This window comes from Tursiops truncatus, chromosome 17 (assembly GCF_011762595.2).
Source record: "Tursiops truncatus isolate mTurTru1 chromosome 17, mTurTru1.mat.Y, whole genome shotgun sequence".
In the NCBI taxonomy this organism is placed as follows: domain Eukaryota; kingdom Metazoa; phylum Chordata; class Mammalia; order Artiodactyla; family Delphinidae; genus Tursiops; species Tursiops truncatus.
In genome coordinates this window covers 17243210-17819925 of record NC_047050.1, presented here as the reverse complement: position 1 = coordinate 17819925, position 576716 = coordinate 17243210, and the positions used below count along the sequence as shown (strand labels likewise).

The 576716-nt window shown below is 40.0% G+C and overlaps 6 protein-coding genes, 1 long non-coding RNA gene and 1 pseudogene across 17 annotated transcripts in view; 5 read left to right on the top strand and 3 right to left on the bottom strand.

The window, feature by feature from the left end:
- ELOC (elongin C) overlaps nucleotides 1-5717 on the top strand; it is a 17147-nt gene extending 11430 nt beyond the window's left edge. The window contains exons 3-4 of the mRNA XM_033842664.2: nucleotides 1-116; nucleotides 4972-5717. The exon at nucleotides 1-116 is cut by the window's left edge and continues 28 nt beyond it. Of these exons, the coding sequence (XP_033698555.1) occupies nucleotides 1-116; nucleotides 4972-5162 (307 nt within the window). The 3' untranslated portion in view covers nucleotides 5163-5717. The remainder of the gene's footprint in view (nucleotides 117-4971) is intronic.
- A 27454-nt stretch (nucleotides 5718-33171) lies between these two features.
- On the top strand, nucleotides 33172-98710 carry UBE2W (ubiquitin conjugating enzyme E2 W). The gene is made up of 6 exons (XM_073794526.1): nucleotides 33172-33246; nucleotides 74386-74477; nucleotides 81956-82058; nucleotides 91264-91419; nucleotides 94629-94704; nucleotides 95590-98710. Exons 1-6 carry the CDS (start codon nucleotides 33232-33234, stop codon nucleotides 95802-95804), a joined length of 657 nt encoding a protein of 218 aa, XP_073650627.1. The 5' UTR covers nucleotides 33172-33231; the 3' UTR covers nucleotides 95805-98710.
- A 24613-nt stretch (nucleotides 98711-123323) lies between these two features.
- LOC117308755 (U2 spliceosomal RNA) lies at nucleotides 123324-123469 on the bottom strand (annotated as a pseudogene).
- A 23792-nt stretch (nucleotides 123470-147261) lies between these two features.
- Nucleotides 147262-451673, top strand: STAU2 (staufen double-stranded RNA binding protein 2). 10 transcript variants are annotated; one of them, XM_033843218.2, is made up of 16 exons: nucleotides 147945-147962; nucleotides 155827-155892; nucleotides 171852-171981; nucleotides 176603-176733; nucleotides 187073-187232; nucleotides 195636-195771; nucleotides 254058-254217; nucleotides 255477-255584; nucleotides 257640-257852; nucleotides 265477-265614; nucleotides 274044-274175; nucleotides 288519-288579; nucleotides 319212-319519; nucleotides 343206-343319; nucleotides 449341-449429; nucleotides 450562-451673. In XM_033843218.2, the coding sequence occupies exons 3-16, from the start codon at nucleotides 171942-171944 to the stop codon at nucleotides 450653-450655; spliced, it is 1884 nt and encodes a 627-aa protein (XP_033699109.1). In that variant the 5' UTR covers nucleotides 147945-147962; nucleotides 155827-155892; nucleotides 171852-171941; the 3' UTR covers nucleotides 450656-451673. The 10 variants fall into 10 exon arrangements, with proteins under 10 accessions (XP_019780741.1, XP_033699112.1, XP_033699114.1 ...); XM_033843219.2 differs by lacking the exon at nucleotides 171852-171981 and having other exon boundaries at nucleotides 147890-147962; XM_019925181.3 differs by lacking the exons at nucleotides 147945-147962; nucleotides 171852-171981 and adding an exon at nucleotides 158378-158433 and having other exon boundaries at nucleotides 155836-155892.
- LOC141276897 (uncharacterized) lies at nucleotides 393614-405011 on the bottom strand. The gene is made up of 3 exons (XR_012327217.1): nucleotides 404941-405011; nucleotides 401857-401929; nucleotides 393614-393954 (listed from the first exon to the last, which is right to left on the bottom strand). It is a non-coding gene; the product is annotated as an uncharacterized lncRNA (long non-coding RNA).
- An 82895-nt stretch (nucleotides 451674-534568) lies between the features above and the next one.
- Nucleotides 534569-561502, bottom strand: RDH10 (retinol dehydrogenase 10). Its single transcript, XM_004314016.3, has 6 exons — nucleotides 561214-561502; nucleotides 559341-559576; nucleotides 539138-539236; nucleotides 537786-537931; nucleotides 536058-536189; nucleotides 534569-535951 (listed from the first exon to the last, which is right to left on the bottom strand). Exons 1-6 carry the CDS (start codon nucleotides 561500-561502, stop codon nucleotides 535828-535830), a joined length of 1026 nt encoding a protein of 341 aa, XP_004314064.1. The 3' UTR covers nucleotides 534569-535827.
- Nucleotides 561503-561857: 355 nt separating this feature from the next.
- On the top strand, nucleotides 561858-563176 carry LOC141276896 (uncharacterized). Its single transcript, XM_073794520.1, has 2 exons — nucleotides 561858-562743; nucleotides 563037-563176. The coding sequence occupies exon 1, from the start codon at nucleotides 561858-561860 to the stop codon at nucleotides 562731-562733; it is 876 nt and encodes a 291-aa protein (XP_073650621.1). The 3' UTR covers nucleotides 562734-562743; nucleotides 563037-563176.
- Nucleotides 563177-563211: 35 nt separating this feature from the next.
- On the top strand, nucleotides 563212-566357 carry RPL7 (ribosomal protein L7). Of its 2 annotated transcripts, none has more exons than XM_004314017.4 (7): nucleotides 563212-563240; nucleotides 564033-564141; nucleotides 564417-564583; nucleotides 565110-565247; nucleotides 565340-565449; nucleotides 565785-565994; nucleotides 566295-566357. In XM_004314017.4, exons 1-6 carry the CDS (start codon nucleotides 563227-563229, stop codon nucleotides 565991-565993), a joined length of 747 nt encoding a protein of 248 aa, XP_004314065.1. In that variant the 5' UTR covers nucleotides 563212-563226; the 3' UTR covers nucleotide 565994; nucleotides 566295-566357. The 2 variants fall into 2 exon arrangements, with proteins under 2 accessions (XP_004314065.1, XP_033698558.1); XM_033842667.1 differs by lacking the exon at nucleotides 563212-563240 and adding an exon at nucleotides 563446-563477.
- The last annotated feature ends 10359 nt before the right edge of the window (nucleotides 566358-576716 follow it).

Below are 576716 nucleotides of genomic sequence, written 5' to 3'. Positions count from 1 at the left end.
TGAGGGCCCTGACGCCATGTATGTCAAATTGATATCTTCGGATGGTCATGAATTTATTGTGAAAAGAGAACATGCGCTAACATCAGGAACAATAAAAGCCATGTTGAGTGGCCCAGGTAGGTACATTTCTTTATTTCCTCTTAATATATACTCACTTTTTTAATGTTTGATGAATGTGTTTTCAAGTTGAATTAAATGACTCATAACATTAAAAGAAAGACAGTAACTGTTCTAACATTAATTACTGCATGGTTATGTTGCATTGGGAAAAAAGTGGCTTCTGCTATTTCCTGTTTTCAGTTATTTACCATAGTTTCAATAAAACCTAATTGATTCTTTTGTAGTAGGAAGGATCATTTTCCTATGTTTCCATGGTCAGTTCACCACAGAAGGACTCTGGTGATTTTTGCTCCTGGTTACATGTAAAGTTTACCTATAGAAGTTATTGCTTCCCACATATCTACTGTTCCCATTTTACCTCAAGAAAATTTTTCTTGAGGGTTGGAATTTTTGGAGCATAGGGTAGTTCTGTGTTTAACTCTTGGAGGAAACGCTGAACTGTCTGCACAGTGGCTGAACCATTTTACATTCCTGCCAGCCGTGTACGAGGCTTCCAGTTTCTCCACATCCTCCCTGACATTTGTTATTTTCCATTTTTCTGATTGTAACCATCTTAGTGGGTGTGAAGTGGTATCTCATTGTAATTTTGCTTAGCAATTCCCTAATGACTGATGAAGTTAAATATATCTGCTTGTGCTTGCTGGTCATTTGTATATTTTCTTTTGACGAATATCTATTCAATTTTGTTGCCCATTTTTTAATTGACTTGTCTTTTTGTTGTTGAGTTTAAAAGTTCTTTATAAATTCTGGACACTTTATAAGTTCTTTATAAATTCTGAACTTTATTAAGAGTTCTTTATAAATTCTTTATACCTTATGAGATAAATGATTTGCAAATATTTTCTTCATTCTGTAGGCTGTTTTTTCTTGATAGTATCTTTTGATGCACAGAAGTTTTTTATTTTGATGAAGTCCAATTTATTTTCCCTTTTGTTGTTTCTGATTTTTGGAGTCCTGTCTAAAAATGCATTGCCAAATTCAATGTCATGAAGATTTACCTTATGTTTTCTTACAAGAGTTGTGTTTTAAGCACTTACATTTAGGTTCTTGATTTTAAGTTAATTTTTGCATATAGTGTGAATCAGCTTCATTCTTTTGCATGTGGACATCCCATTACTGTTTGTCAGAGAGACCATACTGAATGGTCTTGGCATCCCTGTTGATAATCAGTTGACCATAGATATGTAGGTTTATTTTTGGGCTCTCGATTTTCCATTGATCTATGTATCTGTGGTTATACCAGTATCACGCTGTTTTGATTTCTGTAGCTTTGTAGTAAGTTTTGAAATTGGAAACTGTGAGGCCCCCAACTTTGTTTTTCTTTTTCAAAATTGTTTTGGCTGTTTCTGATCCTTTGCAATCCCTTTTCTATATTTTTTACTATGGAGATTTTAGAACATACACAGACTTGGAGAGAATAACATAACACACCTTCCTGTACCCATCAACTAGCTTCAATAGTTGTCAACATTTTGCCAGTTTTGTTTTGTCTATTATCCTAACTTCTTTTAAAAGAGTATTTCAAGCAAATTCCTGACATTAGGTTATTTCACTTGCAAAATCTATGATAGTCCCCCTGCAACCTCCCCCCTGCTTTTTTTTTCAGACTATCAATTTTACTAGAAACAAAGTTATTTGTATAATGTCCACATCCAGGTTATACTTAATCATGTTTCATTTTGTAAATTCATAATTAGAACTCTAGAGCCTTGAACAGAATCCAGTTTATCTTTCTAGCAAGAATACTTTATAGGTGGAACTCTTGTAGTCCTATTGTATCACATCTTTTAGCAATGTCAAGACTGATTAGTGGGTTCCAGAGTTATCAAGCTGATTTGTCCATGAGCAATTCCCCAGTCAGACTTTCATATAATATTTAGTTTTAGCATTCACTGTGATTATTGCTGAGCTTTACTTCATTTGGAATTATAAAACAGAGATTTTCCAATTCTGTAATTTCTTCTGCATTTATTAGTTAGAACTCTCCTATAAAGAAGAACTATTTGGTTATGCTGAAATATAGTCTGTACGGGAAAGAAAAGATAAATGCTTGATTTTTTTTTTTTTCCCCTTTACATGCAATTTTTCAGAGTAAAGAATTGGTTCTCCAGCATCCTCCAACAGTAAAGAGTGTTTGTTTTGTTTGTTTTTTTTGCATATATACTTTTTATTGGATATTTTTCAGTTAGGTGCAGTCATTCTTACTGATGCTCAAACGGCTCCGTTTTTATGCCAGAAGGAGCACATAAGGTTGGCTCCTGTGTCCTTTTGACACAGTTTTATTAGCCTTGAATAGCTATACTACTTTCTGTAATAAAAAAATTTCTCAGGTTCATTTTGTACATTATTCCTCAATCCTAAAAACAGCCATTCCTTAAAGAGCCCTGTGGTTTGGGGGGGTGGGTTTTTTCGGTTTGATTTTTTAATGGAAAATGGTACTTAGATACCCCACTGTGGGTGCTAGCAATACTCATTGCTCCTGGGTTGAAGTGCTTTTAGACTTTTCTACTGGACAGAACTAGGATGTACTTTAGGGGAAAAATCCCGATGCCAACAAAATTTTAACTAAAAATTGAGATTAAAGGACTTTTACAAAGTCTGATCTCCTTTAATTTAAAAACAAGAGTTTTATCTTTGAAGCTTCAAACTTTCGGCACCAAACTAATGTTTGCATGAAAAGGAATGAAGTACTGATGCATGCTACAAGGTGGATGCACCTTAAAACATTATGCTGAGTGAAAGAAGCCAGACACACATTGTTGTATACTTCCATTTGTATGAAATATCCAGAATAGATAAATCCATAGAGACAGAAAGTAGAGGGGAGTTCCCCGGTGGTCTAGTGATTAAGGATTCGGTGCTTTCACCACTGTGGCCTGGGTTCAGTTCCTGGTCAGGGAACTGAGATCATGCAAGCCGCGCAATGTGGCAAAAAAAAACCCCAAAAACATAGAGAAAGAAAGTAGGTTGGTGTTTTCCAGGGGCTGCGGTGTGGGTTTTATTTGGGGTGGCGAAGATGTTTTGGAACCAGATGGAGAGGATGGTTGCTCGGCATTGTGAATGTACACTGAATTGCACATCTTAAGTTGGTGACTTTTATATGAATTTCTTTTTTCTATTATTATTAATTTTTATTGGAGCACAGTTGCTTTACAATGTTGTGTTAGTTTCTTGCTGTACAGCAAAGTGAGTCAGTCATACGTATACATATATCCACTCTTTTTTAGTTTCCTTCCCATTTAGGTCACCACAGAGCATTGAGTAGAGTTCCCTGTGCTCTACAGTAGGTTCTCATTAGTTACCTGTTTTATACATAGCAGTGTATATATGTCAGTCCCAATCTCCCAATTCATTCCACCCCCTCTTTCCCACCCAGTAACCATAAGTTTGTTTTCTACATCCGTGACTCTACTTGTTTTGTAAATAAGTTCACTTGTACCCTTTTTTTTTAGATTCCACTTGTAAGCGGTATCATCTGATATTTGTCTTTATGTGTCTGATGTCACTCAGTATGACAGTGTCTCAGTCCATCCATGTTGCTGCAAATGGCATTATTTTCTTTTCTTTTGGCTGAGTAGTAGTCCAATATATATATATGTACCACATCTTCTTTATCCATTCATCTGTCAGTGGACGTTTAGGTTGCTTCCATGTCTTGGCTATTGTAAGTAGTGCTGCTGTGAACATAAGGGTGCATGTATGTTTTCGTATTAGAGTTTTCGTCTTTTCTGGATATACGCCCAGGAGTGGGACTGCTAGATCATATGCTAACTCTATTTTTAGTTTTTTAAGGAACCTCCATACTGTTCTCCATAGTGGCTATACCAATTTATATTCCCACCTGTTATACGAATTTCACCTAAAGAAAACACTAATGTTTGTCTAGTGTCAAAGGCTTAATAAGTGCCTATTGGTAATATTTCATACATACATTTAAGAAAGAGAGTTTTCGTTATTGGCAAACAAAAATTTACCTCATTGCTATGAATTATCTGCTGAATCCTTCTTTCCTTTCTCCGCATCCCATCCTACCCCCAACCAATAGACAATTACTAGAAAACTTTTAAAATACTACATTCTCAGAAAGTACATTTTTCTGCCTTTTATATTCAGTGCACAGTGCTAGTGCTAGACTGCCAAGAAAATATTTTATCCCAATAGTAAAGAAATCATAGAGCTAAAGAAATTGAGAGATCACTAAAAACAGTGTATGAACTGTTATTAAACAAAGGGAGGAAGTAGCTTATGAGAGCTCATTAACATGACCGTATTTTTAAAAACTAAAGGGGAAAACAATGCATTTACTCTCTTGAAAAGATTCTTTAAGGATAGTGTTTTCACTTATCATTTATATTTACATGACAACATAGCACAGAGCTCTTGCTGGTCTATAAGTACTTAATTCCCTAGACTGAGTCTACTCAGAAATCTACATATTTCATTTGATGCTAGTTGGGTTTATCCTTTTTGCATTATATTAGTTTTGCTAGGGCTGCCATAACAAAGTACCATTGACTGGATGGTTTAAACAGAAATTTATTTTCTCACAGTTTTGGAGGGTGGAAATTAGAGATCAAGGTGTTGACAGAGTTGGTTTCTTCTGAGGTCTCTCTCCTTGCCTTGTAGATGACTGTCTTCTTCCTGTGTCTTCCCACTGTTGTCTTACCTCTGTGTGTCTGCAGCCTCATCTCCTATTCTGATAAGGATGCCAGTCATATTGGATTAGGGCCTTAATTACCTATCTCCAAACATAGTCACATTGAAGTATTGGGGGTTAGGACTTAAACATATGAATTTTGGAGGAACACAGGTCAGCCCATGTATCACGAACAAATTCCTTTTCTTTTCCAGGTCAATTTGCTGAGAACGAAACTAATGAAGTCAATTTTAGAGAGATCCCTTCACATGTGCTATCAAAAGTATGCATGTATTTTACCTACAAGGTTCGCTACACTAACAGCTCCACGGAGATTCCTGAATTTCCAATTGCACCTGAAATTGCACTGGAACTGCTGATGGCTGCAAACTTCCTAGATTGTTAAATAAAATAAATTATAATAAACTGTTAACTTTTTTCAGTATTTAATACCTGTAGTTCAGTTAGTAATTTTTTCTTATATAGCATGTTGCCTGTGTGCAATTGAACTTTAAAGTTCATTGCAAAGCAGATTATCTTGTTCTTTTGCATAGCAATCAGAGTTGAAATTTGTTTGCTACATCAACAAATTAAGGACATTTTCACAAATTGAGAAATAAACAAATATGCCAATTCGTAGGTGGTTTTGCCTTATCCTTTGGATGTGATTTTTAAAATTAGAGCAGTGGTGATATAGTAAATGCTGAAATTTAGGCATAAATTCAACACGTTCTACAGGTAAATAATGGGGCTACATATTTTTATGTTTTTAGTGTTTTTTTAAAAACCTATTCTGATCTTATAGCTGTCATTAGCATTACTAGGGTTATGCAATTGCATATAATTGCATTATAAACATGTTTATAACTTAGCCAAAATATTGATTTTTATAACTGTCAAAGACATGAGAGTTGAAATTTCTTATGTGTCTTTTGATAAACTGCAGTATTGTTTAAGTGTATCTTGTCTTTTTGTTTATTGCTACAATTTAAGAACTTTATTTAAAATCAATTTTGGAAGATTACTAGGTACAGCTTTTGGAGCAGAGACTTTTTGAACTTTAGCCACATGGTCCACAAGTAAACTACATGACTTCAGTTTCATGTGCATTGTGCATTTTGGCCAATCCATTGTATAAAGTTTCCTTTGCAGTATTCATTCTTACATAGTCCCTTGTTGTGGTTACACTTCTCATTATTTAAATATGTTTTAAAAGACTCACTATGAACTTTTTCATCTAGATCCTAAGAGCAAGACTTCTCTGACAATTCCAGTCTTCCTCCATTCAACTGAAATATTATAAAATAAGAAAAACGTGGAGAGATGCAGTGCAAATCTAATAATGCACTTTTATATAGTATATTAATTATCTTCTATTAATTAAAGTATGTCCCACTAGTTATCCATAATCTGGGTCTTCTACTGAACTCAAACTTACAGAAGAGGTCATTCAACTTTTACACTAAGACAAAAAAAGTTTGAAGAACTATAATAGAGCGTCTCTGCTTAGTCGTGGAAAAAGAAGCACTAGAGTTGGGTTTATTATTGTCTCTATCTTAGTAGTAAAACAAAGCTGTTATTATAGGGTCTATAAATTTAAGTCTTCAGCTTACTTCTTTAAGACTGGTTCATTATGGACCAGTTTTTCTGGAACCTGCAAAGACCATAAACAAGATCAATAAAAGTAATTTTTCCTCTTAGAAGACCTAACATTGTTATTGAAAGCAATTAAATATAAATGTTAGTTGCATATATTTTAGTAACATCTTAAGACATACTGTTACATATTTTAGTGTAGAATTACCAAGTACTAGAATTATATTCTGCTACTTGGTGACAAATAATGCCGATTATAAACCTAAGTGGTGATCTTAAAGGTCAAGGTGATAGCTAGAATACAGTTTAACTTTGACCCATTTTAGTAGGTTACTTTACATGTTAGGTCCAGAAGTTACCTTAAGTTCAAAATATTGAAATAGAACTGAAAGATTAGGAAAAACTGTATAGCTTGCGGCAAATGATACTTGCATGTTAATAAAGACTATTGACTGAAAGGTTTGATGAACACTTGGTGTTTGATCTTTTTAGCCTTAATTTTCTCTTTTTCTGAGGATGTATGAAACTATTGGCTTCAGGACATCTTGCCATATGATTGAATAGCAGGAATTTTTATTCGGTTCAATTTAAGAGATGATTTTATATAGTATTGAGACCTTAAATAGTTTTCTGACACTTGGTGATTAGTTTACTTTTTGAATTATGTGCAAACCTACCCAATACTTTTTCTGCACAGGAAATAGTACCACAAAATCCTCTGTTTTATTCAGTTACTATTTCATTTTTGTATTGTCTAGATTATTTTATGCTTTTTAGACTGCTTATCTTTCATGCAATTATTATTGGCAGATAAGTCTCCTTTTGAAGAGCTGTCAATATTGAGGAATACAATCTACTATAAGTAAATTCAGCTCATGTTAAAAGAGAAATACATTTAGAGACATCTTGCTATATATGGAGCTGTCATCTTAGCTGTGGGTCGTTTTGCTAAACTTATCAATTATTCTTTCAAAGTGGTACAGGTATTCTGAGAAATTATATAAAGTTGCTGTTAAAGATCGAAGAGTGTTTAAAGCTAGTAATTCCTATCTGTGTAGAGGAAAATTCATACAAATTAACAAAGCTTGGTTATATTTAGACTTAGCAGTGCTAAGTTGAGCTTCTGCTTAGTTATATCTAAGTTTGGTAAAACACATAAGATCTGGAAATCAATAGATGCAGTTGATTTTATATATGGTGTTTTATTTGCAATATATAAATCTCATTTAATTCCAGGCTAGTCATATTTGTGCTAAGTCTTTATATTCCTATTAGGCTATAATAAGAAACTCTTAAATATTATATATCACACCTAATGGTTTGTTGGTTTAAACAAATATTTATTAGCCTAGAAGTATTTTGGTATATCACAGCACCAAACTAAGAGTTAAAAAGTATAAAATCTTGTGCTAGTAAGCCAAGTTATCTTGAACAGGGGACTGGTTCTTCATTTCACTTCTAGGAAATTAAGGAGACTACACATCAATAGGGTGATGTTTACCACATTTTTTAATGAACGAACAAGATTGTGGATATTGCTTAAATCTAAGATTGTAACATTACAGATGATCAGATTAGAAGAATTATAAATGAGAAAAAATGCCTTTCTTGCTGCATCTTTTAAGTAACAGTCTATAAATTTCAGCTTTTGCTACTTTTGATTAAGCATTAAATATTACAAGCAGTACTAAATACATTAGATTAATTTAGATACTTGTTTTCTATTGCCTGCTATATAAAGAAAATTCAATTTTAGTGATGGTCATCATTAACTTTATGATACAAAGGGAAATTTATGTGCAGTTTTCATACCAGTATATGCAATGCCAGGTCAACCCCAAACTCAGTTTTCATTTATGCTCTAATATAGTATTTATGCTGAATTAGGTACATAATGTATTTTCTTTATTTACTCCATATTTCTTTATCTGAAAACAGAAGACTTTTGTTTTAATGCCCTATAGAATATTCAGTTTCCTTTCTCCACATTCGCTTAGTTGCCCACCGGCCCCCCTCCCTATACACACACACTGTATGTTTCTTAAACTGGGAAAATTATTTTTTTTTACATCTTTATTGGAGTATAATTGCTTTACAATGGTGTGTTAGTTTCTGCTTTATAACAAAGTGAATCAGTTATACGTATGTTCCCATATCTCTTCCCTCTTGCGTCTCCCTCCCTCCCACCCTCCCTATCCCATCCCTCTAGGTGGTCACAAAGCACCAAGCTGATCTCCCTGTGCTATGCGGCTTCTTCCCACTGGCTATCTATTTTACGTTTGGTAGTGTATATATGTCCGTGCCTCTCTCGCGCTTTGTCACAGCTCACCCTTCCCCCTCCCCATATCCTCAAGTCCATTCTCTAGTAGGTCTGTGTCTTTATTCCTGTCTTACCCCTAGGTTCTTCGTGACATTTTTTTTTTCTTAAATTCCATATATATGTGTTAGCATACGGTATTTGTCTTTCTCTTTCTGACTTACTTCACACTGTATGACAGACTCTAGGTCCATCCACCTCATTACAAATAGCTCAATTTCGTTTCTTTTTATGGCTGAGTAATATTCCATTGTATATATGTGCCACATCTTCTTTATCCATTCATCCGATGATGGACACTTAGGTTGTTTCCATCTCCAGGCTATTGTAAATAGAGCTGCAATGAACATTTTGGTACATGACTCTTTGAATTATGGGTTTCTCAGGGTATATGCCCAGTAGTGGGATTGCTGGGTCATATGGTAGTTCTATTTGTAGTTTTCTAAGGAACCTCCATACTTTTCTCCATAGTGGCTGTACCAATTCACATTCCCACCAGCAGTGCAAGAGTGTTCCCTTTTCTCCACACCCTCTCCAGCATTTATTGTTTCTAGATTTTTTGATGATGGCCATTCCGACCGGTGTGAGATGATATCTCATTGTAGTTTTGATTTGCATTTCTCTAATGATTAATGAAGTTGAGCATTCTTTCATGTGTTTGTTGGCAGTCTGTATATCTTCTTTGGAGAAATGTCTAAGGTCTTCTGCCCATTTTTGGATTGGGTTGTTTGTTTTTTTGTTATTGAGCTGCATGAGCTGCTTATAAATTTTGGAGATTAATCCTTTGTCAGTTGCTTCATTTGCAAATATTTTCTCCCATTCTGAGGGTTGTCTTTTGGTTTTGTTTATGGTTTCCTTTGCTGTGCAAAAGCTTTGAAACTGGGAAAATTTTAATGTTGCTTTGAGATAGAACTCATGGTCTTAATCACCATATTGTTCTATAAGTTTTGTGTTTATGTTATTGTTCTAATATAGGACACAGTTGCATCAGTATTAGGCTTGTTTCTCCCTCTTTATAGAACTAGATGCTTAGCATCATTTTTAATACAAAAATGTTATATTTATTTAGGTATATATTTATATGCTAACACTCTTATTTGTGATAGCATCTATTGCTTCATTATTTAGAGAAGCATGTATAAGATGACAGCTTATAAGAAAAATTCAAATTTCATGTTTTTTTATTCAACCAGAATTGTCTAAAATATTTTAATTTGAACCGCCTTTTACATCATGAAGTAAAGCTTGTGATTAATTCTGCCTATGCATACCAACTGGCCCAGATCAACTGTTAGGATTTTTTAAATACATCAGTAGAATTTTAACTATAGGCGTATTAAATGTTGATGCAAACTTATCAAATATATTTTCCTTTTGAATCAGTATAGTGTCATTTCTGCTCTAGAAAACTTCAAGGATCTGCATCCATCTCAAGTACAATTTTGAATTGTAAAGTACATTTTCTTCAGACCATCAAAGAAAATTTTTGTTTTTTCCATAATTTCACTCAGCTGTTTTTGAAAATGCATGTTTCCTTAGTTTCTTACAGCCACCATTTGAATCAGCCAATATGTTCCTTTTTGATATTTGTTTTTTGTTTTAATGAGGATCCAAGACAAAAAGTTACGGTAATCCAAGGTCACAAGCTAATTTATGGTGAGATTCTAGATCCAGATCATAGTTCGAATTAGAACAAACATGGTGCTTAGATTCTAGAAACACCCTATGAATGGTACATCTAGAAAAGATGTTTGTTAAGAGTACTGAAATAAATAATATACAGAATATTGAAATGGTGGAATTGGGATAGGGAGTTAATGCATGAGATGGGCTTATAAAGTAATAAATGCCTTTTAAAGTACATAACATTTCTATCCAAATGAACATCATCCTTAGTAGGGCGATTGTTGCTCAAAAATGTTTCTGGAACTGACTTCAGAGCTTATAATAAATGTTCTTTTGAATAGCCTCAGTGGTGGGAGATGCTTTTCTTTGAATGTTTTGCAACAGTCAATGAATGTTTTTGATCCAAACCTACTGAATAAAGATGAGTGGCCAGGCCAGGTCAGGAAGAAGATATATAATTAAAGGAATTAGAGTAGCTTTCTCATGTAGCCAGTAGTCATGCCAGGAGCATGACATGTCACAAAACCAAATTTAAGAAAGTTGCATCAGAGTTGTGATTCAAATGGGTTTTATAAAATTGCTGCCTTACGGTGTAAAACGTCATCTGTGTTACTTTGCTCAGAGTAGACAAGGTTTAAACCTTGTGCCTCCAGCAGTTTGGTTTCTCTGCAACATCATATTAACAGACAGTTTGGGGAATTCCCTGGCAGTCCAGTGGTTAGGGCTCTGCACTTTCACTGCGGGGCCCAAGTTCAATCCGTGGACGTGGAACTGGGATCTCGCAAGCCGGGCTGCATGTTCCCCGCCCCCGCACCCCCCCCAAAAAAAGACAGTTTTTCTGTTACCGGGAAGAGTATGATCTACCTGATAAAGTACCATTCCGCCCTCAAATACTGAAGGAACTCTCCAATGAAAACTTACATTCCTGAAGAGCTGAGTCTATGAAGTTACTTTGACTGGTGGAATGGCAATAGTAAGGTCATAAAAAGCCAAGAGCTAATGAAACCACAATTTAAGTTATGTGATTGTTCTCAAATGGAACTGTTTTTCTTCTTTTCCTAATGGCAATTTTTACCTTATCTTCTAAAAATTAGATTGTAAGAAAACAGGAATAAAGAAGGGAATTATTTCATATTGTGAGGGGGTGTTGATCTCATTGTCTCTCCCAGTCCCTATCAGGGTGCTTTAAACATGGTAGGTGTTCAATAAATGTTGACTTGAAACAAGCTCATTGGTGTGGAAAGGCAGTACCTCAATCATATTCCACTGGATCCTTAAGTTTTATGTCTTAACTAACGTTGAAATAAAATCTTTGAGCCTAACTGCAGATGTCTGCACATCATCTAGTCTGCCATTTGCAGGGGAGAATACTGAATGCGAAGGCAGGAAAGCTGGGTTCAAAATTGTTGTTGCTGCACTAGATTCTTGGTGTTCTCCCAGGAAAAATAATAGCAGTCTCTGAACAAACATTTCTCCAAAGAAGATGTACAAATGACGAACAATACCTGAAAATTTGCCCAAGTCGTGAGGCATTAGGGAAATGATAATCAAAACCACAATATGATATTTCACACCCCGTAGATAGCTATAATAAAAAAGATGGACATTAACATATTGACCAGGATGTGTAAAAATTACAACTCAACCTTGCAGGTGGAGATGTGAAATGGTGCAGCTACTGTAGAAAATAGTTTGGTGGCTCTTCAAAACGTCAAACCATGTGACCCATCATGGTATAGGCCTAGGTATATACTCAAAAGTACCCGTTGGAAGTTTTTAAACATCAAAATAAATAGCCACAGGGCTTCCCTGGTGGCACAGTGGTTGAGAGTCCGCCTGCCGATGCAGGGGACACAGGTTCGTGTCCCGGTCCGGGAAGATCCCACATGCCGCGGAGCGGCTGGGCCCATGAGCCATGGCCGCTGAGCCTGCGTGTCCAGAGCCTGTGCTCCGCAACGGGAGAGGCCACAACAGTGAGCGGCCCACGTACTGCAAAAAAATAAAAAAATAAACAGCCACAGAGAAGAAAGTTATGATTGAAGACTACTCTTTAAAGAAAGGATAGAGTAACATTTTATGAGGTGCAGCTATCCATCCTAAGCAGATTCATAGCCTTTATTATATATGAGAGAATGAGAAAACAAACTAAGCATTAAATTCAAAATGTTTGAAACTAATGCCAACAAAATCAGGATGAAAGAATTAACAAAAATAGCAAAAACAATTAGAAAATAGGAATTAGTAAATTAGGACATTTATAAATAGAAGAGCTGGTTCAGAGCAGTAGAAAAACATGGGACATATCAAGAGAAAAATGAGGAAGCAAAAATATATGGATGAGATAGAAAATAATACTCAACATTTGTTATGAGAAAGTTAATACCCCAAAACAGAGAAAAGCTCTTAAATTATAAGAGATTATTATTTATACCAAATTTTTAAATTGTGATTGAGTGATTTTCTAGGAAAATAGAAATTATGAAAATTAAACCAAGACAAAATCTGAATACATCAATAACCATGAAAGGAAAGTGAAGTAGTTGTCAAGATATTTCTCCCAAAGAAACGTAAGACTATTTTTTTTAATCTTCACGGAGCATGATTCACAAAGATAGCAAATTTCTAAATTCCTGTTACAAAGTTAGTATAATACTGATATCAAATTCTGAGATAACAGACTTAAAAAAAGAAAATCCTATAGGCCTATACCACAGGTATATAGAGACAACAATCCTAAATAAAATACTAGCAAATCAAATCCAGACTGTAGTCAATGTATACTACACCATAACTAAATGAGGTTTATTCTAAGTAAACAAGGATTGTTTAAGGTAAGAAATTTTATTGATATAAATTTACTGAAAAAAATGTAGGATCGTTTCAATAGAGGTTTAAAAATAATTTGGCAAAATATCATTTCCACTCCTAATTTTAAACTAATACACTACGAGTAGAATGTTTCATTTATTATTTTAAAGCAACATTAAGCTAAAGTTATCATACTTAACAAAAAACATTTATCAAAGGGGCTCTCATTGAAAATGAGGACCACTTAACAAGTGTGGGTGAGGATGTGGAGAAAAGAGAACCCTCATGCACTGTTGGGAATGTAAAATGATGCAGCCACTATGGAAAACAGTATGGAGGTTCTTCAAAAATTAAAAATACCACTACTGTATGATCCACCAATTCCACTTCTGGGTATTTATCCAAAAACAAAACCAAAAACACTAACTCAAAAAGATATATGCACCACCCCCCTGTTCATTGCAGCATTATTTACAATAGCCAAGATATGAAAACAACCTATGTCCACCAAAGAATGAATGGATAAAGAAATTGTGGTATATAAATACAATGGAATATTATTCAGCCTTTAAAAAGAAGAAAATCTTGCCATTTGCAACAATATGGATTGACCTTGAGAGCATTACGCTAACTTACATAAGTCAGAGAAAGACAAATACCATACAATCTCACCTGTATGTGAAAACAAAAACCCAAGCTCACAGATACAGAAAGCAGATTGGTGGTTGCTAGAGGTGGGGGGTGATGGGTGAGCAAAATGGGTGAAGAAGGTCAAAAGATACGAACTTACGGGGTTTCCCTGGTGCCGCAGTGGTTGGGAGTCCGCCTGCCAATGCAGGGGACACGGGTTCGTGCCCCGGTACGGGAAGATCCCACAAGCCGCGGAGCGGCTGGGCCTATGAGCCATGGCCGCTGAGCCTGCGCAACGGGAGAGGCCACAACAGTGAGAGGCCTGCGTACCTCAAAAGAATAGACAAAGATACAAACTTCCAATTATAAAATAAGTCATGGGGATGTATGTACAGCATGGTGACTGTAGTTAGTAATATTATATTACACATTTGAAAGTTGCTAAGAGAGTTAATCTTAAAACGTCTCATCGGAAGAAAAAAGATTTTTCTGTGTATAGTGACAGATGTTAACTAGACTTATTGTGGTGATCATGTTGCAATATACACAAATATCAAATCATTCTGTTTTACACCTGAGAATAATATAATGTTACATGTCAACTATACCTCAAAATAAAAAAAAAAAACATGAGAATACTTGCTATCAATACACTATTTAGCATTTCTTGGAAATATCCAGACATTGCTGTAAATTTTTTTTATGTAGGTATAAATACTGGAAAAGAGGAGACAAAAATATCTGCAGGCAATATAGAATCTCACAGGAAAATCCCAAAAGTCTCAACTGAAAGATTCTTAAATCTAAAAGAGAGAAGTAGAAAATGTAGTGGACATTTGTAGAATCTTTTCTTTTCTTTTCTTTTGGCTGCACAGCATAGAAATCCCCATCCTGGGTTTGGGAAATACCATTATCTAAATTCAGGTGAAGGGGGCATCCCCACACCCTGCTACAGAAATCAAGAGACTTCTTGGGGACTTCCCTGGAGGCGCAGTGGCTAAGACTCTGTGCTCGCAATGCAGGGAGCCCAGGTTCGATCCCTGGTCAGGGAACTAGATACCACATGCATGCCACAACTAAGAGTTTGCATGCCACAACTAAGGAGCCCATGTGCCACAACTAAGAAGCCCACCTGTCGCAACTAAGACCCAGCACAACCAAATAAATAATAAATTTTAAAAAAAGACAGAGACTTCTTCCCTGCCTCCTGACTGCCAGGGCACAGGAACATGACCAAGGAACCCTCCACATCCTTCCAATAATTGCCTTCTCTTTTCTACCTAGGCTTTCTGTTGAGAATTATAACTCCTACAGAAATTGATATTAAGGGTAGGTTGCAGGCAGCAAACCCTCCAGAAAATGGAGGAATCTAACTGTGATTGCTTTGCCCAGGTAGGGCCCAAAGTGGTGGCAATTCCACAATATTCATAAATGGGGATCTGAAATCAAACAGCTCAGGAAAGTTAAATAGCTATTCAAGTTATTTCTTGCCTGTTGAGGACAGGGCTTTGGATGATTTCAATGCACCTATGAAAGAATAAGATGGAAGACATCAAGAATGAATGGTGTGAAACACAAAAGACCCCAGAATAGCCAAAGCAATATTGAGAAAGAAAAATGGAGCTGGAGGAATCAGACTCCCTGACTTCAGACTATACTACAGAGCTACAGTAATCAAAACAGTATGGTACTGGCACAAAAACTGAAATATAGATCAATAGAATAGGATAGGAAGCCTAGAGATAAACCCACACACATATGGTCACCTAATCTATGACAAAAGGATAAAAAACTAAAAATAGATCTACCATGTGACTCAGCAATCCCATTACTGGGCACATATCCAGAGAAAACCAGAATTCAAAAAGGTACATGTACCCCAATGTTCATTGCAGCACTATTCACAATAGCCAGTATATGGAAGCCACCTAAATATCCATCAGCAGAGGAATAGATAAAGAAGATGTGGTACATATATACAATGGAATATTACTCAGCCATAAAAAGAAACAAAATTGGGTCATTTGTAGAGATGCAGATGGACCTAGAGACTGTCATACAGAGTGAAGTAAGTCAGAAAGAGAAAAACAAATATCGTATATTAATGCATATATGTGGAATCTGAAAAAATTGGTATAGACGATCTTATTTACAAAGGAGAAATAGAGACACAGACATAGAGAACAAACGTATGGATACCAAGGGGAAAAGTGGGGGTGGGATGAATTGGGAGCTTGGGATTGAGATATATACACTATTGATAGTATGTATAAAATAGATAACTAATGAGGACCTACCATATAGCACAGGGAGCTCTACTCAGTGCTCTGTGGTGACCTAAATGGGAAGGAAATCCAAAAAAGAGGGGATATATATATACATGTATAGCTGATTCACTTTGCTGTACAGTAGAAACTAACACAACATTGTAAAGCAACTGTACTCCAAAAAAATTTAAAAAAAAAAAGATGCATGCACCCAATGTTCATTGCAGCACTATTAACAATAGCAAGGACATGGAAGCAACCTAAAAGTCCATCAGCAGAGGAATGGATAAAGAAGATGTGGTATATAAATACAATGGAATATTACTCAGCCACAAAAAGAACAAAATAAAGCCATTTGCAGCAACATGGATAGACCTAGGGATTGTCATACTGAGTGAAGTAAGTCAGACACAGAAAGACAAATATCATGTGATATCGCTTATATGTGGAATCTTAAAAAAGGGGTAAAAATGAACTTATTTGCAAAACAGAAGTAGAGTCACGGATGTAGAAAACAAATTTACGGTTACCGGGGATAAGGGGGAGAGGGATAAATTGAGAGATTGGGACTGACATATACACACTACTATATATAAAATAGATAACTAATAAGAAGCTGTTGTATAGCACAGGGAACTCTACTCAATACTCTATAAGGCCCTATATGGGAAAAGAATCTAAAAGAAGAAGAGTGGATATATGTATATAACTGATTCACTTTGCTGTACACCTGAAACTAACACAACATTGTAAATCAACTACACTCCAATAAAAATTTAATAAATAATTTTTAAAAATCTAATGGAAATAATTTCAGGAAAAATTAAAAACTCATCAGTTGATATTTTGTTCTGAACAAAAGCAAAATGTACTAAACTCAGTTTCTGATTTTATCTTACCACTAGCCTGTACTCCAATTATCAGTTAAAATGACTAAACCCTGTTTTCAATTACAGAAAACAAAAAAGAATTAACGGTGTGAATTTATAGCCTGAGAAGTGGAATGGTTGCTTTTCTTTTTTATTTTTTTGGCCATGCGTGTGGCTTGCAGGATCTTAGTTCTCTGACCAGGGATCAAACCCGTGCCCCCTGCAGTGGTAGCATGGAATCCTAAACACTGGACCACCAGGGAATTCCCTGGAGTGGTTGCTTTTAATGGTACTGGATGGCTTAAAGAAAGAGGACAACCTCAAATCCCACAGATTTCAAGGCACGGTAGAATTCTAGGAAATTTCTAGCATTCTGTTATTTAACCACAGATAGCTTTCTGATCATTGTAAAACCAAACTTGAAGATTGATCCAATAAGCCGAATTAAAATGTCAGTTCAGTTAGTGTCTGGTGGTTATATGTCTACCATGTAAAATTGAAGATACTGATTGAGAAAAGGGTGGTAACCTAAAAAACTGAACAGGGATCATATTGAACCCCTCATGACCCTCCTCAACAGTTAAATCAATCTGCCACCATCTTTTGGTAAGAAGCAGGGACTCCCTTATACCTGGAGATACCTTCTGGGGAGAGGTAGTTCTCACCTCACCTGCCGTTGTTTCAGAGTAAGAATACAAATGGATCCCTGGGGACTCCCAGGATTCAGCATCAAAGTTAATGGAAGATTACTGCCAACTCCATAAAGACAAGATCACCACGAGTTTAGATCCCTCAGGAATAAAAGTTTAAGTCACGCTACTGGGTAAAAAACTCCAGCCAGGAAGTTTACTGGCTGAAGGCAAAGGAAACAGTAATGGAAGAGGAAAATCATAAAAACCTTCTTTGACCTTACTACCCGTTGTAGAAATGACAATTACAACCTTTCCTTTATATTCTTCCCTGCTATGCCCTGCGTATATTTATATGTGTTAACTACTTTCCTTTTCTGTTTTTCCCACCATCTCCTTTTTCCACCACTATTTTATTTAGGTCCTTTGGAGGTTTAACTTTATAATTAGCGCTTGAGGGGATCACAAGAGAACTAGACAAGAAACTGATATTATTTAGAGAACTCAGATTTTTTTTTTTTTTTTTCGGAACGCGGGCCTCTCGCTGTTGTGGCCTCTCCCGTTGCCGAGCACAGGCTCCGGACGCGCAGGCTCAGCGGCCATGGCTCACGGGCCCGGCCGCTCCGCGGCATGTGGGATCTTCCCGGACCAGGGCACGAACCCGTGTCCCCTGCATCGGCAGGCGGACTCTCAACCACTGCGCCACCAGGGAAGCCCAGATTTTTTTTTAATTCAGTAATTGGCAAGACAGTTGCTCCTCTTCAAGAAAAGAGGGGCTAGTGCTTATTTTTCCCAGTTTTACTGAGATATAATTGACATGCAACACAGTATAGGCTTATTTATCCATTCCACTGTTGATGGACATTTCGGTTGTCTCCAGTTTTGAGCTGTTACAAAAAATACTGCTATGAACTTTTTTGTACATGGTTTTTAGGGCTCATATATACACATTTTGTGTAAAAGCCAGAAGTCAATTTGCAGATTCATAGGGAATGCATATGCTTGGTGTTATACGTTTTCAGCTAACGGTTTCCTAAGGTGGTCGTACCAATTTATGCTTTCACCAGCAGTGTATGAGAATTCCGGTTACTCCACATTCTTACCAACCAACACTCAGTATTGATATTTTTATTTTAGCCATTCTAGTGGAGGTGTGTTGTATTGCATTTATTTAGATATTCTCACCCACGCACCTGATGCTCAATTAATCTACGACAAAGGAGGCAAGACTATATAATGGAGAAAAGACAGCCTCTTCAATAAATGGTGCTGGGAGGGGACTCCCCTGGTGGTCCACTGGTTAAGACTCCGCACTTCCACTGCAGGGGGTGAGGGTTCGACTCCTGGTTGGGGTACTAAGATCCTGCATGCTGAGCGGAGCGTATATATATATATATATATATATATATATATATAGTTCTGGGAAAACTGGACAGCTACACATAAAAAAATGAAATTAGAACATTCTTTAACACTATACACAAAAATAAACTCAAAATGGATTAGAGACCTAAATGTAAGACCGGGTACTGTAAAACTCTTAGAGGAAAACATAGGCAGCACACACTCTTTGACATAAATCACAGCAATATCTTTTTCAATGCATCTCCTAGAGTAATGGCAATAAAAACAAAAATAAATGAATGAGACCTAATTAAACTGAAAAGCAATAAAAACAAATAAATGAATGAGACCTAATTAACTGAAAAGCTTTTGCACAGCAAAGGAAACCAATAAACAAGACGGAAAGACAACCCACAGAATGGGAGAAAATATTTGCAAATGATGCAACCAACAAGGGATTAATCTACAAAATTTACAAATAGCTCATGTGGCTCAATATCAAAAAAACAACCCAATCAAAAAATAGGTAGAAGCAACTATACTCTAATAAATATTAATTTTAAAAAATGCACGGAAGACCTAAGTAGGCATTTCTCCAAAGAGGACATACAGATGGCAAAGAGGTACGTGAAAAGATGCTCAACATCGCTAATTGTTAGATAAATGCAAATCAAACTACCATGAGATATCACCTCACACCAGTCAGAATGGCCATCATCAAAAAGTCTACAGACAATAAATGCTGGAGAGGGTATGGAAAAAGGGAACCCTCCTACACTCTTTGTGGGAATGTAAATTGGTACAACCACTATGGAGAACAATATGGAGGTTCCTTAAGAAAGTAAAAATAGCGCTACCATATGATCCAGTAATCCCACTCCTGGGCAAATATCCAGAGAAAAACATTGAAAGGATACATGCACCCCAATGTTCATTGCAGCGCTGTTTATGATAGCCCAAACATGGAAGCAACCTAAATATTCATCAATAGATGAATGGGTAAAGAAGATGTAGTACATATATACAATGGAATATTATTCAGCCATTAAAGAGAATAAAATTAATGCCATTTGTAGCAACATGGATGGACCTGGAGATTATCATACTAAGTGAAGTAAGTCAGACAAAGACAAATATCATATGATATTGCTTATGTGCGGAATCTAAAAAAAAAAAAAAGATACAAATGAACTTATTTACAAACCGGAAACGGGAATTCCCAGCAGTCAGGGGTTAGGACTCCGCACTTTCACTGCTGAGGGCCCGGGTTCAACCCCTGGTCAGGGAACAAAGATCCCACAAACTGCGAGGCAGGGCAAATTAAAAAAAAATAAAAAACGGACTCACAGACTTAGAGAATGAACTTATAGTTACCAGGGGGAAAGGGTCGGGGAGCGGGAGGGATAGATTGGGAGATTGGGATTGACATGTACACACTGCTATATTTAAAACAGATAACCAGGGCTTCTCTGATGGCGCAGTGGTTGAGAATCTGCCTGCCAATGCAGGGGACACGGGTCCAATCCCTGGTCTGGGAAGATCCCACATGCCGTGGAGCAGCTAAGCCCGTGAGCCACAACTACTGAGCTCCCACTTCCATGAGCTTTTGCTTAAATGATTCTAAAATTTAGGACCACATTTTCCCTTACCCAAGGTTTTTTTTTTTTTTTTTTTGCGGTACGCAGGCCTCTCACTGTCGTGGCCTCTCCCGTTGCGGAGCACAGGCTCCGGACGCGCAGGCTCAGCGGCCATGGCTCACGGTCCCAGCCGCTCCGCGGCATGTGGGATCCCCCCGGACCGGGGCACGAACCCGTGTCCCCTGCATCGGCAGGCTGACTCTCAACCACTGCGCCACCAGGGAAGCCCCCCAAGGATTTTTAAGACACTAATTCACTGTTTGCTAATACCAAAGTGGAGGATTCTGATGATAAACTGATTTGTTCTTCTTGATTTTTTTAAGGCAATATTTACAGTTTTTCTTTTTTCTTTTTTTTGAAGTATAATTGACTTACAATATTATCTTAGTTTCAGGCATGAAACACTGTGATTCAAAATTTTTATAGATTATACTGCATTTATAGTTATTATAAAATATTGACTGTATTCCCTGTGCTGTACGATCACCACTCTTTATGTTTAAATTCCAGTATTTTTATTAGGCTATGTCTCTGTGCTGATTGAGCTGTATTACCTTTTCAAAATTTTCATTAAAACACACTTTTAATGTTTCCATCAATTTTTATGATAAAAACTTTCAAATGTTGAGAAAAGTTAATAGTACAATAAACATCCATATGCCCTTTACCTAGATTTAGCAGTTGTTAACATTTGCCACATTTGCTTTATCTATATCTATATCTATTATTTTATCAGTCAGGATTCTCCAGAGAAACAAAGCCAATAGGATATATCCATATCTATCTTTCTATCAATCTGTAGCTCTATATAGATATAAAGTTCTTTTTCTCTCCTTCCTTCCCTCTCTCTATAGATAGGTAGATAGATAGAAATATATAAAACAAGATTTAGTTTAAGAAATTGTCTCATGTGGGACTTCCCTGGTGGTCCAGTGGGTAAGACTCCACGCTGCTCCCAATGCAGGGGTCCTGGGTTCGATCCCTGGTCGGGGAACTAGATCCTGAATGCTGCAACTAAAAGATCCTGCATTCTGAAATGAAGATCCCGAGCGCCGCAACTAAGACCCGGTGCAACCTACATAAATAAATAAACAAATATTTTTAAAAAATAAGGTCAACTGAATTCTAGATGTACTCATCTACAAAGTACAGTTGTCCCTCCTTTTCCCAGGAAATTGGCTCCAGATGACCCAGAAGCCCCTGCGGATACAAAAATCCTCCAATGCTCAAATTGCTTATATAAAATAGCATAGTACAGGGACTTCCCTGGTGGCACAGTGGTTAAGAATCCACCTGTCCCTGCACGGGACACGGGTTCGATCCCTGGTCTGGGAAGTTCCCGCATGCTGCAGAGCAACTAAGCCCGTGCACCACAACTACAGAGCCTGTGCTCTAGAGCCCGAGAGCTACAACTACTGAGCTCACATGCCGCAATTACTGAAGCCTGTGCGCCTAGAGCCCGTGCTCCACAACAAGAGAAGCCACCGCAATGAGAAGCCCACGCACCGCAACAAAGAGTAGCTCCCGATCACCGCAACTAGAGAAAGCCCACTCACAGCAGCAAAGACCCAACGCAGCCAAAAATAATAAAATAATAAAATAAAATAAAATAGCACAATATGGATACTGTCGGCCCTCTCTACCTGCAGGTTTCACATCTGCGGATATGGAGAGCCAACTGTACTGTCACAGCAATACCTTGATTAGTGTTTGATTAAATAACTCGGTACTATAGCCTAGCTGAATTGACACATCAAGTTAACTATCAAAATTATCTACATGGGACTTCCCTGGCAGTCCAGTGGTTAAGACTCCACGCTTCCACTGTAGGGGGCACGGTTTTGATCCCTAGTGGTGGAACTAAGATCCTGCATGTCATGAGGCGCAGCCCAAAAAAAAAAATTATCTATATATTTCTCTATATGTCTATAGCTCTCTCATTATATAGAATACATATACGTGTGTGTGTGAAATTTGCAATTTTCTGAAAGTTGCAGAAATCCTGACACTTCACCCATAAATACTTGAACATATTTCTCCCAAGGACTAGGTTATTCCCCAACATAACACAATACAGTGAGGACAAGTTAATTCAACTGATTCGATAACAGTAAAATTTCCCAAACTGTTCTAATAAATTTTAAATCTAGCATTTATTGAAGATTATTTATTGCCTTTAATTGTTTTGTCTTTTTATTTTTCTTTAATTCCAGAGCCATCCTCCACTTTTTTATTTTTTTGGTCACACTGACATTTTTGAAGAGCCCAGGCCAATTGTGTTCTAGAATGTCTCACAGTCTGGATTTGACTGATTGTTCCTTCATGATTAGATTCAGGTTAAAATTTTAGTCAAAGAATACTAAATGCATAATGCTATATTACCACCGAATCCCACCAGGAGGCACATAATTTTAGTTTGTCTCATCATTGGTTTCATCACTTGGTTCAGACACTGTCTGCCAGATTCCTCTATTAATAAAGATAAGCTTTCCCCTTTAAAATTGACAAGGAATCTGAGGGTTGATACTTTGTGATTATACTTTGTGAAAATTGACAAGGAATCTGAGGGTTGATACTTTGATACTTTGCAACAATGTTTCACCTAATAGAATTTGTGTCCGTTGATGCTCTTTGCCTGAATCAGTTACTACATTGGTGGTTGTAAAACAGTGATCTTCTAATTCTATCATTGATTCTCTCTCTGTGTTTTTGGCTGCATTGGGTCTTCATTGTGCGTATTATGATTTAAGAAGCTAATAGGAATCTTTCTCCACAACAAACCAAAGGTATGTGACCCACACAGCCTTCCCTCTTTAAATGCCTAACATTTTCAAATATCCTCCTCTACTGACTCCTTTTAGCTTATGATAATGCTCAAATCACTTTCTGAAAACAAACAAGAAACAAAACTTCTCCCTACTCTTGACCTTGCATTTGTCACTAGTGCAGTCTTATCTCCCTTTTTCTCATCTCCTCCAAGCCTTTGATGTCTCTTTTTTAAAAAAATATAAATTTATTTATTTATTGTCTGCGTTGGGTCTTCGTTGCTGCACACTGGCTTTCCCTAGCTGCGGTGAGCAGGGGCTACTCTTTGTTGCGGTGCACGGGCCTCTCATTGCAGTGGCTTCTCTTTGTTGCGGAGTGCGGGCTCTAGGCGCGTGGGCTTCAGTAGTTGTGGCACGAGCGCTCAGTAGTTGCAACTCGCAGGCTTAGTTGCTCCACGGCATGTGGGATCTTCCTGGACCAGGGATCGAACCCGTGTCCCCTGCGTTGGCAGGCAGATTCTTAACTACTGCACCACCAGGGAAGTCCAAGCCTTTGATGCCTCTTTATCTTCACTTACCAGTTCGCTCCACAGTTCACTACAACAAAAAGTAATCTGATGAAGAGCATTGACGTACTCCACATTGCCAATTCAGTTTTTGTTTGTGTGTGTTTGTTTTACAAATCTTGAATGAATTTACATTATTGATTACTTACTCCCTCCTCAAGACCCTTTTGACTTCTAGCCCACATTTCTCTTAAATGTTGGTGTTCCTTTAGCCACTGACCTCAGCATTATGGGTTTTTTTCTCCCCTAAACTCTCTCTTGGAGTGATCTCTTTATTTTCATGGTTTCAAATGTAATCATTTTACTGAATGAGCTGGACTCCATGTGGTGCTGTCGCCCATTTTCCTTTAAAACCCGCTCCGTGGGTTTTCCTTGCCTTGGATGAAATCTCAGGAAGGTTCCAGAATATCTGCAGTCCCTCTGTCAGAAGAACAGTTTCTTTAAAAAAAAGAACAGTTTCTTATCAGTCATTAAAAATTTCAGGCCACGGGCTCCCCTGGTGGCGCAGTGGTTGAGAGTCCGCCTGCCGATGCAGGGGACGCGGGTTCGTGCCCCGGTCCGGGAAGATCCCACGTGCCGCGGAGCAGCTGGGCCCGTGAGCCATGGCCGCTGAGCCTGCGCGTCCGGAGCCTGTGCTCCGCAACGGGAGAGGCCACGACAGTGAGAGGCCCGCGTACCGAAAAAAAAAAAAATTTCAGGCCATCTAGTATTACATCATAATCCAAAACTTCACTTAAATGAAAGCTCCCCCCTATCCTCTCCCAGCTTAAGCCTGTGGTGTAGAATGTCTGCTGAATATATTCCAGTTGAGATGTAGTAGTGGACATCTGTACTTTTTGTCTCTCTTGCATCTCTTATCTCCCCTCACTCTAGTGTAAGAAGCTTCTTTCTTATGGGAGGTCTCATTTCATGTGATTTGAGTGGGGCTGGCTCCACTCCCACCCATGCTACAGCCCAGGCCTGATCAGTCAGATCACTGTTTGGTTGAGAGATGAAGCTGATTAGAGCTAAGCCAATTGGACCCCCCTCCCAGATCTTTGCTGTTAGAATAATCCACTGGGGTTACTGAGCTGGTAGGTTGGCTATGAGTCTGGAGACTAGAGGCCATCTTGAACACCACAGAGACTGACAGAAAAAGGGCCCTCCACATAAGCTGAGCCTCTGTTCCCAGGATTTCCTAGTGAATTCATTTGAGATAGATTTTACAAGTTTCATTTTTAAAAGGCATGACAGATGACCTATGGGAAACTTTAAATCCTCAAATATGTCCAAAATGGAATCATTTTTTCTTTCCCTTCTATTTTCATTTCTTCTGTCTGTACCAACTCCTTTACTTTCAAATCAGAAACCTTGCATTCAACTCCTTCCTTGTCCCCTATATGCAACAAATCTCAGTCCTGTCTGTTCCCCTTCCTAAATATCCCAAGAGTCCTTTTTCTACGTTCCCTAGTCCAAGCCCTCATCCTCCATCTGTCAGGCCCTTGCAATAGCCTCCTTTTCTGATTTTTCTTTTCTGATCTGACCTGATCAAATCTGTTCAGAACAGTCATTTCAAAATATAAATCTGGCCTCACCACCTCCCCTCTGAAAATAACTCTAATTTGCCAAATGATTTCTTTCCTCTTCTTTTTTTTTTAAATATTTACTTATTTGGTTGCGTGGGGTCTTAGTTGTGGCAGGCAGGCTCCTTAGTTGAGGCATGTGGGCTCCTTAGTTGTGGCATGCGAACTCTTAGTTGCTGCATGCATATGGGATCTAGTTCCCTGACCAGGGATTGAACGCGGGCCCCCTGCATCGGGAGCGTGGAGTCCTATCCACTGCGCCACCAGGGAAGTCCCACCAAATGGTTTCTAAGATAAAGTCCAACCTTGCCAGCCAACAAAGCCTTCCATGGCCAGATCTTGGCTGCCTCTTGTCTCTCACCTCCTTCCATCAATGATTTAAGGTATTTCTTAAAAATTTGATTTAAGAACAGGTTTCCATTTTTTTAAATGTACACCTGTAACTTATATAATACTGTACATCAACTATATCTCAATAAAAAAAATTGTGATGACAGTAAAAAATTCCCTATGTTCCTCATTTAATTTCTCATATTAACATCTTATATTAGTATGGTTCATTTGTTACAATCAATGAACAAATATTGATACACTATTAATAATTAAAACCTATACTTAAGTCTGATTTTCTGCATTTTAACCTAATCTCCTTTTTCTATTCCTAAATCCCATTATATTTAGCATCCTGTCTTCTTAGGTTCCTACTTAGGCTGTGACAGTTTCTCTCAAACTGTCCTTAATTTCAATGACATCGACAAATTTTAGGAGTACTGGGACATTGACAGATTTGAGGAGTACTGATCAGGTCTTTTGTAGAATATCCTTATTTAAGATTTGCCTGATGTTTTTTCTCATGATTAGACAGGGGTTATGTGATTTCGGGGGTGGGGGGGAGACCACAGAGGTAAAGTGTCATTTGCATCACATCTTATCAAGGGTACATACACTCAACATGACTTATCGTTGCCGAGGTTGACCTTGATCACATGACTGAAGTAGTGTTCGTCAGGTTTCTCCACTGCAAAGTTACTTTTTTTTTTTTTGCGGTACGCGGGCCTCTCACTGTTGTGGCCTCTCCCGTTGAGGAGCACAGGCTCCGGACGCGCAGGCTCAGCGGCCATGGCTCACGGACCCAGCTGCTCCGCGGCATGTGGGATCTTCCCGGACCGGGGCACGAACCCGCGTCCCCTGCATCGGCAGGCGGACTCTCAACCAGTGCACCACCAGGGAAGCCCAAGGGTTACTTTTATTTTAAAACCTCACTTACACGGGTCATTAAGAGAATGGATTTGGAAGGACAATATGGCATACTAGTTAATGAACTCGATCTGTAGACTAATGGAGTTAGAGTTTCCAAGGTAAGATTCTGACTCTTCTATTCAGAAGCTGGGTGACTCTGGCAAACTACTTAGTCTCTCTAAGCCTGTTTCCTAGCCTATAAAATGGGAATTGTTTTAAAGATTAAATAATACAGGAAATACAAGTGCCTCTCACAGTGCCTGTGTGGCACATATAAATATTCAATCCAAGGTAGCTGTTCTCTTATCGTCATTAATAAGGGCAGATCTGGGAGGATGCCATGTGGAGAAGGGCAGTGGTGGGCCCGGGAGATACAAGATTTCAACCTTGAATATTTGTGTATGGCAATTTTCAGTTCAGAGCAGAGTGTCCAGTCTCTTCTATATTCACAAACTGGTGTGAAATTTGGGGATCTTGACATGGGTATTTCTCAATCACTGCCATACACTCCACTCCTTAGCCAGCATCTCATCCGTCCACTGCAGAGAGAACAGAGTATTTCAGAAGAATAACTAGGCATCACCTCTCATCCATGTGGTGATGTGCCGTTCACCAAGCTCCTTCACATCTATGATTGCATCTGGACTCCACCACCAACCACATGTTGGCATTTTCATCCCCATTTTACAGATGATGAAACTAAGGTTCAGAGAAATTTATTTTGTTTTTAATTTATTTTATTTTTGGCTGTGCTGGGTCCTCGCTGCTGCGCACGGGCTTTCTCCAGTTGCAGAGAGCGGGGGCCGCTCCTCCCTGTGGTGAGTGGGCCTCTCATTGCAGTGGCTTCTCCCGTTGTGGAGCACGGGCTCTAGGCTCATGGGCTCAGCAGTTGTGGCGCACGGGCTCAGCGGCTCCGCGGCATGTGGGATCTTCCCAGACCAGGGCTCGAACCCGCGTCCCCTGCATTGGCAGGCGGATTCCCAACCACTGCACCACCACAGAAGCCCGGTTCAGAGAAATTTAAATGACCAACTCCAGGTCACAGAACTAAGAAGTAGCAGAGTTGGGATTCAAAGTCTAGCCCTCTGATTCCAAGTCTAGTGCCTTTTCCAATACGTGTTAAGTGGAGATAGGCGAAAAAGAGGCACACACACGCGTGCGCACACACACACACACACACACACACACACAAAGGATGGGAAAGGTAGGCAGGAGGTAAAGTCATAGGATAAGAAAGAACTGTCTGGCAGGGACAAAATCACTAGGGCTGCTATCCCTCCTTAAACAGTAGAGGAAGGGTAAATATGTGTTTGGGCAATGATGGCTTTATAAGTAGATAAAGAAGGACAGTATAAATTATGATAACACAATTATGGGATTTTTTGACAAGAAAAGAATTTATCTGGAAAGCTTTGAAGAAACCATTGACTCTCCATTTTACAGATTAAAAATCTAGACCCAGGTAGACACCTGACCAGCCTCTGATCTTATATCATTAATGGGAAAGCCAGTCTGAAGGCCAGCTGGGACTTACTGTTATGGCTGTTTTGTTAAAATATTGAAATGCTCTTCTCTGTTTTTAAACAGCTTTATTAGGGTATAATTCACATACCATAAACGTCACCCATAATAATTACTCAATAATTTTCGGTAAATTTATACAGTTGGTCAATCATCACCATAATTTTTAGAACATTTCTATCACTCCCAAAAGAAAACACTGAAATACTTTTATAGTGGTGAGTAAATAGCCACTGCCCGCAGACCCCCAAAAGAATCTCCTTCTGTGGCCTCGGAATCCCCCCCACAGCTACCCATGATCTAACTACAGGTACCTGGCCCTTGGGGCAGGGAGCAACCAGGCCCTTGCTCCAGCACTGAGCAACTTCTGTTCTGCACAGTTGGTACCTGTGCCACATCTGTTGTTAAGTAAGTTTAGTGTCACCCCTGGGAAGAATCAAGGTAAATTATCAACTCTTCTGGTTCCCAATCCAGAGCTTTTCACATAGCACACTGCTTTTCAGAAGGACCGGAAAATAAACAAGTGAAAAAAAGAAAACAAGTGCTATGAAATTGTGTCTCCATAAAAGATAGACAGGTTTTGAAAAGGGCAAAGGGTATCCATCATCACCTCTTCAGTAGAGGTGTTCTTACCTTGAGGTTTACAAACTTCCGCCAATGGATGGACTTCTGAGGGTCAGGTAACCCCCTAAAATACAAAATTTTATGAGTATGAGCATTTTTCTGTGGAGTGGGTCCATGGTTTTCATTCGGTTTTTAAAGGGTTCCTCTTTCCCCGCAAAAGGATAACTTTCTAAGAGGTCTAGGGGAGAAGCAAGCTAGGAATGTGCTCAAGGTCTGCAGACCTGGGTGAAAGAATTCTGATAGGGAGGAAAAGGAAAGCTGAGAAAGTGAAGACAAGGTTCTCCGGAGTCACAATCTTATCTACAAACCAGATATGTATATAAATCAATCGTTTTTGACGTGTAAAGTAAGTCATGCAGAATAGGTCACATATACAAACCATCTGTTATTTTGTTAATTTTCATTGTCTCTTCTTAGGAGATCCACATGAAATGACTAGTTTAGATTCAAAATTATAAAAATAATACTTTTGTTTTGTAGATATGCTTTTTTTTAAAGTATCACTCTAAATCATGAATTTGGAGTTTTCGATACTTTTTTTTTTTGTCTGCGCCCCTGCGGCGTGTGGGATCTTAGTTCCTTGACCAGGGATTGAACCTGGGCCCAAAGCAGTGAAAGCACGGAGTCCTAACCACTGAAACGCCAGGGAATTCCCCTGATACTTTTTGAAATCCCATTTACAGCTCAGTTGGATTACATTAGCATTTTTAAATTGTTAACTAAAGCACCCCAGTATCTCTACAAAAATTACAATGAAACCAAGTTCCTTATTATACTTATAAAAGTGATTTTTTAAAACTCAAAATAGTACATCATGTCCATTGCATTTTATCTTAGACTTTTAAACATAGTATTTTTTTTTTTTTTTTTGCGGTCCACGGGCCTCTCACTGTTGTGGCCTCTCCGGACGCGCAGGCTCAGCGACCATGGCTCATGGGCCCAGCCGCTCTGCGGCATGTGGGATCTTCCCAGACCGGGGCATGAACCCGTGTCCCCTGCATCGGCAGGCAGACTCTCAACCACTGCGCCACCAGGGAAGCCCTAAACATAGTATTTTAAACACATCATTTCAAATTTTGATTCCCTCTGATAGGTGCGTGGAATTTGACATCTGGAAAGAAAACTTGGAGATTTTACAGTCTGATTTACTCATTTTATTGATAAGGAAATAAACCCAGAGATATTAAGAGCCTTGACCAAGCTTGCTAATGACAGAGCTGCGATAAGAATACAAGCCTTGGATTCCTGGCCTGTTGCCTCTTCCAATCCAATAACCAAGCTGCTGGTTGCTAAACTGCCTCTGTTTCTCTGATGAGATCAGCCAGTGGGAGACTAAGAATAAACCACTCTGGGGAGACACAGACTCAAGTAAGGACTCGTCAGCTCTGCCTCTTCATCCTCCAACAAGCATATTCTCATAGGACTGCGCCTAACTCACCGGTCTACTGAATCACTAGAACTCAAGCATTCATAAATCACATGACATTATCAATATTGCAGGATTTGCCCATTGATCCCTTTGTGGGTCCTTTAAGAAATTAGACTATTTGGTTTCCCATATTTCTTCTTTTCTGCCAGAAAGTCCAGCTGCTTTTAGTCCCCTGTGTCACAGGCTCTGCCTTTCCCTTGGCAGGGAAGACCTCAGGCACATACACAGCTTGTGTACGTCCTGGTTTTTCTCTTCCAGGGAGATGGAGGTGGGGGTAGTTTGTGAGGTGAAGGAGAATCACTTCCTTGAACCTGATGGTCATTTCTAATTGCTATGGAAATTAAAAAATGAACATCATTATCAAATCTAACAAAGACAGCTATTATTCCTTAATATTATCTGATACCTATTTTCTGCTTAAATTTCTCCAGTTGTCTCCAAGATATCTTTATTTTTTAAGAGACAACTTTTATTGTTTTTATTTTTTGGCTATGTTGGGTCTTTGTTGCTGCTCACGGGCTTTCTCTAGTTGCGGCGAACGGGGGCTACTCTTTGTTGCATTGCGTGGGGTTCTCATTGCGGTGGCTTCTCTTGTTGCAGAGCATAGGCTCTAGGCTTGCGGGCTTCAGTAGTTGTGGCATGCGGGCTCAGTAGTTGTGGCTCGCAGGCTCTAGGGTGCAGGCTCCGTAGTTGTGGCGCACAGGCTTAGTTGCTCCACCGCATGTGGGATCTTCCTGGACCAGGGCTCGAACCTGTGTCCCCTGCACTGGCAGGCGGATTCTTAACCACTGCGCCACCAGGGAAGTCCTCGTATAGAGTTTATGAGAGCTCCACTTCCTCTCCTACTTTTGGAATTGTCAGGCATTTTGTCTTTTGCCTATCTGATAGGAAGCTCCACTCTGTAAAGAAATGAGATGTGTAAAAAACAAACAAAACAAAACAAAAACTGAAGAAATGAGATGTGAGCCTAGTCCTCAAACACTGTATAATCAATTGTTTTAGATATAAACATTTCATGCTTCCTGGAGATAATTATATGCTCCCACCCCACCTGAAAGTGACTGTTTTAGCTCCTGAGTACATGAGGATCTTTTATATATCAATGAAAGAATGAAGAAGGTAGTGAGGTAATTATGTACTATTTACTATTTCCTGGAAAGATATGACTGGTACTGACTTTTCCCTCCTATGAAGATCCTCTTTAACACATATAAAATCCAAGGGACCAGATGTTGATTTTACTGTGAGGAGTATTAGGATTCCTGTAACCCTTTCTTCCTTATTAGTATTTGTCATGGCAGGTTGTTGATTCTGATGATGTCATAATGCTTTGTTTGTGGGGTCATCTAAAGACACATACCTTAGGAAGAATTGGCTTTTAAACAAAGTAAACCTTAGATGGTAAAACGATCAATTTTCTGAGATCATAGGGATAAAGATCTCCAGAAGAAAATACATCTGGAAAAGCTTTCCTCTTTCATGATATGAGTTTTACTCAGTTGAAATGTAGGCAACGCAACTGGGCTGACACCTGATATGTTTCTGGATCATCCTTGGTTGCCGGAAGCCTGCAAACATTCCTCAAGGACACAGTCATTTTGCACAACAAAGGGAAAACCAGCCCATTTCTGGCAATCGGGTGGAAGTCTAAGAGGAAGAAAAGTATACCAATATAAATTCTTCTCTAGCGATGAAGAATAGGGTGTTTAGTATTATACCATAGAATAAGTAGGGTATTTTAAGGATCTTTTTTCCTTTTTTGAACACATTTTACCTTAGAGAATTTCACAGAGAACATAATGATCTAAAGAGTGGGAAGGATGATATCTTACATTGCTCTTATATTTAAATCTTACATAAATTTCTTAAAAGAACTCCAAGTTAATAAAATGACAGATTTTTAAGCTTTCATTCTGGTAAACTAAAAGTCTTCTACTCATGTATCAGCCACCTACATTTAAAAAAAAAAACAAAAAACAGAACAGGAAGTGCAAGCATTTGGCTTCCATTTTCCTTTTATAAACCAATAACATCTTCAGTTCTATGTGGCTTCTGATAAATGTTGGCAGAACTGGTGCACTCCCAGAATAAATTCTGTGTACTCAGCTCTCCCTACTCATATACATCCCTAGGTGGAACGACCACAAAACTGCCCACTACAAAACAGGCTGAAGAGAAATCTGGATGTGACAGAAGGTATGTGTATATTATAGCGTGACACTGATACATTAAAAACAATTTCATGTCTAGGGTCAAATCTCTAACCAAGTGTCAGTGCCGTAACACTATAACTATTATTGATACACGTGAAGTTTCAAACTGAGGGGCTAGGGTAACGGGGCAGAAATTGCACACAAACAAAAGAAAAACTTCCAAATGTTCTCTTCCCCTTCAGGCAAGTTTCAGTTCCACAAATCTACCCTTGCCTTTAAAATATCAAAGTGCTGTTCTGCCCTCAATTCTCATCCCGTTGTGCAAGGAAATCTGTGTCTCTCTTCCCCAAATTAGGAATATGAGAAGACTTCCAGGTCCGTAAAGACTAGAAAGCAGCCCTGCGGCAAGTTTTATCTTGCCCCAAAGCTGTGAAAGTGGGCATGGTAATGTGGAAAAAGCATCCGAATGGAAAAAATCTGTAAACCATACACCTGTGGTTGGAAAAACAAAACAAAACAGAAAAAAAACCCCAAAACCCACGGATCTGGACATCAGGATCTCGAGGTATAGACAGAAAAAAGAGAACAATCGTGGCTCGGGTCAAAACCCGAGTAGCGTTTCCTAAGCGATCGGGGTAGCGAGTGGGGATCTTAGTGGAGGCTGGGGAGCTGGATGTGACCGAACGTACCGACACCGCCATTCACCGCGGCCGGGTCCGCGCCTCCCCCTCCGGACGCCTACTGCGCCAGCCAATCCCCTCGCGCACTCCCCTTCCCATTGGAGGCCCCGCCCCCCGCGCCCAGGATGCTGGGCCCCCGCGGCGTGACGCAAGCACGGCAGCTCCGCCCCCTGCGTCTCTGGCCTCGCCGGTCTTGGGGGGGATGGTTCTATCATGGCGTCAATGCAGGTAAGAGGAGTTTGCAGCATCTGGGCGGGCTCCGGAGCCACAGGGAGGATCCGAGCGTTTCGTCCGGGGGGGTGTCTGGGACTCTGGGTACCTGGGCCGGCTCCGGAGCGGCCCCAGTAGCCGGTCCTTCCCCAGCGTCCGGGCGTTGGGAGGGGTGAGAGGCGGCGAGAAGAAGGGGGTTTCTCGGTCGGTCGAAGCGGACACCAGCCGGCCGGGAAGTTGGGGGATAAAGAAGGCTAAGGGGAGGAAAGGGCGAAGTTTGATGTTCGCTCAGGGGCAGTGGTCTCGGAATCATCTCCAGCAAACCCGGACGGCTCCCGCTGGGCTGACCCCCGCCCCAGGGATGTCTTTTCCTCCGCGGTCCCCGGCTGGGCGGAAACAGCTGCTGTCGCCGTTGTCGCCGGGGCAGGGGCGGCCCTGAGAGGGGCTGAGTGTGGGGAGCTGAAAAGGCGTTCCCGGAGAAGGCGGCTGGCTGCAGAGGCGTTTCGCGGCCTCTGTTCAGGCCTCCCACGCCCGGCCTCCCTGGCCTGCTCGGCCCCTCGACTCCCCTTTTGACTCTTAGTCCTTTGCCCCAGGGGTACCTTCCTCTTTCAGCCTCCGCACTCTCAACGAACATACGTCCAGCAGCCCATTTTCTTACTCTCCCCGAAGCTGCAGTTAGCCCATCAAAGTCATTTGCCGCCTAATATGCAGTCTCCCCGAGAGACAAGTCACCAGCTCCCCATAGCTCCCGGGATAGATAGCTCGCCCTCAAATCTTTTTATTTCCTACGGTGCCCCACCCTTGCGGTCGCGGTTAGGCTACAGCCTTTTACCCCTCTTCGCCAGATCTTTAGTGGAACCTTAGTTTGGTAGGAGGTGTTTTATTAACCCGTGTTGTATTTACCTGACTTGGCAATGCGTGGTTTTCTGGTTTTCCAACTTAATAGGCTCCTTTTTACGAAATCCAAGGAGTTTGATTTTTTTTCAGGCAAAGATGGCATCCACAGTTGCAGTTTTGTAGAGATTAACTCTGCATTATCTATAGCTTGCATTTAATTTACAGATGAAGACTAGCTCTGTCAAAACATAGGAAGAGAAGGCAGAACTCCCGTTTGGAGTGTCATCTGAGCGCTTTTTAGAGTTTTAACAACATCTTAAAGAAAGAGACCACGTTTTTCTTGGAAGGATTTTATGCTTTTGTTTCTAGAAGAATAAGCACGTTTCCCTGTCCCTTTTTTCCTCTTTTTAGGAGAGAAAAGTGCTTTTCTTTCATCTCTTCTCTTTTCTGAATCTTCTTCCTCTTCTGTGCACGTATTTGCTTCACATTTACTTCTGTGCTTTTGTGTTGTCTGTCCCCTTTCAGCCTCTCCATTCAAGACTCTTTTTACTTTTGCTTCTCCCTCTGGACTTCCCTGCAGAATAGAAAAAGAAAACTGTATATAACGTTCCTAGTTGAAGAGATGTCATGAAGTAATCCAGAGAAAAAACAAGAACAATTTCAGGAAACATTATACTTTACCCTAATCTCCCCAGAGACGTTAGAGAAGTTTCATCATTTGGGCCAAAAAAGGAACTGTAGAACACTAGTTGAACAGTAGATCGGCTATATGACCAATTTAAGATTATTTGTATTGAAAGATTAAAATCCACTATACTTGTGATTATATTTGGCAGGAGGATTATAGGGATAACTAATTTGCTGATTAGATTTAGACTTTTAGTGTCTGGAGAAGACAGATTTCAGTTTTTAAGAGAAAAAAACTTGAGTCGGTACAAAACAGTGTTGACAGTCTTGAATTTTACATGGCGACTTAAGCAATGGAAACAATACTAGGCAGTGCAATACTGCGTTTTTCTGCATCCCAAGTACTACCTCTGACTGTCTTTTCATCCTTTATTCCTTTATGTCTTCTGATTAGAGGAATGGAAAACTGATGTTTCCTATTTTAATTAAAACTAAATTCTTCCTTTTATTTGTATTTTAAAAATACCTGATACAGATTTTCTGGTAGTATCTTTTTTATTAAAAATTTTTTTAATCGAAGCATAGTTGATATACAATAGTTTATGTTTCAGACATACAATATAATGATTCACAATTTTTAAAGATTATACTCCATTTATAGTTATTAGGAAATATTGGCTATACTCCCTGTGCTGTACAATATATCCTTGTAGCTTATTTTATACGTAGTAGTTTGTACGTGTTAACCCTGTCTCCCTATCTTGCTCCTCTCCCTTTCCCTCTCCAGTGTTAACCACTAGTTCTTTATATCTGTGAGTCTGTTTCTTTTTTGTTATATTCACTAGATTTACTTTTTAGATTCCACATGTAAGTGATACTGTACAGTATTTCTTTCTCTGACTGATTTTATTTCACTGAGCATAATACTCTCCAAGTCCATCTATGTTGTTGCAAATGGCAAAGTTTCATTCTTTTTTACAGCTGAGTAATATTTCATTGTTTGTGTGTGTGTGCATGTGCGCACGCCAACATCTTATTTATATGTTCATCTGTTGATGGATACTTAGATTGCTTTCATATCTTAACAATTGTAAATAGTGCTGCTTTGAACATTGGAGTGCATGTATCTTTTACATTAGTGTTTTCGTTTTCTTCTGATATATACCCAGGAGTGGAATTGCTGGATCAAATAGTAGTTCTAATTTCTGTTTTCTGAGGACCCTCAATGCTATTTTTCATAGTGGCTGCACCAGTGTACATTCCCACCAACATTGTACAAGGGTTCCCTTTTCTTCACATCCTTTTCTGGTAGTATCTTGAAAAATATTTTAATATAGATAAACTGAGCTTTTTGAAACACAACACTTTCTGTGTGGTTATTCTGTGTCTTAGAACAAAATTTTTTCCTGACCATCTTAATGGCAAAATTTAACTCCTCAAAACAAATAAATTATACATAAAACTACAGCTAAATTATGAAATTTGTTCATTCACTCATCAGTTATTTTTTTGAGGGCCCACTATGTGTCTGGTATTCATCTAGGTGCTGGGGATACAGCAGTGAACAAAAGCAGGCAAGATTTCTGCCCTTGTGAATGTAATAGTCTGGTTAGGGGTAATGGATAAGAACAAAATATTTAAGTTAATCGCTATTATATTAGAAGGTGATAGTGCTATGGAGAAAAATTGTGGAAGGAGGTTAGGAAATATTTTTTGGATTTTAGTTTGAGTGCTTAGGAAAAAATAAGCTATACATGAATGCTGCTCTAACCATGTCCTTACCTAAAAAAGTTTTCAGTAGATTTCTTTATCTTAACGCGCACCAGGATATTATTGCTGATGAGGAGGTTACTTAAGCTGTAAGAGGAACTGTATTTTAAAAACATGCATATTATACAAATGTAACATAAGACTTGATTACTTACATTGATAAAAATAAATAAATGAATAAAACAAATTAGCCTTTAGGATCATCAGGATATCAAGTAAAGGTAGACTTTGAATTTCTTCTTTGGAGAGTATGTTGTTGTTTTATCTTTTTTAAAAAAATTTTATTGAAGTATAGTTTATTTACAGTGTGTTAATTTCAGGTGTACAGCACAATGATTCAGTTATACATTTATATATATCCTTTTTTAGGTTCTTTTCGGAGAGTATGTATTTTAAAGTTGATGTTGTAACTACTGCAGTATACTCTATCAGTGCCTCTCAGCCTTTTTTTAGGCTGTGGCACACACAGAAAATACGTTTTGAATTGCACACCAGGGTGGGTGAGATTGTTGGAGGCTAGAAGCACCTGGCCAAGCAGTTCAGAGTGAAACACTGGGGATGAGGATCAGTATTCTGGTACACCTGTAATGCTGGGGAAGCTCTGCTCTGTAGTTTTGCTAGAGTTGTTCTTCAATATATAGTTCAAGATTGTGGTTTTCAGATTTATATGAGCCCTTTGAGATGTTCTTTCCCATTTTTTTCTTTTTCTTTTTTCTTCCTAGAACAAAGTCACAAATCACCAAGTAAGATATGATTAGATTATGTTTTAAGAAACCATTCTTTGAGAATGGTGGGTTCATGGTGATACTTAAAATTGGCAGGAGTTAGAGTAAAGAAATAGATTTACGTTTAATTTTGATGATTCTAGAATTCTTAAAATATTATGTGGAAAGTTGTCGATAACAAATTTTTAGATTTAGCATTTTCGGGACTTAGATAATTTGGTACAAACTTTCTATCCCCAAACTACAAAAGCATTATTAAAGTGAATTTTTATGTGATTCAAAACATTTCTTAAAAGTGTAGCAATATTAGGGTATTCTGTTTTCAGCTAAACCATAAAACAGTGTTTTTTGTGTTATGTTTCTTTTTTCATTTTGTACATAATCTTTTTTTTCCCTATTGGCTCATTTCATAAAATAATTAATATTGCCTCCTGGATATTTCTGATTTTAGAATTTAGCTGTTTGATTCAGCCTTTATGTTAGAAGTTTTTAAGTATACCTGGTATACTTTTCTAATTTAACCATCTAGATTTACTGATGTAATGAACTACTTTTACCTTATGTCTTAAGATCTTAGAAAGTCAGTGTATAGTAGTTGATATTTGTCAATTCCAGAAATAGTGATATAATTGAAAGAAATGGTCAGTTGAATTACTCTTGCAGATTTTCTGCATTATCTTCCTCTCTCTCACTTAATTGGGTCTCAGACTATTGACTGTTGACTTGACTAGATGGAAGGAGATTGAGATTTAGTAACAGGAGATGGATTATGAATGTGTGTTTTTTCTTAGATGAGTTAGAAATAATAAATTATTTTGGATTATTCACAACTCTGCATTGCTGTTTACTCAAATAATTGGTGTAGTGATTGAGAGAGGTAGAGTGTGGCCTCTTGCTGACATTATTGTTGTCATGTTACCTTGACAATTAGATTTCATATGACTGTTGACATCATTATGAAGGGTTACAGCATAATTAAAAGTTAGAAAACTGACTGTCATCATGGATCCTGAGGCTTACTGAGCACTGGAGACTTGGGGTGTATAGCTAGAATTACAGTATCTGAGAAGGTTGGCTAGGTACTCTGGCTAGGAATGGGGCTGACAGAGAGCTGTTGGAGCAAGTGCTGAAGGAAAAGGGGAACAGCATAGAGTAGAATTGACGGTGTTCTGTGTGAATGAGAAACATAAGTAGATAGTAGACTACATTGTGAACAAAAGCATAAAGTTGGGGTCATCATCTTAATTCTCAAAGCAGTCATTGTGGTATTTTTCTTTTTGCTATTAATCAATTACTACTTTACAAGATGCCTTCTATTTTTGTCCTAAAGTGTTGGTTTGGGTCTTTCATTTAACTTTTTAGGTCTCTTCCACTCCTCTGGGCCATAGATTCTATTAGAATAGGAAAAAAAAATCCTTTCTCACTGTTCCTTAAATGTGCACATAGTGACTACAGTAAATGCTTGTCAGTTACTTGACATAGCAAATTCTGCATTAATTTAGTTCTATTTTAGAGAAATCCAAAAAATTTCACAATTTGTTTGGAAACACAAACGATCCCGAATAGCCAAAGCAATCTTGAGAAAGAAAACGGAGCTGGAGGAATCAGGCTCCCTGACTTCAGACTATACTACAAAGCTACAGTAATCTAGACAGTATGGTACTGGCACAGAAATAGAAATATAGATCAGTGGAACAGGATAGAAAGCCCAGAGATAACCCATGCACATACGGTCACCTTATCTTTGATAAAGGAGGCAAGAATATACAATGGAGAAAAGACAGCCTCTTCAGTAAGTGGTGCTGGGAAAACTGGACAGCTACATGTAAAAGAATGAAATTAGAACACTCCCTAACACTGTATACAAAAATAAACTCAAAATGGATTAAAGACCTAAATGTAAGGCCAGACACTATAAAACTCTTAGAGGAAAACATAGGCAGAACACTCTAAGACATAAATCACAGCAGGATCCTTTCTGACCCACCTCTTAGAGAAATCTAGTAAGCAATTTTCTTATAGTAAGGTTGAATACCTATAAAGGAATAACAAAATTCATATTTATAATTACATGTGTATTCCCCCCAAAGTTTGATTATTTTCTTGATACATGTGTTTGCCATAACTTTGTTTTTGAAAGTATTTTCATTTTCTTCCTCTCTGGATTCTTATTCCAACCTTGTAAAATGGGAAGTCAGATAATCCCATTTCATTCTATTAGAGAGAAAGAGTGACTTTTGATAAGTAATCACTTACTTGGGAAGTGACTTACCCAAAATTTCATAGCAACTGAGTAGTGAAGCTGAATTGGAAACCAAGCTCTAAAATCTACTGATGCTGTTAAGTTGGAGGTAATGAACATTAACAAGTTTGGTATTGTTGAGAAATCATTTGGATAATTATTTAAATCTTCAGTCAAGAATTTAGCATTTACTAAAAAATATTTTATAGCTTCTATAGTTAAGAAAATGAGAGGAAAATATTCCTTATACTTTAAAATATAAAGTCACTTTATCAAAATTTTTACAAAGATTCTTTATGCATATACTTGTGCACTGAGTAAAATTATAATGGCAAATCTTTACTGTTCAAAGATAATCTTTATTAAGGAGAATTTTTAAAGGGGTGATCTGGCATTTTTCTGAAAATATACTTCTGCATAGTATTTATCTAAATTGAGCATTTGTTAGATGAATTTTATTGCATCTTGATATTATTGTCTGCTTCATTATTTTACCTACATAATACATTATCATGTTTGTCAGGTGTTTTAAGAATGTTTTTGTTTGATAGCCTTTATTTGGGAATGCAGTTTTTGGAGTACCGACAAATGGTGCATACCTTTGAGTTACTTTATTCTGAGGAAAACTGTAGTTTCATTCAGTTGCTTTTGTAAAACTTCATTAGAAAAACGTGCTCAGGATCTGGAATCAAAAGACCTGGATTCAGGTTCTGTTTCACTACATAACAGTTGTGTTACACAAAAATCAGTGTAGTGAAGTGGTTAAGACAAAAGTAGATTAACAGAGAGGTAAACATTTGTAAAACTCCTTTCTTGGTTTCCCTTCCCAAACTTGTTCTTTCTATAGTATTCCCCATGTGGTACATGGCAACTTCGTTCTTCCAGTTGTTCAGTCAGAAACCTTGGTTTCATCCCACTCCGTAGTCAAACCATCAGCAAATTCTATCCAGCTCTACCTTCAGAATAAATCCAGAATCCAACTCTCCGCTCTTCTGCATCATTACCTGATGTACATCATCATCATCATCTGTCATCTGTATTATATCAACAGCTTCCTAACTGGTTTCTCTGCTTCTGCCCTTGTTCCCTTACAGTCTTTTCTCAACTCATCAGATTCTTTCAAAACAAAAGTCAAATGTCACTTCACTCACATCCTTACTGTGGCTTCCCTATTGTACTCAGAATATAATCCAAAATCCCTGGTAATGACCATTGCCCCACCCTCCTCACTTCTCTACAGCCTTATGGGCCTCCTTGCTATCTTTGCCCCTGTTATTTCCTCTGCTTGGAGTGCTCTTCTCCACATATCTGATGGCTCACTTCCTTTTTTTTAATCTCAGATCTTTGTTCAAATGTAGTTTTCTCAGGGAAGCCTTCCTTGATCACCCAGTACAAAACAGTCCTTCCACTGTGGCACTTGCAGTGCCCCTTTCCCTGCTAAATTTCATCTTCATATCCCTAACATATTGTTAATTAATATACTATTTCTCCTGGACATACCCCAGTGCCTGGCATGTAGTAGGGCCTCAGTAAATGTCAATGGAATAAGCACAGCTTTTGGATTCAGATAAACTTGGTTTGAATTCTAGCTTTGCCGTTTAATATCTGTGTAACCTTTTTTTTAACCCATCCTATGGGGTAAAATTACAAATTACTTCATGTTATAGACCTTTGGAATTGTGAGTTATATCTTGTAATTCTATAGGCCTCTTATTTTAAACTACCTCTATCAAGTACTCACTTTAAAAAAATTTTGATTCCTGGTCCTGTGTTGGCTACCAATGGAAAAAAACAAATTTCCTTTATATGAAGCCTCTCCTTGTATTTACACACCACAGGAAGGAGAGAGGAAGTATGATTTCTAATTAGCATGTATTCTTTGCCAATCTTCTTCAGAATTTGAGAGTTAGCCAAGTAAAATTTTGAGCCTCTTACATCAGTTTTACATGGCATGTTCAGTTTTTTTATTTTTTTTTGGCCGCGCCACATGGCATGCTGGATCTTAGTTCCCTGACCAGGGGTGGAACCCATGCCCCCTGCAGTGGAAGAGCAGAGTCCCAACCACTGGACCGCCAGGGAAGTCCCAATTTTTTTCTTTTTTTAGTTGAAATATAACTCACATATCATAAAACAACCTTTTTTTAAAAGTATAAAATTCAGTGGTTTTCAAAATACATTCACAGCCATTGTCACTAAAAGAATATACTCACAAAGTCACCCCCAAAAGAAACCCCATACCCATTAGCAGTCAGTCTGTTCCCAGTGTATCATGTTATCCTGTCCCCCACGTCCCCACCTCCACCCTTGGAAATCCCTAATTTGTTTTCTATCTTTATAGATGTGTCTATTTGGGGCATTTCATATAAATGGAATCATACAATATGTGGTCTTTGGGACTGGCTTCTTTCACTCAGCATAATGTTTTTGAGGTTCGTCTATATTGTAGCTTGTATCAGTACTTCATTCATTTTTAGGCTGAGTAATAGTCCATTTTATGGTTATACATACCACAGTTTGTTTATCCGTCAGTTAATTGACATTTGGTTTGTTTCCTGTTCCCATCTGTTAATTGACTGTTTGTATTATTTCTGCTTTTCTTTTTTTTGAATAATGCTGCTATGGGTATTTATGAACATGTTTTTGTATGGACATGTTTTACTTGTCTTAGGTATATACCTAGGAGTGGAATTGCTGAGTCATTTGGTAACTCTTATGTTTAATTTTTTAAGAAACTGCCAGATGTTTCCGTGGCAGCTACACTATTTTACATTCCCACGAGCAGTATGCAGAGGTCCCAGTTTCTACATATTCTGGCTAATATTTGTTGTCCATTTTAAAAATTATAGCCATCTTAGTGGGCGTGAAGTGGTATCTCATTGTGGTTTTGATTTGCATTTCCCTAATGACTAATGTTGGACATCTTTTCTTGTGCTTATTGGTACATTTCTTGGAGAAATGTCTATTTAAATCCTTTGCCATTTAAAAAGATAAGTTATCCTTTTATTGTTGAGTTGTAAGAGTTCTTTATATATTCTGAATTTATCAGACATGAGATTTGCAGATATTCTCCTATGTGAGCTGTGTTTGCACATTCTTCATGGTATCCTTTAAAGCACAAGTATTTTTAATTATGATGGAGTCCAGTTTATTCTTTGGTCATTTGTACTTTTGTTTTCATATCTAAGAAATCATTACTTAATTCAAAGTCATGAAGACATACTTTATTATACCTCTCTTCTTCTGAGAGTGTTATAGTTTTAGCTCTTACATTTATGTCTGATTCATTTTGAGTTAACTTTTGTATATGGTCTGAGGCATATTTAGCTTTTATAGCATTAATATGGCAGGTTGTTTTCTTTTTGAAGTTGTATAGGTGAGAGTCCATCAGGTTTGATAATATCCTGCTGGATTCAACTTATTTCTCTTGGTGAGTGGAGCTTTTAGCTCTTTTTCAGATAAGAATTTATATTGCAGCCCTACTACTAAAAAATGTGATTATAATCCTGATAAACTATTACTGAGAATATTTATGTATTCATATATCGGCTTTTATTATAATTGAAATAGACACACGAACTTTGGTTTATAGACTTGCAAAAAGCATTGAGCCATTGGGCATTTTAGAGGTCATCCAGTCCAACCATCGTACCTTTAAATCATTGCTGCGTTTTGTGATTAGAGCTAGTTGATAAAATGATTACTTTTGTACTGCATGAAAGGAAGCTATATTGAGCAAATATAGTTTTTTTAGTATATAGATTTGATATGAGAAAAATTGTTATATTTCCTTAAATAGGAAAACCAATTTAAGGATTTTAGTGGAGAAAATTATGTAGCTGGGCATATTGGTGCCATCTTTGCTCTTTATGTTGCTGGAAACCTCAAATTCCTATCTTTATAACAGTTAGTTTGAGCTACTTGATTTGATATTTCTACAGTCTGTCCACATTATTCATGAATTCTGTATTTGTGAATCCACCTACTTGTAAAATTTATTTGTAACCCTAAAATCGATTTCATGGTGGTTTTGTGGTGATTTGTACACATGTGCAGAGTGGGAAGATTTGAGTTGCTGACGTGCATGTTGCAGCTCAGGTAAAACAGGGCAACTTTGCAGCTGTCATACAATAAACAAGTGTCCTTTCTTGGATCTGTTTAGTGCCACTTCCTTTCACATGTTGCTTTTAGTGATTTCACTGTTTAAAGTGGCCCCCAAGCATAGTACTGGAGTACTATTCGGTGTTCCTAGTTGCAAGAAGACTGATGTGTCTTGTGTAGAAAATATGTGTGTTAGATAACCTTCATTCAGGCATGTACTGTTGCCCTTGGGTTCAGTGTTACTGAATGAACAATATATATTAAGAACTCCAAACAGGAACGCACACAAATTAAGGTTGAATGTATGAATGTGAGTGGAGGATCACAGAAACCTAACCCTGTATTTCCCCTAGGAACAGTGTTTCACTGTTTGCTAATTAAGTATTTGCTGTGACTTTACAGAATGTAACTACTGTGAATAATGAGAATTGACTGTATTTTGATTTAAATTTCAGTCCACCTTTGATTTGAAATGTACTGAAGCCAGGTTAAAACTGGCAAAATGTAATGTTACTACATTCAGGTTCCTTGTTTGCCTTTTTCCATTTTCTACTGTAGATAAGTACCCTCCCCCAGTTTTTTTCTTGAGTTACCCACACAATCCAAGTTAGTGGTTTTCAATGTTGGCATTATATTGAAGACACCTGGTGAGCTTTAAAAACAACAGCTATCCCCCGAGATTGATTAATTGGTCTGGCAGCATCTTGGGTATTGGAATTTTTCTCAGCTCCTTGCTAAGTCTCATCTGCAACCAAAGTTGAGAACTCAGCTACAATGGGAGAATTTAGCTGTGCAAATTATGTAAATTGGATAAGATATAATAAATCTCCAGATTTAGGTTTCAGGAGATGGTAGACATTTCAAAGTTGATACTTCTGGAGAGATCTTTTTAAAAACCAAATTTGAGACTATTAAAATGTTTATGTTTCTGGCTGTTTACATGATCACAGTTCTATCAAAGAACATCCATTTTCTGTACATATCAGAGCAAATGTTGACTGCCTTTTCAATTTTTGTGAAATCTCTTGTTTGGTGGCCATTTTATACAAAGAACGTATCTGCCCTGAGAGTTCTTTGTGGAGGAGGATTAGTAAACAAAGTACATTAATATGCTGCTGCTGGGTGGTCTTCTAGGCTTAGTTATGAGCTTAGTGATTCTTCTGTGCCAGTTGTCTACCTAGACAAACTTACAAATTTTATATCAGAAATCTTTGGAGTTGAATATGAATAATTTCAGTCTTAAGAGTTTTTTTGTTTTAGTTTGGTTTGGTTGTTTTTGATTGTTTTAAATAATCTTAGGAGGCCTGTATTAAAATGTGAATAGCCCTTGGAATGTTAGTCTTGCTTTTAGTCTTTTGGCCGTTATTGTTGTTACCCCATGCAGCTCCCATTTTAGGCCTATGCTGAGAGCTTTTTGTCAGTCTGTTAAAATCACTGAGAATCAGGCTGTTTATGATTCTGGGTCCTGGGTCTATCTTTCCTGTCTTTAGGCTGAACTGGACATTGCTGCAAATTTGTAGATTCTGTCAGTAGCCTTTTCCTGTTATGAATACTTAATCTTTTTACTCACTTTTTAATAGTGAGCTTCCACTTTGAATTCTGGGTATTTTCACAGTTCTCAGTCTTGTCTTTTCATTGTTTCTGAGATTTTTTTTTAAACTTATCTAGCTAACTTACCTAGTTAGTCCTTCTACTCTTCGTCTGTCTTCTTGTTTATTTATTTTTTAAAACTTTTGGCTGTGTTGGGTCTTCGTTGCTGCGCGCAGGCTTTCTCTAGTTGCTGCAAGCGGGGTCTACTCTTCGTTGGGGTGTGCGGGCTTCTCATGGTGGTGGCTTCTCTTGTTGCGGAGCATGGGCTCCAGGTGCTCGGGCTTTAGTGGTTGTGGCATGAAGTCTCAGTAGGTGTGGCACGCAGGCTCTAGAGCGCAGGCCCAGTAGTTGTGGTGCACGGGCTTAGTTGCTCCACGGCATGTGGGATCTTCCCGGTCCAGGGGTCGAACCCGTGTCCCCTGCATTGGCAGGCGGACTCCCAACCACTGTGCCACCAGGGAAGTCCCTGTACTTTTTGAATTCAGATTTTACTCGAAATCCCCATTAGTTCTTTAAGTCTTTATATCTGGCATCATGAATCCACCAAACTTAGCCTCAGTCTCACAGCTGTATACACTTTTTCTTACCTTGTGTGCCCTCACAGCACCTTTTACCTCTTTCATAGGATTTTTCACTTCTGCCTGTACTTACTATAAAGGTACTTTATTAGATTTTTAAGTCACTAAGGGCAGTGTGCTACTAGTAGTAAGCACTCAGGTGTTTTCTGAGTAAATAAATAGAACAGCAACTCAAGTAAATACTTTTTTCAAAATAGGTCAGAAGTGATATCAAAACATTGCTTTTTTTGCCCTATCTCTGATTCCTTTGATGTCTGTCTTTTGCTTCAGCTTCTGCCCTGGCCCAATTAAAGAAACTAAAGAATTGAATCGAATAGGAAAAAGTATATAGTATTTTAAAATTAATGTTCATTTCCTGTTAATTATATACATCTCTTTCAACTAGATTAATATTTGGTTTGTAATTCTTTCACTTTGGACATAATGCTTCAATGGAAGTCTTTTTTTTTTTTCCTTATGGTAGGTTTTTTCCTTAAGCTTCGAGTCTACAACGCTTATTTTGACAGCAAATAATTTTAGGTCTTGCTTCATTGAGACTAAAATTATGTGATTGCTCTCTCCCTAAGTCCAAATATGTTGTGTCTCAGGATACTTCTCATTCCTGAAATTGTATTCCTTTTCTAAATGTTTTATTCCTAGGGTGTGTCTGGGTGTGGATCTGTTTGTGCATGTGGGAGGAGGAGGTATGAGGTTTTATTGGGTGGAGGGGTTTTGGTATAGGGAGTTTGTGATTGATTCTTTCAGATGTAGCAGAGGACAGAACATCTGTTGATGGTCTGTGAAGTGTAGACTGGGCTTACTGATAAGCGTTATTACCCATAAACATAGTATTGACTTAAAGAAAGCCATAAAACATAAGAGTTATGAGTTTAAATTTTATTCAGGGTCTCACTGAGGACTATAGCCCAGGACATAGCCACTCAGTTAGCTCTGAGGAAACTGCTCGAAAGAGGCAGGGGAGAAGCCAATTTATATATGATTTTTGGCTAGGAAATACATGCAGTCAAGCATACATCTTGGTAAAAGATTACTGTTAATCACCGAGAACAGATATCTCAAGTGAATGATTTTAGTGCTTTTCTGTGTATGGGGAAGATACAAGCATCTGGGATCATTGAAATTCTTCCTGAGATATGCATCTATATTTAAGGGCCTGTTTATCCAAAGCTCAGAGTTCCTTATCCTGTTTTTCACTCTGAGTTCCTCTCAGGTTGTACTGTTGGTGGGCAACTGCAGTGGGTTACTACTTAACTCTCGTAGAACTGGGTGGTGAGCAACAAGCACTCTTTGTTCTTTATCTGTGGTAGTGACAGTTTTTTCAAAGTGACAGAGCTTTACTTCAGATTTTTTCAATTTAAATTATAATGGAAGAAATTGGTCAATTTGGAATACTTCTACCAAAAAGCATAAAAAACAACCCTTACAAGGATATAGATGTCTGGCTTAATCCTTGCAAGCCTCTAGTTTTCATAAATTTGATGACAGTGATTGAAGTACCAGAGGAAACTAAGACAAGTTAATGGTGATGGCTTGGAAAGGATTATCTGTGATCCTGAATAGCAAAAGTGGTGTGAATAGGTGTTACTTCTTTCTTTTTTTCTCAGCATCTATTCTAAAATTGACTGTTGTATCTGATTGTGACTGAAACCAGATTTTTCTATTTAAGATACATTGAATTTTTTTTTTTTTCTGGCTTGTGGGATTGAACCCGGACCACCACAGTGAAAGCCCGGAATCCTAACCACTAGGCCACCAGGGAGCTCCCCCATTAATGTTTTTTATTGTCTTATTTTAGATCCTCATAAACTGGCAAAAATTAAGACTAAATTTTTAAAAATTCAGCAGCCCTTGTTTTTGTAATTGAAAAAAACAATTGAAAGGTAAATTGATAATTTCTTAAACTGACAATGTAGGATGCCAAAATTGATTTTTTTTTTTTTTTTTTTTTGCGGTACGCAGGCCTCTCACTGTTGTGGCCTCTTCCATTGCGGAGCACAGGCTCCGGACACGCAGGCTCAGCGGCCATGGCTCATGGGCCCAGCCGCTCCATGGCGTGTGGGATCCTCCCAGACCTGGGCACGAACCCGTGTCCCCTGCATTGGCAGGCGGACTCCCAACCACTGCGCCACCAGGGAAGCTCGTGATTTTATAAGTCAATCATTTATACTTTCATATTTCTTCATTCTTTATTAGAATGAAACTTGGTATAAATACATTTTATGTTCTCTTTATTGTTTTAATAAACTGAGTTTTACGTTGCTGTCTGAAAAAAACGAGTTGTTGGTTTTTAAAAAAAAAATTAAATCCTAATGGCCTTGTATTTCTAGAGATTTTACATATTAATGTTAAAGAAGTTGTTGACTTCTGAGTTTGCATAGAGTGAAAGAAACATACTAAAGGTATTCTTTCTGAGAATCTCAGAATCATACTGTTGCTATTTTTGACAATGTGTAATTTGTAAGCAAAAATTGTTTTAAAGAAGACTTAGAGATTTGAATTGATCTTTATTTAAAATAGTGGTGTTTATACTGTGTAGCTTTTTTTTAAAAATAAACTTATTTATTTTAAATAAATTTATTTATTTATTTTTGGCTGCATTGGGTCTTCGTTGCTGTGTGCGAGCTTTCTCTAGTTGCGGTGAGTGGGGGCTACTCTTCGTTGCGGTGCGTGGGCTTCTCACTGCGGTGGCTACTCTTGTTGCGGAGCACAGGCTCTAAGCGTGTGGGCTTCAGTAGTTGTGGCTCGAGGGCTCTAGAGCGCAGGCTCAGTAGTTGTGGCGCACGGGCTTAGTTGCTCTGCGGCATGTGGGATCTTCCTGGACCAGGGCTCGAACCCATGTCCCCTGCATTGGCAGGCAGATTCTTAACCATTGCGCCACCAGGGAAGCCCCTGTGTAGCTTTTTAATAACACATTGTTATTGTCTTTTATAAAACACAAATTGAAACTTCTGAAGAAAATCAGTTTTATTTTGGTCACTTACATACACATGAGATATTCTGCTGTCTACCTTAAACACCAGTTCTTAAGCGTATTGCTGTATTCCTTATGTTAAAAAAATCTTCCCGTCAGCATTAAATGTGATTCTTTTTTCTTACTTTCTAAAGTTAATGAGTCTAACTAGTATTATAAAAGTTTCCATCTACATTATCAAGAGAAAATGTTGGTGGAGGAAATCCCTAAAATCACAGCATAGCATAACCGAGCATACACATACTGAGGAAAAACAAATGGCTATATACGTTGAATGTAACAAAAAAAGTTGCCGAAGCTGTCTTTTCATTAGATGGATATTTGGGTTTTGTGAGGTAACTAACCTGGAATGTTAAGGTTAGTAGTTCATTTTATAAATTATTTTATTTATTTATTTTTGGCTACGTTGGGTCTTCGTTACTGCACACGGGCTTTCTCTAGTTGTGGTGAGTGGGGGCTACTCTTCGTTGTGATGCGTAGGCTTCTCATTGCGGTGGTTTCTCTTATTGTGGAGCACGGGCTCTAGGCGCATGGGCTTCTGTAATTGTGGCATGTGGGCTCAGTAGTTGTGGCTCCTGGGCTCTAGAGTGCAGGCTCAGTAGTTGTAGCGCACGCACGGGCTTAGCTGCTCCACGGCATGTGGGATCTTCCCGGACCGGGGCACGAACCTGTGTCCCCTGCATCGGCAGGCGGACTCTCAACCACTGCGCCACCAGGGAAGCCCTGGAAAATATTTTATACTGACTAGCTTTTCCCCAATACTATTTTTAATTAAAACTGGAAATTTATTTGCCTTAGATAAGATACAAGGTAATGATAACATGAGTTATGAACATATTTGGTTTTATAGTGGTAATTTGTTCATTTGGTTAACAAAAAGTTTGTGCTAAAAACAGCTTTATAGTTTTTTGGAACATTTTTAAACCATTATAGTTATGTAGGGATATGAATATATATAAAAAACACTACTCACATTAGATGAGGTTATTATAATATCATACAAGATTTATGAGATAATGAGAAGTGCTTAGAACCATAATGAGAATATGTATATCACTTGTAAAATTACAGAAAAGTAATTATAGGTATATATGACTGAATTAGGCTGACAGTATGTGGAGGAAGCTTTAACTTGTGAAAATTAAGTAGAACCTGGGTTGTGGAATTTTTGAACTAAAAGAACTCTAGAGAGGGACTTCCCTGGTGGTGCAGTGGTTAAGAATCCGCCTGCCAATGCAGGGGACACGGGTTCAAGCCCTGGTCCGGGAAGGTCCCGCATGCCATGGAGAAACTAAGCCTGCGAGCCACAACTACTGAGCCTGCGTGCCACAACTACTGAGGCCTGCGTGCCTAGAGCCTGTGCTCTGCAACAAGAGAAGTCACTGCAATGAGAAGCCCGTGCACTGCAAGGAAGACAGTAGCCCCCGCTCGCCGCATCTAGAGAAAAGCCCGTGCTCAGCGACAAAGACCCAACGCAGCCAAAAATAAATAAATAAATTTATTTTAAAAAAAGAACTTTAGATAATTTAAGTTAATCTTTTTTTTTTTTTAATGAAAAAATGGGCCCAGAAGTTAGGTAACTTGCGTAGGTTTATGATACTTAAGGTGTACCTGCAATTCAAGAAGTGGCCTCCCTAATTTAAAGTATTTGTAATTTGTACTATTCAGATAAATCTGCCTGACAGAATAAAAATGTTCTCGAATTATTTATAGTATCAATTTTATTTATCCAAGATGAGTGCCATTGCAAAACCAGGTTTTATGTTCACTGAAAAATGTTGAACGTGGAATAGTAAAATTTGCAGTACAAATGCAGTACATCTTTAAGAATACATATTTGTTAGAAGAGTATTCTAACAGTAACCAGATGTGTGTTCCTTTGAGACTAAATCTAGAGGAAGGATAAATCTATGTAACTAAGATCCATCTATTTTTACAGCTTAAGAAGAACCTTATAAAATCTTTTTAAGTCACAAAACTTTAAATATAAAAGTTGTGGAAGCTGCCGTTTGGTATAGAGTGTTGAGCATCAGTACTTGTTCTAACAGTATGTCATGATCTAATTAGCAGTATTCCTGTTTCCACTTTTTTACCATTGTAAGCTGCATGTGTGCTGCTCCCTCCCCCCCCACACCCAGTTTTGTGTTATTCTTTAGGGTAAGTTTTCAAGAATGCTGTTACTAAGTCATAGAATTGGTATTTTCTGGCTCTCGAAATACTTGATAGTGAATTGAAAGTTGTGAAGGAGCACACCAAAAATGCCAGAAAACTTTGCTCTGGGGGTGCCTACAAAAAGAGGGCCTTGGGAGTAAAATGTGATTAGTATCGCAGAAATAGGAAGAGAGCCAAGTTTGGTACAATAGAATCAAAGGGGGAAAGGTCTTCACATGGAAGATTGTTAAGTGATAAGTCTGTGAAATTAGACCTCCAGTAGGTTTAATGAGCAAGTGGCTTGAACTCTGAGAAGCTTGCAGGGATTGAAGTTTAAGTGAATGTATTAGAGGGGAAGTAGAGGCAATGGGTGTTGACCGAATTCATGGAGTTGGACAGTGAAAGGAAAGGAAGGAATGGACAGAGAAGATAAATGATGACTGTTTTAAAGCTAGGAGAGACCCAAATGATGACTGAGGGGAAGGGGTTATGGACTGGGAAAGAATTGAATATATCCTTTATAGTGTGGGACGCCGCCAGGAAGGAGCTGGATTCTTGGTCCAGAGGAAGGCGAAGTTACATTGTTGCATCTTGCTTGCACTACCCGGGAGTGCCGCGTAAGGCGCCACGCGTGCATCCCGTGGATTGTAGGCGTAGCAATATTTTGTCACATGTACTGACACACACCAATCCAGGGCTGTTGTGTGGACCTTCTGGCCAGTATAAAGCCTGCCATATTTTGCTGCGTAGGGTCTTCCTTCCATCTTTCTTCAACTAAGCTGTGCTCCAATAAAGTGTGATACGAGAAGAATCTTGCGTGTGGTGACTCGTCATTCTGCTGGTCAGAAGCGGCTCGCCGCATTATAGCACTTCTATTCTTTCTTTTTTGGGGCGCTGCACCACGTGGCTTGCAGGGTCTTAGTTCCCCCACCAGGGATTGAACCTGGGCCCCTGACAGTGGAAGCGTGGAGTCCTAACCGTTGGATTGCTTGGGAATTCCCATGCGCTTATATTCCTAAGGCTTGAATTTTACTTACATTTTTAACAAATAAGTGACAGATCCTATTATCCTAAATCCTAATTCTTGTCTTTTGTGATAGATCTGCAGTTTGATTTGTAGGTCAAACCAAACTTTGCACTCAGCATATTTATTTAAGGCTTGATGTGTGCCAAACCCTGGCTGTAGTCTACATTTTCCACTACATAGCATGTTTTATGCTTTATGACATTGTTGTTTCAGCAACTTTATTAATACTTATTAAAGCCTCTCAATGTAGCCCAGCGTAACCAAATCTGGAAGGTATAATAAAAAATTTGTAATTGTACCTTTACAAGGAAAAAACCCACCGCATTTAAATATTCTTCCAGTGTCAGAAAAGGTTAGCTAAAATGAGACCTCAACTCTTATCAGGCTTAGTGCTAATTACTGCTTTTTACCTATAGCATGAAATGTAGTGATCACAAGGGCAGAACAGTAGACTCAGAACTGTATTTTATTTCATTCAGAGTCAAGGTTTCTGGGTAACTTAAATAATTTATTTGGAGCATTAATTTCCAAAACACCGGACAGATAACTTCTGAACTAGCTTGAGAAATTCGGGTTTGATATTTTATTTGGAGCATTAATTTCCAAAACACTGGGCAGATAACTTCTGAACTAGCTTGAGAAGTTCGGGTTTGATATTGTATTTGGAATGTTAATTTCCAAAACACTGGACAGATAACTTCTGAACTAGCTTGAGAAATTCAGGTTGTGAACTCATTGCCTCCTGGAGCTGAGGTAGTTTAAAAACTACACATGATGGATCCATTAGGTTCATGGTAGAGAGCATACCCAGCCTAGAGTTTTAAAAGGCCAGGGGACTTCCCTGGTGGCGCAGCAGATAAGACTCCGTGCTCCCAGTACAGGGGCCCCCGGGTTCGATCCTGGTCAGGGAACTAGATCTACATGCACACTGCAACTAAGGAGCCTGCCTGCTGCAGCTAAGACCTGGCGCAACCAAATAAATAAATAAACAAATAAAAACAAAATAGAAGGCCAGGCTTCACCTCTGGTTGATTCAGTTATTTTTGTCTATCTGAATATTCACGAGAAGCTTGAATCCACAGGTCCAAATCTCAGCTGCCTCCAACGCCACATAGACAGAGACTGGCTGACTCTACCTAGTCCTCCTCCTGTATTTGTTTCAGATTAATAGTACCACCATTACTCAAGCTAACATCCTGGAGTCATTCTCATTTTTTTCTTTCTTACTCCCCCCATCATTTACTATTGAATCCAGTCTTTTGTATCTTGATTGTTCACTAGTAATGTCTCACCTCTTTATTTTTCTAAGTAGTTTTCAGTATGGCTTCCTGGCCTTCATTCTGTCTTAACTCCTCCAGTACATCTGCCACACTGTTGTCAGTTATCATTCATTTTATTAAATTTTTATGTATGTTCATTGTTGAAATGTTGGAAAACTACAGATTAGTAAAAAGAAAAATCACTACCCTGAGAAGATCAATGGATGATGAGATTAAGGGGTTAATTTTTAAATAGTTTGGTTTCTATCTTTTCCTTATAAACATGGCATTTAACATTGAAAAAACAATTCCCTTGTAAAGTCAGTCCCTAATCCTAAACATCTCCTCACAGATATTTCACATATCAGTTATCACTCCCCTTTCCTCTTTTTTTTTGATTCGTCTCATAAATATTTACTTATGCTAAAGTTTCTTCTCCGTCCTTTCACAACCAAACTTTTTTTTTTTTTTTTTTTTTTTTTGTGGTATGTGGGCCTCTCACTGTTGTGGCCTCTCCCGTTGCGGAGCACAGGCTCCGGATGCGCAGGCCCAGTGGCCATGGCTCACAGGCCCAGCCGCTCCGCAGCACATGGGATCCTCCTGGACCGGGGCACGAACCCGTGTCCCCTGCATTGGCAGGCAGACTCTCAACCACTGCGCCACCAGGGAAGCCCCCACAACCAAACTTTTTGAAGTGGCCTTAAAAAAAAAAGGGTATGATGCATAAAAAAGAATTTAAAAATCATAAGTGACTATTTTAAGGAATATTAATAAAATAATAAAGAATATTAATATTCATCTAGCTTAAGAGATAAAAGTTACCATTCCTTTTGAAGCCACCTCTATGTACCTCTTTTAATTGTACCTCATTCCTTCTCAGAGTAAATTGCTCTCCTGGATTTTGTTTATCATCCCCTATTTTTCTTTACTTTTTTCTGACTTGTTTAACCTTTTAAGATTAATCCATCTTGATGGATGTAACAGTACATTTTTTAGACTAAGTACTATTCCATGTTACAAAGTCTTTTTTTTTTTTTTTTGCGGTACGCAGGCCTCTCACTGTTGTGGCCTCTCCTGTTGCGGAGCACAGGCTCCGGACGCACAGGCTCAGCGGCCATGGCTCACGGGCCCAGCCGCTCCGCATCATGTGGGATCTTCCCGGACCGGGGCACGAACCCGTGTCCCCTGCGTTGGCAGGCAGACTCTCTGCCTGCGCCACCAGGGAAGCCCTACAAAGTCTTTTATAATGGTTTATTTTACTCCTAATTTATTGTGAACATAGCTGCTTTAAATATTGTAACACATCTTTCCTGATGCACATGTGCATGATTTTCTCTGGGGTATGTATATGTATCTAGGAATGGACTTGCGGGGTTGTACTATGTCTTTGTTCAGTTTTACCAGCTAATGTCAAAAGCGGTTAAATAAGTTTATGTTCATGCTGGTAGTACCGGAGTTCCAGGGATACCACATACTCCCCATTACTTAGTATTGTCTGACTTAATTTTTGTGAAAGACATCTCATTGCATTTCTATTTCACATTTCCTTGATTGATAAAGAGGTCAGATATCGTTTTTATTTGTTTATGGGCCATTTGTGTTTCTTCTATGGAATGCCTATTGACTGTTTTTCAGTTTGGTTATCCTTTATTGATTTTTATAGGAGTTCTTTTTTTGTGTTTTTTTGTCTTGTTTTGTTTTGGTTTTGGCAGTACGCGGGCCTCTCACTGTCATGGCCTCTCCCGTTGCGGAGCACAGGCTCCGGACGCACAGGCTCAGCGGCCATGGCTCACGGGCCTGGCCGCTCCGCGACATGTGGGATCTTCCCGGACCGGGGCACGAACTCGTGCCCCCTGCGTTGGCAGGCGGACTCTCAACCACTGGGCCACCGGGGAAGCCCAGGAGTTCTTTTGTATAACTAAATTCTTTTCTCAGTTTAAGAGTTGATTTTTCACTTTCAGTGTCTTGATGAACTGCAAAGAGAATTTATCAGTCTTTTTCCTTTTTGGTTTGTACTTTCTCTGTTTTAAGAAATCCTTTTCTACTGTGAGCTCATGAAATTTTTCTAAAATTTTGTCCTAAACTGTTGTCTTCTAAAAGTCTTGCAGTTTAGTCTTTCACATTTAAATCTTTAATCCCTTATGGGTTGAGTTAGGCATCCAATTTCTTCTTTTTTTTTCTTTTAATGAATACACAATTTGTCTTAGCCCCATTTACTAAGAAGCTTTCCTATTTGGTCAACAGTCAAGTTTCCAAGTATGTGTGGGTCTGCATCATCTGGGTTATCTCGTCTGTCCCATTTGGCCTGTATGTGTCCATATTTGAGTTTATGATGAAATCTTTTTTTTTTTTAACATCTTTATTGGGGTATAATTGCTTTACAATGGTGTGTGTATGATGAAATCTTGATGCCTACCAGGGCTAATCCTTCTGCCTTTCAAATCTAGATGTCATTTTTGAAAAAATCCAGATGTTAAAAGAAATTAGCAAAAATGTAAGATAAAGCTACTTTAAAAAAAATGAATAATTGAAAGGAGTTTTATATTTCACTTAACTTTGCCTTTCCTGATCAGAGTATGTTTACATATGTTTGTATATCATATGTTTACCTTTATTTTTAAGAGCTTATGCTTCTCATTTTATTTTTTATTGAAGTATAATTGACCTACAATACTATGTTAGCACAACATTTAATATTTCTATACACTACAGAATGATAATGGTGAGTCTTATTACCATTTGTCACCATACAGTTATTACAGTATTATTGACTATATTCCCAATGTTGTACATTTCATTGCTCTGACTCATTTATTTTGTAACTGGAAGTTTGTACCTCTTAATCTCCTTCACCTATTTCTCGTTCCCCCACCCACCTCCTGTCTGGCAGCCACCTATTTGTTCTCTATATCTATGAATCTGTTTCTGTTTCTTTTTGCCTGTTCATTTGTTTTGCTTTTTAAATTCCACATATAAGTGAAGTCATATAGTATTTGTCTTCCTCTGTCTGACTTGTTTCACTTTACATAATACCCTCGAAGTCCATCCATGTTGTCACAGATGGCAAGATTTCATTTTTTTATGGCTGAGTAGTATTCTGTTGTGTATATATACCACATCTTTATCTTTTCACTTTTCGATGGACACATAGGTTGCTTCCATGTCTTGGCTATTGTAAATAATGCTGCAGTGAACATAAGGATACATATATCTTTTCAAATTACTCTTTTTGTTTTCTTCGGGAAAATACCCATAAGTGGAGTTGCTGGATCATATGATAGTTCTATTTTTAGTTTTTTGAGGAGTCACCATGCCGTTTTCCATAGTGGCTGCACCAATTTACATTCCTACCAACACTGCATGAGGGTTCCCTTTTCTTCAAACCCTCCCCAACATTTGTTATTTCTTGTCTTTTTGATAATAGCCATTCTGACAGGTGTGAGGTGATATCTCATTGTGATTTTGATTTGCATTTCCCTGATGATTAGTGATGTTGATCATCTTTTAATGTGTCTGTTGGACATCTGTATGTCTTTTTTGGAAAAATGTCTGTTTAGGTCCTCTACCCATTTTTTAAAAATTAATTAATTTAGTTTTTGGTTGTGTTGGGCCTTTGTTGCTGCGTGCAGGCTTTCTCTAGTTGTGGCGAGCGGGAGCTACTCTTGTTGTGGTGTGCGGGCTTCTCATTGCGGTGGCTTCTCTTGTTGTGGAGCACGGGCTGTAGAGCACAGGCTTGTTAGTTGTGGAGCATGGGCTTAGTTGCTCCACGGCATGTGGGATCTTCCTAGACCAGGGCTCGAACCTGTGTCCCCTGCATTGGCAGGTGGATTCTTAACCACTGTGCCACCAGGGAAGTCCCCCTCTGCCCATTTTTAAATCAGGCTGTTTGTTTTTTTGATGTTGAGTTGTATGGGTTCTTTGTATATATTGGATATTAATCCCTTATCAGATAACATTGTTTGCAAATATCTTCTCCCATTCAGTAGGCAGCCTTTTTGCTTTGTTGTCAGTTTCCTTTGCTGTGCAAAAGCTTCATATTTAGTTTGATGTAGACCCATTTCTTATTTTTTTTTTTTTTGCTTTTGTTTCCCTTGACTGCAGCAACATCCCCCAAAATATTACTAAGACTGATGTCAAAGAGTGTACTCGTTAAGTTTTATTCTACAAGTCTTTTGGTTTCAGGTCTTACATTTAAGTCTTTAATCCATTTATAGTTTATTTTTGTGCCTGGCATGAGATAGTAGTCCATTTTGATTCTTTTGCATGTAGCTGTCCAATTTTCCCAACACCGTTTATTGAAGAGGTTGTCTTTTCCCCATTGTGTATTCTTACATCCTTCGTTGCAGATTAATTGACCATGTAACTGTGAGTTTCTTTCTGGGCTCTCTTTTCTGTTCTATTGACTTATGTGTCTTTTTTTGTGTCAGTACCATATTGTTTTGATTCCTGTATCCTAGTAGTATAAGTTGAAATCAGCAAGTGTGTTGCCTCCAGCTTTATTTTTCTTTCTCAAGTTTGTTTTGGCTATTTGGAGTTTAGTGTTTCCATACAGATATTAGATTTGTTCTAGTTCTGTGAAAAATACATTGGTATTTTGATAGGGGTTGCATTGAATCTGTAGATTTCTTTAGGGAGTATGGTCATTTTAGAAATATTAATGCTTCCAATCCATGAGAATGGTGTATTTTTACATTTGTTTGTGTCGTCTTCACTTTCTTTAATCAGTATAGTTTTCCAAGTAAAGGTCTTTAACCTCCTCAGTTAGATTTCTTTCTAGGTATTTAATTTTTGATACAATTGTAAATGGGAATGTTTTCTTAATTTTACTTTCTGATAGTTTCTTGTTCATGTATAGAAACAGCAGATTTCTGTATATTACTTTTGTATCCTTCAACTTTACTAAATTAACTTACTAATTTGAATAGTTTTTTTGGTGGCCTCTCTATAGGGTTTTCTATGTTTAGTATCATGTCATCTCTAAACAGTAATGGTTTTACTTCTTCCTTTCCAATTTGGATTTCTTTTGTTTCTTTTTCTTATCTGATTGCTGTGATAATGCCAGTCTTCATATATAATACATTTTGTATTGGAAACAGTTATTTTCATAAAACAGTGTCTGTTAATAAATGATGAATTTATTTTTAAATAAATTAACAACATTTAAATTTTCACAGTTGTAATTTCTATCGCAGTAAATAGCAGTATATCTATATTTTCCCCCTATAAGCAAAAGCTTTTTGGGTTACTCAAAAATTTGTAAGTGTAAAAGGCTCCTGAGACCAAAAAGTTTAAGAGCTATTGCTCTAAAGTAAACATTTAAAATTCTTAATATATACTTTGTTAAGTACACTTTTAGCTATATTCCACACCTTTTGATAGGTAATATTTTTGTGATAATTCCTTTTTTTTTTTTTTTTTTGTTTTGGCTGTGCTGTGGGGCTGTGGGATCTTAGTTCCTCCACCAGGGATTGAACCTGGGCCCTTGCCAGTGAGAGCACGGAGTTCAAACCACTGGACCGCCAGAGAATTCCCATGATAATTCATTTCTGAATATGTTCTAGTTTCCTTCTTCTTTGATCATTGAGTTGTTCGAAGGTGTGTTTTAAAATTTCCAAATGTATGTGGGTTTTTTCCAGTTCTTTTTGCTGTTGATTTCTAATTTACTGCATTGTGGTCAGAGGATGCGATTTGTATCACAGTTCTTTGAAATTTGTTGAGGTAGACTCTATGGCTTCACACCAGTTTTTATAAATGCTTTGTAAGTGCTTGAAAAGATTTTTTTCTCTAGTTAGTGGCAGTATTTTTAAAATGCTCTATTCATCAGTGAGCAGGTAGGAAAATAGTAAATACTCTAGATACTTTTAGGTAGAGAGAGATTTCATACAGGTAATAGGTTACAAGGGTATGGTTAGGACTAGAGCAGCAAAAAGGGTAGAGAGGGTTTGAGAGGAAGAGGGAGGTTGTCTAGGTTGTCTAAGGATCTGGGAGTTGTTACTACCTATGGCTGGAACCAAAGAGCCTGCACTTGCTACTAAGCTGCTGGAGCACTGGTACAAGTTACTGCTACTTGGTAGAACCATACACACTCCTGCAACTCAGCAAGAACCCAGGAGCTCAACTTTTGCTGATTTTTCTGGAATCTACAGCTGCCAGCTCTTGACTTCAGTAGGAGACACCTTCTGTTGGAGGTGTTTCAGAACCAGGAATAAAATGGGAGGGGGAATGGCATTTTTCTTCTACTTTTTTTCCCCGCAGTACCTTCTGTTGGCAGAATGGGAGACAGGGGAGTCTGACAGAAATAGTTTACGGGCTTTTTTGTCTGCTTGATCTATCCATTACTTTGAGAAATCTTAATAAAATTTCCTACTATGAAGGTAGATTTGTTAATTTTCCTTTGCTTGTCTATTTTCAAAGGTAAGTTGGGTATATACAAGTTTTTTTTTATCGTTTAAATTTATTTTTTTACATAGCAGGTTCTTATTAGCTATCTATTTTATACATATTAGCGGGGTGTATACAAGTTCTATGCTTTTGATGAACTGAACCTTTTATCATTATATAGTTTGTTTTTTTAAAATCTCTGTATTTTTGGTCTTAAAGTCGGTTTTACTTGATATTAGTGTAACTTTGTCAACTTTATTTGGCCTGGTATCTTTTCTGTCCTTTGATTTTGAACCTTTCGGTGCCCTTATCTTTTAAAAATCACATAAACTGTATATTGTCACCATCCATTTATCTTTTAATTAAAGAACTTTCATTTTTTTGCTGACTAACTGATATAATGGAATTTTTTTCATTTTGTATGATTTTCATTTATCCTTTTTTTGTATCTGTGTCTTAGTATGGATTGATTTCTTCTTCCTTTTTCTCATTTTGCTTTTTCCACCTCTCCACATCTGGAACTTATACACTCCTATTCTTTTACAGGTTACCGTAGTTATTTTTGCATTTATTTTGCTGTTATCATTCTAGTTTTTATTTCATACTTTTAGTTACGAAAATTTTAATCATGAGGAAAAGTAGAAAAAAGTACATCTCTAGTCTTTATTAAGATTCAACAATTAACATTTTCTGTATTTAGTTTTTCTTTCATTTATTTTTTGTTTAATAAACATTTTTTGTTTTTGTTAAGTCTTATTAAGAAATAATGCACATACCATGATCATTCAAAGTATACAGGCTAATGGCTTTTATTATTCAGAGTTGGGCAACTGTCACCACAGTCAAGTTTAGGACAGTTTAATAAACGTTTTTACTAAAGTATGTGTAATATACAGAAAAGTACGCAAATCTAAATATAGAGTTCACATATTCACAAAGTGAATGCATCCTTGTAACCACCACATGAAATAGAATAATACTCAATACCCCAGGAGCCTGTCTTATGACCACTCCTGATGACTGCTTCCTTTTCCCAAAGGTAACCACTGTCTTGACTGCTAATGCCATAGGTTGCTTTTGCCTGTTTGTGAGCTTTATGTAAATGAAATTATATGATACAGGTTTTTTTAAATGTTTTGTTTTTTGTTTGATTTCTTTTGCTCAACATTAGTTTATGGGATCCATGTTCTGTGTAGAACAAATTCATCTTTATTGCAGTGTATGAATATATCACAGATTATCTACCCAATTTACTGTTGACAGGCATTTGAGTTATTTCTGGTTTGGGCCTGTCATGAATAATGCTCCTATAAATATTCTTCTACGTGTGTTTTGTCGAACATATGTATGTTGGGTATATACCTTAGAATGAAATTGGTGGGTCAGAGCATATGTTTATTATATTCAGGTTTACAAAGTAGCACCAAATCGTTTGCCAATTTACACTTCAGCCGTGTATGAGATTTCCATTTCTTGAACATATATACTTGTCAACTTGGTCTTGTCAGTTTTTAATGTTAGCCATTTTGGTAGATATATGTCATTATTGTAATATGGCTTTAATTTGCATTTTTCTGTTCCCCACTGAGGTTGACCCTTTTTTCCTATATTTATTGGTCATTAAGATGCTTTCTGTCAATCATGTGTTCTAGTTTCTCACCAATTTTTCTGTTCAGTTTGTCTTTTTTTAAAAATTAATTTGCAGGAATTGTGATAGCTAATTTAAATACATAGTTATCAAAATCTAAAGTTTTATCAGTATGTTTGCACTCTTTTCAAAATATAAAATGACCTTGGAAGGGTTTAACTCCCATCACGTGCCTACCAGTTTATATGTTGATTGCCCTAATCTTACACATTAGGCATTTCTGGCTAATATACTTCATTGCAAATCCAAAATCTAAAAAAAGGCTTAGACTCACAGATATAGAGAACAAATCAGTGGTTACCAGTGGGGAGAGGAAAGGGGGCAGGGGTGAGATAAGAGGCACAAACTATTACGTATAAAAAAAGCTACAAAGTTATATTGTACAACATAGGGAATATAGCCAATATTTTATAATAACTATAAATGGAGTATAACCTTTAAAAATTGTGAATCACTATATTGTGCACCTGTAACTTATATAATATTTTACATCAACTATACTTCAATTTAAAAAAAGAAAGAGGACTTCCCTGGTGGTTCTGTGGTTAAGACTCCGTGATCCCAGTGCAGGGGGCCCAGATTCAAACCCTGGTCGGAGAACTAGATCCTGCATACCACAACTAAGAGCCCGCATACTGCAACTAAAGATCCTGCACGTGGCAACTAAGACCTGGCGCAGCCAAATAAATAAGTACATAAATATTTTTTTTAAAAAAAGCATAGGAAGAACACTGACATAAATCACAGCAAGATCTTTTTTGACCCACCTCCTAGAGTAATGAAAATAAAAACAAAAATAAACAAATGGGACCTAATAAAATTTAAAAAGCTTTTGCAGGGCTTCCCTGGTGGCGCAGTGGTTGAGAATCTGCCTGCTAATGCAGGGGGCACGGGTTCGAGCCCTGGTCTGGGAAGATCCCACATGCCGCAGAACAACTAGGCCCGTGAGCCACAACTACTGAGCCTGCGCGTCTGGAGCCTGTGCTCCGCAACAAGAGAGGCCGCAATGGTGAGAGGCCTGCACACTGCGATGAAGAGTGGCCCCGCTTGCCACAACTAGAGAAAGCCCTCGCACAGAAATGAAGACCCAACACAGCCAAATAAATAAATAATAAAGCTTTTGCACAGCAAAGGAGACTATAAGATGAAAAGACAACCTTCAAAATGGAAGAAAATATTCACAAATGAATCAACGGACAAAGGATTAATCTCCAAAATATATACACAGCTCATGCAGCTCAATATCAAAAAACCAAACAACCCAATTAAAAAATGGGCGGAAGACCTAAATAGACGTTTCTCCAAAGAAGACATACAGATGGCCAAGAAGCACATGAAAAGATGCTCAACATCACTAATTATTAGAGAAATGCAAATCAAAACTACAGTGAGGTATCACTTCACACCAGTTAGAATGAACATCATCAGAAAATCTACAAACAATAAATGCTGGAGAGGGTGTGGAGAAAAGGGAACCCTCTTGCACTGTTGGTGGGAATGTAAATTGATACAGCCACTATGGAGAACAGTATGGAGGTTCCTTAAAAAAAACTAAAAATAGGGGGCTTCCCTGGTGGCGCAGTGGTTGGGAGTCTGCCTGCCAATGCAGGGGACACGGGTTCATGACCCGGTCTGGGAAGATCCCACATGCCGCAGAACGGCTAGGCCCATGAACCATGGCCGCTGAGCCTGCGCATCTGGAGCCTGAGCTTCACAACGGGAGAGGCCACGATAGTGAGAGGCCTGCGTACTGCAAAAAACAAAAAACTAAAAATAGACTTAGCATATGACCCAGCAATCCCACTACTGGGCATATACCCAGAGAAAACCTTAATTCAAAAAGACACATGCAGGGCTTCCCTGGTGGCGCAGTGGTTGAGAGTCTGCCTGCCGACGCAGGGGACACGGGTTCGTGCCCCGCTCCGGGAAGATCCCACATGCCGCGGAGCGGCTGGGCCCGTGAGCCATGGCCACTGAGCCTGCGCATTCGGAGCCTGTGCTCCGCAACAGGAGAGGCCACAGCAGTGAGAGGCCCGTGTACCGCAAAAAAAAAAAAAAAAAAAAAAAGGCACATGCACCCCAGTGTTCATTGCAGCACTATTTACAATAGCCAGGACATGGAAGCAAGCAAATGCCAATCGACAGATGAATGGATAAAGAAGATGTGGTACATATATACAATGGGATATTACTCAGCCATAAAAAGGAATGAAATCAGGTCATTTGTAGAGACGTGGATGGACCTAGAAACTGTCATACAGAGTGAAGTAAGTCAGAAAGAGAAAAACAAATATATATTAACACATATATGTGGAATCTAGAAAAATGGTACAGATGAACCAGTTTGCAAGACAGAAGTAGAGACAGAGGTAGAGAACAAACATACGGACACCAAGGGGGGAAGAGGGAGGTGGGATGAAATTGGAGATTGGGATTGACATATATACACTAATATGTATAAAATAGATAACTAATGAGAACCTGCTATAGCACAGGGAATTCCACTGTACAGTAGAAACTAACACAACTTTGTAAAACAACTATACCCGAATTAAAAAAACAAAAAGTACTTTTAAAAAAATAAAGTGGAAAAAATAAATAAATTTAAAATGGCTTAGAAATCAAAACTTTTTGGAAGTTGATTACAAATTTTTCTTGTGAAACCTGAAATGAGTGGGTATGAGATTGTGTAGTGTTTTTTAAAATTTCATATGCTATAAACATTCACATATTTCAGTGCTAAATACTAATTAGTTTGGTGGGGTGCGTTGTTATTATTTTTATAAAATCCAGAAAATTCTTAATTTTGAAACATCTGGCCCCAGGAATTTTTACATAAGGAATTGTGAGCCTGTGTTGTTTTATACAGTCATTGTTTAGATTTACTTACATATTTACGTATTTTTGCTTCCTATGTCTTCTTGCATCTTTCACCTGTCATTTAGGATTATTTTCCAGAAGGAAATTAAGATTTATTGTTTAGCTGCTCACTGTTGGTGGTAAACTCTGTTCTATCTGAAAATACCTTCTTTTCACCTGTGTTCTTGAAACTGTATCTAGTTTTGCTAGGTGTAGGAGTTAAAATTGTCAATTATTTTCACTTAGATGAAAGATAAAATTCCACTTGTTTTCTAAATCATAGTATTATCTGACTTCAATTATTGCTCTTAAAATGATAACCATCATTCTAATTTTATGTATCTTTGTAGGTAATCTTCTATCTCTAGTTTTAAGATTAGCTCTTTTTCAGTTGGTGTTCTGTACTTTCACAGTGATATGTGTGAGTTTGGGATTCTTTTTATTTATGCTGTTTGGAATTCATCCTGGACTTGGACTTGAGGATTGATGTCTTGAACAATTCTGGGGAATTCTCATGCATTATCTCTTCAAATGTTGCCTCCTATTCTCTTGTATTCTCTTTGTCTCATGTTTTCACCTCTGTTTCTCTGTTACATCCTGGAAAAAATTCTTCAGACATCTTCCTAGGTGTTAATTCTCTCTTCACCTGTGTTTAACCTATCCACTGAGTTTAAAAAGGTTTTTTTTTTTTTATTTAGATACATTTCACATGCCATAGAATTCATCCACTTAAAGTGTACAATCAGTGATTTTTTTTTTAGTATATTTACCCAGTTGTACAACTGTCCCCATTATCTAATAGAAAATTTTCATCATCCCCAGAAGAAAACCTTGTACCCATAAACATTCACTCTCCATTTTCTTCCCATCTGCTGGCAGACACCAGTCTGATTTTTATGTCTATAGATTTGCCTCTTCTGGGCATTTCATGTAAATGGTATCAACCTATATGTGGTCTTCTGTGACTCACCACTTTTACTTACCATAATGTTTCTGAGGTTACTCCATGTTGCAGCATGTATCAGTACTTCATTCTTTTTTTTTTATGGCCAAATAACATTCCATTGTATGAATACAACAGATTTTGTTTACCTGTTCATCAGTTAATAGACATTTGGGTAGCCTCTATTTTTTTCTGTTATGATTAATGCTGTTTTGAACATTTGTGTTCATGTTTTTGTGTGGATATGTTTTCTTCATCCATTGAGCCTTTAAATCTAATTATATAAGGAATATACTTCTACATTCTTGTTGTAAAAGAGTCATAATATGACAGTATATAGTGTAAACAGGGGTGTCCTCTTTCTCCTCCATTTATGCTGCTAGGAGGGAACTACTATAAAATAGCTGGATGTGCTTCCGTCTCTCCCATGTGCGTTTATATGACGTTTCTATAAATCTCTTGCTTTTGTTTTAATATAAAGGAATTATATGTATTTTTGAGGCTTTTTTTTTTTTTCCATTTCAGTATGTTTTGGGATTCTTCTGTTGTTGTTAGTACACAGAGATCCACATCATTCTTAATGGCTGTGTAGCCTCATTTCCATATGCCATAATTTGTATAATTATTGTTAGACACATATATTGTTTCTGGATTTTGCATACAGTGAAGCAGTCAACATCCTTATTAATTTTTTTTTTTTTTTTTTTTTTGTGATACACGGGCCTCTCACTGTTGTGGCCTCTCCCGTTGCGGAGCACAGGCTCCGGACGCGCAGGCTCAGCGGCCATGGCTCACGGGCCCAGCCGCTCCGCGGCATGTGGGATCTTCCCGGACCAGGGCACGAACCCATGTCCCCTGCATCGGCAGGCGGACGGACTCTCAACCACTGCGCCACCAGGGAAGACCCTTATTAATTTTTTAAAAAAGCATTTACCGAGGAAAAACATTTGTCAGGCACAGTTTTGAATGCTAGGATTACAAAATAAGTAGACCATAATCTCTGCCTTAGGTTGCTCACAGTTATATAAATGCTACAAGAACATTAAGTAAATTAATTGGGGATCTGGTGCTTTTCCAGCTAGGAAGATAGATTTTTATTGCATCAGGTATTTTATGCTATTGTCTTCTGAATAATTTCTCATTTGGTTCTTACTACTTTTTAAAGTATTTTTCTAAATTCTGAAAAGACAAATTGTTGCCTCAGTGGATAGAAATTATATTCCCCAGGATTTTTTTTTTTTTTTTTTTTTTTTGCTTATGTGAGTTGCCTGGGGCATTTCTTCCTTAACCACTTGATTAAATTCTTGCCTAAGGTTCTCAGCAGGAATTCAGACTCAGACCCATGTGGGTGTCTGCTTGAGATTTTGACATTTCATGGGAGACGTTTTTTCCTTCCTATACCCATTGCTAAGTTCTAAGCAGGTAAATTTCATTGTTATCTCTTTCTGTGCCGTTTATCTTATTCACTATTACACTGAGGGGTCATAGTTTTATGCAGGTCTTCCGAGAGATTCCTCACTTTTTGGTCTTGTCCCCCTTGGGTTTGGTACCCCCCTTGGGTTTCGCAGAAAACCCCAAAGTGAAATCCAACCCTGATCCTTTGAATATTTCAAAGTTCGTGTGTTCGCTTTGTTTTTGTTTTCTGTGGAATTATTCAGAGTATCTACATTGTGCTGGAAATAAAATTTTGCTTAGTCTTTAAAGGCATTCTTCCTTTAGCTTTCATTATACCACGGTCCTGGTTTTTCTCCCCTTTGATCACTCTCTTTTTGAACACTGCTGTACCCTGAAAGCATGTAGAGATTATTTACATATTTGTCTCTCTTTTTAGACTGGGGGCTCTTCACAGACAGGACTCATTTAGTCTTGTCATTTTTTTGCATCTCAGTCTGATTTTTGAAAATGTTAGTTTAATTTTAAATTTTTTATTCTTTTGGCCATGCTGAGCAGGTTGTAGGATCTTAGTTCCCTAACCACTGATCCAGGTCACTGCCAGGCCCCCGGCAGTGAAAGTGCCGAGTCCTAACCACTGGGACACCGGGGAATTCCCCAAAATGTTAGCTTAAAATAAGAATGAACGCCTTGATTTGTTGAAGGCTTTCCATTTCCTAAAAGGGGGAAAAGTTTCAATAAATAAATGTTAGAATTAAGGGCTATAGAAGTATACTTAGGAAAAAAGTATTTTTTTCTTAATTTGCATGAATCAAATTCTATCTTATTTTAAAATAAGGTAAAATCATTTCAGTGCCGTGTCATCTCACCCTGAAAGAAGAAAAATGTTGTAATTGTTTAATGTTGTTGGGGGGAAAGTAGTAATTTATTAGTGAAATGATGTTAATGTATATGGTATTCTTATTATTTTTTCTATCACGTCCTCCTATTGTTAACCTTCCACCTTTAGTTGATTGTTAGATGAAATTAGAGAAAACATGTTGGACATTTTATGTACAGTTGCATTAGCAATCATTGTTGTATAGCTCTACATTTTTAATGTTTTCCCCACTCTTGTTTATATTTCTTCCTACCCTAAATAAGGATTTCTACCCTTTAGAATAGTTTCTCAAAGTGTCAGTTTTAAATAAAATTTTGCAAGATGTGAGGCCTAACTCTCCAACTCCTTAACTTGCTCCATTTTTCATCACATTTTAATATACCATACACTTATTTGTTTTTGTTATTATTTATTAACTCCCTTCCCTCACTAGAGTTTAAGCTTTACAGGGCCAGGAATCTTGTCAGTTTGTCCATTGATGTACTGCCATTATTAGTATCTAAGAGGGATATATTCTCTCCTGGTTTTGATTCATAACCATAAGAGTATCATTTAAATATTTTGTGGCTTCGTTTCAACATATATTAGTGTGGGATGATACTTACACAGATACATTATTTAGAAGCTGAACTGTTTTATATATGAATGAGCTTTCTAGGATGCTATTTAAAATACTTAGTCTAGAGGCTTCCCTGGTGGCACAGTGGTTAAGAATCCGCCTGCCAATGCAGGGGACATGGGTTTGAGCCCTGGTCCGGGAAGATCCCACGTGCCCCGGAGCAACTAAGCCCATGTGCCACAACTACTGAGCCTGCGCTCTAGAGCCTGTGAGCCACAACTACTGAAGCCCGTGCGCCTAGAGCCTGTGCTCTGCAACAAGAGAAGCCACCACAATGAGAAGCCTGCACCCCGCAACAAAGAAGCCTGTGCCCCACTCACTGCAACTAGAGAAAGCCCACGTGCAGCAGCGAAGACCCAATGCAGCCAAAAATTAAAATAAATTAAAAAAATTTTTTAAAAAATACTTAGTCTATTTTTCTTTTTTTTATTAAGAACATTTCATTGAGCGTGGTATTCTTCATTAAACACTAATGTTCTCTGTCATACAACTGTAGTAGTATTTTTTTATACAGTCATACCCATCATCCTCAGCTGTCTGAAAAAGCAAAACTTGAACTAATATATAAGCATGAGCATTGATGAAAATGATCGGAAGCCGAAGAGGTAAAGATGGCATCACTGGGATGACACACCATGTTTTAGCACTGTGCTGCACATAGTGTGGTCTGTGGACCTGTTACGGGGCTGTGCTTTTCATTTTATGAGGACTTGGAAAAATTGTACCTAATTTCTCCAGTTAATTTCAGTGGGGGAGTATAGTATGGTTTAAGAGCAAATGAAGCAATAAGTGTTAGCCAGTGTTAAATGCCAGCACTGAAGATTGGTTAGGATTTGTTACACGAAAATAATGTGATATATTCACCAGAATAAGTAAACCCTTTTGCTTGGTAATGTATGGTGGGGCTAAGGAGGGGGAAACAGCAAATAAAAGAGAAAGAAAAGAGGAGAAAGAAAGAGAATGTCAGTGACTAGAGGTTAGATACTATGACAAGTTATTGATAGTCAAAGAGCAGATGACAGTTAAAAAAGTGAAAACTGGGGCTATCAAGCTATCAGAACTATATACTGAAGGATCATGTGGGCTTGTAGACCTCACTGTTGTCTGAGGATGTCACAATAGAGTAATCATTATTTTTAAAAAAAACCTTTTTTTTACATCTTTATTGGAGTATAATTGCGAGTAATCATTATTAACAGACTAAATTATGTACAATACACATAATGTCAGGGATCTGTATTAGAGTTCAGAGTTTTACCATGTTGATTTAAAATTTTTTGGATATTTAAAAGTGTTAGTCTTCATTTTATCTCATTTCCTGATCATGCCAACACATTCAAACTTGGTTTAACATTATGGGTCTATGTTGGGACAGGCATTGATATTATCAGTTGGGGGAAATGGAACAGGACTGATTAGAACATAGTGATTACGTGTTTTTGTTTTTGTTTTTTTTCTTTTTTGGCTGTCCCACACGGCATGCGGGATCTTGGTCCCCTGACCAGGGATCAGACCTGTGCCCCCTGCAGTGGAAGTGTGGAGTGCAACCACTGGACCGCCAGGGAATTCCCATAGTGGTTACAGTTTTTAAAGTGATCTTTAAATTGCTTTTACTCTTTTGTATAAAAACTGTATCTTGGGCTTCCCTGGTGGCACAGTGGTTAAGAGTCCGCCTGCTGATGCAGGGGACACGGGTTCGTGTCCTGGTCCGGGAAGATCCCACATGCCGCGGAGCGGCTGGGCCCGTGAGCCGTGGCCACTGAGCCTGCGCATCCGGAGCCTGTGCACTGCAACGGGAGAGGCCACAACAGTGAGAGGCCCGCGTACCACAAAAAAAACCAAACTGTATCTTGAGCTTTCCGAGGACTTTAAATCTCAGAAGGCTAAGAGTAATAATATATGTGTCTGTTTTATTCTGTTGGCCTTTTTGTGTCCCCACACTCGACCTTTGCTGTGAAGCAGCTACTCTAGTGATTCTTGGAGAAGTGGTAGTGGAGAAGAGGAAACGTTAAGCTCCTGGGCAGCCTTTTCATGTTACATAAATACTCTCCTCGACCCCTATAGTAAGCACCAGTCATAGGGAAGAGGAAATCTCAAGAATAATCCCTCATGTGTACTGAAGTGGGAAAAAGTTTTAGGCACTGAACTTGTGTCACTCTTAAGTGCAGGGTCACACATCCTAGGATGTTGTTGTAGTCTAGAGATTCTCAGCCATCGTATGATGACGTACAGGAATGCCATTCAACATCTTGTTGATAATAGTTAACTGCAAAATTTGTCAGTGGTTTTCTTACCCCCAAAAGTAGTAAATTTCAGTGGATTCATATCACTTAGATTCATTTGCATTCATGAGGAAGGAGAAAGGGAGGTCTGGCTGGACTATAGAGCCACTGAAAAGCCAAGCCAGTTCTGAAAGTGTTAAATCTTTTTTTTTCATGGTATTTAGGTATATCAGGATCTTTTTTACTGAGTATATAAACCCACTTGGATCTCTTAGAAGAGCTCAAATTCCTGTGCGTTTTCCAGACTTGAGCCAATGCAAGATGAGGGCTAGATAGAATTTTTAGGTTTACTCTAGATTTGGGATGCTTTAAAACATTTAGATTCTGGGCCTGGCCTTTTTGTCTTGGAAGACAGATGTACTGCTGTACACAGTCTGGGAATAAAGTGCATATTTATTGATTGAGATCATGTATCGCCGGGTACGTGTTAAATATTGAGAGAACAATCATTTTAGGCATATTAAATTTACTCAGAAAATTAATTTTTATTTTTCAGGTGGTTCTAGTACTTAAAGAGTTAGGAAAATCAAGCTTTTTTTTTTTAAGTGGGTTATCTACTCTAGCCACTTTTTAAAAAAAATATTTATTTTATTCGTTTATTTGGTTGCATCAGGTCTTAGTTGCAACAGGCAGGCTCCTTAGTTGCAGCTCGCCAGCTCCTTAGTTGTGGCATGCGAACTCTTAGTTGTGGCATGCATGTGGGATCTAGTTCCCTGACCAGGGATCGAACCTGGGCCCCCTGCATTGGGAGCGCGGAGTCTTAACCACTGTGCCACCAGGGAAGTCCCCAGGAAAATCACACTTTTATTAATAACATATATCATACATTTTTTAAATGCACAATTTTTCCCCTACTTTAACATATCTGAAATCAAGATATGTCTAATCAGTGGTGTGTAATTGTTTAATTGGTAGCAGTTTTCCTTTCCTAGTATTACATAAAATAATAGTGCATCTTATGATTGATTGTCTAAGATTCAGAGAACCATGGTACGTTTGTAATATATGTAATTAATTTTCCCATACCTCTCCGATTTAGGGACAGACAGGGTAGTATTTGGCTATGAACCTTTGGAACTGTTAATTTTTCAGCCCCCTTAGCTCCCAGTAGTTTGTAAGTAGTTCTGCTTCTTTACTTAGTTACCTTCTGCACGTTATTTTCCAGTTATCTCAATTCTAGGCTCTCATTTTCACCACTGTCTAGGAAAGCAGCCAGTGTTGCCCTGATGGTCTAATAATCCGGTGGTATCACTGCTTTTGCTAGTGTTCTAATGCACGTGTTTCTCATCTACTTTTGCTAACGCTTTGTCTTCAAAGTTAGGAGGTGAATGCTTCCTCATGTGATGATAGCTTTCTGTTGATAGATGCTACAAGGTATGATCTCTAAACACATGGTGTTATCTCTAAACAGTTACGCTAGTTTTTCACATTCTCAAGTGAGTATGAATTTTCCTTTATTTTTACATTGAACTCTTTAAGTCCTCCTTTTTTAGCTTCTGTGTTCATATTCAGGGTTCTTAGAACCAGTTTCTTAGAAGAGCCAGAGGACCCTTGAGGGACCTGTTTGCTTACTTAAAGACACTTCCTGCCCTCTTTAATGATTATTGTTCCGGGAAGGATCCCTAAGAGTGAATTCCCTGTTTCTATGAGCCTGCCAGACACACTGTTTGACCTTCTACTCTTTTTTTTTTTTTTCCCGGTAAGTTTTATTAGTACACTGGTAAATCATTAGTTTTATTAGTGTGCTTAGTAAGTACTCGTTAACCCCCCAAATGTTCGTCCTGCTCTGTCTCTTTATTGCAGAGGATGTGGATGTGCAAGGTAGTTTATTGCCTGATAGCAGAGACAGTAAGGGACTGGCATGAATTGTCTTTTTAATGTAGTGACTCCACCCCTCAATTAAAAAACGTGCTCCAGTGAATGTCTTGGATTCTGACCTGTGATACTGAAATTGAAATGACGAAGTGGATGATAGCCCCTTCTAATGGGGAGAGGTTGGAGCAGAGGTTCTGTATTAATCATCTTGCGCTGTGTGACACATTACCCCCAAATTTAGTGATTTGAAAGAACAAGCATTTATAATCCCATGTAATTCGAAGGGTCTTGAAGCAGAGAGCTGGATTCTGGCTTGAGTTTGCAGGCAGTATACTGGCCCCAGCTGTGGTCATCTGAAATCTTGGCTGGAATTGGAGATTCCAGATTGGAGATTCTTCCAAATCATCCATGGTTATTGGCAGGCGGCCCTAACCTTACCGCGTAGGCCTCTGAATTGGACTGTTCACAATATGGCAAGTGATTCTAGAGAGAATGACCCAGATGTAAATCATAATCTTTCATAACCTCATCTTGGGAGTGATATACCATCATTTCTGCTGTATTCTATCGGTTACACACACCAACTCTGGTACAGTGTGGGAGGGAACTACACTAGGATGTGAATACCAGGAGGCAGTTACTTGGAGATTGTCTTGGAGTTTGGCTATACCACAGACCCCTTTCTTTGTGGACCTATAATAAGTAGTGTCAGGGTGGGGAAAACTTTTCTTTTTCCACAGTGCTCTTCACCGTTATCTTCAGGAGACCAAGGAATAGTTACACCAACACGATTCTTCTTAACTTGCCTTTATATCCTGTTTCAGTTGGTAGCTATGCAAATCGACCTTCCTTTATATCTTAATTCAATAACAAGGGCTGTCTTCCTTGTCTTAGTAAAGTTTTCAAGATCTGGAGAATTTCCACAGCAGTGTTTCCCAAAATGTAGTCATTGAAAGGAGACTCTTCCAAGATGCCCTACACTGAGAGGATTCCAGTACTTTTGGAAGCCTGTATGTTGTCTTCCTCCCCTTAGAGAATCATTGTGCAAGTTCGTATATCAGAAGTCTCTGAGAATTCCTGCTTTAAAAAAAATCCTTTTTTCTTTTTGTTGTTGAGCCCAGTGTTTCTGAAAATTTACTTGATCACAGAACCCATATTTGTTGACAGAAGTAGAATAAATCAAAAACCCTCTTCTAACATAGACACTTATCACAAATATAATCCTCCTTTATTCAAAACAAATTGTTTATGCAGCTTTATTTCTATATTTTGGATAATTAAAATTTTTCTAAACTAATTTTCAATTTGTAATTTTGCATTTTAGAAGGCAGCTGAGGTCAGAAGTTGCAATTAGTTGGTATCTTATTTTCCATGTTACTAGCAGTTATGATATTGCACCATCTGAGGAAAAGTTTTCACTTTTGGCAATTTAAAGAGCCATTGATTCTCAGCAAAGAAGGGAGGAGTTTTCTATTCTGTAGTGTTGTTAGATGGTGGTAAGCTTATTTAAAGGCATTATGAATTGAAAAGATCTAGAAACATTGCTGTATTGATAGTAATATTTCATTGTCTAGAAAAATCAGAAACTAGCTTTTAAGTAGAGAGTTGTTTGGAGTTCTGAACAGAAATCCATGCTTGTGTGCTTTAATCCAAGAAAAGATGTTCATTAAGAATTTTTATAATGTTACGTGCACTTCTAATAACATTGGTTATTTTGTTTTTAAACCTGTAAATTATGGGCTGCTGTGGTTTTTGTTTTGCATTATTGTATACTGAAAAAGAATGTCCACTGATGATAACAAGGGAAGAACTGAACAATAAAAGCTGTACAAAAAAGAATGCAAATACATAGCCATTTTGGGGCATCTAGTATGTGAAAAAATAACTTTATGTATCTCAGGCCCTGGTATGTTATATTCTGGTGTTGAAAGATTAAATTATATGTGAATGATCCTATTTTAAGAAAATAAACAGGGGCTGTAAATTGTAAATTAAAATTATTTTAAACTTTTTCAAAAGACTTTTTAACTTAATATAGTTCTTCTCGAAAGCCTGTCTGTCTGAAATGATGCATTCTTTAAGGGTTATGGAGAACTGTGGTTTTTATAATTGAAAAGCAGTAAAGGAAACCCTGCTAAAACTTTTAAGCATTTATAACCATATAACTTTAATGGAGTAGTTTTGAAGTTTTATAGGTAGCTGGCTGCTTTTCATAACCACTTTACAACATCTAAGTTTACAAATATATTTAGAAATATTTGACAATAGATTGTGAGTTATAGGACAGGCAATTAAAAATTTGAGAATTAGGCATGTAAAATATATAGAAGATGTAAGGGGCTTGTAAAGGAAAAGGCGTGAGCATTTGGACGAAGTTTAATCAAGGATTTCAGACTGTGTGAATACAAGTATATTATGTTGTAAGGGAAAAATGTACAAGTTATTATTGATACTCTTTTCTAGAAACGACTACAGAAAGAACTGTTGGCTTTGCAAAATGACCCACCTCCCGGAATGACTTTAAATGAAAAGAGTGTTCAGAATTCAATTACACAGTAAGTGTTTAAGTTTTAAAGTACTTGTTTGTTTTTCTTTTGTTATCCATGTAATATATGAATATATACTCATTTTAAAAATACAGAATTATTTTCTTATTTCATCCCATTCTCTTCCACCAAGAGGTAAGTACAGTAAACGGATCTTATTCTGTGCATTTATATATACAATTTCACTTTATAAAAGTTTCCTGCTAATGAGGCAGCGTTTAAAAACTTTGGTCTGACTTTGTTATGAAATGTTCTTCACCTGTAATAGAGCAGTTTGGTATGAGGTTATTTATCAGACTTTTCAAAAACATTTAAGGCTCTGAAGAGAATGACAGTCAAGAGGTATCTCTATCCCTGTCCACTGAACATACTACATAGTTGCTTTCTTTACAGAAGGGTAGCTAAATGAATGTCAGACTCTTAGCATTCTCATTTAATAATAAGAAACTTTTCCATGAGGATGAAAAAGTGAAGGGTAGAAGGAGGACATAGAAGTATTCTCTAATTTAGCTCCTTCCGTGGGAGTGGAGCAGAAGTCTCTTCCCAGGTATGTGCCAAGAAGAGTAGAAATATGGGTCCCCTCTGTTAAAAATGAGCATTTGAATTAGTTTAAAGTGTTTTCAAGAGTATCATCCTAAGATTTCACAACTCAGTGTGGTCTATCCTTACCACTCCTTTGATCTAACAGTTCTGTTAGACAAGGGTAAATGTTCTAAAATGGGAAATTTTTAAGCAATTGACTCTCTCCTTAAAAAAAAAACTCCAAAAATGTAAAAGGAGTAGAAGCCAACAAGAAAAAGTTTACTATAGACCAACTTGTAGGACAAACTGAACAATTCAAATATTTAGTGATATTCTGGGTCCAAAGAGCAAAAGTGACCAAAGCTCTCACAACAGGGACATATTTATTTTCAGAAGAAACGATTTTGGTTACCTTTGACTTTGACATTTGAGTCAGTACTTAAGACAGGAGCCAAGCTTTAAGAACAGGAATATGAAGAAAGGGTATGTTGATGTTTGAATGGATATACTGATGTTTGAAAATGTAGTATGGGGGACTTCCCTGGTGGTCCAGTGGTTAGAATTCCATGCTTCCACTGCAGGAGGCATGGGTTCGATCCCTGGTCTGGGAACTAAGATCCCCCATGCTGTACAGCACAGCCGAAAGAAGAAAAAAAAGAAAATGTAGTGTGTATTACTACATATTATAGATACTATAGAGTATCTAGCTCTATAACGATCTCTTTGAAACGTTGCTGGGTTCTCAGTTGACTGAGCAGTTTTAGATTCACTGCCAAATGAGTGGAAGGTACAGAGATTTCCCATGGACCCTCTGCTCCCACACATGCCATAGCCTCTCTAATTTATCAGCATCCCCCACCAGAGTGGCACATTTGTTAGAACTGATGACCCTACACTGACATGTCATAATCACTCAAAGTCTGTAGTTTACATTACAGTTCATTCTTGATACATTCTATGGATTTGGACAAATGTATAGCGACATGTATCATCATCATGGTGTCACACAGCACTTTCACTGCCCTAAAAATCCTCTGTGGTTCATCTATTCATCCTTCTGTCCCCTCCCAGCAACCACTGATCTTTTTACTGTCTCCATAGTTTTCCCTTTTCCAGAGTGTCATATAGTTAGAATCACACAGTGTGTAACCTTTTCAGACTGGCTTCTTTCACTTAGTAATATTCATTTAAGGTTCTTCCATGTCTTTTCATGGCTCTCAATTGACTTTTCATTTATCTCAAACAGAATTTAAAATGGAGCACACATTTAGAGTATAAAGCATTTGTTCTATATGATTAAACAAGTGACTGTTTTTTGTTCTATATCATTAAACAGGTGGATTATACTCCATTTTCATCTTTTTCCTCTTTACCTTTGTTAACCTGCCTCAGAATATCCTATAAGAGCTAGCCCTATAGTTTTCAAGGAAGTAGGTACCAATCGTTTCCACTTTCAACCTTTATTTTTTTGGGGGTGGGGAGGAACTACACAACACAATGATTTATAAAAAGTTAAAGGACCATCTTACGTTTTTAAAATTGAAATATTTGTATAGATATTTCTACCACAAATTATAACTACTGGGACTTCCCTGGTGGTGCCGTGGTTAAGAATCTGCCTGCCAGTGCGGGGGACACGGGTTCGAGCCCTGGTCCGGGAAGATCCCACATACCGAGGAGCAAGTAAGCCCATGCGCCACAACTACTGAAACCACGTGCCACAACTACTGAAGCCCGAGTGCTGTGAGAGCCTGTGCTCCACAACAAAGAGTAGCCCTGCTCACGGCAGCAGTGAAGACCCAATGCAGCCGAAAGTGTAACTACCAAAATAAACAGCATCTTTGCTACAGAATAAACCTGTCACTTAGAGATGTTTGTCAGGCAAGAATTTTTCTTTTAAAATAATTTACTGTAAATGAACCACAAAAGTTTTATTATCTTTGGACTATCTTCCAGGATATGAAAATAGACTTATAAAAATTAGATCTTGGGAATTCCCTAGCAGTCTAGTGTTTAGGACTCCCCTTCCACTGAAGCATTATCTCCAAAGTGGATGAACTACAAATCAAAATTTTTTTTTAATAAGTTTATTTTTGGCTGCATTGGGTCTCCGTTGCTGCACCGGGCTTTCTCTAGTTGCGGTGAGTGGGGGCTACTCTACGTTGCGGTGCGCGGGCTTCTCATTGCGGTGGCTTATCTTTGTTGCAGAGCATGGGCTCCAGACATGCGGGCTTCAGTACTTGTGGCTTGTGGGCTGAGTAGTTGTGATGCACGGGGCTTAGTTGCTCCGTGGCATGTGGGATCTTCCTGGACCAGGGCTTGAACCCGTGTCTCCTGCATTAGCAGGCGGATTCTTAACCACTGCGCCACCAGGAAAATCCAAACCAAATATTAATCTAGTTGAAAGAGATGCATATAGTTAACAGGAAATAAACACTGATTTTAAAATACTATTGTATATATACTTTTTCCTATTCAGTTCTTTAGTTTCTTTAATCAGGCCACGGCAGAAGCTGAAGCAAAAGATAGACATCAGAGCAATCAGAGATAGGGCAAAAAAGAATGTTTTGGTGTAACTACTGACCTATTTTGAAAAAATTATTTATTACTCGGGGAATTCCCTGCCAGTCCAGTGGTTAGGACTCGGCACTCTCACCACCACATCCCAGGTTCAGTCCCTGGTCTGGGAACTAAACTCCTGCAAGCCGTGCAGTGTGGCCAAAATAAAGAAAAAAAAAAATTGTTGTTTAAGTGGGATTATATGGGATGGGGTATATGGGTAAACGAAGATGATGAAAGCACGTTAAGCTTTTTGGAAGACAGTTTGGTAGCATGTAGACCTTAAAAAATAATGCGTATCATATCCTTTCACCTAATAACCTATACGCTGTCCTAAGGAAGGAACAGAGATACAGAAAGATTGACTTAGAACTAATTAAGTTGGGAAATGGTTTCTCAGTGTAGTAAAGTAAAATGGCACCCCTTGAGTTACAGTCCACAGACATCATATCGTGTAAGGCAGAAATTTTGTGTAGTCATAATTGCCTTTGAACATCCCTTGAGAGAGGCTGTATTGGTATATATCCTGTATTAATATATCCAACAAAGCTAGTTCTTCCTTCAGAGAGGCATAGATGGCTGTTTCTTTGATTAGGAGCCATGAATGTGTGAAAAATACCTGTTTTAAACATTAGAATCACAGAACAATGGATATTCACAGGAGGTTAAGAAGTGAGACTTCTCTCATCATCCTTACTCTGGGGCATGTGTGCTTGTGACTGGAATTGTGAACATTGATGATTTGAATGTAATGTACTTTAAGTGTACACCTAATGCAGCTCTACTGGACTTGGAGTCCATTGATATAGAAACTGCAAAATGACTAGAGTGAAATGTACCCTAAAAACTTTAACAGTGATTATCTTTGGGTGATTTTTGTTTTATTTATGCTTATGTAAATTTTCTGTAGTGAACATATGTTACTTTTTAAATTAGGAAAACGTTGTTTTAAATTATCCTGCATGATGTTGAGAAGTATGCCTTCTTTGACCTATCTCACCCATATATTGCAAGGTGTCTTTAAGATCTTAAGAGCTATGCTTGGATAGGTCACATGTCAATTTATGGTATATTATGTGTCCTAAGAATTGCCTTATAAACAGAACGAAAGGGCACCGAGAAGTCCTGTGATTTTTTTCTTGGACTGTCCCAGCATAGTAGGTGGGAGTGGGCGGTGGGGCTGAAAAGGAATGTTCATGGCTAGGAAGGACCTAGTTTGGTGGGGGTTTTTTTGGTTGGTGGTGGGGGTTTTTTTGTTGTTGTTGGTTTGTTTTTTGGCTGCATCATGTGGCATGCGGGATCTTACTTCCCTGACCAGGGATCGAACCTGTGCCCCCTGCAGTGGAAGCATGGAGTCTTAACCACTGGACCACCAGGGAAGTCCCTGTTTGTTTGTTTTAAATTTAACTTTAGTTGATTTACAATGTTGTGTTAGTTTCAGGTGTACAGCTTCAGATTCTTTTCCATTATAGGTTATAAGATACTGAATATAGGTCCCTGTGCTATTATACACAGTAAATCCTTGTTGTTTATCTATTTGATATATAGTGGTGTGTATCTATTAATCCCATACTCCTAATTTATCCCTTCCCCTCCCCTTTCCCCTTTGGTAACCATAAGTTTGTTTCTTATGTCTGTGAGTCTGTTTCTGTTTTGTAAGTAAGTTGATTTGTATTATTTTTTTAGATTCCACATATGAGAAGTATCATATAATATTTGTCTTTCTCTGTCTGACTTACTTCACTTACTATGATAATTTTTAGGTCCATCCATGTTGCTGCAAATGGCAATATTTCATTCTTCTTCGTAGCTGAGTAATATTCCATTGTATATATGTACATCTTTTTGTTTTTGGTTTTATATGTATATATATTTTGAAGTATAGTAGATTTACAATTTTGTACCTATCTCTGCTGTACAGCAGAGTGACTCAGTTATACACAGATATACATTCTTTTTTTTATATTCTTTTCCGTTATGGTTTATCACAAGATATTGAATGTAGTTCCCTGTGCTATACATTAGGACCTTGTTGTTTATCCATTCTAAGTGTAATAGTTTGCATCTACCAACCCCAAACTCCCAGTCCATCCCTCTCTCTCCCCCTTCCCCCTTGGCAACCACAAGTCTGTTCTCTATGAGTCTGTTTCTGTTTTGTAGATAGGTTCATTTGTGCCATAGTTTACATTCCACATGTAAGTGATACCATATGGTATTTGTCTTTCTCTTTCTGACTTACTTAGTATGATAATCTCTAGTTGCATCCGTGTTGCTGCAAATGGCCTTATTTCGTTGTTTTTTATGGCTCAGTAGTATTCCATTGTGTATATGTACCACATCTTTATCCATTCATCTGTCAATGGACATTTAAGTTGTTTCCATGTTTGGCTGTTGTGAACAGTGCTATGAACATATATAGTTCATAAATATGAACTATAGTTTGAATTATAGTTTTGTCTGGGTATATGCCCAGGAGTGAGATTTCTGGATCATATGGTAATTCTATTTTTAGTTTTTTAAGGAACCTCCATACTGTTTTCCTTAGCGGCTGCACCAATTTACATTCCCACCAACAGTGTAGCAGAGTTCCCTTTTCTCCACACCCTCTCCAGCATTTATTATTTGTAGGCATTTTGATGATGGCCATTCTGACTTGTGTGAGGTGATACCTCATTGTAATTTTGATTTGTATTCCTCTGATAATTGGCGATTTGGAGCATCTTTTCATGTGCCTGTTGGCCATCTGTATATCTTCTTTGGAGAAATGTCTGTTTAGGTCTTCTGCTTATTTTTTGATTGGGTGGTTTTTTTTTTGATATTTAGTTGTATAAGCTGTTTGTATATTTTGGAAATTAAGCCCTCGTCCATCGCATTGTTTGCAAATATTTTCTCCCAGTTTGTAGGTTGTCTTTTCATTTTGTTGATGGTTTCCTGTGCTGTGCAAAAGCTTATACGTTTGATTAGGAGGAAGGACCTAGTTTTAAAGAGAATAGGTTTTTTGTTTTTGTTTTTTTAATGCAGCTTTTGCATTATATTTTATTTACTGTGTACTGGTTCTGATGTCAGGAATGTACTAGGTTTTTTGCATATATAACGTGATGTATCTTTCCAACAACACTTCGAGGTGACTTTATTTTTAACTCTAGCAGTTAATTTTTAAAAATACCTATTTTACAATTGCAGTAGTTAAAACAGGAGAGGTAAAACAGCTTACTTAGGGCCCCACAGCTAATTAAGGGACAGATCTGTCTAATTTTACTGTAAAATATTGCCTCTTGGGTCTGTGGTTGCATCTTTTATTACCATATAAGGTATTTAGCGTGCATTGTGAAAATGAATGGCCATGTTCTTAAGGGTTTATATGTGTTCCAGCGTGATTGCTTTCAGAGAGTAGGCACATTTATTATTTTACATATTTCTAAGTCCATAATATGTGAGGTGCTCAACAGAACCCCAACAGTATATCCTCAATCTTCCTTTTGTTTCCCTGTATTTAAAATAATAAGTTTTTATGCCTGAAAAGTATAAGATTACAGGAATTGACCAGGTATACAATAATTATAAGTGGCATGGATATAATTAGGAACTCATTTTGCTTCTAAATTCTGCCCCGTCATCTTTGTCATAATAATCTCTATTCCTCTACCCACACTTTTTTTTTTTAAAGAACAAAAGATAGTTCTTGTTATAAGAATATAATTACAAACAGATTTATATTCATGATTGTTATATATGAAAACAAAGTAAGCTTACATAGATGCCATAGAAATCTATTTGGGGTTTTACTAAACAATTGAAACATAATGAGAGACAAAGGAAGGGCCTTCTAGAGCCTTAACTAGCTATCAGAGTAAGTGTACCGACGTCAAGTTAGCTTCCTTTTTCCTGTTTAGCCTTCTCTAGAATGCCGATGAGAAAATTGGTCTGATAGCTACACTCCTGTAGTCATTGCTGATACTGATTTCTCTCTTAGCTTCTAAAATAATTGATATCAGAAAGGCAATTGATTAGTTTGATGTTATCTATAAAATCTTTTCCATAATTGTAAAGATAGTCTGAAAAAATAAGGTAGCATAAATTGAATAGGAAGAGTGCGGGCTTTGGTGTCAGCATACCTAAGCTGGGTTTTATTTTGTTGTTTTTTCCGGACCTGGGTTAAAATTTGGCTCTGTCCTTTGTTAGCTGTCTCACCGTGATCTGGCTCTTTAACTGGAGTGTCAGAGAAGGAAACAGGGCCAGGGGTATAAATACCTACTCCTGGAATTGTTGGGAGGACGAAGTGTGTTGTTATACACGAATGACTCTCGTCCCAGTGCCTGGCATAGAGGAATACTCGGTGTTCTCTTTTCTCCTTCTCACCCCAATCCTTTATAACTGAAGTTTAATTTTTTTTTTTTCTATTCTAGGTGGATTGTAGATATGGAAGGTGCACCAGGTACCTTATATGAAGGGGAAAAATTTCAACTTCTATTTAAGTTTAGTAGTCGATATCCTTTTGACTCTCCTCAGGTAACAAAATGTTTTGCTTTTTAAATTTTTATTGTATTTTTGGATTATAGCTAAATTAGCGATTTTTGACTAAGTAAAAACTTATAAAAGAAATTCATTATAATTATGTGAATAGATTTGTTCCTTTATCTTATTTATAATATAATCAAGATCATATGAACATTTTACCTTATTAAGATTAGGGCTTTGCTGCTTTTGTGCTTCTGGAAACTTAAGACTGTTTCTTATCCATTCATGTTAAGCAGAAAAAAGGGATGGAAATCTAACACAGGCCCATGGGTTGTGGGAGAACTTAGCATTTGGAATAACTGGAGGCACGTCTTCCTAGATAAGATGATGATAGAATGACATCGTTAAGAGGCAGGTGCTTTTTGGGAAGGAGCACGTCTTTGATTTCGCATTGGCATGCTGTCTTTGCAGCCTTTTAGTATTGCACGGGCAGAATATATTATTACAAGATGTTAAATATCTAGACCTCAGCCCCAAATCTGATCATTATAATTTGAGGCAGAGTCAATTCAGTTAATGTCTTAAAACTTGGACAAGGGATAATGGGGGTAGAGAAAAAATTTTGAGAGCTGCTTAACTGTGGTGAATGATTAATCCTTGGAAGTTAGAGAAAAGGAGACTCTAGGATGAATTCCAGATTTCTGGCTTGGTAAGATGGGTAATGAATTACTAGTAGCAAAATGATAAGACAGGTGCCCAACTCTGTGTAGCATTGCTAGGTAATGAGGTGTTGTGGATAGTGAAATTTCCCAAATAACTTGAAATTCAACATGTGAGGTGCTAAAATACGCTATTTTTGAGGAAAATCGTATTTCATTGCTACTTTAAATAGAATATACCAAACAGCTTAATCAATTCTCTTAGCCATGTAAGAGTATAGATGGAAGTCAGTTATTGTATTGTGCTATAAATAAAGAGATGATTGTTTTAAGGCATAGAATTAAATGGAAACGGACTCCTTGAGTTCTAAAGTTTCCATGTGAGCAGAAAATTAAGAGGTTGGGGGCTCCTTTTTATCTTTATCATAAAAATAAGGCAAAGACGTATGTATTGTCATGACCTCTAGGCTTCTATAATAACCATGTGTAGACTGTAATCAAAAACCAAAGCAGATGTATTCCTTCTTTCCAGAAAATGATCTTCATTTTCTGTTGTTGGCTTTCAGCTTATCAGCATCATCTTACTGTTATTGCTTGAACCAGTGAGGTATCCACTTGTCACCTTCAACCTAAGTTCGTTGAAGGTATGTGAGGGAAGAATACACTCACCAGCTCAGAAACTTTGCCTAGGGGACTATTGGAGAAGGCTTACTCTGGGAACTCACAAATTTTTCATCAGAGGGAAATAATATTTCTGTAAACATGAAACCAAGTGAAAAGTGTTCTCTAAACTCTCAGTTTTTAATTCTAAATCAAATATCAAACTTAACCATCAGTTGAATTCCATCTTTAATTTTTCCGTAAGAACCATTGTAATAAATTCTATCATCTTATCTCATATTCCTTTTATCCTCCTTCCCTGGTTTTACTCCTGCTTGCTGATCTGATTTTGGTGTCCTCCAGGTTCTTTTTTTTTTGACATCATTATTATTATTTTAAAAATTAATTACTTATTTATCTTTGGCTACGTCGGGTCTTCGTTGTGGCATGTGGGCTCTTCGTTGCAGCATGTGGCCTTCTCTCTAGTTGTGACGAGTGTGGACTCAGTAGCTGTGGCACGTGGACTTAGTTGCCCCACAGCATGTGGGATCTTAGTTCCCAACCAGGGATCGAACCCGTGTCCCCTGCGTTGGAAGGCGGATTCTTAACCACCGGACCACCAGGGAAGTCCCGTCCTCCAGGTTCTTTATTCAGCGCTCCCTTTTTCTTCTCACTTTTTAAAGTCTTTAACCATCTTAAGCCACTGACTCCCAGATCTCCAACTCTGTGTACAGTCTCTTTCTGAGGTTTAATTTCACACCCTTGTTGGATATCTCTACTTGAACACCTCCAGATGTCCAAATTTAACACAGCTAAACTCAGTTTTTTCTAATAACAAAATAAAATAAAAAAAGAATTTTTTCTTGGGTTTCTGTCCACCTATCTTCTCATGTTAAATTTATTTCCTTTCCCTCACTCTTAAATGCAGTTTTTCAGATCCTTTCACAGACTTAAGGCAGTCCACCATTTTTCTTACCTTATCGTCAGCGCTGTGTGGTCCAAGTGTTCAGCTTTTATCTGGACTATTACAAAATAGCCTCTAGTTGTTTCCACTCCTAGCCGTCCTTTCACAGTGCTGTTAGGTTTATTTGAAGGTGCAGTTACCTCATTGGTTTTCACACATACATCCATCACCACCATCCCCACCCTTCTTGGTAAATCCTGTGATGGTTCTTATTTCCTGTGGAGTCAAATCAAGCTTAGCAGTCCAGTCCGTTTATGGTTGAGTCTGACCTGAAGCATTTTAGCCACACATTACCTCCATGCCTTCTACTGTGTAGTAATACTTGCGTCATACTTTGTTAATGTAACCATTAAGTAATGTTATCTCTGAAAGTGAAAGATTACACGTAGAATGATGTGGAAACCCTAGGGCGGTTGTTCCCAATCTTTTGGAATATGAGGATTCCCTTTTAACATCAGTTAATTTATATTTATATTTATATATATATAAAATATTCTAATATCCATGATTGAGAAAATAACAGACCACTCTGAGTCCAGTAATACTTTTAAATTATTTTAAAATTCTATTAATCACATCATCTGTATGATTATAAAATAATTATAACATGTCCAGTAATCAAAGCTTGATGTACATATAGATTTCAAGATTTTTCTGATAACTAAAACTTTCCAAAGGTCCATTGCATTGCTCTGGATAAGGGCAGTAAAATTCCCCATTCCCCAAAGATTTTATTTGTTCAGATGTGGAAGCATTGGCTCTTGTTAGGTAATTAGTCTTTCATTTTCCTATGCAATAAGCAGTACTAAATTTACCACTACTTACAAGAGTAGAATTTGAGGACATATCCGTAGAATAAACATCTCATTGTGAAATTATTACTTTTGTGTCAGTGAGATCTTTGCCTGTAAATGAGATCTGTAAGACTATACATAAAATTTATAGGCTGTGTTATTTTCTTCTACTAGTTATAATTAATTTCACATGTATCTCACTTTACAGTGAAAAGGCTACCTATGTAAAACACGGTGTTTGGCCCAATCATTTGCTTTAAAAGAAACAATAACAGGAACAAAAAACTTTCTCAGTTAAAATGGGAGCAGAGATGAAGTACCTTTTCATCACTGTTTTCTAGTAATGTGCACTTACCAACAGCCATACAGAAAATAAAATTCTTTCTATATAGTGTATTCTGTTTCCTTATGCTAGGATACAGGTAAATGGTTGGTTAATTTAACATGTATTGAGCATGAACTGTGTACTTTAGAGATGGCAGAGAGCACAGAAATTAAAAAGGAATTGGGCCTGACTTTAAAAAGCCGATAATCTGTTTAGTATTTGGAGAGATAGACATTTATTCATTCATTCTGTAAGTATTTACTGAGCATGTATCATAAGACAAACACTTTCCTAGGTGCTGGCAATTCTGTGGTGAACAAAGTGGCCCTCCAAAAACCCTCCTTATGTGGAGTTTGCATTCTTGTAGAAAGAGAAGGACAGTAAACAAAAAGCAAAATATATAAAGTATGGAAGATGGTGAAAAAACGTAGAAAAGAGGAGTCAGGGTGTTGCAGCATTGGGTAGAGTGATCAGGAAAGATTTCATGAGAAGGTGACATTGGGGCAGAGATCTGAAAGAGGTGAGTGCATAAGCCACATCAAAGGGGTGAGAGAAAGGGCAGGTGAAGACAAAATGCAATGGTCCTGAATCTGGAGCATGCCAGGTGGGTCCCTGGAGTGTTGTATAATCAAGAAGAGGAGAGTAGGGCCTAGGTCAGAGAGAGAATTGGGGCTGCAAGGTCCATCAGAAATTGGATAGGACATTTATAGCCCATCGTAAGAATTTTGACTTTTACTCTCAATGAGGTAGGAAGCCCTTGAAGATGCTGAGCAGAGGAACGACAGGCTCCTGCTTAAAGTTAAAAGGAGAAACTTGGCTGTTATGTGGCACATTGACTTCTGGAGGCACAAGGGTACCCCTATTGCAGTGATCTGGGTGAGGGGTGATGGTGATTTGTACCAGAAGGGTAGCAGTGGAGGTTGTGGAAGGTGGCAATATGTTGGACTTACTTTAAAGATGCTAAAAATATACTTGCCTTGATCATAAAGCTTTAGAAACACTGGGGCAAAAGAGTAATCACTTTCCCCTCACTCCTATTCCCCCTCCTATTCATGCCCCTTTAACACGAACCCTTTTGTTGTGTTGCTTCAAATTCCCTCGTTGCAGAGATCCAGAACTTATATTCATAGTGTCCTCATCCTTTTGCTCATGGTCTGATTCTCCCTGATTTGGGAAAGCTATCAATATTCATGCTGCTGATACATATTAGGGGAGAACTGAATTGAAAACTGTGCTAAAATTCTTATCCCCAGTCACTTTTGTCAAATATTTATCATTCATTTATGCTAGACTACCTATGTCATATATATTATTCATAATTAGATATTTGATTTAGTTTATTAAACTCTCTGCTTGTATGTTCAGTTTTTATAGTTGCCCTTTAAATATTGTCATCTACTGACAATTTTAATCAGAGAAAACATCCCCTCATATTGTCCCTGTAGAAACCTTGGTATCTATATTGTAGATTGGCTTTACAATTATAGCCTGTTTTGTATTGCTCATTCTGTGTATATTGTATTTTCACCTAGCTTGATACACCATGTTAGGTGTCTGACTTTCTCATCACTTCCAGAGCACTAGTCTGAACACATTAGTATGCCTTCATTGTGGTAAGATCTCAATACTGTGAGGTCATACAGTATTGAGCCTGAAGGCTTTGGAAGCCCTCAGGTATGATTACCATGAATTTCACGTTAGAAACAGTTAGCTAATATCCATCCTTTATATTGTTACTGTTGGTGGCTTTCAGTTTAGATTTTTTAGTACCCAAAGGTTACCCAGAGGTTGGCTTGCTTACAATTTTAGGTTGGATGTGGGATGTGCGAACTTACCTCCAAAATCATAGGGATCCTGAGCAGAGTTCTTTCTCCCATCTCACCTGCTCCTGAATTTGAGCCACACTGGTGGGGGATATTTGGAAATTCACAGACACATGAGGACTTCTTCTAATGCAGACTCAGAACTTCAGATGTGGTTCACATGCATTAGATTTAACATCCTTTCTAAAATTGTGACTTTTTTTCCATTTAATAGCTTGTTATTAAAAACCTGTAATTCCATTTTACTCAGTATGGTTTATGCAGTGGGGAATGTGTGCAGTCTCCGGTCGCTGTTCAATCTATGTGACTACTTTGAATCTGAATAAATTGTTTAAAAAATTAATTAGCAAAATTATTCCCTTTGGTTTCAAATTCATCGTACTCAGTTATATTGTCATATCTGTTTTAGATAGTTTATCAGCTATTTGCGATTCCCCCCCAGAAAGGTTTTTGAACTCTGGAAACAGCTTAAAGTCTTTTAAGTTTTCAGAGCCTACTTGGCTGTATTAAAAAACGTGAAATGTGCATTCCCTCCTCTGGCTTGTACTGCATATTAAATAAACAAGGATAGTTAAGAGTGTGGTCTTGGGACTCCCCTGGTGGCGCAGTGGTTAAGAATCTGCCTGCCGATGCAGGGGACACGGGTTCGAGCCCTGGTCTAGGAAGACCCCACATGCCGTGGAGCAACTAAGCCCGTGCGCCACAACTACTGAGCCTGCATTCTAGAACCCACGAGACACAGCTACTGAGCCCGCGTGCCACAACTACTGAAGCCCCGTGCTCCGCAACAAGAGAAGCCACCTCAATGAGAAGCCCACACACCACAACAAAGAATAGCCCTGGCTTGCTGCAACTAGAGAAAGCCTGCGTGCGGCAACAAAGACCCAACACAGCCAAAAAGAAATAAATAAATTTATTATTTTTTTAAAAAGAGTGTAGTCTTGAAGAAATTCAGCGTTGGTTACTCTTCTGTCACATGCAGAGAACCAGAATAGCAAAGTTTGCATCAAAACTGTCTGTGCAGACTACTTACCAGTCTTTTACGTGAATAAACTGTTGAAAAAAGTTTTTTCTTATATTTCAGGAATTCATCTGAATTCCTGAATGGAATTCAGGAAATCCTGGATGGAGCCTGTCCATGTTTAGACAAACTTCTAAAATTCTCTATCTGCCAGGTTGGGTTCTAGGGGTTACCTGTACCATGTACAACAAGTTAGTTCCCCTGTTTTTGGTTGCTAGAAGTTTTAGGCTTGTTGAATTTGCCCTGAATGCAGCAGGTTTAAAAGCCCCTGCTTTTTTTTTTTTTTTAAGCATTATTAAGATCTAATTTATTTTAAGTATTAGTAAGGTCTAATTTATTTTTATTTCAGTCCCCTCAAACTTCAAAACTGTTTCTTTCTCCTTGATTTCTGGCTCTCTTCTCTGCTTATAGAATGTCTGCTGCTTGTGCCGTAGGTGTCTTCCACTGCTCCCCATCCCCTTTCTTTCTCTTCTCTCCTCCTTTACTTTTGATTCATGCATACTTCTTGGCTCTCAGACCGAGTGATTTAGTTTATAATCATTTCTCTCCAAAAAGAATACTGCTTTCTTTCTGCTTTGTGAATTGGCTAGTCAAAGCATCTCGTGATAACCTTTTGGTTGGCTGTCTGTGTATTTTCCTTGATGGTTGTTGATACATTGCTTCATTTGTGCCAAAGGAAATAACTTGGCAGTTCTTACTTTTTTGGTACCAGAGCACTGTTCTACATGACTTGTTTTCAAAAAGACCTTACTGGAAAAGAAATAGCCTTTAAAAATAATTGTGGCCAGGGAGTAATGGGCACTGCTGTGTTCTTCATGAAAATATCCTATTAGTCAAATGGCATTTTGTGGCAGAATGAACACCCCAGGGCTTCCCTGGTGGCGCAGTGGTTGAGAGTCCGCCTGCCGATGCAGGGGATACGGGTTCGTGCCCCGGTCCGGGAGGATCCCACGTGCCGTGGAGCGGCAGCCATGGCCGCTGAGCCTGCGCTTCTGGAGCCTGTTCTCCGCAACGGGAGAGGCCACAACAGTGAGAGGCCCGCGTACCGCAAAAAAAAAAAAAAAAAAAAAAAAAAAGAACACCCCAAAGCAGATGCATATCCTGTGAGATTTGTAAACTCCCACTCTAGACATCCACAACACATTGTGGGAATATCAAATGCATATAATATAATAAACTGTAGTTCACATTTATTAAAAAATTAATTTTAAAATAATTGTGGATGGACTCATGGAGCTGCAAGAGCTTTAAGCAGTCATTTCCCTTTGCAGAGCAGCACTTTTTGAAAAAGGCACTAATTCTGATAGATATAATTGAGATAAATGGTACTTCAAACAGAGCTGTGCCCAAGTCTTTCAGGGGGTCTTCTACAATTGGGCAGGACAAATCACTTGATATCTCTTGTTTTAAGACTTTGCTTTTAATTTTCAACTTTACTTTAGCTCTCTTTTCATGGGAATGGAGGGTGGATCACCAAAATTTAAAGAAAAAAAAAAAGAAAGAAAGAAACACAAGTATATGAAGTCATTCCTTTGAGAAAAAATTGCTCTTCCTGTCTTATATTAGCTTCAGCCAAGGAAATGAGGCCCATATGTTAGCAGTATATTTGAGAACTCCTACTTCTATGAAAGAGTGCTTTGTTAATGTAAATATTTGTAAAATTGTAATAAAACCAGATATGTAGGTAGAAATTTAAAAATAAAAGCAAAACCTAGCTTATGGTAATTTCCCATAGCATATCACATATTAAAATATGGCCACCCTTATTTCACTGGCTGTCTTCTGCTCTATAAAGGAAAAAAGAGGGCTTAGTCCTAGAGCAATATATTTCATCAGTTTGTCATCACTTAAGGTAGGGTTTCTCCTTACTAAGATTCCGCTATATCTGAGTATGAGGTAATTTGCAGGGCTGAGATATACTTACTGTAAGCCTAGTTTGGGAACTATTGGTTTATATTTGATGAGTTTTATAAAAATGCCATCATACCTAGTGAATCAGAATCTGGGAAAGTGGGGCTCTTGAATTTGTATTTTTAACCAGCTCTCCAGGTGATTTTCTTTTTTTTTAAGGGCCAGATCAGGAAATAGGAATTACTCCTAAGCAACAATAAAAATTATATATTATACTGCAGTATAAAATTCACTTAAAAGATTGACAGATTAATTTTTATATCAAAATAAATAATTTATTATGAACTAACATATATCTAAGCATTCTTAAATATGAGACTTTTACTTTGACCTATTATGGGCTATGCGTACAGATTCCTCAGGATGTATGAATTTACTCTCCTGCCTATTCAGATGCTTAGGTAGATATGTTTAAGAAACAGTATTATTAAGACATTGAATTATTAGGGCAAAGGAAGGAAATACTACCTTTCAAATCAGTGCTGAGGCAACATGGAGAAAGGGGAAAACGTAGAAGAACTGAGTAAAAGAAAAGGCAGAGACAAAACAGCAAGTAATTGGGAGATTCATTCAAGCTTTGTTTTTTCATCTATAAGCACATAGATATTTGCTGATTAGTAAGTGGCAGTTTGTGCCCATCATAATGCAAGTGTGAATTTAGAGGAGGTGGAAGAGGTAGCAGTCATTTCCTTTTGCATATAACACCTTGGGTAATAACATTGTTATAGGTGGAAGTGGTGTTCCTATGGCATGTAATTCATATTGTCCTAAAGTTGAATACTTTCGTTTGAAATTTTAGTGTATTTGACTTGTGTATGCAGAGAACAATGAGTAGTTTGAAAAACCATTCTTGTAAATATAGTTGTCTTTCACTAGTCTAAAAATACATGGTAATTTAGAAAATTTTAAAAGGAATTTGTGAAAAATATCTGAAATATAAAATAGGTAATCTGGATTCTTTTCCTACTACATGGTCATTCATAGTAGTGAAACCAGTACTTATTGAATTGATAAGAATAAAGCAGTTGTTTATCTTGTTCCTGGCATTGATTTTATTTGTTTTTAATTTGGTTTTTAAAATATTAACTTACCTGGAGAATATTTTATTTTTCGGTAACATAGAATATTTGAGTATTAATGGAATTTTGTTCTTTCTTAGGTCATGTTTACTGGTGAAAATATTCCTGTTCATCCTCATGTTTATAGCAATGGTCATATCTGTTTATCCATTCTAACAGAAGACTGGTCCCCAGCGCTCTCAGTCCAATCAGTTTGTCTTAGCATTATTAGCATGCTTTCCAGCTGCAAAGAAAAGGTAGGACTTTTCAGAATTATTCCAGGTATAGTTCTTCTTTTAGTTTGGGTAGAGAAGCTATTTTAATATATAATTTATTTGAAGAAGAGACTTAATGCTTTCTATTATGAAGTTATAGGGAACGTTTTAGTAATAGATTGGCAAATAATTTGATAATAGAAGTCAGACATTGTTTCATATTTCTTAAACAGGAAATTTCTGCAGATGTTCTTAAATAATCTGAATTTTATTTCTGTAAGCATGCACAGGGCAAAAGTGTACAAGAAATTATTGTTTCTAGATTTCACAGTGGAAAGACCCAGGAATAAGCATTATGGCTCCCTTCTCCCCTCTGCTGGCTTCCACCCTATCAGTCTCTTTTAGGGGATTTCCCAGGAACCAGAGCTCTCCTATCATAAAGCCTAGGTTGAAGGAGGACTAGATTACCAGTAGAATTTTCAGGACTTTTCCTCTTATTCTCCTTTACTAATCTACAGATTCTGTGTGTGATGGAGAAAGGGAGGAAAAGACCAGAAAGAAAAACCATGTGAGTTAAATTTAGAATACCCTTTTAAAGTATCTAAATCCTCTCTGTGTTTCTGGCCCTCTTGTCATTCCTGCTTGAGGGTTAGTGTCTTGTCATTCCTGCTTGAGAGGTTTTAAAGCATCTCTTCTCCATGGGGGTTTCCTTTTGTATTCTCTTTAAAGGAAAAACCGAATTTACCTTAGAGATTAGGGAGCTGTGGGGTTATTCATTTATTTTAGCAGGTTTTTTTTCTTCTCCAAATTCAACTGTCATTTTTATTAAATTAATATTTAGAAAACATTTAGATAGTATTTCATTTTTAAATGGTAGGTTATCTAGATTTTGAAACACTCTAAGCCACTTGTTTGCAAAGTAAGTTTCTTGGAGTGTTAGTTCCATAAGAGGTTTCTTGGTGTTAGGTTTAAAAGAAAATTTTTTTGTTCAAATAAGAATGGGAAATAATGGGTTAAATTGTATATGTATTTTTTAACTGTAGCATAAGAGCCCTTAATATGCAATGTTATGTACAAGAGGAAGAATGAAACTTCTGGCAGTTAAACTGTGATACACCATTAGTTGAAAGACATGTATCCCCATTTAGGAATATTAAGAAAAAAATGTACATCTTAGAATAGATGAAATAGAGTACATGTTATCTAACGTTAGTATCACCTGTTAACTTGAGTTTCCTCCCTGTTGTTAGCTTTTCTGAGCTGCATTTTAGGCCACACTTGTGCTTTTGTTAATCCCAAAGGCTTGGAAACAAGTTTCATTCATTTATTGCTTCCATGTTTTCTCCTCTATCTCCACCTCCACCGCACATACAGGCTCTGAACCTGCAGGTGTGGCACAGAGCAGTTTCCAATCAAGGGGCTTCTCTTAATGTCTATAGAAAGATGAGGCAGTAACTCTAGGGTTTAATAAGAGAAGTTAAGATTAACACGAGTGGTGTCTGCGCATAGCCCTTACATGTGCCTTTTGATTACTAGCTTTGTTTACATTTAAAGGTAATGATTTCCTGTTAAAAGCTAGAAAATTATTACGTTCTCTAACTCCTTCATCCTTTTCTAACCCTCATCTTTCCCCTCACATTCTAGTTGTCTGCTGTTAGTGTTTCTTGCGTAGTTGGTATAAGACTAATCATTCCATTTAAATTATTGATAAACTATATTATATAATATAAATGTAATTATAATTTATTCAACCAAAACGATAATCTAGAAGTCAGAATTCTGGCAGCATTAGTTTTGTGGAAAATGATAAAATTCAGACATTATTAAGTACCTGCTATGTGCTGTTGTTACTGTGCTAAGTACTAGATTACTAAGAAGAGGAAACGTGTTTTGGCACTGAGGGGAATCTAGCACCAAATAGGCTTTAAAAAGTCTTTTAAATATTCGCCGAAAGCTGTTCTATTAAAACAGGTGAATTTTATTCTGTGGTGGACATGGTTCCGTGAGTTTCACTTTCCGTTGTATTCAGAGAGTAGTCAACTCCCTGAATACAAATTTTAATTTAACTGTAGGCATTTTTTAGTCATAACTCTTTCGTTCCAGTTTCTTTTTTCACAAAAAGAAACTTGTTTTTTGAAGATTGGGTTCTGATAAATAGATGAGTTTATTGTTTGTTACAGTAGTAGCAGTTTATTCCACATGAACACAGGTTATGACTTTACAGGACAAACAATAGCAGATCATCTATTCTTTAAAGTAGACATATAATTTCATGATAATTTTTCAGGAATTTTCTCTAACTGTATAAACAGGGTAATCTTGGTATAGTTGTTTAGTGTCTTATGTTCTTCTCTTCCTTTCTGTTAAATGACTGTTATTATTATCTCATAAGAGTTAGATCATAGTTATGTACATGAATTTTAGGAAGTGCCAAGTGGACTGTCAGTTTTCCTTCCTGCTACCTAGGTAGTCCTGTTCACCATTGCTATTTGGTTGGACCTATCATATTATCTACTAACCTGCCCTCAGTGGCGTTAATACAAATTTGACATGTTTCCAAATCTTTGTAGAGAGGCACATATTTCTTGTGTCTGATCAACATCCAACAGTTTTCAAGAAAATTCTTTCATAACCTGTCTTCAGTGTTGTTAGTTGTAGTTACAGCTATTTCTGATGTAACTCCTTGCAGAGCTGCCGTATGCTTCTAATATTGTTCTAGTCAGGGCGTATGTATTGCAGAAATGCTAATGTGTCTTTTCCCCCCTTTGCCTCTTACATACATTTTGGAAACCGAATCCTTTGGTCTCTCCTTGATGATACTTGTTTACAGGAAAACAATAATCCCTTGTGGAGGATTATAAGTTGCTAGGGTTTCTCAGACAAACCTAGTTAGGTAGAGTTTTGATTAGCTCACAAAAGTAATTATTAAATTATTTCTAGGGAGATAAGATAAATGAAACCAAAATTCTTTACAACATAATGCTGCCACTTTAGGTTGATAGTCATTGTCTAGTAATCCCATTGGAACCTAACCCAAACCACATATGCACACCTTTTTTTTTTTTTAACAAGTTCAGTGTCAAGAGGTTACATTGCCTGGAATATATTATTTTTTCAGTTATGACATCTGCATTTATTTTGTTTCTTATGCATTCTGTAATATTTTTGCTAGAGCTTTTATTAAAACTATCTCCCCCTCATGTTTTCCTGTTTTACAACTTCTTATCTATTTAAATTCTTTTTGGTTTCAGAGACGACCACCAGATAATTCTTTTTATGTTCGAACATGTAACAAGAATCCAAAGAAAACAAAATGGTGGTATCATGGTAAGCAGTTTTATTTTAGAATGATAACTTCTCAGTATTTTGATTTGAAAGATTATATATATGCTTGCTTGGGAAAAAGAGAGATTATATAACTGATGTTGTACTTTTGTAATATGGAGATGAATCTTTAAAATAGTTGAAGATATTTTATGGATAAGTTAGACTAGATTTTTAATGGGGCACATAAAATCATGGCCATCATACAAGTAAAATCTAAAATCGCTTTAACATTCTGCTCTACCATTGTATTGCAGAACAGAAGTCCTTAATAATATTAAGTCAAATCAGAACTAGCCTATTGGGAAACCTGTTACTTGATATAGAAGTTATGACGCCTTGTGTACTCATTTAGTTATGGTACTGTTGTTAGGGTGGAGGATCACATTGTTAGAGATGGCCCGTTAACTTAAAGAAAGCTCTTCCTATTCTAATAGTTATTCCTGAAAACATTTGAGGTTCTACTGATTGTAGCTTTATGAATACATTATGTTTAATAATTTAATTTCTATTGTTTCTGTTGGGTAATGGTAGCTTAATAATTGAAGGCTGCTAGCATCTTTTCTAAGCTGACTACTGCTTCCTCAAAGAGGTATTTGAAATTAGGAACAGAAGGTTTACATTCATGAGAAACCATAAAATTATTTATAAAAATTATTTTTGAAGTATTATAAAAATGTATATTCTTTACAAATTATTGGTTCAATGTAATTCAGTAGAATGATAGAGTGGGTGCTTTTAAGGTTTGGAAGAAAGATGAGAAGAGCAGTTTGAATTTTGAATTAAAGGATATTGAAGGAGGATATGTCTACCAAACACCAAAAGATAATAATGCAAGAATAGACATTGAAATAGAATTACTCTTTTCGGGCTTCCCTGGTGGCGCAGTGGTTAAGAATCCACTTGCCAACGCAGGAGACATGGGTTCAGGCCCTGGTCCGGGAAGATCCCACATGCCGCAGAGCAGTGAAGCCCATATGCCACAACTACTGAGCCTGCGCTCTAGAGCCCGCGAGCCACAACTACTGAGCCCACATGCCACAACTACTGAAGCCAGCGTGCCTAGAGCCCATGGTCTGCAACAAGAGAAGCCACCTCAGTGAGAAGCCCGCGTACCGCCTCAAAGAGTAGCCCTTGCTCGCCACAAGTAGAGGAAGCCTATGCGCAGCAACAAAGACCCAATGCAGCCAAAAATAAACGAATAAATTAATTAATTAGAATTACTCTTTTCTAGGCCTTTCTGTATGTTAGATTTGAATATGTGATAAATAGTGTGTCACAAATAAATGAGAAGGAAAAATTATTTAGTAGTAAGTAATCCTTTTAACCTCATATAGAAAATATTTCTTTGGATTGAATTAATAAGCATTTAAAAAATACAACAATAGAAAAAGTATGTTTTAAAAAGTTAGGTATCAACTCTGGAGGAAGGAAGAAAGAATTTCTGAACTTAAAAGGAATCACAAATTAAACATTTAGATATATGAAAATTTAAATCTCATATAAAAGCATGGAGGGCTTCCGTGGTGGCACAGTGGTTAAGAATCCGCCTGCCATTGCAGGGGATATGGGTTCAAGCCCTGGTCTGGAAGATCCCACATGCCGTGGAGCAGCTAAGCCCGTGCACCACAACTACTGAGCCTGTGCTCTAGAGCCTGTGTGCCAAAACTACTGAAGCCCGCACGGCTAGACCCCGTGTTCTGGAACAAGAGAAGCCACCACAGTGAGAAGCCCGCGCACCGCAACGAAGAGTAGTCCCTGCTCTCTGCAACTAGAGAAAGCCCGCGTGCAGCAACAAAGACGCAACGCAGCCAAAACTAAATAAATAAAATAAATAAATTAAAAGAAAAAAAGCACGGAAAAACCTCAAATCACAGTCGATATAAAGTTAAAACAATAAAATTGTGAAAGACGTAGCTTGATTAAAAATAAAGACCATTTATAATAGTTGCTTAAGAATAAATTAATTACAAACGTGGGCAAAAAAGTTCAACACAGTAAAATAATGACAGATTTAATATTCTGAAACTTATTGAATTGGCAGAGTTTTATAAAATGAATGCAGTGTTGGAGGAGGAGAATAAAGGGTAGACTAAAACAGTGTTTTCAGGGGACATCCCCCGTGGTCCAGTGGTTAAGTTTCCGTGCTTCTACTGCAGGGGACACGGGTTCGACCTCTGGTCAGGGAACTAAGATCTCTGCATGCCCCATGGCAAAAAACAAAACAAAACAAAAGACAAAAAACTGTTTTCATATTTGCTGGTGGTATAGCAAGTTAGTGTAATCCTTTAAGGAAACAGCAGTTCAGCAGTATTTAGCAGTTCAGCGATATTTAACAAGCTTGAAGTTCAAGACTGAACCTTTTGTCTCAGTTACTAAACTTCTGAGAATCCATCCTTGGAAAATCATCTTTAATACAAAATTGTTTGATGCATGAAATGTTCCACGGAGCGTTATTTATGATAGGCACTCTATTCCTTATCCTCTGTTGTTTCCATGTGTGCTATTTGCCTGGAAGGACTCCTTCCACTCTTCTTGGGAACTCTTTCACCAAAGCCTTGTTGATTACTCCCTCCTTTAAGGAATCTGATCAACTTTATTACTGTACCAGAATGCTGGTTTTGTTTCACTTTTTAAGATATCCCCAATAATTCTGATATAGCTGGTCACTTGATAACTACTGTTTCAGGGATTCTTAAATATAAAAGGACAGGTTTCCCATGGGAATTCTTTCTGAATACTGAAGGTCCACTAAAACTAAACAAGATCCTACTTGAATTAATTGGCCATTTCCTTCAGTTTACATTTCTGGCTTCTCATTCTTGCACATCGTCTTGCCTTTTAGGACTAAATACTAAGCTGTCTCTTCGCTCTGTGCCTTTACAAAGAACCTTTTCAAAAAGAAAAAACATTCCTTGAGTGTCACAGTCCCCTTTACCTTTGCATAATAAGTTCTTAAATTCATCAAAAATTAAGATTAGTCAAGCAAGAATGTTGACAGATACAACTAAATCAAACATTTTTTAAAATGTCAAAGTTGCCAAGATAGTAGTCATTCTATTTCAGACCCAACCTCACTAATAATAGAAAAATTCCCCAATTGTCTTTTCCACAGTGTTTTTAAACCACTTTTAAGTCTTTTTGTTAAACTTGAGAAGAAATTGTCTTAGAGTGATGGAATTTTTTAAATATGTATTTTTTTTTTAATAACATCCTACAGCTTGGCTTGGCTTGTTATTCTTTTTAAATTTATTTATTTATGGCTGTGTTGGGTCTTCGTTTCTGTGCGAGGGCTTTCTCTAGTTGTGGCAAGCGGGGGCCACCCTTCGTCATGGTGCGCGGGCCTCTCACTATCGCAGCCTCTCTTGTTGTGGAGCACAGGCTCCAGACGCACAGGCTCAGTAGTTGTGGCTCACGGGCCTAGTTGCTCTGCGGCATGTGGGATCCTCCCAGACCAGGGCTCGAACCCACGTCCCCTGCATTGGCAGGCAGACCCTCAACCACTGCGCCACCAGGGAAGCCCCTAAAATATGTATATTTTGAAAGTACAGTTCTCTTTGCCACTCTATCCCACCCCATTGTTAGTATATTCCCATTTTTCCCTTCCTTAGGGAAATTTCCGTAGGGAAATTTCGAAAAGATAATCATCTCTTAAGCCCTCTAATGCTGCCTTGTGTAGTCAAAAAGACTTATCAGAAGGCCTTTACTTAAGAATACTTCCAGAATTTCTTACTGCTTGCTTTTTTTAAAAAATATTTATTTACTTATTTATTTTTATTTTTGGCTATGTCGGGTCTTAGTTTCGGCGCGCGGGATCTTCATTGCATCACGTGGGCTTCTCTCCATTTGTGGTGTGTGGGCTTAGTTGCCCCACGGCATGTGGGATCTTAGTTCCCCAACCAGAGATCAAACCTGCGTCCCCTGCATTGGAAGGTGGATTTTTAACCACTGGACCACCAGGGAAGTCCCTTATTGCCTGCTTTTGAATAAGAAAACTTGCATAGTAAAACTGGAAATATAAAAATTCTTTAAAATAAAATATACTTCATAGTAGAAGTTATTTTTCATAGTTAATGGCTTTTATCTATTGCTTGTGAAAGCCATACTTTTATAACTAAAGTAGAAGTCTTTTAACAGTTTAAAGGTGGATCATCTCCCAAGTTAGCCAAGAAGTACTAAGAAAAGAGGCTTTTCAAACTAAATTAACCTCTTACATAATGTAAAATAGTACAGGGTTTGTATAGGAATTCATTTTCCCAGTAAACAGATTAAAAGTATCCCCCTCAATACAAATTAGCCGTTTTAAAAAGGCACCTGATTGTAATTCAACTGAATCATGACGATCCTTTTCTAGTTTCCTGTCCCAGGTACAGATAAATTTTTTTTGTTTACAGATAATCCTGTTTAAAACCTCCTCAGTTCATTGCCTTACAGTGACCGTTCTTATCTCACTGTGTTTTTGGCTCCTGGTTGAATCCTATATGCCCGAATCATTCCTCTCCTGCATTCTCCCTTAAATGGAAGGTTTTGCTCCATGAGTGAGTGTCATACGAAATCAAAGAAGGGTAGTTAGTGTTCGTTATACTTTGAGATGATGGAGCACCCGCTCTGTCATACAGATGGCTGGGTACAGGGACTCTTCCTTTACCTTTACAAAGCTAAAGCATTGCAGCTGTGTAGTGTATATTGTCTTCTCCTTTATACATTTCACAATAACAGTTATAAACAATATCAAAAATAGCCCACCTTGGTGTTATAGTTGAATTTGGAAAATCTTACCAAAAAAGGTAATCATACTCATTTAAGCAGAAGCACATTAGCTTTGTTTTGGAACTTTTGAAGTTTCAGCTTATGTTTTTCTGCTTAGCTCCTTTAGTTCCAGAAGATCTTCATTGATTATGTTCTCCTTATAACTAATGCCAGTTACCAAGAAATACAGACTCTGGTTATTTTCTTACCATCATCTAATTCTGAAAGGATTACAAGATCAGAGTAGCATCCTGATGTGACCTGCAATGCTAAACAAAAAGATCAGAGACTGAACAAAGACTTGCTTGGAGTTGGAAGAACTCACTGAAACACTTAACATTTCAGTTTCTAGAAACCAAGCAGAATTGTAGGCCTCATGTCAAGCTCCACAGCCCCTCTGTGTGGTGCTGACGGACATACTTGGGTCAGCATGGGTCAGAGTGTTTGTCAGGTGTAATCAAAGAGGCAAGAGAGGTTTTGGTTCAGATAGTGAGTGACATCTGTGTACCTCAGAGGGGGCTTCCAGGATGTAGGATGGAGGCATTATTAATGAAGAACAACAAATCTGAAATTGAGTTGATCTGGTTTTAGAAGAGAAGGACTCAGCTGACACACCAAAATTGAGCTGCCAGATACCACTGCTGGATTCTTGAAAGAAAGCCTCTCTGAGCATAAATTTGTGATCTTCCACATTATTAGTATACCTTGAAAATTAGGCCAGCCATGCTACCCCACTGTTACTGTCTTTGTACACATCACACCGTATATTGCATTTCTTTTGAGATTCTTCTCTAGAACGCAATAACTTGTTAAAGTGTAAAAAGTCACTGGTATGTGAATACATAGTCCTTGTTGTTAATTACTTGAAGTTGACTATCAACCTGTTGTCCAGAGCTCTCTTATAGTTTCTGTTCACTAAGGAATTAAGGTCATTCCTGCACTGGAATGCAGATATTCTGTGTTGCTGATTAAGGTGGGGGTCCCTATGCTTTGAAAATCAGTTGAGCTGAGAATAGGGTTAAAGTCAAGAGGCCTAACCAAAATAGGTATTTGAATAAGACAGCTCATCTCAGCATACAAAAGGCTGAAGAATTCACCAATGATCCAGGTATAGAATCTTCCTTAGAAAACAGATCTGTACCCAGTTCAGTGCACAAATTAATGCTTGAACTTCAGAGTTCTGTATCGTAAAACACGTAATTGTTCTTTAAAAAGGTGAAAAGTATCTTTTTATGAGATCACAAGAATACTTCAGTGAGATAGCCAGCTAGAGTACATTCATGATACCCATCAGTTTCCTGGGATCAATATTAAACGTATATGACTTAGTTTCATAAATGGTTGCTTTTCACAGTTGGGAGTACAGATCTGTGGTTCCTGAAGCAGTTTCCTTAAGGTGATAGATAATTGAACAATATAGTTTAAGACGGCTGCTGAGTATGGGCTGCAGAAAAACTAGGCTTATAAGAACTAAATTGGCATAATGTTTCAATACTATGTCCAGTAGACTGATGAGATGGTAATTTGGGGAGGAGTAGAGCAATATTTTTTATAAAACTATACACTGCATTCTGGTTCCATTCAGCTGGAACATTTCCTTGTAGGAAAATGAGGAGATAGGAACCCAAAATTGTCTCAGACTAGTATTAACCAACTCCTTTTCTCCCTGCCTAATAACTGTCCATAGGTTTACCTATGTTAGTTTTGAACCTTTTTATTTGTACTACCTTTTAGGGTTACAAAACCACTTTCTAAATTCCTGAGTCCAGACTTTCACTCTAGTCTAAGTCTTTGCCCTTTGTTTCCTGCGGGATAACAACTCTATTGTCTACTGTGTAATCTTTCTTGAATCAGTTTATCGAAAGAAAACTTCTAATTCCCAAACTGTTGAGACACAAACTTAACTGTAAAGATTTATTTTTGTGTTTCTTGGAGGTAGCATCCCTATCTACTGACCTCTTACTATGTTCCTTTTCTTCTAGTCTTCTTTCCCTGGGAATATCCAGGGAGATGGTTTCCAATAGAATGTGATGGTTTTTATACTTTGGGGAAAATTGAACGACCACCTTCTAATATAGTTCTCTCATTCACATTTCCCAGAAGCCCAGTGAAGTTAGCCATGGTAGGTGTCACCTCTTTGGAACTGGTATTTTATGTATTATATTTGAGGGTATAATTTTAGTAGGTTCTTCTGTAGTTCCAGAAAAAATTTAAGTGGTTTATTATGAGATTTTTTTTTTCAGGCCATAATTTTGCCACAAATACTTTAGCCAAGAGGTTAAACATATTGTGTTCTTTCACCACCTTTTATAGACCTGTATTTGTCTTGATCCAAGATAGATTTACTCTACCAACTTTTTTTTTTGGAAGCCAGTCCTAGTATCCAATAATCCTTTTCATATTGCTGGGAAACTATGTTCCTCCTGTTAACAAACGAGTGTTTTGCTTCTTAGTGATTCCCATCTTATTTAGGGAAAAGGTAGACATGGGTTTGGCTCATAACCTGTCTTCATACTGAACTTTTACTCATAGATTCCTTATTACATATAGGCATCATGGATATGTAATGTTGTAGTCCCTTTGGGTCCAGCTGTCAGAAATAATTGAAATCCATCTTCAGAACTTATTTAATAAGCTTATTTCTCCAAAGATAGAGCAAAGCAAGTAGTATCGTGTTAGTTCTAAACTTCTTTTAACATCTGACCCAAGATGGGGATGGGGGTTGGGATTGGGAGAATGGCTTCTCATAGATCTCCTAATCATTTTGGTGTCTGGTAGCACATTCATACAACAGCCTACTATACTGAAAAACTTTCAGAGTTAACAATCTGATAAAGATACATTTATGGTTCCACCTATCATAGACGATATGTCTTTGGAGATAAAAGCTATCTAGTTAGCTAGATAACTTTATGTTTAAGTTGGATTTTATCTGTCACTTTTCTTATTGTAAACATTGTTATGTGGTACGTTACTAAACTTCATCCCCAGTAGTTTGACATACTATACTAGGTAGAGTTTAGTGCCATCTTTTAGCTTAGAGATTTAAATGTTTTAGTATTAATTTCAAGAGACCCTAGTGTTACAAAATACTCTATTGGAGAAGTGATGTTTTAAGGAACCTCCTCATACTCTTAAGCTTATTCTGATCCATGACAAATATATCCTCTTTATTCCAAGATCCACAGTCATTTAAGAAAGAGATACTTTAATGTGACAGTTAGAGGCTGTAAACTATCTACTTGTTCTCTTCTTAAAGATGTTCTTATTTATTTATTTATTTAAAGGATTCTAATGATTTAGATACAGTTTAGTCTGTTTCACCCTTTAGATTACCCTTAACGTATAGGATCATAGAATATTTCACTAATTTGCCCAGCATAGAAATCAGATTTACTGCTTTTTAGCTCTCATTGAGTCTTTATGAATGAGAATTTTATTAGCAATATATCAATCCTAACATGGGATGGTTTGTGTAAAATATTTTGGCCAGTTGTTTAGAATTTTCTCCTTGAGAGTTTTCACAACTTTTGGGTAGTTGCCACTAGTCTTACTTCTTTCTAGAGATTCTTTCTGAAGAATAACCAGTCCTCAAAATCCTTCAAATAGGTTTTGTGAAGTAAATTTTGTAAAATAAGTCATCAACTCCCCAGAATTTATATGTGTTACATAAATGTGTTGAGGCTATCAGAAGGTGTTACTATACCTGTGGGATTGTTTTTTTTTAAATGACCTCCTTTGCGTGTATATGTATACTTGCTGAAAAATTTATTTTCTGAAGAGAAATTAATAACATTTACGACTGATTGATTTAGAGATTGTAGCTCATATGTGAAGTTCCTTCTTTCAGTGACGTAACTTGTATTATTCTGTGTTAAGTAGCATAACAGTGTTGGTCGGGAGTTTACTTCCTGTCTCATTACAGTTTTAAATTGTTGCCCGTAAAAGAATTCTCTTATGATTGGTAAATCATGAATATGTGCTAACATATATCAGTTTATTATTTGAGATAGAACTGATGATAATATCATTTTAAGATTTGTGTAAACTACCATTTCCCTGAAAGAATACAGCTTGATTTGCTTGTCACTATATACTCTATACTCGAACACAAAATGGACTTTTTTATTTGCAGGGATTGGGGGAGACAAGTCAGAAATGTAAACCATGTTCTTCTTGCTACTTGAAATTATTTCTGTATTAGACTAACTTGCAGATTTTACTTATGCATGCTTGACTATTTTAATTATCTTTTTTCTCCTTTTCTTAAAGATGATACTTGTTGATGCCACTGTTATCATCCTCCTAGCAGAAGATAGTCCTACTGAGAAAATGAGCACTTTGATCATTCAGTCTTTGAACTTTAACCTTTGACTGGAAGTGACCTATAGGCAATGAAGACTACTTCCTTTTACTGCATTTTTACTCGTGTGCATTCTGGGCGCATGTTGATCGCTGGTTCAGTCCAGGCAACTGACATGCTTTTATTAGTCATACAGTATTAATGCAGGTGTCAGGAAATGTCAAATATAATTCCATTTTTTATTTTTATTTTTTTAAGCTTTTGGAAAAGTTCCAGGTCCTCATGTATTGTGCAATAACAATGACTTCCTTGGCGGTTTTGGGACGTTCATTGCCGGCAATGAACGTTGTAACAGGAAAAATTTTCATTAACTCCTGCCACCCAATGATTAATGCATGATAGGGCCTATGAAATGAACTTATCATTATCAGTTAGAGTGGGATTATAAATAAAGTGAGGGATCCAACATTACTTTGAAAGTCACCCCAACTGCTTATATTTGGATTCTATGCACTGTGAACCTAAGGTTAACAGCATGAATTAACATGCGTCTTTAAAGGACTGTAATGAAAGATCATTGCGTATTTATTGAATTGTTTATATCTGCTGTCAAATTGTTTTGACATGGATAGTTTTCAAGTGACATTGGCAGAGAGGTACAATATGTTATCCCTATGGTGAAAATGAATTCATTTGTTGTATATAGTTCCTCAGTCTCTGAAGTAAAGGTGTGAGTAATATAGGGTATGAATGGTTTAATCAGGGCTTTATTTTGGAAGTAAGAAAAATGGCAGTGACGAGTAAACTGCTGCAGTCCATGAGTTGGGCTTGTCGTTTGTACGTTAACAGTTTTCCCCAGCAGATGACACTCTGCTACTTCCCGCTAGCCGTCAGCATGAGCCCTGCTGCCTCGACACTATTTCATTTATTTGTGTTTGGAAAATCCATAAACATTTTTGTTTGCAGTTTTGTTTCTTTTGTTATGTTAAGTCAAGTTTGAATGTTACAGTACTTTAATTGAAAAACTTTTGTCAAGTTTTTTCTTGTAAATTTTCTTTACTTGTAAGTATCATCTTGTCCTTCAATCCTGTACCCTAAAATAAGAAATACATTTTTGACAGAGGCTTAATGTTTTAACAAAAGAGTGTGGACATTTTTATTTTAAAATTTAGGCAGAAGTACACTATAGAATGGTATGTTTGCTTATTTGTTTCACACAACCATACAGTTTTGTTCTGGAGGGATTTGTTTTGTTTTGCTTTGTTTTGTTGTTATTTAAGACTGCTTACAGCTAGATAACATTTTTCTATAGAAAAAAAAAATTGTTTGAAAGGTCCAACTCTCAGTACCATGTAAGTTAAAGATACTGCAACTAGGTTCTCTTTTTAAAAAGCAATTAATGTATTTTATAAATTACCTTTTCACATATGCAAAATCTGTTTCTACTACAATGTTATTTTTACTAATGCCTATTGTTGCACTCTTTTTGACATATCCTGCAGTGAATATAATGGATCAATTTGGGCTTAAAAGTGAAAGCCAGTTGGCTAAAAGGTTTGAAATATGTACCCCAGCAAAACCATCCAATCAATAATTGGCAAAGAATATTTTAAAAATTGTTTTTAATCTCTGTATAGATGACATTTTGTAGCTTTGTACATGTTGTTAATTAAGGGCATAGAATTTTACACTCTAAAAGTATAATTGTTGAACTCAGGGGTGGGTAGACTTCTAAAATATGTCTGCTGTAGAAATAACTTGAAAAAAAAGTTTAAACTATGGCCAGCCACCAAATTGTGGACACCGTTTATACTGCTGGTTAGCAACTACCAGTGTTTAAACTTAAAAAGCATTTTTGTTCTTGACTAGAGATGTACACAAATTCTCACAGTAGTCTCTATCAGTCTTATTAGTTGGCCGATTTAACCAAGACAAAAAAATGTTTTTTGGAATGCTTTGAACTACTCTTAGTTTTTAACTGCTTTTTAATATGAAAATTGCAGCTGTAAATTATGTATTTTTCATATTTTACGTAACTGCTCTAAACTACTGATTCACTTGATCATTCTCTGGGGTGGGGTGAGGGTCTCTCTCCATACTGCTGGTCCTCTTACTAAAATCCTTTTATAAAGAAATGACCTGTGACATTTATTCACCAAAGGAATTAATATACCAGGTCAAAGGTTAACAATGCTATCGTATAGATTAATAGGTCATATATAGCCTCAATTGAGTTTTTTTAATACAAATAATAGTATTTTAACATACCTCTCTCTCTACATAGAGATACCGTACAATAAATTAAAATGACACAGAGGAAAGCAAAGGAAAACCAAATAATTTTGGTACATTTTATGGTTTAAGGAGAAGAAGATAGGATGAAATATCCTGAAATATAGACCATTCAAAATTTGCAATCTGGTAACACCTTATGCGTTACTTCCTTGAATTTAGGAATCATTGAAAACTCCTGTGCACTTAGATTTAATTAAGTTAATTTTAAATATAAGTTACATTATTAAAAGCATAAGATGTTTACCTGAGTCATTGCTCAAGAGAGGGCAATTAACGGCTTTGTAATAATAAAAAGAATATTTCTCTGTATTGCGTTGTTGAATGTCAGCCAGAATAACTAAGAAAATGTACATAGGAACATGGTACTTCCCTCTTCCCTGCATTCCCTCTATGAGGCACTATCTGCTGCATAGGTCTACAGAATTATACCTTCAGATTTAGGACAATACGTACTCTCTTCTTTTTTATTTATTTATTTATTTATTTTAAGGCCATTCTGGTTTGCCAAATTCTGTTACGGCAGTAGTACATTCAGTTCCTTATTTTGCATGTTTAGATCATGCACTTGGTGCCCTTTCCAAAAAAAAGAAAAAGAAAAAGAAAAAAATTATGTCAAGTAGGTAATTAATGCCATAGATTTTAAAGAGAGAAACGGTTTTCAGTTTTTTAAGATAAATTTTTAAAAATAAATTTTATGGCTGTTCTCTTAAGGAATTTAATATTCATCTCTAAAGGACTTACTTGTAATGTACAAATTCCTCCTTTTTAGCTAGCAGGGAAATAAGGCTTTTTTTAAAAACCCAGAAGAAAATGCTAAAAATAGCTTTTATATAGAGTTCATCTGGAGAAAGATCTTAATACTTATTGTTTTGACTAGGTATATAAATATTTCGTATAAAGTAACTAGAATAGTTTACTACTTTTTCCCTTCAGAAATTTTAACTATATGCAAAAATATATATCATTAGATTCCTGTGGTGGATAATCATTTCTTCAGATTCTAAAACAGGTATCTAGCGACTGCTTAATTGTTCCCAGATTGCATCAAAGATGAATTGAAATGAGTAATGATATGAAAATGGTATGTAACCACATATTACTTGTTTCTGGTAATCAACTCTTATTTTTTAAAAAGCCTATTGTTTTTGAGAATTGAGGTATTTAAAAACTTGTTAAAGCTTCTTCCTAAAAATAGAAGAGAAGAGCAGGTACTGTGTGTTTAAGAAAAATTTTTTTTAAATAAAGAATTCAGTGTCACTAGTTCTAAGCCTTTATGGTTACTGCTGCCTACATTTCTCAATCTCACTTTTATTTCGTTTTTTGTACATATTTTAGCTGAATGCTTAAGATTTGTGATTGTGTACATAAGTTTATTTTCAAAAAGAGCTGAGGCTTGACCATATGAGTCTTTTCTGAGGATTCATTGTTATCAAAATCAGCTACTGCACTATTCTGTTATGCTAATGCCTTTGCATGATTCAGATCTGTGAACAAGGTATCTTTTCATCTGCACCTCCTGGCCCTAATCCTCTTTACAGTCTTTATTTTTATTCCGCCTTTATTCTTCTTCCTTCCTGCCTCCTCACAGATACCAGTGATCAGTCTTCAGTGTCCCTCTGACCTCTCAGATTTTCTCCCCTCTTCCCTCCCTTCTTTCCTTCCTTCCCTTTCCTCTCCCTTTCCCTTTCTTGAGGTTAGGAAATCTAGAGAAGGAGGATTATTAAAATTATATCAGAAAAAAATTTTAATAAAAAGATTCTATCCTACAAATAAAATAATTTCTGATACCTAATCTTAGTCCATCAGTAGATGGCTAAATTTGTTGAATAATTGACTACTTGATAAATAAGCTGTTGTTAGCTGTAACTTAGTTCTTAAATAGTGATATTGAGGGAATTTCATTTACTTTTTGGATGTGACTCTCTCAAAGCCTAATTATTGCCCAAATGAATTCAATTACTTATTTTGGTGAAAGTGTTTTTCCATTTAAGTTTCTAAACCATTTTGAGACTTGGAGCTATGTTTTAAAAATAATAATTGTGGGAGACTTTTACTTTCTCAGCATAAATTAAAGACAGATTTATATACATCATTATCATTAGAGGCCCGTGGAATCTAAACATGTACTTCAAACTCAGATCTCTGTCCTTCAAGTTGAAATTCTGGTTCTGACTATGGTCCTGATAATTGAGGTGTTTATTGTGACTTTAATTCTCAAATGTTAGCATTGGGACCTATGGTTGGGGATGAATCTCCAAAATTATTACATGAATATCTTTCTTATGAAAAGTTTGTTGTTAATAAAACTGTGATATCTGAAGCCATTTTGAATATGTGGAAGGAATGTCTGAATAGAAGCCAGTACAGTACGTCTTCACAAACCTAAAGAACTTGAGTTTTGCAAGTTGAGCGCAGTTGATTGGGAAAGGAGAAATAGTTCTTGTTCTATTTCTTGGCACGTACACCATCAGGGTTTTGAGAAAAGTTTGCTCCCACAGTAATTCTCAGCTGTTTTCTTAAACGCAAAAGCACGGTTTCAAAACTCACTGGGCTGTGGCTTGTTAGATGTGACTTCACTTGTCAGATTTCCTGACGCATCAAATTACTGAATAATCTTGCCTCTCTAATTAAAAACCTGAAACAGGAGGAATAAAGAACTTGGTAGATTGTGTCAGATAACCCTGGAAATGCAGGTCTCTTCATAGTTAATCACAGATTGTTTACATAATGCAAACTGATTGTCAGGCTCCAGGAACATAGTTATTTGAATAGATTATTAGGTCAGTTATCTAGTAGCCAAGAATTAGGTGCATGTTCAAGTCATAATGGATATGTTATTTTTAGTTGGTACCATTTTTCTCTGAATATTCAGAAATATAGATTGTGAATTTTATTAATAGGAATGGAAGCTCATGCTTGAAGATTTGCATAGGGCGGATGTATGTATTTTATAAAATCAAGTTGTACAATATGTAAAGCTACTGCTTTTTAAATAGAATATAAATGTTGACAGATAAATATATTATATATTTTTAAATACATGTATCGAACTTTTGTTAGTTGAATACAAACTACATTGTGTGCTTTATGGAATTCAGTAACTTTTAATAATAAAGCAGTTGTCATTGATTTCTTTTTCTGTAGACTTCAATGCTAAATTGGATAGATATTAAACCTTTTTGTAGTTTATGATAATGTGAAAATTTATATAATAGTTCCTCTTTATAAAAGACTGTGATCTTGAAAGGATTATGGAAATAGTAACATGTTCATTTCCAAAATGAATACAACAGAATGAAGATAGTCACTGAAGCCACTTGGTTTTTTATTTAAAGATGATCTTTGCTTAGTAGTGTAACCTAGTGTATTTTAGTGGTTCTTCATGCTTTAACTGAGTCCTGATAAAAGACTGGGCATTTTCAGAAAAGATGGAATTGAGACTGGAGCACTTGCTCAGAGTTACCATGACTCTGATGCTCCTGAGCTTCAAGTTGTACGATTCATGAGGACATGCTTTTCCCAAGTATACAAACAGATCAACTAGCTTACATAAATGACTGACTCCTGAAGCTATGAGAAGAGAGAAGGAGGTAAGCAGAAGGGCATATCTCCACATCTCAGTTATTCCTGGCAGGAAGAGATTCAGTATGTCCTGCTGCTATTTTTAAGTTTTCTTTTCACAGGGGATCTACTTACCCAGGAGCGCTGTACTCCTCACTGGGGCAGCTGTACTACCGTAAAGCTCTCTTAGCCCAACAAGCTGTTTCTGCAAGCCCTAAACAACTAGATTAGTAGCTGGTTAGATAGATGCGGGGTTCATCTTTCTTTGTACTTTGATGGCACTCTCTCCTTTCATTATAATCCTTAAAATAATTTCTACCTCCGACAGAAGGTATAACTTTTCTTCACTGGTTTAAGCTACTGTGGGTAAGTGGTTTTGTTGAAACCCTCCCTATATTCCACAGTACTTTACATACTAACGTAACACATGGCAAAATTAAACATGAACTGAATAAAAGGGTCAAATAAGGAAAGCTGAAATAAGGAAGTAAGGTGGAGAATATCTTCTCATACGTGTAGTTGATCAAGGACCTAATGTGGGTAGATATATATCATCAGGCAAGACCCTAATGTGGTTGGCTATATCCTGCAGAAAAGGCAACTTAACGTGAAAAATTTCTTATCTCCACTCTCAGCCCCCCAAATGCCTCTTTCTTTTATCGTTGTTTTTTTTTTTTTTTTTTTGCGGTACGCGGGCCTCTCACTGTTGTGGCCTCTCCCGATGCGGAGCACAGGCTCCAGACGCACAGGTTCAGCGGCCATGGCTCACGGGCCCAGCCGCTCCGCGGCATGTGGGATCTTCCCGGACCGGGGCACAAACCCGTGTCCCCTGCATCGGCAGGCAGACTCTCAACCACTGCGCCACCAGGGAAGCCCTCTTTTATCTTTCATATGGTGGGTTTTTTTTAACTTTTTTTTATTGGGGTATAGTTGCTTTACAGTGTTGTGCTAGCTCCTGCTGTACAGCGAAGTAAACCAGCCATATGCATACACATATCCCGTCCCACCCAGGTCACCACAGAGCACCGAGTAGAGTTCCCCATGCCATTACAGCAGGTCCACTAGTTATCTGTTTCATACCCAGCGGCGCATATATGTCAATCCCAATCTCGCAATTCATCCCACCCCCCTCTTCCCCCGCTGGTGTCCACACGTTTGTTCTCTACATCTATGTCTATTTCTGCTTTGCAAATAGGTTTATCCGTACCATTTTTCTAGATTCCACATATATGCGTTAATGTACGATATTTGTTTTTCTCTTTCTGGCTTACTTCACTCTGTATGACAGTCTCTAGGTCCATCCACGTCTGTACAAATGACCCAATTTCGTTCCCTTTTATGGCTGAGTAATATTCCATTGTGTGTATGTATGTATGTATATGTGTGTGTGTGTGTGTGTGTGTGTATATGCCACATCTTCTTTATCCATTCCTCTGTTGATGGACATTTGGGTTGCTTCCATGACCTGGCTATTGTAAATAGTGCTGCAGTGAACATTGGGGTGCATGTATCTTTCTGAATTATGGTTTTCTCAGGGTATATGCCCAGTAGTGGGATTGCTGGGTTATATGGTAGTTCAGTTTTTAGATTTTTAAGGAACCTCCATACTGTTCTCCATAGTGGCTGTATCAATTTACATTCCCACCAACAGTGCAAGAGGGTTCCCTTTTCTCCACACCCTCTCCAGCGTTTATTATTTATAGATTTTTTGATGATGGCCATTCTGACTGGTGTGAGGTGATACCTCGTTGTAGTTCTGATCTGCCTTTCTCTGATAATTAGTGATGTTGAGCATCTTTTCATGTGCTTCTTGGCCATTCATATGTCTTTTTCTGTTATAGTTAATTGCATTCCTATCCAACTTAGTTATCAAAATGAAGAATCTAACACTATTTACTAGTCCTCTCAGACATTTTTCCGTCCTGTTGAGCCTACGTTCAAACCATCTCTGGAATTTCTTCCCCTTTTCTCCAGTCCCCTTGTCATTATGACATCACTGCCTGGTCCCAATGTTCCGTGGCTGCTCTTCAGCCCTCCACATACCTTGTTCCGTAAGCAACAGTGCCACAAGACCACCTGTACTTTGCTGATGTTCTCCGCTGTTCCTAGAATGTTCATTTTCTGCTTTTCTACCTGCAAGGTCCAGTTCAGATGTAGTTATAAAGTTACCGTCTTTGTCCTTCCCTCTTTACCCCCTACCAGTCTTCTATCTGGAACTCTTTACACTGGGATAATGTCTCAGTTGTGTTTGTGTATCCAGCATGTGGCACACAGTACATAAGCTTTTTTTTTTTAATATTTATTTATTTATTTGGGTGTGTTGGGTCTTAGTTGCCACATAAGCTTTTAATAAATGTTAGTTGAATTAACCTGATTGTGCTTGTATTTCTATCCTAGCTTTTTCAAGAAACTTAGGCACTAGCAATTTTGAAACATAACATCTAAACCAAACCACCATCTGTGTGAAATGTTATAGCAAGACACCCTACCCTTCCTGTCCCAGAGAATTTGAAAAAAATTGCTTTAAAGTAAGTCATTTGTCATCCTTAATAGGTTTTGCTTTCTTTTATAAAATGCTTTATCTCTGAGGGAAATTGCTTGAATGTATTCACAAATTAAGAATATAATTGTTTTAAACTAAATATATCTAAGGGACTCTGAGATCAATAAAGGTAAACCTGACACTAAGGTTAAAAATGGACATTAAGCAAATACTTAGTGATGACCTCTCCTATACCAAGAAGGATGGCAGATGAGAGGAAGCATATATCTTCCAAAGGCCTATGATAAGGGCGATAAGAAATAGATAATACAACAGTGACGATCCTGAAGGGGTACAGATAAGTGGCAGTTTCTGATAATCAGAGGAACACGTTGTTTGCAAAAACTGTTGTCATGACTTGAAAAATACAAACTTTGTGGATGGGTTCTAGGCAAGCACAAAGGTGACAAAGTACTTTCAAAGCTCTAGGACAAGACTTGTATGAAGGTCAGCCCAGAGGATGAGGTGTCTGGTTCAGAGACTGGGGGAGCAGAAGCCAAAGGCCAAATGATAGAGGGCTTTACGAGTCAGGGTAAGATTGAAATGGATTTTTCAAAGTTTCCACTAAACAAAGAGATGAGCCTGGCACTCAGAGATGCCTCTGTTCTCAGGGCATTTGTCAGTCGGGAGGGAATTAGGAAACTGAGCCATTGTGTGGGCGATATCACAGGGAAGTTTGCCCAGAAAACAAAGCCCAGGGTATGCCCCAAATGAGTCTGAGTCACTATACCAACATCCTACCCATCAAAACTAACTTAAAGAGGGCGGGCCCGGTTTCCTGGGAGCCCAGCTGGCCGGGCTAGTCCTCCAGCAAAAAAAAAAACCTAAAAGCCACAACCCGGTAGAATTCCACTCCCAGAGTAAAGGTCACTTGAGGAAACAGCCCTGATTCAGACTTGCACCCTGGAGTGGTTTGGGGAATGTCAGGCTGTGGACCTAGATTAAGAAGAGGTCCGTGACCGGCCGTGTCCTCAGGAGGTGATCAGAAGCAACTGAAACTCCTCTCTGGAGAAAGCTATTCTCTTCGTAGACCTCAAATTATTCCTCCAAGGGATTTATTTCAATACAGTGATCAGTACACAAGGACTATCTGGGAAACAGGACATCGTGATAAAAAAACAGAAACAGCAGACTTAGAAAGCATTGGAGGTATGCGGTAGGGAGTGACACAGTCTGACGTGGTTTACTGCTCTGCATGCCACACTGTGTTGGGAGTTACTCAAGAACAAGAACCTGTCTTGTTCAACTTTATACTCATTCAAATATTGAGTGCCTCCTGGGTCCCAAGGAGCTTATGATCTGGCAGGGAAGGACAGTGGTGTCATAGGGTAATAAGAGAATGCTGAGTGAGCATCACAGCAGGACCAATCACAAAGTAGATAACCAATAAGAACCTACTGGGGGCTTCCCTGGTGGCGCAGTGGTTGAGAGTCCGCCTGCCGATGCAGGGGACACGGGTTCGTGCCCCGGTCCGGGAAGATCCCACATGCCGCAGAGCAGCTGGGTCCGTGAGCCATGGCCGCTGAGCCTGCGCGTCCGGAGCCTGTGCTCCGCAACGGGAGAGGCCACAGCAGTGAGAGGCCCGCGTACCGCAAAAAAAAAAAAAAAAAAAAACCTACTGTATAGCACAGGAACTCTACTCAATACTTTGTAACGACCTATACAGGAAAAGAATCTATTAAAAGAATATATATGTATATATATACACATATGTACAGCAGAAACAAATGATTTACATTGTAAATCAACTATATTCCAATAAAAATTAACTAAAAAAAAAAACAAAACCAGGAGCAATCAAAGCTGACTAAGGGAGTCTGGAGAGAATTCCAGCGGAAGTGGAGAGTATTTGCCAGGCGTATGAGATAAAGCACACAGCAAATGCAAAAACCCAGGGTGAGAGAGAACAGTGTTTGTAGCATTCAATTGGGATGAGGGAATGGTAGAAATAAGAGATAAAACTAGAGCTAGAACATGAGAGACCAGGTTATAGAGTTTTGATTTTATCTTATGGGCATTAGTGACTGACAGATTTGCACTTCAGAAAAATTACCTTGGCCACAGGTTGGAGTGTGTTTGGAAAGGTCACAAAACTGGCAGAGAAAACAAGAGGCTTAATCCAGACAACAGGTGATGCTGACGTGAATTGATTGCAGAGTATTGGCATAAATATAGACATACACATCAATGGAACAGAAGGAAGAGTCCAAAGGTAGGGTCAGTTGATTTTCAACAGAGATTCCAGGGCACTTTTAGAAGAAAAGAATATTCAACACGTCGTACTAGAACATTTGAAGAGCCACTTGCAAAAAAGAAAAATCCCACCTCATACCATATACAAACATTAACTCCAGATGAATCATAGACCTAAATTAAGAGTAAAAACTGTGAAACTGCTTTAAGAAAACGAGAAAATCTGACATCTTGAATTTGGCAAAGATTTCTTAACTATGACACAAATTATTGAAAACAATTGATAAAAGAAGATGCTCAACATCGCTAATTACCAGAGAAATGCAAATCAAAACTACAATGAGGTATCACCCCACACCAGTCAGAATGCCATCATTAAAAAGTCCACAAACAGTAAAAATGCTGGAGAGGGTGTGGAGAAAAGGGAATCCTCCTACACCGTTGGTGGGAATGTAAATTGGTACAGTCACTATGGAAAACAGTATGGAGGTTCCTTAAAAAAGTAAAAATAGAGTTACCATATGATTCAGCAATCCCACTCCTGGGCATATATCCAGAGAAAACTCTAATTCAAAAAGATACGTGCACCCCAGTGTTCATAACCCCACTGTTTACAATAGCCAAGAAATGAAAACAACCTAAATGTTCATCGACCGAGGACTGGATAAAGAATATGTAGTGTTTACACACACACACACACACACACACACACACACACACACCACACACACACACCACACACACACACCACACACACACCACACACACCACACACACACACACCACAATGGAATATTACTCAGCCATCAAAAAGAATGAAATAACACCATTTGCAGCAACATGGATGGACCTGGAGGTTATCATGCTAAGTGAAGTAAGACAGAGGAAGACAAATATATGATAGCATTTACATGGAATCTAAAATATACAAATGAAATTTACAAAACAGAAACAGACCCATAGACAGACATAGAAAACAAACTTATGGTTACCAAAGGGGAGAGGGTGGGGGGAGGGATGGATGGATGCAGAAGATGTGGTGTATATATATACACAATGGGATACTACTCCACCCTAAAAAGGAATGAAATTTTGCCATTTGCAACAACATGAACAGACTTGGAGGGTTTTATAAGTGGAATAAGTCAGACAGAGTAACACAAATACTGTATGTTATCACTTATATGTGGAATCTAAAAAATAAGACTAGTGAATATAACAAAAGAGAACAGACTTACAGATACAGAGAACAAACTATTGGTTACCAGTGGGGAGAGGGAAGGGGAAAGGGGCAAGATGTGGATAAGGGATTAAAAGATACTACTATGTATAAAATAAGCTACAAATTGTATGGCACAGGGAATATAGCCAATATTTTTTAATACCTACAAATGGAGTATAGTCTTTAAAAATTGTGAATTAATATGTTGTACACCTGAAACTTACATACTGTTGTAAATCAGCTAAACCTCAATAAAAAAATAAATCAGATAAGTGTTTGCCAGAGGGTATGGAGCAGTGGGAACAGGCATGAATAAACTTTCGGAGGTGATGGATATGTTCTTTATCTCGATTATCTTGATTTCACAGATGTGCATGTATATAATTATATATATTCACACATATGTGTGTATATATATGTGTGTGTATGTGTATATAAACTCATTACACACTTTTTTCTTTTGTTCTACATTGCACACTTTAAATAATTTTAGTTAACATCTTACCTCAATTAAACAGAATTATGAGGCTTTCAAATAAAAGATAAAGGATGATGATGGCCTAAAACAGAGTATGAGAACGTAGACACATTTAACTGTAATCAACTTGCTCAGAATCACAGCTGAAAAGTGATAGAGCTTGAATTTAAACCTGAGTGACTGACTCCAAAATTTCGTGCCCTCAGTCAATACGCTTATACTTCGAATGACCCCCCCCCCCCATATTCTTGGTTTGGACAACTGAGTAGAGAGCTGTGACCTTCACCGAAACACAAGGAGGAGAAGCAGATTCGGGAGAGGAGATATGTTTATATTCCCCATAGCACCAAGTATGGTAGCTTATATAGTCAATTACTGAGAGGAGATGCAAGCTGAAGTTTTTAGGTGACAATGATAATGAAATATTTAGTGTGATATTTTCTTAGTTCATGAGCTATTGCCTATTGTCAAAAAGCTGGAAAGGAATTTAATATTTTCTAGTCCAGTAAGCTAACCAAATGAATTATTTCTCAACGTCTTTGAAGCGATCACTCCTGACTACCTTCACTGATGGGAATTAACCTAACTCAGACAATTATTGCACTTTTGAATAAACCTTATTATTAACAAGTTATTTCTTCCGAACTGAAATCTGTCTCCATGTTGGACTGATTTGTGTCGAAGTCTTTACTCCCAGTACTTCAGAATGTGACTGTATTTGGAAATAGAGTGATTGCAGATACAATTAGTCGGTGAGATCCTACTGGCATAGAGTGGACCTTAATCCAACATGAGTGGTGGTGTTCTACGATTGGAGAAGACCCAGAGACACACACGGGGAGAACACCAAGGATTGCCGGGAACCACCAGAAGGTGGAAGAGGCAGGGAAGGAGTCTTCCCTAGGGCCTGTGAAGAGAGCATGATCCTGCTGACAGCTGACGTTGGACTTGTAGCTCCAAAACTGTGACAGAATAAACACCATCCAGTTTGTGGTTATTTGTTACAGCAGCCCTAAGAAACTAATACACACTGCTCACCTCTTTTTTCTAGTTCTGCCATCTGGAGACACATAGACTTAATCCTAGTTCCTTCTCCAGATGTTTCCAAATGTTTTGAGAACATATTTCTCTTTCAGGAAAACATCTCCCCCACTGGTATTTTACATGACACATTTTCATATCCTTTCGTCATTCTTTTGTAGGGTCAAGATTTTCAAGGATGCTTTAAAGTGTGGTAACCAGAATTGATCTTACTCCTTCAAATACTCTGATAGAGAGAATGGAATTTACTCTCTGGTTTAGGTCAGAGAAGTTTAAGCTGTTTCTCACAGCTCTAGGAATTCCTTGGAGGTACCTCAGGGACACACTTGAATATATTTCATATTGATGTTCTGCATATGTTTGTGTTAGGAGAAAGGGTTTGCTGTTTAGAACAAATTTGAAAAACGCTGGTTTAGACACTGCTTTTAGTAACACCTGTGATTGAATTCACTTTTTTGGGCAGCCACATCACACATGATTTTGATTGGTAAAGCTATGTTTTTCATTTTGCTTATATCTGTATAGGTTTTTTTTTAAATTATTATTATTGTTTGGTCCCAAGTAAAGTATGTTACTTATTTGTGTAAGGCTTCATCTTGTTTAGTCCTGCCATTCTACTGAGCCTTGTGTTTTTTGTTTTCTTTTTCCATCTTGCAACATACTCTCTGCCTCCTTTTCGGTATCACCTTGAAGCATTTGTTCTACCTCTTTTGATGTTTAAAACAAGCAAAGGACAGCAGTTTACAGAATCCTATTTAGTATCTGTAGCTCAGTGTATTCTTTAAACTATCTAATACTTTTCTGTCACACATTAAACTATCACCACTCAGGCCATATTTCTCTCTAGCTTTATCAAAGAAAGGAGATGCCGGTTTTCTGGGGCAACTTGTTTTTGGTGGGTTTATGCTGGTTCAAAATGATCAGTCCTTTGGTTTCTATTTGAATTACTAAATTCTACATATTGCCAGGCAATTTCTGATCTATTGAAATGTACACATTCCACTCTAAAAAATGTATCTTGAGTAACCAAAAGGTGAGTGTGTCACCATGGGGGTGCACTGCTCCCATCTCCCTTTGTGCGATAACTTGCTGGTCAGGTGCAAGCAGTGCAGTTAGCTGGTGTCCACCAACTGTAGCCTTTCAGGGATAATCTGCCTCTGTTTTTAGAGCCAGTCACCCTTTTCCCAAGCATCCCCCAGCCAGTAACTGAGCATGTGGTGGCCTGGCCCCTTCAGCTCAAAGTGGGACTTCTCTAATAAGTAATCCTTGCTCTAGGTCTTCCCATTAGGGTGGTGAGACTTTGTCAGGTCTGCCTCTCTGCATCTCGTGCTCTCCCTACCCAAATCTGCTTCCTGCTCTCTTTCCCTTCCCAGGTTTCAGATCTGCATTTGGCTTGGTTTTCCCAGCCCCATCCGTCTTTATCTTTCAAGCACTACACAACCCCCTCCCCTCAACAAACCTCTCACACCCCTAACTCAGTGTCTGCTTCCCGCACAACCCGAATCAACAGAGTTGGCACTGGGTGTTGTCAAGAAGATGATAAGATGGAGTTTTGCGACCCAGTCACTCACTCGCCCTGACAATGAGGTGGTGACTTGGAAGAATGTTCCATTGGAGGAGACTGCCTTGGACAGTGCAATGGTTCAAGCCTTTGGAAAATATGAGAGAACAATGAATATAAGGACGATGGAATTGGCTGGTCGTTACTAGATTGTGTTGACCTCTGTCTTGGTCAGTTTGGGCTGCCATAACAAAATCCCATAGATGAGTGGATGAAACAACAGAAATTAGTTTCTCACAGTGTTGGAGGCTGGGAACTCTAAGATCAAGGTGTTGGCAAAGTGGATTTCATTCTGAAGCCTCTTCTGGTAGGCAGCTGCCGTCCTCTGCTCACAGGATCTCGTCTTCATGAGCTCACAGAGAGACAGAGAGAGAGAGCTCTCTACCCTCTTAGCAATGTTCTATATATTTTAATATATATTATATATAATTATTGAATATATATAATATATTCAATATAATATATATATTATATATATAATATATTCAATATTATATATATATAGATAGATAGATAGATAGATAGATATTTCTTTTTTTTGGCTGAGCCACACAGCCTACGGGATCTCAGTTCCCCGACCAGGGATTGAACCTGGGCCATGGCAGTGAAAACCCAGAATCCTAATCACTAGGCCACCAGGGAACTCCCTATAATATGGTATTATTAACAGTAATCATGCTGTACATTAGACCCCCAGAACTTATTCATCTTACTGGAAGTTTGCACTCTTTGACTAAAATCTCCCCATTTCCCCTACCTCCAGCCCCTAGTAACCACCAACATTCTGCTCTCTGTTTCTATGAGTTCAGCTTTTTTATATTCTACATTTGAGTGATATCATATCATACAGTATTTGTTTTTTTCTGTCTGACATTTCATTTAGCATAATGCCCTCAAGGTCCATCCCTGTTGAAGCAAATGGCAAGATTTCCTTTTTTGTTTTGGGTGGAAAAGATTCCGTTATATATATATATATATATATATATATATATATATACACACACATATATCACAATTTCTTTGTCCATTCATCTATAGAGGGACATTTATGTTGTTTCCACGTCTTGGTGATTGTGAATAATGCTACAGTGATCATGGGAGTGCAGATATCTCCTTGAGATCCTGATTTAATTTCCTTTGGATATATACCCAGAAGTGGAATTGTTGGATCATGTGGTAGTTCTATTTTTTATCTTATTTTTTAAATAAATTTATTTATTTTTTATTTATTTATTTTTTGCTGCGCTGGGTCTTTGTTGCTGCACGCGGTCTTTCTCTAGTTGCGGTGAGCGGGGGCTACTCTCCGTTGCAGTGCGTGGGCTTCTCATTGCAGTGGCTTTTCGTTGCAGAGCATAGGTTCTAGGCGTGCAGGCTTCAGTAGTTGTGGCACACAGCCTTAGTAGTTGTGGCACACAGGCTTAGTTGCTCCGCGGCATGTGGGATCTTCCTGGACCAGGGCTCGAACCTGTGTCCCCTGCATTGGCAGGCAGATTCTTAACCACTGTGCCACCAGGGAAGCCCCTTCTTGAGGATTTTTATATCTGTATTTATCAGTGATGTTGGCCTGTAGCTTTATATCTTGTAGTGTCCTTATCTGGCTTTAGTATCAGGGTAATGCCGGCCCCATAAAATTGAGTTTGGGAGTATTCCCTCTTCAATTTTTGGAAGAGTTTGAGAGGATCAGCATTAATTCTTCTTTAAATATTTAGTAGAATTCACCAAAGAAACCATTTGGTCCCAGGTTTTTTTTTTTTTTTTGGTTGGGAGACTTTGGTTACTGAACCAATCTCCTTACTCATTATTGATCTGCTCAGATTTTCTATTCCTTCATGATTCAAGTCTTGGCAGGTTATATGTTTCTAGGAATTTAACCATTTCTCCTAGTTTATTCAATTTGTTGGCATATTATTCTTAATAATACCCTACCCATATCTTGCCCCTCCCCCTCCCTCTCTCCTTTAGTTTGTTCTCTTTATCTGTAAGTCTGCTACTTATTTTGTTATATTCACTAGTTTATTATTTAGATTCCTCATAAGTGATAGCATACAGTATTTGCCTTTCTCTGACTTATCTCACTAAGCATAATACCCCCCAAATTCATCCATGTTGTTGCAAATGGCAAAATTTCATTCTTTTTTATGATTGAGTAGTATTCCATTTTGTGTGTGTGTGTGTGTGTGTGTGTGTGACATCTTCTTTATCCATCCGTGTATGGACACTTAGTCTGCTTCCATATCTTGGCTATTGTAAATAATGCTGCTGTGAACATTGGGGTGCATGTATCTTTTCTAATTAGAGATATATACCCAGGAGTGGAATTTCTGGGTCATATGGTTGTTCTATTTTCAGCTTTTTGAGGACGCTCCATACTGTTTTCCACAGTAGCTGCCCCAATTGACATTTCCACCACCAGTGTACATGGACTCCCTTCTGTCTACATCCTAAGGAGTCTTAATTATTGTAGTAACGGTCTAGATTTGCAGCTGAAGGGGCTTGAACTTCAGAGAATTCTGGAGATGGTTAGAACATAGAGCCCCAAAGGAGTAAAACAGAAGCAACCAATGAGAATATTGCTCATTATATATCATTAAATGAAAGCGAGAGTAAACCTAATGTACAGCGTAGTGACTATAGTTAAAAATAATGTATTATGTACTTGAAATTTGCTAAGTGTAAATCTCAAGTGTCTCTCACACACACACACAGACACACACACATACAAATGGTAACTATGGGAGGTTATAGATATGTTAATTAGTTTGGTTGTGGTAATCATTTCACAGTGTATACATATCAATGTATCAGAACATCACATTGTACACCTTAAATATATAACATTTTATTTGTCATAAATAAATGCAAGAATGGGTGAACAGGAGGCTGAGCTTGATAGAATGTGGTCAGCTCGATAAAATTACATGACTTGCCATGTTTTCAGACAAGAAACACTATTTAGACCCAGGACCCATGGACCGTAAGGCTGGTTCCAGCCCCCAGAGGAAGAAACCTGCAGCACCATGTCAAGTAGCTCCTATGACGATACCCCCAGTTCTTCACCGAAGTTACCTACAGTTAGTTAGTCAGGTGATTATACAGTGAGGAAAGGAGGATACCCAGACATTTCTTGGACTGCTGGACAGAAGAAGCCTGAAATGCCATCATGGCTGCCCTATCAGAGAGGTCATACATGGGGGTGTCAAGAAATAAATAGGGTCCCTGGCAACTTCTAGTTTACAGTGGGTCCACTGGGTCTGTGACCCTGCTCTGTGGTTACTCCCCCATACCTGGATGTATACCTGGGATTGACTTAGATGGCAGTTGAAGTAAACCTTATACGAGTCCATCAGGAGTGGTGCGGTCAAAGCCACCATATTGGCTAAGGCCAAGAGGAAGCCCCTGCTACTGTCCCCCACCACTTGGCCAAAGTAGAATGTCTTTTTTAAAAGTCACAAACTTCTTCAGCCAAGATGAAGTAGCCAGGATCAATTTAAAGAAGTAAAAGAACAGAAAAGAATGGAAAGAACTAAAAAGCTAGATGAAATATATGAAACGATGGTTTCCAAAACATGGGCTCTCAGGCAAGAAAGGAAGTGGTCCTGAGAGAAGGGAAACGGATGTGGCAAACCCTACACTCAGCACAGCTCTCTGCCTGGCGAGTGTTTCCAGGCTGCTGTGCAGAGAGGGGAACCGGGTGGAGCCCAGCAGCCTCCTGATGTGAGGAGACAAAGCTGGAAGGCAGGGGAGGCCCAGGGTAGCGAGAGATGTCAGGTCCAAGCTCTGGGGAGCAGAAGCACCGTGGAGAGAGCTCCAGTACCACTTGCTGGTGGCAGCCAGCAAGTCCTCAGCGTGTGAGGAACCCATCTGGGGCTGGGGAAGGAAGGGCCCAAAAGGAGCAACTCCCAGAGATCATGAAAAGCTGGGAAGAGTTTGTGTTCTCACCAGCCAGAGTGGAAAACCCTGTAATTCCTGGGCCTAGGGTGGAATATTCAAGAGAGCATTGCCTAAGTAGTGAGGAAAAATGAATCCCAAACTCTGTGCCCACCACAAAAAGCCCAGAAGGCAAGTGTCAAGAGGATGAAACTCTTTCCAAGCAACTTCATTGCATTACAGAACAAAGCCGTAAAGTATTTGTAGAAATATATATGTGTGTATTCTCATTATTCTCATTTTGATGCTCCCGGAATTACATCTGTAGCTCAGTCTTCCTCTATTCACAAAGCTGAACAGATTTTCATGAGCTCGTGGATGCTGCCCAGCGACGGAAGAGATAATGTTTTATATCTCTGTCTCTTTAAGAAAAAATTATAACTTCTTTCACTATAGCATTGCTGAGTGTTAAATCAATTCAACTCAGTCTCCTTCCAGTAAGATTTGGAATGGAGCCAGAATTCATATTTTAGGGGAATAAAGCTCTCCCAGACGATTCTGACACAGAGCCAGAATCATCTGAGGATGACTGGTTTAACGCATTTTCAAGTTTCTTAGGTTATGAGCAATGTTATTTCTCCTTCTTTTCCAGAAGGACAGAGACAAAGTAATTTTCAGCTGTAACTCAGTATCAGGAGTGTAAATACTTGTCTGGGAGAATAACACAACAAGGGAACAACAACAATATGTACAAACTTTAATTCTCTTGCAGAAAGAGAGGAAGTTATTTAAACTGCAAACTAAAAATTAAGAGGAAATACAATTCCTATTTAGAATGAATATGGGATTTTAGTTGAGAGAATTGTTTTGAGATCAGTGACAAATCTCCCCAGTCATCAAAAAGGAATTTTAGATTATTTTTACACTTGATCTTAGCCAAAAGTCTGAGAAGCAATTCAGATAATTTTTAATGTTTGCAAACATCCTTCCCATTTCTCCATGTTTCAAGCTAGACCCGGGCTTTGTATTAGGGCTATTCCTGTTTGCAAGTGAAACTAACTTAAGCTAAAAGGGATTAGTTGGTTTATAAAACCAGAGCATCAGAGGTGGCACTGGCTTCAGAAAAGCTGGAAACAGGGCTCAAAGGTGGTGGTAGTCAGGGCTCTGTCTTCCCCTCCCAGCTCTGCTTGGCTTTTATTCTACAAATTCTCCCCAAATGGTGAGCAAGAAGGTCACTGACAGCTATACTTCCCAGCTTCGCAGCCCCAAGAAAACCCTTTCCCAGTGTTTGTAAAGCCATCTTAAAGTGGACTCTGCTTGTTCTTTTTTGGATCTTATGTCTGCAACACCCCTCAGTCATCACTGAGCCTGGGGGTACCGGGTACTTTGACAAGTCTGGGTCTCGTGGCTGCCCCTGTGGCAGTGAGTTTACAGCCCCATCAGGACCACGTGAAATTGGCAAGGAGTATCCCAACACAATGAGAATGAGGTTGGGGTACTGAATGGGCAGAAGACATCTACCTACAACGGTCCACTGCAGGATGTTCGTATTGCCCAAACGGCAGATAGCAGATTGCCATTTGTGTGCGTACTTATCTAAAATACTCCAACCTGTGAGGTTGTGTATGAATATAAAATATCTGGCGAGTGGGGAGAGACGTAGCAGCTGAGGAAAGCCCTGCCATCCAGGTTTCAGTGGCTTATGTCTAAGCTTTTTTTTTTTTTTCCAGGTATAATTGACATATTATTAGTTTCAAGTGTACAATATACGGTTCGATATTTGTATATATTGTATATATTCCAAAAGGATAAACACAAAAGGTCTGGTTAATATCCATCAGCACACATATTTACAAATTATTTTTCTTGTGATGAGAAATTTCTAAGATTTACTCTTTTAGCAGCTTTCAAATGTACAACACAGTATTATTAACTATAGTCACTGTATCGTACATTACATCCCCAGGACTTGTTTTATAACTGGAGGTTTGTACCTCTGGACTCCCCCTTCACCCATTTTGCCTACCCCACCTCCTCCCCGCCCCCGGGCAACCACCAATCTGTTCTCTGTCTGAGTTTGGGAATTTTTTTTCGTTTCCTTTTTTAGACTTCAAATATAAGTGAAATTACATGATATTTGTCTTTCTCGCTTATTTCACTTAGCATAATGCCCTCAAGTTCCATCCATGTTGTCACAAATGGCAAGGCTTCCTTCTTTTTTATGGTTCAATAATATTCCATTGTGTATATGTATATATACCACATTTTCTTTAGCCCACTTTTCCCACATTTCTACACTTCCCCTAGGCCTTTTGTACCTTATATGAGCATTTTTTCACTATTGGAAAGAAAATAAATATTTGCTAAGTGATGCTTAAATGGTGATGGAAAGCTATTTTTTTTCTTTTATTATGTTTGTTGGGACTCAATCTACTCAACTTGACAGAGTAAAACCTGCTTTCTGGCATTTTGTTAACAAAGTCAGTATTAACCTATATTTTATCATCAATTGTATTTTCTATTGAGGAATGTTTGAAAGATATTGATAAGAGCCATCATAAGGTATTGATAAGAGATGTTTCATAGAGATATTCATTGTATATTTTAGAGGTAAATTATATGTATTTGTCCTCAATTCACTTGAATTCTACTATTTAAAACGATGGATATGGGACGTCCCTGGTGGTCCAGTGGTTGGGACTCCACGCTTCCAATGCAGGAGGGGCGTGGTTTTGATCCCTGGTCGGGGAACTAGGATCCCGCATGCTGTGTGGTGAGGCCAAAAAAAAAAAAAAACAAAGAGAATGGTTAGGTGTCTAATACACAAACACATTTATGATTATGGAATATAAATGATATATTAAGTTGCATAATGATTTAAGTTCCATGATATATTAATGATATGATATATTAATGATATATTAATGATATATTAAGTTGCATAATGATTTAAGTTCCATTCAAGCAATAAATTTGAAGGTAAAAATGGTATGACATGTAAAGTTCCTGTATGTAATATGTTAAAATAGAAAACTAATTATGAGCTTGCATAGAATGACGTGTCACTTACAATGGATTTATTTCTAGGATCTAACAATTCAAAGACAAAGGGCTGGAGGTGACCTGTTATTCAACACTTCAGTAAAACCAGCAAAGATACTACTAAATGCTAATTCAAGCACATTTTCAAGTTTGTACTGTTTTATAATAAATCTTAGACAAGATAGGTTAAATATAGGATGCTAATTGAATCTTATAAATTATTAAAACTGTGCTAAATATCCTAGAGCTTACATAAAATATAGCTCGATGATAGACACTAGACAATATATTACTTGAGGAGTACAATTGAGAATGACAGGATTTGTGCTCGAATTAGTAACCTAGAAGTAATTTTCAAAATTCAACTTATGATAATTGAGATTATATACATTATGCATCATTATCTTCACATAGCAATATAGTGGGGGACTTCCCTGGTGGTCCAGTGGTTAAGACTCCGAACTTCCAATGCAGGGGGCACGGGTTTGATCCCTGGTCAGGGAAATAAGATCCCACATGCTGCGCAGCATGGTAAAAAAATAATAATAATAAAATAAAATACTAGAAGGGGAAGTTCCCTGGTGGCCTAGAGGTTAGGAGTCCAGGATTTCACTGCCATGGCCCGGGTTCAATCCCTGGTCGGGGTACTGAGATCCTGCAAGCCACACAGCGTGGCCAACAAAAATAAATAATAAAATAAAATAAAATATGTTACTAGAAGAAAGTGATTCTGTACGTATTAGAAAAGTCACAAAAACAGAAGCTCACTGTAGTGAACACCAGGTGATTATTAGAAGACGTTCCTAATCATCTGATTTTGAGATGTCGTGCTCAACTGTAAAAATGGATAACTTGAAATTATAAAACTTTTATCTTGGCATCAATATTTAGGATCCTTAATTAATAAATCAAATGATTTACAGTGATTCATAAAATAAATAATTTAGCATATCAACTAGATTAGTATTAACTTTTAAAAAGAACGAAGGTAACAGACCAGTTAGAAAAGTCATAAATTCCAAGTCTTAAAAATAATTTTTTCTCTTATAACTTTTAATACAGTTGGTAAACTGCTACAGGTGCAGGAAAGTAAAGTGCAACTAATTGTAAAGATAATAAAACCACCCATAATTCCACTTCTCAGAGATAACTTTAGCCTTGGATTGAAATCAAGCATAAAAAAGCAGTGTGATTCAGCATCTTAGGTCATAGGAGAATGTCACATTAAGACAACAGTGAGGGACTTCCCTGGTGGTCCAGTGGGTAAGACCCTGCGCTCCCAATGCAGGGTGCCTCGGTTCAATCCTTCGTCAGGGAACTAGATCCCGCATGCATGCCACAACTAAGAGTTCACGTGCTGCAACAAAGAAGTCCACATATTGCAGCTAAGACCTGGTGCAGCCAAAAAAAAAAAAAAGAGACAACAATGTGATATTAATACCACTATGCACCACTTAATTAGAATTAGCTAAAATCCAAAGCACTGACAACACCAAATGCTGACAAGCTGTGGAACAATAGGAATTCTCATTTATTGCTAGTGGGAATACAAGTGATACAGCCACTTTGGAAGGCAGTTTGGTGGTTCCTTACAAACTAAATAACATCTTACCATATGATCCAGCAATCACTCTTCTTGGTGTTTATGCAAAGAAGTTGAAAACTTATGTCCACACAAAAACCTGCTCTTGAATGTTTAGAGCAGATTTTTAAAAAAATTTTTATTGAAGTATAGTTGATGTACAATATTGTGTTAGTTTCAGGTGTACAGCAAAGTAATTCGGTTTTTTATATATATATATATATATACACACACACACACACACACACACACACACACATACACACACACACACATATATTCTTTTTCAGCTTCTTTTCCATTACAGGTTATTATAAAATATAGAATATAGATAGAATATAGTTCCCTGTGCTATACAGTGGGTCCTTGTTGTTTATGTATTTTTTTTAGCATTATTTTTTAAAATTAATTTATTTTTGGCTGCGTTAGGTCTTCGTTGCTGCCCGTGGGCTTTCTCTAGCTGCAGAGAGTGGGGACTACTCTTCGTTGTGGTGCGTGGGCTTAGTACCTCTGTACCTCTGTACTAAGAAAGGATAATAATTACTTACTTTAGAGCATTGTTATAAGACTTAAATCAGCTAATACATTAAAGTGCTTCTAGTAAATTATCTATAAATGTCAGTCATTATTAATTCAACCTGCTCCTTCCTCATTAAGATGCATTAAAGAGTTCTCATTCAATTTTATAGTATTCTGTTTTAAATTTTGGTATTTTAACTTTACTGTAATCATTGTGTATGAATTTCCTATGGCTGCTGTAACAAATTATCACAAACTTGCTGGCTTAAAACAACAGAAATTTATTATCTTACAGTTCTGAAGTCAGAAGTCCAAAATCAAGGTGTTGGCAGGACCATTGTCCCTCTGGTGGCTCCAGGGGAGAACGCTTCCTTGCCTCTTCCACCTCTTGGGGTGGAGGGCAGGGCGATGTCCCAAGTGTTCCTTCGCTTCTGTATACTGTCTTCAGTGTGTCTGTTCCCAGACTCCCCCAACGCTTATAATTGCATTTAGGTCCCACCCTGATAATCCAGGATAAGTTCCTCCTTTCAAGATCCTCACCTCCATCACATCTTTTGTTATAAAAGATAATGTTCACTCTTTAGGGATTAGGACAAGGACATGTCTTTTCAGCGGCCACCATCAGTCCACTACGCATGGCAAAGTGGGCTGCAATAGCCTTTTGCCATCTTGTGTAGGAACCCAACACCACTTAGCATATTGTTTCCCTGAGGGAATGAGATTGACATTCCACAGGCCAAATAATTTCTACAAGTAAACATTTTCTTAATTTTTTAAAAAGTATTTGAAATGTTTTACTGGTTTTAAAATTTTTTTTCAAGAGTGGTAGGTGCTTGCTGAAGATGTTGAAGAGGCGTCTATGATTTGGTACACAAACCACACTTCTTGAAGCTCTCTGCATATCTCTTCTCAGCGTTCATTTCCTCAGCTTCAATGTCATTTCTCTGACATTGTTGTCTAAACCAGCACCACTGCCCTGGTCCCAGTCTCATTCCCAGTCACCTTTTTATTCCTTTCATTGCCTTTGTTTCTAGTCCTCTGAAGTTCACCTTCTTCCTCCCCCGCCCCACCCCTCCATTCCCTCCTGTTCTCCATATACACATATAACCTGAGCTCACCCTCTAATAGACAGGACAAAATACTACCCTTATGTTGTGCTAGAACTTGTTTTTATTTCCCCTCCATTCCCCTTCCCTCTCTTCCTTCTTCCTTCTTATTTTATATATTCCTTCCTTTCTTTTCAAGTTCTTTGTCTACTTGCTTATTACTTGTCATTGTTTTCCTCCCACCTGGAATATAATTGTTCCTCAGTACATGTTTTTCAAATGAATGAGTGAATGAATGAACTAAGGTAAAAGTTTCTCCCTTCCTGTCCCTTTTCTCCCAGCCCTTGAGGGTAATGAATATAAACAGTCTGGTCCCTATGTTTTTAGCTACTTTTCTACCCTTTTACTATGTAAATATATACACACAGCCTGGGTCCACTCTCTAATGTATAACACTACATGCTATATACAGTGCTGTGGAATTTGCTGCTTCTTTTCTTTAATTCAAAAATGGAACATGGAGCAGAAGCAAGAAGAACTACAATCCTGCAGCCTGTGGAACAAAAACCACATTCACAGAAAGATAGACAGGATGAAAAGGCAGAGGGCTAAGTACTAGATGAAGGAACAAGATAAAACCCCAGAAAAACAACTAAATGAAGTGGAGCTAGGCAACCTTCCAGAAAAAGAATTCAGAATAATGAGAGTGAAGATGAACCAGGACCTCAGAAAAAGAATGGAAGCAAAGATTGAGAAGATGCAAGAAATGTTTAACAAAGACCTAGAAGAATTAAAGAACAAACAGACAGAGATGAGCAATACAATAACTGAAATGAAAACTACACTAGAAGGAATCAATAGCAGAAGAACTGAGGCAGAAGAACGGATAAGTGACCTGGAAGACAGAATGGTGGAATTCACTGCTGCGGAACAGAATAAAGAAAAAAGAATGAAAAGAAATGAAGACAGCCTAAGAGACCTCTGGGACAACATTAAGTGCAAAAACATTCACATTATAGGGGTACCAGAAGGAGAAGAGAGAGAGAAAGGACCCAAGAAAATATTGGAAGAGATTATAGTCGAAAACTTCCCTAACATGGGAAAGGAAATAGCCACCCAAGTCCAGGAAGCTCAGAGAGTCCCATACAGGAAAAACCCAAGGAGAAACACGCTGAGACACATAGTAATCAAACTGGCAAAAATTAAAGACAAAGAAAAATCATTGAAAGCAGCAAGGGAAAAACGACAAATAACATACAAGGGAACTCCCATAAGGTTAACAGCTGATTTCTCAGCAGAAACTCTACATGCCAGAAGGGAGTGGCATGATATACTTAAAGTGATGAAAGGGAAGAACCGACAACCAAGATTACTCTACCCTGCAAGGACCTCATTCAGATTCGATGGAGAAATCAAAAGCTTTACAGACAATCAAAAGCTAAGAGAATTCAGCACCACCAAACCAGCTCTAAAACAAATGCTAAAGAAACTTCTCTAAGTGGGAAACACAGAGAAGAAAAAGACCTACAAAAACAAACCAAAACAATTCAGAAAATGGTTGTAGGAACGTCCATATTGATAATTACCTTAAATGTGAATGCATTAAATGCTCCAACCAAAAAACACAGGCTTGCTGAATGGATACAAAAACAAGACCCATATATATGCGGTCTACAAGAGACCCACTTCAGACCTAGGGACACATACAGACTGAAAGTGAGGGGATGGAAAAAGATATTCCATGCAAATGGAAATCAAAAGAAAGCTGGAATAGCAATACTCATATCAGATAAAATAGACTTTAAAATAAAGAACGTTACAAGAGACAAGGAAGGACACTACATAATGATCAAGGGATCAATCCAAGGAGAAGATTTAACAATTATAAATATATATGCACCCAACATAGGAGCACCTCAATACATAAGGCAACTGCTAACAGCTATAAAAGAGGAAATCGACAGTAACACAATAATAGTGGGGAACATTAACACCTCACTTACACCAATGGACAGATCATCCAAAATGAAAATAAATAAGGCAACAGGAGCTTTAAATGACACAATAGACCAGATAGATTTAATTGATATTTATAGGACATTCCATCCAAAAACAGCAGATCACACTTTCTTCTCAAGTGTGCATGGAACATTCTCCAGGATAGATCACATCTTGGGTCACAAATCAAGCCTCAGTAAATTTAAGAAAATTGAAACCATATCAAGCATCGTTTGTGACCACAACACTATGAGATTGAAAATGAATTATAGGGGGAAAAATGTAAAAAACACAAACACATGGAGGCTAAACAATACGTTACTAAATAATCAAGGTATCACTGAAGAAATCGAAGAGGAAATCAAAAAATACCTAGAGACAAATGACAATGAAAACACGACGATCCAAAACCTATGGGATGCAACAAAAGCAGTTCTAAGAGGGAAGTTTATAGCTATACAAGCCTACCTCAAGAAAGAAGAAAAAATCTCAAATAAACAATCTAACCTTACACCAAAAGAACTAGAGAAAGAAGGAAAAAGAAAACCCAGAAGGAAAGAAAACCCAGAAGGAAAGAAATCATAAAGATCAGAGCAGAAATAAATGAAATAGAAACAAAGAAAACAGTAGCAAAGATCAATAAAACTAAAAGCTGGTTCTTTGAGAAGATAAACAAAATTGATAAACCATTAGCCAGACTCCTGAAGAAAAAGAGGGGGAGGACTCAAATCAATAAAATTAGAAATGAAAAAGGAGAAGTTACAACAGACACCACAGAAATACAAATCCTAAGAGACTACTATAGCAACTCTATGCCAATAAAATGGACAACCTGGAAGAAATGACCAAATTCTTAGAAAAGTATAACCTTCCAAGACTGAAGTAGGAAGAAATAGAAAATATGAACAGACCCAACACAAGTAATGAAATTGAAACTGTGATTAAAAATCTTCCAACAAACAAAAGTCCAGGACCAGATGGCTTCACAGGTGAATTCTATCAAACATTTAGAGAAGAGCTAACACCCATCCTTCTCAAAGTCTTCCCAAAAATTGCAGAGGAAGGAACACTCCCAAACTCATTCTATAAGGCCACCATCACCTTGATACCAAAACCAGACAAAGATACTACAAAAAAAGAAAATTACAGACCAATATCATTGATGAATATAGATGCAAAAATCTTCAACAAAATACTAGCAAACAGAATCCAACAACACATTAAAAGGATCATACACCGTGATCAAGTGGGATTTATCCCAGGAATGTAAGGATTCTTCAATATACACAAATCAATCAATGTGATAAACCATATTAACAAATTAAAGAATAAAAACCATATGATCATCTCAATAGATGCAGAAAAACTTTTGACAAAATTCAACATCGATTTATGATAAAAACTCTCCAGAAAGTGGACATAGAGGGAACCTACCTCAACATAATACAGACCATATATGACAAACCCACAGCAAACATCATTCTAAATGGTGAAAAACTGAAAGCATTTCCTCTAAGATCAGGAACAAGACAAGGATGTCCACTCTCACCACTATTATTCAACATAGTTTTGGAAGTCCCAGCCACAGTAATCAGAGAAGAAAAAGAAATAAAAGGAATACAAATTGGAAAAGAAGAAGTAAAACTGCCACTGTTTGCAGATGACATGATACTATACATAGAGAATCCTAAAGATGCCCCCAGAAAACTCCTAGAGCTAATCAATGAGTTTGGTAAAGTTGAAGGATACAAAATTAATACACAGAAATCTCTTGCATTCCTATACACTAATGATGAAAAATCTGAAAGAGAAATTAAGGAAATACTCCCATTTACCATTGCAGCAAAAAGAATAAAGTACCTGGGAATAAATCTACCCAGGGAGACAAAAGGCCTGCATGCAGAAAACTATAAGACACTGATGAAAGAAATTAAAGGTGATACCAACAGATGGAGAGATATACCATGTTCTTGGATTGGAAGAATCAATATTGTGAAAATGACTATACTACCCAAAACAATCTACAGATTCAATGCAATCCCTATGAAATTACCAATAGCATTTTTTACAGAACTAGAACAAAAAATCTTAAAATTTGTATAGAGACACAAAAGACCCTGAATAGCCAAAACAGTCTTGAGGGAAAAAAGCAGAGCTGGAGGAATCAGACTCCCTGACTTCAGACTGTACTACAAAGCTACAGTAATCAAGACAATATGGTACTGGCACAAAAACAGGAATATAGATCAGTGGAACAAGATAGAAAGTCCAGAGGTAAACCCACACACCTATGGTCAACTAATCTATGACAAAGGAGGGAAGGATATACAATGGAGAAAAGACAGTCTCTTCAATAAGTTGTGCTGGGAAAACTGGACAGCTACATGTAAAAGAATGAAATTAGAACACTCCCTAACACCATACACAAAAATCAACTCAAAATGGATTAGAGACCTAAATGTTAGACCGGACACTATAAAACTCATAGAGGAAAACATAGGAAGAACAGTCTTTGACATAATCACAGCAAGATCTTTTTTGATCCATCTCCTAGAGTAATGGAAATAAAAACAAAAATAAACAAATGAGAACTAATGAAACTTCAAAGCTTTTGCACAGCAAAGGAAACCATAAACAAGATGAAAGGACAACCCTCAGAATGGGAGAAAATATTTGCAAACGAATCAATGGACAAAGGATTAATCTCCAAAATATATAAACAGCTCATGCAGCTCAATATTAAAAAAGCAAAAAACCCAATCCAAAAATGGGCAGAAGACCTAAATAGACATTTGTCCAGAGAAGACATACAGATGGTCAAGAAACACATGAGAAGCTGCACGACATCACTAATTATTTGAAAAATGCAAGTCAAAACTTTAGTGAGTTATCACCTCACACCAGTTAGAATGGGCATCATCAGAAAATCTATAAACAACAAATGCTTGAGAGGGTGTGGAGAAAAGGGAACCCTCTTGCACTGTTGGTGGGAATGTGAATTAGTACAGCCACTATGGAGAACAGTATGGACAGTCCTTAAAAACTACAAATAGAACTACCATATGACCCAGCAATCCCACTACTTGGCATATACCCTGAGAAAACCATAATTCAAAAAGAGTCATGTACCAAAATGTTCATTGAAGCTCTATTTACAATAGCCCGGAGATGGAAACAACCTAAGTGCCCATCTTCGGATGAGTGGATAAAGATGATGTGGCACATATATGCAATGGAATATTACTCAGCCACAAAAAGAAACGAAATTGAGCTATTTGTAATGAGGTGGATGGACCTAGAGCCTGTCATAGAGAGTGAAGTAAGTCAGAAAGAGAAAGACAAATATCGTATGCTAACACATATATATGGAATTTAAGAAAAAAAATGTCATGAAGAACCTAGGGGTAAGACAGGAATAAAGCCACAGACCTACTAGAGAACGGACTTGAGGATATGGGGAGGGGGAAGGGTAAGCTGTGACAAAGCTGGAGAGTGGCATGGCCATATATACACTACCAAACATAAAATAGCTAGTGGGAAGCAGCCTCATAGCACAGGGAGATCAGCTCAGTGCTTTGTGACCCCCCGGAGGGGTGGGATAGAAAGGGTGGGAGGGAGGGAGACGCAAGAGGGAAGAGATGTGGGAACATATGTATATGTATAACTGATTCACTTTGTTATAAAGCAGAAACTAACACACCGTTGTAAAGCAATTATACTCCAATAAAGATGTAAAAAAAAAAAAAAAAGGCAGCCGTAGACAATATGTAAATGAAAGTGTGTGACTGTATTTTAGAGAAACTTTATTTACAAAGACAGGCAGCAGGCCATTTTTGACCCATAGGCTGTAGTTTGCTAACCCCACTTTAAAGCATTAAACATAATTTTTAGACACTGGGCTGTCAATAGTCATTTCAAGATGATGTTTTAGATCTTAGAATTAAGAAAATGGAGTATGAGAGACTGGAGAGAAAGACCTACAAAAATAGGGTCAGTTGGTGGAATGTATGTCATTATACCTTTGGCCAAACCCGTAGAAAGTACAACAGGAACAGTGAACCCTCATGTAAACTACGGACTCTGAGTGGTAATGCTGTGTTGGTGCAGCTCCATCAGCTGTCACAAATGTAAACAGGGTGTTGGTTCAGGTGGGGGGTGTGGACAGTGGCAAGGCTGTGCGTGTGGGGGGCAGGGGTACATGGGAAACCTCTGTACCTCCTGCTCAGTTTTGCTGTGAATCTAAAACTGCTCTAAAAAATAAAGTTTATTTTAAAAAATGATCCATTGATGATTAAAGATGGGGTGGGCAGGAATTAGCAATGTAATGGCCTTTCTTTTTTTTTGGTTTTTGTTTTTTTTTTGAGATTTTTTTTAAACATCTTTATTGGAGTATAATTGGTTTACAATGGTGTGTTAGTTTCTGCTTTATAGCAAAGTGAATCAGTTATACATATACATATGTTCCCATATCTCTTCCCTCTTGCGTCTCCCTCCCTCCCACCCTTCTAGGTGGTCACAAATCACCGTGCTGATCTCCCTGTGCTATGCGGCTGCTTCCCACTAGCCTTTCTTATTTTACCTATAATCTTCCAGTTCCTAGCTGGGAACTGGAGCCTTTAGCTCCACCTACAGGCAGAGTCCCTCTGTGTGAATTTCAACCGTGCCTAATGTTTCCCAAAATGTGCTCCATGGATGTGCTCCCTGCCAAAAAGGTCTTAGAGTCAAATAAGTTTGGGAAACAGAGCATAACCTATCCCTTCTTGGAGACTTCATCTATATTGACAGAAGAAAGCCTCAGAGAAAGTCTTCACTAAAGAAGCTTCTTTAACTTTGTTGAACTCACAGCTTCTTAGACATTTAATCAAAGAATCCATTCCTCACATAACATCTATTAATGTCTGTTGAAATGATTCCATGGAATTATAGTACATGCTTTCTGGATCAGTCCTATTTATGGTCTGGAATTTGGTCAAAAGATTCCATACTCGTTATTGTTAATCCTGTTTTCGACTGGTTCTGGCTTTGTATTCTGAATTTAGGGGATCCAAGGATAATTCTGACAGTACCCATTGAGCCTGCTGCTAAAAGAAGTGCTGGAAAAACTGACCTGATAGGATCCAGTGATGAGTGTTTTAATTCCTTTTGTTCTATAAGGGGGAGACACAGACGCTTACTCACTGGATAAAAGTGGAAAAATGGCACCAACTTGGGAGTGGGATTGGAAGGCTTAGATCATTTCTGACCTAAGGGTGTTAAGTAAGCAACCAGCTGGCTTCAGGCAATTGACTGAGCCCGCAGCCTAGAGACAGAGTGGTTGCGTTTCAGGCTGCCCATTCACAAAGCCCTAGCTGAGGGCTCAGTAAGGCTGGAGATCCAGTGCCTCTTCTGCTCACTCTTTTCTTGGCACAAAGGTGATGTCTCCTTAGTAACACTTGTGCTTATGGAACTGTGTCCACCCAGAGGGGTACATTTAAAACATTCTCATAAAGGAACTTGTAACATAATAAGAAATATATATTTGGTCTGGGCCCCGAGTTTCTGACACAGAGCTCCTAAAATCCTTGTTATTTCCTGAATGATAGGGGTGTAGGATCATCTTTTATTATACTATTTAGTCTTTACTGACACAAGAGCTTCTAAGTCCCTTGGAATCTCCTGAGTGAAGTGTGTGTCTTTTTTTTGGTTTTTTTGTCTGTTAATGAGATGACTAGTAGCTGGGGCCCCTAGATAACTACAGGAGGTAGGTCGGTCACCAGAAAAACCAAGTCTTGGCTAAAGGTTTAGAACTTTCAGCCTCATACTCCCACCTCCATGTTGGGGAGGGTACAGCCAAGAAGCTACTGCAAACAGGGAGTACAGTGTGACAAAATCTCATTTTGTAGATCGGTATCCACAGCTTCTTGAAGAACCTTTACTAGAATGGAGTGTGAGAGTAATTTAGGGGGAATGTCTGGTTTTGAAGGAGGCAGAGGGAAGAGCCTGTTTGGGTTCAGCCAGGACCCAGAGCTCACTATTGAACGGTGGACGAAGAAGGTCACCTGCCATAGTAAACAAAGGATATGCTGGCCATCAAGCAAGTCCTCAGCCGCTGCAGCCATCCGCCCCGCCCTCCCACGGGATTCAGGATGACAAAAGCAGGATACTGTCCCTAGATAGTTAAGCCTGTCGACTGAAAAAAAAAAAAAAAAGCACAGCCTAAAAGCTGAGAATTGTGTTTTATTTGGCAGACAAAACTGAGGACTTAAGCCCAGGACACAGTATCTCAGATAGCTCTGGGAGACTGTTCTGAAGAGGTAAGGGGGGAGCCAGGATATACAGGAGTTTTTGCAACAAAGACCAGGTAGTCATAACATCAACAGATTACTGTTAATGAAAGAAAACCAGATATCTCAAGTTAAGGAATTTAGTGCTTTTCTATATATGGGAAGATGCAAGAGTCCAGGGCTCACTGAAATCGTTCCTTTGATGTGCACCTCAGCTCTCTGGGGCCAGTATCCTGTGTTTTCTCATCCTGAGTCACCTCAGGGTGCACTATGGGGGGGTTGGTGGTGGCTGCAGTGTTGGATGGCAGGCATCCTATTTCCATCCTGAGTTCCCTCAGGGCTCACCATAAGGTAGCTGTCATGTGATGGCTTGATGGCTGCAACATCCTTTGTTTACCGAAATGGCAGGCAACATTTTTTTCCATGATAAGGTCCGTATTCAAGGAATAATTTAAATGAACTCAGACTCTTGCATCTTCCTGAACCACTGGACCACCAGGGAAGTCCCTGTTTTTCTTTAATTAACAGTAATCTTTTGATGTTCCTACTACCTGGTTTCTTGCAAAAACTCCTCTATATCCTGGCTCCTGCCTCACCTCTTCAGGGCAGTCCCTCAGAGTCATCTGAGAGGCTGTCTTCCAGGCTCAAGTCCTCAGCAAGTCCGTCAAATCAAACGTAATTCTCAACTTTTAGGGTGTGCATTGTTTTAATCAACAGAACGAGGACAGATAACTATACTTGACCTAGACACAAAGCAGGTTGTTTCTGAGGGAACAGCCAGCCTTGTGAACAGGATAATAGCCACTACAATATCTGTTTACCCTGAGAAGGGAGACGGCCTAACTCCCTCTGAAAACACCAGTGGAACACTCCAGATGAAGCAGCCGATATGCTTCCTCTGCAAACCACGTGGGACTGGCTTCATTCTAGTATACTCACCTGCTGACTACGCCCATCACCTGAGTCACGGTGAATGTTGTGGTTAAGGGGGCCCCTTTTGCCTTGGCACCTCATGTAACCTTAGTGTTGCATAATCGAGCAACAGTCTGGAATTTGCTACCTTAGCTTCTCCTCACGGGTCTTACAGATGCCTATAAAAACGTTAGGTTAATTAACAAGAGAATGGGGAGAGGCAGAGGGAAGAGTCAAGGGACTGGTGTCAGGAAGATGAAAACTTTAAAAGTGTTATTAAGAAATAAGTTGAATGAAGGAAATATTGATGGGGTGAAACAAAGAGACGAAAGAGTCATGGAACTCATCCCAGTAGGGTGGAAAGATTTAGATGGTTATTTAAAAATGGGTCGCATAAAACTGACATTGATGGGGTTAAAACAAAGATATTACCACTGCACTGTCAAAGGTTGGGCAGGCCAATGGGACTCCCAAACAAGTCAGCTTTATTTACCCAGTTTGGAGACATTTTAAAAACTGGAAAGCAAAGTTTACAATGAGAAACCTGACCTGGCAGTCCCTTGGGGCAATAGTCAGATTAGTTAAGATAAAGATTGACAAAAGGGTCAAAGTCCCTTGGTTCAACTCCCTTTGCTGGGAACCCAAAGCCATACACACAAGAGTGGTAAAATATGGTCAGAGGATGCAGAAGAGAAGTTTCCAAGTCCTTGGTGTGGGAGCCCCATGCACTGAGCCCCAGCCATATTGGTGAAACCCTGCCGCTTGGGCCACTTAGATGGAAAGAATGAAGAAACGTGATTGCTGTTTTTTTGGCTGTGTTGGGTCTTGGTTGCTGCGCACGGACTTTCTCTAGTTGTGGCGAGCGGAGACTACTCATCGTTACGGTGCGCGGGCTTCTCATCGCAGTGGCTTCTCTTGTTGCAGAGCACGGGCTCTAGGCACGTGGGCTTCAGTAGTTGTGGCATACGAGCTCAGTAGTTGTGGCTCATGGGCTCCAGAGTGCAGGCTCAGCAGCTGTGGGACACGGGCTTAGTTGCTCCGTGGCATCTTCCCGGAACAGGGCTCGAACCCGTGTCCCCTGCATTGGCAGGTGGATTCTTAACCACTGCGTCACCAGCAAAGTCCCTGGTTTTTGGGGTTTTTTTTTTAATATTTCTTTATTTATTTGACTGTGCCGGGTGTTAGTTGTGGCATGTGGGATTTTGTTTTTTCAGTTGCGGCAAGCAGGATTTTTAGTTGCGGTGTGAGGGATCTATTTCCCTGACCAGGGATCGAACCTGGGCCCGTTGCATTGGGAGCAGCATGGAGTGTTAACTACTGGACAACCAGGGAAGTCCCTGATGATTGGAATGTTTAAGTGCGTTTATGTAAAGAAGTTGTGTCTCCTTTACCTTCCACAGTGTTTAGTCTAGTGGTGGTCCTGCCAGTGTGACTCTTGGAAGGTCAAGGGCACACTCCTCAGTGCAATTGCAGGCAAATTAGGGAGCTAGGAGCATAGGGTCCCAAAAGGTTGGAATGGCTCTGAGGAGGAATGGAAAACGCCATTCAAACTCAGTAAAGTTTGGTGGTCAAAGTTGGGGTGAGGAGGTTGGAGCAGCCAGGCTTTGAGGTCACAGTGATTTATTATCCACGAACAGCTGGGACTGCCCTAAGGGAAGACATCTGGAGAGATGAGGATGCAGGGCAGGTGCATCCCTGGGCTTAGAGGCTAGAAGGTACTGGATAGAAGTCGTGTATCAGGTCTTAAGAAATGGGGTATGTGTGTGTGTGTGTGTGTGTATTGGAAGGCAGGTGGCAGGATGGAGGTTAAACCCAGCAGAACCCTGTGGGGATCCTGGGCATGGAAGCCTTTCTCTGTCTCCCGTTTCTTGTTTGTAGGGGATAGGCTTTAGCCTCCATGACCTTTCCTGAGTTCCAAAGGTTCAAACAGTTGCTAAACACGGAAGGGAGGAGATGTGGAGACAAGGGAGGAACACTCAAAAGAAACAATAGTGCAGCCTTGGGGCAGGGTCCTTGTCCTGGTCCTCAAGGGATACACATGACAATATCTTTAAGCTCTTTTACATTCCTAAAACCCCCAACAAATGGAAGATGTTAACTACCTGATGAAGCATTCTGCATTGCAGAGAAGATCCCAGTTTGATAACCTTGAGAACCACAGAAACGCATCAGGAGACCACCTGAGGCCAGATTAAAGGAGCACAGGCCCTGCACACACCCTGATCCTTATCAGCAACCCCACCCTTGAACCATTGTTATAAAACTCCTCACCATATCCCCCTGGGTTGGAACACACAATTTTTGAGGGCACGAGCCCGCTATGCCCCCCTTGGCCTGGCAAAGCAATGAAGCTATTCTTTTCTACTTCACCCAAAACCCTGTCTCTGAGATTCGATTTGGCACTGGTGCACAGAGGCCAAGTTTTCAGCATCAGAGGGAAACATGCTGGAACTTGGGCTGATGAGGCAGACAAATCCTCTGGCCCTACACAGCAGCAGGGGTCCAGAGTGGCACCAGACGATCTTAACACCCCAACAGATGTCACTGTCACTGGCAGGTGGAGGGGAGGAAATAAATCTTTTCCCTCTACCCTTCTAAGTTCTCAACTGGGACCCCTCTAATAAAAGACAGATTAACAAGAGAAAAGCAAGTTTATTTGATGCAAATTTTATGTGACACAGAAGTCTTCATAAGGAAATGAGGACCCAAAGAAGCAATTAAACTTGCATGCTTTTAAGCTCGTTTTGATGAAGAGTGGAAAGTCGGGGAAAGATGTGATGGGACAGAGGTTATGAGGTCAGTGGAATAAACTGGCTGAAACTTAGCAAGGCCTGTTCATGCGGATTCCTCTCTGCGTCCTTTCATCTTTGTGAGATAAGGATACTCCTTCCCTCTGGGTATAGAGGGAGGACACATCTCACATATGACCTGTTCCAGGGGAAGGTCAGAAAGTCTTGTACATGCTGTTTCTCTCTCAAGTTCCTTCAGCTTAAAATATTCAATATGCCAAGCTTCCATATTTTGGGGTAGCCCCAGTCACAGACATGTACATTGAATTAGTAAATGAACAAATGACTTGCGTCTGCCGGTGATACAGGGGTGGGGCTGGGAGAGGAAGGAACAGCCTGTGCCCTGGGTGATGTGCACTCCTGACGTTGCCAGTCGGCCTGACCTTGTCTGGCTGCCTTCTGCTGGTCCCTCCCTGGCAGCATGGCGCACTGCCAACTGCATAGAAACACAGGGTGACTAAATGTACAATCACACGTTACTGCCTGGGCCTCTCCTCCAGCGTCCAACCTACCCCTTCCTCTCTTCTGCTGCTGCAGCTGTTGACTGCCTAAGTTGCTCGAAGCCTCCCCCTTGACCTAGGGAGGAGAGTGGACTAGAAAAGTGTGTGAAGTCCTCTGGAACCTGGTTTCTGTGATCTCCATCATTCAGGTGTGCAGCTGTCTTCAGTAGTTGAGGGAGGCGTTCGATGGGTGAAGAAGCTGCCTTGATTCCCGCAGACCCAGGTGTCCACGGAAGGAAATTTTCAATGTCACCTTTATTTTAACGCAAGAGCAATAGAGTGAAAAGACAAGGTAATGTATTTCAGTGAATGTGCGGAGTTTTAAATGTGACCCTAAAGTTCTTTGACATGCCTGCCATGGAGGGTCGGAGTCAGGTCTTGCCTTGAATGTGGGCCCTGTGACTCTCTGACCAACAGAATATGGCAGAATTTGCAGCACATCTGCGCCTGCTTCTGGGCCCAGGCCTTAATAGTGTCCTTGACTTCCTGTTGTTTGGAACCCAGCCACCATGCTTTGAGGAAGCCAAGAAGCTCCACAGGCCACAGGTAGGTGTTCTGGCTGACAGCCCCAGACGAGGTCCCAGTAGATGGCCAGCATCAACCACAGGTGTGAGTGAGTGCGTCCTTACGTGATTCGGGCTCCCAGCCTGTGAGCTGCCCTAGCGGATACTGCAGGGAGTAAGGACAAGTCATTGAGCCTTGCCCAAAGTGCCTGAACTAAATAAACCACTGTTGTTTTAAACCACTAATTTGGGGAATGTTTATTGATTCACTTATTTACACGCTGCACTTCTTGTGGGATTCTTAGTTCCCCCGACCAGGGATTGAACCCAGGACAGGGCAGTGAAAGCACCAAGTCCAAACCACTAGACTGCCAGGGAATTCTGTGGGGATGGTTTATTATAACTACCACATACTACTAATTCAGAATGTCATCAACAGTTACCAAAGAGATGAAAGAATGAGAAGGTATAAATAGCTGGAATGTTCAGTTTTTGTCTTCCTTTATAAATGGGAAGGGAGAAAGAATAATGAAGTCTTTTGAAAAGGGGATGGGGGTGACAATAAGGAAAGACAGACGACAAGGTGATTGCTAAAGGAGGTCTTTCAAAACAGACACAAAATAAGTGTTGGAAGAAAGCATTGAACTTATTTAAGAAGCAACACCTGCCACCCCCCCACCCCCTGTGTTCAGAGATGTTACACAGTTATTCCATTGCAAGGAAATTTAAATAATTATAAACAGGGCACAAAGAAAAGTATCAGAAATTTAGGGTAACAATGGTGTAATAAAGCCAAATTATAAATTCTCTCTCTGAAATTTTCCCCACACTATCAACCAATTTTCTGGTTCTCTGGACACCAACTTAATGAGAAAACTGTTTTTCTTTACTATTCATACCAACATTTCTAATACCAGATGTATGGATTTCTCTGGGTCTGTTATTGTCACTGTAAGCATCTTTGTTGCAAACATTTTTACGGCACAACTAGTTGGCCATAAGGCAAATTTGCCATAAAACATAAAATCATGAAAAATAAAATGGGACATCAAAGAGGACATAAACATAAAACATGAGAAATGAATAACAAAATTAAAAAGACTTTATTGCAAAATACAAAATAGTTGTATTTAAAACGTGTGTAGATGCATGGCAATACTTCACAAATAACTGATTTTATTTTCTAGGTTGTACCTAAGCACTTGCCTTCCAAGTGTTTTGTTCAGAGTATCTTACACTATTTTTTTCTTCTTGATTTGTCTCCTTGTTCAGCATTGCATCTTCCTTTTTGCTAATATTTCTTCCTTTATTGAGAGGTATCAGTTTCCAAATACTAGGATGCATATTTGTTTTTTTTTTAAATCAACTTTTATTAATGCATGCCAAGATTACATTAGATTTCTTTTAATATTTATTTATTTATTTAGGCTGCGTTGGGTCTTCATTGCTGCGTGCGGGCTTCTCATCTGTGGTGGCTTCTCTTGCTGCAGAGCACGGGCTCTAGGCGCACGGACTTCAGTGTTTGCAGCACGTGCGGGCTTAGTTGCTCTGCGGCATGTGGGATCTTCCCAGACCAGGGCTTGAACCCGTGTCCCCTGCTCTGACAAGCGGATTCTTAACCACTGCGCCACCAGGGAAGTCATAGGATGCATGTTGGTCAGTGCATATTTGTGTTGTGAAAGTCTTCTACACTGTTGTGTGTTCTTGGTGTGTTGTCACATGTCCGTTGACAGATGTTCCAAAGTTCTGAGAGAAATGTGGGTTCAACTCTGCACCTTTGGGGCCCTCGGCCTCTTTCTTCTCCAATGTAGTGTGTTTCAAAATAAAAAGTCAACTCTTGGGGCAAATCATTGTCCCCTGTCAGCTCAATAAAGCCATCGATAACATCACTGACTGGAAGAAATGCGAACACTTAGTGCATTTAATTTTTGTGTTAAATTCGGCACCTGTTTCATAGTGCAACTTTTCTCCAATATCAATGATTTTGTGGTAAATGTTTTTTGCCATACGAAATGAACGGCCAGTTATAGTTGTATTCAGGTATATGGTAGAGAAAGCGATGATACTTGCTTTCTCAAATTCGGTCATTGAGGATTCAGGATCTAATGTGGGACATAGGTTCATTAAAATCTGCTGTAAGTCTCTTCAGCTTTCCCTGGAAGTAAAACGAACAGATGAGGGACGCTGCCATTTGTTATTAATACATGTAAGGTATATAACTGATAGCACATATCTGCACTATATTTAAATGTTCCATCACATGCCCAGTCCTTATATTTCACCAAATCATCTAACCCAGATTCTGTGCCACATATCAAAATTTTGCCCACATCATCTTATCCTCTATTACATAGCAAAAAATGTTCACCATTTTCAAGAAACTTATACTCATCAGGAATTGCATAACCATTTCTTTTTTGGGGGATAGGAGGAGTTGAATCCTCTTTTGCCTCCAACTTCTAACATTGCAATGATAAATTTGGTAAAGATGGCATTAGAGAACCAGCTGTTGTATCTAAATTGGTTAAAAAATCAATACTTAATGGATTATTCAAAATATTTATTGAACAATGTGTTTGATAAGACTTAAAAGAACCTCTGTACACTTTATTAAATAAAATTTTGTTTCCTTACTCTTAATGATTATATTTGCAATGTAATTTACTTCTACTGCTTTTTAGTACAGTGTTTAGGTAGCTGATACTCTAGTAACTATTTTGACCTCATTATTATGAAAAAAAAATTGAGTCCCAGGCAACTGATATATTAGTGAGCAGGCAGATACACTGGAAATTTCCAGAATGGTATTCTAATATAGGTAAAGGACTGGGAAGTGTTTTTTATCACACATTTGTCTATTCACTCATTTCTCTGTAAGTTTCATGGGGACGAAGACTTTGCCGATTATTTTCATTGCTATATATCCCTGGGCTGTGACTAGTACTTGGTATATAGTAGGTACTCAGTAAATGTTTGTCAAATTCACTAATCCACTCATTCAGCCAGCATTTGTTGATCACCACAGGCACTGTGCTAGATGCTGGAGAGGAAAAGATGGGGGAAATCTTTGTTCTTGTCTTCAAGGAGCTGAGGTATACTGGAAGAAACAAATAATGTGTAGTGATAAAAATGTTTAGATATATGTAAAAGAGAATAACATACAGTGGGTGCTGGGGGACGAGATGAATTTTACAGGAAAATAGATGTCAGGAAGGGGTTGTTATAAGAAAAGAGAGGACATAGCTGGAAGAGAAATCATGTTTTGTGGTTCTAGAATCTGTCCTATTCAAATTGCTCAAACCTGACCCTGATGAATTTGAAAGCATTATCCTTTTCTGATGGTTGAATATTTGACTTCAATGGTTCCTGGTAAAGACACATGGATAAATCTGTTGCTTTGTTTTAATCAGCTTCTAATAGGACCACACCTCTTTAAATATCTATTTTTTTCAACTCCTACACAAACATCTCATTTTAAAGTTAAATCCCAAGATCATAGATTGACATGTGGATTTCCATGCCACTCAGGTGATTTCATGTCCTGATGCTATCTACACACCTTGAGCAATTGAAAGTGCTGATTCAAGCTCCAAAACAATTTTCTCTCTGATAATTATGGCTGCTAAAAATTCATCCTAGGGACTTCCCTGGTGGCGCGGTGGTTAAGAATCCACCTGCCAATGCAGGGGACACGGGTTCGATCCCTGGTCCAGGAAGACCCTACATGCCGCGGAGCAACTAATCCCGTGCGCCACAACTACTGAGCCTGCTCTCTAGAGCCGGAGAGCCACAACTACTGAGGCCCGAGCACTCTAGGGCCCATGTGCTGCAACTACTGAAGCCCATGCCCGCGCACCGCAACGAAGAGTAGCCCCTGCTCGCCACAACTAGAGAAAAGCCCGCATGCAGCAATGAAGACCCAATGCAGCCAAAATAAATAAATAAAATTCAAAAATTAAAAAAATAAAAATTCATTCTAAGGGTTGGTGGGTGGGCCGGGACTCTGTGGCTCCGGGGCTGGGGGTGCCCAGGCAAGTCAGCTGGAAAAAAAATAACAAAAAATAAAAATTCATTCTATTTGGGGTTTAAATGTAACACGCCCATGGTCTCCTAGTTAGCAAGTGGATAACCAGAGACTTAAAATCCGTTATAAGAAAAGTTACAGTGGAGATAAAGTTTTCAATTAACTTTAATGACCTGAATAAGAGGGAATGACATTTCTGAACACTTCAGAGTCATTTCTAAAAGCATAAACTCATCTATTTATTCCAAAAGCATTTACTTCCACCCCCTAGCTCTTGGATGCTGGGACTACAAAGATGAATGAGCTACAGAGCCTGGCCTTAAAGAATGTACTGTTTGGCATGTGGAATCAGGCTCAAAAACACTCTAATGTACCTACTATGTCAGAAGAGAGAGAACAACAGCACTGACCTGCTCAGAGGAGGTAGAGAATGCTTTCAAGGAGGTGATTTCGGAATGATCTGAAGGACGACTTGCTCATTGGGTGAAAGGAGGATGGAATGCAGGGAGAGCGAGTAGCCCAGGAAAGGCACAGATGTGGGAGGCTTGTCCTTTGATACCGCTGGTGTGAAGGGCATGTACTCTTTCATTCAACAAGTATTTGAATGCTAGGCTTGAGCTAGAAGTCATTAATCAAGGACTGATGCAGATTTAGGGAGGATGCACCACGTTAAGTTTGAGGGAATTGGCAGATGTGAAAAGAGGGAAGGAGCATAGGAAAGAGTTCCAGGAGGAAAATGTAGCAGGTAGCTGATCTCTTTCCATGGGAGATTTAGCGCATGCCAGGTCCTACTTAAAGGGCTTTATACATACTATCACATTTAAATACATGTTATCACATGTTATCTCCTGTTGAACAAAAGAATAAACTGACTCATTGGGTAAGTAACATGTCCATGGTCTCCTACTTAGTAAGTGGATAACCTGGCCTGGTTATCTAATTCGAACGCCCTTGCTTTTAACCACTGTGCTATACTGTCTTCCCAGCTGTTCAGGAGAACTATCGGTCTTACGTGATGACTGAAATCACAGGCCTGGTAGACATTTCTCAGGCGGAGAATCGATACTGGGAAGCAACCCTGGGAATAATAATGCAAATGGATAAATTTGTGAAAACACAGTAATAATTCTATTTCTACACTTACTTTATTGCCACATTATTTATGATGCCATTTACTAAATGGAGTGTTGAATTTCACTGGGCTTAACTGGGTTAAAGTTATCCAGACATCAGTAACCCACATCAAAACCAGGACGACTCAAGAAGTAATTCGAGTTTTCTGGCACTCCTGCCTCAACAATCTAGAATCTAGGGCACTGTTCTAAGATGATCCTCCTTTTTGGTTCGAAAGGTTTCTTTTTTATGATTTTTTTGGCTGAGGAGGCTGTCTGGCCACGCTGCGGATCTTGGAGTGCAGGTGATTACTGATCACTAGTGTTTTCCGGGCGAGACAGTGGCGCTAACCCCCTCCCCTTTCCCCCCCTTCCCCCTCCTCCTCCCAGGCTGGAAAGGTGCAGGATCCGCTAAACCGTGCTTCGCACAGTGGCGGCCGGAGCAGACGCGGGATGGTCGCGCGCCCCCAGCAGAGCAAAGGGGGGCAGCGAGAGAGCCTGGGGAAGGTACGGGCGGGGAATCGGGGTGCGGACACCACCTGGAAAGAGCTGAGGTTGAATTGGGCGGGGGAGGCATTTGCCGAGTGCAGGTGTGGAAGAGGCTGTCCCAGGCCCACCCTTTGCAGCCGAGGGGGCGGGGAGCCGGGCCGGAGACCCGGAGACTGCGGACGGGGCGCAGTCTTTGGGCGTTCCCTCGTCCTCCTTCCCAAGGCCCCGGGGGATGGCCCCTCGCCCCGCGGCCCGGCCTGCCGGCGCCAGCACCGCAGCGCCTGTAGCGGCCGCCGCTGCGGCGGCCGGCCGGCCGCCAGGGGGCGGGAGCGGCGCCGCGAACAATGGCCGCGCTCGGCCGCGGACCTGCGAAAGGAAGAAGGGAGGGAGGGCCGGCGCCGGCAGGCGACGCGGGTCTGCGGGGGCCGGGGGCGCGCGCGCCGGGCAGGCTGGGGAGCGAGAGCGGCTGCGTCGGCGGGGGCGCGCGGCGCGGGCCCGGGAGGGCGCGGCGGGAGCGCAGGGGAGGCGGGCGGAGGCGGGGGGAGGAGGCGGGGGGCGGGGAGCCCGAGGGGTGGAAGCCGGCAGCGGCGGCGGCGGCGGCCGAGCGGGGTCAGTTCTCTGTAGTGTTTGCCAATGTTGGAGTCGTCTGCAAAGTATCCCCGGCGAGAAGGTAAATACCCTTGTGGGGGGCGTCCGGAAGGCCCCGACTTCCGCCCCGCTGGTGGGGGAGACAGAGGGCGCTGGGGAGCCCTGCGGGTCCGCGGCGCGCGGCGAACCCGGAGAAGAGCGGCCCCTTCGCGGCCTCCCCTCCCCCGCGCCTTCCCTCCCTCCTCGGGCTCTCTCCGGGCGGGAGGGGGAGGGGAGGAGGATGGCGGGGGCTGGGGAGCCGGGGAGGAGACGAATGAATTGGGGGGGGGGGCGTGTGTGGAGGGGGTGGGACGACACAGGTGTCCAGAGGGGAGGAGCCGGGAGGAAGGCGAGGATGCCGGCGCAGACGGAGGGTGGAGGGGTGGAGGGCTGGGGGGGGGGGCGGCAGGGACCCGGGAGGTGGGGTCGTTGGGGCCGCGGTGGGAACGGCCGGAAGAGGGGACCGCGGGTGGAGCGACGGTGCCGGAGAGGGAGGGGGAGGGTCCCTGTGTGGGGGAGGGCAGGACTGGGGAGGGGAGGGGTCTGAGGAGGGGAGATGGCGGGAGGCCCATCCCTGGAGGGTCTGCGGGCCATGGGCCTGGGGGCGCAGGGGGAACGGCGGAGCGGGGGCGCGCCGGGGGCTGCTGGTGGTGGTGGCTATTTCTGTATAATGGGCAAGTGATAAATACGTAACGCGCCGAAATGGGGAAGGTAGGTGGGGCAGAGGGGGCAAAATATATCCTATGACAGGCAAGTTCGGCCGTGGCTCTTACGAACTACCACGGTGAGGGCTCGGCTTAAAGGGGTGGTTGGCAGTTAATGACCTTGCCGAGGTGAAGGCAGTTGGGCGAAGAAACAAAGATCAGTTACAGAATCCGCTGTGCGAGGGCAGAGCCTCCAGCCCCTCGCGGGGCGGGCCGGGGACTGTGGGGATTGTGTCGAGGCGGGTGTTCCGCGGAGGCAACTGAGGAGACGCTGAGCTGGGATTCTTCGGGGGGGGGGGCGGGCAGGGATAATGGCCTTGGGTTCTGGAAGTCCCTGGAAATATGTGCAGAATTTTGCACTTGCGGAGAATTTTCTTCGGAAAGGGTCTTTCCTTGGCGTGACGTCCCGCCGCCCCTTCCCCAGAAGGTTTAGAACTACTTGGGTAGAGAAGGACCGTTCACTTAGGGAAATGTACTGAAGGATTTTAAATTGGGTGGTTCCTCCAGAAAGGATAGAGACGATCTTTTAAAGGTGTTTCACTGTTAGCCGAAAAGCTTTATTTTTAATGTTTGATTTCACAATTTTGAAATTTGAACTTCTTCTGAACATTACTTCTCTTCTGATGCATCCTTGTGATTTAAGGGAGCAGGATGAACATTTGAAATCAAAATTGTGATGGGCAGGCGGGTTAATAGTAACCTTGTAGGAGAAAAGATTGCAGCATTGTTCCTGGTGGCTATTTCTTCTCCGTCCTTGCTTTCTTAACATGGTTCACACATACTGTTGTGAATTGAGCTGTAGTAGGAAAAAAAAAATCTTTTTTAATAAAGCCATCAAAACCCAGACATTCTGCATCTCGATTGTTTTGTAAAATGGCAAGTTTTTCATTTTTCAGTTTGCCTATGTTTTACTGCAAAACAGAGATAACACATACCACTTGAATTGTAGATTTGCTGCCGTTTGCAGCAGGCCTGTATTAGATTTGTGAAACACTTAAACGCCAAACTGTGTGATGTCTGTTTTTTTTTTTTGTCCTGCTATATTTTGAGCTCAAGGCACCATTGCCACGTTCCATTGCATGGCAGTGTAGTTGAAATTTATTCCTAAGTGATCATGAGTTGGTAGGATATAGTGCAGATTTCCTCACACATCACTAAATTTTTCCTTAAAAACCTGTGTTTTGTATTTGTAAAAGTGTTGCTGTATAATCCAAGTATGTACTGTTAACTTCAGATATACTGCCACGTAATTTTTTTTTTTTAAAGATTTTATTTATTTTTTGGCTGCGTTGGGTCTTTGTTGCTGCGTGTTTGCTTTCTGTAGTTGCGGCGAGCGTGGGCTACTCTTCGTTGGGGTGCGTGGGCTTCTCATTGCGGTGGCTTCTCATTGCGGAGCACGGGCTCTAGGCACACGGGCTTCAGTAGTTGTGACACGCGGGCTCAATAGTTGTGGCTCGCGGGCTCTAGAGTGCAGGCTCAGTAGTTGTGGCACACGGGCTTAGTTGCTCCGCGGCATGTGAGATCTTCCCAGACTAGGGATGGAACCCATGTCCCCTGGATTGTCAGGCAGATTCTTATCCACTGCGCCACCAGGGAAGTCCCTGCCATGTAATTTTTAAGTTTCAGTTTTTTATTTGGAAGTAACTTCAAGTTTACAGTAGAGTACCAAGAATAAGAATAATACAAAGAATACTCATGTAACCTTAACTCAGAGTCACCAATTTATCATTTGCTTTCTCTCTGTCACACACATAATATTTTTTTCCTAGATCATTTGAGGGTCAGTTATATACATCATGGTCTCTACTCCTACTTACTTAAGCATGGAAAACCATATAAATTTCACATTTTAGCTTACTTGACTTGCCTGGAATGAAATTCTAGGAAGGAGTGGCTTGGTCTGATTTTCAACAAAGAATAAGAATATCAAAAATATCAAAGGTGTTCATCACCATTATTAGTATATAAATAATATAGGAATTGAAGCTGAGTGGTTTTCCTGTGTTAGGATCAGGTTCTGGAAGATACAATTGGCCGGTGTGTTGGGGTTTTAACCTCCTCTTTACTTCTATTACTCTGTTTTCTTTTCTTTTGTATACTTTGAGCACTGGATATCTGATCATTTATGTATGCAGATCATAATAAAGAAAGAGGAAAAGTCTAGATATTGCAAAATTGGGTTTTGTTAATATTAGACTGAATAGTGGGAGACAGGCTTAGTATAATCAAATCATGTATAGATATACTTGTGCTTCTTCTAGATACTCAAGAAAATATTAGATGAGTGTCTAGAATCCATAGTAATTATAATTTATATTTGTGTATGATTGATTTTGAAGAAATCCCTGAAGTTCTATATAGAATCCTTGCCATTATGTTGTTTTAGAGGTCAAGCCCTTTGTTAAGGAACATTTTTAAGGAGTCGAGCTTTTATTTATAGTTTAACATATAATGGAAAGAAGGGGACTTTGAACCAGACAAAACTGAGTTTTAATCCTAGCAGTGTGACTGGGGAAGTAACCCAACTTGTAGAAAAATGGGGATAACACCTGCATCCCAAGGTGATGAGGATTAAATGAGCTAATATAAAAATGGCAAAATATGGCACCTGGTATATATAAAATTGGTGTCTGGTAAATGTTAGTTTCCTTTTTTTCTTAGCTGGTATTATGTGGGGTTTTTCACTGGAATGGTTCATGGAGTGAGACTTCTATATACTTAGAATATTTCATAGGCTCTTAGGAGATAGTAAAATTTATACTAAATAGTTTTGATTTTCTTACATAAAAATAATTTTGGGGGGTACCTACTTTTAAAAAAAAATTAAAATGAAAAGCTTTTTTTAAAACACTTTTTAAGAAGCCCATGAATTTTTTAGAGTAAGAAGCTTTGAGTTGGTATTTAGTTTTGTAGTAGTTTGGAGTGTAAGAATGGGGATAGTAAATGTTTTTGCTTTTCATATTGTCAGGTAAGACATTTAAGAGAGGATTGCCTGTCAGTCGTGGGATGGGTGCCAATATAAAATTTATAGATATGTTAATTTAATAATGCCATTTTATAAAGCAGGATTTAATTGTTGAGGATTTTATAGATTTAATTTTGCACAGCTTTCAGTTAATCAGATGAGCAAATTGTAATTCATAATAAAAGCAGTGAGTGATATCAGCAGTACATTTCAGATACCTGTTGGACCTTTAATTCTTCATGAGTGGCAAGTCTTCTCCAGTGAGTAGTGCCTTCTCTCCATAAACTGCTCTGCCTGTTTTCATTTAGTAGCTTGGAACCTGGAACTGCATGTTCTAATGTGCCTGACTGGATATCACTGTAGGGCATTTTGGGGACATGTGAATAGGTTTTTCTAAAAGTACACAGTTGTAATTGGAATGAATGGTAGCTGGAAACTTTTGACAGAAGAGGAAGAGGTGGATTTTATGAAACCGTGGGTAGTATAAAATGCTCTGCATTTTATTGATATGACTTGATATTTTATCAAATTCTTTTAAATATAGGACAGTAGACCTGGCATGTCTTTAAATAAGACATGAAATGTTGAAGAGATGTGCCACTGTGGGCATTCCAAATTGCCTACGGTATAGTTATAATCTTTATATTGATATAGATCTAATACAACTTGTTTGTGGACAACAATGTGTTCAGAATTTTTATCCAGTTACCTTACAGAGTACTGTTACAGACATATTAGTTTCATGTTTTAACGTATACAGATTTTTATAACTGTGAAGGAAAGGCTTACGGAATATTTTAAATTGTATGGTCAGTTTTGAGTGAATACGTGCTTTCATTTGTGCTATTTCATAAAACTGCTTTATGTATACCAGAAGATCAGAACTTTAAAAAATGTACCCCTGTATCTTATTGTGCCTACTTCTCAGGATCAGCCACTAGTATTACCAAAATCTAATACTGAAGAAACACGTACAGGTCTATAGACAAGGATTTGTAATTTTTAGAGGCTTACATAAAATAAAAACAAAATGAGATTTCTCAAATTTGGTAAATTCTTACTAAATAATGTTAAATTCTGGAAAATAAGGGACATTAGATCACTGAGATGCTTTTAGTTGTTTGTTCATGTTCTGATGTCCAAATGAATTGTTTTCAATTAAAAAAAAGAAAACTGGTTAGGTTTGTAGTTTTAGTTGTAGATAGTGTATTTTAATACCATTTGATTAATGCTACACTTTTTAATGATGTCATCTTTTGAATAGAGTGTAAATGTTTAAGTTTCATAATTTACTCCTTTCAAATTCTGTTATTCATTTGCTCATGTTGAACAGGGAATTGACTTTTTTTGGTCTACCTAAATATATTAATTAATACCATAGAATTATAGAATTTGAGTTGAACGGAAGTATCTTATTTATTGTTACAAATTACCCCAGAAATTAAGAACTTAAAACAAATATTTATTATCTCAGTTTCTGTGGGTTAGAAATCTGGGTGCAGCTTATCTGGGTGCCTGTGGTTCAGGGTCTCTTAGGAGGTTGCAGGTAAGCTGTCTTTGGGGCTGTAGTCTCATCTGAAAGCTTGACTGGGGGAAGATCTGCTTCTGAGTCATTCATGTGACTCTTGGCAGGATTCAGTTCCTTGGGGGGTACTGGACAGAAAGCCCCAGTTTCTGTTGGGCTGTTGGTCCAAGGTGTCCCTCAGTTCTTTGTCATGTAGGTCTGACCACAGGGCAGCTCACAATATGACAGCCAGCTTCCTGCAGACCAAACAGGTGAGAGAACGAAAGCAGGTGACACCCAGGAGGGAAATGATGGTCTTTTTATAACCCAGTCTTGGAAGTGGTAGCTCATTATTTCTGCTGTATTCTATTTGTTGTTTGCCTACCAAAGGACTTACATTTACTTTTTAAAGATTAAAAAAAAAAATAGGGAAGAAAATAGAAGCAAGAGAAAGAACTCAAAGATACATAAAGCAATTTACCAAAGCTCAAAAGGTAATCTCCTGAAGGGGTTTCCCTGGTGGCGCAGTGGTTAAGAATCTGCCTGCTAATGCAGGGGACACAGGTTCGAGTCCTGGTCTGGGAAGATCCCACCTGCCATGGAGCAACTTAAGCCCGTGCACGTCACAACTACTGAGCCTGCGCGCCACAACTACTGAAGCCCATGTGCCACAACTTCTGAAGCCCATGCACGTCACAACTACTGAGCCTGCACTCTAGAGCCCACGAGCCACAACTACTGAAGCCCGTGTGCCACAACTTCTGAAGCCTGCGCACCTAGAGCCCGTGCTCCACAACAAGAGAAGGCACCGCAGTGAGAGGCCCGCGCACCATAACAAAGAGCAGCCCCCACTCTCAGCAACTAGAGAGAGCCCGTGTGCAGTAGCAAGGACCCAATGCAGCCAAAAATTAAATAAATGAATAAATTTATATATAAAAAAGGTAATCTGAAGAGCTTGGACTAAAACTTAAATTCACTGGTGCTCAGGTCTTGTGCTATTTCTACAAATGCGATTCTCTTGGAAAATACAAAAACTGGTACAGATGGTGAGGTCACTATTGTAAGAAATAATTGAGGAGCTTCCCTGATGGCACGGTGGTTAAGAATCCTCCTCCCAATTCAGGAGACACGGGTTTGAGCCCTTGTCCAGGAAGATCCCACATGCTGTGGAGCAACTAAGCCCATGTGCGGCAACTACTGAGCCTGCGCTCTCTACAGCCCACGAGCCAAACTACTGAGTCCGCATGCCAAACTACTGAAGACTGTGCTCCTAGAGCCCATGTTCCACAACAAGAGAAGCCACCGCAATGAGAAGCCCACATGCCACAATGAAGAGTAGCCCCCGCTCGCCGCAACTAGAGAAAGCCCACGTGCAGCAACGAAGACCCAATGCAGCCAAAAATAAATAAATAAAATTTTTTTAAAACAAAGAAATAATTGAAAATTTTGAAAGTCATTTTGAATTGACTCTAGTTTGTCATTTTGAAAAAATTGTAGCCAAATATATATATATATATATACACACACACACACACACACATATGTATATTCATATGGTATCTGTGTGTATATATGTATTTCCAGAACCTTTGCTTCTGAGGGAAAGTTCAGTATTAAAAATTTTATAGCATAAAAATTTCTACACAAGTGATTGGATTTAGCTCTTTTGGTATATGTCAAAATTGTGTTGTTGCTTTTTAGATAATTTTTTTGGGGGGACTGTACATAATTTTTAATGTAACTTTTCCCATTACAAAATCCCATTATTTATTGATTTATTTGGGTTTTCCTGCCCTTTGTGTTTTTTTTTTTTTTTTTTTTTGCGGTACGTGGGCCTCTCACTGTTGTGGCCTCTCCCATTGTGGAGCACAGGCTCCAGATGGACCAGGGCATGAACCCACGTCCCCTGCATCGGCAGGTGGACTCTCAACCAGTGCGCCACCAGGGAAGGCCCCTGCCCTTCTTTGATATCTATTTTTAAATTAAGTGTAGAAGACATTTGCTATATGAAAAGAAATACAACCATGGCAAGGAGGTTAGACCCATAAGGAAACAAATCCAAATGTAACAATGGGATGTGTCAGGATGGTAGTTTTCTTTTCGAAAATTTTATGTAAAATTTTGATATGCATGCTATTTTTATAATGATGATAATAAAATCAGAAAGAGGAAAAAAAATGCAACTAGGTAATCTTACTATGTGCTCTTTTCCATACTACCTAAGAGAATATGTGTGTGTTACATCTTCTTTAGGCTTAATTTATCTTATAGAGGAGGGGAAGAAAGCTGTTTAAAACGTTACTGGAGCAAGGGAAGTATATATTAAATATTAATCTGAAACTTTTACATTGTTTTAACAGCTTCACTTTTCCTGAAATTGTCGTAGAACTCTAGAACCAGAAGGGACTTTGTGCAGCCTAGATCTGCACTGTCCAGTATGGTGGTCACTAGCCACAGGGTGGCTATTTAACTTTAAATAACATTAAAGAAAATTTAAAATTTACTTTCTCAGTTGTTCTAGCCACATTTCACGTGCTCAGCAGCCACATGTGTCTAGTGGCTACCGGTTTGGACAGCAAAGATATAGAACATGTTTATCATCATAGAAAGTTCTACGCTGATTTAGATCTACTCTATTTTTTGTATTTGATTTTGGTCACGGGCATGTGTTTAAAGTGCTAATCATTGCGATTACCAACTAAGTTGAACTTATTTCTTCATTTTCATTTTCTAGTTTTTGGAGCCGTGAGGGATACAGCAGTTTGGTCAATATTGTTTTAACATGCTTCAAATAAATCAGGTGAGTTTGTGTTAAGGCATGTCACACTTATATGGTGCTTGGGCCATAAATCGTGGAGCATTTTAACTCAGCTTTTCTATAACCATAACCTGCCCACTGCTTTATAGAGCAGTTACATGCTATATATTCATCATAGGAAGACTGCAGGGCAGGTTGTGTAAGGATTATAGCGATAGTCCTGAAAGTTAAGTTTTAAGTGTGCAGAGCAGAAGGTTTTTCTGTTCTTTTTGATGTCACATCTCCAGGACTTGTTGATGTGTTCAGAATGCTTACAGTTGTGATCTAGCTTCAGTAGGTGGCAGTTCTGCAGACTGAAAGCATTTCTAGTGACACATCTTGCGAAGTGGTTGTATCAGTGTGTTAAAAAAAGAGTCCTTTTCTAGGGCACTGGAAAAGGCTGGAAGAAAGTGGTCTGCTAAATAAACTATAGCGTACAATGCCTTAGACTCACTGTAGAAATATTTTTCTTAGGTCTTGACATTTCTCCAAGAACTTTATACATTTAATCTTATCCTTTCTGAACAAAAAGGGCATTGTATCATAACTATAATATAAGAAAGCACTTTGATTTATTTCACATTTGCAAATCAAGAGAGAAGAAAGTAATTTGATTGCAAGAAGTAGTTAATTCTTTTGTGATTTGAGGAAGTAATACATGACCCCTCCCAGCCCCCCGCCCCATCCAGCTCACTTGGCCTAAGAAATCTCCAGTTCCTGTGTATCGCACACCATCTCTAAGCAAATGACTTCTCAGTTTATACCTGGTCTAGACTTCTTTTCTGAGCTCCAGACTTAGGTAGCAGTTACCAACTTGATCTCTTAACTTGGATGTCTTTATGCATCTCAGACTTAACGTGTGCCCAGGAAGCAATCTAAATGCTTCAGTCACACTAGACTCTTTCAGGTCTGAGGTTGAGCCAGGTCGCTCCAGCTTGACCTCTTCTCACCCACCACGTGCTCGGTTCACTTGACTCCCAGGCCTAGGATTTGCCTCATAGCACCCTGCCCTTCTGTTTAATGACATCCTGACATTCAAAATTGTATTAAAATATGTAATATTATTTAACGTCTGCCTTCCTTGTTAGATGTTGTGCTCCGTGAAGGGAGTGACTTTGCTTGTTTACTCCTATATCCCCAGGGCCTAGAATAGTTCTTGTTGTATATGATTTTCATGTATTTGCTGAACGAGTGGATGAATGGTGCCAGGGTTGTCACTAAAGCAAGGAGATCTCCATCCTTGTCAGCAGTAACCACATAATTGTGTTGTCCGTTTTGGTATTATATGATGCTGCTTTACACAAATGCCATTAATGTAAAATCTCTCCCTTATGCACAGTCTTTGATTTTCTCCTTGAACTAGACAGTTTTCTTGTGCCACAAGTATTGCTTTCATCAGTGACGTTACTAACATGGGCTGAAAGGAATCATACTGTGCTTAGTGCTTCCTGTGCCTTCATGGTTGCTGTCAAGTCCCATTAGATGCATTGATGGAGCTTTATGAGATGTGACATACAAACTGTGCTGTAGGTGTGAAGTTCCCCCCAAGTGGCTGTACAGATACCTGCCATTAATTATGTGGGTACAGTTATTCTACTATAGACAGATGGAAATGATCATTTTATGTCCGGCAACATCATTGAAAATTATAGTTTATAGATTAGTCCTAATGAGGATTTACTAACCATCTGTGCTACTGGTTGTGTTGAACCAGGCATTGCAAACAACTCCTAGGCAGTGCTCTGCGTGGCCACAGCAGCTCCCTGGGCTTTGGCTAGAAAGTGTCCACAGTGCCTGGAGATACGCATGCTTTGCTTGTAACAGATACGTGTTCCTTGGCTTGCTTCAGGACCCTCTCTTGACTAAGTTTTTAAAACTTTTCAAGTCTGAGGGGAAAAGCTAACCTAATTTGGAATAGTAGAACTTATAGAGAAGACTTTGTTTTCATCCAGACTTAAAAGTCACATTGAATTCTTAAACATATGAGTGATATTTCTGTTTTATTATGTTCACAGTGACTGCTTTCCCATTAGAGGTTTCTCAAGGTAAATGTGAAAAGGCATGAAAAGGCAATTGAAGCTGACACTCATCTTGAAGCAGTTGAGATTTTTACTGCATAATTTTCAACACTGTCTTTAGGATTAATAAATAAATTTGGGAAGGTCTTTTGTTAAAATGCCTGAATAGTACTAGCAAATTATTCCATATGTGTTGCTAGAACTAATTAAAAGCTAGGCTATTGAATACTAAGTTACTTGGTATCCTTTGTGATATTAATTCTGCCTGACATTATTATTAGGGAACATAGGAATGTTCCATGTTCAGCTACCATAATGACACATCTGCCTTCAAATTGTGCTCCTCATTTTTGCTTTTGCCTTTTAAGAGTGTGTGTTCTTATCCATGTACAATTCATGTAGAAAAATTAGGTGGTATAGATAAGTAAAAAGGAAAAAAAATCACACGTAATTCCACTATTCTTTTACAGAAACAATCACTGCTAACATTTTGGGGTGTATACTTCTAGATTTTTTTTCTATGCAGGTATGTTTTTATGTGAACATATGTTATTTTTAAAAAGTGGGATTAGGTAATACATAATGTCTGAAGTGACTTAATCCATAATTTGGAAGTACTAAGAGTTATTTAATCAAATCCTTATTGTTGGACAGATTTTGTGTTCTAGTTAGTGCCACAGTTAGTATTTTTTTTTTACATATACCTGTGTTCCTTTGTCCATTATTTTCTTGCAATTAATTATTAGAAATGGAAATACTAGTCAAAGGAGTATGCAGATTTTAAAGATATTTGATGCATAAATACCAAAAATACAAAATTATATCTATTAGAAGTTTATCAGGGGCTTCCCTGGTGGCGCAGTGGTTGAGAGTCTGCCTGCCGATGCAGGGGACACAGGTTCGTGCCCTGGTCCGGGAAGATCCCACATGCCGTGGAGCGGCTGGGCCCGTGAGCCATGGCCGCTGAGCCTGCGTGTCCGGAGCCTGTGCTCCCCAACGGGAGAGGCCACAACAGTGAGAGGCCCGCGTACCGCAAAAAAAAAAAAAATTATTATCAGAATGGCTGTTTCCTTATTTCCGTGACAAATTTTCAATCTCCATTAATCTGTCTGACAAAAAGTGATATTTTAATTTGCATTTCTATGATTTGCCTATATTTGTTCTTTTGTGTTTTGTCTTTTGTGAATTGTGTCCACTGTCATCTTTACCTTTTATTTGTAAAAATTCTTTGGATTATATCCCCTTGAGAGTTTATAATCATTAGTTTGTAGTTTTTTCATTCATTATTCAACAAGTAACTAATGGTAGCCTGTTTCCAGGATACCACTAAGTAAGAGTTTGGTGTATTTTGACCTTTCTCCCTGATGATTAATTACAAGCCCCTAGGGAAAGGAAACTCATTTGAACATTAAGCTGTAGCAAATATAAATTGAGAAGGCCCATGTGCTGTGAAATACTATTTAAAAATTAGTGACCGAAATAGGGAAAATGTTTTGGGATTAGTTGGTGAGGCACACTTGACCGGGCAGTGTGTCCTAAGGTGTTGGGAAGTCTATGTTAGGCAGCTGTAGCCTTGGGAGAGCCCAGCAGCCAGGGATTAACAGAGGTTTAAGTAGTGGTTCCTTTTAAAGAGGTTTGGTAATCGCCGTTAGGAACACAGAAGCTAAGGGGAAGCTTTTTTTTTATATAAATGTATTTATTTTATTTAATTTTGGCTGTGTTGGGTCTTCATTGCTGTGCGTGGGCTTTCTCTAGTTGCCGCGAGCGGGGGCTACCCTTTGTTGCGTTGCACGGGCTTCTTATTGCTGTGGCTTCTCTTGCTGCAGAGCACAGGCTCTAGGCGCGCAGGCTTCAGTAGTTGTGGCTCGCGGGCTCTAGAGCGCAGGCTCAGTAGTTGTGGCGCATGGGCTTAGCTGCTCCGCGGCATGTGGTATCTTCCCGGTCCAGGGCTCGAACCCGTGTCCCCTGCATTGGCTGGCAGATTTTAATCACTGTGCCACCAGGGAAGCCCTAAGGGGAAGCTTTAAGGCCTGAATCAAGTGGAGTAGGAGAACAGGGAGGACAGAACAATTTCAGTGCCAGAAGAGTGGAGAATCCTATAGGGCAAGAGGGAGCCAGGTGTTATACAGAAAGAATAAAGTTGTATCAAGGTGTACTGTAAAGTGTAAAGCCAGGGTTTGGTCATTAAGAAACAAAAAGCCTAGAGTTTAAGGGATAATGATACTATCCTACAGGTTTGTTGTGAGGAGTAATTGAGATAACAAAGGCCAAATGCTTAGTGTTGGTTCTCGTATTCTTGCTACTGCTGTTGATAGTACTGTGACTGGTGTTATTGCTGTTGTTGCTCTGGAGATTGATGAGAAAGGAGGGCAGACATTTAAGTTGGTCATTAGAGTAATTGTTGGGGGGAGTGAAGCACTTTGGACATGTCTCAAGCCCAGGTCAGCTACAAGTGCTCTCCTTCTCTTTCCTGCCATATGCACTGGAAACTCTATCCCTTTCGCTTTTAAAAGCTGCTGATACTTACTCTTAGTTTTTCTTAGTAAGTAGAGTAGGATCTATTTACCATCTGCCTATCTCTCTTGAAGTCATAGGATTTAGTGTACAGTTACTGGATTAAAAAAGTAGTAAACACAAGGAGGTTAAAATGTATAAGAAGGATGTTGGCTTTCTGCCATGTTGGCATAACAAGATTTATCCTCTTTGTAGCCAGCTTCCAAGATGGCCCCCAGTGATCTCTGCCTCCTGGTATTTACACCATTGTGTAATCCTCTCGCACATCTGTTGTGTGGCCAATAGAATATGGTAGAAGTGATGGATCGTTTCCAAGGATAGGTTATAAAAGACATTGTGCCTTCTCCATCCTCCTCTCTCCCCCTCAGTGTCACCCTGCATTGCTGACTCTGAGAGTAGTTAGCTGCCATGTTGTGAATAGCCCACTGGAGAGGCCCACATGGTGAGAAATTGAGGCCTCCTGCCAACAGCTAACAAGGAACCAAGACCTTTAGCTAACTGTGTGACTGAGCCTTCTTGAAAGCAGATCCTCCAGCCCTTGTCAAGCTTCCAGCCCTACCTAGACTGCTCTCCATCAACATCTTGACTGCAACCCCTTGAGAGATTCTGAGTCAGAACCACCCAGCCAAGCTGCTCCTTGATTGCTGAACCTTAGAAACTATGTGAAAAAAATAAATGCTTATTTTTTAAGCCATTAAGTCGGGGGTAATGTGTTATGCAGCAGTAATATTCTCTTTCCTCTTAAATAACTTGAGAACATATTAAATATGTGATCAGTGGGTTTTAGACACTGGATGGCAGATGGCAGCAGGCTGTGATGCCTGAGAGAATAGGAACAAATGAGGTAAGCCCTTCTATTGCACCAGTTTACAGTAGAGCCTGGAAGTTGTTTACAGGCTGTAGTGCGAGGAGGAATCAAAACAGAGCCCAGTTTTGTTGGGATTAGGAAACAGAGATAAGAGTTTAGGAAGGCCAAGGTGGTGGTTAGAATTGTAGGTCAGAGTACTGGAGAGAAGGGAGCTTTGGGGGAGAGTGGTGAATATATGTTAAGGAGTACACTCGAGCACATACGTATTCTGGAGAGCTGCAGAGGGTTCTTCTTGAGTCTTTGGCTCAGTTCTGATCTGTAGATGCATGGCAGGACCTACTCAAAGTCAGGGAAAGAACTACTGGAAAGCAGTAAGAAAACAGTTTCTGGAGCTCACACAAAACTGGGAATAGTTTGTGTCTCCATTATCTAGAGTGTAAATACCTTGTAATACATAGGGCATTGGAAAGAGTCTTCAGAAGGCTTCAAGTTATCCCAAGTAATTTAACTGTGCACCAGAACAAAGTCCAACACTGTATAGAGGAATACAACACAATTCAGAACCCAACAATGTAAAATTCCTAGTGTTTGTCATCCAATTCAAAATTAAAATGCTTGCCTCACCTTGAATGAGGGATAGAGCATCTAGACAGAAGATCAGTAAGGAAATAGAGGACTTGAACAACACTATAAGCTAATTAGACCTAACAGATACATACAAAGCGTTCGGCAACAGCAACATACAAATTCCTATTAAGTACACATAAAGCATTCTCCAGGCCATATGTTAGGCCACAAAACAAGTCTCAATATGTTTTGAAAGATTGAAATCATACAAAGTATCTTTTCTGTTCACAGTGGAATGAAGCTAGAAATCGGTGACAGAAAGAGTACCAAAACCCTCAAAAATATGTGGAACTTAAACAGTACACTCTTAAATAACCAAGAGGTCAAAGAAGAAATCATAGGGGAAATTAGAAAATAATTAAAGACAAATGAAAATGAAAACACAACATACGATAATGTATGGGATGTAGTGAAAGCAGTGCTCAGGGAAATTTATAGCATTAAACACCTACATTTAAAAAGAATGATCTCAAACAAATAACCTAACTTTTCACCTTAAAAGAACTAGAAAAAGAGCAAAATTAAACCCAAAGCTAGCCGAAGAAAGAAAATGATAAAGATTAAAGTGGAGATAAACAAAATAGAGAATGGGAAACAATATAGGGAATCAGCAAAACTAAAAGTTGGTTCTTTGAAAAGGTAACTAAATTGACAGATCTTTAGCTAGACTGACAAAAAGAGCAAAGACGAATATAACTAAAATCAGAAATGAAGGTAGTTACATTACCATGACCTTAAAGAAATTAAAAAGATTATAAGAGAGTACTGTGAACAACAATTTGGATAACCTACATGAAATGGACAAATTTCTAGAAACACAGATTACCAAAACTGACTTAAGAGAAATAGAAAATATCAACAGCCCTATAAGAAGTAAACAGATTGAATCAGTAAAAAAAAAAAAAAAGTCCCGGGACTTGCCTGGTGGCACAGTGGTTAAGAATCCTCCTGCCAATGCAGGGGACACGGATTCGAGCCCTGGTCTGGGAAGATCCCACATACCGCAGAGCAACTAAGCCCATATGCCACAACTACTGAGCCTGGGCTCTAGAGTCCACAAGTCACAACTACTGAACCCACAAGCCACAACTATTGAAGCCCGTGCACCTAGAGCCTGTGCTCTGCAACAAGAGAAGCCACTGCAATGATACACCCGCACATGCCTCAACGAAGAGTAGCCCCTGCTCGCCGCAACTTAGAGAAAGCCCGCGTGCAGCAACGAAGACCCATTGCAGCCATAAACAAACAAACAAACAAATTTATTTAAAAAAAATCCCTCACAAACAAGGAAAAGTCCAGGACCAGATGGCTTCACTGATGAATTCTACCAAACATTTAAAGAAGAATTAGCACCAGTCCTTCTCAAACTCTTCCAAAACATAGGAGAGGAGGCAATACTTCATAATTCATTGTATGAGGCCAGTATTACTCTGATATCAAAGCCAAACAAAGACACCAGGGGAAAAAAAAAACAAACTACAGATCAATATTCCTTATGAATATGATGCAAAACCCCTCAACAAAATACTAACAAACTGAATCCAACAATATATATAAAGGATTATACACCATGACCAAGTGGGATTTATTCCAGGAATGCAAGAGTGGTTCAGCATAGGAAAATCAATCAGTGTAATACACTGCATTAATAGAACAATGGAAAGAAACCCTCACATGATCACCTTTCTGTATCAGTTGATACAGAAAGCATTTGACAGAATCCAACACCTGTTCATAATAGAAACACTCAAAAACTAGGAATAGAAGGACACTTCTTCAGCATGATAAAGGGCATTTATGAAAAACTCATAGCTAACATCCAGTTCGATGGTGAAAGACTAAAAACTTTCTCCTTATGTTCAGGGACAAGGCAAGGATGCCTATCCTCACCACTGCTATTCAACATTGTACTGGAAGTTATAGCCAGAGCAGTTAGACAAGAAAAAGGAATAAAAGACATCCAAATTGGAAGGAATAGGTAAAACTATTTTTATTTGTAGATGACGTTACCATGTATTGATATATAGAAAATCCCAAAGAATCTACAGAAAACCAAATAGAGCTAACAAACGAATTCAGAAAAGTTGTAAGTACAAGATCACACAAAATACAATTGTGTTTCTGTATACCAGCGGTATAGAATCCAAAAAGGAAATTAAGAAAACAGTTTCATTCATACTAGCATCTAAAAGCATACAGGAATTGAAAGACCTGTACTCTGAAAACTGTACAACACTGTTGAAAGAGATTGAAGAAGACCTAAATAAATGGAAAGATATTTTGTGTTTATGGATTTGAAGACTTAACATTAAGATGGCAATACTATGCAAAACAGTGTACATATTCAATATGATGTCTATCAAAATGCCAGTGACCTTTTTTGCAGAACTTGAAAAGCTGATCTTCAACTTATGGAATTTCAGTGGGCCTAAATAGCCAAAACAGTCTTGAAAGAGAACACAGTTGGAGGGTCCATACCTCCCCCATTTCAAATCATATTGTAAAACTACAGTAATCAAAACAGTGTGGTTCTGGCATAAGGAAAGAGGTATAGACCAATGGGATAGAATTGAGAGGCTAGAAATAAACTAATATGTATATAGCCAACTGATTTTTGACAAGATTGCCAAGACCACTCAATGCAGGAAAGAATAATATCTTCAACAGATAGTTCTGGGAAAACTGGATGTCCACATGCAAAAGAATAAACCTGGATCCCTACCTCACACAACATACAAAAATTAACTCAAGATGGATCAAAGACCTAAATATAAGAACTATAACTCTTATAACTCAACAATAAAAAGGCAAGTCAGGGACTTTTCTGGTGGTCCAGTGGTTAAGAATCTGCCTTCCAATGCAGGGGATGCGTATTCGATCCCTGGTCGGGGAACTAAGATCCCAGATGCTGTGGGGCAACTAAGCCCCTGTGCACCACAACTGCTGAGCCCGCGTGCTGCAACTGCAGAGCCCATGTGCTCTGGAACCTGTGTGCCACAACTAGAGAGCCCGTGTGCTCTGGAGCCCACATGCCACAACCAGAGAGAAGCCCACACACCACAACTAGAGAGAAGCCTGCATGCTGCAATGAAGAGCCCACGTGCTGCAACAGAAGATCCTGCGTGCCGCAACTAAGATCTGATGCAGCCAAAAATAAATATTAAAAAAAAAAAGACAACCCAACTAAAAATGGGTAAAGGACTTGAATAGACAGTTCTCCAAAGAAGATGTACATATGGCCAACATGCACATGAACAAATACTCAACCTCATTAGTAATTAGGGAAATGCAAATGAAAACCACAATTAGTACCCCTTCAGGCTCACTAGGATGGTTAGATTCAAAGAGACCAAGAATAACAAGTGTTGGTGATGATGTGGAGAAATCAGAACACCTGTGCAGTGCTGGTGGGAATGTGAAGTGTTTCAGCTTCTGTGGAAAACAGTTTGGCAGTTCTTTAAAAAGTTAAACATACAATTACCATGCAATTCCACTCTAGATGTATACCCAAAAGAATTGAAAACAGGTACTCAAATATAGGTACACACATGTTCATAGTAACACTATTTACAATGGCCAGTTGGTAGAAGCAACCCAAATGGATAGATGACTGGGTAAACAAATTATGGTACAAACACACCATAGAATATTATTTAGCTGTAAGAAGAGATGATGTACTGATACATAGTACAATGTGGTGAAGCTCAAAAACATTTTGCTAAGTGAAAGAAGCAGACACCAGGGTCACATATTGTCTGATTCCATTTATATGAAATATCTAGAATAAGTAAATCTGTAGAGACAGAGCACAGGTTGGTTGTTGTCAGGTCCTGGGGGTAAGGAGAAAAGGGGAGTAACTGCCTAATGGGTACCGAGTTTATTTTGGTGTGATAAAAATGTTTTGGAACTAGGTAGAGGTGGTTGTACAACATTGTGACTACTGAATGCTACGGATGTCTTCACTTTGAAATGGTTAATTTGATGTTATGTCAATTTCCTTTCAATTAGAAAATTAAAATGCTTGCAAAGAAGCATGAAAATATGACCCATAACTAGGGTAAAAAAAGATCAATCAATAGAAAGAGACCCAGAAATGACAGTGATGATTGATCTAGCAGACAAAGCTGTCAAAAGAGTTGCTACTAATATGCTGTCAGTGTTCAGAAAGGGAGAAGAAAATAGGAAAATGAAGAGAATAGAAATAAAAGATACAAAAATATGCTTAAATGGAAATTCTAGAAATGAAGAATGTAGTATCTGAAAGAAAAAGATACTTGGTGGAATTAATAGCAGATAAGACACTGTAGAAGAAAAGATAAGTGAGCTTGAATACGTAGGAATAACAACTATCCAAAATGAAGCACAGAGTGAAAAAACTGAAAAAAAAATGAACAGCATCTATGAGCTGTTGGATAATATATAGTCTAAGATAAATTAATTAGATTCTCAGGAGAAGGGAGGAGGAACAGGAAAATATTAGAACAAATAATGACTGAATATTTTCTGTGTTTAGTGAACTCAAAAAAACCCCCAAAAAACAAAAAAACTATAAACTCCATAGATCTGTAAAGCTCAATGAATCTGATTTGAAAGAAACATTTAAAAACCCACACTATTGGATTAAAAAGCAAGACCCAACCATATATTTGCCTGTAAGAAATAGTAACTATAAACACAAATAGGTTAAAAATAATGAAAAAGATATAACATGCTAACTTAGTTGAAAGAAACTTGGAGTTTCTTTAATAAAACTTGGTTTTATTAATATCAAAATAGATTTGAGAGCAAGGAATATTTATTACCTGGTAAAAATAAGATCATTTCATAACAATAAAGGGATCAGTTAATTAAGAGGACATACCAATGCTAAATACTTACGTACCTAAGCTCAAAACAAATGAAGCAAAAACTAATAGAAATTCAAGGAAACATTCACAATTATAGTCAGAGATTTCAGTAACCCCTCTCAATAATTGATATAACAAATGGACAGAAAAATTACAAAGATATAGTTAACTTGAGTAACACTGTCAACTTGACCTGGCTGCATTTACAGACCACTTTACTCAAGAAGAGCAGAATACACATTCGTTCAGAAGTTCACACAGAACATTTACCAAGATAGACTATATATTCTGGGCCATAAAACAAGTCTCAAATTCAAAAGGATTCAACTCATACAAAGAATCTTCTCAGATCACAGTGCAGTTAAATTAGAAATCATTAATAGAAATATCCTTGGAAAATCCCCAATATTTGGAAATTAAATAGCATGCTTATAAGTAATTCATGATTAAAAGAAGAAATCAAAAGGGAAATTATAAAGTATTTTAAATTGAGTAAGAACAGAAGCACAACGTATTAGAAGATGCTGCGAAAACAGTACTTAGTGGGAAATCTGTAGCTCTAAATATCTATACTAGAAAGGAAGAAAGGTCTCAAATAGATGACTTTAATTTCCACCTTAATAATGTAGAAAAGAACAGATCCCAAAGGAAGCAGAAGAAAATAAGAGATAATCTGAATAACGCTATATGTAGTAAAGATACTGAAATTTGTACTTAAAAAATGTTCTCACAAAGAAAACTCCAGGTTCAGATAGTTTCACTGGTGAATTGTACTAAATACTATAGGAGGAGATAATATCGATTCTACACAAACTTTTCAAAAATATTTGAAGCGGAGGGAATGTTTTCCAAAGACTTTGATGTCAGCATTACTGGGATACCAGAACGAGACAATGACATTCCAAGGAAACTACAGAACAATACTACTCACAAACATAGATGTACAAAATCTAAACAGAATTTTAGCAAATCAAATTCAACAAAATTTTAAAAGGATATTATGTCATGACCATGTGGGATTTATCCCAGGAATGTAAGGTTGGTTTAACATTCAAAAAAATCAATATATATAATTCTCCACATTAACAAAGTAAACAGTAAAAAGCACACAGTCATTTCAATAGATGCAGAAAAATCATTTGACTAATCCAGTAACCATTCCTGATTTTTAAAAAAGCCTTCAGTAAACCAGGAATAGAAATGAACTTCCTCAGTATGAAAATGGGCATCCATGACAAGCTTTGTTGGCTGATATTGTACTTATTGGTGGAAAGATTGGACACTTTTTTTCTAAAATTAGCAACAAGTTAGAGATGTCTACTTTCATCAGTCCTATTCAGCATTGTCCTGGAGGTTGTAGCTAGTGCAGTAGGGCAAGAAAAGGAAATACATGGTATTCACATTGCAAAGAAAGGAATAAAACTGTCCTAATTCACAGATTACTTGATTTTCTATGGAGAAAATTTGATGGAACTCTACTAGATCTAATGAATCAGTATAGTAAGATTGAAGGATACCAGATCAATATGCAAAAATTGGTTGTACTTCTATACATTAGCAAGGAACAATCTGAAAAAAACCCATCTACAACAGTATCAAAAATATGAAATACATATATGGATAAATACAACAAAGTAAGTTAAAAGAATATTTATGTTCAGTAATATAAAATACTGCTGAAATGAAAGGATACCTAAGTAAATTGAGAGATCCATTTGATCCTCATTATTCATGTATTCTGTATTTGTGAATTGGTCTATTCACTAAAATTTATATGTAACCCCAAAATAATACTTGCAACGCTTTTGTGATCATTTGCTGACACCTGCAGAGTGGTGAAAAAAGAGTTGCCCTTTGTGCGCAATCTGAACTGAGGCCGAACAAGGTGACACTCTGCTTTCTTGTTTCAGTTCTCCTGCAATAAGCAAGCGTCCTTTTCTCGGTTTATTTAGTGCCACATTTTTCACATTTTTGTGCTTTTTGTTGGTGATTTGGCTGTTTAAAATGGCCCCCAGGCATAGTGCTGAAGTGCTTTGTAGTGTCCCTAAGCACAGGAAGGCTGTGATATGCCTTAGGGGTAAGATGTATGTGTTTAGATAAACTTCATTCAGGCAGGAGTTACTGTTGTGAGTTCAGTATTAGTGATTCAGCAGTATATATTAAGTAAGGGATTTTAGCCAGAAACACACATAAAACAGTGTTATTTATTAATTGGCTAACAAAAAATGTTATGACCAAGGGCTTACCGGAACCTAACCTTTTATTTCCTCAGAAGTAGTGATTCAGTATTTGATAGTTTACTGTTTGCAGGAACATTAAAAAACTTAGCTATCATTGAGATATCATCATCTCAATAATGAGAATTGACTATATGTCATGTACGCAGGTTGGAAGGCTCAACTTTGTTAAAATTTCACCACATTAATCTGTAAATTCAGGGGAATTCTATTCTAATCCTTGAAGGGATTTTTGCCTAAAATAATTTCACATGGAATTGCAAGAACTTAGAATATCTAAAACAACTTTGAAAAAGAACAGTATTGGGGAGCCAACACTGCCTAATTTCAAGAATTTTTATAAAGCTATGGTAAAAATTGCATTTGCATAAAAATGGACAAACAGATCAATGAAACAGAATAGGTAGTCCAGAAATAAACATACTTACATATAGATAACTGATTTTTGACAAAACCACAAAAGCAATAATACAGTGGGAAAAATATAGCCTTTTCCACCAATAGTGCTTGAACATTGGATATCAATATACAAAAAATGAAATTTAATCTATACTTTGCACCATGTAGAAAAATTAATTCAAAATGGTTCAGAGACCTAACTTTGCAACCTAAAGCTTCTAGAAGAAAACACAGGAGAAAATCTTTGAGACCTCAGGTAGGTAATGATTTCTTAGATACAACATCAAAAGCACAATCTATAACTGAACAAATTGATACATTAGACATTATTAAAATTAAAGTCTGCTCTTTGAAAGACTCTGGTAAGAGAATGAAAAGAGACGCCACACCTACTAGAGAATGGACTTGAGGATATGGGGAGGGGGAAGGGTAAGCTGTGACAAAGCGAGAGAGAGGCATGGACATATATACACTACCAAACGTAAGGTAGATAGCTAGTGGGAAGCAGCCGCATAGCACAGGGAGATCAGCTCGGTGCTTTGTGACCACCTAGATGGGTGGGATAGGGAGAGTGGGAGGCAGGGAGACACAAGAGGGAAGAGATGGGAACATATGTATATGTATAACTGATTCACTCTGTTGTAAAGCAGAAACTAACACACCATTGTAAAGCAATTATATTCCAATAAAGATGTAAAAAAAAAAAAGGAAAGAGATGCCACATACTGGGAAAAATTTTTTGCCAAGCATATTCCTGATTAATGACTTGTATTTAGAATATACAAAGAACTCTTCAGATAAAACAATAAGAAAAAGAAATGACCTAATTAAGAATATTCAGATAGACACTGTACTTCATATATATATAAATGTAGATAACATATAAACAAATGAAAAGATGCTCAACGTTATTAGTTTTGAGGGAAATGCTAATTAAAACCACAATGAGATACCATTACACACCTATTAGAATGGCTAGAGTTAAGGAGACTGACCATTACACACCTATTAGAAGGGCTAGATGTAAGGAGACTGACCGTGCCAAATGTTGGTAAGGCCATACTATGTTTTAGCAGTGTTTAAATCCCAAGGTGGCTTCACTTGGAAAAGTCAGAGATTGTAGGCATGACACTATGGTCTGCTTTGAATCAGGTCCTTGGGCATCTTCTTTCTGTCAGAACCTTGGTACATACTTTAGAAAGGACAACAGTAATTAAGAGTCTAAGACTTAACACTGTAAACTGTTTACAACATTTGGTATGGCTCTGTAGAATAATTTTTTAGGTATAAAAGTTATGCATATTCAAAAAAAGTAAAAACAAAAAGGTAAAACAATGCAGTACTTCAAAGCAGAAAGTGAACACCCCCCTGCTGCCAGTCCCGCTTCCTTAATGCATGCACATGTTTGATTTAAAGAAAATAAAAATAAGATTAGACAATGAGCTGTTACAGGTTTTTTCATTCAACATTTTGTAATGTTTTCCCATGTCACTACATCATTCTTTTTTCAAAGCTGCATAGTCCATTGTAGCCAGTCAATTATTGATGGATAATATTTAGGTTGTTTATAGCTCTTGCAATTACAGGCTTACTATGTAGGTTGTCATTGTGTATCTTATGCGAGTCTTCCTGCAGTATGAATTACCTAGACGTACAATTTCTGTTTTAAAGATAGATGCAATTGAAAAACTTTAATCAGTATTCCCAGATTGCCCGCCAAAAAATTTGTACTTATTTATGTTTGTATCGATAGAATTTGCACCCATTTTCACACATCCTTGTCAATACTTATCTGATTTTTTTTTTCATTTTATCAGTCTCATGGGGTAAATTATATCTCATTGGAATTCAAATTTTTATTTCTTTAAACACTAGCTTTTTGAACAGGTGTTTACTCAATACATTATATGAATTAATTTTGCATTTTTTTTTCTGTTGGATTTTTTTAAAAATTGATTTATGTCATCTTCATATTTTATGGATTTTATTTTTATCCTCTTCAGTTTTTCTTCACATGTTACAAGTATTTCTTCCCTAGTTTGTTGACATTTTTTAGTGTCATTCATGGTGTGTTCTGCTCTATAGAGGTTTTTACATTTTTTGTGTTGTTAAATCTGTCAGTTTATCCCATTATGTCTTTTAGGTTTCTTATCTAGAAAAGCCTTCTATGTTACAGGATTATGACAGATATTTAGCCAAGTTTTCTTGTGCTTTTGTCATATTTTTATATTCTGCATTTGAATACTTTTGGAATTTATTTTTGTGTCTGTATGAGATAGGAACTTTAATTTTTCTTAATTAACAGACAATTATAATAGAGCAGTTTGATCCTTGGGTGGTGATTTTGCTTGGACCACCTTAGGTTATGGTCTAATTTGAAGTTATAAGGGTTGTTTTAGTTACAACTATGGACAGACAGTTATATTTCTGCTAGAAGGCAAGAACCTGTGGAAGGTGAATTCCTTGCTTTTTTGACTCTGTTTTCTTTCTTTTTATTTTACTTGGGAATTAGGAAGAGTCCCTTCCAATAGCAGGGAATAGGGAAAGGGGAGCCAGCAAAGAGACATAGAAACTGTGTCCAAGTCATTTTCTGGGACCAGGGATGGAAACGGATTCTTCTGTGGAGAGACTTGGCTCGGCAGGTGAGGTAGACTATGATTTACTCGCAACAGCTCTGGCCATGATTTAACTACCTTAAAAATGTCGCTACTCCAAGTTCTGGCTTAGGAAACTTGGTGTTTTGGTGGATTCTGGTCACACAGTTTTTTCTGCTATATCCTATTCTGCATTTATAGTCTGCTAATGATCTACTTGAATTTGCCAGAATGTGATGTGTTTATTGTGCTTTCTCCTGCATGTGTGCTCTGGAAAAGCCTGGACTGTCTTTCTCTCTTTCTTCCTTGCTAACTTGGTGAATGCCTACTTTCCTTAACTAATCTAATCAGCACCTCTTGAAACGTACCTTTCAACACCCCGTTCACCTAAGGAGTCCCTTCTAACAGCCTTATTATAGAACTTTTCATGTTGTAGTTTAGTGTATTTGTTTCTTGTATGTGTCTGTTTTTCTACCAGACTCTGAGCTCCTTTGGAACAGGGATTTTGCCTGTTAATTGAAAACTGTGAACTGCATTATCTTGGTTCATTTTGAAGATTCAAGTCCCACAGAGTCCAGGACATTTTATAAAGATATAAAAACAATCTATCTCAAAAGATTTATGTCTCTGTTTTGCTGAGTGTGCAGATCCTGTTATTATGAAAAGCTATTTTACCAGTGTTACGTATCAAAGTTATGGAGAGTTACATGTAAACAAATTTTATATCAATAAAGGTAGAATATTCCCTAACAAAAATATGAGAAATCTTAAATGTAATTTATATCACACTTGGGGATTTTTCAGTGGAAACAAACTTAATATGTTACAGTAAGTCGAAAAAATAATAACAAATACCTGCTTTTTATAGAATATTAAAGAAGTATATTTGTATGAATAAAATCAACTTATCCTAACGAACATTTTAACTCAGAATATTTTAGCTTAGGAAGCCATGGAAAAAGTTTATAAAGTATCTGTGTATGCATATTTGATGATAGTGTGCTTTAACAGATTACTTATAAGCAGAATAATAATGCATTCTTATTGTTAACAGTATCTTACGTCATTTCATTCAACCAATACCATAGTCCACTAATATGAAAACAACTATTATTTCTGTTTTGCTGTCCAGGAAAGTGAGATTTGAGTACTTTCTCAAGGTTACGTAGATATCAGTCAGTGGCAGAGATATCCAAAACAGGTTCTTAAATAGATGGCATTTGTTCTCTCAAAAGCAAAGTTTTAGAATTGTGAAATTCATTATCATTAATTTTATTTACTTCTAAGTAGGTAGCTACTATTCCAGCCACCAAATTGACCTGAAGCCTGTTTCAAAATAGCTTCATTGAGGACATTCTTAAGTCTCTTGAAAATGTATACTTATGCAACAGTGTACATATTTCTCACTTTTTGTACTTGTTGACTTTTCTAAAAAGTAATATATAAATTAAGTTGATAGATCCCAAATTTTTTTTTTTTTTTTTTTTTGCGGTACACGGGCCTCTCACTGTTGTGGCCTCTCCCGTTGCGGAGCAAAGGCTCCAGACACGCAGGCTCAGCGGCCATGGCTCACGGGCCCAGCCGCTCCGCAGCACGTGGGATCTTCCCAGACCGGGGCACGAACCCATGTCCGCTGCATCGGCAGGCAGACTCTCAACCACCGTGCCACCAGGGAAGCCCAATAGATCCCAATTTATATAGACCAATTTGTTTTGTAATTTTGTAGATATTTTGTCAAAATTTTGGTTTAATTTTGATATTACTGCTCTACCATTGATCTCTGTCAAGTAGTTAATAAGATTTCAGATTGAATAGAGGAAGAACTATGGAAAATAAAATTTTAATCATTTTGTAAAATAAAACATATGAACTAGAACTAATTATTTTTAAATTTACCAACTTTAAATGTTTGGGTTTTAGTTATAAAGTTTTATCAAAGTGAGATCTTACATGTATTTTGCACACCTTTCACACCAAAACTTAAATCACACATTAAATCCATTGTGGGATTTCCTTAATGGATTCCATGAGTCCATTATTGGATTCATGTTATTTTTATGAAGCAGAAAGTTAGAATTAATGGAATATAAGTTTAATACCATGTTATTAGCACTTTCCTTTAAAGAATTTAGATCAGATTTTCTTACCAAGTTTACAGAGCTATAAACTTATCATTTTAATGACATTTAAACATATTTAAATCCTAGGCTATTAATTTTTATACTGTAAAATATAAAATTGTTATATTTTATGTCACATTGTTCTTGCTATGCTCCTAATATTTCTTCCATCATAATAGATGAATATGCAGCATTACTAAGTTATGAAAATTGTTACAGTAGCAGTATAAATGCTGTTTTAGTGTTATGCAAAATTGACTCATTTTTACTAGACTTCAGTATTTTCTCATTTTCATTCTTCTCATTTTCATTCTTCTTTTGCTTTTTGATATTCAGGTAGCCGTGTTGTCTACTGTACTTGAGTATTTAATGCCATGGTATGCAAGGACCAAAATTGATCATAGTACCAGGTCACCTTATATTTTATGTAATGACTGACTTTCTGGTACAGTTTATAAAATGTTTATTTGAATGATATACAATGGAATAAGTAAAATGCAGATTTCTTCAACCTCTCTTGACTAATATTCTTTGCCTTTTTGTGCTGTTCCAAAAAGTAATAATTGCTAGGTTTATTTATTTATTTTTGGTTTGTAAGCCACTTAGAATGGTTTAATTGTAGAATTAGCTGTCAGCTGTATTGGTCCTACAGTTGATTGCTTAGATTTTTTTTTTTAAACTTACGCCTTATTAGGCAATTATAAAATAGTTTCTTAATCATAATGATTGTGATCAAGTTATTATACCAAATTGTTAGTCCTGTAGAGGGTATTAAAAAGTTAATTAAAAGTATTAAAAAGAATACTATTTTCTAATTAAACCTTGCCATAGAAAGTTTATAGATGAAGTTCCTAAAATCTGCTATTTCCATTTATTTAATGTATTCCCTATGTATTGTGACTGCAGTTTAATTGAGCAGGAAGTAATCCATTTGCATGTTTTATGCTTGGGTTTTAAAGTGTTCTTTAACATTGATTCATGGGAGATGAAAGAAAAACTAAAAAGCAGTTAAATATGTCTGTAAATGAGATGAAGGAGAAATATAGGATAAAATACTGTAGTGTTAGGAAAATATTCTGAAGCTGTAATAATAATTGTGGTAGAATTTAAAGTACCATGCATTTAAGAATCTTAACCTTATAACAATCTGTGAGTTAGTTAAGTAGGATAGATTATTGCCCTTATTTTATAGATAAAGAATAGTAGGCTTAGTAAATTTAAGTAAAAATTATTAAGACATTTCAGGTTAGGGAAGGATTTCTTGAGGCAGAAAAGGCCCAGACCATAAAAGATTGATATTATGCATAAAACAATCAATAGAAAAAAGGACAGAAGCAGTTCCCAGAAGAGGAAACCCAAATGATCAAAAACAAAGTTTTGTCAAACATCAGATTGTCAGAGATTAAAATATCTGACTATGCTGCGTGTTTTCAAGGTTGAAGGGAAATAGTAATTCTCATGCTGCCAGGGGAAGGTAATTTGGTACATTCCTTCTGCGTGCTGTTTGCTAGCATGTTTTAATTTGTAAGAGTGAAGAATTGGAAACAACCTAAATGTCTACTATCAGTAGGGAGAAGATTAAAAAATTTATGATAAAATGTTGTGATGGAAATTATACAGCAGTTAAAAGTAATGCACTGGATCTATGTAAGTTAACTCTCTAAAACATAATGAAGAGTGAAGAAAATAGTGAAAATGATATGTTTATTATATTACTATTTATGTGAACTCTAAAACTACATATATCAATACTGTGTATTTTTTCATGGATATGCATGCATTCATACAAATGTATTTTAGAATATTCTGGAGGGATATATTTTAAATTCACATAGTGGCAGTTTCTGGAAAAGATAAAGGGAACTTAACTGGAATGTAATACTGTTTTTTCTTTTTTTTGTTTTTTTTTTAAAGTAAGACAAAGCAAACATAGAAAGTGTTAATTTCAGTTCTGGGTGATAAGGGCATGGTCATTTGTTAAATTATTCTTTCTATTTCTTTTCAAAGTTTCATTAAAAAAAGAAAAAGTTACTAAAACACAGTAGTTGGGAGAGCTAGTAATTAAACTTAGGACTTGATTCCCAAGTCTAGAGCTTTTTCAATTAATATGTTCCTTCAGAATGAGAAGGAAAAAAAGAAAGATCAAATGATGAAAAAGCAGATAAAATTTAGTTTCATAGCAATAAGGATAAGAATTATGTGTTTATGCTAAAATTTCTTGAGAGGAAAGGAAAGTTACAGGATCAATTAAAAATTATAATCTTATATTGTTTTAAATCTTTAAGCATGCTGTTATCATATATATGTATAGAGAGCAATTTAGGTACTTAGGAAAAAAAGTTACCTTAATTTACTGTTTAAAATGTGATACATATTTCTGTTGCATGTAATGGAAGACTTCAGGTGATTTGAAATTTTTGTATAAAATTCATGAAAATAATTTAATCCAAATATACAATCTGATTTCAATCTAAAAAATTCAAAACTAGTTTTTCTTCCATTTTGTAAAGTCGTTCTTCACAAAAACTTTACAGCCTTTTTATTTACAGCTTCTCTCCAAGATAAAATGGCAAACCCCAAAGAGAAAACTCCAATGTGTCTGGTAAATGAGTTAGCCCGTTTCAATAGAGTCCAACCCCAGTATAAACTTCTGAAAGAAAGAGGGCCTGCTCATTCGAAGGTAAGGTTTTGAAGAGAGGTGGTGAGACATGCTTATCAAAGTCTATCAGATTTATCATCTCAGGTTTTAATTGTGCTTTTTGGGGGGAGGGGGTAGTGGATGGCGTAAAGGCTCTTAGTTCTCTATCAAAAATATTTTGCACTCTGTAACTAAACAATTTTATAGCTCATTATGGTTTACAGAGCTCTTTCAGAGGCAGTACTTCATAAAAACCTTAATGAAACCACATGAGACATGGATTTTTGATTTCCTTTTAAGAAACTCAGGCACGGAAAAGTTTAGTAACTTGCTTTATAGTTCATGAGTGCCAGTGCCAGCACTTGAACACGTATTCTGTGGCTCCCAAGTACTGTGCTTTTTCCATTACGTAGTAACTGCTAACAGAAAAATGGATACAGAGTAAAATACAACAACGTTACTTAGTGAGATGTCTTTTCCAATATGATTTTTAATTTTAAGAGTCACCATTTATAAAATTTGTATATACCAGTTTTGTTGTTATCTATGTATTCAGTTATAATATTCTTTTAAATGGAAAATTGATTTATATTTTTATATAGCCTCACACATATATGTTTTTACGTATACATGTTGCAAAGAAATCTATGACTGATGCATTTATGTTTGAGCTCTATTAATCTGTTTTTAAAAACTCAGTTGTGCACAAATTTCCTTGGCACATTTTTAATCTTGGATATTGGAGATTATGGTAATGATTATAAATTCTTGTATACAGTGTGGAAGCAATTGATTCTCTAAAAGTTGGTTCATCTTCATAAAGCACAGGATTATTATTTCTAGCATCTCCTTCAAAGTAAGGAAAATAAGATGAAACTGAAATCCATCAATTTTATTCCATATTAGAGGCTTTTATGAAGGATTTCTGGGCAGCACTTTAATTTGTTCATAATATTTTTTGTTCAGAGAAGAAGGTAGTGGCCTTGGTCTACCTGTCTAGTCTTATACCCTGATCCTCTTCCATTCCCGTTAATCATATCTATTTCATACTCATTCTTTCTGCCCTTAATCATGTTGAACTGTTTTCATTTCTTATAATGTCTCATGTTTTTTCACATCTGTCAGGTTTGAACACACATCTCACGTCTTTCAAACCTTTGTGAAACTTCTCTGCTCCTTCCGCTGGGCCTCCAGCAGGTTCCGACTTTCTTAGTTGTAGTCATTACTGTGCTGTGGTACCATGGTATTTGTTGGTCATTATTATTGTATGAGACTGAGCTTATTTAGGGTAAGAAATATTTTATTCTTCTACAGTTCATGGTTCCTGTAGTATGTGTCCTCTTTGCTTCTCATGGCCAATTCCAGGTGTTCTTCCTTGAGATAGACCCCCAGGTTTGAATTTCATGTTAATAGACTGACCCCCAGTGTAACATCACGGTAGTCGTTTGCTGACCTCTGGGTGATTCCATCACATTTCTCACGGCTCACTTTCACTCTCTACAATACTCATCCTGTTTTAATTTTTGATGATATCATTGTCTAAATGATGGTTGTTCCAACATGCTGACATTTCAGTTTCTTGCATGTCTCCAATTATGTTGTCTTCCACTCTCCTTCAGCCACTCATTCCTGTGATCACATTCTTGATTTTTTTCATTACCAATAACTGCAAGAGCCGGCATAATTACAATCTCAAGCATTCATTCGTCTCTGACACCTACTTCATTCCCTCTAGTGGTCTGACTTCAATAGTCCTTTCACACCACAGATCCATTGATTCCACCACCGTTTTACTATTTCTTACTTCCCTCAGTCCTCACATGTTTATCTAGCTTAAATTCCATATGCTTTGTATGTACCCTCAACTCTCTTCCCCCCTTGGTTAGTACATGCTTAGCAAAATCGCAACCCAAATCCCAACTCTGCTTCCCTTCTGAGTTACCGATGAACGACTTGTAGAGGCCAACCCCTCTATTTCTGTACTAAATCCCAACCCTTCTCACCTTTTCAAGGTCATTCCTCTAGCTTTCTCTCCCCTCCCCTCCCTTAAGTTTCTTCTGTGTCATTAAATTCCCCTTCTAATGCACCAGGTTTGTTGTGGCCCACATTCTTTTTTCTAGACAGTCCCAGATTCCTTTGGGTTTTAAGGAGATCTAGAGATCCCTTTGACAACCTACACCTACTGCTCTGGGTGTTTTGGTCATAGACCACACCATTTAGCCTGTTGCTCATTTTTAAAGAGTGAGTACTAGAATACTTAGCATATTCTTGAATGAAAGATAGTATTTATGAGTCTAAGTAATACTAATTAATAATTATTGTTAATATTAATTGGCTAGGTCTGGATCCTTTTTGTGGAAAGCAAAGTCCTTTGCATTTATGCATGTCTACCAGTGGTTTTAAGTGAGATATAAACTGTATTTTAATGAAATAAATGATTATCTCTGGCATGAAAAATTTAAACCTAGGCCCAACTCATTAATTTTCTTGGGACATTAACCAGTTATATGGCAATTTCCATATATATACATATATATTTTATACACACACACACACACACACACACACACACTTACAGTAGTGGTTTTCAGCCTTGGCTATTCATTGGAATCACCAAGGGAGCTTTAAAAAATACTTATGCCTGAGTCTCACTCCCAGAAATTCTAATTTAATTGGTCTTGGATGAAGCCTAGACATCAGGATTTTTTTAAAGCTCTCAAATGACCCAGATGTGCATCCAGAGTTGAGAAACACAGGATAGAGATTAATGTCTTCAGGCTGGTATAGAATTGTCTTCTTATACATACTTCATGGGAGGTAGTGATCTATCTACATGCTTTCCTCTTTCCTCCATTGAGTCTTACAGAATGTGAACAACTTGTACAACTTTTGATGTGTGATTATTAAATAAAAGATTATATATATATTTAAGAAATTATTTATTTATTTATTTTTGGCTGCGTTGGGTCTTCGTTGCTGCGCACAGGCTTTCTCTAGTTGCGGTGAGCGGGGGCTACTCTTTGTTGTGGTGCTCGGGCTTCTCATTGCTGTGGCTTCTCTTGTTGCGGAGCACCGGGTCTAGACATGTGGGCTTCAGTAGCTGTGGCACGTGAGCTTCAGTAGTTGTGGCTCGTGGGCTCTAGAGTGTAGACTCAGTATTTGTGGTGCGTGGGTTTAGTTGCTCCGCGGCATGTGGGATCTTCCCGGACCAGGGATCGAACCTGTGTCCCCTGCATTGGCAGGCAGATTCTTATCCACTGCGCCACCAGGGAAGCCCTAAATAAAAAATATTTTAATGTTTGCCTTGTCCCCTTTTGTTTTTATACTCACTTTTTAATTGAACTCTGAAGTAATTTGTTACACTTTATATTAACGTGAATTACTATGACATTGCTGTATCTCTTAAGTACCTAAATCCAGTTCTTTATTTTTCCTATGAATTGTTTTGATTTTCTCAAATCTCAGAAGGCTATTATAATATAGAGTATAAGGAAGAGAGCCATGAATAACATAAAGTGGTATTTTCTTTTTTTACTTTATTTCCCTATTTTGATGAGTTGTGTATGTGCATGGCTAAGTGTTAAGAAAGCTGCTCTCGTACTGACACTTTGAGAAGGTTTGCTTTGGAATAGATATCACTGAGGGAGGCAGTATTACCCAGTGGCCTTGAAGCGAAGTGTTTTGTTTTTTTTTTTTTTAATTCTTGCTAGATTTCCCAAGCGTGATCTTTGCCCTGCATTATCCAGCTTGTGTGGCCTTGAACAACTAATTTAGAATCTCAGCTTTCTCATCTGTAATTTGAGAACTATGATACCTATTCTAGTGTAGTATAATGGAATGATGATTTGTAAATTTTCAGCAATTATGTTGATGATGGAGGTACCCAGATAATTGTCTCATTGCATGTTAGTTGTATATAGGATTAAAAAATCCTTGGTAAAATGTCTATTGAGTATTTATAATATGACAGACACTGTTCGTTATTGGAGCTTTCTACTCTGCTGTTTCCTGCGATGCCTCTCTTTGTATACTCTGGATTCAAGTCCTTTATTAGATATGTGCTTTGCAATTATTTCTGCTTCTTTGTGGCTTATCTTTTTTTAACATTGTCTTTTGAAGAGCAGTAATTGTTAATTTTGATGAACTCCAGTTTATCCATTTGTTCTCTTATAGATTTTGCTTTTGGTATTATATCTAAGAAATCTTTGCCCCATTAAAGGTCGTAAGATTTTCTTCTGTGCTTTCTTCTGGATGTTATATAGTTTAAGTTTTTACGTTTGGGTCTTATATTTAGATCTAATTGCCAGTTTGAGTTAATTTTTGTATATGATGAGTTATGGAACAAGATATATATATATATATTTTTTGCATATGGATGTCCAGTTGTTGAAGAGATTTTCCTTTCCTTACTGCATTGCCTTGGCACCTTTGTCAAAAATCAGCTGTCCATATATATGTTTGTTTATTTCTGGACTCTGTTCTGTTCTGTTGGTCTATTTTCCTATCTTTATGCAAATACTATGCTGTTTTGATTACTGTAGCTTTATAATCTGGTAGTACCAGCCCTCTAATTTTGTTCTTCATTTTCAGAGTTGTTTTGGCTATTCAACATCCTTTGCATTTTCATATGAATTTTAAAGTCAGCTTGTCCATTCTATAAAGCACCTTGCTGGGATTTTGAATAGAACTGCAATTAATTTATAGCTCAATTTGGGGGAAACTAACATGTTAGAAAAACTGAGTCTTCCAACCTATGAACAGAGTATCTCTTATTTATTTAGATATTCTTTAATTTCTGTCAACAGTATTTTGTAGTTTTCAGTGGACAGGTATTTCTCATCTTTAGGTTTATCTCTTTCATATTTTTGATGCTACTTTAAGTGGTATTGTTTTTCAAATTTCAATTTATAATTCTTATTAAGAATTGCTAGTATATAAAAATACACTGATATTTTTCTGTTTTATATATTTTATTTTATACATATTAAAGCATTGAAATATATGTATAACATTTGTGTATAAATATACACATATGAGTATGTAGAATAAAAGTGCAAATACAGAAATCAGAAAATTCCTACTTTTTCCATTGTAGGTTAACTTTATTTGATACTGTGAAATAGTGCTAAAAATAACTGCCTCTCTAATATAGGGAATCTGCATAGTGCCTAAGAATTTAGGAGAGAGAAATATATCAGATTACTTTTTTTTCTAAAAATTTTTAATACAATTTTTAAGGTTACTTCCATTTACAGTTATTACAAAATATTGGCTATATTCCCCATGTTGTACAATACATCCTTGAGCCTATCTTACACCCAGTAGTTTGTACCTTCCACTCCTCCATCCTTACATTACCCCTACCCCGCTCCCTACTGGTAACCACTAGTTTGTTTTCTGTATCTGTGAGTCTGCTTCAAAAATACACTGATTTTTCTATATTGATCTAGCATCTTGCAGTCTTGCTAAACTCACTTATTAGTTCTAGTAGACTTTTTCTTTCTTTTTTTTTTTAAGATTCTGGTCGGTGTCCCACAAGCTATTTGTAAATAAAGACAGTTTTAAATCTTACTTTCTAATCTGAATGTCTTTTATTTATTTCTCTTGCCTAATTGCATTGTCTAGAACTTACAGTGCAATGTTGAATAAAAGTAGTGAGAGCAGATATCTCTTAACTTGACTTTATGGGCAGACATTCAGTTTTTCTTCATTAATTTTGATGTTAGATGTAGCTTTTTCTGTAGATGCCTTTAATCAGATTGAGGAAATTCTTTATTTTATTTTTTTATTATTACTTTTTTGCTGAGAGTTTTAACATGAATAGATGTTGGTTTTTGTCATGGTTCTTCTACATTGATTGAGATGGTCATGATTTTTCCATTTTTTTTTTTTAATTTTTCCATTTTTAATCTCTTAGTATTGTGAGTTACATTGACTGACTCTGAAATGTAGAATAAACCCTTGCCTTCCTGGGATAAAATGCTTGGTTATAAAGTATTATCTCATTTCTATATTGATAGATTCCATTTGTTAATATTTTGTTGAGGATTTTTATGTTTATCTTTATGAGAGGTATTGGTGTGTAGTTTTATTTTGTTTTCCCTGGTAGTATCTTATTCTGGTTTTGGTATCAAGGTAACGCTAGCTTCATAGAATAAGTTGAGAGGTGTTCCTTCTGATTCAAGTTTTGGGAAGAGTTTTTGTAAATTGGCATTATTTCTTCCTTAAATGTTTGGTAGAATTTATCATCAGAACCATCTGGGCCTAGAGTTTTCTTTGTGGAAAGATTTTAAATTACAGATTGAATTTCCTTAACATGTATAATGCGTTCAGGTTACCTGTTTCTTCTTGAATGAGCTTTAGTAACTGTGGCTTTTAAGAACTTAGGTTGTTGAGTTTATTGGCATAAAGTTGTTAAAAAAATATTCCCTTGTTTCTTTTTAATATTTTATGAATCTGTAGTGATGTCACCTCTCTCATTCCTGATACTGGTAATTTGTGTCTTATCTTTTTTTCATGATTAGTCTGCACAGAGTTTACAAATTTTATTGATCTTTGTGAAGTACCAGCTTCTGGTTTTATTTTTTTTTTCTCTATTATTTTTCTATATTTATTTTCTTATGTTTGCTTTTATGTTTATTACGTTTTTTCCTATTTACTTCAGGTTCGAGTTACTCTTTTTCTGGTTTCTTCAGATTAAAGCTGAAGTTAACTTACTTGAGACCTTACTTCTTCTCTAGTGTAGGCATTTAGTGCTAGAAATTTCCCTTTAGTACTGTTTTAGCAGTGTCATCTTTTGAAATGTAGAGTTTTCATTTTCATTCAGTTTAAAATACTTCTATTTTCCCCTTGGTTTCTTCTTTTACCCATAGGTTATTTAGAAATGTGTTACGTAGTTTCCAAATATTTGGAGATTTTCCAGAGATCTTTCTGTTCTTATTTTCTAATCTAATTCCATTGTGTTCAGAGAGCATACTGTTCATCACTTGACTCCTTAGAATTTGTTGTGACTTGTTTTATGGTCCAGAATATTGTCTGTCTTGGTAAATTTTTTGTGAGAAATTGAGAACAAATGTATATTTGTTCTTCTTGGGTAGATGTTTTAAAAACATTGCAGTCAGGTTATGTTGGTTGATGGTGTTGTTCAGGTCTACTGTATTCTTCCTGATTGCTTGGTCATTGTTATATCAATTATTGGGAGAGAGGTATTGAATCTCTGACTTTAATTGTGGATTCTTTATTTCTCTTTGCAGTTCTGTTAGTTTTTGCTTCATGTATCTTGAAACTCTGTTATTAGTCGCCCAAGTGTTTAGGATTGTTAATCCTCTTCTTGATTAACTGGCCCCTTTATCGTTATGAAATGACCTTTGTTATCACTGGTAGTAGTCTTTGCTCTGGAATCTACTTTGTCTGATATTTATATAACCATTCTGACCTTTCATTGCTTTATGTTATCATGATAAAGTTTTTTCTATCCCCTTGCTTTTAAACCATGTGTCTTTATAGTTGAGGGTAGCATACAGTTGGATTTTGTTTTTTTTTATCCAGTTTGACAATCTCTACATTTCAAATGGCATTTACACAAATTTGTTTTAATTTTCATAACCATTCTCTGTGTTCTTATTACCCCACTTTCACTAAAGAAGTAAGAAAACAGAGGGAAAGAATTAACTTCCCTAATGTTACACATAGTAAATGGTGGATTGTGACTTCAGCTCATAAACAGTATGTCCCAGGAGTCCTACTCAAAATTATCAAATTTTTATTGTAGTGGGACTCTTTTTTTTCTCTCCAGTTTTATTGAGATATAATTGACATAAAATGTTGTATTAGTTTTAGGTGTACAATGTAGTAGGATTCTTAAGAGGTTTCAGAAAAGCAGAGGATTGACTTGGATGCATTTGCATTTTATAGAATGTTCATGTTGGTGATGGCGCGGTTTGTGGGATCTTAGTTCCCCAACTGGGGATCAAACCCAGGCCTTGGCAGTGAAAGTACGGAGTACTAACCACTGGACCACTAGGGAATTCCTAAGAAGGATAGTTTGAATGGGAAAGTCTTATGTTAAAGGAGTGATATTAGGATGGTCTTACAGTAATTTACGAGAGGGATACATTGATACTCTTCACTAAGATATTGGCAAACATTACAAAGAAAGGCCAGATCTGAAAAATATTTTTGAGGTTGAATCAACTGGATGCAGGGGAGAATGCAGAGAGAAATGGAGCAGGCAAGGAAGACCATTCAAAGGTGTCTGGCCAGTGAGACTGGGAAAGTGATGACATCTGGAAGATTAGGAGGCAGGAAATCTGAGTTTATAGGGGCTTTAGACTAAGGTGGTGCAACAGAAATAGCAAAGAACAGTTTTGAGGTGTTGTTAAATAAGTCTTAGGAAAACAAGGCTAAACAAAGAAGCTATTGAGGTTTTGAACCTGAATTAATGGAAGAATAATGGCTGGAAAATTCTGGAGCATGAACTGATTTGGAGGAGAATGGGAGAGAGAATGTTTTCTTTGTGGCAGAGTTCTTTGTTATATACTGTAAGTTGAAAGCCAAAAGACCTGGTCATTGAAAAGTCGTTTTAAAATCGGGGGTCAATGAATTAAAGATATGTTTTAGGTAAAAATTTTAAACTGAATCAGAATAAAAGAAAAATTATTCACTTTTAATAAATATGTACATATTTTGAATTTCAAATGCTTATAAATATTTTCAACTCTGTATTTTGAAAAATTGAAAACCTACAGGAAAAACTGAAAGAGCAGTATAATGGAGCTTTCAGATTTACTAATCATTCAGTTATTTACTGCATTGCTACATTTACTTCTCTTCTTGCTCTTCTGTATAAATACATACTTTTTCCTTGAACAATTTGAAAATAAATTTCAACCATCATGACATTTTATCCTTAAATACTTGTATATCTATCTTGTAAGACCAAAGACGTTCTTCTTCATAACCATAGTACTATAATCACTCAAGAAATTTAAACTTGACTGAGTTTGTTTAGTATATTATATAGTCTATAGTCAAATTTCCCTGGTTGTTCTCTAAATGCCCTTTATACTTTTCTTCCCAGTACGAATCCAGTCAGGGATCATACATTGTACTTTATTACACCCCATCATGTCTCTTCAGCATCCTTTAATCTAGGACAGCCCCCATGCATTCTTTTGTTTGGTTTTTTCTTTCATAATATTGACAGTTTTGAAGAGTTTAGGTCAGTTGTCTTATAGAATATACCATAATCCAGATCTGCCTGATTGTTTCTCTATGATTAGATTCAGGGTAAACATTTTTAGCCAAGAATGCTACATACTTCTCATTGGATCATATCAGGAGGCACATGATGTCCCTTTGAATGATTATTGATGATGCTAACTTTAATCACTCTGTTGTTAAAGGTATTTTCTACCTGATTTCTTTCCTGCAAAGACATTTACTTCTTCATAATTAATAAGTATTTTGGGGTTCATACCTTGTATTCCTACAAAGTAGTAAACTGTGGAGTAAAACAGCAGATTGTATGTGTATCCTGTAACTTGATCCTAAATTTTAAAGGTGAACAATAGGTTTTTGGATGCATATGGAAATCCGGTGTAAATGGAATGTTAGGATGTGCAAGGGGAGGGGTGGGTGTGAAATGAAGATGGACAGGTAGCTCCTTTGTGCCGTGTTACAAGGGGAACAATCGAAGGTTTTTAACCTGGTGTTGTTTGGAGTGATGCAGTTGGATTTGAGTTTTCAAGATAGTTCGATTTAGCAGCAGTCAGTTGGCTTAGATATATTATTATATCTAAGCTAAGATACATCTAGTGTAGCAGTGTCACTGGCAGAGAGAAGAAGGAGATTTGAGAAATATTCATGAGGTTAAAATTGACTGAATTTGGTGACTGGTTAAAGGTTGGTTGTGGAGGATTGAGAGTTCCTTGATGACAGAATATTTAATAGGATTTCCTGACTCACTGACTAGATTGTGCTAGGTATAAAGTTTAAGGAATTAGATTTTGTAAAAGTTACAGAGACACAGACCTTTTGGATTCTCGTATAGTTTCTCTTACTCTTTGTTCTTATTCTACTTTTTTGAAGACTGACTGACATTAACAGTATGATTCCATTTAGGGAAGCGATTTCTTCTTGATACATTCTACCCAACATGTACACTTAGAGCTGCTGTTAAGCCTTTGGATAGAACAGAATTTGGCACAATCTCTTAAAATTCGTTCACTAGTTAGAATAAGATTTTTGTTGCAAATGATCTGTAAGCTCAACTCTTGCTCTAAAATTTTGATTCTGTAGTGTATCTATTTTTCTCTCAGACAGCACACTTTATTTCCTGAAAAATTTCAATGTTTTCTTTGTCTCTGTATGTTTTTCCAAGATGTTCTCAGTGCAGCTGAGTCTTGGGGAGCAGACATGGGAATCCGAAGGGAGCAGTATAAAGAAGGCCCAGCAGGCTGTTGCTAACAAGGCTTTGACTGAATCTACGCTTCCCAAACCAGTTCAGAAGCCGCCCAAAAGCAGTGTTAACAATAACCCAGGTATGGCCCTGACTCGTTTCCTCCTGTTGTCATCTTCTGCATGTGCTGTTCTCTGTATTTTCCTTCATACAGGCCCATTGCATAGTCAACAGGTATTGACAGCACAGCTGGTAAAGACAGCCGAATAATAACTGAAGGTGAGAGAATGAAGACGGTAATTGTAATTATTTTAAAAATTTGCTTTAGTGGATACTCTAAAGGTGCATTATTTACTTTTTATGTGTGATAAAAAGACATTTGGATACAAAGAACAGAAAATAGGACTGAGTTTGTTTTTCTAAAGCAAAGATAGAAATGATCAGTTTCTCTTTCTAAATGTATAATAATATATAATTTAATAATTAAAAAGTTATTCTTTATTTTAGTTTAATAGAAAATTATAAAATTAGCCCTAAGCATCTTATTATTTTATTTGTTCATGTAGAAATGGTTGCCATTTACATTTAGAACATTCATATGGAGTTTAAGAAACCCACAAATCCGAAAAACCCACCTGTGTGTAATATACTGCTAAGTAAATGAGTGTTCTAATTTTAATCTCCTAAGAATAATTTTAAAAAGTTGTTCTAATTGCATGCAGTACCAAAAACATTATGTGTCCAGTTATCTCTTGGGAAGCGCAAACCTGTATCAGACACAGTGCATGAATTGGTAGCCTCAAATTAATGAAGTTCCGTAAGTTTAGTGCCAGCCCTGTGTCTATTTACTCATCTGTTAACCTATTAATGCAAGTGGCTACCTTCTGACCGATACTGCTTTAGATGGAGTACTTTTGTGACGGAGTGAAAAAAGACACTTGCCTGCCGGCAGCGACTCTGTAGTCTGTTTAATTATAGTTCACGTGCTTATGGTCAGAGTCAGGTCAGACACTTCTTTCCCACATGGCATGTGTTAGGTAGACAGTCTCCTCTTGCAAGGACTGCCTTTTCCAGAACTCCATGACTTTCCTAGTAGTAGTCCTTTTGCATCTGTTCAGCTGATTCCAGTATTTATTAAGTATGGGTAAATAAGCAAAAATATTATTATAATAAAAAAACCAATTCAGCTTGAAGCTGGTAAGAGACTGTCTACTTTCTTAACTTTTAAAACTCTTTTCAGATTACTGGTTGATCATTAGCACCACACCACCACCGCCTCTATTAAGCATTTGTTTTAATATATCTAAGAGTTATAAACCATTGTCCTTTGCTGTGAGGATTTTAGTCATTTACATAAAACATGTAACTCAGTGGTAAAGATTAAGTACCAAGTGAGTAATAATAGGCGTCGGTATTATAAGTAATGATAAACATGGACTGAAGTAGTTGAGGTGAGATATAGGTCATGAATAGAGAGTAGGCACGTACGTATAGAGGAGAGAAAAGAATATTCCAGGCTGAGGGAATACGATGAGGAAAGACATTGGCATAGGAATCTGGATGATGGGTTTTGCAAAAAAAAAATTTTTTGTAGACGGTTTTTAATTAGAGCAGGTTAAGTGGCTAGTAAGAGACAAGACGAGAGATGTAGTTAGAAAGTAGGTTGTGATGGACTTGACTGCAGCTTTAGGAGATAAATTTTATCCATAGTTTGGATTAATTTTCACGAGCAGGTGGGTGATGTGTTTAAAAGAGCAGTTTAGGAAGTTGAGTTTGACATGTGAATGGAAGGTGGAAAATACCAAAAGCAAAATCAGTTAGGAAACCACTGCCATAGTTTACGGGTGAAGAAAGAAAAGAAACACACGTGCGTGGAATGCTGTTGCCCCCTCCTCTGCTGGAATATTGGCGCGGCAGTTGGAATGGACAGAAGGACAAGTGTCCATTTGTGTTGTGTGCTGAGCTTTGGGTCAGGTCCACTTCCAAGGGTTGTAGCCGGAGGTAAACTAGCAAAGGAGTCAGAGGAAGGAAACAGGAGAGAGTCTGGCTCCCTGGCCTTTCAGACCAGTGGAGATAAGTTTCCACCGTGGAATGTTGCAGTGAGCTGACAGAACGAGTAGATTTTGGGGGGTAAATTTTAATTTTATTTTTTTGTGTGACATTTTACACGTTTATTCACTGTTGAGGTAAATTTTTAAAATAAAGCCTAATATTATGTTCTGGCAAGTGCGCAGATTATGGTTGTCGAGCCTTGATGGCGTTTTGCACTGTGAACACTTTGCAGGCTTTACCAGTGCCTCAGAAGCCTCCCTCATGCCCTCTTTTAGTGGTTAAACATCTCCAAAGGAACCACTCTTCTTCTCTCTGTCATCCTAGATTTGTTGTGCCTGCTTGTTGGAATCATGCATCATACTTTTTTGTGATAGCTTGTTTTTCTCAATGTCATGTTTGTGAGATTCATTGTGTTGTGTGTTAACAGTCTAGTATTTCTTTGCTATGTAGTATCCCACTGCATGGATATACCACAATTTACTTATTCATTATACTAATGGTGGACATTTGAGTTGCTTCTAGTTTGGGGCTGTTAGAAGTAAGATTGCTATGAATATTCTTGTATGTATACATTTTTGTTGGCTGTGTAGCTAGGATTGGAATTGTTGGGTCGTAGGTTTTGCATGTTTTCAGTGTTAATACATAATATCAAACTTATCGCATTTCACTCCCACTAGCAGTATATGAGAGTTTTCCACATCCTTGTCAATATAGGGTATCTTAAAATTTCTACCTGTTCTTCTGGGGATATGGTAGTATTTCATTGTGGTTTTAATTTGCGTTTCCCTAATGATTAAAGTGATCACCTTTTCATATGCCTGTTGCCATTAGGATCTTCTCTGCTGTTGATATATTTTTCCTGTTAAGAAACTGCCTTGTCAGTTTTTAAATTTTTTCAGTTTTTTATTGACTTATAGGGTTCTTACGTATTCTGGATTAATATACTTTGTCAGATATGTGTATGGCAAATATCTCCATATTCCTAATGGTGCATTTTGATGAACATAAATTTTTATATTAATGAAGTCTAATTTATTAGTCTTTTCCCTTATGGTTAGTGCTTTTTAAAAATTGAAGTCTAATTGACATATAGCATTATATTAGTTTCAGCTGTACAACATAATGATTTGATATTTGTATACGTTGTGAAATCACCAGAATATCTCATTAACATCGGTCACCATACATAGTTATTAAAATATTTTCTTTCTCATGATGAGAACGCTTTAGATATATTCTCTTAGCAACTTTCAGGTATAAAATACAGTATGATTAACTATAATCACCATGCTGTATATTACATCCTCATGATTTATTTATTTTATAACTGGAAGGTTGTACCTTTTAGACCCCCTTCACCTATTACACCTCCCCCCACTTCCCACCTCTGGCAGCCACCAATCTCTTCTCTGTATCTATGAGTTCTGTTTTTTTGTGTTTTGTTTTTTTTAGATTCCACATATAAGTGAGGTCATATGGTGTTTGTCATTCTCTGTCTGACTTATTTCATTTAGCATAATGCCTTCAAGAGCCATCCATGCTGTCACAAATGGCAAAATTTTTTTTTTATTGCTATATAATAGTCTATTGTATATGTGTATCATCACCTCTTCTTTATCCATTCATCCATCAGTGGACACTTAGCTTGCTTCCATGAACGTGGGGGCGCATATATCTTTTCAAGTTAGTGTTTTTGTTTTTTCGGGATAAATGCCCAGAAGTGGAATTGCTGGAATGGTGGTGCTTTTTTTGTGCTCTTTAAGACATCTTTATCTCCCACAGAATTGTGACGATAACCTCATATTATTTTTAGAAGTTTTATTATTTTATCTTTTAAATTTAGATCTACAGTCTGTCAGGAATTGAGGTTTATGTATGAGGTGAGGTAGGAGTCAAGATTTTTTTCTTCCTTTTAATATATAACTTAGCACTTTTATTGAAAAGACAATCCATTCCTGTCTGCACTGCAGAGGAGGGGAGATCCAGTCCTGACTTCACAGGAAGTAGATGGACCTTAAATAGTAGTTATGTCCCAGAGAGGAGTTAAGTTTAGTACAGCATGGGTAATCTGCTGTTAATGAGGAGGATATCATAGAACTACTTTGCTTTCTCCTTCCTCTTATTTTTTTAAACTTTTTTTAGAAATAATTTCTTATACATATAAATTTTGTAGAAAGAGTACATAGAGCTCCCAGGTACCCGTCACTCAGAAATGGTTAACATTTCTGAACCTTTTGAGAATAAGTTACGGACATGGTGTCCCATTACCCATTATTTCTTAAGTACACAGACACTGTCCTATCAGGAAGTTAACATTGATTTGGTATCACCGTGTAATCCACAGACTCCAGTCACACTTCACTGATGGTCCCAGTTACATCCTTTGTAAGACCAGCATCTAATCAGCATCATAGACTGTTTCTCTTCATTCCACTTCAGTCTGAAACAGTTCCTCAGTCTTTCTTGTTTTTTATGACCTTGATGTTTCTACACATCATTTGTAGAATGCGCCTCACTGGAGTTTGTCTGGTGTTTCCTCATGATTTATGCATTTTTAGCATGAATATCATCACAGAAGTGACCTGGGCTCATCTCGGTGTTTCATATCAAGAGACACATGATACTGATTTGTCCCATTAGTGATGTCTTTTGTTTCTTGGTGAAGAGTATGTCTGCCAGTCTTCTGTATTGTAAAGTTAATTAATTTTAAGTATGTTTTATTATTAAATAATATAATTAACAAATATATTTTAAAATAAATTTATTTATTTATTGTTTATTTTTGGCTGCGTTGGGTCTTCGTTGCTGCATGCGGGCTTTCTCTAGTTGAGTAGCGGAGAGTAGCGGAGGCTACTCTTCATTGCGGTGCGCAGGCTTCTCATTGCGGTGGCTTCTCTTGTTGTGGAGCACGGGCTCTTAGGCGCATGGGCTTCAGTAGTTGTGGCAAACGGGCTCAGTAGTTGTGGCTCACGGGCTCTAGAGTGCAGGCTCAGTAGTTGTGGCGAATAGGCTTAGTTGCTCTGTGGCATGTGGGATCTTCCCAGACCAGGGCTTGAACCCCTGTCCCTTGCATTGGCAGGCAGATTCTTAACCACTGTGCGACCAGAGAAGTTCTGAACAATTATTTTCTGAGGAGGTACTTTGAGACTATATAAACATTCTGTTTCTTGTCAAACTTTCTTTCACCTACATGAAAGACTGAGGATTGATGATTCTTGTCTGAATCCATGGCTACTCTGAAGGTTGCCAAAGGGTGATTTTTAATTCCATGTTCTTTTTCGATTTATTAGTTGGCATTCTACCCAAGAGCTTTCTTGTCCCTGTCATTTTTTTTGTTAGTTTATTTATATCACTATAGACTTTTGGATTTCTGTTTTACCTACAGATTTAGGATCTACAATCGTCATTATTTATTTTGATGCTCAGATTGTCCCAGATTTGGCCAGTGGTATGACCACTTCAAGTTGACTCCTGTGTCCTTCAGATAATTTCCTCATCATTCTTTGGGCATTTCTTTCTGGCACGATAAGATGTTCCTGGGTCATCTTGTGTTTTCCCTGCCCTGATTCCAATAATTTCTCCAAGAGCCCTGATTTATTGATTAATCAATTCATTCTTTCAACAAATATTTATTGAGTGACTGCTATGTTCCAGGGACTTTTCTAACTTCCTACAAAGTTGTTTCTTTAAGTGTTAGTAATACATGGCTCCTTGAAAACTTAGTTGTGGCATCTTGTTTTTAATCTGTCACATGATAGGAGTCCACAATTGTTGTTATATACGTTTGTGTATCTAATTAATTAGTCTTTTTTTTATCATTGGTAAATATAGAAATTTCCTTTAATGTATCTAAAAACCACTAAAAACTGATTATGTGTTTACAGTGTCAACTCTATAGCCATAAAATACATGAGGATTACTATGCAATGATTATCTTTATGCAACCTGGGTCCAACCGTCACATGTTGAAAACAATGGTACTTAGCATTTCCTAGAGACAGCTCATAGTTTGAAGTTATTCTTTAAATGTTTTCTGTGAGAGCATTACTATGTAAGTAACGAGAGGTATGCACATGTGGAGGTGTCAGTCTCATTCTGTAGGAAACAGATGGAGTACTTCACTCAGAGGAGTTGAAACCTTCTCTGTGTGGTTTGTGCTTTTCTGCTTCTCTTCTACTCTCCTTCACAACACCAGTTTCTGGCATTTCTATGAAGAAAATGTACTGTAGCCTTACTTTCAAATGAGGAATTTGTATGAGATTATTTCTTTATTTAAATAATATGAATACAGTACTTTCACCTAGTTTAAAATGCAATTTTGGTGTAGATGGCAGACATAGTATATCCTACCAGTGCATTAAAATCATCTCACTGTTCATTTTCAAACACACTACTTTCCTGTTTATTGCCATACTTAAAGGATGAGGTCTTTCAAGCTTTTTTTTTTCTTTTCTAGTTTTCCCATTTGAACTTTATGCTATTTGTGCCTGTATGATTGTTGCAAAGTAGAATTCATAATGACATAAATTGTACAACTGATTAATCTGTTAATTAGTAAACTGAAATCTTTATGGAATAAGAAAAATGGAAACTTCTTAAGGCGTGGATGGCTCCTTGGTGTTAAAAATTATCTTTGGAGAACTGTTAGGCAGTTTTAACTTTACTTTTAAACATGAACCTACCCTCTGACCTAGCAATTCCACTGCTAGGTGTATACCCAAGTGAGAAGAGTGTATAGGTCTGCTGAGAGACTTACTGAAGAGTGTTCAAGGTGGCTTGATACTTAATAGCCTCAAACTGAAAACAACCCAGATGTCCCATCAAGGGCAGATTAGATAAACTGAGCGGAATGCTTTTCAGTGGGCGAGTTTGAAAGTGATATTCAACAAAGCATTATGTTGAGTGAAGGAAGCAAGACAAACTAATACACATTTAGATTTGAAGAACAGGCAAAACCAACCTATGATGACAGAAGTCAGAATGGATAACATGGGGAGGTGGGTATTGACCGGGTATTTCTGGGTGATGGAAATGTTCAGATCTTGATCTGAATGGTGGTTGTATGAGTGTTACATGTATAGTAACTCATGGAGCTGTATGCTTAAGGTTTGTACTTTTTACTTATCCCTCGGTAAAATGCTGTAAGAAACAAAGAAAGAATCCCTTTGTGCTTGACTTACTCTTCCTCTGCCCTGAGTGTTTGTGTTAAATTTGGAGTTTGGACTAATTCGACTTACTACTTAACATGTTAGCTTTTCTTTGCTGTTTTTCTTATCCTTATCTTTTCCTTTTCTGCTTTCTCCTTTGTCCTCCCGCCTCCTTTATTTTTTCCTTTTTCTTAACCTTGGTTTAGTTCCCGTTCTTATTATGCTCTTCAGTGGTTTCATGTGAATTCTTTAGAGATGAGACATAAAACGAGCAGCTTATGACTCTTGATGGCTTGCTTATGACCTAGCAGCCAGTTGTGCATTTGTGTCAGGCTCCACCACTCCTCAGCTAGTACTTTGTGCCCCAGTTTCTCTGCTGCAGTAAGTGGATCCATTTTTGTTCGTGATGAAGGGGAGTCTTAAATGTATGGTGCAAAAGGCATAATTCAAATGAAATAATACAGAATTTACATTAGAAATAAATTTTACTCTCTATAAAAGCTTTAGATTCATTTTTGTGATTTGTTATTTGGAACATATATGTATATTTACTAAATAACCTTTTTTGGCACTGAAAATAACTTGACATAATAACTGTACATTGTGTGTTATATTTTATGGGATTTTTCAAACTTTTACAAAAGTAGAAAAGATAAGCTATTGAACATCCCTGTACTTGTTATCAGGCACAGCAGTTACTCACACATCCCATCTTGTTTCTCATCTCTCTGTCCTCTGAATTATTTTGAAACAAATCTCAGACATATCACTTCATCCATAAATGCTTCAGCATGTATCTTTTAAGATTATCCACAGAAAGCATTACTTGTATTTACTGTTTTGTCCTGTTGTTGGTTATAGAAAAAACTCAGAATTTATTTTCATTAGATAAGTCCAAGAGTTACTGATGACCCTGTACATATTGCTAAGTCTAGTTGCTTGATAACCAAAATATAACTTAAAATATTCACAGATGATAATGCTTTTAATGATTAAGTAGTTGTAAGCTTTCTGGAGTAAGGAACTTTGAAATTCAGTAGTTGCTTTATAATATCCAAACGGAGCCATCTATGAATCTTCTGTTTTCCTTGTTTTGAAACAGTGGGACTATAAAGTTGAATTTTTGGTCATTAATGTACAGAAAATGTTGCAGCAACCCCAAAGAGATTTCACTAGAAACGATTTTCCTGTTTATGTAGCTTGTTTATGCACCCCCTTAGAAAATCAGGCAGAAGGGCATCCACTGCCACCGTCTTCCATTGTAATTATATGTAAAATAAATATGGACTGCATGATTTATTATGGAAATATTTCACTTGTGTGCCTTTAATATTTCTTTTAAACAGGTAGTATAACACCAACTGTGGAACTGAATGGGCTTGCTATGAAAAGGGGAGAGCCTGCCATCTACAGGCCGTTAGATCCAAAGCCTTTCCCAAATTATAGAGCTAATTACAACTTTCGGGGCATGTACAATCAGAGGTTTGTATGTCTTCTTTGGTTTTGTTCTTATTTATTATTTTACGCATATTGTAAAAGTTTCTGAAACTCAAAAGGTATTTTTGTTGTAAAGAAAATTCACTTGGGGCATTTTTGCATGGAATTTAGATACATCAAGCTTATCAGGAATACTTAAAGTAATAAATAAAGAAAATTAACTTTTTCAGGAGCTGGTTGTTGCTGAGTCATAAGAGCCCTGTGTTTGCTGCACGCAGGACCATGTTTTAAAATCATTCCACAGTGTGGTGTGGGCTTTCCAGTTATCTTGCTCATTTAGTCACCAAGCAGATGCTTAGCTTAATTAGTGCTTTTCTTAATTTTTCCGCATACATTGCAAATATGACTGTTTATAACTTATAGGAAAGTTGTTAGAAGGACTTACTAAGTATTTCTGCACACTGAATAATTTTGTGATAGTTATAAGTGTAACAGAATTTTCTTTTGCAAGCATGGCAGAATTCTTTTAAAAAGTTCAGGGTTTTTTTTTTTTCCTCATCATTTATAAAAGTCATGTAACTCATTGTTGAGAATGTGGAAATGCAGAAAGTTAAAAATACAAATAATTTGCAATCCCAGAATTAAACACCTTTAATATTTTGTTGTACTTTACATTCTTTTTATTCTTTGCATATAAATATATTTAACCAAATTGAAATTATCCTTTATATGCAATTTCTGTATTACTTTATGGAGGTATAATATATAAACAGTAAAATGCACAGATCTTAAATATACATCTTGACGACTTTATTTTATTATTTCATTTATGTATATATGTATTTATAGTCTATTTGATGACGTTTTTACATATTTATATCCTCCTGTGGTCACCACCCCATCAAACTCCAGAACATTTGCATCACCCTGAGAGTTTCCTCACACTTACTTGCACTTCATACACCTCCTCCCAGAAGTAACCGCTGTTCTATCACCATAGGTTAGTTTTGCCTGCCCTTGAACTTCTATAAATAGACTCATACAGTATTTATTCTTTTGTGTCTGGCTTTTTTCACTTCATATAATGGTTTTCTTGTTTTTGTTTTTTGATTTTTTGAGATTCATCCATGTTGCATTTTTTGAGATTCATCCAGTTTTTGTTGCTGAATAATGTCTCTTTGTATAAATATATCATCATTTGTTCATTTTGAATATGCAGTATTGTGCCCTCTTTTCACTTTATACAGATAGCATTTTTCATATCTTTAAGTAGCCTTTGAAAAATATTTTTGATGGTTATATAATGCTTCATATGGCTAGGGTGTACTCTACCAGTATTTAAACAGGTATAAACAATGAATACTTGATAAGTATATAAAAAAATACCTGTTTTTGATCATCTAGATTGCTTCCCCCCACCGCCTTTTTTTTTTTTTTTTTACGGTACCCGGGCCTCTCACTGCTGTGGCCTCTCCCGTTGCGGAGCACAGGCTCCGGACGCACAGGCTCAGCGGCCATGGCTCACGGGCCCAGCCACTCCACGGCATGTGGAATCTTCCCGGACCGGGGCATGAACCCGTGTCCCTTGCATCGGCAGGCGAACTCTCAACCACTGTGCCACCAGGGAAGCCCCTCCCCTTTTTTTGACAATTATAACTAATGTTGCAGTAAAAATTATATACAAGTTTTTGTTCACATCACTGATTATTTCCTTAAGATATATTACTATAAGGGGAATATTGGGTTAAGAAGAGTAATTTATTGATATTACCTGATTACATTAAAGCTTATACTAATTTCTTATAGTATGTTTTGTACTATTCTGACAACATTGAGTTTAAAACACATTGTCTTGTTTGATAGTTAAAAAGTGGTATGTTTAATTTTTTTTGCTTTTATTGATAACTTATGAGGCTCAGCAGTTTTTCAAATATGTTAGTTACTTGTCCATTTTGATTTGTCTATTTTAATTTGCTAATTTTTATTGCATTGCTTGATCAGTCTTCAAATGTTTATGTGTTGAGGGTATTAGCATTAAGTCTATTCTATTTGTTTGATTTTCCTGCTTTTAAAAAATTGGCTTTTAGTTTTGTGTTTGTTTTTAATGTACTACAGTTTTAAATGTTATATGGTCTAATCTATTAAATTTTTTGATGTGATTTCTCCCACTGCTTCTATGCCTAAGTAATTCTTTCTCATGTGTGATCAGATATTTGCTGATGCTTAAACATTTTTTCTTTTTAACTGAGGCATAATTGACATAACTTTGTGTAAGTTTAAGGTATACAATATATTGATTTGATGCATTTATATTGCAGTAGGATTGCCGTTGTAGTGTTAGCTGATAACCTCTATCCAGTCACATATCATTTCTTTTAGTGTTGGGATGCTGATGCTTTTAAAATCATTTTGTATATTTACCGACCAATTATTACAATTCAGATATTAGGAGAAGTTACTTATCTAATCAACAGACAATCTAATACTTTTTGGAGTCTTGCTTGGTAGTGGAAAAATTGCCATTTAAGATCTAGTCGTATTCAAATTGTAAATGGTTCGTTTAAATATTGTTCAAGTTCTCTAAGAAAACCTTCTGCCTCTCCCCCCTTCCTCAATGTGTCTGGGGGGAATTTTCTGTATTGTCCTGGTGGGAAGGGAGGGTGCGGGCTCCTCTCGTCTTTGTGGTAATGTCTCTTGTCCACCAGGTAGCTGGTACCTCTCTTGCCTGCCCTGCTGAAACCTGCAGTTGGTGACCTGTAGTCCATCTTTTCCCCCCGGTAATGCTGTCAGAGAGTATTTACCATCTTCCCCTTGCTGTCTTGGCCTAAACTCTTAGCTCTGCTCGGCTCCTTTGGATGTTGTTCCAGTCTCACCCTCTTCCGTCTAACTCTGGAACATCCACTGGCAGGCTTACCAGCTCTCAACTTGGTGCCCACCCTGCATGGGAGGCAAGAGGGATACACTGTTTCTCTTATAGTCGCTTTATTTCTCTTTTTTCTGTTACATAACCACTGTCTTTCTCATCAGTCTGAGGTTACCTAATATAAATAAAACTATTTGCCTACTTGGTTACAACAGATAGGTAGGATCATCTGAGATAGGAGCACCTTGTCTGTTTTATACTTGAAAGATGTTTTACTTTTAATGTACTATAATGAAGACTCATGAGGATATTATATTTAAATGCTTATTGTATTTTGATATCTGTAGTCCGTTATTTGAAGTAAAGTTTTGATTAATGAACTTACTATTTTTAAATGAAAGAAATCTAGTTCTAAAACAGTGAAAAATCAGACAGTAATCTCTGTCCTGGGTAAGGTGACAATTTTGATGAAGACCTAAAGGAGCAGGGGGAATAAGCAGTGTGGATGTCGTGAGAGAGGGGAGAACGTTCAGGCAGAAGAGACAGCAGCGCAGAGCCCCTGAAGTAGGCGTGTGCCTGGCGCGTTGATGCCACCACCAGGACGCCAGTATGGCTGGAACAGAGTGGACCTGGGGGAGAGGAGTTCGGATGTGAGAATGTGACAGGGGTCTGGTGGTTTGGTTTGATTTTTTTTTTTTTTTTTTCTGTTTTAGATTTTCTGTTAAGATTGTTGTCATTTTTCCTTTGTTGGCAATTTCTAGTGTCAGGATCTGATTCCATGGATGTCATGAGGGCTGCAAGAATTTTTTAATGACTTCTCTAGAGGGTTGTACCTTAGGCCATTCCCATTTAATGGATCAAGTGGACTTTCCCTTCAGAATTTTGGAGAGTCTTTAGATCACAAAGGGTAAAAAGAAAATAAGGAAGTACTGGTAAGCTGCCAAAGCATGTTTCAACTTAAAAGCTCTCTGCTCACAAAAGGTCAGACCTACCCATTACTCACTCGGCTGTTAAAAGTATGGTTTCACATATGACCTTAATTTGCAGATGGCAACACCTGAATGCTTTACAGGGAATTTGGAGCCAAAGGTCAGAGGAGACATTCTTCTCCTTGTCAGACTCCACATGAATCAGTAGCTTCTTAATAAGGCAGGGGCTGAAAGGTTAAGAAGTCTAAGAAACAAGTATCATTTAGAGGGATTTTTGAAAAGGTCTTTTCATTTTCCATTTAAAATAATATCAATTAATTAGATATTACCCATGCTGTCTTTTAATCTGTTCTTTCCTGATGAGGCGTCTCCACTTGAACTTATTCAAAGGCCTAAGGAGGAACTCATAAAAAGGTCTCCCTCCACCCCATTTTATGATGGCTGGAGAGAAAAGATTTATCCATGAGCAAACTCTGTGGATACAACTCGGATTCTAAAATACCTGTGTCTCCCTTTGCTGCACCCAAGATGTTTGAAAATGAAGATGTCCAGAAATCTTTTTCTTTCTCATTTGGGGCACTGTTCACTAATGACAGAGCACAAGATATAAAGATTGGAGAACAATTTTATGCTTTTGTTCTCCCATCTTTGTTATAAAAACTTACATACATTATCTCAAGGAGTAGAATGGCTGAAATCAGGCCTCCAACAAATAATTTATCAATTTTTTGTATTCACAGATTAAAAAAGCATTATTGCAGGGCTAATGTCCGGAAAGCCCTCTGATCTACAGATGCGGATTGCCAAAGGGCCACAACCCAAACTATATTATATGAGAATGGGAATTTCCGCTGTGTGTGACTGGGAGGTCTCTTGGGGAAGGCTTCAGGCATGGTTGATGCAGAGCTTTAGTGTTGTTTCTCCTCATTTTCCGTTTCTCTCTTTCTAGCTCTTGTCTCATTTTTCCTGTGCTTGACTTTATTTTCAAAGACACTCTCTTCCCTTTGCTGTACCTTATACGCTACATAGTCCTTAGACTTGTACTGGAGGAGGAACACATTTTTGTTTTGTTTTTGGATAGTTCTTAGAAAAGTTCCGAGTAGCCTGTTCATCCCAGAATTTGGGGATCCCAGAATTCATTCAGACCACATTTGGGATGAGGGGATACTTTCATTGACTAAGCTTGGGTTTGTGCCCAGCCTGGAGAAACAGGGTTTAGTCCCATCCAAACGGCTCTGCAGAGCACAATTATTTTATACGGTGGTTCCCTAAAGGCAAAGATTCAGAGGGAAAATCATTTCCATTACAGTCAGAACATTTGGTTCAAATCCTGGTTCTGATGCTTTCGGTTATGTGATCTCGGACAAGACCCTGGACCTCCCTTAGTTTCCTCATTTGCTAACTAGAAATAATACCAAATGAAAGGACTTTAGCAAGATTGCACTCATTCAGCAAACATTTACCTAATGCCTACTCTTTGCCGTGTGTTGTGTTAGATACTTTGATGAAAGACAATCTGATAGACTCTAGTCTGCTAGAAGAGGAAGGCAATGAAAAGAAACTAACACAGTGATAGATGCGTCCATTGAATGCTATGGAAACATTGAGAACAAGCAGGGCACTCAGTTTGGGGAATTAAAGAAGCCTCCCAGAAGGAATTGACACCTGAACTGAATCTTCAAGGTTAATGAGGCATAAGCCAGGAGAAGAAGATAAGAAAAAGCAATCTAGATTTTGGGAACAATGGCAGGGAATCCTGAGAAGTGTAGTTTATTCATGGACTTGCAGGCAGTTTGGTTTGAGTGGAATGAAAAGGCTGAAGTTCAGGCAGGTCGATGATGTGGATGCCCTCAAGTGGCATGCCAAGAGGTTTAGATTTTATCCTGAAGCCGATTGGAAGCCTTCGAAGGATTTTAAGCTGAGCGATAAAATAATTGTATGTCTGTTTTAGGAATATTGCTTTCACAGTATGTGGAAAATCGTTTGGATAGGCTGAAAATTCAAGGGAGAAAGATGTATTATGAGGATGCTGTAATTCAGGCTTAATGTGATGAGAGCCTGGAATAGTGGGGATGGAGAGGAGGGGACAGCATCTAGATATTTAGGAGGTAGACTTGGGGATTGATTTAAAAAAATTTTTTATAGTTAATTTTTATTGGAGTATGGTTGATTTATAATGTTATGTTTCTGCTGTATAGCAAAGTAAATCAGTTATACATATATACACTTTTTAAGATTCTGTTCCCAGATACGTCATTAGAGTGTATTGAGTAGAGTTCCCTGTGCTATTGTTATCTGTTTTATATATAGTAGTATGTATGTGTCAATCCCAATCTCCCAGTTTATCCCTCCCACCCCCAACTCCCCTTGGTAGCCATAAATTTCTGTGACTATTCTGTTTTGTAAATAGGTTCATTTGTAGGCATTGGTTGATAGAGGGTATTAAGGATGACTTTCACACATCTGGGTCACTGGTAATAGTGTTCACAAAGAGAGGAGTTGGAGTAGATCTTTGGAAAGATGAGAGATTTGGTTTTGACTGTGTTGAGTTTAAATTGCCTGGGAGATATTTAGGAGGAGTCCATTTTATCATTCTTTAAAGCCTCACTGAAGGGCGTTCGAAGATTATCTTTGGCTCTGAGGGTTTGTTGGAGGTACTTATGGGAGGAGGAACTTTAGGGTCTAGAGCTTTCAGAACAGGGATGTGTAATGTATCTTGGAGAAAATGGCATTGTTTAGGATACAACCTACGTTTGAGTGACACATCTGTTCTTCATTCATCTAGTATTTATACTTCTTTCCCAAAAGGATTTGGTTATATTAGGTGCCATCATTCAATCTGGAACAATTTCATGGCATGCGCCCATGCCAAGTGCCTCTTGTCCTCAGGTATGGTTGGTGTGTTCTATGTCAAAACAATATTTGGTTGCCTTTGGCTAATGTGTCCAGTTCCTGGTCCAGTCACTTGTAGCTAGGTTAGTAAAGTAGTTTTCTCTCACCATGTGTAGTATGAGTCACAGCAAGTTAAATAAGGAAGGCATTTGGACTGTTTTGCCAAAAAGTTACTTGTTCTTATAGGCAGATCCGGGTACCTACTTGAGGCGTCATAGTCTCTTCCCCCCACCTCCAGTTCCCCTGGTTAAATAAGCCTATGAGACTTGGAACTTTATGGACAGCTACGGCTATGAGTAGAAATTTGATAGGTGAAAAGTTTTCTGAAGTATCTGAACTGATTTTATTTCAATATGTTAATTATCAGTAAAACTAGAAATAGTCAAGATTTTAATTTATGAAATAGCTTATTTCAAAGTTTCTGTTGTATCGGCTGATGACTAGCTGCTAATTATCATGATGTTGGTGTGCCATTTGTTTTGAGCTTGTTCAAACTATCAATCTAAGTGTTCTTCACCAGTTTGTAATGCCCTTTCAAAAGCATGTTGGAAACAGTTGAGAAGCTTTGAATATATTTGTAGCAATATCAAGTATAGAGCTACAATTTTGCTTTCTGCCACAAGATGGTGCTTGTGTACTGTTAAAACAGCATACAGACTGCGCATGTTCACTTTGGTTAGTACTCCGAGGTCTGTGTTTAATTGATTAGTGAGAGGTTAAATCATATGAAATCACCAGTATTTGACCTTTCTTTGACCTGTAAATATTCCAGTTTCATGTGGTTCAACCTAATAGGAAAAATTCGGCCAAGTACACAACTCTAAAGCCTCTTGGATAAGTGAAATAAACATGAAGTGGTGAAAATCAGGAATCCATTCTATATATAATTTTACCTTCTGTGTATTACATTCTTGGTTTGGGGGATATATTCTTTCTCTTTAATCATATGCTTTATTCATGGAATGGATGTCGGAACTTTTCAAAATGATACTTCTTTTTTTTTTTTTAAATAAATTTATTTATCTATTCATTCTTGGCTGCACTGGGTCTTCACTGGTGCTTGTGAGCCCTCTCTAGTTGCAGCAAGCGGGGGCCACTCTTCGTTGCGGTGCGCGGGCCTCCCATTGCGGTGGCCCCTCTCGCTGCAGAGCACAGGCTCCAGGCACGCAGGCCTCCACAGTTGTGGCACGTGGGCTCAGTAGTTGCGGCTCACAGGCTCCAGAGCGCAGCCTCAGTGGCCGTGGCGCACAGGCCCAGCTGCTCCGCAGCATGTGGGATCCTCCCGGACCGGGGCTCGAACCCGTGTCCCCTGCATTGGCAGGTGGGCTCCCAATCACTGCGCCACCAGGGAAGCCCAGAATGATACTTCTTTTAAAAATGATATTTCTGGGCTTCCCTGGTGGCGCAGTGGTTGAGAGTCCGCCTGCCAATGCAGGGGACACGGGTTCGTGCCCCGGTCCAGGAGGATCCCACATGCCGCGGAGTGGCTAGGCCCGTGAGCCACGGCTGCTGAGCCTGTGCGTCCGGAGCCTGTGCTCCGCAATGAGAGAGGCCACAACAGTGAGAGGCCCGCGTACCGCAAAAAAAAACCCCCAATATTTCTTTATGAGGATATCACTATATAGAATAGATGTAGAACTGAAAGACTACAAGACAGAACTTTTAATATTTCCTCATATTTTTACATAGAATCATATTAATTAAATTAGGAATGTTTTTCATTTGGGGGAAATAAGTCTAAACCCATAATAGAGAAACATTAAAATATATTGTCTTTTAAAACTTTCATAAGCCAGAGTAGAGAATTTGAATAGGTTACCAAAGCAAAGATGAGGGAGAATGAACTGGAATTCAATGAAGCCAGGAATCAGACAGCCAGGGAGATGATTTCAAGGTAAAGGAAGGATTATTCTGGGTCAGAAGCTCTTGTCTTAGGCAGGCTGTGTTTAAAATTAAGAATAGGAGCTAGTAACTGAAAGAAGAAAAAAAAAAAGGAACTAGTGGGCATTGTAACCCTTTAAAACAAAATTCACTGCTTGGTTAGACTAGATGTGACACTCTTCATTTTATGAAATAGAAATATAGCTTTTTTCTTTGAAGTATAATATGAAGAGGGTCTCCCAATGTATGTTTTCCGTGAATATTAGATAAAAATCAAATTATTAAAGAAAACATTTTGGAGGCTTATGTTTCTGGCTGTGATGAAATAACTAGGACTAGATTTACCTTCTCACCATAAACATCTAGAAAACTTGGGTAAGGTTTTTACATTATACATGAACTGATACAATGTGATGTGAAGAGAAGTTGTAAGTTAAAGATGTATACCGATGCATAGCAAAAAAAAAAAAAGAATAGCTAAGAATACAATAGGGGAGATAAAATGGAATCATAAAAAACTTGTAATCTAAAAGAAGGCAGAGAGAGGTAGAAAAGAGGAGTAATGAACACATGGGATAAATAGAAAACAAAGACTAATGTGATAGATTTAAACCTAGTTATGTTGATAACTATGTTAAATGTAAATGGTCTAAAACACTATAGTTAAAAGGTAGAGAATGTCAGACTATATAAGAGAGCAGGAGAGACAACTATATGATAAGTAAAGAAATTCACCTTAAATATAAAGACAGATTGGCTAAAAGGGTGGAAAATGATATTCTTTGCAAACGTTAATCAGAATAAAGCTGGAGTGGCTATATTTATATCAAAGTAGACTTCAGAACAAGAAATATTATCAGGGATAAAAGGGTAAAATCATCAAGAAGGCCTAACTGTTCTAAATATACATGGACCTAGTAACAAGCTTAGAATAAGTAAACAGAAAAGCAGTAAGGCTGCTGCTATGGACTGAATTGTGTACCCCCCCAAAATTCATATGTTGAATCCCTATCCCCCAATGCAATGGTATTTGGAGATAGGATTTTTTAAAAATTTAATTAATTAATTAGTTTATTTGGTTGTGCTTGGTCTTAGTTGTGGTAGACGGGCTCCTTAGTTGTGGCATGCAGACTCTTAGTTGCGGCATGCATGTGGGATCTAGTTCCCTGGCCAGGGATCGAACCTGGGCCCCCTGCATTGGGAGTGCGGCATCTTAACCACTGTGCCACTGGGGAAGTCCCTGGAGATAGGATCTTTGGGAAGTAATTAGGCTTAGATAGATTTTGAGGGTTGGGCCCTCAATGTGGAATTAATGCCCTTATAAGAACAGACACCAGATAGCTAGCTCCCTATTCTGCTCCTCCCCTCTGCCCCTACGTGAGGACATAAGAAGTTTGATGTCTACAAGACAGGAAGACAGCTCTTTCGTCAGAAACTGACCATGCTAGCACCTTGATCTTGGATGTCTAGCCTCCACAACTGTGAGAAATTTAATTTCTGTTTAAGCCTCTCAGTCTATGGTAATCTGTTAAGTGTCACAGCTCAAGCTAAGACATTGATAGAATTCAATAACACTGTCATCCAGTGTTATGAAACTCTCCATTCAATAACAGCAGAATATGCATTCTTTTCAAGTGCACGTGGAACATTCAGCAAGACAGGTGATCTGCTGTGCTGTGAGACAATTTTCAATAAATTTAAGAGAATTGAAATAATATAAACTATGTCATCTGATCACAGAGGGATTAAGTTAGAAATAAATAACATAAAAATATCTGGTAAGTTCTGGTAAATATTTGGAAATTTATCAAGACATTTCTAAGTAATGCATGGGTCAAAGGAGAAATCACAAAGAATATTAGAAAAATATTTTGAACTAAATGAAGGTGAAAATGAAACATTGAAATATGTGGGTACAGTGAAAGTAGTGGTTGGAGGGGAATGTATGTTTTTAAATGGTTACGTGAGAAAAAAAAAGATCCAAAATTAATGCTTTAGGCCTCTACCTTAAGAAGCTAGAAAAAGAAGAGCACATTAAAAATCAAAATACAGAGAAGGAAATGATAAAGATAGGAGCAGAAACCAATGAAATTGGAAGTGGACAAACAATTGAAAAAATCAGTGAAATCAATGAAATCAAAAGGTGCTTCTGGGAAAAGATTTATAAAATTGATAAGTTTCTAGCTAGACTGATAGAAGAGAGAAGGTGAAGATATATTTATTACCAACATCGGAATAAAAGAAGGAATTCTACTAACATTAAAAATTATAAGGGAACTTCATGAATGACTTTGTTTATAAATTTGATAACTTAGATCGTTGATTGGCAAACTGTGACCTGCAGACTCATTGCCTGCAGTTTTATTGGAACATAGCCATGTCCACTTATTTATTTATTGGCTGCACAGCTTGCAGGATCTCAGTTCCCTGACCAGGGATTGAACCCAGGGCCACAGCAGTGAAAGCCCAGAATCCTAACCACTAGGCCACCAGGGCACTCTCAGTTCCCAACTCATTTTATGAGGCCAGCATTATCTTGTACCAAAACCAGACAAAAAACTTAAAATTTTTGATCAGTATCCATCATCATCATAGATATAAAAACCCTTAACAAAATATTAGCAATTTGGGCTTCCCTGGTGGCGCAGTGGTTGAGAGTCCGCCTGCCGATGCAGGGGACACGGGTTCGTGCCCCGGTCCGGGAAGATCCCACATGCTGTGGAGCGGCTGGGCCCGTGAGCCATGGCTGCTGAGCCTGCGCGTTTGGAGCCAGTGTTCCGCAGTGGCAGAGGCCATGACAGTGAGAGGCCCGCGTACCTCAAAAAAAAAAAAAAAAATTAGCAGTTTAAATTCAGCAACATTTAAATAATTTAATACACATGATTAAATGGAATTTATCTTAGGAAAGCATTAACCATATTAATAGACTAAAGGAGAAAAACCATATGAGCATTTAAAAAAATTTATTTATTTTTGGCTGCGTTGGGTCTTTGTTGCTGCACGCGGACTTTCTCTAGTTGCGGGGAGTGGGGCTACTCTGCGTTGCGGTGCGTGGGCTTCTCATTGTGGTGGCTTCTCTTGTTGTGGAGAACGGGCTCTAGGGCGCGCAGACATCAGTAGTTGTGGCTCGCGGGCTCTAGAGTGCAGGCTCAGTAGTTGTGGCGCACGGGCTTAGTTGCTCCACGGCATGTGGGATCCTCCCGGACCAGGGCTCGAACCCATGTCCCCCGCATTGGCAGGCGGATTCTTAACCACTGCGCCACCAGCGAAGTCCCGCGCATCTTATTAGACACAGAAGAAGCATTTGTTGAAAGTCAGCACTCATTCATGATACAGACTCATCAAACTAGGAATGTAAGGGAACTTGCTTAATCTGATAAAGGACTTCCCTAAACAACTTCTAGCTAACATTATGTTTTTTAGTGAGAGACAGCACTTGTACGATGAGAACAAGGCAGTGATGTACACCGTAATCACTTCTATTCGACATTGTACTTGAGTTCTAGCAAGTGCAGGAAGAAGAGGAAATAAATGGGGGAAAATATTGGAAAAAGTAGAAATAAAACTGTCTTTATTTGCAAGTGACATGATCCTGTATGTAGAAAATTATAAGAAATCACAACTAAAAAGCTACTAAATAGATGAGTTGAGCCAGATCACAGGGTACAAGGTCAGTATACCAAAAGTCAACAGTATTTCTATTTAATAGTAGTGACAACCGGAAAATTTAAAAAGCATAAAAGCACATACTCACCGTTAGATATAACAAAATATGTGCATAACCTGTATACTGAAAGTGAGAAAATATTGCTCAGACAAATTAAAGAACACTTGCTATTATTAAAATGACAGTTTTCCTAAAGTTAACATGAAGATACAATGCAATCTCAATCAAAATCCTAACAGGTTTTTTTTTTTTTGGTAAAATTGATAAAATAAAATTAACATAGTGTGGAGATGCAAAGGTTCTGCAGTAGCCAAAATGGTTGAGAAAAGGATGAGCAAATTTGGAGAGCTCACACTACCTGACTTCAAGATTTGCTATAAAGCTACAGTAAGACAGACAGTGGAATATTGGCATGGGGAATAATGTACCCTCATACCTAGGTATTCACGGAGGGATTAGTTCCAGAACCTCACTCCCAACCCCTGCAGATATCATAATCTGACATTGCTCAAGTCCCTTTTGTAAAATGGTTTAGTATTTGCATATAATCTATGCACATTCTCTGGTATACTTTAAATTATCTCTAGATTACGTATAATACTTAATACAACGTAAGTGCTATAAAACAGTTGGCAGGGCATGTGGAAAATTCAAGTTTTACTTTTTGGGACTTTCTGGAATTTTTTTTTCTGACTATTTTCTACCCACGGTTGGTTGAATCCATGGATGCGTGACCCACAGATATGGATGGCCAACCATATAGATCATTGGAACAGAATAGAACAGAGGTTGGCAAACTATGGCCCATGGACCAAATCTGGCCTGCCTGTTTTTATATGGCCTGCAAGCTAAGAATGTTTTTTACATTTTAAAATGGTTGAGGGAAAAATCAAAGAATGATATTTGATAACATATAAAATTTAGATGAAATTGAAATTTGTATCTGTCAGGGAAATTTTATTGGAACACAGCCATGATCATTTGTTTATGTTTTGTCTATAGCTGCTGTCATGCTACAGCAGCAGAGTTTGAGTAGGTTTGACAGAAATTTTGTGGCTTGCAGAGCCCCAAATATTTACTATCTAGCCCTTTATAGAAGAAGTTTGCTGATCCCTGGAATATAGAGTCAAGAAATAAAAAACCCACATAGGGTCACTTTGTTTTTTTCAAAATTAATTTCAACAAAGGTGTTAATAGGCAAAGGCTACTCTTTCCAACAGCAGTGATAAAACAGTTGCATACCCAGATGGGAAAAAATGATCCTCAACACTTACCTCACACCATAGACAAAAATTAATTAGAAATGGATCATAGATCTACATTTAAAAAGTTGTAAACTTTCTAGAAGAAAATTTTTTGTTACTTTGGATATAGGCAAAGATTTCTTAGAACACAGAGAACACAAATCATAGGAGAAAAAGTTGAGAACTTGAACTTCATCAAAATTTAAAACTTCTAGTACCCGAAAATCACTTTTAAAAGTGAAAAAGCGGGACATATACTGGAAGAAAACATTTGCAGTACTTATGCTGACAGAGGATTTGCATCCAGGATGATATAAATGAACACTTACAACTCAGTAAGACAAGTATGAACGAAATATTTGACTAGACACTTTAATGAAGAAGAGATAAGAATGGCTAATAAGCACATGAAAAGATGCTTGAAATCATTAGTTATCAGGGAAATGTGGCTTAAAACCATAGCTAAAATTTAAAAAGGCTGATAATACCAAGTGACAGGGTGGGGCTACTGGAACTCTCGTACACTACTGCTGGGAATATTAATGGTATGATCATGCTGTCATGGTTTGTCACTCTCTAGTTAAACATACACTTACCATGCCACCCAGCAATTCCACTCCTGGTGTTTACCTAAGAGAAATGAAAATATGTGGCTATTCAAAGACTTGTACTTGAGTGTTTGTAGCATTTTTCTTTGTAATAGCCCTGAACTGGTCATATCCACCACCAGGTAAGTGGTTAAACAAATTGTATCATAACTGTGCCATGGAATACTACTCAGTAGTAACACTTCTGATCCAAGCCACAGTATGGATGAATCCCCAAAACATTATGCTGGACAAAAGAAGCCAGATACATAGGGTATATACTATAAGATTCTATTTTTGTGACATTTTAGAACAGATGAAACTAATCCATTGTGACAGAAAGGTGGGGATTTCTTCTATAAGATATCAACACTTTCTTCTGGGTGATGGAAATGTTCTATATCTTGATTTTTGTGATTGTTATATGGATGTATATCAAAACTCATTAATTATGAGCTTAAAGTAGTCCCATTTCATTATATGTAAAATTTATCTCAATAAAGTTGACTTAAAAAATACATTTTGTAATTCTCAATTTTCTTCGAAGCTAAAAATATTTCTCAGAAAGCATCTCATTTTTGCCTCTCAAGCATTTGGCTAAAACCACTGTAAATGTCTTACTAGGGGCTAAAATAATATTTACCTCATAGAGTGTTTGAGGATAAGATACGTCTGTAAATTGCTTAGCTTCTGCCTTTCCTCAGTAAACATTATTTGATTGTTAGTCGTTATTATACTGTAGGTAAAACAGCCTAGTTGCAAGTGCAGCCTCTGGAGTTGAAATGGTAGCTGTGTGGATTTGAGCAGGTTACTCAAGCATTCTGATTCTCAGTTAACTCACCTGTAAGTTGGAGAAAATAAATTATGCTTCCTCATAGTGTAGTTTTCAGGATAAAATATAACAATTCCGTGACCACACATGGCCCATTGCCATAATGTTTTTAGTTCCTTAAAAATAATTTAAATAACAGTGTATTTGTACTAGGACATTATTATTTTGAGAGATTTAAAAAATTTCACTTCTGCCCAATTAAAAAAAATTAGACTATTTTTCTATTATTATTTGAGTATATACTTTAGAGAAGGGGTGACTGATTTTGTAATACAAATATGCATACTTTTGGCCTTTTGTTGGAATTTAGTTGACATTGGAATAATACTGCCCTTGCAGCCCAGAGAGTCATTTTTCCTTTGGAAAACTACTGTGTACTTCAGCAGTTATTAACTTAGGATTTAAACGCAAGCCTCAGAAAATCTGTGCCTTTTATGTAATTGTTTGCAGCGTTTTATACACATACCTCTTCTGCCTTGTCATAGCTTTATAGCCATCCATTTTACCTTTGATCTTTCAGCTTTCTCACTTTCATTCCCAAAGAATGGCTAGCCTTTGTTTTCTTGCCACTGAGTTTGTATTCAAGTACTAATAACTTGGTAATAAATTTCCCATGTTACAAGTTCAGAACTTCATACTCCTTTGTTCTGTTGTTGAAGGCAGGCAGGCAGGCCCAAGGCTCACCACTGAACTTTGGATTAGAGAGTGTTTAAAATATCTGGTATGTTTATTAAATAAAAAATATTTTCATGCCACACAAGTTTAACATTTTTTATACCCTCCCCCCCCCAAAAAAACCCCACAAAACAAAAGCAGAAGTAAACAAAGCCAGTTCTTAAATTAAAAAAATTACTTTTTAAATTCTGGCTTGACCTTTACGTTTTGTTTAGTCATTTTTAAAAAAAATGCTCTTGAGATCCATTTTGAGTTCTTTATACTAAAAGTTTATGCATTATTTTCCATAAAGGTGAATATAAGGAAATTAGCATCAAAAGAATAATTATATCTTTTTTTCCCCTCAAGTTTATCATGATTCTTTAGGAAAGTGCAGCCATGACTTAGATGTGATAAATGCTAAATTTATGATTTTTTTTACAAGAATTGATCTTTCTAGTCCTAAATTTGTTTTAAAAATTTAAACAATTTTTATCCTAGGTTAGGGGAAATAAACCACATCCTCTATTCTTTTATTTGAGACTAATTTTGTTAATCTATTGTTCAAGCTCTGAAAACCAAGCACAATAGTTAGTTCCCTTTGTGTTTGAAGCAGTACTGTCTCACAGATGTCTTTATCTTTTTGTTCACTTGAGCAAAATCTTGCTTTAGCAATGCTTATTGATTTACTTGTGTTTTAAGGAAATATCTGGGCAAAATGACGGTTCAATTTATGAAGCTCTTTTTAAAGTGGCAAGTCACAGGTAGATGAGTGGGCTTTCAGTTTTTAGAATTGTGCAAAGAAGATTTATGTAGGTTGCTCATATTAGCTCTGAGAAATTTGAAAAATTCTGAACCTTTTTTTCTTTTGTTTTGGAGAGTTCCTTCATGAATTGAGAAACAGTGTTATCTACCAGGTGTTTCTCCTTAATATCCAATCACTTTTTATGTATCTCCTTCAACTATTGATTTTTAGTGAAGAGTTTGTGAAGTTTTTAATGTTAATTGGATTTAGAAAGAAATTTAAATACAGTTTTTAATGCAAGTGCTGTGACTTTTAATAATGAGAGTTTATGTTACATGTTTATAGAAGTTTCTGTAATAATAGACTTTCTTGGAAATGGAATATTGTGTCTAATAAATTCTGGGCAAGATTTGGGTGATCATCAAAATAGGCCATGTTCCAAAGTTTGTTTCTGTGTTGGTTACTGGAAACTTAGAATGTATTTTCTCATAGAAAGATTGTAATAAATGGTGGCAAAGTTCCCAAGATAGCCTGTAAAATCTCATTTTAATTACAGTGAACAGTGTACCTTGTAAATATTTCTAACTTTGGCTTCCAGGGAACCTTTTCCCCTTGATGCCACCTGATCAATAGCAGTGAGCCTCTTGCAAGTCTGACAATGGCAGGAGTAGAAAAGAAAGGAAGGGGTGATGGAAAGAGGGAGTTTCCTCCTCTACAGCTTTAATTTCAAATTGTTTATTAATGGAAGCAGATTTAGTCAGCCCAATAGAAGTGCCTTAAGGTTGGGCATGCTTTAAGAGAAGGCTTTAAGACAGGAGTGGGCTGAATAACCAGATTTAGAAGCAACAGAAAGGCAACTGAAGATGAAAAAGTGATAAAGGGATTGACTTAGTCTAGGGCATTGTGGGTAAGATAAGCCTTATAGCAGTAGTACGGAATCTAATGTTCAGTGCAACGTGAAGTTGTTAAGGAGTGGGAATGGCATGCTAGAACAAAAACAATTCCCATATTTTGCAGGGAAATTTCTACTTTATAAAATAAAATCCACATCATCCAAATTTGCTTTTGTACACGGGTTCTGATTTCTCCTCATTCTCAACACTTGTTGTTTTCTGTTTTTTTGGTAGAAGTCATCCTAATGGGTGTGAAGTGATCCCACCAATTTTAACACCACATCTCAGTTCCTGATTCTTGTCTGGGGTTTTTTCTGATGTTTTTTCTCTGATTCATTGACACTAGGAATATATTTATTACTAGATTGATTCATTCAGTATGTCAGTGTCAGTCAGTGAGAGTTCTTGATCAGCAAGATGCAGGTGAACATGAAGATGACATCATCTTTACTCATGAGCTTATAGCCTAGTGGGAGAGGGTAGACGATTATAATTCAGAATGGTAAATGACATGATGGTGATTACTACAGACACCTCGAAAGTATACTAGAGCGTTTTTAACTTATTTATCATCAAGATCAGGAATAAGGCACACCATCTCCAAAACTATTCAGCATTGTCCTAGAGGCATTAGTCAGTGCAGTTAGAGGAGAGAGAGAGAGCAATTTAGGGGCACAAGTTTTAGAAAAAAATTGAATCAAAGAATTCAGCAGGGTAGCATGGTGTAAAATTAAAATCTAGAATCTAGTAGCCTTCAAATATACAAGGAATTATAGGTAGAGTATATAATGATAGAGAAAACTCCACTTATAATAACAACAAAGAAGAGAAAATAATGAGGAATAAACTTAAAAAGAAATATGCAAAAATGCACGAGGAAAACTTTAGAGTACTCTTGAAGGACATAAAAGTAAACCTCAGTGAATGAAAAGATATTTTTGGTGTTGGATAGGCTGGCTCAACATCATAAAAGCTAGTTCAAAAAATAAAGTAAATGAAAGTACAGAGAAAGAAGTAATGAAGATTAAAACAGAAATGAAGTAGAGAATAGAAAAAAGTAGATCTAATTGATAAGTCAAAACTGTAATTTTTAAAATTAACAAAATAGACAAACCACTAGCTAGCTATCAAGGAGAGAAAAGGGAGAAAGCACAAAAAAAAAAAAAAAAAAAAGAAATGACAAGGAGGAATATCACTATTGGAACCGAGAAAAATTTCAACAGATTACAAGAGACTACTTTGCAGACTTCTGTATAAATATATTTGAAAACGTAGGTGGTATAGATAAATTCCTAGGAAAACACTGTGCACCAAAGTTGACCCATCAGAAATAGAAATAGAAAGCTTAAATGCATCAGTATCCATTGGGAAAAAGTAGAGAAAGTTAATAAGCCCATAAAAAAGCAACAGGCCTATGTGGTTTCACAAGGGAATTTTATCTACCAAGTTGTCAGACCAGATAGTTTTTAATGTTATACTGACTAGACAAAGATAAAGGGGAAAGTGGAATCATTGCTTTACATGTGTTCTATACATTTGTTATATAGTATTTTCATTATCATTTTTGTTAGTAATTCTGTAGTTCCAGTTTGTATTTTCCCTTTCTTGTTACAGTTGTTTAATAAAGGTTCAGTTTCAGAGTAGAAGGGTCGTCTTCTTTTTAAAATTTTGTTACTAATTTTTAGTTTATTATATTGTGATTCCTGACTGTTTTTTATAATATTTCTTTTTGTAGACTCTTACTCATGCTTTCTTGAGATGTAATGTAGTATCAGTGTGAATATTGCAAATGCACTTGAGAGGAAGTATAAAAGATGTGAAGTTTGATATATATATGTACACATATATATGTATGTATATAGTGTGTGTGTGTGTATATCTTGTATAAGATTTTGTTGTTTAGGTCTTCTAGTATATCTTTATGTATGTTTTCCCCATTTGATCTGTGATGTACCAAGAGTGTTACGTTAAAATGTCTTAGTATTTGTGTGGCTCTACCCATGTTTCCTTATATCTCCTGTAGTCCTTGTTTCATAAGGTTGTTGCTGCACTATTTGGCACATTGATGTTCATATATTATTGAAAATTGAAGATTTTAGCATTAAAAGATGTCCTTTGACATTAGTGCATCTTTAGCTGACATTCTACTTTGTCTGATAACAGGAGAATAATTGCTGTTTTCTTTTTATTTCCATTAATCTAGTATGCCTTTGTCTATCCTTTTCTTTTTTAGCCTTTCTCTGTTTTTGTCATGTCTCTTATATATAGCATATAGTTGAATCTTGCTTTGTGAGACAAATTAAAAATCTTTTCCTTTTAAGCCCAAAACATATTTGACTTGAGAAACAAAGACTTGTTTTGGATAATCTGATTTGGGATTGGTTGACAGTGTATACTGTTGGGTGGGTGTTTACCATAAATTAAGTGAGCTAGGTCTGCTGCTCCAAGGTTTTAGTGAAAATATATTTGAAGTGTGTGATAAGGTAAAAACATTTTATGAAATAAATATTGTATCAGCAGAAGAGTATTGTAATTAACAATATTTAAATTTTCTACCCTTTGTGAGTATACCAAATTAAAGAAGGTGCTGCTAGGTGAAAGAATAACAGATATAATTAATACTTATTTAATAAGTCTTAGTAATGCCTTTTTGGAATACTTCCTAGGACTGGAATACTGAATAATTGTTAAATGTGTAATACATCCTAATGTAAGTCAGGTAGTTTCTAGTTCTTTGCTTTCAGTAAATTGTAAGAGTACCCAGTCAAATTGTCAGTTGCCACATTGTTAAACATAATTTTTCATGGTAGATCACAGTGTAAGTTGTGACACAGAAAAAAATTTTGCTATAACAAAACTTGGGGGTGATTTACTTCTTAATGTGAATAACATTTTATCAGTGATTATACCTAGAAAACTGTGAAATAAGAATAAAATTGAGAACCTGTCAGATATAGTAATATACATTGTTTTAAAAAGCCCTATCTATCTCACGGAGAAGCATGCCCACTAAGATTTTACTGTTCTTTTTAAAGAATAACTTATCAAAATTTGTAATATTTATGTTCCATTACTTATCTGCTAATAATAATTACAATAGTGGTTCATTCCACAAAAGATTTTTTTTATTGTTCATGCATATGATCACAGGAAATACAAACTTCTAAAAATTTAAATTAATATCCAACGTAATAAAAAATGTACAGGAGTTCTTTTACGAGGTATGAGCATTAAGTTTGAAGGCCACTGCCATGGACTTATTTGAAGCAAAACTGAATTAGAGATGGCCATTGCAGAAGGCGCAGAGGTGTGTACATTTTTATCTTGATTTTCACACGCATAGGCAAATATGGCAGCTTGATGAAAATGGATTATTTAAAAAGTCTTGAACATGAATATACAGTCATAGTTGGTCTTTTGAGCTCAGTAACACTCAAAAGTGACATCTTATTTTCTTTCTGTGGTATTTAATATAATTCTCCTATTTATGAAATAATAAAATTGTATCCATCATCAGCATTTCTGGTGTAGTCCAGGTAAAAATATTTATCTTGACCCATTCGAGGGCAGCATGAATTTATCTTTGGAATTAGCTTTCACAATGTATGAATGCTTTTGAGTCACAGACTTGATGTAAGCATCATTTAAATAAAGTGTGAAGTTTCTTAGTTAAAATTAAAATCTTTCATTTGGAATTTTTGTAATATATTAAAAAAAAATAGCCGTATAAAAGTAAACCCTTTTTTACTTTCTTCTCTCACTTCCCCTGTCCTTTGCAAGTACATTAGAGCTTTTATAAATTTGGAAAGTTGCTCACTTTTATTCTAAATTTAATATTTACTTTGATTTTTAGCTGATGAATTACCAAAGTTAGAATTATAAGGTGCTCTGTGAAAAATGGATTTGAAGACAAATTTGAGAAATGCTGCTTAGTATATCCCTCTGAAGATTCCTTAAAGATTCTTAAAGATGTTGTGCAGAAAATTATTTGTCTGAGTGGTTCCCAACCCTGAGTGAATATCAGGCTCTCCTGGAAAGCTTTAACACGTCTGATGGCAGGCTCTATCTAGAGTAATTAAATCAGAATTTCTGGATGGGGAATTTGGACACCAGTGTTTTAAAACATTCCCCTGGTGATTCTAATGTGCAGTCATTGGAATACTAACCCAAACACACGTTACCCTCTATTAACATCAAAGATTACTTTATGATATGTTGATTTAAGTAGTCATAGAACTTTTGAAAGAGTTAAAATAGAAGGTGAAAATTACCGTTAACCACAGTCCTCAGGCAGTCAATTGTTCTGGACAGCCAAGTGTTCCAAATTGCTGAGGATTTTACCCCTTTTTGAAAACTAAAACTTTTCGTATTTCAGTAATTGAGAGAAAATTTTCTAACGGTTATAGCATACATTTTTCATGTTAACAATGCTACAGTTATGAACGTAAAGAATCTCACATGCTGACTCAGTGTCAACCCTATAAACGACAACTATTACTGTAAGCCTCCTGAGATTGTGGTTTGTTCTTAACGCTAGACATCAGTTTCTTGAGCATCAGTCTGCTTTGTTATTTTCTAAATCATCCTGTGCAGTCAGGTTGTCATCTTATTTCCTGTTGCATGTCACTGCAGATTTGTATACAGTGCTTGCCCCCGCCTGCTAATTTAATGTTCTTAAACTGCTGTTGTCTTAGAAACCGATATTATAGTTAGAATTGGGAGCAGAGTAAGAGTAACAAGGTTTCGAATTGGGCCCTGTGGTGCTCCTATAAGTGAGAAGTACCTGAGCTTTATTTAGTTCTTGGAGTTTTTGATGTCAGAATTTACTTTTCACTTTATACATTTTGAGTTTCTTCTGCATTTTAGGTAGAATGAAGTTGCCAGTTAACTGAATACAGATTTGGAGAATTACATATTTATAAAATATTTATATATATTTATTTAATGACATGAAGTACTTTGGGATTGGGCAGAAATAACAGTTGCTTTGATAAATTTCATATAATGACTTTCTCATATGTAATGGAGAAGGTTTCATTTGTGTATGATTTTTCCCCCTTCTTTTTCTTTTTATTATTTTATTTATTTATTTTTAACTGTGTTGGGTCTTTGTTGCTGCACGTGGGCTTTCTCTATTCGCGGTAAGCGGGGGCTACTCTTCATTGCAGTGTGCGGCGCGGGCTTGTCACTGCGGTGGCTTCTCTTGTTGCAGAGCACGGGCTCTAGGCCGTGGGCTTCAGTAGTTGTGGCATGCGGGCTCAGTAGTTGTGGCTCACGGGCTCTAGAGTGCAGGCTCAGTAGTTGTGGCACATGGGCTTAGTTGCTCCGCAGCATGTGGGATCTTCCAGGACCAGGACTTGAACCTGTGTCCCCTGCATTGGCAGGCGGATTTTTATCCACTGTGCCACCAGGGAAGCCCTCCCCTTTCTTTTGAGTTTAGGAGTTCTTTCTTTTCTCTCTCTGTCTCTGTGAATGTGTGTGTTAAAAAAATAAAAAGTCTCGTTTCCAAAATGAAATTTGCTAGTAAATAATGTGTACTCTTATGAAATTGTCTGCAGAGTTTGATAATTTTTTTCATGTCATCGCTACAAAGATATTCCTTTATTGACTTGACCTTTTTATTTGGTATTGCATCTTTTCTCCAGTCTAGCATCCTTATGTACCTTTTTCTGTTCCTTTATTGCCCTTTGTCTCCACAGTCTCTTCTTAGGAACCAAAAAGAAAAAAAAAAACAGAACAAAAAAGCGACCTTTCTTTTATAATGTAACCATCTCTGTTCACTGATTTAAAAAAAAAAAAAAAGAAAAATAAATAGGACGGCAGGATATTTTTCTTTGGAAGAAAAAAGCCTTTTTCTGCGACTTGTGGATCTGAACTCAACAGAGATAGATGTTGGTTCCATATAAATTATTTCCTGACATTATTGTCTGAAATATAAATAGTAAATATCCTACCTTGAATGATATTTATTTATTTTACTATTTAAAAAATTTTTTATTTTATTATTTTTGGCTGCGTTGGGTCTTTTTTGCTGCGCGTGGGCTTTCTCTAGTTGTGGCGAGCGGGGACTACTCTTTGTTGCCGTGCGTGGGCTTCTCATTGCGGTGGGTTCTCTTGTTGCAGAGCACAGGCTATAGAGTGTGCGGGCTTCAGTAGTTGTGGCGCGCAGGCTCAGTAGTTGTGGCTCACGGGCTCTAGAGCGCAGGCTCAGTAGTTGTGGTGCACGGGCTTAGCTGCTCCGTGGCATGTGGGATCTTCCCAGACCGGGGATCGAACCTGTGTCCCCTGCATTGGCAGGCAGATTCTTAACCACTGCACCACCAGGGAAGTCCCTTTAATGATATTTAAATGGAGGTGGCCTTATCATCTGACAAGGATATCCGAGAGAGGTTTCCTTTTATGGCTTGATGTAGATGAGTGACTTAAAACTTTTTCGACTAACCTGTGGTAAGGAATATTTTTTTCAGTAGTGTGACCTAGTACATATTTATGTATGCATACACATATACAACTAAAACAGATTTATGAAGCAGTAATACCCTAACATGTGTGCTGTAGTCTAATATTTTCTATTTTGTTTTATTAAAAATGCTAGTTGTGATTCATTAAATTTATTTCATGACTTGTTGATGGGTCATCATTTGTACTTTGAAAAACACTAATCTAGATGACTTCTAAGATTTCTTCCAACACCAAGATTCTATGTTACTATGAATCCATATTATAGAGAATCAAAGTTAATCATAGAACAGCTGGGGACCAAGTTAAAAGAGGATAATTAGACATTTTTTAAGACATCTGGATGTCCAGCTACCTCAGAGGTGTCATCATTTACTGAAAAAGTATAGATGCTACAAGTAAAATTTGTGGTTTAGTTAATACTGTTGTACCAATGTTTAATTTTTAGTTTTGACCAATGTACTGTGGTTATATAAGACGCTAACATTAAGGAAAGTTATGTGAAGGGTATATGGGAACTCTTTGTACTATGTTTGCATCTTTTTTTTTTTTTTTTTGCGCTACGCGGGCCTCTCACTGCTGTGGCCCCTCCCGCTGCGGAGCACAGGCTCCGGATGCGCAGGCTCATAGGCCATAGTTCACGGGCCCAGCCGCTCCGCGGCATGTGGGATCTTCCCGGACCGGGGCGCGAACCCGTGTCCCCTGCATCGGCAGGCGGACTCTCAACCACTGTGCCACCGGGGAAGCCCGCATCTTTTTAATGTATGTAATATTATTCCAAAGTAGAAGTTAAAATGTAGAAGAGCATCTTTGACTAATGTGCTCTCAAAAGCGATATCCCAAACCTTAGCTTTTGTTTTGTTTACAAGTTTTTATTGTGGTATATTGATAATACATTATTAAATCACTGTTCCCAGCAGTAAGTTTTTACTATGATTCTTAGGAGTTAGAGAAAGAAACTAATCAGTAATTTGTATTAAAGTGGAGTTTGATAATCCTACTTGATAGTAGCCTGATAGTTCTTTTTGGGAGTTTAGAACTAAGAGACAAATTAGTAAGATAAATTGTTTGAAGAAGATTTAAAATTGGGGAGTGAGGTCAGGGGCGTTTTTCTTTTTTTAACAATTCCCATTGTGATAGAAAAAATAAGGTATTATATAATGAGGAATATGTGAGTATAGAAATAATCTCTAGAAAGTTATGAAAGATCAGGGTCAGCAGCCTGGAGTTGTATGTTGAGAAAGGGGTCATAGGGAACAGGGTTAGCCAGTCTAAATGAAAATAGGATTCTTTATGTGAACATTTGAAGCAAAAAAATTGTCATGAAGTGATGAGGCATTGGAAGGTGCCACTCGTTGGCCATTAAAAAATAAAAGAATCTAAAAAAGAGTGGACATATGTATAACAGATCCACTTTGCTGTACACTTGAAACTAACACAACATTGTAAACCAACTATACCCCAGTAAAAATTTTTAAAAATATATTTTTAACTGGCAAAGTTGGAAACAGGAATGCAAGATATGTGGGAAATGGTCTGATTTTCTAACTGCTTTTCCTGAGCTCGTGACTCTTGGGCATTTCTCGAGTTGTACCAAGAGACGATGAGGACCGCTGTTAGCTTAGCAGGAAATGGAGAATCGGCAAAAAAGAGTTAGCAAAGAACAAGACATAACCTTTCAACACAGGTCATTACAAGGGAGGACCAAGACATTTTTCTTTTTCCCTTTTATAATTTTTTTACTGAGTTGTAATTGACATAAAATATTATATTAATTTCAGATGTATAACAGTGATTTGATACTTTTATTAAAAAAAGAATACAGGATATGTAGAATATTTGGAAATCTTGTTCTGTGTTTTGCATCTTGAAACTATTACACCACTTGAACTATTCTTTGTTGGTTTGATGCCTTTAGCAACTATATATTACATTCATCAAAAAAACTCTTATTTAAAAAAAAAACAGAACCTAACCCGTTTCCGAAAGAGTATTATCATTTACAGTAAGGAAATAACGGTAATTTTTAAAGGCAGAAGTTGAAAGTTCAAAGAGAATTCAATGCATATTGTGTATTTATTGTATACCTATCACTGTGCTGAGAGCAGTAGGGTGATTCAAAAGAAATACATGAAATTGCCCCCACTTTTGAGGAATATCTGTCCCATTCAGGGAGATAAGATAGTAGCAGTAAAAGTTACTGTGATGTTTAGAATGTGTACAGCCCTACCAGCTTCTCTGCACACTGACGTGATAATTCTCTAAGGTTTGTATTTTTGTCCCCATTTTATCTATAGGAAAACTGAAATTCAAGTTTAATTTGATTTAGGCCATATATGTAGTAAGTTATAAAATTGGGGTTTAAACCTATTTCTGTCTGACTCCAAAACCCATTCCATAAAATAATTTTGTTATTGAGTATTTTGGATATTGTGAAGGAAAATCATGAGTCTCATTTCAAAATTTTTTTTTTTTCCTGGAGTAAAAGTCACCATGAACTTAAGTCATTCAAGAAAATCAATATTAGGAATGGAAGTGCATGTAGGTTGTAAATTTTCAAGATACATATAAGGAAAATTTAATTTAATTGTTTTATTCTTTCTACCTTGTTTCCTTCTTCAAAAAAACCTTTTTTTTTTGAAATAATTTTAGATTTACAGGAAGTTATAAAAATAGTGCAGAGAGATCCCATGTACTCTGCACCCAGTCTCCCCAGTGGTTACATTTTATATACCTATAGTACAGTCCTAACTTAGGATATTGACATTGGTACAAGGTGTGTTTTGTAGGTCTGTGCCAGTTTATCACATGTGCAGATTTGTGTAACCACTGTTGTAATCAAGATACAGGACTCTTCCCATCACTGCATGGATTTCTTTCCTGCTATCCCTTTATAGTCTGACCCTCACCCCTGCTTCTCAGCATCCCTAACCCTTGGCACCTACTAATCTGTTTTCCGTCTGTATAATTTTGTTATCTCAAAACGTTATATAAATGGGATCATACAGTATGTGACTTTTTGAGATTGGCTTTTATTCACTCAGCCTAATGCCCTTGAGATCCATCCACGTTTTTTTTTGTACGTCAGTAGTTCATTCCTCTCTGTTGCTGATTAATATTCTGTGGTATGGATATATCACAGTTGGTTTAACTATTCACCTATCGAAGGATGTTTTGGTTGCCTCCAATTTTCAGCTACTACAAATAAAGCTGCTATGAACATTATGCATAGTTTTTGTATGGACATAAGTTTTCATTTCTCTGGGATAAATGCCCAGAAGTGTGATAGCTGGGTCGTTTGGTTAAATATATGCTTAGTTTTCTAGGAAACGTGCCAAACTCTTTCCCAGAGTAGCTGAGCCGTTTTGCATCATAACTAGGAACATGTGAGAGATCCAGTTTCTCCTCATCCTCACCAGCATTTGTTTTTGTTACTCTTTTAAGTTTTAGTCTTTCTGATGAGTGAGTAATGATGTATCATCGTGGTCTTAATTTACGTTTCTCTGATGGCTAGGGATGTTGAACTTCTTGTTGTTTTTTTGCCGTCATATGTCTTCCTTGGTAAAATGTCTCTTCATGTCCTTTGCCCATTTTCTGTTGGATTGTTTGGTTTTTTACTGTTGAGTTTTGAGTTTGTCATGTAATCTAGATATGAATCCTTTGTTTGCAAACCTTTTCTTCCTGTCTGTAGTTTGTCTTTTCATCCTCTTAACAGGGGCTTTCACCAAGCAAAAGTTTTAAACTTTGATGAAGTTCAGCTAGTCAGTTATTTTCTTTTGTAAATGTGCTTTGTTTTCTCGTCTAAAACTGCTTCACTAAGTCCTATGTCTGTTTCTGGGTTTTCTATTATGTTCTCTTGATCTTAGAGAATGTTCCATGAGCACTTGAGAAAAATGTGTATTCTTTTGTTTTTGGATGGAATGTCCTATAAATATCAATTAAGTCCATCTTGTTTCATGTATCATTTAAAGCTTGTGTTTCCTTATTTATTTTCATTTTGGATGATCTGTCCATTAGTGAAACTGGGGTGTTGAAGTCCCCTACTATGAATGTGTTACTATCGATTTCCCCTTTTATGGCTGTTAGTATTTGCCTTATCTATTGAGGTGCTCCTATGTTGGGTGCATGAATATTTACAATTGTTATATCTTCTTCTTGGATTGATCCCTTGATCATTATGTAGTGTCCTTCTTTGTCTCTTCTAATAGTCTTTATTTTAAAGTCTATTTTGTCTCATATGAGAATTGCTACTCCAGCTTTCTTTTGGTTTCCATTTGCATGGAATATCTTTTTCCATCCCCTCACTTTCAGTCTGTATGTGTCTCTAGGTCTGAAGTGGCTCTTTTGTAGACAGCATATATATGGGTCTTGTTTTCGTATCCATTCAGCCAGTCTATGTCTTTTGGTTGGAGCATTTAATCCATTTCCATTTAAGGTAATTATCGATATGTATGTTCCTATTACCATTATTTTCTTAATTGTTTTGGGTTTATTATTGTAGGTCTTTGACTTCTCTTGTGTTTCCTGCCTAGAGAAGTTCCTTTAACATTTGTTGTAAAGCTGGTTTGGTGGTGCTGAATTCTCTTAGCTTTTGCTTGTCTGTAAAGGTTTTAATTTCTCCATCAAATCTGAATGAGATCCTTGCTGGGTAGAGTAATCTTGGTTGTAGGTTTTTCTCCTTCATCACTTTAAATATGTCCTGCCAGTCCTTTCTGGCTTGCAGAGTTTCTGCTGAAAGATCAGCTGTTAACCTTATGGGGATTCACTTATGTGTTATTTGTTGTTTTTCCCTTGCTGCTTTTAATGTTTGTTCTTTGTATTTAAGTTTTGATAGCTTGATTAATGTGTGTCTTGGCGTGTTTCTTCTTGGATTTATCCTTGGATAAATATATCCATATCCTTGGATTATGGGACTCTCTGTGCTTCCTGGACTTGATTAACTATTTCCTTTCCCATATTAGGGAAGTTTTCAACTATAATCTCTTCAAATATTTTCTCAGTTCCTTTTCCTCTTCTTCTCTGGGACTGCTATAATTCAGATGTTGTTGCGTTTAATGTTGTCCTAGAGGTCTCTGAGACTGTCCTCAATTATTTTCATTCTTTTTTCTTTATTCTGCTCTGCAGTAGTTATTTCCACTATTATTATCTTCCAGGTCACTTATCCGTTCTTCTGCCTCAGTTATTCTGCTATTGATCCCATCTAGAGAATTTTAAATTTCATTTATTGGGTTGTTCATCACTGTTTGTTTGCTCTTTAGTTCTTCTAGGTCCTTGTTAAACGTTTCTTATATTTTCTCCATTCCATTTCCAAGATTTTGGATCATCTTTACTATCATTATTCTGAATTCTTTTTCAGGTAGACTGCCTATTTCCTCTTCATTTGTTAGGTCTGGTGGGTTTTTTTTTTTTTTTAATTCTATTTATTTATTTATGGCTGTGTTGGCTCTTCGTTTCTGTGCGAGGCTTTCTCCAGTTGCGGCAAGTGGGGGCCACTCCTCATCGCGGTGCGCGGGCCTCTCACTATCGCGGCCTCTTTTGTTGCGGGGCACAGGCTCCAGACGCGCAGGCTCAGTAATTATGGCTCACGGGGCTAGTTGCTCCACGGTATGTGGGATCTTCCCAGACCAGGGCTCGAACCTGTGTCCCCTGCATTGGCGGGCAGATTCTCAACCACTGCGCCACCAGGGAAGCCCTCTGGTGGGTTTTTATCTCGCTCCTTCATGTGCTGTGTTTTTCTCTGTCTTTCTCATTTTGCTTATCTTACTGTGTTTGGGGTCTCCTTTTCGCAGGCTGCAGGTTCATAGTTTCCATTGTTTTTGGTGTCTGTCCCCAGTGACTATGGTTGGTTCAGTGGGTTGTGTAGGCTTCCTGGTGGAGGGGACTGGTGCCTGTGTTCTGGTGGATGAGGCTGGATCTTGTCTTTCTGGTGGGCAGGTCCACGTCTGGTGGTGTGTTCTGGGGTGTCTGTGGCCTTATTATGATTTTAGGCAGCCTCTGTGCTAATGGATGGGGTTGTTTTCCTGTCTTGCTAGTTTTCTGGCATAGGGTGCCCTGCACTGTAGCTGAGTCGTTGAGTGGAGCTGGGTCTTGGCGTTGAGATGGAGATCTCTGGGAGATTTTCGCTGTTTGATATTACGTGGATCTGGGAGATCTCTTGTGGACCAGTGTCCTGAAGTTGGCTCTTCCACCTCAGAGGCACAGCACTGACTCCTGGTTGGAGCACCAAGAGCCTGTCCTCCACGTACAATAAAAGGGAGGGGGGGGGAGAGAGAGAGAGAGAGAGAGAGAGAGAGGGAGAGGGAGAGAGGGAGAGAGGGAGAGAGAAGATAAAATAAAGTAAAATAAAGTTATTAAAATAAAAAATAATCATTAAGGAGAAAAAAATTTATTTAAGTAATTAAAAACAACAAAAAAACCCGGACAGAGAACCCTAGGACAAATGGTAAAAGCAAAGCTATACAGACAAAATCACACACAGAAGCATACATATACACACTCACAAAAAGAGAAAAAGGGAAAAATATATATATGTCGTTGCTCCCAAAGTCCACCTCCTCAATTTGGGATGATTAGTTGTCTATTCAGGTATTCCACAGATGCAGGTACATCAAGTTGATTGTGGAGCTTTAATCCGCTGCTCCTGAGGCTGCTGGGAGAGATTTCCCTTTCTCTTCTTTGTTCTCACAGCTCCCAGGGGCTCAGCTTTGGATTTGGACCCACCTCTGCGTGTAGGTTGCTGGAGGGCGTCTGTTCTTCGCTCAGACAGGACGGGGTTAAAGGAGCAGCTGCTTCGGGGACTGGCTCACTCAGGCCGTGGGGGAGGGAGGGCTACGGAGTGCGGGGCGAGCCTGCGGCGGCAGAGGCCGGCGTGACGTTGCCCCGGCGTGACGTTGCCCCGGCGTGACGTTGCACCAGCCTGAGGCGCGCCGTGCGTTCTCCCGGAGGAGTTGTCCCTGGATCCCGGGACCGTGGCAGTGGCGGGCTGCACAGGCTACCCGGAAGGGGGGTGTGGAGAGTGACCTGTGCTCGCACACAGGCTTCTTGGTGGCAGCAGCAGTGGCCTTAGTGGTCTCATGCCCGTCTCTGGGGTCCGCGCTTTTAGCTGCGGCTCGCGCCCGTCTCTGGAGCTCCTTTAAGCAGCGCTCTTAATCCCCTCTCTTCGAGCACCAGGGGACAAAGAGGCAAGAAAAAGTCTCTTGCCTCTTCGGCAGGTCCAGACTTTTCCCCGGACTCCCTCCCGGCTAGCCGTGGCGCACTAACCCCCTGCAGGCTGTGTTCACGCCGCCAACCCCAGTCCTCTCCCGGGGATCCGATCGGCGGGTGAGCAGACAAGCCTCTCGGACTGGTGAGTGCCGGTCGGCCCTGATCCTCTGTGCGGGAATCTCTCCGCTTTGCCCTCCGCACCCCTGTTGCTGTGCTCTCCTCCGCGGCACCGAAGCTTTCCCCCTCCGCCACCCACAGTCTCCTCCCGCGAAGGGGCTTCCTAGTGTGTGGAGACCTTTCCTCCTTCACAGCTCCGTCGTCAAGGTGCAAGTCCCGTCCCTATTTGTCTCTGTTGTTTCTTTTTGTTTTTTGGCCCTACCCCGGTACATGGGGAGTTTCTTGCCTTTCGAGAGGTCTGAGGTCTTCTGCCGGCGTTCAGTAGGTGTTCTGTAGGACTTGTTCCACATGTAGATGTATTTCTGATGTATTGGTGGGGAGGAAGGTGATCTTTGCATCTTACTCTTCTGCCATTTTGAAGCTCCTGCCTTCTTTGTTCTTTAGATGGAAGCTTAGATTATTAATTTGAGAGTTTTTCTCTTTTCTAATGTACATATTTAGTGCTATAAATTTCTCTTAGCACTTCTGAGCTTCAGCTCACAAATTTTGATATGTTGTATTTCATTTACATTCAGTTCAGTATGCATATACTTATTTCCCTTGATACTTCTTCTTTTACTCAAGGATTATTTTAGAAATGTGTTGTTTTGTTTCCAAATGTTTGGAGATTTTTCCTGTTACCTTTCTGTTCACTTACGTTTAGTTTGATTCCATTGTGGTCAGAGAGTACACTCTATGATTTCACTTCTTTTAAATTTGTTGAGATTTGTTTTATGGTGCAGTATATTGTCTATATTATCTATATACTGGTATATATTTCATGGGCACTTGAAAGGAATATATATTCTGCTGTTGTTGGTAGAGTGTTCTATAAATATTGATTGGGTCATATTGGTTAAAAGTGTTGTTAAGTTTGTAGCTTCACTGATTTTCTGTCTGGTTGTTCTATCAATTGTGAGAAGTTTATTGAAGTCTCCAAATAAAATTGGGGATTTATCCATTTCTCTTTCAGTTGTGTCAGTTTTTGCTTCACATATTTTGCAGCTCTGCCATTTAAGATTGCTGTATCTTCTCAGTGGATTGACCCTTTTATCCTTATGAAGTGTCCCTTTTTGTTTCTGGTAATTTTCTTTGCTTTGAAATCTGCTCTGATATTAAAATAGTACTGCTTTATTTTGACTAATATTTGTATGATACACCTTATCTATCACTTTACTCTCAATGTAACTATAGTCTTATATTCTAAGTGAGTTTCTTACAGACAGCATGTAGTTGGATAATGTTTTTAAATTCACTCTACCAATTTCTGTCTTTTAGTTGGAATAGTTTGACCATTTATGTTTAATGTAATTATTGGTATGTTAGGGCCTAAATCTACAATTTTATTTTATTTTTTTATTTCATTTCATTTCTGTTTTTCATTTCATCAGTTTATTAATTTCTGTTTTTCATTTGTCTATTTACTTTTTCCTGCCTTCCTATGGGTTGCTTGTGCCTTAAGTATTCCATTTTTATTTATCTAGTGTCTCAGGGTGTATCCCTTTGTATAGATTTTTAAATGCTTGCTCCAGGTATTATGTTATACATATATAACTTATCAGAGCCTAGTGGTGTCTGCATTTTACCAGTGTGAGTAAAGTTAGAAACCTTAGCTTCCCTATGAGTCCCTTTACGGTTTTTCATTTGTAGTATTGTTTTAAATACGGACTTTGAGAATCATATCAGACAATGGTAGTTTTTGCTTCAAGCATTAAATATAGTATAGAAACCACAAGAGGAGAAAAAAAAACTCCTCTGTTTATCTATAATTATTCTCTTGTTCTTTTTTCCTTTTGGATGTTCCAAGATCCTAGCATTTTCTTTCCATTTTAAGATCTTTCTGTTGTTAGTCTTTTACGATAGGTCCACAGGCAACAAATTTTTTTAGTTTAACTTCATCTGAAAATGCCTTGATTTCTCCTTCATTCCTGAAGGATTAGCCTACTGGATGGTGAATTTTGTGTTGACAGTTTTTTTTTTCAGTACACGATAAATGCTGTGTCACTTTCTTCTGGCCTCCATGGTTTCTGATATGATATCCACTGTAATTCAAATTGATTTTCCTTTATTGATAAGATGTGATACGATATCATTTCTCTCTTGTGGCTTTTACAATTTTTCTTTGATTTTAGCTTTCAGGAATTTGTCTTGGCATAGTTTTCTTTGGGTTTATCTTGTTTGGCGTTTGCTCAGATTCTTGAATCTGTAAGTTTACATCTTTTGACAAATTTGGGAATTTTCCAGCCATTTTTGTGGAGGAATTATTTTGTAACTCTATATACTTTTTCTTTTCTTCTTCTGAGACACCAGTTGCACAGATGTTAGATCGTTTGTGATAGCCCTGCAGTTCTCTGAGCCTTTGTTCATTTTTCACCCCAGTCTGTTTTCTCTCTGTTATTCAGGTTGAGAAATTCATGTTCTATCTTCACATTCATTGATTCTAATTTCTGTCATCTTTGTTCTGCTGTTGAGCTTTTCCAGTGAATTTTTCATTTTGGTTACTCTGTTTTTTCAGTCCTTAAATCTCAACTTGGTTCTTTATATCTTCTGGTTTTTGTTTTGTTTTTCTGGAGGCTGAGACTTTCTTTTTGTGTGTGTGTGTGTCAAGTATGTTTGTAATTGTTTATTGAAGTATTTTTATGATGACTGAAAATACTTGTCAGTTGAGTCCAACATCTGTGTTGTCTTAATTTGGTATCTGGTGATTGTCTTTTCTCATTAAAGTTGAGATTTTCCTGGTTCTTGGTATGATGACTGATCTTGCTAGAATCTGGACATTTTGGGTATTATGTTATGAGATTGTGGAGCTTATTTAAATCTTCTTTTTATGAGGCTTTTTCTGACACTGGACCAGCAGGAAACTGAGGAGTTTCTCATGTTATTGCCAGGTCTGGATGGAAATACAGGTTCCCTACTTAGCGTCATTGATACCTCATAGGGGAGAAGGAGGCTCATTACCTCTGGGTAGGGATGAAAGTTCCAACTTCACTTGGCTTTCTCTGACACCATTCCAGCAGGGGAAAAAGAACTCCTCATTATAGCTGGGGAGGATGGAAATCTAGGCTCCTTATGTAACTCTTGCTGGCGGAGATAGGGTTGCAGCTTTTTTATTGCTGGAGTATAGCAATTATTGTCTAAAATCTTTCTGTCCTGCATGATTGCCCTTTTCTTGGTCCTTTGGCTAGAGAGAATAAGCCTTTCTTTGTGTGTGTGTGTGTGTGTGTGTGTGTGTGTGTGCACTTCGTCTGTACACACTGACATTTTAAGATTGCTGGCTTCTTAGCACCCAGTTCAGGATATATTAGGCAAAAAGAAATCCTGATATGTTGTTCATCTGGTTCCAAGTTCTCTAGCCAGCTTCCCTTCTTCCAGCCGTCAGAATTTTCTTAAGTTTATGGTACATGTAATGACCTGGAGTTTTAGTTGTACTTAGCATGAGGAAAGGAAAGAAGTACATCTACTCCATCTTATCCTGGAACCCCTTATTTCCTTTTATGTGTATAAATTCTATTAGACTTTAGGAATAAAGCATCATATATAGCTAATTTGATGTTTCAATAAAGATAGAAGTTTGTATTGCTAGAAAACTTTTCACAAAAGATTTTTGAATAATAGGACTACCAAAAGTGGAAAGGAAGGTAGGTGTCAGAATCTTTTGCTGGTAAAAGACCACAGCAAGTCTCATAAAATGTACTTTTCAAAATCCATGTCTAATTTTGCATTCTGCCTTCTTAGCTCCTCATTTTCTTGTTACCTTCTAGGACAAACACATACAAACCTTTGATTTAAATTATCCGTAGTCACCTTTGAGAGGTGCTGCTACTAACATTTTGTATGGAAATCATATATAACCCCCTTTCACTTGTAAGACTTTCCATGTAACTATACCCCTACTTAATAAATTTGCTTAGTATTCACTGTAGCAGTACACCATAATTTATTGTTATTTTTGTGTGGAGTTTGTTGCTAGTCACCATGAAGTAACAGTAGCACGAATAATAATCATGGGGAAGTTACGAGGGTCCCAGAAATTTTCAAGCAGAGCAGTAGTTCCTAGTCTGTGGTTTCCATTTCTTTTTAGAGAGTGTAGAAATAAAGCCATTTGGGACATTGGTCCTGCTCGATAGGGTTCACTGGATCTCTCACTTTTAGACTTACACTGTGAGAGGCTGTAGGGACCTTGTCCTCTATGCTTGCTGCCTCCTAGCCTGAAGCTACTGTTAGGACTGAACTGTAGGTGCATGTACCTTTTTTGTTAAGAACTGTGTTTATTTTTTGTTTATTTATTTATTTTTGTGGGTGAGTCATGTAGCATGCGGCATGTGGGATCCCAGTTCCCCGACCAGGGATCAAACCTGTGCCCCCTGCAGTGGAAGCTCGGAGTCCCAACCACTGGACTGCCAGGGAAGTCCTGTACCATTTTTGTCTTAGATGGACATTTGGCATTGCAGGGGACACCCAGATTTAATGTCCCACTTCACCCAGCATCTGCCCCCACAGGAATGTTAATTCCCTCACATGGGAATTAGATGCGAGTATGTGTGTAATAAATGCCTGGGAAGCAATACTCATTGGAATACTGCGTATATGGAATTAGGCTTTTCACCAACTTTACTACGCTAATCAAAGGATATGGCTACCCAGCATGGAGAACGTTCATTAGACTTCTGTGTCTGTTCTCAGTTCAGTGGGAGGCACTTTCAGGTTTCTGGCTTTGGCCAATACGTAGAGGTTCCTGCCATTTACTGAGACGGGGAAGAATGGAGGAGAAACAGATTTGAAGCAGGGATTAAGACCTCAGCTAAACGTTCCATTAAGACATCCAGGGGGAGTCGTCAAGTACAGTTTGATATAGGAGACGACTTCAGAGGCGGGATCTAGATTAGAGAGGTCATCATGGGAGCTGACTGCATACACAGTGCCCTAGAAGGCCTTGGTCTACCAGGCCTCCCATTACCTCTCTGACCTCATGTACTGCTCTCCACCGTGCCAATGCCACTCTAGCCACACCTGCTGCATTTTCCAAACCTGTCATCCAGACTCACAGTTTAGAGGTGTTTATTTTCCGTTCCCTCTCACTAATGGAACCTTTTTAGTCATGCCATTCATGGCCACCCACCTGACTCCACCCTGACATTCCCAGTCCCCTGTCCTGCTTTTTTCTCTGTGCCGTTTACTATATCATCTGTACTATCTTTGTGTGACTAAAATGTATAAAGCAGAGAGGAACAATGATATGATATGAGGTAAAGCAGTTTAGATCCTCCGGGGCTATCTTATGGCATTTGGTCTCCATCTTAAGAGGAATGGGAGATGAAGGTTTTTAAGGAGGAGGAAACGTGACCATAGGTGCATAGAGAGGCAATAGGAGAAGGGTAGGAATGGTTGTGGGGCAATCAAATAGGAGTTTGTTGTGTTAGAATAAAGACAAAAACAAAAAGCAAAACATTTAATGATCCGTGCACTCTGGTAAGTGTTAAAGAAACAAGAATGATGGAGCATGATTCCGTCTCCCAATGAAGGAGGTGAGTCTAGATGGTTAGAGAGATGATTTCAGTCCAAAGATAAGTGCTCTGAAAGAGGAAGGTCACAGTGTTGTGGGAGCATAAAGAGTATATTTGGTCCAGAGGGTTCAGGTTTGTAAACTTGAATTAAATATTTGAGCAGCTTTCACAAATAATCTCACAGAGTTTTAAAGTTTAGAACCTGAAGGGATATTTTTCTCATCTCTACTGATGAGAAAATTTTCCAAGTATGTTTTAAGGAATTTTAGTTTTGCGGGATGTTAATAAGTACTGCTCAAATTGAGTAAATTTGGAGAGTCTGGATTAAACCAAAGGATTTCTTTACTGCACAACTTCTCAGAACTTATGACATGCTTATGTACATTATAAATCTTCTAGAAATGTGTCTATAGCATTTCCCAAACTCATTTGGCCATAGATCCTGTTATGTTAATGAATCATCTGTGGATACAGAACAGACTTTAGGAAATGCTGCCTTACATGATTTGCTTAAGATCTTAACTAGTTATAGGTAAGCTACAACTGCAGTACAGTTTCCGTGACTGTGTCCTGTGATTTTTTTTTTTCCCTAAGACATTTCACTATTACCATACAGAACAGCATTAACTATGAAAATGCCAGAATTCTTGTGGCCACATTTTAATACTATTTTACATGTGGGGTGAATGAAATTCTAGATTTGGCATAAAAATAACTAAAACTCCATGATAGTTCAGTGGGCAAACATTATATAGAACCAGTTTAATTCCATGTGAAATTTATGACCTAGGAATGTGTAATGAAATAACACTTTTCTTTGTGTTAGTTCTTTTTTTGTGGCTTTGAAATACTAAGAATTCTTCATTTAACTTCCTTAGTTTTGGGTCAGTCGTTATTTTGGCAGATAATGCTGTTTTAGCACTTCATGTATTGGAAAAATAATGGTAGAGTAAAAATGCAACAATATTTATATTCTATTATTAAAAAGAATGTTTGGAAAATATTACTAGCACCTACTTTTCATGTATTTCTAGATCAGGGGTTGGCAAACCTTAGCCCATAGGCCAAATCCAGCATGCTGCCTGTTTATTATGGTCCCTAATCTAAGGTTGTGCTTTTAAAAATTACTGAAAAAAATCAGAAGAATATTTTGTGATGTGTGAAAATGATATGAAATTCAGGTTTCAGTCACTATACATAAAGTTTTATTGGCTCACAGCCACGCTCATTCATTGATGTGTTGTCTGTGGCTGCTTTCGCACTCCAGCCACAGTGCTGAGTAGGTGGATACAAACTGTATGGCCGGCAAAGCCTGAAATATTTACTGTCTGGCTCTTTGCAGGAAAAGTTTTCTGATCCCTGATCTAGATTAATGAGCAGTAAGGTTTATGGGGTTATTTTATAACTCTAAGTATATGAAATATAGGGAACTATTTTTTATATATAACCAATTCTAATAATTTCCATTTATTTGACCCTGTTGGTTCTATTCGTCTCTTTTTTTATGGTAGAAGATGTATGTTTTATTTTAATTTCAATTAACATTTGCCTTTTTCCTATTGATCAGTAAACAGTATATAATGTCATATATTGTGATAGGAAGCACTTGGGTTTGGGAAGTATTTCTTTGTAGGATAAACAGAAATTTGGAATAATTCTATATTTTCCCCATTTACTTGGTTTATGGGAAAAACTCTGTTATATTTGAAGTTGACATTGATAGACTAAGTCTTTTTAAAAAGTAATTATTTCAAATGATCTTATAAGCAGCAGAATAGCATTCTTATTGGATTTCACTGGCCCAGTGAATCAATAAGTGACTTTTCCTCCTAATGTAGCCAGAGTAAATATTCTTTTTTTTTTTTTGCGGTACGCGGGCCTCTCACTGTTGTGGCCTCTCCTGTTGCGGAGCACAGGCTCCGGACGCGCAGGCTCAGCGGCCATGGCTCATGGGCTCAGCTGCTCCGAGGCATGTGGGATCTTCCCAGACTGGGGCACGAACCCGTGTCCCCTGCATCGGCAGGCGGACTCTCAGCCACCGTGCCACCAGGGAAGCCCAGAGTAACTATTCTTAAACTCCTTCACCCCTTTGATATAAGTGTTGCTACTAGTTTAATTTTGTAGGATTTTAAGTTTCTATCATGTATTCTGTTTGATAACTCTCTTCTTGGATCCGTAGAGGGTTGATTTAATTTTTGTTTCCAAATATATGAACACTTTTACAGATGAATTTTTTCCTCCTGTAAATTTTATGGTTTGGGAGAAGCAAAAACAATATCAACCCAGAACAAGAATAATGAAATTATGTCTGTCTTGTTCAAAGTTACCTAAAACATGAAGTTTTTAAGAATAAGCTTGAAATATGTACATATCTCTAAAGTGCTTAAACATGTCCTTTTCAGTATAAATTTTAGTTTGAGTTGTAATACAGAAACTTATTTTCATTCTGAGTCAATCTGAGAGGGTTGTAGAGAATAGGTATCATCTCACTATTAACACTTCATTTATGAGGAAGAAAACCAGCTGAACATAGTAGGCATCTATGTCTTTCATTTTAGCACCTCATCCCTTTCCCAGATCTTTTCATAATAAATTCTCCTTGTTAGCACAGATGAAACTAGGATGATGTCCTCCCTTCAGATAGCATAGAAACATTATATACAATCTCCTGATTAAAGAAGATTGTGGCAGATTGAGTATTCACAAACTGTGGTCTTATTCCTTTGTTGGTATAGGTACAAAGATTTTTTTCCTCTCTGATTTTGGATTGTATAATTTCTGTTGATTAATCTTGACTCTGCCATATTCTTTCTGTTACTATGCCTATCTAGTGAATTTGAAATTTGAACATTATATTTTTCAGTTCTAGAATTTCCATTTGTATTTTTTAATAGTTCTCTGCTGAGATGTCCCATACATTTATCCATTAAAATCACATTTTCTTTTTATATCTTTGAGCATAGTATAACTGCTAATTCTAACATCTGGGTTATTTCAGGCTTGTTTTTTGTTGATTGTCTTTTATTATGAGAACAGATCATTTTTTCCTGCTTCTTCATATGTTGAGAAATTTTGGACGTTTTGAGTTACATGTTGTGGAAACTAGGTTCTGTTACGTCCCTCTGAAGTGTAGTAATTTTTTAAAGCAGGCACTTAATTTGGCTGAGGTCTACTGACAAAATTTTTTTCTGATTGGGCAGCAGCTCAAATTTCAACTTGTTAGCTCTCCTGCTTTGAGTCTGTCCCATGCCAGTGTGGCTCAGGGGTCAGTAGAGATTTGGGCAGAGTTTTATACACAGAATTTGGGATTCCCTTTCTCTAGATCTGCTATTTTTAGGATTTCCCCCTTATTTTCTAGTTGAAGGAGACAGTCATTTTCAGTGACTATACTTGCGTTGAACCCTTTTTATCTCTGGGTCTTCAAGCCAATAAGACTGTGTGTTCTCTGTTGGCATTTTAGCTGCCTCATGTGGAACATCCTGGGACCTGCCCTCAGGTTTAAGCTGTTAAAAAAAAAAAGAGAGAAACTCATCCTGTGCTGTTCCTTTTTTCCAGATGTTAACCCCACTCCAGTGTTGCCTGTTTTGTTCATTCTTCAGTTTTTCATATTTTGTTCAGTTTATAGTTTTCTGCAGGAGGATTGGTCCAGTCAGAGCTTACTTGGCCATACTGGAAACAGGACTACTGCTTCATTTATTTTAAAAACTGTTTAGCATTCCACTGTGTGATTGTTCTATAATTTATTTAACTAATTTTGTATTCATGGACAGTAGTTTTGATGTTTTTGCTGTAGCAATGTTGTAGTACAGATATCTTTGTGCATACGTTTTAGCCACGTGCATAGGTACTTTGGATACATCATTAAATAAAATAGACATTCCTGCCCTGTTGAAGCTTACATTCTAGTTAGGGGAGGTGGGCAATAAAAATTAAATGCAGTAAGGATATTTTATAGTAGGTTAGAAAATGAAAGGTTAGAGCAGAGCAAAGGGATGAGGATTACAGTTTTAAATACAGAGGTCTTATTGAGAAGATGAGATGTGAGCAAAGGCTTTAAGGAGGAGAGAGAGAGTGAGCTTTGAGGATGCTCTGGGGGAGAAGCAAGAGATCAGACATCGCAAAGGCCTGAAGGTGAAAGCCTGTCTGGTGAGTTGGAGCAGCGGGAAGGAGGCCAGTGCGGTAGGAGTGGAGTGAGTGGAGTGCTGAGCGCTGTGAGTGGCAGTCAGTGATAGGACTTGGAGGCAGACGGATGTAAGGCCTTGTCAGTACTGGAAGGATGTGGGCTTTGCTCTGAGTGAGCTGTAGAACCATTGCAGGGTTTTGAGCAAAATAGTGACATGATCTGACTTATGTTTTGAAAGGATGTCTTTGGCAACTAAGAGGAGGAGGTTATTACAATAATCCAGACTAGAAATGAGGCTCTTTTGAATCTTTTGGGGTTTTTGCCAACCTAATTTGGGGAAAAGTCATACGTTTTTGGCATTTTAATTTGACTTTCTTTGTCAGTGAAGTTGAGCATCTTCTCATGAGTAAGAGTTATTTATATTTCCTTTTCTGTGAACAGTGAGTTTATAACCTTTGCTTGTGTTTCTGTTGATCTCCTGGTCTTTTTTCTTGCTGATTTGTAAGTCAGATGATTTCCGTGTAGAGCCCAGGATGAAAACTGCAGATCCAGCCTGTCCTCCTCAATGTATCAGGCCTCTGCCTCGAGGTCACTGATCACACCCAGCGTTGGGAAGCACTCAGAGTCCACTGTCACAAGCAGGTGCATCCGCTCCTGGCGCCTTCCCCAGCCGGACCCCACAGGCATCCTTTTACTTAGAACTCAGCCGGCAGCGGTCCCGATTTGCTTTACTCCCACACAGCTTAGACCCTGGCCCTTGTTAGGCCAGTTTGCTGCCCACAGCCATTCACTCTCCCGCTGGGGGGACTGCAGTGTGTGGTGGAGCGATGAAGGGGCTGCGGAGCCAGCCAGCCTGCCTTTGAAACCTGGCTCCCCCAGGCCAAGTTATTCAGCTTCTCTGTTCTTTGGTTTCCTCAGCTCTAAAGTAGAAGTGATAATAGTATTTACCTCATAGGGCTGTTGTGCGGATTAGACGAGTTACCTTATGCACAATGCTGGCAGAGGGTGAACGGCTCAGTAAACGTTAGCTGTGATCACTCACTCAGTTAACAAAGACTCCTTTTAAGTGCTAGGTGTCATGCCAGATACGAGATACTAGGACTACAGTGAATAAGACCCCCCTTTTCCCTGTGTCTGAACAGAAATCAGTCCCTTTATAGCCCTCCTAGAACATCACCCCCAGAATAGTATGTGAATCATTCTCTCTAAGCATTTCCTTTACTGAAGAAGTTTTACGGTCTGTTACAGGGTTCACAAGCATTTCAGGGGAGTCCTTGCCTTCTTAAATCTGAGAAGTAAAAGAATATACTTATCTTGATGTTATTAGAATTACATTTTTGATAAAACAAGAGTCAGATGACAACCAGGATGATAACATTAGCTCTTCATCTAGTTGCCTTCATTGTAAGTTCACCAAGCTCTGAAGTATTCAGTTTCTGGCCAGGGTTTCTTGTGCGTGTCTGGGTGATTTCGCTCCCTGGGGGATCACAGCGCTCATGCACTTGTCAGTCTTGATGCCTCTAGGGCTTAGGAGTTTCCAGTTTTACAATCTCAGATTACGTTGCAGATTTCTCTCCTTGTCTCACAAGAACTGTCACCCTCTGCAAATAAGACCGTGTAGTCTTTTTTGCGAGCCTTTCTTTTGTCCTCTTGAGTGAACTTTTCAGGAGAATAATAAAAGTAAGTAAAAGAGAATAACAAAAATAAATAGAATTTGCTCAGGATGCATTCTGATTTCACTCCTATGTAGGCCTCAGATTTTCAGAATTCTCTATGTTGCTTCCTCACATACTTCTGGAACCTTATACACACTGGGGTTTGAATGACCCATTGGTTTTGCTTGACATCCTGTGTTTTTAAGAACATATGGAAGGCTTTCTCCAAATCAGTAAAGGCAGCAAGACATTTTTTACTGTATTGAACTGTTTAGTTGTCTACATATCACATTTTAAAACAAAAATAAAACTATCTCATGTTCTGCTCTTTCCTAAATCCAATGAGTTTTTTATGTTGAGTTTCAATAGTCTGTATTTCTAATGGAATATAATAAACTGATATTATACCTAATATCACCAGGTATTTTCCACTCTCATTGCTTGTGTGCTTTTTCTTTTCCTGTAAATTTATTCATTTATTTATGGCTGCATTGGATCTTCGTTGCTGCACGCGGGCTTTTCTCTGGTTGTAGCGAGCTGGGGCTACTCTTCGTTGCGGTGTGCGGGCTTCTCATTGCAGTGCTTCTCTTGTTGCCGAGCACGGGCTCTAGGCACGTGGGCTTCAGTAGTTGTGGCTCACAGGCTCTAGAGCGCAGGCTCATTAGTTGTGGCGCATGGGCTTAGTTGCTCCCCGGCATGTGGGGTCTTCCTGGACCAGGGCTCGAACCCGTGTCCCCTGCACTGGCAGGCGAATTCTTAACCACTGCGCCACCAGGGAAGTCCCTGATTGCGTGCTTTTTCTCTCTCTTTTCCTCATCCCTTGTCTCCCTCATCGAGATGAAAATGAGCACCTTCACCTGTTTAGCTGTTCTCTTTTACCTCTGGGTCAGGTTTAGGATCTTAGGCTACTGTTTGGACTATATATTTAATTATCTCAGGTATTATTCTCATGATGGCTTACTGCTTTTCTCAGTTTAGGTTTCCTGGGAGCTTATTACTCATTCATTTCCCAGGCTTTTTCTTGGCTTCAGTTATCAGAGCCTTGACCCTCTAGCTTTCTTTATTTTCTCATTATTTGTTGGCATTCTCACAGTCTCTGGTCAAGATGCACTTCTTCAAAGATGAATGAGTTACTAGACTCCTACACTGTGGTTGACTGACAGGTCACAGAATAGTTTATATGGATAGAACAATAACCCAAACATGTAAATAGATGTCCCTTAAGACACAAAACAGAGAATTTTAAAAGTTGTGGTAAAAGTAATATTCATTATTTTACATTAGATTCATCTGAATATTTATTTAGTTGGTTTTTCCTGGTTTTCATAATATCTGGACGTGTCAGTGCGTCTTCTGAACACTACCTGATATTTTGAAGCGTGTTGGCATCTCGAATGACTGATGAACCAATGGGCAGTGTTCCTAGGGAGACACGGGATGCTCTTCTCCCCGGTATGGTGGGAGCCCTGATGGGGCTGCCACCCAGCATGTGAAGTGAACGCCTAGAGGCCTGCCAGCATCACTGCGGCCCTTCCCGGGCCTGCCGCAGCAGACATAGTAACGTGGAGCTGGTGGCAAGGCCCCTAGGTTATTTACGGGCAATAAAAAAAAAAATACATGAGAGGGGCTGAAGTATCATAGAAACACTGTGGCGTATCTGAGAAGGACGATGGGTTAGTTGCCAAGAAAGAAGAAGGACAAACAACTATAGTTTCCTCCTGTGTTCTGGCACAGAGTGTAACTTGCCCAGAGTTACAGGCCAGTAGAGGACCAAGCTGGCCTCCAACCCAGGATTGGGTTCTTCAGAGCGCATGCGTGTTCTGCTGCATTATGCTAACTCATGTAAACATCGCCTCTTTGGGAATATTAGGATATCATGGCACACTTATTCAACAGTAACCTCAAAAGCTACTTTGCACACACAGGAGAATTCGCAGCATGACTGAAATGCAATTTCTTATCCATACTGTGAGCAGGAATAAACCATCATAATCAGAGGTTGGAACTGGTAGCCTTGTACAGTTCTAAGTATTAGCCTTTTCCCGTGTGTGGTAGTCAGACTGAATATCAGTGTCACAGCTTTACCAATATCGTCTGATTTGTTGCCATGCCGTGTTTTTGCCTCAGGTTTCATGGCAGAGATGAAGAAGATTTGGTGATTCTCAGCTTAGTGCATGTCCTGGAATAAGGCACAACTCATACTATAGTATAATGACGAAAAGCATACCGAGATCATGTGCAGCGATACGGGGAAAGGAGAGCATAGGGAACTGCATTCCACATAGTATTCCCGGGAGGATTTGTGCAGAAAAGTTAAACAGTTAGTTTAAAATGACCGAAAATTCAATTGCTTAGCGTTACCTCAGAGTATTTGTAGTTAAAAGTAGGAGAGTTTTCTAAAGGTCCCAGGTACTCTTCTATTTTAGCAAAAGGTGCTTTTTTGTTGTTGTTGTTTATTTATTTTATTTTATTTTTTTAACATAAAAGGTGCTTTTTACACTTCTTATGCTGTAAAAGGATCCAGGTAGTTGAGAAAGTCCTTTTTTCCATTTCTTTGAAAAGTAATCTTGGAGTTAGAGGGTGCTATTGGCTCCAACGATCGGTGTAATTCCAGTAAATCATCTGGTATGGATTATAATAAAATGCCAAGTGTATTACCAATAACCAGAAGAAATTTCTAAGACTTTTCAATGATTATTATCAATAATCTGAGACTACTTGCATTGCCTGAATCTACCTGACAGCATACCTCCATGTGGCAATTTCAGCTAATAGATTATATTTCTACTTTCAGTTGCTATGAAGTCCCCCAAACTCCGCATTTGTTGTTGGTGGGGCTTTAATGTATATGCTCTTCTAACGATCGTGGGAATACGAAACAGAATGGTTATTCACTTGATTAATCTTTATTGCAGGTGAGAGGATAAAATGTACTTTATAAAATACTTGATTAAATGTACCTATTTCTTGGCATACATCTTTAGATGTTTAATTATAATTTTTATGTGTTGGAGCCAACATGTTCCTGTAGAAATACAGCTCAAGATTTAATACCGGGCAACAGTGGAAAATGGGATTCAGTATGAAAATATTTGCTTTATGTAAACCTTTTTTATGAATGTAGCTAATGCATAAGTGAAGTCAAGCTGTAAAAACAATTAGCTGGGAAAATACCAAGTAAATTTTTTATATTCCAGTGAATATCTGTTAACTACACATTATTGTTGTCATTAAACTATATGCAAATGTACAAGTGGATTCACTTAGATTTGGGTAAAAAAGATAAAGTACTAGGAGTATGCAGTGCGTATAATTACTGTTTGCATCTCCAAACAAAGCACATTAATCTTTCTGCAATGCTGCTGATGTAATGTCTCCATGTTGCTTCTGGGAGTATTTGAAGTGGGCAAGCATCCAAAGTTGATAGTTAATTCTGATCAGCAAAGGCTAACTTGAGTAGACGTCTGGGTTGGACATTGTAACAAAGCAAGCAATTTCTAAAGCTCTTGGAAGATTCCGATGCAAACTCTATCATGCATTTATTTGAATCTCTTATTCTAGACATTACAAAATTAGTTTATCCGCACAGGGTGTGAAACCCCTTCTAAATTTATGGTTTGTTATGTTTGTATTTTTATAAAAATTCAAACTTCTCAAAACCATCTACTTTGGGGCTTAAGCTAATGAAGAAACAGAAACATTTAAAATATTTTCTAGAACCAGTCTCAGGAACCATTTTGTTGCTGGGAAGGATTTGAGAGATTTTCTTCACCAGTGGTCTTGAAAGAACATTCTCAGACAGCTCTTAATCAAAAATGATCTGTTGATGGAATTGAATAATGAGAATCTTCTTACAACTCAAAGAAATAATAAGCCATATTTTCCATAATTTTCTTAAGCTAAGGATCTGCTGTTAGACTACTAGCATGCAGTATTTAGTGAGTACGTATTAAAATTTTAAATTGTATTCCTTAAAAACATTTTACAAAAGCTTTTGAAGTGCAAAGTGCACTCCAAGTGCACATACACATATATATTTGAAAATTGCTCCTAAGTAAATGCACAGATATGTTATGATATTGCATGAAAAATACTATAATTTCCCCCTTATTTGCCACTTGAATCAGATTGAGAAAGTTAATACAGACAAAATCTTTCATATTACTGATGAGTCTTAGAGAAAATAAGTCCTCTTACCCAAACAGCTTATAGATTGAGTAGATGGGGCTTAAATCCAATTGATCTTAATGTAATCTAAAGATCTTTTCCTCTGTTCACTCTCTGAGTGTTTATTTAAGTTTATCAAGCTTGTAAAAGTAGTTGATAAACATTTTTAATTGTATTTCTTAAAATGTTAAGTAATCTTTATTATATTCAAGATAAAAAGCTTTTAGCAGATTAAACAATAACCTGCGGGAATACACAGACTCTTAACTAAGGCAGCCTGTCTCCAAGTGTGTTTTGTAGAATACACATGCGAGTTCGCTACAAAGGGGGTTTCATTACCAAAAATATTTAGGAAACACTGTATAGTGTTTTTCCCTCTTGAAGACAGGACAGTTCAGACAACATAAAGCCTATGAGAAGGCAGGTTCATTAACCTTAAAGCTATGTTAATAGATACCTTGCAAATTAATTATATATCCACTGTGAGAAGTTAGAAAAGGGATGACTAAAGTCTGAGGAAGGAAAATGAATGCAGAAATAGATTAATTAGAAAACAGAAGAATAATAGAAAAATATGCAGAATCCAATATCTTGTTTTTAGAACCAATAAAATATTTAAATATGTAGCCTAATCAAGGCATGCAATTCTGAGTTTAAAGCACAGATGTGCAAAACATGGTCTGAGATGGGGGAACACTGCAGATGCACAAGAAATGAAGATTCTCATAAAGGACTACTGTGTTTAACTCATGGAAGACGATTTCAGAACCTTGGATGGATGGGATGCTTTTGTAGGAAACTATAAATGATCAAAACTGATCTCAAAAGGAGAAAATAAAGAACCGGTTGCTCTAGATGTAAAAGGATAAGTATTGGAATAGCTAACTGCCACCCCTCGCCCAGCACCCTGAAGGAAAAGCACCTGACCTCGGTGGTTTCACAGGGGAATCTTACTGAACCTTCGGAAAACTGGAAACAGATTATTCTGGGCAACCAAAAATAACCTTGGTGTCTAGCTCAGCAATGTGAGTTTGAGATAACAGCAAAGGATAGAGCTTCAGATCAATATTATTTGTAGAATATCAATGGAAAAATCTTAATTGAAATATTGGCAGACAGAATTTGGCGGTACATTGAAAGAAGAACCACCGTAACCAAGTGGGATTTATCCTAGGAATGTAAAATTGTTTCACGATTAGAAAATACGTTAATAAAATTCACCTTATTAAGAGATGAAAAGTAAAAATTGTCAACTACACAGATGCTGAAAAGACATAAAAAATCCATTCTCAACTTAGAAAATCCAATACATTATGAATAACTGAATATTACTTTAACACTGTGAACTGTGTACTCTGTAGATGCACCCACACATACTCTCCCTGTCTCTCTCTCTCTCTCACACACACACGCACGCACACACACACACGACCATCCCTTCTTTTTTTTTTTTTTTTTGACCGCACCACGAGGCATGCGGGATCTTAGTTCCCCGACCAGGGATCGGGCCCACGTCCTCTGCAGTGGAAGCATGGAGTCTTACCCACTGGACCGCCAGGGAAGTCCCATCCCATCCCATCTTAACCCACCTCAACTGCCAGCGTTATGCTTAATGAGGGCACACTAGCCACATTCCCATTAAAGTAAAAAACAGGACCATCCGTTATCAACTGCTGTTTGGTATTCAGTTGGAGGTATGAACCCACGCAATTAGGGAAAATAAAAGGAATGAAATGTGGAAAGAAATAGGAAGAAGTATCATTTTTTTGCGCATCAGTTGTGATTACCTGGAAAATTGCAAGAGAACTAAAAACTTGTTAGAGGCAGGCAGGAGAATTCAATAAGGCAGATGGGACCAAGTTAACATTCAGGAATGAAAAGTCTTCGTATTCACAAGCAAGGGAAGGGAAGGAGACCCCTGTAAGGAGGTGCCCTCTGTCTTCAGCGTCCATAAAAATCACCAAGGCTGTTTGGGAATCATGTTGATTCCTGGACTCGCCCAAAGAGTCTGATTGTCAGCCTTGACTCTGCGTTTTCACAGGTGTTCCTAGACCCCTCCAGGAGGACTCTGATGGTTTTTGTGTGGGACCCACACTCTGAGAAATGCTGCCCTGAGGACCCCACCCCCATTCCTGTACCGTCACTCCTCACTGGGCTGCCCGTGGTGCCAGCCATTTACCTGTCTCAGACAGTTTGCTGTGGTACCTGGAGGGACACAGCGACAGCACACCCTGGCAAGAGAGCCCCCAGCTTCCTCTGCCGGGGACCCTTCTTTACTGTCCCAAGTTCTAGCACTGGGCGTCGGCCACCACATGAGAGGCACGCCTGGCTGCTCCTGCTACACGCCCGCCGTCCAGTGGGGTGGCAGGAAATAGGGGGTGTCCTCTGTTACCTGTGCTTAGGGAAAACACTGAGCAGAGGTTCAGGGCGGTTGCAGCCTTTACTGACTTGCCAGGTTCTGCAGGGCTGCATTTCCCTGGAGTTTATCACTCTTTTCTCAGCAGTCCTGTGCTTACCAGTGCTTCCCTGCTTGAATGATCACTCATCCTTACCAGAACTGTAACTGGTTAAGTCCAGCTCCTCTGACTCTGTACTTGTACCCAGGAAGCTACAGAAAAATGTAACTGTGCTGACTGGTCCCGTCTTGAAATAATGAACACGGCCCTTAGGTGGCTTTCAGCACTGCTGGCAGTTCCCTGTATTCTTCTGGGCAATTCAGGTTCCTGTGTTCACAGATGACTTGTCTAGACTATGCAGTGGCCTGCCAGCCCCCCTCTTCTTGCCTTTCTTTGGGCAAACAGCAGTGAGAGACTTTTAAGTAATGAGTCCGACTGTGTCACTTCCCTGCTTAAAGCCCTCCGATGGCTTCCATAACGTGTGGGATTAAGTTGTGACTAGTTTTCTGCCCCTCACCCCTTGACTCACTTCTTCCAGGTATAAGAACACTTGATGTTTCTCAAAAAATGCCCCATATGTTACCACCCCAGGGCCTTTGTACTTGCTATCTCATTTGCTAGGAACACTTCTTCCTCCGGGCATCCCCTTACCTAGAATTCTTACTCCAACCACCTCTTTATTCAAATGTCACATCCTAAAAGAGGTTCTCTGTTCTGCTTTACTTTTCTTCCTAGCCCATCTTACTAGTTGATACTGTTTGATTGATTGGTTGATTGATTGTCTCCTGAGGCCTGTCTACCATCCCTAGGGATTAAAGCAGTCCCTGGCATGAATTAGGTCCTTAATAAATATTTTTTGAATAATTTAATCCACATACGCCCACCAACCCCCACCCCTGGCAATCAAACAAGGGCAGGAAGAAGGCGAGGTTATTAATTTCTGAGTGTTCAGAAGGGAGGGATGACTTTTATTCCCTCTCCCTTGCACTCCCCCAATTTGGCAGGCTAATTTCTGGGAGTCTGCCAAGAATGTAAATAGGAACAGGTGACATCACCTAGGAAGACTGTCTTGTCTATGAGAAACAGAAGTTTGAACCTTAGGGAGTATGAACATTTTTTTTTTAAAAAATTGGTTTTTATTGAGGTAAAACTCACAGTCACATAAAATTCACCATTTTAACTACTTTAAAGTGTGCAGTTCAGTACACTGAATCACTACACATTCACAGTGCTGTACAACCGTCACCACTATCTAATTCCAGAACATTTCATCATGCCCATAAGAATCCCCCGACCCCTGAACAGTTCCTCCCCACTTTCCCTCTTCCCAGCCCCTGGCAACCACTAATCTACTTTCTGTCTGGTGGAGTTGCCTATTCCGGACATTTCATCTGAATGCAATCATACAATATGTAGACTTTGTGTCTAGCTTTCCCTTAGTGTAATGTTTTCAGCGTTCGCGCACATTGTATGATGTATCCGTGCTTCACTCCTTTGCATGGCTCCTCAGTACTCCATTGTTTGGATATACTGCATTTTGTTTCCCGATTCATCAGTTGGGTGGCCCTTTGGGTTCTCTCTCCTTTATGGCTGTTACGCATAATGCTGCTGTGAACACTTGTGTGCCCATTTTTGTTTACACACCTTCAAAACTTTCTCTTCAGTTTTGCTGGGTCAGATGGTAATTCTGTGTTTAACTTTTAAGGAACAGCAGCGGCTGCACAGCTGTAAGCATCCTAGTGGGTGTGCAGTGGTGTGTCATTGTGGTTTTGACTTGCAGTTCCCTCATGGGAACGTTAGCGTTTAAGCACGGGTGCCCGAAAGGTGGGTTACTAGAGGAGGCAGAGCGTGAGAGAGAGCAGTGGTGCTGCCAACAGCTCGGTCTCCTGGGCTTACGGTGCCCCAGCTTTCTCTTTGGAACTGATGTGACCACTGATCTAAGGTTGGCTTAAATTGCCTTGATGTTCCAAGTCTATCATGACCTCTCCAAAGTTTATAGTTAGTAGCTCTGCAGTTTAAAGTGCTCATTTATCCAGTTCATTCAGACGCAGCATAGTGTAGGGGTTAAGCCCATAGCCTCTGGAGTGAGACTGTTCGGTTCAGACGCTGGCTCAAGTGGGGTGGCCTTGGACAAATAAGTGAACACCTCTGTTCCTCATTTCCATGCGTGTGAAGTGAAGTTGAGGTTGTTACTGTGACTGAAAGAGATGAGTATGCACAGAGCTTCAGATAGTGGCTGGCACATGGTGAGTTCTGTGTGTCGGCTGTAATCATGATGATGGTGATGGTGGCGATGATGATTTATCTAGATATCCATTTAGGGAAGGGGCAAGAATAGTTTTATGCTGGATCCAAGTTTGGGATCGAGGGTGGTAATTGTGTGTTTATAAAGTGGTGCTCGTTGATAGCATGCTCTGATTTCCATAGTCCTGTTGTGATACTGGCGTCAGTGACACAGTACAAACCATTGACTCTTGTGGCTCGTAGTCTGTATTCCACAAGTCATTCCACTAATTCATCAAATTTACATTTTGAGCGCAGGTTTACTTTTGTTTGGACAGGGACTAGACTGACTTCAATAAAATATTTTCTTTTGTTTATATACCAGTATAACCATATTATTTTTAAAATTTTGAAATTATGAAAGAATATATCATTTATAATTCCATCACTTCAAAACACCCTATCCCAGCCTTTAGTGCATATCTTTCTATATTTTCCCTTATGCATCTTAAACATAATTATAATTCTACAAATAGAATAGAATATCCTTACATCTCTTTTAAAGCTTATTTTCAGCCGTCCTGTGAATCTTTTCTGATAGATCCTAATTTTTGAAATTTCTCAAGACTAAACATTCAGATCCCATAAAAGATATAGCTTCAAAATTTATAGATGTGAATAGAGAAAGAACTCTCTCCTATCTAGACGTTTTATATACATACAAGCTTGAAAATGTGCCAAGGACTATTTTATAGCTTTATGATAAAACCTATTATTTTTCAATAGCAAGAAAAAGAATGCTTAGCTCTGCCAAAACATGTACAAAGAGTCAAAATAATCAGCAGGGCATTTGATTTCTAAGTTTTGGCCTTTATAGTTCTTTAAACATAAATTCTGCAAATATTTTACAGATAAGTAAACTGAGATAGAAAGATTAAGTGACATTTCTGTTTTCAGTCAATGTTAGAAGTAAACACAGAAATCCACAGCCTCTCCTTATTAGATCAGAAGATAACACGTTCATATATTTAAGACATAAACCTGTAGAGGAGACATGAACGCTTAAGCTGGGCTGAGATTTATGATAATGCTATCAAATGAAATGAGGCAATTATTTTTCAATTTTTAAAAGTTCTAATGTTATTTGGAATATGTCTTTCTCACCTTGTAAAAATGATACTTAGGAAGGTGGAGATGATGGAGAAGGCAGTCACAGAATGGTAGGGAGGATTTTAGTTGTTTAGAAAGATAAACACAAAATGAGTCCACAAAGAGGGCATTAATGAGGTAGATTTAGGGAGAATGGCAAGGATCTATGGTATGGAAAGTTGTTATAACTGACAAGTCAAATATAAGAATAAGAATACACATATTCTTGTAGGAATACTATGGAAGAATGTAAAATCTTCCCTTTGCTCAAAAACCAAAACAAAACTGTATAAGGAATGTCAAGTATTAATTCAAAGGAGCCAAATATCATTCTTTCTTTATTCTTGTAGTGACTTGTGAAGTCTTGAAGACAGGCCAAATCTAAAGACTTTTTTGAGATCTAAAGAAAGGGAAACTTTTATTTTCTTTTATTTGAAATTTTGTTTGTTTTTTATAAAAGTTCCGGTGGACAGAGGGCAAAGAGGAATGGGGGAAAAAAAAGCGGTCTTAACAAACAGCCTTTATAAAACTTACACTGTCAGGCAGTGTGGCACATGAGCCCATTTTTCTGACCTTTCGCTCCTGCCTGTTTGTGTCCCTGCTTGGCTTGACGTACCCTAAAAACATAGAGTTTCACTGTGGAGGTCTGTTTGTTCAGCACCTACTCGGTAAGGCACCTCTGAAGTCTGTTCGTGGACCTTATTAGGTTAGAAAGAACCCTTGCATTAGCTTCTCTGGCCCGCCAAGGACATAGCTAGTTTAATAAACGTATATGAAGAAAAATAGAAGAAGATAAAGCAGATTTTCGGGAAACTACTTAAGAGTTTCCTAAGCTCTGAAGTTAGGCAGACTTGAGTTTGACGCCCAGCAACTTTTTGGGGGAGATTTGCTACCGCTCAGTGTGACCATGGGGGCATGTGTCTCACCAGGCTGCCATGAGGATTAAATGAGAAAGAGATGTAAGAAACCTAACCGTGGTGCTATAAGGAACGTGTGCAGTCCTTTGCTTGCATGGGGTGTGAAACAGTCATCAAGTCGCAGCAGCCACATTGTAGGCTGTGCTGACCTGAGGAGCAGGTGTCTCAGCCTTTAGTGTGCAAACCCACCAATAAAACCTGTGCAACTGAAGACTCTTGTTCCATCCTCAGAGGCTGATTCAGCAGGTCAGGGTTAGAACACAGGAATCTGCGTTTGTAACAGGCCCTAGAGATGACTCCTACGAAATCGGGATCACAAATATACTTCGGAGGCTGAGGGTAGAAGCCGTTTGACCTTGAAACTTTAATAGCCTGGATGGGTGAGTTTTCATGGCTCATCTTTTTTTTTTTTTTTTTTTTTTTTTTTTGCGGTACGCGGGCCTCTCACTGCTGTGGCCTCTCCCGTTGCGGAGCACAGGCTCCGGACGCGCAGGCTCAGCGGCCATGGCTCATGGGCCCAGCCGCTCCGCGGCATGTGGGATCTTCCCGGACCGGGGTACGAACCCGTGTCCCCTGCATCGGCAGGCGGACTCTCAACCACTGCACCACCAGGGAAGCCCCATGGCTCATCTTTTAACAGTAAAAGATAGGGATCTAAGCACTGATCATAAAATTCTAATTGAGGAAAATCATTCAAGAACAGCAGTGTAAGATTAGGTAAGTATGTATGTGCTAATTTGTGGAAATAAGTGCATCACTTATTAGAAGCACTTTACCAGAAATAAATAAATAAAAATAGAAAAAGGAACTCCATTAAATAGAGCCTATCAACCTTTCAAGTTAGTAAACTTTGAGCTTCTTTACCAAGGGAAATGAATACTTAGAGACCAGGACCTAACACGAAAAGAATTCTTCATCTTCTCTCCTGTAATTCAATCTGGGAGCCATTAATGAGAGTGCTCTGGTTAATCTTAATTGTCATGATGATATGAGGAGATGTGATATATAAGGTATTCAAACCACGTGGGGTAGATTATTAAGAATCATTGTTAAGTAAGAGGATGGAATGAAACTGGAATGAAACAAGTCAGGCGTCGGGTCTTGGTATTTCCTGCTGTTAGTGCTAGAATATTTTACTTTTTATGTTAAAAATGCAACATACCTAATTTTCCCTCTGATATTTGTACAGTATAATATATATGTACATACGTATCCACATCAGGCACATGCACGTACATAGAGCCATATTTGATGCCCCAAAAGGAAGAGGCCCCAAGGGCTCTTTAGTGTGCAATTAATATTTTGGTCTGAAAATCAGCAGATTGTTTCAGTATGGTTATGTGTTATGACATCATATTCCAGTAAAGTTATAATGAACAGAAATTTTGTTTGTCTCTGTGGCAAACCGAAATGAGTTTTGTAATTGTCAGCAGGCCTTAGTGATTATAGTGGCGCCCACTCCCTCCACCATAGTTAAAGGTCTGTTAGCATTCCAGTTGTGGACCTCTATTTTCAGAAGTGTATAATTAATTGTAAACATTTGCTCTGTGGGGAAAGCTTGCCATGTGGGATCTCAGTCCAGAAGTAAATTTCTGATTTCAGGTTGTCTGTTTTGAAGTTTTAGAGTGAAACCAGTTAAAAATAGGCATAAAGTTCTGTGGAGGTGGGAAAACTGAATTTTGTGGGAAACAAAATGAAAATAACCTGCATTGATGATATTAGTCTGTCAGAATTTCTGCATTAAAGGGATCTAAAATAAAATAGGTAATAGGAAATTGTGTACTTCAGTGCATCACTAGTTACTGCAGTTAAAGAGCAAAAAAGATGGTGGTTTTACTGCTTTTTAGTCTCTGCACGTTAAAAATATCTTTTCCTATAAGTGATTATTTTTCTTCCTTTAACTTTTTTATATTTGCCAATTAAAAATGAGAACATATGACATACAGTAAAAACACGTTTAAAGTATTTTATCTTAATAGAAAACTGTGGGCCAAGAAAATTGACTTTAAAAATTTAAAACAGTGACTTTTTCTTTTTTTTCATACTCACTCTGGATTTCTCCACAACATTTGACATTGTTGATTATCCCTTCCCCTGACATTGTGTTATAATTTCTTTTCTAACTCTGACCCTCTTTCATCTCCTTCGCTGCTGTCTATTATTTCCCCTGCCTTTTGATCGTGGGCATTAGTCAGATCCCAGCCTTAGGCTGTCTTTTTTGGTTCTTTTACACTTACCCTTTCCAGGTGCTTATCCACTCAACATGGTTTCAATTATTACCTCCCAAATCTGCATCTTCAGTACCGATGTACATTTCTAGTCCTTCACCTTCAGTAAACCTTCACTGATTAGTCCCATCTGCCTGTGAATTCTTACAGAGTGGGCTCTATGCAGTTTATCTCAGGTTGAATATAGAGCTCTGCCACTTGGATGTCCAATAATCATCTACAACTTTAGTAAGACCTCGACTGGCTTCTCTTTGCTTGAAAAGAGACGCTTTGCAGCACAGGAGTGATTTTTAACTTAATTTTTTAGTGTTGCAGTTATACACCCAACATTCCATCAAAATCGAATCTGTTAGTTTTGCTAACTTGCCCAGTCCAGTGGTCACAGTTCTCAGTCAGCATTTCACTGGACGTGTGAGCAGCATCTGACACGACTGACTCCTCCCTCCTGCTAGATATACTTCTCCCATTTGGCTTTCAGGAAGGGCACTCTGCTTGCTTGGTTTTCCTCCTGTCAGTCACGCCCTCCCACAGAGTTCTCACTGTCTTGTGGCTTTAAATTTCACCGACATATTGATGATACCCAAATTCTCTCTCCGCCTTGGACCTCTTTCCTGGAGTCCAGACTTATGAATCTGCCTGTCTTCTTTGACATCTTCATTTGGATGTCTAACAGACTGAATAATTTAACATCTCCACCCCAGAGCTGTTGATCCCAACAAACCCATTCCTTTCGCAGTCTTCACCAACTCAACACACGGGCGCTCCACCGTCTGACATTGCTCATGTCAGAAACCCTGGGGTCTTCCTCGACGCCTCTCTCATATTCCATGGCTAGTCCTTGGGTAAACCCATCTTCTCCGCTTTTGAAATTCATCCAGAATCCAAGTACTTCTCATTACTTCCGAAGCTGCTACCCTAGTTCAGGTTTCTGTATTATTGCAGTAGCCTCTTAACAGATCTCCTTGCTCCTGTCATCATTCCCCTACAGTCTGTTTTCAACATAATAGTCAGATGATCCTTCCAATCAATGGAAGTCAGATTATGTTGCTTCTCTCTTTAAAATCTGGCCATTTGGGGCTTCCCTGGTGGCGCAGTGGTTGAGAGTCCGCCTGCCGATGCAGGGGACACGGGTTCGTACCCCGGTCCGGGAAGATCCCACATGCCGCGGAGCGGCTGGGCCCGTGAGCCATGGCCGCTGAGCCTGCGCGTCCGGAGCCTGTGCTCCGCGACGGGAGAGGCCACAGCAGTGAGAGGCCCGCGCACCGCAAAAAAAAAAAAAAAAAAATCTGGCCATTTCATTCCGGGTAAAAGTCAGATCCTTACAGTAATTTCTAAGGAAGGCCCCATGGAACCTGGCCACCTCTTCCCATCTCTTAGCTTTCCTTCCTTTACTCCCTTGATGCTAACCAGGTGGGAATCCTCTGAATTACTTGAACACGTGTCTGTGTGGTTTCCTTCCTCATTTATATCTGGCCTTTACACAATTGTCATCTTCTCAATGAGACACTCACTGGCCACTGTCTAACCCCCCCCGTCCCACCCCACCTGACATTTCTGAACCTTTCCTTCTTTTTCTATTCAACGTGTAGTTCTAACATACTAGATATTCTACATATTTATCTTATCTATTGTCTGTCTTCTCCACTCTAATGTGTGTTTTTGTTCACTGTGATACTCCCCCATCATAAGATGGTGCTCCATAAATAATTGTTAAATTAATGGATTTTATTGCATATCCTCTTAATTTCTCCTAAGTTTGTTCTTTCTTCTTACAGCCCCCTTTATCCCCTCATGTCTGCATGATTGCAGCTTTCTAGTCACGCATCCTTACCTCAGTCACATTAAACACAAACCTGCTAAAAATTTTCACCTTAAATACAATTTATTGTGATTCTTTCTGCTTAAGAATTGGCTTAAACTCTCCACTCTTTCTTATGTTGACTCTGATCTCCTTATTACTTTGCAAAGTACTTATTACTTTGCAGTAGGAGCTCCATCCTACTACTGTTCTTCCCACGTCTAATCATAATTATCTTCTGCTAAAAGCACAGTAATCTGCGTGTTGTCACCTAAATGGTCTTGCTTGTCGCTCACCTCTGTGGCAGGTCCCAGTCCTTCAGCACCAGACCATTTGGCTCACTTCTGTCAAAATGTGACTGAAAACTTCTTGCCAGGAAGTCTTCTGTGATATAATTAAATAATTTTTACAATATTTATGTTTAATGTTTTCTGAAATATGTTTTTCATGGAGATCAGCATATATACTTTATTATCGATAGATATATTGACTCACATTTTATCTTTTCTAAATACATTCGAGAGGTTAAATCTTTACTGGGGGGACTTCCCTGGTGGCGCAGCGGTTAAGACTCTGAGCTCCCAGTGCAGGGGGCCCAGGTTCGATCCCTGGTCAGGGAACCAAATCCCACATGCGTGCCGCAGCTAAGGAGCCTGCCAGCCACAACTGAGGAGCCCACCTGCCGCAACTAAGACGCTGAGCAACCAAATAAGTAAATAAACGAACAAAAAAAATTTTATTGGGGTTAATAAGAGGGTATAGTGCATTCTATGGTTGGTGTCATTTTAAAGAAAATAAATCTTACTTTTTTTGTTTTTGGCTGCGTTGGGTCTTTGTTGCTGTGCACGGGCTTTCTCTTGTTGCGTTGAGCAGGGGCTACTCTTTGTTGCAGTGCGCGGGCTTCTCATCGCGGTGGCTTCTCTTCTTGCCGAGCACGGGCTCTAGGCGTGCAGCAGTAGTTGTGGCTCGCGGGCCCTAGGGCGCGGGCTCAGTGGTTGTGGCGCACGGGCTTAGTTGCTCCACAGCATGTGTGATCTTCCCAGACCAGGAATTGAACCCATGTCCCCTGCATTGGCAGGTGGATTCTTAACCACTGAGCCACCAGGGAAGTCCCTACAGAGTGATTTTATTGAGCTAACAGTAATATTTTTATTTTCTTACTTTAGGTATCATTGCCCAATGCCCAAGATCTTTTATGTTCAGCTGACTGTAGGAAATAATGAATTTTTTGGGGAAGGAAAGACTCGACAAGCTGCTAGACACAATGCCGCAATGAAAGCCCTTCAAGCACTGCAGAATGAACCTATTCCGGAAAAGTCAGCTCAGGTGGGTCACTGCTGCATGTGGCAGCCTGTTTCTTATAGTTGCCTAAGGAGATTACTGAGAAGACAAACAAATGCTTTTTTACAAATAAGGGAAATCTCTGCTGATAGGAGGGACCACCAGAGTAGCGATCTGCTATGATTTGCTCCTCAGCTAACCTGTGTGCTATATTAGACTCTTGTGTTCCTGCTGGGATGACCTTACCTTTGAGCACTTTGGTTCATCCGGTGGAGTTTCCAGGCAAGGGAGGATTTGGGAATGTGAGCAAGGATGAGAAATAATATTCATTTACCTTGCATCGAATGCTATGGTTTATTGAGCATGGATTACATTGTATTAATTAATCTAGAATCAAGGAGTTTAAAGTGGAGGAGATCTTTATGAACTTTTTAGTCCTACTTTATTTTACCAGAGAGGTTATTGAGGCTGATCTTCAGTAATTTCACTCGTTCCCATGGCTTGAGCTACTTTCTCTGTTGACTTCAAAATTGTATCTCCAGCCCAGGCGTGTCTAATAAGTCACCTTCTCAGCGAGTTCTGCACTTAGTTATTTGAAACTGTGCGGTTCAACCTGTACAGTACAGCTGTACAGTTTCCCTTTCCTCAAGCCTGTTGTTCTTCCCCCTTTGAGATTTGTCTTAGTTAATGACAGACTTAGAATTTTTGTCCTTGTACACTTTCATTATGACCCTTATCTGTTTGCTTATCTGTTTTCCCACTAAGTCATAAGCTTCTTGACAGCAGGAATACTGTCTCTCGATCTCTTTAATGCTTATACTGTGTTCAGTATATGTGAGGCCCTCCAGAAGTAAGTGTTAAATAGGTGAATAAGTAAATTGGCACAGAGCTCCGAAATCCTGGTTTGCATCCTGCACTCTTTCTGCAACTTAGTCTCCATAGAAGATTAAATATCATATACCAGTGGAGGTAGTGTGTGTGTGTGTGTGTGTGTGTGTGTAATGGAGGTCTCTAAAGAGAACTGGGTCTGAGGATATAGGATAAACTCAAATTAGTGAATGGTTGAGTAAGAGATTTCCACACTCAGCATTTATCCTTCTACTTTGAGGAAAAAAACTAAAACCAAATCACAAGAAGCCTCACAGCAAAGCCCTCGACTATGGTGGTTACATAGAAATCCACAAGATGCAGTTTCTGGTTTCCTGTTTCCTGTTGTATTTTGGATAGGTTCTCTTGATTGTTAAATACATGTAAAGTTTGTTACAAAGTGAAGATTCAATGTCATCCTATTTTTTGTGATTTAGAATGGTGAATCAGGAAAAGAAATGGATGATGACAAAGATGCAAATAAGTCTGAGATCAGCTTAGTGTTTGAAATTGCTCTGAAGCGGAATATGCCCGTCAGCTTTGAGGTATGTGTTCAGCAGAGATCTCCCATTTTTCCCTCCTTGCTCCTTATTATTTTAAATAAACAAACAAATAAGATTGACAAATAAAATTTCAGTATCCTGAAAGAATTAATGTGCTTCCTGACGTTTGAACTCTCTATCATGAAATGATACAAGCCCTGAGAAAACAGAACTTATGGATTCCTGCTGATTCTCTTTGCCTTTTCTGTATTAAGCCATTTGTGTACATGATATTTCACGTTTCATCATAAAATTTATCTGCTGAGTTTAAGATAATTTGTAGTAACCTATAAGACTTGGTGTTTTTGATAAGATCACATTGAAAATATTCAGTATAGTTAATATTTAGTGACATGTATATATTAATATCTAATTTCTTCTAAATTTATGGAGGCCAAAATATGTTTAAATTTCACCTTTACTAATAAGTCACCAAGAAGTAATTAAGCAGCTCTTTAGTTTACAGCTAGATAAATGTCACAAAATATTTTCAAAATTGTGTGACATTTAAAAGAGAAAAAATGTTAAATTGTTATAATACCTCCTTTATTAAGAGGTCACTAATTTTGCAACTCAAATATCTAGAAAATAGGCCAAACCCAGGAAATAAGCTGAAACAGTTGATGAGTATCTATCTTCCTTCAAATTATGTGATGTTTACCAACTAGAAAGCTCCCACATTTTACTCTTACTGGCAGGATCTACTTACCTCGACTGGGAACCTGTTTGCTTCTTAGACACAGTCCTAACAAGTTGGGTTATCTGATTTCTCAGTCCATAGAGATTAAAGGCAGCAAAATGAGGAAAGCAGGAAGAGAATGTACTTGAGGGCCTGTTGGTCCCAGCAAGAAATGATAGGGAAAATATGGAAAACCTATCAAAAGTAATTGCATAGAACTCAAAAGTCATTGGAAGATGGGGCCTTTTAAAGGCTACAGTGAAGAGGAACAGTTTTAAAAAGTCTTAGATGTCCTTAGAGACATCAATATAGTATAGTATAGAATATCTGATGTTCATAATGATGATCTAATGTGAACAATAAAAGGTTAAATATTTAGTCAGTAAAGTATATATGTATATATTTTAATTGAGGAAGATGTCCATCAAAGTGGATAAACAGTTTTGGTGTTTCAACTTGTAAACTTAAATTACTTGGAAAGTATGCTTATCATAAATTCCTTATCCCCAATAATATTGGATTATTGAGATATTGTATGTTTTCCTAATTGGTGTCCAATATTAGAAGACAGATTTTTAATATAATGTTCAATGGTAAACTATTTAAATAGGGTATTTTTGTTTTTTTTAGGTCAGACTTTTGAAGGAGACTATAAAGCACTCAGGTTTTGGAAGGCATTTTTCCTCCAAAAACTGGTATAGTTTAAAAAGAGCACATTAATTCAGGATTTAGGAACATTTGTAGCAGACAGATTCATAATCTGTTACTCTAGAAAGTTAGGTATTTCTATGGCATATCTACTTACCTATTTAAGGTCATGTCATAAACATTCCTTTTTGTAATCAGTCGTCGTTGAGGTCTCCATCAAAATTAGATTATTTTTCATACATAACCTGTTTTTGAGAGGCTTCCACATGCAGGATGCTTTATGGGTTATAAAACTCCTGGCACTCCAGTAACTTACTCTTACAGAGGAGAAAGATATGTACACAGTTATATGCAAATTATCATTCTGGATGGCTTGTGTACCTAATGTAATATGGTATGTTTTATGTTCTCAATTTTCTGTTCCATAAGAAACAGGGTAACCATAATTAGAATTGCCTGTTTTAAGCTAGTAAAACACAATTTTGACCATGAATTGAATGTGTTTATTTAGATTTCTGTTTTTTCAAATTCAGTTCCTTTAGGCATCGTAAGTATCATCAATGAATAGCCCCTGTATAATGACTTCGTAATAGCCTTATTGAAGGAATCTATGATTTTGGCATAATTCTTAATAATTTCAATCCTGATTATGATATGAACATTAAGAAAGATTCATGCCATAAGAACACATCTTAAGTGCCTGTACTGAATATTTTACTTACATTCAATAGGTTATTAAAGAAAGTGGACCACCACATATGAAAAGCTTTGTTACTCGGGTGTCAGTGGGAGAGTTCTCTGCAGAAGGAGAGGGAAATAGCAAAAAACTATCCAAGAAACGTGCTGCAACCACTGTCCTGCAGGAGCTTAAGAAACTTCCACCTCTTCCTGTGGTTGAAAAGCCAAAACTGTTTTTTAAAAAACGCCCTAAAACAATAGTAAAGGTAAGTATATGCTTCTGAATGGTAGTTTTACTATGTAAACGTTATAGTATCTGTAGCTAAAAGTTTTTTCATAGGCCAGGCACTTAAACCTGTGGATTATAAACAGTCCCAAAATCAGGGTTGGACATGTATCTATAAATGAATAACAATTCTGTTTTGCTTTTAGACACTTGTATACCTGTGTTTGTTCATGAAATAATAATACCTTAAATAGTTATAGTTTTTTATGGTTTAAAAAATACTTTCCCATTCATGATTACCTTTGGTAAAATTCTCATCATGATTCTGTAAGGCAGGTGTTACCCCTCATTTTACAAATAAGGTTTTATGAGACATATTCAAAGAATTTGCTCACTTGTATTCACCTGTTGTGTGCAGCAGCCTGAACGACTGATCTGTAACCCAGTGTTCTTTCTGCAGACCACACTGCTGTATGGTGACTGCTTAGGATTTCAGGACATGGGGGTTGGATGCAGAGTCATAATCATATGAGTAATCCTCACACTGATGACAGCAGAAGCAGCCAGTAAATAGAAAGCGCTCAGTGCGCCAGACACGGTCCCAGCACTTCACATGCTTTATCTCATTTAATCCCCATAGCAGCCCTAGGAGGTCAGCGGGGCGATTTGGTTTCTATTCTTTCAGGCATGAATACCGTGTCAAAGAGAGCACACAGCTTTTCAAGGTGTTGTAACTCTTTCTTTTACTGAATGAGATTTTATTTATGCTAACCAAAAAAAAAAAAAAAAAAAGGCAGAGGTCAGAGGAGTGAGATGAATTAGCACTTAGCACAGAACGGTGCCTGCAGACACCCAGCGTGTGTGCCGTGAATGGAGCGAGAGCTCTGCTCCCAGAGAAGGCCTTACACTGCCAGCGCATGAGCGGCTAGCTCAGCCTCGCGTATTTAGCAGACTTCTTCAGAGCATCAAGGGTGACGGAAGTGAAGTACATTTTATCTTTGATGGATTTCTTTTGTTTAGATCCTGCAGTGGTACAATTGAAATATTTCTGTAGGTTTTAGATTTTTGTACCTTTGCTTTATTTAAAAATACATGCAGACGTATTTACATAAATACACAAATACCTGTATAAACAACTACATAAATACTTGTTCTTTTTACTGAATACTGTCATTACTTCACTGAGAGGCTGTAGATTATGCAATTCCTGAAATAGCATTCTACGTTGTGCTGCAAGGTAGACTAAAAATAAACGCCAAATAGATCCACTCCTCATGAGTCACAGTGGTTTTGAGGACTGGCTTTCATTTATATGCTCTAACCACATGGTCAGGGAGTAGGATATGGTTGTTAAGAAAATGGCCATCAGAGTCAGAAAATGACCTTGGAGTGTGAATCCTTGTGACCTGAGCAAGTTACCTAACTTTTCACTTCTCTATTTATAAAGTAGGAATAATAATTGAACTTGCTTCACAGGATTGTTATGTGTTACTTGAAATAATACATAGAATGCATTAGTCATTATTATTAAATATTTATTAACAATACAAATAATAAGTACTCAATAAATATTAGCTATTGTTATTTTGTATCTAATTCTATTCACATTTTATATGTGCATGAATGTATCCATGGTCTGTTTTCCTAAATCTTTATACATATAAAATCTATAGCTTCTCCATGATGGAAGAACAGTGCTCTGCATCAGAATGGCAGTGCAAAACTGGTCACATTAACCTCCACCTAATCTATTAAACTAAATCTGATCTTAATAAATTAAGAATAATAAGCCTTTAGTCTAGAAAAGATCTATCACTTTTTATAGTAGAATATAAATATAACTCTTGTTACTTTTAACCATAGCCATTAAAAGCAAGAGTATTGTTTAAATGTTATTCCACAAACGGGGGGGGGAGAAACGTTTTGAATTTTAAAAATAATTTGCTACCACCTCCAGTATATAAGCATGTTATTCTAGAACTTTCTTCCTATCCACCATTTAGCTCTCAGCTTAAACTTGACTTCTTCAGGGATGCCTTCTCTGATCCTTCCCAGTCCCAGATTTGGTTCGCCCCCTGCAATTTTCCTCACATACATCACACTTGGAGTTTCTTGTACCATATCTGTCTTATGTTAAAGTCTGTAGATATTCTCTGAAATGTAAGGTTATTTTGAGAAAGCAGCATGCATACAATGAGTTGGAATCTAGAGAATTTTGAGTACGATCAGACCTTCCACTTACTGGGCCAGTAAGTGGATCAGCTTGGACGGTGTCTTGGTTTTCAGCATTTTAGTCACTTCCCTAAATGTCTTCTACATCTAGGGTCTACCGTTCCTTATTATGCAATAGAAGTAGAGAAAATAGCTGTTGATGATTTACCTTGATTTTATTTAGAATAATGAAATTATCACATTGTCTCATTTGATCCTCTTAATCGCTCTGTGCTGTAGATATTATCCCCATTTTACAGATGAGGTTCTTGGTGTTTAAGAAACTTCCCTAAGATCACAGAGCAGAGTCAGGTTTCAGGTCCAGTCACATCTGATGCCAGTGCCCATTTGAAACTGGTTGGTTGTGAACTCCTTTTGGATTTTAATTTACTCTACAGAGTCACCTTGTTAAAATGTAATACTGCCCTGATGGTGTCTTTGGGTTTAGATTCTGTTCTTTAATGTAGCTTCTCTTCTATAAGATGAGGCCTCAAAGAAGGTTTTCTGATGTTGGAGATAAAGTTTTCTGAATAAGACTGTCCCTACTGGTTTGTAGAATGATAATCTAAGACTAGCTATCCAAGGAATAACTTCATTTTCAAGGGTGCTAGTAGTTAATTTCAGTCAAGGGAAGAAACCAGCCATTCTTAATGTTCTCAGAACTCCATTATTCTCTGATTGGATTTATGCATCTGGTTCTTTGTCATTGGAATCTGTATCAACAACATCTTTGGAACCTACAGACATTCTTATAAAATAGGCAAATTAAACAGGAATAAAGACAACATACCGTTGGAAGTACATGTTTATGTGACCATCTTCATGGACATCTTCTAGTGCGAGACCCAAGAGCTTCCCTTTACCTTTTCATTGGCATTTCAATCTTAGACTTACGGGTTATTATCTGTATTTGTCTTTTCTCATCAGTCCTTCTATACTTCTATTACAATATATATTTTTTTCATTTTCTTGGTATGTAAGTAGAAGTAGAAACCAATATTTTATCAAAAGCTAAAATTTTCCTTTTCTTTCTTCTCCCCCTCTACCCAACTATTGCAGTATCGAAATTCTCAGTCTTTTCCCTCTCTTACTCTCTCCCAGGCTGCTCTTCATACTTCTAGGGCTTCAATTCAGTCCTTATATAGATGATTCCCAAATATTCTTCTGTGCTCGACACTGCCTATTGGGCCTCTCACTTAATAGTTCACAGGCCCCTGAAACTCTGTCCAAAACTCATCGCGTTCCCTCCTGAACCTCTTCCTCCTCCTGCATATTCCTTATCATAGTGACGGGCATCCCCATCCAGCTGCTGAAACAGAATCCTGGGAGTCATTTTTAACATCTCTCCACCTCCTTGTATAGAGTCAATCATCAAACCCTATTGATTCCATCACTTAAATATTTCCTAAGTTGGTCCATTTCTTTCCATTCCCTGCCACCCTTTTGATCCAACTCACAGTCATGTCTTGCCAGAACTACTACAGTAGGTTTTTAATTGGCCTTCTTCCTACAAGTACTTTTGACATCAAAAGATCTTTCTAAAAGGGTTGTCTTTTAGAAATACTGATCAGATCATGTCATGCCTCTACTTAAAATCTTTTAGTAATTTCTCATTGTTCTTTGGGTAAAACCCCAAATCCCCAAAACATAATTTAAAGGACCTTGCAGGATCTGACTTAGAGGCTGTACCTGCGGCACCAAGCTAGATAGGTCGAGACTCAACAACTACAGGAAAAGCTAAGACTATATAGTGGCTCTTCTGTGAGTTTAGTGTAACATATATAAACTGTAACTTAGTGATTACCCTTGTCGCTAATACCTGTTTTAGAGTAAATTTTCACAGGTGGATATAAAGTGCTGACCATATGACATGCAAACCTTTATTTCTAGGAATAATATATGAAGAAAGTTAGTTTGCATGCAGAAAAAAATATTTGATTTGCAAAGGTTTATTTTTTGTTTGTTTTTAAACCTTTTAGAAGCCACTAAAAAGGCTATACATAAAAAGAAAGCTTTTATCAAGTTTTATTCATAAACATTACCTTATATAAAGTTAAAAATAGAGTGCCTTCTAAAAGGTTTATATAGGATGTGTATGTAAGTTAAAAAGCATACTAAGTAAGAGTAAGTAAAACCTACCACCCAGCTTGAATATAGAACATTTCTCAGTAAGGTTGAAGCTATCTGTATACCCTCTTCTGTCACATCCTGATACCACCTCCCTTAGGTAACCTGCCATCATTAGTTTTGTGTTTAATGTTTCCTAATCTTACAGTTTTACTACATTTGTTTTTCTGGAAAATGGTATTTGGTTGGCTTCTAAAATAGCTTTATTGGGGTGTAATTGACATACAGTGAACTGTACATATTTAAAGCATACTATTTGATATGATGTGGTATATGTATACACTTGTGAAACCATGACCACAGTCAAGACAATGAACCTATCCATTGCTCCCCAAAGTTTCCTCATTCCTCTTTGGAATCCCCCCACCTTCAATTCCCAAGCAACTACTCTTTCTTTGACTGGCTTCATTCACTCGGTATAATAATTTAGAAATTCATCCATGTTGTTACAGCTGTTAATTGTTGGTTCTGTTTTGTTGCTAAGTAGTATTACATTGAATGGATATACCATAATTTGTTTATCCATTCACTCTTTGTTGGATATTTGGGATGCTTCTAATTTGGGGCTATTAAAAATAAAGCTGCTGTGAACATTTGTGTCTAAGTCTTCTGGGCATATGCTTTTTTTTCTCTTGGGTAAATACTTAGGAGTAGAGTGGTGTGGTCATTTAGTAGGTATACGACATTTTAAGAAACTGCCAATAGTTTTTCAAAGTGATTGAACCATTTTGTTTTCTCAGCAGCCATGCGTGAGAATTCTAGTATCTGCACATCCTTTCTAACACGTAGTATAGTTAAATTTCAGTTGTTCAAATACATGCATATTGATATCTCATTTTGGTTCAGATTCCTCTGGTGACTAATGATAGAGCATTTTTTTGTATATGCAGCAGCACATGAAGCTTGCTGAAGTGTTCAGATCTTTTGCTCGCTTAAAAAGTTTTAAGTAATAATTTAAATAATAACAAATAATACATTTAAAATATAAATTTATTACGGAATTTTGAGAGGTCTTTATACATTCTGGGTACAAGTTTTTTTTTAATCAGATGTGTGGTTTGCAACTATTTCTCCAAGCCTGTGGCTGGTCCTTTTTAAAGAACAGAAGTTACTAATTTTGACGAAGTTCAGTTTATTATCATTATTATTATTGAATGTGATTTTGGTGTTGTATCTAAGAATTGTTACCTAACCAAACCAGAAAAATTTCCCCTATATTTTCTTCTGGAAGTTTTAGTTTTAGATATTACACTTAAGCCTATGAACCATTTTGAGTTAACTTTTGTGTGAGGTATGGATTGAAGTTTTGGTTCTTTTCTACATGTGAATATCCAATTGTTCCAGTACCATTGGTTGAAAAGACCACCCTTTCTCCACTGAATGGCTTTTGCACCTTTGTTGACCATATATGTGTGGATGTACTTCTGGATGCTGTTCTGTTTCATTGATCTCTTTGTCTGTCTTTCTGCCAGTACCACACATACTATCTTGATTACTATAGCGTTATAATGAATCTTGAAATCAGGTAGTCTGATTCCTCCAACTTTGTTCTTTTTTCAAGGTTGTTTTGGTTATTTGTCCTTTGCATTTCCATATGAATTTTAAGTATTGGCTTATTAATTATTACCCAAAAGCACATGCTGGGGTTTTGATTGGGGTTGATAGATTGAGTTTGATTGATTTGATAGATTTGATTGATAGATGAGTTTGAAGAGGATCAGCATTTTAAGAATATTGCGTCTGCTGATCCATTAACATGTGTGTCTGTCCACTTACTGAGATCTTATTTAATTTCACCAGTGTTTTGTAGTTTTAATGGGCTTTATATAAATGATATCATACTTTATATATTCTTCTGTGCTTGCTTTTCTCACTTAACATGTTTTTCTTAAATTCATTCATCTTGATGTATGTAGCAATACTTAATTCATTTTCACTGTTATATGCCGTTCCATTGTATGAACATGCCATAATTTATTTTTTCTTTTATAGATGAATGTTTAGGTTATTTCCAGTTTTTCTTTTTTTGCTATTTCAAATAATGCCGCTGTGGATATTCCCATACAAATGAGCTAGCACATTTGGGTAACAGTTTTCTAGTTGAAGAGGCTACTGAGGAGTGGGTTATTTATTGGCTTTACTAAGCATTGCCAAATTGTGTTCCAGTTTATATTATGACCAGCACTGTGTAAGTTTTTGTTTCTCCCCACCTTCACCAGTTGAGGCTGTTGGACTTCTTTTGCTAAATTGATAGGTATGAAATAGTGCCTCACTGTGGTTTTAATATGCATTTTCTGAGTCTTAATGAGATGGATTATCTTTTTATATGTTTTCTTTTCTTCTGTTAAGTATCTGTTCATCTCATTTGCCCATTTTTCTTTTATTTTTAAAAGTATTTATTTATTTATTTTTGGCTGCACTGGCTCTTAGTCGCGGCAGGTGGGATCTTCATTGAGGCATGCAGGATCTTTCATTGCAGTGCGTGGGCTCTTTGTTGTGGCACGTGGACTTCTCTCTAGTTGTGGGCGTGGGCTGCTCTAGTTGTGGTGTGCGGGCTCCAGAGCGCATGGGCTCCAGAGCGAGTGGGCTCTGCAGTTTGCCGCACACGAGCTCTCTAGTTGAGGCATGCAAGCTCAGTAGTTGTGGCGTGCGGGCTTAGTTGACCCATGGCATGTGGGATCTTAATTCCCCGGCCAGGGATCGAGTGCACGTCCCCCGCATTGGCAGGTGGATCCTTTACCACTGGACCACCAGGGAAGTCCTGCCCATTTTTATTTTAACACTTTTTTTTTTTGGCCACACCTCATGGCTTGCGGGATCTTAGTTCCCCCACCAGGGATAGAACCCAGGCCCTTGGCAGTGAAAGCAGAGTCCTAACCACTGGACCACCAGGGAGTTCCCCATTTTTATTTTAGATGGTCTTTTTCTTAATACTTTTTAGGAGTTTTTAAAAATATATTTTGGATACTGGGTATATCTTTTTTTTAACTTACATGTATTTCAAATATCTCTTCCCAGTTCATGGCTTGTCTTCTTACGTTCTTTTTGGTGTTTTTTGATGAATAGAAGTTGTGAAGCAACTCCTACTGTATTAAAGAGTTTAAAAGGATAGTTGACCAACTTACCAATAATACTTCTGAGCCCTAAATCCTATAGAAGCCTAGTTTCAGATCCATTTTCTAATTTTCCTTTATAAATTTTCATTTATTTCAGACAGAGTTTTGGGGTGCAGGGGAGGAGGTGAGAACCATGGTTTCTTTAAGGATCTAATAACAAGTTTTAAAAGCAGGTCTTATGTTTTGAAAATTTTTCTTAAATTTTTTTAGGCTGGACCAGAATATGGTCAAGGAATGAACCCCATTAGCCGCCTGGCTCAAATTCAACAGGCCAAAAAGGAAAAGGAACCAGATTACGTTTTGCTTTCAGAAAGAGGAATGCCTCGACGTCGGGAATTTGTGATGCAGGTATTTCTAACTTTTATATTAAAAGATTTTTTTAGCTATTGAAAAAATTTAGAAATCCTGAAGCTGGAATAGAGATATGGTGGAAACGAAAACTAGGAATTAATAGTAGAAGGTAATAAAACTGTTTACATTTAAAGTGTTCATTCCCTCCAGGCCCATCTACCCACTTGGTTGAAACATTCAAGTGTCAAGGACGTGTTAGAATAGATAGTATGCGTTTCTAAGGGGCTGTGAGCTCACACAGAGTTCATCACTGGGAATGCCTATCTGTAACTTAATGTGTTGCAATTTGCAGCTGGAGTCTATTAACTACTGGGAATAAAAGACAGATGGAATTAGAAACAAAATTTAGAAGGGTGGACGTAGTATGTGGAACAGGGCCAAGAGCACGGGCTTTTGGGTTATTAGATAAATTAGGAAAAGGGAGCTAGCCGGCTACCTAACTGTGGTGAGGACTGAGGAACTCGAAATTGCTGAGAGACTTAACTGCTGCGTTGTGAAGCCAAGAAAACTGAAGAATGGTTGCTGGTGTATTGGTCGATGGGTGGGGACTGAGAATGAGGGAGAAGGCCTAAAATGCCCTCCTTCGTTTTAAATCCTATACCTGTCCACCTTCATTTGCCAAGTCAAGCCCCGGTATCACAGAAACTTTTCATTTTTGTTATGAAAATTTCAAACATAGCCAAAGGTGGATATATTTAATAGTATGCTTTAGAAAATAGTATAATGGAAGAGTATAATGGCATCTTAGGGAAAATGCCCACCATCCAAAGCCAACAATTATGATTTCTGCTGTACTGGGCTTTGGCCGTCAGTTTTTCTTTCCTCCCTTCCTCCCACCCTCCTTTCCTTCTTTTCCTGAAGTATTTTAAAGCTACTTTCTAACCACATGTCATTTTAGCCTACGTACTTAGTGTGTATCTCTAAAACATATGGAAGTTTTTCTTACATTTTCTTACATTAGGCATGGTTCATTAGACTCATCTCACGCCCAGTCTGTGTTTAAATTCTCATTGTCCCAACTGTTTCTGTTATAATAGGCTTGTCAGAGAACCTTTTTCCAGTCAAACCTGTGGCTCTCATTTGTAATAAAACCCAGTTACAATCAACAGATGTTAATTAAGTGCTGACCCATGGCAAACGTTCTGGACTCGAATAGTGTATCTCATGTTGATTAACTTTCATGCATGTCTAAATGTTACCTTCCTTCCTAATTTGTAATCCCCACGTTGCTTTATCTCACAGTACCCAATATGGCGGTATGTATGTAGCAGGACCTTCATAAACATGTGAGGTATATTTGCTGCCTGCCTGATTGAGAGCTAGTATGTTAGGCTTTTGTTGGCGATATAAACTTATGATGTAGTTACAGGTAAACCACGGTTGGGAACTTAGATATCCAGAGAGGGGGAATTCTTCTGTGGTCTGTGAACACATTATTGTCTGGATGTCACTGGGACCCGCAACAGTGTGGTTCCAGTATTTTCACTTTGTTAAACATGTGCACCGGTTTTCTTTTTACATTCTTGACTTTAAAGAATTATAGAAAATATTCTTTGAACTCCAAAACTTGAGGGGAAAAAAAAATCCCCTACATTTTAGACCTGTGTCAGGAATAACAAGCTGGCTTTGACTTTATTAAACAATTCCTTTCCTGTGGAGTATATTGAGTACCCCTTTTGAAAGAGGAATTTAGAATATCTTAGGCGAGCTTCCATTTTATGGGTATTCATAAACATTCTAGTCAAACAGGAACATTTGGCTGTACTTCTAAATGTTTTCACACTGAATTCATATTGTTTTTTCCTTCTTCTGAAAGCCCCAGTGGATTCATTACAGTATTGCAGCAACTTCATCAAAGTAAAGGCTTTTGTATAAACTACTTAAACAATGTTATCATTCGTTATAATTGAATGTGGAAGTAAACTCTCTAAAGATAATGCGTTCATATTTATCTATCACCAGAAAATCCCCACAAACAAATGTGTGTTATAAAATGGATGTAGTTACTTGTATTGATTACTAGGTAAAGGAAAACCTCTGATGACATTATTTGGGTATTTAGGTCCAGAGAAAATTTCTTAAAGTTTTTTTTTTTTTGGGGGGGGGGAGGCATATTTTAATTTTTCAAGAGAAAATAACGATAACTAAATTGTATATCAGCACGTTCTGTTATTACGTGTCGTATGATGTTAATTTTTCTACCTGTGATTAAGATCTCCAGATTTTAAAAAATATATGTAAAGGAAATTTCATTTGTGACTCAGTGAAAGATAACTAAGTTTTTGGTAAATGCTATTTTAGAATTTTTTTGTTGGTTTTTTGAGGACTTGATTAATTAAAAACAAATTTTTTTTAAATAGTATCTTGGGGTTTTTTTTGTTTTTTTTTGTGCTGTGTGGCACGTGGGATCTTAGTTCCCTGACCAGGGATCAAACCCGTGACCCCTGCAATGGAAGCGTGGAGTCTTAACCACTGGACTGCCAGGAAGTCCAGATGACTTGATTAATTTAAATGATTTGTTTAAAGACAAAAAATCTGTCTGTCTTAAATTTATTGCGTAGCAAAATAATTGAGCTTCTTTGCAGAAAAATTAGCATTTTAATGTAAAAGTCTTACAATAGTTATAAAATTTGTGAGCTTTGTAGGAAGATGATGTTTGGAAGTTTACTTACATACTTACTTGACTTTTATAATGCAGTGATTTCTTTTTTTTGAGTGACCACTGTGAGTGCTGGCAGGGAATCAAAGTCCTTTAGCACAGTGGTCTTTTTCAATAGTAACAAATAACTCTGGGGTAACCAACTACTCACAAGCTATTGAACCATGCAACTGTAAAAACTTGTGTCAGACAAGGGGTGGGTGAATGGGAAAAATGAATCTGGAAGCACCAGTTCTGGAAATAAGTCTTGAGGTGTCAGAGTAGGTCAGACGGAAAGCCAGCAGACATAGATTTAAGGTGAATGCTGTGATGGGAACCCCATGGCCCAAGAGCAGGAACCTGGAGCCAGAGGGCCTCAGGCCTGGGCAGGTAAATGAGACTTAGGGATGAAGCAGCAGAAGATTTGAATGAGAATGACAAGACGTATATAGCTTGTGAAAACAGATGAAACATCTTTCGCTGCTCAGTTATCTTTTGCTGCCATTTACTTTGGCAAGTCTTGTGACCCTCAGAGCAGTAGAGGAAGCTTCTGACGTAGCTGGCCTAATCTTTTAGCTAGCATGCATTCCAGCAACAACACAGGGTCTGGTGAAGCTGGGGAACAAACCAAGCACTGGAAAAAACAACAGGTAGCAGAGGCTGGCTCTTGCCAGGGACTCAAGGACACAGAAGGCCTTGATACATCGGGTCAGGTGCAGGCCAACAGATGTGGGAGGTGTGTGTGTTCACCCAGCTCCAAGGATATGCCGTGAACAGCGCTAGATCAGTGCTTCTGAGTGGGGTCCATAGACTACTTGCTGATTTGTCATAATGTGGTGGTTTCTGGTTTCAGGAGAAGCAATGAAATGTTTCAAAAACATTGCACAGATCTGAACTATAAGATTTGTGATAGTTGTTACAGAGGGTCTATAATGAGTACATTTTCAGTGTCTCATATGCAAGAACTGCAAGAAGTATGTCATTTAGTTCGTCTTGAGTTATACTCTGTTTAGAAAGTGCAGTTCTTTGTCATATAATTTGGACATTATTTATAATTGTTAAGTTTTTTTTTAAGCACTGTGTTGCATATCCCTAATTCCTTAAAAGGAGCTGGTTCACTGAAGCTTAAAAGTAGTGATGGAAATAGTAATACAAATAAAAATCTCAATAATGGTGTAAGAATAAATGGCAAACAGTACACATGTGTGGATACCAGATGGAAATCTATATGTTCTGACACAAGTGAAATAACAAATGTTATGATTACACACAAAAGCCAAAAAAGAAAAATATGTGTAGAATTATCATACATTGTATCTGAAAACTAGTTTTAGTTGTATCACATAGCCATTCATTGATAGTACCCAGTATAGGTGTCGCTGTGAAATTTTATTAAAGTGACATGAAGCTATTGAAGTTTTCTAATTTTTTTTAAACAAATTGCTGTGACATTTGATAAAACAATTCAAAATTTCAGATATAGATTGCCTGTTCAGCTTTCTTGCTCATTTTTCAGCTGTTTTTTTTTAAAAAATTGATTTATACGAATCTATTATATATTCTGGAAATGTGAACCTTTTGCAGTTATATGGCATTTCAATGATACTTTTTGAGGAATAGAAGTAATTCATTTTAAGGCAGTCAAGTTTATCTCTCTTTTCCCTGATGTTAATTTTATAGTAAGTCTAGACATCCCGAAGAATAATGCCCCCACCTTGTTCTTCCTCAAAAGGATCTTGGCTGTTCTTTGCACCTTGCATTTCCATGTAAATTTTGGAATCAGCTTGTCAAATATTGTGAAAATATGTGTGGGATTTTGATGGGAATTTATTGAATTTATAGGTCAATTTGAAAAAATTGATATTATAATATTGAGTCTTCAATGCATGAGAATGGCATACCTCTTTTAGGTTTATCTTAATATTTCTCAATAATGTGTATTGTTTTATGTGTAAAGATTTTAAACATCACAGATATTTGATTTTTGTTTAATAGAAATTGTATCTTTTAATATTTTTCATTTTCTACGTAATCGTTGATGGACTATACAAGGGCAGTTGGCTTTTGTATACTGTCTTTTATACAAGAACTTGTACTTTCATAAATTCTTATAGTTTACCCATACATTTTCTTGGATTTCCTCTGTAAATATTATTTCTGCAAGTAATGACAGTTTGTTCTTACACTTCTAATTCTTAAACCTTTTATTTCGCTTGCCTTATTGCTATGTAAATAAAGCAATAAATTTTGCTTTATTTGCAGTAAAATGTTAAATACTAGTAAAAATGGAGGGCATTTTTGTCTTGTTTCTAATTTCAGAACTTCAACATTAAGTATAATGTTTGCTGAGGTTTGAGTTCTCTTCCTTCCCTAGTTGCTAAGAATTTTTATCATGAATGAATGTTGAGTTTTAGCAAATGCTTTTGCTTCATTTATTAGGGTGATCATATGATTTGTCTCCTCAACTGATTAATATAGCAGATTCCATTGATTTTGTTTGAGTTTCGAATGTTAGACTTATCTTGCATTTTTGGAATAAACCTAACTTAGTCACAATTTTTCTTCTTTTTAATATTGCTTTGTTCAGTGTACTATTATATGGTTTAAACTAGCATTTATGTTCATGAGTGAAACTGGTCTGTAAAATTTTTTTCTTATACTTGTTGGATTTTGGAACCAAAGTGATGCCTCACTGAATAATTGGGGACTAATTCCTCTTTTTTTATTCTTGGATGAATTTTTGTAAGATTAGCATTATTCTTCCTTAAATGTTGAGTGGAACTTGCTGGAGAAGCTCTCAGAAGTTTTCTTTGTGGAAAAGTTTTTAATTGTGGTTTTAATTTCTTTAGTAGTTACAGATCTATATAGCTAAGAGTTTATTCTCTGCCAGTTTTGGTAATTTGTATTGTCTAGGAATTTTTCCATTTTATGTAAATAGTCAAAAAATGTTAGCTGAAATATTCAGTATCCTTTATTATTTTGTAATGCTACAGAAGCTATAGTAATCTCCCATTTTCATTCTTATTTGTGTCTTATTTTTTCGTGATCAGTATTACCTTTGGTTTATCATTTTATTAGTCTTTTCAGGGAACCAACTTTAAGCTTTTTGAACTTCTCTGTTGTACTTTGTTTTATATTTCCTTAATTTCTGCTCTTGTCTCTATTTTTCTATTTTCTTTGGGTTTATTTTGCTGTTAATCACTTCTTGAGATGGATGGTTAGCTTATTACTTTTCTGCCTTTCTCTAAGCTTTTTTTTTGCGGTACGCGGGCCTCTCACTGTTGTGGCCCCTCCCATTGCGGAGCACAGGCTCCGGACGCGCAGGCTCAGTGGCCATGGCTCACGGGCCCAGCCGCTCCGCGGCATGTGGGATCTTCCCGGACCGGGGCACGAACCCGTGTTCCCTGCATCGGCAGGTGGACTCTCAACCACTGTGCCACCAGGGAAGCCCTCTCTAAGCTTTTATGGCTTATTTCTAGACACTCTTTTAGCTACATCCTTCAAGTTTTGATATATTGTATTTCCATTATTATTAAAATATTTTCTAATTTCCGGTGAGATTTCTTCTTTGCCCATAGATTATTTAGATTGTTTAATTTCCAAAATTGTGATTATCTTCTTGTCTGCTTCTCTCACTTACTGAGAACAACGTATAAAAACAAATTCCACTCTCATTGTGTATTTTCTATTTCTCCTTGTAATTCTTTCCTTTTTTGTTTTCTAATTTACTTTTTATATTTGTATTATCTCAGTACATGCAAGTCTAAAAAATCATTACCCAACTCAGGAAATGTACACGTGGATATAAAATGACTGATGTATATTTAAATATGTTGATGTACATATATACATGTGTACATCAAGTGTTCACAAAAGGTAACTGTGGAATAGTTCTAATGATAAAAAGCTACCATTTATTGAGCAGTTATACTCACATACTGTAACATACACTGTAGTTTACATACATTTTTGTGTTTAATTTTCAAAGCAACACTATTAGGTCATTGTATTATCCCTCTTTTACTGATGAAAAAACTGAGGCTTAGAGGTAGTAAATAATTTGAATCAGTTCATGTAGCTAGGAAGTAGTAGAGTTGGATTTCAACTAAATCTGACTTGGAAGTCTTTGTTCTTAACCACAGTATTGTACTAACCTTTATATATTAATTGTCTTCAGGAACTATTTAATGTAAACCTTGGTAAACGATATCATTTTTAAAATTTATTTTTTGGATTAAAGACTTTTATTGACGTATAGTTATTGTACAATATTATGTAAGTTATGGGTGTACAATACAATAATTCACAATTTTAGTTATTATAAAGTATTGGCTATATTCCCTGTGTTGTACAGTATGTCCTTGTAGCTTATTTTATACATAGTAGCTTGTGCATCTTAATCTCCTACCCCTATATTGCCTCTCCCCTCCTCCCTCTCCCCCCTAGTTTGTTTTCTGTAAGTCTGTTTCTTTTTTTGTTATATTTACTAGTTGTATTTTTTAGATTCCACATATAAGTGACATCATACAGTATTTGTATTTCTCTGTCTGGCTTATTTCACTTAGCATAATACCCTCCAAGTCCATCTAAGTTGTTTCAGATGGCAGAATTTCATTCTTTTTATGGCTGAGTAGTATTCCATTGTGTGTATATACCACATCTTCTTTATCCATTCATCTGTTGATGGACACTTAGGTTGCTTCCATATCTTGGCAGTTGTAAACAATGCTACTATGAACATTGGGGTACATGTATCTTTTTGAATTAGTGTTTTTGTTTTTTTCGGATATATACCCAGGAGTGGAATTGCTGGGACATATGGTAGTTCTTTTTTTTTTTTTTTTTAATAATTTTTATTGGAGTATAGTTGATTTACAATGTTGTGTTAGTTTTAGGGTACAGCAAAGTGAATCAGTTATACATATACATATATTCATTCTTTTTTAGGTTCTTTTCCCATATAGGTCATTACAGAGTTTTGAGTAGAGTTCCCTGTGCTATACAGTAGGTCCTTATTAGTTATCTGTTTTTTGTATAGTAGTGTGTATATCTCAATCCTAGTCTCCCAATTTATCCCTCTCCCCCATTCTGTTTTTAGTTTTTTTGAGAAACCTCCACACTGTTTTCCACAGCGGCTGCACCAATTTACATTCCCACCAACAGTGCAGGAGGGTTCCCTTTTTTCCACATCCTCGCCAACATTAGTTATTTGTGTTCTTTTTGATGATAGCCATTCTGACAGGTGTGAGGTGATAGCTCATTGTGGTTTTGATTTGCATTTCCCCCATGATTAGCGATATTGAGCATCTTCATTTGCCTCTTGGCCATCTTCACGTCCTCTTTGGAGAAATGTCTGTTCAGGTCCTCTGCCCATTTTATATTATTTTAAGTGGCAGCAGCATGAATTTCAGCCTTTTCAGTTTATTAAGAATACTAAATGTAGTCGTAATCAACTCTCTACAATGTGAATTTTATTTTTATGCTTATATCAATAATACAAGTTTATTGTTTAAAAATCAAATAATATAGAAATATGTAAGGAACTAAAAATCTTCTAAGATTCTGTCATCCTGAGATAACCCCCACTGACATTTTGAGGACCATGTTTCCATACTTTTCTCCATGTATATATTCATATATATTTTACATAAAAGGGATCTTAATTGCCATTTTTATTATGGACTGAACTTTATATTTTTGAATGCTAGAGAGCAGAACACATTGCTTTATGGTGTTAAGGTTTGTTACCAAAGTAGCTATCATTAATTTCTTACTTTAATCTTACCAGGTCAAGGTAGGCAATGAAGTTGCTACTGGAACAGGACCTAATAAAAAGATAGCCAAAAAAAATGCTGCAGAAGCAATGCTGTTACAGCTTGGTTATAAAGCATCCACTAGTCTTCAAGATCAACTTGACAAGGTGAGAGTTAAATTTACATGGACAAGTTCTATCCTGTCAGGGTACAAAAGTGATGAGCAAATTCTGTCCCAGTGTTCCTTGACTCTAAGTACTGTCTTAACTGGTGTTAAAGTAGATGTCAAGTTTTAACTTTCCTAAGGTGGTACTCTATCTTCATCTCTTTAAAGATAGATTCTCCAGGTATAAAATAACAGCTGTTTAGGGTTCAAGATAAAATATTATAATCTTACAATTAGAAAATACTAAAAGTTCATTGTATCATTATACATATCTTATATAATACCAATGTAATAATTTTTAGCTTACTGACTGATGATTTTTGCCTTATGTACACAGTTTTAATTCGTGCTTTTTTAAGAATAGAGGTTGTTAGCCTTTATTTCTGGAATACAGCTGAAAACACTAGAAATAAAGATCCTGATTACACCTTTAGGGCAGGAGCTATATAGGACAGACACTCTATAAACTAATTTTTCTGTTTACTTTAAATTAAAGGTAAACTCAGAGGGTGTTTATTTTCTGCCAAGACTTGTGTTCATGGTCCCCTATTTCTTCTGCAGCAGGTAATGACATCATTAACACCTACCTCTGTTGTAAGAGAAGCTGAGAACCTTGAATTCAGGACTTGGCAGATAACTAGGCAGGAACTGGCTTCATTTCACTTTGTATTAAATTATCATTTTATCTATACATATGTATAAATTATTTTTATTAAATATTTTATTTGTATGAACATTCACAAAACAGGCATAATAATAATTTCTGTCATAAACAATATGCTTTTTTCCATGCCATTTTCTCACATAAGGATTCTGTTTCAGGGATATTTTCAGTTTCTGTAGGAGCACCTTTCTGAAGGCTAGAGTAGAAATGAAATCATCTGTTAAAAAATATTTAGATATGCTTTTCTTTTTAAGGTACTGTGGATATCTAGGAAGTTATTTTGAGTGATTAAAAATTATTTGTCTGTGTGATATCACTGGAGATTTCAATTCTGTTTTTATAACCTGGCTAATGAATGCTTTTTCTTCTTTTAAAAGTATTTGTAACATGAAACCTAACATGTTCAAGTTTCTATAGTTCCTATATTGTGTATATGTTGTTTTAACTTAACACATTTATATTGACTTAAAATTGATAGGTGATTTATAAAAATATGTCAAAATAAATCTCATAGACATTTATTTGTAAGTTACGTGAAAATAAAATAGAACAAAAAAACTGGCATTAATTTCATTAATTTGAAAAACGTTTTTTGCTTACCCACTGTGTTATTATTTAGGGTTCCCCAGAGGAACAGAGCCCAACAGAGAGAGAGAGAGAGAGAGAGAGAGAGAGAGAGAGAGAGAGAGAGAGAGAGAGAGAGAGAGTGTGTGTGTGTGTGTGTGTGTGTGTGTGCGCGCGCGTGTGCGCGTGTGCGTGTACGTGTGCGTGTGTGTATCACACGGAGATTTTTTTAAGGAATTGGCCCATGCAATTTTGGAGGCTTGGCTAGTCCAAAATTTGCTGGGGAGGCTGGCAGGCTGGAGACTCAGGAAAGAGCTGCAGAGTCTAGAGGCGATTGGCTAGAGAGCTGCCTCTCGCTCCAGGGAAGGTCAGCCTTTTTCTAGTCAGGACTTCAACTGTCGAGGCCCACCCACATTATAGAGAGCCATGTGCTTTACTCAAAGGTCAGTGATTTAAATGTAAATCTCTTCCAAAAACACCCTCACAGAAACACCCAGAATAACATTTGACCAAATGTCTGAGAACTGTAGCCCAGACAAGTTGACACATAAAACTAACCACCACCCCCACTAAATGCCAAACACTTAAAATTGAAGATAACGGGATGACTGGAATTTTGTCCCTGCACGCAAGAACTGACCAGTAAGTGTTAGGGGTGAGGAGCTTTAATCATATGACAAAAATTATAATATAATTAAAATTCTAGATATGTGAAGATGAATCTGGAAAGTCAGGAATAGCCGAGACCACTGTTTTTTTTGTGAAGTAAAAGCTTTTGAATTATTAATTTGAGATTTGAACTTGAAAGTGACATGATCTGGTTTGCTTTCTTCAAAAGACAGTCCTGTAAGTAATGTAGTGAATGGATTTGGGCAGGACAGGACTGAAGGCAGGGAGGCCCGTGCTAGCAGAATTGTTCAGGTGAAAGATGCTGAGAATCTGAACTAAGGCAGTGGTGGTAGAGAGGAGAGGGGAAAGACACCAGCAGTCCTTCTGAGGTGTACATGATGAGATCTCAGTAGCAGATAATGTGCGTGGGGGTACAGGAAGAAGGAGGAGGAAAGAATACCTGCAAAAGGGGCAGTAGGGAATGATTTTAAAAAGGTGGCAGTCGTGTGCTGCAGAGATCGAATAAGACAAGGAGTGAATATGATGACTTGTCAATAAGAAGATCTTTGGAGAATGTAGCAAAAGCAATTTAAAAAAAAACCCCTGTAAAAGCAGTTTTTAAAAAGTTGGCTTTTAAAAAAAAATAAGCAAGATATGTACATGATTAAAAGAATTTAAATAGCACAAAAGAGTAAACAGTGAAAAAAAAAATGTTAGTCTCACTTCACCCTGAGACCCTCAGTCTCTTGGTCTCTCTTCCTAAAAAGTTATCTCCCACAGTGAGTTAATATTTGTACATTGTGTAGAATAGTGTCTGAAATATAGTGAATCTTATGTAAGGATTTGATAAATAAAGATGAAATAAATATCCTTACAGAGATACTCTATGTGTATGCACTAACATACCCCCTTTAAAAATATTCAGATTTATCGAGTTGTGGTTCAATAAATTTCGACGTGTGTGTGTGTGTGTGTGTGTGTGTGTGTGTGTGTGTACATGCACTGACCACCATCACAATTAAGATTTATAACATTTCTGTTACCCCAAACAATTCCTTAATGCCCATTTATAGTAAATGTCTTCCCCTTTCCTCAGCCCCTGCCAAGCACTGGTCTGATTTCTGTCTCTATAATTTTGCCTTTTCCAAAATGTTGTATAAATTGAATCGTACATTATGTAGCCTTTAGTGTCTGGCTCCTTTTTTTTTTTTAAATAAATTTATTTAGTTTATTTATTTATTTTTGGCTGCATTGGGTCTTCATTGCTGTGTGCAGGCTTTCTCTGGTTGTGGCGAGCCCCTTGCTACTCTTTGTTTTGGTGCACGTACTTCTCATTGTGGTGGCTTCTCTTGTTGCGGAGCACGGGCTCTAGGCGTGAGGGCTTCAGTAGTTGTGGCGCGCGGGCTCAGTAGTTGTGGCTCGTGGGCTCTAGAGAGCAGGCTCAGTAGTTGTGGCCCATAGGCTTAGTTGCTCTGTGGCATGTGGGATCTTCCTGGACCAAGGATCGAACCCGTGTCCCCTGCAATGGCAGGCAATTCTTAACCACTGCGCCACTAGGGAAGTCCTGTGTCTGGCTTCTTATTGCTGAGATTCATGCACGTTGTTGCATTTATCATTCATTTGTTCTGTTTTATTGTTTGTCACTATTTTATTCTTCACCAACATTTAGGTTGTTTGTAGTTTGAGGCTATTATAAATAAAGTGGTTACAAGCATTCGTGTAAAAATCTTTATCGTACATATTCTCTAGTATATCCTATAGGTACACAGTTAAATAATAAGTACCGTGTCACTTTACAAGAAACTGAAGATGTTTGCCAGAGAGGCTGTACCATTTTGCATTTCCACAAGCAATGTTTGAGATTTCCAATTACTCCACATCTTTTCCCGCTCTTGTTATTGTCATTTAGCTTTGATCATGCTAGTAGGTGTATAACATTATCTCTTTGAATTTTAATTGCATTTTTCCTAATTAATAATGCTGAGTAGATTATCATGTGTTTATTTACCATTCATATCTCTTCCATGAAGTATTTGTTCAAAATTTTTGTCTTTTAAAAAACTGGATGTTTTGCTTCCTTATTATTGGGTTGTAAAAGTTCTTTATATATTTTGTGTGCCAGTCCTCTATCAGATGAAGGACTCCCCTCTCCTCCCTTCCTGCCTTCTCTCCTTTTTTTTATGTACGTTCAGGCACCACATTTGTTTAAAAGATGAATGCTTTCTCCATTGAATTCCTTAGCACCTTTGTTGAAAATCAATTGACCACATATGTTTGGGTCTGTTTCTAGAGTCTCCATTCTGTTCCATTAATCTGTATGTCTGTTCTTTAGCTATTACAACTGTATATAGAGTGTAGCTTTTTTGCTACGGTTTCAAATCAGATAAAGAACTCCATCTTTGTTCTGCTTTTTAAAAATCTTTTTGGCTAATCTAGAGTCTTTGCATTTTCATAATAAACTGTAGAGTCAATTTCTACCAAAAAATATCCAGTTGGGATTTTTCTTTGGGGTTGTGTTGACTATATAGATCAGTTTTGCATAAATTGATATCTTAAGAATATTGAGTCTTCCAGTGCATGAACAAGAACTAGCTCCCTGTTTATTTAGGTTTTTGGAAATAGATCCCAGCAGTGTTTTGTACTTTTTCATAGAAATATCTTGTACATTTTTAATGTTTATCCCTAAGCGTTTCATGTTTGTGGATGCTATTGTTAATGGTATTGGTTTTTAATTTCCAATTCTTCTTTTCTAGCATATAGAAATACAGTTGTCTTTTATATATTGACCTTGTATCCTGTGACCTTGCTAAACTGACTTATCAGTTAGATTAGCTTATTTTGTAGATTTTTTTGTGATTTTCTGCATCGATGATGTGTCGTCTGTGAATAAAGACAGTTTTTTTCCCTTTCTAATCTGTATGCTTTTTATTTATTTGTCTTGCTTTATTGCCCTGAGTAGAACATCCAGAACAGTGTTGAACAGAAGCGATTGATTGTTGAATAGGAAAGCAGATATCTTTACCTTGTTTCTGATCCTACGAGGAAATCATTGTCTTTCACCATTATATACTGTGATGCTTGTAGGCTTTTTTTTTTTTTTTTGCGGTACGCGGGCTTCTCACTGTTGTGGCCTCTCCCGTTGCGGAGTACAGGCTCCGGACGCGCAGGCTCAGTGGCCATGGCTCACGAGCCTAGCCGCTCCGCGGCATGTGGGATCTTCCCAGACTGGGGCATGAACCCGTGTCCCCTGTATCGGCAGGCGGACTCTCAACCACTGCGCCACCAGGGAAGCCCCTGTAGGCTTTTTATATATGCTCTATATCAGGCTGATAGTTCCTGGTATTCTTGCATTGTTGGGAAGTTTTTTTCCCCCTTAATTATCAGTGAATGTTGAACTTTGCCAAATGCTTTCTGTGCATCTGTTGGGATACTCATATGACTTTTCTGTTTAGTTTGTGGATATGGTGAATTTTTTTATTGATGGATTTTAAAAAATTTATGTGATACAGTTTTCCCCCACTATCTGAAAGTATAGCATTCCTGTGAAACATTTTGTAAGCCAGAATGGCCTAAAATGAAGAAGTGTTTACCTTAGGACACATCTTGGTAACGGATGCACAACATAAATCCAGATAAAGCACAGATCTTCAGACGCAGTTCAAAGCTATGGCGGCTGGATGCTGAGATGCTGAATGTAGTTGCCACTCTTGGTGTGCACTGCCGCAGTGATGGTTACCTGCAAAACAAACGCTGAATGGTATTTTTGGTTTTTCATAGAAGTGAAAACCCTCTTTGGATTTCTTTTGGTCAGCAATAACAGGTACTAGTGCAGGTCTTTCATAAAAGCAAATGGCATAAAGTAAACTTTGAAAAGGTGGGGGATAGCTATATATACATACATAACAAAGATTACCGTTTTAACCATTTTTAGGTGTACATTTCAGTGGCATTAAGTACAGTTACAGTGTTGTGCAACTATCACCACTGTCCACTGCCAGAAAGTTTTCATCATCCCAAGTAGAAATACTGGTTTTAATATCACTGTCAGGGTAGTGCTGGCCTCCTATAGTGAGTTTGGAAGTATTTCCTCCTCTTTCATAGTCTGAAAGAGTTTAGTATTCTTTCTTCCTTAATTGTTGGGTAGAATTTACCAGTGGAGCCATCTGGGTTTAGAATTTTTTCTGTAGGAAGGTTTTAAGTATAAATTGAGTTTAAAAAATAGATATAAGACTACTCAGATTATCTACTTCTGCTTGAGTGAGCTTTGGCAGTTCGAATCTTTCAAGGAATTTGTCCATTTCGTCTAAGTTGAGTTTAATGGTATAAAATTGTTCATAACACTGCCTTATCATTCTTTTAATGGCTACAGCATCTGTAGTGACATTTTCTGTCTCATTTCTGATACTGATAATTTGTTCTGTTTTTTTCTCCTGATCAATCTGGCTAGGGGTTTATCAATTATTTTTATCCTTTTCAAACAACCAGGTTATGGTTTCATTTGTTTTTCTCTATATTTTTATTTTCAATTTTATTGATTTCTGCTCTTCGTTTTATCCTTCCTTCACTTGCTTTGGATTTAATTTTCCGTTCTTTTTTAGTTTTGTAAGCTAGAAGCTTAGATTGTGGATCTGAGAACTTTCTTCTTTTCTAATATAAGAATTTAATGATATGTATTTCTCTTTAAGCACTGGTTTAGCTCTGTCCCACAGATTTTGACTAGTTGAGTTTTTATTTTTATTCATTTCAAAATTTGTTCTAATTTCCCTTTGATTTCTTCTTTCAAGTCCTGTGTCTCTTCTGATTTTCTGTTTACTTCTTCTATCAAGTGTTAATGTCTCCAGCTAGAAATTTGGATTTATGTACTTTCAGCTTTATCAGTTTTGTTTTATGTACTTTGAAGCTATGTTGTTACATACATATACCTTTAGGATTGTTATGCTTTTATGATGACTTGGCCACTTTATTATTATGTGATTTTTTTCTCTCCCTGGTAATATTCCTTGTTCTGAGTTCTTCTTTGTCTGATGTTAATATAGTCACTCCAGTTTTATTTTGATTAGTGTTTGTGTGGGATATTTCCACCCCATCATTTTACTTTTAGCCTATCTGCGTCTTTATGTTTAAATTGGTTTCTTTTAGAAAGCATATAATAGGGTCTTGCTTTTTATTTATTTATTTATTTTTATTTTTATTTTTTTTCTTTTTGCGGTACGCGGGCCTCTCACTGCCATGGCCTCTCCCGTTGCGGAGCACAGGCTCCGGACGCGCAGGCTCAGCGGCCATGGCTCACGGGCCCAGCTGCTCCGCAGCATGTGGGATCTTCCCGGACCGGTGCACGAACCCATATCCCCTGCATCGGCAGGCGGACTCTCAACCACTGCGCCACCAGGGAAGTCCCAAGGGTCTTGCTTTTTAAAATATAATTTGACAATCTCTGCCTTTTAGTTGGGGGTGATCAGACCATTTGTACTTATTATAGCTGTTGATGTGGTTGGATTTAAATCTACCATCTTATTAGTTGTTTCTGTTTTTTCCATTTACTCTTTGTTCACTTTTTTCTCTTTCACCTTCGATGTGGTCATACATTTTACTTCTCTTTATATAGTATAAAACCCACAGTTGTTACTAATTTTGCTTTATATAGTCAATCTTTTTATGTGGTTAAAATCAGGAAAAGTATCTTACATTTAGTTTCATTTTTTACCATTTTCAGAATTCTTCATTCATTTGTGTAGATCTAAATTTCTTTATGGTATTATACTCTTGCTTGTAGAACTTCCTTTAATACTACTTGTATTAGCAGGTCTGCTGGCAGTGATTTCTGTCAGTTTTTGTTTGATGAGAAATTTGTTATTTCGTCTTCATTTTAAAAGTTATTTTTGTCTGGGTATGGCATTCTGGGTTTTTGTGTTTCTTTCAGCACTTTAAAAGATCTTGTTCCACTGTCTTCTGACTTGCATAGTTTTTTATGTGACGTCTGTTGTAATTCTTATCTGCCTTTTTTCCCCCCTCTTGGTGTGCTTTTTTTTCCCCTCTAAAGGCCTTCAAAATTTTCCTTTTTCATTAGTTCTCAGCAGTTTAACTCTGATGTGTCTAAATTTGATTCTTTCCTTTCTTCCTCCTTCTCTTCTTCCCTCTTCTCCCTCCTTCCTCTTTCGTCTCTCCCTTTTGCCTCCTTTTCTTCCTCTTCCTCCTTCCTTTCTCCTTTTTGTATTTTTCCTGCTTAGTGGTCTCTGAACACATTGGATCTGGGATTTGTTGTCATTCAGTTATTTTGTCAAATACTCAGGTATCATCTTTTAAAATATTTCTTCTTCCTTGTCTTCTCTCTCCCTGGGAGTTTCCAGTTACACATTTGTTAGCCCATTGGTGTTGTCTTAATAGATCCAGAATCTTCTGTTCCTTTTTATTTTTCACTCCTTGTTTTTTTTCCTGTTTCTCAGTTTGAGGAATTTCTATTGATTTATCTACAATATTACTGATTATTCTCCAGCTATGTTCATCTATTAATAATGACATCAATATTAATTTTCTTCTGTGATATTTATCTCCCTAGGATTTCCATCTGCTTTTGTTCTGCTATAATTTCTGTTTTTCTCCTGAAATTCTCCAAATGTTCATGCATGTTGTTTGCCTTTTACATTAGATCTTTTAAGCTATTAATCATAGGTATTGTAAAATTTATTTCCTAGAGTTCTAGCATCTGGGTCATCTCTGGGTCCTGTTTTGTTGACTTCTCCCTCTTTTGACAGAGGGTTATTTCTTTTTGCAGTTTTGGATGTCTCATAATGTTTGAATGAATGTTGGACATTGTGTATTGAGAAACATTAGAGGCTGAGTTAAATAGCATTTATGTTGAGAAATAGGCAAATCTCTTCTTCTGTCAGACTGTTACTATGGAAGGTGGCATCAATCTAGTCAGTAGTTGGGCTTGTTTTGGGTTTTGTTGTTGCCACAGTCTGTTAACTTCAAGTTCGTTTAGCAGTGGTTTGCTGTTATCTGTGTTTTGTTTGGGGTAAGGTTTGGGGAGGGTTTTTCCTCAATGTTTCTGCTCCATCCTCAGGTTGCAGCAGTCCTTTCTTTGCTCTGCGATGAGGTGAGGGATATCTCTATGCTTTGTAGTCAACTGCTTCTACTAATTATTTGATCATAGGATTGTGTTGGGTAAGGGAGCATAATTCTTTTTTTTTTAACATCTTTATTGGAGTATAAGTGCTTTACAATGGTGTGTTAGTTTCTGCTTTATAACAAAGTGAATCAGCTCTACATGTACATATATCCCCATATCTCTTCCCTCTTGCATCTCCCTCCCTCCCACCGTCCCTTATCCCACCCCTCTAGGTGGTCACAAAGCACCGAGCTGATCTCCCTGTGCTACGTGGCTGCTTCCCAATATCTATCAGTTTTACATTTGGTAGTGTATGTATGTCCATGCCACTCTCACTTTGTCCCAGCTTACCCTTCCCCTCCCCATGTCGTCAAGTCCATTCTGTAGTAGGTCTGCCTCTTTATTCCTGTCCTGCCCCTAGGTTCTTCGTGACCTTTTTTTCTTTTAGATTCCATATATATGTGTTAGCATACAGTATATTTCTGAGTTACTTCACTATGTATGACAGACTCTAGGTCCATCCACCTCACTACAAATAACTCAATTTCGTTTCTTTTTATGACTGAGTAATATTCCATTGTATATATGTGCCACATCTTCTTTATCCATTCATCTGTCGACGGACACTTAGGTTGCTTCCAAACCCTCAGAGTGGGAGAGAATATTTGCCAATGAAGCAACTGACAAAGGATTAATCTCCAGAATTTACAAGCAGCTCATGCAGCTCAATATCAAAAAAACAAACAACCCAATCCAAAAATGGGCAGAAGACCTAATTAGACATTTCTCCAAGGAAGATATACAGATTGCCAACAAACACATGAAAAAATGCTCAACATCGTTAATCATTAGAGAAATGCAAATCAAAACTACAATGAGATAGCACCTCACACCGGTCAGAATGGCCATCATCAAAAAATCTATAAACAAAAAATGCTGGAGGGGGTGTGGAGAAAAGGGAACCCTCTTGCACTGTTGGTGAGAATGTAAATTGATACAACCACTATGGAGAACAGTATGGAGGTTCCTTAAAAAACTAAAAATAGAACTACCTTCCGACCCAGCAGTCCCACTAGTGGGCATATACCCTGAGAAAACCATAATTCAAAAAGAGTCATGTACCACAGTGTTCATTGCAGCTCTATTTACAATAGCCAGGGAGCATAGTTCTTGATTTTCTTGTCCAACCTCATTCTCAGACAGACTCTATGGGCCTGGGGCTCAGAGGTGGGTTTTTCCTACTACTTCTACCTCCTTCCCCATGGTAGCCAAACTTTACTTTGGATCTGTAGGTTGTGTTGGGTGCAGTAGAGTTTTCCAGCCCCTTTCCCAGCATTTTCAGACATCTGCTTTATATTGGCGCAGGGTCTTTCTCTCAAGAGGGTTTTCTACCCTCCCTTTTTTTTTTTTCTGGGAGTAGATAGCTTTTGCCTTCTACTCTTTACCCGGAAGCAATGAGTCTTTGCCTGAGCTTTCGGGTTAATAAAATTTCCTACCTCTACCCCAGAGGCAGATAGGATTTGTTTCTCTCCTTTCTTAGTGGCTTGAGCTTTTGTCTTTGTATGAGAGAAGACTAGAGGAGTGTGCAAAGTTCTTTGCTTTTCTCTCTGTGACAGACATTCACCTGCTTCATACCTGTCCCACCAAGTGAGGCTCTCTCCGGTTTCCTGATGTACTTCCAGTTGTCCTGAGTTCCCAGAGGAAGCCCGTGGAAAAGCACTTCTCTCTGGAGTTCCTAGTTTTTCTAAACTGTTGTGCTAACCCACATGCAGTCTTTCAGAATTTACTAACGTTTCATCTGCCTTCTTCTTACCGGCATTTTTGGTATTCATCTCTTCCTTCCTTGCTCTGCCAATGTTGAAATATTTTGTGAGCCCAGCCTCTCCTCAGAGGGGTTTGTCACTCTCTAGAATTCATGTCATTTGTTTGCTTTACAATCTCAGATCTCTGATGGGTTCAAGGAAAGTTAGGACTTTTTACATTGTCTGGCTCTTTCTCATTGTTACATTTCTACATTCTAAGGAAGAGTGGAACACTCTCTCTACCTTTAAAAAAATATACTGATCTTGTAACTTGATTTTTTTTTTTTCACTTACATGTCGTGGTTTCACTTATAACTTGGAATTTGTTCTACATCAAGACATAACTGGCATGTGCTTTATTCTTTTTAATATTTGTTTATTATATATTGGTCAGAGTAATATACGTAGTACTCATATATGTATAAGAAGTCGAGATTTATTCAAGATTAATGGTATAAAGACTCAAGTTTTATAATAAAAAACCATGCTGTCCTGCACTGCAACTGACCATTTCTGTTTCCCTTTTTCCAAAGGCAACCACTCACTACCGTTTTAGTTGTTCTGTTATTTTCTACCGTCAGTAGCTTATACTGAGATTTCTTGGTGTTTTTTTTGTTTGTTTTTCTTCTTAGGTTATTATCTGAGTTCCTGCTATGGAAAATGAAGATTTAGTTCTCTTATTCATACTCCACATGTATACTTTTTTATGTCTGTCTAATTTAACCCCAAACTCTCTGCCAAGTAAACACATCGTGTACTTTTTTAGTTTCTAGGTTTTTCTTTCTTGGAGCTCTTTATCCTCCTCTTCTACTTTGGACTGTTTGTTTGATGGATCTGCTAAAGACCCACTATTTTGGTTCTTTTCTTCACCATTTCACTGAAAATTGCTTTTGCCTCTCTCCCTTGTTGAGTTGCCTGTTTTCTGGACAGTTTCCCTTTTTCTTCAGGTATTTCCTTGTGTTGATGGAGTACATGCTCTAGTAGCTTCCTGATAGAGGATACATGGGGAGTAAATTTTTTTGAGATCTTATAGGTCTGATACATCTTAATGTTTCCCACACAGCTGATAGTTTTTCTGAGACATAATTCTAAATTAGAAATACTTTTTTCACAGAGTTTTGAAGGCATTGCACCAATGTTTTCTACCTCTCAGCATTCCTGTTGAAACTCCAAAGCCTTCTGATTCTTCAGCCTGTTATGAAACCTTTATGTTTCGTCTCCCTCTTGATGCTTTTCTAACTTCTTTTCTCAGGAGTTTGGAAAATTCATGGGTGATTGACTTGATTTGTATATTCTTTTATAAATTGTGTTAGGTGTTTGGGTTTCAGTCCAGAAATTCATATACTTTAAAAGTGGGAGACTTCTTATATTTTTTCTTTGATAATTTCTTTCCTTCCATTTTTGCTAATGTTTCTTTCTAGGTTACCTGTTAGTCTAATGGATGATCTTCTGATTCTTTCTTTATTTTCTATCTCTCTCTCTTTTTCTTTATGTTCTGTTTTCTAGGAGGTTTCTTCACTTTTGTCTTCCAGTCGTTCTTTGAAGTATTTTGCTTCAGCTATCGTATTTTTTATTTCCCAGAGCTCTTTCTCATTCTCGGAATATTCCTCTTTATAACCTCCTGTTCTTGTTTAATGCGTGTAGTATTTCTCTCTTTCTTTCTCTCTGAGAACGTTTTTTTTAATCTTTTTTTTTTTTTTTTGAAGTTTTACTCTGTTCCCTGTGTTGTCCTCACCATCCTTGTGGGTCGTAGGCTGGGTGTTGTCTTCTGAGGCCCAGTGAGGAAGGGAGCTGGGGAACCTTATCTTCCAGAATGTAAGGATGTAGCTTTGGACTCCATCTCCTTATTTGCAGTGTGGCGTATAGATCCATCCCATCTCAGCTGTACCTGGTGTCCAGAGCCTCTCTGTTTTAGGCCTTTCTGAAGAGGAAACCTTTTAGGAAATCTGTCTCCTTGGGGTCAGAGAGGTAACCTGGAAGTCTCATAGCATTTTGAAAGAGCTCCAAACAGTCTTTCTGTTTTCAGGCTCTTCCAGGATTCATCTTTAGAAGTACCAGGTGTGCTTCTGATTCCCGAGGCTTTCTGGGGTCCTGGAGCACAAACTGATTTACTCTTTGTGAGCTCTTTGCTGGCTTCTTGCTCTGCAGGTGAGGTTTCAGCCAGCTCACATCTGCTAAGTTAGTTGCAGCTAATCTGCTTTCCAGGTTACCAACTTTGACTTACCTCTTCTGCTGTTGCTTCCTTTCATATTCTGTGGAGGGTAGGGGCAGAGGGCAAGAGAGAGAGTTTATGGCTTATTGGATTATCAATTTAGAGTTGTTTGGGGAGAGAGAAAAGATTACTCTTTGTGGTCACTGTGTCATGTTTAAGCAGAAACCTTACAAAAGCAGTTTCATGAGAGTGTTGGGGTAGAAATCAGAGAGCAGCAGGCTTGGGAGTCAGTTGAAGGTGAAACATTAGGCTTAGGGAATGAAATCTAATACTTAAGTAACTTTGGTTATTAGTAGAAGGAGAGAAAGGGAGAAATGAAGTGCTAAATGTATTATTACCAACTTCGACTGAGCACTCAGGTGCCTGAGGATCTGTATTCTTCTAACCAGCCAGCTCTTTCTTTCCCTGAAGTGACTTATTCCTTGCAGTGTACACTTTCCTCAGATTTGTAACCCCCTCCGTCAGCTCTCCTCTCATTCTGTGATCCTGTTTTGTGCTTCACAGAGAACTTGTGAGTGGGAGTCTCCTCAGGCCTTCCCGTCCACGTGTATCTGCATTTACACACGTTTTCTCCTCCGTCCTTTCACAGTTGTACACTATTTGCTGGAAACGTAGTTTGTGTTTATATATGGATTTAATTTATCCCTTTGATCTTTGACATCTGAGAACATAAATACTGCTTATAATAGGAAATAGGCCTTTTCCCCTCCTGGAGTACTTAATAACACCAGCTCCACAAAAAGAGAATGTAACCAGTTAAAGTCACTTATAATGTGATTAAAATACTTACTACTTCAAAATATCTGAGCTCAGAATGTATTTTACACTAGACATTGACCAAATCATCTGGGAAAAGCCAGGATATTCCAGATTTCACTTAAAGTTAGGGTTTAGTTTTCAGTTTTTTTGCCCATGTCATTAGCAATATTCAGTGACCCTTGTCAGGACTTTTCCAGTACAGGCATAGTAATATTTCTATTGTTAATTTGACTTCAGAAGTGATAAAGAAGCCCTTTTAGTCACTTTAGCACTTGTGATGATTATTGTCTACTGTTAGAAAAAGAATTATTTACTTCTTCACCACCTTGGTAGAGCCCATGTTGTATAAATATAATACATATACTAAATATGGGGCTTTATTGATGACTGAAATTATAAATTTAAATAAACAGATAAAAGCAGGAGACATAAGAAACAGATTCGAATGTAGAAAAGGGATAGATGGTACCGTTCATGTTGGTTATTCTTGTGTCCATGGTTCTGGGGTCAGAGGTGGAGAGAACGAGCAGAATAACCTTTGCCCTTGCTTAATTGATTAGTCAACTTTTTTCTTTTTGAATTTGAGTCTCTTTCCCCGGACTTAAACAATTGGTTTAATTTTTCAGACAGGGGAAAACAAAGGATGGAGTGGTCCAAAGGCTGGGTTTCCTGAACCAACAAATAACAGTAAGTTTCTATTTTTATATTAACTACACTTGGTGTTCATCAGTGGTTCAGTGACTTGTCCCTCATTGGGTATTTACTGGGTCTGTTTGGACCTGAGATGAGACGTTAAGTGTTATGGGGGATGCATGGAAGTTGTGGTGTTTGCTTTCCTGGAACTGACAGAAGACACAGGTACTCATATCTTTAACATGGTTCAGTCATTGCAGACGGAGTACTATTTTATCCATAAAGCAGTGATGTTCTTTTTTTATAAGTTGTTTTTGTTGTGACATTATTACAATAGAAAAGAATCAAGAAAGAAAAACAATTATCTATCAGCCCATTATAACCCAACATCAACTCTTTTCACAGTTCTACGTTTTAGGTACACACACACACACACACACACACACACACACACACTTTTACATAATTATAATATAGACGAAAGTTTGTACTGGGTTTCATTTAACATTGTAATACCCACATTTTTCAGGTTGTGCTGAGTCTTTAGAATTTTTGATATTTTATTAAAGTCACTAATTGAAATATCAGAAATGTAAGAATAAAATTGCTTACAATTTTATTCCAAATATAGTATATCAGACATTTAAAAATCCACTTCAGGTTATTTCTTTTTTCAGAGGTACATGATCAAGCTGTTATGCATTGGAAGCATAGATATTTTGCTTGATTTCCTCCCCACCTTTCCCAAAAAGCATCTGTTGTCACTGAAGTGACTATTTTACTGTTAATCAGTAAAACAGCACAGCCAGCCAGTGAAGACCTCATCGAAGTGAAGGCCCGAGTGAAGTCAGATCTCTCTCATTTCTAACCCTAGTTCTCTTCTTCATAACCTTCAGAAGCTGAATTAGCTTAAATATGTAAATCATCGTAATGAAGAGTATTCTTTCATGTTAGCAGCTCATCTCTTAATGTATAATGAAATTTGTAACAAACTCTTATCAAAGCATGCTTATGAGAATTGAATTCTTGGATCACCAAAACTAGCCTCTTGGAAAGACTATTTCAGTGAGGTAATAGTATTCATGAGTTACTTTCTGGGAATAATTTAAATAATGTAATATGACTCTGGGCCTTTTGTCTCTGTATGTAAGGATGATGAATGTGATAGGCTTAGCACATTGCCCAAAGAAAAAATGGAATCAGTTCAGGATTCTCAGAGAGTTTGTTTTTAATTCCTTTGATGTTTGAATATATACGATGATAATTACTTGGTCAAGGAATGTAAGAAACATTCAGTTGATCTCAGTTTTATGTAAAGTACTTAGCACAGTATCTCTTTCTTAGTAAGCACATAATGAATGTTAATTTCCTTCCATGCCTTCTCTCGTTTTTTTAATAAAAATTCTATAATTCTGTGTAAGCTCGCCAAAAATTCCACTCTTATACTCTTTATCTGTCAGAGTTATTGCATGTACATGTGAACCAAAGAATATGTATGGTTTATATTTGAATAGTTACTTTTGGCATTAGATATTTTTTCAAAGAACATAAACATTATGTATTTGAATATGGAAGTCAGATAGTTGTTAACTTGATAGTTTTAACATGAAAGCACATTGTAGCTAGCCTGCAAACTCCCATCATTAAACAGTGATATTTTGACCCTCATCTTTATGTCTGTTGATTTTTTTCATAATTTGCTAAGGGATTTGGAACTCCTTTGCAAGTAGGGGAAGAAATATCACAGAGAGGCCAGTGAGTTTCAGTGATGAGAAATGTATAAGAATGCATAAAAGATTTGCTTTAAACATAATGTTAGAAGTGATAAAGCGATTTGAAGCCCCCTCAAAATTTAACCAAACTGTTAACACTCTAGGACTTCCTCTGGTCTACAGTAGAGTAGCTCAAACTGAGAATTTGAAAGAAGGATGATCACCCCTTCCCAGTGTGAGGAGGTGAGAAAGCTGATACAAGGTTCTTCTGTGAGTGGCCTGCAGGTTACCACAAACAATGAGGGCAGCCCAGCTCTGAAATTTAACTGTTTCTCTTCCCCAGAGCTAGTTCTCTCTAGTGGAGCCCCCAGGTCCTCTGGAGCCAGCTCGTAGCTACTTAAATACAACGTTAGGAAAAAGTTGGTTGCTATGATGACTCCATTACCTAAAAAATAATTTGAATTCATATATTATGATAATGTTTAGGTTAAATTCTCTTCTACTTAATCAATTCTTAAGTTTGAAATTCTGCCCTAGGTGGTTCCTGTCCTGTGGACAATACCTGTGTTAGTGTTTTGCAGGCAGGGGACAGAGCAGGGGTCTCAGTATGGCACATGTGGGAAGACAGGAATTTGAGAGACTGCCAGAGCTGCCTGCCTCACTGCCATATTGTCTGACCTTGAGCAACTCAGTTTACATCTTATTTTTCAATGTGCTCTGTTAAGAGTTACACATAATCAATTTATAGTATTGAGTATCTTTAATTTTCTAGCATTTGTAAAATGATTAATCATTCTTGAATAACATATGAAAAGGTAACATTACTTTGTAGAAAACAGAATGTCATCATAAAGTGACTCTCTTCATTTTTTTTTTTTTGATTAAACTTTACGTTACTTCACAAGTTGTAGTTAAAAAGAACAAATTTTTAGCCAACAATTATTTGGATAAATATTATGAAATTAACTTGGAACCACAGTGTACAAAAATTAAAAGAAGAGGACTTCCCTGCTGGCACAGTGGATAAGAATCTGCCTGCCAGTGCAGGGGACACGGGTTCGATCCCTGGTCTGGGAAGATCCCACATGCCGCAGAGCAACTAAGCCCGTGTGCCACAACTACTGAGCCTGTGCTCTAGAGCCCACGAGCTACAACTGCTGAGACCGCGTGCCACAACTGCTGAGTCCGTGTGCTGCAACTACTGAAGCCCACGTGCCTAGAGCCCGTGCTCTGCAACAAGAGAAGACACCGCGATGCGTAGCCCATGCACTGCAACGAAGAGTAGCCCCCGCTCACCACAACTAGAGAAAGCCCGCATGCAGCAATGAAGACCCAACGCAGCCGAAAATAAAAAAAATTTAAATCTTCAAAAAAAAATTAAAAGAAGAGAATACAGAATTGGAAAGGGGGAAGAAGGCAATTTCAACCTGGCACGGCTAGCACCTAACTGTAAGTAGACAAAAAAAGTTAATGTTCATGTGCACTTAATTTTTGAAGTGGAAGATATTTTTTTAAAAACATTACAGTCATAAGAAACTGCTAACAGTTACAACAAAAAAATAGTTTAAATGGTTTTGCAAGTGATTGTGATTTCAGAGCCTGGCTCCTGGCTTGATGGCCTGCAGATTTAAAACATGGACCTAATTTTTGCATGCTTCACAAGCCTTTCTTCATTGCACTGAATTGCAGAATGTAGACTCTTCTCAGTGTATTTTCACCCTGTGAATCACTGTCATAGTCGTGTTGAAGTGCAAGAACACATAACTCTGTAATGTGAGGTTTGTGTTAAATTTAGCGTGGGGCAATTTTATACTTGGCACACACATAAGAAGCTAGATTTTTACAGATGAATGACTAACAAGTTTTTTAAAAGATCATGCATTTTAAAGACTTACGGCTCATGGAAAACTTTGTAAAATTTTTAGATACAGTTCAGTTGATAAAATCTTTTTTTTTTTTGTATTCACATTCCATGTTTCTTATTAACACAGGGTTTTACTTAAAAGCAGGTTCATTGTTTCTTAAAGGTAAACTCTGGCTTAATTCGAAATTGGACTAAGCTCAAAAGCATTCACTGGTATGTGCCGAATCCACCCACTAAAAGATTGTTCGGAGGCATTTTTCACATAAATATTTTTCTGTTAACCTTTTAAAAAGTTTTATTTAGCCCCTGTGAAATACGCTGGCTCTTCTAAGGTTCATTAGAGATGACCCAAGACAAATACTTTTGGGATGGGAAGGAATTCTTAATAACCTTTTCAGTATTGAAGTTGACTTATCAAAATTTTTGTCACTTTTATGTTATATCCATGTATTATTAAACTCTGTACATCCTGAAACCAGGAGGATAAACCATCCTGGTGACATGACATTAGAGAGATTGCATGCTTGTATCCCCTATGCTGTGTGCTGTATTTAGAACCTCTACATTTTGGAGGGGGGCAGGTGGGTGAAGTCTGTACTTTTAAGAGAATAGATGAATAGATCCTTTAAGTGTTTTGGGAGAATTCCCTGAACAGTTCCCTTTTGGGGCTCCCATAACAGAAGCCACTTTGTAATGACAGTTAAATTAGTTGGAGCCAATAGGATTTAAATACAGAGCCAAATGATTCAACTTAATTATTTATTTAGACATATAAATACTATGTTGGAAATCTAAGAGTGTAGCTGACTTGTAGCAGTCTATTTTATTTTTTCTTCTTCCAGTTTCATTGAGATATAATTGACATATAGCACTGTATAAGTTTAAGATGTACAGGCATAATGATTTGACTTACATCATGAAATGATTATCACAATAATTTTAGTGAACATCTATCACCTCATACAAAATTAAAGAAGTAGAAAAAAATATTTTTCCTTATGATGAGAAATCCTAATATTTGCTCTCTCGTCAACTTTCATCTGTAACATCCAGCAGTGTTATTTCTGTGTATCATATTGCACATTACATGCCTAGTACTTATAACTGGAAGTTTGTACCTTTGTTGACTGCCTTCACCCAGTTCCCCCTTCCTTACCTCCCACCTCTAGTAGCCACATATCTGATCTCTTTTTCTATGAGTTTCTTTGTTTGTTTCTGAAGTATAATTGACCTACAACACTGTGTTAGTTCCTGTTACACAACATAGTCATTAAATATTTCTATAAATTTCAAAATGAGCACCACAGTAAGTCTAGTTATGACTTCACCATACAGAGATATTACATAGTTATTGATTATATTCCCCACACTGTACATTTCATACCCATGACACATTTATTTTGCAACTGGAAGTCTGTACCATCCTAATCTCCCTCATTTATTTCTTTCCTCCCCCAACCCCCTCTAGCAACTACCTGTTGGTTCTCTGTATCTATAACTCTTTTGTTATGTTTGTTCATTTGTTTTGTTTTTAACTTCCACATGTAAGTGAAGTCATATAGTATTTGTCGTTCTCTGTCTGGTTTGTTTCACTTAGCATAATACCCTCTAGGTTCGTCCGTGTTGTTGAAAATGGGAAGATTTCATTGTTTTTTAGGGCTGAGTAATATTCCATTGTATGTATCAAGTCAATCTGCGGATTCAGTGAAATTCAGTACAATGAAGAAAGCCCGGGAAGCATGCAAAAATTAGGTCCACGTTTTAGATCTGCAGGCAGTCAAGTCAGGAACCAGGCTCTGCAATCACAGTCACTTGCAAAACCACCTAAACTGTTTTTTAGTTGTAACTGTTAGCAGTTTCTTATGACTGTAATATTTTAAAAAATATCTTCCACTTCAAAAATTAAATGCACATATACTTTAACTTTTTTTGTCTACTTACAGTTAGGTGCTAGCTGTGCCAGGTTAAATTGTCTTCAGGGTACAAAATTCTGTTGCTTTTCTGTACACTAACAATGAACTGTCACAAAAAGAAATTGAAAAAACAATCCCATTTACAGTTGCATCAAAGAAAATAAAATACCTAGGAATAAATCTAACCAAGGAGGTAAAAGACCTGTACTTGGAAAACTGTTAAGACATTGGTGAACATACGTTTTTTTCTAATTAGTGTTTTCATTTTCTTCAGATAAATACCGAGGAGTGGAATTGCTGCATCATAGTTCTGTTTTTAATTTTTTGAGGAATCTCCGTACTGTTTTCCATAGCGACTGTACCAATTTATATTCCCACCAGCAGTGCATAATAGTTCTCTTTTCTCCACATCCTTGCCAACACTTGTTATTTGTTGTCTTTTTTAAAAATGGAAGTATAGTTGATGTACAGTATTATATAAGTTTCAGGTGTACAGGTGATTCACAATTTTTAAAGGTTATATTCCATTTATAGTTATTATAAAATATTGGCTGTATTCTATGTTGTACAGTATATCCTTGTAGCTTATTTATTTATTATACATAGTAGTTTTTACCTCTCAATCCCCTACCCTTATCTTGCCTCTCCCCATTGGTAAGCACTAGTTTATTCTCTACATCTGTGAGTCTGTTTCTTTTTGCTGTATTCACTAGTTTGTTTTATTTTTATAGATTTCACATGTAAGTGATATCGTACAGTATTTGTGTTTCTCTTTCTGACTCATTTCACTTAGCACAATACCCTCCACGTCCATCCACATTGTTGCAGATGGCAAAATTTTATGTTTTTTTATAGCTGAGTAGTGTTCCTTTGTACATATATACCACATCTTCTTTATCCATTCATCTATTAATGGACACTTAGATTACTTCCGTATCTTGACAGTTATAAACAGTGCTGCTGTGAACATTAGGGTGCATGTATCTTTTCAAATCAGTGTTTTCAGTTTTTTCACATAAATCCCCAGGAGTGAAATTCCTGGATCATATGGTAGCTCTATTTTTAGTTTTTTTGAGAAACCTCCATACTGTTTTCCATAGTGGCTACAACAATTTACATTCCCACCATCAGTGCAGGAGGGTTCCCTTTTCTCCACACCCTCAGCAACATTTGTTATTTGTGGTCTTTTTGATGATAGTCATTCTGACAGGTGTGAGGTGATATCTCATTTTGTTTTTAATTTGCATTTTTCTGATGATTAGCAATGCTGAGCATCTTTTCATGTGGCTATTGGCCATCTGTATGTCTTCTTTGGAAAAATATCTTCAGGTCTTCTGCCCATTTTTTAATGGAGTTCATTTTTTGATGTTGAGTTGTATGAGCTGTTTATATACTTTGGATATTAACCCCTTATCGGTCATATCATTTTCAAATATTTTCTCCCATTCCATAGCTTGTATTTTCATTTTGTCAATGGTTTCCTTCACTGCACAAAAGCTTTTAAGTTTAATCAGATCCCATTTGTTTATTTTTGCTTTTATTTCCTTTGCTTTAGGAGACAGATCCAAAAATATGTTGCTACAATTTATGTCAAAGAGTATTCCACCTACGTTTTCTTCTAGGATTTTTATGGTTTCCATTCTTAGATTTAGGTCTTTAGTTCATTTGAGTTTATTTTTGTATATGGTGTTAGAGAATGTTCTGATTTCATTCTTTTACATGTAGGTGTCCAGTTTTCCTGGCACCACTTATTGAAGAGACTCTCTTTTCTCCATTGTATATTCTTGCCTCCTTTGTCATAGATTAATTGACCAGAAGTATGTGGGTTTATTTCTGGGCTGTCTATTCTGTTCCATTGGTCTTTGTTTCTGCTTTTGTGCTAGTACCACCATACTGTTTTGATTACTGTAGCTTTGTAATATAGTTTTAAATTAGGGCACATGTTCTTTGTTCTTCTTTGTCAAGGTTGTTTTAGCTATTCAGGGTCTTTTGTGTTTCCATACAGATTTTAGAATTATTTTTTCTAGTTCTGTGAAAAATGCCATGGACACTTGGATAGGGATTTCACTGGATCTGTAGATTGCCTTGGGTAGTATGGTCATTTTAACAATATTAATTCTTCCAGTCCATGAACATGTATATCTTTGCATCTGTGTTGTCTTCAGTTTCTTTCATCAGTGTCTTACAGTTTTCTGAGTATGGTATTTTACCTTCTTAGTTTAGATTTATTCCATTGGTATTTCAATAGGGGAATGAGAGACAGTGTTAAGCTTGCTTTTGTTTTAGGCATACCAGTTGAGTTTGTAGTTAAGGGCCCATTCATTTAAGGAAAAATAATCTGAAACTAGAAGGAAAGTCTTTAATCAGATTTTTAAAAATATTTATTTATTTAGGTTGCGTCGGGGCTTAGTTGCAGGCACACAGGCTCTTCATTGTGGCACTCGGGCTTCTCTCTAGTTGTGGCGCGCGGGCTCCAGAGTGTGTGGGCTCTGTAGTTTGCAGCATGCAGACTCTCTAGTTGATGTGCACAAGCTCAGTAGTTGTGGCGCACGGGCTTAGTTACCCCGTGGCATGTGGGATCTTAGTTCCCTGACCAGGGATTGAATCTGTGTCCCCTGCATTGCAAGGCGGATTCTTTGCCACTGGACCACCAGGGAAGTCCCTGTAATCAGATTAACACAGTGTGTATCTTTGTGAAATATTCTCAGGAAAGATTGAATGAATTAAAAATTTTTCATGATTTAAAAAACTTGTTTGAATTACATTTTTACATACAAAAAGATTTCAGATACATGTTTTGTTAAAAAATGAAACCATATGAACCATTTTAGGATACATTTATTGATTGCAGTATGAGAGTGTTTTTAAGCATAAGAGCAAAGGATGAAATCGTAACTTAAAAAGAGATGGGTTTAGATACATAAAAACTAAAAATGAATTCAGGGAACAGCATAAGAAAATAAAAAGGTAAATGACAAACAGAAAGCATAACTTGCAGCATATGTAAGCACCAGGTTAAATATACCCAAAGGACACCTACAGGTTAAGTAACTTCCCAATAGAAAAATGGCTGAAGGACTTAGGGAGTCATTTAAAAAAAAACAGAAATTAAGTAATGAAAACTGTTCAGCAATCAGGAAAGTCCAGATTAGAAATAAATGTTATATAATTTCACATCTATATAATTGACAAGAATTTAAAAATGATGATTCTAGCCACTGAAGAAACAGATACTCACTTACTGCTGAGAAGATTGTGAATTAGCACTGCCTTTCTGAAGAAACAAGAATGCAAAGCTTAGGCCCAATTTTTTCTAAAGCTTAACTAAAAGGTATGGAAAAATATAAGAGAATGTCTTTTCCATAATAAACATACACAGGTTTATAATCAGAAAAAAATTGAAGTATATTTAAAACACTGACAGATACAACAAACTTTGGCCTGAATTGCACAATCTGGCTGAATTTAAACAAATGGTATATATTAAACAGCTATGGAGGTAGTTACTGAATACCTAAGTCTACTTGGGGAGACTTTTATGACTTTTTTTAAGAGGAGAAAATGAGTAGTTTTCTAAAGTTTGAATGAAATTTCAGCTTCTGAAATTTGTTTTGGAAATCTGAAATATGTGCTCCTTATTCTCAGAGCCCTGCGAGGATCAAAGGTGTTTAAAACTAGTATTCTTATAACCAAAACAGAGCAGAGCAGTGACACACAGAGGAAAGTCTCCCAGAGACTGAAAGCTGAAGTATTAAGAGCTACTAAATTATTTTCTGTGTTATCAAAGAAATTCTACAATAAACATAGGATAAAATAAGGGTAATTCTTGTAAGTACTCATTCATCAGCTTGTCTAGAAAGATGGAGGTTTATAACTCCCATATAATATATTATAATTTACCAAGAAATGTTAAACATGTATTATTTTTAAAGAAAAAATATAGGTAATACTTGATACATAATGAATTTAACACATACAAGTTATGAAGCATGATGATAAAATGAGCACTTACGAATCCACTGCTGCATTTGAGGACCAGAACATTACCAATGTTGTTACCTTCACCACTTTCTTGTCCCTTGGCCTACCTTGCTTCTCCCCACCTGAGGTAATCACTCTCTGGATTTTATATATAGTCATACAGTTTTATCACCCTTTATTTCATACAGTTTTATCAAATAAGTATGAGTCCTTAACAGTATTTGTTTCGTTTTGCTTTTTTAACTTTAGAAACAATGACATTATACTGTGTACTTTCTGGAATATTTTCTCCCATTTCAAATTATAACTTAAGATTAATTTATTTTGTTAACATATAGTTATTTCATCCACCGTGTGCATATTCTATAATTGATTTATCTATTCTCCTATTAATCCACTTGGGATATTTTCAGGATTTTGTTATTATAAACAATATTACTGTGAACATTTTCGAGCATGTTTCCTGGTATACATATGTAAGAGTTTCTGGGAACATACCTGGGAGTGGAATCTATGAATTAGAGGGTATGTGTACATTCAGATTTACAGGAAATACTGTCTGCTTTGTAGTGGAAGAGTGGAGAGCCCTTCAAAATATCTAGTAGAAGTAGAAACATTTAAAATCACTTTTGTACCTCTGAATTCATTTTAATGATGAGTTTAATTGGACTTCAGTTCAAATTCCACTATATTGTTAATCTTATTTTACTCTTCTATTTTTACTTAGTCTTTTGAGTGGATAAAAATTTTAAATGCAGAAAAGGTGAGAAATCTCCCTGTGCTTTTGTCCCCATTAGCAGTTTCCACCCTGTCTCCCAAACAAGTAATTTTTGATTAGTTTCTTTAATATTACTCTAGAATCTTTTTACACATATAGAAACAAATTCAAATATGTATTATTTTATCCTCTAGCATTGTAGACACACTGTTCTATAATTTTCTTTTCACTCAACAATATGTCCTGAAGATCCTTCCATATTGATAATGTGTAGGACTTTATTATTTAACTAGTTTTGAACTGACGGGCATTTGAGTTGTTTACTGTCTTTTTATATTATAAATAATACTGCTGCATAAAGCTCATACATACATCCTTTTAAATGTGTGCTAGTGTATTTGTTGGATAAATTCTTACAAGTGGAAATACTAAGTCAAAGAATATGTGCACTTATAATTTTGATAAATGATGCCAGATTATGCTCAATAGAGATTTCCCAGCTTACATTCCTACTAGCAGTTTATGGGATTTCCTGTTTCCCCACAGCTTCAGTAACAGGGTGCTCTCAAACTTCTGGACATTTGCCAATCTGATAGCTAAACTATGGTATTCTGTGTAGTTTTATTTTGCATTTTTCCTTTTGTGAGTGGGATTGAGTATATTTTTTGTACATTTATGGGTCATTTCTATACTTTATTTTACTTCTACACTATTTATGTCAATGATATAGTTATATCTGTTGCTCATTTTAAAATTAGATTGTTGGTCTTTTTTTTTTCCTTACTTGAAAAGAGCGTGTGTGTGTGTGTGTGTCTGTGTGTGTGTGTGTGCCTTTATAATACGACTTGCTAATTTTTTCTTGTTCTCTTTGTTTACGGTGGAATTTTCTTTTTTTTAATATTTTTCATTTTTTTAACATCTTTATTGGAGTATAATTGCTTTACAGTGGGGTGTTAGTTTCTGCTTTATAACAAAGTGAATCAGCTATACATACACATATATCCCCATATCTCCTCCCTCTTGCATCTCCCTCCCACCCTCCCTGTCCCACTGGAATTTTCTTTTAAAGTTTGGTTTTCTTTTTAATGTATTTGAATGGCCTTTCTTTTATAATCTTTTATAGTATTTGTAATCTTAACATAGTTAATAATGCCTTCCCCGTTCTGAGATTATATAAAATCCTTTTAAGTTACTTTCTGGAACTTTTATAGTTTTATTTTTTGTCCTTAAATCTTTGATCCCTCTGGGATTTATACTGAAAGTTGGATCCAACTTTAATCCCCATTGCACTGAGACTTGACTGTTATACTAAGATTCTGTATGCATTTGGTATTATTCTGGACCTTCTATTCTCTTCTGTTCATTTGACTATTTATGCAGCAGTTTTAATCATTGAGTATTTTGTTTTAACATGAGTAAACTTAAACTTTGTTTAAAACAAATGTGAAAGAAGTTATGCTTGGTCTATGATCTTTCTGCACATACTACATGCATTATAAGTAATTGAGAAGATAAAAATCTCCTTGACATGAGAAATGAGAGGAGCAAGGGTAGTCAAAGCACCAATTAAAAGCACTAAAAGAAGCAGCAGGGAACTGCTGCTGGTTGAAGGCAGTTAGGTTTAGAAATGCAGTGGCGACAGTCTCCCTAAAACGTCTGTGTGTGATCAGTGTAGCATTCATTCATTCATTCAGAAAGTATTTATAGACTGCATTGTACTACTTTTTGTTTTATTGGTGATTTCAACGAAGTTTTTAAAAGTTGAAATTGCTTCTTGAAAAGCTAGTCAATCTGTAATATAAACGTGGTTAACTACTCCCCTTCCCCCCATTAGAAAAGGAGGGGGAACTTTTAAAAAATGAAAAGTGTAATTTGAAAAAAAATCTATTGTTTTTTATTTAAAAATAAAACCGTATAGTGCAGTACCTGAAATTGTCAGTGTTTAATATTTGGACAAACGAAAAAAAAGTGTTTTCACTTTTTTCCCACTGTATTAATGGTCTTAGATATCATCTAGACTTGTGGTTCTCAGCTTGGTGTTGCTGCACTTGATATAATAATAGGTGTCATTATTGGTATTACAACAACCTAATGGAAATAATGCATTCATTCTTAGAAGATTGCTTTGCTTTGGGTTAGAGCAATGAATGTCTGAATTCATATCTCAGACAGTTCTGAATCTCAGATTGGCACTGTTTGGTAGAAGGAACAGGAAGATGATTTATTACTAAAGAAATGCAGTCTGTCTGAAAGGTAGATCCTTGAAACATGGTATGCATAGAACAAAAAGAAGACAAAAGTCCTAAGTGTGAAAAGGTTGGAGAACATCCAATCTCTTATTTTACAAATAGGAAAATTGAGGCTCAGGTGATTTTATAACTTGCCTGAGGACACTCAGTTAGAGGTAGTGAAAACTTGAACTTGTGTCTTCTGATTCTGAGGTCTGCATTTGTCACTAGACAACATATTTATTTCTATATCTATCACTTGCTGATAATTAAGGAAATTTTGAATAATGTTTTCTTAAAGAAATTCCACTAAAATTAAGTATGCATTTTCTTGAAAGAATGTTTCATATATCAGGTACCAGAATCTTTAAAAAAAAAACATTTAGGATGTTTCATAACGTGGAAAATGTCCAAACTATTGTTTCAGATACCAGTTTGATATTTGGGTGGATCATGTAAAAACACTAAAGTGGCTGAGGAAGCATGTTCACTGTTTGTTTTAACAGTGGAACAGCCATCTGCTTTACATGACTTTTCTTAAGACTTAAAAAATTTACGAATAGTCCGTTTTTAAAAACACTCTCAGGCTTTTGGGGTGATGTTATTCAAGTGTATTGTTTTATTCCAAGCTTTCTGGTTTGTGTTAAGATGATTCATAGACTTTTAGAGCTGAAAGAGATTTTCAGGTTCTAGTCTAATTCATTTTACAGTTGAAGGAAACAAGGTAAAGAGACAATCTGCAACTTGAACTCTGATAGCTAAGGCTTCAGTGGAGCACACTTACCACTGAACTGTGTCATCTTTTCTTTGTTACATTTTGTGCTAATACACATTTTTTTTTTGCTACTCTAAAAAAAATTTTAGTTTTTAAGAGCAGTTCTAGGTTTACAACAAAATTGAGAGGGAGATTCAGAGATTTCTCATATAAACCCTGTCCCCATATATGCATAACCTTTCACATTATCAACATAACTCACTAGGTGGTACTTTTTTTTTTTTTTTTTTTTTTTTTAACAAAGGATGAACCTACATTGATATATCATGATCACTCGAAGTCCATAGTGAACCTTAGGTACATTTTATAGGTTTGGGCAAATGTGTAATGATATATATCCATCATTACAATATCGTACAGAATATTTTCACTGCCCTAAAAATCTTTGGTACTTTGTCTTTTTCTCTCTCCCTACCTCCCTTCACCCCCTGACAACCACTGTTTTTCTTATTGTCTCCAGAGTTTCGCCTTTTCCAGGATCTCATGTAGTTGGAATCACAGATCTGTAACCTTCTAAGACTGGCTTCTTGCACATGGTGATAAGCATTTAATGTTCCTCTATGTCTTTTCATGATTGATAACTCATTTCTTTTTAGCTCTGAGTAATATTTCATTGTCTGGGTGTATCACAGTTTATTCACCTACTAAGGGACATCTTGGTTGCTTCTACGTTTTGGCAATTATGAATAAGGCTGTTACAGACATCTGTATGCAGATTTTTACATGGACATAAGTTTTTAACTTCTTTGAATAGATACCAGGAAACATGATTGCTGGTAAGAGTATGTTTACTTTTGTAAGAAACCACCAACCTACCTACCAGAGTGGTTGTACCATTGTGCATTCCTATTGACAAAGAGTTGGAGTTGCTTTAACTCCTGACCAACATTTGGTGGTGATGTCAATGTTTCAGATTTTGGCCATTCTAATAGGTGTGTAGTGATATCTGGTGTTTTGGTTTGTTTGTTTGTTTTTTTGCGGTACGTGGGCCTCTCACTGCTGTGGCCTCTCCCGTTGCGGAGCACAGGCTCCGGATGCGCAGGCCCAAGCGGCCATGGCTCACGGGCCCAGCCACTCTGTGGCATGTGGGATCCTCCCGGACCGGGGCATGAACCCATGTCCCCTGCATCGGCAGGCGGACTCTCAACCACTGCACCACCAGGGAAGCCCCTATTAAATGTATCTTTTGCACATATTTTCTCCCAGTCTGTGACTTCTAATTCTCTTGATAATATCTTTTATAGAGCAGAAGTTTTTAATTTTAATGAAGTCCAGCTTATCAATTATTTTTTCATGGATCTTGTCTTTGGTGTTATATCTGAAAAGGCATTACCATACCCAAGGTCATCTAGATTTTGTCCTATGTTATCTTCTAGGAGTTTTATAGTTTTGCATTTTACATATATTACTATGAGTTTTGTGAAGGATGTAAGGTCGGTGTCTAGATTAATTTTTTTACATGTGGATGTCCAGTTTTTCCAGCATCATTTGTTGAAGAGACTGTTTTTGCTCCATTGTATTGCCTTTGCTCCTTTGTCAAAGATCAATTGACTGTGTTTATGGGGGTCCATTTCTGGGCTCTCTCTTCTGTTCCACTGATCTGTTTGTCTATTCTTTCACCCGTACCACATTATCTTGATTACTGTAGCTTTGTAGTAAGTCTTGAAGTCGGGTAGCATCAGTCCTCCATATTTGTTGTTCACCTTCAGTACAGGCTTGGCTATTACAGGATTTTTGCCTCTCTGTATAAACTTTAGAATCAGTTTGTTGATATCCATAAAATAACTTGCTGGGATTTTGATTGGGATTGCATTGAATCTATAGATCAATTTAGGAGGAACTGACATCTTGACAATATTGAGTCTTTTTATCCATGAACATGGAATACCTCTTCATTTATTTAGCTTTTCTTGATTTTGTTCATCAGAGTTTTATAATTTTCTTCATACAGATCTGTACATATTTTGTTACATTTATACCTAAGTATCACATTTTTGGGAGGTGCTAATATAAATGGTATTGTGTTTTTAATTTGAAATTACACTTGTTCATTGTTGATATATAAGATATTTACTATCCATAATTTTATTTTATTTTTTTGAATTTTATTTTTTTATATAGCATGTTCTTATTAGCTATCTATTTTATACATATTAGTGTATGTCAATCCCAATCTCCCAATTCATCCCACCACCGTCACTCCCCCACCCCTGACTTTCCCCACTTGGTGTCCATGTATTTGTTCTCTACATCTGTGTCTCTATTTCTGCCGTGCAAACCAGTTCATCTGTTCCATTTTCTCTTAATAGTTTTTAAGTGTATAGTACGATAGCGTTAACTGTAAGCACAATGTTGTACAGCAGATCTCTAGAACTTTTTCATCTTGCATGACTGAAATGCTGTACTCATTGAATAGCAGCTCTCCATTTCCCCTGTGTCGTTCTGCTTCCGGTTTCTGTGAGTGTGACTACTTGATGTACCTCATCTATGTGAAATCAAGTAGTTTTGTCGTCTCTGACTGGCTTATATCACTTAGCATCAGCTCCTCAAGGTTCATTCGTGCCGTTGCATGTGATGGGATTTCATTCTTTTTTATGACTGAATAATATTCTATGATGTTTATAAACCACACTTTCTTTATCCATTCAACCACTGATAGGCATTTAGATTATTTCCACTTCCCGACTGTTGTGAATAATGCTGCAGTGAACACTAGAGTGCAAATATCTCTTTGAGAACTTGTTTTCAAGTTCTTTTGGATAAATACCCGCAAGCGGGATTGCTGTTTCATGTGGTAGTTCCTTTTGTAATTTTTTGAGGTAGCTCCACCCATAGTGGCTACACCATTTTATATTCCCACCAACAGCGCACAAGGGTTCCAGTTTCTCCATACCTTTGTCAACACTTATTTCCTTTTTGTTAAAATAACGGCCGTCCTACCAGGTGTGAAGTCATACTTCATTGTGGTTTTGCGTTTGCATTTCTCTAATCATCAGTGATGTTGGGCATCTTTTCATATCTGTTGACCATTTGTATGTCTTCTTTGAAGAAGTGTCTGTTCAAGTTCTTTCTTTGCACATTTTCAACCAGGTTATTAGTCTTCTTGTATTAAATTGCAGGAGTTCCTTATATATTTTGGATATTAACTCATTATAAGATAGATGGTTTGCAGGTATTTTCTGTCATTCCATAAATTGCCTTTTCACACTGTTCATTGTTTCCTTTTCTGTGCAGAAGCATTTTAGTTTGACATCATCCCGCTTGGTCTATTTTTGCATTTTTTGGCCTGTGCTTTTGGTATCACATCTAAGAAATCATTGCCTAGACCAATGTTATAAAACTTTTCCCCTATGTTTTCTTCTAGGAGTATTATAGTTTGGGGTCTTATGTTTAAGTCTTTAATCCATTTTGAGTTGATTTTTGTGTATGGTATAAAATAAGGATCCAATTCCATCCTTTTGCATGTGGATATCCAGTTTCCCCATTTGTTAAAGGAACTGTTCTTTCCTCATTACGTAGTCTTGGCACCATTGTTGAAGATCAGTTGACCATATATGTGTATTATTTCTAGGTTCTCTAATCTGTTCCATTGGTCTGTGTGTCTGTATTTATGCCAGTATTCTAGTGTTTTGATTACTGTAGCTTTCTAATATATTTTTAAATAGGTAAGTGTGATGCCTCCAGTTTTTTTCTTCTTTCTCAAGATTGATTTGGCTATTCAAGGTCTTTTGTAGTTCCATATGAAATTTAGGATTTTAAAAAATTTCTCTAAAAAAATGCCACTGGGATTTAGATAGGAATAGCATTGAATCGATAGATTGTTTTGGTAGTCTGGACATTTTAATAATATTACATTTCACAATCCATGAACACAGGATCTCTTTTCATTTATTTGTGTGTTCTTTCATTTCTTTCAGCAGTTTATAATTTTCAGTGTATAAGTATTTACCTTTTTGGTTAAGAAAATTCCTAAATATTTTATTCTTTTTGATGCTATTGTAAATGTAATTGTTTTTGTAATTTCCTTTTCAGATTGTTTATTGTTAGTGTATAGAAAAACAACTGATTTTTGTCTGTTGACTTTATGTATTGCTACTTTGCTGAATTCATTTATTAGTTCCAGCAGGTTTTTTTGTGTGGAATCTTTCATGTTTTCTATATATAAGATTATATAATCTGCAAATAGAGATAATTTTACTTCTTCTTTTCCAGTTTGCATGCTTTTTATTTATTTTTCTTGCCTAATTCCTCTGGTTAGAAATTCCAGTATTTGTTGAATAAAAGTGTCAGAAATGGGGATTCTTGCCTTGTTCCTGATTTTAGAGGAAAAGCTGGACTATTTTTTTTAATGTATTCACTCTGACCCCAAATTTTTATTTGTCCTTCATAAATCTTGTTTCCTTAATTTCTGCTATGGACTGTTTTTATGAAGTTTGTTTCTCTTGCAGAATGAAGCCTCTGGTTGTCAGCTTTCAGAGGGAGCGTCTTTAGCATGCTCATGGTCACATAGAATGACAGATTTCGTAGGGCTCTCTTTTGTTCTCTTTCTGATCCGTTAAGCTTTTTGCCTCTATTATGGTATAACACTCAGCTGTTAGGCTCCACTAATTGCAGCATATAGCCCTATTGTTTTCTTAGAACATAAATTGCTCTCATTCTGATACAATTAAATTTGGTCCCTTTTCAGGAGAGTTTTAAGTATCAGTTGTCTTCCAGTGATCTGACTCTTACTTTATTTATTTACTTATAGCTGTGTTGGGTCTTCGTTTCTGTGCGAGGGCTTTCTCTAGTTGCGGCAAGCGGGGTCCACTCTTCATCGCGGTGCGTGGGCCTCTCACTATCGCGGCCTCTCTTGTTGCGGAGCATAGGCTCCAGACGCACAGGCTCAGTAATTGTGGCTTATGGGCTTAGTTGCTGTGCGGCATGTGGGATCTTCCCAGACCAGGGCTCGAACCCGTGTCCCCTGCCAACCACTGCGCCACCAGGGAAGCCCCTAAGGAGAGTGTTTGAAACCAGTATTTCAGATTTGTTCTGTCCCTTTGGGCCTTCTTCTTAGCTGTCTCTTTCCCTGGTTCTTTCTGGGAAATTAGCTGGTTTACGTTGGAACTTGCTGCTGCTTTCATGAAGCTACTAGACTCCTGTGAATTGCTGAGCACCCAAATCTCCAGTGTTTTCAAGAGTGCCCTTAGGCTTGAACTTCCCTACGTTCCATTTAAAATAAAGTCACTTCCTTTGGGAAGGCTTCAGAGCTCTGTTCTCATGGACTACCTCACCCCTGGGCAGAATTCTGAGTCCCTGTTCTGGAGTGGGAATGGGGACGGTGGCCCACTTCTCTGAGAGTGACACCCCTGCTTTGTGAGCAGGGTGTTGGTCAGGGGAGGTAATCTCTGGTGTTCTTGGTTTGCCTTTTCTGACATGAACTTCCATCCTGTGAGCAAGCTGAGGAGAGAGCAGTCAGTTCTCAAGTGTTCTCGGCCTGCTGTGCCTGTGTGGAGCTTTCCCTGTATGAGTGGTGGCTGGGTGGAAGAAAGGATTGCCTGACTTTTTGTCTGTATACATGAGGAATTTAACTTTTGAAGCTTGGAGCTGGGGGAAGTGAGAAATTGTGGTGGCCTGCCGTTCTGGTGAGATACCATATTACTTATAGGCGGTTGAGGAGAAAAAGAGCCCCATCTTTGTAGCTGCATGTGGTGGACGGAATGGGTCATGGCTCAAGTGCCAAAGACTTTTATTCTTATTGAGATTTGTTAGATTTTCCTGAAAAAATGTGCAGTGATTTCTGATGCAAAACCTGGAGCTAGGCTAGGTGTCACAGGTTGAGGGCATAGTCCTCTACAAGACTGCTTCACTTCAGACAACAGCCACTATTGGGAGGATTTCCAAAGCCACCCTCACTTCTGACCAACTGGCTATAAATTCAAGGCTTCCCACTACCCTTTAGATTTGATAATTCACTAGAATGACTCACAGAACTTAGGAAAGTCTTTTACTTAAGATTACAGTATTGTTATAGCAAAAATGATTCAAGTCAGAACTAGCTAAAAGAAAGAGACACAAATGGTAAGATCTGGAGGGTCCCAAACACTAAGCTTCTGGTATACTTTTTTTGATGTCCTTTTCCCATGGAGTCAGGAATGTGTCACTCCCTACCCAGTGATGTGTAATATGCACAGAGTATTGCCTGCTAAGCACTCAGTTTCCAGAGTTGTGCAATTTTTGTGGGCATTTATTTCACAGGCATAACTGATTGAGTCATTGGCCATGAGGTTGATAACAATCTCCAACCCTCCTCCCCCTCCTCAGAGGTTGGGCTGCTACCATGGGACTCAAAGCTCCAACCCTCTAATCACATAGTTGGTTTTTCTGACATAACCATCCCCCATTCTGAGTCATCTTGTTGGCATAAACTCTGACATGGTCCAAGGGGTGCCCCATGAATAACAAAGACACTCCTGTCACTCATGAAATTCTAAGGATTCAGAGGCTGTCTCCCAGGAAGTGGAGACAAAGTCCAGCCAAATTCTCTATTACATGGGAGAATGTTTTATTTGTTATATGCCCTTATATTCAATTTCCAGGGACTTAAAAATATTTTAAAATGACTATTCTCTAGTTTTGGCTGTTTGTTGGGGTGGGTCCGTAGACCTCCACATGTCATCTTTTGGAAATAGAATGTCTGCTTTCTTTTGATTAATATTTATAAGATATGTCTTTTTCCTCATCCTTTTACTCTCAGCTTACCTATATAATTATATTTGAAGTGAATTTCTTTTAGGCAGCATGTAGTTGGGTCATATTTTTAATCTACTCTGACAATCTCCTTTTAATTGGTATATTTAGATCATTTATATTTAATGTAATTATTGATATGTTAGGACTTAAGTCTGACATCTTATTGACTTTTTCTTTCTTTTTTTTTAAGTAGGGTTTTAAAAATATTTATTTATTTATTTTTGGCTGCATTGGGTCTTTGTTGCTGCGTGCGGGCTTTCTCTAGTTCTGGCAGACAGGGGCTGTACTCTTCAGTGTGTCACACAGGCTTAGTTGCTCCGTGGCATGTGGGATCTTCCCGGACCAGGGCTTGAACCTGTGTCTCCTGCATTGGCAGGCAGATTCTTAACCACTGCGCCACCAGGAAAGTCCTTATTTACTTACTCTATTCTTCTGTTTTCTTTTTCTTACTCCCTATGGGTTACTTGATCACTTTTTAGAATTCTAGTTCAGTTTCCACACTCTGATTCCTTTTGTGCCCAAGGTGGGGGACTCCTTTTTATTGCTGGATGGAGTAGGAATTCTGGTCCCTGCATGGCCTTCACTGACACCACAGTGGGGATAACCTTGTTACCACTAGGTGATGATTAAAGTCCTGATTCTCCACTCTTCCTCTTCTGACTCCACTCGTTACTGCCAGATTGGGGTAGAAGTCCAGGCTCCCTGTGTGGTCTTCACTGAGACCATGGGGTGGGATCATAATCCCTGCTTCATAGGGTCATTGTGAGGATTACTGAGCTAATATATGCAAAGCCTGCTATCTAGTAAGGACCACATGAGTTTTAGCTATAATTATGACTGTTTTGTGAGCTCTCTGTAACAGAGGCTCAGGATGCTAACAGAAGGATACTGTTGGGGCTGCTGTGTTAGGCATTTCAGTATGTGTTTCTTCCTGCTGAGGGATTGGTCATTTGTGTCATGTGGCAATATATATAATCCGTTTTTAGTCTTTTTTACGTCTTAGGGGAAATAGTCACTAATGGATTTTTTCCTGTGAAGAAATAACTAGTGAGGATGATCTTTATTTTACCAGCAATGTTTTTATCCCGTTTGAATAAACTTAATAATTGAACACGACTCATTGTCTTCACAAGCTGCTCTCACACTTCATTATCACTGCAGAAGTTTTGTCCTACTCAGTAGAAATACTCACAGTTGTATCTTTATGGAAAATGTTGAGCCTTGAACACATTTCTGCTACATAAGCCAACTAAGTGAGACCTTCTTTACTATTAAGATGAATGTGAGTTTATTCACCATACTCAGGGTCCTGCCCTTCGTAATTATATACTTTTTATTTTTCTCTTTTAAAGAAAAAATAACAATTCAACCGTGGGTTTGAAAACTCTGACTGGCCCCTTTCTTTGGCTAAGCTAGTGTACATTTGTGTAATAGAACTGGCTTTCCAAAGGCATTGCCCAGTTCATTTCAAATTGTTTTCTTAAAAAATGAAAAGATGAATATTCAAAAAACTCTTTTGTTGCTGTTATTGTTGTTTTTGTTTTATTAAAGAAAATGTATCATTTACCATTTCGTTCCCCCCTCCCCAAATTGCACAGCTGATACAGTCAAGGCACAGTCTCTTTCAGGTGTGCTGGCGGCTGCATCATGCTGTCCTGTCGGGCCTCTGCCCTGGAGTTCCACCTCTGTGGATCAGGAATGGACTAAGCACTTTTCCTTCTTGGCACTGTGCTCACCACAAGACTTGCATATCTTCCGAAAAGTTCTTTGTCAGTAGTTTTATTCATAAGCATGCACCAAATTAATAACTTTTCACATACATCATGTTAAATGGAGCAAAAAAAAATAAAACCAATAAAATACACAAGTTAACAAAATCAGTGCTTTCATCCAACTCAAGGGCAAGAGCCAGGTTAATTTTTTTTTTTTTTTTTTTTGCGGTACGCGGGCCTCTCACTGTTGTGGCCTCTCCCGTTGCGGAGCACAGGCTCTGGACGCGCAGGCTCAGCGGCCATGGCTCACGGGCCCAGCCGCTCCACGGCATGTGGGATCTTCCCAGACCGGGGCACGAACCCGTGTCCCCTGCATCGGCAGGCAGACTCTCAACCACTGTGCCACCAGGGAAGCCCAAGCCAGGTTAATTTTCACCGCTGATTTAAGTTATGCTTTTTGAGTACATTAAAATACATCATTTTGTTTATTCATTCAATAATGACTCTTTTTTTTAAATGTAGCTGTTTCTTTTAATCCAGATAGGTTTAGTCTCATCTATACGATAAGATGTGACCAGATTTTCGCTAGTTGAGACTTCACCTGCCAAGGTGATTCTGAAACTGACCTTAAAAAAGGAACTTCTAACAAATTATTTACCTGTTTGTTTTACTTTTTCATTGTATTGCTTTTATCCAGCATTTCCTTTCTTAGTTTAATTTTCAGAAGTTTCCCTCAAATTTTGCATTATTAATACTTGTCTCCATTTAAATAGTTGCTTAAAAATCAGGCAGAACTAGGGACCCAAGTCCCTCCACTGGAAGACCAGCTAGATAACGAGCTGTGTGGGATAACGAGCTGTGTGGGGTCCCACCAAAATATCCCCGTTTCATTCATCTCAACAGCAGGGCCATGGGAAGGAGCGATTTCTAAGTTCCAAACAGCCTAGCAGCTTAAAGATCATGCAGAGGATGGATTGTCTATCCCTCTACTCCATGAGGATGGCCATGGTGGTCCAGTAGGTTCTTTCTTGGGTCGCATGTACTCTCACCTAATAAATGACCTCAAGCTTCTCTGGCAAAGAACAGAATCCCAGCCATGGGGCCCACACCCCCATCAGGTTCTCTCTTACTCTCACGGAATGAGAGGCCAAGCAGCCAGAGCCTGGGGAGCCAGGGCTGCACGTTAGGCACATCAGTGGTCAAAGCTGGAGCCCTCAAGGTCCTCTCTACCTTGAGGTCTCAGCACTGCTTTGTTCTAGGACCTCTGTTCTGGGAGATGCCCAGAGCCGCATAACGATGCTTTCATGTAGTTGGGTTTTTAAAACTTTTTAAAGTTGTAAAAATGGTACAGAGAGGTTGTGTGTACCCATCACTCAGCTTCTCCCAGTGGTGACATCTTAGGTAATTATAGTACATTATCGAAACGAGGAAACTGACACAGGTATGATACAATGAACTAGACTACAGACCTTACCTGGATTTTGTGAGTTTTCATATAAATGTCTTTTTAAAATCACTGTCAAACTGATAAATCTTGCTGTTTTTGCTCATTCTTTTCTCAGATTTCCTGTTTTGAACCAGCAGTTTTATTTTCCAGGTTTTAGGAATTTTTCAATTATAATTTTTTGAAACTTTAAACTTAAGGTTTTTTAAACAGATTAGAATGATGAGATTTTGCCACCATCAGGACACACAAGGGAAATTCAGTGAGTAGCAAATGCTAGGAGAGGTGGACTTTACTTTTACAACAGGAAAACCAGTCACATAATGTATTTATACCTGACTGCCACTTGAAACTTTGGACAAGAGAAGATTAAAATAAAACTCATTAAGAATCTATTTTGCCAATAGCAACCAAGTAACTTTTGAGATAGCCAGTTCTAAATTGGCAGGCACACACCCTCAAAACCTGGGGTGTGTTTTAAGATAATTGATGCCAGTCAGGAAGCAGGACTCTGTCTTCCGAGGTAGTACTAAACAAAACGTCTGATTGGAGAAGGAACAAAGTTCTGAGGCATCAGCTTTCAAAACACATAGAAATAATTGGCTTTCTTCTTAAAATGTGGCGAGTCATCCTTGATGGTGTCTACATAGGAGCAGAGTCTACCCACACGTGTTAAATCTCAGTCCGAAGAACCCACCACCGTTTCTGCTCTTTCTTTCATTTACGAAAGTATTTTACCTCTGTGTGAATTATAACTTTTTGTTATGAAAAACTCACTGTGACAGAGTAGACCTGAGTACTCTTGGGTATTTGAATATTTATAAACGGAACATGGAGTCCAACAGTATTGTGGCAAGAATTCAAGGTAATTTATGGAAACAAGCAGTAAGATTTCTCTCTCAGAGCTTTGGTATAAAAAGTGACAAGTTCAGGGCTTCCCTGGTGGCGCAGTGGTTGAGAGTCCGCCTGCCAATGCAGGGGACACGGGTTCGTGCCCTGGTCCGGGAAGATCCCACATGCCGCGGAGCGGCTGGGCCCATGAGCCATGGCCACTGAGCCTGCGCGTCCGGAGCCTGTGCTCCGCAACGGGAGAGGCCACAACAGTAAGAGGCCCGCGTACTGCAAAAAAAAAAAAAAAAAAAGTGACAAGTTCATTTTATTAAGCAATAGCTATGTGTTCATTACACAGACTTGCAGAGAAATCCCTCTTTATAGACTAATATAACCACTTGTACCAGTGAAGTGACATTATCTTTCTTGCTCCGTTGACTTGCCCTGTTGTTCTGATACCCCTGATACCACTGTTCTTCAGCCTCTGGAACAGTTATGATGTTAGTGAACATCAAAAGGCCAGGTTCTGCTAAGTTTGTTTATCTATACATATGATAAGACGTTTTAATAGATCTCAATTCAAAATGTCCTCTTCAGCTCTTCCAGTAAGAACTGGAGCTCCAGGAAAATGCTGCAGGAGGCATTGCGTGCTGGAGGGTTTACACACCTATTTGAGAGAAACGTAAACCTAATGGGGAAAACAAGTAAAAAGGGCACCATGGCCTGGCATTCCTTATTTGTAAGATGTCGCAGTCCCTGGCAAGTTGGGGCTTTTAAAATCCTGTGTGAACATTGTATAATCTAGGGAGATTTTGGTGAGGCAATCTCTGGAACATCTAAGATCAACCATGATGACATTGGTCAACCGTGGAACCAATCTGGGTAAACCTCAGTCTTGGAGTTTACTTCCTGGATTAAACCTAGGTGTTTGGAACTGGCTGGACATTGCATTTTGTGCTCTTCTTGTTCTTTCAGGGGGCCGTTTAATGTAATGTTTAAGTATCCAAGCTCTAGTGACAGACTACCTGGAGTTAAAGTCTAGCATTGCTAATCATTATCCATACGACCTTGGCTGTGTTTTTTTGTTGTTTTTTTTTTTCTTGGCTGTGTTTTGTGACTTCTCTGTGCTTCAGTTTTTTCATCTATAATATAGAGAAATAAAAATCCATTTCACATGGTTGTTGTGGGGTTTAAATGAGATAATGCGTGTAAAGAGCTAGAATAGTGCCAGTGTTGTATCTGCGGTGTAGCCACGTACAGTGGTTTCAGATCGACAGTATTGAGATGGGAGTATTGGGGCTTCCCTGGTGGCGCGGTGGTTGGGAGTCCGCCTGCGGATGCAGGGGACGCGGGTTCGTGCCCCGGTCTGGGAGGATCCCACGTGCCGCGGAGCGGCTGGGCCCGTGAGCCATGGCCGCTGAGCCTGCGCGTCCGGGGCCTGTGCTCCGCAGCGGGAGAGGCCACAACAGTGAGAGGCCCGCGTACCGCAAAAAAATAAATAAAATAAGATGGGAGTATTAAAGGCAAAATCAGGGACGGAAGATAGATGATGGGAGAACAGGTTCAGGACATCTGCAGATAGAGGGTAAATATAACAGCTATAACAAGCCTGAGCAAGGGAATACCTTCCAAGGCCATGAGCAAAACCGAGGTCAAAGCCAACAGGAAAAAAGGCTTGGGCCTGTGAGGTGGTCACATGAGAGAAAGTTTATCTGTGCAGTAATCAAGTAAATGTAAATTAATATAACAATGAATGTTGTAGAGTGGCAGTAATTATTTAGAATAACTAAAACCTGTTTTGACAGACGTGTAGGAAAACAGGTTTTAGTCACCCATTGCTAATAGAAGAATAAATGGATATAGTTTTTCAGGAGACAGTCGAAAGTCCTTAAACATGTATATCTGAGCTTACTCTTTGAATCTGCTTTTCGGTCTTTACCCTACTGAAAAGTGACTTAAATTTACAACAGGAAGAACCTAAATGAATTGTGACTGATCCAAACACTGTTACTAATATTCATGTTGAAAATCATTCGGTAGTTGACTGCATAAATCCACAAGTGCCTTTACAGTCTTTCAATGGCTGTTACATCACTTGAGCTCTGCAGAAAGGAATCTTCTTTATGCATGAAGAAAAGTCGATTCAGGCTTTACTGTAGAATAAGGGAGCCTGTACTCTGCATGAGTTCTTATACTGTGATGTAATGCCTCTCTTGAGTGTTGGGAGAGCATTTTCTTTGCTTTATAATATTGCTCTTGGCAAGCCCATTACTTCTGTATAATAGCAGTACTGAGATAATGCTGTTAGTTTCCTGATTTCTTAAATTGAGTATAGAATTTAGAGTCATACATTGAGTTATTCTTTAAGTAAGAATTACATATGGTGTTTTTGCAGCTAGTGAAAAAATTAAAAAATTAATAATATGACATAGCACTTAATCAAACTGGCAAATATTTTTACTTTGTTGAGATAAAATTGAAGTATAATAAACTGCACATATGTGTACAGTTTGATCAGTGTTGACATATGACTGTTTTTGCTACACTTCTGATACCAAATGTATAGGCATTTTTTTCCCTCATACCAACCCATTCTCCAATTTTCCAGGCACTAACAGGGTGTCCTACAGTTCAGTTCTGACATTCCCCGGAATTAGCACAGACTCCGCAGATTAAGGGCTCCGCCACACAAGATGCCCCACTTCGGCCAGTCACAAGTCCCATGTTGCCACCGGTACTCCTGACCAACTGGCTATAAATTCAGGGGGTTCCCACATCTCCCTTCTCAAGTTCGATAATTTGCTAGAACAGCTCACAGAACTTGGGAAGATACTATCACTGGTTTATTATAAAGGAATTTAAAACAAAAAGCCAGATGAAGAGGTACACAGGATGAGGTTCGAAAAGCTCTAGAGCACAGAAGCTTCTGTCCCCATGGAGTTGGGGAGCCCGATCCTCCCGGCATGTGGATGTGTTCAAAACTCAGAAGGTTCCCAGACCTTCTCATTTAGGGGTTTTGTGGTGGCTCCATTATGTAGGCATGACTGATTAAAATGCTGACCGCTAATGATTGAACTCAAATCTCCAGCTCCTCTCACCTCCCCAGATGTCAGGTGGTGGGGCTAAAAGTACCTTTTTTTCCTATTTTGGTATTAGATATTATTAAAAAAATCTTTGCCACTTAACGGCACTAACAGAGAACAGTGGCAAGGATTTTTTTTTTTTTTTTGGGGTACGCGGGCCTCTCACTGTTGTGGCCTCTCCCGTTGCGGAGCACAGGCTTCGGACGCTCAGGCTTAGCGGCCATGGCTCACAGGCCCAGCTGCTCCACGGCATGTGGGATCCTCCCAGACCGGAGCATGAACCCGTGTCCCCTGCATCGGCAGGCGGACTCTCAACCACTGCGCCACCAGGGAGGCCCCAAGGATTTTTTAATAATAATGTCCAGTACCAAAGTAGGAAAGAGAAACTTGCATATATTAGTATGGAAGCGTGAAATTGGCACTGCTGTTGGAGTTGTACCAACTTGGAGCAGTTTGTTAGTGTCAGAAAAACTAAAAGGCATATTCTTCGAACTAGCAATTCTGCTTCTAAGTGAAGGAAATCAATCTTCATGTGAATAAGGATGTAATTGCAAAAAATATGTTTCACTGTATTGTTTTAATTGCATGAAAAGGAGATAAATTAGATGTCCAACAATGCGGAATTGTTTAAGGAAAACAATTCATATAATGAAAATTTAAGCCTTAAAATTATTAATGAAAGTATATTGTTTTGTAAACAACAAAAGGATCATGTGGTTTTTTGTTGTTGTTTTTTTCTTTTTGCGGTACACGGGCCTCTCACCGCTGTGGCCTCTCCTGCTGCGGAGCACAGGCTCTGGACACGCAGGCTCAGCGGCCATGGCCCACGGGCCCAAGCCGCTCCACGGCATGTGGGATCTTCCCGGACCGGGGCACGAACCCACGTCCCCTGCATCGGCAGGCGGACTCCCAACCACTGCACCGCCAGGGAAGCCCTCATGTGGTATTTTTATGTTTTAACTTATTTTTTCAAGTTAACAAAAAGGTATATAGGAAACAAGACTAAAAGTATATTTTTAGAGCCAAATGAAAAAGTAGTTTCCTCTGGCTAGTGAGATTCATCTGTATTTTTTCCAATGCATATGTTTTCTTTTTAAATTTTTTTGTTGAAATTTTTCCTGGATATAAAGCTAACAAACACAAAGGCATAAAGTAAATCCATAAAATGGGATTGGTATGTTATTTTAAGCTATATAAATCACTTATTTTTTTGGCTGCGCCGTGCGACGTGCGGGATCTTATTTCCCGGACCAGGGTTCGAAGCCAAGCCCCTGCGGTGGAAGCACCGAGCCCTAAGCAACTGGACCGCCAGGGAAGTCCCATTTATTTTTAAAAGCAACTCCTTTATGTTTAATGCCGTCAGGATGAAGTCTCCTGGAGCTTCGCCCCTTCCTGCCTCCTCCTTCCCCCGTTGCAGTTCGCACCTCCTCCTTCTTTTTTTAAAAATTTATTTATTTATTTATCTTTGGCTGTGTTGGATCCTCATTTCTGCGTGAGGGCTTTCTCCAGTTGTGGCAAGCGGGGACCACTCTTCATCGCGGTACGCGGGCCTCTCACTGTCGCGGCCTCCCTTCTTGTGGAGCACAGGCTCCAGATGCGCAGGCTCAGTAGTTGTGGCTCACGGGCCTAGTTGCTCCCCGGCACGTGGGATCTTACCAGACCAGGGCTCGAACCCGTGTCCCCTGCATTGGCAGGCAGACTCTCAACCACTGCGCCACCAGGGAAGCCCCCGCACCTCCCCCTTCTTGCTTTCCTGGGCTTACTCTGCTAGTGCCCGCGTTTGCTCATGCTGCCATCTGCCTTCAGCCCTCTTCCTCCCTGGCCCAGTTCTCCTCATCCATTGAAATGTGCCGTCAGTACCACCTCCAGGAAGCCTTTGCTGAGCTCCTACCGCTCCCTAACCCACCTCTCCAGAGGCACTTACCACCCTATGTTATTTATCCCTTTCATTTTCCTCTCCTGAGAGACTGAGGGTGACTTGAGGTCAGGACAGTATTGGTTAGCACAGTGCCTGGAACCTAGTAGTCGGAGCTTAACTGGTGTGTGTGTGTGTGACGTGTATGTGTGTGTGTGTGTGTGTGTGTGTGTGTGTGTACAGTAGAAATAAAGATATGATGGGATCAAACAAGCCAGAGTATTGGAAGAAGTGTGAATATATTTGCATGATGGGAGCATGGGTTCCACATGAGTATTTTAGTAGGATGGAGAGGTGAGGAGGGGCCAGGTCACTGAGGGCTTCATATGTCATCCTAAGAAGTTTAGATTTTATCGTGTAAGTGAGGGAGCCAGTGAAGACTTTAAAGTAAGAGGGTGGCTGGTCTTAGCATTTCCCCGAGTGTTAGATATTATTAATATTATGTGAAAAGCCTGGATATAAAATAAATTTGGGAAATCCTGGGTTAAACCAAGTTGAATAGATTTCTGTTCTTCTGGACTTCTCAGTCTTTACTGTGCTCATGTGCATTTTTAATCCTCCAAAAGGATGTTTGTGTGTGATATAATTTTCATTATTTCCCCAATTTATTTATCATGGAACCCTTATATTGGGGGACTATGTTATAGAACACATTTTGGGAAATGGACACTGGGGAGACTAGCAGCGGTGAAACTTTTAGTGGTTGTTAAAGTAACCCTGGCCAGAAACACTGAGGGCTTGTATCAGGAGTTTAGTGGTCGGAAACGGGGAGGCGGGACCAAGGGAATTAAGTTGTGTCTCTCAGAGCGCATCCTCCAAAAGTGGTGATTTATCAGTAATTTTAAAAGATAATATCATGATTTGAGAGTCGTTAAAAATCTGATCCAAAGATATTAGAACAAGCAGTGTGAAATGTGGTTTGAAACCTCTCTGAGACAAATGGTAGTCAAAGGAAAGTGCTGTTTTTATATGTTTACAACCCTGCCAACTGCTGACACAGCCCCAGGCTCACTCCTCTTGATATTAGAACCTGTGTGTGTCCTGGCTTGAACTAATGCACTTGGTGATGACGGGGCGAATTCTAGACTGCACACGGCAGTTACTTGTTTGTGGGTGACTCAAAGATGGTTGCCAGGAGTCTAGGTTGGGCAGCTGAGCAGGTGGATGGTGGTATCATGATGAGGTAAGCCAGATAGGAGACAGTTTCGGGGAGAAGATGCTCTGTCGCTTTTTGACATGTTCATGAGATAGAGTTGACGGTGGGACATAGGAGAACACCAGTAGGCCGTCAGATATAGGAGTTTGTTCCTCAGATGATTTGGACTGACCCAGTCTTCATTTTTACCCACTGTGTCTCAATTGCTGCATAGGTTAGGGATTTTGCAGCAAAATCCATGTTAGGGATCTCTTTTATGAGATCATAAAATACTAAGTTGCAGGGTGAAGACCCTGCACATTCCTAATCTTATCCCATGTTGCATTTCCACACATCAGTTACCTGTGTTCCTCCACAGCTTCCCTACCACGTACATTTTCCCCTGAAGTCACTTCGGTGGCTTGTTTATACTAATGATTTTAGGAATATTGAAACATGCGTTATTCACCTCCAAATAGGAGACTGCCGTTGCCTCTGCAAGCGTGGGGAAGGTGCTTGCTTACAGCGTTTCTCACTGCTCAGTCACTGTGGCAAGTGAAATCCTTGAGTTAATAATGTTATAACATGTTTCTGTTCCACTTACTTTACGTGTAATAACAGTGTTCCTTTATTTTACTTGTAGCTCCAAAAGGAATTCTTCATTTGTCTCCTGATGTTTATCAAGAGATGGAAGCCAGCCGCCACAAAGTCATCTCTGGCACAGCTCTAGGCTATTTGTCACCCAAAGATATGAACCAACCCTCAAGCTCTTTCTTCAGTATATCTCCCACCTCGAGTAGTTCAGCTACAATTGCCAGGGAACTCCTTATGAATGGAACATCTCCTACAGCTGAAGCCATAGGTTTAAAAGGAAGTTCTCCTCCTCCCCCTTGTTCTCCAGTACAACCTTCAAAACAGCTGGAATATTTAGCAAGGATTCAAGGCTTTCAGGTATGAATTAAAAGCAAAAACAAGAAAACAAAACAATCCATTAGCCCCAAATCCTTCATCTCTGTCCATCAGAAAGCTCATTCTTGCCTGCTAGCGTGACTTCTATGCCACTTACATTGTAAATTATTAGGAACACAGAGGACAGAAAAACGAGTCATGTGCACATGCCTCATTTTAAAGATTTTTCATTCTCTCCAGTAATTCTTTTGCCGCCTGGCTCTCCTCCATATTCCTTCTTCTTCTGTTTTTGTTTTTGATTTGTTTTTTTTTAAACATTTTTCATTCTCTGTTCTGTGTCCTGCTTGGGTGCCTCTATTCCCTCACTCTCCTCCCCAAACAAAAGTGCTGCCTTCATACATTTGGTATTAGTATTTAGCACTAAGGCCTCCCTCATTTTACAGTAGGGTTTTTTCTAATGATGATTTTACTTTCATAGCAGTTTTGAATTTGGCATTCTATGGCTAGTAATGATTCAGGTATACCACTAAGGTACAACATCCTAGAAGTCTATGATCTTAGGAGTTAGTTAAACATGGTATTAGAACAGTAATGCTTTCTAGTTGTCTGAGGCATGAAAACATGTATCGTTTTACTGGATCGTGTTTTGAACCATCTAGGGTAGCGCCTACCTTAGACGGTACCAACAAGTCTATTTCACCGGGCAGTCTAAATCTAGCTTACAGTCCGCTTGTTGTGTGTATGAATTTGGGGCTGGAAACCTTCCCCCTCCCCCCCGTTTAGTCAGTGTTCCCTTTTGAAAAAAAACCCAACAATCCTTTATGAGTAGAACTTTTTAAAGAATTGTTAACTCTAGGCAGAGGAAATACCTGTGTTCTGACTTCTTAGTTGCCTTGAAAATCCTGTACTGAGCTGTAATCACTAACTTGACTGGGCGAACAGCAGCGTGCTTGTGTGTAGAAAGAGTGGACTGCTCCCTCAGATTTCATTATATTCACCCCCCTTTCCATCTTAGTCTTACTCCTTAAGACCAAAAACTGTAATTTCCTTTAGAAATCTTCTAGAAGATCTGTATTGTGTAGAATGATCATGTATTTATAAAAATTTTACAAATTTAGATATAAGAGAGAAGATCATGTGTTTTACCAAGATCATGTGTTTTTTTGTTTCTCATCACAGAAACCTGATTCTTTCACATCTATTGCCAGGTAGTCGTTGAGTGTTTTTACTTAGACTATTAATACGAAATCTAAAAAGCTGTTACCAGTTTGGGGCTCTGTCATCTGAAATTTTAAACACTTAACTTAAAAATTAAAATTTAGAACTTGTTTTCGTTGTTTACCTTAAGAATAACAATAAATCACTGTTTAAAATAAAAGGACCTTGATTCACACAGTTAAAGTACTGGAAAAGAAAAACTAAGCAATTTTTAGTTCTATCTATAATTTGCATAAGGTGAACTAGAAATAAACTGTGATGAAAAGGATTTCACTGTTTATTTACAAGTCTAGTCATTTAGAAATGTCTGAAAGTAACACTGCATTTGCATTTTTATAGAAACAAAGCACAAATCGCACTCAAGCTCTGAATTGATTTTTTGGTTGGAGATGTTCCTCTGATGTAATTTTGCTGCCAGAAGAACTACTTAAATTTGTATTTATTTGTTAATTCTTAGCAGTGACAACAACTATAATTTTAAAATACCTTTACTTTAGTCAAAATGTAGAATCTGTTTCTCCTATATTTGGGCTGAGTACTCAGACCTTTTTTTTTTTTAAAGCTTATGCTGAGATAATACACTCTTACTTATGGACACGTTAAACACTTCCAAATTTGTGTATGGTGATTTTTACATACTCATGAAGATAAACATGGTTTTAAAACGTTACTGTGCTGCTTTGGTCAAATGAGCTCGGTGTTGCTATGAAATATTGTTTTGCTGACGGGCTGCAGCCTGCAGTGTGTGGTGAACAGACTGTGGGAAATGGCTTCCCTTCCCTGTCAGGTGCCCGGCACGTCCTCATAATGTCACGGTAGAAGAGTCTTTGTGGTTAAGAGTTTTAAAGCCTCTTTCTTTATAGGTAACTTTCTCAGGTACATTTACCTGGTAGAAAAACATGTAGATTGTTTCTGTTTCTTAAATGTTTTAATTGGACTGTAGTTTAGAAATTATAGGGCCAGCTTGTTATGGATGACATGCTGTTATGTTATTTTCGTTTCTGGAATTTAAAAACAATAAATTCTTTTTCTCTGTTTCTAGGTTAGTACTTTTAAAATTTTGTTACTGTACACTGAATAGATATTATTGCTTATTGAATATTGTATATAAACCCTTCTCTGGCCCTCTGTGCCCACTGACATTTGATTTAAGCCTACCAGAGCCATTGTATGTGACAGCTATATTGTATTACAAAGTAAAAAAATATATTAGTGTACTGAAAACGACGTTGTTTTAACTTTTAAATTTTTTTCCTTAATTGAAATTTATAAGTTACAAAAAGCTTATTTGCTCACCAGAATGTAGGTATTCAACTCACATCCTTTTGCTTAAATCTACAGAATAATTTATTATACAATTAAAGTTATTATGAATAAAGCTGACTTCCTAGGTCAGAATATGACTGAACACTTGCACATTCTCAGTAATTCTTTTATCCTTTCTTGGGCTCACCTGAAGTTTTTAATCACATTTTAGATGCCAGCCTTTGGATCTCTATCATAAGTGAATATTTATTTTTTGAATTTTTATTGAGTACATTTTTATTATCTTCTTTTAAAACCTGAATGTTCTTATTGATTTATTATTTTTTAGCAGAAGAAAGTTTTATATCAGTAGTTCTGTGAACCTCAGACTTTGTTCAGCCCAGTTAGTATGCTTCTATAACTTCTATGCATTTCATAAAAATTCATTTGATGTAGTTATACCGTAGTGTTCAGGGCTCCTTGGTGCGTACCTTGATACCCTTTAATTACAATGCCAAAATGTTTCAAAATCATTCAGCTTTTTAAAGAAGATTGTTATGGAGACATTTTTGAAATGCTCTGCTTTTGAGCTGAAGCAGAAGATTGTTTTGTTGTGTTATAATTTACATTATTCTAAGTTTTTCCATCTTTAATATGCTTTTCCATATATTAAAAATCTCTCTGAATAATTAACTATAAGCATTTCATTGTTTAAATGAGTCATTAGAACGTGATTAGATTGGAAATTAAAATGAATTATTTTAGTCAATTATCCTTGATAGACGGATTTAATTTTAATCTTTTAGTCTGTACCCTTCCTTGTGACTGTCATCCACTGAACAGTGTTGTTTTTAAAACCTTGGGAGTAAAATTTGATAAACTAGATTTGTTTTTCTCACATAAAGAATGTAAAGAAGCACTTAGTTGGTGTCTTAGTTAAACCATAATCAGTTTATTTTATAAAAATCAAGGAGTGTTTTATAGGGGGCTGTTCATTATTGTGAGTTTATGATGCTGGTGCCATTTTTAGCGAGATGAGAATGTCAGTAGAAGGCTTAGAAATATCTATTTAATTAAAAACTTTCTTTTCAAATACAATTCAAACATAATACATTTCAACTGTAATAATATATCTCCTTTTTTGAAGTTTAGTATGATTATAGCAGACTTCTTTTATGGTGATGAGCTTCTTTTAAATATTTATTTTTGACATGTATGACACATAGCATATTTTAACAATACGACCTTAGTACAGATTACACTGAGCTGGGACATGGGGAGTGGGCTTGGCCAATTTGAGAATCAACCTTTTCCCTTTCTCTTTTTTCTTATTTTCCCTATACCTCACTTTTTGTAATCCATATATTTATAATCAGAGTAGCTGTCTGCAGCTTGTTTTTTTAAAGAGTAAGGGATCCATTTTTTTTTAAAGACCCGTTTCAGTAAACTTTTGTAGATTCCTAACAGGAAAATATGGAGAAAGAAATCATGCATATACATATACTCTTCCACTTAGAAATATGTTTTTCCCCCGTTTCTAACTTGTCCTTGAAACATAACTCACCGTGTCACTTCTGAGCCCAAATTTTCATCTGCACTGTTACACAAATGTATAAAGTGATGAGAAATTACCCAGAGTACAAGGAGCAAAACATACATGGGTTTAGCATGGGGTCAAGAGATTCCGCTCTGATTCATAGTCACTTCTTAAAAAGCCCTCTTGGATTCAGCCTCTGCTGCTTTTCAAAGACCTTGGAGAAATTGGAAGAATTCTCCTGAAGGCTTGGTTTTCCTGTAGGGACCCTAAAACTCAGGTTTGTTCTTCAAATGGGCAGCCTACATTCATGCAAACTGACTTATTGTCTGGTTTCTTTAGGCCTTGATATACTTGGCCAAGCCCTTAAGGGTATGCAGACTACATATCACATAACCATACTTCATAAAAACCAGTAGAATTACAGGTCACCTTACTTTGCTGAAATTTCCAACTCTTTAGAGAAAAATATTACATTTGAAGAAAGAAATCCTGATCCACATAAAAACATACTGTGATGAGTAACAGTAACACAAATAAGAATCAATCAGGCTTCAAGTAAACAGTCTACTATTACTGCATAAACTCTTCAGGACTAACTGACTCCACCCTAAATCACTGCAGAATGTAATCAGAAAGACAAAGGTACTCATTCTGAGCCTTGATATGCCAGCACATACATAGTAAGACACATATTTCAGAGAAAGAGTAATATACAAACACAAAAGAGCTGTCCTGGCACAGTGACTTCGAAATGAGCCACTGAGGTGCAGAAAAAGATAGTTGCCATTATGTGTCATCCCCAAGTAGAAATAGCTGTAGCCTTTTCTGTTTGTACCGGAAGAGATTTCAAGTCAGCATGAGAATTCTATTTGGAATTATTTGAAAACCAATAATCAATTATTTCTTCAATCAATTTGAAGAAAAGAAAATTATTTTTCATCTAAAGGTGAATTTCATTTCCTTTTGCTAGAAAAGGTTGGCAATGATGTGATTTTTACTTAGTAACGTAAGATTAATTGTAGTACCCATCAGGTACATGTCAGTGCATGTCAGGCTGGTATCTGTATACCTGTGTTCATTCTAAGTCATGTTGAAATTATCTATTTCCCTCTCTCCAGCATTCAGCTACGGCTGAGATTTTTTTTCCGTGAATGACAGCATCTAAAATTTCAGATATATTGTTCTCTTCTCACCCAGGACAACTCTTGAGAAAGAGAACAGTATGTGGAATACTGAGTGTAAAAGATTTCTGCACACGGAAAAAAACTACTCTGACATACCAGGGGCATTAGGAGATATATGAGTAAACAGGGAAACGAAACTAACGTTTATTGACTGTCTCGTTATGTATCAGATAGGGAAGGAGGCATTACCTACATTATTTTATGACACAGCAGAAGTGCCTGGTACATTTTTGCTTCTTGCTTACAAATCTTCATTTGATTTTAAATCCAGCTATTGTATAGCGTTTGAAGCCTGATCCCTGAAGGTAGGACTAGTGTTCATGGTAGTCCATGGTCTTCTGGATATCGTTTTGGTTTAGTCATAGATTTCATTAATAAATTTATTTATGCCCTCCACTAGGTACACAACTGAGTCTGAGTTATTTAAGAATTCTCTTTTGAGCTGGAAGGAACTTTAGTTTTTATTCAAAGGTATAACTTTATGATGTAAATACACATTTGAGGGACTACAGAAGTAAAGCATCCTATTAGTAATGCTGTTTACTCATTTCCACATAGAGAATTATTAGTTAATTTTAAACCCTTATAGATTTTAGGTTCAGGAAAGTTCTGGCGTCTTGACACGGTCACATCAAAAAGCAGATATAACTGTGAGAGATAAGAGATATTTGAAAAACTTTAAAAAAATTTTTATCTGTAGTATTGTCATTTTTTTAAGTATAAGAAAAGTTCAGAATCGTTTTATCTGTAGTGGAACATTTGAGAAAACAAGGAGTACAGCTGGAAAAGGATACACAGTTCACAGCTTCAGAAACTCTTATCAAGAGAAAAATAGTGCATTAAGAATAGTTTTCAGTCATTTCAGTATGTATGTGAAGAACTGGATGGATATGAAGTTAATCTGGGTATACAATATCATCTCATTGAATACTGGAATTGATTTAGCTGAACAACAGGAACTGGAACCTTTGTTTATTCACTCTGGGCCGATACTTAATACATACCTACACGTGCCAGGTAGCATACCAGACAGTGGGTACAGGAAGAGTTATGGTCAAGTTGGAGACAGACAGACAGGAAAATAAAACCAATATACAGAAGAGTGGCCGCTATTACAATTGAGTCTGGTCTCCAGGGATCAGTGTTTGAACATTACACAAAAATTTAATTTTTTAAAAATTAAATATTTGTAGCATGCTGCAGGAAATAACGTAGGTAATGCCTGCCCCGCATAGTAAGTGTCATCACTTGAGGTGTGATTAGCCATGTCAAGAATCATGGATGGGAATGAAGAGCTCTGACTGAAGGAATTAAGAAGAATTCATAGCTGAGGGACATTTGAATGAGCTTTAAGAAGTACATAGACTTTTAAGGTGAATAAGAAGAAAAGAAATTGCAGGGAGAAACAGCTGACTCCTAAAGACAAAAGGGCGTGATGTTTTAGAAAATGCTTAAGAGTTCAAAGTGGAAGTGGTTGGCAAGTAGGCTGAAAAGACGTGTGCTGCTGAGAATTTGAATTTAGCTGTTAGCCAGAGACCACCAACTTCTTTTTTAAAGGGTAGTGACATTGGTTTTGTATTTTAAAAAGATAATTCTGTAAGCATGTGGAGGAGGAACTAGACAAAAAGATTGGTAGCAGAAAGACCAATTAGAGTGACTTTGCATGAATCCAGTAGAGAAATAGCAAAGATTGAATGAAGCAAAGCTAATGGTCGTAGAGGAGTGGGGCTGAGGTGCAGGCATCCACGGTACAGTTGAGCGAATTCAGTGATCTCGGCTGCTAACTTCTGTGAGGATGCTTTCACTGTCCTGGTCAGGATGGAAGCTACATGTAGATGGCATTGTAGAGTAATTAGAGACTCTCTGAGGATGAATTGACCATTCATTTCAAGAATTTGAGAATGAAGTAAAGTAGGAAGGTAATACGAATGTTTTAGGAAAGGTTTTATTTTTAGTATGAACGTGATGAATAAACTTAGAGGAGGTTAATGAGTTCCATTTTAAACATGGCGAATTTGAGTTTCCTGTGGGACTTTCAAAGGCAGTTGTCCAGTAGGCATTCATCAGTGGGTCTGGTGATCAGCAAGAGAGCATAGGACACAGAGATTGGGGAGTGGTCGATGTACAAATGTAATTGAAGCCATAAAAGTAGTAAAGGGCTTCCTTGGTGGCGCAGTGGTTGAGAGTCCGCCTGCTGTGCAGGGGACACGGGTTCGTGCCCCGGTCTGGGAAGATCCCACATGCCGCGGAGCGGCTGAGCCTGTGAGCCATGGCCGCTGAGCCTGCGCGTCCGGAGCCTGTGCTCCGCAACGGGAGAGGCCCCAACAGTGAGAGGCCCGCGTACCGCAAAAAAAAAAAAAAAAAAAAAAGTAGTAAAGATTGACCAGGGAAAGTGGGTAAAGGCCTAGGAAGAGATTCCTGATGAATACCAACAATGTGAGGGATTCATTCATTCATTACATCAACCAAAGTATATTGAGCACCTGCCATGGGCCAGGTGCACTTATTGCACTGAGGATATAGCATAAATGACAGTCAAGGGTTCTGTCCTCATGAAGCTGACATTAGGATGGGATTATTGAGGGTGGGATGTGGAGTGTGGCCAGGGGAAAGGGGGAAGTGGAAGGACAGACAGTCACATCTGAACACGTGATAAATTCAAATGGTTAGTCTCCTAAGGTAACAATTACTTGGAAATTAATTGGGAGATTAATTATGATTATTTGTGAGAAGTATGAGCAATGACTTAGTATCTCTAAGTGTTGTATCAGATAACTATGCTTTTGAAATGTTTTGATCAACCTTATTGAGGTATAATTTACATACAATAAAGCACACCCATTTTAGTTATACAGTTTGATGAGTTTTGAAAAATGTATACCACCATGTAACTACAACCACAATCAAGATGGGGATATTTCTATTACTGTAAAATATTCCCCGGTGCCTCTTTGTAGCCTGTTTTCCTCACCTCTCTGTGGCTCTGGGCAACCAGGATATCTTTTTTGTCACAAAGATTAGTTGTGCCTAAAATTTCATAAAAATTGAATCATCCAGCCTGAACAGTTTTGTTTCTGGCCTCTTTCACTGGCTGTAATGTTTCTGAGATTGTCCATGTTGTGTATATCAGTAGTTTGTTCCTTTTTATTGCTAAGTACTAGTCCATTATATGATGTACACCACAAATTATGTATCAGTTTATCAGTTGATGGACATTTGAGTTGTTTCCAGTTTGGGGCTATTATGAGTAAAGCTGTGAACATTCACGTACAAGATTTTGTGCAGACATGCTTCCAGTTCTCTTGGAAAAATACCTCAGAGTGAAATTCCTGGGTCACATGGTAAGTATACATACAAGCTTACAAGAAACTATCAGATTCTTTTTCAGTGTGTTGTATCATATTACATTCCTACCAGCGCTGTATGAGGGTTCCATACATTGATATGATCAGTCTTATTCTGTGAAGGGTACAGTGGTATCTCACTGGTATTTTAATTTGTATTTCCCTGATGACCAATAATATGCACTTCTTTTCTTGTGCTTGTTGGCCAATTATATATCTTTGTGAAATTTCCACATCTTTTTCCCAGTTTCTGGTTGCGACTTTTTAAAATTATTGCGTCATCAGAGTTCTTTATACATTCTGGATACAGGCCCTTTCTGTTGCAGATATTATCTCCCTGCCTGTGACTTGTCTTTTCATTATCTTAATGGCATCTTTTGAAAAGTGGAAAAGAAGTTTTCAATTCTGATGAAGTTCAAGTTTACATTTTTTTCCCATAAACTGTGCCTTTTTGGTCCTATCTAAGCAATTTTTGACAACCCCAAGGTTGCAAAGATTTTCTCTGATTTTTTTCTAGACATTTTGTAGTTTGTGCTTTTATGTTTAATGCTGATATCTATTTAATTTTTGGGGTATGGTATGGGTGAGACTTGAAGCCTATTTTTCCCATAGGATAACCAGTTGTTTCTGCACCATATATGTAATGTGTTGTTTCACTCTAGCTGCTCTTAAGATATTCTGTTCATCTTTGGTTTCACCAGTTTGGCTGTGCTATGTCTAGGATTGTTTTTAATCCTGCTTGGGATTCATTTAGCTTCTTAGATTAAGATAATGTTTCTCACTAATTTTGAAAAGATTTTGGCTAGTTTTTTCAAAAGATTTTTTTGCCCTTTTCTCTTTCCTCTCCTTTTGGGACTCCAATTACATATATGTTGGGCCTGTTGATGTTGTCCTTCAGGTATTCGAGACTCTGTTTATTTTTCTCCATCTTTGGATTGTGTAACTTCCATTGATCTATTTTCAGATTTACTGACTACTTTCTCTGTCCTCTCCAATTTGCTGTTAAGCCCATGTAATAAATTTTTCACTTCAGTTATTGTATTTTTTAATCTAATGTTTCTATTTGGTTCTTCTTTTTTTTTTTTTCCTTGTTGTGATTCCATATCTGTATAGTCATTGGGAACACATTTTTAAAAATTATTTGAACATCTTTATAATAGCTGCTTTGAAGTCTTTGTCATCTAAACCCAACATCTGGGCCCATTAGGAGTCAGTTTCCTCTTGACCACCTTATTTATGAACATGCTTCATTTCGATTTCTCTGCATGTCTGTAATTTTTGTTTGAAAAATGGACATTGTGGACATATTATCATATGTTATAGCAACTCTGGATCGTCTTTTCTTTTGTAGATTATTGTTTTTCTTTTTGGTCTAGTACTCAGTTAAGTTGCCTGGACTAAAACTTCAAGCTTTGCCTCCACCGTGGTGATATCCCTCAGCTGATATTTCCACTTAGTTTCTTCAGCTTCCAGCTGCAGCCTTTCCTCTTGCAGTCTTTCTGTGCCTACCTAATTATTTGGGCACATTTAGGCTTAGGTTTTGGAGCTCACCCTTTGCATTTCCTAGCTTCTAGCATTCCCCCTCCCAGCCCCCAATTTTCAGCTGATCTGCCAGCCCATGTCCTCTGATACTTCAGGCCAGTAAAGCTTTAGCTTTCTGTCATTTGAGCTGCGTGCACTTGAGGGACTGCACTCAATCAAAAAAGTGTCAGACTTTTAGATCTTAATGGACTTCTCACTGGTTTCTGCCTATTTCTACGTCAGGTCTTCTAGTGTCTTTCCTGTACATGTAAAGTTTTGTAGTTAGCAGGGATTTGGGTAGAGTTTATATTCAGATTTAGTGTTTCACCACGTCTACTGCTACCTCATTTCTAGAATTTCTTCCCTCAATGACCAGCTCATCTGCCACCCCTAAGCTCTTTCCACTGCTCTCTCCAGCTGGTAAGACTGCAGTTTTCTACCAATAGAACTACAGGAAGCGAGGAATGCCCTCAGGCAAGAAAAAGCCATAAACTCACAATTCTTACTCCATATAGTTTTGGTCTTTTAAGGGAAAATTCTGCCCTGATATCTTCCTGCTTTTGATCACATTCCACTGTCTTCAAATATTTTATTTTGTCGACATCGTGTATTGTTATCTGCAAGAGGCTTTGTCTGGTGAATTTATACTTCCATTACCAGAAACTGGAACACAACCAGTTGTTCTTAAATACCACTGAATATACCCATTAATTAATTAAACACTTAATTACTAACTGGCCATCTTGACATCTGTCCTAAGCAAATAATTCAAAATATGGGAAAGCTACAAGGATACTTGTCATTGGATTTAGGGCCCACTCTAAATCCAGGATGATCCCAACTTAATTATATCTGCAAATATCCTATTTCAAATAAGGTCATATTTAAAGGTACTAGAAATTAGGACTTGAACATATCTTTTGGGGGCCACTGTTGAACTCACTGCATATTTATTGCTTTCTTAAATTGATATATTTATTGCTTTCAGCAAATTTGGGAAATTTTTGGCCATATTTTCTTCAAATAAATTTTTTGCTACCTTTTCTCTCTTCTCTCCCTCCATTTACATGCATTTTTTTATACTGTCCCAGAGAATCCTGAGGCTTTATTCATTAAAATTTTTTCTGAATTTCAGCTGGTATTGTTTCTGTGTATCTATAAGTTCTATATCTTTCATCCAGTGATTTTTTTTTCTTACTTTGGGTATTGTATTTTCATTTCTAGACTTTCCCTATGGTTCTTTTTAGTTTCTGTTTCTCTGCTGATATTACCTATTCATTCATTTATTTTAGACATATTTTCCTTTACATCCTTGAAAATAGTTATAATAGGTTCTTTAAACACCTTTTATGTTCATTTCAACATCAGATATATTGGATTCAGTCTTAATTAATTAATTGCCTTTTCACTTGATTGTGTGTCAGGTTTTCCTATTTATTCTAGATCAAGTAATTTTGGATTGCATCTTGACTGTTGTTAATGGTACATTATAGAGACTGGGTTCTGTTACATTCCTCTGCATACTTTGAGTTTTCTGAGGCCCTTAACCTGGACGGACTCAGACTCCAAACTTTGTCTCATACTGAACTTTCTCTTCTTTTGGCTTCTGGGATAGTAACCTCTCTTGGTTTTCCATAAGTTCTCTGTCAAAGAAGAACCTAACAGAATTGGCTTTTAGGTGGTTACTGCTCCCTTTTAGAAGAGTTTCAGTGGAAACTTTCTATAATAAAGTGAATGTGGGGTGGGGGGGGCATTGAGTTGGTAATAGCAGTACTTTCCTAGGGTTAAAATAGAAATAGCTAAAAAATAATCTGTCATAGGTGGTGTTTGCTACCAGTTTGGATTTGCAGTTTAAGCAGCAGCTTATTTCCTCTTCCTTTTGCAGATCAGTAGCATTTATTGATATTTCTCAGTTCAAGGTTCTTGGTCCCCATTGGTAGGCTTCCCAGGCATAGGCCTATATTACACATTTTTTCTCCCTAAAACTCTAACTTAAAGAGGAACCTTTAACTTCTCTTCTCATGATGCTTTGGATATTATAATTTTCTAGGCTTTTATGCTTGGAAAAATTTTTTCTGCAATGTTTTTACTTCCCATATCAGAGATAGAAAGTACCACATTGCTCAGTGACTTAATTTTTCTAATTAAGAGATAATTTAGTCTCTACTGATTCCCTTCTCTTGTGTTTGAAGATTCTTTTAGTATAAAATTCTGATATGCATAGAAAAATTTGTTTATTATCTCCTCTAATAGCCTCTTGGCTTCTTTCAAGTCTCCTTTATTCTGAAGCACTAAAGGTTTTCTCTTCTACTATAAATGGCCTTTAATAAATAATAAAAAATTTAGAGAAAAGCAGAAAAATACTACAGAGTTTGATGTTAACAATTATATAACCATAACATAAATTTGTCAGTACTAGGGAATTAATGATGACATAATACTATTAGCCAATCTACAGCTCTTATTCAGATTTTGTCAGTTTTCCTACTAATGCCATTTTTCTGGTCCAGGATCCAGTCTAAGATCCCACACTGCATTTAGTTGTGATGCTTCTTAAGTCTCTTCCAATCAATAACAGTTCTTTAGTCTTTCATGATTTTGACAATTTTGAATAATATTGGTTACTTATTTTGTAGACTGTTCTTGAATTTGGGTTTTCCTGATATTTTCTCATTATTTGATTGAGGTCATGCATTTTGGTAAGAATATCACAGAAGTGATGTGCCCTTCTCAGTGCCTTATATGCTCAGTTTATAATTGTCCTAAATATTTCCTCTACATATATAAGAACCACATCAGACAGTGTTATAATTTTAGCTTCAAATATCAAACATAACCTAGAAAATTCAAGAAAAGAAAGTCTATTGTGTTTACCAACATTTTTACCCCTTTCAGTTCTTTCTTTCTTCCCAATGGAGTTCCAAGATTCCTGCTTTTATCATTTCCCTTCTGTTTCAAAAACTTACTTTAGCCATTCTTTTAGGGTAGGTATGCTGGTAACATACTCTCAGTTTCCATTCATTTGAGAATGTTTTAGATTCCCTTTCATTGTTTAAGGATATATTTGCTGGATATAAAATGATGGGTTGACAGTTTTTTTAGTACTTAAAAAATGTTGTTCCAATTCCTCTGGCCTCCATGGTTTCTGTTGAGAAATTACTGTCGAATTGTTTTACCTCTATAGGTCACTGCTTCCAGGATAGCAGTTTAAGTTTTAAAAGTTTGATTATGATGTGTCTTGGCATGGGTTTCTCTGTGTTTATCACATTTGGAGTTTGTTCAGCTTCTTGAAGCTGTAGATGTATTATATCTTTTACCCAAATTTGGTAAATTTTCAGCCATTATTTCTTCAAATTCTTTTTTAGCTACAATCACTATCTCTTCTCCTTCTGGGACTCTGATGACACAAATATGAGATCTTTGGCTGTGGTCCCACATGTTTTTGAGGCTTTATTCATTTTTTCTCAGTCTGTTTTCTCTGTTGTCCAGATTGAGGAATTTCTATTTTTCTATCTTCAAGTTCACTGATTCTTTCCTCTGTTCTCTCCCTTCTGTTGTTAAGCCCATCCATTGAGTTAATTTTGGTTTTTAGGTTATAAAACTTCTATTTTGTTCTTCTTATATCTCTATTTCTTTGGTGAGATTATACATTTTTTTCATTTGTTTCAGGTAAGTGTGTCATTGCTTTTTTTTTTTTTTTTTTTTGCATTATGCGGGCCTCTCACTGTTGTGGCCTCTCCCATTGCGGAGCACAGGCTCCAGACGCGCAGGCTCAGCGGCCATGGCTCACAGGCCTAGCCACTCCGCGGCGTGTGGGATCTTCCCGGACCGGGGCGCGAACCTGTGTTCCCTGCATCGGGGGGCAGACTCTCAACCACTGCGCCACCAGGGAAGCCCCTGTCATTGCTTTTTGAAGCATTTTTATGATAGCTGCTTTAAAACACTTGTCAGATAAGTTTAACAAATATGCTGTCTTGGTGTTGGCATCTCATGATTGTCTTTTCTTATTCAAGTTGAGATTATTCTGATTCTTGATATAATGAATGATTTTTTGTTGAATCCTGGACATTATGGGTATAATAAATCTCTGTATCTTATTTAAATCTTCTGTTTCAGTAAGCCTCCTCTGGCAGTATGCCAAGTTGGGTATTGGAGTGCTGTCTTTTTACTACCAGGTATGGGTAGAAGTTCATTTTCCCCACTTAGCCTCTGTTGACAACCTGGTGCGAGGAAGGGGACTTGTCACGGATGGATGGTGTGGAAGTCCTGACCCTCCACCATGCCCCCCTGATACCACTCCAGTGAGAAGGGGTAGGGTGCCCAACATTACCAGATAAAGTTGGAAAGCCTGGGAATCCAGCAGGTATGAAAGTCTTGACTCCTCATTCAGCCTTCTGTGTCGTGTCATCACCTTAGTAGGCGAATTGGGTTACCTCATTCCAGTCTGGCAAGAGTGGAAGTCTAGGCTCCCCAGTTGACGTTTGCTGATGGGGCTGAGGATGCGGGGGGTGTGCCACTTTTTAATGGTGTTTGACTGGAGGAGGGCCATCATTGTCTAAACATTTTCTCTCTTGCTTACGTTATTCGTTTTCTGGCCCTTTGGTTAGAGAGAGCAGGCTTTCTTGCGGCTTCTTTTCCTATACCCACTGACATTTCCAGGGTGCTAACTATTCTAGCACCCAGTCCAGGATAAATAAGACAAAAAGAAAAACCAGGAATTCACCACTGTGTTGTTCCTTGGGTCCTGAAATCCCTACCGGGTCTTCCTCTTTCTCTGTACCTTTCTGAGTCCTCTTATGTTTGTTTTATGTATATATCAAGAGATTTTACTTATGCTTAGCAGAAAGAATAGGGAAAAGTAAATCTATTCCATCTTGTTTGGAAGCAGAAGTCATAAATGGTCTTTTCATCATGAATTTCATTATATTTTAAAAACAAATATAGTATGTTTCTAAAAGCTATAATTCCTGAGTAGGAAGAATATATTCCAATATTTTTGTAAAAAAAATTAAATGCCATTATGAACTAAACCAGTATGTAATGAAAAGATTTGTAAGGTCTTTGATACCCACTTTTTGAAGTGATAGTAAATACAGCAGAATTTTAATACATGAAAAGTAGTAGAATTGTTTGGCCTTCTTGGGAGAAGATTTTTCATGTTTGACTTTGGTGGTATACTGAGTGCCTGTATAACTGTAATTTTCCTTTGACCTTGGAAAAAGATTTCCTTGTTAAAAAGTTATTTCTCTTAAAAGCTTTTGCACAGCAAAGGAAAATAAAAACAAGATGAAAAGGCAACCCTCAGAATGGGAGAAAATATTTGCAAATGAAGCAACTGCAAAGGATTAATCTCCAAAATTTACAAGCAGCTCAGTATCAAAACAAACAAACAACTTCTTTAGGCAGAAGACCTGAATAGACATTTCTCCAAAGAAGGTATACAGATTGCCAACAAACACATGAAAAAATGCTGAACATCATTAATCATTAGAGAAATGCAAATCAAAACTACAATCAGGTATCACCTCATACCAGTTAGAATGGCCATCATCAAAAAATCTACAAACAATAAATGCTGGAGAGTGTGTGGAGAAAAGGGAACCCTCTTGCACTGTTGGTGGAATGTAAATTGATACAGCCACTATGGAGAACAGTATGGAGGTTCCTTAAAAAACTAAAAATAGGACTACCATACGACCCAGCAGTCCCACTAGTGGGCATATACCCTGAGAAAACCATAATTCAAAAAGAGTCATGTACCACCCCACAATGTTCACTGCAGCTCTATTTACAAAAGCCAGGACATGGAAGCCACCCAAGTGTCCATCAACAGATGAATAGATAAAGAAGATGTGGCACATATATACAATGGAATATTACTCAGCCATAAAAAGGAACGAAATTGATTGAGTTACTTGTAGCGAGGTGGATGGACCTAAAGCCTGTCATACAAGAGTGAAGTAAGTCAGAAAGAGAAAAACAAATGACGTATGCTAACACATATGTATATGGAATCTAAAAAAAAAATACAGTTCTGAAAAACCTAGGGGCAGGACAGGAATAAAGACGCAGACCTACTAGAGAATGGACTTGAGGACACGGGGTGGGGGAAGGGTAAGCTGGGACGAAGTGAGAGAGTGACATGGACATATATACACTACGAAATATAAAATAGATAGCTAGTGGGAAGCAGCTGCATAGCACAGGGAGATCAGCTTGGTGCTTTGTGACCACCTAGAGGGGTGGGTAGGGAGGTTGGGAGGGAGACACAAGAAGGAGGAGATATGGGGATATATGTATATGTATAACTGATTCACTTTGTAATAAAGCAGAAACTAACACACCATTGTAAAGCAATTATACTCCAATAAAGATGTTACAAAAACACATTCCAACAGGAAAAAAAAAGTTATTTATTTGCAAAGCCTGTAGATTTTAATGATTTTTTTAAAAAAATATTTATTTATTTATTTTAGTTTTGGGTGTGTCGGGTCTTAGTTGTGGCACGTGGGATCTTCAGTGCGGCATGAGGGATCTTTCGTTGCAGTGCACGGGCTTCTCTCTAGTTGTGGTGTGCCGGCTCCAGAGCACATGGACTCTATAGTTGTGACTCGCTTGTGTGCTCAGTAGTTGCAGGGCGTGGGCTTAGTTGCCCCGTGGCATGTAGGATCTTAGTTCCCCAATCAGGGATCAAACCCATGTCCCCTGCCTTAGAAGGTGGATTCTTAACCACTGGACCACCAAGGAAGTCCCAAGCCTGTAGATTTTAATGCAGCTTGTAAATGGATGTGTGTGAGTATATCAAAGCATGAGTACATACTATATAAAAGAGGGAGGCTCTTTTTCTGGTAGATGTGTAATCGACTTAAAAATCACCTAGTGTTTTCTTTTGAGGGAAGTGTAAAACTAAAATAACTATATTTGTGTGTGTGTATATATATAATTTACATCTTAATTAGCTGCCTCATTAGACCTTCACTGGCATAGTCAATGGAAACAGAAAAGCAGTGAACAAAAATTTAGGATCTGTGTCATGCACAAACTCATCACTTAAAGTAAGAATGCAGGGGCCTCCCTGGTGGCGCAGTGGTTGTGAGTCCGCCTGCCAATGCAGGGGACATGGGTTCGTGGCCCGGTCCGGGAGGATCCCACATGCCGCGGAGTGGCTGGGCCCGTGAGCCATGGCCACTGGGCCTGCACGTCTGGAGCCTGTGCTCCGCAACGGGAGAGGCCACAACAGTGAGAGGCCCGCGTACTGCAAAAAAACAAAACAAAAGAATGCAGTTATCTTCCTTAACAATCCTGACAGCACATCTGTTGTTGCATTTGTTAGTTTTTATCTGTGACTTACACTAGAAATAAATCAGTACATCACTGGTAGATTTTGTACACCAAATATAGGCATGTAATTTTCAAAGCTTTTCCTGAGCATAGAATTTCCAAAAGAGAGAAAAGATAATTACAAGTTGAGTCTCAGTCTGTATAATGTGATTTCATTCATTCACTTGTCCCTTTCGAGGCATTAATGTGACAAGCATATTGCATGCAGAGTAAAACAGATTACTCATACAGTTAAAACACTCAATACATGACTGAACTTGTTAAATATATGTTTACATTTTAGTTACAAAGGACTTGCCTTTAGTTATGAAAAGGATTGGGGAAAGAAGCTTTAGGGAAAGTCAGTGACAGACATTATCCTAATGTAATATTATTCTTCATAATTATACATCATGTCATGGGATGTGTTATTCTAATAATAAGACTAATATTTATTTTAACGCTAACCATAAGCCAGCCATTGTTCTAAGTGCTTTTCATGGAGAAACTCCTTTTATTTTTATTTATTACTTTAAAATGAATTCGATAATTATAAATAGATAATAACATAGATTTGTACTGTTGCCTGTAGTTAACCCAAATAAGTAAGATGGTTTACATGTTCTCAAGTCATCTAAAAAAGTAGTTAAGAAATGTTTAATACCAGTTTACCCTACTTAACTAGTGTAATATTTGTCGAGCAGTATTGTTTTAGTGCTTTGCCAAGAATATGCTGATTTTCATGTTAATAAAGATTGTATAGCTAGTGTGCAGGCCCTGCAAGAATCAAGCATGTTTTGAGTATCGTAAGATCTGGTACTGAACTGTTGCCCTTTAGCTCCTTGCTGTCTTTACCCCTCCTTGCAGGGCTTCTATGCAGTAGCTACAGTGTGATCTCTGCCTGCTGCTTTGGAGTAAACCCGTGAACCTGAGGTGTGCTAATCAAGCATGTTTTCTTGATACAGTGATTGTGTTCTCACATGTGAATGTACAGGCCTTTATCTTTCCTTAATGATCTAATGAGCAGCTTTCTTTGAACATGGATCTTTTTCACACCCTCTTCATTTTTGTCCCACGGGGGGTGACCGTTAAAAACATCTAACAGACAAGCAGTTAACCAGTTCCCTGATGAGATTAGTAAAATATTTAGTAGTCCTACAACATCAGGGAATTTCTCAGCCCTGCAGGAAACAGTTTGATTCAACTTTTTTTGGAGGTAGGGGGAAGGAAATTTAAATTTTCATTTGAATGGCCCCCTCATGTTTTCAGATGGGCATGAAAAAAATTCGCATACATAGCTTTTCATGTAAATTATTTTAAAGGTTATAGCATTTTTCTTTATTTCTTTTCTTTTTTTTTAAGGAATGGGATTATTTATTCAAATCAAGTCAAGATTTGCCATTTAAACAAAATATCACAAATTGAGTAGCTTTGAATTCTTTATTTTGTAAGTTATCTGAATAGTTGAAGTGATTTGTATCTCTCCTTTCAAGAAGAAGAAATCTCTACTAGACAGGCAAAATCATTATCAGAATGCACAATTATAGCATCTCATCTGGGTTTATATGATTACAAATCAAACTAGGGAACTTATTTTAAAATAAAAATTATAGATTTTCAAATTTCAAAGGAAGCCACATTATTTAATTTACATATATTGAAATTTCTGACCCATCTTTCAGTGGAATAATTTTTGTAAGTCCATGAGAAAGAAACGAAATGTCAATTTGCTGTGGTTGATGGTGTTTTAAATCCAGAGCAAGTGCTGCAACAGTATAAAAAATCAAGATTAGTTGCTTACATTTTAGAGTATGAAAGATAGCAAACTGATATGATTCATAAACAATAAATCTTAAAATCAACATAGGAGATGACTTTTGTAATCTTCTAAAATTATCTTTCATCAAAATCAAGGCCCATGACATTGTATATTGGAAATTTTAGGGCCATATTTGTAGAAACAGTGCTTTGTTGTAGCAGAAACATTTCACCCATCAATCCTGAAGATTTGTGCTTTGTAGAATGTAATGGAGTTTTATTCCCTAATTGTTTTAGCCTAGAGTTCTAAGATTCCTGGCTTCTGCTGATGCTTTGAATCATAGGAAGCATTTTTCGATTTAGAAGGATGAATTTTAAAATGTCATTCACACATTTCTTTTTTTTTTTTTTTTTTTTTTTTTGCGGCACGCGGGCCTCTCACTGTTGTGGCCTCTCCCGTTGCGGAGCACAGGCTCCGGACGCGCAGGCTCAGCGGCCATGGCTCACGGGCCCAGCTGCTCCGCGGCATGTGGGATCTTCCCAGACCGGGGCACGAACCCGTGTCCCCTGCATCGGCAGGCGGACTTTCGACCACTGCGCCACCAGGGAAGCCCCACACATTTCTTTTTTTGAAATTCACAATTTTATGAACTCTAATGTTTTTATGTCCAAGAAGAAAATAAATAACTGAGGAGCCATATCAAACTTGTTTTTATGAGAGATTGATTGTGTAAAGTATGATTCTTTCTTAAGGCTTTTTACCTATATATTATTAATTTTTGTTTAATTTGAAATTGTGTCCTCAAACAGTAGTCTCCTATAGTTTTTACATATTTTTATCTGTTTGGGGGGTACAGTCTCAGTGCAGTGGGGGGGTAAACATGGAATGACTATTTCTCTAGTCACCACTTTCCCCCATGCTGTGTCAAATCTCCCGTTCATGTTTCTTTATATCTTTGGCAAATCCCATAGTTTTCTAGTTACCTTTAGCTTTAAAAAATCTAGTCCAGTTCACCGTAAAACTCCAAGCTCATGTCCCCCCATTGCCAGCCAGTTGTTTTGGTTCAAGACACGTAGGGGAAGGAGGGTATACGGTGATTTCTTTTTGTTATCCTCTCACGCCAGCACCTTTGAATATTTGTGGTTAGTGGGGTAGGAGCTTGATCTGCCTCTGAGACAGCTTCCTCCACACTCTACCTCTGTTTCATGCCCTAGTTACTCCTCTGATGTTGGAAGCCTGAGAGGCGGACTAGGGAAGGGGAGGGTGCCACCCTTAGCCTGGTTTCATCCATTGCTGGCTTCCACAGAGATGATGTTCATCTTTTTTTTTCTTCTTTTTTCTTTATTGAAGTATAGTTGCTGTGCAATATTATGTAAGTTACAGGTGTACAACATAGTGATTCACAATTTTTAAGGTTTATACTCCATCTGTGATTATTGTTCATGATTTTCTTGAAGCAGTGTTTAGTTTCTCCCAGTTCCCTCTGTTCCTGAAGGGCAGCCATGTTTCCTTCAGGCTTTACCAGTGGTGCATGCCCCTGGCCCTGCTGTTGGTAGGTGTCACTTTGCTTGGCCTGAGTAGCCCCTTGCCTTCTGCTGAGACACTTTTTCATTCCCTCCAAGGGCCATGGGGATCTACGTGAGCATCTTCCTTCATCCTTTTTTGTTTTCAGGGATACTGTGTGCCTAGCGCTCCTTCAGCAAGCTCTCAGATATCTCCAAACTCAGTCTCTATATTTTCATCTGCTTCCAAATGGCTAGGGACATACATCGGACTCGGTCAAGATTTCTTTTCGGGGCTTCCCTGGTGGCGCAGGGGTTGGGAGTCCGCCTGCCGATGCAGGGGACACGGGTTTGTGCCCCGGTCCGGGAAGATCCCACATGCCGTGGAGCGGCTGGTCCCGTGAGCCATGGCCGCTGAGCCTGCACGTCCGGAGCCTGTGCTCCGCAACGGGAGAGGCCACAACAGTGAGAGGCCCGCGTACCGCAAAACGAAACAAAACAAAACAAAACAAAACAAACAAAAAAAAAGATTTCTTTTCGGTGGGGACCTATAGGTTCAATTCTCAGCAAACCTACTGCCAGGGGACGAAATGTGTCTCCCTTTCATATAGATACTCCCCATCTCTGTCAGCTGTTTTCTTAGAGCTGCCCCGCTCACAGGAAATACTGTATTCCTCACAAGGCTGACGGCCAAATGATCCCCTCCCACTCACCTGCCTTTTCCTAGTGCCTCTTTGTATCCTTTATGGTTGGACCAGTTCTGCTGACTATTAACAAGCAGGTGGGAAGAGAGAATAAGACCTGGCCCCAAATGTCAGCAGCTGTCTAGAGCTCCTTTTGTTGTTGGCTGTGGGTCCTGGTGTCAGTTTGGGAGCAATAGGAAAAATCTCAGTGGGATCGGGTTCTTCTGTGAGTAAGAAAAAGCCCAGCGACTTAAACAAAATAGATGTATATTCTTCTCTCACATAAAGGCCCATCAGCTTGCAGTCTAGGGCCAGTGTCATGCTTCTGGTCCATGAACTCTTCAGGGACCCACGCTCCCTCCAGCTCACCACTCTGCCATCTCTAAGTTTCGGCCCTTGTCCTCATGGTCAAAGATGGTCATGTCCACATTTCCAAGCAGCAAAACAGGTGAAGAAGAGCCAAAGGCACACACCTGAAATCTCTTAAAAGTTTCCAGAAAGCTACCGCAGAATTTTCATCTGCATTCTCCTCAGTCACAGCTACTAAGCATAGCTACAAGGGAACCTGGGAAATATCTTTACTCCGTGCCCAGCTAAGAATTACTGTGGAAAAATATTGGAGGACAGTTAGCAATCTCTGTCACATTTACTGGGTGCTGTGCCATTTTCTTTGGAGCTGTGTGGAAACTTGCACCTTGGTATTTACCTTGTAGGTATGAGTTCTACATGTACAGTAATATTTAATGCCTGCAGGATATATAATATTCTCTAGGGTATTGCAGGCTCACAGTGAATTAGGAGAAAAGTCAACTCTTTCAGTCACAGTATCCAAGCCACTGATGGAAATGAAGTTTGAAATTTATTTTTTGACTGGGACTGTCTTGCGCTATTTTTGTCCTTCCTAATTTTCATTTCTCTAGAAGAAAAAATAAAGCTGCAGTATGTTGGCTGATATATGAGTGTGTTCACTGTCAATTGGATATTTAGGAGAGTGTCATGTCTTTCATATAGACTTTCATTTGATGTGAAAGGGTGATTATATTTTATTTTAAAAAGCATGTTTTATGATAGCACTATATCAGACATAATATTTTAACTGTGCCATAAATGGTCGTGAACTGTATCTATTACAGTGTCACCATTGATTGGCTTTTGCATAAACCCGTTACGTGTTAAGTTTCATTTTCCCCCATCATATTTCACTGCTGCATAGTGAACAACAGGTCCACATTCTTGAACTCATACACACCGTGACCTTTTAATTTGCTCAGGAGGTACAGTGAATTCAAACTGTTGTCAAATCTTTTTCCCCAAAGTTAATTTGGAAAAAATATTTTTATAACAAAATCTTTAAAGTGCTTTGGAAACAGAGCTTTGTATGTTGGCTTGATTTGAACTCTAAACTACTTCTTATAGATTCCAGGAAGTTTCCCCACCTTCACGGATACTGATGGCCAATCTTAACGACCTTACTGGTTTAAAAATGTTGAATTATTAAACCATTAGACTAGGATTTATATTGTCGTTTTCTGTCAGATCCATATTATATGTATATATGTACATCTGTAGGCGTATTTTTATTAATTTATTACAAAAGCAACGCTATTTTTACTTTATTAGCTTAAAATCAAAGTAAACACTGCTTGAAAGAACTTTTTTGAAAGTAGATAAAGGGAAGGATGGAAATTTTCCCAGTGGGCAGATGGACTCATACTTCCCCCACCACCCGCCCCCCATACCCTACCTCTGATAGAGTGTCTTACACGTGGTTTTAATAATGGTTGGTTGTATGTAACTAAAAGAAAAATGATATTATAGTAACTTTATTTTCATCTGCACATTTCAAATCATTTCAGTTTTATTCAATTTGATTATACTGTCAAAATTTCAAGCAGAGCATGAGGTAGTGAGATGTGTGTGTGTGTGTGTGTGTGTGTGTGTATTCAACAGTGATTTTATAGGGACTATAGTGTAGAATAGAAGAATGTCACTACCAATCAGGTGGCAATCACACACACATAGAGTCAAAGATGAGGAAAATTCAGGTTGACAAAATTTCATTAGACTCAAATGAACTTGACTTATGCTTACCCCTGAGTCCTTTATACATTATGCAAAGTTGGACAAAAAAGATGGGTGTAGCATTTAGTTGTGAGTTTTTCTACCGGCTCTACTAACGTAGAGCACTCTGCAAAGCATTTCCTAAACTCTCTTAAAACTTCGCAAGTCCTTCAAATGGAATTAATAGATTTTCCATAGATCTTCAAGTCCCAATAAGGTTTTAAATATTTGAATTGCGTTCTACATAAATTATTTGAAATTTTTCTTGAAAGCTAGAACCTTTGAAAAGGACCTGTTGCATCTGGCTCCCTCTTACAAGTGGTGTTCAGCAGATTTGCCTGTGTTCTGTTATAGGTTCACTACTGTGATAGACAAAGTGGCAAAGAGTGTGTGACCTGTCTGACATTAGCCCCTGTGCAGATGACTTTCCATGCTATTGGAAGCTCCATTGAAGCCAGCCATGACCAGGTATAATACGCCACTGCCGTTTTGCTGCACTATGGCCCAGCTAAGAAATCAGAGGCCATCAGAATGGAAGCTATGTGTACACACACAGCTTTGCTTTCCCTAATACGTTAGCCACTAGTGCCGTTTGCTAGACCTTTGAGAAATCAAGATTTTGTGTGTGCGTGTTGGGAAACCGATACCTTAGGAGATTTAAGTTAGTTTAGACTTCTCGTTAGTGGTTCATTATTAATTTAAATATAGAATTCTCTTATAAGGAAGAGGTAATTGCCCTGTGTTATTTTTATTTTTAATAATTTTATGTGGAAAGAAGGGTCAGCAAAACATGTAGATAGATAACACTGGAGTCTCACTATGATACATCCTCTAACTTGGGATATTATTAAAATGAAGTTCCAGTGTTGTTTTACTTTTAAAGTTCTGTTTCTGAGATAAAGCTAAAAATCTGAAAAGTATATTTTCTTAATAAACAAATTCCTTTGATTGTTTAGATAACAGCTTGAGAATACATCCTGTTTATAATACATATTTTCAATTAAAATAATCATCAGATTAGACTAAACTAATGACCTAGGTCATAGAATTTCTAGTTTGGAGTCAAAATTAATAGACATACACAGTTTACTGTATGACTAACCAGCTGTGTTTTTTAAATTAACCATTTGCATACAGAACAATCATAACCCACTTTCATATCCTTTTCCCAGTAAATTTGAGAACTCCTAATAGTCTTGCCTGATTCTTTTTTTCTTTCTATCTGAATAGTGCCCTTGCATGGAGAGAATAAAAGAGCCTAATAGTGTAACTTCTCAAATACATAGTTTATTGTCCAGCCCAGACAGGAAAACAGTCTTAAGGGCATACCTCTCTAGTTCGTGATGTCCCTGCCGTTATGGGTTTCCTATCATCATTTGATTGGTGGCAAGGTATTGTGGTGTTCCGGAAAGAACAACTAATTGGTCAAAACATCTGAGTTTTCGGAAGTAACCACAGCATATGTAAGCTCCTACAGACAGCTACCTGGGTGGATGCTATCATCTCTTTGGGACTCTGTTTCCTAGGATGCTATTTGAGGGAGTTGAGTTAGTTGACCTACAAGATTCATTCCAGTGCTACCATTTTATGATTCTATAACGGATCTTCCTTCTCTTGGTTGAATGAGCCCAACCAGTAATAGACAGTTAATAGCATGTCGATCTGGGAAGCAGCTTAGACGTCTCTCCAGCGCTTCTCAGGGTTTTGCGCTGATGTGTGCTCCAGCTGCAGAAGAGGGTATAGCAGGGCTCTGAGGAACAGGGGCTAAACTAGCTAACAGGAAGTATTACGTTTCCCTGTATAAAACTATAAATGAGCTACATGCCAGGTGCTGAGGACATGGTAAGAATGTTAGACATGGGTCCTGCTCCTACGGAGCTTACACTCCAGCACCTTTGAATAATTGGCAAGAAGTCTAGCTGCTGCTGTATCTAACTCTGTATCCACGGATGGCAGAAACAAATGGCAAGAGCGGCATGAGACAGCCATCCTGCAAAGGTCTCTCCTTAGGCAAAGCAATGAAATCATTCTCAGAAACCCACACACCTGAGAAGAGCAACTCACTGTTAGTGGAGGTAGTTTATTGTTATGAAAGAGCACTGGACTGGGAATGGAGACGGGACTCGAACCCCAGGTTGCCAGGAACTAGCCGTGGGACCTTGTCTCTTCACCTCTTGGAACTTGGCTTCTTCATGAGCAAAATAATGAGGCTGTTCAGGCTTGTGCCCAGACCATATGCCAAGGCACTCAAAGTCCAGGGCTACAGTTAGCCCATATGGCACTTTAACAAATTAGGAAAAAAGGTACCTCTTCCTCAAAACATTTTACTGCTATCCAACAGAAAATTGTCATAATAGATAAATCCAGTCACCACGGTGTGAATGCCCTCCCCATCAAGGTGTGCAGTGCGCAACCTGCACAACCGTACAAAATGGTCTCATTCTGCGTCTATCTGGAGTGTCAATTACTCAATGGTAAGTAAATAAAGACATTTTTATATAAAGTAAATACAACTGCATTATAGATGACAAATTTGCATGAAATTTTAAGATGAAAGAAAGAGACTTCCAGGAAATGTGTCGATAATGGTCCAATGGGTGGATGGATAGAGGGATGGATGAATGGAGCCATGACTAGAACGACTGTCCTGTATATCAAACACTCTACTTTGGTGGCCTCAGAGGTGCAAAGTGGGGGTGGGGGTGTGATCCATGCACCTCCCTTGTGCTTGGATCATTGGGTTCCCTGAGGAGAGCAGACACAGAGTAAACCTCTACTCCACATCCTCTGGCTTTTCTACATTGTGTTGAAAATGTAGAAAAACTAAGGGTCTGTCTAAGCGAGAGTTACTCCTTCACCATACCAAAAGCATAAATTTGACCTCGTAAGTTGGAAAAGATGGGCCACTGAATGCTTTCTCACCTGTTAATTTGTAAATACTAGAAAACAGGAAAGCACTTTAAAGCAAGAAAAATTACTGTTATTTAAAAGACATTATTCGAGCCACTGCAGTTGAACAAGAGAATAAGTATTCTGAAAAAAAAAGGATATGTAAAATGTAGAGGCAATCCTTCCTGTGAAACTCAGGTTGTTCTTATCTGTATAGAAAATGGAGGTGAGAAATGGAAGAACTCTCTAGCCTTGAACCTTTACAGCTTATCTTTCTTTTTTTTTTGGTGTTGGAGCTCCCAGTGTTTATTTTAGGTTAACATTGTTGGCATCGCTGCGTATGTTAGTACAGTCTTCCCTCACTGTGATATTTTTTAATTTTTTCAAATTAATTTTTATTGGCGTATAGTTGATTTACAGTGTTGTGTTAGTTTCAGATGTACAGCAAAGTGAATCAGTTATACATACGCGTATATCCAGTCTTTTTCAGATTCGATTCCCATATGGGTCATTACAGAGTATTGAATAGAGTTTACAGCTTCTTAATTAAAAATATGTTTAGCGCTAGGAACCCAATGAGGTGGAGACTGAACGTATTACCAGTGCATTCCCTCACTGTATAGGACAGGGACCATTAAGTGAAATTTCTCTATCAAGGTCAATATAGATATGCAAAATGGTTGGGGAAGAGATTCAGTATCTATATGCTGGTGATGTCGAAATGTATGGAGCTCTTAATTCTCCCTTCCCCCCCTCCCAAACCTGCTTTTCCCTGCTTTTATCTTTTATCTCCTTTTTCTTTTATCCATCCCGGTAAACGACCATCTACCTTGTTGCTGGGGCCAAGCCCCTTGAAGCATCTTCGCCTCCTCTCTCCCCTTCACGTGCCACATCTGGTCCTAGCATCTCTTCCTCTAAATTACATCTCTGATCTGACCACTTGTCACCACCTCCAGGGTTACCATTCTAGTTTAAGTCACTAGCACTTTTAATCCAGACCACTGCAGTAGTCTCTAAACTGGCTTCCTTTTTCTATTTTCGTTCCGCTATGGGCTGTCTGCCACCCAGTAGCCAAAATTATTTTTAAGATAATCATTCAGTCACGTTACTCAGCGACTTAGAAACTTCCAGTGGCTTCTCATCACACCTATTATAAATCCAAAACTTTTGTTATGGCATACAAGTTCCTGTGTGGTTTGGCCCCCTCTACCTCTCCAATTTCAATTCCTGCCATTCTCCTTTTCACTCCCTCCCAGTCTCACTGGCCTTGTTGCCAGTTACATTGTAATGGATGAAAGAAACCAGACTCAAAAGACTGCGGTAGGTTTGATGTGTGTGACATTCTGGAAAAGGCAAAACTATAGACAGATCGGTGGTTGCCAGGGGATGGGGACGGATTGACCCTAAATTGTCAGGACAGAATTTTGGGGGATGATGGAAATGTACTATATCTTGATTGTGGTGGTAGAAACACAACTGTATGCATTTATCAAACTCACAGAACTGTACACTAAAAGGGGTAAATTTTACTGTTTGAAGATTATACCTCAATAAGCCTAACTTTAAAAAAAGCCGAACTCATTCTTTTATCAGTTACTCCTGTGGTATTGATCCCAAGGAAATGTGGAATGATGGCATCCCCTTTACTGTATTCGCTGTGTGTTGGGTCCACCTTAGAAACACACTATATTTAACTAATAGCCTGGTTTAGAGCGCCTTCGAATACCAGTGGCTAGTTAAGGCTTGCTTCAGACCTCCTAGAATAATTATTCATCTCCAAAGACTGGTCTCAGTCTGCCACTGTCTGACTTTAGGGAAAGGGTCTGTCGGCCAGTGTTTCCTGTTTGGGAACTCTGAATTCTCATCCAAGCAGTGGACAGTCATTCAGGGCGGTGTCTGCCTGGAGGTCCTCACGTGTTTGGGTGAGAATGTTCTACAGGTGTTTGCCTTATTCATCACAGTAAATGTGATATAAATTCACATTAGTTTAGAGTGTTTAATTGTCCAGAATATAAATGTAGGTTAAATTTATAGATGTTGATTTTTTTAGGCACATTTGTTAACTGAACAGCTATGTGGGAATCCTGCACTAGATTCTAGAGCATCCAAAGATAACTGACTGACAGTCCTTGTAATAAGCTAGATAAATAACTTCTCATAGCCTGCTGAGCCAATCATCTTGCAAAATTTAAAATTTATAGATCATGTGGTTTCAATGAAGAGCCGTCATCCTTATTCATAAATTGAATTTAAAAAGACACACTTATTTGTTAAGACTGAGCTAGTGAGGGTTTTGGTGAGTATTGTTCAGTATATCCTATTTGGAAATTAAATTTATATTGTACAGTGTATATTAGTAAAGCAAAATTGTTTGTAGTACTGCAGAAAGGATTTTAGAATATCCTGTCTTGGTACAACTCAGCAGATACTATGGGTACTCTCTCCTGGCCCGATACCCTTTCTATCAGTACATCTTTTTTTTCTTTTCATCATTCTTAAATGTTACTGAGTACCTCTCCCTCTCTGTCTCTTTTAATTACATCAGTCACCTTCTGTTACAGCCTCAAAGTCATAAACTTCCTTCCTTGTCTTTATATTTTCTTTTTGTTTGTTTGTTTGTTTTTTGCGGTACGCGGGCCTCTAACTGTTGTGGCCTCTCCCCTTGCGGAGCACAGGCTCCGGACGCGCAGGCTCAGCGGCCATGGCTCACGGGCCCAGCCGCTCCGCGGCATGTGGGATCCTCCCAGACCGGGGCATGAACCCGTGTCCCCTGCATGGGCAGGCGGACTCTCAACCACTGCGCCACCAGGGAAGCCCTGTATTTTCTTTTTATTCATCTTCATTCAGACCGAATTATTAATCTCACCATTTCACAAATACTAGGTAAGCAGGCATAGGTTAGTCAAAATACTATAGCTTAATTCTTGGTTAATAGCGTTGTCACTCCCTACCTTACTTTGTTCACGTTAGCTCTGGAACTCACCTGCTTCGTATAAATAAAAGAATGAACTGATAAATCAACCACCGAATCAAGTACTAACTAGCCAGTGAAGTATAGCATGTCTATTAGTACTTGCTGTAATCTGACCCTAGTCATCACAAAGTGAGGTTATTGTATAGAGTAACTGACAATGCATACTTGACACATTACTTAGAATTTGAAAAATCAACAATTTTACAAGAGAAACAAGAACCAAATTTCTTTTTTTATTATTGAGGTATAGTTGACTTACAATATTATACAGGTTTCAGGTACACAACATAGTGATTCACAATTTTTAAAGGTTATACTCCATTGATAGTTTTTATAAAACATTGGCTATACTCCCTGTGGTGTACGATATATCCTTGTAGCTTATTTATTTTATACATAGTAGTTTGTACCTCTTTATCCCCTACCTCCATCTTGCCTCTCCTCCCTTCCCCCTCCCCATTGGTAACTACTAGTTTGAACAAGAACCGGATTTATGTGTAATGTGTTTCCCATGTACTACTATATATCGTGCTCGGCTCGACATACATTCTTTTGCTTAATTCTCATGGTAACTCTGTGAGGTAGAAGCTGTACCATTTGATTATTTGCTTCATCTGCTACATTGCCTTTAAGGGTTTATGTCCAGATCAGTAACATCAATCAACCTGTGTGCTTTGACTAGAATTCAAGGCAGACTTCTCAAAGAGCAACCATTAAGTGTAACAATTTACAAATCTTATGGGTATTCTCTTCTACTTTTGATTAATTAAATTCTGCTCAAAGTTCTTTTTCTGATTAATTACAAGTCTCTTTGCCTGAGTAATTGTGTCATAATGTCTTACAGTTGTATAGTAATTTAAAACTAAAAGAGAAAAAGCCTTCTCTCGTATCTAAGTATATACTATCATAGCAATAGTACATTGATTGATTGTAGACTTTGTACAGAACTTTTGTAGTGCTAGAAGGTCTTAAATGATAATACATCTACTACCTTGCCCTTTAGTCTAATGGAGTGCATCAGCTAGGATGCTTTTGGCTACAAGTAACAGAAAAGCTGACTCATTTTGGCTTAAATAATAAGGAATCTTGTTATCTCACATAACAGGAAGTTCAGAGGAAGGGTGAACTCCAAGGTTGGTTGATAAAGCAGCTCAGTGATGTCAGCAGGGAATTGGGTTATTTCATTTCTTAACTCTGCCATCCTCTGCTTTATCCTCTGTGTCATGGAAAGATGGCCACAGGGGTTCTCTGTGTCACTGGCCACATAGCCACATCCAAAGGAAAACACAAGATCTGATCTTCTTTCTCCTTTTAGGGGCAAAGACATCTGTATCTGGAACTCCCCCAGCTATCTTTCCTTCGTAGTTCAGGCCTGCATTGGGTCGGTGACATGCCCATGTCTAAACTAGTTACTGGCAAGAGAAAAGAGACCACTACTAGTTTAAATGCTTGGGGTGAAAGGGTTATTGAGGAATCAACCACAAGGACTACTACAGGAGGGATAAAATACCACATGAGTAATTTAAAATTTTCTAGTAGACCCATTTAAAAACTAAAAAGAAACTGTTAAGTTTAATCTTAATAATATATTTTATTTAGCCCAATATATCTAAAGTATCATTTCAAACTGTAATCAACTTTTTAAATTACTGAGATATTTTGTGCTCTTTTATACATCTCACTTTGGACTAGCCACATTTCAGGTGGTCAGTAGCCGCATGTGTGTTGGACAGGATGAAATCCAAGGGCATTATGACTCAGTCCCTGCCTATGTCTCCAGTCTTATCCTTGACTATTCACCCTGTGCCTAACTTGCACGCATGCTTTTATACCCTGGCCGTATTGAGTTACCACGTCTCCTGCTCTCTTGCATCTGTCTTTATTGGCACTGTTCCCTCTGTCTGGACCGTTCTCTCCTTGCTCATAAGAGAAACTTTGTTTTATCCATCAGAAACTTTGTTTTATCCATCAGCAGCCAACATGTCACTCCAGTCAATAAGCCTTCCCCAAACCTACTTTTTACATCATCCCACCATTACCTTTATCAAACTGTTTTCCCATTATTTGTTTCCATATTGGTCTACCCCACTGGGCAGGGACTTCAGTGTGGTCCAGAGCGGTGTCTTCTTTGCCTTAGTATTCTCCATGTCTATGCTCTGGCACTGAGGAGTAACTCCATACATATTTATAGGATGGAAGTGAATTGAGTTTCTAAGAAAAATTAGAATGACTTGGATTTGGTAGGGTTCATCTGATAGAATTGGTGAGAGAAATGGAATGTTTGGCCCAGGATGCTTTCTCTGGTGGTGGCTGTATAGGCCATGTTTTGTGAAAGCATCCTGAGGCCCTCCATAGGTGACCTCAGCATTTACATACTCTGAATCCATGTAACTGTCATCAGGAATCCATCATATATCTCCGTTAATTTCTCTACTGATCTGTTTGTAACTGAATTTTTCTAACCTGTCATGCATATGAGTACATCCTTCTCGGTGTCTAAATTACTTTTCTCAAGTTCCAGGGCTGCCTCCTGTTTCTAGCATTTCACAGTGTAATATACAAGTCAGTGTTCACTGCATAGTGTCATTTGGGACTGCATCCCTCGGAACATAAAGAGGCACAAACTTCATAGGTTTGAGCAACAATTTCCCAAGACAAATAAAGCAGCTTTTTAATATAAGGGACACTTAGGAGTGACGTTGCGTAATAACAGCCCTCACTGCATTATCCTAGAGGTACCTGCGATAGGGTTGTGGCATTCTTTGTATTACATAGGTTCAGTATAAGTTTTGAACTTCACTGTTCCACTTGCTCCACTATCAAGCCACAGTGCTGAGGGCCATAGAGTTTCGAAAGAGAGGGTATAATCGCTGCCATTGGCAGCTTCTAGGAAGTTCTGGAGCTGCCACAATTCAACACATAAGTTGATTTTTGTTTACTTTTTATGAAATAGGATGCTGAGAGAGATACTAAAAAGGTACATCAAAATGTTTGTTTGGGGAAAGTGCTTTCATATTTGTTGATTTTTGTATTTCAAAATATTCTCCTATCTGAAACTTATCCCATGATTATAGGATTAAAATTTCTTCCCCTGGCTTTTCATTTATTATATAAAATTCCCATTTTACACAAATATATCTTATACTTAAGGAATTCAATCATATCTTTTTTCTTTACATTTTGTATTTCACTAACTAGTCCAGTAGTTCAAATAACCTTTTTTTTAACATCTTTATTGGAGTATAATTGCTTTACAATGTTGTGTTAGTTTCTGCTGTATAACAAAGGAAATCAGCTATATGTATACATATATCCCCATATCTCCTCCCTCTTGTGTCTCCCTCCCACCTCCCTATCCCACCCCTCTAAGTGGTCACAAAGCACCGAGCTGATCTCCCTGTGCTATGCAGCTGCTTCTCACTAGCTATCTGTTTTACATTTGGTAGTGTATATATGTCAATGTTACTATCTCACTTCATCCCAGCTTACCCTTCTCCCTCCCCACGTCCTCAAGTCCATTTTCTGTTTTTTTTTTTTTTTTTTTTTTTGCGGTACGCGGGCCCCTCACTGTTGTGGCCCCTCCCGTTGCGGAGCGCAGGCTCCGGACACGCAGGTCCAGCGGCCATGGTTCACGGGCCCAGCCGCTCCGCGGCATGTGGGATCCTCCCAGACCCGGGCACGAACCCGTGACACCTGCATCGGCAGGTGGACTCTCAACCACTGCGCCACCAGGGAAGCCCCTCAAGTCCATTTTCTATGTCTGTGTCTTTATTCCTGTCCTGCCCCTAGGTTCATCAGAACTGTTTTTTGTTCTGGATCCCATATATATGTGTTAGCATACGGTATTTCTTTTTCTCTTTCTGATTTACTTCACTCTGTATGACAGACTCTAGGTCCATCCACCTCACTACAAATAACTCAATTTTGTTTCTTTTTATGACTGAGTAATATTCCATTGTATACATGTGTCACATCTTCTTTATCCATTCATCTGTTGATGGACACTTAGGTTGCTTCCATGTCCTGGCTACTGTCTTTTTTTTTTTTTTTTTTTTTTTTGCGGTATTCGGGCCTCTCACCACTGCGGCCTCTCTCGTTGCGGAGCACAGGCTCCGGACTCGCAGGCTCAGCAGCCATGGCCCACAGGCCCAGCCACTCCACGGCATGTGGGATCCTCTCGGACCGGGGCACAAACCCGTGTCCCCTGCATCGGCAGGCAGACTCTCAACCACTGTGCCACCAGGGAAGCCCCCTGGCTACTGTAAATAGAGCTGCAATGAACATTGTGGTACATGACTCTTTTTGAATTATGGTTTTCTCAGGGTATATGCCCAGTAGTGGGATTGCTGGGTCGTATGGTAGTCCTATTTTTAGTTTTTTAAGGAACCTCCATACTGTTCTCCATAGTGGCTGTATCAATTTACATTCCCACCAGCAGTGCAAGAGGGTTCCCTTTTCTCCACACCCTCTCCAGTATTTATTGTTTGTAGATTTTATTGATGATGGCCATTCTGACCGGTGTGAGGTGATACCTGATTGTAGTTTTGATTTGCATTTCTCTAATGATTAGTGATGTTCAGCATTTTTTCATGTGTTTGTTGGCAATCTGTATGTCTTCTTTGGAGAAATGTCTTTTTAGGTCTTCTGCCCATTTTTGGATTGGGTTATTTGTTTTTTTGATATTGAGCTGCATGAGCTGCTTGTATATTTTGGAGATTAATCCTTTGTCAGTTGCTTCGTTTGCAAATATTTGGTCCCATTCTGAGGGTTGTCTCTTCGTCTTATTTATGGTTTCCTTTGCTGTGCAAAAGCTTTTAAGTTTCATTAGGTCCCATTTGTTTATTTTTATTTCCATTTCTCTAGGAGGTGGGTCAAAAAGGATCTTGCTGTGATTTATGTCATAGAGTGTTATGCCTGTGTTTTCCTCTAAGAGTTTTATAGTATCTGGCCTTACATTTAGGTCTTTAATCGATTTTGAGTTTATTTTTGTGTATGGTGTTAGGGAGTGTTCTAATTTCATTCTTTTACATGTAGCTGTCTAGTTTTCCCAGCACTACTTATTGAAGAGGCTGCCTTTTCTCCATTATATATTCTTGCCTCCTTTATCAGAGATAAGGTGACCATATGTGTGTGAGTTTATCTCTGGGCTTCCTATCCTGTTGCATTGATCTATATTTCTGTTTTTGTGCCAGTACCATACTGTCTTAATTACTGTAGCTTTGTAGCAGAGTCTGAAGACAGGGAGCCTGACTCCCCCAGCTCCTTTTTTTTCCTCAAGATTGCTCTGGCTATTTGGGATCTTTTGTGTTTCCGTACAAATTGTGCAGTTTTTTTGTTCTAGTTTTGTGAAAAATGCTATTGGTAGTTTGATAGGGATTGTATTGAATCTGTAGATTGCTTTGGGTAGTAGAGTCATTTTCACAATGTTGATTCTTCCAATCCAAGAACATGGTATATCTCTCCATCTGTTTGTATCGTCTTTCTTTCATATGTGTCTTATAGTTTTCTGCATATAGGTCTTTTGTCTCCTTAGGTAGGTTTATTCCTAGGTATTTTATTCTTTTTGTTGCAGTGGTAAATGGGAGTGTTTCCTTAATTTCTCTTTCAGATTTTTCATCATTAATGTATAGGAATGCAAGAGATTTCTGCGCATTAATTTTGTATCCTGCTACTCTACCAAATTCGTTGATTAGCTCTAGTAGTTTTCTGGTAGCATCTTTAGGATTCTCTATGTATAGTATCATGTCATCTGCAGACAGTGACAGTTTTACTTCTTCTTTTCCGACTTGGCTTCCTTTTATTTCTTTTTCTTCTCTGATTGCTGTGGCTAAAACTTCCAAAACTATGTTGAGTAATAGTGGTGAGAGTGGGCAACCTTGTCTTTTTCCTGATCTTAGAGGAAAGAGTTTCAGTGTTTCATCATTGAGAATGATGTTGGCTGTGGGTTTGTCATATATGGCCTTTATTATGTTGCGATAGGTTCCCTCTATTCCTACTTTCTGGAGAGTTTTTATCATAATAGTTGTTGAATTTTGTTAAAACCTTTTTCTGTAACTTTTGTTTTTTAGCTGTTTTTTTTTAATTGAGATAGAATTGAAATATAACATTGTATTAGTTTTAGGCGTACAACATAATGATTTGATATATGTATATACTGCAAAATGGTTACCACAAATTTAGTAAACGTCCATCACCACACATAGTTACAAATTCAGTCATATCTTCAAAAAATGTTTCAGGAGGGAAGGTCACCAGGAACAGCTTCTCACCACTGGATAGTTATTACTCAATGGACTGGAACAGGAATCAGCAAACCACAGCCCATGGGCCAAATCCAGCTTACCACCTGAACTAAGGATGGCTTTTAGATTTTGAAATGGTTGGAAAGAAATCAAAAGAAGAATAATATTTCATGAGATGTGAAAATTATATGGAATTCAAATTTTAGTATCCGTAAAGAAAGTTTTATTGGAACACACTCATGCCCATGTGTTCAGGTATTGTCTGTGGCCACTTTCACTCCAACAGCAGAAATGAGTAATTACGACAGAAACCGTATTGCCTGCAACACCTAAAATATTTACTATCTGCCCCTTTACAGAAGAAGTTTGCTGATCTAATCCCTGAACTAGAAGGAAGAAACATTAGGCATGCACTTTTTGAATTTTGTATCAAATGTTATTCTAAACATGGTCACTCAGAGTTCATTCTCTTTCAGAAAGGAGCTAATCTTCTGGAAATATTGCCTGTATTATAGCACAGTTAGATTTGGTTGTGAATTTTGGATTTATTTACTCTACAATAGAAACCAATTTTATTCTCTAAGGGAAAAATTAATTATCTTTTTTCATCAGTATTTATCAGAGCATTGAAAGAAAGTTTGCTGGTAGCAAAGGTTACTTTTGTCTCCTTTTTGAAATCCCACTTAGAAAAGCTTCATAGCTGCATTTTTATTTTAAGTAATAAGGAATATTCTGTTGTTTCCATAGTGATCTTTTTTCATTTCAGATATATAAGCAGTTTCCAGAACCAACAGTGAGTTATAGGGGAAGGTAGTGGGAAGATTGAATATTACGTATTTTACAACTGACTCATAATTTCATTTATCCTTAGTACAGCATGACCACATTTCTAAAAGGTTATATGTATCCAGTGATATTGTGCACACAAGTGACTTGCTAACTTAACCTATAAAATAATTTTGGACTATAGTCAAGACCCACGAATTTACCTTATTGCTTTCCTTCTCTTGCTTTTTTTCCTGAAGTGATGAATAACAGCTAATCAACAGAAAGTTGAAATTTCAGGTATTAAAAAACATGACTTTTCCCCAACTGCACTAAAAATGATTTTCAGCATGGTTATTTGCTCTGTACCTCACCTTACCTGTAGCTCAGTGTTTCACAACAGATTATCTCTTTGAAGATAATTTCATGTTCATGATCTCATAGGAGACAAATAGAGTCCAAAAGTGCTTCCTAGATTTTCTCCCTATAAGTTTTGTTCAGTTTTAGACCTGTATACATACTCCGTGTTAGTAGTTCCTTAATTTTTTTTATTATTAATTTGTTTTATTTATTTTTGGCTGTGTTGGGTCTTTGTTGCTGCACGCGGGCTTTCTCTAGTTGCGGCAAGTGGGAGCTACTCTTCGTTGTGGTGAGTGCAATGTGGTTCTCATTGCGGTGGCTTCTCTTGTTGCAGAGCATGGGCTTTAGGTGTGCGGACTTCAGTAGTTGTGGTTCACGGGCTCAGTAGTTGTGGCTCACGGGCTTAGTTGCTCCACAGCATGTGGGATCTTCCCGGACCAGGGATCAAACCCATGTCCCCTGCATTGGCAGGCAGATTCTTAACCACTGCGCCATCAGGGAAGTCCCAGTAGTTCCTTAATTTTTAATTTGGTATTCTAATTTCAAATTATTTAAGTAAAGATTTAATATTCCTACTATTCTCTAGGTCTAGATATTTGTGGTTGATTTGAAGATCGTTGGGGAAATATCCTAAAAACCTTTCTGTTAACAGTTCATGCTAATGAATCATAACCAGATACATTATTGAGCTAATAAATACCATATGTATATAATTGGCTAAATGGATGTGAAAGTTATAGTGGAAAACTGTTGCCTATATAGACTTTTTTAAAGTGATGATCAATAGAATATAGTTCCCTAGGCCACAGATTTGAGAGCATTATTGCCCACTGGAGGTCACTTTTATAACCTAAAGAGTATTACCTTCCTCATAAACTCAAATTACAGTGTTGTGTTTGATTTATTACAGTATTTAAAACTGAAAAACAGTAACCTTCTCTCTCTTAGCAGTACACCTTCAATTAAGTCATGCTTCTCCCCATTTCCAAAACTACTTTTTAGACTAACCAGTTACGGGTTATTTTTCAGAATTTTCAATTTTATTCTTTCATTGCTAATAGTTATTTGACCTGGTCTCTTTGTTTCTAAGTTAGCAGCTAATGCCTCTTCAGGTCACATATTTTTTAAATACTCTTTAGTGAATTGGTTTCTTTTTTGCATCCTCTGATGGAGGGAATATAAAGACATTTTTTTAAACCCCAAATATTTAACATGTGTGAAATTTAATAATAAGGGCCAACGTAGTGATTTTAAAATGTCTCTATTGCCCTTCATAGGCTGTACAGTGATGTGCTACCAGCAAACCTGGTACATTTTGGTAAGAAGTGTCGTCACTCTACCAAGACCCACACTTACGTTTCTCACTCTAAAAGGCTGATATGCTGACAGACCTTATAGCTGGCTCACCTAACCTCACATGCAGAGACAGGTCCTGCCTCTACGGAGGTTCTTGCCGTAGTAGGGAGCACAGAGTAAGAAAATCTCCAGCTCAGGGACGGAGTCGTCTGTCTGCCAGCTGCTTGTTGCTGATACATTTCTGCTTCCAGACAACTGTTTGCTGCAGTCTTTATCTAGTTATCTCCTTACTGTCTGCCTGACTGAACCTACCTCACCTTGAACTCTGACTCCTGGTTACTTACCTAGGGTCTGCCCTGTTTGTTTGTCTCGGCCTGCTAGTACTTTTGTTCTCTCTGATCTTGTACTGCCTAACCAGCCCTTGAGATTGGCTTCTGACCATCTTCTATTCTTATCTGCATCTTGCATGACACTCATTTTTCTCATATTGCTCTCCAAATCGGAAACTGTTCATGATTGACAAGAGGTCCATTTTATTGATATTACAGTCTATAGTCATTATAAAATCCAGATATAATTTACTTGTTGGCAGAACTGGTATTCAGCCTGTGCCCCCGATATGGTTGTACCAGTTGTTAACATGTCTAAATACTTTCCGCCACTTGGCAGGTAGTTTCTGGCCCATGTTTCATCCTCTGTCATCATGGCCTCATGTACGGGACGTCTGGGATCTCTCCACAATCTAGGAACTAACGGATCATTTCTTGGGCCAGCTAGTTTTGTTGTCTAGTTTTGTTGTCTGATTCTTTTGGTTGATGTCCATGCCACACTAATCATTAAATATTTTTAGTATCATCTCTGCTTTCAGAGCTATATGAAAGAGTTAAGTTCTTCAAGGGGGTAGGGAGGTAGGGAAGACATTCTAAAGTGATCCTTTTTCTTAAAAGATTTTTGAAAGTGTCCATAGGAAATCAAGAAGCATTTTAGTTTATTCCTTCAGCCATCATGTACTAAGCACCAGCTGTATCTCTACCACTCTACTAGATGCTGAAGAAGTATTTACTATTGTGTAAATAAGGAAAGCCCTCAAATTGACTGTAAGGAAAAGTTAGAGACAGGGTATATGGGAACTCTCTGTGCTTTTTGCTGCATTTTACTGTGAATCTAAAACTGCTCTAAAAAATAAAGTACTTAAAAGGAAAAAAAAGTTGGAGAAACAACAAAACATATTCAGAAACAATTGAGGACTGATTGCAAAGCAACATGATTTAGTGTCAGAAATGTTTTAAAATCCATTTATGCATATATGAATTTTGAAATCTACTGTAGCATATGGAAATAATCAAGAGCAGAAGAATTTACCTGATTAAGCTTCTTTTAAGAGTTGATGGACTGTGAAATGAAAGACAGATTATAAGGGCTTTCCATATAGGGGAAACAACATGAGAAAAAAATAGGAGCCTGGAAGTTGGCGAGGAATATGTGGGGGAAGAAAAACTCAACCTGGCGGAAGCTCCAGGAATAAACGTTGTTGCATAAGATCAAGACAGTTGAGTACATTCTTGACATCTAGATGGAGCAGTATGAGTTTTATGTTCTTTGCAGCAAAGAACCATGCTTCGGTCAGGAGCAAGGGATATGATTATACTGGTGTCCGTAAGGTCAGTCTAGTAACCGGATGCAGGACTGACTGTGATGAAGGCTTCTGTCATTGTAATTCAGGAATGAATGGGTGCTAATGACCTTGATGGGTGTGACTCTAAAAATGGCAAAGAAAACAGCATTGCAGAGAAAGAAGCAGCAGGCCTTGGTGACCAGCTGGGTATGGTGGAAAGAAACAGAGCAATTAAAAATAGCTTTAAAGGCAGACTACCAATATGGCAGAATGAGAGCTGGGCAAATCTTCCTTTCAAAAAGCAACAATAAAACTGTACAGAATTGTCAAAAACATCAATTTTAGGATCAGAGGCATTCACAAAATTGAGAAAAGTTTATTGATGGAAAAACTACTGAACTTCAGGTGAAAGGTAGAATTCTGTGGTGTTCCTGCCTGGAGCTGATCTCATTCCCCACCTCCAGGCTCAGTCAGCACATTAGTTATGCAAGGGCAAGGAAAGCCATGGAAACCAGCAGTTTCACTGGAGGAGTGGCCTTACTGGATTTGAAGTGGAATGTGAAAAACCCATGCCAGTGGCATTGTGAATAACAGTAAACATCTTAGTAGCAAACAAACAGGAAAGGCTAGCTAGCAGCTCAGTGAACTTGGTTGGGGTCAACATTGGACCAACAGACTAGTCAGAAATTTATCAGGGAGACTCAGAAAGTGATATAGTGATAAGGGTCCTCAATAAAGTCAACACAGCTGACCAGAAGACTTCATACACATGCAGGAGAGAACAGAGAGGGCTCAAGCTATCTACACATGCCAGACTGAGTTTAAAAGGGAATGCAAGAGGGCCTAGCAGCAAGTAAAAGCCAAGGTAGACTTGAGAACTGCCTGTTCTTTGAATGTGGTCTCCAACCCAAACACAGATTCATTGGCAGGGAGTAGAAGCCTTATTGGCATAGGACATTTAAGCACAACCACCTGTCCAATCATTGACTGACCACTAAGCTATACAGACACAAGGGTTACTCCTAGGAAACTGGGTTTAAAAATTAAAAAAGAAAATAATTTTTTAAAAAACTGAGAAGAGACACAAGCAGCCACATGCTGTGAGGGGAATGGATTGCACAGATTTAATCTAGGCAGATTAATAAACAAGCAAGAAAACCACAGCAACAACAGCAATCCTGAGGAGAAACATTAAAACCCAGAGTAACTACAATATAGTATCTAAATTTTTAGTTTTCAACAAAAAATTACAAGGTATACGAAGAAAGGAAAGGGTAACCAGTATTCCCTGGAAAAAAGCTGTGGGCCCAGACGTTGGACTCAGCAGACAAAGACTCCAAAGGTGGTATAATAAATACGTTCAAGGAAGTAAAGGAAGCCATGTTTAAAGAATTAAAGGAAAACATAGTGACAATGAGTCAACAAATAGAGACTCTCAGTAAAGAGAGAAAAAAATTTTAAGGCCAAATAGAAATTCCACAGGTAAAAAGTAATTACTGAAATGAAAAATTCAGTAAAGGGATTGAATTCAACAATAGATTTGAGATGGCAGAAGAAAGAACCAGAAGAGATGGCTTCAAGACAGATCAAAAGAAATTATCTACTCTGATAACAGAAAAAGGAATACAAAAATTAACAGAGCCTCATAAACTGTAGGACAACATCAAGCAACATATAAAAAGGATTAAACACCATTACCAAGGTTGATTTAATATCTGAAAATCAGTTGCTGTTTACATCATACTAATAAAGGAGGAAAAGCACGTGATAATCTCTGTAGACAAAGAAAAAACATTTGACAAAATCCAACACCCATTTCTTTTCTTTTTTTTTTTTTAAAGAGTAGAACTCATAGATGTGAGTCATTTTTATTTAGCTTACCCGACACCCATTTCTGATTAAAAACTCTGAACAATCTAGGAACAGGAGGGAACTTCCTTAACTTGCTAAAGGTCATCTACAAAGAACCTACAGCTAATGTCATCCTAATGGTGAAAAACTAAATACTTTCTCCCTGAGTTTGGGAACAAAGCCTGATTTCACCACTTCTACTCAACATTGTTGTAGAAATTGCAGCCAGTTCAATATGGGGAGCAGGGGAGAAGGGAAGAGAAAGAGAAAAAAACAAAAGACATACGGTTTGGAAACGAAGAAACAAAACTACCTTTATTTGCAGATGACATGATCCTGTGTGTAGAAAATCCTAAGAAAAATACAACCAACCAACCAACCAACCAAACAAACAAAAGCCCTATTAGGACTTACAGCAAGTTCAGTAAAGTTGCAGGATATAAATCAATATACAAAAGTCAGTTGTATTTCTACATACTAGAAACAAATACTCCAAAAATAAAATTGACTATTTTATTCACAGTAGCTTTTAACCAAAGAGATGTTGACTTGTACACTATAGAACATTGCTGAGAGAAATTAGAGCAGATTTAAATATGTGAGAGACATTAAATTTTCATGGATTAGAAGACATTATTGTTAAGTTGGAAATTCCCCAGATTGACCTATGGATTCAATGCAGTCACTAACAAAATTCCAGAAGGCTTTTTTTTTAGTAGAAGTTGACAAGCTGAGCCTAAAATTTATGTAGACATGCAAAGAACCCAGAATAGCTAAAACATTTTTGAAACAGAAGAAAAAAATTGGAAGACTTACACTACTCAGTTTCACATTTAACGATAAAGCTACATTATTCAAGTTAGTGGCATAAGGATAGACATGTAGATTAATGGAACAGAATCAAATGGAATAGTCCAGAAATGAACCTTTATAATTTATGTTCAATCAATTTTAAACAAAAGTGCCAAGGAAATTAAATGGAGAAAGGATAGTCTTTTCAACCAATGGTACTGGAAAAGTTAAATATCCATATGAAAAAAAAAAGAATTTAGACTCTTACCTCGGCTGTATACAAAAATTAAAGGGCTGGGGCTTCCCTGGTGGCGCAGTGGTTGAGAGTCCGCCTGCCGATGCAGGGGACGCAGGTTCGTGCCCCAGTACGGGAGGATCCCACATGCCGCGGAGCGGCTGGGCCCGTGAGCCATGGCCGCTGAGCCTGCGCATCCGGAGCCTGTGCTCCGCAACGGGAGAGGCCACGACAGTGAGAGGCCCGCGTACCGCAAAAAAAAAAAAATTAAATGGCTGAATAGACTTAAATGTAAAGCCTGAAACTGTAAAACTTCTGAAAAACTCACAGGAGAAATTTTCATGAGCTTGGGTTAGGCCAAAACTTCTTAGATTAAGCATCAAAAGCACAATCCCTAAAAGAAGAAATTGGTAAATTGGACTTTATCAAAGCTTAAAACTTTTGTGCTTCAAAAGACACCATTAAGGGGACTTCCTTGGCGGTCCAGTGCTTAAGACTCCACGCTTCCACTGCGGAGGGGGGCACAGGTGTGATCCCTGGTCGGGGAACTAAGATCCCACATCCTGCGCGATTCAGCCAAAAACATAAATTTTTTTAAAAAGACACCATTAAGGAAATGAAAAGAAAAGCCACCAACTAGAAGAAAATACTAACAAATTATATATCTGAAACGTGACTTGTATCTAGGATATACAAAGAGCTCTTATAACGTAATGAGAAGCCAACTCAATTAAAATTGATACATGATGGGAATTCCCTAGCTGTCCAATGGTTAGGGCTCCACGCTTCCACTGCAAGGGGGCATGGGTTCCATCCCTGGTCAGGGAAGTAAGATCCCACATGCCGTGCAGCATGGCCAAAAAAAAAAGTTAAATGATACGTATAGACAGTTCATCAAAGAAAATATACAGCTGACTAATAAACACCTGAGAAGATACTCAATGTCATTAGCCATTGGGGGAATGCAAAGTAAGACCACAGTGAGATACCACTTCATACCCACTAAGACGATTTTACTAAAAAAGGCAGACAGTTACAAATGTTGGCAAGGATATGGAGAAACTGAGACCTTCATAGATTGCTGATGGGAATGGAAACTTGCACAGCCACTTTGGAAGACAATTTGTAAAAAGTTAAATTTACTCCAGGATCCAGCAATTGCACTCCTACATCTACCCAAGAAAAATGAACATATCTTTACACAAAGATGTGTATGTGAATATTCATAGCAGCAGTATTCATAATGGCCCCAAACTGGGAACAATCTGAATGCTCACCACTGGTGAAAGGATAAACAAAATGCTATAAAGCCATACAATGGAATACTATTTAGCAATAAAGAGGGATGGACTGATACACACTATAACAAAGACAAACCTCAAAAACATGCCATGTGAAAGACACCAGACACAAGAGATGACATATTGTATGCTTCTGTTTATATCAGATTTCCCAAAAAGGCAAATAATCTGTAGAGACAGAAAACTGATCATGGGTTGCCTTGGGCTGGGAATGGTAGCAGACTGCAAATGGGCACAGGGAAATTGTTTGCAGTGATTAAAATGTTCTAAGATGAGACTGTGGTGATGTTTCTACAACGTCCTAAATTTACTGAAACTCCTCACACAAGATGAACTTTATGGTATATAAATTATACCTCAATAAAGGTGTTAAAAAAAGCTTCGAAGCCTCGGAGAGGATTATAGGGCCATTTATGATCATGGCAGTTTTTGCGGTACGCGGGCCTCTCACTGTTGTGGCCTCTCCCGTTGCGGAGCACAGGCTCCGGACGCGAGGGCTCAGCGGCCATGGCTCACGGGCCCAGCCGCTCCGCGGCATGTGGGATCCTCCCGGACCCGGGGCACGAACCCGCGTCCCCTGCATCGGCAGGTGGACTCCCAACCAGTGAGCCACCAGGGAAGCCCGATCATGGCAGTTTTGATAAGCAGTAATTTATTTGGGTCAGGAACTCAAGAAAGTCTCCAGCGGACCTCATGGGGATTGGGGGTCGGGGCACGGGGAGGGGAGGTTCCTGTTTGGGCAGAGGTGGAGTGCGAGCTAGGTATCACCATGCTCTTCCAGGCCCAAGACTCCACGAATCTGCTCGTCCTCACCCCATTAATCCTTGCATGTACCTAAGCCTGAGGACTTGAGCTATGACACTTTCTCCAAACTCTCTAGCCTCTTATTTCCAATATTCTTTGTTTTCAGCTTTGTGACCTGCCTCAAATTTCCTATGTTCCCGACCTCACTTCCTGTTCATTATTATTGCTCCACCCAAACTCTTGATCATCATGTTTCCCAGCCCAGTAAACTGAGCCTGGCTTCTGATTGTTCCCTTTGCTTAACTTGTTTCATTAATTCTTACATACATAAAAAAATTTTTTTTCTCTGCCATTTTTAACCCTGGACTGCAGTCTAGCTCTGATTAAGCCTGCCACACTGCCTCAAAAGAAAAGCCCATTCTTTGATTCTATGGGAGGATGATGACTTAGGTTTTTGACATACTCAGTGTCAGTTCCAGGGATGATATTCAGTAGATAACTGAAAATTTGAGATTAGAACCACAATGAGAAATTAGGGGTGAAGATATAGATTTGGTCTTCACCTAAGTATAAAAAACAGGAATGAGCTAAAACATAGACTTTGTGAAGTCCTACAAGGTAAAGGGCTAGAGAATCATCGGAAGCCAGGAAAAGTCCAGGTTTTTTTTTAAAGAGTTACGAGTTAGAAATTTATGTAAGAAGATTTTATTTTACCTTGAATCCTCTAGGTTAATCATTGTAGTGAAAACTAACTGCTTGAAAAAAACCCAATAGATATGGAACAGACCCGTTTGGAGAAATTACTTAAGGTTATCCCCAAACTATCTAAAACCCCCAATGTGAAAGAAAAGTGTTTGATCATATTCTATTTAGAAGCTGACCTTTGCTCTTAGCTCTTAAAGGAAGGAGACAGTCCTCGAGCAAAACACAGACCTAACTGTGAAACTGCCTCCCACTAGGTGGCAAAAGTAAGCTGCCAGAGGGAGAGAGAACAGCAGGGCTCCTACACCCTGCTTTGTCACTTCTTCCTAAGCGATGTGTCCTTAAAACCGTCATTTTGAAACATTCAAACACTCTATACATTTGACATACATAGTCTGTATAATCCTAAAGTTTCCTGTGAAGTAGAAGAAGGAAGGGTCAAGATATACCTTGTGTTGAGTTTGGGTTGCAAACATTTATGAATGTTTTGGGACACCATGTAAAGTACTAAAATATTTACATAAAATCCTAAAGAGAAAATTACTGTGGTCATTCACAATTTTGTCCCCAGAGTCCTTGGGAAATACTAACTATTGAAGAATTCTGAGCTAAACGATCAGTTCTGTTTTAAGCAAGCTACTGTAGCTGGTGGTAGCTAGTAGGAAGCTCTCAGAAGTCCTCTTTAAACCAATATCACTGTAGGTGGCTTTCTTGAGTTGCATGAATATAAAAAGTTTCTGGAGGGCTCATTAATTACGTGGGACTGGGAATATGCTTCAGGATAGCCTGAGACAAAATAGCATGTTTAAAGTATGTATTCAAAGATTTTTTTTGTTAGGGTCACCAAATAATGGTCCACTTTTATTTTCAATATTAACATTACTAGTGATTTCCCTTCTCTGAGGTATTTTTTCTTTCTTTTTATATATGTTTTACTGTGTCCTTTTGTCCCCAGATGTCTTTGAAAAGGCAGCAGTTTTATTCTGACAGAAACTGACTCCCCCAGTAAAGTTTGTAAGCTCAGGCCAGAATCACCAGAGAGCAGTGGAGTTTCCCCGGAACTGCAGTCCTGCACAACCAGAAATAAATAGTATAAAGTTGCGGGGCCATTTCTCAAATCTCAGTCAAGAGACAAATTTTTAGTTTCTTCCCCTAAAGTGCACGCTCAGATATTAGCACTGCATCACTCGTCACAGTGTTCTTATTTAATACTCTGATTTTTTTTTTAAGCAGCCATTTATTCATCCATTCAACAAATATTTATTCAGTATCTCTATGTGCCACAATGAAAACAAAACAAAACACTGTTGCTTTTTGAAGCGGAGGCAAGGTGCTTGGGTGTTTTGTTGTTGTTTTAAATGAGTAACTTTCAAATTGTGATTCACTGTTTAGGTCAGTTCCATGAAAGGAAACCCTATTTTATTAATTCTTCCATTACAGGCTTTTCAATTTATGTAGATGACAGAACTCTGAACAGAGAATCATGTATCATCCCAGGAAATGAGCCTTGCTATTACTTTAAGCCTCATTGATTTGGAGATTTTAAAATTTGACCACTTCAATAGAGTAGGAAAGAATGTATTCAACAAAACTTCATTATAAGCACTTCAGTGTGCCATATATCCATTCCTATTTTACGCCAAATGATGTGTCCCATGCACGCTTTGATATGCAGTATATCTTTTTCATAGTTACAAGGAAACCTATCATTCAGGGCCTCTTGCGTAGTCCCTGGCATCAGTATTGTTACGGGCTTCTACTCTCTCATTTCATGAATGAGGCTGATCTCTAGTCTCACCTTCAACTGAATTTGTAATTGAGAGATTAATCATTTCTCTTATTTGCTTTTGAGAGGAGATTATAGGCAGTAATGGTTTTGCTGCTGGTTTCTACAGTGACTGCTCATGTAAGAATAAATCCAGAATAAAACGTTATGATTACATAAAAGTTAATTCACTCAATAAACCTTTATTGAATGTCTGCTGCATACAGGGCAGTGTGATGATATGTGTCTCAAGGTGTATATAAGAAACGGATGCTGCCCCTAAAGATTGATCACCGTGATTAGAAGAAAGGCTGTGATGCAAATTAAAGCTAACTGGCCTGTGAGAAATAGAAGCAAAATGTTGAAGAAACTTGTGGGACAGGAATGATTTTGACTAAGAAAATTTTATGCAGAAGGTGGCCTTCTCTAGAGAAGGAGAAGGATGAACCAGATTTCCCTCTAAACGATAGAGAAAAAAGGCATTTAGTGAAAGGTATTTGGTCTGGCAGCTGGGCTAGCATGAGCCCAGGCACTGGTGGGTAGCGGGGGGTGGGGCTCATGGAGGGGACAGGACACTTTGGTTAAAGTGTAGCATTGGTCTTCAGATCCTAGTGGGAACAAGGGCTAGAATGAGAGATAGAGATCAGACCGTGAAGTGTCTTGGACACCAGGACAAAGAATTTGGATCTCATCCAGCAGGTCATAAGAAGCCATGAAACTATGCAAGCGTGCAAAGCAGTCGTGGCTCATTCACTGGCATAGGACATATACAACAATTAATATTAAGCAACAAATAATTTAGCAAATTAATTCAAGAAATACCTTTTTTGTTCTAGCTCTAAAATTCTGTGGAATAAATAATAGAGTGCCCTCTTGATAATATAATTTGTTATTACATGGTTCAAATCATTTAGTTTTTTTCTTTAATTGAGAGCAAATATCCTAAAATATTATGCAGTAAAGTCCTACTGTAACATCATGGGTGTTAGTTCTGACCCTCTGTCATTAGCCATAAAAAATATTAGGTAATTAGATCTTGGGTCTTTTGAATACCATTGAAAACAGCCCTAAGAATCATCTCCTGTGTGCCACTTTTGGACACCCCCCCTTTCAGTGGCTGTAGAAATGGAAACTCCTTCTCTCTTGTTCCTTTGTGGAATAATAGGTACTTTCCCAGGATTAGCTGCTCCTGGAGAAGAAACAACTGATAATTGAAAATGTCTTAATTTGCATTTATATTTTGCTTGACATTTGTGGGCCAAAAGACAAATTACAAATGGCCTTGGTCAACAAACAATAATCTTATTAAACATGCTTTGGAAATACTTGTTGAATTTCATACTTCTTTTCCTCTATTAAGGCTGAAATTACGGATTCCATGATAGGTAAGGGAGAAGAAAGGCAGAGGGAAGTCTAAGGTTCTTTCTCTGGAAAAATATGTTAAACATTATAATACAATATGATCAGGAAACTGACCTAAGCCTTTACCTTCAGAAGTTTAGAATCTGGGAAATGTTTTACTTATTCATGCTGGGGAAGATTTATAGAAAAGTCAAATGTACTACTATACTTATTTCATAGATAAGGCATCTGGAGTATGTGTATATAGGGTGTATAACATAATAGCAACAAATGTAATAGATACTTAAAATTTCAAGATATGAAATTAAATACATTGAATATAAACATACAATTCTAAAATAGGTCACACTTTGCCATTAATATCTATTTTCTTTGTTTAGAGATATATTTCCATTTAAAAGCCTAATGTTATTCAAGATAAATTTTTAAGACGTAAATTCCTTAATTCTGGTTTTCATTTTAATGAGAGTTCAACACTCCTATGTAGTAAATATCCAACTGGGAAGGTTTCCGCAGTTTTTTTTAGTAGGAAAGTTTACACAATAGAAGTGTTTTCTTATTACCAAATTAGTTACTTTGAAGTATCTGGCAGATTACATCAGTCTCTTATTTGAATTGGTCCTACAAGAAGACATCTATTGTACATCATTAGTGATGCATTAAATTGGTTATTTATGTTTTAAAATCGAAGCATGGTCGAATCTTTTGTGTTCGCCTTCGAAGATTACTGTTATAATAAAACATTTTGAAATGAGTAAAGTTGCCCTTTTGGTTTAGTTAATGCATCACTGGAGAACCTAAAGATTTTAGCCTCTAACCACCCACCTCCTAGTTTAATAGAATGTGAGAAAACTGTGTAAATCCCTTTGTATTTTAAGGAAAAAAATGGTTACATATTATTTGTCTAATCACTTTATATCCACAGCTAAGAAAATAATAAAAGAGAGGACTTATTGATCACTAGTCTCAAGTGTAGTCTTCTAAACATTTGAACATAATAAAATTAAAGTGTGCTGTGCTATTTTATCATGCTCATATATTGTAATAGTGGTCTTGTGGGTACTAAGATCATATAGTTACTGTATCACTGGAATTGTAACTAAACCATGTATCAGAAATCTTACTTTCTAGCTTCTATTTAAAAATTTGTACAAATGATGAAAAGCAGAAGACCAATAGTAACTTTTACTAATTACTGGCAGAAATGAGTGTATTTTGCTAAAGGTTTCCCACAATATACTTTGTAACCCAATACTAGTTACAACTTAACTCTAGGAATGGTTAAAACTTTTTGTCTGTTTAGTGGCTAAATACATACTAGGCCATATTAGGTGGACAAGTAGATTGGTAGCGAATAGGTCTCATGCTTTTATTTTATTTATTTTTTTTTTTGCGGTACACGGGCCTCTCACTGCTGTGGCCTCTCCCGTTGCGGAGCACAGGCTCCGGATGCACAGGCTCAGCGGCCATGGCTCACGGGCCCAGCCGCTCCACGGCATGTGGTATCCTCCCAGACCGGGGCACGAACCCGCGTCCCCTGCATTGGCAGGCGGACTCTCAACCACTGTGCCACCAGGGAAGCCCCCTCATGCTTTTTTGAATCCCTTATAGTACTAGACACATATATAATTTAATAGAGAATCTCAATGATAACCTCACCTCTGACTTTCCCTGAGGAAAAAAAGGATAAATAAAATAAAGGCATGGAGCCCCAGCTCCAGAGCAATCCATGAGAGCACTGATCTCTTATCTATACACTGCTTGTCTTAGACAAAGAGCTGTTTCACTTCTGATCAGAGTCATTCCGTACCCCTGATGTCTAGAGCCCATATTCTAGGATTTTCTATGTCCTCTGGGACTTGGTTTCTCAACAGTTACCTTTATCTTCTCCAGTGGCTTCTTTCCATCAACTTGCAAGTATCTCCCTCATTTAAAAACAACCTTCCCCCTCCACTATACCTTCCTTTTTGAGCTTTAATATTATTTTTTTCCTTTCCTCCATTGCCAGACTCTTTGCACTTTATCACCCTTTTATTTACTGGTAGGCAATCAGTGAATACAGTATGATTTCCATCCCAACCACCATTACAAGTGCCCTGGCCATGGTCACCATAGTCCTACCAATTGCCAAATAAATACCAGGGCCTATACTCAGCCCTCATCCTATTTGACCTTTCTGCAGGATTGCTTCCCTCCTTCATGAAACCCTCTTTTCCCTTGACTTACCTCTTCCTTTTGACTCCTTATCTTTTACTGGCCCCTTAAGTGCTGCTGTACCCAAGTTTTTTTACCCATGCTTCCTTGGTTCCTTTTGTGTCCTGTCCGCTTCCATGACTTGCGTTATCATCCACATTTTGATGTTTTCCCAGCCTCCATATTTAGCTGTGACTCCTTGTATCAGTGAGGGTTCTCCAGAGAAACAGAACCAGTAGTATGTATACGTAGAGAGCGAGAAAGACATTTTAAATAGTCGGCTCATGCAGTTTTGGGGGCTGTCAAGTTCAAAGTCTGTAGTGCAGGTCAGAAAGCTGGAAACACAGAGTCAATGTTGCAGTCTTGAGTCTGAAATCTGTAGGGCAGGCTGGCAGGATGGAAATTCTGTTATAGGGTTGAGGCAGAATTCCTTCTCTGAAAACCTGATTTTGCTCTTAAGATCTTCAACTGATTAGATGAGCCCCACCCACACTATCGAGGATAATCTCCTTAAAATCAATTGCTTATAAATATTAATTACATCTACAAAATACTATCACAGCAACATCTAAACTAGTGTGTGATAAAGCAACTGGACACGTAAAATTAACCATCACGTTCCCTTTACCACGTCTCGGTACGTTTCAGCTCTAGGGGTAGTTGGAAGACGCACAGATCGAGATTTGACAGTTGGTTCTTGTACTCACAGGTTGGGTTACCTTGGGCAAATTTCTTGATCTCCCCAAATAGCAGTTCCTTTGTTTACAAAACAATAATGATTGGTCTGTTTGTCTTCATGGTAAACTTAGTCTTTTTGTATCAGCCCCATGCCTATCATATGCCAGTTATGTAAATATGAATGAATGGAGGGCATAATGAATGAAAGCAGGAAAAAGACTCGAGTTTTGATGTCACCCACGTGGAGAGCTGAGATTCAGACTTCAGGATCAGATTAACCGTTCTTACCAACAAATTTCTCTAGTAAGAGTAAAAAAAAGGAAACGTGCCTACACAGTACATGTACTGTGTGTGTATGTGTGTTTCTTTATAGATAGAATGAATGCAAGCCACAGTGTTTACACACAGATATACTGTATAGTGTATATGCTGTGTGGCCGTTCATACAACAAACATTACGCATCCCCAAAGTGCCAGGCCGTACACTAGGCATGGGCCACACAACATTAAGAGTTTCCTGATTCTGCCTTTATTCCTTTCTTCACTGGCCTCCGACATGTGAAAGATAATTGTCTGGAGAAATTAATTATAGGTGACTGCAGGTTAGCAATAACGCTTACCTTTTGTCCTCCAGAAATGACAATATTATGTATCAGTTTGGCTCTGCTGAATACTCCTTAAATAATATAAATCATGTAGAAAGTTGACTTAATGACGTGATTCTATCCTATAGGGACATTTACAAACACAGTATATGTGACGCTAATTACTAAAGGGATCGATATGTTGTTATGTTGCCACCTATAAATGTGAATTAATGTCACCAGCTTTCACTATATATAATGTTGAAATACATTTTAGAGACTCGCAGAAACACCTTTATATTTTGACGAAGGATGTGGACTGTTTTATTAGCAACTTACTAAAAAATAAGAATTCTGTTATATAATGGTTTATAATGATACAGAAACACTTGAGTGTACTATTAGTATTCTATTATAAATTTGAGGAGGAAAGAGAAGGTTCAAAAGATTATAGTAATGCCAGAGAGTACATCTGTATAATTGTTGTAAAGTTTGGTATAACAAACTCAAGCTGATTGAGATGATGTACAGTTGTACCCGGAGAGAAGTAATGTGTAGGGGTCAGTTGCAGGTATAATTGATAATTGAAAAGTTGTCCTGTAGTGCAAGTAGATTCTACTCCAGCTGTTAAATTACTAAATGACGAATGATACTACGTAGCTAATGGTTTATATTACCTGTATCTTTGTGTTTTTTTTTTTTTTTTTTTGCGGTGCGCGGGCCTCTCACTGTTGTGGCCTCTCCCGTTGCGGAGCACAGGCTCCGGACGCGCAGGCTCAGAGGCCATGGCTCACGGGCCCAGCCGCTCCGCGGCATGTGGGATCTTCCCGGACCGGGGCACGAACCCGTGTCCCCCGCATCGGCAGGCGGACTCCCAACCACTGCGCCACCAGGGAAGCCCTTATTACCTGTTTTAATGCACATGGCCTTTCCCAGTAATAAGCTCCCAAGAATTGACAATGGTATCTACTATTGAACATTGATTCGCTTGTGCTGTGGTTCACTAATGTAAAACCCTGATAGCCATGGTAATTTAGACTAAATGAAACAAAGCAGAAATTAAATAGGTTTTATCACTGTAGTAGTAATTTTGGATGTTTATTCACTTGAGAAACAGTCTTAGGATTTTTATGATTACATAAAGATCTAAGCTTCAGATTAAGGCCGAATCTACATCATATAGTATGAAATGGGGACTTGGCAATTACTAAGAGACTTAAGCCAATTTAATAGATTAAGTAACCCACTCTCTGTGGCGTTGAGCCCAGAAGATAATTGCCAGTTCTTTGCTTCTTAATGATCGTTCAGTGTTGGGAAGAATCATCTGGAGTTTAAAAAATGCCAGATAAAATAGGAAATTAATGAACCTTTCCTGATGAAAGTAGATGCTTCATGGAAGCATGAAATCTATGGTTTTCATATGCTTGTGCTGAATTTTATACTAATTCTGTTGTTAATATATTAATTTTGACAACAAAGTAATAGTAGGTTTTTGAAATGGAAAGAACTGTTAGCGACCGTTTAGATCTGTGCTGTCCAGTATGTTAATCATTAGCCCACGTGGCTATGGAGCATTGGAAATGTGGCTCTTCCACGTGAGATGTGTGCCGTAAGGATTTCAAAGATCTAGTACCAAAAATAAATGTATACGATCTCATTAATGACTTTTTATTGATTAAATATTGAAATGATAATATTTTGGATATATCAGGTTAAATAAAAATATATTATTAAAATTAATTTCAACTGTTTCTTTTTACTTTTTAAATGTGGCTATAAAAATTACATATGTAGCTCATGTTATATTTCTGTTGGACTGTGCTGGTCTAGATAAACTCTTATTTTAAAGAGGAGGAAATCGAAACCCAAAGAAGTGAAGGGACTTACCCAATCTTGCACAGCTTATAAGGGGCAGAGCTGAGACTCAAACCCAGGCTTTCTGATATCTGACCCAGCTCTTTCCATTCTGACACTTCCTTCAGATGTGGCAGTTAAAACACACACACACACAAACACACATTCCAGAGCGTATACATCTCAGTAAGTGTTGATTCCTCCAAAGTGGTCATCTTAGCATCTTGGGAGGCAGTGTATGTTCGTTTATTTTAGTGATACATGTAAGTTTCCACTTTCAGAAATGTCTTCAGAATTTTCCAAACATTTTTGGTAGCAATTTTATTACTTTTTGTGGTGACTTTGATTTTTAGAAATAACTACAAATTATTTGGAGATGTTGGCTAAGTAATATTATTGTTATCTGAAAGTGTGATCATGAAAGAAGGCAGCTTCATATGTGTGTATGTGTGTACCTGTGTATGTGTGTGTGTTTGTGTCGGGGAGAGAGAGCGAGAACACATACACTTGAGGTAGACAGTCTTGTGAAAGACAATTCCAAAATGGAATTCTCCAACTGCATTAATTGTTGTTTCCCTAGATGAATATTAATAAGACAGTGCTCATTTGAATACATAATTTCTGAGATATTTTAATCATTGTTATTTTATAGTCACATTTTTCATGAGATAAACCCAAGAACTAATGTTAACTATACACATATATATTATATATATTGAGCTTTGTGAGTTATTCCTACTAGTAGTTTATGATTTATTTTATTCCTACTAGTAGTTTATGATTTATTTTAAGGGCCCCTGTCTTTAAATGTGGGTAATGTGGGTAATGTAGGTAAATTAAGTAATAAAAAAGCATGACTTTTTATTGGCATTTTGTTTAATAACTGGAAGACTTTATAATATTATATTAAATAGAGGAGACACTAAATAAGTAATGAAATCATTTGGTAAAGTAACTGATATGTGTTTTTTAAAATAACTTGTTAGAAAAATGTAAATGTTTAAAATAAACTTCTTTTTAAAATTTTAACCATTTCTTATACTCATTAACCAGTAAAAAAAAAAAAAAAAAAAACCCTCTCATTTCCAATTAAATGGCAGAGACTTTTACTTTATTTACATGTGATGCTAAGTATTTGTATAACTGAGAGCAGAAAGTATATCACCGACCACAATGAAGAAATCCTTCTGAGGCCTGTTATGTGGTATGGTTTTTATAATATGAAGTAACATACTTGATATAATATCTGTAAATTATTGAATTTACAATTCAATAATTTATTACTCTATATTTCATAGAGGAATAAACATATTCCTCTATATTTCATTAAATTTTATATATAGTAATATACTTAGTGCTTAGAATACCTAAAGGGACCAGTCCACTTCTAATTTGAACAGATCAGTTTCCTTACATGGGTATTTTGGGTTATAGCCAACCATCCCAGCATGTGATATAAAGTAGATTTATTGTTTCAATTGCAAATAAAAAATCATACCCAACAAATAAGAGTAAAAACTCTTCCTTTTATCAATAGAATGTATTAATTTAGAAATGGGAACAGACTTAAGGTTTTTATTCTAAATAGATGATAAAGGAACTTTGAGATTATAATAAAATGTTATTATACTTGACCCTGGGCGTTCTACAGTGTCTTGTGATTTGTTTATTTCCATTTTATTGACACAACACAATTGGAAAAATGTTGTTTTTCCTTCTGTATGCGTATAAATCAGTAATCTATAAAATTTAAAATGTTACTTGTTAACAAAACTTTACATTAAAATTTAAGTTAACTTTTCTTAATAATTTTTAGATTCTAATTACAGTGCAAGTGGCTTACAGTTTGTTGATAATACAGATCGTTTTAAAAGAGTCTTTCCTCTGAGCCAGGTCATAGATTTTTAATAGAAGGTCATACAACTACTGCTGCATTTTCATATTGTTCAAAAATGTGACAAACTTTAATATTCAGACCCACTGATCAGACTGAGCTAGCTTTATTTTATATCTTCTTTTGACATTTGCCATAGATGGACTTGAAAATCATTCAGTCATCAAATTTCATTGTATACAAAGATGAAAGAAGTATCTATTCGTAGAGGTAAAATGTCAGTTTGGAAAAATGTTATTTTGAAAAATTGTACGTGCTCATTGTAAATCACTTGCAGTTGTGACTACTATACTTGCTTCATCATGTATGTCTCTATTTAAGCATCTCTCTATTAATCTGTCTTCGGGGGGATGCCTTTCAAAGGAGCAGACATTCCTATACTCTTCCCCCCCCCCAATAATTTAGCACGCGTGTCATTAACTTGAGTTCAGTATTTGTTTATGGTTCCTCTGTTTCCTTTTGAGGTAAAATTTACGTACAATAAAACACACAAATCCTAAAGTGTACCAGTTGACAAGTTCTGACCATATGCCTGCGCAACTCAAACCCCTATCAAGATATAAAACATTACCATCACCACAAGAAGTTCCCTCAGGTCCCTTTTCAGTAAATCCCAGCCCTCGCCACCATCAAAGGCAACCGTTGTTCTGGTATTATTCCATGATATATTAGTTTTGCCTGTTGCAGAACTTTATATAAATGAACTCATATAGTGTACACTCATTTGTGTAATGCTGCTTTTACTCAGCAAAACATTTTGGGGATTTATCCATGTTGTTGCATGTATCCATGGTTTTTTGTTGTTTTTTTTACTGCCAAATAGTTTAGTATTTTATTGTAGGAATAGGCCACAGTTTGTTTATTCATTCTACTTTTGATAGACATCTGAGCCGTTTCCAGTTCTTAACTACCCTGAGTACAGCTGCTATGAACATTCTTGTAGAAGTCTTTTATGGATATGTTTTCATTTCTCTTGGATCAATCCCTAACAGTGGAATTGCTGGGTCATAGGGCAGGCGTACATTTTATATAAGACACCGTTAGATGCTCCCAGCAACCGCGTGCAGAGTTCAGTTGCTGCACATCTTTGCCAACATTGAGCGTGTCCTTTTCATTTTATCCATAATGGTGGGTGTGTAATGATATCTCATTATGGTTTTAATTTGTTGTTCCCTGATGACTAATGATGTTGCGTACTTCTACATGTGTTTAATTGGTCATTCATATATTTTTCTTTGTGAAGAGTCTGTTCAAGTTTTTGCCCATTTTAAAATAGGTTGTTTGTCTTTTTATTAAGTTATAGGAGTTCTTTATTGGTATGCTAGATACCAATTCTTTGTCATGTATGCTTTGCAAATATTTTTTCCTCGGTCTTTGGCTTCCTTATTCATCTTCTTATCAGTGTATTTTCATGAGCACAAGTTTTTAATTTTGACGCATTCCTTAAAGTTTTACATTATGATTATTTATCTCTGCTTTAAGAAACCTTTGCCTGGTCCTGATTTGTGAAGATATTCTCCTTTTTTTCATCTAAGAGCTTTATAGTTTTAGCTTTTACATTTAGGTCTAAGATAGATCTAAAGTTAATTTTTGTGTGTGGTGAGAGAAGAAGTCAAGGTTTTGTTTGTTGGTTTGTCTGTTTACATGTCGTGTTCAGTTAGGGAATCCTAACAGAGTTGGATTACTTTGATGTTTTGTTGAAAATCAAGTGACCAAATAAGTGTGGATCTATTTCTGGGCTCTCTATTCCGTTCCATGAATCAATTTGTCAGTCTATATGCTAATATTACTGTACTTTATATTAAATGAATGGTGATTTTTAATAGCTTTATTGTAGCTTTATAGTAAGTGAATGCCCATGTGTAACAGCTGCATATATGCTGTTGTACGTATGTACCTTTATTTTCTTGCCAATTTTTAATTTAAAATTTTAATTTAACTTAATTTCCAACTTTGTACTACCATAAAAAATAACTGCTACGGAAATCCTTACACATATATCTTTCCCTGCTTGTTGAATTATCTCCTTTCAAGGTTAATTTCTATATGTGGGAATTCTGGGTCAAAGGATGAGGACATTTTTCATTTTGATATATAAACCCAATCTGTCTTTTATACTCCCATCAACCTTAGTATTAGAGTACCTGTTTCCTCTTACCATATGAGGAGTTAAACTTCTAAAAGGTAAATTTTGATAACAAGAATTAGTGAACTTGGGCCCTCTGGTTGTGTGTGTCTGTTTATGGGATTGTCATTTACTTATGATTCCTCCTAATTTTTGTCTCTGAATTATGTGGAAAGTATTTTCCAACAGGGTACATCTTGCCAATATGAGGTGGTTAACTAAGCCTCAGGTTCTATTTTCGCTTTTGTTGGTAATGACTGTGTATTGATGGGAGCAGTAGGTGAGATTGACTAAGCTGGTGAGCATCGCTATGACAATGGAGCCACCTCTGAGAACTTTCACTGAACTCTGTACTTCGGCTCTCAAAAACAACAGAAAAATCCTTGAACAATAGAAAATAGTCTGGGCTCATTTAATGGATACCTGGTAATTTTCTGACATAATAGTAGCTTGTATTGCACAGTTTACAATGCCAATCTGAATCAGTAACAATGAAATGCTTTATTATTTTTGTACTCTATATTTGGACTAAACTCTTAAATGTTGAGAGTTGGAAACAAAGCTTGGTACGGGCCCTCTTTTCACCCCCCCGCTCCACCCCGACTTCTTGGTGATGTGGGGAAGGAATTTTCCATTAACTCTCTTTGTGGCCAGTTTAAAGAGAAAAAAAAAAAAAATCAAAACATGCCACATCAGGAAAACACTGAACTATGAGATCTTGCCCAGCTTAACAGTTTCTTTCCTTAAGTATTTTTACATTGCTAAATGAAGCTTAAATCTGATTTATTTCTTAAGGGTAAGTATAATGAATGTTGAGCTGGGACGTCAGCAGATGGACATTCTAAGTTCTAAGACATCAAGAACTACATATGTGATCGCTGACAGATTACTTAAATCTCTACTAAATCTTTGTAGGCCTTAGTTTCCTCATCTGTAAAACTAGGGGCCTGATCTTTGTTATCTCCAAGATCCCTTGCTGTTCTATAATTCTTTGATCGAATCTGTTCTAGATTTCTAACTTAGCATTAAACGTTTCTTTGAAAAACAGTAGATTTTAAATATAGCTTAGCTAAATATTTTGGGTTAGAAAAGAACATAAGTACAAAAAATTTTTTTAAATATGTTTAAATCCCTTAAACTACAATTTCCCCAACTGTGCACACTGTGCATTGCTGTGCCTTCCTAAATAATGTCAGAGCTGAAGCCTAGGGTAACTTTTTTTCGTGCAAGCACACACAGAAACGTTAGAGGAATTAGACTGTGTGCCTTTGCGAATCACCTGTTGAGAAAATGGGCAACTATTGACAAGTCTGATTCATGGCTGAGTGACTGCTCTGCTAGCCTTCACATGATCCCCACTGAGCAAAATCTTTGACCGCCTGCTAAACGAGGTCTGTTTGAAGTTTCTTTTTAACATTTCCAAAACGTTAATTCAGCAGGATGTCTCCACTGGGGTTCTCCATGTCACCAAATCAGCAGCTGTTGAAATCCATTCACTTCAGCATGAAATGTTTTCATAAGTGCTTTTTTTATTTGTGACAACAGCAAAGTAAACAGAAGACTAAAATTCTACCTCATTCAACATGTACATGTGTTAAAACTGCTTCTGATGGCAGTTTACATTCGTGGTATTTATTTGCAAGCATTAATACCAACAGACAGTTTCACTACAGAGCGTTTTCTTTTCAAAGTAATTTATCTAAACATTCATGCTTTGAATAAGTAAGAATTTATACTGTGTCTTTAAAGCAAAAGTTTATATTTCTTATGAAGCCCTGATTTGTGTGTGTGTGTGTCCATAACTGGTTTAGGATATGTTTAAGTCTCCAGATGAACTGTTTGTTAAGTTTGCAAATTTTAGTAGTGTCATTGTAAAACACAGTAGTAAAGTATGGTAGTATTTATAAACTCTTTCAGAAATTTCCCACTTTAAAAGGAAAAATATTAAGTTTCCAGGGACATAATTTAACAGGATAAAGTCATGTAAAATTCTTGAGGTAAAGAACTGAGGGCTGGCAAAATCTGATGGTAAAGATAAGACGCACAAGGTCTACAGATTATATTGAATTGTTTAAATAGAGCTGTACTCGGTAGAGCTGGGATCTCTCCACATATCCTTAATTGACGGCAGAGTTAGGCATGAGGACTGCTACATTTTCCCGCTTTGGTTTGAGCTAAGTCCCTTTTTCTGTTTATTCTGGCTTTAAAAGACTTAAGTGTAGTTTTATAAGTTCATTAACTTGCTTCATTCTTTGAGATGCATTTCACTTCCATATTATCAAATTTCATGACATGCAGAGAATTATCAGATCAACCCATTATACAGCCTAGCAGCATGAAGTCTTTTTTTCCATCTACGGGGAGAACATTGTGTAAATCGGGCTCTCGGGTTTCAGCGAGAGGCAGAGGGTTGCACGGTGTCCATTTGTCAAGTTGATTGCACCGCAGTGAGGTTACATTAGCTTGTCTTTGAACAGAAGTGAAATCTTATGCAAAGCTCCCCTTTCTGTCATTTACACTAACATCCATCCTCTTAAACCAAGGCCTCGGAGAAAAACAAAGTGATGGCACAATATCATCAGTCACTCAAGTTGTCTGTCATCTGTTTTCTTAAGGAAATGACTTTTAAGTCAGAGCAGAGAACTGTAGAAAATTAACAAGGGTTGTAGTAGTAAAAGTAGGTGGAATTTTTTTAAACTGCAGATGTCTTTTTGAGAAGATTTTATATGCAGAATGCCAAAAAAGATTCCCCCATCCTCTTTCTTTGATAATGAACCTCCTGAAATGTATTTCTTCTAGAACAATAGACCTACTGCTGTTAACAACTGGAGTCTTTTTTGCTTAATGCGGCTCATGTTAATGTTCCCGAGAAACTTTCTGAAAACTGAGTCTACAGAACTCTCAGCCTCAGTGGGTCCTCCGACCATCAGCTCACCGCCTTTCAGTTCAGAGCTGCCGAACTTCAGTTACCTAACGGCAAATCTTGCCGATAGGAGGCTGCTTTAGGGTAAATGGTACTTTAAATGTAAATTATTGGCATTTCATTACCCAATATTACACTTAGATAATTTCTTTAAAACTGTTCGCCTCTGTTGAAACCCTAACTGTATTGCCAGTGATGGCCAATCTAAGGCTGGTGATCAAATTTGCAAGTTTTATTTCCCTAAGCCGGTTTTATGGGCTGAAACACTCAGGTCATTTGCACCCTGTCTCATTCATCATGAAGCAGTTAAACTCAGATTGTTAAACCAGGAGAGATTAGCTGACAGACAACAACGGTACGTTAGATTAAGACCTCCTTCGGTTGTACTGAACTATTTATCCATTCCATTTGTGTGACATTTATAGCAAACTGTGTCTTTTTGGTGGATGTTAAAAGAAGCAGGGAGAGAATTTTAAAATAAGGGGAAATAACCAGTCTTTTTTCAGCAAGGTGATTAATATTTTTTATCTTTTTCATTTGGTCTATCAGTCACTAACACTGAAGACCTCCTGAAAAAGAAGCAACTTGCCAGCGTGCTTAAATGTAGACGAGGTCCCCCTTGCATTTGCTCTGTAGACATATTTAATAGTTACATTGCTGTTCTTTTTTTATTTTTTTAATAGATCTTTATTGGAGTATAATTGCTTCACAATACTGTGTTAGTCTCTGCCGTACAACAAAGTGAATCAGCCACGTGCACACATACATCCCCACGCCCCCTCCCCCCGAGCTTCCCTCCCACCCTCCCCATCCCACAATCCCTTCTGCCAAAGTATTGCTAAGAGCACAATCTTTTCTTAAAAACTATTCTAGAAAATCTCTGAAGAATTGGTAGAAAAAATTGACCCATACTTCTCAGTACTGGGGGATAGAAACTTGGATTTTCATTTCAACTTGTACTTACTTTAATTATAGTCAAATGCATTTTACAAATTTCCACTGTTAGTAACCCCTGCAACACCCCCCCCCACCCCCCCACCCCCCCCCCCGTCCCCGTGAGTTACTAAGCATTGTATTATAGAGAAGCTTTATTGTTTTCTTCCCTTTTGAAACTTATGTGAAGATTTGGAATCGGTGAACTCCTGAGAAACCCAAGAGATCAATCTTGATTTGTTTATTTTTCTTAGCGAAGATTTTAATAGCCTGGTATAGCTTTTTTCTCTTTTAAGAGCATTCCTTATTTCCTCTGTTGAGGAATGAAATATTGTTAAAAGCAACTCATAAATGAAAAAGCGAAAAACAGTTTAAGTAACTGAATCTTTCACTGTCAATGAGGAGACCTCAAATTTAAAAGACTGATCTTTAATTTCCCGTTTCCTCATATTTCTTCCCAATTTAACCTCAAGGTGATTTTTAGAGATATGGCTTGAGTGGTCAATTTACCTTTGCTTTGGAGGAATTTATTACTGCTCTATTTCCTTTATTACAACTTTATTTCCTTGGACTAGCAGAGACATAAACGCTGGATTCTTTGTAATCAAAAGCTATTTTATGATGAATTCTGTCTACTAAATAGGAAACTTGTACATTTTTTTTAACCTTTGAACATTCACAACTGGATGCAAACATGATGTCAATAGCACAGTAAAAATATAAAAAATATATATGTTGTTTCCTGACTTTAGTCCCATCTTTTTATTTGGAATTTTAAATTATGTTTGTATATAAAGGTAATTTAAAAATGGATACTCTGTATAAGAGTACACTTACATCACCCCGTTGTTCTTTTAAAGGACAAAAAGTGTTTATGGTAAAATTTTCATTCTTTCACCCATATATTTCTTAACATTTACTGAGTACAAACTTTGTGCCACAAAACTGAAACTGTTTTTGCCTGGATTAAATATTTGCATCACACAGAATGTTTTTTCTTTATAGTAAACTGATTTTTTTCCCAAATAAGATAAGCAAATTTACATTTCAGAATCACTGATTCTCCCAAATATTTCATCACAGTTAATATAAGTTATGATTCATTATAAAGCATGAATTCATCTTTATGTTATATATAGGTTGTACCTAATGAAAATTTATATTCTGGTTTTTAAGTAACTTTAATCTCTCCTTTCTTAGATGCCAAATGTTGGTTTTCTCTTGCTGTATCAGTTGTTCATCTGAATCAAGCTAATTTGGTCTAGGATTATTTAAACCACTGTTCAGCATTGATAATAATGCCACAATATTGCCTTGTACAGATATATTTAAAGCTCTTAAGATGCGCCAAGATGCTTTACATGTGCAGTTGGCAAGAAAAGTGTTCTTTTTCACATTGCAGAGTGCGGCAGGAAGAGGCAAGAGTGGAACATTAAACAAACAAACAAATCAGATCCCCTCTCACCCTCTTTATCAAATAGAAGGGCACTCCAGGGTGTTTACGGGAAAGGAGAGAAAAGTACATTCTTCATCCGTAATCACTGCCATGTTTGGGAGCCCCCTCTATTACTACAGAAAATTCATAAGCCGTCTGGTCACCTCTTTATTAATTTCCAGTGACAGCGGTTTTCAGTTTGGGGAGGAAACACCAGGGTTCCTCTCTTCTATCAATACAACCAACCTCCACTCCCACCACCCACCAGAGTGAATAGCAGGCTCTGAGTCCCAAGGTCCTTCCCAGAAGTAAGTTCTGGAGAATTCTTTCAAAAGGAAGTTCTTTGCATCATTTCCCTAACTGCCGTACGGATAGCACTGGCAGCTTGATGGACAAGAGAGTGCTTAAGCTGCGGCTCCATTAAAATACTTCCTTGTTTGAACGATGCCACAGGTTGGGGGGAAAGAGCAGATTACATTTGTCAGGGCCACCAATTTCAAGAGTCAATGGCCAATGAGAGAGGGAAATTCTGAAATATTAGATACGGTTTTCTGTGACCATTATAAGAGATTTTCTTGGATTTCTAGCTTAAAACAACCTTTTAAAAGCAGATATGGAGAATAGACATTTTTCAGGAGAAAGTGAGAGAGCATTTTCTGTTATTAGAGGTCATGTTTGGTAAAATAATTATTTTGCTTTTAATACAAATAGATAGTTAATAATGTGCAAAACCAGTCTCTAGTACAAGCTTACAACTTCAACTCCTTGCACATAAAATTTGTTAATTTTTCTCTATTTATATAATGTTTTGAGTAACCTAGAAAGGAGGTAATGTGGAGGAAAGAAAACGCCATTGAATTATTCAGGTGCTCATTTACTTGAAATAAATCACATAGAAATTTATTTGCACGAAGAGATGTACTAATAGTAAAATTTAAAACTTCACATTTACCTGTAATGAATAGATTTAGTTATTTGTTCGTTTACTTATTTATTCAACAAAAATTTAGGTATTTGTTAGGGGCAGGCCCTGGAGATTCAGGAGCCAGCACACAAGATTCCTGTTCTCACTGAGAGCACACAGTCCACAAACGGAATGACAGTGTGTCATGTACTTAGTTGATGCAGTTTCAGTTTAGTTGTCTGTGGAGAGAGGCCTGGCCTCCATTTTTTTCCACCCTGTCTGGACTCCTTATCAGAAGAATCAAAGATCCTCAACGGTATACCCCAAACTTCCTTACCAGCCTCTCCTCCCAGCTATCCCACAGACACTCCGGCTTTGGCCAGACCACCTAATTTTCCTCGGGCTTTCCTGACTCTTCATTTTGTTCTTGCTTTTCCTTTCATAGTTATATTGGTTCTTGAAATCCCCTTGCAGAGGTCACCGTTATCCAGAAGCATGTTTCTTAATTCTCTAGGCTGGTTCAGAGCCCTCCCTTCCTGAACCTCCATGCACTGTTCACCTCTCTCCTGGAGCCACCTGGTCATTGGACTGTAAACTCCTCAAGGGCTGAGAATCGTCTCCTAAGTCCACGGAATGGTGCGGAGAAGAGAGTCAATGGCTCTATATCATATTAAACTGATGAATCATTTTAGAACAAATTATCATTTTAAAAGTGTAGGGATGTAGTTCTCTAAAAAGCAAAACAGAGCAACATTTTAGAAACTGCCTGTAGTGCCAGTTGCTGGTGTTGAGGATGGCGTCATGAATTCAAATAACAGGCACTGTCCTGGCAGTGCTGGCTGCCATGCTGCTGCTTTTGCCCATGGGATTCAGGACGTGTCCATCTGGATTTGATCTTGGAAGAAGGATGAAGTACAATTATGATGTAAAATTACTAAATAATTAACAGGGTATGGAAAAAGCAAATACCTTAAGGTTATGTCTTCTACTTCTGTCAGAGCCAGTTGTCAAACCTTATTTTATTGGAGAAAACTTTGTAGGGAACCTTAAACTAACCTCCAGCGTGCGTAGTTTTTGCATTTTTAATTGCCATTGAGAGCTGACTGCCTTAACTGAGTCACACAATGAGCTAGTAGCAGAACTAGGGGTCCCAGGCTGCTTCCCTCTTCTGTGCGTGCAGGAGACAGAAAAGCAGAACCTTTTCTCTATAACTTGGGTGTTGGTAAATGGGACTAACGTCCACCTTAAAAACTAAGGTATCATACATCCTTTTACTGTAAGTAATAGGTGGGTTTGGTAAAACATTATTTAGCCGTCCCGATAATCAGAATTCATGTAATAAAAAGTCATACATTAACAAGGTTCTACTGAGCTAGATTTCACTTGTATTCCAGAAAGAATGTTTTAAAGACCGAAAATATTCAAATCCATCCAGCTGACCTGTATTCCATTATATGATCACTTACACTAGAAATATAGATTTGGAACTAACCTTTGCCTTTTAACATTTCAAGGAAGTTACGTTAACTTGAACTAAATTCCAATGCTCTGTAGCAATTCTAGAAGCAGCTTCAAAACAATGACTTCTTCCATACTCCTGTACTCATAAATATCAAATTTTTTTAATTTGTTTTTCTATCATGTCATTATGCTGGCTTCTAAAATCTTACCATTTATTAGCAGTATCCGAAGGGACCTACTGATAGGAACATGGGGACTTGATGAGCTCATGGTCATTGTCATCCCTGACTTTGTATGAAATGTAGCCTTTTAAATTGTCGTTGACACTAAAAGTGAACACTAATGGCATCTTAATATGAGACTAACTCTGGACATGACTGTATTGTTCGTTTCCTTGCAAAAACTGCTCCCTTGCTGACGGCATGGCTGAAACAAAACCCTTAGCATTTAAAAGTAAAGAGCCAGAGTAATGACTCTGTAAACGCCACTTCAGTCAGACTCTGATACCAAATACAGCGTTACGTTCGATGCATGTAGGCATGGCCTTAGAATGTCCCACACAGTGAATCTCTGAGTCTCGCATATCAATCACACCTCCTTCACATACCTGGCCTGGAGCCTTAATGGAATTCCTCCTCGTTATTGCAGCGATAGCGCACTTCCTCTGTTTTTCCAAGCGGCTGCTTATTGTGCCAGCTTCTTCAAGGAGCATTTTCTTACCTAAGCAACGCTGTAATGTTGTAATATATGCTGACAGTTCATTTATACAGTCCTTCTTGTTCCAAATGTTTTTACGTTCAATTACTGAAGTTTAATCATCAGAAGAGATTGCATTTTCTCTAGATCATGCAGCTTGGCTTAAATGTTAAGTTAATAGTAAATTACTGAAATATAAGATTTCAAAGGTTTAAAAATTCAGTATCAAGAAAATTCATTAAAGTTTGAACTGATCACCTTTGAAATTATAGATAAGAGCTGTGTAAATGGTCACATATAAATCACATATTTTAAGAGAAGTGAATTTGACATTATAACAAACCAAGTCAATGATTGTTCATGATTGTCTAGACAAGTTGTGAGGGTTGGTTTGGTTTTTTTTTTTGGTTTTTTTTTTTCTGGATTTCTTCAAGTTCTTGCGGACATGCTTTTTGGTTTTACTTTACAGCCTCCTCTCCTCTTAATGTTATGTTGTTAAAATTCCTTCAAGCCAAGTGATTCTTTTTAATCTTTTATCAGCATGTTGAAACACTTTTTCTGTAACTCCATTTTTATGCTACTAGGAATAGATGCCAAAAAGGGAAGACCAACCACTCTATCCTCCAAAGTTGTTTCTTGTTTTAGGCTTTTAAATTCTTCCGCTGACCGCTGACCACTGACCACTCTGTGCATGGGGCTTTTTAAAAAGTTACTTGTGTAAGGTACAAAGCAAATATTAAATATTGTTTTTGGTTCTGATACAAGGAAATTAGAAAAGGTATGGGAGCTCTGTTTACCATTCTTTGTCGAGAAAACCACCAATTAAGCCGTCCCAGTTGGCTAAATAGCGCCATTTAATCTGAACCCAGTTCTTCGTGTGATCCTGAAAATGAAGTTCGTAAGTTTTATTTAGTGAGTGGTTCAAATCAATTAACTATACATAAAAATATTGCAGTCCTCAATTGTTGCTATATGATAAAATTTCTATACCGCAGTTCACGAGTCTTGATCTTTCTATGAAAAAATTAAGTAGTATATATAGCTTGTAACCTAAATAAAAGACTTCTGTTAAAAATAAAACAGTACATTTCATGCAAATATGTAGTCTAGATCATATTAAATGAAAGGTTATATACTGAAATGACTTCTGCTACTGTTTCTTAAAAGAACTTTTTTGGTTTAGGGTGCTTGCGTGAGGGTGTGTGTTTGCATGTAGTAAGTTTACAAAGTGCCAAGGCAAGGACTTTCTTCTCTTTCCTTTGGATTCCTTTCATACCTAGAAATATGTCATGTATGCTGAAATAAACCAACTTGTTTACCATTCAAATGTGTATTACATTTTTGAACTCAAAAAAAAAAAAGAGGTTTTTTTTTTAGATCATGAGTCTTTTTCCTTTGTTCTTTATGTTTTGAAGTTATAACTAGTAGCTGTGGTGGCCCCAGTGGGAATTCTCTTGGATTTGGATTCAGGGAGAAATCTGCCAGCTCACCTAGACTCCCCGGCAGTACGAGCACAGGTCAGCCGCTCTGCCTGTCAGTAATGAGGAATGTAGTACCTGCCTGGCAGAGTGATAGTGGGCATTAGATGAGATCATGTGTATAAAGAACCCAGTGCAGCCCTACACCTGAGAGGAGCTTTATACATGGTATAGACTAGCAGCAGCAGCAGAAAGGTAAAAAAGTACATTTATATAAAAGGAAGAACAATCCCACCTGTGTGGGATAGCACTCAAAAGACTATATATACAGAGACCAACTGCACAGTAAGGAAACTTCACTGAGAAAATGACCTACCTTCTGTACTAGACCTTAAGGAAAACAAAAGTTCTGCCCTGTAGAGTTGTTTGAAGAGGAGGGAATTTTTTTTTTTTTACATCTTTATTGGAGTATAATTGCTTTACAATGGTGTGTTAGTTTCTGCTTTATAACAAAGTGAATCAGGTATACATATACATATGTTCCCATATCTCTTCCCTCTTGCGTCGAGGAGGGAATTTTTGAGTCATCCTGCACTTTGATTCATCCCCAAGACTCGGTAGTCACATGCAGTGAAAATTCATTATGATGTTTCCACAAGCAGCATTTCCTACCTTTAAAAGTCATAGCTGAGGGCTTCCCTGGTGGCGCAGTGGTTGAGAGTCCACGTGCCGATGTAGGGGGCACGGCTTCGTGCCCCGTTTCGGGAAGATCCCACATGCTGCGGAACGGCTGGGCCCGTGAGCCATGGCCGCTGAGCCTGCACGTCCGGAGCCTGTGCTCCGCAACGGGAGAGGCCACAACAGTGAGAGGCCCGCGTACCGCAAAAAAAAAAAAAAAAAAAAAAATCATAGCTGAAAACTCAAAGCAATGAATGTTTCCCCATATTCCTGAAATATGATCCTATTTAAAACAAATGTTAGTTCTTTCTGTAGTTATTCTGTTATTACACTTTAATCAGGAGTATTATTATATAACTAATTCAAAAATAGGCCTTTGGTTGGGGCAATATTATATAAATGTAAGGTTGCAGAAATACCCTTCTAGCTTGAGAAATGTTTTTTGGGTTCACCTCCCTACCACCAATAAGTATTTTCATCCAGTATTTTCATCCAGAATCAGAAGTGAGAGCGGACTCTAGGCAATGACTCTCAAACTTGGGCAAGCCTTGAAATTCCCAGGTACACTTATTAGAACACGGATTTCTGGGTCCCATTCCAGAAATCATGATTCAGTAGGTCTGGAGTGGAGCCGGAGAATTTGCTTTCTATCGAGTTCCCAAGTGGTGCTAATACCGCCAGTCTGGGGAATCCCACTGCCCTGTGTCATATTCTCAACCACACAGAACTTGTTAATGTATTGATGTTATGACTTTTGTCAGATATTTTACAGAGATGATTGTTCTATATACATGGCCGTCTGTTCTCTGCACTCAAAGATATTCAAAGAAGATCAAACGAAAGCTGAAATGGCTATATTAATTTGAGATGAGTAGATTTTAGAACAAAGATTATTACCAAAGATAAAGATGATCATTTCATGTAAAATAGATAGCTAGTGGGAAGCAGCTGCATAGCACAGGGAGATCAGCTCGGTGCTTTGTGACCACCACCTAGAGGGGTGGGATAGGGAGGGTGGGAGGAAGATGCAAGAGGGAGGAGATATGGGGATATATGTATATGTATAGCTGATTCACTTTGTTATACAGCAGAAACTAACACACCATTGTAAAGCAGTTATAGTCCAATAAAGATGTTAAATAAAATGGGTTTTCCAACTAAAAAAAAAGATCATTTCATGTTAATAAGTAGACCAGTTCATCAAGAGGACACAATCCTAAATGCTTATGCACTTATTAACAGAGCTTCAAAATTTATGAAGCAGGAACTGTTAGAACTGCAAGGAGAAATAGACAAATCTACAATTATAGTCAGAGACTTCAACACCCCTTGCTCAATAACTGAGAGAACAAGTAGACAGAAAATCAGTAAGGGTATAGAAAACTTAAATACTATCAACCAACTTGACCCAACTGACATTTACAGAACACTCCACTGAACACTATACACATTATTTGCAAGTACACATGGAACATTCACCTCTACAAACCATATTCTGGGCCATAACACAAGCCTCAATACATTTAAAGGGATTCAAGTCACAAACTATGTTCTCTACTACAATAGGATTAAATTCAAAATTAATAAAGGAAAAATATATTGAAATTTTCCTATATTTGGAAGCTAAAAAGCACACTTCTAAATAATGGATGGGTCAAAGAAGAGATCACAAGGGAAATTAGATCATATTTTGAATTGAATGAAAACAAGAATACAACTCATTAAAATTTGTCAGCATAGTTAAAGCAGTAATTATAGGAAAATTTATAGCACTAAGTGACTATATTAGGAAAAAAAAGGTCTCAGATCAATGGCCTCAGCTTTCACCTCCAAAGATTAAAAGAAGGAAAGCAAATAGACCCAAAGTAGAATAAGTGAAATAACAAAGATGAGAGGAGAACTCAGTGAAATAGTAAACAAAAAGAAAAAAGGAAATCAGTGAAACCAAAACCTGGTTTTTGAAGATCAATAAAATTGATAAACCCCTGGCCAGAGTAGAGGTCAGGACAAAAAGAGAAAAGACACAAATTTCCACTCTCAGGGATGAGGGGTAACATTACTGCAGATTTTACAATCGTTAAAAGGATAACAAAGAAATATGCACAGCTTTATGGCAATAAATTCAATAATTTATATGAAATGAACAAATTCTTTGAAAGGCAAAAACATTCCAAGATGTTACTACTGACAGAAATTTCTGTTCTTATGTTGGAATGTGGGGTCTTTGGGGAAGAAATTTTTTTGGCCACATGGCTGGCGGGATCTTAGTTTCCTGACCAGGGATTGAACCCGGGCCTCTGACAGTGAAAGCGCTGAGTTCTAACCACTGGACTGCCAGGGAATTCCCAGGGGGAGAAATTTTATAACAAGTCCCACGAGCAGAGAACAATTGGGTAAAGCTGACTATTCAGTAGACCCAAAGAAATACAATAGCCCTTACCACACACTGTTCATCAAGCTAATAATAACTTCACCTGGTCTTACAGCTACAGCTGTTCTTGCTAGCATTTCGCCCTGTCTTCCTTTTATACTTGGCCTAAAACTCTTGCTCAGAAGGTGTTCCCTTTTCTTTATTGCCATGTGGTGTACAAATATGATGATGCTATTTCCCAGAAATATGCTTTTGTTTGCTAATAAGAGGATTAGAAAATAAAGTTGAGGAACATTGCCAAAAAGCAGAACAAAAAGACAAAGAGATGGAAAATAAAAGTAGGAAAACAAAAGAGGTCCAACATCCAAATATTATGAGTCCCAAAAACTAGAGTACAGTACAGAGAAGAAGGAAGGGAGTTTCCATATTGAAAAAACCCAGAGTGCATGATGAAATGGGTGAAAATCGCTCCCCACTAAAGCATGTCATTGTGAAACTTCACAACATTGAGGACAAGAAGAAGAACTACAAGCTTCTAGAGATCACACGTAAAGGCTCAGAAATCAGAATGGCTTTGGGTTTCCGAAAAGCAGAGCAGGAAGGTGACACTGAAACAAAGTTTCAACAAAGGAAATTCTAATTTCCTTCAGAATTCTGAAGGAAAAGAGTCACCAACTAGAATTCTCTACCAATTCAAACTATCCATCAATAATGAGTGAACCAAATAAAGATAGATTCAGACATGCAAAGTCTCAAAATATTTACCTCTGTGCCCCCTTTCTCAAAAACCTCCTTGAAAATATGCCCCCTCAAAGTGAGAGGAAGAACAAGATAGGACACAGGAGCTCTGATATAGAAACAGGGCAGAGGCCATGTCCACGAGGAGGATGAAGGGTGATCCCAGGATACATCACGTATAATGCGTAGTGGAGCGGTATGATTCAAGAGCTAGACACCTTGACTGTTGTGATCATTACTGGAAGTGTACAGTCTTTTTAACCTGAAGACCTTATGCCAGGTGAACCTGGCCCAGATCCTTTTCTGTATTTTTTTTTTCCCTTAATCATGTATTAATGAAGTTCCTACCTTCCTCCCCATGTCCTGCTTCCTGATCGTCTGAGGCCACTTAATTCACTTCCGCCAATATATTCTCCTGCGAGGTGGAGGTAGAACATGGTGAGTTTAAAATCAGAGGATACAAACCACAAAAAACCAAACAGCCCGTTTCAATGGGCCAAGGACTTAAGTAGACTTTTCTTCAAAGAAGGTATTCAAAGGGCCAATAAGCACATGAATAGATATTCTGCATCACTTACGTTGGGGAAATGAAAGTAAAAACTGCAGTAAGGGGCTTCCCAGGTGGCGCAGTGGTTGAGAGTCCGCCTGCCAATGCAGGGGACGCAGGTTCGTGCCCCAGTCCAGGAAGATCCCACGTGCCACATGTGGGATGCAGCGAGTGGCTGGGCCCGTGGGCCATGGCCGCTGAGCCTGTGCGTCTGGAGCCTGTGCTCCGCAACGGGAGAGGCCACAGCAGTGAGAGGCCCGCGTACCGGAAAAAAAAAAAAAAACTGCAGTAAGGTACTACTACTTCCTACACATAAGGATGGCTACTGTCAAAAACACAGAAAATAAGTGTTGGCAAGGATGTGGAGAAATTGGAACCCTTGTGCACCGTTGAAGAGAATGTAAAAATGAATGATGCAGCTGCTGTGGAAAACAGTGTAGCAGTTCCTCAAAAATTTAAACATAGGATTACTATGTGAGCCAGCAATTCCCCTTCTGGATATATACCCAAAAGAATTAAAAGCAGGGACTCAAAGGGTTATTTGTACACCCATACAGCATTATTCATAATAACCAGAATGTGGAAGCAGCCCGTGTCCATCCACAGATGAATTGATAAATAAAATGTGGTATATACATATAATGGGATATGATTCAATCTTAAAAAGGAAGGAAATTCTGATACTTGCTACAGTTGAGGACATTTTGCTAAGTGAGATAAGCCAGTCAGAAAAAGACAAATACTGTACCATTCCACTTACAGGAGGTACCTGTCTTCATAAAGATAAAGTAGAATGGTGGTTGCTAGGGGTTGGGAGTACAGAGTTTCAGTTGGGGAAAATGAAGAAGTTCTGGAGATGGATGGTGGTGATAGTTGCACAGTAGTTGAATGTTAATGCCACTGCGCTGTCCACTTTATTTATTTACTTGGTTGGTTTCCTTTTTTTTGGGGGGGGGAGTATAATTGCTTTACAATATTGTGTTAGTTTCTGCTGTACGATGAAGTGAATCAGCTATATGTATACCTATATCCCCTCCCTCTTGGACCTCCCTCCCACTGCCCCCCCATCCCACTCATCTAGGTCGTCACAGAGCACCGAGCTGAGCTTCCTGTGCTTTATAGCATGTTCCCGCTAGCTATCAGTTTTACGCATGGTAGTGTATATACGTCAAGCCTAATCTCCCAATTCGTCCCACCCTCCCCTTCCACCCCTGCATCCACATGTCCATTCTCTACGTCTGTGTCTCTATTCCTGCCCTGCAAATAGATTCATCTGTACCATTTTTCTAGATTCCACATATATGTGTTACTATACGATATTTTTCTTCTTCTGGTTTACTTCACTCTGTATGACAGACTCTAGGTCCATCCACATCTCTACAAATGAGCCAATTTTGTTCCTTTTATGGCTGAGTAATATTCCACTGTATATATGTACCACATCTTCTTTATCCATTTGTTTGTTGTTGGACACTTATGTTGCTTCCATGTCCTGGCTATTGTAAATAATGCTGCAATGAACATTGGGGTACGTGTGTCCTTTTGAATTATGGGTTTCTCAGGGTATATGCCCACTAGTGGGATTGCTGGCTCATATGGTAGTTCTATTTTTAGTTTTTTAAGGAACCTCCATACTGTTCTCCATAGTGGCTGTATCAATTTATATTCCCACCGACAGTGCAAGAGGGTTCCCTTTTCTCCACACCCTCTCCAGCATCTACTGTTTGTAGATTTCTTGATGATGCCCATTCTGACCAGTGTGAGGTGGTATCTCATTGTAGTTTTGATTTGCATTTCTCTAATAATTCGTACTGTCCACTTTAAAATGGTTAAAATGGTAAATTTTATGTTATGTGCATTTTGGCACAATAAAAATAAAATACAGAAGATAGAGAGCAGCCTACACCTGACCACAGTCCTGCCAGATGTCCGGTTCTTGGTCGGCACTGTGGCTGTGACCTTGGCCTAGAGGTGGTGAGACCTCTGTGTCTCAGGACTCACTCAGCTGCCCTCTGACTTCTGCAGTAGACGCTCTTGCAAATCCTCAAAGAACCTGAACCAGGCTAGGCCCCTGTTGAGTCTGCCTTCTCCTGACCTTCCATCTAGTAACAGCAATATTGCTCGAATTTCTTTAAACCGCTAGGTCTGTGCTTGCTGTGAGATTTTCCAAAACTAAACCCAAGTGTTGTTTAGGCGGTAGGATATAGATGGTAAAGTTATAAAGAAAAACCAAAGAATGTTAGCACAAAAAACAAGATAATGGTCACTCATAGGAAGGGAGTGGGAGGCAACTAGGGAAGGAGATTTTAGGGCTTTTCAAGATACTAGTCGTGTGCTGTTTCTTATCCTGAGACGTGGGTACATGGATGTTTGTTGATTTTTTAAAAAATAAATTTGTATATATGCACTCTTTGTATTATACTTTTCATAACGAGAATTTTTTTAATTTATTTATTTTTATTTTATTTTATTTAGTTTTGGCTGCGTTGGGTCTTCGTTGCTGTGCGCGGGCTTTCTCTAGTTGCGGCAAGCGGGGGCTACTCTTCGCTGCAGTGCGCGGGCTTCTCATTGCAGTGGCTTCTCTTGTTGCAGAGCATGGGCTCTAGGCACGCGGGCTTCAGTAGTTGTGGACCGCGGGCTCTAGAGCACAGGCTCAGTGGTTGTGGTGCACAGGCTTAGTTGCTCTGCGGCATGTGGGATCTTCCCGGACCAGGTCTTGAACCCGTGTTCCCTACATTGGCAGGCGGATTCTTAACCACTGTGCCACCAAGGAAGCCCCTGTAACGAGAATTTTAAAAAATATTTTAAGTAATTAACATCAGAGTGAATGTAGCCGCAAGAATGGCGTACTCAAGTTTACGGCGGTAGCTTTACTTCTCAGTGTCACGTTGAACTACAAGAATTATATGAGTCTGTATTTTAGTACGCTTTGTAATCTGTTGGAAGGAATTGCTTCAGTCTCTGTGTGTAAGTCACAATGCTTGGCATCTCTGCTATCCTCCACTTCTAGTTTGGTTCCCACAGATTTTGTGTTTATTTGGTAACAAAGACTTCTTAAAGTAAGCCAGTTATATTTGAGTTTGTGATTACAATCTGTCCTAAGCATTACCTGTAATAAACTGCAAACGCTTTTAGATTGGGCTCTTGAATATAGCCATCCCATGGCCACATATTATTTCTACATATTTAATTTGGGAGGTGCTTAAATCATAGATTGGACCTCCTTTCTGCATGTGTTTTGTGCATGTTTTATTTCTGCATGTGGACTGAGAGTCTCATATCCATAACACAATTAAGTCCTCCCTTCTTTTTTTTTTTTTTGCGGTTATGCGGGCCTCTCACCGCTGTGGCCTCTCGCATTGCGGAGCACAGGCTCCAGACGCACAGGCTCAGCGACCATGGCTCACGGGTCCAGCCGCTCCGCAGCATGTGGGATCTTCCCGGACCGGGGCACGAACCCGTGTCCCCTGCATCAGCAGGCGGACTCTCAACCACTGCGCCACCAGGGAAGCCCCTCCCTTCTTTTATGTCACCACCCAACCTAGTACACATGAATACATCTGTACTCATCACACTTCTATTGATATGTATTTACTTATCAGTGCTTCCCATCAGGTTGTGAGCTCCTCAGAGAGCAATGATCATGCCTTATTCCTTATCTTTATTTCCTCATTGCAAGATCATGCTGGGTAAATAAATATTGTATTTTGGGCAGAGGGAACAACATGAACAAAACCACAGAGGCCTGAAGGAGACATGAGGGCATAGAACGATTGCCGCATAGCCAGAGGGACTGGTGTGGGAAAGTGCGGTGGGGTAGAGGCTGGAAGAGTAGGCTGGGGGTGGATTGTAATAATCCTGGATTGCTACTTGTAGAAATTTGAACTTGATTCTGTAGATGATCGTTAACAACAGATGATGTTCAAGACATGACATGTTGGATCTGTGTTTTAGAAAACTAGCTCTGTCAGCACCTGTGTGTTTGGTGACATGGGAGAGAGATTAGAGTCAGGGAAACCAGTAAGGAGGCTGACTAGAGCAGTAGAAGGAAAGGCACATTGACTCTGTTTTTTGGCGTTTTTTTTCCTGAAGCCGTTCACTTTAATATATCTGTGTTCCTAAAGGCATTTTGAGAGGGATGTAAAATTTTTCAGAAACTTTGGAATAAGATAATCTATTTCAAATATGCACAGTAAAGTGTTCTTTTTCAGCCTCCACACACATATATAAATATCTACATATGTATGTAGATATATATGCATACACATATATATACGTGTAGATCGTGTTTAAATATATCTGTATTAGAAAATAATCCTGCTCAAAGCGTTGATAGTTGTCATTAGTTATACATTTTATAATTCTTAACAGTAGTTTTCTTAAGGACTCGTTTAGCCCATTTCTCTGCTGTATTACAATTTTCATTTTTATATCACGCATTCGTTTTTACACAACAGCAAGTTTCAAAGCTTCCCCCATTGTGTGTGTACATGTGCGTGTGCACATGCACTCATGAACTCAAGTTGTGGGTAAAGAAGATGAGGCAAGATGGGAGGACTACAGGAAGAGAAAAAAAGTTTAGGGAAGAGCTGGAGGAATCCAGCCTCAGGCCATGCAGGAAGGTTCCTTGGTAAGTTTCCATTCTGATCCTAAATTTAACTTACTGAGGAACTGTTTATAAGTTGATCCAGAAATAATCAGTGTCTAAAATTCAATCTGTTAAAAAAAAATTCAGACACAATTGGGGGAAATTTGAACACTGGCTGATGTTTTATGGTATTAAGGAATTGTTAACAATTTTTAGGTATGATAATGGTGTTATGGTTATGTTTTTATTTATTTTATTTATTTATTTGTTTGTGGTACGCGGGCCTCTCACTGTTGTGGCCTCTCCCGTTGCGGAGCACAGGCACCGGACGCGCAGGCTCAGCGGCCATGGCTCACGGGCCCAGCCGCTCCGCGGCATGTGGGATCTTCCCGAACCGGAGCACGAACCCGTGTCCCCTGCATCGGCTGGCGGACTCTCAACCACTGCACCACCAGGGAAGCTCATATGTTTTTTGGTTTTTTGTTGTTTTTATTTAATTTTTTAAATTTTTTGGCTGTGTTGGTTCTTCGTTGCTGCGCGTGGGCTTTTCTCTAGCTGCGGTGAGCGGGGGCTACTCTTCGTTGCAGTGCGCAGGCTTCTTATTGCGGTGGCTTCTCTTGTTGCGAAGCAGGGGCTCTAGGCGCGCGGGCTTCGGTAGTTGTGGCTCATGGGCTCTAGAGCGCAGGCTCAGTAGTTATGACGCAGGGGCTTAGTTGCTCCATGGCATTTGGGATCTTCCCGGACCAGGGATCAAACCAGTGTCCCCTGCAATGGCAGGTGGATTCTTAACCACTGCGCCACCAGGGAAGCCCCGTGGTTATGTTTTTAAAGAGTCCTTATCTTTTGGAGATTTATACTAAAACATTTACCAATGCAGTGATATAGTGGTTGAGGTTTGCTTTAAATTAATCGAGGAGTTGGGAAGTTGGATGGGGGTTTAGAGGAAACAAGATTGGCCGTGAGTTGGCAGTTGTTGAAACTGGGGCATGGGTTCATGGGGGCTCGTTATACTATTCCATCTACTTTTGTACACGTGTAAATTTTTTTAGGAAAAGAAAGAGACAAGTGAAATCAGTGAACTAATTCAACCACTCAGGCTCATAGGTCTTTGATTAATAATCAGATATGCAGCCATCCATGAATTTCAGCCATCTGTCTGTCTAATCTATTTGTCCATCTATCCATCTACAGGCTTTGACTTATTTCAAAAAAGATTTAAAGTGACTTAAAAAACTTCTCAATGACATTGTTTAAGGGGAGGAATTGAGGAACTAAGAAAAAGGCTTAAAAATAAGACTGGGGTGAGATATACAAAATGCACACATTGGGTTTCTGTACATTTACTAGAGATGCATCATGGATTTGCCCATTAACTCCTTGGCAGCCCTTGTAAAACAAAGAACATGATCAGTTTTGTGAATTATAGCATCATCTGGTAAATCTAGTTATCAGGTGACTTGAAATATACTCGTGTAAATAGTTTATATTGTTGTATCTTGAGACCTGTTGACAAGGTATAGGAAAGTGGAGGGAAAGAAAAACTAACATTTATAGAGCATCTACTACGTGTCAAGTATTATGCTAATACTCATATACATTGTCCTTAACCTTTAACCTTATTCTGTTAATAAGGATTCTTAATTGCATTTACTTTAGAAGGTATCTTTTTTTTTTTTCTACTTGTTCCTAAAGTCTGGGCACTTGCAATTCCCTTATGTACTTTATTTCCTTACTACAGAAAAAAAAAAATACACAGTCCTACACACACGTGTGTATTGCTCACATTAGTACCAACATTTGAGCTAACTTTTAGCATCAGACAATAGACACTTGATAATGCTTGGTTTGTAGAAATTCTTCTATAGAGAAAGTTATCTAAATGGTGCTTATTCTTCATATTTTCTCTTTTTTAAAATTTATTTAATTTATTTTATTTTTGGCTGTGTTGGGTCTTCGCTGCTGCTCATGGGCTTTTCTCTAGTTGCAACGAGCGGGGGCTACGCTTCGTTGTGGTTGCGCGGGCTTCTTATTGCGGTGGCTTCTCTTGTCGCAGAGCACGGGCTCTAGGTGCGCAGGCTTCAGTAATTGTGGCACGCGGGCTCAGTAGTTGTGGCTCGTGGGCTCTAGAGCGGAGGCTCAGTAGTTGTGGCGCACGGGCTCAGTTGCTCCGCGGCATGTGGGATCTTCCCGGACCAGGGCTCGAACCCGTGTCCCCTGCATCGGCAGGCGGATTCTCAACCACTGCGCCACCCGGGAAGCCCCTTCATATTTTCAACCTTGTGCCTCAGCATGTCCAGACCTGATAATTTTCTTATGCCTCCAAAACCGCTTTGGCTCTGATGTTCCTTGCCCCAGAGGAGGGCAGCAACACTCATCCGGTTGCCCAACCTGTTGCCTTAGAAACTTGGGCAACCCAGGCTGCATTTCTGACACCTTCCCACCTCACTCTCATCCTCCTCAGCATACCAGTAGCCGTCTGCAGAACTTCTGTACGTCCTCATGAGACCTGCCCTCAGCTGAACACTGTCATCTGTAGCCTGACTGTGGCAATTGTCCTCCCTGTTCTTACGTCTGTCCCCCTCCAGTTATTTCTACGTGGCAGCCAAATTGATTTTCCAAAGTGCAAGGCTGTTTGTATCATTTGTCCACTTAAATACTTCAAAGAAGTGGCCTTTAAACTTTTGGGCTGTGGCTTACAATAAGAAATAAATTTAACATCATGACCCAGTACACACGTAAATATATAAACAAGTTTTATGTTTTTTATTCTGTCCTGTCCTATTCTGTTTTGATCTCTTTTGTTGAGAAAGTAATGCTGGTTGAAACCCATGAAAATGATCTCAGAGCTAACTAACAGATGAGATCCTACAGTGTGAAAAGCACTGCTTTTTGTGATTTTTACTGCACAAAGGATAAAAACCAACCTCTGTAACGAGGATGATGGGGCTCTTCATACCCTGCCACCTGCTCATCTCTGTAGCCCCAAGCCTTGCCTCTGCCACATCGTGTCCCAGCTTTCCTGAACCCCTGACAGTCCCAGAGTGGTGCTGTCCTCTTTTGTCTTTGACAACTCTCCCATCTGCCTGGTTAACTCTTCCCGTCCTTCCTGTGACAGCTTCAATGTCACTCCCTTTAGGAAGTGTTGCTTGTAACATTTATAAGTGTTTATCATATACCAGTCACTGTGCCAAACCCTTCACATAGATTATCTCATTTAAGCTCCAATTGCCAGAACAGGTGCTCAAGAAGTATTTGTTGGTTGCATTGATCTCATATCATGCCCACCCCCAGTTGTTGTTTAGGACTAGAATGGTCTGTAATTAATATTTTCTCTATGCTCGAATGTCTACAGTGCTTAGAACCCACTTGTGAGCATCTATCTCTGTGTGTCCACTGAACCTATGGCCAACGGGTCCATCCATGGGTACAAGGGCCATGAGAGATGTTACCATTTCTTCAGGAAATGAGAGGGAAGTGCAGTTTATACCCAGTCATCTGAGAGCCTTAGCATGAGAATGCATTCAGATGCTAACGTCTGCCACAGAATTTTATGTTGTTAATTCATTTGTTCGCTGGTTCCTTTTAACCTAGTTTCATCTAGCAATTCCTATTATTAGAAGTGTACTGGATCAGACTATAATGCTACACAGCCGTGATCAAGGAAACTTATATTTTTAATCTGAATAAGGGTCACAGTGCTAAGTCACAGTACATTACCCATAATACAAAGCCAGAAGTAAATCGGTTAAAAAATAATGAAATTACTTTGCTCTACAGTTAGTGAGTCAGAGCCATACACGTCCTGGGAAATGGAATGAACACTGTAAATGTTTTCAACTTCAGGTAATTATTACTATTTACCAATAGTAATGACCCACAGCAGGTAAATAGTCCTTGAAAGGCCATTGTAAGGTAAAAATAGCCCAAGTGTGCATAAGTGTACACTTGATATGTTTTTTAAAAGTTGAATACATCTGTGTGACCAGTAGCCTGAAGCTAAGAAGTTATAGATAACATCAAATCTGTCTCAGATGTATGTGTTCAGATGTATGTAGGAGGGTCTGATAAATTCTCTTCTGGCTGGTCTGAGGACATTTCGTGCTCTTCTGACAATATGTGTTCTTCAACAAGAAAATAAAAGAGCCAGCACAGCTCCCATTGGTAAAAATAATCATAATTTCCAATATATTAGTATTTTTTTAAAAGATAGAACTAACATATGAGTTCCTAAACTGATATTATCCAGTTTCTAAAAATCAGTAATCACTTAGGAACACATACTTTCTTGGCCTTGCTCTTTAGAATGTGTAAATATCACAGTAAATTAAAATTTTAGTGTTGGCCCGTTAGAACTTCATTTCATACCATCTCTTTTTAGTTGTTCATGATTCCCTGAATCAACAATAAAATGGAAGCCAGAAAGCTAGAGCGAAAGTGAACTGGTTTAGTAGTTAGGGAACCTGAATTTTGGTCCATATTCTGCTTTTGAATATCTGTCTGGCCACAGGCATATCATTTAACCTCTCTGGGTGTCGGGTTCTTGATCTGTAAAATGGGGGTGTTAAAAATCATAACATGATCATTTGCAGAGGGATCTTCAATGATTCTAAATTAGCATTAAATGAGACCCTGATCATATATCAATGGGAAAACGCTTTGTCAATTTAAAGAAATTCAGTAGATGGTTTTGATTCACCTTATAGATTTCTGTCATATAGAGGATATGGCATCTCCAAGGTTTTTAAGACATCTCAAAAGTAGAACAAAATCCATACAACCAAAATATTATCTGCTGAATTCAGAGTATCTATCCATGGATCTCTAAATCCGTGACCCATGGAAGCAACCTAAATGCCCATCGACAGACGAATGGATAAAGAAGTTGTGGTACATATATACAATGGAATAGTACTCAGCCATAAAAAGCAACGAGATTGAGTCATTTGTTGAGACGTGGATGGATCTAGAGACTGTCATAGAGAGTGAAGTAAGTCAGAAAGAGCAAAACAAATAGCATATATTAACGCATGTATGTGGAACTAGAAAAATGGTACAGATGAACTGGTTTGCAGGGCAGAATTTGAGACACAGATGTAGAAAACAAACATATGGACACCAAGGGGGGAAAACTGTGGTGGGGTGGGCATGGTGGTGTGATGAATTGGGCGATTGGGATTGACATGTATAGACTGATGTGTATAAAACTGATGACTAATGAACCTGCAGTATAAAAAGACAAACAAACAAACCAAAAAAACAACTAATGCTAAACTTTCTTTGGGTTATTTGTATGGAAATATGTTAATATAAATGTTTCAGACATCACATGAAATTTCTAAAAATCCTCTATGTTCTGGTGTAATGTTACAAGTCATAATTCTAGTTATTACTTTAAAATGTATATCTCAGAAATAACTAAAAAATAAATAAATAAATAAATCCATGACCCACTGAATTTACAGATGCTTTTACTGAATCCATGATTTACAGTAAAAGTACTTATTTATATATTCTGTGTCTCAATTTTAAGCCTCAGAAACCAAATTTCTGTTCATCAGTTGCTGCCCAATCCACGGGAGCTAGGAAGTTTGGAAACAGGTGGTATCACAGTACTGGTCAGAACAAAGCTAATTGAATCCCCCCAACTTAGAGGCTGCTTCACTTTTTAAAAAGGTCTTACTGAAGTAAAACATACCACGGGGAAAAGTCCATAAGTATACACTTGATGGATTTTCAGAAATTGAACACATCTATTTAACCAGTAGCCTGATCAAGAAACACACTGACATCCCAGAAGCCCCCACTGTGTCCCTTTCAGTCACACCCCCTTCCCCAAAGGTCCCAACAACATCATTTAATTGTGCTTGTTTTTGTACCTTGCATAAATGGAATCTTGCTGTAAATACTCTTTTGTGATTTCTTTCACTCAATTTTATATTTATATATAGTGTTGAGTGTAATTGCAGGTCGTTCATTGTCATTGCTGTTTAATATCCCATGACTGGACTACCCACAGTTTATCCTTTTCAGTTTTTGGCTATTATGAATATTGTTATGTACCTTCTTTTATATCTTTTGGAGAACATACGTACCGACTTCCAATGGGGAGACTGATCCGTTTTTAAACGTAGCCTTCTGTGATACATTGGCATATGGACTATTGATCTGTTGGAAGGTTGGGTAGAAATTAGCTTTATAATATATCAAAAGGCATGAATTACTTTTAGCTCAAACCAGCCTACTTTTTTTCTCTTCTCTCCCCAACAGACGCACCCATTAAGATGGGAGGTAAATGGGACACACCTCCTGTGCATGAGGAGGGACAAATAGAGCAAAGCTGAGGAACACTCAGTCCTAAGCAATACTTAGAGAGAGAAAGTGGTAGTTTTTGGTTTTGCTTTTGTTTGTTAACAGAGCAGCAATTTGTGGGTAGAAAAAGCTTAGGTAGGGTAAACTTAAAGTTTCAGATTCACCAAAACTTTTTTCTAATGTTTTTCCCTTACATATCATGGTAAGTTGACAGTAATTAGATCATGAAATAACCCATCCCCCAAACTTGGTCACCCAACTTTCATTTATGCTGTACTAGGCAGTCTCCCTTTTACTGCCCCAAACGATGCAGTTCTGATGTATGTTGGCAGGCATTTCAAGAGAAAAATGCCTGCAGACTCTAGGAATACGATGAAGGTCTAACCATTTTCAGACACTCCTCTTCGAGCTTGCTGAGGTATTTGGGGGTTTGTTTTGTTTTTTTTAACCATTTAGACCACTCGCCACTGTAAATTCTTAAAGGATTTATAGTTGATAAATCATTCTTGCAGAAAATATTTCATTTGATTGTCTTGGCAACTCTCTGGGGGTAGACGAGAAAGGTTGTGTGGATCACAGAGCATATGAAAATGTTCTATTCCAATTTGGAAAGTGCCATCCGTTTGCAGCTGATTTTATTATAGGTTATTTATTATTTTTGTAACTGGCAATTTCCACACTTCTCCATCTCTCTTCTCACAGTACCCCTTGTTATTTTCCCTTCGACATGGGGGTGAGGCAGCCGGTAGAATGCTGCACTACGCTTTCTATTGCTTGGGGCACCTTCTGATCAACCTTTTCATTTTATTTTTTAGCCAGTAAGCACTTAATCCTTCGGATGGGGTTATATTAGAAGGTGTTAGACTAGGCAGCAGCTTGTCATATGGCATCACTGGCAAATCCAGGCCTCGGGCTGTTTCTCTGTCTCCCAGGCCAGTGTTCAGATCACTAGAAAACGTTAAGCTGCAGGCCCCAGGGGGAAAAGGTGGTAGTCACTCACAGGGTTCCTCTGGCTTCTTTGCATATCCCTGTATCTGAGGTCTGCAAAAATGCCCAGGGTACACATGACTTGGTCTTGAGGCGTGTGGATTTTTGCCCTATATTCCAACCACGTGACTCAGACCACGTAAGCTTGGATGGGATGATGCTTTTTAAACACCATACTGCACGGGCACTCTGCCGCCCTTTAATGTGTACATGTTCTTTCATTTGACTAGCCTATACATTTGTTTCCACAGAAATATCGTTTGATCTGGGATTTTCAGAGAGTATTCAACCTATTTTCCCCAGTCTGCAGCTTTACGTATTCCAGAGACTGAGTATTCTCATTTAGATGGTAACATACAGAACGGTATTGCTGAACACCGCTTCTACCCACCTTAAGCTGCCAGCCTGAGTCGTGCGGGGGCTTTCTCATCACCTCCGCGAACAGATTTCTTGGGCTGCGAGCACTGTCGATACTATAATTCACCATTATTTGAAGAATGACAGTTTTATGGAAGCGCTTCTTCCTCCATCATGCTGGCATTCACCTTGGCTATTACAGATTATGTAGAGTACCTTTTTTTTTTTTTTTCTGAAATAACTTAAACTGGGAGAAGATTCTGTGGTACATTGTTTCATTTCTTAAACGTGCCGCTGAGTCATTTCCCCTTCGTAACTGAGCTAGTTTTCACCAGTACCTTTAATTACATCAGTTCTTTTTTAATAAAGCTCACTTTTATTGACTTTCTAACTTAATGAATTCTTCTTGGTGAAACAGGAGCTTACTGGCACAGCATATAAAATGACCCCTTATTACAGCTGAAGGTGGGTTGCATTTTTCTATCTCCTTTCTCTATTAGCAGTGTATGTTTCTTCTTTTTTTATGCCGAATTCAATCGACCAAAACCTTTCTCTCTCTATTACATGGAATTACCTTACAAAATAGAATTCTTAAAAGCTGTACTGTACATTAAAAAAAAAAAAAAAGATCTTTGGTAACTTGAGTAGTATTTTAAATGGCACTTAAGGAAAACTGAAGGAGAATTCTTGTGGTAAAGCCAGTAATTATATTGTGAGTAATCATTCCCTAATTTGTCTGTATATATTCTTTTACTGATGGTTTTCTAATAGGACACACTTGTAGCTAAACACACAGGATAAAAAATTCATTCTACTGAAGAATAAGCAAAGACATTTTCATTTTGCCTGGGGTTGCTTTAGTGTGAGGCTAGCTTTCATTTACCTTCACCATGCCCTCCCCCAGTCCTGTCTCCCTATACCCACCCCTCCCCCTGTGGTTACCATGTGTAATTCACAGTTTTATCTCCATGTTAATAGTCCATTAGCAGCAGCGTTTTGATTGGGTGTTACCCAACTGTGTAGCTTTTTGTGAAGCTTTATTTTAAACCCAGTGTCATCCCTCCTTAGCACATCAGTTTTCCTTCTCATGTTTGGACAGATCTGTCCTTCCCCACCCAGTTGTAATACTCCACCACCCTGTCCTATCACCCCACACACTGATTAGAGGCAAGTCCATTCTGCATTCCCTTCCTGCATCTCTGCTCCCACATGGTGTTAACGGGGGTGGCCTTTGGCTTAACCAATGTGGGGATGTGCTATCTGACAAAGTTAAGGCGAGGTCCCCTAATCTGAAAATCTCTTTTCCACTCGTCTTATCCTATTGCACAATGCCCCACATCATACCTGTGTTCCCTGTTGCAGTACTTTGCATTCTGACATTAACGGCTACTATGAAAATGTAAATATTTTAAGAGAGGGCTAACCCACCTCACCTTAGCTTGAATTTCTCCCTTCCTTCCTTCTCTCCTTCCTCTCTCTCTCCCCCCTCTCCTTCCCTCCTCCCTCCCTCCCTTCCTCCTTACCTTCATTCCTTTCTTCATTCTTTTCTTTCTTTTTCAGTTGCAGAGGCAATTAACCAAGAACTGGAGTCTGAGAAAACGAAACATAAGATAGTTGAGTTACTGGGGAGAAGAGAGAGAAACAGAAAATCCTGGGAAATGGGGCCCACCCTAAAATGGCATTCTGGAGTGCTGATTTAGGAGAACTAAAAACCATTAGGGTTGGGGGTGGGTAGGAGAGAGAAGTGAAAAAAGTGAGAGCAAATGGTGACATCAGATCATGAAAAAGGGAGACTCTAAAAGAAAGCAGCCTGATCTCCTACTCAGTTTTATTGGAAGCATGCCTACGTATTATTCCTGGAAACTCGTGGTGGTACCGCTTCAGCAGTTCATCTTAATGGGCTACTCCACCCACTGCCTCTATTACTTTTAATGTACTATTTAATTAGATTCATTATCCCAAGCCCACGGCATAGCTTGCTTGTCCCATGGTCCCGTTCTTCTGTCCACTTACACAGGTGCTATCACAGCTGGGCATGGGGTGTTGCAGCACGGGTTGACGGATCCAAAAACCTTCCCTAACTCCCTTCTGCCTGAAATTCTTCTCTTTATAGAGACAAAAACAAACAAACAAACCCCACCAAAGCAAGACTGGTAGTTCTTTTCCCAGACTCCCTTGCAGCTGGGGGTGGCCATGTAACTGAAATTTACCATCAAGACATAAAGGGGTACCTGCCTACAAGCTTTTGAGAAAACTGGCTAACAGCCTAATCCAACCCTGAATGTAGTAATTTGAAAAACAAATCTGGACTTCTTAATGAAGAGCCAATCCTTACAATGACCCTATAAAAGTATAGCATGATACCATCTTAAGAAGAAACTAAGATTCAGAGACGCTAAGTTGCTTGCCGGAAGTGACAGAGCCTGTGAGCTTTAGGAGAGAGACCTAAAACCAGAGCTTCTGAATTAAAATGGGACAGTCAGGCCCCTTCCACTGCTTTGTGCTGCCTGTTTGTCACCCTTCCATAAAAATAAAATGTATCAGCACATTTAAAAGTCACATCAATTAGATAGTCACTCGTAAATCTGTTCAGCTGTTCCCCATTCTTCCTGGATCGCAGCTTGGTTCTCCACGCAGCTTTGCTTTAACTCTAGCTTTTATCTGATTCTTCCCAGGTGCCCTCTGTCTGGATATTTTTTCACGTGTGTTCTTGCCTAGCAGAAGTAGTCACTTGCTAATCTACTTTTCACCCTGTTTCCTTTGACCCACATTATTTTTTCCTTTCTTGAATTGACATGGATAGAATCCATGCAACAGCACTAGCCCTCTCCTGAAGAAGAACCTGTCTACTTCAGAGACGACAGAAAATAGTGTTTCAGGGCTTCCCTGGTGGCGCAGTGGTTGAGAGTCCGCCTGCCGATGCAGGGGACACGGGTTCGTGCCCCGGTCCGGGAAGATCCCACATGCCGGCCCGTGAGCCATGGCCGCTGAGCCCGTGCGTCCGGAGCCTGTGTTCCGCAACAGGAGAGGCCACAGCAGTGAGAGGCCCGCGTAACGAAAAAAAAAAAAAATAGTGTTTCACTTATTTCCCTGTTTTGTCAAATAGGCATCCTACCATGTCTGTCCCAGAATCTTTGTATCTCCCAATCCTTCTACTCAGTCTTCTATCCAAACGTTCTTTCTAAGATGACACAGAAGAAACAGGTACACCTTTTTCTAATAGGAAATCTGGTAGTCTGGTGGATAGAGCAGAAGATGTGGCTTCTTGCCCAACCCTACCATCATTTAAATCTGGGGCTGGGTCACTTATCCTCTCCGTTTGTCTTCGTTTGGGCTGCTTTCACAAAATACCAGAGACTAGGTGGATTAAGTAACAGAAATATATTTCTCATAGTTGTAGGGGCTGAGAAATCCAAGATCAGGGTGCCATGATGGTCTGTTTCTGGGAGGGGCCCTCTTACTGGTTTGCAGATGGCCGTCTTCTTGCTGTGCCCTCAACCTGGCAAAGAGAGAGAGATCTTCTCTCTCGTGTTTCTTCTTGTAAGGGTGCTAATCCCATTCATGAGGGCTCTAACCTCATGACCTAATTATCTCCCAAAGGCCTTATCTCCAAATACCATCACATAGGGGATTAGGCTTCAACCTATGAATCTGGGCAGGGGAGTCAGTCCCCAGCCCTGTCCTTTGTTTTCCTATCCGTAAAAAGGGATAAATGATATCTTTCCCACCTTACCTTAGAGGGACATTATGACCAGGCATAGTCCTTGATCTTGGAAAATCAAAGATTAGAAGGCACACTGAATCCACTGGAGGAGACAGTCTTGTAAACAGAAAGTCTTGATTTGTGGGAAAGAAAAGTGTGCATATGATATGGGAACCCAGTCTGGCAGTTCAGAAAAACCTTCCTGAGGAGTTTATGCCTGAGCCTTGACAGACAAAGGAAAAGGAGAAAAGGACATTTCAGGCAAGAGAGACTGCACTGACAGAGAAATGACACAGAAACAAGACGACGGGTCTCAGCAGGGAACAGCCCTGGTATTGTAGGCAAGGACTGGGCCACCGTTAGCCTGTTGAGGGCAGGGATGATGTCCCAGTTATCTTTGTACCCCCGGCATCTAGCAAAGCACCTGGTATCAAGGGAGGTGGAGCTCAGTCATTGTTTATTGTGTTGAATGAATGGAGGGCTTACAGGAAATCACACAAATACCTATAATCGAAAGTAGACATTGGCAGGGACTGTAAGGGAGATGCAGATACCATGTCCCGGGACACCAGTGGTGAGAGAGTGTGAGGGTGAGGGGGGCAGAGATGGCTCCCCAGAGAAGAAGCCTTTGAAACCGGCCTTCGAGGCTGGATGGTGAGGTTTCTCCGAGTCGCTTCTCTCGTTTTGCTCTTCTGTGTCACATTCTTCTACTTACCAACCTCTCGACACTGGCTTAGGTTTCCCTCGACCCCCTTTTCTTCCTGGCTTCCTTCCTGGATTATTTCTTTCATCCTGCTTAGAAACCCTTCATCCTCTCTAACAAGCCAGAGGCTGGAAGGTGTTGCTCAAGCCCTTTCACCTCTCCTCTACAGGAATTTTATTACAAAGACTGGGGAAATAATAGCTGGCGAAATTATTATTTTTTTAACCCCCAGAACTACAGTGTAAAGAAAGAAGGACTCACATTCTTTGGCCACATTAAAAATGAAAAGAACATACAAATAGTAAAGATGATGGAGTCAATTCATGAAAAACAGCTATGGGATTACCCCATGGTGTTTCTCATTAAAGCAATGCAATTTAGGGACTGCCGTTCGGGTTTGTGAGGTCTACAGGTATGCTATTCTAAAATGCAAAAGCCCTTCCCTAGCATTTGATGAACTGGTCAAAAGGTGAAGATGAAAACATTTGGGCATAACCCTACCATAGCATATACTGCCTTTAAACTCAGGGGTCAGAAAACCAGAACTATGAAGACACGAAGAAAAGGCAATGGAGAACAAGGGATATTAAGTGCCATTGTGGTATAACTAAGCACTACGTGTACACACATATACCTGTGTGCGCACACACGTGCTTCAAGGATGACAGCTAAGTGAGGCTATGATGGACATATGGAACTATTCACGTTCAATGTCAGTCGCAACAAATCGAAAGTGGCCATTCCTGGGAAAGTTTAGGAGAAGGAGAGTTTTAAACCATTAGCGGAGAGAGAAGTTAATCACCTCCCTTAATAAATATATACAGCTACCTAAGCTTGGCTTAAAAGAGATAATTAGTATGAAGAAATAATTAAGAAATGAAAAGTAGGGACTTGCCTGGTGGTCCAGTGGTTAAGAATCCGCCTTCCAATGCAGGGGATGCAGGTTCGATCCCTGGTCGGGGAACTAAGATCCCACGTGCCGTGGGGCAACTAAGCCCACTCGCCGCAACTACTGAGCCCACGTGCTCTGGAGCCTGTGTGCCACAGCTAGAGAGAAGCCCGCATGCTGCAGCAAAGAGCCCACATGCTGCAACTAAGACCTGATGCAGCCACGTAAATAAATAAATGAATAGTTTTTAAAAGAGAAGTAAAAAATGAGTCACCCTAATACCTCCACTAACAAAGAAGATGGGCTTAGCACATTTTCCAGTCAAATACATTCCTACTAAATGTAGAAACTAAGGAAGGAGGCTAGGCTGTATTCTAGGATATCATAAAGGAACTGTGATTTACCATCAAATACTTAATAAAATATTATCACAAGTGCTGGAAAACATAAACTATGCCTCCAAAAAGATCTGAAATGTTTATCATGTCTTTCAACCGTTGAGCATTGAATCAGATACCCCAGCACTGTTTGGCCACGCTGCCCGAGTGACCAGGAAATTGGGCCAGACCCAAGCTGTCGGTGCGTGTGGGCTGACACACACACCGGCCCACACGGGTCCCCCCAGTGGAGGGACTGGGGGTCAGCTCTCTGCCACCTGAATTTCCTCCTTTGCAGGTCTCTGCTCTTTGAGGAGCAAGGCTGTATAAAACTTCAAGAAGAAATAATAGTTTCTTGGCAAGCGTAGAAAACATCGTGTTGATGTTTATTCTTCCATTTACTTTGGTTCCATACATAAATTATGCTGAGAAAATAACAGTGTCCTCCAACAGGCAGTGAGCTCATTTGAGCTGTATCTTCCTAAAATGATATCACAGAAACAAATCCACCCCCTCTAAAACTGCTTACAAAGAGTAGATCTTTTCTCATGCTGAAAGAGATTATTCTTATTTGCAGGTTGATGATATAACTTCATCTATCTTCCCAACTTCCGTTCTTTTAAGCATGTTATTACAAGCCCTGTTCAACTTGGATTCCTTTTTTTAATGTTTCCTTTGATTCTTCTGTTTCCATTTTTTTAATGCTCTGTTTTTAAAAGTTTCCTTGCATTTCCTGAAACCCTTAGAGTGTTTCAAGAGAAACACTGAGCTATCTAGGCTGCAGTTGTGTGTGTGTGTGTGTGTGTGTTTAAATCCAATGCTCCCTGCGAACAAATGTTGTATTGTACATTCTGTGGAGCGGCTTCCTTTCCTTCTTGAACACAGCACCTGGTGTTACTGGTTTCAAAGAATATTTCAAGATTGGCAGTTGGAGTCTCTTCATAGAAGTGTAACGGCGCTTCCCAGAAAGCTTGAAAAATGATATTCAAAGTGAAGGAGAATAGAAAGTAGGTGTCATCCTCCAAAAGAACAGTGAGCAGCTGCAAGGACCTTCATTCAGAGAGGATTCGCAGAGAAAACAGAGACTCTGAGAACCAACTTTATCCTCAGCGTGAGCTTAGAAGATTGAGTAGCCTCTGGAAACAGGGCTCTGCCTGGTCTATCTGCCAGCCTGTTTCTTGTGTTGAAACAAACAAACAAACAAAACTAGGGCCTGCTGTTTCAGGCCATATCCCAGAAAAGTTTCATTCAAAAGCTAGAAATTGTTACAAATTTTCAGGCAACTTGGGAAGCATTGTTTCAAAAATCCTGACTCTCTATTCAAAGGAAAAAAGAATGGTGGAGTAAAAAAGTTTCATAGGGCTTCCCTGGTGGCGCAGTGGTTGAGGGTCCGCCTGCTGATGCAGGGGACACGGGTTCGTGCCCCGGTCCGGGAAGATCCCACATGCCGCGGAGCGGCTGGGCCCGTGAGCCATGGCCGCTGAGCCTGCACGTCCGGACCCTGTGCTCTGCAACGGGAGAGGCCACGACAGTGAGAGGCCCGTGTACCGCAAAAAAAAAAAAAAAAAAAAAAAAAGTTTCATAATGAATCTGGCCTTCAGTAGAAAGAATCCCAATGCACCATCCTCATGTCTTGACTTCATAGCCACCGGCCCCCACTCCCTGGTCCGCGCACATCCAAGACGAGTGAACCTGCTCACTGGCAAGGTTCCAATGAAAAATACTCCAAGTCAATTCCATGAGCCGTAAGGTCCTTTCCTTCTCTTGCTCTGCATCCTGCAGCTTGCGGATGTTCCTTGCAACTGCTCACTGATCAGAAATCATTTTGCAGAAATCAAACTTTGGTTCACCCCAGATATGGGATAAATCAGAACCAAAGGAAATTACCTTCTTGAAAGTCTCCCTCACAAATGGAGTAGATAGTTCCATTCCTCTGCGTGAATATGCTTTCCGTAAAAGGAAGGTCTGAATTGTGGATTATACATCAATAAATAAACTTTTAGCAAAGTCGTGGGAAGAGTAGCAGATTAAGGCCTTGACCACTTAGAAAGATTTAGGAACCTGAGCTGTGAACATTTGTTATATGTCATCTGCTTACATAATAATTACGGTGATTTATTTTTCTACAGTCTTTCTTATGAAGCAATATCCTTTACAATCAAGTACTCAGGGCTTCCCTGGTGGCGCAGTGGTTGAGAGTCCGCCTGCCGATGCAGGGGACACGGGTTGGTGACCCGGTTCGGGAAGATCCCACATGCCGCGGAGCGGCTGGGCCCGTGAGCCATGGCCGCTGAGCCTGTACGTCTGGAGCCTGTGCTCCACAATGGGAGAGGCTGCAACAGTGAGAGGCCCGCGTACCGCAAAAAAACAAACAAAAAAAATCAAGTACTCAGAAATTCATGCATAAAGCATATTTACCCTTCAGAACTGGTACACTAGAAATAGATATAAGGATTACAATTTTTCTGGACAACATTGTTATAAAAGCCATTTTTATTTGGTATCTCGCTGGTTCAAAGCAGGTCAGGAAAGAGTACAAATGAACCAGTACAAGTCCAGCCCATGTACTTTGCCATACAGAAAGATCTAGGGGCCATTATCACTTTCAAAGGCCAGCATATTGCTTTGATAAGGTATAAAGTAAGATAAAACTAGACAGTATTAGTCTTATCACTCTCTAGCAAGTGTCATAATGACTAATTAACTTGTCCATGGTCACACAGTCAGGAGTCAAAGCCAGGTCTGTTAGACCCCCCCTTTTCCATTTTGGCTCAGTGAATGCTGGTAGGTAAGCAGAAAGTAGGCAGGCAGGCAGACCAGGAGGAAGAAAAAGAAACCTTCTCATTACCTCCTAGTATGACTGCCTTCAAGCTAATTATCTAACGTGCAAACGATGTTCAGAGAAGTTCCTTCCACATCACTGGCTACACACTTTGGAATCCCAGAGTCTTTATCGCCTGATCGATCGTGTGCATTCCAAAAGCACTCAAATGAGGTGCATATATTTTTACATAGTAGGTATCATAAAGACGCTAAATTGACTAAAAACACATTTTGGCAAAGCACAATGTAGGTGACACTTGAAGTTCATGGATACAGCAGGAATAAGGAAAATCTCTTACATATTTTTTAGGTTTAAAGTGTTTTGTTATTAGTAGATGTGGACGAAATGTTATAAATGGGGGGTAGTGGTTAAAAGATTGACAGAGAAGGTGATGTGACAGGCTTGGGGTAGGTAATCCAACTAGACAAAGAAGCAGGGAGGTTGGATTGGCCAAGGAGAAGGCTGGGAGCAGAGCTGCGGGGAACAATAGAGCTGGAACTCTAGGTGTGGCACCGCAGCCGGGCAGGGACCCAAGCCTGAAGTCCCAGGGGACCGGGCCAGTTCCATCCCTGCAGGCTCCAAGTTTAAGAGTTCCCCTACATTCCACAGATGGGTGAAAGCCTGCGGCTGGGTCCCTGCCTGACCTCTGCTTCTCTCCACCTCATTTTCCCCCTCCTACACAGTCTCCATCCTCCTCCCACGGGCTGCCATCCTTACGCTATCTGTTGACTTCTTGGGCTGCCAGCAGGATGACACGACGTAAGCGGCATCCTTGTCCTTCGCATATAGACGCATTTGCAAATACGCAGAAGAAATCGTGTGTCACCTCCAGTGGCACCCCATATATACCAAATTAGTTAGGCTTCCACATGGTTTCTGATTTTCTTTCAAACCAAAGAGAGAGGCTGGGACATTCCCCTACTTATCCAATACAATATAGCTCAGGTCTCAATTCTTGTATTCCTCCCCTGAGCCTCACCTTCCACCGAATTACTAACTAAGGCTGGGATACGTTATTACTCCTTCAAAACCAACACTTACCAGAAGTATTGCAATGGCCTGTTGAGTGTTTTCCTTCTCCGCTAGCCCATGAGCTGTTTGTGCTCCATCACGTACATCTGTGTGATAGTGACAGCTACTATATACTGCACATCTCCCTTGTGCCAGGCACCGCGGGAAACACTTTGTGTGCACGAACTCTTCTGAGGACACTCATTGAAGAAACTGAGACTCAGAGAGGTGAAGCAATTTCCCCAAAGTCTCCCAGCCAGATTCCAGGCCAGGCTGGTCTGACTCCCAGCCCATATAATCACCTACTACGTACCAAAGAACCTGCCACACAGTTATTCAGTGAGTGTTTGTTGAACTCAAATGAAAGAAGGAAAAGAGTTGGGGGAAGATGGGGAGGGGAAGAGGTGCACCCCAAAAACTAAAGCTCAGAGCTGTAGTTCAGACTCCCAATCCAAAGCTGATGCTAGTGTGAACAGCTAAACCATTTGGAATGACCTGCTCTCAGAAGCATACTGGAAATCTGTGGAATGGGGCCGACGTGTCCCAAGTGTGCTAGGACAATTTTAGAGTTCCTTATGGCATCGCTGTGAAGAATCTGAAAGCAAAGCTATGTGCGGAGCCTGGCACTAAATCATTGCGACTCTCATCCTGGAAGCAACGGAGGCTTCTGTGTCACCAAAGCCAAGCCCTCCAAAGCAACTCGGGAATACCACCAGACACCTCCAGTCTAGAAGACCGTGGGTCTAAGAGTCCTCAGAGCCTTAGCAGAGGACAGGAACCATCCCTCTCACTTAAGCGTTTTCCTCAAAAGCCCTTTGTAATTACCATCTAGCCAACCTTTCCCTCTGTTGGTTTACTCATGTCAATTTCTAGGAAAGGTTGGAAAGGAGTTCCCAAGCTAAATATCATCACATATGTTGAAACTTGTTCAAAACTTCTCTCATCCCCTATAGGAATTTAGCCTCCATGTTTAACAAGAATTAAGAGACCCACGTATTGATTTAGTCCTTTGTGCTGTCTATCAAATCACGCCCCTTTTCTCAGTTGGAACGGATGGCCTTCCCCAAACCACCTTAATCCAAATTCTTCCAGTTCTTGCTTGGTTCAATATACAGACAACAGCTACTCCACAACACCCCAGGGGGCGGGGTGGGGGGAGTGCTTGCCAGGCACACAACTCGTCGGGTGCCCCAGGCTAAGACACTGAGACTCTTAAGAAGATAAGGGTACAAAACTGGGATTGAGTTGGAGCTCTGGTTGACAGCCATTGCTGAGGAGAGGACGAGGGTGAAGTGAGCTGTGCTGACCTGTAGGAATGGTCTAATAGGAGGAGAACGAGCCAGTTCGACTCTGCCCTAGATTCCTCCTGCAGCAGTCCTCTGATCTCCACTGTATATTCCCGACCGGAGCTGGGGACCACGAGGCCTCCAGAGTCACAGGGAGCCCTGCCCGAGAGCAGCCGCTCCTCCAGAGACAGTGGCCACATTGAGCACATGAAGACGTGGAAGCAAGGACAAGGATTCCTGAAATAGGTTTTGAAATTCCTCTTCAGTGCATGTATTCGGCAGCATACCAGGGCCCTTAGTAACAGTCCGGCGGGTGCTGTGACAACAGCGTGGGTGTGAGGACAGCAGCGCGTGGGGGATGCAGCCATATCTGGGGACAGAGCTGCATGAGTCAGGGATGGGTTTTGATTTCAGTGGGAGGCCTGCACATGCTAGGACCCCTGTTTGTGGACTCTGTGGCGGGGAATCACCTTAATGAGAACAGACTTCATGTAGGAGCCTCCCCTTCCTGGCAAGGAGAAGGGTAAAAATGCAGCTCCAGAAGCTAGAGTGCCTCGCAGCTATTGACAGTTGTCCCTGTAGTTTGGGATCGACATGTACACACTGCTGTATTTAAAATAGATAACCAACCGGACGCAGTGTGTAGCACAGGGAATTCTGCTCAATATTCTGTAATAACCTGAATAAGAAAAGAATTTGAAAAAGAATAGATACATGTATAGAGATAACTGAATCACTTTGCTGTACACCTGAAACTATCACAACATTGTTAATCGACTGTACTCCAATATAAAATAAAAAGTTAAAAAAAAATAGTTGTCCTCTATAATAAAGCCTGGACATGCAGTGGGCTCTCAGAACAGATTTAGGAATTTCTGATTTCGGTACGGAAAAGGTATTCTCTAAAGCTATGTCGATAGCCTGGAAAATTATGCCTCTTTTGTACAGATATAATGATAAAGCCTATCTGAAATGGTTCCTATTCTCTGTGTTTGTTGGAAATTAATTTGTTTCATGCTAGGTGAGAAGCATCTCTGCTCCTCTTCTGTGACTATACACTCAAAGTAAGAGCGCCCTTTATTTGATTTTGTTTTTTGGCTTTTGTTTTGTTTTGTAAATTATATCTGCCATCTATCTTTGTAGTATAAAAACCTTGGAAAGTTAACATTAAATCAGCAATTGTTGGTCATGAGAGAAAAATGAAGAAAGGAAACCTCTTTAAAGAAAAAACCAAAAAACTTCCAAGTCCAAATTTGATTACTTTCACAAAAGTAGGCTTCCATTCAATGAAAATTTTTGTTAGATTATTTAGTCATCGCGGGGAGCTGGAGTGATTAAAATGTTTTATAAGGCACTGTTGTTTTCCATGGAACTTTAGTGTGGCCCTGTTCCCTGGCCACAGGAATGTAAGAACTTCTTGGCAAATACCCTGCCTAAGACCGGGTGGGTAGATGTATAATTAACGTCAAGTGTTACTGCCCTTCTCCAGTGCCATCCGCCCATGGACCAGCCTCAGCTTCCTCCTATTCTTTCTGTATTCAGAGCTTGGTTTATACCACTTTGGTTCTGAACACATCAGGATAAAATGCTGGTTTCCCTTTTGAGAATACACATGATAAAAATCGGGTCATGTAACAAGAGAAACTTCCTTATATCTTTGTTAAAGGGGTTCAGAAAGAGCCAGCATTTTTATTACAGTCAGAGATGGTATTCAAGTGAGTAAAGATTTTTTTTTTTAAAAAAAGAACATTCTATATCGACTTTTTTGTTGGTATTTTTTGTTGTTGTTCTGTTTTTAAGCTTCTTCCTTGAGCTTTGCTGGACAAGTATTGGGAGGGATGTCTGGCAACTGTTAATGAAACAGCAGGCTCTTTTTTCTCTCTCTTTGTTGTTTCTATGAACTTCCTAAACAGGATTAAGTCCAAAGAACTGATAAAGGAAAAAGGTATTTGTGCATTAAAATGAAAGCAGGAGTAAAAGTAATATTCCCGAATATCTTAGAATATTGAATTGGGGTTAGAATAGAAACCATGAGATTCAGATACATTATCATGAAGCTGAATTGTCAAATCAGAAAAACCATAATTGTGAAAACCGAAATTCCAAGTCAATTCTAGGGCCGATTTTATTTTATGGAAGTAAAGCTGAGAATTTGAATTAAATAGTAGTTCCTCCCGTGAGGTTCCTGGTAAGGAAATTTAAAAATCAGATTAAGGAATGAAATTTTAAAATAGTTTTTTTTTTTTTTTTAAATTTTTGGCTGCATTGGGTCTTCGTCGCTATGCGTGTGCTTTCTCTAGTTGCAGCGAGCGGGGGCAACTCTTCGTTGTGGTGTGTGGGCTTCTCATTGCGGTGGCTTCTCTTGTTGCAGAGCACGGGTTCTAGGCACGCGGGCTTCAGTGGTTGTGGCACACGGGCTCAGTAGTTGTGGCTTGCAGGCTCTAGAGTGCAGCCTCAGTGGTGGCATACGGGCCCAGCTGCTCTACGGCATGTGGGATCCTCCCGGACCAGGGCTCGAACCCGTGTCCCCTGCATTGGCAGGCGGATTCCCAACCACTGCGCCACCAGGGAAGCCCTTAAACTAGATCTTAATGGAGATGATATTCGTCAGATGGATGTTAGTATGCCCGTACTGGTTGTTAAAATATCGAAATACTTCTGTACCCATTGGTAATAGCTGTGGCCTCAAGTCCTCAGTGGCAGCCACCAACCCCATGGCTGCCCAGGCCCCTCTCTGAGATCCCCCACACTTCATCTCCCCAAGACCCAGCTACCAAAGGAGTAACACCCAGTGAAAACGGGGTGCCTAAGACCCTGCCCCAGCCCAGGGCAGCAGTCAGCTCTGCTTGGTCAGTGCCTATGTGCACTTGTTAACCAAGATAAGCTGTCATTCAGTACTTTGCCTATAGCATGCCTGTCCTGGTGGAAATCATACAAATTAAAACAGCTCAAATAAGACAATCTCAGTAGAAGGGAAAGTCAGACGGATACAAATATGACACCAAAGAGGAAACTAAGAGTGGCATTTAAAGGCCAGATTAAATAGATTGTGCACAAAGCCTCGGAGTCACTGGGACGTGGGAGAAGATGCAAGTCACCGTATAGTTTCTCTCGGCCTGTTGCTTTGCCGATTCACAAATGTCTGCGAGAACTCTTTCCCTCCCCCATTCTCTTATTTTGGCAGCGTATCGTTTTTGTGCCGAATCATCAGTCTGGAAAGTCTAAAATGAGATTTCTTTATGACAGCATTACACATGGAAATATGAGAGGGTGCCTAAGTATGAATGGTTCGTTTGAGATGAAGACCCAACCGCATGTGTAAGAGCGGAGGCTGTGGGGTCGCCTGGTGCGGGCTCGCCGGTCCTGCAGCCCCCAAGGGCCTGCACTTGGACACCAACCTGCAGGCTATTGTGTTATTGACTGGCATTGAGATGCTGACATCAGAAGGGAAGTGCTCTTTGGGTTCTTGACATTTCTTTCTGTGTATTTATTTCTAAGCTTGATTAGGTCTGTAATGTCCTCGCCTTTTTCCCCTGGGAAACGGTCATTTTTGTACCTTTTGGTGCCTTGGATTAGCAAGAAAAGACCAGAGAGAATTATGAACAACATCTCAATTAATGGATATAAAGTGCCCTCGAGGAAAAATCATAGCATTTCAATGAGTGCCCAATGCAAATTAAAGAGAGATGTCAGGGCTAAAAGAATGTCATTAGCAAATTCAAGTATCGATGCCTTTATCAAATCAGAGCATTAGAGATTTGGGGAAAAGAAAAGGACCTCGGTTTCAGTTGGTAAATGTGGTTATGTTACCAAATCCAAGCTCGGTCTGCTTGGTCCACACAACAGGCCAATAATCAGGAGATGAGGTGTTGAGGCAAGGAATAGCGACTTTATTCGGAAGGCTGGGCATCCGAGAAGATGGCGGACTAGCGTCCCAGAATAGCATGTCATCGGGGTCTGAATGCTAGTTTCTTTTACAGAACAGAGAGGGGGAGGGGATGAGGAATTTAAAAGGCCATAAGTCTTGCAAAAATCTCCTGGCTTGGCCAGCCTCGGGGAGCAAATATGTTAATATCTTCTTTTCTGCAGCCATTCACAGGTGGGCAGGGTCACAGTGTCTCCCTGTCAGCTGAACAAAGGCACTTTAGTTTAACATTCAGGCAGAAGGGCAGGGTTCCCCGAGGCAGGCCATTGCTTACAGCCATGGACAGCATCCTTTTAGTGATTATAGTGACAAAAGCAACGAAAAGCAAAGGTTAAAGTGAAAGAAACAGAACCAACATGGAGTCAGAGCTTGCTCTTCCCTGTTAACGGTTATTCAATACACTGTGTGTGATTCACTACAAAACAAGAACTTTCTCTAATACTCCTCAGATTTGAATTCAGCAGTCCCCGTACTGTTTCCATTTTTGAATGGAGGCCCAAATGTGTTTGTGTATACATTTTCCATATTTGAAAAATATAAGTGTTGTCCTAGAGAAAATGTCCATGCCTCTAAAAGTATAGAATTGGATCAGCCCAGGTGACCCACATATGAGTGGTAGGAAGAGAATAATTAAGATGGTAAGATGGAGTGGAGTGGAACCTTGCCAGGACCTCCAGCTCTGGGCCCCCTGCTCATTCCTGCCTCATATCTCGGCTGTTTGGCCCCCTCCCCCTCCTGCCTTGAGGAACACCTGATCCCTCTCCCTCCCACTTGACAGATTCTTCCTTTCAGGTGCACACTGCCTATTTCTTTACAACCTCCTTGAAGCACAGACAATGCTGTGCACTTAGGAAGTATTCAGAAGATACCTGACTGAATGAATGATTGATAACTCTGGACAGACTTCAGTTATTCTTTCTCCATGTAATGCAAGCCGAGAGGTTCCCTTTCTTACCCTGGATGAATTTAGGCTCACCTATTTTAAACAGGTCCTGTTTAAATTCCTCCATACCACCAAGTGGAATCTAAGTAGACCTTGCCGTATATTTTAGATTGTCCTTTTGTGCTTAATCTCATGCAGTAACCATGCCCTGTTTAACTTTTAATTCAACAATGCTCGCTGGCAACAAGACTGAAATACATCTGCTCCCAGATCTGAATGTTGTAAGAGTGTCTGTCTTACTGCTAAACCTGATCCTGCCCACCAGAGAGAGTACATCTTCACAATTAATTTGTGCCAGTAAGTGGATTCCTTTTTCACTTGGACCTTGACATCGAACCCATCTTTTTAGACTCTAAGAATAGCCAGTGAACTTTGATCTGGCTGACACCCTCAGACACAAGGCCTCAGCTTCTCATCCATCCATCCATCCCTCCATCCATCCATCCATCCATCCATATTTATTGAACATGTGCTATATTCTGGGTTTTGTGTTGGGGCTACAGAGATAAATACAACACCTTCAGTAGCTCATGACCTGGCGGGTACAAAGATGTGTAGTGTTGCGTACCATCAGTGTGATAAAATTCTATAATGGGTATATGGGCAAAGCATTCTGGAGTACAAAAAGCAGAACAGCTCATTCTTGGGGAATTTGGGGAGTGTTTTAGGGAGGAAATGACAGTTTAGCTGAATCTTAAATAACGAGTAGTGGTTTTTCATGGGAAGGCAGGCAGGAAGGGCCCTCTAGGCAGAGAGAACAGCCCAATCGAAGCCACGGAGCACCCGCTGGGCCTCTTTCTGGGGGCTGTGAGGACACTCTTCCATTCCTGCCCCGACCTGTGGCCGCCCCAGAGGCCCTTGCGAACATTTCCCACACCCTTCCCAGGTCAAGGGAGATCTGGTCAGAGACTGCGGACTTTGCCGTGGCTGGAGTGAGCCTCAGGGGCATGTTGGCTTCTGACCCCTGACCGGTGGTCCTGGTTCCTGGACCCTCCACCTCAGCCTCACAGCCTGAGAGAGAAATAGTTTGACCAGAGACCAAAGCCCTCAAGTTCTCCAAATCATTGTGGCCTCTCCTTTGCGAACAATTCCTGGAGGAAACATCCCCACCATTAGATGGCAGTGAGTCCCTGCCCCAGCCTGAGCGGAGCAGGCAGTGGGCTTCCTGGCCTGTACAAAGAGATGGGATTCAGGTGGCCCTTCTGCCTGCAGCAAGGCAGGTGTTTGGTGGGTTTGCACATGGGAGAATTCCAGTATCATGCTTCAAGCACTGAAGAGGATGACCAGGCTAAGTACTTCCATCTCTGCTCAAGGCTGAATCCTATCTTGAGGCCTGAGCTGACTTGGAAGAACTGCCAAAATCACTCCTCTTCTAGCCTGGAGAGGACCCAGTCCTCCCCACCAAAGTAGTCTGCCTGCTTCACAGCCACCCACCCACCAGCCCCAACAAGGACAGACCTGTACGTCTCCCCTCTCATCACGTGACACGAGAGGCCAGTCTCGCTGCTGGCCTTATTGTAAAGTCATCGAAGCAATCTTCTGTGGGCATGAGTATACATCTACAGGCCATCCATCTAGAACAGGGGTCCCAACCCCCGGGCTGCCAACCGGTACTGGTCCGTAGCCTGTTAGAAACCAGGCCGCATAGCAGGAGGTGAGTGGCGGGCGAGCGAAGCTTCATCTGCCACTCCCCATCGCTCCCATTACCACCTGAACCGGCCTCCCTATTGCTCGCGGTACAGCTTGAACCAACCCGCGCCCCCCCAACCCCCCATCCGTGGAAAAACTGTCTTCCACGAAACCGGTCCCTGGTGCCAAAAAGGTTGGGGACCGCTGCTCTAGAACATCTACAGCCCAGTAAGCTGAGATGATATTGAATTGCCTTTGAAAGAATGTCCCCATTTGTCTTTTCCTGGTCTCTTACTCTGAGCCTTCTCTCTTTAAAAATGGTTAAATGGCAAATGCCACTCAAATGTAAGACTTCACCGTGGACTGTTATTACATTTGTTATGTTGAAGAAGAGAGTGGATGGGTAAATGGTACTCTTGGGAAAAGGGCCCCAAGGGCCCATTCCTGTGCATCTAATCTTCACTTTCCTTCTCTGTTGCTACCACTGAGTTAGGGTTTAGAATAATCTCCCTCAATACAGGTGTAAACAAAAATCACATGAAGAAGTCTTTTAAATCCATTTTTATGGTGCCATTATCAAGAAGCATACGTAGATAGCATAAGGATTATAAGAAGAAAAGGGAATCCTTGTATACTATGGGTGGGAATGTAAACTGGTGCAACCACTGTGGAAAACAGTATAGAGGTTTCTCAAAAAATTAAAAATAGAACTATCATATGATCCAGCAATTTCACTCCTGGGTATTTATCTAAAGAAAACAAAAACGGAAAAGATATATGCCCTTCCATGTTCGTTGCAGCATGATTTACAACAGCCAAGACATAGAAACAGCCTAAGTGTCCATTAATAGACAAATGGATGGAGAAAATGTGGTGTGTGTATGTATGTGTGTATATATATATATATATATATATGTGTGTGTGTATATATATATATATATATATATATATATGAATATTATTCAGCCATAAAAAAGGAGAGCCTGCCATTGGTGACCACATCGATGGAACTTGAGAGCATTTGCTAAGTGAAATAAATCAGAGAAAGATATATACTGTATGATCTCAGTATGTGTGAAATAAAAAGAAAAAACCAAACTCATAGATACAGAGAAGAGATTGGTGGTTGCCAGAAGCAGGGGCGGCGGTTGGGGGGTGATGGCAGTCGGGGGCAGGGAGGCAGGGGGTGAAATGGGTTAAAAAAAAAAAGTATAAGTAAGTATGTGGGTTGAAGGTAGAGCCACTTAGTATTTTTTTAATTAGCTCAAATCTGCAAATGAAATAGGCAACCAGCTAATCCAAGATGAAATATTATTCTTTAGGGTCCTGCAAATTGTAAATTTGTCCAGTGGGTGTTATATCATAGTTACTGTTTAATGTTTTGGCATGTGTAGTAAAAAGCAACTTTATGAATATGTGGCACTTTAAAAACGAACATGCAACCTAAAGTGCAGAATTTGTAGCTGCTAATTTGGACTGGCAAACGGAATTCCTGTTTTACGGCTCGCAAATTTAATAACCTCTATTTTATAGATAATTTATTTATTAAGGATAACTCCTTTTTAAATAGTCTAATATTCTGGTGGTTGTTTTTTTTCTTCCAAGAAACATACTTAGAATCAGATGATCTTGAGTAAAAGGAAGACAGCGTTCAGTGAAAGTGCCCATTTGTTTTCTGGCCATGCAGACGTGCACGCAAGTGAAGGCACGCAGCCGTGTCCTCTGGAACAGAGTGGTCGCTGGGGCAAGTCATCTGTTCAGGGGACAGGCACCCCAATGGGGAGAGTGGCTTGGCTGCTCTGACCCACACCTAGGACATTTGTCTTCCTAAAAAAAAAAAAAAAAAAGACATGTCTAATGAATAGCTTTGTGTCTTTTAGAAAGAGATGTTATTTGTGTTACCAAACCAGAGGTTATATTTCTCTTTAGTATAAAATGAAAAATAAAATCTACCTATCCTAAGAATTCATTGCCTCTTAGAAGAAAAAAAAAAACGTTTCTCCTTCTGATTTCTCAAAAGAGCTATCCAGTTTCAAACTGGTTGATCTACTCCAGCCTCAAAGCACTCAGGCTGTGACAAGCCCCTATGCCGATTTTCATCAGCTTGATTTGGGTAGCGAAGTGCCTCTCAGTTTTTCCCAGACAGCTCTTGGAATCTACAGAATATGTTTTCTGAATACATTTCCACCTTAAGCGTAGATGTAGAGTGTAAATGACGTGAATAGTGAGCAAAGACATGGGAATACATGTTTATATACGTATTTATATGTCGAATGTTAGCTTTTGCATTGTTGTTCAGGTTCACGTGTTTGGGGCAAATAATTACCAGCAATGGTTCATGAATATACAATATTTTATATGCTATTACAGGTGAATTTGGCCTGTATGGAAATGTGCTTTCCCTTTTACAATAATTGCTAACCTCTAAAAAAAAGAAAAGCACAGGTGTGTCTTTTTTTTTTTTAAGCTTTTGTGCTTTGTAATCTCATTTTAAAAGTGAGATATAGAGATTACATTTTTGCTAGGAAACCTGCAGCTGTGAGTCTTATCTTTGAGAATTATTCCTGCTCTTTTGCAGTTTTTCCTAAAGACACCGGGTTAGAGTCATTTACTAACCACAGATACAAAATGCATTAGGTTTTAACAGCAGATCTAAATTAAAAACTCAGTAACTTGGAACAAATGGACCCTTTAGCTCATTTTCAAGCTAAAATCCTGGTTACATTTTATTGTTTCTAAACCTTTCTTACTGCAAACCATCAGTCCACCAACTTCCTTCTGGCTCATTCGAGCTTTGAACTGTACCTTTACGGTGCTATAAATTAGCATGTCACCGGGATACACTGTAATTTGCATTCATTTCTTTCCAGCTGAAGTTGTCTATCTTTGAAGACATCTTTACAATACTTCGAATTCGCTCAGAAAAACAATACCCAACTAAAAGATGTAAAACATAAATTTAAAAAACATGTTTTGGCTTTTATCTCAAGATGGAAAATAAAAGTGGTCAAAGTTATGTGCTCAGCTCTGTGATCCAGAACTCACTTTCTAATACTTTAGTCCCACTGTTTCAGGCAGAGACGTCTTAGCAGCAGGAAGTAGAAAGAAGAGCACAGCCCCGCTCTCACCCACCTGAACACAAGGAGCCATTTTAAAGATACGGTTACAGGGGGGATGGTCAGGGTCATAAAACTGTCAATGAAATGCACTCTCATCAGGGCTTTCCGTGGGAGGCACGGCAGGAAAAAGCAAGAAGTCTCCGCTGAGGGGACCGAGGGTTCCTTACAGCCCTGCCAGGGGGCCTCGTGAGCAAGTGTCAGCCCCTCTGTCCTCTGTCGCAGAGCTGCTGCCACGATGGGGCAGGAGAGGGGTGAGAGGAGAAGCAGGGGATAACTGGGGAGGCTCCTGAGGGGGAAAAGCCCACACTGCTGTCCTGAGCTCCTGAAACTCTAGAAAGCGACCCTTCCGGATGCAGCGGGGAGCTGGTTGTTCACCCGACACCTGTCGGTCAGCATGACCGCCTCGGCTCTGGCCTGGGCTCATTCCCTGCACCCGGCTGCTGGTTTCCACCGCCTGCCCTGCCCTTCTCCACACTGCATCCTGCAGCAGCCCATCCTCCAGGGGAATCTGTGTTCCAAGCTTTAAAAACAAAATTACCGGGAGGGTAAGAGAAAACCCAAGGCTTCGGTCCTTGGGCAGCATGCCACCAAACTCCTTGAACTCCAGCTCTGGGTTTTGTGTCCCTTTGAAATAGACACGGTTTGGGTTGAACCTGTACTTCCTAGCATCTGGAGAAGAGGAGGAAGAATATACTATTTTTAAAAGGAACTTTCTGGAAAGTGTACAAAACCTGATAATTAAAAAAATAAAAGCCAAACTCTCAGCTGCACAAACATCCCTTGTTCTCTTCCAGCAAAGGTCTGTCAGGAGTGCCCACCTTCCTCTCCCTGAGAAGAGCAATTAAGGGGACCAGGAAGCATCGCTGGGTTGGTCTCTTTTCTAGCAAAGCCTTTTCAATCACCTCCTTTGATGTAGCGGAGTGTGGGAGGGGAGTTCAACCAACCTGCTTCGTGCCTCCAGTCCTGTTTGCAGGCACTGGGTTAGAAGAGTGTTTTCTCTCTCTTAACATAGTTTTTTGCATCCGAGTGTACACATCTGTCTTTATACCCAGCCGCTCTCCTGGCCCCAAACAAGTTCTCTGTGAGTTTCCCCAACCGAGCTCAGTGGGATCTCTGTCAGCTGCAAGATTTATGTCATCTTGTTCAGTCCTGAGAACTGTTCCTTCAGCTTTTCACATCTGGATTTAATTGGAAAGACATTAAGTGCGCTGGAAAAGCATATTTTAGGGCAGCTCTTTATAGACACCCCTATTAAAGGGGCTGACGGCTGTAGGTTCAAGTGGGATGAACACAGACAACATCTCAAAAGTAGAAAGCCTGGAATTAGGAGAGAGCGGCTAGGGAGGAGAGCGTCCTGTTGAAGGATTCCATTTACCCAGTTGCTTAGGGAGGGACATGCAGCAAGATGCCCAGCAGCTGCGTGCCTGGCCCGGCAGCACGTAACACCAGCACATGGACCACTGGGCCTTTTGGCGTTTTCACAGACGGTTCCTCTTGTGCCTGGTCTGCACACCCTGTGTGCCGGTGTTTGGACGTGTCGTACACAGACGTTTCAGAGGAGCAAGAGGGTGGTGGGCAACTGCATGAGCCGGCACCTTCTTGCCTCCTGTCCTCTCTCGGGGTGGTGATAGAGTCCCCAGGCCACCATACCCCGTGGTGTCTCCGTACAGAACAACAGAAGCTTCTAGTCAGCTTGGAGCAAAGACCGAACACACACTTACTGGTGTGATTTTAGCAAAACCCCTCACTCTGTCACCTCCCCCTGGTCTGGTGCACACTGGTAGCTTTTAAATAAACACATCCAAGGCAGAAGGCAGAGGTGACCTGGCAACGATCGGCGCTTTACAAACGGTCTCTCCGTTTTCAGACTTGTGCTTTGTGCGCAAAAGGAAAAGGAAGAGCTCAGAACAGTTGTCATCAAAGGAACACCTTTCTAGTCTTGATCTGTGTTACATTTTGAAGCCCTGAACTTTCTAGTTGCCCAGGAGCAGCTTCAGTTTTCTGAAGTCCTGGTCCCCAAATGTCCTATTATTAGAGGGTAAAATGGGCGTTTAGTTTGCTCTCTTTGGACTCCAGCTCACGTCATCCGCGGCCTTGGTTAAGCAGGGGTTTGCAACCTCCTCTGAGCCACGGCAGTCTGGTGAAACCTGCGGACCTTTGCACAGAAGAATATTCGCTAATCCTAACCCTAAAAATACGTAAGATTTTTAAAAAATTATATTGAAATCAAGTATCAAAATACTCAATTATCAGGGCTTCCCTGGTGGCGCAGTGGTTGAGAGTCCGCCTGCCGATGCAGGGGAACGTGGGTTCGTGTTCCGCTCCGGGAGGATCCCGCGTGCCGCGGAGCGGCTGGGCCCGTGAGCCATGGCTGCTGAGCCTGCGCTGCGCAACGGGAGAGGCCACAACACTGAGAGGCCCGCGTACCACAAAAAAAAAAAAAAGAAAAAACATTGTGTGTTTGGAGAATTTGGTCTAATGATTGCTTTATTTTTATTTTTTATATATATATTTTTTTGCGGTACGCGGGCCTCTCACTGTTGTGGCCTCTTCCGTTGCAGAGCACAGGCTCCGGACGCGCAGGCTCAGCGGCCATGGCCCACGGGCCCAGCCGCTCCGTGGCATGCGGGATCCTCCCGGACCGGGGCACGAACCCGCGTCCCCTGCATCGGCAGGTGGACTCTCAACCACTGCGCCACCAGGGAAGCCCCACAATGTGTTTTTTAATAAATGGGCAAAAATTTTTTAGCCAGCCTGTTCTGGTAAATGCAGGGAAACCTGTCCCTGGCCTCAGGTGCTCCAGCAGGTTCAGACAGAGCAGATACATCAATGTCCTGTCAACAAGACCTGCCAACCATACAGGTGGGTCAGGTGACCACACCCCCAAAGGAGGTGGGGACAATGGAGCTCTAGACCATACAGGTGGGTCAGGTGACCACACCCCCGAAGGAGGTGGGGACAATGGAGCTCTAGACCTCAAGGGCTACCGAGAAGGAATCAGGCTGCTGGGCTTGCCAATCCTTATTCTTCAGTAATGCAAGGGAGGTGGTCCCATATCATTTTAAACATACCACTTATCTTGAGTACCACTTGTTTTACCAACAAAAATATTAATTCTAATACCCCTTCTGCTATAAGGGGAGGAGGCCAGCCAAGGATTCCAGATTTCTCGCATCTGTTGCCCTTGGCCAAAAGTTAGCCCGGGCTCGGTGTTCACACAAATACAGGTTGAGGGGGAGAGAGAAGGCATCCTTAGTTACTCACCTCAAGTCAGACTCCTGTGCATTGTGGGGATGATTCAGTGGAGCTGCACAGACACGCATTAAGCTCCCGCTCTGCTAGGTACTGGGTGTAAAAACACAGGTAAGAAGACATGCCTGTAGTTCTGAGGAGCTCCTAGCCTACCGGGGTAGACAGACAAATAGATAATTCTAGTATTAGGTGGAAAGTATTAGGTGTCTGCACAGAACAGACGTTTGGTCCCAGTGAAAGCCCTTAGCCAGTTTCCTGGAGGAAAGATGTCTACATTAGATCTGAGAGTAAAAGTCAGATAGGTTAAGACAGGTGGGGAGTCCATTTTTTTCTAAGCAGAGACAGCAGAGGAGAAAGGCAGGAAGGTAAGAAAGAACATTATGCATGTAGGTAAGCTACATGCAAGTTGAAGCTACAAAAAAGGAAATAACTGGGAGAAGGGGAGAAGCAGAAGCTAAAACTTGGAGAGGCCCATTGTGGTGAAGCCATCGGGAGCCATATTGCCACGCTCACGTGGTCAGCTGGCAGTGAAGAGCCCGGAGACGCTCGTGTTAGAGAGAGTGGGTGATCAAACTGGGTATTTCCTTAGAGTAATCGTGGAAAAAGGACATTTTCACTGGTTTGTACAGTGATCATAGTGTTCCATGAGTGTTGCCTTCATTAAAGGAAACATTTTAACATCATAAATGAATTCCTTAAATGTATTCCTCTAAATTCAGAAGCCAGTGTTAACTGGAAAGTTCTCTGAGATGTCCAATGGCTTTAAAGAGGAGATTGAATTTTTTTTTTTTTTTTTTTTTTTTTTTTTTTTTTTTTTTTTTTTTTTGCGGTACGCGGGCCTCTCACTGCTGTGGCCTCTCCCGTTGCGGAGCACAGGCTCCGGACGCGCAGGCTCAGCGGCCATGGCTCACGGGCCCAGCCGCTCCGCGGCATGTGGGATCTTCCCAGACCGGGGCACGAACCCGTGTCCCCTGCATCGGCAGGCGGACTCTCAACCACTGCGCCACCAGGGAAGCCCGGGATTGAATTTTTAATAACTAATTTGATGACGAGAAGTTGGGATGGTGTTGGCTGATAATCCCACTGCTAGATGTCCCCTACCCAGCTCAAGGGAATGTCGCAGTGAGTCTTAAGAGGGAAGACCAGCCCTACACCCTCCCACTTCATTTCTACATGGGGATGAAGTGTCCCCTAGCCACCTGGAGGAGGGAGGAAACCTGAAACTGATGCTAACTTCCAATAAATGTGGCTTCCCCGTGAATGGAGGGGGAGGCAGATCTGTTATTTCAGGAGGCCCACCTCCCCCACCAGGGGCAGCTCCTGTGATCACCTCCCTTCCAGACCCTGGCCACTCAGCCTGACTTCCTGTTCTCTTTAAAGTAGAGGTTACCCATAACTTGTTACAACTTCTTCAGAAAGCAATTTGACAATATCAGAAATTTAAATTTATCTTATAGATGTATTTGCACAAAAGGTACGTACAGGGAATATCCATTGCAGCATTATTTGTAAGAGCTAGAAACAATCGAAATGTCTAGTATAGGGGCTGATTAAATAAATTATAGCACAGCCATACAGTAGAATTCTATGCTGTTATTAAGAAGAATGAGATAGGGTTGTTTTTGGTGACATGAAACGATGTCCAAGGTGTCTTATTACTACATGAAAAAGCAAGTTGCAGAAGAAGAAGCATAGTGATTCCATTTGAGGAAAAAACAAAGAGTTCACATATATATATATATATATATATAAGGATATATCAAATAAAATACCTGGAAAAATGCACACCAAACTGTTAATTAGCGGCTACTTCAGGGTGTGGGCTTGGAGTTAATTGAAGGGTAAAACAATATGGGGGACTTCTCCTTAACATTTAAGTATTTTTCAAAGTTTTACAATGAGAATTATTCATTTTTTAATTAAAAATACTAGTTTTACAAAAAGCACCGTTCTAATTTTGTCTTTAATTTTTGTTTTGAAATAAGTAGAGATTCACAAGAAGTTGCAAAGATAGTACAGAAAGGTCCAGTGTACTCGGTACTACTCAGTTTCCCCCAATGGTTCTATTTTATTCACCTATACGATATCCAAACCAAGATATCATCGACGCTAGTGACATGTGTGTATTGTAGGTCTATGGCCAGTTTATCACATATGTAGATTCATGTAACCACCACCACAATCAAGATACGGAGCTCTTCCATCACCACAAAGATCTCCCTGGTGCTGTCCCTTTATGGTCTCACCTTCTACCCACTCCTCCTCCCACCCCCATCACTAACCCTTGGCAACCACTGATCCGTTCTCCGTCTCTATACTTTTGTCATTTCAAGAGTGTTATATACATGGAATCATATAGTATGTGACCTTTTGGGATTGGCTTTTTTCACTCAGCCCGATGCCCTTGAGAGCCGTCCAAACTGTTGTGTGTACCAGTAGTTCATTCCGGTATGTTGCTGAGTAGTATTCCATGGTATGGATTACCACAGTTTGTTTAATAGTTCATCTATTGTGGGATATTTTGATTGTTTCCTATTTTGGACTATTATAGATAAAACTGCTATGAACATTTGTGTACAGGTTTTTGTGTGGACATAAATTTTCACTTCTTTGGGACAAATACCCCAAAATATGTTTGCTGGGTTGTATAGTAAGTTTATATTTAGTTTTTTATAAAACTGGAAAACTATCTTCCAGAGTGGCTGGCCCATTTTGTAGTCCCATCTCAAATGTATAAGAGATCCGGTTTCTCTGGACCCTCTCCATCATTTGGTGTGGTCACTACTGTTTGTTTTAGCTGTTTTAATAGGTTTGTAATGATACCGTAGTCTTATTGGCTAGTAATGTTGAGCATCTTTTCACATGTTTATTTGCCATTTGTAAATCCTCTTTGGTGAACCTTCTCTTCATGTCCTTTGCCCATCTTCTAATTAGATTGTTTGTTTTTTACTTATATATTCTAGATACTAGTACCCTGTCAGTCACACAGGAGCTGTTACCACTTTGTATGAAACCAAGTGGAGACAGAATAAGGTTCTAGATATTGGTTAAGTTCTATAGTCCTACTTATTCACCTATAACTTCTGACTTCATTCTCAGTTGATAAGGAAGTCTGGTTTACCCTTGATAAAGATTTTGTTTCTGTTTTTATTCCCAAGGTTGGGGTTCACTAGAAACTCTCTACCCCATCCTTCGTCATTCAGAAACCCAACCTCTCCCTCCCCCACTGAAGAACATCCTAAGAGGTGTAGAGACCCTGGGAAGGCTTCTTGCATGAAGACACAATGAGAATTAACAAAGTAAGTGCCCCTTGCCCACTGTTGGCATGTGGTCCCTTTGCCCTCTGGAAATATCTTCACAGAGAGGCCATCTTGAGGAAGGGAGAAAAATCTGGGCATTTCTTGGCAATATTTGCGTATAGACAGCCAGTCTTAACATCTCCAGGTCACCCTGCTGGGCTTTTTGAACCAGGCAGCACACGTCCCCTGACTACAAGTTGAGTGTTAATTCCATGCCAGTGTTGGTGCTATAGCTACAAAACAAATAACAGCCAACCCTGCCCTATTCTAGGCACTTACCATTTTAGCACGAAGAGGCTTGCAGATACCTCAGCAAATGAGTGCAATAACATGGTACCACTTGTGAGTACTAACTGAGGCTAATTACCACACCTGCCTCCTCTTCTCCTCAGCTTACAGCCAGACTTAGTTTACCCAACCTGGAGTTGGTTGTAGTCATGGAGTTAGGTATGGTCATGTCATTAGGTTCTGGAGCATGAGGGCTTTGAGTTCTCTTTCATAAAATCCTCCTATGTACTATCTTCCATTTTATTTTCTCTTCCACTGGCCAAATGTAGAAGACCATAATGCAAGCCTAGAGGAGGACAGAGTCACAAGATGGAAGGGGTGTGGGACCTTGATTGACCAGGGTCCACTGCCCAGCAATACCCAATTAGTCTTTCCATGACCACTGAGTCTCTGGGGTGACTGTTTAGCAGTTAGTTTACCTTGACTAATACAGGGCACAGAAATCACCGGTCACTATTCTTTTCCAAATATAGAGGAGGCTTCACAGAAGAGGTACCTGATTTCCCACTTATCCCACATTGCCTCTGAGATTCTCTAAGTACTTCTTACTTTCACAGATCAGGGTATTGCCTTGTTGCTTTTTATGTTTGTACTTATTCATTAATTTTCCTCTTTTGAAACATCACTTTACCCTTATTTGGCTAACAATACTAGCTCTGCAAGGCCCTAAAGTTGCGTGCTATTGAATTCCAAATAGCTTATTGCTTTTAGCACCCTCCTCCCTTTCAGCAAATTCTTCTAGCCTTTTGATAACTTAATTCCTATCCTTTCCACATATTTATCCAAAAGGCAGCTTTTAAATTCTGGCTCGGTGACCTACTCTTCCTCCTGGGCTTTGATACTACCAGATGCTTGAGGGAAAACATCCCCAATATGCCTACAAGCTATTTCAATATATAATTCTATCCAACTGAATGTCAGGCATTTCTAAAGAATGCTGTTGGTTGATATAATGTCCCTTGCCCAAGTTAAGGTTTTGATTTGAAATTGCTTATTGGAATGCCTCATGTTGCATTTTCCCCAAATTTATAAATCTCTCACATTTTCTCTCCAATTCATCTTGCCTCCTTAAAAGATTAACCATTAAGAATGGAGTTTAACATGATATCTTTAGAAAGCAAGAGAAGAAAAATATTCTGCTTTTGAAAGGGAATGTACCCTCAGGCAAAAGAAAAAATCGCTGTCTCTTAATACACATTGGGAACTGCCAGTTGTCACGCTGACAGTTTAAGGTGGATTAGGATTCCATCACTGATCACTGCATAAATTCTTATACTTATAACCTTACATCTTCATCTGCAGCCAAACAATTAGGAAAAAAACAAACAAACCTGTGTTTGGATATATTAGAATGTCAACCCTCTTAGAGTACTAGCAGTTTCTTGAAACAACTTAGGAGAATTTTGTGCTTAAGTATTTGGCAGACCGAAACCATATCCCCAAAAGTATACTAAAGTACTTCTCATTTGGGGGTGGAGGTGGGGGGGAAGGGGACCATTTGTGATATAATTATTTAAACACGAAGTAAATCTCTTTGTTTGATTATATTGTCTTAATGAAGATGTTTTTAGGAAACCAGGATACTAGTTTTTCCTTTGAGATGCTTATTTAATTATAAACTTTAACAATTACTTTTAATGGAGTTTCTAAAAATTACCAAACCAAGTGTGATATTAGTGATGTGCTTTTCTTTCAGTGGTACCTAGAAAAAGAAGATAAAATTTACTTCTTGAACTTTACAATGACTACATTTAGCTTAAAAAAAGGAAGACTTTCTAGAAAAAAACTAAAGTTAATTCCAATAACGTTTCTTCCAAAGTTGCAATGATGTAATTGACATAAAATAAGTTTACAATGTGTGAGAATATCCACACTGGAGACCTATCACGCTACCTAATTCTCTGCATTTGAAAGACCAACATGTAACAGCTACTCACTTCAGCTGAATAATCAGTCTTTAAACGTCAAATGAATGCTTACTTCTGGGTTTCAATAAATGGAGGAAATGAGCTACTCCCTAATTTCCATAGGGAACTTCTGAAAATTATTAAAACTATACTGTATATATGAGATGGCTAGATATTCTTGAACTTGGTCACTGTTTTTAACCATTCGTTCAGTCATTCAGCTAACAAGTATTGAGTGCCTATTATTCTAGGTGCTGAGTATTTAGCAATGAACAAAACAGACAAATCTCTGCCCTCACGGAACTTACATTCTAATGGGGACGTGGACAATAAACAAGGAAATGGTTAAATAGATAAATAAAAATTTAGGGCCAGTAAGCACTAAAAATTAGGCAGTGTGAGGAGATGCGAGAACGCCAGGCTGGGAGTGGAGTGTGTGGCCCCTGAAGGGCCCCTGGTCTCAAGGGGTGACAGTTGAGGAGAGAAATGGCTGAGGTGAGGGACAGAGCCCTGTGGAGACCTGCGAGAAGAGCCCCAGGTCTAGGGAGAAGCACGTGAAGGTCCTAGAAACAGCAGTGAACTCAGGGTTCCCTGGGAAGAGCAGAGGGGCTGGTGTGGCCGGAGCTCCGTGGTTTGGAAGAGTGTGGTAATGAGGTTGATGAGACTGAGCTGCAGACGGGGAAGGTCACGGAGGGCTTCGGGCCCAAGTCAGAAATTGGGGTTTCGTTCTAAGAGCAACTAGAAGCCCCTGGAGGGCTTTGAGCAGGGTCGTGACCTGTTCTCATTTACCTTTCACATCTGTCTTTCCAGATATGTTCGAAGGATGGGCTTTAGGTGGGCAGAGACAGACACAGGGAGAGAGGTTAGGAAGCTACATCAGGAGTCTTGCTGGGAGGTGGTGGTGGCTTGGGTGAGGCTGGGGCAGAGCTGGTGGTAAGAAGTAGTTCAATTCTGGCTGCATTGCAAAGAAGAACCGGCAGAACTCGATAATAGGTCAGAAGTGGGAGGTGAGAGAGAAAGGAAGCAAGTGAGGCTGATTCCTAGGGTTTTTGCCTGAGCCACTGGTTGAACGGGGGTTCCCTTTCCTGCCAGGGGTGATGACTGACGATGATAATCAAGAGTTCGGATTTGGGCAGGTTTGCAATGCTTTTTAGACCCCTAAGTGGAGAAACCCGCCAGGCGGCTGTGTGTGCGAACTGTAGGGCAGACGGCTAGGCTGAAGATGGGAATTTGGGGCCATCAGCATTTATAAGGGATTTAAGCCATAGGCCTCAATGAAATTATCTAGGGAGAGGCTATCCAGAGAGAAGATAAGAGGTCCAAGGATGGACTTAAGGATCAAGACGAAGGAAAAGCCAGCAGAAGACTGAGAAGTGATGCCTGGTGATGTAAGAGAAAGAGCAAGCGGACTGGAGATCCTGGAAACCGAGGGAAATGTTGCCCTTCAATATTAGGAAAACACACCAAGTTGCTGATTAACGTACTTTCATTTAGGTTCTGGTTAGCCCAGTGAGTATCTGGTGCCAGCCTATCTGGGTTCCAGCCTTGACAGTCATCCTGAATTAACCCAGCTCCAAACCTGGGCCCCCCGCCTAAATGGTCCCCCTGGTGAGGTCAGTCCTGCCCGCTCTGAGTCCAGCCAGGGTCGCCACTCACCCTCCTTCCCAGACGAAGTCCAGCCGCCTTTGCTGCCAGCTTTGCTCCTTCTCAATTCTCACCCCCACCGCCCTTCATGCCCCCAAAGACCACAGCTCAGGAGAGCATAAGAGGAAGTAAGGGGATGATCAAAGAGGGAGCCCCACATCCTCAGAGTCTGCACCCAGACCCTCGCTCTCACAGGGCTGCACGCCTTGGTCTGGCTCGTGCCATTTCTTGAGTGCCCGAATGGTGGTGCCTCCTATCACTGGGTTGACAGGTGGTACAATATAGTAGTTAAGAATCTGGCTCCAGAGCCAGGTCATCTTTGTCCAAATTTCAGATCCATCAAGATCAAATCATGTTGGTCTTGCGTAAATGACTTCATCTCTGTCCCCCTGTCCTCTTAAACTGGGGATGAGAGTCAAGACTCCTTGTGGTGACTGTGAAGATAAATGAGTTAGCAATGGAACGTTCTTAGAACAAAGTGAGTGTCATGAGCACGGAATGCCATTTAAGAGTTGAGATTGGGCTTCCCTGGTGGCGCAGTGGTTGAGAGTCTGCCTGCCAATGCAGGGGACACGGGTTTGAGCCCTGGTCTGGGAGGATCCCACATGCCGCGGAGCAACTAGGACCGTGAGCCACAACTACTGAGCCTGCACGTCTGGAGTCTGTGCTCCGCGACAAGAGAGGCAGCGATAGTGAGAGGCCCTCGCACCGCGATGAAGAGTGGCCCCCGCACGCCGCAACTAGAGAAAGCCCTCGCACAGAAACGAAGACCCAACACAGCCAAAAATAAAAAAAATAAAATAAATAGAAAAATAAATAAAATTAAAAAAAAAAAAAAAGAGTTGAGCTATTTACCTGCCCAGAGTCCTGTGGCTGAGAGGTGGTGGAGCCAGTTGGTAAGCCAGGCTCTTCACCACATTGCTGCCCTGCCTCCGAGCAGTAAGCAGGGAGCTGGAGATGGTGCCAGTTAGGGATTTTTCCCCCCAGAAGGTCAGTTGTTAAACATTTACCACAGGGGCTTCCCTGGTGGTTCAGTGGTTAAGAATCCACCTGCCAATGCAGGGGACGTGGGTTCGAGCCCTGGTCCGGGAAAATCCCACATGCCGCAGAGCAACTAAGCCCGTGCGCCACAACCACTGAGCCTGCACTCTAGAGCCCGCGAGCCACAACTAATGAGCCCACGTGCCACAACTACTGAGCCTGCATGCCACAACTACTGAAGCCTACGCGCCTAGAGCCCGTGCTCTGCAACAAGAGAAGCCACCGCAATGAGAAGCCTGCTCACCATGACGAAGGGTAGCCCCCGCTCGCCGCAACTAGAGAAAGCCCGCGCGCAGCAACAAAGACCCAACACAGCCAAAAATAAATAAATTTTAAAAAGTAAGATATTAAAAAAACAAAAACATTTACCACATAGGACGGTATGCGGCAGACACCTCCAGGACATTCCATCAGTTAATCCCTGTAATAGGATGTTTTTACCGACTCAGTCTTCTAAATGGAGATGCTGAGGAACGGCAAGGGAAAGACACTTTCTCACGTGACCCATCGTGAAGCTCAGGTCCAATTTTTACCCCTATCAAGGAAGACTCAGCTTTCCCCTGCAAACCACACTCATCGCAGGTGACACAGCTCTACACGTCACCTCTCCAACAACCCTTCCCACCCCGCAGATGTGCCGGTGTTCTTCCCCTGCGTGGCCTTGTCCTGACTCAGAGCATCAGAGAGCCTGAGACACGAGGGACCTCACGGCCACCTGCTCCGGGCACGGCCTCCTACCTGACAGCCGGCCTGGCAATGGGCGCCACCCGGTCCTTCCTCAGAGTCCAGCTTGCGCTCCGCGGACACAAGGTTCCTTCCTGTTCTGAGACCAAATCTCTCCGCCTGTGGCTTCCGCCCCTTGGGCTTGGTTCAGGCTTTCCCAGAAGGCGGCGCCTCCCTTTTCTACACCACAGCTTGAAACCCGATCGTGTCCCCAACCCCTCCTTCCCTCCCAGCTCCAGCCCCTTGGCAAGAGCAGCTCCCCCTGCCAGCATCGCTCCACTCTCCCTGTTCGCCTCCGTGAGGAAGGCTTTCTCACCCTAAGTCTCACCCCAAATGTGCCCTCTCTGTGACACAGGTTTCTCTGGGGAGCCCTGGGCGCCCTTCTCGAGCTGCCGTCGTATGTGCCGTCTCTACAGCATCATCCGCTAGCCTGGCGTGGTCTGCATGCTTTCCTTCCTGCTGGGAGGCACGCCACGAACAGGCAGGGAGTGTGTCCGCGGAGCTTAGTTTCCTGGTGCCCAGTGCGGCGCCCGGTTCCCAGTGACTCTTTGTGGAATGAAGGACGGTACCCAGTCGTGACTCAGACAGACCGGACCCCTCCCTCTAGGAAATAATCACAGGCAGTGGCAAGCGTTATAAGGATAATGAGCACAGTTATGTGAGTTTTTGGAGCGGTCAAGGAGGCCTCCCTGGCCTGAGATCTGAAGGCTGACAAGCAGCTGGTCTTGAGGAGGGGGTGGCTTGAGGGACCGGCCAGCATGAGTCCCTGAGATGGGGGCGAGCTTGTCACAGTCAAGGAACAGAAAGGAGGCGGCGGGCACAGCGCAGGAGCGAAGGTGCCTGGACCCCCGAGGGCAGAGGGAGGTCCTAGAAGGGTTTAGGTGCCTTGATCTTAGGGTGAAGCCCACTTTGAGAGGGGTGGGGAGCTCTTCGGTTCTGGCCTGATTAGGCCTGCAGCTCAGCCGGTCCCACTTCTCAGGCCCCCAGCCTCCCCTTTCCCCCGACGTCTCAGGCAGGCCCTCGGGCCTCCTTTTCGGGCCCGACACCAGCCTGGTCTCTCTCGGGAAAGAACCTGGTGTCAGAGTTTACACCTCCGTGTGGCTTCAGTCCCCCTGTTAAAGAAATGGTGCTTTAGAACAACACAAGTTTATTATCTGACAGTTCTGTCATCAGAAGTCAGCCACGGTCTCACAGGGCTGAAATCCAGGTGCCAGCAGGGCTGTGCTCCTCTCTGGAGGCTCGGGGAGAATGTTTCCTTGCTTTTTCCAGCTTCTGTAAGCTTCCTGCATTCCTTGGTTCCTGGCCCCTTCCTCCACATTCAAAGCCAATAACGTCACATGCCTCTGACCCCTGACCCCTCTTCCGTCATCATGTCTCTCTCTGACCAATGCTGGGAGGGGTTCTCTAATTTTGAGGACTCATTGGATCAGATTGGACTCACCGGGAAATCCAGACTAATCATCCCATCTCCAGACCCTCAGTTTATCCCATCTGCAAAGTCCCTGATAAAGTAACATTCACAGGTCTCTGGGATTAGGGCTCAGACATCTTTGAGAGGCATTACTCTGCTGCCACAGGACTCCTAGGTCTTAAAAGGTCAATCAAATACAACTCGTAAACTGATGGGATATAGATTTGAAAACCAACTTTAATGGACATTACTGGGACCATCAGGGAAATTTTAACATGACCTGGGTATTTACATGATAGAAAGGATATACTGTTAACTTTGTTAGGTCTGATGATGGCATGTATCTTTACCTGATATGTGATTTGGAATACTACAGGAAAAACATGAAGATACATGAAACAAGATTGGTAAAATCCTGATAATTCTTGATCTGAATGATAAGCCTGTGAGCGTCCAGTGTACTATTCTTTGTACTTTTGTGCATGCTTGGACCTTAATCAGGTATCAGTAGGAGGCTAAGGAGGCATTTGGGATGGAGGTGAAGGTCTATTCCGGCCCCTCCCTCCTGCAGTCTGACCACTAGGATGGCCACCAAATGCCCCAAGAGAAAGTCAGACTTCTGCGTGCCTCACCCATTGAGAGAATCAACAAGGCCCGCAGGCCACCTGCCTTTACCACCTACGACTCTATTGCAATACAGCCAAACGTTCAGAATTAAACAGAACTTTATACGTTATATTGTTTGACCATCATTCTCTGTTCCCACCCATCCTTCCCCACCAGGCAATCCAAGAATACATTAAGGGCAGTAAAAATTGTGAAACAACTATAATGTAAGTTTTTATCAATCACATACTCAAACCCAAATGAAATTCCTGAAGAGACAGAGCAGTGTGTGCCCATGCTCAGCGGGAATGTTTCTCATTCTCTTCGGAGGAGAATCTCAAAGGACCAAGAAATCCCAAATGAACCTTCGGGGCAGCAGAGGGGAGGGCTGCCGAGGCAGAATTCGGCCACGATTGCCCCGTAGAGCCAGGCCTCCTTGGGCGGAGGAGGCTCCCCTCTGGTCCTCTGTTTCAGGATGTCCCCATCTCGAGGGTCTCAGGCAAAGCCCCCTTTGTGGGGTCCTCCCAGGGAGGGTTTCCCAGGCACTTTCTCTGTAGCCTCACAGGACCCCAGGAAGGCTGAGCTTTGAGCGCTGGTTTCAGTCCATGATTGACGTTTGGAAAAGACAGTAACTATCCTCTGTATTCTTTGGAGGCAAGTTGTGGGGAAGGAGAACCTTCTCTCACACGGAGAGCTGCAACCCAGCCCTGCTTCCCTGGGATGGTCTATCCCATGGTGCCCTGGCCGCAGAGCCTGCGGGTAGGGGTGGAGGGGTGCAGACGGGGAGGAGAAAGAACCTCCGTGGAGAGAAGTTTTGGAGGAGGCCCTGCAGGGGGAGGAAAGCAAGGGAGGGCAAGATGAATAGGAGAATAAAGAGAAAACAGGAAGAAGAAACGTGTCTGCAAGCACTTGCCTGTCTGGGTGAGCTTCACATGGAAGCCGAAGGAGAATCCATCAGAGAGTATTCCTTGAAGATGTCCTGTAAACACACTGTGACGATTTCAAACAGGAAAATGGCCCCAACAGACCAACGACCTGGGAGACGGGATGTAAACACGTTGAAGTTGACTCACAGTTCAGGGAGGTAAATGGCCGGGGCTGTCAGAAATTCACAGGTGGGACACAGGCTGGGAATCCACCACGCTAAGAAGTCAGAAAGCCTGCAGGAACAAAGGCGTGGAGGTAGAAAGCCCCGATGTCTTCCCAGACAGGAGGTAGATCAATCTGACCAGGGTGGAAGATCCATGCGGGCAGGGCTTCTGAAATACTGGTGTGTCTTTAGGCCAATAGGCCAGGGAGCTTGTTGATAGCACTGACACCTGCCAGGTGTTCCTGAGGCTGGTGACTGGTCTGCTGTTTGGGGAAAATCACACCCTAGAAAACACACTAATGAAACTGCAGCAAGTGAGGTTGTGGGGTAGAATGGTGTCAGCTGATGGAGGGCCCTGAATGCCAGGCCAAGAATATAGGATGTTATTCTGGGGCTGGGAGTTATTAATGCTGTTGATGAAGGGGGCGGCATAATGATAGGGTTCTCTTAGAAGAGAGACAGATGAGCAATGTGCTGGAAAAAGTTGATAGAAATATACAGGAAACTGGACATAAATTAACATGGAGACAGAGAGCATAAAGGATTTTATGACTAAATGTTGGGCTCAACAGAGAAAGTTGTATACTAAAGGCCTTCATTGATAAAACACCACTATAGCCCAGGCATTAACCTCTCAAACAATTCGACATGGTAGGTGTTGTAGTTTCCAGTTTACGGATGAGGAAGACGAGGCTCTGAGACATACAGTCACTTGCATAAAGACACCCGGCTGGTCTGCAGTGGAGCTGACATTTTAATCTAGGCCCGACAGACTCCAGATGCCATGCCCGTTCACTTCCTTGTCCAGATGACTGGAAGAGTGTATTAGTTTTCTCTTGCTGCTGTAACAAATGAACAGGCTGAGTGGCTTAGCCCAACGCAAACGTGTTTGTCGTCTTAGAGCTCTGTAGGTCAGAAGTCAGACAGGAGTCTCACTGAGCTGAAATCAAGGTGTCGGCAGTTCCTTTTGGGGGCCCTAGGGCTGAACTGGTCTCCTTGCCTTTTCCAGCTTATAGAGGCCACACACCTTCCTTGACTTCCTCCATCTTCAAAACTAACAACGTTGCATTTTGTTGAGCATGTTTTCCCGGCCACGTCTAAAGCCAGGAGAGGTTCTGTGGTTTTAAGGAGTCATGTGGTTAGATTGGATCCACGTGCATCATCCAGGATAACCTCTCCATCTCAGTGTTCATACCTCAGTCCCATCTGCAAAATCACTTTTGCCATATTCAGATTCTGGGGGGTAGGACACCTTTGTGGGTGATTATCCTGCCAAGTTCAGAGAGAGACGGACACTTGCCTTTGTGCCCAACACCATGTTTCAGTAGACACCGTTACCAAGGGGGATTTTTGTTGAAGCAAAAATAATTAAATGAAAGACAACACACACATTTAAAAGGAATGCTATTGGTAAAACAGAAACAGCGTGATTGGAGGAAGCCATGGCAGCATGGATGTCGCTACTCAAGTTTGTCCTAAACACTGAAAACATGCCTTAGCACAGTTAATCCTGCTTCACATCCAACTCTGTATTATTGTCAAGGCTGGCAACTACGTGGATTACCCAACAGTAAGCGCCTCATTGCTGAAATAAAGGTGATGGCTAAGTCTATAGTTTAAGTGCCCAATTTTGTACTAATTCCCCAAATTCTGGAGCCAAGATTCCTATTCTTTGCCTTAGGAGACTGTCCAAGGCACGCCTTAGCCTCCCGACCACCCACACCTCTTTTTTTTTTTTTTTTTTTTAACACAATGAGTAGCCATCACCTTAACTGACATCCCTTTGTTCCAACAGTAAGAGCTTTTTTTATAAGGTACCAATTTTGTGGAAATTACCTGAACCAAGAGGATTGTGTAAGCATACATGAAAGTGCGGACTATAATGAAATTGTTAGAAAGCAGGGCAGCCAACGGTTTAATTAAAGCTCAGTATAATCAACTTTTTATTTTATTTTTAAAGTCTTACCATTGATTCATCTGAAAAGTAATAGACTGAGGCTCCTATCATAATGTGATAAAAATTTAGAAATACGATTTTCTCTTTGGGGTTTCTTTTATTTTATATAAAGAGAGACTTGGCATTTTGTTATAGACCATTCAAAGTAAGAAAATGATAACTTAGAAACGTTAAAATTCACATTCTTTGGGCAATAAGACATCAAGCCTACTGAAGAAAAGACCTTCTGGTTTTTCAGTCTTTTTTTTTTTTTTTTTTGCGGTATGCTGGCCTCTCACTCTTGTGGCCTCTCCCGTTGCGGAGCACAGGCTCCAGACGCGCAGGCTCAGCGGCCATGGCTCACGGACCCAGCCGCTCCACGGCACGTGGGATCTTCCCGGACCGGGGCACAAACCTGTGTCCCCTGCATCGGCAGGTGGACTCTCAACCACTGCGCCACCAGGGAAGCCCTCCAGTCATTTTTAAATGACTTCACGGAGAGTCGGTCTCAAAGATTGTTGGGAAGAGAAGTGAGGGGAGTCCTCAGCTGCAAATGAAGATGTTTGCATTTCCTATCATTTTCTCATTAAAGGAGACTGATTTAATGAGCTGCATATATGTCCAATGCGTGTGTTCTGAAATGAATCCAGCAGTTAGACCTGCTCCCAGGAAGAGTTCCATATGAACAAGCACTTTAGGGGGAAAAGGCAAAACAAAACAAACCTTGAGCGCTTACTTCAAAATGAAGGCCACATTCGGACATGTATGGTTACCATTGACTTTAATGGGAACAGCCTGTCTGTTCCTGGGATTCAGGATGTGAAATCGGTGGGAAAAGTGTGAAATGGAAAAAAAAGAAATAAAAGGATCCATTGGGCATCCTGTTCAAAGACTCCGAAAAGAACTGCATGTCATGAGGGGATGAGTTAAAATTCACATTTTGCTAATGAACCATTGTTGTCTCTCAGAGAATGACTTAACACTGCTGTGTTGTCATTACAAACTCTTTAGTCCCTGCAGAAGGAAGCAAGAACAGGCACTGGTTTCAACACAGTTTGCTGATCGACAAGAGAAAAGTTAGAAATTACAGAAATGGCTGGAAAGGCTCACCCCCATCCTGTGGACACATACACACACACACACACACACACACACGTGTGAACCAAGACCAACAAACAGGCATGGAAAGTATCTTATTGGCATCATGTTTCTGGCATTTGCTATAACTACGCACAAAACAAGCGATACACGAAAAGGCAGCGACATCTGTTTTAGAACCTGTGGGGCTTTATTCCCAAAACAGTTGTAAAATCTTTTGGCGACAAAAATATTTCTATGTATCTATGCAGATGCCCTCCTCTAAGGGAAACACACACACAAATGGATACAAGTGTTGAGCTGAAAAGACAGGAATAAGAAAAGGAAATGTCATCCACTTCTTTAAAACACTTTAAAATTTTTCTCCTTTCAAACAAAGCTACATCTATTGCCCTGGATACACCTTAAAAAAAATAAGTCCCGGAACATATAAATTATCATAAAGCTAAAGTTTAAGATTCCAGTTGGTAGACTGTGGTAACATACAAAAGGATGCTGAGTGAGTTTGTTTTGATTTGCTAGGAAAACATTTTCTGACCTTGGAAATGAAATCATATAGTTGTCTGTTTGTTTATGGTCAAAGCCATATGGAGGGTTCTGGGTACTTATGTTAGTGTATCTTTGAAATTCTCGAATCCACAGTGTGTGGGAAGTTATACAACTTGGGTTTAAGCATCATTCAGGATGTTGTTCATTAAGGAACCCAGATTTACCTCCTCCCCACGACTCCCCAAGGTTAGTTTACATTTATCACATGGCAAATTGTCCGTGCTGAGAGCGTGACCTGCAGGCAGCAGGAGCTGAACATCTTTTATCTCTTTACCATCTCAGTAATGGACAAGGTAGAAATTGCTTCTTTTTAAAAACGTTTTATTTAAGTATAGTTAATTTACAATGTTATGTTCGTTTCAAGTGTACAGCAAAGTGATTCAGTTATACATACATATATGTATATATATATTCTTTTTCAGATTCTTTTCCATTATAGGTTATTGAGTACAGTTCCCTGGGCTATGCAGTAGGTCCTTGTTATTTACCTATTTTATGTAGTGTGTCTATGTTAATCCCAGACTCCTGATTCATCTCCCCCCAACACCACACACTGTCCCCTTTTGTAACCGTAAATTTGTTTCCTGTGTCTGTGAGTCTGTTTCTGTTTTGTAAATAAGTTCATTTGTATCATTTTTTTTAGATTCCACATATAAGTGATATCATATGGTATTTGTCTTTCTCTTTCTGACTTACTTCACTTAGTATGATCATCTCTAGGTCCATCCACGTTGCTGCAAATGGCATTATTCCATTCTTTTTTATGGCTGAGTAATATTCCAGTGTGTGTGTGTGTGTGTGTGTGTGTGTGTGTGTGTGTGTGTGTGTATGAACTTGCTTCTAATCGGACTTCAACTATGTCTCCCCAAATGAAGGCTATTTGATTTTTCGCTCACTCCAAAGTGTCCTTTAATATTACGTCACATATTTATAACATGTTCTTAATGTTTTGTAAAGCAACTGGCCTCTAGCAAGTAACAATTTATTCAGCTCAGGTAGTTTAAACATAAGAATTTTGTTTACCATCTTCTGGACAGATTTGGACGAACACAGTAAAACATTTTTGTGGACTGTTCAATTTCAGTTTTTGTTCGAAATGCTACTCCGTTGTATGTTGTTCTTTGAAAAGACCGATATTTGGGTCATGCTAAGTGTTATGTGGCTATTTTGGGGGTTGCTGCATTATCCTATTGTTGCGGGCGTTTTGCTGTAGAGGGCGAAGCAAACCCATCTCACTCCATGGGCTTTCTTACTCGCTAAAGTGTCCTTTCAGGGGAAGTAGTGGGTGATGAGTGGGGTTGGGAGTGGAAGGAGAGCCCGATTCCTCATGGAGCTCATGAGGAGCTGGGAGGAAGCAGTGGGGCCAGGGCTGTGTTAGTACCTGTCAGAGCAGTGCCTGGTTGGCAGTCCCTGCCCATCTCGACTTTCCTGAACCGTTTGGCTTATCTCTCCCTCTAAAGCACAGCCGAGCCCTCTTTGTCTCTCCGTTTCACCTTTGCAGTCCCAACACCTCCTCTCACTGGATAGCCTCCACCCCACAATCCCAGGCAGACACTGCACCTCGTTTCTCCCTCCTCCCAGCCACCACAGGAAGGTGACAGATGAACTCTTCTGAGAACGACGGGAGGGAAGGCAAGGAATTGTGGCCTTTGGGTCATTCTAAGTGGTGAAATAATTGCTATAGCAATTTAGTTTTAACCAAACTGCGAGTGTTACAGGAGTGCCGAATGAGGTCTCAGAAGTCAACCCAGGGACCCCAAAAAAGCTGGAGACTGGAAACTGTGTGATTGCCCACAAGGTAATAAAGCCCTTCTCTAGAAAATGGAGATCATTTCCTGAGCTTACCTCAATTCATTATCATGGGAAATAATCAATAGAGTGAGTATAGAGGAGGTTATAGGAGTAGTTTTGAAATAATGATATTGAAAGGAGTTGTGCTGAGCAGTTTGTATGTTCGAAGGAAATAAAGTGATGTGACCAAGGATGTGGGCTGGGTTCACATCTCTCTCTGCTCTGCCACTTACTAGCCGTGTGACCTCGAGTAGGTTGCTGAATTCCTCATGGGAAGGACCTACCTTGCAGGGCTGTGGTAACACCTGAGGTCACGCAGGTAAGGGACCCGGTCTCATGGCTGTGGCAGAGGGATGCTCATGAAATGGCAGTACAGAGAAGATAAAGTGTCTTCATTGACTTTTATAAGGTAGAAAGAAGTCCTCTCAGATTTATAAGCGATTGTATTCAGGGTTATCAATAAGATGTGGGCTGAATTATCTCATCAGACAGTAATGAAGGCTGAAGACAGTTAAGGGAATGTTATTTGGAAGCTTTTAAACATACCTTTGGAGGGAAGCAGTCACACAAGAATTCTGAAAATCCTTCATGGCATCGAGTGAAAGAGTGCTCCGCCATTCCAGCTGGTAGGACATTCTTGGAGCAAATGACAATCATCTTGACAGTGCTTGGGGACCTGCCTGTCACGTTGATTAAATCATCCAGGAGATTTTGCAAGAGCTGAAACACCCAACCTGCTCCCTGAGACCTCGCCTTCATCTCATATGTGCATCTCTTTTTGGGTGGATGCGAACAGGTGTCACTGGGTCCTGGACTCAGTGAAGTAAGACATTTGGTTCCTGGTATTCAGGCAACAAGTATTTCCAAAGCAGCTAGTGGAACTGGGCTACAATTAGCCTATAAGTGATTTTCAAAAAACGATTTCGTTTTGGTTGCCGTTTTGGCCTTATTGGGAATAAAACAGGACCAAGAAGCCCTGGAGCTCTCAAAAGTCTCATTCAGCAGTACCAGCCACATTGCAGAGAGACTATTATAGAAGGCACTGAAATAGCCCTCTATAATAATCCATTTGGGAAGAAATTGATAAAAATCAGCATTCCTACCAATAATTCACATATTAACGGATCAGAACAAAATAGTTGTTCATTTGTTCAAAATTGTTGCATATACAAAGAACTCTCTGTTCATTCGCCCACCCCACGAAGCTGGGCTATCTGGAGAGGTCCGCCTCGGACTGGTCTTAACAGGTTGGTAGCGAGCAGGCCGGGCTCCTACCTCCGTGCACGCACACAGAAGGCGGGACTGCAGAGCTCAGGTTCACGTGACGAGCCCACAGGGATGTGCACACCCACGGGACCATTCTCAGCAGAGTCACCCGGGAAGGCTGCCCAGCTCCCTCAGCGTTTCAGGACTTGAAAGGACCTCAGAGGTCATCTAATTGAATTTAATAAGAATCAAATATCTCTGAGAATTACTTTCTTTTAGGCGGAAACTTGTCCAAATCTGCGTCTTTTGAGGGTGAATTTAACTTTTGAAAGCAGCCAAACTTCACTCAAAGCCAAGTCTAGGGAATGAGGTAAATGGAAGGGATGGACAAATGAAAAATAAAGTGGGGCTGTAAAATGACAAAACGGGTTCGCTCCAGTGATCCACAAAGTGGTTCTGAGAGGTGATTACAAAAGCACCTAGAGAAGCAGATGTTCCTCGGAGTCCTGCTGGGTACAACCCCCGTGAGGGCAGGGGAAGTTTATATCAGATCTTTACAAATGTGCACACCCTTTGGCCCAGAAATTCAGTTTCTAGGAATTTATCACAAGGAAATTATTGAGAACGTACTCAAAGATTTTTAACCATTAAGAAGCTTAGTGCAGTGTTAATAACAGCTTAAAAAGTGGGTGTGGCCTCCATGTCCAACACTAGGGATTGACTAAATACAGAAAGGCACATAAAGTCTGTGAGATACTGTGCAGTCCTGCAAAATGATGCTGCTGAAATGTTTCTGTTGAGGTGGAAAACTGCTCATGTTCCATGACAAGAGCAGGTTCTAAAACAGTGTTAGGATATGACCCAGGTTAGAGAGTGTACATATGGGGAGGGGATAGAAAAGGATATGGAAAGATGTACACCAAGTTGTGAGTGGTGGGTAAGACTGTGAATATTTTCACATTCTTTTTGCTTGCCTACCTATTATGATTTTTCTGTAATGAAAAAGGATTTTTATAATCAAAAGATAATATAAGGAAACATCAGAGAGAGGAGAAAGAGGTTCTACTATCCTTAAAGAGGAATAATGATGTACCTGTGTTCATTTGCTAGGGCCTCCATAACAACGGACCACCAACAATAAATTCAGCAGGAATTTATTGCTTCACAGATCTGGAAGTTAGAAGTCCAAGATCAAAGTGTTGGCAGGGTTGGTGCCTTCCGAGGGCTATGAGGGAGGAATCTGTTCCATGCCTCTCTCCTAGTTTCTGGTGGTTTGCTGGCAGTCTTTGGCATTCCTTGATGTCTGTTGCGTCACTCCAATCTCCGCCGCCTTCTTCACACGGTGTTCTCCCTGTGTGGGTTTCTGTTTCTGAATTTCCCCTTTTTATAAGGACATTGGTCATAATGGATCAGGCCACGCCCTAATCTAGCATGACCTCATCTTAATTATATCAGCAGTCACCCTATTTCCAAATTAGGCCATATTCTGAGTATGGGGGTTTAGGACTTCGACATATGAATATTCAACCAATAACAGTGCCCAGTGAGATGGCCACATTGCTCCTACGCAACCAATGTTAGCGCTTACCTGCCACTACAGCCTCCACCAGCTGCCGTATAGTAGGAGCCTGTACCAAGATCAGGGGTAGTGGGGTAGGGCACTGACATCCCCACAGGACTCCAGGTTCAAAGAGGTAATGATGAAACAGAGAGCCCAAGCACGGCCTCCCCCTGCCCACCCAGGCTGGGGCTGCAGGCGTGAGTGAGAATTCAAATTAGCACGTCTGAACTGGGGAGACCAGCTTAGAGATCTGAAAGGAAGAAGTAGCCTAAAAAAAAAGGAAAGGATATATTTTTCCTTTTTGGTTGAATATAGGGGTTGAGATTTAAAAGATAGAATGACAGAGAGAAAAGAGAGGAAAAATATTACAAATATTACGCAAAAATCTGCACACAGATGTTGATAGCAGTTTTATTCATAATCGCCAAAAACTGGAAGCAACCAGGATGTCCCTCAATAGGTATAAAAGGATAAAGAAACTGTGGCACATCCACACAATGGAGTATATTCAGCAGTGAAAAAGAGATGAGATGAAAAGACATAGAGGAGAGAGGAACTTTAAATGCATATTGCTTAGTGAAGGAAGCCAGTCTGAAAGTGCTACATACTGTGTGATTCCAGCTGTATGAATTTCGAAAAAGACAAAACTATAGAGATTAAAAAAAAAAAATTACTAGGGGTTGCCAGGGATTGGGGGGAAAGGGAGGAGGGGTGAACAGCTGAAGCACAGTGGATTTTTAGGGCAATAAAATTATTCCATATGATACTGTAATGGTGGACACGTGACATTATACATTTGTCAAAATCCATAGAATGTACAACACAAGAGTTGTAGACTCTGGACTTCAGTTAATGATAATATATCGATATTTCATCAGTTGTAACAAATGTACCTCAGGAATGCAGGATGTTCATAACAGGGGAAACAGTGTAGAAGGTGGAGTGGGAGAGGGTATATGGGAACTCTCCCTGCTCCATTTTTTCTGCAAACGTAAAACTGCCCTAAAAAAAATAAAGCCTATTAACTGAAAAAACAAAAAGATATATTTCACATAAAGAGATGTAGAAGCGATCATGCACTCAGCTACCCAAAAGGGGCCCCTGGCAGATAAAAGTTTGAGCAACTGGCAGAGTTAGCTGTTTGTCAGAGGCAGTTGAGAAGATACAGATGACCAAAGTGTGACCCAGCAGGATCTCCAAGATGCAAACAACTTTGGCCGCTCACACCTATCTCAGACACAACAAAGCTCTTCTAATTGACCTGAGAAGTGGTGGGGTTTGGGGAGGGGAAGAAGAACCAAATTCTTATTCAAAGAAATAACAATTTGGACCGCGCACTAGAGTGTCAACAACTTATGCAGATCTTATCAGCATCACATTTTTTGGTGCCTCCCAGCTATTCAGCGAGGCTCCACCAGCCTGTCAACACCCTTCAGCATCCCACGCATCCGCATGCACCCCGAATCCCCAGCATATCCACACCACAGGAGGCTCTGCCGCGGCCAGGCCTGCCTTCCTAGGGCCCCACGGAGCGCAAATTTTCTCTCTCCTCACAGGATACCATCATACCATCCCCTCGGTATGCAAGGGTGTATTCGGTCCATTTCTGGACTCACATTCTGTGACTTGCTTGAAGCTACATGTCTATAAAATTGAACAATACATTTATGCTAACTTTGGAAAGCTGGAAAAAAATCTGATGTTCTCACATCTGGAGGAAGACAATGTGTAGTTTGAGTAATGTGAGGAGAAATGATGCAAAACTCATCATCAGAGAATGACAGGCTTCTACTAGGCGTTTTCTACATTTGCGGATAAAACATTGTGATTTTACAAAATTATGGATAAGGCATGAGATTTATGGAGACTCCTCTCTCCACCTCTTCCCCCAGACACACAAAAATAAAGCCTTCGTAGTATATGCATTGCTCCATCATAATACAGCCTCTTAAATGTAGTTTCGTTAAATGATACAGAAAAGCATTTATTTAGACTAATGAAAATGATAGCCTTTACTATATATCAAAGCTTTCTTTTACCATTACGTACCTATTTATTACATGAAAGTCAGTAACTGGATCTCCTTGTCTGTGTGTTTGTTTTCGTTTTTAGGCAGCTTTAAGTGCCTTGAAACAATTTTCTGAACAAGGACTGGATCCAATGGAAGGAGCAATGAATATTGAAAAAGCTTCTCTTGAAAAGTGAGTACATCTTCTGTTGTATTCTTACATTTGTAATTTTGTAACTGTATGAAAAATAAGATAGACATAATAATAAGGTGAAAAACTCGAGACAATAATATCTATACCCTACAAAATTATTCCTAATACAATTCAATGCAAATAAATGAGAGACAGTCTATATGGTCATATTTGTTTCCTGTAAATATGTCTGCGAAAGTTTTAATCTACTGATTGATCATTATTTCTGCATTTTAATGCCTTTGATGGAAATACTTCTGTGGGTTTTGCTGACCACGGAGATTTGCAAGACTTGCAAAAGGTGAATCTCATTTCAGACTGTTGAGCGTTCTCTTGACTAAACCATTTTCTGAGGTAAATATTTTCATTCACATTCCTGCTAGGTAGTAGGCACAACGGAGAGGGAAAAAAAAAAAAAGAAGCTGAGAGGAGGGTTCCTTCCCCTTGGCTGCATTTTGTTTTTCACACTGTTGTATGAAACACAAGCGCACGTTGTCACAAAAGTGTGGCTCCCGAGGGCTACAGAGGCCAAAACGCAGATTTAATAAGAATTTCTGAAATCCAGCTCATACCTCTTTTATGATATTGAACATAAGGTTTGATCTGAGAGACTGAACTTAAAGTCTCTCCAGAGACCCAAAAAGAAATTGCAAGCCACTGTATTTACAACAGTGAAATTCAAATTCTTTCAAAGCAGAAATAATAGCAGGTGAGATTTCAGAACTCACACAGGAGATAACATCTTTAGAATGAAAAAAATTGGATAACCTAGGAAGTCAAAACCAAATATACTAATCCTGCAGTTAAATAATCTTAACCCCCAACCCCCCGCCAAAAAACACAGCATTTGGTCATTAATATTTAAAAGGTGAGAGCGTGAGAAAAAAACATTTGGTAAACAGACGTGGCATTTTAAGTTGTCTATAGATTGGCAACCATTTATAAGCTAATTTAATCAAAACCATTTCCACATGATCTCATCAGTAGACTATCTGAACATAAATATTGTTGTTTCACTTTAAAATGTCACTTTTGTGGTGACCTTTGAATCCTGTGTACCATCTGCTAATAAACATGTCTGAAGATGTGCAACCCCGGACCTTCAGCTCTTGTTAATGTATTAATCTTCCAGACAAGCCCAGCATCTGGGAGAGAAAGCAGACAATAACCAGACACACCCGGGCTCCATCGCTCAGGACTGCAAGAAATCAAGGTCGGTCATCTAGCAGCTCCCAGAGCTACGGCTGCCACCGCATCCTTATAAACCTGTCAGCACGCATGAGGGTGTCTGTGTTCAAGGAAATGAATGACTAATGCCATGATCTGAGTCTTATGTGAAGACAGCACTATTCTAACACCAGAGATAATAGACATAGTACTGTTTATTCAACTGGGGGAAAATAAAACTTTGAGCATTTCCCTTGGAACTTGAGATCAGATCATAACTCATTTGCCCAGAGGCAGCAGAAATCTGATCCTGCTACTGGAGCTTAAAATAACAATTAATGAAAAGTGTTAGAAACAGAGGTACAATTCTTAAATGATTAATAGAGAAATTGGGTTTGGTTCTGTTGTTACGATTGTTTTGTCGTGGCGCTTGTGTTCACTTATATTCTCTCTCATTTTAAATAATGCCTGACGATTCAAAGATTAACCAATGATGTGCTGTGGAATGTGACGGTCGTTGTCTTCATATAGAGTCACACAGTTTCTCTTTTTACGCAGATATTTGTAATCTCCATCCTATATCAGTCTGAATAACTTCGAGGCACACCACTCAAAGATGTATGCCAACAAACATGGTTGAAATCAGGTCAGACATTTGATTACAAATATGAAACAATGTTAGGAACAATTAGTTTCAATAGACTCCAGGAATTCAAAAAGCAAACAAAAACCACTTGTGGGTCTTGAATGCCATCATCCTATTAGCCACTAAGGAGGCGTCTTGCCTCTCCAGCCATTTCTGTGGATTCCACGTTCACAGTGGACATTGTACCCACCCCATCCGTGTGTTGTAAGCCACTCACTGTTTGCATCCAAAGTGTTTTCTGATAACTGCCTCTGCACTTGGGGCAGTGAGTGGGATCAAGAGAAATAGCGTTCATGGCGGGGAAGGGAAAGCCTGTGGCTGTGGGAGGAGCCGTAGAGGTCCTGCCAGTTTGTAGCCAGCCACGCTCTGGACCAGCATGTTGGAATCCAGCGTGGAGCCAATGCAGTAAAAATGTGGTCGGTGTCTGTGTGAAGTGTGGTCAGTGTTGTTCTTTCCTTGCCTCGTTCTCCTCTCTGAAACATCACCCCAGCGTAACCCATCTCAAAGGCCATTGCCCACCCGGCCCCTGTCACCCTGCACAGCGGTGACACTAGCGGGTTCTCGTGCCACTGGCCGTCTCTGTGAAACCGCAGGGCCGCCTCCCGGGTGACTCGGAACCAGATTCCTGACCAGCCAACATCGTCTCATTGTTCCCGTAAGATTTCACGAGCAAAACCAACACAAATCATGATCTGGCTGACTCACACGCGACCGGACGATAAACAAACAGCAACAGAAGGAAACCACTCTAGGGTTGTTTTTAAATGACTCCCATGTGGGGAAGTCTGCCAGCATCGACAGGGCCGGGTGCCCTCGGAGGAAATAGGTTTTGCTCCATAAAGCTGGGCCCTCGTGGACATCACAGCCCATTTGTAAAGTTGGGGTTCACGAAGATCAGCCGGGTTGAACAATAAGTCTGCTGCCCGGCACCCCGCACAGAGGGCCCTAAATCATCCCCTCGGAAGGGGGCAGGCCCTTTCCTCCCCCTGCGCCTTCAGCACCTGAGGCTCCGGCCCTCAGTCAGCAGTGCCACTTCAGGCAGGATCTTTAAACCACATCTTCGGTTTCCCAAATGCCGTAAACGCCGACCACCTCTCACGGCCCACGGTCCCCAACACACCAAGGCCGTCAGGGCCGTCGTGGGAGAGGGATGAGCTCAGGGCACAGACAAACTGATCAGTTCTCACAACCCAAGTGTCTGAGGCATTGGCCTCTGGAGCGATCTGACGGAGTCGCCCTCAGAGCTGAGCGCACCAGAGCGGCCACGGGGGTGGGGGTGGGGGTGGTAGGGGATGGACCTTTGCACCGGATCTCAAGTTTAGTGAGAGGCTATTTATTCAGAATCCCACCCATCTACCTGCTTGAAGAGCCCGGGGAGGCCTTTAGATATTCTCCCTTTAGAGAGTTTGCTAGCAGCCCTTCCTGGGAACCGTTTGGGTTTTCTTTGGGTTGAATTAGCAATGCAAATGATGGGTGGCCTGCCATTCCTTGCCATGTTATATATCATTGGGGGGAAACCATTAAGTAGATTTATTGAAAGGATGTTTCTTCAACACAAGGAGATCTTTTTGATGAAAAATGGAACTCGTTATTCTCTAAAGGACACAGGTTGACTTATCTCCTTTATCAATTACAGTGTCTGCTTTCAGCTTTTCTCAATCAGCACTAGGCTTTGTAGTCACTTCCCAGTGCTGAGGCCAACGTGTTTTGTGAAAAAGGTGGGTTTTTGCGTTTTAATTGGAAATATAATATTGTGCTTTGGAACTCTGACCAGCCCTTTCCAGCACAACTTGCCGAAGATCAGTGGTGAGACACCACCCTTCCGGCTGTGACAAGGACCCTCCTCCACTTTCCCGGGGTGACCTCTCTGAGTTGCCCTAATATTCTTCTGCCCAGCAAACGTTCTCAATGGTGATTTTTTTTGACAGCTTCAATCCATTTCCTGTACCATAAAATAAAAATAAATTAATGAGAAACTTACCTTATCATACGGAGGTTTTCGGGACTCCCAGTGGCCTTGGAAATGTGGTCCGGACCAATTGATTGGTGTTTAACTCCTGCTGCCGTTGAGTTTTCAGTGCACCTGCCCAGGGTTTGTTCTGTACCTTTCAATTTCCAAAGGCCACTTGTTATCATTACGGCAAGGGTGGTAGAAAACCTAACAGTTTTGCACACGGAGCGAAGAAGTCATTAATGGCAAGATCCCATGTGAATTTGTCTCAGAGTAACCCCCGACCTACCCCACCATGATATAGGCACCTGATAAATGGATACATCAAATAAATGAATAAGTGGACAAATGAATGATCTATCAAAACGATAGAGAAACCTGCTGAAGACATAAATTTGAAATCTCACTGCTTAACCTGACACAGAGATAGGCACTCATGATAATATATGGCATTACTGTTGATAAGATTATGGTACCTCCAACCTCAGGGGCACTCTGGCATTTCTTAACCAAAAATATAGCGAGTCAAAAAAACCCTCACTTCAGAGGACTTTGGACCCATGAAGACCCACCATCCTGCCTCCCATCTTACCATTTTTGCATGTATATCCCTTCCCCAGGCCAGAAGATTCAATTCCAATCCTCACCCCCAGATACGTTCCTGTATTTCCACCATCACAGATACGTGTCTCACGAGGAGGGGCATTGTAATATCTGGCTCAAAGCAAAGACTTCTTAGACTGAGTCAAACCCAGCTGTTGATTTCTGGCAGACACCACCCAAGTTCCAGCTCACCTTGCCGAGACTCATTGATAAATTGCCTTGTTGGGATGACTTTCCTCTTACGTCCTAACCTCTTAACATAACTAAAAGCTCCCTTGACTGGGTGCCCAGCACGCTCTGATGTATGCTGGGAATGAAGAAAATAAATAAACAAATGAAACTACTTCCCTCTCAGGAATGCACATTCTAGCTTGAGGGAAAGGCAGACCAGGAAATGAGCATGAGAGGTGAGCGTGTTCTACTCAGAACCCCTGCAGTATAGCTCGCTGTTTGTGTCTCTGAGTCGTTATTCCTCCCCTCACTCATCTCACTATGCTTTGGGCACCATGCTGTATTCTGGTGACACTGTCCAGAAGCCACCACGCCTGAACTCTAGTAGTGTTATCTTATCTCACCTCCACACAACCCACACGTCTACTGACCGGACCCGCCCCCAGCCCCAAATATACATATACCAGGTGAAGCTGTTGAAGCTCACCTACACTCCAGGCTGACCAACTGAATTGACCCCTCGTTGTATCTCCTGGTGTGCAATGGTGCCCACCTTAATATGGTAAGTACTCAATAAATGTTTGTTGAGTAGATGAATGACCCTAAAAGCCCTGCCGTGGTGGATTTGCCAGCCTAAGCAGATCAGTGGTGACCTGGACGCATGGACGGAGAAGCCTGGCCTATTGGATGGAGCCTCCTGCCTGGGAATAAACTTCTAGTTCTACTTCTGTTAATGTATAGTCTTTTTGAAGTCATTTAACATCTTCGAGTTTCAACTTCTCATCCAAGACAGCAGGAATAAGAAGATGCAGAAGTAGATGGTCTATTCTTTAAAGTGTACAAGTTATGAATGTAGATTCAATATTTCAGAGTTAGAGGATGTGAGGGAAAGAGCCATGGTCTAGGAGTCAAGAGTCTAAAGTCCTGGGCCAGACACAGAGGTGACCTTGGCAAGGGATTTAGCCTTCCTGGGCCTCAGTTTCCACATCTATAAAATGACAGCCTCTAAGAGCATTACAGCTCTAAATTTATATTACCGTTAATTCCTCTATTACCAGTGGTATGCGTGAATTCAAATTTTGCCTCTAATATGTGAATTTTTAAAATCAAATACCTGCAAGGAAAAATACTACTCATATCAGTTAGGATTCTTTGGCTGTGAATTATAAAAACCTATTCAAACCAGCAATGGAAATGTGTTCTAAAGCTACAGGGGCATTTTAGAGAAGCTCAGGGCAGAAACGCAGAAATTAACTGGAGCCAGGAAGTACAAAGCTGTGGGGAAACCAGGAAGCTTTCCTTCTCCCTCTCTCTCAATTCCCCACCTCCCTCTGAACGTGTGAATCATTTCTCTGTCCACACCAGCTCCTGCCTCTCAAGTACACATACCAGAGAACGTGGCTACCAGTAGCGCCCAAGTTTACAGCCACCTGGAGGAGCACTGAATCTCTCTCTGGATTTCATTCCCGAGGTTGTAGGAAGGATCTCCTGATTGGCTCACCTTGGACCAGTTGGCTCATCTTGAACCTGATTGGTTCACCCCTGACCCACTCGTACAAATATGGCTGCCCCAACTCTGCCCCTCCGGAATAGGGCAGAGTAGTCATCAGAGAAGGGAGTTCGGGGAGAAAGCCCAATAGGTGCCTGCCTTAACTACCTCCCAGGGGACAAAGCACATTATAATCGTGTGCTAGTTCTTCTTTTCAATGTAAACAGTGACGCTTAAATAAGTAAGTCTCCCAAAAGTCATAGATTGGTCAGAGATTTATGAAGGCTGTACTGTTTTGTTTAGTTTTCTTTAATCCTTTCGGTCTTTACTTTCAAGGGTCTGATGAACCACAAAGCTATCCTGAGTGAGTCACAAAACTACCTAGGAGAAAAAAAAAGAAAACTTCCCAGTGATCCCAAATTAGTGTATTTTTAAAAGCCTCCTTTCCTTCAGCACGAATAATGAGATAATTAGGCAGTAGAGTCATCATCCTTCCTCAGTGATTACAGAACCAGAAGATCGGCGGCCACATCCCTGCTTTTGTTATCCTGAGGGAATCTTAAATGTCAGGGCATTTCTGATTCTTACAACTGAGGTGAGTAGAGATGGAGGTCATCTTGGTCTAATTTTCATTCAAACTTTACTCTTACGGGGACTTCCCAGCTGGTCCAGCGGTTAAGACTCCGTGCTCCCAATGCAGGGGGTCTTGGTTTGACCCCTGGTCAGGGAACTAGATCCCGCATGCCGCAACTAAAGAGCCCGAGTGCTGCAACTAAAGATCCTGTGTGCCACAACTAAGACCCAGTGCAGCCAAATAAATAAATATTTTTGAAAAACACTTCTAAGTTTTCAAGGGAGCAGACAATAGAAAGTATCAGAAATTTGGATTCAAAAGTAAAGTGGGTGAGAAAGCCAAGTGGCATTGGAGAAAAATGGGGAAGTGAAAAGTTCTGGAGAAGGCATCTATGATAGGAACAGACTCAGTGTTCCCTGCAGGTAAGTCTGTGAATGCTTTCACCTCAGCATCAGGAATGAGCAGTCAACATCTTCTGTTTCCTCTTGAACCTGCCCCTAAATCTACACGGGTCATCATTTTCCAGAAAGATGTTTGGCCACTTGGGTTTCCTTATTCCCAGAGTGCGGGGGTGGGGGGGGGGGACTAGATCCTTCTTCACCAAGCTGAGATCATTATCAAGTCCCCAGTTTTGGCAAAGATCAGGCTTGGATGTGAACTCCAAGGGGAATTTAGCTGATGGGGTTATCTCTGATATCAGAGAAGGTCAGGACCCTTTTTTTTTTTTTTTTTGGCCTGGAACCAGAGTAGCTTCCACAGTCATCACAACATAATGCACAACAGCTCTTCAAGTGTTCATCCCCGCCACAGCCACTTCCTCTGTCTTAGGAGGAGAAGACACCACTAGCCTGGAAATGTCTGGCTAAACATATCTTCCCTTCTAGTTTCCAACCTTAACCAAATTCTAATCTAATCAGCAATCAGCAATATGGATTGAGTCTCCATCCTAGAGTTAGTCATTGTGGGGAACCACCTGAAGCTTCAAGTGATGTCTCTACCCTCAAAGAGCTTCCAGTCCAGACTTCCCTGGTGGCGCAGTGGTTAAGAATCCACCTGCCAGTTCCGGGAAGATCCCACATGCCGCAGAGGAACTAAGCCCATGTGTCACAACTACTGAGCCCACGAGCCGCAACTACTGAAGCCCATGCACCTAGAGCCTGTGCTCCGCAACAAGAGAAGCCACCGCAATGAGAAGCCCGCGCACCACAATGAAGAGTAGCCCCCGCTCGCCAAAACTAGAGAAAGCCTGCACGCAGCAATGAAGACCCAAAGCAGAAAAGAGCACTTCCAGTCCAACTGGGAAGATGAAATGGCAACCAGATGCACAGGGAAAAAAATGCAAGAAGACAAATAGATACACTTCATTAGGAATTGATTTCAGTTTCTCCTGCTTCCACAGTGATTATGAGAAGCATCGTGGGGAAACACAGGCCAGTGACCCAGGTTTTGATATTGAAAAGAATGTCTACCCTGGATTTCTGCTTTCCAGATTAGGTGACCTGGACCAGCCAACCTTCAACTAAGGTGCTGTAGGAATACAGTTTGCATGTTTACTTTTTCTGGGGTAAGTCCCCGTGATAACTGAGGCTTTATGAGCCACCATCCCCTCCACAACCACAACTTCCACCACCAACAACCTTCCCAACTACTGGTGTATAATCTTGATCCACGTTTCACCAAGAAAGCAGTGTTGGATACGGTTAAGAGTTGGGAATCAAGAGCCAGACTGCCTAGGTTCAACCTGGGTTTTCCACTAACTCCCTGTATATTTCTAGGTAAGTTCCCTTAACTTTTCCAAGCCTCACTTTCTTCAGCTATAAAGTGAGGCTGGGACTTCCCTGGTGGCGCAGTGGTTGAGAGTCCTCCTACCGGTGCAGGGGACGTGGGTTCGTGCCCCGGTCCGGGAAGATCCCACATGCCGCGGAGCGGCTGGGCCCGTGAGCCATGGCCGCTGAGCCTGCGCGTCCGGAGCCTGTGCTCCGCAACGGGAGAGGCCACAACAGTGAGAGGCCCACGTACAGCAGAAAAATAAAAAATAAAAATAATAAAAATAAAGTGAGGGTGGCAGTGCTGTTCTGTGGGTTAAATAATGAGTTTTACGAGTTAAGACGTGACGTATTTTGAACTGTGTGTGGCACAGAGCAAGTACTTGATAAACATGAGTTATTGTTGACCAAATGCCAATCTGTGAATTAATCAATAATTATGGATCGATTCCTGTGTGTCAGATACGATAGGTGCTGAGAAGAGAAAGAGGCTGAGGTGAGTAGGTCACAGCCTTGTTTTGCGTTAGGGAATTTTGGTTTCTTAAAGGCAATTATAAAACATGCACACAAATAAATATTACTCTGAATGTTCTCCAGAGACCTGGGCCAGGGAGCAACTACAGGAAGCCCCTGTGGGCCACTCAGACGATAGGATCATCATCTTTGAGATGCCTTCTCCACAAAGCCAAATATCTGGGGCGCCTAATGCCTCTTGGGACTCATTTGGTGAGAATGACCCACAGGTCAGAGAATTATTTCTGACAAAGGGATTACACGTTCCCCACACACTTCATGCTACACTTTTTGCCCTAGACTCCTCAGGGAACTAGGGGAAGAGGGCAGAAGAGGCCTACCAGTGACCCAGAGAGGCACACACAATGTTGGAAGTCAGGAAACCAAGGCTGGTGAGGTGCCTCTGAGGTGTCACACCCGGGCTGGTCTTGGCATCTGTTGGTAAGTTTCTTGGTGGTAAAGAGAAAGAACTGTAAATAGCCCTGTCCCCATGGCCAGTATGGAAAAGGCAGCTTATCCCTCTGTCCTACCTGGTTACAAATATGCCATCACTACCAGGGTCTTTTTCCCTTGTTTCTCAGTATACCATCCTGAGAACGAGAAGTAGAGGCACAGGAAGTGGGTAATAAAGTGGTTATTTACAATGGAGTGGAGATAATGAGGGTCCAAATGAGGGCAGCAGCAAGAGGAGGGAGAATAAGAAGCATAAAAAGGTAGGTTGGGGGCTTCCCTGGTGGCGCAGTGGTTGAGAGTCCGCCTGCCGATGCAGGGGACGTGGGTTCGTGTCCCGGTCCGGGAAGATCCCACATGCCGCAGAGCGGCTGGGCCCGTGAGCCATGGCCGCTGAGCCTGCGCGTCCGGAGCCTGTGCTCCGCAACGGGAGAGGCCACAGCAGTGAGAGGCCCGCATACCGCAAAAAAAAAAAAAAAAAAAATTAGGTTGGACAGGCCTAATCACCAGATGGATGTAGGGGTGGGCTGAGGGGGGCCATTCTAGGCTGCCTCCCGGGCCCTGGCTTGGGGAGCCGGGTCAGTGGCTGTACCATTCACTAAGATAGGAAATACAGGGGAAGAGCAAGTTGGTAATGAGTTCAGTTCTGGACTTGTCGAGTCTGACATGCCTGCGGGGCATCCAGAGAGGGATCTTCAGTTGGTAACTGAGGAGATACCATCAAAGATCAGGAGAGACATCAAAGTTTAAGAGAAGAGATTTGTGAGCAATAAGCACATGGGTGGTAACCAGTGACATGTGACCCAAGAAGATCCTCCAGATGGATCCTGTAGAGTAAGAGAAGAGCAAAAGCCAAGGGCCAAAGCTTGGGAAGCACCAACACTGAAGACACAGGCTGAGAAACAGAAGCTCATACAGGAGTCTGAGAAGGAATGGACGTGGTAAGAAAACGATGGCCAGGGGAGGACGGGATGGTCCAGGGCGCCAACTGCCGCAGAGAGGAAATGACTGGGCCAGAAAAGGCGGGAAAAGAGCCCCTAAGGTCTGGCACGTGGACGACCTTTGTCAGACCTGTTCAGGAAGCAGGAGCAGGGTGCAAGGAAGGGCAGCCTGACTCTCCTTTTGAGGGGCTAGGCAGCTCCTCAAGCCAAGTCTAAGTCCATTGTCTTCTAGCTACTTGATATACTCGTGCACTAGACGTAAGGACTGTAAATGGGTACAGCTTTCTGGAGGACGATTTGGCAATGTGTGTCCACATACTTGGGGAAGAAAGGATGCTGCCGTCAGTACCTCTGCCCGCTCGCCCGCTTGGGGCCACGCCCGTGGGAACTTGCAAATGAGCGAGTGTCATTCGGATCTGAGGGCTCCCCAGTGACCTGTGACTGGTGGGGGGTGTTGGCCGTGTCTGAAGACGGGGTAATGGCGGATAGGTAGGCATGAGGTGCCCAGCCTGTGGGTGCTGCCCCTCCGAGGTGCCCCCAGCTGGAAGCTCCTTCCCACTTGGCAGGAAGTTGTCCTTCATTCTGGTGGGCTTGCGGTCTTGACTCTGCTTCTGCTTCGAGAGAAGAGCCACGAAGAGGGTACTGGTTTAGACTCCACTGGAAGTCAGCCTGGTGTGAGGGTCCTTGGCAAGAGTCGTGCAGGGGACTCAGGTTGAGAGGATGGGGCTTGTGCGGGCACAGACTGGGACGCATTGACTTACATGGAAATGTGATCATTAAGCTTGAATGATGGTGGACTAACAATGGCTATAAATGGTCACTCTCTCCATTGAGTTTCTTTCCCCTCCCCTTGAGTCCGGGCTGGCCCTGTAATTGCTAAATCAATAGAATCTGGTAGAAGTGATGTCGTGCCAGTTCCAGACCTAACTTTGCAGGTCTAGCCTCCTGCTTCTTCCCTGTTGGGTCACTCTTCCGCCTCTCACTCTTGGAACCCAGCCACCATGCTGTGAGAAGCCCAAGCCACAGGGAATAGGCCATAACCACACATGGGCACATTGGTCAATACCCTTAGGTGAGCTCCAGATCAGCATCAGCTATGTGAACGGGCTGTCTTGGAGGCTCCAGCCCAATGAAGCCTCAGATGGCCACACCCCCCTGCCACCATCACGTGGAGAAGAGGTACCGCCCAGCTGTCTAGTCAACCCACAGAATTGTTGGAAATTATACTTTTCCATCTTTGGGGATTGTTTGGGGATGACTTGTTATGCAGCTGTAGGTAACTGGACAGTTTCATTCATATTATCTATAGATCTGAACCCAAATGCTGGAGTAAACTGACAAAGGCAAACCTTAAATCACCCTTTGGCTTCCGTCTCTGCTGCACAGAATCCTTCCCACAATTCCCTGTAAGTATCAAAACAGGGTTGGAGTTCTCTTTCACTCCCTCTGTCTCCTTGTTGCGTGAACTGGAGAAGAGGGGGGCCTTCTCCAAATGAGTGAGCAGAGCCACTTGGGGTTGAAGCCATTTTCACACAGGCGGTTGAACACAGCACTAATTTCTTTTTCTCGTCAGTCTCCACAGGAGAGGGCCAGATGCCAAGACTAGGTGAGCCCAGATGGCCAAGTTCCCATTCTTTCTTGCACTGAAGGCTAATTTTAGTTACGTGCTATGACACGATCACAATCACTGTGTGTTTGTGGCTTTAGTCAGCATCATTGATTCAAGTCTCCCAGTCCTGGGTCCACTGTGAGCCCCGCTCAGCCCTGCAGCTACTCCAAACCCTCCGGCCGCCATTAGCTCCAGGCCACCATGATGTGCTATCTTGTGGTCTTTACTGTTGCTCTGTCTGTATTAACTTTTCCTCAGTATCTCATCTGTAAGCTCCTCAAGGACAGCGACAATGACTCGTTTTGGATTCTGAACTCTTGCTGGGCAGATCAGGAAAGGATGACACGAGCCTGAAGCCCGCTCCTTCTTGCCTCATGGGAATCCAGAGTCAATACCAGTTCACTAGGAGAGTGTGGCCTGTGGACCAGGGCTTGAGCTTGAAACAAGAGTGCCTCAGAAAGTTCTGGTTCAGCTACGCTGGCCGAAATCCCACTTTTCTTACGAGGTTGCAATATTATTAAAAAGCATCCTTTGACTGGTCAACTCAAATGAATTCATTTATAAAAGGCCCAATTTGCTTCAAGCTCACACTACTGTTATAACTTTTTGTATTTCAGGTTTAGCATAATTTCGAACATGATGGTTGTATCGTTTTCATATTGTCTGGAACATAAATGATAGCAGGAAAATCCTATTAGGAGGAAAAAACAACATTAAGTAAGGTGGTCTGTGGTGAGTTATCGTGTATGGAATTAATTTCACGTCCAGGTTTGGATGATCTCATAAATTGTTCTTTTGGTTGGCAATTTCACCCTAGCCTGCTAAATTGAATTATTTCCTTGTAATTCAGACCCCCTGTGTAGCCCATAACGAAGAACACATTGTATGTCTTGGCTAGCGTGGCTGGTGGAGGACAGATGCCCACAGTTGTCTGACAGCCGCCAGCACTGAGCTCAGCCTCACATCCTCAAGGGACAATCGGTGATATTGTCATCAGAGCATTGTTGCAATGTCAGGGCTGGGGGTGAGGGGCAGACAGAGACAGGAAGGGACCCCTAGAACACTGAGCCTGACGTGGCATGGTCACACTAATGAGATCTCTTTCAGACAGTTTGGCAAAACACCTATAGAAAAATGGGGCACCCCAGACTTCTATGGCATCTCAGAAAGACAGTGGCTCAAGAGACCAATGATGCAGAACCCAATCACAGAGCAACGGCTTCCGTGATCGCCTTTGGAGGAGCAGTCCTCACATATTTGGAGGACAAGAATGGCTTCCTTGGGGCCAGAATCTCAGATCCTTCAACTCTAGTAGAGAGGAACACACTTACAAGAGAATGAGCCTCTAGAAATAAAACCTGCATAGCCGAGGTGTCTCCTTTTGACTCTGTGCGGTGTAACAAAGAACAGTGCTCCAAATGCCCTCTTTCCTCTGGGTGGGAAAGGGGACAAATTCTACTAACCCAGCCCAGAACCAAGCCCTCTGAAAGCTGACAATGACCTGATCTCCAACCCCCAGGTCAGAGAGCCAATCTCAATGCCCGTGTAGACTTAGCTCCTTCTGAAATTTGCAAATAAAACAGCTGTTTAAAATCTGTTGCCTCATCAGAAACGGTGGAAATGAATCCAGAAACCGTCTTTGCAGCTGAATCGTGGCCCTGACTTCTCCTCTGTGTCTAAGACCCCGTGTCCCGTTCTCACAGCCAGCGTGGCTGGAAGAGGATCGTTTGCTGCCCTCCACTTGGCCGCCCTTGTTGGGCGGAGAGGTGGCTCTGGATCTGCACTGGGAGCTGTCATTCTATACCTCTGAGGCTGTAGAGGAACCCAAACTTTATTCAGAGGAAAGTGCTCCGTAGGACTGTTGCCATTTACGGGGTGACTAACCCTCTCGGTTTGCCCAGGACAGGAGTCTCCTGGGACCTGGGATTTTTCATGCTAAAACCAGAAACACCAAACAAATAGGGATAGTTGGTGCCCTGCTCTGCCAGCGTCCATCCTCTGGGAGCCGGGAGAAGTCCCTGCAAATGCACAACAGCTGCCCTCTAGCCGTGGGCGGTCCTGCCGCCCCAGGAACTCTAGGCCATTGTTCTCGCCACCATCCATCACGACGAGGTCTGAGATGTGTAACCCTGGACTCCACTTGCTGGAGCCCTTTCAGCAAGCTATGCCTCCTAATGCTAAAGAAAATGAAATCATATGCCAAGAGTCTAGGTTATTCTCACTGTGGTTCTCCATCGCCTCTCGGAGGGCACATCTCCCCAGGCAGCCTATTCCGTGATCTTACACGTAGGCCAGTTTGGAGTCTTAGCAACCCAAGCGTGTTGTAAGATCTGCAAGAGCTGGTCAACAGATTTTCTCCTGCCTGAGGCCATCTGAGCATCTTTATAGGATTCTGAGTCAGAGACCTAAGCTTCGTCCAGGATAGTGCCCTTACTAAGTCTGGAAAAGATACACAGATTCTAAGGAGTGGAGACATTTGTTTTTGTCAGGAGATGGTATGTCCTACCAGGAAAGAATGCAAAACACAAGAAGCACAGGCTCTTTGTCACGTGGGAGCCCCCAGCCCTGTCGGCCCATCTGAAGCGCCTCGTTCGTGGGCCAGGCCACTGAGGATGGAACAGGGGCATCCCAGGTGTTCTCTTTTAACTACTGTGGCCCCAATCCTGCTTCCCCCCACTCCAGGACTGCCGGCAGCACAGGGCGGAGAGCAGGGCACCCAGAGTCACAAAGGGCGGCATTTAAGACACAGTGACAGTGACCACTTGATCCTAGGATGAGAGACTTCCTGCTGTGTGCAGTTCTTGTGAAGCTTATCCACTTACCTGAAAAACTAAAAAGTTGGAACATCACTAGGACAGCGCCGAAATAACATAATTTTCTGCAACCGGAAATTCTAACGAACTTGAAAATTCCACAGTAGTCTCTGGATTTTGAGAGGTTTTTTGGGGGACTAAAATTACTGATCACCCAACTCACTGAGCCCCAGAAGAAGAAGGAAGAGAACCTTTCAAAACCTGTAGGTCTGGAACCTGATTGTCAATGATCTGAGCCCCATTCTGCAGCCTGATTTTCTGCAGCCTCTCCAGACCCGTCTAGGCCAGGCCAACTTGTCCTCTCTTCATCTTCTGTCCTGCACCTGTGTTTTCCTCACCTCCTCCTTACTAACATGTCTGCCCCTCCCCCTTCCCTCCTCACCCTCCTTTCCAGCTCAAGTCCTCCTCCTGTGTGAAGCCCTCTGGGATTCTCCAGCCTCTGTCTGCTCAAACGCATGGGCTGCCTTATTATTATTATTAATTATTCATTCTCTCCTTAGCAGATGGTAAACCCCAGGTCCCACGTGTTGTCATTTAAGTGGCTACATGTGCATGAACTCCAAGCTCTCTGAAGGCAAGTTCTGTCTGTTACTTTCTGGACACATCCAGCCAGATCTGGCCCAGAGGAGAAACTCAGATGTGATTGCTGATATCATTTGATCAAATGGAAACTCCAATCAAAACCCGGTGACATATGACATAAGGATTTACCCAAGAGAAATGAAGACCAAAATGCCTGTCCAAGAATGCTCACAGCAACTTTATTCTTAATAACCCCTAACTGTGAACAGCCCACATGCCCCTCAGTAGGAAATTAGATAAACATACAAAGGATCATACAAATTCATCTTTTGGATGAATCTCAAATGCATTATACCGAGTGAAGCCTTGCACAAGAGTCCACGCTAAATGACTTCATTTATATAAAGTTTTGGAACAGGGAAACTCATCTATAATGAGAGCTATGAGGGCGGTACTGGGGGACAGGGTAGGGGATTGACTGGGAAAGGGGAATGAGGGAACTCTCTGGGGTGATGGTAATGTTCTGGGTATATGCATTTGTCAGAGCTCAAAACTAAATACTTAAGATTTGTGCATTTCATTGAAGGTACATTTTTATCTCAAATTAAAAAACATTAACAAATATTGAATATTAATAATGTGCACGTTGGGACCTCCCTGGAGGTCCAGTGATCGAGACTCCACCCTTCCACTGCAGGGGGTACGGGTTCAATCCTTTGTCAGGGAATTAAGATCCCACATGCCATGCCTCAGGGCCAAAAAAAAAGGGCACGTTGAAGAGGGGAAATATACTGATGTGTACAATTTACTTTGAAATGCATCAGAAAAGAACATGTAGTGAGGAATGGAGAGAGGGCTGGATGGATAGATATGTGATGAAACAAACACAGTAAAATAAAGTGCAGCAGAACAACCGGTGCCTGTCATCACCCAAACCATCGCCTTTAGCCGCTGCCTCTGCTGGGGAAGGGGAGCTGGAAGGATGAACGCCTCCTCTGACAGGGCTTTGGGGAGGAGGTGGGGTTGGGGGCCAGCAGGTTTCTAGGGAGCCAGGAGGGGAGCAGAAGGGAGAAGTGAAGCTGGAGCTTCAAGGGGGGGTGGGATGGGGAGGGTGGAATGAGGAAGGAGACGGCTGGAGCAGCCTGGCTCAAGGCTCGGAGCTCCAGCCACTGACCCAAGGGCTGGACCCTCCTTGGCACCTACGGGGTACAAAGAAATCTTGAGTGAATGGCAGGCTGTTGGGCTCGCCCCATCCCTGGGCCAACAGCCCTTGAAATCCAGAGTCGAATTCATGGTTCAAAGGACTATCTTTTCTTAGGAAACACTGATAATCCAAACCATATCTAACCTCATTCCTCCCTTTGATAGGGTGACTGGGCTGGTAGATCAGAGCAGAGTCATGGATTTCATCCAGCTGGATTTCAGCAGACGTTGCAAACTGGCAGCCCTCCGGCTGGATCCAGCCCACTGATGTGTTATGTGTTTTGTTTAGCCTCCCAGAGGGCTGGGTTTTGTTTTGTTGTTTTAAGTTTAGTTTAGTTGCCAAGATATTTAAATCACATAAGATCTGGATTGTCTGCATCTCTTGAAACGTTGGAAGATCCAGCAACCAAGGGCCTACGTGGTGACAGTTGGCAGGAATGAGTGGCAGCTGCCCCCTCAGAGGCCTGGCCCTCCTTCACTCCCGTCCCACAGCTCACCCTATGGGCTGGGGCACGCCAATCCATGCATATCATGTCACTTGTGTGGACAAGAGAAAAGTCACAGTTGGCTGATGGCAACACTAAACTAACATTAATGTGATAAATATTGACTGAGCACCTACCCAGTGTGTTTGGTCCTGGGAACACAGTGGAAAACAAATGACTTAATCCCTTTTCTAAAGGGATTTTAAATTTTCCTTTTCTAAAGGAACTTAGATTCTAGAGGGATAGAGAAAGAAAAAAAAAGAGAAAGAAAGAGAGAGAGAGAAAGAAAGAGGAAGAAAGAAAGAAAGAAAGAAAGAAAGAAAGAAAGAAAGAAAGAAAGAAAGAAAGAAAGAAAGAAAGAAAGGAAGGAAGGAAGAAAGGAAGAAAGAAAGGAAGAAAGAAAGGGAGGAAGGAAGGGAGGAAGGAAGGGAAGAAAGGAAAGGAAGGAAGGAAGAAAACAGTCATCACAAACCGTGATAACTGTTCTAAAGGGCCTAGATGAAAGAAAAGGTACAAGAGAGCATGGTTGGGGGCCGGGGAGCCTGCCCTAGACAAGCTGGTGGGGAAGGCTGTCTGGGGTGACATTTTTAAGCTAAGTGCTGAAGGATGAGGAGATTTGGGGAAATTTTTTGAGGTGGATGAAAGGCCTTAGATGGGGAATCGTTTCTTTCAGGAGCTGAGAGAAGCCTGCTGTCAAAGATGTTTGGGAGAGAAGGCAGCGGGACAAAGTTGGGGAGGTGAGCAGTGGACAGGACTTGTAAACCAAGTAAAGCGTTTAAATTTTATTCTGGGTGCAATTGTAACCATTGAAGGTTTGGGGCCAGACGGATACACAATCAGACTTACATGTCATAAAACCAATCTTGTTATTGGTAAGGAATGCAGGGAATATGGCCAGAGGTCTCATTAGGAAGCCATTGCCGGTGGTAGGGGAGACATGATGGTGGGTTGGTTGGTGGAGGAAAAAAATAGATACGAGTGCATTCTGGAGAAAGTAAATACAGCTGGTTGCAGCAGGAGTTACCCTGGAAATCCTATCCATTGGCTGCAGTAACATGCAAACTGAGGGATTTAGACAAAGATTGCCTAGAATGATACAGCTCAATCTTGGCTTCTTGGAAGATGCTAGATGCTTTCACATAAGTTATGGCTTCCCTTGGTAGCAGGATGTAACCTAAAGCAGTTCATTGCAAATGGAAAATGTCTTTGAAAATTCATATAGATTTTTCATTCTAGTCTATAATGTATCTCTATTTGATCTGAGTTTTTAAAGTTGTAAATGACATAGAATCAATAAACAAAAAAGAAAAAGACCCAAATATTCCTCCCACTGTCCCTGGTTAATGCTCTTAACCTTGGCTGTACATTGGAATCACCTGGGAAGCTTTTAAAAATACTGACGTCTGGGTCCCCCTCCCAGGGAGTCTGATATCTGGATCTTTTTTTTTTTTTTTTTTTTTTTTTTAATGTTTCCTACCATGGATGCACTTACAGGGCTTAGAACTACTCTGCAAGTCAGCGTTTTTTTTTTTTTTTTTTGCGGTACGCGGGCCGCTCACTGTCGTGGCCTCTCCCGTTGCGGAGCACGGGCTCAGCGGCCATGACTCACGGGCCCAGCCGCTCCGCGGCGCGTGGGATCTTCCCGGACCGGGGCACGAACCCGCGTCCCCTGCATCGGAAGGCGGACTCTCAACCACTGTGCCACCAGGGAAGCCCTCTTTCATTTCTTAACAGTTTTATTGAGGAATATTTTACATGCCATTAAATTCATCCATTGTAAGTATACATTTTGATGTATATACATCTATGTAGTAGTGCAATCATCATCACAACCAAGTCTTAGAACATTTCCATCACCCCGAAAAGTTCCTTCATGACTCTTTTAGCCAACCTGTGCTCCCACTCCCAGTCCCAGGCAACCACTGATCTACTTTGCATCTCCATAGATTTGCTGTTTCTAGAAATTTCACATAAATGTAATACGTAGTCTTTTTTGTCTGGCTTCTCTTACCTACTGTAATGTGTTTGAAGACCATCCAGGTTGTTGCATGTTAGGGAAGCAGCCATCATGCCACCGGTCACCTTTCCCCCAGATTGTGCAATCAGTGTGCCTAGAACACTTCCTTATATGGAGGCCAGCTACCCAGCGGTTGCCTGGCCCCAGATTCTTCTTCCTTATTAAGAGAGATCTTTCTCTGTTCTGAGTATTTAGTGAACTTCCTCGTACTGCAAGCGTGTGCAACGTATGGCAGCCGGCCAGCCCCACTAGTATATCTGCCCACTCACCCACACTTACCCACCATGGGAAGAGAAGCAGGTCTCCACCTGCAGCACGAGGGGTCATATGCAGTCCATTGCCCTGTGTCAGTTATGGGGAGGGACCTGCTGGCCGTGGGACACTGTCACATGCTAGAGATGCTGACCTCGCTGCATCTTTTCTCCTTTCTGTGAGTAAAGAGTTGTTTCAATCAGTGCCTTGCGCGTTGAGTCCCCCTTGGCAACTCTGAACCCACAGGTGATGCAGTGGGCGAGGTCTGTGTGCTCCTGCTTCTGGTGATTGGCGTTATCATGCTCTTCCTTGTCCTGCATGTGGTGGGAATCCTCACTTGGGAGTGATAGCTGGTATTCCTACTTGACATTCCATGTATCAATAGTCCATTTGGCTTTATTACTAATTATTATTTTATTATATGCATACACCACATATTGTTTATCCATTCACCTGTTTATGAACATTTGGATTGTTTTTAGTTTGGGGCTATTATGAATGTTGTTGCTTACACAAGTTCATGTGGACATGTTTTTTCTTGGGTAGATATCTAGTAGTGAAATTGCTGGGTTATAGAGTAAGTATATATTTAAATTTTTAAAAATTATCAAACTTTTTTCCAAAGTTTGACTATATAATTCTATATTTCCATCAGCAATGTGTGAAAATTCCAGTTTCTCCACATACGTACCAACACTTGGTTTTGTTAATCTTTTGAATTATAGCCATTATAGTAAGCGTGTACTGGTATCTCACTGTGGCTTTAATTTGCATTTCCATAAAGGCTGATCAAATTCAGCATCTTTTCCTGTTCCTATTAGTCATTTCTCTTCTGTGATTATCTTTGTTAATGCTTTGACCATTTTTAAATTGGGTTGTTTGTTTTCTCACTATTGAGGGTTTTTTTTCTTCAGTTTACAACTTGTGGTAAAATATATATAACATAAAATTTACCATTTTAACTATACAGTTCTGTCATTAGTATATCCACATTGTTGTGTAACCATCACCATCATTCATCTCCAAAATTTTTCCGTCTTCCCCAGCTGAAGTTCTGTAACCATTAAACATCAACTCCTCGATCACCTTCTCCCCAGAACCTGGAAACCACCAGTCTACTTTCCGTCTCTATGAATTTGACTACTCTAGAATCTTACACTATTTGTGGAATCATACAATACTTGTCCTTTTGTGAGTGGCTTATTTCACTTACCATGATGTTTTCAAGGTTATTCATGTTGTGACATGTGTCAGAATTTCCTTCCTTTTTATGGCTGAAGAATAATTCACTTTATATACCACATTTTGTTTACCCATTCATTCACTGTTGGACACTCGAGTTGTTTCTTATTGTTGAATTTTAAGATTTCTTTATATATTCTGGATTTAGCCTAATTTATCAATATTTTGCTTTCATGTTATTTATTTTTATTTTATTTTTTATAACGTCTTGATCATATTTTTGGTGTCACTTTTAGGAAATGTTTTCCAAACCCAGGGTCATATGTTCTCTACTGGAAGTTCTATAGATTTAGCTCTTACGTTTAGATCTATCATCTACTTTGAGTTAAATTTAGTGTATGATGTAAGGGTCTAAATTCATCTTTTTCACTTGGATATTCAATTGTCCCAGCACCAATTCTTGGAAAGCCTAACCTTTCTCCCACTGAATTGTTTTGACACCTTTGGAAAATCAATTGACCATAAATGTAAGGGTTTATTTACAGACTTTCTTTTCTATGCCATTGACCTACATGTCCATCCTTATGGCAGTACCACATAGCCTTCATTACTGTAGCTTTCATATGATAATTTTAAAAATTATACTTCATGGCAAGCTTTTGAAATTTTCAAATTTACTTTGTCTACTTTAAGACCTTTGCATTTTATATGACTGTCTGCAAACAAAGAGAGTTTTATCTCTTCCTTTCCAGTTTGTATTCTTTTATTTGTCATGTCTTATTGCACTGGCTAGAATTTTTGGTTGAATAGAAATGGTGAGAGCAGACATTCTTGTACTATTCCCAATTTTAGGAGGAAGACATTCAATTTTTCTCACTAAATATAAAGTTAGCTGTAGTTTTTGTTGATGCCCTTTATTGGCTTGAGGATATTACTTTCTATATTTAGTTTCTTGAGCATTTTCATCATAAATGGGCATTGGATTTTGTCAAATGCTCTTTCTGCATCTGTTGAAATGTTCATGTGGTTTTATCCCTTCTATTATTATTATTGTATTGATTATTTGACTTTAGGATGTTAGACAAATCTTGTATTCCTGGGATAAATCTTACTTGCTCATGGTGCATAATTCTTTTAATATGTTCCTGGATTTAGTTATCTAATATTATGCCAAATATTTTTACACCTATTCATAAGGGATATTGGTCTATAGCTCTTTTTTTATTGTGATGTCTTTATCTGGCTTTGGTATTAGGTTAATACTGCCCTCAATTAATTAGTTAGTAATTGTTTCCTCCATCTATATTTTCTGAAGGATTTGTGTAGAATTGATATTATTTCTTTATTAAATGTTTATTAAAGCTTACTAATAAAGCCATTTCGGCAATGAGCTTTACTTTGTGGGAGGATTTTAATTGCTGATTCAATTTCTTTATAATTGAAATTATAATTTCAATTTTTATAATTTCCTTTTATAATTCTGTTAAGATTTTGAAAATTTCTTCTTGAATCTGTTTTAGTAGTTTATGTCATTCAGGAGTTTGACTACTTTGTCTAAATTGTCTGATTTGCTTGTACGAAGTTGTTTATAATATTCCCTTAAAAAACTTTTAACTTCTGTAGGGTCTTTAGGTATGATACCAATTTCATTTCTGATTTTGGTATTTTGTGCTTTCTCTTTTTTTTCCCCTTCGTCAGTTTAATTAAAGACATCAAATTTATGGATCTTTTTGAAAAACTGACTTTTGGTTTCCTTGATTTCTTCTATTATGTTTCTCTTTTCTATTTGTTCATTTCTATTCTGACCTTAATTATTTCCTACATTGTAGTTACTTTGGGTATAAATTTTTTTCTAGCTTTTTGGGAGGGAAAATTAAATGACTGACTCTAGGTTTTCTTTTTCCTTTTCAATATAAGCACTCAAAGCTATAAATTACCCTCTCAGCATGCTTTAGCTGAAATCAAAATTTTGCTATGGTATGTTTTTCCAGTTTGCTTCAGCTCTAATTTTTATTTCCCTGTGATCTCTTTGTTGACTCACAATGTTTTATAAATAACCTGAATTTTGCCTTCATACCTACTTGACGCAAGATGTTGTAGGAAGGAATTAAGTGAGCAACAGAGTATGTGACTGAAACCAGTTCTGTCTTGAGGTCCATTTTCTAATGCTAGAGGTCACTGTGAGAGGCAGCACAGCTGAGCAGCTGTGATCATGGACTCTGAAGCCAGGTCAACATTTTTGAATCCCGTCTTTATCACTTACTGGATCTGTGGCCTTGAGCAAGTTATTTCATGCTTTATGGCTCCGTTTCCTCACTCTATATCATAAAGTTGCTGAGAGGAATAAAGGAGCGATACCTGTTAACACTTAGTGTCTGGCATGTAATATTATGTTAGCTCATTAATAACCAAGCCTAAAGAATCTCTCCCTTTTAACTATTAAGAGCGGCCAGTGGAATTGGATGGAGAAAATCTACAGGCATAGTCAAAAATAAGTTTCTGTGTTCTGGTAATTCTTAGAGAAGAAAGTGTCAGAGCTGAAACCAACACAACTTTTTATTTGAAAGGCATAGTCTTCTGTGAAGTGTGAATACACATAGGGTAGTTTTGTTTTGTTTTTTTTTTTTGCAGTACGCGGGCCTCTCACTGTTGTGGTCTCTCCCGTTGCGGAGCACAGGCTCCGGACGTGCAGGCTCAGCGGCCATGGCTCACGGGCCCAGCCGCTCTGCGGCATGTGGGATCTTCCCCGACCGGGGCACGAACCCGTGTCCCCTGCATTGGCAGCCGGACTCTCAACCACTGCGCCACCAGGGAAGCCCACACATAGGTTTTTTAAAAAATATCTCAGATAAAAGAAACAAAAGGAGGCCACCTTTTGTAGCTTCACACAACACACACACACACACACACACACACACACACACACACACACACACGAACATGTTGCTTATATTTTATAACATAATTAGTATCATGGGAATCTCAAGTACCTGAGGTAGTTTCAGTGTTCCTTTGCAATGTCACCCAAGTCTTTAGGTATTTTTTCCTACTGACTCTCACCATTAATAATTTGTTAAGGTGTCTGTTTCACCACCAAGGTACAAGTTCTCTAAGAGCGGAGACGACAGCTTTTCATCAGTGCCTGGAATATAATGGGTGCTCAGTAAATATCCGTTCAATGAATATATGTATGTGAATGAATTAACATATACTTAAAATAAGCAAACTCTAGAGACATTCACTCCCCTCCAGGCCCTTGTGGGTATTTTATTTTGGACTGTTTCTTAGAGCAGTCAGTGAAGGAGAGATTTCACTGGTTAAAGTGAAAGTGGCCAATGTTGATTTAGGGGGATGAACAAATATATGTGAGCCTTTGATGTGTCTGAACCCTCCTGTGGCGTCTGGAAGAAAAATTAGTTTCCAAAATAGTTCCCCATTATAGGTAAATAACACTGTGGTGGTTAATTTTATGTGTCAACTTGACAGGGCTAAGGGATGCCCAGATAACTGGTACAACATTATTTCTGGATGTGTCTGTGAAGGTGTTCCTGGGCGAGATGTCACGTGTGAGTCAGTAGACTGTGTAGAGGTTGCCCTTGCCAATGTGGGTGGTCCTCATCCAGTCCACAAGAAGGGAAAGGAAGGGCGAATTCCCTGCCCTTGGACATTGCAGTTCCTGGTTCTCAGGGCTTTGGATTCGGACTGAATTATACCACTGGCTTTACAGACAGCAGATTGGGGGCTGTCTCAGCGTCCTAACCATGTGAGCCAATTCTTGTAATAAATCTAATCTATCTATCTACCTATCTATCTATCTATCATCTATTATCTAATTTCCTATCGGTTCTGTTTCTCTGGAGAACCCCAACTAATACACACACATTATGGTTGACTACCTAAAATCTGTTTGACCTCAAGTAATTAGCCTAAGCCTGTTAGTCTAAACCAACTATGTAATTCTATTCTTTCAATGATGGCTCAGGACCCACACACAAGCCAATTCTGTCTAGTGAAACATAAGAGGAATTCTTCTAGGAGGCTACTGTGTACGTTTCATCTCTGCTGTGAGAAAACCGTGGGACTAGATACTATTTCTTCTTCTAATGCACATGGTCTTGTCTGGATACACCACCTGGAAGAGCTGCATCAACAGCACAAAGATGAAGCCAGTCGAGCAGGGGCAGAGCAGAGAGATGGAAAGAGCCTATGATGCTAATTGGTGGTGCTATCAAGCCGTTGAATCAAATAACCTGAATCCAGGTCTACCCAAACTTCTTCTTCTGTGAGATAGTAAATTTCCTAATTATTTAAGCCACTTTGAGTCAGAGTTGTGTGCACTTCAGACAAAAGCACCCTTAAACACTAGGAAATATTATACAATCATAGATTATTATTGTTGGAAGAGAACTTGAGATAAACAAGTTTAAAGCTCTCATTTTAGGGCTTCCCTGGTGGCGCAGTGGTTGAGAGTCCGCCTGCCGATGCAGGGCACACGGGTTCGTGCCCCGGTTCGGGAAGATCCCCCATGCCGCGGAGCGGCTGAGCCCGTGAGCCCGTGAGCCCGTGAGCCATGGCCGCTGAGCCTGCGCGTCCGGAGCCTGTGCTCAGCAACGGGAGTGGCCACAACAGTGAGAGGCCCGAGTACCGCCAAAAAAAAAAAAAAAAAAGCTCTCATTTTAAAAATGAGGAAATGGAGGTCCAGAAAGATTGACCTTACTTAAAGTCACATATAGAATGAAAAGCAGAACCAGGACTGAACCCATTCTTCAGGCTCCTACTTACCACTCTTTCTCTAAAATTTGGTAATATATAATTTCATGGTCAAGAGAAGGGATAACTAGAGAACAGACATGTTCTGAGTATATTTACCTGTAACTGCCCTCTGGAAGCTTCTGGAAAAACTTTTGCTTTTCTAAACAGATGCAACCTCTTCTTTCTTCTTCCACCTTCTTTCCTTCTGGAAAGAAGGCATGATGCCTGGAAGTGCTGCAGCCATCTTGTATCAATGAGACACAAAGCCAATCCACTTAAAATGCAGAGTGAAAGGATAGGAACCTGGAAATCTCCTCACCAGTTCCAGAATGACTTATGTGAGAAAAAGATTCATATTTGTATAAGTTGGGTTTATGAAACTTAAAGTCAAAAGCATTCCTAACTGACACTATTAACCATTTTTTTCATACCACACATATTCCAATAGACTGTCACTGACTCCACCAACCAGAATTCAGCTAGAAAAAATTTTTAAAGATTATGTGAATTTCTCCCTGCATTTACTATTCTTAAAATGTGTCTGATTCAGTTAATTTTTTTTCTTTTGAAAAAAGTTTAAACCTCCACAAAAATTGTAAGAATACAATAGACTCCTATGTTCCTATGTACTTTTCATCTAGGTTCACCAATGGTTAATGTTTTGCTACATTTCTCTCTTCCTCTCTCTGTCTCTGTCTCTATTTCTCTCCCTCTCTCTCTCTTTCATAGATAGATAGATAGAGAGATAGATATAGATATAGTTGTAGATAGATATAGATAAAGATATAGATATCTATATATATAACATGTGTAATTTTTTCTGAACCCTTTGAGAATAAGTTGCAGACATCTTGAACTTTAACATCAAAATATTTCTACATGTATCCCTCAGAAACTAGGATAGTCTCTTATATAACTACTATTTAATTATGAAATTCAGGGAATTTAACATTGGCTCAGTACTATCACTAAAACATGGGTCATATGCACACTTCACAAATATCCCTGTGTTGTTAATGGTGACTTCTGTCTTGAGGAGCGTCTGGTCCAAGATGACACATTGGTTTAGTTGTCATATCTCTTTAATCTTCTTTATTCTGGAATGGTTGCTCAGAATTTCTTTGACTTTTACAAAATTGATTTTTTTTTTTTTTTTTTAAAGAGAACTGGCTTGTCGTTTAGTAGAATTTCCCTCAACCTTGGTTTATCTGGTAGTTTCCTCCTGATTAGACTCAGGTTACACGTGTTTGGCAGGAATGAACATTGGTGATGCGGCATCCTTCTCAGTGCATTGTGTCAGGAGGTATGGGCCAGTTTTATCTATGACTAGAGGAGTAAACTTTAATCACTTGATTACAGTGGAGTCCAGCTTATTCTTATAAATCTACTACCTAAGCCCTCAGTGGGACAGAGAGTCATCTTTCTTAAGTGATTGGTGGCCTACATGGAGTCATTCCCATGGTTTCCAGGATAGACTCTGAATTACAGGGCCCTTAGGTAAGGGATGGGTTCAGGACGTTCTTTGGAAGCTGGATTTGGAATAAGTGGAGATCACTCGCCCAAAGATTCAATGAGCCCATTGCCAGACTGTTTTGCAAGTCTGTGGAAAAGGGTTAATAAGGACACAGGACATCTGGTTTCCCTTAAGGAGAGTGGAGCTTCCCCCAAATATCACTCCTTTACACCTGAAGAAGTTAAACGGTCCTGTTCCCATGGAATCCTCAACCAATGTAGCCCTGATCTGTGATTTATATAAAAAGTAGCTGTTCCTTAATTTTCCCCACAATGGCTTCATTCTTACCTTGTGAACCTGCTTTGTCAGTGTTCGCTTTGATTTATGGAAGATTTCAAACTCCCCAAATAACTATTCCTTTTCTTTTCATTAAAGTTAATCCCCACAAAGACACTTTCATCTGCTGATTAGTCATGCCCCAGTGAACCTTGCTAACCAGAGGCTAAGTTATTGATGTGTTAAAGATGTAATCTCTAAGTCTTGGGACCACTGAAGAAACCCCAACATGTTATTTGACAGTCAGAATCTCACAATGTATGGCCTCCTTTGAGCAGCCTTGGTCGCACGCGTTCCTTGGGGTCCATAAATCTCTCTGGCCCAACTGCCTGTGAGGGCTGAGTTATTGCGGGGCCGAGTTTAAGCTGCCAACACACACTGCCCTGCACCCCAGGATGTCATTCATGGTGCCTTCTCCAGACTCCAGTTTCCATTCCCAATAACATGTACTCAGCATCGAATCTATTACACCAGAAGCAGCAGCCCATTGTTTTATGCCCTGCCTGTGGCCTTCCTCATAAATTTGCACAGACTTAGAAATCAACAAGACTGCAATTTGGGTGTGATATTGGCCTCCTCCTCCTACCCTCTTCCTACCTGTTAATTTTGGGTGATATGTATTCTTTATTTATCTTTTTTGCGGTACGCGGGCCTCTCACTGTTGTGGCCTCTCCCGTTGCGGAGCACAGGCTCTGGACGCTCAGGCTCAGCGGCCACGGCTCACGGGCCCAGCCGCTCCGCGGCATGTGGGATCTTCCCGGACCGGGGCACGAACCCGCGTCCCCTGCATCGGGAGGCGGACTCTCAACCACTGCGCCACCAGGGAAGCCCTGTGATATGTATTCTTGGCTCAGCCATCAGTGAGCCTTATTAGATGGTGACGAGGTCCTATCTGCACAGAAAAGCAGCCTTCATGGAAATGGAAATGTGTAATAATCCTTCACCAACTAATTTTAAATTTATAGATTAAAAAAGTGTATCTTAGACCTTTTTACATATATGAGGTTCAGTTTGGTCCTGTTAAGGCCGATATTTCTCATCTGGCAGGACAGTTCATGGAGCTGCTGCATGTTCATGGGGACTTGCATTATAGGATGTTTAGTGTTTAGCATCTTCAATGCTCACAGTAAGTGGCAAGAGAGACTCCTAGTCATTGTGACAATCTCAAATGCCTGTAGATTTTTTTCCCCTGCAAACATTTTACACTGTCCCCTGGGAAGAAAGCACTCCACTCCCTGCCCCTAGCTAAGAACCACAGCCTTAAACAAAAGAAAAACAGAGCAGTGGGTACCACCTTTCCAATATATAGACAGAAGACCAATCCCAGGAAAATACATCCTTGACCCTGGCATTAGATCCAAGTTGTTGTTGTTGTTCTTTTTCAAATAGCACTCATGGTGAACCCCAAATGTTGGCTTGACTTATCTCGAGGCTCAGGAAGAAAGTTGCTTCCCGGCGCATTCAGGTTATTGGCAGAATTCAGCTCCTGTGGTTGTAAGACTGAAGTTCCCGTTTTCTTGCAGGAGGTCTGTCAGGACCTGCCCTCAGCTTCTAGAGGCCACTCCTATTCCTTCGTAGGTGATCCCCTCCACCTCACACCAGAAAATCTTAAATCTTTCTCACGTGGAATCATTCTGCCTTCCTCTTCTGCCAACAGTTGGAGGAAACTTTCACCGAGATCAATAACCGGCCTACATTCTCTTTATTGAGATGTGCCCACTGATCATTAGCTTGGCTGTTGGGGCAATGTCAAATTGCTATAAAATTTTCTGATGGTTTACTGTCAATTTCTGTACCTAACTCTTGGAAAACAGTTTCTTTTCTTTTCTTTTTTTTTTTTGAATTTTATTTAATTTATTTTTTATACAGCAGGTTCTTATTAGTTATCTATTTTATACATATTAGTGTATATACGTCAATCCCAATCTCCCAATTCATCACACCACCACCCTGCCCCCGCCGCTTTCCCCCCTTGGTGCCCATACGTTTGGAGAACAGTTTATTTTCTAAAATAAAAATCATTTAAAAACTTGTTTCAGTTACACAAGAGATAGATGAACACATTCTTCCGGAAACTCAGAGCACTGCTGTGATATTGTAGTTTATAATAAAAGATATATATTTGGTCTTCATCTTTGGTTCCGGCACAGAGCTCCTAAAACCCTTGGAATATACTAAGTGATGAGAGTGATAAAGGTGTCTGTTACATTAATAAGGTGACTTTTGGAAAGCCGTTAGGTAACCTAAGAATGGGGGCTGCTTCCCAGGGGAACAGAGCATGTGATTAGAGGGTTGGAACTTTAAGTCCCACCCTTGACCTTTGGGGAAGGGAGAGGTCTAAAGACTGAGTGCAATCACCATTAGGCAATGATTTAATCAATCATGTGTCTGTCTGTAATGAAGCCTCCATAAAACCCCAAAAGGACAGGGTTCAGAGAGCTTCCAGGCTGTGAACACGTGGAGATTTGGGGAGAGTGGTGCGTTCAGCACAGAATCTCTGTGTCTCTTCCCACGTACCCTGCCCTGTACGTCTCTTCCGGCTGGTTGATCCTGAGTTATATTCTTTAATAATAAACTGGAGATATAGTAAGTAAATATTTGCCTGAGTTCTGTGAGCCGCTCTAACAAACTAATTGAACCCAAGGAGGGGGGTTGTTGGAACCTCTGATCCCAATTGTCAGAAGCACCGGGAACGACCTGGACTTGCTATTGGCCTCTGAAGCTGGGAGTGGGCAGTTTTGTAGGACTGCACACTGAATCTGTGGGATCTGACACTATCTCCATGTACATAGTGTCCGAATTGAATTGAATTAATTATTTGATGTTGGGGAGCACCCTCACTGATAAGCATTGGGTGCAGAATGGGAACTGCAGACAGCTAACATCGTCCTGAGCCACCTTTCCCCAATCTCACCACCTTCTCCTCTTTCCAGAAGAAACCACGGTTATGAATTGGTGGATAAGAAAAAACAGATAAACTAATTTAAAAATGGTTAAAGAATATTAAGTTTTTAAAAGAGAAAATACAAATGGCCAATAAACATATAAGGAGTTAGTCTCTTTAGAATGCAGGGAAACATAAAACAATGAGGCCCTAGTTCACACCTATGGGATTGGCAATATTTAAGTTTGATAATATCAGTGCTGGTAAAGATGTAGGGAAAGGGAAACCTCAGAGGGCTTTAATTAGATTCGTAGATTCGTATCACCTTAGGGGCAGCTATTTAACATATCTATTACAATATTGCAACTCAGATTTCCTACTCCATGACCAACTGTTAGACGTTAAGGTAGCTTCTCTGGAGAAACACCTGTACCTCAGTACAAGGGGGCACCTGCAATACCATCAATGCAGCATTGCTTGTAAATGTGAAAGTTATAGATATGTATCACATGGGGAAATGCCTAAATAGAACAAAGCATGGTACCTTCAGAGAAATGAATCACATCTATATGGATCAATAGAGATAACCCTCAAAACATATTGCTAAGTGATAAAAGCCATGTTCACATTATATGTACAGTATGGTAGTAATTTGTATAAAAACACCCACATGAAATAATACTATGTATTTTCTGGGTGTGCATATAAATGTATGTAAGGTGTTAAAAGTGATCTGGATGGGGCTTCCCTGGTGGCGCAGTGGTTGTGAGTCCGCCTGCCGATGCAGGGGACGCGGGTTCGTGCCCCGGTCCGGGAAGATCCCACATGCCGCGGAGCGGCTGGGCCCGTGAGCCATGGCCACTGGGCCTGCACGTCCGGAGCCTGTGCTCCCCAACGGGAGAGGCCACAACAGTGAGAGGCCCGCGTACCGCAAAAAAAAAAAAAAAAAAAAAAAAGAATTAGTTTGGCCCCAAGAGACTCAAAGCCTTAGCTAATTAATTGATTGATTGATCAAAAAATATTTTCCTTAAATTCCAAAGAGTTGAGCATGCCACCTTCTGCTTATTTTACATCAAAGAACTGTGGTCCTGGTAGCTGTAAGTATCTAACAAATGTCAAAATTTTACTAAGACAACCTAGAACTACAATGGCCATTATGGGGAATGTTCCAATTAAACAGAATGGCTCATTTAACAAGTGCACTTGAAAGCGAGGGTTCCCAAATTAAACCAACTGAAAAGGATACTTATTTTAATTGGCATGCAGAAGACTCCAAAAGGCTTCAAAGCTCCAAAATAGCTTCATTGAAAGATTTGTTGCAAAAGTTAATGAAAAATTAAAGAGGTAAGAGGAACCTAAAACCAAAGACTATAAGACTGACATAACTCCTATTGCTGTCCTCTACCCTCCTTTATTTGAGCACTCATTCTAGTACGTCTCTGTCTGAATTGCCTTTCTACTCTGAAGATATTATCAAACAGTTACCTTTTTAAAATAAGACCGCTGGAGGATACAAGCTATCCTCTTCAGGTACCTTTTACTCTTTGGTCAAAGGCTGAACAAAGGACCATAGTTAAAGAATTTCCTAAACCCAGGAAGGATCCTCAAAATATTTTGTAAATGGATCATCTCCTGAGATAAGTGGATTCATAAAAAGGCAGAAAACAGGATGGGTGGCCACTGGTTTGAGTGAACTCATGACCAGAGCTGAGCACTTTGAGAGGACTTTGGAGGCGCCCCCGTATTTACCCTATGGGAGGGGGCTCCCATATGGCCCCCTCTGTGAGTTGATGAGTCTCTGAGGGATTTTCTAGTAAACTGCGACATTATTCCCTTAAACAGCCAAGGGAAACTAAAATGAAAACTAATGGAAAACACTGCCAAATTCTGGTAGATGCCAAAGCCTACGGAGGGAGGTCCTGGGAAAACTGGTAGAAGTCAGCTAAGGGTGGGAATTCTTACCACAGTTGGCTCTCCCAAATCTCTGCGTGTAGTACCCGGTAAAGAGAGAAAAATAAAATATCTTTTGCACCCTCTTTGGGGATACCTCTTGAGTCCATAGGGTTGTCACAAGATATTTAAAGGATTTTTGAAAATGCCTGATAGGAATTTTTTTTTAGGCTTTCTCCCCTAAATTAAATGTACCCAGGGGGAAAGAAAAACATTCCAAAGATAAAGCTCTAATTCTTTTGATTTTTCCCTCTTAGTTGGCAATCTTCTCCCTGACGTAAAGAAGCAAATTAAGAATAATGTAGTTGGATGAGCAGTTCAGCCCCTTGTTATCATTTAAGCTACAACCCAATTCTTGGAAGAATTAGAAGCAACTATCTTTATCCTACAAATCTTTGCAAGACCAGAAACGCAGCTCTCAAAACAATTCCACCTACCCTTTTAAACAATTAACCTCACCTGTTCATCACAAAAGGTTTGTAGATATTGTAAAAACTCTGGCCTTAGGGAACAAAAAGTCCTTCTTGGGGAAACTTTCATTCTTTCTCTGTGCTTTTGAGATATAAATATTCTACCTGGTCTTCTCCAGGAACTCTTATCTAGGTCACCTCTTTGAAATGAAAACTTCAGGTAGGTAACTCTTAGCAGAAGGAAAACAAAAGGGGGAAATATTATTTGAGATTTAGGCAAATGAACAATCTGTGTCTTCTCCACAAATATTAGCAAAAGCTTTGCCAGAGCAGGGAATCTTATTTCATCTGCTAAAAACACAATTTGAATACAACTTATTTTATAAATAGTGACTTTTGTATCATTGTACCTGATTTATAGCTAAAATCTTAGAACAGAAGCTGTAAGATCTCTGTTTACATCTCTGTATGTTTACATATGTACACATATACATGTTGTGGATGTGTGGTATTTTTCTCCCTCTAGATGGAAGTACCAAAATTCATTTGTAAAAGAGCTCCATTTAATTGGTTTAAAGAAAATGAAATGCTTGTATGAATTAAGTATTCCTAAAATTCTCAAAAATATAATAGAAACTAACTCAAATACTTTTCAGGTTCACGTGATCTGGGAAAATATTCAGAATTCAGTTGTAGTAATGTAAAAGGCAGTTCATAATTGTTTACTTCTTTCACTAAAAATTAAGGTTTCTGAGCATTAAAAATTCTAGTGCAGTTAGCTCTTAAGCAACATGGGTTTGAACTATGTAGGTCTACTTATATTTTTTTCAATAAATGTGTACTATAGTACTACGCTATCCACAGTTGGTTGAATCTGAGGATATGGAACTGTGGATACGAAGGTCCATCGTAAAAGTTATACATGGGTTTTCTACTGCACTGGGGGAGGGGGCTTTAGCACCAATCCCCACATTGTTCAAGGGCCAACTGTATATGTGATTAAAACTACTAGAAATAATAGGGGAAACATATCTGTATGCAAGGGAATAGAAAGTATTTTTGGTAAAAGATGGTATGTGGAATAGAGATGCAATTTGTTGAGGGAAAAGAAGGTCATTTTGTTCTAAACTGAGGCTGGTTATTTCAGAACGAGAGAGAAGTAAAACAGGACAAAACCTGAACGTAAAGAATAAAGTTGTAGAAAGTATGTGGAAAAAGAATTTCTGGAAAGTAATTTTATGTGTGACCAAGCTGGCTAAGGTTAAAATGACTTTATTTGAGTAAAAAAAAGAGTTTTTTAAAAAATTTATTTATTTTTGGCTCTGTTGGGTCTTCATTGCTGTGCACGGGCTTTCTCTAGTTGCGGTGAGCAGGGGCTACTCTTCTTTGCAGTGCACAGGCTTCTCATTGCGGTGGCTTCTCTTGTTGCAGAGCGTGGGCTCTAGGCATGTGGGCTTCAGCAGTTGTGGCACATGGGCTCAGTAGTTGTGGCACACGGGCTTAGCTGCTCCGTGGCATCTTCCCGGACGAGGGCTCGAACCCATGTCCCCTGCACTAGCAGGCAGATTCTTAACCACTGTGCCACCAGGGAAGCCCAAAAACAGAGTTTTAATACCAAAAGTAAGCTGGTGCAAAATTAAATTTTGGTTTTGGTTTTCTCTCTGTTAAAAGGACAAAATTTTCTTAGACTGTTGGTCAGCTCTTGATAAGAGATTGTAAGAGGTTTTTCTTTATCTTCTACAGTAATCTGCCTAGAAAACAAAGGTTGTCATCAAGTTCTTGATTATTTGAGAAAACTGGCTTAAGAAAGTGATTCCTTCACCAGGGTCTTTCCTTGACTAACTTGAGTTTGATTTGTTTGGGTTTTAGGGGCCATGGCTCTGAAGTGCACTCCAGACTTATAATAATTGTAATAGTCTCCCTGGTGCACTGTATTCTCTCAAAAGCTTTACATGCATGTTTGCAGTCACTGACGACCAAGCCAATGCTCTCCCTAAGACTGGAACATGCAAAAGGGAATGAAGAGAATGACCAACTTAAAAAATGTGAATCAAAAGTCATTACCTGTGAATTCCAAGTTCAACAAAAACTGAGAACTTCGGAGTGGTAGCTGGATGTAGCACTCACGCCTTAAATTTTGGTCACAGCTCTCAGTTAAGCTGAGAGTTTGATCAAAAGGGGAAATTGTTTAAAAAAGAAACAACGGGCCCAAAATGGAGTCACTCGTGCTAGGCCCCACATGAGCAAACCAAGACTTAATATTATATCTAACCTATTTTCAGTTTCAGCCTCTCCCAACCTACTTTCAGTTTCAGCCTCTCCCAGGAATGTGATCTTTAACCAGTCAATCTGGAATTACCTGGTCAGCAGTAGTGAGGTAATCTGCCTGATAGACCCCTACCCTCCCTCAAAGGAAAGTGACCTTCCCTGAAACAATCCACTCTTTGTTAGAATAATTTCCTTGCCTCCTTTTCCTCTGAGTTCCTTTTTTTTTTTTTTTTTTGGCCTCACAGCATGTGGGATCTTAGTTCCCCAGCCAGGGATCGAACCTGTGTCCCCTACATTGGAAGCACAGAGTAGAACTAATATCATTTTACTGTTTTTCCTGTTGCTACCCCCTCCTTCCTCTTCAATCTAATCTTTTGTAGGAAAGTAATCCCAGGTTAGCAAGAGATTACTGTATTGTTTTTCTTGAAGTAAAGTGGTGAATAAACTCAGTTCTCTTCTTTTTGGACTGTGTGGTAGCAGGTTTGCTGGGCTCTTAACCTGAGGGGGTGAAATAGAGTGAGTAAAGGCTTCACTTTCCTTTCTCTTGGCTGTGAAATGAACTTAGCTTTAATGTGAGTTTAGAGTTTGTGCTAAAAGTCAGTGGGCCCATCGTCAGTTTGGGGACACACAGTCTCTTCCCTCAGGCTATAGGAGGCACCATGGATCTCACCTCGGATCACCTATTCCAGGTCTGAAGGTATCTATCAGTGTGAGCAAATTGCCAATGGATGTAATTTATTTAGCCTACCAGAAGCCTTGGCCAGTCTCCACAACGGCTAGTAAAAATATTCTGTTACCATAGATGGGATTAAGTGTAATGTTTGTTATGGATCAGAAACTGACTTAGAAGCAGGAAGCAAAGGATAAGACAAGCTCTGGGCAGAAAAGCACAGACAACAGAATCCTCTATTACCTGTCATCGGAAGTGGTCTTTTAAAAACCACTTTTGCAAACCATACAATGTACGAAGTACATCTTCAGTTTTGCAAAGGACAAAGTTAAAAACTCAGGAATCTGACAGATCTGTCCTTGGGCACATTATTTAACCTATAAGCCTCATTTTTTCTAATCTGTTAAATGGAAATAACTGTACCTTTTCATTGGGTGATGAGGATAAATGAGGTAACGCACTTTAGATTAGTCCTCTGATAAAACGCTTAGTCTTACTTCTGAGAGGCAAATACCAATCTGATAAGGATGAACTACAGAAAATCTTGATGAAACTGTATGTTACGCCTGGAAAATGTGTGTTCCAAAACATATAGTTACCATCTTCATGAAAACTCTGGGTTTCTTCCAGCAAAATAAATGTCATTTGGTGGTACCACTTTCACCCAGTGGTCTGAGCTTGAGACCCAGGGCTCAGCCTTGGAGGCTCAGCTCCTCCCTCCCCACTCCCACCTTGTTACCAAGTCCAAGCTCGCTCTGCTCCCCACGTGACAGGCCAATAAGTCGGGAGACGAGGTGTTGAGGCAAGGAAGGCGACTTTATTCGGAAAGCCCGCAGCCCAAGAAGATGGCGTACTAGGGTCCCCAAAATACCATCTTATCGGGGTCTGGATGCCAGGTTTTTTTAATAGAATCAGAAGGGAAGTAGAGTAAAAAGGCAACATAGTGAGGGAGAGGCAGGGAGGAAGTAAAGTAAAAGGGCCATCAGTCTTGCAAAACATCTCCTGGAATAGCCAGTCGTGGGGAGGGGATGTTAATTTCTTCTTTCTTGCAGACATCCACAGGTGGGTAGGGTTCCCTGAGGCAGGCCATTATGTATGATTATAATAATGAAAGCAACGAACAGCAAAGGCTAAAGTCCAAGAAGCAGATCCAACATGGAGTCAAATTGGCTCTTCCCTGCTATAACCTCACCCCATCTACTCCTCTGGTCTTGTCTCCAAATATTGGTCCCTTTTTCTCTCTGCCTTCCAACCCTTGCTTTAGATTGGGGATTGGCAAACTTTTTCTGAAAAGGCCCGGATCGTCAATATTTTTTGCTTTGCCAACCTTGTAGTCTCTGTCACAGCTACTCAACCCTGCGGTTCTAGTACAAAAGCAACCATAGGCAATTAAGTAAAAGAATGGATATAGTTGTGTTCCAGTAAAGCCTTATTTACACATACAGGTGGAGGGCCAGATCTCACCCACAGGATGTGGTTAGCTGACCCTCCACTTGGACCCCCGTGATCTCTTAAAGATTAGGACTGTGCCCGCCCCCCAGGCCTCCCTGTAGACCTGATCTAATCTTGTCACTCCCAATTTGAAACTTTTCAACGGCTTCCCATTATTTTTGCAAAGGGTGATCTTGCACCACATCACTAGAATCGAGCTGCTTTATAAAATGCAGAGTTCCAGGCCTTTCTCTGGAGCATCTCTGGGGGGACAGTCTGGGAAGCTGGATATTAATGAGCCTCTCGTGGAGTCTGAATGCAGCAGTTCTCAAAGTGGGGCCCATGGGTCCCTGAGGGTTCACCATTTGCTTTTGGGAGGTTTGTGATGCAGGGTGGGAGGAGAGCCTCACAGAGAAGGTGATAACTGAGTTGAGGCCTGAAGGAGGAAGCCACCCTGGGCAGACCCCTGGAGAGAGCGTTTCAGGCAGAGAGAACAGCAAGTTGAAAGCCCCTAAGGCTGGCATGTCTGGGGAGGAACAGTGAGAGAGGAGGAGATGAGGCCAGAGAGCAAGGGACCAGGGTAGATGGCGTCGAAACTTGGCTTTAACTCACGACAGAATGGGAGCTGTTGGGGCTTCCCTCGTGGCGCAGTGGTTGAGAGTCTGCCTGCCGATGCAGGGGACGCGGGTTCGTGCCCCGGTCCGCGAAGATCCCACATGCCGCGGAGCGGCTGGGCCCGTGAGCCATGGCCGCTGAGCCTGCGCGTCCGGAGCCTGTGCTCCGCAGCGGGAGAGGCCACAACAGTGAGAAGCCTGAGTACCGCAAAAAAAAAAAAAAAAAAAAAAAAGGGAGCCGTTGCAGAGTTTGATCGATCGAATTATGTGAGGTATTCCAGGAATTTAGCCGTCTCTTCCTCACACGCTTCTTTGTTTCCTTCCTCACTCTCCATCTGAGCATTTCTCTCTCTCCCCCGCTGTGGGCTGCAAGTTCCTCGAGGACCCAGCCTCTGTCTTACCTGCGTTCATCCTCAGCACCAAGCGATGCCCAGGGCCCTCCCCGCGTGGACTCAACGAACACCAAGGAAGGTAAAAATGCCTTTGCCTTCCTCTGCGGCTGGGTTCTGATTTTGGTTCGGTAAGAACTTCTTGAGAAAACAATGCAATCTTTTTCAAAGAAGCATGAAAAAAATTTTGTTTCCTATGAGTGGCTTAATAAATGACCTATTTATCTTTTTTAAAAAAAATCCCACCGTGAGAAACACTTTGCCGGAGAACAAGAAATCAACATGCCTTTCCTTTGTGATCACGAATACATCTGAATTAAAAATGAGTATTTTCCGGAAGCAATTCTGTGGCATTCGAGAAGCAAATCCCACTCTTCTGGATTGGGTCATCAGGGAGTTTCACAATTCTGTTTTCCGCTCTTCTCAGAACGTAGCTGACCTCCTGTGGTTGTGGGACATCTCCTCCACTTCCCAGTGAGGATCTTTCGGGGCCAGCGTTTTCCTCAGCACCATCTGAGGAGGGAATGAGGCACCGTTTCCATTCACCACAAGAGCAGCTTCCCGGCCGAACACCCCAGCGCTACAGGCTTGGCCCCCTCTCTCCTTTCTGGCTCAACCTTCTCTTCCTCTCAGAGTTCACAGCCAGTCACCACAGGATGGGAAACCTAGGATCCCAAACACACCTGCCTGTGCGAGGCCACCAGGAACACCCTGGCCTCCATCCCTTTACTTCCAAAAAGGACCTAAGGGAAGAAAAATTGCCCACATTCCTTTCCAAAGCTGGAAGCGTAATGAACTCTAACGGAGGCGATTTTAGGAAGAGGAATGTCACTGCTCAAAGAAATCACAGTATTTTATTTAACATATATCAGTGTGTGTGTGTGTCCCACACAGTGCTTTTGTTCCCACCAGGAGCTGTCTGTTCTTTTTATCTGTATTTATAAGAAAAGGTCTAGATGGATCTAGAGACTGTCATACGGAGTGAAGTAAGTCAGAAAGAGAAAATCAAATATCGTATATTAACGCATATATGTGGAACCTAGAAAAATGGTACAGAGGAACCGGTTTGCAGGGCACAAATTGAGACACAGATGCAGAGAACAAACGTATGGACACCAAGGGGGGAAAGGGCGGGGGAAGTGGTGGTGGTGGGATGAATTAGGCGATTGGGATTGACATGTATACACTGATTGTATAAAATGGATGAGTAATAAGAACGTGCTGTATAAAAAAATAAATAAAATAAAATTCAAAGTAAAAAGAAAAAGAAAAAGTCTAATAGCCCCTCCTGCTCTGTATCTAAGAAGTCATTTCCCTTTGGGACAGCAGTTTTCAGAAGAGCTGACTAAGAGTTTCCTTAGTGCTGGAAGATCTGTAATTCCTTCCCTCTAGATTGGAAAAAGCAGTATGTTATGAGCCCCAGGGGCAGGGGCTGTTGCTATTTTCTGTTTATGTGATTGGTGTAGGGCCTGTCATGTGGAAGGGATGCTCCATTAATATCTGTTAAATGGAGGAGTGTGAGGTGTTACATAATTTTAAAAGATTAACTTATTTGCTCCCCAATATTTCTTTCTACCCCATAACCTTTGCTCCACCCCGAGACAGACCACCACAGAGACACATTCATTGCCTCAGGGAAGGTACAATTGGGAAGATGGGACTTGGGAATTTTTGAGGGCATGTGGGGCAGAAACCATTGATTTGGACAAATGCCTTATGAACTAGATTTCCTGAGTTAGTGGAGAAAAAGTGGAGAAGTAAGGATGGGGGGAAGGATGAGCACCCCGCCCTTTCTCCCCCAGCATTCCTATAAGCCACATCCCAAGTAGAGAGCTGACAGCACAAACTTCAGGGATGCTTGAGGAACCTGAGATAGATGAGACCAGAGATCTGGCCTCGGGCTGAGCCCAGGAGGAATTGGGTACCAAGATCCCAGAGCAGACATGGCTGTGATGGCCTCACCGGGAGGTGAAGGATGTTGCCCATGAGCCCGAGGGCAGCACTGAATGGGGACCACTTGCCTCTGTGGACCCAGCCCCAGAACATCCCTGGGGCTGTATGGGACACCCAAATAGCTGGCAACCACCCAATCTGCTGCCTCTCTAATTGCTTAGAGAAGAACAGTGGCTGGCACAAAGTAGGCATTCAATAAATATTTATTGAACTAATGTATAAACGTGCTCAATGAATATTCTCTACAAGTTGTTTGAGTACATTTTAACCCACTTTGTGTATGTTACTCCTCTATAAAGTGGAGACATTCTAACACCCTCACTAGAGACGAGAGAAATAGCTCATCCATTGGTTATCAGCCATGCACCCTACAAGGCATGGTAGGGACCACACTGACACAGAAGACATACTCCCAGAACCCAGTATTTACTGGCTGGGAGGACAAGGCTTGGGGGGTAAACGGAGAAAATAAGAAAAATAACTGTGTAAGAGCCAAATGAGGCTGATCGTTATTGTCAGAGGAGCAGAGTGTAGGGTGAGATTATGGAGGAAGGGAATATTGAAATATAAGTAGTACTGAAGCGAGAGAGAGGGAATTCCCTGGCCGTCCAGTGGTTAGGACTCTGCGCTTTCACTGCTGAGTTTCGATCCCTTGTCGGGGAGCTAAGATCCCACAAGCCCCGTAGTGCAGCCAAAAAAAAAAGTGTGAGAGAGAAGGAGAGATTATGGAGAGGAGGTATGGCTGGGGAGAGGAATTGGATGAACAAAGAAGTCGAATCAGGAATGACCATGGCGCGTTCCAGTTACAATAGACCATCAGTGTGAATGGCTGCAGTGGAAGGTTGATGTCAAGATCTAATCATTAGGCTAGAGGGAGGGGTCAGCCGAATTGTGAGGGTTCTTAATGCCAAGCTAAGGAGTCTGGACTTAGCACAGAAGCAAGACCGGTTAGCTCATTTGCAGGGCCTAGTGCAAAATGAAAATTCAGGGTCCCTTGTTCAACCATGTACGTTTCAAGACAGTGCAGCAGAACATTGAACCAAGTGCAGCGCCCTCCTGAGCCCACGTGGGGTGCTGTGTGACCACCCAGTGGTACCCCCAGGAACCCCCAAGCTGTGTAAGTGTTGAGAGGGCACGGAGAAATTGTGAGCAGGAAAATGCCGGATTAAAGTGATGGGTTAGAAGGACTCGCCCTGGGTGCTTCCTCGGTGGGTGGGGACAGGAAGTGGCAGAGAATACCTATTAGGAAATCAGCGGACTTGTCAAGCACAGAGAAGGTTGGTGGTTGTAGAAATGGGAAGAGGGGGCGTGTGTGATGTGATAGGATGGAACAGTCTCCATGGGCTTAGGTGGGGAAGAGCCCAGGTCCTCCTTAGTGATGTCAGAGCTTAAGCCTGCGTCTTGGAAAAAGTTAGAATCATCGAGAGAAAGGGGAAGTGTGCAAAAGGGAGCTGGCTTTGGGAAGCTGGTAAGGAGTAAGCAGTTTTAGTCATGCTGATTATGAGATAAAGGCGGGCCTCCAAGAAGAAATGCCCTGATGTCCTACTGCCAGTTGAAGATGAGACAATAAAGTTCAGGTTTGGAAATGCAGATCTGAAAGAAGTGAAGAGCGTTGTGTAACTGTTGAGGTTGTGAGGCCATATGCCATTTGTCAGGAATGGCTAGATAAGCAGGGTGCTAAAAAACAGATGAGTAGGGCTTCCCTGGTGGCGCAGTGGTTGGGAGTCCGCCTGCCGATGCAGGGGACACGGGTTCGTGCCCCGGTCCGGGAAGGTCCCACATGCCGCGGGGCGGCTGGGCCCATAAGCCATGGCCGCTGAGCCAGCACGTCCGGAGCCTGTGCTCTGCAATGAGAGAGGCCACGACAGTGAGAGGCCCACATAACGCAAAAAAAAAAAAAAAAAAAAAAACAGATGAGTACTTTAAAATAATATTTTCTGCCACCGCTGAAAGGAACGGGGCACTTAGTCATGATGGGCGATTCAGCAGCCTGGTGGAAGGTTTTTCCAATTGCTATTTCCACAGCGCAGTTGTGCAGAATAACAAAAATCTGTTTTGATCTTTTGGTGCTATGACATGGTTAAAAAAAAAAAAGGCTGAAGTACTGGTAAGAGCTTATCAGCGTTAACTGTCAAAGGGCCCATGTGACAGATTCTGCCATCCCAACTCCCCACCTTTTCCGCACTTTTTAATGATCCATTTATTTTTCAGGCAATTCTTTCAGGAATTTGAAAGTTTAAGCAGGGGTTACAAGGAGAACTAACAGGAAATGTCTCATCTTTCCAAGTTTATTGTTGAGAGTGGCCAGATGTCATTTGTTTGTGAGTGGGAAATGGGAAGTTAGATCACAGAACCTGAAATTTAAAACTCGGTGTTTTTAAAAAAAAAGGGGGGGAGGGGGAGTGGAGAGGAGAAACACACACAGGGAAGCCACTTTGCCTCCTGTGACTTACGTTAACAGTGTAGGGGAGCAGTGCTCCTAGCAAGACGCTAATATGAGAACGTGTTTCACTGTCTGCAGGCATCTCTGTCTTCAAGGTCTGTGTGCGCACAGCTGGTGTCCGCCTGGCCCGCCGGGGTGTTTGTGAGCTCTCTGCGGATCTGCCGTAATTATAAACCCCATGAAGGGCCAGGAATGGAGGCCAGCCTTCTTATTGGTCATCATGCCCCAAAATAGAGACTGCGAAAGGAACTTACAAAGAGTCCTTCGGTATTTAGCACTTACAGAAGCAATTATATTGATTTTTTTAAAATTATATTTGTAGCCTCTGTGGTTTAAACTCTGGGTCAAACACTTCCAGATTGTTCAGGTTGGCTGGCTCACTTCTGGCCCCTCATCTCTAATTGCTCACTGACTGTCCTGGAAATACCCTCTTCCTAGTCTCTTGCTGTTGCTACAGTGGGTTTTGGCAGGCTCCCTCTCCGCCAGGTGTTTTCCCCAGCAGTTGCCATGGCAGCAACCTACAACAGAGGTTCTGAGGGGCTTGGAATAGACAGGCCGGAGGTGGGGCCTGAGTTCCCTTCTCCAGCCCACGATTTGCTGATCCATCTGTCATCCTCAGAGAGAGAGCACGAAGTCCAGGATTACACTTCCTGAGAAGATGACAGGCTCCAGGCCAGACGCACAGACGTAAACTTGGAATTGGTTATTGGATCACTGGGCCCAACATGGGAAACTTAGATGAGTGAGAAGGTACAGAGCACAGGGATCCAACAGCGGCTCAGAGCTCAGAACTTCTTGGTCAGTTCTGCAAAGGAAAAGAAACCTCCCACCCACCTGCCGGGCTTTCAAGGGCAACAGGGAAGGTTCTCTTCAACTCCACCCCTCTCTTCCATTCAAAGTTATTTAGCAGGTTTTTCTCCCTTGGGCCCTGCCTAAGATCCTCAAATCCTCACTTTAGTATCCTCTTGAGGTTAAATCATTAAGGTTCATTTACGCAAATACTGAACAGGAGAAGCCAGCCCATTGCCTAAGCTCATCCGCCATATTGGTTACCTAGGCATTTACTGTCAGAGTGCCCGAGGGACGGGAAACACAAGAGGTAAGCTTTTTTTTTTCATTAATGGTTAAATATATATATAGTGTCTGTGTGTATATATGTGTATATCTATACACACACTCATATGTATACACACACATATATATACATATATGTATATAGTATATATGTGTGTGTTTGTATAATAAAATTTACCATTTTAACCATTTTCCAGTGTACAATTCAGTGGCGCTAAGCACATTCACGATGTTGTGTAACCATCACCACCACCCATTTCCAGAAATTTTTCATCAACCCAAACAGAAACTCTGTACCCATTGAACAATAATTTCCCATTCCCCACTCCCCCCAACCCCTGGTAAGCTCTAATCTACTTTCTCTCTCTATGAATTTGCCCATTCTAGGTACCAACAGATAAGTTTTTAGAAATAACTTTGTTGTTTTTGTGAAAATAATACATATTTTTTTATACACGCCCAAGGAACACAGAAATGTACTAAGGAAAATTATATCATAACGTACCGTTGTCAACATCTGATGAACATCTTCCCCGACATCTTTGTGTGCGTATAGACTTACAGAACCATAGGGGTCAGATAAATTTGACAAAGATGAGATTATTTAATACATGGGTGTCTTAAGTTAAACATTCAACTTTTCTTGAATTTAACAGAAAAAAAAAAGTAATCGAAGGTATTGCCAAACTTTAGATAAGTGATTCTTCACAACAAAAATATTAACTCTGAAAAATATTAACTCTTCATTAGTGAGAACAGTGAATATGTTGGACCTCTTATGATTTGTTGATCGTGTTTCTCAACTTTGGCTGCAGCGAGAGAAACCCTGTGCTGAGTGCCGGGCGGGCATCTTCCTCTGCCTCCTGGCTTCCCCTCCTTCTCAGCAATAAAGCTTCTTGTTAGTTGGATTATCACTTTTACCTCATCCAGGTGATGGCATTTGCATTCAGAACAGGCAAGTTCTGCGGGTGAGAAGAAGGGAAAGCAAGGGGACCCGGGGGGCCTGAGGTTGAGGCGGATGGCTTCATTCCATGGGGCCATACGCTTGGACCCTTCATCATCATCAGAGCTGAATAATGGTGCTGATGAGGGCAGGCAACTTTTCTGAGAGCTGACCATGGGCCACGGCTTACATTAATCAACCACCTTCCAAGTATTAAGTTCCTCAGTCTTTACATCCAACCTAAGATCAATGCAATTGGCTAGATATTTTTGTTATTATTTTTGCTGTATGGATAAGGAGTGGAGGCTTGGGGAAGGAACTTGCCCAGGTCACAGAGCTGTAAGACTTGGGATCCCAGGCAGTCTGACTGTAGAGCTCACACTCTGTGTTCTCTCCACCAACTCTGTAAGGGAACAGCCATTGGATCTACAACTTCAACAAGGGGGCTCTTCCTAGTAGGAAACCGGAAGGTGAGAGAGATGGACGAGGGGGCAGTCAACCCTTTATGTGGACATGATGTGTCCCCATGATTTATCTATTTGCTCTTCTCCATAATATCCTTATTTGACAGATGAGGGAGAGACATGTCTTGACTCCTCCAGGGGCACAGCTCGGGAGTCAATTCTGGGGCCAGACTCTTTCTATTCTGCTCCCTCCTCTGCTCTGAATGATGCTCCCTGGTCAATTTTAGTAGGGGGAGGGACTTCCCTGGCGGTCCAGTGGTTAAAACTTCACCTTCCAATGCAGGGGATGTGGGTTCGATCCCTGGTCGGGGAGCTAAGATCCCACATGCCTCACGGACAAAAAAACAAAATATAAAACAGAAGCAATATGGTAACAAATTCAATAAAGACTTAAAAAAAATTTTTTTTAGTGCGGGGAGAGGGTTCCCTTTAAAAACAGAAGAACCCCTTTTGAATCAACATCTTCTGTTAAACGCCATATAAAGAAAATTCAAGGGTTTTGTATTAGTTTCTTGAGGCTGCTGGTAACAAATTACCTCAAACTGAGTGGCTGAAGAAAACAGAAATGTATTCTCTCAGAGTACTGGAGGCCAGCGTCCAAAATCTAGGTATCTTCAGGCTGGGCTATAGGGGAGGATACTTTGCATTGTGCATCTTCTGGAGCTGCTGGTGATCCTTGATGTCCCTTGGTTCATAGATGCATCGCTCCAACCTCTGCCTTTATCTTCACATGGTCCTCTCCTCTCTCTCTTTTTTAAACATTTTTAATTTTAATTAATTAATTTTTTTTGGCCGTGCCACTCAGCTTGCGAGATCTTAGTTCCCCGACCAGGGATCGAAACTGTACCCCTGCGGTGGAAGCGCGGAGCCCTAAACATTGGACCGCCAGGGAAGTCCTTGAAAAAATATTTTTAGAAAATTAACTGAGGTCTGGTCTAAAGGTACATTGATGGTCTGAGGCTTGAGGTCTCCAGGTCCCCAGGAAGCTTATGCCAGTGGACAGATTGTGGTGTTACTTTGTCCAGGAGACCCTTGCCCACAGATCCTCTGCCGTACTCATCCCTAAAATTCTCCTTTTCTTCCCTTTCTAGTCCATCTCATACCAAATTTGAAGAGGCTTAAAATGGATCCTTTTTTGGTACCAAAGAGTTTCTCTAGGACAAAGCCTTTTTCATCATCCTGTCTGACTCAGAGCCCACCCCTCCTTGAATCCTTCCCTACTCATTCCAGGCTTCAAAACTCAAGCCTTCCTCTGAAATCCCAAAGGCTTTATTGCTATGCTGCCCACCAGCACTTAGCACACACCTCACCGCTGATGCTGGAAGACAGATGATGCAATGTCTTGTCTCCCTGTATCTCCCATCTGGATGTGAGCATGACGGGGTGTGAGGTCGGTGCCACTTGAATGACACCTGAAGCCCCCGGTGTTCCTGGAATCCCCCAGATCAACAGGAAGACACTCCTCAAAATTCAACAGCTTCAGAAATTTAATTCATTTCAGAAGAGTTGTCTTCCATTGATTTTTATTTCCTCAAAACTGGTTGTAGAAATCCCTAACGTTGCTCTTTTTGAAATAGCCCACTGTTTGTCGTATTATTTGGACCCCATCCTTGTTTTCAGAAAAAAATGTAAAGCCTCACATGCTGGGATTTGACACCTCTTTATCTGTGACTAATGTTGTAGTCAGAGAATCAGTGTGATCGGCACTACTAGTCATGCATTGCTTCTTCTCAGCTCCTTTCTGCTAGGAAATGAAGCAGAATTCTTCTACAACCCACATGCTTGGCGCTCCCACCACCCAGCCTTAGTCATCACCAAGTGCGTGACCCTTCCTCGGCAGTCCCTGCCAACAGCTCACACTGGACCAACACCAGTCAGGCACTGCTCACCTGCTTTCACATGGAATTTTAAAAAAATTGAGATATAATTGACAAAAAACTGTATTAGTTTCAGTTGCACAATGTGATTCAATATATGTATATACTGTGAAATGATCACCACCTAAGTCTAGTTAACATCCCTCATATACATAGTTACAAACTTCTTTTTCCTTGGGATGAGAACTTTTAGGATCTACTCTCTCAGCAACTTTCAAATATACGGTACTATTAGCTATACTCACCATGCTGTACATTAGATCCTCAGGACTGACTTATTTTATAACTGGAAGTCTGTCCCTTTTGACCCCCTTCACCCATTTCGCCCATGCCCCCCTACCCACTGCCTCTGGCGGCCACAGATCTGTTTCTGTATCTATGAATTCAGGAGGGTTTTTTTGTTTTTGGTATTTGGTTTGGGGGTTTTTTAGATTCAACATGTAAGTGAGACTATATGGATTTTGTCTTTCTCTGTCTGACTTATTTCACTTCGTGTAATGCCCTCAAGGTCCATTCATTTTGTCACAAATAGCAGGGTTCCCTTCTTTTTATGGCTGAATAATACTCATATATATATTATATATATAATATATATTTTTAACCTATAAAGTATATATTATATCTATATAATATATATCTATAAAGTATATACTTTACATATATATGAATATAATTTTCTTTAGCCACTCATTTACCAATGGACACTTAGGTTGTTTCCACATCTTGGCTATTGTAAATAAAGCAGTAATAAATGGTGATGCAGATATATTTTTGAGTTAGTGTTTTAGGGGTTTTTTTTGGATAAATACCCGGAAGAGGAATTGCTGGATCATATAGTCGTTCTATTTTTAGTTTTTTGAGGAACCTCCATACTGTTTCCATGCTGACTGCACCAGTTTACATTCCCACCAACAGCGCACAAGGGTTCCCTTTTCTCCACATTCTCACGAGCATTTCTCTCTTACCTTTTTATAGTAGCCATTCTAACAGGGGTGAGGTGATACCATTGTGGTTTTGATTTGCATTTCTCTAATGATTAGTAACGCTGAGCACCTCTTTATGTACCTGTTGACTATCTGCGTGTCTTTTTTGGAAAGATATCTATTCAGACCCTCTGCCCTTTTTTTTTTTTTTTGTGGTACGCGGGCCTCTCACTGTTGTGGCCTCTCCCGTTGCGGAGCACAGGCTCCAGACGCGCAGGCTCAGCGGCCATGGCTCATGGGCCTAGCCGCTCCGCGGCATGTGGGATCTTCCCGGACCGGGGCACAAACCCGTGTCCCCTGCATCGGCAGGCGGACTCTCAACCACTGTGCCACCAGGGAAGCCCCCTCTGCCCATTTAAAAAATTGGATTGTTTGGTTTTTTGCTACTAAGTTGTATATGTTCATCATATATTTTGGATATTAACCCCTTATCAGATATATGATTTTCAAATATTTTCTCCCATCAATAGGTTGCCTTTTCATTTTGTTGACGGTTTCCTTTGCTGTGCAGAAGCTTTTTAGTCTGATATAGTCCCAGTTGTTTATTTTTGCTTTTGTTGCCTTTGCTTTTGGTGTCAAATCCAAAAAATCCATCACCAAGATTGACGTCAAGTAGCTTACCATCCATGTTGCTTTCGCATGAATTTAATCCTCTCAACAGGGCAATGTACTGAGTTGTATTATTGTCTCCATTTTAAAATGAGAACACTGTGGTCCTGAGAATTTATGTCACCTGCCCAAGGCCACAGAGTTGGACCAGGACACCTGGCCTTGGAGTCTGTGCATCTGACCACTGTTGGCACTGCTGCTTGGCCCCTGACCACTGTGTCAACCTGCTGTGTCATGAACCCAGCCCCCTAAGGTCACACTGCGCCGTTTGAAAGAGCTAGTGGCACCTCAATGACATTCGTCTGAGACGTTGTGATGTGGAGCATAAAATACAACACATCTCAGTTAGTATGACCAGAATCCCATGGGTTAGGATGCAGGCACTGTTTTTATCCCTACTCCACTCATGAGGAGATTGTAGGTTTGAGTGACTTGATTTGCACAAGGTTACCCAAGTGGACACAAGATTTGGGGGTAGGTGATGGACACAAGATTTGGACCCAGCTCTCCTATCCCTAAATTGACTGTTCCCAGGAACATAGTTTCCCACAAATGCTGGGGCAGTGCCTACTTGGTCTGTTTCATCACCCTGACAAAGCTCACTTCTCCCAAAACATCTTTCGCTGCCCTCTTGTCTGAAATCCCTTCTCCCAGCCTGTGTCGGACTCTGTCCCTGCAGGATGTCCTCCACCTGGCAGGGCTGGAGGACGTCCTCCCATAAAGGCAGGGCTCACTCTTTATTCCCAGTACCTGGCCTGGACAAGGTGCTCACCAAGTGCCTGTTGAAAGAATGGGTGGATTTGTTTTGGGTAAGGAGCTTTTCCCAGAAAATCCCAGTTAATATGCAAACGTGTTGCCTGGCAGATCCACCTAGAATTTATTGGTTTCCTTCCAGGGGTTTTGAAGGATGACTTGATAGGATTAAAGGATAAAGGGAGGGGCTTCCCTGGTGGCGCAGTGGTTGAGATTCTGCCTGCCGATGCAGGGGACACGGGTTCGTGCCCTGGTCCGGGAAGATCCCACATGCCGGGGAGCGGCTGGGCCCGTGAGCCATGACAGCTGGGCCTGCGTGTCTGGAACCTGTGCTCCGCAACGGGAGAGGCCCGCGTACCGCAAAAAAAAAAAGGGGAAGACCTTGAGTTTAGGTAAATGACCAAGGAAGAGAGGTGGGCCCTGGATAATTCAGATATAGGACAGGGACCATGAATACTGTGGAAGAGGGAAGAGGAAGTGGTCCTGTCCCAAGGGTGGAATAGGCCCCAACCTCTTCAATGTCGCCCTGGGCTGGCTGGTCCTCAGGACCCTGTGAGTCTGATTACCTCCACAGACAATGGATGGGGCCCACTGGCGGTTCTTCCCAGTTCCAGAAAAGGGTTCAGTTTTCCCCAAAAGAGTCCTGGGAACAAGCTCAGTTACAAGCCCACCTGTCTTCTCAGATTGTCAGAAGTCTCTCTTCCGGGACTTCCCTGGTGGTCCGGCGGTAAGATTCCACGCTCCCAATGCAGGAGGCCCGGATTTGATCCCTGGTCAGGGAACTAGATCCTGCAGGCATGCCGCAACTAGGAGTCCACATGCCGCAACTAAAAGATCCCGCACGCTGCAACGAAGACCCCGCAACTGAGACCCGGCGCAGCCTAAATAAAGAAATATATTTTAAAAGATATCTATTAAAAAGAAGTTGTCTTCCTCTCTTAGAACAGCTAATCATGAAAGGAGAGGCAGCATCCAACATCATGGGACCCAATTCTCACCCCCTCCCCAAGTTCATCAAGGAGCTCTGCCCACCCCATCTTCAGGCAAATTTTCTCCCCCATGCACGGAGATTGGATCACCCTCTACTACTGGTTCTGTGGCTTATCTTTTCCATTTAAACATATTGGATGTCTTTCACTGTCAATTCACATAGATCTGCTCTCATCTTTCAAAAATAGTTTCACTGTATTTCATCGCACGACATACCAGACATACCACAATATACTAAATCAGTCTCCCACTCACGGACACAGTTGCTTCCAACTTTTTGCTGTTGCCCGTAGTGCTATGATGAACATTTCTGTGTTCAGAACGGCCTTGTTTTTAAAAGAGATTCTGTGAACGACTGTGCTTTCTTACTATGGCTTTTACTGAGTCTTAGAAACCCAGCTTGGAGCTGTCCTCCAAGCCATGCCAGACAGCGGATGAATCATTTGAACAGGGCTGCTGAGGAACGTCAGTGAGAATCTGGACTCCACAGAGTGTCTCCCCTGGCCCGCCTCACGCCTCTCCTTCTGGGCAATGGAGGCATCCCTGAATCATTTTCTGTAATGCCAAACGAAATCCCCAGATAAGACGGACACTCTCATGCCTCACAGAAGGCGCTCCCCGACTCCCACGGAGATAAAGGGATGAGTGCTTTCTGAATCAGAGTTCACGGTTGTCCAAGGCCCTTGCGTGCTGCTAAAAAACCTCTCTGGGCTCGTTGCTGCTGCTTCCACAGCCAGACTTAGCACTTCCTAGAAAATCGTCATTCCATTTACTCTTTATTCTTGGGACGGATTATTATGTCTCATAAACTCTCGTAACGTTCAAGGTAGTTTTTCAGTAAATCTCACGAGACGTCTACATGAAGCGGGAAAGATGTTCTTTATTTTATGTTTTCTATTTCTGTGCGGAGGCTAAAAGTCCATAGCTCCATTTTCATTTACTGATAAAAGCCAGCAATAGACAATTCCAGCGAACCCCATGCTGCTTTACAGCCCTTAGCATTAACTTGCTAAAAAGTCAGTGTCGTGGTGGGGATCCCCAGAGACGGGAGAGCCGTTTGCTCATCACACATTGAAGTGTACACATTTCTCATACTTGTCATTTACAGTCTTCATTTTTGCCACTTCCGTGAACCCTTTGCAACGTTAGTTCCTACTATTTTTTTAAATTTTTTTGCCTTACTGCGTAGCTTATGGGATCTTAGTTCCCCGACCGGGGATCGAAGCCGGGACCCCTGCAGTGGAAGCGTGGAGTCCTAACCACTGGCCCGCCAGGTAATTCCCCTTACCTTACTATTTTTAATGACTTTTTAAAACATAGCTTCATCCGAATTAATATCTTAAATAATAGGTTTGGTGTGCTTGTTGTATTTTTTCTAAAGTATATTAAAATTAAAAAAATGGAATATCAGCTAAAATGCTCTGGAGTCCTAAACGGTGGCATACTTTGATGAACACTGGGCTGGATGGGGTCCCAAATTCCAGTGTCTTCTAAGGTTAACAAAGGCTCGGGAATTCCCTGGCGGTCCAGTGGTTAGGACTCTGCGCTTTTCATTGCTGGGGCCCGCGTTCGATCCCCGGTTGGGAAACTAAGATCTTGCAAGCCAGGGGGCCAAAAAAAATAATAATAATAAGGTTAACAGAGGCTGAATACCATTCAGACATCGAAGCACTGCAGTGTCTATTTGCATTTTTATGCATTTTATGTGCCACAGATCTAGAAATTGAGGGTTGGGAAAGATGGAGAGATGACCTACTTTTGACAGGCAGGGCAGCTAATTGGAAAAGGTGTGAGCTTTGGAGTCACGCCTAGTTACAAATCTTGGTGGCATTAGACAAAGTTCTTCATATGTAAAGAGGGCATATTAAAAGCCACTTTTAAAGTGGGGCAAAGATGAAATGAGATAATAAACGCAAAGTGCCTGGTTGAGGGAAGGTAGCCATGCCCAATGGCGGCCAGTGTGACCTGCAGTGCAAGTCCAGATGTGGGCGTCACCCGGGGTATGGTGGTCTTAATACTGTAATAGCAATAATTATCCAACTTCTTGCTCCTAAAAGGAAAAATATTACAGGTTTCCTAGTCCCAAGTACAAGAGTTCACTGCCGAGTTTGGAAAGCAGCAATAGAGGGGAGCAGAGGGGCTCAGGACATTGAGGCCTGACCTGAGCCAACCGTGGGATCTTGGGCCAATGACTTAACCTCTAGGGATCCTCAACTTCTCCAGCTGTACAATGGGGATAACAATATCTGTCCACAGATCTGCTGGAAGGAGCAAACACGACACATGGGAAAGTGCCCCAGGCACGCAGTAGGTCCTTTGAGCTGTGTGCCAGGCCTAGCCAGCATCTGAGTGTTATTAAGTCGGGACTTCTTCTTTCCTTGACTTCAGGGATTAGGGGCACAGTGAGGAAGTTGTGATGATAAACAAAATTTTTTTTAGAATTAAAAAAAATATATGTATTCATTTATTTTGGCTGCGCCGGGTCTTCGTTGCGGCACGTGGGACCTTCGTTGCAGCATGAGGATTCTTAGTTGCGGCATGCCTGCAGGATCTAGTTCCCTGACCAGGGATCGAACCCCGGCCCCCTGCATGGGGAGTTTGGAATCTTACCCACTAGACCAACAGGGAAGTCCCGATAAACAACATTTCTAGCTGGCAGTAGCAGGGGACCGTGGTAAACATATGAGATGGCCATTCTAGATTCATGGACACTGGTGGAGTGTGGCAGACCTTCAGACTCTTTTAAGCTGATGTAAGTTTAGATGCAGTGATATTTATTGTCTCTTTGAGCAACGGGTGGAAGAAACAAAGAACATTCAGGAAAACCAGCAGGGGTATCAGGCATCCCCCTTGCCCGCCTCTGTTATATTTTGCTCCTCTGTGCTGGTCCTCTGTCGTCCTTAACACCCTCCTCGTGGTGTGAGGTCTGCCTTCCCTGACCCACGTGGGCGTGGTGGTATCGGGTGAGGGGATGCAAGGACTCCACATCAGCTGAGCAACCACAGCTCTCACAGAAGATGCGCTCAGAGGTGGTGCTGAGAAAACAACTCTGCTTCCTGCAGAGACTTCAAAAGCCCACACCCTGTCTACCGCTGCACATTTCTGCAGCTGAAGGAGAAACTGTTGGAAACAGGAGTTTCCCTGATGTCACTGGGATGAGGCCGACTGTGTTCTCCCAGAGACATCAGGGAGTTGGCTCAGGAAGGGCTGGGTGGGAAGTGATGCAACACTGAATAGAGGCTCTGGGCTCTTTGAAAAGGGAGGGCAGGTGGGGCGCCGGGTTCTGAGTTGACTGCCTTTCACCTGCACTTAATGGCAGTGGAAAGTTCTAGTCCTAAGAATAGAGGGTATGGGGAGCAGAGATTCAGAGAAAAGGATGATCAGGGCAGGGAGAACTGTGCGAGGGCCTCTGAAATCTTCCTCTCTCCCCTCATGCTACCCTTCTCCATCCCCAAAGAAGAAAACCTTTGTCCTATTTACTCAGCTTGGTGCTTTCAATTCCCAATTTTATTCAGTTCTTCTAGGGTATGTTATCGTCCCAAGGGGAATCCTTTAAAGATGCTTGGAACACTGAAAGGAACCAGAGCTCCTTGGAAAAATAGCTGATTTCTGATTAGGGCAGGAAATGTCCAGGATGAGCCTCCACGATTGCGCCAGCAAGCAGGGAAGCTATCAAAAGCTGGCCCGGGAGCCAGATGGAGAATTCTACTGGCCAAAGATGGGACATTTTTAGCATCAAAAAGAATAATGACTACAATGTATTGAAAGCTGGAAAATACAGAAAACTCAAAGTTCATAATGATTTAAAAAAAAAAAGACTCCTTATTGGTCACTATTAGAGGTTGTTTGGGTACCAACTCAACACTCTGAAAACTGGTAGAGATAAGAATATCCCACCTTTCCTGCAGGAACGGTATCTCAGAGTAGCCAAAGAGCTGGTACGGTAAAGTTCATCTTTACGACAAAATTCTCCCTAATAATAAGGAATAATAGAATTAGAAAATCATGACTTTTGCCACCCCTAATAAGATAATGGATTTAGAAATGATCATCAATGGTTGCTAAAACTATCTAGTGAAAGGTTGACAGGGAATTTTAAAATAGATAATCTATGACAACACCTACAAAGTAAACAAGGTTCATAGCTGAATTTGGTTGTTATATCTGTCTTCAGAGAAGTATGAATAACTAGTTATAATAAGACATTTTGAAACAATCTGGGAAATTTGAATAGTGGGACTGAGTATCAGATCATATTAAGGGTTTATTGTTTATTTTGTTAAAGTGATAATGGCATTACGGTTATGTTTTTTAAAATATGCTTACCTGTTAAGGGCACATACCCAAGTTTTTGTGGGTAAAATCATATGTCCTCTGGTATTTCCTTTAAAAATGCTCAGAGCAAAAACGCGTGGGGGATGGATGAAACCAGACTGACAAAGATGTTGATTATTGTGAAACTAGATGATGAGGATGTAGGAGTTCATCATATTCTTCTCTCTGCTTTTAGTATGTTGAAAAGTTCTAGAATTTAATTATAACTAACTAATATTTATTTATAAATAATATATAATACGATATTTAATAATACATTAGAAATATATGATATATTTTCTATAATAAAAATGATCATGATTTTTTAATGTTTCGGAAGCTATTTTTATTTTCAATGCCGGGGAAAGGTGACATGTGGATTGGTTTATCGGGTGAAGGTGCATGACATCTTAGAAGGCAGAGTCCAAAGAAAATGGGAAAGAAGTCAGGCAAGATGCACACCCACCCCCGTGGGTACCAGGCTTCCCGTGAAGAGTGCAGCTGGACCAGGGCCAGCTCAAAGGCACCAGATTCCTAAGGTGGGAAGGAGGGTTGGTAGGACCTGTAACCATCTAAGAAGGCCTGAGGCCCAGCTAGGGGCTCTGCCTGGGACCCGCCAGCTCAGCATTCAGACCGACCTCACTGGTGGGCCCCAGGGTCTGGATTCTGGGCTGTTCTTGGTATATCTGGAGGTACTAGGCCCTAAGTTCATGAACTAGAATGAATACTCCCAATTTCAGTTTGTTCATTTACGACGAGCTGAACCGTCAAGGATCAGATATCCGCGGCCACTGAACAGCATGTTATGGGAAACCGACACCCGGTGGGAGAAGATGGTGGTGGCTGGTTTCATCGGGCTGGGATACTTTCCGATACATCTGTCTCCACCAGAGGGAAAACTGCCCCAGCAGCTGCCCGGGACTTCCTTTCTGGTATTAAGAGAACAGGGCCAGAAACACAGACGTGTGTGCCTCTGATTTCACCTGTTGTAGGAGTCCCCTCCTGGCCACCTAACCCTCTTCCTTTCTCCATATCTTTAATCAGGTCATGGTTGAGCCATTCCATCTCCTTAGAGGAACTTTCCCTTGTTATTTTATTTGATATCAGGTCTGAGAGGGCAAACCCATTTCCCCTTCCTGAGTTCTGTTAGGATTACTCATGTTGCCCCTTCCGGGTCTAGACAAGGATGCTACTAAAAATTAACTTTATCCATGACTTCTGTAGCCTAACAGGAAAGAAAATGGGTTCTGGAGCTGCACAGAGACTGTGCTAGCTCCTCTACCTCAGATGTCAACCAACTGTGTGACCTTGAGCAAACAGCCCCTCTAAGACTTGGTTTCTTAAAAATGCAACACCCTCGACATGACTGTGAAAAATGGATTAAATAGAGCATCTGGTAAAGTGGCTTTCGCCTAGTAGGTGCTTGAAAAACGATAGCTGTAATTGTTGTATTATAATTACGACTGCAGTTTAGAGTCGACCCTGACAGTAGTTTTGTTCACAGGGGCTAAATTGAATGCCCAAACTAGGAAGCTTAGACATGCTTCCACACTCCAAATGCAAACCTGGGGTGTTTCTCGATGGAATTAAAAGTGGGACTGAGCCGTGGAATACAGGCTAATCCCATAAACAAGGTATATTTGACATGTCCACTCTGCTTGCTTCTCTGATCTAGCAACTCCAGAGTGCTGAAGGTGAGGTGGGGGGGACACGGAGAGGGCTAACCTTGACCACGGTGGTCACTCGCTACGCTTGGAGTTAGCATGTAGGCTCACACCTCTTCTGGTTCCCCAGCAACTTGCTTCCCTACCTGTCCTAAGACCCCACCATGCAGCTGTCTCCTGCCCCAGTAGCCTCCTTGGCAGGATGGTATTAATGACTGACAACGCTCAGTAGATCACCCTCGAAGGGACACGTGCTTTTGAGCTCAGCATAAAGCCCTCACTTAGCTCAAAATAGCAAACGCGTAACGATTCGTGTCAGACTCCCCAAGTGCCTGGCACCTAGTAGGTGCTCAGTAAATATTTGTTAAGTGATTAACGGAGGGAATTTCAGGCACCATAGTGAATGGCTGAGGGACATAACATGCCTTAGGCCTGGGGACTTTCCTGGGACCATTCCAATCACTCTACAGAGGGTGGTTTCCTGTTCCAGTTACGCAGAAGGCCAGCCCTTAGGAAGGGCACCAGACCAGTATTTCTTTAAGGGTTGAGGCAGATTCCAGCCTGAGCTGTAGGAGATTTCCTGCTTCACAGTGCTTCAGATCCATTAAAGCTGCTTTGGTGGATGGGTTCCCAGTGGGAGTGATAGAAAGCTCACCATTTAAGTCAGTTAGGCTTTGGCTGCCCAGGCCTGAAAAAAATGCCCTTGGGACTGATCCTGAAATGCCTGAGGGTAAGTTAAATGGCTTAATAGATCCTGGCAGCTTCAGAAAGGACTAATGGTCCCGCATTAATTGGGTACATACAGTGAAGATGAATCTCTGAAAAGGTATTTCAGATTTGCCCGTTCAGCTCTCACTGGCTTCAGAGCATCACGTCAGTCGACCCGCAAACTGATGCTGATTCTTAACGAAGTATGAATGCTTGATATTTGCATCGACCTCCATATTCCTCATCCCCTTGCTCGTCCCCTCTGCAAACATGGAGTGAATACCTACACGTGCCAGGCCTTGGGCCAGGGCCTAGAGATAGATGACGTCCCTATCCCTGTCCCCCATGAACCTGGATTCTAGAAGGCAGAGGATGAGGACGAGAAACAAGGAGACGAGTGCCTTGTTAGGGGCAGATCCGAGGAAGGCGCAAAGGAAGGAGGCGTGGTGCTGCCTGGGGTGGCAGGTGGCAGCGACGTTACCGGTTGCTTGGGGACTGGAGGAACGTTCCAGGCCTCTGAGGTGGGCAGGCGGGAAACGGGTCCTGGGAGGGGTGGGGCAGCGCGCCCACAGAGCCCGAGCGCATGACTCACTAGGGCTTGGGAGTTGCAGGGGGCACACACGAGCTGAGGGAGGGAGTGCGGACTGGAAAGGTGGACAGGAGGACTGCGGAGGAGTCTCTGCTGGGACTGAGTCCCTGGAGGACTGGGACCCAGACGTGCCCAGCGCAGCTTTGCGCGGTGAAAAAGACGCAGACCAGAGTACGCAGAACGCACGCGGGAGGCGGCGACCTGAGAAGCGGGGAAACCCCTTTGAAGGGTCAAGGATGCGAAGCACGGTTTAAACTCTTGCCGCTCTCTCTGTGTCAGCTCACTTAAAACCTCTCTGAGCTCCTTCCTCGAGTTGAAGAACAAATGATAAGATATCTAAAAACGCGTATCTCAGACGCTTTGGTTGTAAGTGACCGAACGCCAACTTGAACTAGCTCAGGCAAAAGAAGAATCGACAGGAAATCTCATGTTTCCGGGGAATCCTCTGGGCGGCGGGAATGCTTGCTGCTGGGAGGCTGCCTCCCCACCTCACTCATTTCTGCTTCCATTTCTCCACGTGGCACCGAAGCATGGCCAGCTGCTACTGCCACATCGGCTCTCAGCGCTTCCCCACCGGAAATGCCTGCAGCTCTGCTTTTAGTTCCACTCGGACAAACCCTGGAACTTTTGGCCAGGCTGGTGCAGGCTACTATTCCGCTGAGGAACAAGGGATGAGATACTGGAAAACAGTGGTAGCTCCCATTCAAAACTCAGGGTTGTAGCTTGAGAAGGAGCATTTCGTAAAAGTATGGGTGCAAGGGGGTACAATTCCTAGAAAAAGAGGAGAGATGCTGGGCAGAAAAACCATTAGGGCAGCATTACAAAAATACTTTGTAGATAAAAGACACCATGCAAGTAGAAGACATTGCTCACACTCTGAGAGCGGGACTTCTTTGGATTCATCTCTAGTTTCATTGTTTAGAATAGGTACTGACACATAATAAGGACTTCGTAAAAAATGGTATGTTATTAATCGATACCAGCTATTGAGTTAGGAGAATTAGCAGATAGCATAGATGCAGGGGAGTCAAACTTCATCAGGGATTAGGTCTAAAGTCTACATGTACTGTGGAAATGACATGTAATCAATATAACCCTTAAAACCCTCCCCCTTCCCCCCCCCCCCCCAGGGAGACACCATATTGAAAAACCACAGACCATTTCTCAGTAAGTTTAACAGAATTGTTTGCCCTCCAAGTTGGAACAGATCACTGTTTCCTTTGGTTAAACACCAGATGGTTTTTATTTAAGAGTAAAGCTTTATGAAAAAACTACATGAACCTCAGAGTCCCATTCAGCGTGGTGAAATGCTCAGGACGGGGCAGCAGGTTTCCTTCTTCCATCTCCTGCTTTCTCTGGATGTGGACTCACTGAATGCAGTGGCAGGTGGAATTGCTTGCCTTATGTCATTGTTATTTTTATTATTCTCAGTGTTACTGAGAATTGCTGAACAAATGTAGTTAGAATTATGTAAATCAAATAAGTGTTTAAGTGTCCTATTCTCTCGTTTATTTATTTGTATACAGTCTGGTGTTCATCTACTAGAATGTGTATTCAATGAGTTTGAAAGCCTGTCTGCCCTGTTCACTACAGATGCTCCAGCAGCGTTGGCACAGAGTAGGACCTCAGTAAGTACGTGTTGAAGGAATGCCCCTATTGCACGAGGCGCCATGCTTGGTACTGAAGAGGTAGGGGGCGGGGAGATAAAAAGACCAGTGAAACTAGCCCTTTCTTCGGGGCAGAGTCAATCTAATAAAGGAGATAAGCTATGAAGTGCCTGAAAAGACAATAGTACCAAGCAGGAAGTGTTCAATGTCAATGAATAATAGAAGGAAAAGTTCTGGGGGACTCTTAGAGGAAGTAGGACCTATCTCTAGGGACCGTCTTCCTGCTTTTCTTCTCAACTCCATCCTGTTTGCTTCTCTATTCACCCAGAGAGGTCTCAGCTTCCTGCAGCCTGGAGCAAGTTCAAGCCCAAGGATTTACTTCAAACATATTCTGGTGCCTGGAGCCAACTTCCTGGGGACCCCTCTGCTCCGAGATGTGCCTAGAGCAGGGAGAAATTCTCACACTGGCTGGCAATCAGTTGATATCAAATATCAGATTTATCTGAGCTTGGAGAAACCTGACATTGTAATGACTGGCTGTGACAATGAGGTCTTGATTTGGTGACCTCCTGGGGAAGAGGGTCTTACTTTCCTTCCCCGCAATGGCACACGCCTGCTTTGTAGGGTAGGACCTTGGGCTGTCCGACTGCCCATGTGAGTTTGCCACCCCTAATTCCTGAGCAGAGCTGCTGGGGGCAGCCCCACCTCTGTCCTCACAAATCTGTCCATCTGCCAACAGACTCCCCCTTCTGCTTTCATGGGCAAGACAGTCTGACCTGCTCTGGTCTGGGAAGAGTTTCTCTGCTGGTGGCTTTAGACTCATGTCCTGATGGGGACCAAGTACCTGGGATCTCGGGTGCAGTGAACACCACCAGGTGTTCACCGTACAGGAGGAGGCTACCTGCTTTACCTGCGGGCCAGGTCACTTATAGCCAACATAGAATGCAAAATTTATTCTATTTAATTGCAGAAAAATTAGAAAGTATGTATATGTGACCACTGTACACAGGAGAGTTTTTAAATTCTCTCTCTCTCTCTCTCTCCCTCTATGTATATAAGTATACAAATACAAAAATAGGATATTATCATTTTGTAACCTGCTTTTTTAACTTTTACCATATCATGAAATCTTTCAATGTTAAGAAATGCAGATTTGCCACATTATTTTTAACAGCTACATAATATTGTGCCGTGATTTATTTAATAGCATCCTATCATTGGGTATTTCATTGTTTGCCATTTTTTTGCTGTTATTATAGGCAATGCTATAGTAAAACCTTTTTGTATTGAATATGTACTATCACACTCTTTTTTTTTTTTTGACATTGCTCCTTTTTAAAAAAATATTTATGTATTTATTTGGCTGCAATGGGTCTTAGTTGCGGCACACAGGATCTTCCTTCCAGCACGTAGTCTCTCTAGTTGTGGCACGTGGGCTCTAGAGCACGTGGGCTTAGTTGCCCCGCGGTGTGTGGGATCTTAGTTCCCCCACTAGGGATCAAACCCACATCCCCTGCATTGGAAGGCAGATTCTTAACCACTCGACCACGAGGGAAGTCCATCACACTCTTTTTTGATAATTTCCTTAAGAGAAGTTTGCAGAAGTAAGATTATAGAATTAAAGAGTATGCACACTTTAATGTTGGATCAGTTTACATCTGGCCGGGGATGGGTGAGAGGGTCACTGGTGGGACACATAGCTTCTGTCTCTACCGCTCTGAGCTCTTGTGTCTTGTATTAATTTTCATTTTTTTAATTCTAGTGAGTTTGGCCATTTTTTCATATGATGAATGTCTCTTTAAATCTCTTCTTTTGGGGATTGCCTATTTGTGGAAGCTTTTTTAATGTGAAGCTTTTTAATGTCCATTTTATAGGGTCAGACAATTCAAAGTATTCTAACTTTATTAATGTCCACCTTCTCTTTCCTGTATTTTCCGCCATTTCTGGATCTGACCTATGTTGTTCCCACCCCCTTCCCCCCTCATCGCACATTCAACATTGGGTCCCTGTCCCCTGGCCTGTCCCTGCTGTGACCCATGGTCAGAATGACCCCCAGCCCACCCCACCCCCAATGGCCCCAGACATCCCTCAGGACAGGATCTGGTCCAAATTTCAATCTTATAAACACTGGTGATAAGCCTGGGCTGAGCTGAGCACTGAGGGGTTAAAAATGAATGAAACACAACTGTAATTCTCAGAGCTGAGCATCTATTAGGAGAGTCAGACACGCCATACGTCACTAATGCAAGGCAGACTCTGAGATGTGTGCTAAGAGCAGTGAAATGGGTCTGGAAGAGGAAATAACTAATTTTACCTCTTGGATCTCAGATGATTTCTTAAAGAAATTGAGGTTTGAGGGGAAAGGTATTTCAGGCAGAACAAACAGTCTACCATCAGGAGAAACCACTTATTAAATAACTGCCCTATGCCAGGTTGGGACATATGTTATTGCTAATTCTTCCAATAGCTACACACAGTAGGTATTATTCTATTTCACAGCTGAGGAAAGGAAGGCTTAGCAAGATTAAACAACCCACTTAAGGCTGTTGGGTTGTGTCAGAATGGGGATTTGAACCCAGGTCTGTTAACATTTCTTCGTACTCTTCCAATGACTGTTTGAACAAAAGCTGTAGGTTAGAGAGTGTGCAGAGCACAGGATTCTTGGGGGATCGTGAGCTGGCCTGTGCCTCTTGTCCCTACTGTCCAGCAAGGCTGAATTCAGGTATCACCTCCTCCAGGAAGCCTTCCCTGACTTCCTCAGGTTACCTAGATGTCCACCCTTATCCCCCGCTCCCCTACACTTGTAGGCGTGACCCTGTGCCTTCCTTTCCCATGGACTTATTCACCGTATATGAATTGTCTACTCATCGGTTTCTCCCTGTTTGACAGTAAGCTCCTTGAGGGTGGGGCTATGTCTGGTCATCTTTGCATTCCCAGTTTGTGAGTGACAGAGTGACAGAGTCACAGGGCACTGGGTGTGGAGAGGAGGGAATGAGCAGGTTCAAGGCAGCCGGGTAGGATTTGATGACAGGCAGGGAGGGAAGAAAGCTCTGAGGATGTAGGGTGACTGGGAAGAGGGGTGTGGGAGGAGAAGCAGGGTGGCTGGATGGTCCTCTGCCCTCCCTCAGGGGTAGGCGTCCAGGAGTGGGGAGGCAATGCCATTTGAAGTTCATGGATCTAATGCCATCAGGGACCCATTATAAAAGTAACATCGGTCTGTGGGTAAACTCCTTGCCTCTGGTCTGAAACTGTCTGGGTCCAAGTTACAGCACTGCCACCTGACCCCCTTAGCACACGTGGCAATGTAAAGACCTGTCTGTGTCTCATTTTTCTTCACTGCTAAACTCAGGCTTTAATCCTGCCAAGCTCCAAGGCTGGGAGTGGATGGAGCTGAGATAGTGTGGGCTCAGGGCTAACATCACCATCCTCCTTTCTCTCTGGTCATCTCCTAGCCTCTCAAGTTCTGCCTCAAATGCAGGGTGTAGGCAGAGCGTGTGCACTTCTACCGGGGGCTTGAACTAGCTCAGCCTGAGGCTGAGCTTGTGTTATTAAAAGATCTGTAGGTGAGGTTTTTGTTTATTTAAGGCTTGGGGGCTCTGGGATCACGGGACCTGGGTCAAATCCCAGCTCCAGACTTAGTGGCTGTGGAATCTTGAATTTGTTACCTAACCACTCTGAGCTTCAGATTCTTTCCCTATAAAACAGGGATGATTGGGCTTCCCTGGTGGCGCAGTGGTTGAGAGTCTGCCTGCCGATGCAGGGGACACGGGTTCGAGCCCTGGTCTGGGAGGATCCCACATGCCGCGGAGCAGCTGGGCCTGTGAGCCACAATTACTGAGCCTGCGCGTCTGGAGCCTGTGCTCCACAACAAGAGAGGCCGCGATGGTGAAAGCCCCGCGCGCCGCGATGAAGAGTGGCCCCCGCTTGCCGCATCTAGAGAAAGCCCTCGCACAGATACGGAGACCCAACACAGCCATAAATAAATTTATAAAAAAACCCCAAAAACCCCCGGGATGATTATAATAATAATAGGACGTGCCTCCTAGGGTTGTTTGTGAGAGTTCATTGAGATAGTATATGACTTCTCATGAGACAGAATAACTTTCACATTTCTCTGTGAGTCTCCTTGTGCTCTGACTTCTGTGCAGGAATCTGATGACTACTCTTCTCCCCACTGCTGCCCATCCCTCCATCCCAGCCACACAGGCCTCCCTGCTGCCCCTCAAGCCGGCTTTCATCTTGGAGTCTGTGCACCTGCTCTTCCCTTGGCCGAGCTTTTCTTCCCCGAGGTCTTTGCCAATCTTTCTCCCTCACTTCATCACATCTGCTCAGTGTCACCTCCTCGGAGCAGTCTCCCCGGATCTCCCCACTCAACTTGTTTCCCTCCAGCCCACCTGTCACTCCCTATCCCCTACCTTCTTTTTCTTGATTAGCCCTTACCTGGTGTAAGATTCACGTTTATTCTTGTGTTGTCTCTCCCTCCTAAAAGGTAAGCTGCCCGAGCACAGGGACCTGGTCTATCACCTAGAAGAGCAACCGGCACAGAGTAGGTGCTCGATAAATATTTGTGGAATGAACATGTGAACAAACAAACTTCTTAGCACCTACTAAGAGCACACCCCATTGAGTGTTGGCTGGTGTGCCTCTCCCCATTGTCACTATTACTACAGAAAAGCACAGTTATTTGGGTTAGGCCACGAACTCTAGAGTGCCTGGGTTCAAATCCCAGCTCTGCCTTTTTCTACCTGTACAGCCGACTGTATGTTCCCTGGACCTCGCCTTCAGGGTGTTGTGAGGAGTGGATCAGTCAATGGTGTGAGGCCCTAGGGCAGCGCGTGGGCAGAGGGGTACGTCATCATGATCATGAAGTCCATGGTTCACACTCAGCCACACTCACCAAAACACTCAGGTTTTCAGAAAAATGGGTGACATCTCTCCCCTCTTCTACACTTTATGTTTCATTTTTGCTTTTTTTAAAAAAATGGAGGTAAATTCAAACAACATAAAGTTAACCATTTTGACGTGCACGCTTCAGTGGCGTTTGGTACATTCACAATGTTGTGTAGCCCTTAACTCTATAGTTTCAAAACGTTTTCATCATTCTAAAAGGAAATCTTGTATCTATTAAGTAATCACTCCCTAGACCTCTCTCCTTCCAGACCTTGGAAGGAAACCACTAATCTATTTTCTGTTTCTAGGGGCTTACCTCTTCGGGATAAGATTTCATATAAATGGAATCATAGAATAGATAACCTTTTGTACCTGGTTTCTTTCACTTAGCATAATGTTTCTGAGGTTTATCCACATTGTAGCATGTGCTGATATACTTTACTCCTTTTTATGGCTGAATAATATTCCATTGAAAGGATACACCACATTTTGTTTTTGCCCTTCATCCGTTGATGGACATTTGGGTTGTTTCTACCTTTTGGCTGTCTATGAACATTTGTGTACAACAATCTGTTTGAATCCCTCTTTTCAATTCTCTGAGGAATATATCTAGCAGTGGAATTGCTAGGTCATATGGTAACTCTATATTTAACTTTTTGAGAGACGGCCAGACCATCTTCCAATGCGGCTGCACCATTTTACATTCCCACCGGCAATGTGTGAGGGTTCCAATTTCTCTACATCCTCACCAACTCTTATTTTCTGACTTTTTGATGATAGCCATCCTACTGGGTATGAGGTGGTATCCCTCTGTGGTTTTGAGTTGCATCTTCCTAATGATTAATGGCATTGAGCATCTTTTCCTTTACTGTGTGTTGTTGAACCAGAGGCAGGACTTGGCTCAGTTTCCGTGCGTGAGGTTGTGCTTCACAGGCAAATGCATCTAGAGAATGCGATTCTTCCCCTTGGTTTTCCCTTCATCATCAGGGTGTGGGATTGGCTTTCTGGGTCCTGTTTCACTTCCATGTGTGGTGGAGGAATTGGAGCCCAACCTCCTTTGTTAAACAGGGACGTCAGCCACCGACTTAGAGTGAGGGCAAGTAAGAAACAGGAGTAGCTGGGTGCAGACTCCGAAACCAGATTACGGGTTTTCTAAACCTGACTCTGCATCATCTATATGACCTCGGGCTGAATGAGTCAATGTCTGTCTCTGTGCCTCTGTTTTTTCTGTAACTGAGCTTAATAATAGTAACTGCCTCACGGGGTTGTTGTGAAGATTAGATGAGTTACTATATGAAAGCCAGCACTCAGTCAGAGTCTGCTATTTTTATCCCCGGCATTCTGTACTTCGGCTTCAGCTGGACACGGCCCATCAAACTCATGTCTGTTCTGCTCTGCTCCCCAGCCAGGTCCTCCGAGTTCTTTATGGACCGTTTTCCATTTGAACTACATAAAGACTCTCTTATCTGTTGTTTGTCTGTCTTCAAAGCGAAAAGAGTATGGTTTCAGTTAATAGCTCTTCTTGTGTCTAAGCAAGACTTTGATGAAACTCTTTTAAAACTGTGCGTCTCTGATCATCAGACACGGGGCCAGGAACACAGAATGGAAGAATTAGAATGTGAAAGGCCAGTTTAGTCCCCCAGACCACAGCTGCATGGGCACTGCAGACAGAAAGGAAAACCTGCTTCTCCTTCCGACTTGGGCCTCCTGACACCGTCTCTGGATCCTGCCTTGTCCTGCACTAGAACTTCAGTCCCCTTGGCATGAGACTTGGCCAACCTAAACCCAATGTTGTAGAAAATCCTTCTGGGGAACTCCACCTGGAACCTTTCCTAAGAATGGCTTCCTCTGCCACATCTGCATTTCCTTCAGCTACCCTGATTCTCTCACGCCCTCACTTCAAGTCTTGAAAATCTTAGGCAGGGAATCTCTTACTTTGAGGAGGAGAAGAAAGTCACTTTGAATGTTTCCTTTACCTGTTTTCCAGCCTCAGGGAGCAAAAAGTGTTTTAGATGGTGGGAAACATTCTGGCCAGGACAGGAAGCTGGGTACCGAACGGAGTGTGAGTTTGAGGGCGGGAGGGCTGCCCATGGCAGCATCACCAGTTCTGGGCTAAGGGGTGCATGTGGGGTGCTTGGTTGGAGCCGTTCATGCTCACGGTGGGACAGGTCAACCACTCCGGGATAATGCTTTCATCCAGCGGCAGCAACTCTAGGGCTCTGGTCCAAATCCTGGCTGCGTGTCCTCATCTGCATAGTGGGTGAATGAATGCATTCTGTGACCAGCACGGTACTGCGCCGGTTCTGATCAGCTTCATGCGCTCTTCAAGCTCAGACTTTTCTAACAACTGACCCAAGAGAGGGCAGCCCGGGCTCTTCACTCGATGGGTACCCGTGAAGATGCATCTTGGCCTTCCCAGGGCAGGCCCAAGACTGACACGTGGTTCCCTACTCTACTCTCTGCGGTGCTGCAGAACTTCTTCCCGGGATGCGCAGCTGTGTCCACCCATCTCCAGTTTGGTGAATCAAGGGTGGGGCTGCAGAATCTGGAAACCCGAGTTTCCCACAGCTTCAAATTCAAGTTCTTCTATTAGGCCTCACCTCAAATTACATATCGATTTAGATTCGTGGATTCTTTGTCCTGTCAGTCACCGCTCTTCTCGCGTTGTCTGCAATAGTGACCTATAAGAGGCTGAGGGCTAATGTGGGTGGAAGCCTCAGAGAGAGGCCATTGGCCCCAAAGCTATGACCTTTCAACCTCCAAAGCTGTGCCCATCTCCTTTGCCCTGCTGTCACATGGTGTGAGCTTCCTTCCTTTCCTCTTTGATCATCCTGTGGGAGAATCACACGGTGATTGGGCCTGGTGGTAGAGGTCAGAGATGAGCAGGTTGGCAAGAGGGACACAGAACTGCATCTGCAGGTACTTGAGTGGGGACTCATACACCGACGATTACAGAGGCAAAGGAATATGTCCATATATCTACATATCTGTGCACTGAACGGCTGTAATGGGGCACCTATGCTGGATAGGCTCAGGGCTGGGGACAGGACGGTCTATTCTCCATATTCCTCAAATATACCTGCCCTCCCTGCTTCTGCCTCAGCGCCTTCTCCTGGCTGTTTCCTTTGCTTAGAGCCCTCTCTCACAAGATTTCTACATGGCTCACCCTCTGACCTCCTGTAAGTCTTTGCTCAAAATTCACCTTCTCAGTGAGACCCACCCCATTCCCCTGAGGCTCCTTTATTTTCCTCCCAATCATGAAACATCTTCTATAATTTTCCTTATTGTTTATGTTTACTGCCCATCTCACACCACTACAACGTAAGCTCCCTGTGGACTTGTTTTATCACTGACGTATCCCCTGTGCCTGAGACAGGGCCCGCACATCTCATAGTAAGATTGCACTACTTATTTGCCGAATGAACTACTAAGTGACTGAATGACTTGTAAGGTACCTTTTAGCTCTAAGAAGCTGGGAATTGGATCATGAAGGGAAAGAAGACTGCATTTGGAATCAGAGGGCCTGGGATTGAGTACTAGCTCTGTCACTCATAAGCTAGGTTACCTGAAGAAAATTCGCTGAAAACATAGGAGTCTCAGTTTCCTCATCTATAAAATGGGGTTAATAATGGACAATATTTGTTTTGTGTTTGCTGTGTTCCAGTACTTACCAAGCACGCTGCCATCTCAGCCAAGTTATAGTGGGACAATCTAATATTATGAGTCTCCTGATATGATACAATATTCAGTACACAGTATCACCTATGAGGCATTCTTGCCAAAAATATTTAACTTGAACCTGAACGAACCTTTTGGCCTAACTTCCAGTTTACAGGAAAACCAGAGATAGAGAAAATACTGTCTAGAAAAACCAGAGATTAAATACTGTCATAAAAAAAAAAGACAAATTCAGAATTTGGGACATTTTTCAAGACAACTGACCCTGGAAGAACATTCCTTCATGAAATTAATGATGAAGTTGAAGGATTGTTCCAGATGAAAATAATATAAAGAGACATGCAATGCATGATTCTTGCTTGGAGTGTAGTGTAAGAAAGCATCATTTGGATAGGCAAAAACTAGAAAAGATAACACATAACCAGTTGAATGGATATATAAACGTATATATATATATATTATAATGGTATATGTTGTAGCAGTACAATACATTGTACAATATTCTATTTAAGTATATATTAACGTACTACTGCATCACACTACATAAATGTATCTCAAAAACATAATGTGAATTAATAAATCAGACCCAAGAGAAAAAAAAATCAGTTGGACATACATTTGAGAACATTTGAATATGGCCTGAGAATTTAAATGACATTAGGAAATCCTCGGGGGTTTTTTGTGTTGTTTTTTTTTTTTTTTTTTTTTTTTGCTGTACGCAGGCCTCTCACTGCTGTGGCCTCTCCCGTTGCGGAGCACAGGCTCCGAACGCGCAGGCTCAGCGGCCATAGCTCACGGGCCCAGCCGCTCCGCGGCATGTGGGATCTTCCCGGACCGGGCCGCGATCCCGTGTCCCCTGCATCGGCAGGCGGACTCTCAACCACTGCGCCACCAGGAAAGCCCTGTTTTGTTTTTTTAATTTGGCTGTGCTAACTGGCTTGATCCCTGACCAGGGACTGAACCTGCACCCTCGGTAGTGAAATCTCGGAGTTCTAAGCACTGTTCACATTGTCAGGTGTGATATGGTATTATGGTTCTATAAAAGAATAGCCTCACTTTTAGGAGATTTCTACTGAAGCATTTTGAGATAAAGTGTCATGATATCAGCATGCTTTATAATGGTTCTGTAAGATAGCTAGCTAGCTAAATGATAGATGTAAATAAAATCAGTATGGCAAAGTTTACAACTGTTGAATCTAGGGGGTAGGTGTATGGGTGTTCATTGTACTGTATGTTTTTCAATTTTTTGTATGTTTGAAAATTTTCATAATAAAAAGGTGGAAAAAAGATTCCATGGAACTTCTTTGTTTACACAGTGGCAGGGATCAGGGAGAGGAACATCTGGCCCCAGACATGACCCGTAGTGGTGCCCCTGCCTGTCCTCCCTTCCCACACATGGGTCCCTGGGCAACCCCTCTGCCACTTCTGTAGTGTGATGGCCAGTGACTTGTGTAATGTCCTGGAGGGGAGCTCTGTGTGTAGAAGAGACACTATTTGTGGTTACTTTAAAAAAAATTCTACTCAATTTATTTAAATAATACTCTGAGGAAAACCCCCTAATTTTCCTTAAGCTTTTAAGTTCAACTGACAGCTCTCATTATTTTATTTACAAATCCAGTAAATTTTAACAATCATTCTTAAAGGGGCTTTTTACATTTTGTTAATTAAATCCCCTTATATATTTTAAATCAGATTTATAAATGTAGCATATTTGGTTTTATTTATAAACACTTCAAATACCTAAAAATCAGAACATTCTCCAATACTAAAACAATCCTATTAAGTATAATAAATTAAACTTAAAAATCCAGTGCATCTCAAGTTCTCATAAACATTCCAATATTGTTTATAAACCTAGTAAAATCACAAATCTAAACAATTACTCAGTTATACATTTTAAATTGCAATCATGAAGATAATATACTAGACTCCTTAATGCCAGCTCCTCTTAAACATTACAAACACTCAAAATGCCCAATATACACAAATCATTGCAAAATCCAATCGAAAAGTATTAATACTTAATTTGAACCCTTTCCAGGGTCAAAAGACACTTACTCATGGAGGAAACAGTAAAGTTGAACCAAGCAAGTTGTAGTTTCCATCTCAGCGGACTGAGGTGTTACAGCAAACAGAGATTTTGCTGTGTTCACAGACTCCAGTTTTCCTCATGACCCACAGACAGGTTGAGTTGAACCCTTGCCTTGTAGAGGGGTTTGGAATCTCTGGCATTGAAGGTATATATAGCCCAAGTCTCCCATCTGGTCTGAGTCTGCAACTCTCTGCACCAAGGTTGCTTTATCTTATTTATTTATTGCCCAGTTCTGTTCAGAATCCCCCCACTCCCATATATTCTTCCTGTCTAGTAGGACCACAGCTCTCATGGCTATTTAATGATACACATTTGGGTTCTGTTTCCCTAGTGGCTTTGTGTAGCTCCACACTCGGGATCACAAAAGTCATGTTGGGGCTCTGAACCCACTTACTGTACTGTCTCTGTGACACACTAAGGTAGCAGACTGCCCAACCACGTCCCTGGGATAGGGCACAGGTCTTTTCTAACTCAAATCCCCAAAAACTGTCCTGGCCCTTGTCACCTCCTCACGTCTCTGTATGAGGGAGGGACGGAAGGCTCTTTATCTATGGACCACAGAATCTATATTCTCTTTCATGGCCTCTTGACCATGTTTCCCCTGTGAGTCCCTCAGCCCTAGGAGTATTTCCATGGTGTAAAGGTGAGTGGGGGACTTCCCTGGCCATCCAGTGGTTAAGACTCTGCAGCTTCCACTGCAGGGGGCAAGGGTTTGACCCCAGGTTGGGGAACTAAAATCCTGCCTGCCCCATGGCACGGACAAAAAAAAAAAAAGGTGAGTGGGATCACTTAACTCATCTTAAACCCCCTGATCCCAAATACCTTGTGTACATCTCTTCTTTCCTCTAAGGAATGTTTTAAATTCCTAAATTTTTTGAAGACAAATGCAGAAAGAGATTCCCGGATTTCTTTTCTTTATCTTTTGACTTTTAGGAAACTATGAAGTATTTCAAGCATGCAAAAAAAGAATAAAAGTTAATATAAAGAATGCTAGCATAGGGCTTCCCTGGTGGCGCAGCGGTTAAGAATCCGCCTGCTGATGCAGGGGACATGGGTTCAAGCCCTGGTCCAGGAAGATCCCACATGCTGTGGAGCAACTAAGCCCATGCGCCACAACTACTGAGCCCGTGCGCCTAGAGGCCGTGCTCCACAACAAGAGAAGCCACCACAATGAGAAGCCCATGCACCACAACGAAGAGTAGCCCCCGCTCATGGCAACTAGAGAAAGCCTGTGTGCAGCAACGAAGACCCAACCCAGCCAAAAAAAAAAAAAAAAGAATACCAGCATACACACTTACTACCCAGTATGTTAGAGTTTAGCGTTTTTCCATATTTCCTTCAGAGATACATATATATGTATGTATATATATAGGAAAAATGTGAAGAACATTGTACAGTTGAAGCCTTTGCATACTCAGTGCTCATCTGATCCTCCTCTCTCCCCTGAGGATAGCACTATCTGGAAATTGGTGCTTAGCATTTTGTGTATACTTTTATACTTATATTTACTATATGCATGCATAACTAAGCATGAAATAGTTTTGCCACGCGCCACAGCTGCAGAGCCTGTGTGCCCTGGAGCCCGTGTGCCACAACGAGAGATCTCGTGTGCTGCAACTGAGACCCGATGCAGCCAAATAAATAAATAAATATTTTAAAAATTGGTAGGATGTGAATAATTCTGCTATTTTAAAAAAATAAAATAGTTTTACATATTTTTGAACTGTAAATAAATAACATAGTGCATCTTTCTGCAATGTACTTCCTGTATTCAACAACACATTTTGAGACTTATACATGTTGATGCATATAGCAATAGTTCATTCCTTTTTTCACTGCTTTACAATAATCCATTGAATGAACATATCACAATGTATCCGTTCTTCTCCTGATGGACCTTTTGGTCATTTTCAGTCTGTTTATACAAACGTAATACACTGGTCGTTCTTACTCACATCCTCTCGTGCATGTGTGTGAGGATTTCTCTAGACTTTTTATCTAGGGTGGGGTTGTAGGGTCCTGCTGTCTGTGCCACTTGAATTTTTCTGGAGATGTCAAAGCTTGTACACTCTCTCCAGCAATTATGAGTTCCTGTTGCTCCACACCCTGGACAATGTACTTTAGACTTGTTTCTCTTTTGCCAATAGTGTTAGGCATGAAATGATATCTCTTTGTGGTTTTAAATCCCATTTCCCTGATTAACAATGAGATCTGATTACAGATCCTTGACTGTGAGGTTTTCTTCTCCTGTGGCCAAGAGCAAGGGACAGCCCAGCTGTTTTAAGGTGGGGGACAGACACAAGGGTGGGAAGGAACTAATAGCTTCAACAACCATACAAAGGATGAACTTTTTTTTAACTGTTTCTTTTTAAAAATTTTATTTATTTATTTTTGGCTGTGTTGGGTCTTTGTTTCTGTGCGAGGGCTTTCTCTAGTTGCGGCAAGCGGGGGCCACTCTTCATCGCGGTGCGCAGGCCTCTCACTGTCGTGGCCTCTTTTGTTGCGGAGCACAGGCTCCAGACGCGCAGGCTCAGTAGTTGTGGCTCACGGGCCTAGTTGCTCCGCGGCATGTGGGATATTCCCAGACCAGGGCTTGAACCCGTGTCCCCTGCATTGGCAGGCAGACTCCCGACCACTGCACCACCAGGGAAGCCCCAAAGGATGAATTTTGTTTTGTTATTCTATAAATATCCTGGAGGAGGTTCCATCCGCCACGGCCACCCTGTTGTCTGCCTATCTTTTTTTTTATCACCCCTGCACTTCCCCCTCCAGCAAAGCTTCTCTCTCCTGATTGCCCATAATTGACCCGGAGTCGTAGATGAGGTTCTGGGGTATCCTTGGCTCTGAAGGCGTGGTACCTGTATGGAAAGGTCTTCATCTCTAGCCAGTGAGTTTTGTTTGGTTATCAGTTCCAGGTTGGAGTCACCTGTGTGGAATAAGCACTGCAAATCTGGACACACTGCCTCCAGATTTGAGGTAGCTTCCTCTCCTCTCTAAAAGCCAGGATTCTAAACACACTAGACGCTCAGTGTTTCCTGGGGAAGTGCAACGACTTTGATGGAATTCTAATCAGTGAACAACATCACTTTTTTATACCTATTGGTTTTATGACTCTCCTCCTCACTGACTGGGGCCTTTTTTTTTTTTTTCCACAAAGAAACAAAGTGGTATTAGAATTTCAATCACTTCTCTTCTATCTTAATGTACAAAAGCCATTAATGCTGGCATCTGGTCTCCTTACTTGGCCCAAGAACTCCCTCAAGAATGTTAGCTTCTTGACTTGTGGAATTCAAATTGGGCCCTGGCAAATTTTAAATGATGGCATGTTGTCTTCGGTATATGGCATGAGTATTCAAAGACAGGAATCCGAAAACTTGAATGGTAAAATTTTATTAAATACATTTATTTATTCTTTTAAAAAAAGAGCTTCATTGAAATATAATTTACATACCATACAATTCACTCATTTAAAGTGTACAATTCAGAGCTTCCCTGGTGGCGCAGTGGCTGAGAGTCCGCCTACCGATGCAGGGGACACAGGTTCGTGCCCCGGTCCGGGAGGATCCCACATGCCGCGGAGCTGCTGGGCCCGTGAGCCATGGCCGCTGAGCCTGCGCGTCTGGAGCCTGTGCTCCGCAACGGGAGAGGCCACAGCAGTGAGAGGCCCGCGTACCGCAAAAAAATAAAATAAATTAAAGTGTACAATTCAAGCAATTCCCTGGCAGTGCAGTGGTTAGGACTTGGCACCTTCGCTGCCATGGCCCTGGTTCAATCCCTGATTGGGGAATTAAGATCGCGCAAAGCTGTGAGGCAGGGCCGAAACAAATAAATAAAGTGTACAATTCAATGGTTTTGGGTCTATACACAGAGTCGTGCAACCATCATCACAGTCCATTTTAGAGTATTTTTATCACCCCAAAGAAAAACTCCATACATTTCAGCCATCCCTCCCCAACCCCCATCTCCATTCCAGTTGTAAGCGACTACCGATCTACTTCCTGTCCCTACAGATTTGCCTGTTCTGGACGTTTCATACAATGGAATGACACAGTAATGTGTCATCTTTTGTGACCGGCTTCTTTCACTTAGCGTAATGTTTTCAAGGCTCATTCATGTCGTAACACGTACAGCACATTCATCTGTTGATCGAAATGTATATTGTTTCCACCTTGTGACTGTTGTGAATAGTGCTGTGATGAACATTCATGTGCAAGCTTTTGTTTAAATACCTATTTCTAATTCTTGGTGGTCTATACCTAGGAGTGGAGTTGATGGGTCATATGGTAGTTCTGTGTTTAACTTTTTGAGGATCTTCCAAACTGTTTTCCCTAGCAGCGGCACAATTTGACATTCCCACCAGCAATGTACGAGTGTACCAGTTTTCTCACATCCTCGCCAACATTCATTTTCTGTTGTTGTTGTTGTTTTTTAATTATTATGATAATTATAATAGGGGATGTGGAGTGGTATCTTCTTACAGTTTTGATTGGCGTTTCTCTAATGACTAATGACATTGAACATCTTCTCATGTGCTTGTTTGGTCATCTGTAGATTTTCTTTGGAGAAATGTCTATTCAAGTTCTTTGCTCATGTTTTAATTGGGCTGTTTGGTTTTTTACTATTGAGTTGCATGTATTCTTTCCAAACTTTTTTTTTGGCTGCGCCGTGCGGCATGCGGAATTTCTTTCCCCGATCAGAGATCGAACCCATTCCCCCTGCCGTAGAAGCGTGGAGTCTTAACCACTGGACTGCCAGGGAAGCCCTTCCATAAGCATTTTCTGAGCACAAATTGTGTACGACACATGGGTAATGGCATTTGGGAGGAGAAATGCAAAGATGAATATGGTAAGATCCCTGACTTTTTTTTTTTTTTTTTTTTTTTTTTGCGGTAGGCGGGCCTCTCACTGCCGCGGCCTCTCCCGTTGCGGAGCACAGGCTCCGGATGCGCAGGCTCAGCAGCCATGGCTCACGGGCCCAGCCGCTCCGCGGCATGTGGGATCCTCCCGGACCGGGGCACGAACCCGTGTTCCCTGCATCGGCAGGCGGACTCTCAACCACTGCGCCACCAGGGAAGCCCCCTGCCTGTTTTTTTTTTTTTTTTTTTTTTTGAGGTAGGCGGGCCTCTCACTGTTGTGGCCTCTCCCGTTCCGGAGCCCAGGCTCTGGACGCGCAGGCTCAGCGTCCATGGCTCACGGGCCCAGCTGCTCCGCGGCATGTGGGATCTTCCCGGACCGGGGCACGAACCCGTGTTCCCTGCATCGGCAGGCAGGCTCTCAACCACTGTGCCACCAGGGAAGCCCCAAGATCCCTGCCTTTTCATTGCTTTTAGCAGAGATGGGAACAGTGAGTTCCCCTAGCACAGACCTGGCACTCTGAGAGTTCAGCAGAGGGAGGGAGACTGCACTTCTGGTGGAGCAATTTTGGGGCCCTGTGGAAGGAGTAAGCCTGGGACCCCATGTTGGAAGTGGGAAAATAGTAGGAATGGCCTGTGGCCAAAGCTTAAAGAGCCCTAGGGAGATGGTAAATCCAGGAGAATGTTGGGAATGGAGGCGGGGGAAAACAGGTGTAGGTCGGATGCATGAATGAGATGATACACAATTAAGAATTGATGAGAGAAAGCTGCAGAGTAACAACAACAACGTGAACGGGAAGTTTCATCTGAGGATTTTAAGGGCCCAGAACCTCAGCAGCGACCTGCCAGGAACTAACCCCTAGATGCAGCGACAGAGCAGTTGTACCAGTTTGTGGTGTGGCCTCTATTACTCAGGTGCGTGAGTGTGGCTGAGAAAAGTTGGCCTGAAGACCTTGGAGCCCAGAGGTGTCCTGTTTCCTATTAGGTGACATCTACGTTAGCACCTGGACCACTCTGCAGAGCCTGGGACAACTGGTGGCCTGCCCCCTGCCCTTGGGGTCCTCACTCGGATCGTCTGAGCCCACGGCTGGCTCTGTAGGCTGCCTGCGGGCTGTCGGTTCCCCACCAGGGCCTTAGCCTCGTGGTTTCTGGTCCTGCCTCAGGTCATTTCCAACTGAGGTGAACTCTTGGGAAAAGTCGTTGTGGCTCCCATTACTTCCCACCCCAGGCCAGTCAGAGAACTGGCTCCCAACTGGGTAAACTCTTTCCTCAGTTTGGGAAGGAAAACAAGTGTGCAAAGCAATAGCTCATGTGCCCTGAAGGCCTACTGGTTGCCAAACACTCAGAGGAAACCAAGATTCAAGCCTGATGCACGGAGAGCACTGGTCCAGCCAGGATCAAACACACAGAGGTGTAAACAGCAGCCCAATTCCCAGGGTGGCTGAGAAGCGGCTACCCCTCAGGACTGAGGGGTGTTCACGGTGCGCTGGGAACAGTCTCTGGCAGTGGAGCGCTTTTCTAGGAGCATCTCAGGAGACTTGTGGGGAAATGGTGCTGTATTTCCCGTGGGCGTGCTTGACATTATGAGTGGGGTGCAGCCTGGGAGCTGGAGAAGCCGCAGAAAGCCAGAGCCAGCAGCAGTGCTGGTCATTTAGAAAGTACACGTGGCAACAGTTTTTGCAATGCTCCTAGGGAAATCACTCCATCTGAGTGTCCGGCCTTCGATCCCCTGAGGATGTGTGTCCTGGTCACCTCTGCATCCTAAGTGTCCAGCATGTGGCATCAGCTTGTAGCGTTCGCCCTGTGATTTGAAACGCCGAGAGAGTGTTCGCCCTGTCTTGTCACAGGTAAGGAGGACGTCAGGTAAGGAGACCATCTGCTATGGCTACTTATGGATGGAATGTTGCCTTCTCAATAGTGGCCCCAAAGGCCAGGCCATTCAAGTGGTTTTTTTGTTTGTTGGTTTGTTTTGTTTTTAATCATAGTAAAATACACGTACAATTTACCATTTTGACCATTTGAAGTTTACACTTCCATAGGGTTAAGTATGTTCACATTGTTGTGCAATCAATCTCTAGAACTTTTCCGTCTTGCAAAACTGAAACTCTGTACCCATTAAACAATAATTCCCCATTTCCCGTCCCCACTCCTGGCCCCTCAACCAGCCCCTGACAACCGCCATTCTACTTTCCTGTTGCTATGAATTTGACTACCCTAGGTACCTCATTTGAGTGGAATCATACAGTATTTGTCCTTTTGTGACTGATTGATTTCACTTAGCACCATGATCTCAAGGTTCATCCCTGTTGTAGTATGTCTCGGGATTTCTTTTCTTTCCAAGACTGAATACTATTTCATTGTATGTCTGTACCACATTTTGTTTATCCATTCATCTGTCAGTGGACGTGTGGGTGTCCTCCACCTTTTGGCTATCGTGAATAAGTGATGCTACGAACATGGGTTACAAATACCTCTTTAGGACCCTGCTTTTAATTGTTTTGGATATAGACCCAGAAGTAGAATTGCTGGATTACATGAAAATTCTATTTTTAATTTTCTGAGGGACCACCGTATGTCTTCCATAGTGGCCGCACCATTTTACATTCCTACCAACAGCACACAAGGGTTCTGTCTTTTGAAACAGCTGCTCTTCTAAGACTGAAGTGTGTTCTTTAAATAGCTGTCTGTTGAAGTTGGACACAGAAACTTTTTCTTCTCCTTTCCTTTTTCATCTTCCTGCCTCCCAAATTGTAACTGGTTCGACTGCAGATGAATCTGATTTTAGGGGTCTGATGCAATGAGAAAATACTAGAAACCCTAAGGCTGATTAAAGAATCTATCTCAGCCTATGAGCCTCCACTGCCAGAGGAGCCAAGTAGACTGGCCTGGGGGATCCGCAGTTGTGTGCATTTTTCTCTAGTCCGTCGTAACTTCACTGTTTCCTCTTTAGGTGACACTTAACTGATCTTTGAAATTACTCGATTTTTTTCATCCATCCATAAAATACTACTTCTTCTCTTCTAAGATTAATCATTTCAAATGGACATTTATTCATTGAGAATAGGCCAGAAGTACCCAAATTGCACACACTTTTTATTCTGTGGCTCATTGAGCTAAAACCTAGAAGTGCGAATGAAACTCATTCCCCAAAGCTCTGTCCCAGATAGGGGAATTGGGCCAGTCTGTCTTCTCCAGAATGTGCTGTGTTGCATCTGGAGCAGGTGAGGAGGAATGGTTCCTGGGCTTTCAGCTGGCTGCGGGAAGGTCTTCAGGGACAGACTCCAGGTGGTGGTGGAGCAGGAAGTCGGAGCAGCTGGAGGAACTGTGGTTAGGGAATCTCCCCCAGGGCCACAGGTTTTGCTCCATCTAGTTCTTTCCGTGACAGCCGGATTCATTTCTTCACTCCCTGGCCAGGTTCCGAGTTTCCCTGATCGCAGTGCTGGAGGGCCTCCCTCTGCTTCAGGAATGTTGAGGGCAGTGGGTTGGGCTCCAGAGGCTGTCATGAGAAAAGCATCTTTAGGTCCCCTCCCGGGGATGTTGCAAAGATCCTTTAGCATCCATCCTGCTGTAAAGCCCAGAAAATCTGACAATGCCATTGCCGAAGTCACAGCAAAGCAAGTAGAAAATGAAAGGCAGCGTCCGGACGATAGAAGCTTCTAGTTATTTTTTTTTCTTCTTCTTCTTCTTTTCCTCAAAGGATAAGCTTTCCATTGTCACTTCAAGCCAGAAGAAATGGTGTATTAGGAGTCCGATTCAACTTCTCTGTGTCTGTGTCAATGCTTGTCTTTTTCAAAACGTGGCTAACTTTTGTTTTTCTCTCTTGACTTTCCAAGACTGGTGAGATACTCAGAGGGGTTGGAAGGGCCAGCATCTGTAGGTGCTTTGCATACCGGTGAGGTTGATTGGAATAACGTCAACAAGGGCATGTGAATAGAAAATTCCTTTGTCCTTATAGTGCCTTTAGAAGCAACAGAGCAGAAAAAAAATTCCTTTAGTGCACAGAAGACTTGGGAAAGTTCCTTTTTATTTCACAGATGAGACGGCCACCAGGTAATATGTGTAAAGCACAAAGGTCATTCAGGTCAACATTGATTGAGCATCTAACTGTATGCTTGGCTCTATTTGAGGTGCAAGGACTAGGATGGTTGAGAAGAATAAACAGGACTCTTGTCCTCAGATGTACAAATAATTGCAAAACAATTTGTGGTAGAACAAAAAGATAATATGTATATTTGTCCTTTGCCCCCAGTTCCTGGCATAGAGTTCCTAAAACCCTTGGAATTTCAAGAGTGAAGGAAGTGTCTTTTGTTATTCATAACAAGCCCCTTTCAACCAAACCTGAGTTTCTGCTAATGAGGTGACAGAGGTTGGCATTTAGATAGTTTCAAGGAGGGGCCTGGCCTTGCTTAGAGGATTGGAATTTTCAACTGCCATCTGTCACCTCCCACTTCCAACCTCTAGGGTAGGAAGAGGGGATAGAGATTGGGTTCATTCATCAGTGGCCCATGATGTAGTCAATCTTGCTTACGTAATAAAACCATCATAAAAAAGTATTTTTTCCTTTGGCCACGCCTCGCATCTTGAGGGATCTTATAGTTCCCTGACCAGGATAGAACCCGTGCCCCATGCAGTGGAAGGATAGAGTCCTAACCACTGGACTGCCAGGGAATTCTTCAAAGCACCATAAAAATTCTTGAACTATGAGATTTGGAGAGTCTTCAGGTGGGTGCCCACAGTGAGGCGCTGGGAGGGTAATGTGTCTGGAGAGGGCACGGAAGCCCTATGCCACCTGCCCCGTCCCCTCCTTGATCTGTGTATCTCTTCATCTGGCTGTTGATTCGTACCCTTTATAATGAACTGTCATCTTAAGTACAGGGTTTACCCACGTTCTGAGTTGTTCTAGAGGATTAGCAAACCTGAGGTGGCACTGTGGGAACCCCCAAATTTGGAGTCAGCTGGACAGATGTGTGGGTAGTCTGGGGCCCCCACTTGCAGCTGGCATCTGAAGTGGGTGCAGTCCTGGGAGACTGAGCCCTTAACCTGTGGGGTCTGTGCTAATGCTGAATGGTGTCAGCACTGAAATTGAACTGTAGGACACCCGGTTGGGGTCAGAGAGTGAGAACTGTTGTTGGAAAAACCAAACGGTATTATAAACAAGGTCTCTGTTCTCACCACCATCACTATCATTACTGTTAGGCTGGACCCTATGAAATTGCCTTTTGCTGTATGTAGGTCAAAACTAATTGAGTCACAGCGAGTTCATATAATTCAACCTAATGCCTTTTCTTCAGCATTTATAATTGACAGTAGGCACAGTACCGAGTGCTTTATGTGTGTCCTCTTGAATATTCCTTACAATACTCTTGAGATAGGTACTGCCATTATTCCCAGTTTATACATGAGGAGACTGAGACTTCCAGAAGTTAAGAAAAAGGCTGAGGATAAATGGCTAGGGAGGGGCAGAGCTGGGTTTGAGCTGAGGCCCTGCGTCAGCAGACTCTGCGTTCCTCTCCTAGGACTGCCTTAACAGAGTATCACAAACTGGACGCTTTTTTTTTTTTTTAATCTTAGGAGCCAGAGTAAATTTGAATATAGTTCACGTGTTAAAAGAATAAACCTGATGAGTACATTTCTTTGTGTATCAAATGAAAAAATATACAATGCGGTGAAAATAATACATATACAAAGTGATTTTTTGTGCATTTGTGATCACGAGGTTTATATTCTATATTAAATCATAGGATAAAAGAGGCTATATATAGTTTTTTGGGGGGTTTTTTGTGGTACGCGGGCCTCTCACTGCTGTGGCCTCTCCCGTTGTGGAGCACAGGCTCCGGACGCGCAGGCTCAGCGGCCATGGCTCACGGGCCCAGCCGCTCTGCGGCACGTGGGATCTTCCCGGACCGGGGCATGAACCCGTGTCCACTGCATCGGCAGGTGGACTCTCAACCACTGTGCCACCAGGGAAGCCCTATATATAGTTTTTTGATAAATGTATTCTCTCACAGTTCCAGAGGCTAAAAATCAGAAATCAAGGTGTCGACAGGGTTGATTCCTTTTTGGAGGCTCTGAGGGAGAGTCTGCTCCTGGACTCTGCCTAGCTGCTGTCCTTGCCGGCAATCCTTGACACTCCCTGGCTTGTAGCTGCATCCCTCCCCTCTTTGCCTCTGTCATCACATGGTTTATTCCCTGCCCATTTCCATCTTTCTTTTAAGGACTCCAGTGATTGGGCTTAGGGTCCCCCACCCCCCATGCAATATGACCTTATCATGACTACATCTGTGAAGTCCCTATTTCCAAATACCGTCACATTTACAGGATCTGGGGGTTAGGACTTCAGGACATTATCTTTTCGGGAGGGGAGGGACACATTTTGACCCAAAATGTTGGGGTCAGATGGGAAATCTATGGCTTCAGGATGCTGTGTGCCTGTGTTGGGGCCAGGATCCCAACATGCCCATTGGCCTCCTGGACCTCGCACGCCCTACGCACAGAGCCAGGCTAGCTGGGGTGACAGCAGAGGGCTGGGAGGGAGGGGCCAGGCTCCTCCTCTGCGGGGGAGGGGAGACCTCCCAAGTGCAGTCCAGGTGGACCACCCAGGACGCGTGGGCAAGGCAAGGGGGCATTTTTCATGGCTGCTATGACCACACATCTCTCCCTGCAGCATGGTTTAAATCACCTGGACAGGAAAACCTCAAACTTAGAGTCTGGGCTGAAGATGCTTTGTTTTTCTTGCTAATCAATTCTCTTGCTTTTGGCTAGTGGTTAGAAAGGTTTCAACACTTGACAGCTGAAAAGCTTGTTAGAAGCTCCTGGAAGACATCTTGGAAATACTCTACAGAAACGGAGCAAGTTAAATGAGAAATAATTACCTAGCGAGTAGGATTCATGACCGTACATTCTCAATGCTTGCCCAAAGAGAGCGTAGGGAAAATGTGTTAAGTGTTATTGTATTGTAGGAACTGTGAGGCCCAGGAAGGGTCATAATAAATAGTACCTAGGACGGTGGTCCCACACGGCTCTGCCTTGCCATTTCCTGGGAGAGCTGGGGAGTGCTTGGATGTCCATCTTGACCTGGGGATCTGCCCGGAGCAGTTCTCGGCTGGGGGTTTAGTGCTTGCGGGAACCAGATAGGAGCCTGTCTCGCTGAGCAGACTGATAGAAGCTGGTTCTGTCCCATCTTTCTGGCACATCAGAAGGAGTTCATCTGAGCTAACGTGTATCCATCTGGTGATGCTTGAGAAGCATTTGGTTTTCCCCAGGTTCTCATGAAGCATGGCCTCCAACATCTAAGCAAGCCATGCTTCTGAGGCCAAGCAAAAAACACTGTCAAATGTTGACGTCTCCAGGCTTCACTTAGGAAGAAATTCTACTTTGGTTATTTTAACAATGGCTTCAGTTACTAGGAACCCGGGTGCCCGGGTAGATAGACCCCTTGGGCTCTCTGCTGACACTACCCTTCACCTTTTGGGCCTCTGCCCCAGGGCTGGCCACACAGGCTCTTTTTCTTGGGCCAGACTGAGGTCTCTTAAATGTGACTCAGACTGAAGATTAGGCCCAGCCAGAGGAGATAATTGTTTCTAGTCTGGTTTTTCCTCGGGAGGAGGAAGTTCCCCTCCGAACTTCGCTGAGACGTCACCCGTTATGAATTTCCCTTCAGCTGCTCCCTCCTGTTCCCCAGGTTTTGAGCACTGGACCTTCGCATTCTGCACGTCCCCGCTCCCCGTTTCCTTGAGTCCAGAATCCTAGCACCCACCTCTCTCCTGAGGGCCAGGTCTAATGTCCCCGTGTCTGCCGGGGATCGATCATCACCTCGAATGCAACGTTTCTTACAGTCACTGTTCGTTCTGCGGCTCCCTTAGAAACGACCTGGCTCTCTCTGCCTGACTTACTTCACTTAGTATGATAATCTCTAGGTCCTATATTCACTATCTTGTAATAAACTATAATGGAAAAGAACATGAAAAAGAATATATATAGGTATGTATAACTGAATCACTGTGCTGTACGCCTGAAACTAACACAACACTGTACATCAACTATACTTCAATTAAAAAACTTTAAGTTAAAAAAAAACAAAAAACAAAACCCTTAACGACCTGGCCCGGGACGAGTGAGGCTTCAGTCACTCAAGCTTAAGTTAGATCTCATGGGCAATCACCTGTTCGGCCTTGCAGGGTTCTTCTCCCTCCTAAATTCTCACTGTCTTCTTTTCCTGTCTCACCGCCAGGCTGGCTCACAGGCCTGTCACTGCTTAGCTGCAAGAGCTTCCCTCCTGACCGCTCTCTGGCTCGCGGCGACTCAAAATTCTTACGGCAGCTTGATTGGTGCTCTTAACTTCGCAACTCTGTGCTCCTGTCGCTTTCCTGCTAAGAAACCTCCCAGGGCGCCCCGCTTCTTCATCACGTGAAGCACCCATTCCTCCTCCTGGAATGAAGGCTCTTTTCAAAATGGGCCTTTTGTCAGGGAGGCATGGCATTCCCTTCGCGTGTTCTGTTTCAGGCACGATGACTATCATCGTCCTTTTTCAACCTCTGGGCCTTCCCTCTTTTTTTTCTTCCCGCCACACCGCGCCGCATGTGGGATCTTAGTTCCCCGACCAGGGATCGAACCTGTGCCCCCTGCAGTGGAAGCATGGAGTTTTAACCACTGGACCGCCAGGGAAGTCCCTGGGCCTTTCCTGATAATCCGTTCTTTGCAATGCCCAAGCTCTCATCCTCATCTCCATCTGTTTCATCACCAACCTTCAAGGCTTATCTCAGTTGCCTCCCCACCTTGCTGAAACCTCATCACACTTCTGAGGCTTCACCTGTGGTATATGCACAGAAAGGTACTTGTATTTGAACTTGTGACTTGCACGCTACTTGAGTCCCTGGGCCCCGTAGATGCCTAGTGTATCAAACTGAGTGTGGGCAAAGGCTGACTCCATGCTCCCTGGCCCCATGTCCCAGCCACTTCTGGCCCATCACAGCCTTGCTTTCTCTCCTCCTTTTTAAAAATTTTTATTTATTTATTTTTTGGCTGCATTGGGTCTTTGTTGCTGCGTGCGGGCTTTCTCTAGTTGCGGTGAGCAGGGGCTACTCTTTGTTGCGGTGCATGGGCTTCTCGTTGCGGTGGCTTCTCTTGTTGTGGAGCATGGGCTCTAGGCTCGTGGGCTTCAGTAGCTGCGGTGCATGGGCTCAGTAGTTGTGGCGCACGGGCTCAGTTGCTCTGCGGCGTGTGGGATCCTCCCGGACCAGGGCTCGAACCCTTGTCCCCTGCATTGTTAGGCGGATTCTTAACCACTGCGTCACAAGGGAAGTCCTCTCCTCTTTTTAATCAGACACAGGCAATAAATTTGACACAGAAGGAACTGCCCTCCTCCCCCAACCCTCACTAATTTTATGTTTTGTTGGAGGCAAAAGCAAATTTCCAAGATTCAAGTCAATACCAATTTCGAATTATTTCTGCCAGTTGGAAAAGAAAACTTTGAAAAATACATGTGACTTTTTTTTTTCAACTTGGGAAAAAATTTGAAAGCTATAGCCTTTCAAGGAAACAGGATACTTTAAAGAAAAAAAACAAAAAAACACCAGCCTGGCTTTATGTAGTTCAATCCTGTCAAGCTAATCTAATCTTTTGTGACAAAGCAACAGACCTGGTAGATCAAGGGGGAAAACAATAGTTGGAATTTATCTTTGCTGCCTTCAAAACTTTTGATTCCTGGGCCCCAAGATGAGACAGAGCCAGTTCTAGCTGGGGAACAGAAGTGGCCTCTTTAGGGGGTCAGCCTTGAGCCCAGTGGTCCTGAATATCGCCTAAAAGGGCCAACTGACAGAAAAAGGGAACATATTCAAAGTCAGCATTAATCTCAAGGTGGGGTCGGGGGTCTCGATGAATAATCAGCAAGAAAAGGAACACTGGTAATTACTTAAATGATCAACACAAGTGTGCAGTCTTGACTAGAAGAGAGTTCATGTTTGGGGAAAACTACATCATCAGTACAGCTTTAGGCTAAGCACAGGAGACTGGTATGAAGCTACATAACACGTAGGAATCCTGCAGTCCTAAATTTGCATTAACTGGGTCCCCTTCCAAACTCCACGGCTAAAGATGGGAAAGAGAATTTGGACAACATTCAAGGGAGAGCCACAGAGGTAATTCAACTAAGGCTGGGACATGGGAATTGAAGACTTCTACCAAAAAGTTAAATGAATTTGGTTTATTGAATTTAGAGATGGACAACCTTATAAGGGCAGTAACAAACAAGAATAGAAATAGGTTTAAGTTATAACACATGAGAATAAAATTAAATGTAAAGACGACTTTCCTTCGTCTTAAGATTGTTAAGTGGGTTGTTAGAGTAGAACGGATCTCTGTAGGATGGTTGGAGGGTGCTAGGGGTTTACTGATGGGCAGACCCAGAGAACCCCTGAAAATAAGTCTCCACCCCACATTGTTATGAGGTTACTTCAAAGTACAGTTGACCCTTGAACAACACAGGTTTGAAATGCACAGGTCCACGTGTACATGAATTTTTTTCAGTAGTGAATACTGCAGTACTACACAATCCAAGGTTGGTTGAATCAGCTGATGGGGAATTGCGGTTAAGGAGGAACCACGGATACGGAGGGCTGACTATAAGTTACACATGGATTTTTGACTACACGGAAGTCGGGGCTCTAACCCCCGTGTTGTTCAAGGGTCAACTGTTCTTAAAATCCAAAATGGAAAATAAGAGGCGGCCAGTGCCTCAGGTGTTATAATGGCTTCAGGTTTAGTTGTCATTTATAAAAAGAAATTCAAACACAGAATGAAGCTGTTCGTTAAGACCAGTGTTGGGGACACTAGCAGTGAGCCAGCACTATCCTGTATGTGGATACAGTGCAGATTTGAACTGTGGTGCAGCCAGACAGCACACAGGTATTGGGATTCTTTCTATCCTCTCACTTTCACTATCAACAAGCTCCTGATAAAGTCTCTAACCTAAGAAGATGGTAACTTTGGAAATTTGAGTGTAGGGCAACCAAAGCTATCAATGTCTGTTCCTGAACACTATCCCGTTCAAACATCTCTCTTTGAGGTGTGATATGGCATGGAGGAAAAAAAGAACACAATGTCCCTGCAACAATGCTGGTAACTAATAATCACACAGTCATTTGTAGGTAAGTTTTCTTTAAATTTAATCAGTCCTTTATAAAATTTCCCAATTAATTAGTAAAAGATGGCTTATTTTAATAGCCTAAAACATTGGTCACTATTTAAACAGGACATTCTAAAAAAAAAAAAAGCAATCACATAATAGTTTATAGTAATTTACAAGTGGATGGTATACATTTAGATACAGAGGTAGAAGTTCACTTTTACAACGTTTCACTAATACACATTTACCAAATTCAAGGCACAAAATAGTTTGCTTTACAAAAAAATACTGTAAAAATGTCATTTGCTGTTCTACAATGTGAATAAAACTTTCAAAAGAATCTTTACACCCTTCCATATGTACTCCACAGTATAAGATTTTTTCCCCCTTGCTAATCATAGTTGGCACAAAAATGGGGACGTTTTTAAATGCAGAAGTTCCCATTTTTAGAAACTGTTTCTTTGCAGAGCTGCTATGTATTCTAGATCAAAGTCCATCCAAAGAAATGAAACACAGCAACTTCCTGAGGAAAGGGCACTTTCTGTATGCAGCAAAATTCATAGGTAGAAAATGTATGATCTTTTTTTGGATCAATAGGTCTCCAGGGGAAGAGATACTCAAGGAAAGATCTCAGAGACTCATTTTAAAATTCGACCAACACTGTAGTCGTTATGACTTTAACAAAGAGACCTGATCACCTTTACTGTAACAATCAGACATCATCATCTACTTCCAATTGATAGAGATTTCAAAATGCCATTTTCAAAGAGCTGTACATACAAACACAATGAAAGAGCCACACAGGCTTTGCAAAACTGAAACTTCGAAAACATGAGAAAATATAGCACTATCAGTCCTTGAAGTTGCAAGGGTGTCGATTGGCTAGAGATTAATTACAAGAATTAATAAACTCTATGGGAATTAAGAAAAACCACACACATGAAACACACTGTCGTTATCATCTCGAGACTCCCTGCTCATTCAGAAAAAATAATGGTAGCCTGGAGACATCACACAGCGCTTGTCTAAAAGATAAAACTGGTTTTAGGGTTCTGCCGGAAAAGGACCCCACTGGCAACAGCTTAAGCTCATTTACGCTGATCACATTTTCCAAGCACTCTAGTCGGTTAATTTACACTTTATTTTTTTAAAAAGTTGATTTGAAAAAAAAAAAGTCAATGCGGATTTAGAATCCAGAGAGTATCAGTCATGCTGATGTGGGTCGGAATGAGATATCTTGATCGTCTTCTGGTAGAAGTGATATTCCATACAAAAAAGATCCTTAGATTCCGTTTTTTGCTTCGTTATTGTTTGTGGCTTGTTTTCTCTGAGCGATAAAGGGGTACATACACTTGTCCGCTCCTAGGAACCGATACATACACACAACTGCTTCGAAAGGGAGGATGCTGAAAAGGAAAAGTCACAGTGAGCCCCCGTGAGGCGTGGTGTGTTCCTTACGTTACGGGGCGGACTGGGGAAGACCTGCCGAGGAGGGAGCCCCCTCACACTTACCTCTTCATGAAAGTCACGATGTACATGAGGCGGGGGGTGCAGATCATGGGCTGGTCCGTGAGGATGGCCTTCATAGCCTGCTTCACGCAGTAATCGGGCTTCAGAGGGGGCAGGAAAGGCTCAATTTCTTTCCTGAGAGTTACAAATTCAAAAGACGAAATTAAGAATGAACACAAAATAGGGAAGACTGGAAATACACATCAAAACACGAAGGATGACGTTATCTGAGCAACAGAATTTGGAATTCGTTTTGTTTACTTCGTTGTGCTTTTTCTGTATTTTCTAAATTTTCCTACTATGCACACATTTTATTTGCATAGTCTGGAAAACAAGTTAAAAAAAAAGCAGAATTGGTCTGCTTTTCTGTAAAGTGAGAAAGTCGTGTTTTCAACATGCCTTGAAATGTATTTCAAATTACTTTTTTTTTTCTTTCAATTGAAAAAGGAGAGGGTGTCTGGCATAACAGACACTAAACCCAAACAAGATGCCAAACTTTTAAGTATTAAGTGTAGTTCAAATGATGGTGTGTAAACACCAACATAACCTTTCGGAGTGAAATATAAGTCAGCTGTGTGCTTTCCCGGGTGCCTGGAGAGGGAAAGCCGTGGCATTTTCTCCGGGGGTCTCTGAAATGAAGTGCACAGAGACACCCTACCTTCAGCTGAATTCATCCAGGCACCCACTGAAATAACTTAATACAATTTATTCTTTTGACTTTTCATCGTCCCCCCCCCCCCTCGCGCCCCTCCGCAGCGCTGGACACCTGCTGTGATGCTAAACAGGATGCTAAACAGTCTAAGCTCCTCAGACCCCCAGCGTCCGTCCGGTCCATCCGTAAGAGGCAAAAAGCAAAGCAACACACACCCCGCCCACACGCGGGAAAAGAGGCAGGGCTGAGTCCGTTCCTGGTCCAGACTTGGAGTCAGCCTGAGATGGAAATGACTCAAATCACCTCCACCTGCTCAGAGCGTGGCCAGGCTCAGGATGTGTCCATATCGGCCCTGACCCATGGGGAACTCGTTTGGTTCTCTCGCTTTGCCTGTCAGATTCGTCCAAGCAGAGATCTCACAGTCAGCATGTCTTTACAAGTGTCCTCTTGATGAGTCACGGCTTTGTTTACTCCGCTTAGCTCAAGTCAGATGTGACTTGACATGGCTATTCCCACACGCCTCCTCCCTCCAAAGTGTGGTGGTATTTCATTTCATGTTTAGAAAATCTCAACGTTTCTTCTCATTCTGTCAGAGTGAATCTAGCTACATACACTCTCTGCAAAAAGGAAGTTCCCAAACCTGGGGTGTCTCATTCAAGGGTCTTTTTGGAAGAAAGACCACCCTCTTCTATGGCAGTGACATTGTTTCGTATCCAAACCAAAGTCGCATTTATGTACTAACGTTAATATTAAAGAAAGAAAATCACTCCTAAAGAAGTAGCTTCTAAGGAAAATCCTGAGTATTTATTTGCTCCTTGAAGGTGCAGAGAAGCCGTTTCCTACTGATGCTCATAGGCTACCTTCTGTGAGCTAATACCAGTCCTTGCTTATCAATCGTACACGCCTCAACTTTACAGACCTTGACCAACGAAAGCTACAAGTGAGCTGCCAAACGACAGATACTGAAGTGCGAAGTGGGTTACGGCTGGAGATCTGACTGATTCCACATATTCTCCCAAGATGGAAAGAGGATTTGTTAGAACCGCTTCTTGTCAGTATTAAGGCGAGTCCTTACTGACCTGATTCGGCAGCCCCTGAACATGCCAGTGTCTACAAGGTAAGGGCAAACCAGCGTGGTTTTAATTCCATCCTTCTCCGCAGCCTTTAACTCATGGCTCAGGGATTCATGAAAACCCACGACTCCAAATTTACTGGCGCAGTAATCCTGAGGCAGAGGGGAAAGAGCAGAAATCCTCAGTACGTGTCCACATCCCTGACCCATCCCAAGCTGCCCTGGTCCCGTTACTCCGGTTACATGTTTGATATAAAAGGTTACAGGTGACTAAGCAAAGAAAAGGAGAGCATTTTAAAAGACAGATATCTGATGTGGTTTGGTGCAGAAATAATATTTTCAAAGTAACAGCAGAAACAGATGAACACTTTCTGCCACATCAACGAAGTATCAGGTTACTTTGGGGAAGTTACCACAAAGGACTCTATGAAAGCGAACGAGCTGGAGTTAAAAATGGAGAGAGGCTCGCTTTGAAGTGTCTGGAAAATTTACAAATGGTCTCTTGTTCAGTAAAGGAGACTGAAAAACCAGTTTGTTTAAATTAATGCTAGGAGAACAAAGGCGAGTTTAGCTGGGGTTATAAGCTGTTATGATCCCATTTTCTTTTTAGGGCCAAGTGAAAATGGAAATGATAACTCTACCTTGTAAAGTTAAACTAGAACTTAACCCAAGGACTCACGGTATAGGAAGAAAGTTCTTCTCCATTACCCAACTTTAAAATTAGGAATTGAAACGTAGAATGTAGAAGCTGTCTCTTCTGCATCCTTTTGCAAAGTTGCATGGGATGCTGTTTTCAGTTTTCCGCTACAGGCACCCGTGGGATGAACAGCACGCAGAGCAATATACGTACACACGCTTTGTAACTTGAATTTGGTGAAGAACAGGGTCTGATTAAGCCCAGTTCTACAGACTTAGGATGCAGACACCTGGCATCAGCCCTAAGCATCTCATCTGATGAGCTAACACAAGACAGCTCGCTTTTGGCAAGTGGACCAAAACAGAATGTCAACCTTTGGCCTCATTTATCTGTTCCCTGTGGCACTGCCACTGCCCTCCAGTTTCATCCTGACCCTGCACCTTCCCACTATTGTCAAGCACAACTGCTAATGAAAATGGGGCCATACTGAGGACGGGCCCACCCACTTCTGCTGCTGCTTTGTCAAACTAGTAGAAGTGACTTTATGGCAGAAGACGTAGAGCCACGTGGGTTGCTGGGGAGCATTCCACAGGCAGCACACAGGTAGCGTGCTTCCATGGCCTTTCAGGAACATGCGGGCAGCAGGTACCCTTCCTAGGACTTTGGTGTACTCTTCTCGAGATAAACCGACTGAAAGAAGGACATGCTTTATCATGACAAACCTCAACTCCAGCAGTACTGAACAATCCCAGGGAACTTGCAACGGTCACAATATGACCATGATTAATCTCCAGCATGGTAGGAAGAAAAGCCTTAGTGGTCTGAAAGAAAAGGAAGATTCAAGCTTTAGAACTGACGTTATGGGTTTCACCTAAAAAACAACAGCAACAAAAAACAAACAGAAACCCCACAAACCCAAGATCACGAAACAAAGTTTTACCCACACGTTACATTTCCCAATCTGTTTGAAAATATTTTACATTTATCAAAAAGAGAAGATCCTTTAGGCGTCTGGTTCACTTAGCACCGTATCATCGGCATGGCAGGCCTGTTATAAGCCGTGACCAACAAGACTGTAACACAAGAGCTTTCGGGGACAATGTCCAGAGATGAAAAGAAAGCCATTAGGAGAAGGCTCTTTATCACCTTTCAAGTGATAGTTATCTGCTAATCTAAACTACTCCCAGGTCAGAGATCTTTTCATGCTCTGACACTTCAGTGCAGCCTCTCATGGTCTGTGAGGGACCTCCCGCTTACCCACGAATAGAAGCCTCGTGTACTGTTTACCTCATGGCTGTGTCTACACAGCAACAGACCCATGAATGAAGAGATATTCCAGAAGCATCTTCCAGCATCCAAGCTGTATTATCCAAGTATGCTCACAGGAGGTAAAGTATTTTAGGTGTAAAAAAAGGAGGGTAAGGTACAGAATCATTTTAATGAAAAATGTGTCCTAACACTAACTCTGCTGTGACAATTTATAGCATTTGAATGACCACACTCCACTGTGGGGTATACTGGGGGGTGACTTCCCCACGGAGGCAGGTGACTGGCCACTCAGGGGGCAGAGCACGTGGCAGAAGCTCCAGGGCAGTGGACCCAAAAGGCGGCGTCGATTTCTCATTCACTGAACTTCTCTTTTCTCTCTAGCTTTCTTGCCTTCCAGATGCAAGGTTGTATTTTTTTTTTTAATTACTTCAAATTGCTTAACATGATCCATTAACTACTCCACCAGGCTCCCAACAGTTTTATAACCTGCTTCTTAAAAGAAAGCAGCAAAGAGCAATCTGTCCACTGCTGAGTTATAGCCCACTGCCAACACAGCTTCCCATGATTTATGAAGTTAAAGAAACCCAAACACTGACCAGTGGACTTAAAGGAGAGTTGCATTCCCTTCTCAGAGGATTTCCCGGCTAACAGATCGCTGAATTTTTGCATACATAGCTTATCTGTTTTGATAGCTTCTGCATGTGCAAGATCAAACAGTCATTCCATTAGTTTTGAAATTTTTCCATGTCCCAATCCATGATGCGTTCAGTTGCCAGATGAATCTTTGTGAAATACCCCAAGGTCTTCCCCAGTCTGACTCCTGATCATCACATAACCCCCTGGTCCCCACTTATATCCATGTGTCTGGGCCTCCTCACTGCTGTTACCTGTGTCACGCTTATTCTCACCTGTAAGGTTTTACCCATGATCTCAACTCTTCTCTGATAATCTACCCCGATGCCCTGCTATATAATTCAAAGTGTAATATTCATCACATATTTACATGGCCTCTCATGCTTTTCAAAGTGCTTTATGTTAATTATGTCACCAGAGTCTCTCAATAATTCTCTATCACAGGTAGTTATGGTATTAAGCCTTTATCGAATATTATCCTATTCACCTTGACTTTGTCCGTATTTCTTTAAGACATATAATCAGTATCATTCACTGTAACATATAATTATGTTCTGCGGTGCTTTGTTTTGTTTTGTCCTTTCAGTCTACAGCACCTGGAAACTTCAGGCTTTAGAGCTTATATATGGGGATAGAATTCCAATATAGTAACATCACAAGGAAGCTTATCTATTCCAATCTAAACTACAAAACACATCCTTAAGTAATCAGGCCTATAAGTCTTATTTTAGATATCTGATTATAATTAATTGTTCCTCAATTAGCTAAAAGGTATAAAATTTAGTCTTGACATTATCCAGAGACCACGTCTAAGTTTTAAAAGTTTGCTCTAGTCTTGAAAGACAGGGATAGATTTAGTATGAAGGTCTTATTTTTAAGTTAAGTAAGTAGAAGGACTCAAGAGTACATCCTAAGAAATTACACACAGTACAGAATACCAGTAGGAATTTTCTACTTGGTTACCTGACAAATCCGGATCGCTGACCGTGCTCGTTCCCAGCCTGTTTCCACACTAACTCTACCCGGTGGCCAGGCCTGACTAGAAACCCAGACACCCAGTGGGCGGGCTCTAATGACTTCTCCATGTTCGTGTTCCATGTTGGTGCCTGCAGGTGTTAAATGACTAATCCAGATCCCCAGCACATATGAAGGTAGGTGACAGAAGATTACCAAATTCCTCACTGTTTTGATTTTATTTTTTTAAGCCTTCATTGAATTTGTTACAATATTGCTGCTGTTTTATGTTTTGGTCTTTTGGCTGCAAGGCACATGGGATCTTAGCTCCCGGACCAGGGATCAAACCCGCACCCCCTGCATTGGAAGGCAAAGTCTCAACCACAGGACCGCCAGGGAAGTCCCTCCTCACTGTTTTTAAGTTTAATTTCTTGCAAAGTTCTGAAGCGGATTCATGTCCCCTCCTGATCTGGCAGAATTAGCTTATTCATTCAACAAGTATTTCCTGAACACCTACTACATGCAGGTCTTGTATTATGATCTGGCCAAGCGATGACAGGTAACATGGCAGCAGGTCTCATTCCCGTCTCTAAGCAGAATTTATCCTCACCAGCATGTAACTGTGTTACATCAGTACATCAAATATATAAGTTTTAGTTTATCCTTTACAAAAGCAGGGTGCTATAGCTACATATGCTAAAAACTGTGATTTGGGGGGCTTCCCTGGTGGTGCAGTGGTTGAGAGTCCGCCTGCCGATGCCGGGGACACGGGTTCATGCCCCGGTCCGGGAGGATCCCACATGCTGCGGAGCGGCGGGGCCCGTGAGCCATGGCCGCTGAGCCTGCGCATCCGGAGCCTGTCGTCCACAACGGGAGAGGCCGCAACAGTGAGAGGCCCGCGTACCGCAAAAAAAAAAAAGAAACAAAAAACAAAAAAACAAAAAAACCCTGTGATTTGGGCCTGCTTCCCTCCCTTCACCCCCCCACCAAAGTAGTTTGGAGGGACATTTAAGCTACTGGTTTTGCACTTAAAGGAAATAAGAAAAAAGAGAGAAACAAAAGAATCCAAATATAGCTATGTGGCTAAAGTCTTTTCCAACTGTGGGTTGTAAACATATTTTTTAGGGAAATAGGCTTCACTTTAAGCTGCTAGTAAAGTGTGGCACAGGTCTGTCTGTTTTAGTATGAAGCTTTCTTTTAAGAGGAAGGGGTTGATTTTTTTAAAAAAGGGCTGTGGCAGGTCAACACTTCTTATAAAATCTGTGCCTCCTGCCTCATCCGGGACCTTCTGTAGAAACAAAACCAGCGCGCCACTGTGCTTTCTACATGCCAAGACAAAGGTCTATGCTCTTTATTTAGAAAGGCTCACCACTTACACGTCTACTGCTACAGTTATTACAACTACTAGCAATGTCAGAAACACCAGACAAGGTGCTGGGGAAACTGGGAGGGGAGGAAAGCCATCCAAGGGCCGGGAGGCCTTGGGACCCAGACTGGTTGTCTTCCAAAGCTGGTGGCCACCACTCAGCTCCTACTGGATGCCGGGTGAAGGCAAGCCTGGGGGAAGAGCGTTCATACCGGGGACACTCAGGTTTCCTTTTAAACCCGAGCTTGCAGGGCTCAGGCTGGAGCCTGATCCATGTGACCGAGCACTGAGGCTGTTAATCATTTCCTTTGCTGCCTGAGTGGAGGCGAGCAATTACCGCCCGGGCCTTCTTTCCACAACCAAAGCCCTGCCTTGTGTCTGGGGCACATTACCAAATGAACTTTGATCAACACGAAGTCTAGTCCTTACGTTATGAGAAAAAGTGCTGTAAATGGGTGGTGAGAAAGCATCGCGCTCTCGGGAACTTTCCCGAGTAACCCGACGAGTTTTCTTTTCTAATTACTCTTGCCCTCAACAGTCTGGTGGGTGACATCTGAGCGAGCACAGCACAGTCTGTCCTTGACACCGTTTGGCAGCACAAAGAACTCTGGCGCTCTGTGATGAATTATTAATGTGCACAAATATTGTAGCACGTATGAAATGGGGACCAGCAAGAGGTGAAGTGCTAGTTGCCATGACACCAGTCAGTTCAAGCTCAGGTTCGTGATCTTTGTCTGAGACGCGTTAGAAGAACGAGCAAAGCTGCGGCACACACCCGAATGGCTTGAGTGTAAATTCACGCACGTGCTGCCGACAGTGAATCTGAGAGGGGCAGCTCCGCCGGACACCGGGACCGTTGTGTTCTCTTACTGTAAGGACGAATTATCCAGATCGGGAGTTACCAGCTGGCAAAGGGATGGCTAAAGGAAGTACATTTGATCAGTCACCAGAGTTAGCTGGTGCCAACAGTGGGTGGCAAGGTTAGCTAGATGTTTAGTCTAAGTCAGAGAACCGCACTCTGAGCTCTGTCCTCTTATTCAAATGTCTGAGACACAGGGGAGGACATCTAGATCGTCACGAGGAAAATGTGGTTGACTCTTGACCTGGGGGCGGGGGAGTCTCAGAGTCAGCAACCAATTTGTATGTTCAGTGAGACAATTTAGAATTGGAAGGGACCCAGGGATTATTTTATCTGCAAAAAAGAAAACTCTTTCAGTAATGGATCCTGGCTAAAAAGTATGCTGATAGACCTTTGATTACCTGTGATTAATTTTATCACAAGACCATATCCAATACCATAAGCTGCCAGGCTGACAGGGTTGCTAAGTGACTAAAAAGAAAAAAAAGAAAGGAAGGAAGGAAGGGATGAAGGAAGAGGATATTCAGACAGACACTGACATTCCTATGAAACATGCTTCACAAGTTTAATATCTCCATAGCTCCTCGGGGTTCCTCTTCAAAGCACTGGGCACTTTGAAAGATAACTGTAAAGGTCATATTTATAATATAAACAAGAACTTCTTAAACAGAAGTGTGACTGGACACAGACATGACATGTCATATCTTGAGAAATCTTTGAATGTTAGGTTTACGCCAAATTAACTCCCAACAGTTCCAACCCTCCAGATCCTTCTTGGTGCTCTTAATGACAGACTGCAACGCAGAGCCCGCAGCTGCACTGTCAGGACAAATTAACCTAAAGTTAAACAAAAGAGAACGTGAAGAAATGTGGTATCCGGCAAAGGCCGACTTTTGAAATTGCAAGATTGACGACACTTTAAAGGTATAGGTAAAACACTCAGAATGTTTTCCATATTTGCAAGCTATTCAAGGATAACGGATACTAAGGGAAAAGCAAAGCTAATTCCTCACAGTTAGGAAAAGGCCTCAAACTCTATTTTTGTGCATTGGCATGACTGTCCTGTGGTCAATTCAAGAAAAGGTATCTTTTTAAAAGAATCATTTTGAAGTGTTTCTCTCAGTTGAATGTCCAAGAAACAGAAAACTTTCATTTCTAAAGGGGACCAAAAATCATATTACAATGGGAAAAGGCTTAACACCATGAGCACATGTACAGTACAGTTTTCTGATGTATTTATGTTTAAGGATTTTCAGAGTCTCCAAATAGCAGCAATATATATGATCTGGAAAAAATACGATCAAGGCTCCATTGAACAAAGAACGTTTAACTGGACATCCCTATGGTACCCCTCCAAATGGTTCAGCGACTCTCCTCGGTGTTTTGCTGTTTCCGCCTGCCGCTGTGAGACTAACTTATCTTTGTCGGGATCACAGAGGAACATACTGCTTATTTACAAGACTAAAATGACATCTGGTGGCACTCTTCTATGAAAATTCAGTCACTTCTCCTGGAAAACGATGATTCAAGAGTACAAACTATTGAAGGTGCTGAAAATACAGGGAACTGGGCTTAAAAGGCGATTTAATAGGGTTAATCATTAGTGTGCTCAAAGATTAAAGAAAGGGTGACATACTCCCAAGCTAATCTGGGAAAGGAACCCATGGCTAAGTATTCTTAATCCAGTAGATTTACAGGTATCTGCTTCATCAACGTACTGAGCACCAAACTCCAGAAACTTCACTTTGACCACAGAAAGTGTAACTTGACATTTTTCATTACAAAACTGTCTTCAACTAGGGAGTAAAACCCAAATCTGTATTTGTTAGCAATAAACTGACTTTAAATACTTTCGTTGCAGTTGACAGCACAAATTCTGAAATTCATGTAATTCGATGACAGCTTTTTTTTTTTTCTTTCCTATGTGGGTGTGTTTGTAGAGACAAGAAAGGTCTCCAGACAAATTGTGCAACAGAGCCCCAAGGTACTGAAACCTGGAACGACTCTCAGACTTAAAATGTTCATGAAAATCTCTACCTGCTGGACACAAAATGTTCTCTCTTTAGCTATAGAGAAGAATTTGTCATAAACGTCAAATTCATATCAATGTTACATCTACTGTCCTTTTTGTTATTATTTTGAGGCCACAGGGATTGGTTTAACATTTAGGGGCATCAGCAGTTAATACTTAACACACATGCACGAGTACACGCCTACAGTTGCCCTGCAACCAAGGAGCTGATAAAAGAGCGAGGCTTTTCAAATGAACACCTAGATGATGACGCCATTAGTTATTCAGCAAAAATAAATGCTTCATTAACTTGCCTTCCCACTGTTAAAACATGGGATGAATCTACCCCAAGGCAGCAACTCAGATATCAACACTCCCTGACACTTCAGAGTTCCCTGTGCAGAAATACCAGGAAGGAGGGGACTTAAAACTCAATCTGTCTGGAAAGTACACTGGCCTTCAGGGTCCAGAAACCACATGGTCCTGACTGTCAATCACTTAACCTTCCTCGTTACTTGACCTCTCTTGGCTTAACTCATTTGTGAGACAAAAAGGAGATCTCCGAGGTTTCTCAGCTCAAAAATGTTACGACAGCTTATATCGAATAATTCGTTCTTTCTTACCACGTGTTCGATACACAAGTCGTAACACAGAGGTATTAGCTGCCTAAGACTTTCATAAATGACTCAATAAGGTATCAACTCCATTAGTGCAGTTGCCGGCATCTGGTGAGCAGTAAAAATATCTATTCATTCAACACTTATATGTTGTCATGGCTGTGCCTTTTCAAATAATGCAATGTGAATCCATGCCTCTTACATGTTAAAAAACACTACAATCATCGTTTTTCTGTCTTTTACTTGAGTCCATGGAAGCTCGATGTTTTTAAAAGGAACGATGAATGCTGCACACTGGTTCTGAAAGGCTGCTTTCCCTGACCCTCCCCCTGGCTGAGTCCTAGATGATCAAAGGAGTGTTCCCCAAGCCCCTGACCCGATTTAGTAACTCTTTACAGAATAGTGAAAATAGCCCACAAAATTGCAGCCAAATAGCCTGCTAAACAACAGGTTGTCATTAATCCCTCTGCTTTGCTCCGAACTCAAATCACATCGCCGAAACTGTAATGAAAACAGACCTTCCACAGGGCAGAGGCTTCGGTTCTGCTCGAGTGACTGGCAACTACTTCCATGAGGCATAACCACGTGCATGTGAGCTCAGCCCCTGCTTAGGCCATCTGAAGTGGCAGGACCCAGCCCGCGCCCAACCCAAAGGCCACAGCCCAGCAAGGCCGCCGTGATCCCCTTCCGTCACCCTTCGTATTTCATCCGTGCAAAGGGTTCAAATTCTTCTCTGCTTTCCAGGGTGCTTACTGTGGAGGCTTTATAGAAAATTACATCTTTACCTAAACTCCAGATACATAAAATCAAGAGGTTACTCCTGAAAACTCACTTTATTCTTAGGCACGCACTGTAACAACTTAGAACTTACTCACTGTGTAAGGGGGTCTATGAGATACCTGTATTGTGCTAGGCATTGTTAAAAAAACAAAACAAACAAACAAAAACTTTGCAAACCTCTTAAAGACACTTAAGGATTGTAAAAAGCCACCTTTTCTAGAAATCAGTTCTCAAACGATGCTACACACTGGAATTATCCGGGGGAGGTGTTCCTTCTGAGGCCCAGGCATACCCGGGAGGGAATCTGGCCGCGGAAGGCAACACTCCCCAGGTGACTTGACTATGCAGCCACGTTTGAGAGCCAGTGTTCTAGAAGAGGGCATCTCAGCCTCAGCCCCATGGACATTTTGTGCTGGGTAATTTTCCATTGTGGGGACTGTCCTGTGCGTTGTACAGTGTTTAGCAGCATCCCCAGACTCTACCCACTAGATGCCAGGAATAACCCCACCAGTTCTGACAAGGGGAAATGTCTTCAGATGTGGCCAAATGCCCCTGAGGGGAAAAGAGCCCCATGAGAACCACTCTTTAGAAGGAACGTGAACATTAGCAAATCAAGTTCCATATAGTCCCGTGATGATTTTTTCTAAGCTCTAAGTCTCATATCGTAATGACATTTTCTAGCTTTGCAAGACATTCTAGGCTTAAAAAAATTTCACGTCTTAAATATGGGCTCAAAAGCCCATTGTAGTTTACATGCCAATACCTTCAAACCACCACTCTACCACTAAATTCAGAAATACCACTGAAGGGAGATAATGCTGACAGTCTGCAGGGGCTAGGAGCAGAGAAGCGGGGTGCACGAGAGGCAAGGTCTCTGCCCTCCTGCAACCTATTTCCAGACAGCTGTTTGGTCCTGGGCAGGAAGAACATATCTCTTCAGTGCATAGCCTTGACTCTGTACCGTGATGTTTATGGCTTTGGAAACTCCATCCTGGGCACAGCAACCAAGGGGGATAGTGAGCAAGAGAGCACCTGGGCTCCTCCTTTAACAATGGCCTGGAACCCAAATAAAAAAACAAAAACACCACCTAGACAAGGAGGACCCTAGAGTGCATGGTGTAGTATTTTCCTAGTCTACAAAATCCCTAAAGGGCTAATTAGCTCAGGGAATAAAATAAAATTAAAAAAAAAGCAGAGAATATTGAGAAAGTGGGAAGGGAAATATGTGCTCAAGAGCCATTCCTCCTCACACTTTGATGTGCACAAGAATTACCTGGGATCTGAATCAAATGCAGACTCTGATCCAGTAGGTCTGGGAGAGGAGAGGGCCTGAGAGCTTGCTTTTCTAACATGCAGCCTGATGGGGTGATGCTGTTGCTGCCATTCTGGACCGCAGGCTGAGCCTAAGGTTGTAGCCTGAGCCAGGTCACGTCTACGCTAAACCTCAAGTGGCTTCAGATCAATTTCTCCTAGAAATTCAGCAAGTAAAGGCAGACTAACTTCTCTGCCCTCTATCCTACCTGTGTTCTCTGAACCACAGTATTTATTAGGGGTTGAGAGGCCCCATTCTCCACTTCCCACATCCTTTCCCCAGTAATGTTTATCAGACAAATGCCAGTTCAAATTGATGCCAAGATCCCTGGGAGCTTTGTATGGGCAACTATGGGAGTTTACAGACTGACTGTATGTATATTTGCCTTGGATCCATTTTTAGCACTAGCAAGCCCCTCTGCTGTGGTTTGAATGTTTGTGTCCCTCCAAAATTCATGTTGAAACCTAATGCCCAATGTGGTGTTGTTAGGTCAGGAGGCTGGAGCCCTCATGAGTGGGATAAGTGCCCTTATAAAAGAGACCCCAGAGAGATCCCTCACCCCCTTCCACCGTGTGAGGTTACAGCAAAGACGGCTGTCTACTAACCAGGGAGTTGGTCCTCACCAGACACCACATCTCCCGGAGCCTTGACCTTCGACTTTCAGCCTCCAGAACTGTGAGCAATAAATTCCTGTAGTTTATAAGCCACTCAGTCCATGGTAATCTGCTAGAGCTGCCCAAATGGACTAAGACACCCCTGACCCCATTAGAACAAGCTCTCAAAAAGAGACCTAGAAGATTTCAAAATCCTTCCCCCTTACTCACAGAGGCTTTGAGGGCTTAGCTTTCAAGACACGGAATTTAGACCCTTTTAGCCTCAGCATTTATTTACCTTTTAAATTTTCCACATTTACCTTTCTGAAGCTTTCACGCTTTGGTAAGCCTGTGAGAAAACCCTACCTAGGAAAAAGTTACCCCTTTAAAAGTCAGACACTTGGGCCACAAGTTTGGACACCATCAGCTGGCCAAAACTGCACAATTTTGAGAATCCATGATTAGCATTTCCAAAGCAAATCTCACACAGTTACCTGGAATTCTGCTCTCAAAAGAATATTATGTAACAGAATAAAGGTTTTATATTTTCCAGGAGATAAGCTTAAAACAAACAAAAGTCTAAACTAAAACCACACTGTTATTGCCATTTCAGTTCCAAGTATTTATAGAACTTTGTTCAGCCAGTCTTTGTAGAAGAGCCCTTTTTATTCATTACTTTTTATGTCTGTCCTGTCAATGTTGACATGCAAACTAGGAAGAGAAGGAAGCTGAGTGACCAAGGATACACCACACTCTTGCCAATGCAGTAACCATCTCAGACACAGACCATGGAAAATTACAGAAAAGGGAGAGAAGAACACATGAATTGGGCTTTGGTAATAAAATTCTAGTGTGGTATTGGGTCTTTAGAATTTTACATGTTTGTCTAATTTATGAAGCAAACTTTCCGGGGATATTAAGCTAGAGTTAATTAGTCATTGCTAAACTAACCATGCTAATAAAAAAAAAAAATCAACATTTGAAGGTGGATTCTTACATTATACCACAGGGCACAAGCATAAGTGACTCCTAGGAGAATCTACCAGGAGCTTTGAACATGTAGCCCAGATAAGTATTTGTAGAGCTTCTAAACTAAGTCCTAGGCTGAGGGTCTGGGTCCTAGCTTCTTCCTTCCCCAGTGGTGACCTTAGGCAAGTCCCATAACCTCTCTCGGTTTGTTTCCTCATCCATAAAAATGGGGATATTGTCTCTACTTAATTCAGAGTTGCCGTGAGGAGCAAATGAGAGAGAAGTGTTTATGAAAGGGCTTTGTAAAATTTAAGTGCTATGTAAAAGTAGAGTAAACGTACCCAAGGCTAATTAAGCATATATTTATAGGCAGGCTATTTGGGTGAGAAGTGCTATCTATTTTTGGTTATGTCGTTTCTTCAAGTTCCTGCAATTCCCGGTTCTTACTATGTACGGCTCGCAAGCCTCCCTGCCCTCCACGTAGTGTCAGACCACACTTCCGGCAAAAACCCAGGACCTGACCACTAGAAGCAGCCTCACAAACACAGGGCTAACAGCCGCTTCAGCTGCCTGCCCCCTTCCTCCGGAATCCTGGGAGATGCTGGGAAACAACCGACACTTTCCAGTAACACCACTTCTCGAATCCTTTTCTTTAGTTCTACTGGGGTCAGAAAATCAACGCTTAAAAAATACAAGTTACACTGCTTGACGGAGAAGAGTCCAGCAAATGTAAAAATACTAAAAGTTAGTACAGAACTATTTAAAAATAATTTATTACACCTGATGTTTCTCTTTCCCAAGAGATTGTAGAACTATCCCCATTAAAAAAAAAAAAAAATCCTTGAGAAATCAGCAGGGGGCAGTATGTTAATTACAATTTGCAGGTGGGAAAAAAATTCAGGCTTTGAATTTTAAGTTGCACTTGTCCTCAAAATACCCATGTGCTTACATAAGTTACACCACAAATATTTTCCCAGTTACACTGATTTGGAAGTGTTATTTTGAGCCCCATTGTTTAGAATAACACTAAGATGCTGAACCGTGTTAATATTCAGAAATTCCAGTACTAAGCCATTTGAAGGAAAGGCAAGAAATTCACATTTTTATGCAAGCAGCAAATGAGAAACACTGTGGTTTCCCCAAACCCCCAAAACGCCAATGTTCACGATGTTAACACCGTTGTCACCTTTCACACATCTTTGCGCGATCTTTGAAAGTTTCACAGACCAAGTCACGTTGTGTTTCCGAATGTGAATTCACTGTAAGTGGCTTGTCAGTTGGGCTCATTTGACAGCACTCAAGGTTGCAGCAGTAATTGCCCTTCCTTGTTAAATATTCTAGCAGCACTTGCTGCGGTGTTGAAAGTTTTATCATCATTATGAGAGGATATTCTTTTTTTTTCCCTGTGGTTCACTTAATTTTAGCTTCAGAGCATTTAGGAAAATGGTCCCTGACAGGTGTGAACTTGAGTTTTGAGGGAATTGACAAATAAAGTAAAAAAGAAAAAGAAACTCAAGAACGGGCCACGCTGGGTAAGAGCAAGTAAGAGATGTTGGCATCCTTCTGTTGGAAGGCACGCCTGCCAGTGCTGTGATGGTATAAGCCTGCGTAAACCCAGAGGTCCAGGTGATGGGAAGCGGTTGGCCATGTGTGTCAGGGTAAATGAGATTAGGTCCTAAGGCCGTACTCTGACAACCTCTAAACAATGGTGTCTGAACAGGGTTAGGTCAGCTGTATGCTTTATCTGTCTACCATATATTTTCAAAGAATGAAGTAAAGGACTCCATCCTCCAAGTTATTTTCTGGTTATGCTTACAAGGGGTCTCCGCCTAAAAGGAGTTTTTAGCTCAGTAAATAGAACTATAAGAAGGGGTTAGTTCTTTGAATAGCTAACTACGATAGTAACTTCTGAGATAAGAAATCAACTAATTAAACCAAGAGAGATTCACACATTTTAATCTGATTCCTAGAGTAACAGGCTCAAAACATTGGATTTAACCCATTCAGTTGAGGCAGGGAATAGGTCCCTGTTTCCTAAGGACTATCAGTTTGTCATACTCCAAAGATCAACGACAAAAGGCCCTTTATCTTGGGACAATTACTGGCTGTGTGCGGAAGGAAATAAGATACAAATCCACCCTGCCAGCACACCCCCTAGTGGAATTTCAGCATAGTACAACTTGGGGGTCCAAAACCATCCCGGGGATTTAGGACTTCACACAGGCTCGAGCGCACTTTTCCAAGTGCAGTGTCTGTAGCTGCGCCAAGGTCAGGAGCTTCCTTCCCTGAGCGCTCCAACACAAGCTAGCAAACCGCACACGTCCCCTCTGCATCCAGCCACGCAGGCAGACAGTGGGGTTAGACAGAGGCAACTTGCCTACTTATCTTAATTGAAATAGGCTTTAATTTTAGTTTCTGAAAGAACTACAACAGAAATTTTAGATGAATCTGCTATTAATATTCCTCAACTCAAGAAAAAAACCTAAATAAAAAGGGGTTTCCTACTTTAAAAAAATCATTCCACCTTCCCAGTGAGGTTATTAAACTGCTTGGAAAGTGTTTTCTGATTGTCACATCTTAGGTATGTTCAAGTTACTCAAGTCAATTCACTAGAATTTGCCAAAGATCTTGAAAAATCTGAAAAATGGTTAGGGTAAAAACAAACGAAAAGAAAGAGAATAAGTTGAGAATGTGAGCAGTGAAGCATTTAACCGTAGGGTCTGTAGCCCTCCTGGGGCCGCAGTGACCCGATCACGCATCGGATCCAGTGGCTGAGGGCTCTACCGGGCATTCTCCACTCAGTCTTTCTGAAACAGCTGTCCCAGCAGGGTTAGCCTTAGCGCAGACTAACGGATGCTTCCACTTTGACGTGCCGTATAGATTAATTTCTACCTGGGCAGACACTGGATAAAGCCCTGGATGTAGAAATAATGAGGGAGAAAAGAATACCAAGTTTGCTTCCAGGAATCTAGATAAACAGCACATAATCAAACAAGAGAGGTCCATTCCCTGAACCAGGAACTTGACACTATTCTACAAGGACTGCCCCCTTAGTATATAAAGACACTATGAAGTCAACGTGAAAAGATTTTGAATGTATTCGCTTTTCTTTCTCAGGAGTAGTGATACATTTTGTCTGAACTATTCAACTTTTGTCTCCCCAGTAAGACAGGACCCAAATGGCAGAAGAGCTGAGTGTGCCGGGCCCCTTCAGGCCCAGCGTGGTGTCCAGCCTGCCTGGTGTTTACAGTCTGCCAGGGGGTGTAATAGGTGATGAGCTTGGAAGGCAGGTGGAAAGCAGCGCTGGAAGGCCTAAGCTGCCATGCTCACAAGCCTGGACTTCACGCTGTGGACAATATGGTCACACAGGGCTTGGGGTAGGTTCTAGTCAGCATCATCTTTAAGCAGGCATCTAACAAACTCAAGTCTGCTTAGATCACCCTGGGTTGGAGAGCAAAGGCTGGAAACTGGAGAGAAGTTCAGAGATTCTTTGTAGAGGCCAGGCAAGAGGTGAAAGAAGCACGGAGGAGGAGGCGGGAACGGAAAGGAGGGGATCAAAGTACATGATAGCAACAGATCAGTCAGGATTTGGTGACCCATGAATGTGTGCGGGATGGAGAATTAAAGACACTGCTGATGTTTCCAAGCCTGGTACTGGCCACACCAGGGAGTTCAAGAAGGGGCGAAGAGGAATTCGTTCAGTTTTGAGGCTTGCTGGTTTTAGGGAATGCGTGGAAGAGCTGAGACAGTTGTATGAACTTGGGAACTCTTAGAAATCACAGTTGAAGCCACCGAAGTAAACAGATTACTCAACTAGAGGTGCACAATGAGAAGAGGTCTGCGCGTGCCGTACTAAACCACCATCGTATCTCGGAGGTAGGGAGGCTAAGAGGATTGGGAAGACAGGAAGAGAAGCAGGAGAAAGGGGGCTTATCATGGAAGCTAGAGCACCAGCGTTTCAAAGAGATGGTCAACAGGCTCACGTTCTGTAGAAAGGTCACGTCACACATTGGATGTGGCCATTAAGCAAGCCCCTGCTATTTTTTCATATGACACTGGTTACTTAGCAATATTTTCTAAACAACTCAGATAACCGGACACAGATTACAACATTTATCAAAGGTGTGGGGAAGATTTTTATAGGATGGTTCCCTGCTCACACCAGTTATGTAAAGTGACAGTTTATCATGTCATAGATGTTTATTTCTAGTAGCCCTAGATTTGGGTCCAGCATGTAATATATCAAATATAGAAACTTAAAGCTCAGTGAGCATGTGATCTTATTTTACGTTAGGAAAGAAGGCTGTGAAATGACCCTGATAGGTATAGAGCTCCAAGTATCCACGCAGTTGCTATCTAAAGAGATGTTTTACTCGGTTTTTAACTGTGACCGTGAGAATTAATAAGATAAAGTATGCTGACCCTATGTCAATTTACAGTTTGGTTCAAGACACAAAAAGTTTATTTCTGAAGCTCAAACATTTGATTTTTATGCATGTGAATTCATTTAATAACAAAAGCCAGCTCTAGTACAGACTTGAAAATACACCACGAATTTCAAGTTTTTAGTAGGGAAAACAATACTCCATAGAATTCTTAATATTATGCTTCGGAGTAGGAAGTATCAGTCAAATAATTTTATAAGAATAGAAAGGTTTTTTTTTTTAAATTCTAAATCTAAGAAGCCTTGACCACAACTAGATTTCTCTAACCAGAGATCAGAGGAATATAGTATTTGAGATTAAAAACCAGTAAATCACGTAAGAACTTAAGCATTAATGATTAGGGACCATTCATGAGATATTAGGTACAACCACAGCACTAATGTCTTTAAGTGCTACATTACTCAGATCTAGCTGGTGGGCTTTTACTTTTCCTGGATGGATTTTAACTAAATAGACTTTAGACACTTGGATATAGATAAATGCCTAATTCAGTAATTAGTATTTTAAAACTGTGAAACCTTTTAAGTTAAGTGGTCTATTAATTAACTACCAATTATCTTGTCTGACTATCATATCAATAGAAGTAAATTACCGACTAGCGATTTGACAGATTTAGTCCTTTCCTTTACCATGCAAAACTTCTTCAGAACATAAAAGGCCTGGAGTTAAATGCTTTTGCTTCCCCCTTTTGGTTAATCGGGGATCAATTTGCTGCTCTCGTATAAATGCCAAGTGCAGCTCTTTGGTCAAAAAGGATCTACAGATAAACTTTGTCTTTTAGAAATGGCAAGCAATGATTTTTTTTTTTTTTAAGATTCCTCTTAAAAAACAACAAATGAAGCAATACTTAATGTTTTGGGCGAAACATGTTTGCAGTTGCTATATAGAGGCCAACTCTCCATATTTCAAAGGACACTAGAGAGGCATTTTCAAGCTTTTGCATCTCACCCAGGTACAGAGAGAACCTGAGTGGACTGTTTCTCTGGCTTATGCCAACATTCAAGTGCACTGTACTGTACACATTCTCACGTTCTTGTCCTAACTGCGAATGTTGCACAACAGATTATGCTGATTAGAACCTACCTCAAATCTATCACTTCTTGACTGGTGACCAAGGGAAGGTTCCTAGGAGAGCTGCCGGTGATAGAACACTGGATGGTAAAGTATCACAGCAGACTGGGGGGCTGTGCAGAATAATGCCAAGTACTGCAAAAGCTTCTAACGTGTATGCAAATAGGTTCGAGGTTAAGAAGCAAGGAAAGAACTGCAGCAGGAATCCTCTCCTTGAGGCTCGGCCACTGGCAAATATGAATGACTGCCATATAGTCAAATTGAGCTGATTCAGATTTGCCTTCTCAAAGTCGCTAGCCTCGCACCAATGAGCAGAGTCAATATACTACAGTAAAAAGCAAGCTTACAGGTAGGGCAGGGACAATGGAAAAGTTGTGGAGGGAAACAAAAGGAGACAGACACAATAACGAATGTGAGACAGCCTCACTTTGAGATCCCGTCAATCTTATGCAGCTTGAATTAGTCCAACATAAGGCTTACCCTTTGAAACTTCAGAAGCCAGACCCATGTGAGCATTCTCTGAATAGGTTACCTTCTAAATATTTAAGCGGAAGCTTAGCCTGTACTATCAAACATTTACTGAGTGACTAGGAGTAGAGTTTTGTTCCTGGCAGGGGAAAACAAACAGACGGCCATAACAAACTGCCTACAGCCAGCTTGCCATCTACTTGGGGATCTCAGGGCACAACGAATCAGAAGTTACACCAAAGAGCACATACTATGCGCAGAGGATGGGGGAGACAACAAACACTGCGAGAGATCAAGGGAAAGAAGAGGCAAGTCATTGAACGGCAGCTTCGCCAGAAAACAACGGGTTGCACAAGATGGTCTCTGAGGATCCCTGCGGCTCTGATAAGCAAAAATGCCAGAAAAGGGCTGGAGTGGGGATGGAGGTTACATGAAGAACTTGAGCCAGGCCTCAAAAGATATGCGGAGCGGAGAAGTGGGCCTTCCAGGCTGGGGGAGTGGCACGAGGCATGGTTCAAAGGAGGAGCCCGCATAGCTCTTCAGTGAACGTCCGCATGGTTTCTAGTTCGCTGCCTATGACTTTACCTCTGGGTCAGGATCAACACGCTCTTTATTATGTTATGAACACAGACACCAACCGCTACTTAAAAGGCTGGTTAAAGATGATCTGCTCAAATGATGAACAAGTCTTTGCTCAGCTGATCCACTCTTTAAAATGTATGGGGCAACTTCTTTTCCCCACCCAGATGCAGCAAAAAGACATGCTGGTTATTTTTTCTGGAAGGGAAAAAGCACATGCCAATACATCTGGGAACAGTTACCGTGAACATTTTCACCTAAGGGGACTACTGGAAGGGAAACTGAATTCAGGTGGTAACTTGTACCACTTAAACCTCGCCCCTCAAAACACACAAAATAAATCACTATAAAATTATAGTAAGTCTTCTTTTAAATTTTGGTTGCTAGAGCTCTTCTTAAAAGGTCTGTAAGTCTTGGCAAGAAGCCAGAAATTCCAACTCTAAAATGAATTTTTTGACTCAATTTAGAAAATAAATTCTTAAGTTTAGATGCTTAGGGGAAAAACAGCTGGAGAATTCAGGAGCCTCCCAGATTTTAATATGAAGTGACGTCATTACTGTCAAAGCTTCCAAGAACTCTCTAAATTGATGTTAAGAGACGTTAAGCAACATCTCTAAGCAAAGTAAGGACTCTGAGAAGGTGGTATGTTCCTCCTTGGTATAGAGATTCAGGTCCACAGTAGTTTATTTCGTTGGAAATTTGATTTAATTTTCTACTTCGAAGTATATCAACTGATGTGCATCTTCAAAGCGAAAGCAATGGATTTTCTATGCTTAATACACTCTAATTAGCTCTCTTTTTATAGGATGTCTAGCAAAAAGAAGCTTCTTTTCTCTTACAAGTACCTAACTGCTTGTAAGAGCAATTGTATGGAGTTTCTTTAAAAATCTCGTTATGTTTGGGACTTCCCTGGTGGCACAGTGGTTAAGAATCCACCTGCCAATGCAGGGGACACAGGTTTGATCCCAGGTCCAGGAAGATCCCACATGCTGAGGAGCAACTAGGCCCGTGTGCCACAACCACTGAGCTTGCACTCTAGAGCCCACGAGCCACAACTACTGAGCCCACGTGCCACAACTACTGAAGCCCACGCACCTAGAGCCCGCGCTCCGCAACAAGAGAACCACGATAAGAAGCCCACGCACCGCAACAAAGAGAGTAGCCCGCCACTCGCCGCAACTAGAGAAAGCCCGCTCGCAGCAACGAAGACCTAATGCAGCCAAAAATAAATTAAAAGAAAAAAATCTGGTTATGTTTGAAATTGTACAATTCAGCAAAATATTCATGCAGAGAAGGTAGGCAAGATGGTTAAACTTCAGAGTATTTTGTGTAGGTAAAAGTTCATATTTTGGAAACCATACATCATCTCAGTCAAAGGTTATTGGAAAAAAACAATCCTGGTGTTGGTGGTTCATAACTAGCTGACCGACGGCTGGATATCTGTTTAAGGATGACAACGTGACTGAAATCAGCTGGTGTTTCTCTGGCAGCCTCATCCTTACCAGGCTTTAAATATGAAAACTACAGTCTACTTGCAATTTATGTGCATCTTTTATTTCAAGTGGTGGCTGTTTGTTTTACTCAGAATTATAAACACACAAGATTCTTGATACACTGTATTGCCAAGTTTATTCTGTTGTGCTGGCTTTTACTCACCTGATCCACTCCTTTGTCACTTGCCGCCTGTTCCTGTGGACCCCACGGCAGCAAGGACTTATATTCAGTTCCCCACCCCCGGTGCACACACACACAAGCACACTCAAAGCCCTCCAAACTGTATTTGGTAACCTCCTATGCGTTTAAAACATAGATATGAGTTAGCTCATGTCATTTAAATGTTCATTTCTAGAGCTCTGGAAATGAATTAAATAAAGCTCACGTTTAAAAATACAACATTAAAATAAGCTTCTTCCAGGGGCAGAGAAATGGTTTAATGTTCAAGGAGCAACATTTGAATAAGTACTTCTATAGCTAGATTAAGTTTTTAAAACAGTTGCTAAAAAATTAATGAGGTTTAATGTGACCTATTTAGGAGAAACAGTTCTTTGTTGTGTTCTGTTAGAAGGCTAAGCCGCCTATGGGAGAGAAAAAAAAAGAAAAACAACAAACCTATTTCCTTACCCTTTCTTTATTGGATCCTACCTGCCTACAAAAGAAAAGGAGAAATACTATGGGGGAAGAAAAGCAGAAAGTGGGTCAAGAGTGTACAGTTATAGGGGAGAACTTCACACCTACCATTACTGAAGATAAATGTAGTTGCAAAACTGGGGTTAGTTTTGCCCCCAGAGCAGAAGGCCCTCCCCTCTCATCTATTTAGATGATGTAATAGCTCTGATGATTAAAAGCCGACATGGTGCATGTCCCCAGTTTGCCAGGTCTCACAACACCCCTGCCCTCTACATAGGGACTCTGTGGTCCTATCAGGGTGACTTCTGTTCTCCAAAGAGACGCATCCTCTAAGCTGAGAAAGTGCTGAGATATACCCCAACAGGACAATGTCACAGACCCTGGGGACAGTCAATGGATGGTAAAGGAACTGCCAGGGTGGCCTGACCACTCCCATGGGACCACAAATGCTGATCTCAGAATCCCTGGCACTTTCTAAAATGTGGCTGAGCAGTAATTTGGAAGCCTAAACTCTGACTTTAGGAATTCATAAGAACAACCAAAGTTTTACAAACTCAACAGAAAGTAAAATAAACAAACCCAGGGTTTTATGCTCCCTCTTGTTATTTTTATGGCAATCTTCCAAACTAGTTCAAAATGTTCAGTCCTCTACTCTCTCCAGAAATACTGAATTGGAGGGGAAAAAAAAAAAGAAAACAACGATTTAATAGTAACCGGCATACGTTGTAATTCACCGGGGGAGGAGTGAAGTGGAAGTAAGCTTTGTGGTGAAAGAGTGCAGGTGGCTTTCAGGCTGGTCCCGAAGTCTCACTCCCTCCCAGCCTTCCTGCTGAGTAGGGCCCAGTAATAAAAACAAGCATGTTTATATTTACCCAGAAGTGTGCGTGGCAATTGACCATCATGGTTCTCTCAATGAGCTCATCAGGACATTCCAGAAGGTGATGCCCAGAGACCACGCCAGCATTATTGACCAGGACTGAGACCTCGCCAACCTCCTTGCGGACCCTCTCCGCTGTCAGGTAGACATTCTCTCTCTTTCCCACATCACAGGTGTAGGTAAAAACCTGCAGGTTACAGTGGGGCAGAATTTCTTCCTCACCATTCCCAGCTGTCCTCAGAAGTCCAGATGAAGAAAAAAAAATGGAACAGAGAAGGGATGGGGGGAGGGGGTGCAAAACATGAGTCACGTGGCCATCAGTAGGACAAAGATCACACAAAACAAAAATCACTACAGTGAGCTTCAAATTTCTAACACCGTAAGCCTTGCCAATGACGGAGCTTACAGCTGCCTTCCTCCCCCAAAAGTCTTTGGGAATTACAGCAATTTACTGGATAACTCTGCTTAGGGGAAAATCATGTAATTGTGACAAGCCCAATACAAGTCAGACCTCATGGGATCGGCTTCCCGGAGCTAAAGACACCTGGAATGAACTGATCTCAGCCCAGAGAGTAACACCCCCTCCTCCCAAACACATGCACTACACACTCCTCTTTTTGGGGGAACAGTGGCCAGAAACAGCTCTTACTCTTTAGTATGTGCACCCTCAAAATGGAAACTCATCTCAAGGTTCACAAATCAAAATTGTAATTAATGATCTGAATTCATCCAAAGCCAAGAAATCAACCAAGTTTCTGATAAAAAAGTGGGACTCACACTGGTTTGGTCTAACTGGAGTAGCTGAACTCCCCAAAGAAGCATTCTTATATAAACCAAGTTTACAGGTAAATATGCAATTTTACCATATAAGAACTCAATTTAAAAACCAAAAAAAACCTTCCCTGGAAAACGACTGTTCCCTTTTAGGTTTAGGCAGGGAGCACAAAAATCTCTATTTGCTACCCTCTTACCAATGGTGAAAACATACTAGTTTTCTGACCTAAAAGGCAAGTGCCAATAATTTTGGTGACAAATGATCAACATGGGGGAGGAGTGGTGCCCAAGTTAATCTTCCAGATATAGTTCAATGTTTTCCCTGGAAACGAAAAAATTGTCAAAAATGCAAGAGCCATTACCAAATCTCCCAGACCCAAACTTATGGTCAATTATGGTCTCCGCTTTGGCTTTAAAAAAAAACCCTCAGATTCAGGTTAGTTAATAAATATCCAGAAATGCAGATTTCCTAAGGTTATCAAAAACATGGAATGAATTTTACAATAGGGCTTGAATCCTTCAAGCGTTTTCCCTTAAGAGAGGAGGTTACCTTTCAATCAGGCTGAGTATGTAACTAAAGTACTGACTTGTCTCTGGTGAAACAATGTTAATTATTTTCCCGTGGCTAAAGTTATAGTGAAATCATCAATGCTGCCCTAGTCTCAGCGGTTCAGACCGCAGTAACATATACACATGCATCAGTAGAGTCTGAGAACAACTTCCCAAAGACACTAGTTTCCCGTTCGCAAACGAGACTGAGACATTTCTTTAGGATTCAAACCGGTGGTAACAAGTTCCCTCGCCTTCCTTAGCCTCCGAGGGCTTGGGAAACCCCACAGTCGTGCTCCAAGGGACAGGACCTCCGTTAAGACAAGGCTTTGGCGCACTTTCTCCCTCCTAATACAGAGGTGATCGTGTTCCTTTATTAGGGGACAAATTCTACTCGCAGAGGACCGGGCTGGGGTGGGGGTGGGGGGTTCTCTTCCTCGAGAGCAGGGTTGACCGTGACAGTGGGGTTTCGGGGCCCTCCAGGGTAGGGCGCGGGGGTGGTAAGAGGCTTGACCCAACAATGCTCGGGTGCAGGTCCCAGTTACCTTGCAGCGCCGCGGCGTCCGCCGCCTCCAGGTCGCGGTAGATGTGGCGCACCATGCCCGCCGTCTCCTCGTTGCTCTGAGTGTTGATGTCCCAGAGCACCAGCAGGGCCCGGCGCCGGGCGAACTCGAGCGCGAAGAGGCGGCCCAGGCCGCTGCCGGCGCCCGTAATGAGGCACACCTGGCCAGCCACGCTCTTTTCCTTGGGCCGCACCAGCCAGCGCGCCGCGGCCAGCACGAACGCCCAGAGCACTTTAAAAGTGACCACGAAGAACTCCACCACGATGTTCATCGCGACGTCCGGGGCCCCGCACGAGCCCAGCGCCCGCGTCCGCGCCCACCCCGCGCCCCGCAGCCCCCGAGATGCCCGGGGGCGCTTGTCAGAGCTGCTGGGACCAGAAGGCTGCGCCCCGCGCCCGCCCCCGAGGTGCCCGCCGGGATGGAGTGCGCAGCGCCGCTCCCCGCTTGCGCGGGGCCACTCCCGCCCGGGCTCGGCGCGGTGGCCCCGGGCTGTGCCCGCCGCGGCAGCCGCCCGGCTCGGCGCCTCCTGCCGGCTGCCGCCCGCCTGTCCCGGAGCGCCCGCGCCGCAGGCCGGTCCCGCTGCAGCGGCGGTGACAGCCGCGAGTTAGGCGGCGCGCGCTGCTCTCATGGCCAAGCCGCCGCCGCCGCCGCCGCCGCCGCCCGAGCGTCCCCGGAGCCGGCGCGGCGGCTCCCTCTCACTCCGGGGGAGGGGCGCGCGGCGGAGACGGCACGGGCCGGCCGGCCGCCGCGGGAGTTGTCAACTTGATCCAAGTTGCGAGAGGGTAGAAGAGTGGGGTGCGGGGCAGCGGGAACGCCAGGAAGGGGCGACTCGCTCGGTGCAGGAGAGCGCTCCCCAACGTCTTGCAGCTGCCTCCGCGGTCTCGTGTCCCCCTGCCCTGCACTCCCCGCGGCTGTCACTCGGGCACCGGGCTCCGAAGCGCAGCGCCGCTTGCAAGTCGGAGCGCTCCCGACCGCCTCTGAGAAGGCTCCACACTCCGCGCTATATAACCCGCGACCGGGACGAGCCGGCGGCGGCATCGGCCCTCCCTCGGCTCGGCCCTCCCCGCCCCCGGGCGCACCCCGCCCCCGGCCCAGCCCCCCGCCCGCTCGCCGCCCGCTTGCCGTCCGCCGAACCGCGGCGGGGCAGCCCCTCTCACATGGCCGTGGCCGCAGCCTCCAGCCCTCCTCGCACCTCCCTTCGCGGTTCACGCCCCCTGCCGTGGGGTGTCCCGGCCTCCGCCTGCCAGACCGGACGGTCGGCAGTGCCCTGGCCATCTTCCTTTGGCCGTCCGCTCCTCGCTTGTCCCCGTCTCGTCACTTTCGTTAACCAGGGGGCTCTGGGTGGCCCCGCCTGCGATCAGGCGCTGCGGAAGACAGCCCTGCAGGCTGGAGGAACGAAGAGAAGGACCTCGGCAGCGCGGCAACGGGCGTGCCGGTTTTCTACTGGGGTTGGCAAGGAGCCGAGAAGGCGGTCAAAAGCCGGCAGCAACTTCGAATCGTAGGCTTTGGAACGTAGGCTCAAAGGCTCTCAATTTCCCCGGCTGGATTCACCACCGCCGTGGTTCCCTACCGACCCGGTCAAGCGTTGCCCTCCCGCCAGGCGGGCCGTGAAAGTGATGCATGCCGGGATTTGTAGTTCGCGCCCCGGTCGCGCGTCATTTGTATATATTACTGGGTAGAATTCGAGCAGTATCCTGTCAACGCAGCCCAGGGATTAGGACCCCGAGTAGTCAAGGTATCGGCACTCTTTGCTCTCATCATATTGGTTAAAGAGTCTAACCAATGCATTAATTTTTCCCATACAGATTTTACTTGAAACTTGATCGTAAGAGGCTGAATCAGGCAGTTCTTAATTCTGCTTCTGCAATACGAGTTCTCAGTTCTGAGTTTTTTTCTGGCTTATCCTGGGACACCTATGAGTCTTGGGGCTTCACGCTCGCCGTCTTTAAGTGGAACAGCGCGCATGCGCGAACTTCCTCTTTCCCGGCTGGAACCATGGAAGGTGCTGAGTAAGTCTCTCCTCGTCCTTTCGAGAATCCTCCTCCATCCCCGAAACCAGAGGCTTTTGTCTTACTCTCTCTCGTCCCATCTGTAACCTGTCTCTTTGTCGACTTACCTGTGTGTTTGTGAAGTTGTGTGAAACTCCTGGTGGTCTTAGGCTGAAATGGGCTTCAGGAGGCCTTGGGGCGAGGTTTTGGAGTTACCGGGAACGAGATGTGAGAGCTGAATATGTGCGGAACCGACAGGTTGTCCAGTCTCTCGTCTTTTGAAGGAGGCTCAGAATCTCTGAATGGGGTTCTTTTTCCTTAGCTGGCATTTGTCCGAAGCGTCCCTGCCGTCAGGTCTCTGCTTACAGCATATGGAGCTTGAGGCTTGAACCAGGGTTGTCGTTGGGGGTTTGTTTGAGGTTTTTTGTTTTTTTTTTTCTCTTGAGACTCTTAAGTTCTCTTAGACTCACACTCACTAATAGTCTAGGGATCAGTGTCTTGCGGCAGCCTTTTACTCTGCACGGTTTGCTCTCGGCATTTTTGTTGTCGTGGGACCCCGGGAGTGATGGTAGATTAAATGTGAATATGTTATTTTTGTGACTCGTTTAAAGAAAGTGGTCCGTGTTAAAGGTAAAGATTACTGGCATAGGAATTTTCTAAAATCTGCCTCTTACATCATAGCACGCTACAGCGGTTAAAGAAAGGTACGTTTGAAGTCAGTGGTGATAGTAGTAAGAGAGAGCGCTCAGTACAGAATGGGAATGCTGCAGTGCTGTGAGCTTTCTGAATTAACGCTCTGTCTGCTAATGTTAGGGAGAAGAAAAAGAAGGTTCCTGCTGTGCCAGAAACCCTTAAGAAAAAGCGAAAGAATTTCGCAGAGCTTAGGATCAAGCGCCTGAGAAAGAAATTTGCCCAGAAGATGGTAAGTAAACTTTTTTGAGGCACCAAGTTAAAAGGCCCTACGATTGAAAATGAGGTGAATGTTTTTAACAAGGCTTGTTTACTTCAGCTGCTGTACCAGTGAGCATGGTTAACTTAGAACGACCTTTCCAAGTGAAGTTAGTTATCTCCCTCTTGCAATGTTAACGCATACTGTAGTGAGAAAGCTTCAAGGGAAGGGTTTTCTTGGAAAGAACTGATACTGCTAGTTGTGTTTGGGAGCTAAAAAGCAGATGAACAACTGATGTTGGTTTTCAGCTTCGAAAGGCAAGGAGGAAGCTCATCTATGAAAAAGCTAAGCACTATCACAAGGAGTACCGGCAGATGTACAGAACTGAGATTCGAATGGCTAGGATGGCAAGAAAAGCTGGCAACTTCTACGTACCCGCGGAACCCAAATTGGCATTTGTCATCAGGATCAGAGGGTAAGTTCAGTTTTCACTGCATTCTGGTTTTCAAGGGAAAGCTACACAATCCCAGTAAAATTTCACAGTACTTGTGGGGACCTTGGTTGTAAAACATTGGAATGAAAATATTTGGGTGGTGAGGAGAGTAATTTAGTGATTGTAAGCCCTGTGCCCTAAGCATCTATCCATTCTCGAATTGAGCACTTGAGTTCAGTGTCCTGGAGGTTACCTTCAAAAGCAGTTAAATTGGAGCCTCATAAGTGCTGTGACAAAGATGTATGCAAAACTAGCAGTAATAAGAGTGTTAGGGAAAGTTGTAAACGTGAAAGGTATGTGTCAAAAGACAGTTTACTTGCAGGGGAGGCAAGCTGGCAGAGGTAATAGAATACAGCTAACTAAAGGGAAAAGTGGTCTTTGTAACATGCGAGGCTTCTTATTTAGGTGTGACACGTGTTGCCCAAAATTGTAATAGTTAGTTTCTCGTCTTTTACTAGTAAAAATTCTGATAAAAGCTAAATGAATTTTTTGTATTTTTTCATTGCAGTATCAATGGTGTGAGCCCAAAGGTTCGAAAGGTGTTGCAGCTTCTTCGCCTCCGTCAGATTTTCAATGGCACCTTTGTGAAGCTCAACAAGGCTTCAATTAACATGCTGAGAATTGTGGAACCATACATTGCATGGGGGTAGGTGTCTTTGATTTCTGTTTGGTAAACTGGCAGGTGTTTTGACAGTGATAGTCTTATTGGGTCATTTATATCTGTATTTCCATATTTAGGTACCCAAACCTGAAGTCAGTAAATGAATTGATCTACAAGCGTGGTTATGGCAAAATCAACAAGAAGAGAATTGCCCTGACGGATAACGTGTTGATTGCTCGATCTCTTGGTAGGTTCTACCTCTTTGGGGAAAAGTTACTATTATTAATTATAAAAGTTATTGTATCAGACAAAATGATATTTTTTGGCATCTTGTGGCCTGATTTTTCTCACTATTATGCATCTTGCTTTATTCCCTACAATATTTATGAAAAATGGAGGTATGATTTCGTTGGCTTGAGCTGTATCTTTGTAAATAAAGTCATGTATTTCCTTCTTTGTTACTTTACTCTTGATTTACTTCTAATTCTTTATGTCACAGCCTATCTTAATGCCTTAAAAATTTAATAGTCTCAAAATAAACAGTTTTAGTAACTTTAAATCATCTTGATGATTTATGTTCAGGCAAATACGGTATTATCTGCATGGAGGATCTGATTCATGAGATCTATACTGTTGGAAAACGTTTCAAAGAAGCAAACAACTTCCTGTGGCCCTTCAAATTGTCTTCTCCACGAGGTGGAATGAAGAAAAAGACTACCCATTTTGTAGAAGGTGGAGATGCTGGCAACAGGGAAGACCAGATCAACAGACTTATAAGAAGGATGAACTAAGGTGAGCAGCTACATCCTGAAAGAAGTTTACTTAATACTGGAGGAAAAATGACTATTGTGGTAAGGGTTTGGTTTGAGTTCTAAGCAGTATTTAGTGGGGCGGGGGGCAGGGGATCAACCATCATATATGATCGCAGTTGGTTTGGTTTCTCCTTTTGAGGACATTTATGGAGGGAAGAAAAAGCCTTTTTTTCCTTCCTACTTAATAGTGGAAACTGAATTGGTGTTTCTTACAACTTCCTGGTTTATGTTAATTCTTAGTTATTAAGGTGTTTAATGGGTTTTTTTCCCTTCCTTTCAGGTATCTACCATGATTATTTTTGTAATCCGGTCAGTTAATAAACAGTGACTGCTCTCTGCTCTGTATTGTTGTCTTGGTGACTTTTTGTTATCTTTTCTCAGCCGTCCCCTAACTATTGTGGCACATCTTGGTGTGACACAGTTAAGTCACATCAACAGCCTGTTGCGTGTAAAACTTAGGGTCCAGTTTGTATCTTGTGAAAAACATTCCTGGGGTTTATTGAAGATTTTCCTGTACGAAGTCCTGATTTTTCACTTTTGAGTTGGCCAAAATGGGTCTATTCTAAGAAAGCCCATTTCACAGGCCTTTGTGCATGAGTAAAGGTTCAGTTTACAAATAAAAATCCGTTGCTGAAATTCCATTTTCTCAGGCTTTGGCTTGCCTATAAAGTAGTGAGTAAATGTGTCATTTTCTTTTTGCATTTCACTTTTATGTTTTTGCTTTGCATCTTCTACCCATACTTACGTGAGTTCCTAATAATTCCACTACGTATTGTGTCTATCAAGAAGGAAGAAATGAAATGTGCCCATGGATGCAATTTATTTGGAGCACCTAAAGAACTCATGAGAATACTAGTGAGCAAAAACTTGAAATAGAAAGGCTTTTATAAATAACATTCCCTGTATGTTTTTATGTATCATCTCACCTAGGCTAGCAAACCTGAAAGTTTTAAGTGTAGTGTAACAGGAAGTACATAAAATAAAAGTAAAAGGGTTTATGATTCTCACTGATAGCGCCAAGGGTATTACGCCGTATGAAATAGATGCCCTATTCTTTTGATTTTGTTGCACCAGAATCATCACTTTAGTATTTGAAAGTTGCTAGACAACTACATTTAAATTCTTGGATGTTGGAAGCTATTTGGATTAGTGAGTTTAGGGTCAGTGAATCCTGGAGGGAAATCAAGGTTATTAGTTTATAAAACCAATGTTACATGTATACATGTCTATAGTGTTTTGCAAGAAATTTAATATCTTGGTAAACAGTTGGATCAATGTATAACAAAATCATACATTAATCTCTTGGTGGAGCCTCAAAGTCTTTAAGTTTTGAAATTACCTGCTTTGTTTTACTGCTTTGGTAGGTAACTACACAGTATAGCCCACGAGTCTTTGCACAACCAGTATTCTGAACGGTAGGAGTGGCTCAGAAGAAAACATGTAATTACTGTAATAAAGTTGATCAGGTGGCATATTGCTAACTACCTAGGCATGTAGGATTTGGAATAGTAATAGAAATGGCATTCTATATATGGGATGGTGGTATTTAATAATGTTTTTTTCAAAAGAATTAACTTTTTAAGAGCAGTTTTAGGTTCACAGCAAAGCTGAGTGGCAAGTACAGAGTTCCATTATACCCTTCTGCCCCTAAACAGCCCGTCTCCCCCACTCTCAGCATTGAGTGGCACATTTTTTGCAGTCCATGGATGTTGACACATCATTACCCAAAATAGCAAATACTGGTGAAGCAGGTGAGGGGGATAGGAAGATCTGTAGGTATATGGAGGGGAAAGAAACAGTGTTTGGGCTGTACATGTCCTCTGCACACGTTTGTTTTCAGTCCTGGAAATTCACTGTCCACATAGTTTCCGAATGTGGCTAGAGGACCAGAGGATAGGGAGATGTATGAGAGAGTTTGGAAGTGGGGAGGACATCTGGGAATATGGTAGATAACTAAAGCAATGGGAATAAACAAAAAAAGCATGCTGTCAGGTGACAGTTACAGCTGTCAGATTGCTAGGGAGTAAATTGGGATAATCATTTGCCTTCACAGGATTGTAAGGATTAAAACTGAACATGAGAATATTTTGTGAACTATTAGAACCTGTTGAAATGCACCTTAATATCTTATTTTACTTAACTCCCCTGAAAGTGGTGTCACTTTCTACAGGAGATATCCACATCCACTAGAAGGCTAACCAACCTCTGATGAAAGTCTGGGCCACCCAGGTTCTACTTATACAAAGATTCACTTCACATAAGTACATTGCCTTTTTGTACCCTTCAGAGTTCCAGCTTTATTAGGTCTTTCCCTAGCTACCCTAGTTTAGTTGTTGCCGGTGTTTCCTGGTCTTGCTTACCTTTGAAGTTTCCTTTGTGGTAAACTGGATTAAGAATGCTGGCTCTGGAGCCAAACTGCATGAATTCATATCCAGCTTCCACTTAATAGTTTGAGCCATTAAATTACTTCATCTCTGGTTCCTTACCAGCAAAATGGGGGAAATAATAGTACCTAACTTTCATAGGATTTTAGTGAAGATTAAATATGTCAGGTCATGGAAAATGCTTAGGGGCAGTGCCTGGCCCAAAGTGCTTAGTAAATGCTGTCTGCTGTGTAACTTGAGCACTTAGCAGGGGTGTACAAAGGAAAATAGCCTCTGCTTTCTTGTGTTAATGGGCAAGATAGACTTAACACAAATATAAGTGCTACACGAGGATGTCTAGGATGGGACAGATTCTTGAAGTGTCATTGGGGACCACCTGCAGGGGAAGATGGACAACTTTCTGTTCCCGCTGTTTTCCTTTACAGATTTGGTATCAAACTAGCCGAAACATACACGTGCCTCATTCAAGTGCTCCCTTCTCTTCAGCAGTTAACTTTTTAAGGTGGGCTTTTATTCATCCTACCCAGTACCTGACATAACTTATAGTAGGCACTAAGTATTTGTTTTCTATCACTGCTGTCACAAATTACCACAAACTTAGGTGACTTAAAACACAAGTTTCTTAACAGCTTTGAAGGTCAGAAGTTCAAAATCAGTTTCACTGTGCTAAATCAAGGTGTCATCAGGCCTTCCTGCCTTCCGAAGCCTCTAGGGGAGAATCCGTTTCCTTGCAGTTTCCAGTTTCTAGAAGCTGCTTACAATTCTTGGCTTGTGGCCTCTTCTCCATCTTCAAAGTGTAACCTCTGTTTCCATCCTTCCATCATCTCTGGCTCTGATCCTCCTGCCTCCCTCTTATGGACTTTTGTGATTACGTTGGGCCACCCAGATAATCCAGGATAATTCCCCCTCTCAAATTCCTTAATACTGAATATAAGTACATCTGCAAAGTCTACATAAGGTAGCATATTCACAGGTTCTAGAAATTAGGGCAGGGAGATATTTGAGAGGGCCGTTCTTTGATCTCTAATTTATGGCTCTCAGCTATATTTTTTCTTGTTCCTCAAAAATGAAAAGCTTCTAATGTACGGTCTTGGCGCTTGAAATCTTGTGTCTGGAACACTCAGCCCTGAGGAGGTCTGTGTACTTGGCTTTTTCATTCTGGATAAAGATCTCTGACATCTCTTCATGTAACCTTGTTTTTTGTTTTTTTATAGTATCTTTTACTATCAGAAATCATTTTTCCATTAACTTGTTGTCTGTTACTTTTCCCAGCCACTCAAGATTTGAGTATCAGGTTTGAGTCTTAGCCTCCTCTATTCCAGCAGTTAGAGAACAATGCCTAGTGCATTGCAGGTCCTTTGCTTTTTTGATTGAGTGAATCAAGCCTTTTATGGACAATAGCCATTTAAAATTTTGCATCTCCAGTGTTAGCACATTTTAGTCCTTGGGTGTTTGGGTGGGGAATGGTGAGAGGAGGAGTGGAAGCTTATGGAGATTAGATAGATATTGTTTTACTCAGGAGGACTTGGGAAAATGAGTTTTATCGTGTAGGGGTAATAGTATGTGAAAATATGTTAGAGGAATATAGGAGATGGTTCCTGCTGTGAGGATTAGGAAGTTTCACAGAGGAGGTCGAATTTGGGTGCCTGTTGGTAGAACAGCATGAGCCAAGGCAGAGAGTTGGGTAAGTGTCAGTGAGGGGTGTGGTAGCCAAGAGGAGGGGACAGCAAACTCAAAACAGACCGATTTAATAAACATTTGGTCATATATTGAGGGCTAGTGTACACTTAATCCACCTTATCCTGGGTGGGTGGTTCTCCACTGTGAGTGCAACTCCAGAACTGAATTCTTAATTGGTTTGGGGATGGGCCCAGGCTTTTTCCCTTTAAAGTCTCCATGTGATTTTTTTTTTTTTAACATCTTTATTGGAGTATAATTGCTTTACAATGGTGTGTTAGTTTCTGCTTCACAACAAAATGAATCAGTTATATATATACATATGTTCCCATATCTCTTCCCGCTTGCGTGTCTCCCTCCCTCCCACCCTCCCTATCCGAGCCCTCCAGGCAGTCACAAAGCATCGAGCTGATCTCCCTGTGCTATGCGGCCGCTTCCCACTAGCTATCTACCTTACGTTTGGTAGTGTATATATGTCCATGCCTTCCTCTCGCTTTGTCACAGCTCACCCTTCCCCGTCCCCATATCCTCAAGTCCATTCTCGAGTAGGTCTGTGTCTTTATTCCTGTTTTACCCCTAGGTTCTTCATGACATTTTTTTTCTTAAATTGCATATATATGTGTTAGCATACGGTATTTGTCTCTCTCTTTCTGACTTACTTCACTCTGTATGACAGACTCTAGGTCTATCCACCTCATTACAAATAGCTCAATTTCGTTTCTTTTTATGGCTGAGTAATATTCCATTGTATATATGTGCCACATCTTCTTTATCCGTTCATCCGATGATGGACACTTAGGTTGTTTCCATCTCCGGGCTATTGTAAATAGAGCTGCAATGAACATTTTGGTACTTGACTCTTTTTGAATTATGGTTTTCTCAGGGTATATGCCCAGTAGTGGGATTGCTGAGTCATATGGTAGTTCTATTTGTAGTTTTTTAAGGAACCATGTGATTTTTTAATGTGCAGCCTATTCTATTAGGGAAGTATACCACTGTCCCCATTTTTTAGACGAGGGGCTAACTTTCCCGTCTCCCAGGGTCACACAACTAAGTGGTTAGGTTCCAGGTCTAATGTGAGTTGGTTTTCTTAACCAGAGGAGCTAGGAAATGTTAGTATCAAACTTAATGAAAACAAAAGTGGTGTGCTGAGAGCAGTTTCAGGAGTTCTGTGGGATCCGAAACCACAGCCCAAGTTTGCAGCCCTAGTGGAGGGGTCAAGAAATGAAGACAGGGTTTGGAACAACTTGGCAAGAGTATATATACATAGGCTAAGCCACTACTGTCTTAGGCCGCTAGGCTTCCCAGCTAGGGAGGATACGTGCGCCGAGACTTTCACCAAAGAACCTCGACAGTGGAGGCGTAGAACGCGGAATCCGGGAGCGCACGATGAGGGAACTCGGGAAGGCTACGTCTCTTGCCGAAGATTGCTCTAGTCAGGTACTGCTGGTCCACTCTCAGCAGTACTCTGGAGAGCCTGGTTAGTTTGAATCTTAAAAATGCAACCCAGAGAACCGAACCTCACCAACCTTGTCCAACTGCCCACTACCCACCCTGTCTACAGTGGGTGGCGCCACTTTCGTGCCGCACTGACCTGGTGTCACGAATGAGGCTCGTTTCCGCAGCCTTCTGCCACCCCACCCCCTGCAGCCGTGACTCCGACTGCGGCGGCCCCCTACAGTAGTTCAGTGAGTCCTAGCGGTCTCCCCAACGCCCAGGCACCATCCTGGCGCGGCAACCTGACTTGCCGCCCGGAGTCCTGCGGGACGGCGCCGGGTGACCGCCCGGAAGGCATCCTGGAAGCTTCGGGCGCGTAGCAACGGGCGCGCATCGGGCTGGCGGGGTGGCGGCCGCAGCAGCCTCTCGCCGGGCGGGGCGGGGCGGGGGTGCGCCGCGCTCCCGAGCGTCGTCGGGCTGCAGCCCGCCGAGCATGATCGTCCCGAGAGCGGCGCCCGAGCGAGCGAGCGGCCGCCCGCCCCGCCCCGCCGCCGCAGTCAGCCCAGGGGTTCTGCAGGTCTGGGTCGGTGGTTCGGCTCAGCTCCGGGCCGCCAATGGCTCCCGCGCTGCCCGGTGCCCCCGCCCCAGACCTGGGCGCCGCCGCTGCGGGCCAAGCCGGAGAAGCAGCCCCTCCCCTCCACGGCGGAGCTGCGGGGACAGTGACTGCGACCGGTCCCGGGGAACCCCGGCCAGGGGCGTGCCGGGGGTGGAGGAGACGGAGGGTGGCCGGGTCAGGCTTGAAAGGGAGGTGGGTCCCTGAAGTCAGCTGGCTGGGCCCCCTCCCAAGAAGGGCATTTATTCTAGTAACGCACACGGGTCGCCCCAAGGATCCTTGTGATGCTCTTGGAGGGGAGCTGGCGGGGAGGCCGGGGCTGAGGACCTGACGGGGAGGCTCCGGGCGGCTCGGGTGCAGGAGTATATAGACTTAAGAGGTGAAAGCCCTCTTTAGTTTCTAGTCCTTTCTTTACTTTCTAACACTTCTTACAGTTAATTTAGTATTTATTCTCTTTTCATTTGTTTTTGGTCATCAGTGGAATATATGGTTTCTTTTGAGAAATTGCTTTTTTTAAGATGTGGAGAATACCTTTCACAGCAGTTTACTTAGGTCTTCGTTGAATATTTCATAGATGTGTCACATAGATGTATGATTATATGGTATAGATGTATCATAATTTATGTAACCATTTCTCCTGAAGATCGGTTCCAATTTTTCCTTATTACAAACAATGCAACAGTGAGCATTCTTACACATGGGAACAGTTCTATAAAGTGAATTCCTTGAAGCAGAATTGCTGGGTCAGATGTATGTACGTTAAAAACTTTTGGTGGGATCTTGCCTTCCAAAAAGTCTTTACTGATTAACATTCATCAACAGGCTGTGGTGAAAAAAACCTGTATTTATTATCATCTAGAAAACAAATCAATATCTCCCACTAATTGAGTGTTTATTACATGCCCAGCACTGTGCTGAACATTTTGCATGCATTTTATTTTTCTTTTATAAATTTATTTATTTTTGGCTGTGTTGTGTCTTTGTTGCTGCGTACAGGCTTTCTCTAGTTGCGGCGAGCGGGGGCTACTCTTCGTTGCGGTGCGCGGGCTTCTCATAATGGTGGCCTCTCTTGTTGTGGAGCACAGGCTCTAGGCGCGTGGGCTTCAGTAGTTGTGGCTCGCGGGCTCTAGAGCGCAGGCTCAGTAGTTGTGGTGCACGGGCTTAGTTGCTCCGCGGCATGTGGGATCTTCCTGGACCAGGGCTCGAACCTGTGTCCCCTGCATTGGCAGGCGGATTCTTAACCACTGCACCACCAGGGAAGCCCCTGCATGCATTTTATTTATTTATTTTATTTTTTTAACTTCAAAAGTAGCATTTTTAATTTTTGTGGTAATTTTCAAAGCCACAAAATCCTGCATGCATTTTAAAATTTAATCCTCACTAACCCTATGAGAGTCAGAGGCACTATTATTTTCTTCATGACCCCATGGTTATGCAGCTATTGAAGTGCAGAGCCAAGATTAGAATCCTGGTTCATTTAATTGCAATGCTTATGTTCTTTGTCGGATCTGAATTCCTGGTCAGTAATTGACTGGGCATTGTGTTTCATTGGGTTGTTTGAGGATTAAATGAGATGACGCGTTTGGTGTTACAGTATTATTAATATGTGGTTCCTTTCTCTACTAACTCCTGTAGAATTGGACATGGTCCGGTTCTTCCTACGATTCTGGTTCCTCTGGATCATTTGCCTTTCCTGTCACTTTTCTGCCTTTTCTTTATCTTCCTGGCTTGCATATATTTTAAGGGAATCTGGTTTTCTTCTCCCTGGAAAATCTCCTTTGCCAACTTTATCCAATCTCTGGCCTTAATTCTCACCAGTAAATCGATAACTCTTAAAAGCTTCATCTCCCAACCAAACCTATCGTCTTCAATATTCCTATAGCTTAGATCCAGGTTATATATCTCCACCTGAATGTCCTAGGCTAATTTTATCTAAAACTGAGCTGCTTGTTGCCCTCTGCCCCCAGACTCGCACTTTCTCTGAATTTAATTCATGGTTCCATAATTCTTTTGGTCACCCTAGTTCATAGCCTCAGTCCTCTTTGACTCTTTTTTTCCTTTCCTGAACCTCCAATATTCAATCAATTGTCAGTGTTGTCAAATTCTCTCTACTACTCTAATTTAAGCACTCTGAACTATTATATGTAGTCTCTTAACCTGGCTCCAGTCTCTGCCATCTTAATCTTCCTAAAGCATGACTGTGAATATGCCACACCTCTGTTCGAAAACCCTCATGCCTTCTCATTGCTAAAAAAGAAAGTACAAGCCACTTTGGCTGGCGTTCAAATGTGTCTGTGGTCCTGCCTCAGTGCTGAACCCCTCCTCCACTCTCCAGGGCAACTTTCACATCTTTACCTTTTCCAGCAGGGCCTCTACCCACATTTCTATCTAAATGTCATTTTCTAGTTTCTTCCGAGTCTTTTTTGAACCCCCTTGTGAAAGTTATATCTCCCTCCTTTGAATTCCTCAGATGTGAGATACTGTATATCTGTCCATCTAGCTCCCCTAAGGCTGTAATGTGACACTTTGCCTTATACTATAGTTGTATGAGTGGCTACAGTTCTTCCTTTTGGACTGGAAAATCTGTGAAGGCAGAATCTCTAGTTCGCCTTTGTATTTGTCATGCACATGGCACATAGACTTGCAGATAGTATATGCTTAGTGAATATATTTGAGTAAGTGAGCTAATATATTCACCCTTGGGAATAAAAAATTGCATGTATTAGGGTATTGATAGCTATAACGACAAACAGTCCCCAACATTTTAGTGATTTAGGATACAGAACTTTAGTTCTTGCTCACATAACAGTTCCAAGGCAGGTGTTCCTGGTCAGCAGGCAGCTTTCTTCCCATTGATAGTAGGACCCAGACTCTGCCATTCATTAGCTTCACTCTCGGCTAACTGCGGCCAGCAGGATGGGAAGGAGGAAGTATGGAGAAAGCAGGCCTGGGGGAATTTCCTGGCGGTCCAGTTGTTAGCATCCTGACTCTCACTGTCGTAGGGCCTGGGTTCAGTCCCTGGTCGGGGAACTAAAATCCCACAAGCTGCGTGACCTCAAAAAAAGAAAAAAAAAAAAAAAAGCAGACCTGCTTCTGAAGTTTCTTGCACAAAGTGTCACACGTTGCATTCACTCCCATTCCAACCACAAGGAGGTAACCACTTTCTAGGAACAACTGTATTCTCCGGAGGCACCAGAATTTTGGGCATCCAGTCTTCTCTGCCACAGTCCATTTCTATTTATCAAAACCCGTGGGACTTGGCTTGAACAAACCTTGCCCATAAACAACAGCAAAACTCTCCTTCTTCCCCAGTCTGGTTAGGTCAGCAAAGGCCCTGTTGTCCCACAAAATCTAAACACAGATTTATCATCAATATGTATCATAGTGAAGTGTAATTGTTTGGTTACTTTGTTCCCCCAGTAGACTGTACGCTTTTGCATCCTAATCATTTTTGTATTTCACCTCCTAGCACAATGACTGGCATTGCAAATATATAAATAACTAGCTTTCTCAATGAATCTACAACTTGCCTTTCTTTATGTTCACTTGATGATTATTTTGGTTTAATCAAAGCTAAAAATAAAGATAATCTTACCATCTGCTCTTTGATGTTGGGCTATTTTCAGCTTTTTTGCTTTTCTATTATAGAAAATGTAGGATTTGACATCCTTGAAGGTAAATATTTGGATGTATCATTGATTGTTCCTTTAGGATAAACTCCTGGAAGTGAAATTGCTGAGTCAAAAGTATATAAAATTATAAGGACATATGTATTGCTAGGTTGCTCTCTGGAAATATACTAATACTTCCACTGAAACCTTATGAGAGTAGCTGTTTCCTTGAACACCATCTTACACTGTCCAGTAGTAGAGAAAAAAAGTTTTGCTATTTTCAGGGCAAAAGTTGTAGCTCATTGTATTATTTTGCTTTTTTTTTGAGTATTAGTGAGGGCAAACTTTTATTGACCTTTTTTTCTGTAATGAGTTATCTGTTCTTTAATAAACACATTATCTTGGGGTCCACTTTCCTATTGATTTTTAAGTATCTTTATATACAAGAGAAATTAAATTCTTCAGTTCTTTATGTCATCGTTTGAAGAGCTATTCTGGGAACTTCTGGTCAGTGTGGCAGAGGAAGGCGACATGAAGAAATTCCATACTGCTTCCATATATTTCAAATGCGGGGTAAAGTATATTAAGATAATTTATGGCCATGTGGCTGAGCTAGGAACCAAGAGGAGGAAACCCCCAGGTGGCAGAAATGAGGGAATGCTCACACAGGAAGGCAGCGTTGAGCATCTGCTGAGAGCTGGGAGTCACAAAGGAGTACTGTTCCAGTTGCCATGGATGCATCACAAACTTCTCCAAAACTTAGTGGTGCAAAACAACCCTTTATTGTCCTCATGGATTCTGTGGGACAGTGCAGGAATTTGGACAGTGAACGGCAGGGACAGCTTGGCTCTGTTTCACCATGTCTGGGGCCTCAGATGGAAGATTTGAAGGCTCGGGGCTGGAGTCACCTGCTCACTCACTCCTGTGTCTGGTGGCTGATCCTGGCTGTGGACTGAGACCTCAGCTGTGGATGTCAGATG

Coding starts and splice junctions, on each gene's coding strand:
- RPL7 (XM_033842667.1), top strand. Junction 564,584..565,109: donor TTTGTCATCAGGATCAGAGG/GTAAGTTCAGTT, acceptor TTTTCATTGCAG/TATCAATGGTGTGAGCCCAA. Junction 565,248..565,339: donor GAACCATACATTGCATGGGG/GTAGGTGTCTTT, acceptor TTCCATATTTAG/GTACCCAAACCTGAAGTCAG.
- UBE2W (XM_073794526.1), top strand. Junction 74,478..81,955: donor GTTCAGAATTCAATTACACA/GTAAGTGTTTAA, acceptor TTTCTATTCTAG/GTGGATTGTAGATATGGAAG. Junction 94,705..95,589: donor AACAAAATGGTGGTATCATG/GTAAGCAGTTTT, acceptor CTGGTGGCGCAG/TGGTTAAGAATCCACTTGCC.
- RDH10 (XM_004314016.3), bottom strand. CDS start 561,502: ATGAACATCGTGGTGGAGTTCTTCGTGGTCACTTTTAAAGTGCTCTGG. Junction 559,577..561,213: donor GGACGCCGCGGCGCTGCAAG/GTAACTGGGACC, acceptor TTCTGAGGACAG/CTGGGAATGGTGAGGAAGAA. Junction 537,932..539,137: donor TCAGTACTGCTGGAGTTGAG/GTTTGTCATGAT, acceptor CCTCTGCCTCAG/GATTACTGCGCCAGTAAATT.
- STAU2 (XM_033843218.2), top strand. CDS start 171,942: ATGGAAACGGATTCTTCTGTGGAGAGACTTGGCTCGGCAG. Junction 255,585..257,639: donor ATATGCCCGTCAGCTTTGAG/GTATGTGTTCAG, acceptor TACATTCAATAG/GTTATTAAAGAAAGTGGACC. Junction 274,176..288,518: donor TTCAAGATCAACTTGACAAG/GTGAGAGTTAAA, acceptor TTAATTTTTCAG/ACAGGGGAAAACAAAGGATG.
- LOC141276896 (XM_073794520.1), top strand. CDS start 561,858: ATGGCCAAGCCGCCGCCGCCGCCGCCGCCGCCGCCCGAGCGTCCCCGG.